Source organism: Misgurnus anguillicaudatus, chromosome 13 (genome assembly GCF_027580225.2).
Source record: "Misgurnus anguillicaudatus chromosome 13, ASM2758022v2, whole genome shotgun sequence".
In the NCBI taxonomy this organism is placed as follows: domain Eukaryota; kingdom Metazoa; phylum Chordata; class Actinopteri; order Cypriniformes; family Cobitidae; genus Misgurnus; species Misgurnus anguillicaudatus.
In genome coordinates this window covers 24,548,250-25,124,965 of record NC_073349.2, presented here as the reverse complement: position 1 = coordinate 25,124,965, position 576,716 = coordinate 24,548,250, and the positions used below count along the sequence as shown (strand labels likewise).

General features: G+C 37.7%; 20 protein-coding genes and 3 long non-coding RNA genes across 37 annotated transcripts in view; 10 read left to right on the top strand and 13 right to left on the bottom strand.

Annotated features, from left to right (window-relative positions):
* plxna1a (plexin A1a) overlaps positions 1-88,662 on the bottom strand; it is a 274,556-nt gene extending 185,894 nt beyond the window's left edge. For 2 of the 4 annotated variants that reach the window (XM_055187468.2, XM_055187471.2), the window contains exons 1-3: positions 88,494-88,662; positions 57,284-58,660; positions 26,432-26,614 (exon numbers count right to left, since the gene is read on the bottom strand). In XM_055187468.2, coding sequence (XP_055043443.1) covers positions 26,432-26,614; positions 57,284-58,471 — 1,371 coding nt within the window. In that variant the 5' untranslated portion in view covers positions 58,472-58,660; positions 88,494-88,662. Of the gene's footprint in view, positions 1-26,431; positions 26,615-57,283; positions 58,661-59,031; positions 59,160-88,306; positions 88,330-88,493 lie in introns of those variants that run through there. The other 2 variants (XM_055187470.2, XM_055187469.2) reach the window with 2 other exon arrangements.
* LOC129430336 (uncharacterized) lies at positions 86,429-93,849 on the top strand. The gene is made up of 3 exons (XR_008639502.2): positions 86,429-86,510; positions 91,197-91,242; positions 92,087-93,849. It is a non-coding gene; the product is annotated as an uncharacterized lncRNA (long non-coding RNA).
* An 82,329-nt stretch (positions 93,850-176,178) lies between these two features.
* chchd6a (coiled-coil-helix-coiled-coil-helix domain containing 6a) lies at positions 176,179-252,889 on the bottom strand. The gene is made up of 9 exons (XM_073875467.1): positions 252,779-252,889; positions 252,572-252,685; positions 251,307-251,391; positions 251,115-251,208; positions 250,365-250,508; positions 229,411-229,495; positions 215,234-215,304; positions 202,599-202,734; positions 176,179-176,512 (listed from the first exon to the last, which is right to left on the bottom strand). Exons 2-9 carry the CDS (start codon positions 252,653-252,655, stop codon positions 176,489-176,491), a joined length of 723 nt encoding a protein of 240 aa, XP_073731568.1. The 5' UTR covers positions 252,656-252,685; positions 252,779-252,889; the 3' UTR covers positions 176,179-176,488.
* Positions 252,890-254,346: 1,457 nt separating this feature from the next.
* On the bottom strand, positions 254,347-261,992 carry sars1 (seryl-tRNA synthetase 1). The gene is made up of 11 exons (XM_055189124.2): positions 261,783-261,992; positions 260,527-260,597; positions 259,804-259,884; positions 258,207-258,365; positions 257,899-258,042; positions 257,617-257,772; positions 256,155-256,376; positions 255,940-256,069; positions 255,648-255,805; positions 255,420-255,549; positions 254,347-255,195 (listed from the first exon to the last, which is right to left on the bottom strand). Exons 1-11 carry the CDS (start codon positions 261,916-261,918, stop codon positions 255,038-255,040), a joined length of 1,545 nt encoding a protein of 514 aa, XP_055045099.1. The 5' UTR covers positions 261,919-261,992; the 3' UTR covers positions 254,347-255,037.
* A 1,830-nt stretch (positions 261,993-263,822) lies between these two features.
* On the bottom strand, positions 263,823-279,426 carry LOC129431290 (interleukin-17 receptor D). The gene is made up of 12 exons (XM_055189120.2): positions 278,934-279,426; positions 275,908-275,992; positions 271,959-272,117; positions 271,749-271,867; positions 270,545-270,668; positions 270,392-270,430; positions 270,027-270,172; positions 269,836-269,910; positions 268,595-268,661; positions 268,210-268,356; positions 265,608-265,780; positions 263,823-265,478 (listed from the first exon to the last, which is right to left on the bottom strand). Exons 1-12 carry the CDS (start codon positions 279,051-279,053, stop codon positions 264,972-264,974), a joined length of 1,761 nt encoding a protein of 586 aa, XP_055045095.2. The 5' UTR covers positions 279,054-279,426; the 3' UTR covers positions 263,823-264,971.
* A 136-nt stretch (positions 279,427-279,562) lies between these two features.
* fam50a (family with sequence similarity 50 member A) lies at positions 279,563-288,570 on the bottom strand. Its single transcript, XM_073875465.1, has 13 exons — positions 288,321-288,570; positions 287,340-287,426; positions 287,117-287,216; positions 286,767-286,912; positions 286,472-286,548; positions 284,470-284,536; positions 284,247-284,308; positions 283,309-283,385; positions 282,769-282,823; positions 281,620-281,668; positions 281,449-281,519; positions 281,164-281,274; positions 279,563-279,916 (listed from the first exon to the last, which is right to left on the bottom strand). The coding sequence occupies exons 1-13, from the start codon at positions 288,427-288,429 to the stop codon at positions 279,908-279,910; spliced, it is 1,020 nt and encodes a 339-aa protein (XP_073731566.1). The 5' UTR covers positions 288,430-288,570; the 3' UTR covers positions 279,563-279,907.
* A 544-nt stretch (positions 288,571-289,114) lies between these two features.
* On the top strand, positions 289,115-291,530 carry tmed4 (transmembrane p24 trafficking protein 4). The gene is made up of 5 exons (XM_055189123.2): positions 289,115-289,302; positions 289,869-289,969; positions 290,140-290,265; positions 290,525-290,671; positions 290,752-291,530. Exons 1-5 carry the CDS (start codon positions 289,158-289,160, stop codon positions 290,899-290,901), a joined length of 669 nt encoding a protein of 222 aa, XP_055045098.1. The 5' UTR covers positions 289,115-289,157; the 3' UTR covers positions 290,902-291,530.
* Positions 291,531-293,489: 1,959 nt separating this feature from the next.
* Positions 293,490-299,604, bottom strand: plpbp (pyridoxal phosphate binding protein). The gene is made up of 8 exons (XM_055189122.2): positions 299,444-299,604; positions 298,603-298,710; positions 298,461-298,496; positions 298,290-298,365; positions 298,069-298,209; positions 295,324-295,466; positions 295,072-295,170; positions 293,490-294,922 (listed from the first exon to the last, which is right to left on the bottom strand). The coding sequence occupies exons 1-8, from the start codon at positions 299,531-299,533 to the stop codon at positions 294,767-294,769; spliced, it is 849 nt and encodes a 282-aa protein (XP_055045097.1). The 5' UTR covers positions 299,534-299,604; the 3' UTR covers positions 293,490-294,766.
* Positions 299,605-300,824: 1,220 nt separating this feature from the next.
* snrpg (small nuclear ribonucleoprotein polypeptide G) lies at positions 300,825-302,444 on the bottom strand. Its single transcript, XM_073875706.1, has 4 exons — positions 302,305-302,444; positions 302,073-302,088; positions 301,674-301,805; positions 300,825-301,132 (listed from the first exon to the last, which is right to left on the bottom strand). Exons 1-4 carry the CDS (start codon positions 302,334-302,336, stop codon positions 301,082-301,084), a joined length of 231 nt encoding a protein of 76 aa, XP_073731807.1. The 5' UTR covers positions 302,337-302,444; the 3' UTR covers positions 300,825-301,081.
* Positions 302,445-304,404: 1,960 nt separating this feature from the next.
* Positions 304,405-309,372, bottom strand: LOC129430517 (uncharacterized). Its single transcript, XM_055187800.2, has 2 exons — positions 309,170-309,372; positions 304,405-306,693 (listed from the first exon to the last, which is right to left on the bottom strand). The coding sequence occupies exons 1-2, from the start codon at positions 309,232-309,234 to the stop codon at positions 305,292-305,294; spliced, it is 1,467 nt and encodes a 488-aa protein (XP_055043775.2). The 5' UTR covers positions 309,235-309,372; the 3' UTR covers positions 304,405-305,291.
* Positions 309,373-309,958: 586 nt separating this feature from the next.
* Positions 309,959-314,821, top strand: coq10a (coenzyme Q10A). Its single transcript, XM_055187802.2, has 5 exons — positions 309,959-310,467; positions 312,403-312,552; positions 312,684-312,876; positions 312,964-313,065; positions 313,147-314,821. Exons 1-5 carry the CDS (start codon positions 310,328-310,330, stop codon positions 313,312-313,314), a joined length of 753 nt encoding a protein of 250 aa, XP_055043777.1. The 5' UTR covers positions 309,959-310,327; the 3' UTR covers positions 313,315-314,821.
* Positions 314,822-317,053: 2,232 nt separating this feature from the next.
* cs (citrate synthase) lies at positions 317,054-333,580 on the bottom strand. Its single transcript, XM_073875464.1, has 11 exons — positions 333,412-333,580; positions 328,442-328,485; positions 327,916-328,027; positions 327,316-327,381; positions 323,371-323,502; positions 323,036-323,224; positions 322,753-322,950; positions 320,041-320,172; positions 319,268-319,369; positions 318,990-319,191; positions 317,054-318,890 (listed from the first exon to the last, which is right to left on the bottom strand). The coding sequence occupies exons 1-11, from the start codon at positions 333,460-333,462 to the stop codon at positions 318,712-318,714; spliced, it is 1,407 nt and encodes a 468-aa protein (XP_073731565.1). The 5' UTR covers positions 333,463-333,580; the 3' UTR covers positions 317,054-318,711.
* A 1,433-nt stretch (positions 333,581-335,013) lies between these two features.
* LOC129430595 (inactive dipeptidyl peptidase 10) lies at positions 335,014-419,076 on the bottom strand. Of its 6 annotated transcripts, none has more exons than XM_055187949.2 (25): positions 418,855-419,076; positions 397,001-397,118; positions 394,489-394,584; positions 390,513-390,607; positions 388,623-388,694; positions 378,335-378,387; positions 377,721-377,802; positions 376,365-376,485; positions 375,931-376,085; positions 372,471-372,568; positions 367,170-367,293; positions 362,257-362,301; positions 361,963-362,067; positions 360,081-360,169; positions 357,706-357,753; positions 354,843-354,961; positions 354,715-354,762; positions 354,510-354,608; positions 354,027-354,093; positions 350,768-350,962; positions 349,491-349,545; positions 339,463-339,562; positions 338,404-338,462; positions 338,251-338,323; positions 335,014-336,839 (listed from the first exon to the last, which is right to left on the bottom strand). In XM_055187949.2, the coding sequence occupies exons 1-25, from the start codon at positions 418,891-418,893 to the stop codon at positions 336,622-336,624; spliced, it is 2,373 nt and encodes a 790-aa protein (XP_055043924.2). In that variant the 5' UTR covers positions 418,894-419,076; the 3' UTR covers positions 335,014-336,621. The 6 variants fall into 6 exon arrangements, with proteins under 6 accessions (XP_055043924.2, XP_055043925.2, XP_055043923.2 ...); XM_055187950.2 differs by having other exon boundaries at positions 397,001-397,115; XM_055187948.2 differs by having other exon boundaries at positions 397,001-397,123; positions 418,857-419,076.
* LOC141369313 (uncharacterized) lies at positions 340,819-343,267 on the top strand. Its single transcript, XR_012372952.1, has 5 exons — positions 340,819-341,398; positions 341,939-342,021; positions 342,117-342,248; positions 342,337-342,437; positions 342,858-343,267. It is a non-coding gene; the product is annotated as an uncharacterized lncRNA (long non-coding RNA).
* On the top strand, positions 345,341-346,670 carry LOC129417964 (uncharacterized). The gene is made up of 4 exons (XR_012372953.1): positions 345,341-345,621; positions 346,162-346,244; positions 346,340-346,471; positions 346,560-346,670. It is a non-coding gene; the product is annotated as an uncharacterized lncRNA (long non-coding RNA).
* LOC141369371 (uncharacterized) lies at positions 384,883-386,947 on the bottom strand. The gene is made up of 4 exons (XM_073875689.1): positions 386,282-386,947; positions 385,978-386,150; positions 385,475-385,742; positions 384,883-385,387 (listed from the first exon to the last, which is right to left on the bottom strand). The coding sequence occupies exons 1-4, from the start codon at positions 386,538-386,540 to the stop codon at positions 385,149-385,151; spliced, it is 939 nt and encodes a 312-aa protein (XP_073731790.1). The 5' UTR covers positions 386,541-386,947; the 3' UTR covers positions 384,883-385,148.
* Positions 419,077-421,035: 1,959 nt separating the features above from the next.
* Positions 421,036-430,481, top strand: racgap1 (Rac GTPase activating protein 1). Its single transcript, XM_055188342.2, has 17 exons — positions 421,036-421,193; positions 422,048-422,135; positions 422,222-422,424; positions 422,534-422,676; positions 423,055-423,124; positions 423,245-423,298; positions 423,384-423,461; positions 423,764-423,881; positions 424,615-424,766; positions 426,198-426,362; positions 426,458-426,553; positions 426,635-426,833; positions 426,918-427,023; positions 427,699-427,831; positions 428,936-429,065; positions 429,145-429,256; positions 429,356-430,481. The coding sequence occupies exons 2-17, from the start codon at positions 422,051-422,053 to the stop codon at positions 429,429-429,431; spliced, it is 1,920 nt and encodes a 639-aa protein (XP_055044317.1). The 5' UTR covers positions 421,036-421,193; positions 422,048-422,050; the 3' UTR covers positions 429,432-430,481.
* A 93-nt stretch (positions 430,482-430,574) lies between these two features.
* On the bottom strand, positions 430,575-434,619 carry LOC129430798 (uncharacterized). Its single transcript, XM_055188344.2, has 5 exons — positions 434,388-434,619; positions 433,055-433,160; positions 432,811-432,917; positions 432,477-432,649; positions 430,575-430,998 (listed from the first exon to the last, which is right to left on the bottom strand). The coding sequence occupies exons 1-5, from the start codon at positions 434,506-434,508 to the stop codon at positions 430,711-430,713; spliced, it is 795 nt and encodes a 264-aa protein (XP_055044319.2). The 5' UTR covers positions 434,509-434,619; the 3' UTR covers positions 430,575-430,710.
* bin2a (bridging integrator 2a) lies at positions 433,256-440,599 on the top strand. Of its 2 annotated transcripts, none has more exons than XM_073875461.1 (13): positions 433,256-433,427; positions 435,126-435,274; positions 435,432-435,512; positions 435,617-435,671; positions 435,838-435,937; positions 436,278-436,368; positions 436,466-436,573; positions 436,870-436,955; positions 437,870-437,950; positions 438,030-438,107; positions 438,222-438,326; positions 438,505-438,994; positions 440,529-440,599. In XM_073875461.1, the coding sequence occupies exons 2-13, from the start codon at positions 435,182-435,184 to the stop codon at positions 440,583-440,585; spliced, it is 1,425 nt and encodes a 474-aa protein (XP_073731562.1). In that variant the 5' UTR covers positions 433,256-433,427; positions 435,126-435,181; the 3' UTR covers positions 440,586-440,599. The 2 variants fall into 2 exon arrangements, with proteins under 2 accessions (XP_073731562.1, XP_073731563.1); XM_073875462.1 differs by having other exon boundaries at positions 433,258-433,427; positions 438,505-438,979.
* A 9,149-nt stretch (positions 440,600-449,748) lies between these two features.
* On the bottom strand, positions 449,749-454,142 carry dazap2 (DAZ associated protein 2). The gene is made up of 4 exons (XM_055188345.2): positions 453,961-454,142; positions 453,341-453,459; positions 452,577-452,825; positions 449,749-452,373 (listed from the first exon to the last, which is right to left on the bottom strand). The coding sequence occupies exons 1-4, from the start codon at positions 453,971-453,973 to the stop codon at positions 452,248-452,250; spliced, it is 507 nt and encodes a 168-aa protein (XP_055044320.1). The 5' UTR covers positions 453,974-454,142; the 3' UTR covers positions 449,749-452,247.
* A 1,523-nt stretch (positions 454,143-455,665) lies between these two features.
* On the top strand, positions 455,666-474,521 carry pou6f1 (POU class 6 homeobox 1). 4 transcript variants are annotated; one of them, XM_073875459.1, is made up of 12 exons: positions 455,666-456,045; positions 457,818-457,932; positions 458,293-458,337; positions 463,928-464,099; positions 464,348-464,457; positions 466,916-467,141; positions 467,439-467,629; positions 467,719-467,847; positions 470,263-470,493; positions 470,595-470,730; positions 472,007-472,172; positions 472,732-474,521. In XM_073875459.1, the coding sequence occupies exons 2-12, from the start codon at positions 457,879-457,881 to the stop codon at positions 473,075-473,077; spliced, it is 1,806 nt and encodes a 601-aa protein (XP_073731560.1). In that variant the 5' UTR covers positions 455,666-456,045; positions 457,818-457,878; the 3' UTR covers positions 473,078-474,521. The 4 variants fall into 4 exon arrangements, with proteins under 4 accessions (XP_073731560.1, XP_073731561.1, XP_055044315.2 ...); XM_073875460.1 differs by lacking the exon at positions 458,293-458,337; XM_055188340.2 differs by lacking the exon at positions 455,666-456,045 and having other exon boundaries at positions 456,122-457,932; positions 458,258-458,337.
* A 1,278-nt stretch (positions 474,522-475,799) lies between these two features.
* On the top strand, positions 475,800-493,643 carry tfcp2 (transcription factor CP2). 2 transcript variants are annotated; one of them, XM_055188335.2, is made up of 17 exons: positions 475,802-476,116; positions 476,406-476,618; positions 477,396-477,547; positions 479,888-479,964; positions 480,183-480,288; positions 480,444-480,550; positions 482,054-482,206; positions 482,310-482,420; positions 482,759-482,847; positions 483,317-483,365; positions 487,623-487,664; positions 487,928-488,021; positions 488,293-488,383; positions 489,465-489,571; positions 491,896-492,038; positions 492,252-492,303; positions 492,387-493,643. In XM_055188335.2, exons 2-17 carry the CDS (start codon positions 476,497-476,499, stop codon positions 492,422-492,424), a joined length of 1,533 nt encoding a protein of 510 aa, XP_055044310.1. In that variant the 5' UTR covers positions 475,802-476,116; positions 476,406-476,496; the 3' UTR covers positions 492,425-493,643. The 2 variants fall into 2 exon arrangements, with proteins under 2 accessions (XP_055044311.1, XP_055044310.1); XM_055188336.2 differs by lacking the exon at positions 487,623-487,664 and having other exon boundaries at positions 475,800-476,116.
* A 1,815-nt stretch (positions 493,644-495,458) lies between these two features.
* csrnp2 (cysteine-serine-rich nuclear protein 2) lies at positions 495,459-507,931 on the top strand. Of its 2 annotated transcripts, XM_055188333.2 has the most exons (6): positions 495,459-496,149; positions 499,728-499,810; positions 501,588-501,757; positions 501,990-502,252; positions 502,334-502,630; positions 502,788-507,931. In XM_055188333.2, the coding sequence occupies exons 2-6, from the start codon at positions 499,797-499,799 to the stop codon at positions 503,628-503,630; spliced, it is 1,587 nt and encodes a 528-aa protein (XP_055044308.2). In that variant the 5' UTR covers positions 495,459-496,149; positions 499,728-499,796; the 3' UTR covers positions 503,631-507,931. The 2 variants fall into 2 exon arrangements, with proteins under 2 accessions (XP_055044308.2, XP_055044309.2); XM_055188334.2 differs by lacking the exon at positions 499,728-499,810 and having other exon boundaries at positions 495,467-496,149.
* Positions 507,932-576,716: the final 68,785 nt, after the last annotated feature.

Genomic DNA, 576,716 nt, shown 5'->3' with positions numbered 1-576,716 from the left:
AGGCTGAACTAAAGCCAAGTCTTGTGTCATTCAAGGCCATATTGGACTTCCCTTCAGAGACGTGCCATAATTACGAGCCTCGGATGGCAAAAATAACTGAACAATAGGCCACTAGCATGCTGTAGGTCAATTGGGCAAAAACTCAAAGTGCAGCCAAACGCCCAACGCTAAGTATAATCACACCCAAGGCACAAAATCCACCTAAAGACCCACGCCATTAAATCACTGCATTTCACTGGCACTCAGTATTGGCCGGCTCAGCTATAAAGGGTTATTAGCATGGAAATGGGCATGGATACACTGAAGAGGAGAGGAAAGAGAAGATTCAAAAAGAATCAAAAGAGACTGCTGAGATCACTAATGGGCATCGCACGTAAAATTCCTGCTATTAAGGTAGTTTTAAAGTGACGTTATGAAGACATGAGGCCACATGACATCAGCGATTGAGGACCCGCCAAGACATTAAGGGCTGGGCACTGAATGACATCAGCACCAAGTATGGGACATTCGCATTATGTCACAAACACAGGCCATACATCACCAGCGAGCGAACAGAGCCCAAATGTGATCGATCTCCTCCGAGCGTCTGCAAAAGAGATGAAAACTAACCTGCCTATCCATCCTCCACCAATCCTTGCCCTGCTCAGCACACTGTAGACATAAATATCATTTTCCTTTCCTTTCTCTTCTGTCAAGGTCAATTCTCCTTTCATTTGAAATCCACACCGTCCAGGGAGGGGAGGAAATACTCAGCGGCCTGTTTAAATCGAACGGCAGATCGCAATAACGATATGGGCGCTGAGGAGATGCACGAGGGATTACGCACCGTCAGCAAAAAAAGAGAACTGGTCATCTGTTTGCCCTCCCATGGTGGACATCTTCAGAATTCCTGTTTATAGTATTGTGTGAGTTTGTAACATTCAACTTTTCCTTTTCCTCAAATGAATGGAAACGCATTAGCAGTTCACATTGGATGTACTGCTAATGCGATGAGGGCCGGTGCGAGCACCATGTGAACCACCGGGAGAACCACAAACAAACCTTAGCAAAGAGAATATGAGATCTGTATCAGGTCTGCTGAGAGAAAACCAAACTCGTATGCAAGTTTTTGACTGGGTCGTACTAGAGGACTGAGGTATGTGATTAACGTAATCCGACAGCCTGAAAAGCTCGGGGGAATAAAACCCTCCGGCCCGCTGTTGCGCGAGTATGTGCGATTGTGTTTACAAGTGTGTATATGGGTTTCCCACCTTTGCATCATCTAGTGAAGCAACAGTAACATACTTGTGACTCAGTCAGACAGCGCTGGGATCTTGACCCTCGGCGGATCGCCGGCCTTAGTGAGTGTAGGAACTCAGAGAGGAATGTCTGTGTGTGTTTACGTGGGTGAGGACAAATCAGATGTGCAGTGAACATATTACTCTCTTTAACTACTTTTAAGAAAAGATGAAAGGAGTATCACACATATTGGAAATATATGTAGGTGTATACACTGCACAGCAGTCTGCAAAGTTCAGACTTGAAAAATCTTTGTCAAAACATGTAAACTAAAACGATGGCTAATCTAATAAGGTTTTGAAGTACGAATAAGACTGTAATATGCTCAGAACATTACATTTTACTATTGCCCAGATTCTTCCATCACACAGCAAACAAACTATTCATTTTCTATGCTGGTCATTGTCTAATCCACTCACTTGAGAAAAGTCTACTTAAATAAGCATACTCCAATAAGCCTACTGTAGTAAGACGACTTAAATAAGTCTACTCAAACAAGCCTACAACATTTTATGCATGTGCTGGAACACAATCACTGCAAATAAGGAAGTGTTTAAATCAGGTGCAAACCCACTAACACACACGCACTTTCTACTACACAACACATAAAGCAAGCAGTCAGGTCTGTCTTTATGTTTTATGGAGCTTGGCTGAACAAACGGATCTCCACCTGCGAGATGGTTTCGTGAGACGTCCCATTTTCCTCCAGCCACTATTAAAAGAGCCTCGGGGTCCAGCGACTGATCTTGGCACAGAAGAAAGATGCTCTTTGAGGACAAAGAAAATCGTTATCGTGCGGGTCGATACATCGGTGGAATGGCTCGTAAAGAGAAACTACCTGAGAGAAACCACAGTAGCGTTTCACAGCACCGCTGTTACATTCTGCTCGATAATGGAGGAGAAAGAAAAGGGCGGCTAATCATGCAGGTAAATAAGCTTTTAGTCTGTATGAGTCTTAAAGCTTAAAATCACCACCTGCTCTGACCACAACACACTTGTGTGTATCTCTCTCTACCTCTCTCTCTCTCTAAATGAGAACATTAAGGTCCATATATCAGACTGTAATATCTGCTGCGAGTACATAATTAAATAGAGAGATGTGTACTGTACATTTAGGTAAGAAAGAAAGACGGATCAGACATCAGATGACATAGACAGGGAGATACATACTGTAATGTACATAAACACAAAACTAGACAGACAGATCAGACATTAGATGAAACAGACATACATGTACATACGACTTTATTATATTACACGGACAGATATACAGATCAGACATTGAATGGGACAAAGAAAGAGATGTATATAATCAGACATTAGCAAAAAAGACAACAAATTAGATTTCAGATGAGACAGACAGACAAACCACATGTAAGACAAGACAGACGAGACGTTACCAGATAAGACAGATAGACAGACCAGATATTAGATTAGACAGACAGACACATCAGATAATAAATGAGACAGACAGAAGGACAGACAAACAAATCAGACATTACAAGAAGAGACAGACAAATCAGAAATTAGATGAGACATACAAACAGAACAGACGTTAACAAATGATACAGACAGATCAGATCAAACTCTACCAAATGAGACAGATCAGATCAGATCAGATGTTACTAAATGAGACAGATAGATCAGACGTTACTAAATGAGACAGACAGATCAGATCAGACGTTACTAAATGAGGCCGACAGATCAGACGTTACTAAATGAGATAGATCAGATCAGATCAGACGTTACCAAATGAGACAGACAAACAGGACAGAAAGACAGATCAGCAGTTACCAAATGAGACATACAGATCAGATTAGACATAATTAATGAGACAGACAGATCAGATCAGACGTTACTAAATGAAACAGACAGATCAGATCAGACGTTACTAAATGAGACAGACAGATCAGATCAGACGTAACTAAATGATACAGACAGATCAGATCAGACGTTACCAAATGAGACAGACAGATCAGATCAGACGTTACCAAATGAGACAGACACACTAGATTTGATGAGACAGACAAACAGGACAGACAGACAGATCAGAAATGATCAAATGAGACAGACAGATCAGATTAGATGTTACTTAATGAGACCCACAGATCAGACGTTACTAAATGAGACAGACAGATTAGATCAGACATTACTTAATGAGACAAACAGATCAGATCAGACGTTACCAAATAAGACAGACAGATCAGATTAAATAAGACAGACAGACAGACAGACAGACAGATCAGATGTTACCAAATGAGTCAGACAGATCAGACGTTACTAAATGAGACAGACAAATCAGATCAGACGTTACTAAATGAGACAAACAGATCAGATCAGACGTTACCAAATGAGACAGACAGATCAGATATAATAAGACAGACAGACAGATCAGATGTTACCAAATGAGTCAGACAGATCAGACGTTACTAAATGAGACCAACAGATCAGACGTTACTAAATGAGACAGACAAATCAGATCAGACGTTACTAAATGAGACAAACAGATCAGATCAGACGTTACCAAATGAGACAGACAGATCAGATATAATAAGACAGACAGACAGATCAGATGTTACCAAATGAGTCAGACAGATCAGACGTTACTAAATGAGACCAACAGATCAGACGTTACTAAATGAGACAGACAAATCAGATTAGACGTTACTAAATGAGACAAACAGATCAGATCAGACGTTACCAAATGAGACAGACACACCAGATTTGATAAGACAGACAGACAGATCAGAAGTTACCAAATGAGACAGACAGATCAGACGTTACTAAATGAGACAGACAGATTAGATTAGATTAGACGTTACTAAATGAGAACGACAGATCAGACGTTACTAAATGAGACAAACAGATCAGATCAGAGACGTTACCAAATGAGACAGACACACCAGATTTGATAAGACAGACAGACAGATCAGACGTTACCAAATGAGACAGACAGATCAGATGTTACTAAATGAAACAGACAGATCAGATCAGACGTTACTAAATGAGACAGACAGATCAGATCAGACGTTACCAAATAAGACAGACAGATCAGATTTAATAAGACAGACAGACAGACAGACAGATCAGATCAGATGTTACCAAATGAGTCAGACAGATCAGACGTTACTAAATGAGACCAACAGATCAGACGTTACTAAATGAGACAGACAAATCAGATCAGACGTTACTAAATGAGACAAACAGATCAGATCAGACGTTACCAAATGAGACAGACAGATCAGATCAGACGTTACCAAATGAGACAGACAGATCAGATATAATAAGACAGACAGACAGATCAGATGTTACCAAATGAGTCAGACAGATCAGACGTTACTAAATGAGACCAACAGATCAGACGTTACTAAATGAGACAGACAAATCAGATTAGACGTTACTAAATGAGACAAACAGATCAGATCAGAGACGTTACCAAATGAGACAGACACACCAGATTTGATAAGACAGACAGACAGATCAGACGTTACCAAATGAGACAGACAGATCAGATGTTACTAAATGAAACAGACAGATCAGATCAGACGTTACTAAATGAGACAGACAGATCAGATCAGACGTTACCAAATAAGACAGACAGATCAGATTTAATAAGACAGACAGACAGACAGACAGATCAGATCAGATGTTACCAAATGAGTCAGACAGATCAGACGTTACTAAATGAGACCAACAGATCAGACGTTACTAAATGAGACAGACAAATCAGATCAGACGTTACTAAATGAGACAAACAGATCAGATCAGACGTTACCAAATGAGACAGACAGATCAGATCAGACGTTACCAAATGAGACAGACAGATCAGATATAATAAGACAGACAGACAGATCAGATGTTACCAAATGAGTCAGACAGATCAGACGTTACTAAATGAGACCAACAGATCAGACGTTACTAAATGAGACAGACAAATCAGATTAGACGTTACTAAATGAGACAAACAGATCAGATCAGACGTTACCAAATGAGACAGACACACCAGATTTGATAAGACAGACAGACAGATCAGAAGTTACCAAATGAGACAGACAGATCAGACGTTACTAAATGAGACAGACAGATTAGATTAGATTAGACGTTACTAAATGAGAACGACAGATCAGACGTTACTAAATGAGACAAACAGATCAGATCAGAGACGTTACCAAATGAGACAGACACACCAAATTTGATAAGACAGACAGACAGATCAGACGTTACCAAATGAGACAGACAGATCAGATGTTACTAAATGAGACAGACAGATCAGACGTTACTAAATGAGACAAACAGATCAGATCAGAGATGTTACCAAATGAGACAGACACACCAGATTTGATAAGACAGACAGACAGATCAGATGTTACTAAATGAGACAGACAGATCAGATGTAACTAAATGAGACAGACAGATCAGATGTTACTAAATGAGACAGACAGATCAGATGTTACTAAATGAGACAGACAGATTAGATTAGACGTTACTAAATGAGAACGACAGATCAGACGTTACTAAATGAGACAAACAGATCAGATCAGAGACGTTACCAAATGAGACAGACACACCAGATTTGATAAGACAGACAGACAGATCAGATGTTACCAGATGAGACCGACAGATCAGCCGTTACTAAATGAGATAAGACAGACAGACAGATCAGACGTTACTAAATGAGACTGACAGATCAGACGTTACCAAATGAGACAGACAGACAGATCAGATTAGACGTTACTAAATGAGATAGAAAGATCAGATCAGACGTTACCAAATGAGACAGACACACCAGATTTGATGAGACAAACAGACAGACAGATCAGAAGTTACCAATGAGACAGAAACATCAGATTTGATGAGATAGACAGATCAGATTAGACGTTACTGAATGAGACAGACATATTGGACATTAAATGAGACAGAATGAGAGACAAACAAACAGATCAGACAGTACCCGATGAAGCGGACAGACCGACAGACAGATCGATCCGACATAAGAGAGAGGGACAGATGAACCTAGATTATCAGATGAACCTAGCGGTCAGACAACCCAATTAAAAGAATGAAGCAAAAAGTATCAAACTTACAGAATGGTCCAGACAAAGAGAATGCCTTCGCTGGTGGCATTCAATCAACACAACATTATGCAAATACACACAGTCGCAGTGTGCTGCAAATGATTTGTCAGCATTGTAAACAGTAATCATGTTTAAAAAATGAGTGAAAAATAAAATCACAGTATTTACATCGGAGCGATGCCTAATCCGATAAACCCTGTTCATTTACTCGGAGCACTAAACATGTTTCCCAAAGAACACAATGGAGACGCTAACACACTGCTTCTATTTCCGTGGCGCTAAGATGAAGATAAAGAGACATTTATCACTTTTATTGTGCCTGTCTGCTCGCTATAATTAATAGCAGACGATAATTTGATCTTTTCACGTCTTTTCATTTCGCTCTCCTGACAGCTTTTCGGCATAGAGTAAAACTGAGATGAGGAATCTGTACCTTAGGGGCATACCGCAGGGTGTGTACAAAGAGTATGTGCGCGCGCGCTAAACACACAAGCCAACAACCAACTTCAGTCCAAACTCAACTCGGAGGAATTATGCTGTCAATGCATCTGTCACTGGGTATAATAACAAAGAAAAATGCACTGTACATACAGAATTACAGACATGGAGAAAGAGAAACAGACAGCAATTCAGATATATCAGACAGTATCAGATCACACATTAGATGACATGGACAGACAGACAGAAAAAGAGACTAAAAAAAGCAGAACCGAATATCAGTATCGGCATCAAATTTTTGTACCGATGCATATAAACTATATACAAATAGTGGGAAATAAAAGAGCAGAGCCGAGAAAATACAGTTATAGCAGAACTGGCCAGGAACGTCTATTAATGGTAACTGGGAACAGCGATTAGCATTACAGCAAACAAGCCAAAGCATCCTTTAAAGATCCAAGGTTAATTTCCACTGTTGGCACCTGTCAGATCATAAGGAGCTTTACGGTAAAGGTGCAATAACTCATTTCACACATTTTAAAACTATTACAGTGGCCTAGTAAAGCTGTTTTATTTACATAATGTAGATGCTGCCCCACTCTCATCGATAACTGACAATTTTGGGATAGTTACAGGACAGGATAGTTACTGTATATAATTTATCCCAAACTATATAAAAAGCTGCATCAGGTAGCACGTGACCAAATGAGGAACAGATCTTGATACAAGCCAGCCAAATACAATTTTGAACAGATCCTATAAACAGACAGTGAAGGACGGTAAGATGATCATAATGTGATTTAATCTAAAACAGAGGTCTATAACCTTTTCCAGGCCAAGGACCCCTTAATGGATAGAGAGGAGGAGCAGGGACCCCCCAGTACATGTATTTAATCAAATTATGGTTTTACATGCTTTGTTTTGATGGTTATGTTTAGACATGGGCCTGTATGAGATTTTGGCGGCAAAAATACCACGGTTTCACAGAATTGCGGTTTTGCCATTGCCACACTAAAATGTGTTATTTTCAGACGTATACAAACAACAACTTTTTAACTGGACACAATACATTTTATTTTAAGCAACATACAACATGTATGCTGGGTGAAAATAAAGTCTTTAAATTATAATTTTTTTTTCAAAAAATATTTTTGTAATATATATTAAATGTAAATTACATGGCATAATGATTAAATAAATTTAGTTTAAACCCAGCTTATACGTTGCAAACTGTATTACAGAAAATGTTAGTGGTTTTGAAACAACTGTTTAAAACCTCGATATACCTTAAACCGGTAACCGGCCCATGCATGTGTAGTACATACACTGCAAAAAATGATATTCTTACTTGGTATTTTCATCTTGTTTTCAGTACACTGCAAAAAATGATTTTCAAGAAAAATAATTCTTAGTATTTTTGTCTTGTTTTCAGTAAAAATATCAAAAAATCTTAAATTAAGATGCATTTTCTTTATGAGCAAAAAGAAAATAAGTCTAGTTTTTAGACCAAAAATATAAAACTTAAGTGATTTTGTGCATAAAACAAGCAAAAAAAATCTGCCAATGGGGTAAGCAAAAAAAATCTTAAACATTTTCTTAAACACAAAATTCAAGAAAAAAAAATCAAGAAAAATTTGCTTACCCCATTGGCTGATTTTTTTGCTTGTTTTATGCACAAAATGTAACTTAAAAAAATAAAATCACAAAAAAATTAACTTAAATTTGATATTTTTGGTCTAAGAACTAGACTTATTTTCTTGGTTCGTTTTGCTCATCAAAAAAAAAACATCATTTTAAGAATATTTAGACATTTTTACTGAAAACCTTACAAAAATACTAAGATTTTTTTCTTGAAAATCATTTTTTGCAGTGTACAAAAAAAATCTGTCAATGGGGTAAGAAACATTTTTTTAGACATAATTTAAGAAAAATTCAAGACAAAATGTATTTTTTATTTTTTTGCTTGTTTTAGCACAAATTCACTTTAATTGTATATTCTTTGATAAAAACTGGACTAATTTTCTTAGGTAATTTTGCAAAATGTTTAGATTTTTGTACTGAAAACAAGGCAAAAATACTAAGAAAGAAAGTCTTTTTTTTTGCAGTGTAGATATTAGAATTTACATTTTTTGTGTACACAGATACATACTTGACAATAATATTTTAAATTTACTGAATAGATTTTAATGGGGGAACCTTTATTTTAATTAAGCTTTATATTATTTTATATGAAAACCTTAATTTTAATCATTTTTTATCATTTCTATTATTAGCCTATTCATGCATTTTGGTTGAATGCCTAATTTAAAAAAAATTATAATAATTTTGAATTCAAACAATATTCAGAGGACAATAATATCCCCACAAATGCCCTGTCGAAGACCCATGTTCTAAAAATGCAGTGTTGGGTTAAATTAACCCAGAAAATGTTTATATTTAACCCAACAATGGGTTAAAACAACCCGGCATTTGGGTTAAAACTATCCAGAATATAACCCAGCGGGTTGGTTTTGTCCCTTTTTGACTAAAAATAAACCAGAATTTTTATATAAAATTTTATTTTTATAAAAAAAATATATATATACATACAGTATTGTTCAAAATAATAGCAGTACAATGTGACTAACCAGAATAATCAAGGTTTTTAGTATATTTTTTTATTGCTACGTGGCAAACAAGTTACCAGTAGGTTCAGTAGATTCTCAGAAAACAAATGAGACCCAGCATTCATGATATGCACGCTCTTAAGGCTGTGCAATTGGGCAATTAGTTGAAAGGGGTGTGTTCAAAAAAATAGCAGTGTCTACCTTTGACTGTACAAACTCAAAACTATTTTGTACAAACTTTTTTTTTTCTGGGATTTAGCAATCCTGTGAATCACTAAACTAATATTTAGTTGTATGACCACAGTTTTTTAAAACTGCTTGACATCTGTGTGGCATTGAGTCAACCAACTTGTGGCACCTCTCAGCTGTTATTCCACTCCATGATTCTTTAACAACATTCCACAATTCATTCACATTTCTTGGTTTTGCTTCAGAAACAGCATTTTTGATATCACCCCACAAGTTCTCAATTGGATTAAGGTGAGGTTGGTGCTTAAATCATGACAGTTGTTAGCATATAAACGGACAGTGAAGGATGGTGAGATGATCCTAATGTGATGAGAAGTGAGAGGAGTGAGAGTGAGGTGTTGAAAAGATGCAGTGGGTGATCTGACTGGTTGTGGCATCCTCACAGTTGATGCCAGGCCTGGGAAACACAGAGGGGTTTAACGTCAGTCTGCATTGAATAAGCTTTCCTGTCAGCTAGGACTTGATCCAATTAAGAGGTTAAACAAAGAGGCCATGCACAGGAAGCCTGTGGGTTTTATAGGGAAGTAAACCCGTTTAAGCTAACATCTTAGTTCATCAAACATAGTGTTTAACATGAGATACAAATAATATTCACCATTCCTAACAACGGTCCTATTGCGTTGACCCTAAAATCCAAATCCATGCTTTGAATTCATTTCTGACATCCGGTATGATCGCTACTGCTACTGTTTGTTTGCTTGGGCGTCCCTACGCTGCAATGATGCACGACTCTTGGCATTCATTTTGGAGATCTTACAGGATTTGGCTGGGAAACTAATAAAGCCATCAGTATGAGCGCTGTTAGACACATTTGGGATGCATGTCTGTCTTGCAGGGCAGAAAGGCTGGCAGACGAGGGCGAGCCAGGAGACCGCTGGGGTCTCAATTAGGGAGGTGAGGGATAGGGAAGGTGGAGGAGCCACAGGTCCTGGCAGGATCCACCAAAGCAGACCAAAAGGTGACAGGCACCTGCTGCGGAGACATCCGCTGTCATTCTGTCAGGACTTTTTTGCCAACTCATCCAGAAGCAACCTTTGCCCCTGTCAGTCTGTGTATGTTGTCTAATGTCTTACTGCTTTGCTGGAGATGGACAGAAGTGCTAAGTGGAAGATGGACAAGGAGAGAAAGGTCATACAGCCAAGACCTGGAAAGGTGAAGATGCGGCAGTTAGATGCTGGTTTATTGACCTAAGCCAGCTTCGAAAGTTGTGGCACGCAGTGCAGCCACAGATGGCCTTGGCGGAGAAAAAAATTTGGGGTGCCCACATCATTAATTTTACTGCACATCTCTTAATTAGAAGCAAAAATTTTCAATATTTAAAAAAAAATGTATTATTTTTGGTAACGCTTTACAATTTAGTAAAAAAAAAATTTGCTTAAATGAAGTGTTTAAGAAAAAAGAAAACTTATTTTTAGATTTTTGCTTGTTTTAAGTTTAAATTTACTTAAATTGTATACATTTTGTCTATAAACTAGACTTATTTTCTTAGGTCATTTTGCTCATCAAGAAAAATCATCTTGATTTAAGATTTTTTAGATAATTCTACTAAAAAATAAGTAAGAAAGTATTCAAAAAATTTCAATTTTCAAGAAAAAAAATTCTTAGAAGTTTTCAGTAAAAATATCTAAAAATTCTTATATTAAGATGCTTTTTCTTGATGAGCAAAACGACCCAAGAAAATAAGTCTAGTTTTTAGACCAAAATTATCAAATTTAAGTGATTTTGTGCATAAAACAAGCAAAAAATCTACCAATGGGGTAAGCCAATTTTCCTTGAATTTGGCGTTTAAGAATGTTCAAGATTTTTTGCTTACCCCATTGGCAGATTTTTTTGCTTGTTTTATGCACAAAATCACTTAAATTTGATATTTTTGGTGTAAAAACTAGACTTATTTTCTTGAGTCGTTTTGCTCATCAAGAAAAAGCATCTTAATTTAAGAACTTTTAGATATTTTTGCTGAAAACAAGACAAAAATACTTTCATACTAATCATTTTTTTGTAGTGTAGGGTTAGGGTAAGGGTACCAAACCAATTGTTCATGTTAATTTATTTAGCATCAACTTAAAAAAAAAAGTATTAGTAAATGCACAAAATAACATGAACTAAGATTAATAAATGATGTAGAAGTATGTTTCATTGTTAGTTCAAGTTAACTAATGCATTAACTAACAAATACAACCTCATTGTAAAATGTTACCAATTCTATCCTTATACGTTTGTCTCATTTTAAAGTACAGACATTTTCAGATGAATCTAACAAAATCTAGTTAGCTTTACTTGAAACATGAAAATATTATTTTTTACCCGGGCAGAGCAAAATACTGATTAATTTATTTATCATATTCTTAAATAAATTTTAATGTTTTATGCAAAAACATCACTAAATTGTATCAAATTTCCCTGAAAACAAGTCTTTATACTGTTTCTTTTGTCATTTTGTTGCCCAACATATCTAGGTTTAAGAATGTGTAGTTATTTTAACTAGAAAATTTCAAAGCATGGTAAAGACTGTTTGCTATGTAGACAAGCCAAAAACAAGAGCTAGTGACACAGCTTTCTTTGTTTTCTTTCTGGTTCATTTTTTTGGCACAGAATCAAAACATGAATTTTGATTTGTGAGACAGACTTAGGAAGAGATTTGAGTCGTATTTCTAGGCTCTACATTCAGGCCATTTTGTTCTTGTCATTTTTCTCCACCCTCTGTGTCTAAGAGGAGAGGACACAGCGCAGAGGTCAATAAAGCCAAATAAATTAGCGCCCATAATGAAGTGAGAGAGAGAGAGAGAATCAGAAAAAACAGTATCAAGTACAGGACAAAAGAACCTGAGCATGTGAACAATGGGTTGGAAGAAAACAGATAGTAAGTTACTCAAACGGCAGCTGTCAGACGTTGAGGTAGTTTTTGAACGTGACACTAGAAGATCCTATCTCAAACACTTTGCTGATTTAATGTTGAGTAGCGGCACGCTGTGAAATCCACACCTCTATTTACATTACGCATTTTATCCAAAGCGACTTCCAGTGCTGTCAGGAAAAAGGTAGTCTCAGCCTCGGACGTCACGCCCACAGACCGTTGGCTGAATGTCTGATGCATATGGAACACTTTCTGGAAACACTTCAGCAGATTTCGAAGTCTTCCTCTGGTTGAATTATACGGGATTTCTGGGAGATATGTGTGTGTGTTGAGATCTTTAACGGTCCGCAAGCAACAACACGAATCAGTCAGATCAAAGAAGAAAGCTTACATCATTTATGTTTATATCGGTGACAATATATATGCTTCATCAAGATTGAATAAATGCTTATGTTTAAAGTATGCAAGCAAGGTATTAGAAGAGTTTGGTTCCAAAACGCGATAAACGCATTTTTTATGAGTTACCGCCAAAATCAGTATTGTATCAGGTCAGTATTTAAAAGTAAATTCTTAAATTTACGCAAAATCCAATATCGCTATCATCTTTTCTCCATTTTTTCCCAAAACCCACTCCTCCTTTTCTTCAGAATGCAATAAATCCGCTCAAAAAATCACAGCGCATCATTCCATGCATTGTAAACAACAATGCCGGTGCATTGAATACACACAGGATCCTAGTTTACCTCATCTACTTTGTACTTCGTGATCAACAAACAAACAAAAACAAAATAATACTTTGTTGGCATGGATAAATCTGTGGTGGTTTTCTTTGACAGGAAAGAAACGTAAGCCATTAACATCTAATAAATAAATTTCTCATGGGATCGAACCCAGGAGCCTTGCAATGCTCTACCAATTGAGTTACAAAAACATCTATGTGGTGCTCAGGTCTCACGCCATCAAGAATATCATTTCAGACAGAGTCAGATCGTCATGTTGTGCCCTTTGGATAGCTAAAGCTTAACTCATCCAAAACTGTTTATTTGTTGGACTAAGTGGCATGAATTAGCAAGTCAAATTCAATACTGGCACAATAGACCCAGCGGTCAATAACTCCAATCTTTATCTAAAAAAAACTAAAAATGAAGAGCACAGCACTGAGAGTCGTTTAGCGATTCATCCCGATTGTTCAAACTGCTAACAAATGGAGGGATAAATATGCTATCAGGAAACAATTAACCTCCCAATGTATCTCCGAGTGTTTAAGCAAGGCATTTAATCCCTCTTTTCAAATGTATCTGAGCTCAAACTGTTCATCAATTCATTTCCAGTGCAAGGAAATCTGCTTTAATCTGTTGGATTAACCCTTGTGTGCTGTTTTCATCAAAGGAAAGCGAATGCTAGATGACTCCCTGGGTGCACAGCGAACAATTCGGCATTCCAAAGAGGAAGTGGGATTGACAGGTGAGAACAATCCGACATGATTAACATACAGTAACAAGGTATCCCTGGCAGATCTTTAGATTAGCAGTGCAAAGGTTGTGGGTTCGAACACACCTGCTAGTAAAATGTATGGTCCCAGGGCCACGGCCATAGGGTTCAGAAAGTCAACACATGAAGAGTATCACACACCTCTTAAAACATCCGACCACAGTCTAGAACTCACACAGGGTTTGGAAATAAACTAAAGTGATTAACCCAATGGCATGAGGTTACGTAAAGCTGACATTTAATCGCACTCGGTCACGCGCGTCTGCATAATTGTGTGTATGGTGGTCGCCGCATAACTTTGTCATCTGAGACGAGCAGAACTCAAATGCTCACAATATTCACTTTGTTGTGATGAATGCGCTCTAATCTGTGTTGGAATTGAACGAAAGCGTTTCAGATCCAAATGCGATACCCCCCCACCAAACCCTGAAGGGTTGATTAATGGGGAAAACTGCATGAGTCTATGTGATTGGAATGAAGACGGGGGATGTTGTTTATGATCACGTTGGAGAAGAAAATGAGAGTTGAACCCGGATCGGCTAGAGAGTCCATGAAGAGAGCGAAAGAAGGGCGTTTACAGTTAACAGTGTTGGATATAATCATTTCACATGGTCTCTAAGACACATACACGTCATCTTTGGCCTGCTTTTGACCTTGCTCATTTTAGAGCACAAAGGAACCTTGTGTGATATTGCTCTGCTCAGATGGTCTCCAAAACAGACTAGGGCCTTTTTATTTTCTAAAAGCTATACGGTCCACAGACAGACCTTAACCAACGCCTAACCTCAGTATAAATGCAACTACACTGTCAGAAAAAAATGGTCAAACTATGTATCCCAGCTGCCATTGGGGCAGTACCCTTTTGAAAGGTCCTAATATGTACAATTAAGTGCACATATGTATACATTTGGTACCAATATGTACCTTTAAGGGTACTACTGGCGATTGACTATCCTGCAGAGTTCAGGTTGATCGCCAGGAGCAGGATTGAGCACCCGCTTTGAAGGGATAGCTCACCCAAATATGAAAATTACGTTATTAATGACTCACCCTCATGTCGTTCCAAACTCGTAAGACCTCCGTTTATCTTCAGAACACGGTTTATGATGTTTTAGATTTAGTCCGAGAGCTTGCGGACCCTTCATTGAAAATCTACATACGGTATACTTTCCATGTCCAGAAAGGTAATAAAACATCATCATAGTAGTCCATGTGACATCAGTGGGTCGGCCAGAATGTGCTAAAGCATCGAAAATACATTTTGGTCCAAAAAGAACAAAAATTACGACTTTATTCGGCAATGTCTTCTCTTCCGCTTCTGTTGTGAACCGCGTACACGAGACTGCAGTGACGCCGCTGACGTGTTATCCTCTGACGTGTTTGCGACGTTTTTTTTTACTTACCTTGTGCATTTCCCCCTTAAACTGTAAACGAAGCTCGGGCGCACACAAAAAACAGCTGGGGTGCACCAGATAACACGTCAGCCGCGTCACTGCAGTCATGTGACTTTAGTCTCGTGCACGCGGTTCACAACAGAACCGGAAGAGAAGACAATGCTGAATAAAGTCGTAATTTTTGTTATTTTTGGACCAAAATGTATTTCCGATGCTTCAACACATTCTTACTGACCCACTGATGTCACATGGACTACTTTGATGATGTTTTTATTACCTTTCTGGACATGGACAGTATACCGTACATAGATTTTCATTGAAGGGTCAGCAAGCAAATATAAAACATCTTAAACTGAGTTCTGAAGATGAACGGAGGTCTTACGAGTTTGGAATGACATGAGGGTTAGTCAGTGGTGTAGTGCAGGGTATACTCAGTTATACGGAGTATACCCACTTCTTTATTTGATAGCATGGGGTATACCCACTTCTAAAAAATGGGGGCATAACTTAAGAGTATACCCACTTCTCCAGGCACCACTACACCACTTGGGTTAGTCATTAATGACATTATTTTCATTTTTGGGTGAACTATCCCTTTAAGGTACCAATATGATCTCTTTAGGTGAACAGCCATACTTTTTAAAGGGTGCCACCCCAGTGCCAGCTGAGGTACATATTTTGTCACTTTTTATGACAAAATGTTTAGGGGTAACATGAGATACCATGGTATGTACTCTGTAGATCAAGCTACCTCATGGCAGTTTTTTCATGAGGTGGCTGATTAATTTGTATGCCCATTTTTGTACGATTTGCCTTGACCCCTGTGACGTTGGGGTTAGGGTGTTTTTTTTCTGCGACCACGAGTGGAGTTGTTAAATTGCAAGTTATGACTGTATGCGGTAGGGAGGGAAAACCCTCACCAAACCCACACCATTACTGTCTGCAGTGGTTCCAACATTTTGAAGGAGGCGGGAGAACCTTTGTCTCTTTCCCAGCCAATGAGAACCTCCCAAAACAGAGCCCACCTCCTCATCCCCTACTAACCCCTCCCGCACACACATACAACACCACGGACGAGCAATGTGGGCCCCAGCCACGCTTCCTCCAGGGCCTGGAGCCAGCGAGCTAGTCATACAAACACACCGCAGCCTGCCATGAAAGATCAGGGTGGCCCACATGAGAGGGAAAGAAAGAGGAGAACAGAGATGAAGGGGAGGATGGTGGGGGATAACGTGGTTGAGCAGTACACACAAATACACAGAGATACACAGCCCTGTCAGGAAGCGGGCCAAGTCCGTATACTTTAATTACGGGGAGGCCTGACCATGAAAGGGCCCGGGCGGCTGCGCTGCACACAGGGAGATTACACTCAAGTCAGCTTTCTACAGCCGAGATTGTTCCCAACAATGAGCCGAAAGCCCGGAGAAAGACAGGGTATTGTGTAGAGGGAGGAGTCTTTGGTCGAAACCATTCAGGAACCGAAAGAAACATCCTGGTATCATGCACGGTAATCTGGCACCAATGAAGATGTAATGAATCTTGGCAAGGGGAGGGGCTACAGATGGAGCTATCCATGTTTTCTCTCTCTCTCTCTCTCCATCTCTCTCTCTCTGTTCTTCTGTCATCTTTTGTCCGCTTCCCTCAAATCTTCACCGTTCTGCTGCTCTTTTCTCTGTTGCACTTTCTTTCAGCGTTCAGAGGGAATTTTAAATCAGTCAGCAGAGGAAAATTCAAATGAAAGTCTTACAGATGTGGCCTCAATCTCCCCAGGCTTCCTTTTATGACAGGCTTACAATTCTGTCGAATCTAAATGTGTGAAGTGTGAGCGTGCGAGCCTCTTCACCCCACTGACTTTCAAACTCAAATGGAAAGGCTCGCTCTTACACAGAGAGCTGCTAATTCATGATTGCGAGTGGCTATTCAGCATGCATATCAGTCCAGGCAGCAGGTGTGTATGTGCGTGTGCGAGTGTGTGTGGGTTTGTGTAAAAGGGTCTCTCCGGCCTGATTGCAGGGTCTCTCGAGGGACTTGATGCATACTTGATAATCACTATGTAAGGGGAGTGCTGAAGCCCCCAATAGTGGGTCTTAGGCCAAAATGGACCCCCTTCCTTTCCAGCACAATGATTACTATCTCAAGGGCTTCAAGAGAAACCAAGCCAGCGAGGTCAGAAGAGACCGAGATCTTTGATATGATAAAACTTAATTCAAAGCATCTCGAAATTCAGGACAAAAGAGAACCTCATAAAAAAATTTGTGGAAAATTCCTGACCTTGCATGTCTAGGTTAAAATATGGAATTTTTGGTATATAGACGTTGGAAAGATCAAACCAACCAAATGTGAAGTGGATCTGGGGATGGTTTACAGAAAATGTTAAACTCAATGATTTTCTCATCATTCATTCACTGCAAAAAAACGATTTTCAAGAAAAACAATCTTAGTATTTTTGTCTTGTTTTCAGTAAAAATATCTAAAATTTCTTAGATTAAGATGCTTTTTCTGAGCAAAACGAACCAAAAAAATAAGTCTAGTTTTCAGACCAAAAATATAAAATTTAAGTGATTTTGTGCATAAAACAAGCAAAAAAAATCTGCCAATGGGGTAAGCAAAAAAATTCAAAAACACTAAATTCAAGAAAAATTCAAGAAAAATTTACTTAAACCATTGGCAAATTTTTTTGCTTGTTTTATGCACAAAATCAGTTAAATTTGATATTTTTTGGTCTAAAAACTACACTTATTTTCTTGGGTCGTCAAGAAAAGCATCTTAATTTAAGTATTTTTAGATATTTTTACTAAAAACAAGACAAAAATACTAAGGATTTTTTTTATTGAAAATCATTTTTTGCAGTGTATGGGCTAGAGAAGAAAGCAGAAGTGGCATTCGCACACAAAATGTAAGTTGTTGATTTTATTTTAAGAAATGTAAGTTGTTGATATTTTTTGCCAAAGAAATATTTAATATTTATTTTTAAAATTGCTTTAATGTAACTTCACATCCATGCTTCAGTTAGTATACGTAGAGATATGCATATGCAAATTAGTCTCCGCCTCCACTCAATCACAACAGCTCAGACTCAGATGCAAACAGTGTTTTTAAGTTTGTCCTAATGCATAAACATATAAACATTAAAATCTTAATTTTCACTACAGTCAACCTTAAAAGCAAGGGTATGATACACTAGGTGAACACACTTAAAAGACAGGTCACTATAAGGTGACTAGCTAAGCCAAACTGAAACTACTCTACCGTAAACACTCGCATTATGTCTGTGGAGAAAATATGGGTCTGTCAGCATTAAGAAGTCATTATCTTCAAAGTTCCACGGAAGAACTTTCCTACCGCATCTCATCACCGAGACGGCACTTGAAAGGAGGTCCCAAAGGGGCCAAACGTATCGCTTCTGATCATGAAACGTAACAAACAGCAGAGCCCATTAGAATTCTGGAGGGCTGGAAGGACGCTTGCGTGAGGTGCTTTCATAAACGCTGAGAGAGCGACTAAAAGATGGCAGACACCCCACATATGCAGATTAGATGCATGACACACTCAGTTTCCACAACAACCGATCCCAAGGGAGAGCTGCCCTGCTGACAGAGGCTTTGGCAGCCGGAACGCCAAGAACTGAGGTTCATAGTCATTCAGTGATCCAAGCTAACCAAACTTTCCGGAATAAGAACACAAAGTCTGCAGTGCTATTGTGCTAATGTTGATTTTTCAATAGAAATGGCAAATGCAGTTTTTAAATACCCTTACTGGTAACACTTAAAGGGACACTCCACTTTTTTTTTTAAATATGCTCATTTTCCAGCTACGCTAGGGTTAAACATTTGATTTTTACCGTTTTGGAATCCATTCAAGCTGATCTTCGGGTCTGGTGCTACCACTTTTAGCATAGCTTAGCACAATCCATTGAATCTGATTAGACCATTAGCATCGCACTCAAAAATGACCAACGAGTTTCCCCTTAGTATCTTTCAATAGCAGGGGACTACTTTCGGGCACTGCGCAATATCACTGCGCCTCCTGCAGCCATGCCACGGCAGCAAAGTCCTTGATTATTAAGCCAGAATGAGAGTATAGTTCCTAGCCATATCTGCCTTGAAAATCGCAACTTTGAATTTTCCATCAAGTTGTAGATAGGAAAAATATCAAAACTCTTTAGTTATTTTTGAGCGCAATGCTAAATGGTCTAATCAGATTCAATGGATTATGCTAAGCTATGCTAAAAGTGGTAGCGCCAGACACAGAGATCGGCTGAATGGATTCCAAAACGGTAAATATCTAATGTTTAACTCTAGAGAAGCTAGAAAATGAACATATTTTCATATATTTTCACTCCTTTATGTGTTTATAAATAAATAGTTGTAGCTGAAGTTACGTAGTATAAGAATATATCAATAGAAATAGAAGTATATTGGTACAATAATGTGCCCTCAGATAAGATTACATCATTAAAATATGAAGTGTATAGTACAAAATGGACAAAACACTAAAATTTGTATTTATTTGACAAATCAATTTTGCAAAAAGTCAACCCAATATGAGTATACAAAAATGAGTATACAATCAGAGTACGCAAAATGCATAGAAAACAAAATGTTTACAGGTTATAAAGTATACATTAACAACAATTTTATCTGTTATTAATATCCTTTTGTGTTATTTCGTAGTTCTTGTTCCGGACTATGTGCTTATAAACTTTGCACATATGTTGTGTGTCATTTTTGCCAAACATCCTTAAATTCGTCTTAAATCTGAGTTTCAGTTTATACTCCAAACACACCAATGCAACATGCATACATCATTTTTAAAATAAAATATTTGAATAAAGAGCGAAGATGTTCATTTTTCATCTGAACCTGCTGAACCTCACTTTTGGCCACTACACTATATAAGCTCGTACCTACAGTATATAACCCTATGATGTTTCTAACTAACTAACAAACAAACTAATTATTATTACGTCTGTGAATCTATTGAAATTATATTATATATATTTATATTTATGCATTTGGCAGACGCTTTTAACCAAAGCGACTTACAGTGCATTACAAGTTATACATTTTTGTTTATTAGTAAATTAATCAGGAAAGTTACTATTTGCAAAATGAAAAATTCAAAAATAATAAAATTTGGCAAATTAAGGAAAATGTAATAGCAATTAGAAAACAATATATATTACTTGAATACAATATATTACAGTATTTGTGAAGATTACCAAATGTATAGATTTAAAAGTTTACCAGTTTTTAAAACTAATTTAAAACATTTGAAAAGATACACAAACTCCGCCCCTACCCTGTCATCCATTACCTGTCCATTATGAAGTGTTCTGGACTCACAGCGTGACTGATGGGCACTCAGCACGAGTCCTGGCGTGCTGTTAGTCCACGTGTACACCGAGTGTACTGAGCCATACGGCCTGCTGTACTGCTACACAGCCCCTACAAGCGTGGCAAGTGGACTGGGCCACACTCTGGGGATCAAGGGTTCGGTGTTAACGCGTGTGACTGACCGCAGTCAGAGAGCGCCTCGTCTGTCGTGACGAATGGACAGATGGCGGCAGTGAGGGGAAAGAAAACGTGCAGCTGCTTTGGCCCTTCGCGGCGGGTGGAGGACGGAGGCGTGTCTGCAGTTGTCTGTTGGACAACAGAATGACGTCATGGGTGGCGGAAGATGCGGGCAGCTGTCCTTCCCTGGCATTAGTTGCCCTGGACGCAGCTGTAGTGAAAGCTGGCAAGCAGCATCGCAGGAATGTAGCCGGTCACATCCCCTACTGGCATCTGGTAACTTTCGGACACAGACGCTCTGTCCAGAGAGCACAACTATCATCCATTTGACAGTGTCCATTGCTGCAGGATGGAGTCATGTCTGCTCGATGCGCAGCTGTCAAAGCAACACAAGCCACCTCATAACGCCATTAAACAAATGAGGCAGAAAATGTGAGAAAACCGAGCATTACCATCCTCCTGTTTACAAAGACACAAAGCCACATAAAACGCAACGCCGTAAACTTCTCTCGAAAATTGTTAATGCAAGCACAGGCTATTTATTAGTCCTCCGTGCCTGTCGCTTATTGCCGTTTGCTATTTTCACTACAGTTTGCGATAGCACGAGCGGGTCCGTGTACAATCCCCATCAATTTCAGACTAATTTTAGCCTCGTTCGTTGGTACGGATTTTCCCCCCGGACTCCCAGGTTAAGTGCTTCTCAAGGGCACTTCTGAGCAAAGTCAGGACTTTGGAAAAAACCTGCAAGCACCTGGTTTAAAGTGTGCTTTTCTCACACAGATGTCCAACGAGCTTCATAGCCAGAGGCGCTTTCAATCAGAGCCATCTGCCAGCACCTAAAATGGCCATGTAGAGCTAGGAAAGCTCTTGATACAACTCTAGTGAACTGCATTGCTGTCTGCTGCCTACATAGGCAGCTGCCTTTTAAGGGAGAATTGCTACTGAAGTAAAATCTCTCAGGTAACTATAAACTAGACACGAGTCAGACACTGACAATATTCACACTTAGAAATTTTGCACCTCAAAGTCCCAGATTCCAGGCTATGAAGTGAACTAAACACTATTGCATATTCAAAAGGGGAGGAGCTACTCATTATGCCCCACCCTAACTTCCTTTTTTAGCGAAATTGACGTGAGTGCATCAAACAAAGCTGCATGTTTCAAGGCACTTCAGTAAATCTTTGAAATACGTTTTATTTGTCGGTGCAAGCACCCTACTCACTCCACCAATCATGGCTTCCGTTGTTCCTGAAGAGGATTACAAGATGTTGTCAATCATTAATCGTCCACAATCAGGCAAAATTTCCACGAGGAGAAATCACTTCCTGTCGCGTCCGCCCCCCCACCACCAACCAGCTTTCCCTCCTGCTCATTGCTTCCAAATGTTATCTGTAATTACCATTCGCTCTGCAAATTAGCTCAAATCAGATCATGCTTCTTAATTAAAGTGACATTTCGGCGGCGGATGGGGTACACGTGTGGCTGCGCTAACATGCTAATTAACCACGCTAACGCGCTAAATGATAAGTGACCTGTAGCCCTCAGCCAGCATTTAGCTTCTCCAAAGGAGCTTTTTTCTCAGACCTGCACGCCACTTTGGAGGACGGTGGGGTCTTGTGGATTTGATCTGCAATGTCCGAGAGGCGGACTTCATGTAAATGTGACTAACGTTGCTTATTCACAAGCAATTTAATTGGGAGTCACCACTTTAGTGTAAGCCTGAGGATTGCGCCAAAGACACATATGCGATTGAATATGTTGCATGTATGTGTGTAACCTGATCAAACTTTGAGTAATTTCATAACTATTTTATGGAGGTGACTAATTTGCGCAATCTCATTCGTACGTTTTGGTATGATCTGCTTTCACCCCAGTGACATTGGGTTTAGGGGTGGGGCTTGATTATTGTACGATATTGTGCGATTCACATCATACGAATTTATACGAAATCGCCACCTTGTAAAATAGTTACGATTTTTTTTCATAAAAGTAAATGTATTATGGTGACAAGTAATAAAAAACATGTTTTTTACTTCAAACATCAAAATATAAATGTTTTCACACTTTCGGAGACCCAAGTTCGATTCCCGGCTCGTGGTCATTTGCCGATCCCATACCACTCTTTTCTCCCTGTACTTTCCTGTCCTCTCCTTAGTCACTGTCAAATAAAGACAAAAATGGCCAATATATATATATATAAAAAATGTTTACTGCCATAACTGAATGAACTCTATAAATTTAAAATTATTTTACATTTACAACATTTTACATTTTTGGTTTTCCGTACTTTTATGCACAGTGGGCACCTTTCCTAATGTGAGTTACTACATATGATCGATTTGTAATAACAGTTAGTTTAAAAGCTTCAAAAGATGAGTTTTTGGCACACACTTAGCAACTTCTGAATCAAAAATACAGAACGCATGACGCAGCTCTGATTCAAATGTAAGGCCAGAGCGGAAGACAGCTTGCGAGCATATGGTCTCGGCTGCCGCACATTTGTATCTTTCTTTATTAGCTGTTATCCTCAATTTAGTGCCGGTCATGTTGAGGAAAATAAATGGAGAGTTCAGGTGATGTCAAGGAGGCCTGCATATGTATGCGCACAACACGAAAAGCTTTTCATGGTGATTTTTACACCCTTGAACCCCAATAGTGGATTGCGTCAAATGGCTGGCATTGACCTCCAGTGAGCCGGGCCCTCAGGGGCCGTATGTCTTAGCAGGGGCATTCAATAAATCTCATGAACATATACATGCATTTCAGAAACTCACTTTACATAATCCACCTGAATAATAAATGAAGTACCCATAATGCACCTCTCACACATACACATTCAATACAAACTAGGGATGACTGCTGTGTACCTCATAAATGAGCCATCTGACAATACAATCAATAGTCAACTGGACCACAAGTAACTGTACCTTGCAATTACAATTCTTCTATCACGTTACAAGAACATTTTTTCAATCATAAGGACTGTTATTCAACCTTAACATTAAACAAGGTAAATGCTAGTGGTGGGCAAAGATTAACCGTGATTAACTGTCAATTAATCGTGAATAATTGTCAGTTAATTGCGATTAATCACATAAAAATTTTAGTTTTTGCATTATATATTATGCATACATAAATACACACACATTCATGTACATATTTAAGAAACATTTACATGTGTATTTATATTTTTAGATATTCTACATTATATATTATTCAAAAACTCACTTTTATTTTGTATGCGATTAATCATGATTAATCTTTAGTAAAAGCATACACAAGACACCTCCTGATGCATCAAACATAACATAGAAAGAAAGCGAAAATTTAAGATAAAGACCACCTGAAACATTATTTCATCATTACAACTCAAAAAGAAAACACTCTGGCACAATGCGCTTTAACAGCCAGCCGTAGGTCTTTGCTTTACAAACTGCATTAAAACCCACACCCACTCTTCCAGCTGTCTGCAGCCGCTAAGATTTAGGCCCTTGATTATATATTCATACAGATGAATCAATAAGACCTCGCAGCACAACTGGAAGACCGGGGGAATTACAATGAGCCCACGTCAATAGACTACAGCTTTACATTTCATTAGGGCCAGACCCGCACTTTAGCACTAAATGAATAGCAATAAAACAACGCTGTCGGCACCAAAGCGCACACGGGCCCCCAGTAAGCCTGCTTCGCCCAGTACACATCACGAGGGTGCAGACCCGCTTGGTTAAAGCTCCATCCAGAGACGATGCTGGCATGAGCTGAGACAGGAGACTTTATAAAGAAAATTAGGCGGATGGTTTTATCCAAAGTGACTTTTTATTAGTATGCATGTTCCCTGAGAATCGAACCCATTACCTTTTTCACTGCTAACACAATGCTCTACCAACTACAGAAAAACTTTTCTCCAACTTTATCACTTTCTGAACGCTAAAAAGTATGCTATTCACAGAAGTGCAGAAGTGTCTGGAGGTAAAAATATTAAATACAAATTTGTTATAGCAGTCTAAATTTATAGTAATAAATAAAAATAGTGCAATAAAGTGTATATCTTATACATAAAATTACCACAAAAAATTAGGTTTGTTTTACACTTTTAGTGGTTTTACCAACAACGACCACTAGGTGTCAATGTTTGCTGCATACTCTTGTCACAAATTAATAAATTACTGTCACTGCATTATTATTTTTGCTAAAGGTTTTGAAATATGAAAACTACATTCTTGGACATTTCCAACTGCGTATATATAGTTTGTCGTGATAGATTAATGTTTACATGCAAAACACTAAAGTAAACTAAGGACTCCCGCTTACAGCACCAGTTAACATAAAATGTATGTAGTGTAGTGCATTGTATGTTCCACAGTTGTGCAAATTTTCCTATAGCTCAACTGGTACAGCATGTAGTTTGCAAAGCCCTGATGGGTTCAATTCTTAGAGAACACACGATCTTAAATGCACAAGTTTCTTCTTTGTACAGTATGTACAGTAGTATGCATGATCAGATGCACGGTTCGTCTCTTTAATAACTGACACACTTCTACATTCCATCAATGCATGTCGGACTATGCCATCAACATATGTACATACACCTACTAGCGTTCACCTTATTAGGAACCTAGACACACACACTCTATTTGCACACGAGCCATTGATTTCTGTCTAATGACACAGGCAGAGCTGTCCGGATCAGGGCCACTACAGGAAGAGGATAGCGGAGGAGAAATGTGATGCCGATCTTGAGATAACACCCGACATCCGCTCATCTCCCCTCGCCCCCACCTAACCACCCTCCATGCAACCTATGTGGTTTAGACATCAGGCAGGGGTCATATACAAGGACTGAGACAGGGTTACTGCATACTTCAACACTATTATATATGAGGGTAGGTAGAAGTGTGTGTGAACAGCATACCACACTTCCTACAACAACAAAAAAACAAATCTAACTTTGCAGCCGAACTTCTATGTATACCATTATGCTGACTATCAGCCACATTTCATTTACTATGGTGTTTAATGGTACTTTAAAGAATACCATGGTATTCCAAAAATACAGCAGCATTTTTCCAGAAATATTTTTATGGTAACAAAATCAAATGTATTGCACCATTGCAATAATATTGATATCTTTGAAAAACTTGTAAAGGGCCATGTAAACAGCATTAACATGCAAAGTACTTTTTTATCAGGAAAATCCTTTAATACTATGGTTTACATAAAAGTAATGCAGTATAATCAGAAACCAGCATGGTATTGCCACAGTGTTTTTAGCATATGATATTTCCTCTAATGTAAATTGTTTACTTTTCCCACTGAAAACATATGAGCATCTCTGTACATAATGCTGTATGTGAAAAAAGTAAAAAAAAAGAAAGAAAATGTGTTGAATTTAGCCCTCTTTAACTGCACCAGTATCTCTGTCCAACAAAAACACCACCACCATCACCTCAAAACATTCACAAACACCCACATATAACTTCGAAAACACAAGGTGCAACCGCAAAAACTCGATAAGTTGAATGCAACTCACCTTCTTCATCCTGCCGCTGCGGGTGCCGGTGAAAGCCACGGTGTGCCCGTGATAATTATACGCCGCAACGGAGGTCATCCCGTCATCTTTATCCAGAAACAAAGGAATCCCCTCAATTGTGGTGGTGCCCCCTAAAGGTTGGTTGAAGTCCTGGCCGCAGAAGTTATCGTCTATCTGCAGAGGCTGCGGAGAAAGAAAAACAATAAGAAAGTTGCGAGTAGTTAGTGAATGGGAGAGTTTTGCCGCAGCGGTGTGGCATTTTCACTCGTCCTTATCTTCTGCAATACCAATCCATTCCTCAATATTCCTCTGGGTCATTACAGGCCATACTCTGTGTTTTCTGTGCTAATGAATCAGCCCGAGGCCCAAACTCGTATAGATATATGGCAGGATAAGTCCCTGAGCTTGTGCTGCAAGAGGAACGGTCTGAAAATATAAAGGACCTGAGGGAAAATCACTCTCAGCATTTTTCTTTGTACAGTACGAAAATGCTGCAAATGCATCCGCCATGCACACAGATTCAAACCCTTGCGCATGCACAATCCCTAACAACCCCAAAGTCCCAGGAGACATCCTGGCCGACAGACCGGACTCATTAGTGGAGACAAAAGTGGCCATGACCCCCAACTGCCCCACATTGCTACCCAATGATGCCCCTCATCCTTCACCCAGCAAGGGGCAACAATGCTGCCAAGGATGACCCGTTCCAGGCAGCGGGAAGGATATTCAGGCTTGCCTATCGCAGACCAAAGCTATGCCCTACAACACGAGAGTTTGCCCTTCCCTGCACCCGGGGGACGTCGGGATTTGCGTCTGGAAATAGAAAAGGCAGAAGGGGATTGGATAAACGTACGGGAACACAAACCGAGCAATAGCAACCCTAAGGTTAAAGACCGTCTGGGTTGCGCAGACCTTCATATGCATGTAGTACTGTAATTACAGTAGGCCTGTACTGAAGTACGGGTTTTGCTCAGGGTGCTTCAGGGAACAAATGTTGACTGTTCTCGGTGATATTTTCAGTTAACATGATCTATGTTGGCAGAGTTAATGATGCTGGTAATGACGGTTAATGTAAGCCAACCAATGACGCTGGAAATGCCACTTACGCTTGCAAAGCTTAAAAAGTGCTGGGTAAGACAAGGTCGTAGGGACAGATTTTGGCTAATGGTGTTCACAGAATCAACGCATTCAACCTGGACAACAGCAGTGCTCCCAGTACGTCCATTTATTTAGCATGTGGGAAACATTACAATAATAAACAAAAACACATACAGTATGAACGTGATGATCACTGCTGGATGCCTTCCTCCCACTTCCTATTCAACTCTACATCCCATTGCAGAACTACGGAAATAACAGGCCAGTCACCCATGGCCAGTGACCGCAATGATGCGTATCTATCAGAAGTTCTCCCCTTTCTCCACCTCTTTTTGCTTTGTCTAGTTTAACTCAAATTACAGCCTCATTCTGATGCAAAAAAGTAGTCGGCAATTGAGAGTCAATGAGGGTGCAAGGTTGACTGGCTACACAGGGGAGGAATTTATCTAAATGTTTTCTGTAGGAGGGGAAGGGAGGAGACTCCGAGAAGGGTGTCCTGACCCGAGAAGGAATCTCATCTCTTCCTCCCACAATCGTCTAGATTCAGAGCAGGGTGTTGAGTGACACGGACATGTTAACAAGTTTTTAAGACAGGCACCGTGCGACCACAGCTTCTTCTGAGTCATCTTCGATATCCGCGGAATGCGAGGGGGTTGAAAATGCCTGTGACAGGCCGGACAAGGAGGAGATGCCTCTCAATCCAGATCTGCCCGAAAGAACGAACTTCAAAGTGGAATTAAAACAAGGAGTCTTTGTGCAAATAAATGTGGAGCTTTTGGTCATAATTCTGTGGTTATTTCTCCTTTCCTGATGACTAAGCATCCACCTCACATGTCTAGATTTCACGTGACCAACTGCGAACCCTTACGGATCAGTAGGAAAACCGAAATGTGCCCAGTGGTACGCTTATGTCCACTTACCCCCACATGCAGTTTTGTCAGTAGCTGTAAACCTTGTGTCTTATCATTACATAATCTGATCAATATCTCAGCGGGCAAGATCCACCTGTCTCTTCCATCACTCCATCTCTCACTTTTTCTGCCTTCCTCTCCATCCGCCAAATGATAGCCTTGGGAATCGATAAGGGAGGCAGGGTTGACGAAGTAGGATGTGATAGACATAGACAAGTCTCAAAGGGTTAATTTGGCAGTGCATTTCAGGGACACAACGGGCCTAATCCAGAGAGACATTATTGAGAGAACATAAACAGGTGAATGGCCTAAAATAACAATGAGGTTTATAGATGTTTCAACAACAACAACATAAACAAACGGCATTTGTGGACCAAACGTAACTTCTTGTAGACTTTCGCAAAGAATCAATAGCAAAAGAGTCCATATAGAGTAGATTATTTCTGATAACATGCAAAATAAATGACCAGTAAATTACCTTTGTTTGAACCATAACTAAATTACACTGAGCTAACGTTACTGTGTAAAATTAATGTATACAATGTTAGCTACAGAACCTTAAATTCTTGCACAGCGGTGATTCATGCTCACTGTCTCCCCTCATCTTTTGGAAACCAAAACATTAGAATTTTCCACAAGGTATTTGTTCCAGAGGACAAGCACAGACCGGAAGTTAACTTTAGGCCAGACGCGAAACTGCGGCAACGGGCGTACGCCTGATGAAACGTCTATAAAATGGATTGTGGTGCTGATGCAGCTATGAAGCAAAACATCACCTAGTTCCTCGATTTAATCTACTGCAATATATTTTACCGTGTTTGCATTAAAATATAATCAAACATGATAATGAAGCATATTTAGCATGCTGTCTGAGAGGAGAACAAGCTCCAAGCTCGAAAATCTAGCCAAAACCCAGAGTACCTCCTCTCCTTAAGTGGGATAGACACTAGCTGAAAGTGAGGTGCTGAGAGGTGAGGGACGTCTATATATAGAAACCTCTGCGGTTTCTGATTGGTTGGACTTTAGTGCTTTGTTTTAGCCATACAGAAATGTTAGTTGAGCCAATACCACATTTACATTTCTTTTATGCATTTTGCAGACACTTTAATACAGACCAATTCACAGTGCATTCGAGGTAAACATTTATTTATTTTTATTAGTACTGTATGTTCACTAGGAATCAAACCTACAACCTTTGCCCTACCAATGCAATGTAGACTCCCAATAAAGGTACTAAAGCTGTAACTGAGACAGTACAAAAAGTACACCTAAAGAGTGCATATTCGTTGCATATTAAATATTGGTACCAAGCGTATACAAATCTATAGACTGTTTCATCGGACGCAAGCACGTTGCAGTAGTTGCGTGCATGAGCCGAAGTGGACTTCTGGTCTGTATTTATTCATCGGTCTGGCTAGTGTCTAAACTGATCTCTGAAACAACAACAACTGGTCGAAAATAAAATGTTTTGGTTGGCTAAAGGCGAGTGGAGATGATGAGCATGGATCAAAACTGTTTGGAGAGGTTTGTCAGCCAGGCAAGTTTTCAAGAAATGGTGCAGTGAACATTATAGACCCCTTTCACGACACGTCATCAATCCGGAAGTCGGCCATATTAGAGATAGTGAGCGCAAACAATGCCACTGAACCGAAGGGACCTCGCACATTTTTGCTGCTGAAATGGTCAATTACTGTCATGTTTTGGGCTGTAATAATTAGTCGGACTGGGAAAAACTTTTGGAGTAGTACAGAATGCCAAAAGTAATAACAAATCAAGGAGAAGAGTGCAAAAAAGAGGAAAGAATGCACTTGTGGTTGGCCAAACTGAACCAGGATTTCCAAGGCAAGAATGTTGACATTCGTGTTCGTTCTTCCCAACCCACAAATAATATTTCTTAACCGGACATCGTTAATATAAGGCCACTTAAGGAATAACTAATAGAAGTAATTTTACAAAAAAAGTATAAATCTTGTACTATTAAAGTAGTATTTAGATAAGAAATTAGATAAGAATCAGATTTTGTACCAAGTATTTTACAAACAGCATTGTAATATCAATATAAGTGCATACTATTACGCTACAAAATTATTTCAGAAACAAGTTTCTTTTAAAAATGCATTATCTTATTATTTTAGTTAAAACTCATAAATAACTACAAATAAGTAATGTTAGGGAAATCTGTTAATGTTTTGTTGCGCATTTCTGAAAAATAAATATCGGCCGATATATCGGAATATCGGATTTTAAAACCAACAAACATTTGTATCAGTTTCAGCCTTCAAAATCCTTTATCGGTCGTGCTCTATAAATTAGTAGGACAACGTCTTTAATACTACTTTAACCATGCGATCCATGCTGTTGTTTACATCAGAGTATCTTCAACAAAGTCACGCATCCGGGTAACTGACCGAACCGTGACGTAGGTGAAAACCCTCTATGCGTTAATTTTACACAGTAAGGTTAACTCGGTGTAATAGGTGATACGCGTTAGATATGATATATGAACGAAGTCATTTATTTACCTTGTTATCAGAAATAGACTACTCTAAAAGGACTTGTTACACGGCTCTCTGGAATGCTTGATTTTGATTGGTCAGTTGAGACATTTGCAGGTTCGTTCTTTTCAAATAATAACCGCTCCAAAGTAATAACGCATAGCCGGTACTACTTGTATGTTTTAAATCCCCGCGCGCCAACAAAGATTACTGTTTGGCGCCATCTTGTGACAAACACTGGACAACCACAATTAAGAATGGAAAATTTTGACATTCATTTTAACATGTACGGAAAAAACAAAACATTTAAACAGTGGATAGAAGAACGAACAACGACAAGACACAGAGAGCTTACAGTACTGAGACTGAACTTGACAAAATAGAGCATGACAGCTACGAAGCCAACACTCAAAGAAATACAGAATGGGCATTAAAACTTCTCAAAGACTGGCTAACTTAAAAGAGAAAAAAATGGAGACAGACAAGTATGAAGCAGAGGATCTTAATAAGGTATTACGATCATTTATGCATCTGTGCAAAGTTTCGCGGAAGGATAAAAATGTTAATTTAAAACAAATATGCCAATAAAATGTTTAAAATTCATATTCATGTCCAGTTTTTTTCCTTATGTGGCAAGTAGCCGTGTAATAAGCGGGATAATGTAGAGGCAGCCGGTAGTTATCGGGTACATTTTTTTTTACAAAAGTTGTCAATGGGACAGTAGGTACTAAAGTAGGTACTATTGAAGGTCCTAATATGTACCATTATGGTACCTTTGAGGTACCAGTATATACCTTTAAAGTACCAATGTGTACCTTTGAGGTACTAATATGCACCTTTTAGGTACAAAAGTGTAAATTTTGAAAAGGTACCAAACTTTTGTACCTTCTTGTACCTTTTATCTGAGACTGCAGTAATGCTTTACATAAAAGTGCTTTGACCGAAAAATGTCCATGTCAATACTATAAATGTATCTACATTGTTAACTAGAATAATCTTAATTTTAACAATATTGGTATCAACAGCTGAAATTCGCTATCATGACAATCCCGCTTTACAGTACAGTATGAATTTTTCTGCCACCCTCATGCATATTTGTCCTCAAATGTGTTTGTGTTGATTTGTGTGTCTGTATATGTGTGTGCTCGTCCTAAATGTGTTTGTAGATTGTGAAACACATAAATGAAGATAAAGAGAGGCATGCCAAAATCCCTTGCTGCACGACCTGAGAGAAACAGAGAAAGAGAGAGAGATGAGTGCAGTTTTGGCAAGCCTCCTGTTTTGATGGGTGACGGTATGAAATGCTGCGACTCAGCCGTTTGGCCTTTGTTTCTTCCCAACAGCCAGTAGAAGCTCTCTAATTGGGTCTTAATGATAAAAAAACGCTAAAGCAAGCCAGGATTTAAGCGCTCCATGTCTTTCGCACCCTCTCTCTGGAATTAACAGCATTAGACAGGAGAACATCAGAGCAGCACCTGAGGCTTATCTAAAAATACATGTCATATTAGCGTGATCGTCATGATCCATCATTCAGCTTTACATAATGGTGTTATTTATAAACCTGAGTGCTCTGAGCATTCCTATCGACCGACACTTCATTCTAAGTCCTTTAACAGGAGTTTTTGTACGTTTACGAATACGTCATTTAATTGAAGATTACGCTGTGACGTCCGGCGAAGCAGGGCGCTAGCGAGTCATAAGTTTCCATTGTTCTGCAAAACCCTCACATGTTTTCATAACTCTCCTTTTAGGATTGTAGTTATGCAATAAGCAGACAACAAATTATTATTGTGCAAATCCAAAAAATGCCAAATCACACAAGATTTTGGCAGAAATGAGGATATAAAATATTTGGAAAGACATTCTGGTAGGATAGCATTAGGCTTACAACATTAGCATGAAAGGCCTAATTTGGGCTGTAAGCTCTATGTGTAACCAAAGCCACTTTAAAGGAAAACAACACTGTTTTTCCATATTATGGAAACATTTTACTATGTTCTTACCTCAACTTAGATGAATTAATACATACCTGTCTTTTTTCAATGCATGCACTTTTAATCTTTGCACAGCACTTTTTAAATGTGTTAGCATTTAGCCTAGCCCCATTCATTCCTATGGCTCCAAACAAACGTTTTATTTTGTGCCACCATACTTACTCGTGTAACTACTCATGTAACAGTCTTTAAATAGGGGAAACATGGAAGTGTTTGGTGGCTTCTAAATTCATCCCTGTTTGGATCCTAAGGAATGAATGGTGCTAGGCTAAATGCTAACACATTCATGATGCGCTGTACAAAGATTATAAGTGCACGCATTGAGAAAAGATAGGTATGTATTAATATGTCTAAGTTGAGGTAAGAACATTGAGGTAAGATATTGAAAAACGGTGGTGTTTTCCTTTAAAGAAGTCACGCCACTAGACGGCCATGTTTGCAACATCTCAGTTATGCAAGACTAAAATCCTATCTAAAGACAGAATCTAAAAAATCACATGCAAACATCAAAATTATTTCTGACCAACAATTAAGCATGATTTTTGAAAAAAACTTTGGAAAAGGGAGTCAGGCCGAGTACCAAAACACACTTGTAGCCAATCAGCAGTAAGGTGCGTGTCTATTAACTGACATTGTTGCCTGGGTTGCGTATATGTGGGGCGGGTCTATCAAAAGAAGGTCCAGATTCTATTGGGGTAGGGGCGTGTTTGTTTAGGTGATTTCAAATATCAACATTGACTTTCATAGATCATGCACCCGGCCTTTAAAGGGATAGTTCACCCAAAAATGAAAATTATGTCATTAATGACTCACCCTCATGTCTTCCGTTCATCTTCGAAACAGAGTTTAAGATGATTTAGATTTATTTTGAGAGCTTTCTGACCCTCCATTGAAAATATGTATGGTATACAGACCCGGAAGAGAAGACAATGCTGAATAAAGTCGTAATTTTTGGACCAAAATGTATTTTCGATGCTTCAACAAATTCTAACTGACCCACTGATGTCACGTGGACTACTTTGATTATGTTTTTATTACCTTTCTGGACATGGACAGTGTACCGTACATAGGTTTTCAATGGAGGGTCAGAAACTGTAAACATCTTAAACTGTGTTTTGAAGATGAACAAAGGTCTTACGGGTTTGGAACGACATTTTTTTCATTTTTGGGTGAACTATCCCTTTAAGATAAAAAAACAAAATTTTCAAGGTCACTTATGCTACTGGATTTGCGCACAGGTTGGCAAGCACCTCATGCGACTCTGTACAATGCCACTCCCCCAGAAAATATTCTGTCTTTATCTATGATTGGTTCTTTTAAATGGAAGGCGGGACTTTATGCACCAGAGCGGCCATATTGCGTATTGCATTGTCTCCTTTTCCTAGTAATAGCAGTGCTCAATCTTGTTATATCCAATATCTGCGGTATAACTCTATGCAGCAAGGGCCCAGTATGACAAACACCAGTTTAAATAAGCAGACATATAATCGAAAATCATTTTAATCACAGAAACACCCGTAATAGCCTTATACGTTCCCTTGCAATGCCTTAGTGTGTGTGTGTGGTGTTAAAAATGTCCTGTTATTCAGGTCTTATACCCTGTGGCGTGGTTGTAAGGATGAGGCGATATATCAGTCTACATGTTCACCTTTTATTACCCCTGAATTCTCTCTCCTGGTCTGAGTCCATCTCGCTCTCTCTCCATCCACTCCTCTGGCCATGAAAGAGGAGTCCTTTATTGTTTGGCTTTATAACATCTTGCATGAGACTCTGTCGTGGAGAGAGCGCAGGTGTTCACCGCATGGAGGCAGTGGAAAATATCAGCGGAAATCATAGCAGAAATGCGCACCACTGATCTGGGACGAATTTGGATGTTGGGGTATTAAAGATTGAAATATCACTCAAAACGGTGATCTTTAAAGGGTATTTAAGGGAAAGGTTATACATTATGTTAAGAGAAGGTACTTTGAATAGTCAATGGAGTCTCTTAAAGAAAGACCTCAACTTTTAAAGTGCTGTCCTGGAACTGTAATTTGATGTAACCCTACAAATCGAGAAACACCCATACGGCAAAAAATATTTCTAATATATTTTAAAATATATATTTTAAAATATACCAAATTTGGCCAAAAATACATATTTCGTGAAATTCATTTCGGAATACGTTTACAAAATTTTTTTATCAATATATTTTTTTCCATATGTTTGAAGAGTAAAAGTTTTTGTTGACATTATATGTGGGTGTACTGTGTTTAATAATTACGTATATATATGCAGCAAGGGCCAGAAGAGTTTCGTTGCAAAACGAGATAACCACCATTTTTTTTATTGTTCAAAAATCTTGTTTTTTGGTTGTGCATTCCAATTAATTTCAATGCAACTGCAGTTAGTTTGTTTTGATTTAAACCTTCATAACTTAAAAAATACAGCTACGTAGCACCATAAAACAAAATAATAACATGATAACATAATAATAAACATGTTTTGACAAAAATGTTAAAAAATTGATTTATCTCGTTTTGCACGAAACTCTTCATATATATAGACACCCATACATGTACAATTTTAAGTAAAAAATATAATTAAATAATAAATATTTTTTATATAATATAAATTATATATAAATATAAACATGCATATACACATCAGTGGCGGTGACTTCTTTTTTTGAGGGAGCTTGATGCGAAGTTCTTCACAACATGTATGTAGACCGTAATGTGTGGTTTGTAATTTCAAAATATGTGTTCTGCGCATCGAGAGATCCTGTGTGCATCACGTGTTTTGTCAAAATAAAAGTCCTGCTGCAGACGCGTGTGTTTTGTGAACGTGAGCATCTCTTTTATCATAAACGGTTTTGATGCGTGTGCAGCAGGCACTTATTTTGACAAAACACGTGATGCACATCGTTCACATAACGCAACAAACACATATTTTGAAAACGCAAGCAACACATGACACTCCGAACACTTTTTTTGAATAAGCGCCCCTCGGATGAGCAGTCACGAGCCACCACTGATACACATGAAAATCTTTCTTAAATATATACATGCATGTGTGTGTGTATTTCTACATAATTCTTATACACAGTACACCTATATATTATGTAAACAAAAACTTTTATTCTTCAAACGATTAGTCGCAAATAATCGTTAGGCATCCCTAGATCTAATACTAAGTAGCTTATAAACACTGGCAACTGGTGACAGATTTGTCCACGTAAGTGCAGTATATTTTAACAAGGCAGTTAGAAGGGGCGAGTGCAAAATTACAAGCAAGGCCGAGCCGCACACGTGCTGATGCATTATGTGCATGCTTGTGTCATTTAACTAGCAGCAGGCTAAAGCTGTGGGACAGATGTTTATATTCCCTCTCCACTGACCTGACATTGAACACGCACCCTCCACACTGCCTGTTCACACACACAAATTCTTCAGACCAGCGTCACACAACACAATAACATTTCCAAGTGCATACAGGCCTGATTATGTGACTGCCCATGAACCGATCTCTGCCTTATGGCATCTGGACCAGAATAGACACACAACTCTCCATTCTTCTCTCTCTAATACACACACACTTTCCTTCCTTTGCTCCTCTCTCTCTCTCTTTCTCTCTCTCTCTCTCTCTCACACACACACACAAACACACACACACACACACACACACACACAAACACACACACAAACACATTCCTTAACTCCACACAGAGGTCTAACTTGAATAAAGTGCATGTGATAAATATTAGCGTGCTTCTGTAGCTCAACTGGTATATCGTGTTAGCAACAAGGTCATGGGTTTGGTTCCCGGGGAATACAAATACTGATAAAAAAATACCTTGAATGCACTGTAAGTCGCTTTGGATACATGTAAACTTAAGTAATAAATGGATGTCAACTTACTGTATATACAGTACTGTATATAAATCACTGTGAGCACTTAAAGGGCACCTATTGTGCGATTCGCGATTTAAAAATTCCTTTGGTATGTAGGTGTGTATTAGTTCATGTTAACCATATGCAAAAGGTACAAACCCCAAAGTAAATCTCTTTTCTTGGACTACAACAAACACACGGATTGTAGGCAACAGTTTACTTCCTGGCATTGGTGATGTAGACAAGACCGACATTATCATAATTCCTCCCGCTTCGGACTCAGCCTATAAGTTAACTCCTGTTAGCAACCAAATCTTTTAAACATGGTAAGGAGCGTCACGTTTCCGGCTGATGTTAAAGGTTTTCAGGCCTATTACCAAATACCAAAACACAAAATAACGTTGTTTTTCAGCTATGAAATAGGGCTTATTCGCAAACACCGGAAGTCGCTAGCCGCGGCCATCTTGTTGACATGACATCTGTCCTGCCCCTAGCCGCACGTAGATTTGAGTCGAGGGGAGCATTAGCCTAATGGCTTCATCTCGTGCGTATTAAGAGAAGACGAGCTTGATTATTGTGGAACAATATTAAATAGACCCAATAGCCTTAAGTAAAGATCCGTCCTTATTGCCAGCCGTAACTTATCCGATATTTATAACTATATCGTTCATACAGTATCCGCATTCATCATAAAAGCACTGAAGGGCCGTTCACATTATAACTATAACGATAACTATATCATCGTCCACATCACCAAACAATACGTTTATGCTAATTTGCTCACGGCACTCGCGCAAATCACTTGCCTTTAATATTGCTTGTAATAAAAACTTTTGCAGATGTCCTCAACACGCTGCGTTTCGCGTAACTCTAAACAGTGAATCTAATAGTTTGTGTAATCTCTTACCTTTTGGCATAACAGTTAGTTAATGCAATAGATTAAAAAGTATTACATAGTCAATTTTCACAGCAACTGGAGGTAATCTAATGTTATAGAGCTCAGCAATGAGCTTCACTGTCATTTTAAGTGGCCGTGCACTTGAAGTTCAAATAGATTTTAATGCTATCAATGGTTTATCCTTAATCAGGTGGGAAAAATCACTCAGAAAGTGATCCCAATGATGTCGTTCATTGTATCTGTATCGTTATAGTTTTGGTGTGAGCTCCGCTATTCTGTTTAATATAAAACGATTTTCAAAACTATGTCAACGGCCCTTAATTCCCTACCTAGTATCAATGCCAGACCTATTACTATGTTCATATAGTTATTAATACTAATTTAATAACTGTCTCAATTTATGGCAGCTTATTTGAAAGAGCAGTTTCAGCCACTGCTTACAGCTAACCATATGTGATCAAATTATGGGGACAGACTTTGCTGTATGCATATATCCCTAACGTTACCTGGGGTAAAATGATGGGGACAGACTTTGCTGTTGGGAGTCTCTCCTTAGCTGGTTCAACTCCTCTGTCTCCTTTCATGTTTTCTGACAGTCGGTATCGCATAAAAACTAATTCCGGGGTTCTTTTTGCTGTTGTTAGAACATCCGTGTATTACACCACACACCATCGCGCGGTTTAAAAAAAAAATACACCGATAATACCATGCATAATACCCACGCTGCCTCGCTTGTCAATTGACAGACTGACAGTTTTATGTCAACAATATGGCCGCCTCGAACATTGATGACGTGGATCGAATAAGCCCTATAGGGGCTCTTTTAAAGTGAGGGAGACAGAGACCATATATGTGCTATGGTAAAGCAAAATAAAGTAAACTGTGACATATTATGCCCAACAAATTTTTCATTCAGCGGTCTACCAGTACAACTGATAAAAAATGGGACCAACACTTTTTTTTTATTTAATGTTTTTACGAGGATAATTATGGCATTTTAGATAGTTATGCTTAAATCTGTGCGTTTAAGCGCAAGATAAAATAAACTTGCCGTTTGCACGCTTGCCAGGCACACGCTTCGAGTGGGAGTACACGCAACATTTTCAAACAGCATGCATTGCAAAAAATGACTTTCTTATTTAGTATTTTTGTCTTGTTTTCAGTAGAAATATCTAAAAATTCTTAAATTGGGATGCTTTTTCTTGATGAGCAAAATGAACTAAAAAATAAGTCTACTTTATAGACAAAAAATATACACTTCAAGTAAATTGAAACTTTAAACAAGCAAAAAAATCTGCCAATGGGGTAAGCAAAAAAATCTTGGAACATTTTTCTTAAACACAAAATTCAAGAAAAATTCTAGAAAAAATTGCTTGTTTTATGCACAAAATCACTTAAAATTGATAGTTTTGGTCTAAAAACTGGACTTATTTTCTTGGCATCTTAATTTAAGAATTTTTAGATATTTTTACTGAAAACAAGATGAAAATACTAAGAATCTTTTTTCTTGAAAATCATTTTTTGCAGTGTGTAAGTAAATCTGTTTTGTGTCTTCTTGTGCTTAAATGTTTAAATTGGCAATGCCTAAAATCATGTGAAATAATGTTACTTGGATGAATCTAAAGTTTCCTTATGATGAGCGAGTTCACCGCTCATCATCTATTTTCTGTTGTTGTTTTTTTAATCAGTTCTTATTTTCTTTAAAGGGGAAAAACCAAAATCTAAATAACTCAAGATTACAACAATAATACTTTATTGTTGTCTTTTGTAGTTCTCGTTTCTAAAACCTAGTTCTGCAGGCAAAATGCTGATTCTTTAAAAAAAAAGTTTACAAACGGTCCTCATTGAACTTAACCTCCTGTTGTATGACTTCATTTCTATGGAACACAAAATGAGAAATTCTCAGAAACTGTTCTGGTCGCGCGGTCCAAAAAAACACAATTACACAATAATGATACTGAAGCATTTACGTTTGCAAACGGATGCGAAAGCATCACGGAAGTACTAGAAAGGTACTAAAGCAATTACTTTTCTTAATGACAAAATAACATCATTATTTCTTGATTAAGAAGTAAATATGCCTTAAGCGTTTGTCCTCCTTACTGTACCTGCACATATTGGGCAACATTCCCAAATCTGTGCTGATCCGAGAACAGCCCTCCTCATATGGTTCACATTAAAACCACGAAACAAAGGATTTGGCACCGCATCCCTAACTCTGCACCGCCCCTCACGAGAAACAACCTGTAGAGGCAGAATGATTTGCATCCCTGTGCTGCAGATCACACATACGTTTGGCATGCTGACATATGTCAGTGCGTTCAAAAAGCTTCTATTGAAAGCAGCTGTTTCGATTCCTAATGTGCCGGCTAGGAAATGCAATTTGGGCCAATTTCTCAACATTACTGACCCGCTTCCTGCCTGATCGCTTCCCCTTAAGATTCCAGTGAACCTGAACATGTGCTGAAAAACACACGGGTGAGCGCGTTTAAGTAAAAGCTTGTATATGTGGGATTATCATTGTATATGTTCGAGGGTTTATAAAATGTAAAAACCTTATGAAATTATGAAATGAGATATTATAAATCATGTTGCCATTTGATGCTGTTGAGAAAGGCACGCTTACCCAAACAATCTTTTGTCTTTATGGGGCCTGGGTTTATCCTAGTCCCTGAATAAAATGCATATTTGAGCTGTCTTAATTTAAAACATATCCATTAATGTTTTGTTTCAAGATGCACACCAGTAAGGTATGTAAGGTATGTTTGTAAAAACTACTTAAATGTCCTAACTAAAGCCTAGTCCTGAATTAATCTACTGGCGCTTTCCCATTGCATAGTACCCCATGGTTGGTTTGGGTCAGGTCAGGTTGGGTCAGCTCACCTCACTTTGGCTTGGTAAGCTTTTCCATCGAGTTTAGTGACACTTCGGAGTGGGAGGGATTATAGGCGTGTCGTTATATTTGCGCTGCCTACTGCTGTGACATCATACAAGTAAAAGCGTTGTTGTACATTCCAATAAATTATGTATTTATTTCTCAGTCCGCCACAAATTTAAAGGTGACCACCACAAAAATAAAAAATAAATCACATTTATCACATGACAGTTTCTGTACAAACACACATAGCGACGGTCGACACGCTCCGCTAAGCCTAATTTAAGTTGCATTTAAGCATATATGCGGACGTGCGTGTTGCGAATATGCCGCCACAAACAGCAAGTATGGAAAAAACTCTTATGGTGTTCCTGATTCTCAACCTGTGGATGTTTTTCATCACTAAAAGGGAGTTTGGAAACTTACAGCAAAGCACAGATGAGAACAGGTTTACTCGCGACAGCGAAAGATAGCATGAAGGTAAAGCTAATCTTTTACATTATAGCGATGACGCTAGTAGTGACGATCCACTCAGACCAATCAGTGATCTACAGCGTTTTCGCGTCACGTTTTGGTACTTTGGAACTCCAACCGAGGTGCTACTAAAAAAAGTATTAAGTACTACGTACTGAACCCAGTGGAAAAGCCCCCAAAAGTAAGCTGACCCAAACCGTGGGGTACTATGCAATGAAAAAGTGCCATAAAACCAGTCCGGGAAACTGCCCCTATATTGTATAATATAGTATCGAAACAAATTCTCCCCAAAAATCCCATAAATACAAATTCGCAACTTGAAGACTAAACCCATCTAAACCCTAAATACAGTATAAATGTGCAGTAAAAATGCTTTATGTATCCTTTCAATGGTATTTCCCTGATAATGACATGCTGGATTACGTACCAAGTCATAAATGCGTGTATCAGACATCCAATAGTGTTTAGCAGTCTGATCTATAAACCCACGAAGCCGATCTGAGGCTTTTAACATTGTTGTCCCAGCAAAAGCATCAGATTATAATCTACATAATCTAAAATTAAGCATCCCATAAACACTAATCCAATTACAGCTCAGACGCGGCCCTTCTCCCCAGAGCGGAGCGCTTGCGAAACTGCATTACCTCCTGAAAGATTGTGTGTGTTCAGGAGCTCTGCATTCTCATACGGCGAGCGCGTAATGAGATCTGAGATATAACTCTGTTGTGTGTGCACTCGAGTGCATGAGCAAGCACCGAGCGATTTCATTACCTTCCATTCAGCAGCTCTATGGTAGCCATTGGAGTTCCTGCTGAGACCCTTCTCAACAACAAGGCCATAAGCACAACATACCGTTGCGAGTATATGGGTCTGTCGTTTGACGCCCGGTTCACGATTGAGGCAGGAAATGCTACTTCAAGACTCAGCATGATGTGTCTACAAGCCTCCAAATGACAAACTATAAAGGGTTTAATAGCCAGGTCCTCAAGAACCCAGATCGAGCTCAAAATTGTTTGGCATGTTTTTATATTGCCTAATGCGAGTTATATGTGCTGTATACCAGTATCCAATTGTTTGTATTTATATTTTTTGTAGCTTTAACCTGCCCACAATTTGGGCTGAAATTAGAGTTCAAATAAATAAATGAGAGTGCCAATTTATCCAAATTATTGGTGTTTATTACTGTACTATGTATTTAAAAAAATGTTTAAACTTTGTATAGCACTTCTCATATTATTGCCTCTTTAGAGGAACCACTTTCTTTTCCTCACTATTGTAAGTCGCTTTGAATAAAAGTTTCTGCTAAAGGCCTAAATGGTACACTGTTAGACAAAATGGTCAAAATATGTATACCACCTGTCACTGGGGCAGTAGTACTCTTTAAAAAGGTCCTAATATGTACCATTAGGGACAGATAGGTATACATTTGGTACCAATACGTACCTCCGAGGTACTACACTGCAAAATTGACTTTCTTACTTAGTATTTTTTCTTGTTTTCAGTATAAATACCTAAACATTCTTAAATCAAGATGCTTTTTCTTGATGAGCAAAATGACAAGAAAATAAGTCTTTAAATATGTTTTTAGATTAAAAAAATACAATTAAAGTGAATTTGTGCTTAAAAAAAGCAAAAAAAAAAAATCTGCCAATGGGGTGAGAAAAAATCTTAAAATAAGTGTACTTTTTTCCTTAAATACTTAATTCAAGAAATCTTTTCTCACCTCATTTGTTTTAAGCAGACATTCACTTAAATTGTATATTTTTGTCTTACAACTAGACTTATTTTCTTAGGTCATTTTGTTCATCAAGCAAATACATCTTGATTTAAGATATTTTAGATATTTCTACTGAAAACAAGAGAGCAAAACGACTTAAGAAAATAAGTCTAGTTTTTAGACCAAAAAACAAGCAAAAAAATAGGCCAATGGGGTAAGCAAAAAATTGTGAATTTTTTCTTAAACACGTAATTCAAGAAAAATTAACGAAAATAACGCTTACCCCATTGGCAGATTTTTTTGCTTGTTTTATGCACAAAATCACTTAAATTTGATACTTTTTGTCTAAAAACTAGACTTATTTTCTTGGGTCGTTTTTTTCTCATCAAGAAAAAGCATCTTAATTTAAGAATTTTTAGATATTTTTACTGAAAACAAGACAAAAATACTAAGATTTTTTTCTTGACAATAATTTTTGAAGTGTAAACTGTACTTTTGAAAAGGTACTGCCCCACACACTGCAAAAAAATGATTTTCAAGAAAAGTTTTTTTGTCTTGTTTTCAGTATATCTAAAAAATCTTAAATTAAGATGCTTTTTCTTGATGAGCAAAACGACCCAAGAAAATAAGTCTAGTTTTTAGACTAAAGATATCAAATTTAAGTGATTTTGTGCATAATACAAGCAAAAAAAATCTGCCAATGGGGTAAGCAAATTTTTCTTAAATTTTTCTTTGAATTTAGTGTTTAAGAAAAATGTTTATGCAAATATTTTTGCTTGTTTTAAGCACAAATTCACTTAAATTTTATATATATATTTGTCTAAAAACTAGACTTATTTTCTTAGGTCATTTTGCTCATCAAGAAAATACATCTTGATTTAAGAATTTTTAGATATTTGTACTGAAAACATGACAAAAATACTAAGTAAGAAAGACATTTTTTGCATTGTGAAAGGGTACCGCCCCAGTTTTTTTTTTACTGCCAGTGTACATGCAGAAATTATGATATTGATGAGTTACATGTATGTATTTACTGATGTTTTACTAAAATTGTCAATATATATCAAAAAAGAAAAACCTATTATGCCCGGTCCTACTGTGCGTGAAAGTTAATGTAAAAATGGATAGAAGATATCCTTCCATGATGAATGCAGATGCATTCACGGTCCAGATCGAGCTTATAAACTGCATTTTCTTTGGTGGGAAAACTGAAACAACAAGCAATCGTTTGGTATGAGTCATGGAAAACATCAGCGATACCAAATTGCATCTACAGGCTCATTTGCTAAATGTACTGTATCATGGTTATCACCAAATATCTCCCGGGACCAACATCGGTGCTTTAAACGAACGAGAAACACATGGAACTTGCCTCGCAAACATTGTCTATTCAAACTTACGATCATCAAAACCTTTGGAGTGCATAAACTCCACCGTCATAAAGTAAACTGTCCTTCCCACTCACTTGAACAAAAAGCGCAGTCATTTTGGCATTTGGAGTTGTAACTGCTGGTTTGGTTTCCATTAGCGGGTAACATTATTTCTGTTTTACTGCACCGGATCCACCCCCTAAAAATGCTACGAGGTTGTGACAACACCAAAAGGGACATCCAAGCCTCATTATGCATCCATTTTATGTTTTCCTGGAACCTCTGACCTCAGCGTCCAGTAATGCACCATCATCTAATCATACACCCTCTCATTACAAATAAACTCCAGCTATAGAGCCTGCTAGAAACATTTTTGACAACAGCGAGCCACGGGGAAAACGTCCTAAAAACCAGCATGACCTCTTCTGGGTGTTACGAAGCTCCCATTGGCTCGCCAACTTCAGCTGAGGTGTCAGGAATGAGAAATGGCTTTGTCCTTTTAAAAGTGGTTCACCACGTTTCTTTCCAGGTCATGCTAGTTATGCTCTGAAATTTGCTTACCAAAAGTGGCCGTCCATAATTCATTGTGATTTAGTAAGTGTTCATTTGCAGAGCATTTCCGGTACAAGTATCACATATGGAGAGTTTGTGCTTTTCCATCACCCTGTTAAAAAACAGCGACTGTGGTTTGCCAAATATGATGTAATTCTAGATCAACATCTTTTGTCGATTGTAGGATTCGTTAAGCAAATATGTGACCCTGCCTGTGAAATCCCATCTTAACTCATTATTTGTGATTTACTGTTTTCTGCAAAAATCATCCTACATAATGTAAAAAACATTCTGTGTGTAATATAACCGTCTGTGATATAAAAATGAGATTGTGATAATCTCATACAATAATTTGATTATGAGACATTTGCCTGGATTTCATAGACAGGATAACATACACTGCAAAAAATGATTTTCAAGAAAAGAATTCTTAGTATTTTTGTCTCGTTTTCAGTAAAAATATCTAAAAATTCTTAAATAAAATTTTTTTAGATGAGCAAAACGACCCAAGAAAATAAGTCTAGTTTTTAGACCAAAAATATCAAATTTAAGTGATTTTGTGCATAAAACAAGCAAAAAAATCTGCCAATGGGATAAGCTAATTTTTCTTCAGATTTTTTGCTTGTTTTATGCACAACATCACTTAAATTTGATTTTCTTGGGTCGTTTTGCTCATCAATAAAAAGCATCTTAATTTAAGAATGTTTAGATATTTTTACTGAAAACAATTTTTTTCTTGAAAATCATTTTCGGCAGTGCAGTATACACAACAAAATACTCTTACTTAGTATTTCGTCTTGTTGTTAGCACAAATATCTTAAAATTGTATTTTCTTGATGAGCAAAATGACCTGAAAATTTTTTGACAAAAAATATACAATTTAAGTGAATTTGTGCTTAAAACAAGCAAATAAATCTTCCAATGGGGTTAGCAAATTTTCATTTAATTTTTCTTGTTTTTTTTCTTACCACACTGCAACACGGCAAAAAATTATTTTCAAGAAAAAAATTCTTAGTATTTTTGTCTTTTTTTCAGTATAAATATCTAAAAATTCTTAAATTAAGATACTTTGATTCTTTTTCTTGATGAGCAAAATGACTCAAGAAAATAAGTGTACTTTTTAGACCAAAAATATCAACTTTAAGTGATTTTGTGAATAAAACAAGCAAAAAAAACCTGCCAATGACTTTCAAGAAATATTTTACTAAGTATTTTTGTCTTGTTTTCAGTAAAAAATATCTAAAAATTCTTAAATTATTATGCTTTTTCTTGATAAGCCAAATGACATAGGAAAATAATTCTAGTTTTTAGACAAAAATATAAACTTTAAGTAAATTAGTGCTTAAAACAAGCAAAAAAATCGGCCAATGGATAAAAAAAATCATAAAACATGTTTTTATTTTCATTAACACTTAATTCAAGAAACAATTTATTATTCCATTGGCAGATTTTTCTGCTTTAAGCACAAATTCACTTAAATTGTATATTTTTTGTCTAAAAACTAGACTTATTTTCCTAGGTCATTTTGCTCAACAAGAAAATACATCTTGATTTAAGAATTTTTAGATATTTGTACTGAAAACTGAAAACAAGACAAAAATACTAAGTAGGAAAATAATTTTTTGCAGTGTAAGGGGCCAGTAACACCAAAAGCGTTTATGGCAGTTGCAGGCGCCTTTTTTGAATGACATTCTATGGGCAGGGCGCATTTGCGCGCTGTTTATGCGAACCGAGCGTCTTGCGGTTTTTTGCCGCCTGCTGCACACGCGTTTTTGAAGGAGCGCTGAGAGCGGAGAAGCACTCAACGTCATTCGAGTCTTTCCATTGTCCAATCGAATGAGGGGAGAGGCGGGCCTTACGTTGTGGTGAGGGAAGTTTACAGTTGCTTTGAAGAACCAGACTCCACTCGCTCACTGTCTCCTGCGTGTTTGTGCACCGCTCACCCTCAAACAAGGTCAGAGCAAGCGCCCTCTTTTTAAAGTTTCTGCTAATATGACAGTTAACAGCAAAAGAGCGCTCACGCTTCCATATTTGATTGACAAGACAGCCGACTCGGTGGTTGCTTAGCAATATGAAAAGCCGCGTCGCACTGCTCTTTTTTTAAAAAGGCAGTGCGTCGCGCCTTGCGTTTGCAAGCATTTAAAGCGCTTTTGGTGTGACTGGCCCCTTAGAAAGTAATTTCTTGGTGTGTACATCAGTGATGCACGGGTCAATGTATAAACAACCCGCCGATCAACGTTTTCAACTAACCCCGGCCGCAACTCGGACCGCAAAAGGGTGTCACGATTTCGATTTTAAATCGAAATCGATCAAAATTAAATCACAACCTCAATGCTGCCACGCCCCCATGTCACGTCCGGTCGGTTGCCAAGCGGGGGAAAATAAACCTTTCAGAGGTGCCTTTAAAAACATCAATCCAGCGGAACAAGCCCTCTCGTGTAAAGTGAAGCCCACAAACCCCCATGCGAGGTAAAGCACGCAATGTTAATGTGAAACTATAATAATAATAACAATAAATAATAATGGCCTATCATTTTTGTCTTTAAAAGATACAAATCGAGAATCGAATCGATTCGTGACCTTAGAATCGAAAATGTCATCAAATCGAGGATTTGGAGAATCGTGACATATATAGTACCCGACCCACTTCCTGGCCCTCATTTTTTAAAAGTAGTAATTGTTTAAAATAGTTAATTGGCATCTTTATTTCAAACGACCCGACCCAAATATCATTAAATATATTTTTGGATGACTTGTAACCGTGGGTGACCGCAGGCACCCGCTCATTTTGGATCAACCTGCACATCACTGGTGTACATTAGTCCAAACCCCAAGCTTTTAGTTTTAATGACCTTAAAAAAAGAGTGGATTATTGTGGATTATTGTTCATTAAAATTCTTTGTTCATTAAATTTCCAAAACATACAGCTCAGCTTTTGTACTAGCAATGCAAAAGTCATGGGTTTCATTCCAGGGAATACACATACTCATAAAAAATGTATACTGTATATTGAATTGCTTTGCATGGCAGTGCATGCCAAATGCATAAATGTAAATGTAAAACCGAGCCATAATATTAATAAGCTAAAATCTGCTTCGTTGATATGAATGAGACAACCCATATAATTTTATGGTTTCATTGTGTGAACGTTATACCATGCATTGTCCAAAACAGCTCAACAGAAAATGAAAAGAAATTGTCCCTTACAAACCAAAGGCAACACTGGCATGAAAACATGGATTTTGATCCAGGAATGCTTACATTTATGCATTTGGCAGATGATTTTTTCCAAGGGACTTGGAAACTCGATATACATTTGATCTGTATACGTGTACCCTAGGAATTGAACCCATTGCTAACCCAATGCTCTGCCAATTGAGCAACAGAAACACAGGCAAAATTACGATGCTCCTGGTCCTTGTAGACGAGTAAGAGTTCCTTGGTCATCCAATGAACTAAACCAGGAACAGAATGCATTCCGGGTAAAACTAAGCTAGTCTGTTCAACAGGGAAATCATAACTGGATTTTCCCAGCTTGTGTATGTGGTTGATTTTAGGCCTGTATGATGACTATAAAAGAGTGATGCTCTCTAGATCCATCCCATTGCCCACCACCACAGGAAACAACAAATACAGCTGCAGACACAGTCTGGCAAATACAACGCACACAAACACGCACTCCCAAACACACACTGCGAGTCTGATCACAACCACCGACCATCCCACACATACACTCGCTCTACACTGCTCCCACACAAACATGCATCAATAAATAATTACGCCAACAATTAGATGGGGAACACTCCATGGCTGACCCGAGAAGAGATTTGCAACCTACACAGTGCTTTTATTTGAAAGGCTAAGGGAAGGGGCATTTGTCTTACAGCCCAGTTAACTGGCTGACTTATTGATTTAAAATTACCATCACAGTGAGTTCATACTGTCGTCTACATGTTACTTTGCCTCTCTCAAAGCTTTGCTTAACTTGAAAAGATTACGTTAAGTAAACGGTTCATTCAAAAATAAACATTTATTTATACACACCATGTATAATCTCACGGGAATTCATTACGTTTGTATTTTACCAGTTGGCTAATTTGTACAAAGTGAAACATTGTATGCAAAAACATACAATTATTATAAAAAATGAATAAAACCCCAGCCCATAACCCTAACATTACAGGGGCGAAAGCAAATTGAACAAAAATTTACAGATGTGGTCGTACAAATGAATTTAAATAAGCCACCTCGTAAAAAATGCACATGGAACCAGCCTAATCTACCCAGAAATTCATACGCATTTTACGAGTTGGCTAATTTGTATAAATTCGTACGGAGTGAAATTTTCAAAAATGTACGATTATTATAACCCTAACATTACAGGGGTGAAAGCAAATTGTACAAAATTGTGCAAATGTGTTCACGAAGTGAAATGTTTAAAAATATGAAAAGCCAACCCCAACGTCACAGAAAGCAAATTGTAAAAAATGTACAGATGTGATCCTACAAAATAAATTTAAATAAGCGACCTCATAAAAAATGCACATGGAACCAGCTTAATCTTGCAGGAATTCATACGCATTTTACGAGTTGGCTAATTTGTATAAATTCGTACGAAGTGAAATTTTCAAAAATGTACGATTATTATAACCCTAACATTACAGGGGCGAAAGCAAATCATACAAAATTGTGCAAATGTGTTCACGAAGTGAAATGTTTAAAAATATGAAAAGCCACCCTCTAACCCCAACGTCACAGAAAGCAAATCATACAAAATGTACAGATGGGATCCTACAAATAAATTTAAATAAGCCACCTCATAAAAAAATTAATGTGGATCCAGCCTAATCTCGCAGGAATTCATACGCATTTTATAAGTTTGCTAATTTGTATAAATTCGTACAGAGTGAAAATTTCAAAAATGTACGACTGTTATAAAAAAGCCACCCTCTAACCCCAACATCACAGAAAGCAAACCATACAAAATGTACAGATGGGATCCTACAAATAAATTTAAATAAGCCACCTCGTAAAAAATGCACATGGAACCAGCTTAATCTTGCAGGAATTCATACGCATTTTACGAGTTGGCTAATTTGTATAAATTCGTACGAAGTGAAATTTTCAAAAATGTACGACTGTTATTAAAAAAGCCACCCTCTAACCCCAATGTCACAGAAAGCAAATCGTAAAAATTTTTTTACAGATGTGGTCGTACAAATAAATTTAAATAAGCCACCTTGGAAAAAATGCATGTGGAACCAGCCTAATCTCGCATGAATTCATACGCATTTTACGTGTTGGCTAATTTGTATAAATTCGTACGAAGTGAAATGTTCAAAAATGCACGATTGTTATAAAAAATCATAATAAAAGCCACCCTCTAACCCCAAGGTCACAGAAACCAAATCGTAAAAAAATTACAGATGTGGTCGTACAAATTAATTAGAATTTAACAAATTTTGAATAAAAAAAAAATGCAATCTCACAAAGCCATCATATGGGTTCAGAAAATATTTTAAACCAGTTTTAAGCCCATCTTTAGTTTCCATCTACTTTCACTGTATCGAAGAAGAGTTTATTTTCATGTTAGGGGGAACTATTCCTTGAAGGGAAGGTTTTGCACCATTAAAAGTTCATTCTGCATGTCATCCATAGTTTTGGACTGAATGGATATATCCTCTTCATTTGTACTCTTTTCCCTTTATTTCAAAAAGGAAAACTACTAAAGGGTTTCCTTAATCTCAAAGCACAAATACTACGGAAAGACTATTAGCCCATAGAGTACCTTGGCGGATATGATTTCATCTATATGATCTTTCAATATCCAGTCATCTATGATCAATATTCTACAGGGAAGGAGGCACAGAAGGAAAGCCATTACAGTGTAATCCAGTACAATATCTTTATTCCTGTCGTGAAGAGCTCCCACATGGACTTGTTCTTTCATTTTCTTGAGCGGGTCCTCGGGGAGTTAGCGGAACCAAAGTGATGCTAACAGCAAGCAAATGATATTCAATGTCATGATTTAATCACAAAGTCTTTTATCGGGGAAGTTTTCAATAGGAACCGAGATTAAAAGACAAGACAGAAAATCTTTCAGCCATCAGTCTGCAGGAAAGAGAAAAGTGAATGCTAGAAGGAAAACTGTTAGCAATTAAAATCACCAGACAAGTGATCAACTGAGATAAGTGACTCAGGGAATTATGCAAAGGAGCGAAGGGTAAGAAGTCGGTCCTGGTGTGTTTTGGCTCATCACTTTAACAAAATTTTGTCTTGGTGCCATACACAAAATCAGTTCGGCAATGATGCAGTTAGCAATGTTTACCAGAGAGAGCGATTCGCACAGTTTGCTTATAAGTGACGAGAGCATTTTGTTACTCTTAATATCATCTGAGGACACACTGAAAGACTCATTAGCAATGCTAATTAGTTTGTTTTGTTTTTTGCCTTTACTTTTTTACGAGCACAATTCAGATCGTTGGAAACCAGCTTGCATCTGGCATGGAAGGTGACCTGGAACTTTTAAAAGTTTCTCTTATGGAAGCCGTAAATTCAGAAGAGTCTGAGATGAGTTTGGCACGCGTGCCGCATGGAAATAGACAAAGAGGCGCCAGCAGAGAGTATAATCTTTATATCCTTTCGATCAATGCCTATATCCTCACGTCAACATCTGAATGGGCCAGTTTACAGCCAAGTAAATATTGGATACCTATACAATATTCTTCTACTAAATACTTCAATGCAATCCGTACACAGTGTTTACTATTTACAGGAGAAACAACTGCACTCTGCAACTGAATTCACTATGGAAAATTTGTACATTAAATTCATGTAGTGCCAAATTAACATTACATTACAGTCCTTCCAGAAAAATAATTTTTTGTGATTATTGCGGCCAAAAATCCTTAATATTTATGCAATTGTATGCAATGAAATTGCGGAGACTTGCGAAAATTGCGGAGACTTGCGAAAATTGCGGAGACTCGCGAAAATTGCGGAGACTCGCGAAAATTGCGGAGACTCGCGAAAATTGCGGAGACTCGCGAAAATTGCGGAGACTCGCGAAAACTGCGGGAACTCGCGAAAACTGCGGGAATTTGCTTTTCATTTTTGTTTACGTCACATAATTACGTCACTTCATAATGTTCCCATGGCAACAGGGGATATGGGTGCGCTTGTGTGAAGTAAATGCAAAATTTTTCAACTTTCTGGTAAGATATATATTACTTTTTGCTAGGAAATGAGGGGATTATGAAATCATGCAGGCCCGCATATTTTGAGCGCAGAAATCTGCAATTTATGCGGCGAAAGTAGGTGCATTTTCTAAAAAATGCGGACTTTGGCAGATTGTGCAATGAATCATGCAATCGCATAATCGTGGTTTTTTTTTTTTGGAGGGAATGACATTAAAACAGGTGCATGTCTCGGTTCTTCAAGCAAAATAGAAAATCATGGTAAATGTCTTGACTTGTTCACAAGGTACTCCTAAAAACAAAGGTCCTCATGATGCCATAGAAGAACCATTTTTTGCTAAATTGTACCATTAAAAGCTTTTAACATCTTGTTTTGTAAAAAAAGGGTTCCTTAGATTATACTGTACAAGGGTATTAAATGGTTCTTCTATAAGACCGAATGGTTCTTTAAGGAACCAAAAAATGGTTCTTATATGGCATTGGTATTTTAAGCACCTAATTTTCTTAAGATTGTATCAACCCTAGCATTACAGTACAGAGAGACCGTTTTCGGGGGGAGGTAACCTTCCAATAATCAAAACTAGCAATTCCAACCCCCAATATGTGTACAATGATTAATATATAGCTGACATTTCAGCCCACCCCCAATGTTAAAATCAAATCACAACCTTGCAACTGCTTAACATACATTAACACGACACATGCCTCTGTTGGTTTGACACATATTTATTTACTATTTTGATAGAAGTAGCTAACACCGAACAGCATGAACTGTGCTTCTTGTATGCAGCTGCGAAACCGACCAGCGCTGTAGTTATCACTTTGTCAATCATCATGATTTCAGGAGTGACTGCTGAATTCAGTAAACAGACAATAATAATGTAGAGGACTAAATCCTGCAATAAATGCGGTTGTCACTTACAACACGTTGCATTGTGTTAGTGGCCATTCTGTTATGCTGATCTTACAATGCATGGTGCATTAAACACCATAGCATCACAAAATGCAATCCTAAAAATAATTTAGTAAATACAGTAAATACCTTTAAAGGAAGATACACTTACTTGAGAATCCAAATGAAAGTATGTTTGTACCAAATTTTAAATGTGACAATGGGGCAAAAAAAGGGAAACTTGATTTTCATTTGTATTAAGCTAATTTGTATCCATTTTAATTCAAGAAGGAACATCAAATTTAGATTTTCAGTAACACTATACAATAACATTGCATTTGTTAAAGAGCACCTATTTCATTGCTAGTAAACAACGTTATTTTGTGTATTCGGTATAATACAACTGGTTCGTGTGGTTTTAGATTAAAAAACAAATTTTTGCTCTGTGACCCTGATTGGCCAGCTAATCTGTACGTTGTGATTGGCCTGAATACTATGACGTCAGCCGGAAATGTGACACTCCTTACCATGTTTGAAAGATTCGGTTGCTAACAGGAGTTAACTTATAGGCTGTAAGGCCGAAGTGGGAGGAATTATGATAATGTCGGTCTTGTATACATCACCAATCCTAGGAAGTAAACTGTTGCTTACAAACGTGTGTTTGCTCTAGTCCAAGAAAAGAGATTTACAAAGTAAACGATAACTCGCATCATCGTTTACTTTGGGGTTTGTACCTTTTGCATACTGTTAACATGTACTAATACACACTTACACACCAAAGGAAATTTAAAAATGTAGGTGCTCTTTAAAATGTGTAAATGCATTAGCTAATATGACCTAACAATGAACAATATAGTTAATCAGCATTTCTAACTGTTCTATACAAAATAAACAATGTTGCGAATTATAGTCTTCACCTTAAACCTCTTTTCTTGGACTACATCAAACACACGGATTGTAGGCAACAATTTACTTCCTGGGATTGGTGATGTAGACAAGACCGACATTATCATAACTCCTCCCACTTGAACTTACAGCCTATAAGTTAACTCCTGTTAGCACTGCATTGTGAGCGAATCTTTCAAACATGGTAAGGAGTGTCACATATCCAGCTGACGTCAGAGGTATTCAGACCAATCACAACGTACAGATTAGCTGGTCAATCAGGGACACAGCACTTTTCAAAACGATGAGTTTTGTACAAAATCTGTGCATTTCAGACAGTGAAATCTGGAGCTACAAAAATGTAGGGAATGTGGAAAATTATGTGTTTTTTGAACCATAAACCACACAAACACATAGTATTGTAGAAAATACACAAAATAATAGCAAATGGGAAACAAATGACAGACCTTTTGAAATAGCTACTGCAAAAAAGCTGCTATATGGTCCGGTAGAAACACTACAGTAATACAACGATTACCAGCTGTGTGGTCCTTAATGTCTATTATAAACATTTGGTTTGTTAAGGCCAGTGAAAAGTATTACAATAGAAAAAGTCCTTGATGGACTGCAACACACCGTCACAGATGGTAATCAAGCACCATCGTGTACAGTGTCTCATTTACATACATGCATAGCTTTACCATGAGCAATGAGACAGGTGGGAAGAAGAAAGACATCAAAAACAGTTCTAGTGTCTGTCTGTTAAAACAAAACCTGTCGGTCCGAATGCTCACATTTCTCTGAGTCTTTCCGTGTTTGCACGCGTATCCCCCCAAAGCATTCCGGGATATGAAAGTGTGCTTTGTGATTGGAAAATGACAACATTAATTGCTTGTAAGCACAGCGCGGCGGCAGAGGGATTTTTGATCATGCGCTGATTGTGATGGGATATAAATGAATAACACAAGGTGAGTGAGGGTGAATTATTCATAAGCTGCCAGCTACTTGCTGGTGGAGGACCCTCGGAGCATTATCTTTTCATCCAATTCAGCCAGCCGTGCCGTCGTCATTACCAAGGCAGATTGCTCCAGGCCCCTTATTATAATGGCGGCGGTTATTATCGTTAATGCGAGTGTCAGTTATTCGTCGGTGTAGTCTACCGCTGTGGCCGCTCCAAGTTCCTCACTAGCACATGGGCATATGGTTTGCATTACCCACAAAGCACTGCAAAGGCTATAGTTAGGATTATGCTGAAGACTGATGACGACAAAGCATAAACCGAAATATTTTCTACGCACGTATGAGCAAATGCCTGTTTGTTTTGATGGCATGTTATGTGCAACAGCACGTATTGGCAATACGTTCACCAAGGATTCACGTTTGCATAGTTGCCCAGATATTTGCGGCTTAAGACATCAGTCATCCCACTAATAAACATCTCAGCATTGACGTATCCAGATGCTATCCAAGATGTATAACGCTTACTTTAAAAATACTCTTTAAATATTAATCTTTACACTTTATAAAATGATGGTTGTTGGGTCAAAAAGGGGGAAACTCAGGCGTTGGGTTAAATTAACCAGGCAAATGTAATTTGACCCAACATTGAGTTAAAACAACCCAACATTTTTTAAAGGATATTTTCATTTTAACAGAATATATCATATATATCATATATATCTGTATCTATATCTATATACTGTATATACATATACATATACATATACATATACATATATATATATACATATATATACATATATCTATCTATATATCTATATATATATATATATATATATATATATATATATATATATATATATATATATATATATATATATATATATCTCAAATCTTGTGTTCAAATGAAAATATCCTTTAAAAAAATACTTTATACTATATATAATACTAGTATCATAATATAGTATTTATTGTAAGTTGTATATTTACATTACAGTTTGTCTATCAATCGTTGAATTGTTTTCCTACATTTATGTTTTATCATTGATGGCTGCATGGGCTTTTATCTGTCTTAAAGCGAGTTTACCCAAAAATTTAAATTCTTTCATTATTTACTCAAACTTAAAGGGGACATATCATGAAAATACGACTCTTTCCATGTTTAACTGCTATAATTGGGTCCCCAGTGCTTCTATCAACCTAAAAAATGTGAAACAGATCAACCCAGTAACTTAGTTTTGGTAAACCATTGTCTGCAAGCATGTGAAAAATTTGGCCATTGAAATTTGGCTCCCCTTGTGATGTCAGAATGGGATAATACCGCCCTTCAATCTGCACTATCCAACCTCAGCACTGCCATTTAGTGCAGCGATCAGCTCATTTGCATTTTAAAGGACACACCCAAAACATTTTTGGGGTTAAGTGTAAACAAGTCATATACATCCAGGATGGCATGAGAGTATAGAAATATATATATGTTCAAATCTTTTCGTTAAACAGAACTGTACCAATAAAAGTGCACAAAAATTAACATTTCAGAGGCTCTTATTGGTCTTCTCAAACAACCAATAAAAAAAGTCTAAACATTTCAGCTGCCCGCCAACTCTATATAAGTACTATTCTTCAATATCAATAAAAAAAGATCAGCCGGTCTCTCCAACTGTGACACAAGTTCTGATAGTTATTACAATATGGCATATGATGAATGGAAAAATGAATTACTGTCTAGTTTGAATTTTGGAGCTTTGATGCATTTGCCACTGAATGTTTGATCAGATCAGATATTGCTTTTATAAACTGAAGCGAATTACATTTTCTCATTTGGGGCATTTAATAAAGGTTGGCGGTGAAACGCAATAATTCACAAACGCACCAGTGTTATGACAAAATACTTTAAATGAGATGTCATAGCACGGGAATTGCGAAACGATAACTGCATCACAGAGACCGTATCATAATACATCATAATACAACGCGAGGAAAAGTCGGCACACTTTCTGCACGCTGCCTCGATTTTATCTGCCTCCATCTTTTTTTCCCTTAATCACCAGTTTCATCCTTCTATTCTTTTATTACTCTCCCAAGTGTCTGACTCGCTCCATCAGCCCAAATGCGTTTCCTCCTGTATGACTGAATACAGTCGAATCACCCAGGAACACACTGCACGTATAATAGACGGGAGGATTTGGCTGTTCTCTGGGAATAATCCCCTCATTCTGTACTACAGCATTGTATTCTGTGAACAACTGCAGGCTTGGCTATTTCCTATGAGAGCCTATGAGAAGTATGCTAAGCATTGACTGCTGTAGCCTCTTTGTGGCTGTCCACAATGTTCTTACACCAAAACAAAAGGTCCCATGAGAACTTGGTGGAGAAAGAGAAGTTTAAGAGTTTAAATCAATTATCAGTTGAAGAAAAGGACGCATGTGGACTGAGAGTGACAATAATTGGGCTAATCCCAAAGACTGGGTAGCCGAGGTTTGCTTGTTAAATAGCAGCCAGCATGCACACAGCTATGACATTCCCACCAGTTTCACCACACACCAATGATCTGGAAATAAGCTGCAATCTATTACTGTGGAAAGATGTTAGTAGATCTACATCCATCTTTCTACATTCATAAGCTAACAATATATTTATAGAAATATAAAAGTTTAACTTACCGAGTTGATGCAATTCAGTTCCTTGTTGAGGAGCCAGGGCAGAGATAGCTTGCCCTCACCGCGGTAGCAAGACTGAATTCTCTCCTTAATCTTTTCCTTGATTTTTCGCAGTGTGAACAGGCACAGTGCGGACTCTTTCGGCGGCTTGGCCCGGTTTTTTTGGCCCTGAGCAAAAACAGTAAACAGCACCTCTTCTTGTTCCGAGATGCCCAAGGATCGAGCCAGCTTGGCACCTGGCCGACTGAGGTAGGCGTCTTGGACCAATCTGTATTCCACTCCATCCTTGGTACAACCGATGGGAAACTCAACGTAGGAGTAGAACTTGGGGTCATCCACGCAGAGGCGGACAATCTTAGAGGTGAAAAACTGTTCGCCGCTGGCATCCGGTGAGGTAAGTTGGGTGTCCAGTTGAAGGGTTAGGTAGTAGATGAACTGCTCACTGCTAAAGCCGTAAACGTAGTAGATGTCAAAAGTGGGAAACTTGGAAAGGGTGTCGGATGGAATCTTAAGTTGCGAGGAGACAAACTCATCCTGGTAGACGAAGCTAAACATATCTGCGTTCTCCTCATTAGCCATCAGCTTTCGACTGGAAAGTGTGGGGAAGTACTCTGATTTGCCTTCGATGGGTGTTCCTACAAATAATTTACCACTGTCTTCACCTTGGTTCCCACTTATCACCACTCCTGACATAGTGCCTGCCTCCGACACGCTGGAAAGGTAGTGCTCTTTGCGGTGATGCGGCTCACCCAGTTTGAAGAGGTCATCCAGTCGCAGGAATTGACATATGCCTTGCGAAGTGCTGCCACATGCGATCAGTCTGTTCTGGCCTGAATCCAGCAGCAACAACTTGTTGACATTGCTAGTCTGTGATAGCTCGTGGGGGCAAGACTGGACACCAGGCGGTGGGTAACATTTTTCGTTATCTACCACAGGACCTGTAACGTGGCTTCGTAGCTTGGTCAGGTTGCTGGAAAGCTTGTAGATCCAATTGACAGCACCGGCGTAGACTTCACCCGTTTTGTTATGGACGACCAAATGCGTGAGCCCTCCCTCTGGTGGGATGAAGGTCCGGAAGGAAGAGAGGTTGACCTCAAGCCCCCCATGTTGAGGGAGGAGAGAGAGGAAGAAGAGAAAAAGGAAGGCCTCGCTAAGAGAGGCGGGAAGGGGCTTCCTCCCGTACGGCAGCATGCTTAGTTTCTTTCTAAGGAAGTGTTAGGCCAGGTGGTTTTCACCTTTCTGATCCTGCACCTGAAAAACCCTGGACAGCGTCTGTCAGTCTATGGTGAGGAGAGCAAGTTATTGACCCAGTGTCCTCTCTGCTCTCTCAGCACGCCGCTGTCGTCTACACCATCATCCGCAGCGCCATGGCTGCTAACCCTGCAAGAGTAGAAAAGCACATCATTGAATGTAGGAACAGAACATTGGCTATTGATTCAAATTAGTTTCAAAAGTTTTTCCTGCCAAAGGAAACTTAGGTTATAATACATAAACATAAATATCTTACAGTGGGGCCTTGGGTGAAATCCTATACAACATTTAATGAGTGTGTCAAGCTAACAGTGCACTCAACAAACTCCACACTGAGAACTTGTCTGATAGACCTGCTGTGCCCTTAAATATTTCACAGGGTCTGTGCCAACTTAGCTGGCACAAAAATGAAAAGAAAAAGGCAGAGAGAGATGGTACAGGAGGTAAGAGAGGTGAAAGAGAGTGTGTGATGCAAAAAACAAACTAGTTTAGCAATTCACCTTGAAGAATGCAATAAGCGGCGAAGCATCGGCAATAAACGCTCTCATTTCCTCAAGCTTGCTCGGTGAAGCCATTCAAGTTGACCCCCACATAAAACAAAAGCACTTTCCTTGAACCAAAAGAAAGTGATCGGGTTTTAAAATACCACAGTACCAACAGCATGGCCTCTTGTCTCTACCACTGGTCTGCAGAAAAAGAGACAATCCATCAAATCCTTTCTAATTGAAAGTCTAATGACATTCATGTGATCATGGGCAACGCAGAAGACCCTTGGGTGTCCAGCGATATCTTCGGAGTGCAAAGCCACTTAAACAAGGGCAATCTCAGGCCTCTCATCTAGCCAGCAGCAGAGACTGTCTGCTGATGTGACCTTCTCTAGTGTTCAAAACAGAAGCGTCATTGTTTCTCAGACGACATTTATCTCTCTTCACGAGACTATCGAGCGAAGAAAACGTCTCTGGGTCTTGTTCACTGCTCAGTGCTGTGAGCTTCACTATGGGCTGACTGTCATACATAAGGCTACAAATCGCAAAAGGGTGATTCTCGCAAAAAATAGACTTATGAGGTGTCATGAAACATTTTGATAAAAAAAGTAAATGCTGTCAAAATAAGAAGCATACAGTTACAAACATCTCTTCATGTTCTATTTGGCATATGATTTCAGATGACATCATACAAACCAATTTTGTTTTTTGGGGGGGAAATTTTCATTACTGCAACGTGTCCATGACTGGATTTGGGTTCTTTGACGTGGAAATATTTATAATTAAAAAATATATGAAATGTAGAGACAAAAATAAGGAATATAAATGTGTCCAAGACCAATTTTCTCATCCTCCGCAACAATTCTAAATCATTGTTTAAGCCCTCAAGGAACTAACTTTTTCAAAAATAATTAGTTGAAAGGGACATAATTGACTGTGACACTCAAGATGGCTACCAGGTAAGCAGTTTTTATTTTTTCTCTCCAGATAAAAGTTGAAATTTAGTTTGTCATAGTACCTAGACAACTTTTTAGTTCTCATTACCGAAACATGAGTTTGTAAATGCATATATTTAATGTAATATCATGTTGCGGTAATGATCATTTTTGATAATGATAATGTAAAAAAATTAAATAATTCTATAGGAAATATTTTTTTAAATTCTCTAAAAATAATGGTTATAGTAAGTTCAGACCTTAATCTTATATGTGCAAAAAAATGACTTGAAGTGCTTTTTTAAAATTCTGATGCTGGACACCTTCTAAATCTGGATTTCATGAGAATCACTCAAAAGTAGACACATAGTACAAATTATAGTACATGCATGCACTGCACAAATATATACCGGGAATGTCCAACACATGTCCAAAACATATTGCATACTGTTGGCCTGAATACAACTGACCAGTACATGATGCATTACTGTATATGTGACCCTGTCTGTGAAATCCAGACAAAAGTCTAATTTTAAGATTGGTAGCATCAAAGTTTGATTTCAATCATTGATTTCACGTTGATTTCAATCTTTGACAAGACCAATCAATATCTAATGCTCCTTACTTTACTTGAAAGAGGTAAATAGCCGTGTAATAAGCGGGATAATGTACAAGCAGCGCAGCAGGTTGTTATTGCGAAATAAGCCCCTTATAAGATCCTGATCACACTGTCGGGGCTTATTTCTGCAATAACAACCTGTCGCTTATACATTATCCCTGCCTGTACTACTTTGTTTTCACTGGAAAGCTGCTTTGCTACAATGCCAACTTGTAAAAAGTTTTTCAGAAATAAATTTGATTTAATGAAGTGTTTTACAAACAAGGTGAAACCGTCACTGACGGCAAACCCAAAATGTTCCTCTTTAAAATGATGTTTTACCAGATTCCCTTAATGAGAAACAGAAAGGCAAGGGAAATGTATGATTATTTTGAGATTAACTTATGATTCAAATAATCTCATAAGTAACGATTTATGTTTTATCCAATGCATGTATGTGGCCACAGAGCCACTAAAGTATTGATGCAATATCCTAAGATTAAAAGAAAATCATTACAACATACTGCAACTTTATACGATTGTGTCAGCCTGAAAAATAGGTCTAATATACAAACACAATTTAAAGTCATTCTTTAAGTTATTTTGAGTTCATACTGTATCTATCAGCATATTTCCTCCGCTATGTAATGTCGATTAGGGCCCAGATTTCCTTCATTTATATTGATGATCACAGCTGAGCTCTTCTCGGCTAAACTGATTTTGACTCGGCAGTCCGAGATGCTTTTTGGTTCTGTGATGAAGGGACACTGTCAAAGCAATTCCCTACCGTAAAACATTGAATAAATCTCTATAAATGATCAAGCAAGTAACTAAACAACTCTACAACATACTTAAAATTGCATTAAACAGTGCTCCACCTGACCTATAAAAGTACTACGAAAACAAATCTGTCAGGTCTTGACTTATCTGGGATGACGATATGCTAATAACGTTACATATCCAGAGTCCAGACTGAACAAGAAATTATTTGCAAAATATGCATGCAACTTACAATACATTACTCCACAGCAATGCTATTTTCGTGGGATGCGGCAATTAGGAGCTCCCACCCACTTGCTATAAACATTTGAAAGCAGAGACCCATACAAGGACAAAGGTGAAATTGAATGAATCAATTAAAGTAGGCATGGGAGTTGCATGGCACCTTCAGGACAGCCAAACCTGCCCTGCTTGGAAAATGGCTGGCGGGACCAAAGCATCCGAGATGATTTATTGCTTGTGGCACATAAATTACCGCACGGCCAATGAAAACGGCACCTCATACTTAAGCAAATTTATACGCAGCTACTCTTTAACATGGAGGTCACATCTCTGAGCATTGTGGGGTAGAAGGAAGGCAGGGCTCAGAGATGGCCACAACTAAACCACCCAGCGAGGCTTGGCATAGCAGGATCTGCTTTTTATTGCAGGCACGCAGGCAGACTCGCATGCATCAATACATAGTGGCCTTAATCCTTACACACACGAAGACCCCCATATGGGCTGTGTATTTATTTTTTCTTGCATTTTTGTCTGGAGGGTGATTCTCGCGAAATTAGACTTATGGGGTGTCATGAAACATTTTGATAAAAAAAAGTAAATGCTATCAAAATAAGAAGCATACAGTTACAAACATCTCTTCATTTACTATTTTGCGCATGATTTCAAATGTCATCATACAAACCAATTTTGTTGTTTTTTACACATTTAAGGGGAAATTTTTCATTACTGCAACGTGTCCATGACTGGATTTGGGTTCTTTGACATGGAAATATTTATAATTAAAAAATCTAAAAAATAAAAAAGGTTCAGTGCATGTTATACTATAAACATTTTGACATTTTGTTTGTCATAGTACAGTGGTTCCCAAACTTTTTCAGCGTCTGGCTCCCCTTGTGTACGGTGCATTCCTTTGCGCCCCCCCCAAAAAAAAAAATTTGTGACAAATAACTGTTATAAAACTCAACATTTTAATTAAAAAAAATTAAATTATACAAAAAAGTAGTGCTTTTGGTTAGTAGCCTTATTTTTTTAGGTTTAATTACACAGAATTCATGATAAATTACTGTATTTCATAAAATGTCATAAAACTGGGGCCCCCCTGGCACCATCTCGCGGCCCCCAGTTTGAAGACCACTGTCATAGTAGACAACTTTTTAGTTCTCATTACCGAAACATAAGTTTGTAAATGCATTTATTTAATGTAATAGCATGTTGCGGTAATGATAGTTTTTAATCTAAAAAATGTTAATAATTCTATAGGAAATGTTTTTTAAATCCTCTAAAAAATGGTTATAGTAAGTTCAGATCTTAATCTTATATGTGCAAAAAAATTGGCTTCAAGGGCTTTTTAAAAATTCTGATGCTGGACACCTAAATCTGGATTTCGTTAGAATCACTCAAAAGTACACACACAGTACAAATTACAAAATACATGCACTGCACAAATATATACCGGGAATGTCCAACACATGTCCAACAAATGTTCAAAACATATTGCATACTGTTGGCCTGAATACAGCTGACCAGTACATGATGCATTACTGTATATGTGACCCTGTCTGTGAAATCCAGACAAAAGTCTAATTTTAAGATTAATAGCATCAAAGTTGTATTTCAATCATTGATTTCATGTTGATTTCAATATTTGACATGACCTTCAATGCATGTTATACTATAAACATTTACAGTAAAGAAACATGTGGTGTTTGGTGATCATTGGTAAATGAAGAAACAATAATAAGGAATATAAATGTGTCCAAGACCAATTTTCTCATCCTCCGCAACAATTTTCAATCATTGTTTAAGCCCTCAAGGAACTAACATTTTCAAAATAAATTTGTTGTAAGGGACATAATTGACTGTGACACTCAATATGGCTACCAGGTAAGCAGTTCTTATTGTTAAAATTTTGTTTGTCATAGTACCTAGACAACTTTTTAGTTCTCATTACCGAAACATGAGCTTGTAAATGCATATATTTAATGTTATATCATGTTGCGGTAATGATAATTTTTGATAATGATATCTAAAAAATGTGAATAATTCTATAGGAAATATTTTTTAAATCCTCTAAAAATAATTGTTATAGTAAGTTCAGACCTTAATCTTATATGTGCAAAAAAAAATTGGCTTCAAGGGCTTTTTAAAAATTCTAATGCTGGACACTTTCTAAATCTGGATTTCATGAGAATCACTGTATTTCATGCATGTCTTTTTGTTTGTCTACTATAACATCAACTATTATCAGGCATCTCAACAATAAGTCTGCATAATAAATGCAAATCTGTACTAAATCCAATTTATGTCATAAAATAAAGATGTCAGATTAGCGTAATGAATTGTGTACAGGACCAATATTTGAACATTATTACTGCCGGGGCGGGCACATAGGTTGAAGATAAACCACTTGAAGTTATTTACTGATGAACAATAAAACCATATTTACATGGGTGACTTGCGTTTCCTTTTTACGAGTCCACGCGTTTCTACATATTTGCAAAGTTGTTGGACAAACTGTAGAATAACACAGCTGGTATGTTTTGATTTAGGCCGAGATATTAAAAAAGACAGCCTCGATTTACCCTCCAATTTTAAAAAGCAATAATAGCCTCAATCCGGCAAGACCTCCCGTGAAAGCTATATTTTAAAAGAACCAAGCTGTGACTGGGAACGCGGGGGGATAATAGAGGAAACAATGACTTGTTGATGGTGGGAAATGATTTGCAAAACAAGAGTCTCCGAATGACATCTCATTCAGTTGAAAAGATGAAATAACAGCGCAAGTTTGCTTCTCTCATTGTTGCCAATGCTCAGTGCGAATGGTGCAGAGATGAAGCCTTGAGTGTTATGATCATCACGGCGATTTAAAGGGACACAGCGGGCCGCAAGCGCCATGAAAATAACTTCATGCCAAGAGGGTGAAACATCCCTTGGATGTACAATGACAGAACACATTTAAATTATACATTTTATCAGTATATGTATGTTCCTTGGGGTCGAACCCATGACCTTTGTGTTGCCAACACAATACTCAAAGCTGCAATAACTGCAATAGGAAATAACACAAAAGGCTCTGACAGGTTAATCGGTGATGAGTCTTTACAGCTTAAAAATACTTGTGGGAAAGAAAACAACTGCATATGAAATCTATAATGGTTTTCCCACAATGCACCTGTTTTCATTGGGGTGCCGGGTGAAGTTGTTTGTGGTTTTGAAGGGGAGGGGCTGCTGTCACGGTCTGGTCACATGCTAAAGATTGACGCTATAAATGGAGGACAGTGTTCTCGGGTTTTGGCACATGCACAGTGCAACAGGCCCGTCGCACAATCACATCCTCAGTGTCCAACACTTCTGCAGACACCGGGCCCTCCCCGCTTCACGGCCATTAGTCAAACCCAAACAATACCCACCCTCAGCCCGAGAAAGTGTGCTGTGGAGTTAAAGCTATGAATGGAGGTGGAGTGCAGGTTTGTGTGGTCCGTTAAACAGGGCAGGATTAGCCTGGCTATATTACATTCGCAAATAAGGTCCTGGTACGAAGCAGGGCTTTCTTGGCATATTATTTGAGGTGTTAAAATGCGAAACCCGCTAAGGGGGCGTGTACACCAACCGTGGGCGCTTTCCAGCGTTTTTTCAGCTAAGTGCTTTGATTGCTACGATACTTCTGTTTTGTAGATCAGTCGTAGAACGATGCGCCGGTTGTTTGTTGTGATATTTGTCCCGCCCCTCCTGCACTGTGAGTGGACAGCCGAGTGAAAACTGACATTGACGAGCTGAACATTTTTCAACTCTGGGAGGTTCAGTGGTCAGCATGGAAAAGCCGACAAAACCCGCCAACTGCTGGCGTTTTTGAAAAGCACGGCACTTCCAGTGGAAACACATGCATGTCGGATGTAAGGGTAAACGCCTTGGTTTACACGCCCCCTAAGTGCGTATTTAAGTATTTAATGGACGTTATATTATACATAAATATACAAATGTATGTAAACATTTCTTAAATATATACATGCATGTGTGCGCATTTATCTATACAAAGTTATCATACACAGTTCACACATATATGATGTATACAAAAACTTTTATTCTGCTATAGATTAATTGTGATTAATCGTTATGCATCCCTAGTCGAGAGCATTCCTTTACAATCTCATTTTTGACAGAGGTGGTGTTAAGGGGCTTTTGCAAATTAACTCTTCATTTGTTTGCCGTAATAATTGTAAAAATAAAATTTGTAGCTGATTTATTTTCAAAGTCAATCTAAAATGAAAATTGATATTTCACGAAGAAAACATCAGCAATGTTTATCTATACTAATATAGTAGCCGTTACAGCATTGCTAGGGTGTTTTACATTTATATTTATTTATTTAGCAATTGCTTTTATCCAAAGCGACTTACAAATGGGAAAGCATTTAATATTTTGTCAGAACGCTAACATAAAGTGCAGTTTATGAAGCCATGTTTACAAGTAGGAATAGGGGTTTTGAATGTTTGCCATACTGACCCAAAAAGTCAAAAGTTAAAAGATCCCTGTTTAAATGTTGACTATGCTGCTACATTTTTCTTTGGGGGAAAAATTAACCACTGACAATTTGGGGTACATACCAATGTTAAATAGGCATACTTCCTGTTGGTGGTTTGAAGAAAAACTCAACCCTAGGAATTACCAAAAATAATGTTGATGCTTATTATAGCAAGCACCACTAATAATATTGTAGACTAACAACTGTAGATGGAAAGTATCAGTCATGTTTTTAGCACAAACCCTACATGCAAAAGTTTAATACTTCAAAACAATAATAGACCTAAATTCCTAAAAAAAAAAAAAATGTTTAAACCACAACTTCTCGTCTTGCACTAGCGGTGTGACGCGCAAGTGTAGCCTTACGTATTACGTAATCATGTCAAAAGCTTGCGTTACATATGTTAAACACACATTTGCAAACCATTTTAAAAAATAAACTGACACAAAGACATTAATGAGCATATCATTCCACATCCAAAAATGGAGCGGCCCTCTTTCTCCACACTTGCAAACACTCAATGACATGACGTTAATTATTTTGTGTTTCCGTTTGGTTCAATTAAATGTAAATTTAATCTAAATTTTCTTGTTTTATTTGATTTTGAAAGAATATTTGGGGGATAATTGCAAAAAATGTCAATGTGGTGTAACCGGTCTGTGTCAATTGGTGTAACTAGTATCTTTTTTAATGAAAATATAAATGTATTCATTAAAAAATGTGGAATAAAATATAATCATCTAGTTTCGTGTCATACATTTTTGCATAATTTGTCAAAGATTATTTAAAAAACAAAGCTGTTTTCAGCATATGTCAGGACAAATATTACAAAAATGCATTCAAATTTACATTTAGAAATAACTAATGAAATTATATTTTATCTTTTTTAATGATTACGCTTACATGCCATCAAGGTGGATAAAACATTTAATATTTCTCATTCTTTGGCGCAATTGGCGGTTACACCATTGAACATTTTCAGGTCCATTCAGTCTTAACTTTTATAAAAATGGTGCAAATGTAATTTTTTTATTGCATAAAATCAACATAAATACACTATGTGCATTGAAATAAACCTGATGTATGTTTTTTTTAAAGGTTTTTGAAAAGTTTTTTGATGCCAAACCATTTTTGTCACTGACATGCGTGACCTTTCCAAGTGATTACGCAACTGGCGCATCACACGACTAGTGGAAGACGAAAAGATGTGGTTTAAAAGTACATATTTTTAATTTTTAGCAAAAATGACAACCCTTATGCCTCAATTGATATTGTTTAGAGCACTTTAAAGCTGCATTGAAACTGCAATTTTAAACTGCATTGAAACTGTAAACCATTAAGGTTCACTAAAGTCCACTGGAGAAAAATCCTGGAATGTTTTCCTTAAAAAACTTAATTTCTTCTTGACCGAACAAAGAAAGACATAAACATCTTGAATGACATGGGGGTGGGTGAATAAATTATCAGATTTTTATTATAAAAATGGAGTAATCTTTAAGTAATGAAGATGCTGGTCTTTCATATCCCTTAGATCTGTTCCAGAAACTGTTGTATTGTTGTATGTTTTACAGCTGCTGCAATGCAGACAAATCTTAAATCAAGAATCTAGGCATATAAGGTCACAGTGGCCATAAATTGTGAGAACACACGAGATGATACGAGAAAACCTATCCAGAGTAATCCTCGGCTTTTATCTTGTGGCGATTTGACCGGATAAAACCAGACGTGTTCACTCCGTACCATGACCAATCTTATGCAAACTTTCACTAAAGAGCAGTTAGTCACGGCAGATAAACGCATACTGCAATGATGCTAATATTAATGTGAGAAACCATATGGTCAGCATGACTGCGGTGGAGTCATCCAAACCGAACCATACACAAATATGCTACACATTAAAAGTCAAAATAATTGCTGCAAGAACTAAACGGAATACACAATGAGTTTCCAGCATCGACACCAAAAACAACAAACGCAGACGAAACGGACACATCCCGTTCCATCTATGCTTGTGTTAATAGATCCACGTCCATTACCACACACCTTAGTGTCTGGGCTACAGCTCCCACGGAGCCAATAAAAGCCCACAAACAGTGCTGACTCAAAGTTCAGCCATCAATAAAAAGCTTGCGCTCTCTCCTGGGAAGCGTTCGGTTATTTCTTTCTACACTTTGGAGATGTACATCACCCTGTTTTGTTGCGCAATAGGCTTTATGATGATAAACATGCATGCAAATCAAAGTATTTATCCTAAATTCCACAATTACGACATCTTTCCAAGCTAGCTGTCATTATCCGCAGCAAACAGCAAGGTAATACTCGTGAGCGCCAGGATGAGACGGTAAAATGCTCGGTGGATGACAGGAAAAAAGGAAATAAAGACTTCAAATCCCATAACAGTGGCTTCGAAGCTGATGGCGCTTCATGTTCGGCAGGCCTCGCCGAGCTCACATTCCATCAGGATCGCATCATTGGGCAACGGCCATTCTCTGGCCCGATTCCCCGTGCACACTGCAAACGCGCGTACGGCTACATGGGTTTATGTGCTGAGCTTTACACTTTCTCTAAGTTCACTCATTACTTTCCACCCACGCGGGCACACAAACAAACACCTTTCCAGCGCTTTCATTTTAAACGACTTATCAAGCGATGAAGTGATGAAGTCATCCATGAGAGAAATCCAAGTGTGTGCAAGACTGCGTTTCCACCGTGTCATCTGCGTGACCTTTCTAGTCAGATATGTGTGTTCCTGAGGAACGCGTTTGTGCTAACACAATTACACCGGGCTAATGAACAGTGCAGCGAGATAAAGCCGTCTGAACGCCAGCTTCGGCCCTGCATCTCAATCTCCTTTAAAGGCTACATTTGCATCTTTAATAGAAATGAAATTCCTCATTAAATCTGCAAGCTGCTGATGAAATATGCTCACAGATGAAGAGAGAGAGAGAGAGAAAGAGATGAAAAGAGCAAAGAACGGATTTAAATCAACACTATTTACCCCCAATCACCCATAGTCTTCAGGAGCAGTTTTGAAGATAACCAATAAGAGACATTTAATAAGTCTGAATCTTATTTGCTTAATAGTTATTACAGTGATACTAAATAATCTTTTGATAATGTTACACCAAATATTAAATAGGCTATATAATAAACAGAAACAGTACTATTTTACCAACTATATACAAAAGAAAAACTATATTGAAGCAATCTGTAACTTTTTGGGTTAAAAATAAACAAAAAAAATTTGGGGTGAACTATCCCTTTAACTCAATTCGAAACTGTAACTGTGCGTTCACACCAGATGCGGAAGAGGCGGCAAAAAGCGCTATTCGCGCGTGGTTGGATTTTGAGTTTACTCGCTTAAAGGAATAGTCTACTCATTTTCAATAATAAACTATGTTATTACCTTAACTAAGAATTGTTGATACATCCCTCTATCATCTGTGTGCGTGCACGTAAGCGCTGGAGCGTTCTGCGACGTTTCGATAGCATTTAGCTTAGCCCCATTCATTCAATGGTACCATTTAGAGATAAAGTTAGAAGTGACCAAACACATCAACGTTTTTCCTATTTAAGACGAGTAGTTATACGAGCAAGTTTGGTGGTACAAAATTAAACGTAGCGCTTTTCTAAGCGGATTTAAAAGAGGAACTATATTTTATGGCGTAATAGCACTTTTGGGAGTACTTCGACTCGGCGCAGTAACACCCTCCCTCTCCCATTAAGAAAGGGAGAAGGGGAGCGTGTTACTACGCTGAGTCGAAGTACTCCCAAAAGTGCTATTACGCCATAAAATATAGTTCCTCTTTTAAATCTGCTTAGAAAAGCGCTACATTTAATTTTGTACCACCAAACTTGCTCGTATAACTACTCGTCTTAAATAGGAAAAACGTTGATGTGTTTGGTCACTTCTAACTTTATCTCTGATTGGTACCATTGAATGAATGGGGCTAAGCTAAATGCTATCGAAGCGTCGCAGCGCGCTCCAGCGCTTACGTGCACGCACACAGATGATAGAGGGATGTATCAACAATTCTTAGTTAAGGTAATAACATAGTTTAATATTGAAAATGAGTAGACTATTCCTTTAAGGCAAAGCTAACATGTCATATGAACACAAGCACACCAAACTAGGTCAAACACCCCCAAAAAGCCTTTTTTGACCTTCCACTTAAGGTAGTCTGCGGTCTATAATGCTTAAACATCGTGCCTCAGGAATGAGAAACCTGATCCCAAGTCAGCAATTAGGCCACCTTGTCCCCAATGTGTCCGAATCCATACAAAGAAGTTGATCAGAGGTTGACTATTATGATGGATAGCCTCAGAAAGCCAGCTGTCTGTCTGATCCTTTAGCCATTAATTTTACTCACTCTCCACTGCAGCAAGAAGCCACCAGAGCCTTCGCTCACCGCTTTCAAGCTCTTTCAATTCAGGAATGCGTTGCCATGACAGTGACCGATGGCTTGGCGGCAGACGGGGAGCCCGCTCATCCCAGCCAAGGGTTGAGGTTGGTGTGAGAACGTGTCAGGACCCTACGGATGGAGGATCAGAGAGTGATCCGCTGGAAAACTGGAAGCGTCTGTAGATGTGGTACTGATTAGCGCCGCGTGCGTGGGAGAGACGCAGGCATTTCAGCTATGCTCTGCATTTACCACAGGGAAATCCAGCTAAAGCAAGGTATTTCGACTGTATAGGAGTAAAGAGATGCAGAGATGTCAAGTGAGTGGTTTCTAATGCACTTTCCTCGCGAGACCTTCGCTTTTGGGTTGGCATGAGTTGTAATTGCAAACGCGTGGGGCTCGCAGGGCAATGTAAAGTACTCAGATGGGGCAAAAAGAGGGTTTGTAATTGACTCATAGTAATAAACTGATATATAAGTGTAGCTCAATTGGTAGTGCATTGCATTCGCTGAGCAAAGGTCACAGGTTAGATTATGAGAAAAGACATATAATGATTATAAAAGCTAACTTTAGATGCATTGTAAGTCACTTGGATAGAAGCGTCTGCCAAGATGTAAATACTTTACAAGCAATTTTCAGCTGTTTTTCTGATTATTAGCCAATTAAGTAAATTGCTTCTAACAAATTTAAAATCTTACAACAGCTATGTCAATGGATTATAAATCAGACAATTTAAATTGAGTTAATATTGTGTTAAAGGGAAAGTTCACCCAAAAATAGAAATTGTGTCAAGATTTACTCATCCTCAATTTGTTTCAAACATATATACTTTTCTTTGTCTCACGCAACACAAAGGAAGATACTTTGAGCAAAGTTTGCAACCAAACAGTTTTGGGGCACCACTGACTTCCATTGTATTTTTTCCTACATAGACCTTAATGGTTCTCCTGCATCATGCTTGATTATAGATATCAAACCTGTATAAATTTCTTTGTTCTGCTGAACACAAAGGGATATATTTGTAATCAAGCATGATGCAGGAGAACCATTAAGTTCTCTAGTAGGAAAAAATACAATGGAAGTCAATGGTGCCCCAAAACTGTTTGGTTGCAAATAGAGATGGGCATTATTAATCGACAATCGATAATTAAAGGGATAGTTCACCCAAAAATGAAAATAATGTCATTAAGGACTCACCCTCATCTGCGTCACTGCAGTCACGTGACTTTAGTCTCGTGCATACGCTTTACAACAGATGCGGAAGAGAAGACAATGCTGAATAAAGTCATAATTTTTGTTATTTTTGGACCAAAATGTTTTTTCGATGCTTCAACACATTCTAACTGACCCACTGATGTCACATGGACTACTTTGATGATGTTTTTATTACCTTTCTGGGCATGGACAGTATACCATACGTAGATTTTCAATGAAGGGTCAGAAAGCTCTCTGACTAAATATAAAACATCTTAAACTGTGTTCTGAAGATAAACGGAGGGTCTTACGAGTTTGAAACGACAAGAGGGTGGGTCATTAATGAGATTATTTTCATTTTGGGGTGAACTATTCCTTTAATGATCAATTGTCGATTAATCATGCCCATCCCTATTTTCAAACGGTTTTGGGGCACCATTGACTTCCATTGTATTTTTTACTACTATAGAACTAAAAGGTTCTCCTGCATCATCCTTCACTGAGTCATTAATGACATTTTCATTTCTGGGTGAACTATCACTTTAAGAATTTCGTTGATCACGTTCATTTGTTATTGATTAATCTAATGCATTTTTTTATCTAACGCCTGTTTCACACATACTCCGTATGCAGTGTGCTGCTGACCGCTGATTCTGCGTATAAAATTATTTCATAATCATTTATTATATATCACACATATCATAAATAAAAGTAAGCAGGGTAACTTTGCAGTCTAGCCTTTCACATTATACATTTCCTACTATGTAGTATGTATATATGATTTCCATATTATAGACGAGAGTATTCAACGGCAATAAATGTCTAATATGGCAATGAATATCCTTGCAAACATTGCTTGGAGTATCTTTCTTGTGTTTAGCAGAACAAAGAAATGTATTCATGTTTGATACATCCTGACAATGAGTAAATCATGACACAATTTCCATTTTGGGGTGAACTACCGCTTTAAATCATTGAGCAAATCTAAAGATCTTGCAAAAAAAACAACAACTATAAAATAAACAACCACTGAGACCACAGAGGCATCATGATCGCTTTGAACATTTTAGGGCTCATTACTTGTATTCTTGCATTTCTCATTTGTGTATCACTTCGACTCAAAACATCTGCTAAATTATTCAATGAAAGTATAACGATCAGGTACGAGTACAACAAATAAAGTCACCATACGGAGGAACTGTAAATAACAATAAACAATATATCAGCTCAAGCTCTTCCACTAATGTTGACGCTCATTAGGAGTGAATCATGGTGCTTGCTATCAGTAAAATACTCCAAGTTTAAAATGTAGTTTCCAGACAAAAACTTTCCTTAAAGATCTTTTCTGGCCTGAAGAGGCCACAGGACATTAACTGTGTCAACTTTCAAGTGTTCATTAGAGAGCTTTAGCACCCTTTCCCCTAAGGAGAGTTTGGAAAGGACCCCAGTCTGGTGGCCTATATAGTTGTACTGGGGTCATGCTATCCCCTCATCCAAAAGGCCTGACTCATCTGGACCTGATGAGAAACAGAAAAGGAAAAACACTGGACTCTATAAAACTTTAAGAACCAACTAAGGATGGACAGTGGGCAAACACGGAGTACAAACACACGCTGACACAAGCACACGTGTGATCAGCAAACAAACCTGAAGTCAATGACATGAGCAAACAGTAGCAGAGTATCATTAACACACAACTGTGGTCATCAACTGATAAGCGGTTCTTGTGTTAAAGCTAGGTTCTGAAAAATAAAGGTTCATGGCAATGTCATACAGTAGGAGAACCGTTTTTTGTTCTTCAAAACATAACAGTTAAAGGTTCTTTATGGAACCACACAGCCAAAAATGGTTCTCGTGTTAGCACATTTCTTTTAAAAAGTGCACAGCTGTGGGTTGCAGGGTTGTGGGCTCTCCGACATCACTCACAGGGTCACGGGAGCATGAGAATCGAGCTGAAAAGAATGATACTGTGAGTGGCTAAAACAGACGTGTCTTATCTGGGCCGAGCGTGTGTGTGTGTGTGTGTGTGTGTGTGTAAGGGACAGTATCATCAGCTGCTGTAAATACCAAACTCAAGAGGATCACACTCTCAATTATACAGTGACCCGGTCGCAGCCACAAATGCAACCCTGGCGATGACTACTGCAGCATTTGTGCCGTCACACATGCGTCTGCCAAAGACGAGGAATAAAGCAAGCCATTAACTAACTCTATTTTGCTACTGTACTTCATAACACAGCTTTTGAATTTTCAAATGAGGGCTATATAACTCTGGACGTTATTTTCCTGGGTATTGTAACCATAAATTATTCAATTTGAGGGCTTATAATTCTTATTTTGTGGAGGGCATGCATGCGAGTTCCTGTTAAAATTGCAAAAGGTTGTGGTTCAATCCCAGGGAACAGACATACTGATCAAATGTATAGCTTGTAATGCACCGTAAGTCGCTTTGGATACAAGCATCTGCCAAATGCTTAAATGTAATGTAAAATGCATGCCATTTTTATGTAGGCTACACATTTAAAGGTGACATAGAATAATTGAGTAGGGTATTTATCCTTGTTCTGTGATGTGAAATTTTGGTTGGGTCTGTAATGCCTTAGAAGCTTCCTAAAAACCTCTCTCAGAAAGTTATATTAGGGTGGGGGAAATTAAACGCGTGGTTTTGCACCTATTTGTCGTCTCTTCAGGCTTAACTGGCAACCTCAATATGAAATGCAAGCACTTGACGCTGATTGGCTGCCTTTGCTGCCACTTAAAAGAATGTAAACTTCGCCATCTTCAGAACACGGACAGACCAAAATTTTACAGATAGAAGATCACACCTCGGAACGCGACTCATCATTTCGCATTGAACTTCGCGAACACTGCTGCAATTTACTTCCCGTTGGAGGCGAAAGGCCGGATTTATGCAAATTATTTTGAAGGGGAGGTAATTGAATGAGAGTGGGGGGGTGAGATGCATTTTACGTAATACGTACCGGCTGTTCAGATTGGGCCATTTTCTGGCAGACATTCTAAAGGAGGAATTTCTATGAAACGGAGATGTTCAGAATGTCTAGCACTTTCGTATGTTTGTGAATGCGGGTAGACTAACTAAAAACTTATTTTCATTCTCTGTCCCCTTTTAAACAAGCTGTAAACTGTTTCTTATGTAATGTGTTACCAGCAATTTAAAGCTAACAAAGCTAGGCCTTTCTAGTAACAAGAAAATCAAAAAGGTTGAAACTTGGTTGAATAAAGCATCAACTTGACGATAAAAACTCCCCCAGCCCATATTTAATTGCTAAACCTATAGAGGCGGTTTCCCAGACAGGGATTAGACTAGTCCTAGACTAAAATAAATGAAAACAACTTGCACTGACATACATCAGTGCCCTTTGTTTTGCCTCAAAATGCACACAAGTAATGTTTTTACTTTTTAGTAAGGCATGTTTGTTAAAATTAGCTATATATTTAATATATTATTAAACTAAGGTCTAGTCCTGGCTTAAGCTAGTCACTGTCCAGGAAACCACCCTATATAAAGTTTTCCATCCGTGGGGCACCCCAGTTCAAACACATTTAAGTTACACACACATTCCTTTCCACAGATAAATGGCAGCCCCGGGATAACAACACATTTATAAAAAGAAAGAAGAGACATATCTATATTGCACTGGGCAGCTCTCCAATACTTAGCACAACTCATTCTTCTCATGATCATCTGGAACGTTCTGCTGAGCCTTTATATCGAGCAGCATCTGCTGCATTTCACAACAGCCCACATCCACTGAGAGATTTTCAGCCCTGACAGCTGCTGATGCTAGAAAAGATGCGCTTATGTTTCCGTCCCTCTGAATGTGAGGGACCGAGTGTTACACTTTAGGCCTACAGAAGAGGGCATGGCCATGTATTTGGTGTCAAATACACAAGGGCAAGGGTGTGGAGAATTTACAATTTGTTGTGCATGCTTGCTACTTTAAAGGGCACATATTATGCCAGTTTTTACAAGATGTAATACAAGTATCAGGTGCGCCTAGAAAGTGTCTGTGAAGTTTTAGCTCAAAATACCCCATTTATATCATTTATTGTAGCGTGTCCAAAATGCGCCTATTAGCCGCAATCGCGCTACAGCATTAAAAAAGCGTTTGGGTGATTTTCGCGAAATTAGACTTATGAGGTGTCATGAAACATTCTGATAAAAAAGTAAATGCAAAGTAAGAGTATCAAAATAAGAAGCATACAGCTACAAACATCTCTTCATGTTCTATTTTGCACATGATTTTAAATTACAATATACAAACCAATTTTGTTGTTTTTTCCACATTTAAGGGGAAAATTTTCATTACCGCAACGTATCCATGACTGGATTTGGGTTCTTTAACATGGAAATATTTTTAATTAAAAAATCTAAAAAACAAAAAGCTTCAGTGCATGTTATACTATAAACATTTACAGTAAAGAAACATGTGGTGTTTAGTGATCATTGGTAAATTTAAAGATAATAATAAGAAATATAAATGTGTCTAAGAAAAATTGTCTCATCCTCCGCAACAATTTTCAATCATTGTTTAAGCCCTCGATGAACTAACATTTTCAAAAAAAAAAAATAGTTGGAAGGGACATAATTGCCTGTAACACTCAAAATGAATTTTTTCTCTCCAGATAAAAGTTGAAATTTTGTTTGTCATAGTACCTAGGCAACTTTTTAGTTCTCATTACCGAAACATGAGTTTGTAAATGCATATAGTTAATGTAATATCGTGTTGCGGTAATGATAATTTTAGATAATGATAATCTAAAAAATTTAAATAATTCTATTGGAAATATTTTTTTAAATCCTTTAAAAATAATGGATATAGTAAGTTTAGACCTTAATCTTATATGTCCAAAAAAAAAATTGCCGTCAAGGGCTTTTTTACAAAACCTGATTCTGGACACCTAAGTCTGGATTTCGTGAGAATCACCCTTTTTGGTTAAATTAATCAGTCTGTCAGTGGGCGTGGATGGGGCTTTATCAGTGTGATGTCACATTAACAAGGCAATAAAAAAGAATGTCTAATGAGAATGCTATGGTTTATTGGGGATTAATTAAGGAGTGGGTGGATTTTTATTGCGGGGTTGTTGTGTTCACACACTGTCAACACACATTTATGTCCAAACATCTTGTAAAAGTGGATATTGCATAAAATGTTTCCCAAAAATACAAAATATAAGAGCTTTACCACACAGCAACATGCTAACAACTACTCAGAAAATCTTAGCAACCACAAAGCAAAGACCTGGCAACCATCCTCAAATAACCTAGCATCGTGCCAATGACTTTCCATGAGTAAGCGCACCTCAAATTTTCTTGTAAAAGGGTTTGCTTAAACATTACAAATGTGGAAATCTGGGTCACTCGTGTTTGTTTTTATTGACAGACACCAAAGGCATAAAAGAGACACTATGGAGGCCAGATTTAAAACTGCGCATCCAAAATCTACCCATTTATCTCTTTGAGTGTATTTAAAGGGTAGTTCACCCAAAAATGAAAATTATGTAATCTTTTACTCACTCTTATGTTGTTACAAACCAATTTCTTTGTTCTGATGAACAGAAAGGAATATATTTTAAGGAATCTTTGTAACCAAACTGATCAGAAGCCCCATTGACTTCCATAGTACTCTTTTTCCCGAATGTCAATGGGGCTTCTGATTGGTTACAAACATTCTTAAAAACATCTTCCTTTGTGTTCATCAGAACAAAGAAATGTATACAGGTTTGTAACAACATAAGTGGTGAGAAAATGATGACAGAATTTTCTTTTTTGGGTGAGCGATCCCTTTAACTTAATATAAAATATAATTTACATATAGACAGAGTATTTCTGCTTTCATCTCAATACATCTTCTACACATATCTTGATTTTCTATAGACCAATCTGAAGACACACTTGAGTAATCAGTCACTGACAAGTGTTTCTCAGAATGAACTACTCTCAAAAGTTTGTTTTTCAGATAAAGTCTAAATATACAGGCAGGAGACTGTCAGAGGTTGTATCCATTAATATCACCTTTGGGAGACAACAAGTGGTGGCCAAAAAACACCTCAAAAATACTGGAACGGCAGCAAGTCTAAACAAACACACGCTAAATGCAGGTTGTCAGGAGAGGTGTAAAGGCCACCCAACACCCCTGTGGCTGCACATCTACTCATTCCATCACTTGCAGTGACTTGGAGTGACACTTTAAAATGCACACACACTTTCACAAAATATACTGCGTTCTTTCTCCCTCATTCAAATACGCACACACCCCTTCCATAGGCACCATTGCAGATCATCTCTACCAGCAGAATCTCACAGATTTACCGTACTTAGATCTACTGTAATGTAGCACACACATACACTATGGCACGAGGACAGGCGTGCTGCCCGCCCCCCGTCCGGGCTCCGCAGTGGAGCATGTCAAGCGAATACCATCTGGGAAGAGGAATTTGACATCTGACCTCTGTTTATGACCCATCAAAGGGAAGCCTGCTCATTGGTCTGGCAGAGTAATCATTTCCAGAACGGACAACTCGAAGAGAAAAAGTGTGGACGGGAAAAAGAGAGAGAGATTTTCCAGGGAGAGGGAATGACTGCAGCAGGCAGCTATGTTAAAGGAATCAGGCTGCTGATGTTCAACAGAGCTCTAGAGATCTGCCCATGTTCAATACTGTATGCGCTTTTAACAAGCTCGGAGAAAGAGACAAAGGAGAGCGAGAGGGAGAGAAAGACACCTTGAATTCAACCTCACTGCTTTGGGAAATATTTTTATATGAATAAACAACAATAGACCCCTTCAAGGTTTGTAAACATTGAATGACTATCGGGTGCGCGCGCAGCATGGGGTCAAACTGTTCATACCATTCAGGATTTATAATTTAATCTAACAGGGCTGAAAAATTATGACTTACCTCAAATGAAGTGAGCACTACAAACACAAGCCTCTTTGATATTTGCATTGTCCCAGTTTGCACGTTAATTGCTTGCAGCCGCAGATGTTGTATTTTTTTGTTTTTGAGATTCGCATGAATCGCGAAAACTTAACGGAAGACCTGGTGCGATTTTCACAGCCCACGACGTAACGATACCGAATAATACGCAACTCAATCTGCTGTAATGACTTTTCTGACCCCGATATGCGCAGTGGGAACCGCCTGTGACGTGAACCGTGAAGGGGTCTATAAATTATAATAATAAATAACAATACTGATAATAATAAATAATAACAATAAATAATTATTATTATTATAAAACTAATGATAATTAAGCAATATCGCTCGAGTAGGAGTGTGATATAGCTCTATATCATCCCGGCTGTGATTAGGCCAGAGGCACGAGGCCGTAGGCTCCGAGAGCGATATTGCTTTTATACAACAGTTCGAGGGCACACGTTTGAAAAACGAAAACTAGAAAACAACAACGGAGTTATTTTAAAAGCCTCTTTGTTTGAGAACTACTTCTTCCGCCACGGATTTGAGGGCGGCCAGAATGACAGGTAAAACTTTCGGCTGCTTTGAAGCTCATAACAACTCAATGGACGGAAAAGCCGTTTCTTTATATTACCGTTTCTTGGTCACAAAGTGTAGTTTTAAGATTAGTTCAGTCGAGAATGTATATGTATTATATTTAAATCTGCAGTCGATTGGTAAAGATAGCGCCTGTTTGTACGTTTGCTTAGTGAGATTCGGTACGAATGAGAACCAAAGCATGAGCGGACGTCAGTGTTCACTCGCCCCGCTGACCACTGCCCTCTCTGGGCTACATCTCTGACAGGGATTCCCTGGCTCTCATGTTGGCCTTGTTTGTTTATGATCGTCAAAATGAGATCAAATCAGCAGTATTTGGTGTCATGATCAAACTAGTACTTGTTTTTTTTATTCATATTTAGTGTCTTTTGTGTTGTTATTGTTTTGGCGCGAGGTAAAAGTTAATAAAACTATACTTGTGTAACGTTACTATTGCGTTCTCATTTATTCTTAACGCGATACGAGCACTCGATTATTATTATTAAACTTTGTTCTTGTCAGTACTATACAAAACGGTTTTTTATAAGTGTCAGAGAGATGTTTTTGCATGCTGCTTATAAATATATCAGTGGCGATATCTCATAACATGTTTTAATAGTCACGTCACGATAAAGTAAATGATAAATGTCCACATTTAAAAGCTGCGGGGCTTACCTGCTGTTTCACGGTGTTTTCGCGTTCTGATAAAAGATATAGCTCCAGAAAAAAAACGAGTGTTTATATTCCTCTTTCCAAGTGTTAATCGTCCACACGATGTTACAAGACATTTCTCCCATTAACTTTAACGTAACATACAAGAGCGCTGATCTTTGACGGAATAATAACTTCTGATTGGGGATTCACAGACTGATTTATGAGCTAGTAAACTAATAAGACACACGGAGAGTGATTCAAACAGCGCGTCTGTGTTTTTCCATTCAGAGATGAGCCTGCTTAGGACCTCCATTCACTAGGTGGCGGAATAATACGAAAGGTGAAGCGGTTACAGTGCCGTTATCAGCACAATATCGTATAGCTCTTAGCCAATCAGATTCGAGAACCAGAAAGAACTGTTGTATAATTAATAATAATAACACTAATAATAACAATAACACTAATAACAACAAATAACACTAATAATAACAAAGAAAACTAATAATAACAAAAAACACTGATAATAACACTAAGGGGGCGTGCACACCAAAACTTTTAAATGTGGCTGAAAACACCTGGAGGATGCCAAATGCCAGCTGTTTTTCAACTGAGTGCCAGCTTTCTTCAGCTGTGAGCCGGTTGGTTGCTGTGGTAATGTCCCGCCCCTCCTCCACTGTGATTGGACGCCTGTGTGAGAACTGACATTGACGAGCAAAGCTTTTCACCCAAAGTTGAATATTTTTCAACTCCGGTTTTCAGCACGGAAGAAAACCACTAGCTGCTGGCTTTTTTGAAAAAACGCAGTGCTTCCATTGGAAACAATTGAAAACATGCGCCGGACGCGAGCGTAAAAGCTTTAGTGTGCACGCACCCTAATAATAACACAGATAATAACGCAGATAATAACAATGATAATAATGTAGATATAATGCTGGTAATAACGCTGATAATAACAATGATAATAACGCTGATAATAACAATAACAATGAAAATAACAATGATAATAACACTGATAATAACAATGATAATAACAACAATAATAACAATGATAATAACTTATAATCATCATTATTATTATCATTATTTGTATTATTCGTATTATTATTATTGATGTGGTTTTGTTGTTGATATTATTATTATTATTATTATTATTATGCAGAATATATCCAGAATTACTTAATGTCCACTAAACATCACCAGTTAAACAATATAGACCCAACTTCACAAAGTGCCAATAAAGCCTCATTTGCACACCACTTAAACTCAAATTCAAAAAAGTTTACAGTCTTTTGAAAGAGCCATGTTACACTTCAAAGTGTGATACAACCAAAGCAGTAAATTGCTGAGAAAAACCTTTATATTTCACCCCTTAGCAGCAATATTCTTTATGGCGAGCTCGTCCTACCGTCATCCTGTGAGATCGCCAACACACAACAGTTGTCAATATGCAAGAGTTTCCTTATTTATTTATGTGCTCATTTTTTACTCACTTATTCCACCGGATTGGTGGACAAATAACAGAAACTGCTTTACCTTAAGGGCAGCTGGCAACACTGTCATGTCCGCACATACGTTCAACTTTATGCAAATAAGCAGTGATATGATGTGGCAAAGACCAATGGGGACGCAGACAGTGATCCAGTTGGATGCTGCAATCAAGAAGAAATGGCTACTAGAAACCAATCAGAGAAACAGACGACAAACAAACAATCCAGAGCCAAATTACGATGTTTCCCATCTTATACACCCGAGTATTTGATTGCATTACAATTACTTTGTATTCAAACTCAATCCTATTTATTTCCGCATCCCTGCGGAGTTTTTAAAGCTTTTATTTGTTTGTGTGGTGTTACTGGCACCGCTGCATTCATAAAAACGTACAGTCTATTCGTTTACTCTCTCTCAGAATGCTAGAAAAACAATTAGGTGGCAAAAACATGAGAAATTATTTTCGCCCCACAATTGCTCCTCTGTCAGGAACCATCGTTACGAAAGTAGATGTTTGCTCAGCTACCAAGAAGCTTTTTATGCACTGCACTGTATTGCAACGACAAGGAGACCCGTCTTCAAAGACCCCCCGCAAGGTTAGAGGTCAAGGGGCGCATCAGGATTAGGGGACCCGTCACCTCGCTTTGGGATTTCAATTAACCCTTTCACAGTCCTCAGTTACTCGGCAACGGATAATCCTACTCCGAAAGTTCCTATGCGCTGGTTTCTCTCGCCCGGCTTAGACGTAATCCTGAATTAAATACAACTCACAATGTGAGTTTTGAATCAAAACCCCATCCCGAAACCAGTCTAGCACCAAAAATGCACCAAGGGTCTCAATCTAAAATAGCAAAATGAACCACAAGAGACAACAGCTGAGATTATAAGGTCAGCTATGAGCAATCTAAATCCACTCTGGCAGCATTAAAGGATGAACATTACCAAGAGAGATCAATACACTCAGTCTTTAAATGAGATATTAATTAAGAGGCTACTGAAAACCAGAATTTAACACACTCAACGCTCATCTTAAAATCATATACAGAATAGATAGGCATTAATATTGCATCTATCAATCAATCTACAGATAGCTTTATCTCTTTATTGATCTGTTGAAATGGTCTCACAGAGCACCGCATCATAAACCATGCAGTATCCATTAAACTACCACTACAACCCAGTTATTTGCATTTAAAAAGATGCACCAAATATTTGCAGAGGACTGGCGTCCTCTTCAAAGTCAGCGCTTTTTGGAGCTTCTGCACTGCATGTGGTCCTCCGAGAGGTACATCATCCCATGGGCTCCATCACTTTTAGTCTTACTTACATGGGCAGTCTAGAGATCTTGCATTATTAAACCGGCTTTCAGTACACAAACCACAAACTGCCCGAGGAAGTGCTTCAGCTGCAGTATCCAAGGAAAGACATCAGCCAAATGAAATGAAGCAGACAGTAAATAGTCTATTATTGAGTTTACGCTGCTTATACCATAGTGCAGAATCATGTGACAAAGCTTTGAAGCGCAAACCATTTTTGTACCTCCATAAACAATGTAGAAATGGGAAATTGGGCAAACTTCATACATGCATGACCTCTATTTACCTATACACATATACCAACCCAGTATCACAAAATTCCGTACCTATAGTCACATAAATTTTTTATTCTTTTCCGTGACACGGTCACGTTTTTCTGCGTTTTTAAGTGACCGTATCACGCATTTCTGTTTACGTGTCATTGTCACGTATTGGTTACTCAACTGTTTTGTCCTATTTTCTTACCATTGTCGCTTCGGTTTACTGTGGGTTCACACCAGCTGCATTTGAGGCATCAAAATCACGTCTACTGCGTCTAGTTTTCCGCTTGAACATTTCGAGTTTACTCGCTTCATTCGCGCGTTAAAGCCACGCGTGAAATTCTAGTCATCGAGACATTCATGCGGAAATTCGCATCATGGGAGGGGCTTCTGCAACTTCGCTCACTTCCTGTAATCACGTCACTACTAGAGCAAGCTACTGATTGGTTAACGCGGCACGCCAAAGCTCAAATTTTTCAACTCACGCGTTTCCCGCGGCAGCTTTCAATTTGCGCAAACTAGATGTGCGAATGAGGCGGAATCGCGTCTAACGTGCCGTGCTACACGCCTTTTTCGCGCCGCGAGACCTCCAGATGTGCGTGAACGCTCTTTATGTTGACTTAACATTGAAATCACTCGCGCTTGATGCCTCTACCACGGCTGGTCTGAACGCAACATTAGGGTTAGATTCACATAAAATGATATCTTTACCCAAACTCTAACCCTAACGCTAGGCGACAATGGTTTAAAAATCAGAAAATATTTAAAAAATTTATCAGAAAAAAGAGTATAAACCAAAACTTAAAGTGACTTCCTAACGCAAACACCAAATCTAACCCTAAACCGAATCGACAATGGTGACAATGCGTGACAATGACACGTACAATGACACGTAAACAAAAAAATGTGTGATACGGTCACGTAAAAATTTGTGACAGTGTCATGAAAAAGAAAAAAAAATTTACGTATCACAATTCGTGATACAGGGTTGCATACACATCTTCAAACCCATATAAACACGCACACATGGCTATTCTTGTTACAGTATTTATGTTCCCTAAAGCTAAGCCTCCAAAGTCAATTTTAGCAGAAAATGGTAAATAAACACACAATTCAAACCAGACCTGAAGAGATGCATACTAAAGGTCTCAATACAGCAGCAGAAATTTGGCTCCGAAATGTTGCCAGTCTGTGACTTCCATTACAACAGCCCTAAACCCTCTATACAACAACACCAGCCAAGAGGGAAAAGAGGGAAAACATTAAGGCACCAGTTAATAATACTCTTAACAGCTGGTTTGGCATCAGTGAAACCTACCCTACGCTTAACATAATACATTGTGAGTGGCTTGACAATGCTATCCAGGATCAGTTGTAAGGGCCATAGAAAACTCCACAGAGGGTGGTGGTAAAGCTGTAGTCTGCAAGCAGATGGCAGATAGCATTGATCGGATCCAAGACCTGATAAGGGTGAAGGATAGATGTGCTGCTCGGGAAACAGAAAGAAGAGGTGAGAGGAAAGATCCCCCTGACCCCCCTCGCCCCAGAAGAGAAATCCACACTACTGACTGCTATCGACCAGTCCCAGACAATGTAATTTAATTCTAATAGCATGTATCGCTAATAATCCTGATGTAATGTTCAATATGCAAGGGGTTCAATATGCAGGTCTTTGGGGTCAGGGGGCCTAGCCGAGATCCAAGCACATTTGAGGGCCCTCGACATTCTCATTCACATCGGTATGTGACGTGACAATGAGGTTAAAGGTCGATCCTGGTATTTCATGCATGAGTCAAGTAGTTGGACTAAACCTTCAGAATTGGATTAAGACACAGCAGGTTAATTCTTTACTGAGAGGGGAACACCATTGGTTGAAAAAAACCCTCGCCTATGCCCATATACATAGATGCACGCACTCTCTCTCTCTTTCTTATACAAACACATTTTGTTATTTCTTCCTAAAATAAGCACTACGTAATGCCGGTCAGTGAGTGAATTATATAGTGCTGACACGTCTTTTCTGGAATGAGAAGCTCTTGGTCAAGGTTCATTGGCCTCTACAGAGAAAGCTCATAATCTTACAGATGGCCGCATACTCAGACTCAAGAATTACAGTTTTACATTTTCTAAAGAAATTGCATTGCTTTTGTGATTCTTCAAGTGTTTCGAGTGATGTTTTTATCTTGTTATGCATTTGCTAAGCTTTTCTGGGTCATTGCTTACTCAAGTCGAAAAAAGCCCACCTTCAAGTCTATGATATTCAGGTCTCTGGAGGCGGCTCAGCCCCCTTTTCAATGCAAGTCCATGGGATTTTTTTCTCGTTTTTCCATCCCCCAGGCAAAAACTGTAAGTCTGCTAAGAAAAGTAATATCACATCTCTCCTCAACAAGCCCTAAAATCTGAAAATACGGTACAAGCCTAAAGTTAAAATATAGAGGGTTAGGGGTTTCTACCCAATTCCCTACCCCAAGTAGTTTTACAGTAATACATCCTTTAAATCATTTTCAGCCACACAAACTAAAAAAGGGTAGGAATGTGTCTTCTTTTTCCAATGTGCTGCATTGTCTTATGTCAGTGGCTGGATAAACAGGACAAACACAGCTTGTCGTTGCCATATTAAAATCATGACCATCTGAGCAGATCTGATCCCATCATTCGGGATCCCAGCTGAGACCTCCAGTCTGGTGAGGGACAAAAAGCCGCATCTCATCTGGACGAGGGCCATAACAAACACAACTTGGCCTGACCCTTCAATTTCTAAGCCTAGCTCAAGCCAAAGCCCTTTTTTATACACTCAATAAATCGGTAAAGAAAATGTTAATGAATTAGTCACAACATCACATAGTCCTTGCACGTAGTGCTAATGCATTTAAAAATATACAACAGAAAAGGCCAACTACTAAGACGGATAAAATATACATGGTAGTGAAATCTCTATTCCTACCATATTCCTATGACGTAAAGTATATAAATATCACACACACACACACACACACACACACACACGTTCTCAGAGATATTCATCTGTCTGCCTTTAACACATACTACTTGTAGAAACGTACAAGCAAGAAGAAAAGTAAATGGAGAAACAATTTTATTATCACTTCCTCTGATCTGATACAGACAGCTCAAAACACTTCAGGCCTGACTGGCTTTATTGTGTTAGTTTGACGTCTCCATAGATTTGAAGCGCTGATAATAAATTGAAAGAGCAAATTAAATAACTTGTGCTTTATGATAAACTCAGTCAAATAGCTATTATTCTTAGAACTGATATGGTTTGAACTAAAAAGATAGAAAATAATACTTACTGTTGTAATAATCTGGCAGCAAATGCTATGAATTACAGTATGGGAAAGATGCTAGTGGAAAAAAAACGCTGCACAAAATTAAATAACTGCACAAATAAATTTTGGTTAATGTTTTGGTGATGATGTAACTTTGACGTTACGTAATACGTAGCTCAGGAACCAGCTAAGGGCGCAAAGTGCAGCACGACATGACGTAAAGTGACTTACGTTAGTAACTGTACTGGAGCTTTAAAATTGCATAACTTACTGACACCCCTGACACTCGAGTCGAAAGCAGGTTAGCAGTGACAAGCTTGAAGGTAAGGATGTCATAGACATTTTAAACTTCCTTCTTCATGAGGTGGATGCTGATGCCCAAAAGAAAGATTGATGCTAAACGTCACTTCATAACACAAACTCCATCAAACTACCAGTGTTATACGAGCACAGGATATCACTAACTGTACAATTGGATTTCTACTGATATTTAGAAAAATATTTTATTTAGCATCGAAATATAACGGTCTTAAATTATAACGTTAACATATGACAGAAACGTTTATAACCTCAAGTTTTGTTTGTTTATCACTTTAATGTGCCAGTGACTCTTGGGTTTAGTATAACGTTAATAAGACTGTCTTGGACCCTGTGGAGAAAGGCGGAGCGGGAGCCTCGTGCGGAGAGACGGGAGGAGAGCGCGGGAACTCTGCTTCTCTCACAATCTAACAGTTTAATATTGCAATTTCTTAACAACTGTCTTAGGAATAAACGTTAAGGCTGCATTTGGTCTAATCGACCGTGTAGTATAGACAAAACAAAATCTAAAGGAAGGATGAATATGAGTTTCTATCCTTTTGTACACATAACAAACATAGCATTTGGACAAATGACGCGCACTCGCAGTCGTCTGTTGTATTTCCCTCAGGAAAATCTTGCAGCCCAGTTACGAGTGCTTTGATGCTGACGGAAAGTGTGGAAGTTTATGACTACATTTTAATACAGGTCAGTCAGAGCTCTGGGAATATTATTTACTAAGCTTTCCAAATAACAGAATCTTAGTTTTAAAAAATGAGGGCATTTATTGCAATACGAAGCTCCCGTATATTAATATGAAAACCACAAGCCAGCGGCGAATCCTCTTTCTATGAAAGCCGAACGAGGAAACTTGAAAGACTAAATCTAATCAGTGCAAGTATTTCAAACACCCACCAGTCTACTATGTTGCCCTAAAAACAATTTCAAGCGAAAAACATATTACGACGAAATAAGACTTTATTGAAATCAGACAAGCCGCACATCTTACGCAAATACTCAACATAAACACACAAATACACCGATCAGACAGTACTCTAGTCTAGACTGCCAAACTAGTTGTCTGTCTTTCCAATAAAAAAATATAAAAGCTGTGATATTTCTGCTTCACAACATGTGAGATTTATTCGTAATAAAAACATACAATCTGGGATTATATAAATCCAGAGCTATGCGGATAGTACATGCACGAAATTTTAATGGTATGTTTTTATATGATTATCGCACTAGTGTTTCTTTTACAGAAATTGATCTGATGTTAGATTTCGCAAGCTGTCTTTTCCATGTACTCCACCGGTTCTAACCCACATCCAATTTTCCCGAATTCCCAACTGAACAAATCTTGGCGTGATTTTACAGACTGCCAACCCACACACTGTTTCAACGAGACTGCAAAACGCAATGGCTAAATAACTGAACAACTGTGAGATGTTGGACAGACCCTGTTTGATATGTTTAAAAATATCCAGCACCCCTCCCTAAATGCTATTTAACCAGGAGTACCGTTTTCCCCAAAAGTGAGATATGCCGTGGCGTGCAGGTAAACTGAGCTCTCAAAGAAATGCTTCGTTTACATTCTGATCACCTTACATAGAAGCTGCGGATTTTCTTAGAAAACGCCCCATTAACCTACACATAACCCTAATAGTTTCAGTAAAGCACTTAAACCACAGAGAATCTAATGCAAGTTAATCTGGGAGCCTACTCGAATAATGCTGCACAATGCAGATATCAGCTTGTATTTAATGCGTCAGTTAATAGACAGCAAGGTGTCCAAACCGTACATAAAATGCCCATAACTCACTTCATTACCCTGCGTCGCAGTCTAGTCTCGATACCTTCACAAGAGGAAACGCAAAATCAACCCGTGGTAGAAAGAGATCGTCACAGACGCAATGTAGTTGCAGACAGAACTGATCTAAAAATGCGTTTTCCCAATCCAAACTGCATTCAAAAGTCACACTCGTGCGTAAAGATCCGACGGCACTTACTTGTGCGTTTGATGCCTTGGTTTATTATCCTTGCCATGCGTAAAATCTCAAACTTGCGTTCATTTTCTCGGCAGCAATGTGTAAAGCTCCTCTCGCACTTTCCGAGTGTGAAGACTTAGCACGGCATGAATGAAGAGGAATGCGGTCCGCGCTCCCGGAACGCCAGGCAGCCTCGTTTTGAGTCTGCGGGAACGCGCCGCCTGATACATATTTCTCGCGTCACACCTAGGCGGCGACGTTGAGCGCGCTTCAGACAGTAGGTTTATGTGAAGACTACAGTGAGTCTCTAGTCTTGAATACCGGTGCACCACCTGTCGATGTATCTAGGCACATTTATTACAATGACAGAGACTGTAATCTGTTGTTTTCAGTGCAAGACACGCATTAAATAGAGAATATGTATGATGTAGGATTACTGTGCCACATTTTTCATCATTTTGTAAATTCTTATAATTGTACTTTGATTTCTATAATAGAATTAGAATATGCTGTAAAGCATTGCCAATTTCATCCTGAAGACATTTTTGTAATGATGACTGCACACACCATGTTTTTTTTTTACTAAGCTATTTACCAAAATGTATAATAAAAAATGGCATATGATATAATGAAATTTTATATATAATTAAAAGGTAATCAAAAATTTTATATTTAATAACTTATAAATTTTAGATCAGACCCACATTTGCTATTACACTGAGGTCAGGTTCTTGTATAACCAGCAAACATTTTTTTGTCATTATATTTGAGCTTTGAAACCCTGTTTCTTTTGCACACCCTCTACAGAATGAAAGCTTTTCTGATAAACACAGTGCATTCAAAACAAACTCTGGATGAACAAACATGGTTGTCAGAACAGTCAAAACTTAGAATAAAATAAACTTCAGCTGTCATTTTACTCTGACATTTAAAACGTTGCTTTGCTTGCTTGTTGTATTCTCTGTAGTCTTCCTTGTTTGTTTGTCTGTGCATTGTATCAGCTTAGTAGTTGGCTTCGGACTTTAGCTTTTAGATGTTTACAACAAATAAACACGTCTGCCTTTATTTGTCCTTATGCTTGTTCATCCAAAATAAAAGATTTTATAAGAAAAATAAGAAAAGATTGTGATAGTGAAAATTAAGTATATATTATAAAGTTACCATCTCACAACCTTGAGTGTTTCAGTAATGTTTGAGGCATGGCAAGAATTTTTGTGCCAGATAAATGGCGAAAGAAAAGTAGAGTCCTTAAGTATCATATTAAGGTGCTCTGGGTCACAGTGATCTATTGATATACTACAAGTAAAGGAACTTGAGCGACTGAATTGTGAACAGTTTGTTCACAAAAGCATGTTTGTTGCACTTTTCTGATGAAAAACTCTCTCTGTGGTCTGTTTGCAATAACCTTTTGTTAAAAGTTCTGTTGTTGTGGTACAGTTGTACTCCAGCATGATTGTCCTTTTAAAGTTTCAGAATGTGAACACAGTGCCCTTTAATAAATGTATTAAATGCCTTTTAATTTGGTATAAATCAAAAACAAATATTTTCTAGTAGGGCTGGGCAAAAAAAAAATCGATTAATCGTTTTTTTTTACGTGGTCAATTCAAAATCGATTCTCAAAGAGCAGAGTCGATTTTTTTCTTTCATATTTATTTATTTCGGCAAACATTGAACAGAAGATTAACGTTAATCTAATTACTAGTCTTCTTCACTAGATGACACCCTCTTTTTTGGCCTTGCGCGATGTTAGCAAGGAGGGAGAGGTGAGCCTGTCATTCATTCATTTAGTTCTTAAAATGGCGGTTTCAGATGCTTCATCGACGTTGATGCCACCTTCACATAAAAAGTCAGAGGTATGAAAGCATTTTAGATTTCGCAAGCCAGACGACGACGATAGTGTTGTGGCTTTTAATTTCTTTTTATTAATTACCCACTTGTAAACTGCTGTTCACTGTTCTTTTTTATTAATATAGTATTTGTATTAAATCATTGAGTTGAATCGAGAATCGAGTATAAAAATCAACCAGAGAACCGGAATCGAAAATTGAATCGAGAATTGAAATCGAATCGATTCGATAGCTTGTGAACCGAAATCGAATCGATCCGGAAGATCTGAATCGATACCCAGCCCTATTTTCTAGTATAAAAGCTGTGTCTCGATTGGCCAGCTCAAATATGCAAATAATCTACAACTATCATATTGTATATTCCCTTTTGTTTAAAGGCGACATTTCACAAGACTTTTTTAAGATGCTAAATAAATCTTTGGTGTCCCTATAGTACATATGTGTAGTTCTAGCTTAAAATATCATATAGATAATTTATTATAGCTTATTAAAATTGCCACTTTGTGCGTGTGAGCAAAAATATGTAGTTTTTTGGGTGTGTCCTTTTAAATGCAAATTAGCTGATCTTTGCACTAAATGTTAGTGCCGTGGTTGGATAGTGCAGATTAAGGGGCGAAATCCCCTTCTGACATCCCAAGGGGAGCCAAATTTCAATTTTTTGAGAATGGTTTACCAAAACTAAGTTACTGGGTTGATCTTTTTCACATGTTCTAGGTTGATAGAAGCACTGGGGACCCAATTATAGCACTTAAACATGGAAAAAGTCAAATTTTCATGATATGTGTCCTTTAAAATGTAATATGCATAAAAAAGTACATATTTCATTTAGGTAGAAGAAATTTTACTGACCACAAACATTTTTCTGTAATTTCTCCAGGGTCATCTGTACAGCCCGTCATACATCCTGCTGCAGCATCATCTGCGTAAGTTACCATTTTGTTGCACATCAATCAAGCATTGATATTTAGCCTTCCACATCAGAAAAATAAGCACATTTACATTTATGCATTTTAAGGGTAAACATTTGATCATCAGAATGTGTGTGCCCCTGAATCAATCTCACAACCTTTGCCCTGCTAACACAATGCTTTGCATCTGAGCTACAAGAACACAAAAATAAATACTGTCGTTTCTCTGGATGTTGGCTAGAATAAGCTACATTATGCATCAGATTCTTTGCTGATAATTAAAAGTCTGGTTTGCAAGACTAATACAATCACAAAACAGACATCAAGCCGTGCCACTCAAAACTCTCTAGAAATCATCAACTCATTCACGAGCACACTGAGAAAATGATTGAAAATGAAGGGTTCCGGCTGACAGCATATAGGCAGCTTTTAGAGTTCAAGCAGTATTAATTTGTACGAAAGAGATGAGACCAGAGGTTTCCAACAGGTGTAGGTCAGGTGTATCCACAACCAGTACAGAAATAAAGGACAGAAAGTTTACAAAGGTTAAGTGTGCCACTCCTCCCAAGGGATGGTTGCAATGTCATTACTAATAAGAAAGTCTTAGATTGATTAGGCCTAAAACTTTTCTTTCCAACTCCAAGGAAGTTTTGGTGAAGCAGGTGGCGAGTGCACAGATATATTAGTCACCTCAGTGTCCCTCTTTAGGCTTCACCATCGTCTGTACCTGAACCTACATTCTTCTGCGAACGAACACAAATGTAGTCTGGATGTAGTCTGTAACAGAACATCTCTGGTCACCTATTCAAAACGTTTTGGGATTTGATGACTGTTGCCTTTACTTGCTCCCTTCCACCAGTTTCACGTCCTGTGGGCAGCATATCTTCTAACAGGACATTGTTCCACCAATGTTTCCACCAAGCGAAGACTTCCACGCTGCTCGCGGGGCTCACCGCGTATCTCTCTCGGCCAGCAGCGCTTTGATGTCAGCCATGCATCTCTTCTGCATCCACCGCGAATCCCAATCATAATTAAAATCTTGTGTGGAAGCGGGAGCAATGGAAGCTAATTAGGGACAAACACTTTCTTTTTCTCTGGCACCAATCAAAAAGAAAAAAGAGCACTGGCTGCTTCTGTAACCCTGTGATGTTTGGCTGGGGCACGGGGGTGTGGAGCAAGAAGGAGGAACCGTCAGAAACACAGTGCATTTTCATTTTTTCTATACTTTAACGCTTTTTTTGATCATGGTGAGCATCGCAACACAGCTTGCTCACACTGCAGTTCTGTGTGAATTATATCTGTCTAACTCACTGAATGATCAGAGGGTGGATGGTACGGAGCAACAAGCAAAGGAGCGTGGGTGTGGGACACTGTCTGCATCTAGAAATAAACTTCATTTCGTTCCTCCCTGTCTGGGTAATTAGGCGTTAGAGTAAGCATGTGTGAGTGTTTAGTGTTTATATCTGGCTATGTTTTGGCCAATAAATAGCTAGTATTATACAAAGCTTCTGTATTACCAAGGTTATGTACTCTTTCATAATGACTTAGTGTTGCTTATCAGTCCTTCCAGAAAAATGTGTTTTTTTTTGTGATTGTTGCATCCAAAATCATTGATCGTAAAAAATGCAATAGAATATGTGGGATATTTATGCAATTTAATGTGATGAAATTGCGGGAACTTGCAAAAACTGCGGGAACTTGCAAAAACTGTTTTTAGCTTTTGCAGCGTTTCAATGATGTTCACGTCACATAATCACGTCACTTCATAACGTTCCCATGGCAACATGGGACATGGCTGCGCTTGTGTGAGCTAAATGCAAAATTTTTCTGCTAAGATATATATGATTTTTGCTACGAAAATGCGGGTATTATGAAATCATGCAAGCCCCGCATATTTTGTGCACGGAAATCTGCAATTTATGCTGTGAAAGTGCGGCGTAGTTGAAAAAATGCATGTCCTGCATAAATATGCGGACTATGGCTGATGCGTTAAATCATGCGATCGCATAATCATGTTTTTCTGGAGGGACTGGCATATAAAGAAAAACATTAAAGTAGGGATGCACCGATATGGAAATTTTGGCCGATAACCGATAACTCTTTATATTTGGGGGCCAATAACCAATATATATAGGCCGATAAATATTCATATTATTTTCACAATGAAAAACTCCCAGACCGCGGACATCTTGTCTTTGCACTAGACTAGCATACTCTTCTTAAGCCCGCAACACATGTCATCTTCGTGCTATGTCACAGAAAGCACCAATCAAAACTCCACATGGCCAGCAATGAACAAGTGAAGTGGTTCAACAAACCAAAATAATCCATCATTTATTGGCTTTCATTTATCTGCCTAATTTTGCTATCAGACCGATAACCGATAATATTACAAATAAGCAGTTATCGTCCGATAACGATATGTCGGCCGATATATCGTGTATCCCTACATTAAAGCTATCATTATTTATATCATTATTTAATTTTTGACGGAGATGGCGCGTTTAGCAACTATTTAAAAAACTGGATTCTGATGGTGCAAAAATATTGATGAAATCGTCTTTAAAATTGTCAAAATTAAGTACTTAGCAACAAATATTACTAATGATAAATTAATTTTTGCTATATTTATGATAGTAAATGTACAAAGTATCTTCATGGAACATGATCTTCACTTAATATCCTACTGATTTTTGGCATAAAAACTATTTAGTGCTACTTACTGTATGACTGATTGTGGTCATATATGTACATGTATATCAAATTTCTTATTTTATGTATCTCAAACACTATTAATGTCTCTTGCTCTTTGCATAAAAGTCAATAATATTGACATTGACTCTGGGAATAAAGCATGACCTGCAACTAGAAGACATACTGATGATGTTACAATAATATGTGATGATGTAAAGTATCAAATTTGGATGCTCAGCAAATACACCACATTACCGCTCTTTGCAATATGATCACACAGAAATCGTATACACTACGCATGCACTATGTGCATTCAGCACTGCAGCCATTGTAAGCTCAGCATTTAGCTATAACAAGAGTGCCAACACAGTCAACAATCTCAGATATTAGTTTATACCTTCATGTATTTGGGTACAAAACAGCGGCAATTTCATAATCGTATTTAAACAGAGGATAAGGCTACATGCGCTTCTGCCAAAACTGCTGTAATTGCTTGCCCATTCCTGCCCTTGTAATTGGACAGTGCATCATCCGAATGTCACGTCCTTAGTTTTAATTGCCTTTCACAGTATGCATTACGTGCACGGTCTTCCAAACGAAATATTGCACCCTATACTGGGTCTTGTTGCGTTACGTACAAGACATTGTAGTTGAACATCCCTAGACACCAATTACTTTTTTATATCAGACCAATCATTAGTCTTCACCAAAGACTGACGCCTGACATGATGAGTTTAAAAGAAGTCTTCCTCTCTTTGTTCCCTCATCCCTGTCCGTTTCTCCTCCTGAGCTCTTTCATGTGCCAGACCCTGATCCTCTATTTGCGATTCATCACTGAGGCATTGAAAGTTGAAGCCAGTGAGCAGGACTGGCCATCGCTTCCAGTTTCATTCAGGCATCAACAACAGTAACGCATTGCTTCTTGCTGTTGCCACAGCATCCCTTACCAACACCGGTCCCCTCGGCAACAGCCTTGTACTGGTTTCTGACGAACAGAAATGAATTATTGAGTTGTGACAGAGACATTGTTATGCTATAAATACAGAGAGAAAGGGGGTTGGATGCATGAAGAATAATAACAGTTTAAGATGCACTTACTCACCAACACATCATCGATCACATTTGTCATGCCGGCGGCTGTCAAACATTCAGTAGGAAGATCTTAAAAACGCATTTGGCATTATGAAATCACAGAAAGTTAGATTAACGTTATATTGATTGGCAAAACCAGACTACATATATTTTTGTGTACTGTAAATAATCCATTCTCCCAGTCCATTGCAGAGCACTCACAGAAACACACACTCACACACAAGAATAATGTGGTGACTCCTGTTTAACTTCTGCATGTCTTTGGACTGTGGGGGAAACCGGAGAAGGTTCAATTAGGTTTATTTAAAAAAGGAGAGTTATATGTTGTACTAAATCTTCCAAAATGTTCAGCTTTCTGGCAGTGCAACCATACCTGTGACATCCCTTTGCTCTTTGCCAGTCAGTAACAAAGGACTCCTACTCAAAAGACTACTGTAAAACAAGATAAGAGAGGTGTCCATGTTATCAATTCCAGCATGCATCGGCGCTGGTGTAAATGAGTGAGGAGAAAAAGAGGGCTTGCAAAACCCTCAGGGACCGCACAGCCCTGAAAGCTAGAGAGAGGAGGAGACAGGAACAGTAAGGAAGAGGAAAAGAAAGAGAGAGTGTCCCATTGCCTGTCATATCCTATGACTTTCTTTGTCCTTGCGGTGGTATGCTGTTATTTCTGGAACCATATCTAATGAGAATTATTGCCATGTGTTTGGAGAAGCGAAAGACGTGGAGCTTGTGATACGCAGGGAGAACCAATAACAGAGTCGCACTTTACTCACATTGGTTAAGTGATGGGAAGTGAAATAATAGAACAATGATAATAAATTAAAGGGGCCATGGTACAAGACTTTTTTAAGATGTCCAATAAATCTTTGGTGTCCCCAGAGCACATATGTGAAGTTTTAGCTCAAAATACCATATAAATAATTTATAATAGCATGTTAAAATTGCCACTTTGTAGGTGTGTGCAAAAATGTGCCGTTTTGGGTGTGTCCTTTAAAATGCAAATGAGCTGATGAAATTTAAACACTGATCACAAAGATGGTGGTTTGTTGCAATTAAAACCCAATTGTGCTTTTCTCTGCACTAAATGGCAGTGCTGTGTTTGGATAGTGCAGATTAAGGGGCGGTATTATTATAATAAGAGCTCCTTATGACATCATAACAAGAGCTCCTTATGACATCATAAGGAGAGCCAAATTTCAATGACCTATTTTTTCATGTACTTGTAGAGAATGGTTTACCAAAACTAAGTTACTGGGTGGATTTTTTTTTACATTTTCTAGGTTGATATAAGCACTGGGGACCCAATTATAGCACTTAAACATGGAAAAAGTCAGATTTTCATGCCATGGCCCCTTTAAATAAATATTAAAGAGTTGCTTCACATCTCACTTTTATAGGTTTAGGTGAGTGTGGCTATAAAGACTTAATAATCATAATGATTCATTATTTCTTCATTAGTAAACTTAAAATAGCTTATATAATTTCTTATTGTTTCAATTCGATGTGAATTAAGCTTCTAAAAAGTGCACATTACTGTGAGTTCACACCAGGCGTGGTAGAGGCGGCAAAAACACGCTATTCGCGCGTAGTTGGATGCTTGAACATTTTGAGTTTACTCCCTTTTTTGTTTGCATGCAAAATTCTAGTCATTCGAGACATTCACACGGAAAGTCGTGAAATGGGAGGGGCTTCTGCGACTCCAGTCGCTTCCTGTAATCAAATCACTACTAGAGCAAGCTTCTGATTGGTTAACCCAGCACAATTTTCTGCCAAAGTTCAGATTTTTCAACTTGCGCGTTTTCCACGGCAATATTCAATTTGCGTAATTTGCGCGTCAATTCGCGTCATTCATGCTGCAAGACCTCAAGCAGGGATTCAAACTCGGGTCGCCAAAAGTGCATCTGCACCATATGACTTAACTTTACAGCTAAAACTCATACTACAGGTGACTAATTGGCCAATTTGTTTTTATTTATATTTCTTCTTAGAATTTAAGCAAAAAAAAAAGTATAAATATATTTGGTTAATATAAGCCAATGAAACGCCTTAAAACTTCATTATGTAACCCATGTGTCTTATGACTGGTTTTGTGGTCCAGGGGCAGATTTATTTTCTGGGACAACATCGTCTTAGAGTGCGTCACAATAAACTTTGAGCTTGCTAAAAATGTGGGCATGGAGTGCTTTGTCCATCTTTGCTTTTCAGTAGAGAAAGGTTCACAATGACGTACCAATTTTTGGCTGGTCACATGTCTTCATGTGATACGAATTCATAGGTCAGAGTTCACCAGACTTGAACTTTGGTACGCGAAATGCAAAATATCTTTGCATGAGCATGCATTTCCGGTCTGAAGAATTCGCATGCGTGTGAATGGAAGTCAATGGAACGAAAAGTGTACTGTGACCGCCTCTTTACTCATATTTAAGGCTACTATAAAACATTTGCAATGCATTATTATATATTTCCTGTTTTCATGATGGCAGTATCCGTCTAAGCTAACTGGCCTAGACGTATCTCAGCTTCACATGTGAGTGCATCTAAGAGAGAAACCGAAGAGTAGATCAGGATGTTGATTTGATTGAGAGCTTCCGTCAGGTGGAGCAACCCCCTCCCTCTCCTCAGCCTCCTACAGCTCTGAAGACTGACGTGGATGTGCACGGTCGCCCGATTTACTAGACGTGCTGGCAGTTATCTAAATGCAAAGTGATGGCGTAATGGCACTCGTAGCTTTATGTAAACGGTCAGAGAGAACCCTGCTCCTCTCAACCCTCACCAGAGACCTCACTGCAAGGCATTAGACCAGCCAAATGTAGCAGAAATGATATGCTGAGACAAAATATGGGGATTATAGCTTGTCAGAGTTGAAGGAGGGAGAAGGGGTGCAGTGATAGACAGAATAGAATGATAGGAGAGAGAAAAATTGACAGTCCATCATGGGTTTGCAGATAAGAATTGGACACAGGAGGAAAAATCTGCAGAGTTTCATCATCGTTGCACATGGATTTTGGGAGACTGAATAAACAGTTGATGTCGATCGGTAAAAATGTAATAATTTCATTTTGTTTAAATTCATTCCAGTGGTTTATAATATTTTTTTAAAAGTAAATCATGTCGCTTGACACCCACACTTTCTTTTCTTTCATGGAGGACAAAAGGAGACTTTATAATAAGTGAATTCACTTTCATTGTACGAAAAAAGGCATTGTCCACATTCCTGAAATTTTTCCATTTGCATGTCATGGAAGAAAGAAAGTCAAGTGTAAATTATGACATAACTTTCATTTTTGGGTGATCCAAACCCTTAAACAGAGAAAAACAAGGAAAGAAAGACACTGCGCCATCTCCATGCTTCCTTAACAAGGCTGTGCATATCTGATTTAAGAAATTGCATCAAGCTAATTGATTTTACATTAAGAAGTCTTGGTTAATTCATAGCTACGAGCCACAGAGCATTCGAAAAGTGATAGAGTGCAGCTCCGCGCGATTCGCTCCGTGTGAAGTCAGGTATCTTGACTCAGTGCTGCATAGCTTGAGGTTGTTTTTGAGAAGTGGAACAGCAGCTTGAGATCCTAAAATCAAACGATCAGCGAGGATTAGAGGAGTTTCTGCTCTGAGAGAGGAAATCAAATCAGTCATTGACACTGTTTCCCAGGATGAGACGCGATGCTCGCAAATACCGTGTAAAGAAGAAGAGTAATAGACTGAAACAAACAAGCCAAACAACAGCGAATGGCAAACCAAACATTCACAACCCATTTTACACCCATGATGTGACGTATTTTAGAATAAGGACCAGTATTAGGAAAGTAAATGAAGTCAATGTTGAATTCAATGCAAGTAGTATCAAGCAAACATGATTAAATAGCTTGAAACCATACTTAAGAGTGTATTCATTGCTTGCTGTGTCTTTTTAAGTGCCATCTGTTTGACTCAGCAAAGATCAGGTAGCATTACTGTTTTCTTGTTTCTCTCTCTCTCTCTCTCTCTCTCTCTTTCTGGCCTGTGAAGCATTTCAGTTTGTAGGAAGCCATACAAGACTTCTTATTAACACCCATCTTCCGCTTCCCGACACATCAGCTCTCAAATGAGGCGCGCTGCATTGCGTACATTCCCGTAATTCATCTTCTTGTCCTTCTCTCAAGTCTTATATTCCCTCATTTTCTCCTCTTCCACTCTCCTTAACCACCATCCCCTCTTCTTTGTCACCATTTTAGTCAGACATGTGCACTCAACACCTTCAGTTTCCTTCTTTCTTGTTGTTTTATAAGGACAGAGGTTATAGCGACAAAGGCAGTGTGGTTTGTGCACGGAGTTCACATTGACTAATACACGAGCGGACGCCCACAGAGAATCAGCGTAGATGAGAGCGGCACTCCACTTTAGCAGCATGTCACACGTTGGAAGTGGTTCGGATGTGATGGGGATGCGTAGCGGTGATGTCCGTCTAGGGTTTTGGAAAGCCATCCTGTCAGACGGGAGAGCAGTGGCTTGTGTCTGTTAGCATTACGCTTCACTTCTCTCCGTATTAGCCTCACTTGACTTCCCCAAGCTGCCTCCTACGAGCCAATCGCAGTGAAGACCTTGAATAAAATTGAATTAAAAACAGAGTTCTTTAAATATAAATGTCAATCAATTTTGTATTATGCATACAGTGTTAAAAGAAAGACCTGTGTTTTAAATGAGTCGTGTGTGTCGGGAGAAAAGCCAGAAGAAAGTTTTAATTGAGACGTAATTGAGTTCTCAGTTGGGTGTCTTTAAAGAATTTCACATAAACACAATTATGTTTTTTTCAAATATGAAAATGGTTCACAAGATTAAATGCATTTACTATAACTAATACAGACTACATTTCTCTTTACTAGTAGCACTGTAGCCCCTGACTAAAAATTTTAGGAGAAAATCTAGGGGCACACCTTAAATCAGCATGCAAATTAATTATTAAAATTTTTCCACCAAATATTACTGACAAATACTAATAGACTTGATTTGTTGCACATCATTATGCACAATTGATTTAACTTTCAGGGAGTGAGAAACCAAACCATACAACCCCTTTGACTAATTGTAGGCATAAAATGACCCCAATAGAATCAGTTTACAATAAAAGGTACAAAATATTAGCAAAACATAGATGTTAGATTCCCTAAGCTGATCTTAGTTCAGCAGCTAGTAAATACAATCACTAAAGTTAGGTTGTAACTGATTTGTTGATGGTAACGTATTACTGTATTAAATAATTCATTAAATAATTCATTAAATAATTCAATAAATAAATAAATTATATATATATATATATATATATATATATATATATATATATATATATATATATATATAAGAAAATATTAAAGGCATGTGTTGTAAGAAAATATTAAAGGCATAGCAGAGGATTTTCTCTAATTTTAGAAAAGAACCGCCTTCTCCACTTTTTTAAAAAATGCAATTGCGCAACACTCCTGATTGACAACTAGGAGGACCAATAGTCGTGATGATCCACCCGGAAACAGAAAATCCTCCGCAATACCTTTAATACACGTGTACAACACTGCAAAAAATGACTTTTTATTTAGTATTTTTGTCTTGTTTTCAGTACAAATATCTAAAAATTCTTAAATCAATATGTATTTTCTTGATGAGCAAAATAAAAAAAAATGTTTAAAAAAGTTTTTAGACAAAAATATTAAATTTAAGTGAAATTGTGGTTAAAACAAGGAAAAATATCGGCCAATGGGGTGAGAAAAAATCTAGAAAAATGTTTTTTCCTAAACACTTAATTTAAGAAAAATGCAAGAAAATTTTGCTTATTGGCAGATTTTTTGCTTGTTTTATGCAAAAAATCACTTAAATTTGATATTTTTGTCGTTTTCCTCATCAAGAAAAAGCATCTTAATTTAGGAATTTTTTGATATTTTTACTGAAAACAAGACAAAAATACTTCATTTTTTTGCAGTGTAGGCTTATTTTCCAGCTACCATAGAGTTAAACAAGCGAGTTTTACTGTTTTTGGAATCCATTCAGCTGTTTCTGGGTCTGGCGTTACCACTTTTAGGATAGCTTAGCATAATCCATTGAATCTGATTAGACCATTAGCATCGCTTAAAAAATAACCATAGATGTTCGATATTTTTCCTATTTAAAACTTGACTCTTCTGTAGTTACATTGTGTACTTAGACCGACAGAAAATTTAAAGTTGTGATTTTCTAAGCTGATATGGCTAGGAACTATACTCTCATTCTGGCGTAATAATCAAGGACTTTGCTGCCATAGCATGGCTGCAGCAGGCACAATGACATTACGCAGTGCCCGAAAATAGTCCCCAGCTATTGAAAGTTACCAAGGGGACTATATTCGGGTGCTGCGTAATATCATTGCTCCTGCTGCAGCCATGGTACGGCAGCAAAGTCCTTGATTATTATGCCGGAATAAGAGCTTTAGATTCTCTCTCCCTTCAGCAGAAAGAAGAAAGGAACTTCAGCATAATAAAAAATGACGTCCTTTGATTGCCTACTGATGTCAGGTTTTAAAGTTGCATGCCATCACTAGAAAGAGGAGGTTCGAAACGCCTCAAACACTGACTTCTCTGAGCCAATATCTGGGGACATAAGTGAATCACGATTGAATGAATGACATGTGACACAGATTTAAAGATCTCAAGAGCAAAAAGTCTAGTTCAGATAAGACAGGAACAATGACAAATGTTGGAAGCTTCCCGGCTGGTGACTGACAGGGCAATCATATTCATTTCACATCCGCAAGCAATGCCTCGCTGGGTGTTATTAATTGAAATGCAATTGCTGAAGAGAAAATGAGTCGAATAGAGAGAACTGCTCCTATCAAGTCCACATCAGAGCAATTAAACCAAATCCTGCCAATGACTGCGCATGACTGATGCAGACAAGAAAGACTTAGACATACAGAGCAAGAATTTGAATGAATGAGCTAAGAGAAGCGATTCATTTCAGCTTTGATTTCATGGCTGCACTCGGCAACGGATTTCACAATTGTTGGCTGTCGTGACTGTGCAGGTTTATGTACACCTCCAAATCCCCAAGAGAGAACGAGCTAAAACAATAATCAGTTTTTTAGCGGCCACCTTAGGGGCGGCCAAAATTTACCGTCCACTCTCCATGTCAAGAGGGTCTCCTGCCCAGCCGAGTACGGACGCAGCCCCTGCCGGCGAACGAGTCAGCACCCATCACCGCACGGTTCATCTGAGACCAGAAAAATTCCCCAACAATCCACACATGCATAATGCATAGTGACTGCAGCACACAAGCGCCTCCATTCATGCGGGAGGTCAGGTAATTCATGCTTACTGCGTCTATGGAAATATATTGCTGCTGTTGAGGCAGTCGGTTTGTGAGTCTCTGGAGATGACATATTTCTCGAATCCAAGTAAGTGTGTGTCGTGTCGGCTTTGATTGCCTCGTCTGAGGTCTTTGTATTTTATGCAGCACAAACAAAAGTGAATATAATGATCTGAGATCTCACAAGGGCAATACGATTTCACAGATAAGCCTATTTACTAACATACTTATGATGCAAATGCACAAGATTAGGGCAGACAGTTAAGTTTATCTTTATTATACACCCATATTTACAAACGCATATAGCCACTGTCAGGTTTCCTTTATATTTGGCCATTCAAATGCAGTAAGGAGCGCATTTGCTCTTAATATGTTAGACCTTTGGTGCTCATTGGGACACAGTTTTGAGTCCAGACTACATCATGTGCAAATCCCTTACTGTGTGTGTTAACCGCCTGTGTGTCTCCTTCAATGAGGCCATTAGGACAAAGCAAATGAGTAGCCGTTCTCTTAGTAAATGAAGAAAGAGGGATGAGGTGAATTCCACTGCTTCACTCTCATTGGTTGTCGTTCCAGGAAGTTGCTTGTCATTTGCATAAAGTTTAACTGTTCTCAACTTTTTTGCATAGCCGGACACGCCCACCTCCTGTCGCCAACGATCGCCGGAAATCGCCAAGCTTTCATTGAAATATGAGATCGCATTCCTCCACCCTTGCTAGTCACTGGCTTTACTCTATCACTCCCAACAACATGTCTTGAGTTAGCTTCAAAAAATGGTCCCTAGCTGTTATTGGGGAGCTACCCTTTAAAAAAGCATACCTTTGCACCTAGAGTTCATAGAAGTACTTTTAAAAGGTACATATTGACACCAAACGTATACGTACCTGTACCTAAATGGTACATATAGGTTAGGGTTGTGCCAATAGACGATACTATCGTGTGGCCGATAGCGGGCATGTGGCAGTTAGCGGCCTTTCATGATAGTTGGGGATAGTTATTACTATCATCATCATAGTTTCGCATTAACATGCGCATTACGTACTTTTCCCCGCATGAGAGGGTTTGTGGGCTTCATTATGCGCGAGACAGCTTGTAATGTACGCGGATTCCTTTTTGCACGCACCTGGACTTAATGCGCGGACAGTGTCATGACTCTGACTCTTCCTTGGCTTGAACATGAGCGTGAAATATGCGCAGTTCGACATTTCCTTATACTAGAGAGGTTGTTAGGCAGGCAGGGGTTTAAAACCAGTTAGTTTGTTGTTCCCGCTCCATGGCACGCAGGAAATTTCAGAGCGCCTGGGCTTACATACATACCTTAGAGTACATACTCCATACATACTTTTATCATCTCCGTGCATGCCGTAACTCTGTCTGACGCACCCACCGCTAGCCTAGCTTAGCACAAAGACTGAAAGTAAATACTGTAGCTCCAGCTAGCATACTGGGTGTACATACTGGAAAGTAGAGAGGTTGTTAGGCGTGCAGAGGTTTAAAACCAGTGAGTTTGTTGTTCCCGCTCCATGGCACGCAGGAAATTTCAGAGCGCCTGGGCTTAAAGGAACACGGCAACTTTTTGGAGTTTTAGCTTATTCACCATATCCCCCAGAAATAGATAAGTCCATACATACCTTTTTCATCCCCGTGCATGCCGCAACTCTTTCCGACGCACCCACCGCCAGCCCAGCCCAGCACAAAGACCGGAAGCAAATAGCTCCAGCCAGCATACTGGGTATACATACTGGGAACCACATTCTCAGAAGGCGAAGCACTGCTACTTGGGCGGAGTGATTAGCGCAACTCTGAGCGAACTCTCTGCTCCTCACCACGGGGCTTCTTGGGTGCTGTGAGCAAATCACTCTGGCCAAGTAGCAGTGCTTCGTCTTCTGAGAATATAGTTCTCAGTATGTATACGGTTAAAAGATGGCTGTCTCATATGACCTTGTTATTTGTACACACTGTGACTATACAAAACACAACATATAAATAGGAAAATGTTGCTGTCATTTATTGGGAGCAGTATGCTAGCTGGAGCCATCCGCCTCCAGTCCCCGTGCCAAGCCAGGCCAGCGGTGCGTGCGTCCGACCGAGCCACAGGACACACGGAGATGAAAAGGGTATGCATGCTCTTATCTAACTCCCCAAAAGTCAGTGTGTTCCGTTAAAGACGCGCTTGGACTAATGGCATAAGATTTAAGAAGGTTGCGATCATGATAGTGCTGCCCTTTGAGGAATTCAGCTTCTTTTTTGTCCACCTATCAAGTAAGTTGTCATAAAATAGTAAAAAAATAAATAAATAAGTAAACTTCCAATCTCAAAATAGGGTATATCGCCCCACATTAATATAGGACCTTTATAAAGGGTACTGCCCCCGTGATATCTACAGTAAAGACCATTTTGTCTTACAGTGTAAATGTTCTTTATGTTTATGCTTCTGCAGATCTGTATGTTAATTTCTGTTTTGAAATAAAATTGTATAAAATGATCTCTAAAAAGTTATCATATGACATCAGGCCTTAAACCATTTTAGTTACCTGGTAACCAGAACTGTTCTATTTTTAAGAAAAAACATTAATAACTTTTAATAAAAAGTACAATTAATGGTTTCCATATAAAATATGTTTAGGAAGAAAAGCTACGCTGTCGAATGAGATGCATCATTGTGAGGTCTTTATTAACAACAAACAAGACGAGCAAACCAAAGCCAGACTCGAGTGGCAGAAGGCTGAACTTTTCAGAATAAGTGGTTGTTCTTTATTAAGAAGAAACATATGTAGTGTCCGGGCACCCATGTGTGAAATTCAATTCTTATCCTGAAATGGTGTTTTTAATAGAGCGGCACTATCACAGAGATCAGCTCGGCTTTGCTCTGCAGTGTAGCACAGAGCGTTCAGAGAGCCACTGGACTGCTCCTCTCCTTTAAACCCTTCTAAGTCAAATCATACTAATAAGTATGCAGTCCTATGAGAAATGGTTGAATTTAGATTTGCAAAAGCACCTTTGCCGACAGACTTAAATGCTTGTGAATGTGTCTCTGTGGTACTCCGGTACAGCAAGCATAATGTTATGAGAATGTACATGGATTTTATAATTACCTTTTAAATACCGTCTTGTGATTTTCAGAATAATTGGATTGTTTATAGCTTTATTTAACAACTTTATATATAAAATATGAAGTATATATGTAGCAGATAGAAGTAGAAAATCACAATAAAACAGAAGCAGTGACTGTCTAATTTTCCCCGACGTGACGTATATGGTAAATGTACTCCATTTATATAGCGCTTTCATAGACCCATGGCCATCCATGGCCCTTTACAATTTGCCTCACATTCACCCATTCACTCACTCATTCATACAACGACGGCAGTATATCCCTATGGCTGCACGATAAATCGCATGCGATTGTCATGTGCATCTCGTCAGTAAAGCCGGCTCCTTGATAAGTAGTAAATCGCCATCATCTGCTTTTTGCTGGAGCGACATTTACTACACAAATACTGCGTCCGACACCGCCTACTTCCATACTATATAGTATGCAAAAAGCAGTAGGTGAGGCGATTAGTAGGGTTGTGTATCGCCAACAATTTCCCGATACGGTACATATCCCAGACTATTTTGAATTGCATTTTTGTTCAGAATTTAGTAACATTATTATTATCCTACATGGAATAAGCAGTGTTGTAACAGTTGTGTTTTTGCCATTCATTTATTAGCTTTTGCGGTAACTCGTAGAAATACTTAAAATTAAGTTAGTACTTAACTTATGTTTTTTCAAAGCAGTTTTACAAAGATAGTGCCTTACTCTAGGCATTATATTTGTCTTATTTAATTATTCTATATCTATGAATATATGTATAAACATGCAGTGAGACTTAATACTATTTAACAGAAATCAGATTATTAATGTGACAGCTATAGTTTGAAGTAGCTCTGCATCTCTTCTCTAGACGTCCACTTTTCACATGCAGCTCTTTGTCGTGTTTCTTCTCAAATGCGTTAGTACTGTTTTATAAAATAGTGGCTAATAAAGCCTTTTGCAATAGTATAGGCTAAGATATCTGCGGTTTCATACTGAACTTATTGATTTTAAATGCGAACGTGTGCGAGAGAGCGTGAGAGAGAGAGTACGCGGCACGCAAGTTGTGGAGGTGCGTGCACCTGCGAGACAGACACTGAAACTGAAAGTATACCCCGATACCTTTCAATCTACATACTCCGCGAGTCACATGCGTCCTTTCCATATGGATCACGGATTAACAGCGATTCGTCACGCTACTTCCAAAAGTGCATCCGCATTGATACGGAAGGTGCTGTATCGATGCACGTATCGTCAGGCGTTCATGACGATGTATCGTCGTATCAATAGTTTGAACGCAGCACTAGCGAGTAGTATGTCGAAATTTATAGTATTCCAAAAACAGTATGCGAAGTACCCAGATGACCTACTACTCCCGATTAGATTTTGAAGTGTGCATACGACGGACACTTCACTATCACATGATGCCACGAGAGCGGAGTTATCCAACGAAAAAGAAGAGGCGTCATATTAGAAAATGGCGGAAAGCTGTGATGTGCCTGTATTCTCGCTTGTATGACATGACGTTATGACGACGTATGTCACGTGATGTATCAACATGGCGGATGTAGTACGTCCAAATCTCATACTACCAGGATTAATACTATACAATACCTACTGTTTTAACGGTCAGTAAGTAGGTACTTCATCACATTCAGTACGTACTGTCACAGTAGTCGGTTTCGGACGCAGCCAAAGTCGCAGTTCTCTGACAATCGGGGGAATTTCGTCTTCACTATTGCGGACATATCACCTGAGATACTGAATGTGATATTTGCTGGTCGTTTTGAATAAAGGCAACGACCAAATGCATTTGGTGCATAAATACAGTCTAAAAACATTGTTGTGTCAAAAAGGATGATCCCAACTATGCTGGGTTGTTTTAACCCAAAGTGCTGGGTTGTTTTAACCCATTGTTGGGTCAAATATAAACATTTTCTGGTGTAATTTAACCCAGTGGCTGGGTTTGTCCTTTTTTGAAAATAACCCAACATTGTTTAGTAGTCTACCACTGTGATCCATACCTACTATCTAGCTAAAATATAGAAAGTAACATTATGGCTGGAGTTTACTTTTCTGATCAAATACAAGATATTCTCATTTCACATACTTCAGATTGACAATGTCACACTATTCACATAAGCATGTGCTGTGTTATGCTGTCTGAAAGGAAGAGGAAAAAAACTTCTTTTCTAGTCTCCTGACAACTCTGCCCTTTTCCACTGGAGGAGGAAGAGGAGAACAGCAAACATGAGATGACAGGAATCTGAAAAGCCTGTATTTATTATTTATTCTCTGTATCTGCTGATGTGGGTCAAGGCCAGAAAAACCAAGAAGGAAATTGTGAAAAAGGCAGTATAGATCCAGAGGATGAGCCGATCATGTGGTGGATGTTCAGCAGTTTGCCCCAAAGCAGGCAAACTAGGTTTAGCTTTATCAAGTTCACCCTGAAATGAGGGGAACAGTAAAGCGACCCGGACTATAAGGACACCATCTGTGTGTGGCAAGCCCGTCTTTAATACACTCAAAGTGCTGATGGCGCAGTGTGAGAGGAAGAGAGTCTGATCAATAGGACAGATAGAGCCAGGCAGCTAATAAACAGTAAAGCCCAGGAGAATGAGGGCAGGACGAAAACATCATTTGATTTGACTGAAGGAAACCTTTATTTAAATGAGAGTGAACGGCGGCTATGAAAGGTGTGTTATGGCTAAAGGTGCTGGGATAATTGGATTGCGTCCTAATCAGGTGCGACATGACAAAGTGACAAAAGCTGTTCCTTCAACGTTAATCGGAGTTCCCATCTCTTGACAGGGACAAATGGCAAGACGTTTTGTCTGTCAATTATTTTGTTGCATTGGGAAGCCCACATCAAGAACTGACTGAATCAAAGTTCCATAGCCTGTGTACATTAAACATGAATCTTGGATGATTTGTCACAGGAAACTTAAGGCCAAAGTATTGTCCATATTTTACGCATACACGAGGGTCCGCATATAGTACGCATGACACAATTTTCTCACTTTTACTTGATACAACGCGGGCTGCACGTTTATTCAGGCGATCTTCTGACCAGCCACCAGCCTGGTTAAAGGGAAACCAGGCAAGTCTGCGTAATATTTCTCTATGAGCTCCCCCTAGTGTCTGAAAGTAAATGCTTTCAAACACACTGTTGTAAAAACGAACTGTTGTCCCTCCCCCCTCGGAACCAAGTTTATCAGCTTATTTCCAATCCAGTTAGGTTTCCCTTCTGTCAAGGGTTTTCGATGCTTCTTCCCTGGCTCTGCCATTTGCAACAATCGCTAGCCGTGTTTAGCTCGCCTGCCTCTGTGTTGTTTGCTGTAAAGTGATACTGCTTCTCGCGATATCTGAGACTTTGCGAGACTGAAGGACACCGGGTCGGATACAGCGAAGTTGCAAGTGGGGTATTCTTCCTACAGACGGTAGGGGGGGCGAGAGAGACTTCATTCGTCCGGTAATGAGTCATTTAACCATATACCGACTTACGAAGATGATTTATTAACATAAAAATGCTGCCTTGTGTCCCTTTAAAAGCATGGAAGCAAAAATGCAAACGAACGCTGGTTAATAAAGGTTTCATTTCCTTTAGTATGAGTTTGTATTTGTTTAATTGTTGTTAAAATAGTAGCGAACCACAAGCATTTGTTTTAACCTCTTAAACCCTGAGGACCCAGTCCCGGGTACAAAATTTCGTATTTTGACTCAAATAAAATATTCTTTTAATCTTTAATGGTCCATCATGGACCCCAGTAACACATATGAGATACTGTTTGAAAGCTTAGACTCTCTACTTTCTCCAGATATGCATCACTTTGAGAAATCTTTTACTGTAAGAAAGTTAGTTACACTTAATTTACACTATCACCCCCCCCATAATTTTTTATATGATTTAATATTCACATATTTCATATTTTTCAAGTATGACAAACATGGACAAGTCTTATATCAAATGAAAGCTCTCATTCTCAGGAATAAGGCTACAGCGTTATTTTTGTTCTATTATCAACACATATCCAACAATAGTTGAATGAATAATAAGGTAAAAAATCGTCTTTTGTAAACATATGGGAAAATTGAGTGTGGACTGCCTCAGATAGCATATATAGCCACAAATGATACACCATCTTTTCTCTTAGGTCCTACTCTAAAAAATGAGTCCATTCACAGCATTTTCTTAGGTTGTGTGCATGAATAATTCCTTGTTATTTATTATATGTCCAAAACAAAAAATTAATATTTATATGAAAAATGTATTTTCGGACACTTCAGTAAAATGAAAATAACTTTTGAATGCGACATGCTAAAGAGATCATTCTTTTTTTGGGTGTTTACTGTCTGCTGCTGGTAACAACCAGAACTGTCTGCAGTCTGCTAGAGCACCCAGAACCAGAGTTATACAGTATCAGAGGCAGTATTTACAACATATAAAAAGAAAATTTGGTGTTTCCTCATATGAAAAACAACATAAATAACACTATTTGTCACAAACAGCAGCTTTTTATGTAACTTCAAAGGGTTTTCTTTAAAATGATATAAAGCAATTGCATTTATTCCACTGTATGTGGTTATGGGAGCACTTCAAATGTTTTTAGGCAGAAATTATATACAAAAAGGGTATTATTCCTCCCATCAGTTTGAGTAAAATAACTTTTGCATAGATTATGATAGAGAAAAAAATCTTTTTTCCTCTGTAAGCTGGCAATTGCTGGAATCAAACAAAACTGTCTGCAGGGAGCTGAGGCACTCAGGGCCAGAGTTATACACTTTTAAATAAAAACTTTAGAAAAAAAACATCAAAAAGCGCCTATTTATTTTTGTGTTTATTAGAGGACTGACATCACATACAACCATGTTTAGCACTTTCAACAGTGTTTTATGTAATTTCAAAGGGTTTCCTGTAAAATGATACCAAACATTTGTATGTAAACCTCTGCATGTGGGTATGGGAAGCTTTTGAAATTGGGTAGGCCAAATCCAGGCGAAATTCCCCAAAATAGCTTCAGGGTGGTAGTAAGGGGGAAATCCAGGTTTTTATTACTGTAACAACGCATGGCTTATTTATTTTGTTAAAAACAAATAATCTTAATAGTCATCAAGGTCTAAAGCTGAAGATTAAAATTAGTTTATTAATCTGTGGCAAAATTCTCAGCACATCCCTGTAGACTCATTTCATTTTGTTAGTTGATATTTTGACATTTAAAGATTTTTTACTATTTAAAAGCTGCAGAAACTTTTTTTATATAAGTCTTAAAGGAACAGTATGTAAGAAATGTATATCAATTAATCATAAAATGGCCCTGATATGTCACTAGACATTAAGAAATCATTTTAGTTTCAAATACTTATATCACTGACAACAGTGGTCCGGCCAGGATATTGTCATTTAAAAAGTGGAGTTGCAGCCCTCAACTGATGTTTATGTTGTCATTTTGTGTATTGGCCACTAGTTGTGTGATTGCAGTACCAGTTTTAGCTAGGGATGCACCGAATCCAGGATTCGGATTCGGCCGAATACTGGGCTTTTTGACAGGGTTCGGGTTCGGCCGAATCCTAGATTTTTTTTCCACCGAACCGAACCCAAGGCTTGCGCTACGCTGTTTGACGTCACGCGGCCGTTGATTACACACATCGGGTGCTGATGTGGAGATGAGCTTTTTCTTTCGGTGAGCCTTAGGGGCTGGACACACCAAAACTTTTAAACACGGCTGAAAACGCCTTGAGGACGCCAAATGCCAGCTGTTTTTCAGCCGAGCGCTTGGTAGCCTTGATGCTTCAGCTGTGAGCCGGTTGGTTGCTGTGGTAATGTCCCGCCCCTCCTCCACTGTAATTGGACGGCCGTGTGAAAACTGACATTGACGAGCGGAGCTTCTCACTCAAAGTTAAATACAGTTTTCAGCGCGGAGCTGCTTGCTTATTGGAAAAACGAGCGTGTCGCAACGCATCGCTTTCATTATGCATAGGCTTATGGTAATTGTCAAAATAGTTTTTCCAACTTGTCATCCTGGCATAATGTACAGTTAAAATTAAATAAAATGAAAAATACACTGCTGTGGACGTTGTTTACTTCATTAATGTGTTTTACTGTTTTAATGGAATAAGGATGCGAGTAGGATTTGGTATTCGGTTTCGGATTCGGCCGAATCTTAAACGGTAGATTCGGGATTCGGTCGAACCTAAAAAATCTGGATTCGGTGCATCCCTAGTTTTAGCCACAAGTTTTGTGATTGCAATACCAGTTTTGGCCACAATCCTACATACTGTTTCTTTAAAATATCTAAATCAAAAATATTATATAAGTAAAACTCTGTAGTAGTGTGTGGCTTTTGCACTTTTAGAAGTACACTTAAAATGCCTTATTTAGCTATAATACAGTACGTAAAAACATCTAAGTAGTAAATATTATATTTTATCCGATTAGTCAATTAATCGAAAAAATAAACGCCTGATTAATCGATTATGAAAATAATCGTTAGTTGCAGCCATAAAATGCATATAGCCTAGGAGATCCATTGCTTTTTGACAAAATGTGCATACGTCAAATGTCTGCGTACACATACGGAAAGTAAACTATGCTTTACAAGACGTACGACTGTGCGCGTACATTCCAAACAAATTTACGCCCATTGCTTAACTGCTCTGTGATCAGACTGCCATGAGCCTCTAGCACAAAGCAGTAGACAGATATGTGTACATCATTTTATTGATATTTCTTAATGTTTTTACATTTTTATGTGTCAAATTTTTAATCAAAAACTAAGTGCACATAGCCTGCACCTGTCAAACACAATATATAAGGTACATCTAGGAAAGATGATACTGTTTTTCTGTTTGTTGTGCAATATCCATAAACTTGAGACAACAGAATAAAACCGCAGTCCAAAGATGCAGGCAGAGGAGCATCGCTAAAAGCATTTGGCTTCAGATCTTGTCAAAACTCTTCAGAATGACAAAGATGGAAATGAACTTCCTGATGAAGACGGTTCTGCGGTGTTCCCTCCTCAACCTGGTGTGAACTTGTTTCAGACGAGGTAAAGGATTAAAGCGAGTGATTTCCCTGCTGAAGGATTGAGACGCAGCAGCCTATGCCAGCCTGATTATGTGATTGGATGAGCTGGGAGTTAATCTCAGCTGATTGGTTAAAGCCAGGGATTGGTGTCAAAATGGAGGGATGAATCTGAGTCTGGGTACAGACTCGGTGTGTCACCAGAATATGTCAGAGTCACATAAGACCGATAATGATGGACATTATGATCAGTGTTATATTGAGAAAGAGAGAATTGGTTTTTTAATATGAGCCAGACTCTAGTGACGAAGTCTGGGTCATTGGGTGTAGCCCCACCCACAGTAAAATCTCATTGGTCCAAAATCTTGCTTTACATATCTGTATGTTAAACATCAAAGATGCTGTGTGATTTTGTGACATCACAATAGTATTCCACTATTTATTTCATTTAGTGGTCCTTAAAATAGTAATTTTAACATATAATTTGCTAAAACTCTTAACCTAAAAAAATTAAATATATGATTTATTTACACACATGAAAAACTACTGTAGTACTTTAGTATTCAAAAAAGTAAACTATAGTATAGTATATCACATTATAGTGATTACTACTTTGGTAATGCATACTATAGTTTTAGTGAACTGAATTGATAAACTGCAGTAAATACTGTAGTATACTTAAGTATTTGCTATGGTAAATGGTTGAATATTGTAGTATTCTGTAGTATTTTAATTACCACACTTTGTTAATGCATACAACAATATTCTGTAGTAACTACTATAGTGAATTGTAGTAAATATTGTAGTATACTTTAGTATTTACTATAGTAAATGGTAGAAAATTGTAGTAAACTGTAGTACATTATAGTTAATACTACACTTCGTTAATGCATAATATAATATTCTGAAGTATTAGCTATAGTAAATTGTAGTAAATATTGTAGTGTACCTATGTATTTACTATAGTAAACAGTAGAACATTTTAGTATACTTTAGTGCGTTATAGTAATTACTACACTATGTTAATGCATACTATAATATTCTGTAGTATTAGCTATAGTAAATTGTAGTAAATATTGTAGTATACTTAAGTATTTGCTATAGCAAACAGTAGACAATTATAGTGTACTGTAGTACATTATAGTAATTGCTACACTTCTTTAATGCATACTATAATATTCTGAGGTACTAACTATAGTAAATTGTAGTAAATATTGTAGTACTTTAGTATTTACTATAGTTAACAGTAGAAAAGTATAGTATACTGTAGTATATTTTAGTAAATACTAAACTTTATTACTGCATATTATAAAAGTCTGTAGTATTAACTATAGTAAATTGTAGTAAATATTGTAGTATACTATATTATTTACTATAGTAAATAGTAGAACATTTTTGTATACTGTACTACATTATAGTAATTGCTACACTTCAATTATGCATACTATAATATTCTGTAAGATTAACTATATTAAATTGTAGTAAATATTGTAGTATACTTTGTAGTATACTTTAGTATTTACTATAGTAAACAGAAAATTTGAGTATAGTACAATACAATAGTGAATACTACATTTCATTAATGCATACTATAATATTCTGTAGTATTAAGTATAGTTAATTGTAGTAAATATTGTAGTGTACTTAAGTATTTACTATAGTAAACAGTAGCTAATTTTATTATAGTACATTATAGTAAATACTACACTTCGTTAATGCATACTATAATATTCTGTAGTATTAACTATAGTAAATTGTAGTAAATAATGTAGTATACTATAGTATTTACTATAGTAAACAGTAGAACATTTTAGTATACTGTAGTACATTATAGTAATTGCTACACTTCAATAATGCATACTATAATATTCTGTAGTATTAACTATATTAAATTGTAGTAAATATTGTAGTATACTTTGTAGTATTCTTTAGTATTTACTATAGTAAACAGTAGAAAATTTGAGTATAGTACAATACAATAGTGAATACTACATTTTTATTAATGCATACTATAATATTCTCTAGAATTAACTATAGTTAACTGTAGTTAATATTGTAGTGTACTTAAGTATTTACTATAGTAAACAGTAGCTAATTTTATTATAGTAAATACTACACTTTGTTAATGCATACTATAATATTCTGTAGTATTAACTATAGTAAATTGTAGTAAATAATGTAGTATACTATAGTATTTACTATAATAAACAGTAGAACATTTTAGTATACTGTTGTACATTATAGTAATTGCTACACTTCAATAATGCATACTATAATATTCTGTAGTATTAACTATATTAAATTGTAGTAAATATTGTAGTATACTTTAGTATTTAGTATAGTAAACAGTAGCAAATTTCATTATAGTACAATACAATAGTAAATACTACATTTCATTAATGCATACTATAATATTCTGTAGTATTAACTATAGTAAATTGTTGTAAATACTTGAGTATACTTAAGTATTTAGTATAGTAAACAGTAGCAAATTTCATTATAGTACATTATAGTAAATACTACACTTCGTTCATGCATACTATAAAATTCTGTAGTATTAACTATAGTAAACTGTAGTAAATATTGTAGTATACTTTAGTATTTAGTATTATAGTGTACTGTAGTGCATTATAGTAATTGCTACACTTTTTTAATGCATACCATAATATTCTGTAGTATTAACTATAGTGAATTGATAAACTGTTGTAAATACTGTAGTATACTTTAATATTTACTATGGTATTGCTCAAAAACACTATTCTATAGTATACCTAGCAATTTTACTATAAATACTAAAGTATACTACACTAGGGACAAAAATATCAGAATTTTGAAAGTGACCTATTGCATGACCACATAAGTAGCCAATAGCAACTACCCTGGACAACCAAAAGACAACAATCAACTACCTGGAAAACCATAGCAACCGCATAAGCAATTCCCTGGCAACCACCCACAACACCTCAGCATTGTGTCGGCGGCTTTAGCTCAGAAACCTTTCGAATTTACTTTAGAAAAAATCCAGTCTAGTCTGCAATTTGTAAAGCTACTGCTGAACAGCACTTATTGAGCTAATGAGCCTTACCTTATTTATTCACTGCTTCCTATGGTACAAACATAAAATAAACTGAACAGGTTAACAGCTTGACAACAGTTTGTACTGAAATACCAGTGTGCACAAATTCACAAATGAATCAAGAACAAATCCAAAGAAACAAGAAGCAGTAGGCCAATGAAATCATTGCTGTCGGCTGTTACGTCCTGGCAGTCATGTCAACCTGTCAAACTGATGATTTAACTCATCCACTTTCCATGTATGTGCGCGCGTGTGTGAACATTCCCACAATTCCCCACAGTGGTGCCTGTGGTGCTCCTCATTCCAGAACGGTACAGTTCGGGTAGAAAAAAGTACTTAATCCATTTACTGCAGTGTAACAGCATCTCATCTATAAGATATAGGAAGACTACACCAATCCCAGGCCAGACTGAGGGAAAGATGGAGACAGAAAGCGAGAGATCCGTCTTAAGTAGCATGGGAACAGCCTGTGGTTCTCTGGACACACCTGTACACACCCTTACACGTCGATGTGATCGATGCCTGCTGTGTTCTTGGCGAATGTTACCGTTCATCATACGCAGGAGACAGACTAACACTAAAACATTTGCATTAAACAACAATGGACACGCTTAATTACCTCAGAGAGCCTGCATATGTACTAATTTATGCCTTGGTCCAACTTGGTTGACATCTACAATTCATTAAGGGCCATACTTACCAGGACCCCAATTTATGCAAGTCACCATAAAATATGCACCATGTCAGAGAGAGCTGCTTATTCTGGTGATGCAAGTTTGAGTTCGGCTCTTGTCATATTGTCGTATTTGGGCAGAAACCTTGTATCTCCATATCTTTCATTTTTATTTCATTCATAAATTATTATTATTAATTAGCCTTTACTTCTGTATGTGAGTTTTGCAAATATTTAATCAATAAAAAGTATTAAAAAGAGCTGTTGACTAATATGCATAACTCCGCCCCATCTCTATTGTGAATGAAGTGCCCACGATTTTGGACTATCTGTGCATGTTTGTAATGCAAGGGTTAATAAAGAACTGTTTGTCTGAATACATACAGCATTTTTCTACTCAACAAACACTACCTGCTAAAGTTTAATGCATTTGAGTAGTGGAGAAGAGATATGACGTTACCACCCAACAGCGACAATATTATAGATATATTTACTTGAGAGCCAAAAGTGTGTTTTTATGCTTAAAAAATAAAAAAGATCATAAAGTGCACAGGGTGAAATTAAAAATCTTGTTTTTTCTTTTAAATTAGATCATATTTCTTACCCTATTGACAAACAGCTTTTTCTTGTTTTAAGCAAAGCTTGTTTCATTTTGCTTTTTAACTTGTTCTAGATACTTGCATTGGAAAACAAAACACAAAACATTGAATTATGCTACTGTGCCTGTTATTAAAAGAAAATGAATTTATCGACCTCATTGATGTCCTGGACCATCCTTTACCAATGTCTGGCTTCAAATGACTTATATAGGCCCCTATAGTAGGGGTGTGCCGGACAAAAACTAACACGGGGTTAGTTGTAACACGGACTGTTTACATTGTTGCACAAGGTTGAGCAATTTGTTTTCCGGTAGTTTTTTCACACCGCCAAAAGATGATCTCCCGCAAATTATTGGAAATGTATAATGTTTTTTCAGAGAGATAAACGAGTGTTTTGGTGGCATGTAAGTAAATTTTTTCATCATATGTTTTATCGGTTTCTAAGTTGGGCGTGTAAGATACCAAATCCAATGCTATGTCATATTAATCAGAGTCTTGTTGACTAAAACATAGCATTGTTTTGAAATATATCTGCAGCTCTTAGCAACTTTTTTGGGGGGCTTGAAAATATTTTGACCCAGCGGGGTTAATTGTAACGCTGTGTTACAACTAACCCCTCAGCACTTACGATATGAAAAACGCTAACGTTACCGTAATTCTTGCTGTTGTTTTAAATAGGCTACACACGAATTATTGCTGGCTGCTATCAAAATTATTGTGCCTGTCTTATCAAAAAAATTGTATCAAATTTATTTTGTTCATATCTTTAATATTGATTGCTTAAGGTCACATCAAAGATTAAAATCGTAATGAAATGAACAGCTAAAATCCGACTTTGATGCTCATCATCTCAGAATTTGATTTTTGAAACTGTAGTATGGTTTTTACAGACTGGGTCATATATAAAAAGATGTTTTGTCATAATTGTGCTGCTTTTTCTCAAATATTTAAACATTTGTATTAATTTATAATTGAACTATTGTTAGAAAAGGGCTGGATGAATGAATACAGTGTGTATACCTGTCTATTATAGACAGATATATAAACAATATCCACTTCAAGGATATAGACAAAATAGTATTGAAATATTTGCCTGCAAACTTAATTTTTAGCAAGTGTTACAACTAATCACCTATTTACCACCTATGGGGTAAGTTGTAACATTTGCACTTCTGTCACTTTGATGTAATTGTCCAAAAATGTTAAGTAATAGAAATGTTCATTTGTAGCAGAGATGTGCGTGTTGCTTATGTAAAAATATGATTAAACAAACTCAAATATTTTTTGAATGATTGAGGCAAAACCAAAAAGCGTTAGGTTGTGCCCCGCTCTCCCCTACTGTATGTAATAGGGCACAAGTTGCATTCATGTATAACATTTTTATGTAGTCTAAAAAAAGTTAAATAGGTTTATATGGAAGGCCACAGTGGAAAAGCAACATCTACCTGTAATAATTCGGCTGGCGAGGTGCATCCATGCCTCTCTCCCAAAGGGCAATGCTAACAATTAGCCCCAGAGCTTGGCATGAATGTCTGGGGAGGAGAGCCAGCAATTAGACCCAGGGAGAGGCATCCCAGCCAGGGGAGAGATCCAGTGATGAGGCCCTGAGTTTGGCAAATGGAAAAGTGCTACATTACTGCTTGATGTCACACGGCGACTACAGCCAGAAGGGCGGATACTGGCGCACACTCGTATGAGCTCTTACATGCATACACCCCCAAACAGAACACATACTAGATCTGTGTGCATTAGGATTGTTAATAGAGATTTGTATTCCACAAATGTGGATTTCATGCACCTTGGAGCTTCTTTGCCCCGGGAAAAACCGAACAACATACCTTCAGCATGACTGCATGCGATGCCATCAGTATAAAGTTCTCTTTCCATCTCTCTCTCTCTCTCTCTCTGCCTGGCCGAGCGTATCTGAAAGCATAGAAAGGAAAGAAGAGTTACTAAAAGTGACACGTCTGTCATCAATGTAAATTTTCTCATCTCTAGCCCTAACTAACACAGACCATTGCACAAGGTCAGAATAAAGAGACAGACCCTCAATTTGGTTGAAATATTGCTACGACAACGAAGGAGACAGCGCGAGGCATTCGTTTTCAATCCCGAACCGTTTTCATACTTTAATCGATTAGCATTACGTGACATTTGTTCCAAAACTTGTAAGCAGCTGCATTAGGGTGCAATGTCTGTGGTTCTTAACCATCCCAACTGGAGTGCGAGACATTTGGAGGACCTGGCAACCGGTTGAATCAACGGTGCCAAACGGCGTTTCGCATACTCATCAACTCGTGAGTGAAAAACTCATACAGGGTACATACATATGTGGCACATCTATTTTGCCTGAGGACGACTCATTTGTCTCCGTCAAAATGACAGCCCAAGACCCCGAAACTATGCAAAACATCTCTAACATATTGCAGAAACCAAGTGAACAGTCATTCAATTCTATATCCTTTTCCTAAACCTCACTAGTGTATAAACATGACTTAGCATTAATATAAGCTTGTGGACCGAGCACCTCATGTGTGTATGTACTGTAAGAGTACAAGCTACTTTATAACTATAAGCCTTTTAATGCCACTTCACCACAATGGCTTCCTTTAGCGACCAGGATAAAAGCCAGCACGCAGTGTGAATGAGTAAACAGCTGAATATATCAAGATATGGACAGCCCCACTGTGGCATGCGTCTTTGTGCTGTTAGCAACGGGGGAGAGGAGGGATAGATGTTTGGCTAACATGAGCTGAGACAAATGCATAACAAATGTGTGATGGGACAAGAGACAAAGAAAGAGAGAGACAGAGAAAGACAAAACTGCGTTCTTTGTTTTCTTTACAGTGCCCATGGGTATGACCAAAGACTCACGCTGAGATCTGAATGCACGTAAAGTCTCTTTCACACAATTTGAACGTGCTCGTACCACGCTTTATCACATGCATTGCATAGCTTTGGCCTTCGTTGAAAACTGTTGCGCCACAAAAAGCTGATTTTACAAGGGTGCGAAGTAGCAAAGGAGTGGAAAATGTATGCTGTACTTAAAAACAGTAAAATGAAAGAGATACTGGCACTTACAATTTAAAAAGAACATTTTGCTGTCAATACCCTATGGAAAAATCCAGCTAAACCAGCATAAGCTGGTAGGTGGTTTAAAGGAAAACACCACTGTTTTTCAATATTTTACTATGTTCTTAACTCAACTTAGACAAATTAATACATACTTATCTTTTTTCAATGCGTGCACTTTTAATCTTTGTACAGCGCCTCGCGAATGTGCCAGCACCAAGCCCAGCCCCACTAATTCCCACGGCTCCAAACAGGGATGAATTTATAACAGGGTTCCCACAGGTCCTTGAAAGTTTGTGAATCTGGGGACAAAATTCAATCCCTGGGAACTTTTTGAAAATATACATACATAGATACAGGTCATTGAAAGTGCTTGAATCTATTTTATGCAAGACGTTTTCTGGAAAAAAATCCATATTATTCTCTGTGTAGTGTAGGATAATATCATAAAATTCTAGACTTTTTAAGCAGACATGCTAAACTGTTCGCTTTAACTGCTTATATCTTCTGTATGCGAATGTTGATTCATACCAAAATGCTGTTTTGCGTAGTTGTGTTTGACACATGAAAACATCTCGGGTTACGTATGTTACTGTTGTTCCCTGAGAAGGGAACGAGACGCTGCGTGTCCCTTGCCATACTTCCCGCGTCCCTGTAACGCCGTCTTTGGCAATATTTCAGATAGCGATATACTTCTTGGCTTCCGCGTTACCCTGTCTTTGTCGTTAAGCCTCACCATTGGTTGAATTTGATATACACATTCAGACGCACTTACCCCTGGAGGCATCTCTAAAGTGTCACCGCAGTGATGCAGCGTGAGTTTCCTCGAAAGGGAACCGTAACAATGTATCTTAAAAGGTAACACGATGTTACCTTGCTCTCACTTGAAATGTGTCCCCACATTTAGTCCTTGAATTTGAGGGTATTACACCTGGAAAGTCCTTGAAAGGTCCTTGAATTTGAAGTTAACTAAGGTGTGGGAACCCTGTATAAGCCACCAAACACTTCCGTGTTTTCCTTATTTAAAGACTGTTACATGAGTAGTTACACGAGTAAGTATGGTGGCACAAAATAAAACTTTTGTTTGAAGCCATAGGAAAGAATGGGGCTAGGCTAAATGCTAACACATTTACAAAGCGCTGTACAAAGATTAAAAGTGCACACATTGAAAAAAGAGAGGTAAGAACATAGTAAAATATAGAAAAACTGTGGTGTTCTCCTTTAAGGTGGCAACTGGTTTTAGCTGGTCCTCCTAGCCTGGCACAGCTGGTCAAGCTGGTGGGCTTGCTACAGCTAAAACCAAGCTGTGAGACAGGCTAAAACCAGCTCAATATAGCTTATGCCGGTCTTAGCTGAATTTTTCAGTAGGGTAATACAACATCGAAACTGTACAGTAACCATTAGCTACACTTACAGAATTTGGTCAAAGTTGTGCCTAAAGTTGGGCTTGACCTACACACAGTGCAGCTTCACGTTTAAGAGATGAGTTACTCTGTTGAACACAAAAGAAAATATTTGGTGGTACCCATCAACTCCCATGGTATGCTTTTCCTACTACTGTATGGGTACCGTCAACTGTGTGGTTATCAAAATATCTTCTTTTGTGTTGAACAGACTAAAGAAAATCATACAGGTTTTAAACAACAAGAGGATGAGTAAATGATGACAAAATGTTCATTTTTTGGTAAACTATCCCTTTACATAGATCTCATCTGTGATTTTTCTTTTGGCGGTTTGTACAGAAACCTATACTTTAATGATATATGCTTAAGCTGGACTAAAACACTGATAAGTCAGATTTTAACACCAGTCCGTATGAGAGAGAATAACTAACAGATGCCAGACTCCAAGTGCCGTTCTGCCCTTCTGGTAACCCCACGGCTCTGCCAACAGCATCCAGGCCTGAGCGTTCCAGGCAGAGAGCTCGACTCGGGAGGAGAGAGACAATGCAGTCAGCCATCTAGTACCCTGGTCAACCGTTTAACCACCTGCCAACTTCAACACAGCTGCTGCATGACCAAACAAGAACTTACATTATTAGCCTTTACGAAAAAGCATCACCGGGGCTTGAAGGCAATAACAGGGCATGTATCACCATTTTGGTTTGAATAAACACTTCCCAAACGTTTCCCTCCGTGCACTGCCCCTGAGGATCAAAGTCAATGATGTGTGACAGGAGATGCTATGAGACTGAGACTCTCCACAGTCACACAGTTTTGTCTGTTGTACCTTGCAAATGTGATTTGTAAAATGTTATTGTTTTATGGAGGATGCTTTGTCATTGCTCGGAAGACTTATTGGATTTCTCAGATATGTTTCATTTACGCAAGTATTGGAAAATGCTTTTATCCAAAGCGACTTACAGTGTACTCAGTTTTGCAGGTGTCACCTCAAATTCTCCTTTGTATCATGCACTCTTACAAACAGATAAAACAAAGTAAACTATAATAATACATCATGTTACACAATACAGTACATAGATATTAAAACACTACAACACATATATCAAATGGTTACGAACATTCTTTAAAGTGCACCAATTGTCCGATTCACGATTTTACATTTCCTTTGGTGTGTTAGCGTGTGTTAGTACATGTTAACTATATGTTAAAGGTACAAACCCCAATGTAAATGAGGACGGGAGTTATCGTATCCAACATAAATCTCTTTTCATAGACTGCAACAAACACACGGATTGTAGGCAACAGTTTACTTCCTGGGATTGGAGATGTAGAGAAGACCGACATTATTATAATTCCTTCTGCTAAGGACTCACTGCCTGTAAATTAACCCCTGTTAGCAACCGAATCTTTCAAACATGGTAAGGAGTGTCACATTTCCGTCTGATGTCAGAGGTATTCAGGCCAATCACAAAGTACAGATTAGCTGGCCAATCAGGGACACAGCGCTTTTCAAATCCGTGCATTTCAGGAAGAGGGGGAATTCTGGAGCTATAAAAATGTACGGTATGTGGAAAATAATGTTTTTAACCATAAACCACGCAAACACATTGCATTATACACAAAATAACGTTTTTTTAGCAATGAAATAGGTGGTCTTTAAAATATCTTCCTTTGTGTTCAGCAGAACAACTAAATTTATACAAATTTGGAACAACTTGAAGGTAATGACAGAATTTTGTCTGTATGCATGCACAGTCTATGTCTGTATGCATGTATTTCGCATGCTAGCAATTGCTGAGAACTTATTTCACAAAGGTACTGTGTCACAAAAATAAGTATTGTCTTTACCGTGCGATTTGAGAAGACAGGAAATTGTCCATGCGATTCAGTTTTTAAAAAGATGCTTCGAGAAATAAAAAAAATCTACTATTCCACTGGCCCATTTTGAACAAAGGTGTGCAAACGGTTTCAATTCACCGAGCGTCATGCTTCTGGGGTGGATTGTGGGATTGATACTGGCATGGAGAGAGAGAATGATCATGCCCCAAAGCAACAACGCTCTGGCGGTAAAGTGTTGGGTCGATTTCTTCCGCTGCAGTGCAAACATATGGTAACTTCAGTTTGCATACCCCTTCATTATCTGTTTAGGAGTATTTGGTCTTGAAAGAATTTTATGAAATAAATTATATTAAAATCTTACATTTTTAGATTTGTGATTTATGATTTTTTTTGTCCTTCAAACTGGTGAATATAATTGGAGAAATAAATAGAAACAAATGAGACATATTGGTTGTTACCATACAATAAGATTATTCATATAGCTGGACCTGAAAAGAATATAAAGAGCACCAATTATCCGATTCACACTTTCCTTTGGGAATTAGTACATGTTAACGATATGCAAAAGGTACATACCCCAAAGTAAGTGATGACGCGAGTTATCGTCTCCAACGTAAATCTCTTTTCTTGGACTACAACAAACACATGGGCCATTTCTCAATGTCAAGGATACTTCCTAGGCAGGACTAGTCCTTATAAGTCACTTCCTTCAGAGGCTAGACGAGGCTCCTCTTAAAGGAATAGTCCATTTTCTTAAAAGAAAAATCCAGATAATTTACTCACCGTGTCATCCAAAATGTTGATGTCTTTCTTTTTTCAGTCGAGAAGAAATTATGTTTTTTGAGGAAAACATTGCAGGACACCAACAATTAATACTTAACTCAACACTTACAGTTTTTTTCAACTGAGTTTCAAAGGACTATAAACAATCCCAAACGAGGCATAAGGGTCTTGTCTGGCGAAACGATTGTCATTTTTGACAAGAAAAATAAAAAATATGCACTTTTAAACCACAACTTTTCGTCTAGGTCGGTCCAGCGCCGACCTCACGTAAATGCGTAGTGACGTAGGGAGGTCACGTGTTACATATATAAAACGCACATTTGCGGACCATTTTAAACAATAAACTGACACAAAGACATTAATTAGTATCATTCCACATACAACAGCGTCGGAACGGTCCTCTTTCAACACACTTGTAAACACTGGGGTGGAGTTTCGCGTTCGTCCTTTGTGACCTCTTGATGTGATGACGTATTGCGTGAGGTCACGGTGACGCTTTCAGGACCGGATCTAGACGAGAAGTTGTGGTTTAAAAGTGTTTATTTGTTGTTTTTATTGTCAAAGATGACAATCGTTTCGCTAGATAAGACCCTTATGCCTCGTTTGGGATTGTTTATAATCCTTTGAAACTCTGTTGAAAAAAACTGTTAAGTGTTAAGTATTCATTGTTGGTGTCTATTAAAGTCCATTAAAATGAGAAAAATCCTGCAATGTTTTCCTCAAAAAACATAATTTCTTCTCGACTGAACAAAGAAAGACATCAACATTTTGGATGACATGGTGGTGAGTAAATTATCTGGATTTTTCTTTTAAGAAAATGGACTATTCCTTTAAGCATTCGGAGAACAAGTAAATGGAACAGGCTAGCAAGTGCACGTCATTGCGTCAATGAAAGGTGTGCTTTTTGTGAGGCATGCATAGGATTGTGGGTGATTTCAGCACGCAAAGGATACACATATACATCCTTTTCTGTATATGGGATATTTCTCGAACGAAGGACTCAGTCCTTGGCTGAAATTATGATGATCCTCAACATAGGACCAGTCCTTCAACGGACGTTGATGATGTAGCATCCTCGAAATTCTGCCTTTCGAGGATCCTTCCTTGACATTGAGAAAAAGCTATGGATTGTAGGAAACAGTTTATTCCTGGGATTGGTGCAGTAGTAAAGTTCGACATATTATTATAATTCCTCCCGGTTCGGATTCACAGCCTGTAAGTTAAGTCCTGTTAGCATTTCATTGTGAGCAAATCTTTCAAACATGGTAAGAAGCTTCACATTTCCAGCTGACGTCAGAGTTATTCAGGTCAATCACTACGTACAGATTAGCTGACCAATCAGGGATACAGCGCTTTTCAAATCGACGAGTTTTGTACAAAATCAGCGCGTATCTGGAAAAGAGGGAAATCTTTAGCTACATAAATGTACAGTATGTGAAAATAATGTTTTTTTAACCATTAACCACGCAAACACATTGTTTATGCCAAATAACGTTGTTTTTAGCAATTAAATATGTACACTTTAAATAGAATATTTATTTTTAATATGTTTATGCCAAATAACGTTGTTTTTAGCAATTAAATATGTACACTTTAAATAGAATATTTATTTTTAATATTAAAATCTCTTAAACTTTAGTATCTCCTCCATCTGAGCTCTGTTTGTGACACTGAGATCTCTTCTGAGACATGAGATCAAAGATATATTTTATCATGGGACATTAGCTCCATTTATTATCATTGCTGTCTAGAAGAAATAACAGATATTAAAGAGACATCATCATCATCATTTCCGACACCATCATCTTTTTATCCAGACGCACATATTGTAGACCTTACCATATAACACACAAACAGCTGACTCAGCTCACAAAACGTAATGCAGTCAAACTACATGCATTGTTACATTGCATTGTTCTCAAACAACGGAGCTAACCTGTCTACCGTGTGAAGAATAATGAGGCGAAACTTGAATCATGTGATCACGCCAGCGTGTTCAGGATCCCCAGAGCCTTTGATTATAGCACGTGGAGAGACAGACAGGACTAATTGCTGCATTTCCAACCCCATGTGCTGCTACCGTGCTGAGCTGTTCAAAGCCACCCTGCAGTAGTGCATTCTGGGATATCATTTCGGCTGACCTCTACCCCCTCCCTAATCCCATGGCCGGGGGTGATTTTAATAATACAACACAGCCTGGTCAAAACGGCAAGAATCCGAGTGAATCAGGACAGATGCCGTGCCACACATCCTACTATATCTTCCAGCCCGTCGTCCACACCCCGCCCACTCCAGCGCCACCGTGATTGTCATGGAAATGATCCAGATGCGACCCGCACACTCTCGGTCACAGCCATTAGTCGCTCGTGGGCCCGTAGAGAAGGAACCCTGGTGATTCGAGAGCCATTAAACTTGAACCAAAGCCATTGAACTTTGGCCACCCATGGTCCTGGTCCCATCAGAGGTCATTTGTACGTAATTAGCGGCCAAAGATGGTCGTGTATCTCCAGGCTGGTTTACACCGCTAATTGATGGGCTCACTTTTAAAGAGGTCACCAAAAAATGAAAATTCTTACGTCATTTGCTGACTTTTCATAACAAACTCACATGATCAGATATGTATACATTTGGTACCAATAAGTACTTTTGAGGTGCCAAATTTAGGTATAATATAACTCTTAAGGACCAAAGCTGTACTTTTTGAAAGGGTGCTCCCCCACTAAAAGCTGTGGTACATATTTTGACTTTTTTGGCCAAAAAGGTTTGTAACAAAGAGATGGTCAACAAATTAATTGTTTCTGTAAATGTTTCCTTTTTTGTTTCATCAGCACAATTCTTTATACAGCAAAGGGTGTAAACAACTTTTGTTTGCCTATAGATTCTTTTTTAGCTTTTTGGCCAATAATGATGCACCTGATTAGCCGAATGAGAACCGGTGGCATTTACAAAACCGAATGCACTTCACAGTATACGTCTCTGGGTGTAATACTGTGTTCTTTTCATTTGGGATGATTAATGCACTGGCTTGTTTAGCCTGGCCGCAGTCTCATGCTGAAAGCAACATCAATAAACATTTCCAGTGATCGATTGGCAGCATTTTCATGCAGATTACACAGTCAAATGTTAATCCATGTGAGTTGTGTATGATTGATCTCAACGGGAGACGTGACACATTCATCTTTCAAAGCCTCCACTTGCTTAAGTGACTCTTGGACAGGCATTTGCCACCTTGTTTACACCTGGTGATCGGATCGCAAGTGGACAGCACTAAATACGGGTAAAACATTTTGTGAAACCACATTCAAAGGTAATTGAAACTGCGCATTGCACTAATCTGTCCTGATGTGTCCTGGACAGCAGTAAAGTACACCTGTTATTCACCTGTCAATCAACCACTGCACTGAAACAATGGTTTCTTATCTGGTTATGTGCAGCATAAATAAAATAGATAAGGACATACATATAAAATATATGCACATGATAAACACCTTATGGCGCTTTTCCATTGCATAGTACCCCACTGTTTGGTTTGGGTCAGGTCGGGTCAGCTCACTTTGGCTTGGTTAGCTTATCAATCGAATTTAGTAACACTTCGTAGTGGGAGGGATAGGCATGTTGTTATATTTGTGCTGCCTACTGCTGTGACATCATAAAAGTGAGAGCGTTGTTGTACATTCCCATACATTCATGTATTTCTCAGTCTGCCACAATGACAGTTTCTGAACAAACACCCGTGGCGTCAGTCAACGTGCTCCGCTGAGCATCATTTAAGTAGCATTTAAGCATATAGGCGGGCGTGTGTGTCGCGAATGTGCCGTCACAAACTGCAAGTCTGGAAAAAAACTGTTATGGTGTTCCTGATTCTCAACCTGTGGATGTTTTTCATCGCTAAAAGGGAGTTTGGGAACTTACAGCAAAGCACAGATGACAATTCCCTACTGAAAAATCCAGCTAAGACCAGCATAAGCTGGTGAGCTGGTTTTAGCTGGTCCCCAGCTTGGTTTTAGCAGGTTTTGCTGGTGTAGGAAGCTGGTTTTGCTGGTGTAGCAAGCTGGTCTAGCTGTGTTTTGGTCACATTTTAAGCTGGTCTAGCTGGACTTCGCTGGTCATGCTGGAATACCAGCTGGCCCACCAGCATGACCAGCTTTGTCAGGCTGGGAGGACCAGCATAAACCACCTTAAACCAGCTACCAGCTTATGCTGGTTTTAGCTGGATTTTTCAGTAGGGAACAGGTTACTCGAGACAGCGCAAGCTAGCATGAAGGTAAAGCTAATCTTTTACATTATTGCGATGACGCTGGTAGTGACGATTCTCTCAGACCAATCAGTGATCTACAGTGTTTTTACGTCACGTTTTGGTATCAGCTCGGGTTGCTTGGAACCCTGACCGAGGTTGTGCTAAAAAAAGTATTGGGTACTACGTACTGCACACAGTGGAAAAGCTCCCAAAAGTAATCTGAACCGACCCAAACTAAACCGTGGGGTACCATGCAATTGAAAAGCGCCATTATATGGTTGACCACATCAAGCTGTGCATCCAAATTTTAGTTAACTCTGATGTAACAATTGCGTGAGTTGCACAAAGGTCATGGGTTCAATTAGGATCACATATTTTGTTCACCAAAATATATAATTGTAATTGGTTTGAAATATTACATTAACAATTGTAATGTATTTTAAAGAACAGCGATTAGAGTATCATTCATTTTTTTCAACACACACCAATGTACTGTAGTGAAAGATGTTCAGAGTCATGAAATCAGAGACCCTCAAGTGGTCACAAGAGACATATTTGAGACACATGTTACTAGCAGGTGTAAACTGAAGTGTTTCACGCCTAGCACTTGTGATCGGACCACCCGAGACGGATCTTAATACCAGGTGCAAACAGAGCCCATGTCACAAAGAGTTTCAAACAATCGTGCTACACAAACACCAGTGGGAATTTGGATAAATTTTGCTGGTTTGTGCAAGTTAAATTGTGGTGATGGATTATGGTTAAAATAATGCACGGGTGACCGTCTTTTCAGGCAAGGTCTCAATACTTTTTCCTCTCTATATATAGCTTTCATTTTTTCTTTCACACTCTCCCTTTCTCTCTCCCCCTGCTATTCTCCTATTGAGAGAGCTACTGTGAAGCAGTTGTGCTCGGTCACAGGCGAGCGCTTGCATTGTCTCTTCCTCCATTACCATTCATCTCACTGCAACCCTCTCTGTTCTGCCCAAAACACACGCTGTACCCTCCACTACAGTAAGGGGGGCGCACAAAGTGAGCCTCTTGAGCATCACAGAGATTGAATAAGCATGCATGAGCCACCTGGTGCAACGTACCACCTTTACACTTAATGATGGAGGCTGACCGAAAGAAGTACATAAGGGTGCGGGTCACAGTCTGAGATTACGCTTTGCACTGCGGATGCTCCTCAGAGAGCCACAATGGCCAGATGGGCACTTTCATCATTGGGCATTTTCAGCAAGAATTGAAATCGGATCGGTTTTGCGTTTTTAAGAGCGTCGTGCCGAAAAGATGACAGCTTTAGACATGCCTCTTTTGAAGTCAACAGGAAAAGTGGCCTTTTAAATGAAATTAATACACTCTTGGTCTTATTGCTTACAATTCATTAGTGTAGGGGAGAGCGGCCACAACCTAACGCGTTTTGGTTTTGGCTCAATCATTCAAAAAATATTTGAGTTTGATGAATTATATTTTACACAAGCAACACACACATCTCTGCTACAAATGAACATTTGAAGTTTGTTTCTATTACTTACCATTCTTGGACAATTACACCAAATGTGACAGAAGTGCAAACATTAAAACTTACACCATAGGTGGGGTTAATTGTAACAGGCAGGGGGTTAGTTGTAACACTTGCTAAAAGTTTGCAGGCAAATATTTCAATACTATTATGTCTATATACTTGAAGTGGATATTGTTTATATATCTGTCTATAATAGACAGGTATCCACACTGTATTCATTCAGCCAGCCCTTTTCTAACAATAGTTACATTATAAATGAATACATATGTCTAAATATGTGATAAAAAGCAGCAAAATTATGACAATATGACAATTTTTTTTTAATATGTGACCCAGTCTGTAATAACCATACTACAGTTTCAAAATCAAATTCAGAGATAATGAGCACCAAAGTCTGATTTTAGCCATTCATTTCATTATGATTTCAATCTTTGACCTTATTTAATCAATATTAAAGATATGAACAAAAATAAATTTTTGATAAGACAGGCACATTTGTTTTGTTTGCAGCCAACAATCATTTACGTGTAGCCTATTTAAAACAACGGCAATAATTACGCTAACGTTAGCTGTTTTCATATCGTAAGTGCTGAGGGGTTAGTTGTAACACAGAGTTACAATTAACCCCGCTGAGTCAAAATATTTTCAAGCCTACCAAAAAAGTTGCTAAGAGCTGCAGACTATTTCAAAACGATGCTATGTTGTATTCAACAAGACACTGATTAATATGACATAGCATTGGATTTGGTATCTTACACACCCAACTTAGAAACCGAAAAAAAAATATATGAAGAAAAAAATTACTTACATGCCACCAAAACACTCGTTTATCAATAACTCCCTGGAAAAACATTATACATTTCCAATAATTTGCGGTAGATCGTCTTTTGGCAGCATAAAAATACCGTAAAACAAAACACTCAACCTTGTGCAACAATGTAAACAGTCCGTGTTACAACTAACCCCGCATTTTTTTTGGCCCCGCATAAAAGTTGATTCAATAAAAATTCAGTATGTTAAATTACGTAAATGAAATGGTTTGCAAATGTTAAATCTTGTTTGTTATGCACACACACAGCATGAAGTGACATTACAGATTAGACACAAACATACTGTGACATAACTGAAGAAGAAGCATTTCGGCAAACACATAAATACAAATGAGAATCCTGCCCTACATTTGTGAGTTTTACTTCAGAGATCACTACGTATGTTATTGAAGGATACTGCTTTGAGAATACCGTTTCATGTTGACTTTAATATCAATGCCTTTCATCATGAAAAAGAACACAAGATCCCACAATCCACCTCTGCTTATTCTCTCATCTATATGCTATTAAAAAAAATAAAGGTTCCTAAAATGTTTTTGTCTGGCTGTATGGTTGCATAAAAACCATTTAACACCTTACTGTTGCTTAAAAAGTTCTTTGTAGTCAAAAAGTTTCTATAAAAATGTTTTAGGAGCCTTTGACTAAAATGTTCTTTGGGGAACCAAAAATGGTTCCTCTATGGCATTGCTTTGACTGTAGCTACTCTGCAGTATGCATTACAGGTTATAAACATTATGATATTGTTCTGCACAGTGTACGCTAGATCAGCATGAAAACAAACAGTGTATTCAGATCAGTGACCGGTAGCTTTGGTACCTCATAAATCCGGCGTGTGTCTTACTGGGCGAATGCATTGGGAGTGATGAACAGGATGATTTAGTACCACCCGCTCGGCTCACTGTGTCTGTCTGAGTCGCACGCATAGACGCAGAGCTCTTTCATAAGCCCGGCCGGATGACATGATTCATGGCTATGGTCACAGCTGTTCCAGGAGAACCACAGGCCGGTCACTGCTGGGTGTACTGGTTTATTCATGCTGTCCGTCTTATTAACGACACCCTGCGAACTGCAAAGCACTAAATCAGCGTCTATATCCATATATGATTTCCATATATGTCCTTATCTGTTTGGAAAATGCTGCATTGGACATGTTTCTCCTTCAGTATAAATAATGCATTTACCAAGAAATGGGCAATAATCTTGATGTTAGGTGAGCCCCAAATCGCGCACTTCTAGCATAAATTTTGTGAGTAGTGCGTTCACACAGAAAAGTCCAAAAAAGAAGTGCATTTTAAGTACCCGGATGACCGATAATTTGAAGTGTACAAAGCCGGACACTTTAACCACTCAACAGTCGCAGTTTAGCTTACATTACAGAAGAAAAGCGGGGCTATCACATGCCGTGAAAGGAACACTTACCTGCAGAGATGATTACTCTTCAATCTCATGGTGCCTGAGGTTAGGTTGGACTAAACAGATAACACTGACATTAAAAGAACAGTGTACAAATAGATATTAAATGACTTGGATTGTACTATGCATTTGACGTCATTTGCACTCATCTGGGAAGCCGCTTATACTTCCAGTTAGTAAAAAACTATTAAAGGGGACATATCATGAAAATCAGATTTTTTCCATATTTAAGTGCTATAATTGGGTCCCCAGTGCTTCTATCAACCTAGAAAATGTGAAAAAGGACAGCCCACTAACTTAGTTTTGGTAAATCATTGTCAAAATAGGTCATTGAAATTTGTCTCCCCTTGTGATGTCAGAAGGGGATAATACCGCTCTTTAATCTGCACTATCCAACCACACCACTGCCATTTAGTGCAAGGATCAGCTTATTTGCATCTAAAAGGACACACCCAACACGGCACATTTTTGCTCACACCTACAAAGTGGCAATTTTAACATGTTACAATAAATTATCTATGTTGTATTTTGAGCTAAAACTTTACATACATACTCTGGGGACAGCAAAGATTTATTTGACATCTTAAAAAAGTCTTGTGAAATGTCCCATTTAAGTTTTCCATTTGGGACGATAGTACTTTTCCTAAAATTCCTAGACTAGATGGTTGAGTACATAGTGGATGGTTTGAGTGCATATATTATGTGAAAAATTCCTTCGCCAATAAATGAGATAATAATATTGACCAAATGCTTTTAGCACGTAGTATACACAGTTCATCAAATTATTTATCTTTAAATCCGCTTAATCCTGAAGAAATATCGGTTTGCTGGACTTTTCAGCAAAGTCCTCTAAGTGCACGGAAGAAAAATTGGATATACGACATCACTGGGATAAGTCGGGTTTCAGGAGGTTTACTGAATATATAAGGATGCAACACAGTCTCACGGCAAGTCGTGTTATAGACGGTTTCAGCAGTAACAACATAAACAAACGGCTGTCATGGTCCGCACGTAACTTCCTGTAAACTCCGCTAAGAAAAAATAACAACAAAGTTCTTTAAACTTAGTTTATTTATATAACAAGCAAAAAGCAACACATAGATTACCTAGGAAACCAAAACATTTGTTATTTTTGACGAGGCATTTGTTCTAGAGTTAAGTTTAGCAGCTAGTAAGACCATTAAAAAAACGAAACCGGAAGTAAAGTTCGGATCCAGACGTGTATCGTGTCAGCGCACGTGCGTCCGATTAAATTTTGATTAATTTATTCGTGTTTGATGACACGAATTTCCGCTGTTTTTTGTGTCTCTGGAGACTAATGTCTTTGTCCTTCCCAGCACGAATTTCTATCAATGGCTGTTCGTGTCTGTGGCATGACTTTCTTTATCGTGTCATTTTATTTTTTGTTTTCTCATCATTCTTTCCTATTTTTAAATCATCGCTTGGGGTTAGGGATAGATTCGGGGTTTGCATTAGGATGTAATTTTATGCTTTGGTTTCTACATGTTTTTGGTCCGCTTTTAAAACTATTCTCACCTGGAGTTGGGGTTTGGGTCAGGAAGTCACAGAAAGTGATTCTAACCCAAACCCCAAGTGACAATGGTCAAAAAATAGAAAACAACGGGAAAACAAAATATAAAATGACACGATAAAGAAAGTCGTGCCACAGACATGAACAGCCATTGATAGAAATTCGTGCTGGGAAGGACGAAAAAGACATTAGTCTCCAGAGACACGAAAAACAGCGCAAATTCGTGTCATCAAACACGAATAAATTAATTAAAATTTCTGTACTATAACACGACTTGCCGTGAGACTGGGTTGAAGGATATTGACCTAATTTTTGAACCTTTTACTTTTATTTAGAAAGGACAGTGAGTAACTGGAGAGAGATGGATTGGGAAACAACCGCGGATCACATTCAAACTTAGTACTCTACAAATGATACCTCAGGCACCACTAATAAATCAGATATCCTTCTATACGGGTATTACAATAACTCACGGTTGAATACTGTATGCTATTTCAATATCAGATCATTAACCACTTTCATGACAATACATCTTCCTTTCTGAGGATCTACAACCATAACAAATGAAAAATTTCTCATGAGTGCTTCTCTTAGGCACAGAGTGATGTCAAACTCTTTGTTAACCTCAGTAAATGGTCTATTGACTACATAATTCACTATTTTATCAGGTGCGAGTGCAAAACTATGTCAACTATGTCAAGACTCATGCACAAAGGCAACTTTTTAGTTTTTTTATAAGCCTATAAGGGTTTCTAACCTCATTTAAAGTTCCCCTGAGATATGCGAGTGTACCCAAGCTCCTTTCAAAAATATCTGCAAGACAAAAAGATTACACAGAATGTATTAATAAATGAGAAAACACATTCTTATTCTATATATTACACACAGGGCTGCTGATTATTTGATCATATTAATTATAATCAATCACATATTATTGTTTCCATATAAAAATGTCACAAAAATATGACATTAGCAGGATTGGCACGTTGAGTAACATATTTTCAAAGTCCTGCACCACATGCATCACATTTTTAACTGAATTAAGTTAAAAACAGGACTAATTGTGTTTTACATTTTGATGGATTTAATTTTCCTGCACTAATCACTAAATTAATGCGTTAAACTGACAGCCCTTATTACAAGCATCATTTTGGTTGATGCTCATAATTAGAAACACATTTCCTGAAATAACTTTCAACATGTTGCACAGAGACAGTCTCCAGCACCTGTTGCATTTCGCTGTGTCACAGTCAGACGCTGTCGCAGGAAGAAGCTTAGACGTGCATCATTACAGACAAACATTGATTGGCTGCTTGACTCCCATCGCTCTGCCGTTTGATAAAAGCTTTACGTCAGTTCCTAAGAGATTCAAGTAACACAGAGGTCATAGTCAGGGTGAGCCATCCGCAGTGATGCTTCTCATAAAAATATTCATATTCAACGCTTTGTGTTAGTCATTAGCTCCTGCCAGCAGTCAAGGGCAACCACTCACCGCTATATAAAAACCTGCCTCATCCAATCCTGGCATGTCTATAACAAACAAACAAACAATGGGGAAAAGTCAATTAGTCTGCAACCGTTGCATAAAGAGCCATTGGAAAATTGCAACAATCTCATAAATTAAAACAAGAATTATTGTGAAGCCTGCTGGGATGTAAAGGAGTGGTTGATGCACCCTTTGGCTTTGTTGTATAAGAGATGTCTATTTATATAACCAAAAAATGGTTGCATAGTATTAATTAATTACAATGATACTGCAGGTTATTTTTACTACACTGTCAGAAGAAATATAGTTCCAAGCTTTGTCCTAATATGAACTAATTAGGTACAGATATGCACTTTTTGGTACCAATTGGCAATTTTTCATTGGATAGTATGGCCTGGTACGGCTCAGTACAGCTCACTTTTGGGAGGTTTTCCACTGTGTACCGTACCAAGTACCTGATTTTTTTAAATCACCTTGTTCAAAGTTCCATGCGAGCTGTACTCATACTAAAACGTGACGTGTAACACTGATTGGTTGGAGAGAATTGTCACTACCAGTGTCACTGCTAAAAGCAAGATTAGCTTACTCTCCTGGCATTGAGCAAACCATGCAATGTCGTCATCCGTGCTTTGTTGTACATACAAGTTCCCAAACTTCCTTTTAGCGGTGAAAAACATCTGAATGCTAAGAATCAAGATGTTGCTCCAAGATGTTGCTCCGTTGCTCACATGTTGAGTGTTTGTTTGTGTTGCTTTTACGATGATGTCACAGCAGTAGAAATGGCTCAACTGTAACTATAAGTCTATAATCCCACCCACTCTTAAGGGGGCGTGCACACCAATGCTTTTACGCCCGCGGACCGCGCATGTTTTCAATTGATTCCAATGGAAACTAGGCATTTTTCAAATCAGCCAGCAGCTAGCTACAGTATTTTTTTCCGCGCTGAAAACCTGCGCTCGGCGGTTTTTCCATACTCGGCGCTGAGCGTCGAGAGTTGAAAGAGATTCAACTTTGAATGAAAAGCTCTGCTCGTCAATATCAGTTCTAACACAGCCATCCAATCACAATGGAGGAGGGGCGGGACATTACAGCAACCAACCGGCTCACAGCTTAAGTATCAGAGCTATCAAAGCGCTCGGCTGAAAAACAGCTGGCATTCGGCGTCCTCAAGGCGTTTTCAGCTGCGTTTAAAAGTTTTGGTGTGTCCAGCCCCTAAGGGGGCATGCACACGAAAGCTTTTACGCCCATGGCCGACGCATGTTTTTTAATTGTTTCCAATGGAAGCGTGGCGTTTTTCAAAAAAGCCAGCAGCTGGTAGTTTTTTCTGCGCTCGGCAGTTTTCCCACGCTCAACGCTGAGCGCTGAGAGTTGAAAAATATTTAACTTTTGGTGAAAAGCTCAGCTCTCACACGGCCGTCCAATCACAGTGGAGGAGGGGCGGGACAAATATCACAACAACCAACGGCGCATCATACAACGACTGATAAGCAAGGCAGAAGTATCACAGCACTCACTCGGTTGGTTGCTGTGGTAATGTCCCGCCCCTCCTCCCCTGTGACTGGACGGCCGTGTGAGAACTGACATTGACGAGCGGAGCTTTTCACTCAAAGTTGAATATTTTTCAACTCTCAGCACTGAACGCGAAAAAAACGCTAGCTGCTGGCTTATTTGAAAGCTTTGGTGTGCACGTCACCTAAGGTGGCACTAAACCGCAATGGAACAGCAAACCGATACAAGGTAAATTGAGCCGAGCTGCACGGCACCGAGCCATGTCATACCAACAAACTCTTTAGGTGTAACTGGGCGTTCACACCAGACACGGTAGAGGCGGTGAGTGCGGTTATTTACATGTTAAGTCTACATGAAAATCTAAACTTCAATGGATTTCCGCGCGTTAACCAACCACCTTGCTGTAGTAGTGACGTGATTACAGGAAGCAAGCGGGGTCTCAGCGGAGTTGCAGAAGCCCCTCCCATGACGCGAATTTCCTTGTGAATGTCTCGAATGACTAGAATTTCACGCACGGCTTTCATGCGCGAATGAAGTGAGGAAACTCAAAACGTTCAAGCGTCCAACTACGCGCAATTAGCGCATTTTTGTCGCCTCTACCGCGGCTGGTGTGAACGCACCATAAAGATGTACATTTTAAAAGGGGATCACCCCATCAGTGACAGCTAAAGGGAGCACCCATGAGCGTGTTTCGTAAACCTACTACAACAGAGTTTTCACATTATACCATACTTGATAAAAATTGGAAAACTGCCAAATTCTGTGGATTTTATTGGTTAAACATGGTGTTACATTGAGTACAAACATTTTGGTAGCTGAAAGCTTAATCAAAATATCCGAAATATTTCCTAAACAAGCATAAAATAGCAAGAACATTCCAGTGTTCCAAATTTGTGGAGCTTTGTTCAGTAATCAGTGTGCACAGGGCCTGCTGTTGAGCTACCTACACTTACAAAGGTTCCTAAAAGGTTCTTTGTCAAATCATAAAAACCTTTAACATCCACAGAACCTTTCTATTGCACAAAGGATGGAAAAAAGATCTAAAAGGTTCTTTTGGAAACCAAAAATGGTTCTTCTATGGCATCGCTGTGAACAACACTTTATACAGTATTTTTAAGAGTGTATGGAGAGGTGGAAGCACGGGTTTTTTTCAAAAACCCATATGGACGTGCCAATTCCCATACTCTAGTATAAAAGAGAAGAGAACGTTTGCATTCAGAATGCTATAAAAATAAGTTTCTCTTATGCTGGAATTCTGTGCCGTGAAAAAACCACAGGGGCTGCATTTACACAACCCATTCTTTCCAATGCTGTGACCTCTTAAGTTTTGTCTGTGAGAACAAACAAAAGCCCTCAAGTCCCCTGCACACACTACCCATAAATCACAGAGAAAAACACTGAACTCCGATCAGGAGGAGACCCAGCCAGAGCCAAAAACTATGGATACAAGACTGCCATCTATTGTTAGAGATGAGAACCCTGGCTGGAACAAGGTATGAAGGTTACTTTTCCTTTGCTATGATTGAATATGTGCAGAAGTTGGCACTCCTAAATTCAGCCTTTATTCTCTGGCTCTTTAGAAGCCAGAGACGTTAAAAGATACAGTCAGAGCAAACCACAGCCAAAACTCACAGTAAATTTAGTTTCTTCAATAAAATACAGCAAGGGAGTGTGCATACTCAAGAGCACGGCTTTCAACACCGTCACATTTAAACACACACTAAAACATTTAAACATGCACTAAAAGACAAAAATAGACTTTATGCTTACATAAAGACGAGTAAGTCTGACCATAAAGTTATTTGCATTATGACATTGTCAGGAGTTTTTATTTCTATGCAAAATCTCATTCATTTTATTGTAATAAGTACTCTGTTTGTTACATTTACATACGATAACTTAGATTTACATTACTGTAATAGTGCCCGTTTACTGCACTGCAATAAAAATACTGCATTAAAATGATTTCTTTACTTTAATCATTATGATTTTAAAGAAAATATAAAAACCATGATGTATACATTTTTTGTCTTTATGCAAACTATCTTGATTTTGTGGTGAAATATGACATAGACATTTTGTTCAGTAATTTATGGTTTTGCATTAAAGGCGGGGTGCATGATCTCTGAAAGCCAATGTTGACATTTGAAATCACCTACACAAGCACGCCCCTACCCCAATTAAATCTGGACCTTCTATTGATAGACACGCCCCATACATACGCAACCCAGGCAATGATGTCGCTTAGTAGACATACCGATTATTTTTGCCCGAACCCAGAGTACTCCCCCCTCTTTAACTGGGATAGATGTTCTAGCAAAAAATGAGGCGATGGGGTGGAGGAGGGATGGTGCAAAAGTGTCACAGGACAGAGGTGAGGGATGGCTATATGGGTGATTCTCACGGAATCCAGGCTTAAAAGGTGTCCAGCTTCAGATTTTTTTATAAAAGCCATTGAAGCCATTTTTTGCACATATAAGATTAAGGTCTGAACTTACTATAACCATTATTTTTAGAGGATTTAAAAAATATTTCCTATAGAATTATTTACAGATTATCATTATAAAAAATAATAATTACCGCTACATGATATTACATTAAATATATGCATTTACAAACTCACGTTTTGGTAATGAGAACTAAAAAGTTGTCTAGGTACTATGACAAACTAAATTTCAACTTTTATCTGGAGAGAAAAAATAAGAACTGCTTACCTGGTAGCCATCTTGAGTGTCACAGTCAATTATGTCCCTTTCCAACAATTTTTTTTTTAAATGTTGGTTCCTTGAGGGCTTAAACAAACAATGATTGGAAATTGTTGCGGAGGATGAGAAAATTGGTCTTGGACACATTTATATTCCTTATTATTGTTATAACATGTCAAGCTTTTTATTTTTTCGATTTTTTAATTATACATTTTCCATGTCAAAGAACCCAAATCCAGTTATGGACACATTGCGGTAATGAAAATGTTCCCCTTAAATGTGGGAAAAACAACAAAATTGGTTCGTATGATGTCATTTGAAATCATGTGCAAATAGTGCATGAAGAGATGTTTGTAACTGTATGCTTCTTATTTTGATACTCTTACTTTGCATTTACTTGTTTTATCAAAATGTTTCATGACACCTCATAAGTCTAATTTCGCGAGAATGACCCATATATAGACACCTCTTCACGCTGATTGGTTGGATTACATGACCATGCTCCTCCCGAACTTATTTAAATAAACTTAATAGACAGATACATACAGTAGAGAGAGAGAGAAATAACAGATCAAGATACACCAGTCCCCAAATCCTGCTTTTAAATGTGATAAAGAATGTGAAATGTGAAAATTTATGAAAGTGAAGAGGTGCCCTGGCAAGTTAAACAAAAATTATTGTTTTATGTAAATATTTCCGTTTTGTAAGAGAGTTCTAATTCAAGTTGTTTGAAGCATGACATAATAAAAACAAAACAAACCGCAAATTATTTGCGCCTGTGTGGGGGCGAAAAGAAGAAATGATGTAACAAACAATAGAGCTTTTGAAAGCTTCGATTCGAAAGGGATGAATCCCTGTCAGCTGTGACAGTACGGAGGAGTGAGTCTGTCATTCACCTCAATGACGGCATCCCCCAGATGGTGGCTTTCATCCTTGATGGCACCAGAGTTTGAGCTTCCTTCCTTTGGTTGCGCTAAACAAGTAAACAAAGCAACTAGCGAGCGTACGACAGCCACTGGGAAGGATCTGGAACGATAGGTTGCATGCCGAGCAAATAAACATGGAATTATGGGTAGAAGCAAACACAGAATGAGAGGAGGCTTTGTGAAAGCTCATTGTGAGAAGCAGATCCAAGACGGTCTTTCATCGCGGCCCCCCATTGGTCCTACAGGAAGAGCTATGATAAAAATAATGAGTCTGGAAGCTGCTAGCAAGGATAATTACGCAGCAAAGAAAAGAAAAATGACAATGCAGCTCGACACATTAAAGCCGCGATAAGAGGACGGTCTAATCCACAGGACTATGGAGGGATTAAGGTTGTGAGCTGGCCTTGAGATGAGAAGGTTAACCGGCCCGGTCCTCTCCACAGTCTTCTGTGTCATTGCTCTCCAGCTCTGTAATTCCATTAGAACTGGGGCAATCTCTTTATCCCAAAGAGCAGCGGAGAAGAGGAATGCCGAAGAGTCTCGCTGACGTATCCACGGACGTCGGTTTTGCTGAGTAATCTGATGAAGAAGGTGATAAAACACATTTGGACGGCTGATTGATTTTCCCCAGTGCACTGAAGCTAATGTGTGTCAGCAATGCAGCCATACATTTTAATCAGATTTTCAAGTATAGACACACATACTGTAGATGATTTTATCAGTTCTATGGTAGCACAGTATTTGAACACTAATATTGTATGCATCAACTTGATTTGATTTCTCCGACTTCCAACCACAAAGTTATTTCATTGTCAGAAGATGACAGTTTTTAATAAAAGCATTCGTAAAATAGCTCAGAGAATGGGAAAAGGTCAAGCATCTTTGGATTTATGCTTTGCGATCCAGTGACATTCATGAATTTGTCTGTGCGGCTTAACTGTCCACAGTTTTTAGGGTCAGTGTACTGTACTTGTCTTTTATATACAAAGTATAGTCCAAAAGGTTCTTTGTCAGGCTGAACAGTTTCATAAAGAACCTTTAAAGGGATAGTTCACTCCAGAATGAAAATTTGATCATACTGTAATTCACTTGTCGTTCCAAGCACGTAAGTTCTTCGATTGTCTTCAGAATACATTATTAGATAGTTTTGATGAAAACCAGGAGGCTTGTGACTGTCCCATAGACTGTTATATAACGACACTATTCAAGCCCAGAAAAGAAAGAAAAACATCGGCAAAAAAGTCCATGTGCCATAACTGGTTCAATAAGATTATTATGAATTGGCGGGAACACTTTTGTGCACAAAGAACACAAAACTATCGACTTTATGCAACAATTTTCCTTGTTCGCACATTAGCTTGGATGTAGTTGCCAAGCTACAAGAGGTTACGGTGTGACCTCATATTCTTCTCATGGATGAGGAAAACAAATTGTTGAAAAAAGTTGTTAGTTTTATTGTCTTTGCACACAAAAGTGTTCTCATTGTTTCATAATATTCTTAATCAACCACTGATGGCACATGGACTTGCCGACACCTTTAATTCTTTTCTGGGCTTGAATTGTGTCGGATATATACTATGGGACAAGCCTCTCAGTTTTTATCAAAACTATCTTAGGGATCTATGAAATCCACTTTATTTTTTTCCAAATTCCGTTTAATTTATTCTCAAATTCCGTGTTTTCCATAGCATTATTCTCAAATTCCATGTTTTCCGTTTTTATTTTTCTGGATTACTCTTTTTAATGGTTAAATTAAATTTCGGTCATCAAAAAGCATATCTTATCAACTGAAAACATTAAATGAATAAAATTTCATTTAAAATTACATATATGCCGATGCATTTTGGCTGTTACAACGATGCTACTGACAAGCAACCAAATCTTTATTTTTTTCTTTTAATCACAACATATACCCATCTTGTTTTACTTTTCAGACATCTGTATTAAATGTAGGGATGCATCCCTACATTTAATACAGATGTCTGAAAAGTAAAACAAGATGGGTATATGTTGTGATTAAAAGATCCAGATTTTTTAGGTTCGGCCGAATCCCGAATCCACCGTTTAAGATTCGGCCGAATCCGAAACCGAATACCGAATCCTACTTGCATCCTTATTCCATTAACACAGTAAAGCACATTAATGAAGTAAACAACGTCCACAGCAGTGTATTTTTCATTTTATTTAATTTTAACTGTACATTATGCCAGGATGACAAGTTGAAAAAACTATTTTGACAATTACCATAAGCCTATGCATAATGAAAGCGATGCGTTGCGACACGCTCGTTTTTCCAATAAGCAAGCAGCTCCAGGCTGAAAACCATATTCAACTTTGAGTGAGAAGCTCCGCTCGTCAATGTCAGTTTTCACACGGCCGTCCAATTACAGTGGAGGAGGGGCGGGACATTACCACAGCAACCAACCGGCTCACAGCTGAAGCATCACACCTACCAAGCGCTCGGCTGAAAAACAGCTGGCATTCGGCCGAATCCGAATCCTGGATTCGGTGCATCCCTAATTAAATGCAAATATATTAGTTTTGCAAGAAATCAAATTAAATGAATAATAATACCGTCTTTAATGTACAAATTAAATATTATTGTTATTACTTTTAGAGCCACAGAAGTGATTTTCTCTTTGTCTTGGGTTGTTTGATTAACATTAATGACACAGACTTAAGACCAAATAAGCACAGACTGGTTTCTGACTCTATAATTTACTTAAAACATAAACAAATGTTTTTATTAGAAAAAGAATACTGTGAGATCATTTTGTGTGTATATGCCCTGTCAAGAACAGAAAGATTTTTTGTTGGCTTACTTTTTGAAACGCGTCTCTCTGTATATGCACTACTGGGGGCACTTAAATGTGTGCACACACACACAGGCGGAGGGCGAATTTCAAACGGTGCTTCAGGAAGAAGATGCAGCATACATAAAGATGCGCTTCACATAAAAACGTTATGTTTTTTTTCATTGCTCTATTCAGCAAATGTATGTTAATGGGCTACAGTATGAGATACAGTAGCGCAACTCTCTCTATAGTTTACACATGAGGAGTTCTCATCCTTGAAGGGATGATTAAGTTACGTTAAGTCTGACTGGAGCTGGACCGTACACATTTAACCGCAAGTGCATACTGAAATCTGCTCACTTTAGCGCCTTTTTGTGGTTAAATTGTTTTAAATCACTTGAGTGTTAAGAAAAATATTGTTCAGACAATCAAAGAACCTACGGGTTTGGAATGACACAGGGGTATAATTTATGATAAAAATTTTCATTCTGGAGTGAACTATCCCTTTAATACCCATACTTTTATTTTTTATGAATGTAAAAAAAGGAACTGCCTTTTTTATATTTATAACCACAAGTTTTGTTGTGAATCAAACTGTTAAGTTCCATCACATGTATTCCCCTCAGATCATTTCTAAAAATCTGGAAACATATTTGAGCACATCTTGCTTCAATGTTTAGACATAACTGAGCAACTCAGCAACCTCTCCTCTACACTTGAAACGCATTCAACACTACAATCTGTCACACATGGACACAATCTTTTGCATACCAAAGCTGAAATAGCTCTTCATATGAAATCCTTTTTGCAATGTTTTCCATTAGCTAATTTAATAAAGTCTCTCGAGTATAAAGCACACTCAACAGTACTTTACACGCTGTGGCCCTTGCCTGTTTTAATAATCAGAGCAATATTTTTAGAAATATTAAGCATTATCAGACATTCCATCCTGTTAATGCTTCTGTTAGAGAGGAAGTTCAAGTGTATATTGCAAAAAAAACAAGCATTCCTAAATGGTCCTAAACATCCCTCACAGCTACAGAACGCATTTGGGAGATTCTCGCGGAATTAGACTCATAAGGTTTCATGAAACACCCCGATAAAAATGTAAATGGAAAGCAAGAGTACCAAAACAAAAAGCATACAGTTTCAAACATCTCGTCATGTACTATTTTTTTGCACATGATTTCAAATGACATCATACAAACCAATTTTGTTGTTCTTTCCACATTTAAAGGGAAAATTTTCATTAACGCAATGTGTCCATTAGGGGTGGAACAATACATGTATTCGTTTCGAACCGAATCGGTACGGGGGTCACGGTTCGGTGCATGAATTTAAACGGAGAATACACGGTATGAAAATTAAAAAAAACTTGCGTGCAAAATAATTAATGTAATGCGGAACTACTGTTAGATCCGCGGGTTCTTTATGGACAGCTAATCTGTTGCCCCGCTTTAGCTCTGAAGCTCTGATTGGCGCCGAAGCATCCAAGCTCCGCCTATGTATGCGCTCTATCAGAGACCGTCTACATTCTGGCACTCTGCAGTTTTTTGTCAGGTTCACGGTCCAGTGAGTGAAATAGCAGCGACAGCGAGTATGGCAAATGGTGGTGAGGATCCGCCGGCCCCTTTAAGATCGCAAGTTTGGCAAAACTTTAGTTTTCCAGTCAGTTACAGTAGTACAGGCGAGAAAGTGGTGGAAAAGACGAGGACTGTGCGTCGGCGTTGTTCAGCAATTGTTAGGTATGTGAGTGGAAATACATCTAATCAGGGCTCTCAAGTCTCACGCATTCACCTTGACAAACACGCATTTCAGTCAGTTCAAACGCCACACTTTGTATTTCTCACGCTGAGAAGTAGGAGATAAATGGTCCTGCTATATACAACAGGCATACGCAGGGCAGTTCTGTCGAGTTCAGCTGCTTTCAGTTTTTTAAGTGTGCTAAACTTTAGGCAGCACCATCAGCGTCAGAGTACCGCGAGAAATCTTGCGGAGGAGGCTGATTTCAAATCGCTCTCGCGTTACTCTGACGTCATCCACTTGTCGTTTCTTGCAGCGCCTCGTGAAGTCGTACACACCTATTAATTCATCCTACAAGCCTATTTTTTGTTCTTTAGTACATTAAAATGAAATAATGCCAAAAATGTAATTTAAAAATGTATTTAGGTAACACTTGTAATACATTTGAACCCTTATTTGTATGAAAGATGAGTACAAGATTACTTAAAGTGGTATATATTTTTGAAATACGAGATAGTATGTTAAATGCATTTCAGTTCATATTCATGACATCTCAAAATAACACTAATAAGGACACCTATGTTTTTAAGATTAGCTTAAAAAAAATGCCTTCTTCATTTTTGTTTTGCGTTTTTCATTGTACCGAAAGTGAATCGAACTGTGAAGCCTGAACCGAGGTACGAACCGAACCGGGACTTGTGTGTACCGTTCCACCCCTAGTGTCCATGGGTGGATTTGTGTTCTTTGACACGGAAATATTATAATTAAAAAAATCTAAAAAATAAAAAGCTTCAGTGCATGTTATACCATAAACATTTACAGTAAAGAAACATGTGGTATTTGGTGATCATTGGTAAATGTAGAGACAATAATAAGGAAATAAATGTGTCCAAGAAAACAATTCTCATCCTCCGCAACAATTTTCAATCATTGTTTAAGCCCTCAATTAACTAACATTTTCAAAAAAATTGTTGAAAGGGACATAATTGACTGTGACACTCAAGACGGCAACCAGGTAAACAATTTTGTTTGTCATAGTACCTAGACAACTTTTTAGTTCTCATTACCGAAACATGAGTTAGTAAATGCATATATTTAATGTAATATCATGTTGCGGTAATGATAATTTTTAATAATGATAAAAAAATTTAAATAATTCTAAAGGAAATATTTTTTAAATCCTCTAAAAATAATGATTATAGTAAGTTCAGACCTTAATCTTATATGTGCAAAAAAACCATTGGCTTCAAGGGCATCTGCTGCAATCTATGCAATGGAAAGTTACAGGTCACACAAAAACCAAAAAAGCTGTCTGAATCTAATTACTGAAATCCAGATTGTGAAAGTGTAACACAAAAGAATACATTGGCAGAAAGTCACAGTCACTGTTGTCAATACAATGGCAATGGATGGTGATTTTAACTTGAAATATGTCACCTTGTCTGTGAAGGCCATGCAGGCTAAAGTCTCATAATCTAACTATGAGATTAGAGGCATTAAAGTTTGATTTTGCTCATTGATTTTAATCTTGGACATGACCTTACTCAGTCAATATTAAATATATCAAGGTTATATTTTTACTGAATGTTGTTTACATACAGTGGGATGGTTTTATGAAAACAGTAAATCATACACAAAATGACTTTAGCTTAGTTTTCACAGACAGGGTCACATATCTTCTTCTTCTGTGGAAAAGTCATACTGGTTTAGAATGATATGAAGGTAAGTAAATGACAACTGTCTCTTTAAAGAATAAGAAATATGATATTGAGGTACTTCATCATGGGCCAGCCTCTTGGTTTGGATGACAGGCTTTTAATTTGCACCGCCTGTAATCATAACTGGCTTGAGTTTATCGTAAAGTAATGACCTACACGATGGCCTTGATAGATAATGTGATTCATTCGGTCTCTGTCGCTCTCCACTACAACCGCTTAAAACCGAAACAGGCTCAGAGGAGATGAGACCGTGATGAATAGATGAGATGAGAAAGACAGAATTTGATGGGGTCCTCAGTCCACTGGGAGAGGGATGGATTGGGCATGTGCAGACAGAACACACATACACACACATGCAGAGGTACTTCACATGAGAGTCTACTGCTGTTGAAGTACCAGGTGAAGTATAATGTAACTGAGCTGTACGCTGGCACAGAAAAAGAAAACGAAATAAAAAGAGGATATGAAACATGATGGAACGCATAAAGTCGATAAGAATCTGTGGCTAGATTACTTATAGATCCAACTATGGATATAGCTTGCAGATCTTATAGATCCAATTGAGTACAGTTTCACAAGATCTCTCTCCGTCAGGAAATTATTAAATCTATACTCAAATATGAGTACTTCAAATCAATCAAGAAGCAGATACAGAGATGAAGGGAAGGGAAGAACATCAGGCAGGAGACGAAGTAATGCAAATATAGTAAAGATGGTTTATGGACTAACTTTGTCGATGATCAGACTTTTGGCACATATTTTGCGAACATGTTTTCTATAATAAAATTGTTTATTGTTTTAATTTTCGTAATATCATTACAATAATTTATTTAAAATTGGCATAATATGCCTTCCATACTTGTATAGTATTACTAAGTGTGTAATATTTGTTGGATATACACTTTGTTGTGTATGATAACATTTTAGTGGATTTTTTTATTACTAAAAACTACATTTCTTGATAAAATTACCCATTAAGCAACCATCAAAAACCTTAAAATTTAGGTTCCTCAAGGAATCATTAAGCAAAAGGTCACTCTTACGCCCAGATATCCACAAGTGCTTGTCATCAATCTTAATGAGCACAAACACCTCCACCATCCTCACGCATCATTAATAGCGGTTCACTTCCGCGATGTAGTTCGATTGTGTTTATATCAACAGCGAACCATGTCGCAGTCCACACAAACCCCTACCTGTCAATATTGGGATTTGAAAATAAGGGAAATTTCCCAAACCCTATGTGAAGCAAGCAGAGGTGGAAAGTAACGAATTACATTTACTCACGTTACTGTAATTGAGTAGTTTTTTTTGTGTATTTTTACTTTTTTGAGTAGTTTTTAAAATCTGTACTTTTACTTTTACTTAAGTATGTTTTATTTAAAGTATTGTACTTCGCTACATTTTAAATCATATCCGTTACTGAGTAAAAAATATTTTGAAAAGCAAGGTGATAAAGACCCACAACGGATGTAAATGGGCGGGGCCCGGGGGAACGCGCAAAAAGAACCATGGAGACGGACGAGACAGGCGCGCGCTAATGCAGACCCGCCTCAGTTCAAATCTTATGAAAGAAACCCCTGGTCATATTTAAGAGATCACTTTCCACTGACGCGAAGCGAGTGTTTCATTTCTATGAAAGGTAGGATTCATGCTCTTCAGTACGAAACTGCACGACGCGTTTTTAATACCATGCGCATTATCTTCCGAGGTCTAGCAGCTTCGCGTCAAGTCAAACACAACTTCAAAACGTCCTCGAGATACAATCATTAGACTTTGCAGAGAGCGAGAGAGAGAGAGAGCGCGCGCGCGCGCACGAGAGAGAGAGAGAGAGAGAGAAGAATAAAGGTCATCAGGTACCCAGGTCGTCAGGGAAGTAAGAAGATAATAAACGTGTCAAATGTATATAGACATGGCACTCATCTCATTATATGCTCACTTAAACTATATATAGTTTAATAAAATAATGTATGTTACCAGCAATACATCAATTAAAACCTTACTACAGTGATTGTATTTGCTGACCACCTTCAAAAGTGCATAACTCACATGTAAAAAACATTAAACAATTCCATAAATGTTTCTTACTTTAAAAAAGCTTTTTATTTTATTAACTTTTTGTTATTGCACTTTAATTGTAAAGATGTTCCTACAATTAAAAACAACTAGTTTGAGATATATATTCCCTTGTCGTTTTTGAACTATACTAGAATCCTCCACCTCTCCCGCTGTAAAAAAAGTCACTTTTACTTTGAGTAAAGTTAAAATGACTTACTTTTTACTTTTACTTGAGTAGATTTTTAGACAAGTAACTTTACTTTTACTTAAGTAAAATATTATTAAAGTAACTTTACTTTTACTTGAGTACAATATTTTATTACTTTTTCCACCTCTGGAAGCAAGTAAGCATACTGTATGTGCTTGGCCATTTCGGTGGGTGCTCGAGCCGAGCCCCGGAGCACCCACAGGATCGGCGCCTATGTGCGTGTTTATTTTTGCACTTTTCATCCATGAAACAACACACAGTTCAAGTGAGGAATCCTTTTGGGGTTATAATGTTTCCAGCCGCACTGAAAACGCGTTCTGATGGTGTACTGCTAGGGTGTACTGGTAGTGTAGATTGATATATTTTTCAACCTTGCGTGACCAAGAGAAATATTATTTTTAATGTTTTTAGCATTTTTTGTGACGTGCACACTACCGTCAGTTGCACTTCACCACCGCCGGTCGCACCGCATTTGGTGCTCCATCGAACCTTTTTTTTTGTGCAGTTGAAAATTTCCATGGATGTTAAAGATTATTTATAAAATGGTTATGACAATCGTCACAGCCCTAGCGTGGAATGGTATGTTCACACGGGGAGAAAACGTTAACGCTTGACGGAAGGTGTGTCTAAAGCGTGGCTAACAGCCAATCACAGTGGCCGCAACACATGCTTTTCTGTTCTCCGGTCTTGCATAAATGTAATTGGCTTGAAAAGTTGAGAAATGTTCAAATTCTACCACGGCAACGGTATTGACACAACGCCGACGGATCCACAATTCAGTTCGCCAATGCATGATGTCACCCATTAAGAGTAAATGAGAAGCATTAATGCTTACACCACGTGTGAATGTACCATTAGTGTGTGTTGGGGTTGTAGCTTTGCGCACGGCTGTTATCCTTCACCCTCCCTTGGGAAGCTTTTTCTTTTTCGACTGCTATTCTTCTTCTTCTTGTTTTATTGCCGGGTGTTGTTTAAATGATGTATTACAGATATACTGCCACCTGCTTTACTGGAGGTGAATGTAGCAAATATCAAATACGGCTAGTGGATTTTATAGAAAAAGATTAAAAATACAAGAAATTATTTAAACGGGATGATGGCGGGATAGAATGAAAAGTATGGGAGAATCTCTGCAAAAATGGGAGGGTTGACAGGTATGCACAAATCGTACCCCAGACCACCCTTTTCAGGTGGACTCGAGTGCGGTACACAGGTGAGCACCCAAGTTCGGAAAACAGTGTTCACATCATCCAAACCAACTGAACCAAAAGTGCTTATGTGAACCCCCCCCCCCCTAAAAAATCTATTTCTTTTTAATTTCTCTCAGTGGTGCGTATGTGTGTCTGCTGATGTCAGGAGAATGCTGGGGTTTAGAAAAGACACAACTGAGGAAGGCTTTAATGAGTGTGTATTTAGTTGCAGCATGCTGTGTTTGTGTGTGCGTTTCTTTAAATTGAGTCACAGTATGTTATATACATCTAATCTATACAGTGTCATCACATGCCGCGTAAACACACATGATCACACATGAAAGACTACGAACACAAACATTTGTTTATCTTTGGAACAAAATGTACTGACGAACAAAATGTACTGACGAATCACATTCACACAGGGTCTTTGTCGGGTGTTTTCATAAATAATCTTTATCATCCACAGAAATTTTCTACTGCACAAAAAAAAAGTTCTATAGGCCACCAAATTTGTTCTTCTGTGGTACTGAAAAACCCTTTATTTTTAGGAGTATTGATGCCAGGCACATGCTTTAGGGCAGAGCTAGTCAACTGGCAGCCCTCGGGTTAAATGCGGCCCTCCAATCATCTTTATCCGGCCCGCCGGGCATCTTTGTCTGATTTAATATCAGCTTGGTTACTTTAAAGCCGCCTTTACACTGTACATGACAAATGATGGCTGAAAAACCGGAAACAGGGTCAGAAAGGGGATGCGCGTGGTGCCAACCATCTGTGAGTGCGTAATTTCCAATTCAATTTGAGTTTTGGATGCATTAAAAACTACACCGCATGTGACACGCCGACCAGAAGTGATGTATTTGAGTGTGTTCCAATTATGAATAATTTTTTTGTTAACTTTATCCTTTAAAAACAATTAATTACTAATAAGTAAATTATTAAGTATTAATATATTCCTAGATTAAAGGCTCTTGCGTTGGAATGAGCTTCGCTCTCATGTTGGCACGGATTTACAATTAAACGGAAATTTCATTACAACTGCAACTAGAGGGCGACCTCCCACAGTCGTGTCCGAATGTGGTGTACATCGGAAATGCGGTTTTGCCTGTATATCTTGAAAATATTAAAAAAGAAAAGTGCAATTTGTCATTCGGAGGAGTTGTGAATACCTGATATGTAATAATTTATGAAAGTGAAATAGTTATAAACAGTGGTGGCCGGTGACTTCTTTTTTCGAAGGCGCTCAATGTGAAGTTCGTCACAACATGTATGTAGCCCATCATGTGTGTGTTTCCTTTTTTCAAAATATGTGTTCTGCGCGTCGAAAGATCCTGTATGCATAACGTGTCTTGTCAAAATAAGTGCCTGCTGCAGATGCGTCTAAAGGGTTGATGATGAAAGAGACGCTTGCGTTTGCCAGATATTCGCATAATCTCATGCGTAATCAAAGTTTACTGTTAAGGGAGTGTCTTGCGTGTATTTTGTGAACGTGAGTGTTTTGATGCGTGTGCAGCAGGCACTTATTTTGACAAAACACGTGATGCACACAGGATCTCTCAATGTACAGAACATATATTTTGAAAAAAGGAACCACACACACATGACACTTTGAACACTTATTTTGAATTAGCGGCCCTCGGATGAGCAGTCATGAGCCACCACTGGTTATAAACAAAAGTAGTTTAAGAGCTCTGCATTACAGTTAGTGCTATACAAAAATACATGTTTTGATTATTTAAATTTACATTTTTTTGTGCAATGTTCATAGTTGATCTCTTAACATGCGTCTCTTGCAATGTTGAACTGTAATTGTTTTTAAAATATTTAAAAAGTGTTTAATTTCAGTAAAATACAGGCAAAATACTGGATACAAGATTTGTGTATATTTTAATAAAAAATGCATGTTTTTTAATATATGACCTATAATAACAAAAAGTTACAAAAACAACATAAGTTATAACATATGCAGTAATACTGTATATATAGGTAAAAGTAAATCATACTGTATTTACATTTTTCAAATCTGGCCCTCGAAAAAGAGTAGTTGAAGACCCCTGTTTTAGGGGTTCATTTTGACTTTAAATTCAGAGGAAAAGCCAAATGTGATGAAAACAGATGTGGTTAACCAATCAAACATCAGCTGGCTGAAAACTGATCACCCATAACGCATCCTCTCAGTGACCTGTTCACAGCGCCGGATGACCTGTCAGAACATGCTAATTATTCTGCTCCATTTAACCAGAATATTCCACCCTGAACTAACAGACCTCTGATCGTAGAGACGATGTCATTAAGGAATGTGAGTGAACTGGAATCACTCAACCGAAAACATCGGGACAACAGGTCACATGGTGTCAAAGAGCAAGTTTTCAGCAACTTTATTCAGATTGCAATATTTAGGGGAGAATTAACTATGAATGCAATGGACCACTTGAAAGCCATGCTTATTTTTGCATTGCTTATTTTCTGTGTGTTTATTGCTTGATTCACAAAAAATAAGCAAATTAGGTAATGTTCAAACGTGGAAAAAAGTCCAAAGTGAATTCAAAATATAAGAGGTTGGCATTGTGGCCTAGTGCAGTGCTTCCCAATCCTGATCTTCAAGGACCCCCTTCCAAAAAGTTTTAGATGTCTCCTTATTTAACATACCTGATTTAACTCATCAGCTTGTTAGGGAGACATGTTTACCATTTTGGAATGAGGCTGATTAGTTGAATCAGGTGTTTTCAAATAAGGAAACATCTAATACTTTTTGGAAAGGGGTCCTTGAGGACCAGGATTGGAAGCACTGTGTTTAATGCAACTCAGAGCATGTTTGAGCACATGCGCCAACTTGGTCTTGGTTCTTCTTTTGCATCGTTTATCATCTTTATTTCTAAGACTGTTTACCATAAAATGCTGCCTTGGCAGCTTGCTAGGTTTTGTAAGATAGCGTATGAGCATCTTCCAAAAGCCCTGACCGCCAAATCTACTTTAGGAAAAATACTTAGTGAATAGTGTCTTTAAAGATATCAAATGAGAGTTGTACGTTTTCATTACTCCAGCAATCTTTTGAACATCCTGTGAACCGGCTGCATCTGTTGAACAGCATGTTAATGCTAGATGTCTGGATATCTAGTGGATATCTAGCCTCAAGGCCTGTAGTGAGACCCTTCAGGCGATTTTCTCCATACTGCGAAAAAGCTCTGACAGATGTTTTCGATCATGTGGAGAGTTACCAGGAGGTGCTGGGTCATTTTCAAGCCAAAGCTGCCACTCAGATTGTTTGAAATGAGCTTTACCAGTGCATGGATACACAGCCTCAAGCTGTTATAATACCAGTGTAAGGGACACTGGATTTCTAGTTTCCCTGAAGTGAGCTCCAAAAAACAATCAGTCTCACACAAACAAATGCCCTCTGAGCACCACAGGTCACGGTTTTGTTGTTGTTTGGTACTAACTAGTGTTTTATTGAGGGACCTACTAAAAACACTAGTTCACACCAGCGTGAACTTACATGATGGTTCAACTTAGTTCATGGTGTTGGAAACTGGTAGAGTGCTGGTCTAGCTACCGTGTTTCCCAGTCCACCACAGTCTAATTTGTCTCAAAACATGCCGAAAAACGTAAGTTTCTTATAATGCTGCGTTCGGACTAGCCGCAGTAGAGGCACCAAGCATGAGTGATTTCAATGTTAAGTCAACGTGAAGACGCACTGACGCCTGTCTGGAGGTCTCGCGGGTGCGAATGAGGCGTTTAGCGTGGCGCGGTAGAGGCGATTCGCCTCATTCATGCGTCTAGCCGTGTTAACCAATCAGGAGCTTGCTCTAGTAGTGACGTGATTACAGAAAGCGAGCAGAGTCGCAGAAGCCCCTCCCATGGCGTGAATTTCCGTGTGAATGTCTCAATGACTAGAATTTCACACGCGGCTTTCACACGCGAATGAAGCGAGTAAACTCAGAACGTTCAAGCGGCAAACTAGACGTGGTAGACGTGAATTTGACTCCTCAAACGCGTCTGGTGTGAACCCACAGTCACTGTCTGTTTTGATTTTTCCTGAGAAAAACCTGTGAGTTGACCCTCAAGGTACAGTATGGGTTTTTAGTGGCATCTAGTGGTAAGATTGCGAATTGCAACTAACCTCAATTTGAAACGCAATGAGAAGCTACGGTAGCTGCTGAAGGACAAACATTTCATCGTCTGAGACAACATTGGGACAAAACGCGCTCTATAGAAAAGTTTGTCTGTTTAGGGCTAATGTAGAAACATGACAGCGACTTCCATGTAAGGAGACCCGCGGCCTACAGATAAAACTAGTGATGCACCAATGTATCGGCTGCCGATATTTATCGGCCGATTTTTGATGAATTTGAAACCATCGGCATGTCGGCAATAGCACGAGCCGATTGTTTTTTAATTAACCGCATAAAGGCAATGAGTTGCATGTCTGTTGTTCAATTAAAATTATTTAATGTTGTGGTGTGCACTACACTTAAGCACCGACAGAAAACCTTTGTTGAGCTGGCTCAAATGTCTTGAACAATAAAAGAAACAGACTGCACTTTAGTGGGTGAAAAGTCGTCCAACTTTTTTTGAATTAGCAATCGGTATCGGCATCGACCAGAAGTTGTCTGTTTAAATCGGTATCGGCCCAAAAAAATCCTATCGGTGCATCCCTAGATAAAACGGCTCATTCTAAGGTAATAAAAACAATAATGGTAACAATATGAAGTCTTTATACACCACTGATAATAAAGTGTTTTATATTATATTGCATTTCTGTCAAGAGATCCTTCTAAAAGTTACACATTGCACCTTTAATGCAACAAATCAAAGAACTCAACCAGCAAAATCAGTCAAATCTGGCATACATTGGAAGCCAACCTTGAAAACCCCAGGCCCACATACAGCACACGCTGACCGCCATTCTTAATCACAAATATTGAATTAAAAAGTACAAAAGTAAAATAGATAGAAGCCAACACAGCACACAAAACGGCAATCATGTACTCCTACCCAGTGGACAAAATCACAAAAGAGACGATCTGAGAGACTCACCAGGCCACGTTTGCTTCCCGTCATCCCGAACTTCCATTAAGTCTCACCGGTTACACTTAAAATTAGCTGAGATTAGGTGGGTGTGGATTTTAAAGGAAGGGAGGCCCAGTTTAAACGGGACACAGCGGAGAAGAATGGGCTCTGTCAGCCCACAGCATGCTTTAATTAGGGCCTATTGTCGACCGTGTTCCCCCGGTGAGGCGACTTGGGAACGAAACAACCATAAAATGGGTTCAGGCAGTTGAAAGAGGCTGAGCAGAAGAGGATCTGACTGTGTGGTGTTCAAACAGATCTCGATGGCATGCATGGGTTAAGAGGCAAAATCAAGCACTTGTCTGAGATTTCATGGGTTGTTTCCATCAGGTGAAATTGTACGGGGGATATCACCGTTTGTAATACGTCGAAAAGGTGAGTGTATCAAGGATGTTGTGTAGAGCCCTTGAATGTCGAATGCTCATAGTAACAAGCACAAACTGGCATAAGACGGCTGATATTTTTGAAAGATTGGACAGGAACCTCAGGGGAACTTCTGATAAATAGCTAATTCCGGTTTATACTCTGGAAAGAATATCTATCTATCTATCTATCTATCTATCTATCTATCTATCTATCTATCTATCTATCTATCCTGAATATTGAAGAAAAAGAATTGGCCTGAATACCTCTGATGTCAGCTGGAAATGTGACGCTCCTTACCATGTTTGAAAGATTGGCTCACAATGCAATGCTAACAGGAATTAATTTACAGGCTGTGAGTCTAATGCGTGGGGAATTATGATAATGTCGGTCTTGTCTATCACCAATCCCAGGAACGGTTGCCTACAATCTGTGTGTTTGTTGTAGTCCAAGAAAAGAGATTTACGTTGGAGACGATAACTCGCGTCATTGTTTACTTTGGGGTTTGTACCTTTTGCATATCATTAACATGTAATACACACGTGAATCGGACCATAGGACAGGTGCCCTTTAAACTAAATGATTCCTGTAGTGACCCCAACGTCAATTGTGGTTACTGTGGTTTTACTAAAAATAAAATGACAAATGGATAGTATAAGTTAATTTTGTAAGGACCAGATGGATTCACGAGGAATGAACTGCAGAATTATGTCAGAAAACAATACTGATCTATTACCAGAAGTCAACTGTACGTTTTGAATGCTAATCGTCTAAATGTGAATTTGCACACTGCTTTATCGATGTTTTAAAGCACTGCTTTATAGATATCCTAAAGTCTAACATATATATTTACAAAAAAACGTCAATTTTTATTTCATGGGCACTTTAAAGATTACATACAGATCCCACAGTAGGACGCTGTCAGTCAAAGCAGACTACTTTTGCTCAATAATTATAAAAGAGGTGTTTTTACCTGAGGTAAACATGAGTAGTTTACGGAAGCAGGAGGCGCGCACGGCGGTATTCATTAACGCCTTTTCCCGCACAAACGTCTGAGAGATGAATAGCACCCGCCAGCACGCGCTCTAATTGCGTATGACACGAGATCAATGCATACACGTCAGGATGCAAAGATGTCATTTTATAACCTGATGCCTTCAAGCTCCTCTCCGCGGTTACTCAGGTGCCAGTTGCTGTGGAAACCGGTTCTTTTCTTTTTTTATATGTATTTATTAAGATGCGTTAGAGAGCACTGGAGCTTCAGCGTCGTATTTCCTATTAAAAGATACAAGACGTGCAGTCACGCTAATTGAAACCTGCCTGTCAAACATCCTATTACACTGAATGCCAAAGGACGTGAATGTGAGACTGAATTCATTGCTTTTATAAAGTTTAGTCTTCGAGGCGCTAAGTTTATTTCTGCCAAGGGGAAAGTATAGTGGTAATAAAAAGCCATACAAAATTGCAAAGATTTTAATCGCTGTGCGGCGATAATAACCATCATATATCAAAGTATGATTTGTCATTTACTAATTAATCGCTTAGCTGAGCTTCAGTTTAAAGCAAGTTGCACTAAACTTATTATACAAGGACATAGTGTCTCTAAGTAACAACCGAGGTCAATAACTGACCCTGTTAACATTTACTACTTTACACATCCTGATAATGTTATGCACTATTCGCAGTCAATATTTAAAGGAAAATAATTGTCAGTTTTAATGTTCTATTTCTCAAACTACTTTACTTGTCAGCTGATGTCAACTACTAAGAGATTATTTACTAATCTGGTATTATTTTAGACCATTGTTATAGTTTAGTAGACTTTCTAAAAAATTTAGAAATTTTAAAAAGAAGAATTCCCACATGGTCACAAAAATGGTCCTAGCTGTCATTGGAGTAGCTCTTAAAGGGATAGTTCACCCATAAATGAAAATATTTTCATTATTTTCTCACTTTCATGTTGTTACAAACCTATATAAATGTTGTTCTGATGAACACGAAGGAAGATATTTTGAGGAATGTTTAAAACCAAACCAATCATGAGCCCTATTCACTTCCATAGTGGGAAAAAATACTATGGAAGTGAATGGGGCTTACAAACATTTCGGTTACAAACATTCCTCAAAATATCTTCCTTTGTGTTCATCAGAACAAAAGATGTATACAGGTTTCTAACAACATGAGGGTGAATAAATGACAGAATTTAATCTTTTGGTATGTCTTTTTTGAAAATGGTATCACTCCAGTGACCGCTGCAGTATAGGGACCTTTTTTATACCTTTTTTGGCAGTGCAGTGGTATAACTTAAAATGGTCCATCAAGTGCATGAATTAATATGAGTGTGTTCTTGGAACAACAATTTTATCAGCCAATCAAATCGGAATTAGGTTTGGAGTCAATGCTAGATTTAGGTTTAGGATTGGTTTAAGGGCTTGTATAACCTTCTTTTCAACCTGTTTCTCTTTGATTTTGGGGTTAGATTTGGGTTATTGGCAGGGTTTAGATTACGCATGTTCTTTGGACAGGAATATCGTTCAAGGACCAACAAAACATTAGCGGTGTGCATTGGCACTGCCCTCACAATTCGATTTAATTACGATTCACCAGGTAACGATTCAATTCGATTCTACAATGCATTGCGATGCATCAGAATTCTACTGTACACAACAAGGCAAATTTTTAATCAGTCAACTGCAACTATTCTCATGTTCTTATATACCTGAGATGAGAATTTACACACAGCGTAAGTCTTGTCTAGTTTCCCATTAACTTCGTAAAATCCGAAATGTGCCCATATGTCTACTTTCCATGGAAAAGGGTGCGTTTTTATTTACCCGTCTATCACTGTCATCTCTCTCAGCCATCTTGATTGTTGTTGTTATATCCAGAAGTAATTGAAACTTCACAACTTTATTGTCCACTCGAGGCCAGAAAATAAACAGTGACATAATCGATTATGGCACTTTGCTGCATCGATGCTGAATCGTGCATGCGCGCATTGCGATTAACTTCCGAATCGATTATTGTTGACACCCCTACAAAACATGTTGACAAAACACCAACAAAACATTGATTCAGAAACATATCTTACTGTACTTGGTAAAATTACAGTGACGTTAACCATAAACGTTTCTTTAGACTTCATGTCCTGGACAAAAACCTCCTTAAAAGTGGACACTGGCCGTTTTTCATTCTAAAGTAGACTGCAAACTTGCAGGTCTGGAATTTCAGCTGGATCAAAATCTCATCATATATATATATTTTTTTCTGGATATTCAGTTTCCAATGATGCCACAGGTTGAAAGCAAAACAGTTCAAGAACAGCACCTTGCAGGATTCAAAGCTAATTTGTAAATATTCAAACTTTCAAATATCACGAAACCATTGAAACACCACGGCACTAATGATTTTAGCTTTAAAATGTGTAATATAGTAACATTAAAAAGCATCAGAATTAACACAATACTGTGTTCTACCTTGCACAATGTGTGATTTCAACATAAGAATTTATAATTGTAAATTTTATCTCATTTTCTGCTGAAATTCTCATTACCGCAATGTGTCCGGCTGTGTTTGAACATGCGTTATGTTGTAATTTAATCAAATTAAAACAAAAATATTAAGAAAAAAAAATAAATGGATGTTTTGCTAGACTACTTTAGATGACAGAAAAAATATTTACTGAATATTCATGTATAATAATATTGAAGAAAAATTAGGAAAATGATGTGTCCATGCCTGATGTTCTCATCCTCCGCAACACTTTTTGAGAACAGTTTAAGCACACATACAGAATTTTAATAAAGTTTTATTTTGAGTGACCAAGCACATGGACCAGTTACTTCAAGATGGCTACCAGGTAAGATCATTTTTTTACAGTTAATTTGAAATATTGTCTTGTCAGAATGCTTACACGACATTTTGATTATCATTACCGCAACAGATGCTTATTAAATGTTAATTCAATTAATAGAAGCATAATACTTTGATTTTAAAGGCATGTGCAGAATCTCCAAATTGTGTTCTTTCAGGTTTGTCATGTCATTTTGAAAATATGTCAGTGTTGATGTTTTCTGACTGTTGTGGTAATGAGATTTTTTAGGACAAATTTTTTAAATTATGTTACAAAAAGTGTTAAATGATAAGTTAAAGTTTTTAAATTAATGTTCCCATTTACTCCAGACTTTGTTTTTTAATGTCTGGTGGGAAAAAAAGTAAATTTAAGCAATTTTTACATTTTCATGCTTGACATTTTTAAAACCAAGTTTTCGTGAGAATCACCCACCCACTAGACCAGGGGTTACCAATCCGGGAGGGCTGATGTCTCTGCAGAGTTTAGCTAAACCCTAATCATACACACCTGAAGCAGCTAATGAAGGTCATACTAGGCATATGCTGTGTCCGAAATTGCCTACTTCCATACTATATAGTCAGTGAAAAGCAGTAGGTGAGGCAAGTAGTATGTCAGAAAACATAGTACTCGAAAAACATTATGCGAAAAGTACCCCGATGACCTACTACTTCCGGTTAGATTTTGCAGTGTGCATACGATGGACACTTTACTATCCCATGATGCCCCGGGAGAGGAGTTATCCAACGAAGTAGAAGAGGCATGCGGCTGTTTTCGCGCTAGAATGACATGACGTGATGACGATGTATGTCACGTGATGTAGCAACATTGCGGATGTAGTACGTCCGAATCTCATTCCTACTACCAGGATTCATACCTACTGTTTTAACGCCAAGTAAGTAGGTACTTCATCTCATTCAGTACCCAATGTACAGTATGCGGTTTCTGACACAGCCATAGAAACTTCCAGGAAGGTGTGCTGAGGCAAGTTGGAGCTAAACTCTGCAGGTCACCGGCCCTCGAGGAACAAGTTTGGGGACCCCTGCACTAGACTTACAAATCATTACAAAGCCACCATCGTATAACTCAACTCATGATTTATCCGTTGCACAAAAACCTTCAAGTCTAAAATGCTCCACACCTGAGGATTGCGTCTCAAACACTCTTACAGCAGTTAATAATCAATTTGGTTGTCATTAAAGAACATGCAGAAGTTTTGCAGAGCAAATAAAGGCATTGTAGCATGATGACGACAGCAAAAAGAGGAGCATTACAAGGAAAGCCCACTTTAAAGGATGATCTCTAGACAACTCGGATATCGTTGAGGCAGACAGCCACTGAAACTACCAATGTGTGACTTATTGCTTTGGGAACCAAAATGAGGCTCTTAAGGGTGTAACCAAAACATACGAGTATCTAAAATGCTAAGTTAACTGAGAAAAATAGATGCACTTTTCCTCAATGCTTTATTTGCTACAATTCAATCTGTTGATGACAGCTGATAACAGTTTAGGGGAAAATAAAAGTAACCAGTCCTAAAATATATCCACAAAATCACATCTAAACAACCGGCTTTACATACCAAATGTGACATCCGTATAGTGAAGTAGGTTGTTTAGAAAGCACATACTTTTTCTGTGTAAAGTAACCACACTTAGCAGCAAATTCACTCTCAATTTATATTTCTGCCTGTTGTGCGCAGTGCATACAGTGGGCTTACATTGAGTCATGTCTCTAGCTAGAGACAACAAGCCAATCATGTCACGACAGGGTTGGAGAGACAGGACGCAAATGCAAGGTTCAAAATAAATAACATTTAATAATAAAAACACGAGGGCAGGAACACAGGAACATGAACTCAGGGACTTTAACACAGGAACAGACTTGTTATCAATGACAATGATACATCAGTGAGCAAACAGAAGACTGATGTTTATATACACAGACTAAATTACAAACAGTTGTGATGAGGCAGGTAATTAATTAATGAATGTCCAGGTGATAACAATCGGAACAGAGACAAGACATGACACGGATTAACCGTGACATTACCCTCCCCTCTACGAGTGGCTACCAGACACTCACATAAAACACAACAAAAACAAAGTCTGGTAGCGAGAGTCCAAGGGAGGGATGGAGGGCTTGGGGACCCTGGCGAAGCCGGCAGCCGCCGGGAAGAGACCAACAGGACGGTTGGCCGGACTGCGCCAGGAGAACTGGAGCGATCGCTCCGAGAACCGAGGCAGACGAATTACCCCCCTCCTGGGAATCGTCGACGATCAGATGCCCCCGGAAATCATCTCCCATCCCCTCGCGGAAACGGAGACCCTCGGTAGCCACCCCGGGGAAATGATCGGGCGTGGTCCGGTCCGGATCTCCCTGCGAGCAGGATGGTGGTCCTCCGAGGGACCGTCGACGACGACTCAACCGTTGGGGGACCGCCTGGGCCGATCCTCCTCCCGCAGGAGCGAGCGATCGCTCACGGTGGTCCCCAAGAGACATCGGGGCTGATGGGGAATGAACCCCGATGTCACTACTCCCCCTCGACGAAACTCCTGGGGGAGCCGCCCTCCGTGAACCTGCTGCGTCCAGTTTGGCTGGATCATTCTGTCACGACAGGGTTGGAGAGACAGGACGCAAATGCAAGGTTCAAAATAAATAACATTTAATAATAAAAACACGAGGGCAGGAACACAGGAACATGAACACAGGAACTTTAACACAGGAACGGACAGGGTATCAATGACAATGATCCAGCAGTGAGCAAACAGAAGACAGAGGTATATATACACACAGACTAAATGACAAACAGGTGTGATGAGGCAGGTAATTAATTAATGAATGTCCAGGTGATAACAATCGGAACAGAGACAAGACATGACACGGATTAACCGTGACAAATCATTCATATTCGGAATCATGAGGACAGCACTACCAGACCAATAAAATGTTCAAGCTCTGATGGTGCTTGTTTATATACACAAACCTAACCCTAACCAATCATTTAGCATTTTCAATAAATATGAATGAAGAAGATGCGTCTAAAGGGTTTATGATAAAAGAGACGCTCACGTTTGCCAGATACTCGCACAATCTCATGCGTAATCAGAGTTTAGTGTTAAGGCGGGAGTGTCTTGCGTGTATTTTGTGAATGTGAGCGTCTTTTTATCATAAACGGTTTTGAAGTGTGTGCAGCAGGCACTTATTTTGACAAAACAAGTGATGCACATGATTCACATGACGCAACAAACACATATTTTGAAAACACGAGCAGCACACATGACACTACGAACACATATTTTGAATTTGCGCCCCTCGGATGAGCAGTCACGAGCCGCCACTGCCGAGGATGATGCCAATATCTATTGAGCAGGATTATAAGACACTTTAACACTTAAAGGTGCACTGTGTAACTTTTAGGAGGATATCTTGACATAAATGAAATAGAAAACATAATTATATCACTGACTTGCATAATTCTGAAATGTTCCACGGGTGTTAATTCTTTTTCTGAAAAACGCCCCCATGACCTGTCAAATGTCTTAAAATAACCACCAGAGCAATGTTTGTGATAATTGTGGTATAAGCGTAATAATTTTCTCCTTTGAATTATTTGAAAATAATGCACACCGCTTCACATCGTGCCACATTACCACTTTGGGTGTGCATATTTTCGAATAATTCAATGGCCCGTCGTCAATTATTTCTTACCTGTATTATTAGTTGTGTATTAAGACCTTACATAATGAACTGTATTGTTTTTATTACCTGCCGTTTTTGTCTATCTAATACACCGAAGGTCTCCTTACATGGAAGTTGCCTTTCCGCTCCGTCATGTTTCTACAGTAGCCCTAAACGGAAAAACTTGTCAGGACTCTGCCACAAGAATCTTGTTTTATATTTATGTTTTATAGTGATGGCAGAGTTCTGACAGTCTCTTGTTTCATGTGGAGACCATGCCTTGTTTCTTGTGGCATGTGCCTCTGGTGTCTCGTCTCTAGTCCCCGCCCCCTTGTTCTCCCTGTTAATTATTCATTATTAGTTCATCCCTTGCACCTGTGTTACCCTCGTTTAGTTTTCCTATTTAATCTCCTCTTGTCTCTTGTCTTGTGCTGGATCATTGTGCTGATATGTCATGTTTTGCAGTCTTCGTGTTTATTCAGTTTAAGGTTTTCTTCTTAGTGTTTCATGTCTAGTCAATACTGTTAGATTCATGTTTCTATGTTGTGTTGCCCCCTCGTGGGTTTTTGTTTTCATGTTTATTTAATAAATGTTCTTTGTTCACTCCCCGATATCGTCTGCACATGGGTTCTCTTGTTCCTTGTCTCCAGATCCTCACAAAACTGCTCTATAGAGTGTGTTTTGTCACTACGGCAGCTACCGTAGCTTTACTATGCGTTTTGAATAGGAGGGGGGCGCTGTGGACTGAGCTGTTGGTCTCACCCATAGACTGTTAAAAAGATGGACGACTCAATCTTGTTTCCTTCCACTGTAATGAATTGAAGGCAAAATGTCCGACTATGGGCACCGACATGTTACGCTAAAACGTCAGGTTGGAGCCAGGGCATGCGCAGAAGGAATCGCCCATGAAGCCTGGAGGCGGAGCCGCGATATCAAACTTCTGCCCAAACCCAATTAAACCACACCCCTTAAACGTCTTATTTGACTGGTTTGCTAAAAAACTCATTTGGTCAGTGTAAAATAACACAGAAATCAAAAATTAATAGTTAGTTATATCTTCAATCTTCCCTCGAAGCTCCAAGAGAACACGCCCCATTTTTATAGACAGTTTCATCGGACGCACGTGGTCGTAACTTTACTTCCGGTTTCTGTTTGTGTAATGGACTGACTAGTTTCTAAACTAAACTCTTGAACAAATACCTCGTTAAAAATAACAAATGTTTTGGTTTCCTAGGTAATCTACGTGTTGTTTATTTTGCTTGTTATATAAATAAACTACTTTAAAAGGAATTTGTTTTTATTTATTCTTAGTGGAGTTTTCCCGGAAATTACATGTGTTCCACGGAAGCGACTTGTTTATGTTGTTACTGCTGAAACCGTCTATAGTATCAAATTACTAGCTAAAAATAAACAATTGAACATTTATCAGTGTGATAACAACAACCTTAGGACCAAAACCATCTTTCGGAAAAAAAATTTGTAAGTGTAAATAATGTTTTTATTTTGAGTCACGTTCATTTGAATTGATAGGGTGGGGTTTATTACTTGTACTTCAGCCACCCACCAGGGGGCGATCAAAGAGCCAGCAGCTTCACTTTTTAAGATGTATGAGGCACACAGGTCTCAACGCAAGATGCTGCTAAAAATCTACACAGTGGACCTTTAATTTACAATAGTTCATCCAAATTTACACAAAAAAAACCTACAGTATTGTATGTACTAGTCTGTAGATAAATAATTATTTTGATGCTACACCAATATAATACTAGATAGTGCTCTAATATTAGAGCACAAAACATACTTGTTACATTTTTTCATTACAAAATGAAATAGCTTAACACAATAACAATAGCATAGCTTAGCATGTTAAATAAGTACAGAAAGTGTACAAAAAAAACAGAATAACTTTTTATTATGTCATAAATTTAATTCGTGGCCTAAAAACACTTACATCATAATATTTAAATGTTTTAGAATCAATTCCATAATCCCAAAACAAACAAGACTGAAATACAAGATTTTCATTGTGGACTTTTAGAAAAAACACAAGAGCATCAGACTTTAAATAACTGAATATCACACTATTTTTGATATGTGGGAGTCAAACTAAGAATCATAAAAACCTTGCAACTGCAGCACTCAACGCTAACCGTCTCAACCCATTCCCGGTGTATAAAGCATCTCCTCTCCTAAAAACCACACAGTCTCAGCTGTTCACTTGTGGGGGCACATTATGGCATCAAATGCCACTAGATCTCTCACTCTCAAAGAGAGTAGAGACGAGTGAAAAGCAATAAAAAGGGACGGAAGAGAGCGGGGGCCGTTCCTCTCTAATTACTCTCATCTTTGCACAGCGAGAGGATCTAATAAAAGAAGAAGAGTGTCATGGTATTTGAAGATAAATGTCAGCGTGTGTATGTATGTGTGAGGGACAGACTGCATGTGTATGGTAATGTAATGTCAGTTAGGTGTGTTTAAATATTTCTCCGAAGCCGTGTTGTGCTGTGGTTAGGATGCAGAAGGGCCCATGTGCACCGGTGCAGGTCAGCCCCTGGAGGAGAGAGAGCACGGTGGTGATACCGCACACAACATGATGGTAATAACAGCGTGCTCAACAACAACAGCCAGATTCTGTTTGCCCAAAGGGGCTGGATGTTAGCACAATCCAAATGTCAGGGGCACATGCTCGGGATGGACTGAGATTGAGCTGGCAGGGAGTGAGGTCTGGAGAGAGAGAGGATCAACAGAGACTGTCAGGTGCTCATTGGAGGGGATCAGTTGGTAGAAATAATATAATTTCATTTGTTACAACCAAAGCTTGCTTAAGTCTGTTGTACTGTGTGTACAGAGAGTACAGTCTACTTGCTGCTGTCGCACATCAATTTCCCACATGGGATCAGTAAAGATATGACATCTATCTGTCTATCTATTTTTCTGTCTCTCTTTCTGTTTGTCTGTCTCTCAATGTGTCTGTCTGTCTTTTATTCTGTCTGTCTGTCTCTATGTCTGTATATATGTCTGTCTTTCTATTAATCTGTTTCTCTTTCTATTTATATGTCTGTCTATCTATCTATCTGCCTGTCTATTTATCCATCTCTGTGTACCTATCTGTCTGTCTATCTGTCTGTCTGTCTGTCTAGCTGTATACCTGTCTGTCTCTTTTTCTGTCTGTCTCTGTCTGTCTCTGTCTGTCTGTCTGTCTGTCTGTCCGTCCATCCATCCATCCATCCATCGGTCTATCTGTCTGTCTGTCTGTCTGTCTGTCTATCTATCTATCTGCCTGCCTGTCTGTCTATCTATCTATCTATCTGCCTGCCTGCCTGTCTGTCTGTCTATCTGTATACCTGTCTGTCTGTCTGTCTGTCTGTCTGTATATCTACCTATGTGTCTGTCTTTGTATTAATCTGTTTGTCTTTCTATTTATATGTCTGTCTGTCTATCTATCTATCTGCCTGTCTATTTATCCATCTCTGTGTACCTATCTGTCTATCTATCTGCCTGCCTGTCTGTCTAGCTGTATACCTGTCTGTCTCTTTTTCTGTCTGTCTCTGTCTGTCTCTCTCTGTCTGTCTGTCTGTCTGTCCATCCATCCATCCATCCATCGGTCTATCTGTCTGTCTGTCTGTCTGTCTGTCTATCTATCTATCTGCCTGCCTGTCTGTCTATCTATCTGCCTGCCTGTCTGTCTGTCTATCTGTCTGTCTGTCTGTCTGTATATCTACCTATGTGTCTGTCTTTGTATTAATCTGTTTGTCTTTCTATTTATATGTCTGTCTGTCTATCTATCGGCCTGTCTATTTATCCATCTATCTGTGTACCTATCTGTCTGTCTCTGTCTGTCTGTCTGTCTGTCTGTCCATCCATCCATCCATCGGTCTATCTGTCTGTCTGTCTGTCTGTCGGTCTGTCTGTCTGTCTATCTATCTATCTGCCTGCCTGTCTGTCTATCTGTATACCTGTCTGTCTGTCTGTCTGTCTGTATATCTACCTATATGTCTGTTTTTCTATTAATCTGTTTGTCTTTCTATTTATATGTCTGTCTGTCTATCTATCTGCCTGTCTATTTATCCATCTCTCTGTGTAACTATCTGTTTGTCTGTCTGTCTGTCTGTCTGTCTGTCTGTCTGTCTGTCTGTCTGTCTGTCTGTCTGTCTTTCTATCTATCTATCTGCCTGCCTGTCTGTCTAGCTGTATACCTGTCTGTCTCTTTTTCTGTCTGTCTCTTTATCTATCTGTCTGTCTGTCTATTTATCCATCTCTCTATCTGTCTGTCTGTCTGTGTCTGTCTGTATGTCTGTCTGTATGTCTGTCTCTGTCTCTGTCTGTCTGTCTGTCTGTCCATCCATCCATCGGTCTATCTATCTATCTGTCGGTCTATTTGTCTGTCTGTCTGTCTATCTATCTATCTATCTATCTATCTATCTATCTATCTATCTATCTATCTATCTATCTATCTATCTATCTATCTATCTATCTATCTATCTATCTATCTATCTATCTATCTATCTATCTATCTATCTATCTATCTATCTATATATCTATTTATCTATCTATCTGCCTGCCTGCCTGCCTGTCTGTCTGTCGATCTGTATACCTGTCTGTCTGTCTGTCTGTCTGTCTGTCTGTCTGTATATCTACCTATATGTCTGTCTTTGTATTAATCTGTTTGTCTTTCTATTTATATGTCTGTCTGTCTATCTATCGGCCTGTCTATTTATCCATCTATCTGTGTACCTATCTGTCTGTCTGTCTGTCTGTCTGTCTGTCTATCTATCTATCTGCCTGCCTGTCTGTCTAGATGTATACCTGTCTGTCTCTTTTTCTGTCTGTCTATTTATCCATCTCTCTATCAGTGTACCTATCTGTCTGTGTTTTGGTCTTTCTATCTATCTATCTGTCTGTCTGTCTGTCTGTCTGTCTGTCTCTGTCTGTCTGTCTCTGTCTGTCTGTCTCTGTCTGTCTATCTATCTATCTATCTATCTATCTATCTATCTATCTATCTATCTATCTATCTATCTATCTATCTATCTATCTATCTATCTATCTATCTATCTATCTGCCTGCCTGCCTGCCTGCCTGCCTGCCTGCCTGTATACCTGTATACCTGTCTGTCTGTATTTTGGTCTAACTATCCATCCATCCATCCATCCGTCTGTCAGTCTATCTATCTAGCTGTTTGTCTGTCTATTTATCCATACAGTTTCTCTTTATCTGTGTACCATCCTGTCTGTCTTTTATTCTGTCTCTTTTTCTCTCTCTCTCTGTCTGACTATCTATCTACCTGTCTGTCTGTCTCTTTGTGCCTGTCTATCTACCTATATGTCTGTCTTTCTTTTTATCTTTCTGTCTGCCCGTCTATTTATCCATATCTCTGTGTATCTATCTGTCTGTCTATCGGTCTGTCTGTCGATCTATCTATCGATTTAGCTATCTATCTGTCTGCCTGCCTGTCTATCTGTATACCTGTATGTTTCTTTGTCTGTCTGTCTATCTATCCATTTAGCTATCTATCTATCTCTGTCTTTTTATCCATTTATCTATCTATCTGTATACCTATTTGTCTGTCTCTCTTTGTGCCTGTCTATCTACCTATATGTCTGTCTGTCTTTCTCTTTATCTGTCTTTCTGTTTGTTTGTTTGTTTGCCTCTCTGTCTCTTTGTCTGTCTGTTTGTCTCTGTGTCTGTCTATCTACCTTTCTGTCTGTCTCTTTGTGTCTGTTTATCTACTTATATGTCTGTCTTTCTGTTTATCTGTTTGTCTTTCTATTTATCTGTCTGTCTTTTTATTTATCTTTCTGTCTGTCTGTCTGTCTGTCTGTCTGTCTGTCTATCTCCCTGGCTATTTGTCCATCTCTCTGTGTACATACCTGTATATGTCTGTCTGTCTATCTATCTGTCTGTCTATCTATCTTTCGACCTGTCTATTTATCCATCTCTATCTGTGTACCTATCTGTCTGTGTTTTGGTCTATCTATCCATCCATCCATCCATCCATCCATCCATCCATCCATCCATCCGTCGGTCTATTTAGCTATCTATCTGTCTGCCTATCTGTATAACTGTCTGTTTTTATGCATCTCTTTATCTGTGTACATATCTGTCTGTTTTTCTGTCTGTCTGTCTCTCTATCCATCTTGCTATCTATCTGTTTGTTTATCATTTGTCTATCAGTACATCTGTCTGTCTGTCTGTCTCTCTCTTCATCTGTCTTTCTGTTTGTCTGTCTCTTTATCTCTTTATCTGTGTCTGTCTGTATAACCATATCTGTCTGTCTCTGTATGTCCGTTCGTATCCATTTTTTATCCATTCATTTGTAAGCCAGCTATTTGGTCTTTCTGTTTGTCTGTCTATCTTTCATTTGTGAAGGAGTTTCGTGTTCGGGAATACATTGAAGAGATCTTTGCATAAGTATGAAGATTTTTTCATCATCTACTCACTCTCGAACCAAAAAAGATATTTTATATACAAACAATAAATAATGACTTTAATAGTATAAATGTTTAAAAATACAACATGAAATTGTAGTCTCATTTATGTCTAATTTGGCGTGTCAAAGAAAGCGCAAATAAGTACAGGGAACGGTGCAAGTTCCTGTGTTATGTTTATTTGTAAAATGCATCATTAAATGAATTTTACTTAATAAATTTTAAAAAAAGGGAACTGTATCTTTAAGTCTGTATTTGTAGCCTATTGTGTGTAAATGTGCAGCTACTCTCTCCATGCGTAGTATTAAAAAGCACTACACTTGCTAAATATTTCCTTTGCGTTCTTCAAGAGGGGAAATATGAAGGGTGAGTTAATAACAGCACTTTATCATTTCTGAGTCATTCCTTTCAATAGTTCCTGCGCGTGTGTTTGACTGCTTGTATTGGTAATGATCATTGTATATCTGACAGTATAAGAGATTAGCAGGTGTGCAGTGAAGCCCAGCTGCTCTTTCTCTCTCATGTGTGCTGTGTATGGCTGAGCTGTCACACCTCATTGGTGTATGATGGAGCACTTATTATGTTAACCTTCGACCTCTCTCAGCTCCTGCTATCGCCTGCCATCTTGTCCTCAGCACACCGAACAGAGCACTTCTGCTGACGGTGTGACCGCAGTCTGAAGAGCCGATATGAAAAGTGTCCCACGGGTTCCTCACACCATGTATTATTATTACCTGCTGATTATTTTCTCTAAAACATTATGGTAGCGTTTCCCTTTATGTCAGCACAACACTGGGCCTTGAAAAACATTTTTGCCCAGCATACGCACAATATTGGAAGTTACTATGAAATCTGCCTAAACATGAGTCATCAGTTCATTGTATTCGAAATAAGACGATTGTCTTCCTAAATGATTTGTTAAAATGATCGCATTGGATATACAGCAGCTTAATGTTTCACATTTATGCAGAAAGTCGTGTTATAGTCATGAAACATTTGATTAATTTATTTGTGTCCATGGCACGAAATTCTGCTTTTTTACATGTCTTGAGCATGAATGTCTTTTTCGTGTCACTCGCATGAATTTCTATAGACAGTTTTTTGTGGCCGTGGCACGACTTTCTTTTTCGTGTCATTTTATGTATTGTTTTTTTCATAGTGTTTTCTTCCTATTTTCTTACCATTGTCGCTTGGGATTGGGGTTAGAATCACTTTCTGTTACATTTTTAGACATCCAAACCCAAACCCCAACTCTAGGCGAGAATAGTTTTAAAAGCAGAAGAAAAACATGTAGAAACCAATACATGAAAGTACATCCTAACCCCAAATCTAACCCCAACCGACAATGATTTAAAAATAGTAAATAAATAAAATAAATAAAGCCGTGCCACAAAAAAACTATTTATAGAAATTCGTGCAACTGACACGAAAGACATTCGTGCACGTAAAAAAAACTGAATTTCGTGCTATGGACACGAATAAATTAATAAAAATTTTTGTGACTATAATACGACTTTATGTGAAATCATGCTGCATTTATGACACACATTTAAAGCAACTTACAAGGGGTACGTACTTTGCGCTGCTAATGCAATGGTTTACAAACTCACCTAGATTTATAATATTGATTATAGGCAAACAGATACAGTACTTTGCTTTGAAAGAATAATGTACAGAAGGTAAAAAAACTTTTAAAATCTTGACAAGAGTTTTGTTTTCACATTTATTTCAGTTAATTCCATTTTATAACTATTTCTACGTGAATTTTTTTAATGCACCTTTAATCGAAACCATTTTAGTACAGTCAAATTAAGCAAATATATAATAAATACACGTACATTTTTAGATGCAAAAATTATTAGGATTACAGAATATCATATTGGCCTAAATCAGGCACAGCTATTGGCAATTCTCTTCTCTACTGTATGTCTCAGTGAACAAAATGTCAATGTTTATCCATTTACTCATCTCCATTTCCGTCCACAACAGTTAGACTTTATTTCTACAGAACACAAAGGATATTTTGAAGAATGTTAGTAACCAAACAACACCATTGACTTGTATTGTATGGTCACAAAACTACTTTTCTTAGACATTTCTTACTTATTTTACACTGCACTGTAAAAAGAAAAAAAATGTAAAAAAGTATCAAGCTGTCACTGGGTACCCTTTAGAAAGGTCTTAAAACTGTAAGTACCATGTAAGTATACATTTGGTGCCAATATTTACTTTTGAGGTACTAATATGCACTATTTGGCAACAATATATACCTCTGAGGTACAGTGTATGAACTCTTTATGTACAAATGTGTACTTTAAAAGGACACTTTTTAAAGAGAAAAACCCCACTGCAAAAACTGTTTTTCAAGAAAAAAAATCTTAGTATTTGTGTCTTGTTTTCAGTACAAATATCCAAAAACTCCCAAATCAAGATCCTTTTCCTGATGAGCAAAACGACCCAAGAAAACAAATCCAGTCTCCAGACCAAAAATATCAAACTTAAGAGATTATGTGCATAAAACAAGCAAAAAAATAATAAACATCTGCCAATGGTGTAAGCAAATTTTTCTTGAATCTTTCTTGAATTTAGTGTTTAAGAAAAATGTTCAAGTTTTTTTGCTTACCCCATTGGCAGATTGGTGTTTTATGCACAAAATCACTTAAATTTGATATTTTTGTTCTATAAACTAGACTTATTTTCTCGGGTTGTTTTGCTCATCAAGAAAAAGCATCTTAATTTAAGAATTTTTAGAAATTTTTTACTGAAAACAAGACAAAAATACTAAGAATTTTTTTTCTTGAAAATTATTTTTTGACTTTTTAACTTAGTATTTTTGTCCTGCTTTCAGCAGAAACACCCAAAAATTCCCAAATCAAGATGTATCTTCTTGATAAGCAAAATGACCTAAGAAAATAAGTCTAGTTTTTAAACAAAAAATATACTATTTAAGTGAGTGAATGTGAGTAAATTTTGCTTGAATTAAGTGTTTAAGAAAAAAAATCTTATTTCAAGATTTTTCTTACCCCATTGGCAGATATTTTGGCTTGTTTTAAGCACAAATTCACTTAAATTTTATATTTTTTGTTGAAAAACTAAACTTATTTTGGTCATTTTGCTTATGTTCCGTTTGTGTACCACATAGAGCGTTATTTTTACAGAATGGGATTGCAAAAGATTTCTAATCTCATTTAAATGATTCCTGAAAAAATATAAGAAGTAAAAAATAGAAAACACAAGAATAAGACAGACATGAGTGGTTATGTATAAATACAGATTAATTGTTTGGTCGAAATTATTGAGACAATTCAGTCTTCCCTGAATATTGGTAAGGACATGTCCCTAGTGTCCCACCCTAAATCTACGCCCATGTGCTCATCAAGAAAATACATCTTGATTTAAGAATTCCCAGGCATTTCCACCGAAAACAAGACAAAAACACCAAGTCAGAAAGTCATTTTTGCAGTGCAGCAAGAGAAAAAAAATGTATTGTGAGAAAGGGGACAGCCTATAGCAAAATGTAACCACACTTTTTAACCAACGATCATGAGCCCCATTAACTCCCATAGTAGGATAAAAGAATACAATAGAAGTGAATGGGGCTTATGAATGGTTTGGTTACATTTCTCAAAATATTTTCCTTTGTGTTCATCAGAACAAAGACATTTATACAGGTTTGTAACAACATGAGAGTAGTAAATTATGACAGAATTGTTTTCATTTTTAGGTGAACTATCTCTTTAATTTAAATAAAGGTTAAATTGGGATTTGCTGAAATGCTCACAAGGTGATCTTGACTTGTAGCCTTCACATCCTGGTCTTCCTCAAAAGCAGGCACTGGTGGGGGAAAACATTCACAAACAGCTTTAAAAAGTCTGGTTACATTAGGCCGTCCCCTTTTATACAAACAATCAATTTTGATAGATAAAATCAAACCTACATTTTTCTCTCACATTGCATGTGTAAAAAATGCTGTTTCATAGGTGTATGCACGGATTTAAACATACATAGAAATGAATCAGTCGCCCCAAAACAACGGATCTCTTCTTGCCCACCACACTGTATAATGACAGACTGCCTACACAAACACATTCAGCAAAGGAAACCTGCCTCAGCTCGGCTCTATCCTTAACAAGGTAATTCCCAAGTCAATCCTGCTAGCATGGATTGAGAACCTTATTAGGCCTGACAGAGGGGTGTGTGTATTCTGACATGAAGCGCGTGTGTGTGTATGTGCGCGTCAGAACCGAGCGTGGAGGTGCAGTGTGTGTCAGACGGATAATTGAGGGTTGTGTGTGTGATGCCATCTCACCATAATTGCCTCAGCTCACATGGGAGACCCAACCATGTCAAAAGCAACAAATTGAAGTTGTGCGTGTTGGTGTGTATGACACCACAACCGTGTCACCGCTCGCTGATCAATCACGTCTTCATCTCTCTTCTCGCTGCGAACAATATCATTTCATCTCTATAAAAATAGGTTACAGCCAGTGCGGCCAATATGGTTCATGCTCGGCCTGTACATTTTCAAAAATGTTAATTTGGTTTGATTGGAGGCATGGTTTGTTTACTGTATGTTTTTGTCTACTTGAATAATGTGAAGACTTTTGGCGTTCGCTGTTTGATGTTACTTATTTGGTGAAAGATACAGATGAGATGTTCACTTTCAAGCACCTTGACTTTAAATAAAAGCACAATTCAATGGCAGTTTTGTATGAATTTGTGATGTGAATGATCCAAGTAAGGGATACACTGCAAAAATGATTTAAGAAAAAAAATTCTTAGTTTTTTGCTTTCAGTAAAAATATCTAAAAATTCTTAAATTAAGATCTTGATGAGCAAAACAACCCAAAAAATAAGTCTAGTTTTAGACCAAAAATATCAAAATCAAGTGATTTGTGCATAAAACAACCAATAAAATCTGCCAATGGGGGTAGCAAAATTTTTCTTGAATTTAGTGTTTAAGAAAAATTTTCAAGATTTTTTGCTTAAGAAAAATTTGTTTAAGAAAAAAGTATAAAAAAAATTCTTACCCCATTGGCAGATTTTTTTTGCTTGTTTTATGCACAAAATCACTTACAATTGATATTTTTGGTCTAAAAACTAGAGGTCATTTTGCTCATCAAGAAAAAGCATCTTAATTTAAGATTTTTTTGATATTTTACTGAAAACAAAATACTAAGAATTTTTTTTCTTGAAAATAATTTTTTGCAGTGTAATGTATTCACACACACAAGCAAAAAAAAAATCTGCCAATGGGATAAGAAAAATTTTCTTTTTTTTATTACGTGTTTAAGAAAAAGTATACAAAAAATTCTTACCCCATTGGCAGATTTTTTGCTTGCTTTAAGCACAAATTCACTTATATTTCATATTTTTGTCTAAAAACTATACTTCTTTTCATAGAGCATTTTGCTATTTTTTTTCTTAATTCTGCAAAAAATTATTTTCAAGAAAATAAAAATCTTGAACATTTTTCTTAAACACTAAATTCAAGGAAAGTTTGCTTACCCCATTGGCTTTTTTTGCTTGTTTTATGCACAAAATCACTTAAATTTGATATTTTTGGTCTAAAAACTAGACTTATTTTCTTGGGTTGTTTTGCTCATCAAGAAAAAGAATCTTAATTTAAGAATTCTTAGGTATTTCTACTGAAAACAAGACAAAAATGCTAAGAATTAAAAAAAAATCATTTTTTGCAGTGTAACAAAAGGCATTTTTTGCAGTGCAGCTGGTTGTTATCGCATCGCACACTGCAAAAATGACTTTTTTACTTAGTATTTTTGTCTTGTTTCAGTAAAATATCTAAAAATTCTTAAATTAAGAAGATGATAATTTTCTTGATGAGCAAAATGACCTAAGAAAATAAGTCTAGTTTTAAGGCAAAAAATATAAACTTTAAGTACATTAGTGCTTAAAACAAGCAAAAAACTGTCCAATAAAATAATAATTTTTTTCTTGAAATAAGTGAACTTTTTTCATTAACACTTAATTCAAGAAAATGTTTCTTAATCCATTGGCAGATTTTTTTTAACTTGTTTTAAGCACAAATTGGCTTAAATTTTAAATGTTTTTGTCTAAAAACTAGACTTGTTTTCTTATAGGTAATTTTGCTTATCAAGAAAATACATCTTGATTTAAGAATTTTTAGATATTTCTACTGAAAGCGAAACAAAAATACTAAGTAAGAAATCTATTTTTTGCAGTGAAGCTCCGACAGTGTGATCAGGACCCGAAGCGAAGCAGCTTATTTCGCGATAACAACCAGCTGCCTGTACATTATCCCGCATATTACATGACGATTTACCTCATAATGTTTCCAATGCAGCCCTTCCTCGAGGAAAAACTAATTACTTTCAGTTACTTTTAGTTAAGACAAGATGTTTAAATATCACAAATGCACTATTTGGTTTAATCATTTGTAAATATAATGTCATTATGTTATTAAAAAACATATTTATATTTAATTTTGTGTAGTATTAAACTGCACCTGTCAAAATGATTTGCAGCATGAGGGTAACCGACTGTTATTAGTTTTGAGCAGTTGTTAACAGCAAACCTGCAAAAGTCACGACTGGCCAATCAGAGTCAAGCATTCCAAAGAGCTGTGTAATAAAAACGTATAATTATTCATGAAAAAATAATAAAAACAGGGCATCACGGGGCAAAAGCAGATCACATACGAATGAGATCATTTGAATTAACCACAAAATAAAATACACTGTAAAAAATTTGCTGTAATTTTGCAGCTGGTTGCCAGTAACTTACTGTAGAAGATAAAATCTAAAAATGTTTCATGTTTATTTAACTTTGAACAAATTGTTGTCAGTAAATAACAAATGTAAAATCTACAGTAAGTTACTGGCAGCTAGTTGCCAGTAATACCCAGTAATACTGTAATTTCTACAGAAATGTTTTACAGTGCAGGTACATATTGCCGTGAGATATGTTGAATAGTGTGACAGATGTGATCTACTGTATGTAAACAATCGTGTGACAAAAATAAAAAAATAAGTTTAAATATAAGGTAAAGGACAAAAAAAGAGGCAATCTGTTTCTAAAGATATGGTTTTAATGAAATACAATGCATAAATAAAACCCTGACAAATAAAGGCATCAGGATTTCCTGAGTGTACTCTTATAAAAATCAAGCCTTGCATGTCTTCAATCTCATTTTCAGTGCTGTTGAAGATAATGAAACGCTCCCATAGCTCCCTGTAACATATAGCTTGTTCAGTACACTGTAGTGCATCTGGGAGCCACGGGATCAGATGGTAATTGGGTGGAAGGGCTGAAAATGAAGCGTCCCGTGAAACCCGACACACTGATGGACGAGAGGGACAGGTGAGACGGCGCCGCTCCTTATCCGTGATTCACCAACAGATTCTGTTCAGAAAAAACATACGAGACATATGCTTAAATATACTGATAAAATTTTAGTGAATCACTGTTTGAAGTCTATATAAATGTGCATTATATCTAACTATAAGGTAACAATCACACTAATGTATGTCTCAAGTGTTCACTCAAAACATTCATGCGTAAGCCAATGGTCCTCCAAGACTGACAATCGACCTGTACTGAAAATAAAAATAATAATTTCACAACGTTACAGTAAACATCTATTCATTACAGGTCTACATGGGCGAGGGGGTGGATTACATCGCAAGGGTTATCATCATTCGCAAAAGGTCAGGACCCTTAATTTCTATGATACGAGGTTCTCCATACATTACAGAAAGGAGTTTGTGCCAGAGAGGAGGGCAGGAGGAGATGGAGGGAGGACAGGGAAAGAAAAGAGAAGGGAGATGAAAAAAGAAACAAAGAGGATCAGGCAAAAGGGAGGACATTGCGATGACATCACTCACATTCGCAGAGACCCACATAGCCATTATTTCAGACCTCGGCTTAAACGCGGGCGAAACGAAGACGGGGAATGCGAGTTAATTAATGGCAACCTGCCAGACGCACCAAGGGCCAGTTTAACCTCAGTGGCTTTACGTCTTACACCCTGGAGGTACAAATCGCCCCGGGTCAGAGCTCCCAGCATTGATACCAATTACCGTGCACGGCCTCAAACAAATATAAAATTGGCTTTCTATACGGTTCAGAGGTTATTTTTTAGTGAGCGTGCACGGTGTAATTCATGAATGCAGGAGGAGAGAGTTAAGCAACTTACAAAATATCAGAACGGTCGTATGCTCAGCGGGTCTGAATAAGTCTCAGTCCCTTATCGATCGGACTGTCTTTCCCTGTGGTCGAAAGCCACCTAAGCTAGTGTTCGAGATCCTGATAACCCCCCCGAGGAGCTCCCGGATCACAGCGGGGAGCAAACTGCCGGTGCAGGGGAGGCTGAACTAAGAGTGTGGGATATAGAGATAATTACAACGGGCCCAACGGTTGAACCCTCGATGCCAGTGTGGTGTATTGACCTGCGGTTGGTGGCGGTGGGTTGAGGAGTGGGTGGCGTAAGAAGGTTCGGGGCAGAGAAACATATGACATAAATAAGAAAGCCGAGCGATCAATATCACCGTGACGGATTCCGTGCTATGCACACCGCGTGAAGGACAAACAGTGGGTGGGAAGAAAGCAGGAGCGAGCGTAAATGAAAAAGTGAATGAGAGAGATTTTATATGAGAGAAATATAACACATCTGAAAGAGACATTTGACACCACCTTGAATGTGTGATAAAGACGACTCTATAACAAAAGTTTTTAAAAAACCTTGATGCTTTTAATTTGACAGTGAGAAAGTGGCCTTATATGTAAATATTTTGCGTTGACAACCATATCAAACCATGTTTGGCCAATGCTATCTCATGGCAATTTGTACGAATTTTACTAAGTGGCTAATTTGTACGACCAAAGTCGTACATTTTTGTACGATTTGCATTTCCCCTTGTGACGTTGGGGTGGGGTTTCGTTATTGTTTTTTTTTTATAATCGTATGTAGAGTTGTGCTGATAGACGATAGTATCGTGTATTTACAATCGTCATATATCGCTAATAGCGGGCTTTTATAACGATAGTTGGCAATAGTTGTTATTATATCAACATAGTTTCACATTAACATGCGCATTGCGTGCTTTTCCTCGGATGATAGTTTGTGGGCTTCTCTCGCGCATGGACTCCTCCTAGCACCTGAACTTGTAATACACGCAGCTCTGACATTTCCTTGCACTAGAAAGGTTGTAAGGCACGCAGAGAGTTAAAATCAGCGAGTTTGTTGTTCACACTCCCTGGCACGCAGGGAATTTTAGTGCGCCTGGACTTAATGATGGGTTTGGATTAATGGCATCAGTTTTAAGAAGATTGCGGTCATGACAGTGTTGCCCTTGCATCTTTTTTGTCCACCAATCAAGTGACTTAAATAAATAAATAAATGACTACTGTCCCCCCCGATAATATGGTGTATCGGCGATCTCACAGGCTAACAATAGGACGATCTCAAAATGGGGCATATCGGCCAACACTTATCGAATGTTTTTGTATGTCTGTCTTCATACGAATTCAAATGAATTAGCCAACCTCGTAAAATGCGTACAAATTCTCGTGAGACAAGTCTGTTTCACGAATTGTCCTGTACATACACTAGCAAATTAAAAATTCTATATGGATGACCACACGTGTCCTGAAAAGTAAAGCTCAACATTTCGATCGCCCCCTGGTGGCTGGCTGCAGTATAGGTCATAAAACCTCTCCATGCAAACGAATGGGACGTGATCCAAACTTAATAAAATTACACTTCAAATATTTTTCCCAATGATGATTTGTGTTGTGTGTCTCAAATGGGAAAATGGGCGGGGCCTTGATAACGCGGCTCCACCTCACGATCACTACTGTGCAAATGACGTCATTGGCACAAGATGTCAAACTGGCCATTTTTGAGATATTTAGGCTTATTTTTTTTACAATGGAAGTTTATGGAAACCCGTGGTACATCTTTTTTTTTTACAGTTCATGGTATGGATACATAACCAAAGTAAACTACATCAGTAAATACTTTTTAACTTTTTCCCCGCAATTGACAAGTTAACTCGTCAATTAAGAGAATATGCTTCCCTGCCAATGATAAGTTTTTTCAGCAATCCGTTTTTCTGCTATTATCCACCAGGTGGCTAATAAATTACCATACTGTACATTTATGCATTTTATCTAAAGTGACTTCCAGTGCATCTAACGTATACATTTGATCAGTATATAATCTCTGGGAATCAAACCCACAGACTTTACGCTCATTGTGCTATCACGCTGAGCTACATTAACAAAGCTTTTAAAATTTAATTCACATTATGTTTTCTAAACAAACAACCATGAACAACCATATGTGTCATGCCAAACAGCAATGACAAACATATTGAGACACTTTGCGAACACAGCATCACAGACTTAAACAGACACAAATTGGATGCCCACCAAGTGATGAAATGTTTGGAAAAAGTTGGGCTAGCGTCTCGTTTTCCCCTCCGCTTTGTTGTCTAAACTTCCTCTTTGTTAAGGGCAGAGCGAGACGGCTGCTGTCGCTATGATGGCAAACAGGAGAGAAGCAGAAGAAGAAGAACGATCAAACAAGGCAAACAAACAAGGCCGAGGGGAGCTCCTCTCTGAACTCGCGCATGAAAAATAGCCAGCAGCGATGAGGAGCAGGTTCAATCTGAGAGAGAGATCTGCTGATTTTACTTCACCAACTTCTGATGTACTGTCTGATCTCTCGGCACCTTTCATTTCTGAGTCAGATGAATTACACGGGCACGGTAATCCAGTATGTGAAGTGCTCCACAACACAGCTTGCACACACAACAACGAGCTAAAAATGGTATTAAATGGGCCTGATATGACATAATGAGTTAGATGTACCTCGACTTCACCTTACATTTAGCAGGAAGATGCATTGAGATTTGTAAATGATCTCAAAAAGAGACAACCTGGCTTAAACACAATACTGGTGGCAAGGGTGCAGGGTATGACCAAATATACTATTTTTGATGTGAAAATCCAAAAATACTTTACAAACAGAATGTAGTAGTAACCATGGTGTTTTGGTGTGCTAGATACCATGTGGTAATTATGGTTAAATAGTTGAATAAATATATATTGCACTGACACACTGTGGTATAGGAGAACTCCATTAAGCCTAGTTTATAGTCGCCGCGTCCGCAAGAGCGCGTTGGTGCGCGCGGCAAAAATGACGTCAACGCGGAGTGGGCGGTCGCGCGCGTTGGGTGCGCGAGACCCCATTTCGCGTGGCGCTGTGCACGGCATTTTTTGTAACTTTCCGCGCGGCTCTGCATCCGAAAATGACCGAACTCGAGGCGATTCTGTCCGAGCAGGCAAGCCTGTGACGTATCTCTTTGATAAATCCAAGCAAAACAATGTATATATTTCTGACACTCTGGAAGTAAAGTATGGAAACTTTGCAGTTTAAAACACGAATTATTTTACATGAATCAGAATGTTTGGCTTATATTTGTATTGAATGAACCACTGGATGAGGAATAAAATATAAACCTTAAGATGTCTGTACTGTTTGTTTAGTAAAAACGTTAATGAAATGATAATGTTTAATAAAGACATATTTAAAAGATTGTTGTTTTATTCATGTTCTCATATTTATATATATCAAACTCTAATGTTAAAAGCAGTAGGGTTGTTCCAGCGGACGACTTCTTCTATCCTATTCTTTGTGTTTGTTTTTGACTTTATTGCTCGCGTCCCCGCCTGGTGGTTAAAAAAATAGTGCAACGGCGAGCGCGTTAACTATAAACGCCTCGTCCGTTTGGTGAGACGCGCGCGCGATCCACGGAGGCTTGCGTTGCGGACCAAAGCGCGAGTATAACCAGCCCTTTAGTTGACACATGTGTACCGTTGCATTATATGCATCGCCATATTGCCCATGCCTAACAGTTGCACATACTGAAACCACAATAGATTGCTCTCATGAGAACTTCAGAACATGTGGAAGTCTTTGTAGCTTAAACACAAGCCCAACTTTCTCAAGGGTCAGCTGGGTTTAGTGACCCCAAGCTCCCCGGCCACTACATCATGTCCATTCTGACAGGACATTGTGGATGGGGGCTGAATATATGCATGACCTCTGGACTTTTCATCTCTGGACATCAAGCTAGAAATGCCCTTTGCTCTACAGACATCATTGTTGTTGTCCAAAAAGTCCTATTTGAATAGTGTAAACTACCTAGAATAAGCAAAAGCCTCACTTTTAGAAATTACTAAGTTCATCTACTGTAGCAATGGCTGCTCAGCTATGAGTAGAAAACAAACTGGGCCTATAACTCAGTTATTTAATATCAATTTGTTCAATTTACCAGCTGTATAATGTGTGATAATATGTAGTATGTAATGTTCATAATGAAGATCCTTAAATCTTTTACATCAAAAAGGAAGACTGCAAATCTGTAAAAACACAGTATGCCAAAAAATGGAACCTAGATTCACACATCAGCATTTGGTCTGGGATAAATGGGAGATCAATCTTATCAGACGCTTGACAGCTGGCGTGTGAGGACATTTGTCTGATTGGCTGTAGAGTTAAAGTAAAAAAAAACTGATGAGAAACTAACAAGTATGTATACACACATACATGCATAACTGGTTAAAAGCTTTTGCTCCAAAGGCATATGCCTGAATGTTTCAAATTAGTTTTGCAAACAAAATATAAATGGGCCAACATATCTTAAAAAAACAAAAAATAATGAAGAAAACGCGACCAATAGACAGACAGACAGACATACACTGTTGGATGGATGGATGGATAGACCGACAGACAATGTAAGATAAATAAACAGACAGATACTGTAGATAGACAGATGGATGAATGAATGGATACTGTTAGATAAATAAATAGACAGACAGACAGACAGACAGACAGACAGACAGATATTATAAGACAGACCGACAGACAGATACTGTAAGATAGACAGATAGATGGATGAAGAGATGGATAGGTGGATAACTGTTGGATAAACAGAAAGATGACCGACAGACAAATAATGTTAGATAGACAGACAGACAGACAGACAGACAGACAGACAGATACTGTTAAATAGATAGACAGACAGACAGGTACTGTTCAATAGATAGACAGACAGATACAGTTAAATAGATAGACAGGCAGATAGACAGACAGACAGACAGATACTCTTTAATAGACAGACAGACAGACAGATACTGTTAAATAGATAGACAAACAGATAGACAGACAGATATATACTGTGAAATAGATAGACAGACAGACAGATACTGTTAAATAGATAGACAAACAGATACTGTTAAATAGACAGACGACAGATAGACAGACAGACAGATACTGTTAAATAGATAGACAGACAGACAGACAGACAGACAGACACTGTAAGATAGACAGATAGATGGATGAAGGGATGGATAGGTGGATACTGTTGGATAAACAGATAGATGACCGACAGACAAATAATGTTAGATAGACAGACAGACAGACAGACAGACAGACAGACAGACACTGTTAAATAGATAGAAAGACAGACAGGTACTGTTCAATAGATAGACAGACAGATACAGTTAAATAGATAGACAGGCAGATAGACAGACAGACAGACAGACAGACAGATACTCTTTAATAGACAGACAGACAGACCAGACAGATACTTGTAAATAGATAGACAAAAAGATAGACAGACAGACATATACTGTGAAATAGATAGACAGACAGACAGATACGGTTAAATAGATAGACAAACAGATACTGTTAAATAGATAGACGACAGATAGACAGACAGACAGATACTGTTAAATAGATAGACAGACAGACAGACAGACACTGTTAAATAGATAGACAGACAGACAGATAGACAGACAGATACTGTTAAATAGACAGATAGACAGACCAGACAGAAACTGTTAAATAGATAGACAGACAGATAGACAGACAGACAGACAGATACTGTTAAATAGATAGACAAACAGATACTGTTAAATAGATAGACGACAGATAGACAGACAGACAGACAGACAGATACTGTTAAATAGATAGACGACAGATAGACAGACAGACAGATACTGTTAAATAGATAGACAGACAGACAGACAGACAGACAGACACTGTTAAATAGATAGACAGACAGACAGATAGACAGACAGATACTGTTAAATAGACAGATAGACAGACCAGACAGAAACTGTTAAATAGATAGACAGACAGATAGACAGACAGACAGACAGATACTGTTAAATAGATAGACAAACAGATACTGTTAAATAGATAGACGACAGATAGACAGACAGACAGATACTGTTAAATAGATAGACAGACAGATAGACAGACAGACAGATACTGTTAAATAGATAGACAGACAGATACTGTTAAATAGATAGATAGACAGACAGATACTGTTAAACAGATTGATAATCAGATACTGATAAAAGATAGACAGACAGACAGATAGACAGACAGACAGATACTGTTAAATAGATAGACAGACAGACAGACAGACAGACAGATACTGTTAAATAGATAGATAGACAGACCAGACCGAAACTGTTAAATAGATAGACAGACAGATAGACAGACAGACAGATACTGTTAAATAGATAGACAAACAGATACTGTTTAATAGATAGATGACAGATAGACAGACAGACAGACACTGCAAGATAAATAAATAGACAGACAGATACTGTAAGAGAGATAGACAGACAGACACTGTTAGCAAGACAGACAGACAGATACGCAAGATAAAAAGATAGATACTATGAGATAGACAAACAGACAGACAGTGTAAGATAAATAGATAGATACTATTAGACAGACAGACAGACAGACAGACAGACCGTGTAAGATAAATAGATAGATACTATTAGACAGACAGACAGTGTAAGATAAAAGATAGATACTATAAGACAGACAGACAGACAGGCTGTACACATTGTAGATAAGTAGATGTAGATAGATACTGTAGATAGGCACTATAGACTGACACTGTAAGACAGATAGACGAATAGATAGACAGACGGACGGACGCGCGGACAGATAAATAAAGATACGTACGTACAGAGAGACAGACCGATAGAAAAAGGATTTACTTTTAAAGATATAGATAAAGCTTTTATTTTTTCCAAAGAAAAGCCATTTTTGTTTCTTTACAAATAGTATGGTGATGGTACACAACAAGCTTATTCTGCAAACAAAAAAAACTATTTGTTTGTGGCTAAAGGAACCCACAATTTGGTTGCTCTTCTTATGATGTCTGATGAAAACTAGCTGTCTTTGAAGCCAGTCCGTGGAGGTACTTCAAACCTGCCTTTGTGGATGGAGTGATGGGCAGCCCGTACAATATTTGCCGCTCTTCCTAACAGCTTCAATAGAATAAAACAGACAAGAGAGCTTTTTGGAAACCAGACAGACAAAGTGAACCGCCTTGTTTCTGCGCCAAATGGGAAACGGCACAAAGATCCATTCTGGGTAACAAAGCAAGAAAGCCGTTCCTAATGCACTTTTATCACACCTGGAGAGCAGAGCGCTGAAAAAACAACCGAATCCTTTCTAGTTATTCGGTAAAATCTACAAGAGCTGAAGAAAAGAAACAAAAATCAAGAAATTCTTTAGTTCAAGTCCAGACTGCTTTTTAACAAAACAATGACCGTCCGTGTGGACTCCATAATTATCAGGTTATCAGAGGAAAGGCGCAGTGGTGCGACAGTGGCACGGCTACAGAAAGGTCATATCAGCCATTGTGTTTCAGGTTCCTGGCCTCGGATTCCCTGCTGACTGCAGTTTCAGGGCTTTGTAAGGATGTTCATAGGCCATGTGGCACGTCTGAGCCAAAATGAAGCCTTCAGAATGGGCTTGATATACCATTTGGTAGCACAAAGTCTGGACAATAGAGATGAAGCGATTGAAGGGGAGGCAGAGAAGAGAAAGAAAAGTACAGATCGAAAGATGAATAGAGAATTACGGCTGCAAAGAGTCATGAGAGAAGCGTGTATCGAGCCTTTTCTGATTCGATCTTTTTGTATTACATGAATTGTGTATAGTCACATTCGCTTCCAATATCCTTACACTGCAAAGGCAGCTAGACACAAATCGAATCTATTTTCACAACAAAGCCCTTTACATAAACCAACAGTAATGTGAGGATTGTGAGGAAAAAGAAAAAACAGAGGGCTGAAACTTAAAGAAAAACTTGGTGAAAATTTAGATATAGCGTCTGTAGAATTAAATTTACGATCAAAATATCTAACAATGTTACAAAAGATGCAGATAGCAGATGCTTTTAGCAGACATCTTACTGCACTTAATTTATTAAAGTAAATACTCAATTTTTACTTCACATTTAACCTTTTGCTTATAAAAAGAGTCAAAGCACAGAACATCTTTACAACTAACAATATAATTATTTTATAAAAATATAAAAAAAATATTTAAAAAACAAAAAATATTCGTTTCTTTCATTATAAAACAAAGTTTATCTTTAAAAAAAAGTTTTTATTAGGTAATTTGTGAATTGACGCAACTAATAAGATGTTTAGCTTCAATGGGTTAAGTATTATTTTAATATTAATAATAAAGAGCACCCTAAATATTAAGTATTCATAATTTACATATACAGTACTGTGCAAAAGTCTTACGCCACCACCTGCTTTGTTTTAGCAAAGTTTTAATGTCCATACATATGTATTTTTTAATTTTTAAGATACAAACAGAAAATACAGGAAATATGTAGACCAAAAACAAAACAATTTTCAGAACTAAATGTCTTCTTCAGGCATCAGTCAGTATTTAGTGTGACCTCTTTTGGCACAAAACACATCTTGAGCTTTTTTGAGTAGAATGACGTCCTGAAGTCATTCGATTAGAATTAGAAATTAGAATTTAATTTAGGTTTAATGCTATGTACACACCAAACGCAGTATGAATGCTACGTACACACCAAACGCAGGGCATTGCGTTACTCGCTCTAGATTACTCGCGGGATTTAACTTTGTGTAATGCAGATTTTTCGCTCGAGTTGAATATTTCAACTTGGGCAAAGACACGTTTGAGGCGAATAGCGCTTGTTTTCGCGGCAAACGCGCCACCCATATCGCGTCATTCGCATCGGCCCACGTGAGGGAGCATCTGATCGCGTCTTTGCATTGACTTTGTATGTAATCTACTCGTGCAAATTGTTGAACTCGCGTCTGGTATGAATCCACAGTAAGAGATCCTGCGGTTTCCTGCTATTGCTCAAGTGGAAGGGGAGTTTACCTCAGAAGTTTACTATAGTTTATACTTTTATACTGTATATAATACTACATACACATTTCCTGTATTTTCTCATTGTATTCTAATAAAGAGACTGAGAAATAATTATATATGATCACTATACAGTTGTAAAAAGAAAAAAAATAACGGTGGCATGGTGGCCTAAGACTTTTGGACAGTATTGTATATTAAAGTAAATTATCAAGTTTTACTTCACACTGAACCTTCCGTAGATTATAGTCATACAACGGGTTAAATTCCTTGTGAACAGGAAGTCGCCATCTAGCGTAGGCTACGCTTCGGTTTTCATATGAAGAGTTTGGTTCCAAAACAAGATATCTTTGTTTTTTTTTTACATTTTTTTTTATTCTCGTTTTTTTATTGTGCATTCTAATTAATATCAATATCCGCATAAAACGGATGCACTATTACAATTTTGTCGAGGTGCACGTCAGCCTACACAGAGCAACGCAATGTCTATGCATAGCCTTCGACGTAGCCCTTACGCACGACTATAACTTGAAATTAACAGTTGGGGGGGAGGGGTTACAGATGCTCCCCCCAAGCCGTCAAGCTGATGTCATCAGAGAGGGATCGGCACAAGAGGCCGGAGGTATTATCAGATTTTAATTTTAAGTTTATAAGGGTGCACTGCAATATACTTTTAAAAAAATTTAATCGTCAGTTTTGATTTCATGGGGTCTTTAAAGCACAGAAAGAGTTCCACGACAGAAAGAGACATTGGACGAACCTTTCTGTTTTCGTGCGTTGATCATCCTTGATCACCAACAGACAAGCAGTCGACAAAGCACAACAGCTTCTAAAACCCATTTAAGTGTTTCTTCAGTCCGGTCCCACATGTTTGACTAATCAACAACACAGCTACTTTAAGATATCTCAGTTAGTTCCCCAAGAGACGAGAAAGATTACAATGAATTTTAATGCACTCTTTCCCGCAGCTCTGATAAAGGAAGAACATTGTAAATGAAACGTCACGCTCATACGACTCGTCTCCGAGGGCGAATACATTAACACGTGTAATTGTGTCCCCACGGCAATGTACCTTTTTGATGTAAAGGTTCTGAAAGATGGAGCCCGACTCATACATAGAGACGTACATTTCACTACAATGTAAATCAGTGTTTTCTAGCCCACCCACCCCCCCTTCATGTTTCCATAGATGTGAAACATCAATTAAATAAAGAAACACTCCATCCACTTTCCTCAAGGTCTTTCTCTGTGGAGAAATGCACGGCCACATGAAGCTTTCTGAGCCATTATCACAAACAAGATAATTCTCGCCATCTATTACATTGTGTAAATGCGCTGCTGGAACAATAAGTTTGTTCTGAATTCAAACCACTTTAGCGTTCGAAAAACTTTTCAAGCCAACAAACTTGCCATTTTACTTGATGTTGTTTGCCATTGCGAGTGCTATTATTCAGGACACAAAAGAAAGCGAGGGAAAAGCGCCGTCTCGGAAAAAGAAAGATAATGGTGTTCGCTTTGATTGGTTTCTTCTAAAGCAGGCGGACCGAGGATCAATTCACTTTTTGAAAAGACGGGATGGTTGTTTACAACAGTGGACCTGCAGCAATATGAAAATGAAATCAATAATCCCACTGTGTGCAATGGATGGATAGAGGCTGGAGGGATCTGCTCTTACAACTGAAAGAACGAGAGAGGGCTGGAAAAAGAAAGGCAGAGTTTGGGAGAGATTTGAAGGAATCAACTCGAAATGATGGCAAATGATGAGCCTTGTGCCTGTTGTTCAATAGTAGGCTGTTGTTGTGAGAAATAATTGAGAGATGTGTTTACATACCTACAAAGAAATATTACAGGTCCTTATTTTTATTTTGAATTTCGTCAAGGCCCCATGCAATTGAACTGGAGTTTTGAAGCTTTAAGTCCATGTTGGTTTTAGTCGTCTATATGCTAGTCTACTATTTATGTTTAACACATATGCATACTTAAATGTGAAAATATTTATGTTATGTTGGTTGTAAGTCTACTTATATCCTGATAGCAATCACTATGTTAAGTGATCCAAATGTATTTATAAAAATACATATCGTCTGTCGAAGGCATAGGACCATAAAATGTTTGTTTAAATATTGCATTCGTCCGAATGGTCTGTTAGTATGTGTTACCTGTCAGTGTGTTTGCATATCACGCGTCATCTGCGCATTCGCGTATGCTGTACAGACAGCCTGATCTCACGAGAATTCGTAAATATTTTACGAGTTGGCTAATTCGTATAAATTCATATGAAGTTAATCGCGCAAAAACGTACGATTATCATGAAAAACAAGAACAAAACCCAACCCCTAACTCCAACGTCACAGGGGTCAAGGCAAATCGTACAAAAATCATTGAATGTGGTCGTATGAATTAACACGAATAAGCCACCTCGTAAAATACGTACGAATTGCCATGAGACACCATTGGCAGGCAAACTACAACTACCTAAGTGGCGCCAGTGACTTCTCTTCCGAGGGGTGCAAATTCAAAATAGGTGTCATGTGTGTAGCTCGTCATGTCAAAATATGTATGTGTGCGTCATTTGAACCTATGTGCATCATGCGTCATGTCAAAATACGTGCCTGCTGCACACGCGTCGAAAGGGTTTATGATAAAAGAGACGCTCGCGTTTTCAAAATACTCATCTTTAAAACATCTTTTTTTATCATAAACCCCTTTGAAGCGTCTGCAGCAGGCACGTATTTTGACATGAAGTGTGATGCACATAGGTTCATATGATGTGCCGAACAAATATTTTGACATGACGAGCCACAGCCATGACAGTTCAAATACATGTTTTTGACGTGCACCCTCGAAAAAAAGTCACTGTACCTAACTATCCTTCTAAAACAACTTATAATTTATTGGTAAATTACATGTTATGTAATCCAGTAACGTTGTCTCCGGGCATTTTGCTTCTGGTCTGTGGCACAGTTATGCGTTTTGGAGGAGGTGTGACCTTGGAAGGCTATTTGCAGGGAGAATGGGATCGTATGTTATCAATGCAACAGTCTAAAGTTAGCATTTTCCAAATCACAAACTCCACCTTTAAAGGGCACCTATTTCATTGCTAAAAAACAATGTTATTTTGTTTATTTAGTATAATACAATGTGTTTGAGTGATTTATGGGGTTTATGTGTCAAAAAACACACTATTTTCTACATACCGTACATTTTTGTAGCTCAAGATTTCATTCTCTTCCTGAAACGAATTTGAAAAGCTCCGTGTCCCTGATTGGCCAGCTAATCTGTACGTTGTGATTGGCCTGAATACCTCTGACGTAAGCCGGAAATGTGACTCTCCTTACCATGTTTAAAAGATTCGGTCACAATGCAATGCTAACAGGAGTTAACTTACAGGCTGTGAGTCAGAAGCGGAGGAATTATGATAATGTATGTCTTCTCTACATCACCGATTCCAGGAAGTAAACTGTTGCCTACAATCCATGTGTTTGTTGTAGTCCAAGATCATTGGAGATGATAACTTGTTTACTTTTAGATAGGTACCTTTTGCATATCGTTAACATGTACTAATACACACATTTGGCAAAAATACTGAGGACTCATCTTCCACTACACATATTTTTGTCCAATCAAATGCCATTAAGAATGACAAATGATCCTCCCTGATACCACATGTAACCAACTAGCTTAAAGGGACAATAAATAGGATTTTCCTCCATCTAGTTGTGGTGAAATTGTGAAAAATGCGTTTTGGAAACGTGTTGCGGTAGGCTAGTGCTTTTTGTCCCTCTCTGCTATTATAGTTTTTCAATACGGCGAAAACGACATGGAAGCCTTCTTGGACTTACCCGTTCAATGTAAATAAGGAGGAAGAAATTCTAAGCTTACAAAGAAAAGTCAGATCATTGGCAGAGGTCATTTGACACCAATGAGGACATATTTATGAATAAAGACATTGATTTTGACAAATTGATAAAATACTTTAAAAAACTACATAGTGTCCCTAAGCAGTAGACCATTAGCTATTTTATACAGTATATTATTCAGTATATTCAAAAATTAAAATTGAGTTTCTTTGTGCCAAAAAAAGTAAAATGACAAATTGGCACAGTGGATCTCCAAACAACACAACAAGAGAAACTCACAGTCATAGAGATCGTCACATGTGACTTCACAAGTTTTTGCCTTTAGGGATTTGTATCGGAGTAAGAGAAGCTGCATGCATACAGTTGAGTTTCAACAAGCGGCGGCAGAATGGCGATTAAAAGGTTCCTGTGCATGAATTCTCACATTCTGTAATGAGGGTTTTGGAGAAAGAGACGGTCCAGAGGGACATCGCTTCAGCATGGACTCGATACTCTCACTGTACCGCTGACATAGTGCACCTGAATGTCTTCAATTATATTTAAGTATATACAACATCGAACACAGTAGGGTACAGTAGACTCCTAAGTGCAATAAAACTGCATCATGGTGTTTAAAATTCAATACATTGATTTTAAAGCAAAATTAGGTACTCAAATATTTCAGTTGCAAATTAATTTTGTAAAATAATCAAATTTAAAACCAAATGCAAATGTTAGATTCTCTTATGCACTGCAGGATTAGTACAGGATTAAAGTGAAATACAAGTAAATATTTTATACCTTTAAGCATGGTAGCACTTCATTAAAACATCCAAAATATAAGTCTTTCATGTATTTAGCCAATGTACCAACCAGCAGTCACTAAAACAAAAATGCTACATTTAGATTAGGCCTGTATGACTTTTAATCTATATCAGTATAGCTGTCTATAACTAGTACAAAACTTTCCGGCAGTAACTCAGAACGTAATCGAGGTCACTGGACGGTTCAATGGTTCTGTACAGACAATAAGGTTGAACATTCTCACAAAACACTATTCTCTCCAAACAGAAGATGGTCAAAGTGACTGCCCCTACCTTGACCCAATATGTCTCTACTCTTCGGGTCTCGGCTTTCCATTTATTTCATTCAGTTTTCACTTTCATCTCAATGAAAGAGCCAAGCGGATACTGTGCTAGCTCAGACCCGGTGATCATGTGCAACAAAAACATTTCATTTTAACGTCTGGTGCAGGCTAATTTATTCCAGAGTGACCCATTTATTTTAACAGTCTGTCAATGCCCTCTTGGGCGGCACTGATATTGACGATTCGTTTGTGGGCGCTGGAGTTGTTGCCAGTCGTTGCATTTGTGTCTCGCTCTACGTCCAAATAAATAACAAGCTGTCATGCAATATTCCAGCAACTCTGGATCTGAGAATAAAAGCGAACACAGACACAGCTCTGAATCGCCACAGCGGGAGATCATGGGAAGGCCCTGGAGCATCACGCAGTCTGTTTCTTAGACTCAATCTAATGAAGAAAGGTAGCATCTTTCGATCTCGCAGGAGAAAATCAGCTCTGGTCAGTAATAAACTCTGATCTGAGTGAAGTGTATCGTGACAGCCATACAAGATGTAGCAGTGAAGGTTAGGGCACGGCAGCGTCCAAACACCTTTGAGAATCTGCTCAAAAAATTTACCCTGGAGTTCAAAATCTGACAATGTCTCTGCTTTTCAGCAATAAAGCAGTAAGGCAGGAGAAGCCATGATTTATATATTGACTTTACCACCCTTAAAGGGACACTCCACTTTTTTTGAAAATATGCTCATTTTCCAGCTCCCCTAGAGTTTTGATTTTTCCCGTTTTGGAATCCATTCAGTTGATCTCCAGGTCTGGCGCAACCACTTTTAGCATAGCTTAGCAATAATTCATTGAATCTGACCATTAGCATCGCGCTCAAAAATAACCAAATATGTTTTAGATACATGCAATTATAAAATTAGAAATTACCGGTAATTAAGAAATAAACAAATTTATTGTTATCCATAGAGGATGGATGTTGTTTAGACTTGATTCTGAAAAACATGGCTTCTTTATTACTTGAGTAGTTGTTTTGGTGAAACAGGCGAAACTACTAATCACAAAAAAGTTGGGCATGAGATACTTTCATGCGCACAAGCGATAGTAAAGCACACGAAAGTGTTTCGATTTTTGTTTTTGTTACTCTGTGAAGTTTGTTTAAAAATAACAGCCTGATCTCATGAGAATTCATACATATTTGTGCAAAGTTAATAGTGCAAAATTTACAATAATCTTAAAAAAATAAAAATAACACAATAACGAAACCCCACCCCTAACCCCAACGTCACAGGGGCAAATGTAAATTGTAAAAAAAATGTACAAATGTGGTCTGACAAATTAAAGTCACCATAAAAATAAAATGAAAAACTAAAATTTGTTTTGGAATATTGTGGTATTTTTTTTTACAAATTACTTATTTGTGAGCTTCATTATTTAAAAAAAATTAATGTGCCCTCATAATCTTTAAATCAAAAACGCAAATCTCCTCCCCTCCTCAAAACGATCTTGGATCATATGGTATGGCAGGTGGGTGGGGTCCAGGAGAAGATCGCTACGATTAGCAATTAGCAACACAACCGAACTTCAAACGATCCAATCGGATCTCGATGGACAAATTCAAAACCATCCTTGCCTTATTTGATTTCAAAAGCTGGTTTTACTTGGATATACTTTACCACAAGGAAAATAAAACAATCATTACCGTTTCATGGCGACTTTAATATGAATTAGCCACCTCGTTAAATACATGTGAATTGTTATAGTGTTCAAAATAATTATTAACAATATATGAAGAGTTCAGATGCAAAAGCCGTTAAACCCTAGCCTGGGTTTTCCCATGCTACCTTGCGCGCAAATTAATTCACGCTGCAAGTCTAGCATGGAAACCATGGACCTATTTTTCCCCTGTAATAGGGAACCAATCACAGAACGGGGAGGGGGCAGCAAGACGATGATGCAGACGCGAAGTTACTTTTCAATGCAGCGTTAGATAGTGTTCTAAGTTTTGAACGCAAGTTTATTTAAAAAAAGAGCAACTTTTGGCATTAAGCAATTTCATATCCAGACAAGGATGTTTAGATATGGCAAGACATGACACAGAGTTTTATAGGACCAACCTGCTATGCATCGTCGTCGACGAAGTCCATTTAACTTATAAATGGTAAGTGATATTTATTAATATCATATTGTCATTATGCCTGTAGCCTACCTACTGTGGATGTCACAGTGCCACTAAGTTGTGTTGCTTTTCAATATCAATAAACAGCTACTGGTTTAGTTGCATAGCTTTCAGCTGTGCGCACACGTACCTGATAAAAGTTGTTGATGTTTGAATTTATGTCGCTCTACATATGTCATCTGGTATAATTTAAACGATTGGCTATTAGCTACGTACAGACGCATTTGATAGACATTCGTAGCGCCAATACACGGCTCTGGGCATTCGTAAACCACGTCTCAAATACGAGAAAATGAGCATGTGGTTCCAAGACCACGTCTGATTCTCTATTAAACTGGTCTGGTGTTAGCCAGGCTAGTTAAACGCCATCTCCATTAAAAATGCAATAATCATTGTAACTTCATTTATGCATACTATACGTTCATAAATACTCTTGCATGAAATCCATCTAATCCCGCCGTCAGGCCATTAAAAAAATACAGTTTTTAGGCAGACTCTGAAATTTGAATTTACAAGAAATCATGTAGGAGGCATCTAGCTGGTTTTGCATCACAACCCTTTAGAAATTTTAAACCAACACTATATAAGTGCACATTCAACTATAAATGCTATCCAAGATGGTCAAAAAAAGTTTCATATGAAAATAAATTAAAACTGCATTACAGCAGCAACTATTGACTACTAAACCTTCTCATACTGACCATGTGGCCTCATTATAAAAGAGTCGTACTGTTCATCTGAGCACTGCCTTCTTTTCATTGTGTGGACAGGCTCTTTGAAACATCTGTAACAGTAGCACAGATAGGCCTGAACTGTCACGCACACATCAACACACACACGTGGGGCATTAGCCCTCGAGCCAGCGCTGATGCTGATTGCAGGCCTGGAGCTCGGGGGGCAAATTTAGCGCTGAAAGAAACCACATTAAAAGTTTTGCGCAGCCTCTCAAAAAGTTCAGTCTTGACACAACAGCCCCTGCCGCCCCACAGCATCAATCCAGCGTCAGACACACACAGCTAACTAGCTTATTCCCTTCTCTCCCTTTTGTTTTTATCTCCTCTATCTCTTGCTCGCTCTCTCTCTTTCTCTCTCTCCCTTACGGAAGATGCAGACAAACACTCTGGACCGAATTTACTAAAGTCACATACAGTGTCCAAAATGCCCTTTTTTTACCACACCTGCCAACGACTTAAAAATATTTCTTTTCGGCTATAAAAATTTTTTTACATTATTTGTATGTGCTTTTCATCTCTGAGAGAATGGACTTCGCTGTTTTCTCCTAAGATTTGTGGCAAACAGTGGCGAACGGCATTCTTACTGCCTTATCTCTTTTATCTATCCTGTCTGTATCTTCTCATCTCTCTTTTTTTTATCTCCCTTTGCCCCCTTTTCCCTCCTCCACCCTCTCTCTACCCCCTCTCTTCTTCTTTCTGTCCTCTGCTGTGCTTGATGCAAGCAAGCTCAAACCATCCATCACCATCAAAGTCCATGCATCTGGCCCAAGCCTTAAATGTTCTGAGAATCCCGGCACGGGGTGGATCGTGCAGGATGGAGGAATCAGCCAATTTTGGAGTCATTATCCCAGACAATGCCCAGAGAAGCGTAAGTGCCCCCTCAGATGGAGAACGTAGGGTTTGCTGCAGGTCTCTCTCTCTCTCTCTCTCTCTCTCTCTCTCTCTCTCTCTCTCTCTCTCTCTCTCAATATTCCAATGCATGCGGTTTTCCCAAAGTGAAGTGTGTCAAGCGCAAGCGAGAGTTTCTCTAATAAGGGCTTCTATAAAGTCTAACTGCTGTCGGAGAGCTGCTGATGAGAAACCCTGTCTTTGATCTGTGTTTAAAGAAAAGGAATGTGCAAAACTACATATAGTTGGTGGAATGACTAGTCTTGTACAATTAGGCTTCCTGATCAGAATTATTTAAGGACGTTTATGTAATAAGTTACATGGAGTTCAACAGAATACAGAACTTTAAGGACCATTTCTTGATAGACAGACAGGATGGATGTAAAAGTCAGACAGACACCTACATAAGTACACAGACAGACATACATACTATAAAAATAGATAAATAGACAGACAGATAGACAGACTGTATACACTGTGAATATAGATAGATAGACCGACAGACAAACAGACAGACAGACAGGATGGAAGGAAAAAACAGACAGCAAGCTAAATAACTACACAGACAGGCAGATATACTACATACATACATACGTACTCTGAATATAGACAGACAGACAGAATACACACTGTGAATACAGACAGACAGATAGACAACACACTGTAAACATAGACAGACAGACAGACAACACACTGTGAACATAGACAGGCAGACAGACAGAATACACACTGGGAAAATAGACATACATAGAGACAGACAAACTACACACTGTGAATATAGACAGACAGACAGAATACACAATGAGAATATAGACAGACAGACAGACAAACAACACACTGTGAATATAGACATACAGACAAACAGACTGTGAATGTAGACAGACCGACGGACAGACCGGCATACAGAATACACACTGTGAATATAGACAGACAGAAAACACACTGTGAATATAGACATACAGATAGCCAGACGGACAACACACTGTGAATATAGACCGACAGACAGATTACACATTGAGGATATAGACATGCAGATAGACGGACAACACACTGTGAATATAGACAGATCAACGGACAGACAGACAGACAGACAACACACTGTAAACATAGACCGACAGACAGAATACACACCGAGAATATAGACAGACAGACAGACAACACGCTGTGAATATAGACATACAGATAGACAGACAGACAAAGAGACTGTGAACATAGACAGACCAACAGACAGACAGACAACACGCTGTGAATATAGACATACAGATAGACAGAAAGACAGACAAACAGACTGTGAACATAGACAGACCAACGGACAGACAGACAGACAGACAGACAACACACTGTAAACATAGACCGACAGACAGAATACACACGGAGAATATAGACAGACAGACAAACAGACTGTGAACATAGACAGACCAACAGACAGACAGACAGCACACTGTAAACATAGACCGACAGACAGAATACACACCGAGAATATAGACAGACAGACAGACAACACACTGTAAACATAGACCGACAGACAGAATACACAACGAGAATATAGACAGACAGACAGACAGACAGACAACACGCTGTGAATATAGACATACAGATAGACAGACAGACAAACAGACTGTGAACATAGACAGACCGATGGACAGACAGACAACACGCTGTGTATATAGACATACAGATAGACAGACAGACAAACAGACAAACTGTGAACACAGACAGACAGACAGACAGACAGACAGACAGACAGACAGACAGAACACTGTGAATATAGACATACAGATAGACAGAAAGACAGACAAACAGACAGACTGTGAACATAGACAGAACATAGACAGACAGACAGACAGACAGACAGACAACACACTGTAAACATAGACCGACAGACAGAATACACACCGAGAATATAGACAGACAGACAAACAGACTGTGAACATAGACAGACCAACAGACAGACAGACAGCACACTGTAAACATAGACCGACAGACAGAATACACACCGAGAATATAGACAGACAGACAGACAGCACACTGTAAACATAGACCGACAGACAGAATACACAACGAGAATATAGACAGACAGACAGACAACACGCTGTGAATATAGACATACAGATAGACAGACAGACAAACAGATTGTGAACATAGACAGACCAACAGACAGACAGACAACACGCTGTGAATATAGACATATAGATAGACAGACAGACAAACAGACTGTGAACATAGACAGACCAACAGACAGACAGACAACACGCTGTGAATATAGACATACAGATAGACAGACAGACAAACAGATTGTGAACATAGACAGACCAACAGACAGACAGACAACACGCTGTGAATATAGACATACAGATAGACAGACAGACAAACAGATTGTGAACATAGACAGACCAACAGACAGACAGACAGACAACAAGCTGTGAATATAGACATACAGATAGACATACAGACAAACAGACTGTGAACATAGACAGACCGACAGACCGACAGACAGACAGACAGACAGAAAGACAACACACTGTAAACATAGACCGACAGACAGAATACACACTGTGAATATAGACAGACAAACAGACAGACAGAATACACATGGTGAATACAGACAGACAGAAGGGATAGATGGATGGATGGATGGAAAAAGACAGACAGCTAGATAACTACACAGACAGGCAGATAAGATATACTACATAGACATACAGACAGTCTGTATACACATTGTAAATATAGATAGATAGACAGATGGATGGACAGAATGCTTAAATGGAAAAGAAAGGCAGGCAGGTGACCCTAAACAGTAGTGTATAGCCTATATAGCTGTAATATATAATATATAACCTATAATAGCTAGCAATCAGACATCTCAAACACACAGTCCCAATCTTTTTAGTCTGCAAAGACCACAAACTTTTATGTTAGTTCATATAACTGATATGTAAATATATAATATGCCTTTCCTTGTAATAAAACCATATGTAGCTAAATTATAGCAGTAAATGCCACTGCTTATCGCATGTTTAATGGCTGGATTTTAATTAAATGCAGCCAAATTATAACAAGGTCCACTGCATTTTATTGTACACTTCCAAGTCAGCAACGTGGCATCTGTTCTAAAATATTAGTTGGCTACAAAAATATTTTATACAGAGGTAACCAACCGCTATTCAAAAGCTAATGTGGCTAATATTTATATTAATATTCAAACTAAACTTCTGTTATCATTTTATCACCCTTCAAACTCCTACGGCTTATTTTCCTCTGTCATACACAAAAAGAGACGTCTGTGTCACTCTCTTCCATACAAAGATGATGGTGGTTACTGCCAAACTGGTAAAAAGACAACAAAGCACCAAGCAAGGGTTGAAACATCGTTATTGATTTCCACCCTGCCGTGATGCAGCTCAAATAAGATATAAGAGATACCAGACAGCTTCAGAAGACCTAGCGACAAAGTTGTCTGGATTTTAATGAAACTTAAATGCTGATTTTTGTCACTCCTGAAGCTCAGCAGTGTGTTCATATTTATGAAACCGTAAGAAAAAATTGCATCATTTTAATATTGAGTCTCTCTATTCAGCAGGGAATCTTGCTTCTGTCTCACCGCGCAAAAAAAAGCTTTATGTGCATTGAGAATGAGGTTCGATTAACCAAACAAATACCATTGATCAGGATCTTGGGTTTACCACTCACTGCTTTTGTTGCAATAGCTAGTCTCAGTGAAAAGTTGAAATGCACAAAGACGCAGTGTGCGACTGCACATCTGCGCTCACATGTACAACCAAACCGCTTGATCAAACATCATTCAGAAAAGCTTTTATTACAAATAAACATACTCCAGGCAAAAGCAATAGGTCAAAAAAATGCTAACAGCAATGAAAAATAAATTGGCCAAACCAAAAGAGTATTCACTATTAAGTAGCTGTGATAAAAAACAGCAATTAAAAAGAGATCAAATCGAAAGTCCACACTTTGTTCAACAGTTATGACAGTACAGAAAAAAAAAGGATTTGCAGACAACCATGGAGACAAAAATTGGGATGGGGAGAAAACGAGTGATAAACCACCAGCAGAAGCGAGAGTCGCTCCAGTTTCACATCCTGGTACTGAGCGCTGTTGCCATAGCAGTGATTATCACACACTCCCTGAGTGCAATGTGTACTAGTGAGCCAGCAACCTCTCAACACAAACACACACACACACACACACACACACACACACACAAACACTCCCTTAGACTGAGGGTGTGATGGCGTGAAGCCATTATTTTACTTTTGTCTGACTACAACTGAACATCAAAAGTAAAACTTCAGAAGAATTAATACCATCAAAACCATCCATTTAGCAACAGTGTTGCAGACCAAAACCAAAAAAAATTTGGTCAGTGAATTGTCTACAGTCAACGTAAGTCTTTTATAATAGAGTGCCACAGGGATGATGTATTTTTGTAGGCCAACCCCGAAAGTGAGAGGGACACTGGTTCCCTCACTAAAAAGCCAATTTATCCCATAGACTTTAGGATTATCACACAAAATAATCCTTGTGTTAAGCAAACTTTTATGACACTTGTCCAACAAGATAATAACTTTGAAGATTAATCTTCTTTTATTTCTAGTAGACACACTAAGGGCCAGATTTACTAAATTAGCGTAAGAGCGCAATTCCAAAAAAGCGCCTATGGGAATGGTAATATCTGCAGATTATTTACAAAAAATGAGAAAATTAAATAACACGCAATAATGACCAACGCAATCTACTAAGAAAAGATTTACTAAATGGGGCAAATTAGCGCAAGAGCGCAATTCCCAAAAAGCGCCGATGGGTGGAAATATCTACAGGTTATTTACAAAAAAGGCACAAATTAAATAACACGCAATAATGACCAACGCAATCTACTAAGAAAAGATTTACTAAATGAGGCAAATTAGCGTGAGAGCGCAATTCCCAAAAAGCGCCGATGGGTGGTAATATCTGTAGGTTATTTACAAAAAAGGCGCAAATTAAATAACACGCAATAATGACCAACGCAAATAAGTTCAGGGTCGCAAATAAGCAAAGCTGATCTTGAGTTCAGCACCACAGACATCACAGCGGAAAATTTTAGGTGTGTGATCGCAGCAAACGAAGCCATAGTACACTGAAAAAAAACTTGAGGACAAAAAATAAAGGTTTACAAGAAGCTTTGAAACATCTGGTATTGTGTGACTTCTAGTGACTCCTCTTTACTTCAGCAAATAGAAAATGACGTGGCAAACAATATTTTTGAATATTATGTTCCTCTGGCATTCCAAATAAACTGTTACATGTTAAAACAATCATCTGCATTGTATTCCGCGTTCTCTGCTCTCTGTGTATTTTTTAAGCAAATGCAGCCATTTTAAGAGCAAAATTATTTAAGACATGATTTTTTTCGGCGGTAAAGAATGGCGCAAATACATAACACACGCAAACATTAGTAAATCACATTGTGTAAATCAATTACATATTCTCCTTCCAAAAATTTTGCCTCTGAAAGGGAAACTCCTACAAATACATATGCAATAAAGACAGTCGCAAAAATAACTATACCACACCTTTTCAGCACTGATGATCCATTGCGTGTCTTTAGTAAATACCTACATTGTTATTTAACTCTTTCGCCGCCATTGACAAGTTAACTCATTAATTAAGAGAAAACGGCAATCAAATGATTTTTCCGGCAATCCGCAATACCGCTATTATTGCTCTTACCCAACTTATGCAAGCAGGAAGCAACCCCTCCCCCCAAACAGTTCAGACGCAGCTTGTGTTTTGATCATCGCTTTGAATAGGAATTCTATCAGAAGTCTTTCACAAAAACGCAATTATGTCAGCTTTTTTAGGAAACTTAAGAGAACAAATTAACGTAGGATAAAAAATTGTTTTTTAAAGCAGAAGCTCTGTTCTTTCATTTGATATAGACGTTTCATTGGACGCACGTGCGGTGACGCGATAATGCGTTTGGTCGGAACTTTACTTCTGGTTTAAGTTTTTTTAATGGTCTGACTAGTTGCAAAACTGAACTCTTGAACAAATACCTTGTCGAAAATAACAAATGTTTTGGTTTCCTAGGTAATCTACGTGTTGTTTATTTTGCTTGTTATATAAATAAACTACTTTAAAAGGACTTTGTTGTTATTTATTCTTAGCGGAGTTTAGCGGAAGTTGCGAGTGTTCCACGAAAGATGCTTGTTTATGTTGTTACTGCTGAAACTGTCTATACTGTATGTTTGTATATTTAAAGGCGGAGTGCACAATGTTTGAAAAACGCTTTGGAAAAGGAGACGGGCTAACTACCAAAACACACTTATAGCCAATCAGCAGTAAGGAGCGTGTCTACTAACCGACATCCTTGCCGGGTTGCGTATGTGTGGGGCGGGTCTTTTAAAAGAAGGTCCAGATTCTTTGGGGTAGGGGCGTGTTTGTTTAGGTGATTTCAAATATCAACATTGGCTTTCAAACATTGTGCACTCCGCCTTTAAATAAGAACATTTTCTGCAAAGCATTAAACTTTTGTGAAAATTATAAAAAATGCTGGCGCTGGTGGGCAACTTTTTTAAAAAACACTGGCGGGAAAAGAATTAATGCCAAAATGATGGTTTGCGCTGGCCTAAAATCAAAAAGTTGTGTTCAAGAAAAAATTTAAAAGCTATAAATGATGACACTAATTAGTTACTGTAGTTGGTGGTCAGATGGCTTGTTAACCATCCTGACTCATAACTAATCACATCACTAATACAAAAGCCAAACCTAATCTAATAAAATGTATCTGCGCACATAGATAAATAATTTTTCACAAATCCTGCACATTGTACACATTCACAATAAATGCAGGGAAGTACATTCTAAAAAAATACTGAGTCGTTTCAGCCCATGGTTGGGTAAAATATGGACACACCCAACCATGGTGTTTAAATCAACATATGCTGGATTGTTTCAACCTAAAATGCTGTGTTGTCATCCCACGGCTGTACATTTTCAATGTTAATTTAAGTTGAGTCCAACTGGAGTGCGAGTTAAAGGGATAGTTCGCACAAAAATGAAAATTCTGTCATTGTTTATTCACTCTCATGATGTTACAAACCTGCATACATTTCTTTGTTCTGATGAGTTATTCAGAGAAATGTTTGTAACCAAACCATTCATGACCCCCATTCACTTCCATAATATTTTTTCCTACTATGGAACTAAATGTGATCGGTTCGGTTACAAACATTCATCAAAATATCTTCCTTCGTCTTCATCAGAACAAAAAAAATGTATACAGATTTGTAACAACATAAACATTTTTTGGGGGGTGAACAATCCCTTTAAGACCAAGGCCAGAGATCGACTGTCGAGTCCGAGTCCACATTCAGCTTTATATGGACTCGATCTCTGGTCTTGGTCTTGACTCGGACTCGACTACAACACTGGTTGGTCCATATTTTACCAAACCACAAGTTGAAACAACCCATCATTTTTCAGGTACACATATTTGGACACAGGGTGAGTATTTATTGTTCTTACCTTCTTTGCAGCATTGATGCACTGCAGGTACTCTTTGGCCAGGTCTGAACACCGAAGCGTTTGCTCACGGTTCTCTCTGTAGCAGTTCATGATCTGAGCCTGCAGGTTCGTGCACACCGGCTCCACGTTACGTGGCCTGCCGAGAGAGAGAGAGATGAAAGGTCGGTGAAAAGGAAGCATTACGACAAAAGGGCAAGAAGATATTTTTATGCAAATCCAAATGGAATTCTGTATACAGTGGAAGTGAATACTTCATATGAAAAAAAACAGATTTGATGTAAAATAAATCGCATGACTCATTCACCCCCCCGCCACATCAATTCCGCTCTTCCTGCGGATGCTTTAGTAGAATGAATGAATACGGGGAGACAGGTTAAACTGAATTACCGGCAGAGTGGATATTCATTAATAACGGCAGTGTCGAGAGTGGCACTGACTAGAAGAACTATGATAAATAACTCAGCGAGCGGGAAGGAGGCTGGGAGGGTGAACAGACCTGGCAAACTCCTCGGTACATCTGTACAGTAGACCCTGAAGAAATAAAGCGCGCGGCAAATAACCTGTCAATCATCATTACAGCAGACAAACGCCTTCACTTGAACTAATAATGCGCAACGGGGCGGCCATTGTTCGAATGATTGTTCAAATGACGGTTATTGATTCTGATCTTTTATGCGGCGGCGAGATCTGCATGCGTATATTCGCTTAAACTGATAATCGGAGGCAATTAAATGAAACTGAATTGTAAAACAAATGCATGGATTTTATACAGCAGTTTATTTAATCAAGCTAATCACTTTGGCTGTCAAGTTAAAAAAACGATTGGCTATCTAGAAGTCGAATTGAATGTCTAACTAACTTGTTGAATTTATGGATAAAATGATTGAATGTTATGTATGACTTCAACAGTAGAAAACACTGACAAATGTGCACGTCTAACCTGCAATTATAGGACATTATAGGGTGGTTTCCAGGACAGGGTTTAGATTAATCCAGGACTAGGTCTTAGTTATATTAGGACATTTAAGTTTTTTACAAACAAACCTTACAAAAAAAATGATGTGCATCTTGAGACAAAACAAGATATGTCAGTGCAAGGTGTTGCAGATCAAATATGCATTTTAGTCCGGGACACCGCCCCTAAGGGTGCACATACTTTTTACACCCTTATAAAATGTTTTTTATGAAGACTTGAAAATGTAACACAGCTGAAGAGCAGATCTCATTTCATACAAAAAGACAGAAAATACAACAATTGATGGACAATACTAAATTACCTATAATTGTAAATATGTTGAGAGGTAAAACAAAAACCAAAAATACAGCAATTCATCCAATCAAATAACTATTCTTGCTATATAGTTGACAAAAGCCAGCTAGGTGTCACACCAGATATCTCCGGACTGATTAAGCAAAGGGAATCTGAGAAACCCAGCTTACCCGAAACGCAACAGCTCCTTTGAGAAGATCGACTGACACCCCACTTAATTGAAAGCCGATTTAAAAATGCGGCCTGGCTTAGGTTTCACTAGCGAATCCTGAAGACCGATTCAATTAAAACCCATCAATGACCACGACATCGCCCTGACGCAGGGCAGAGATACGGTATCCGCCGATCCCCTTTCAAGCACAGAGTCGTACGTCTTATCGTTGTTTGGGGAAAGCAAACGAATAAATGTCCGTCAATAACACGTCTATGCGCGTTAGAAGGCCGGCACATATCAGATCCTGTATTTTTATCAGCCTCCGAAAGGATTTTTAGTTTTAATTACCCTGTGAAGAGAAGAATGACTACAGTAGTCACAATCTTTGCTCTGGTAGATAAGAAACTCTCTTTTAATTTAAAATAAACTGCCTTCATCAGGAAAGAGAGAAGGTTTATTAAAGCAGTCTGAAGCAGAAAATTGCCTTGCTCGAACCAAAGCTGAACTGAACCAAATTGAAGGTGAGGTCTTTAATAAAAATATTAGCCGAGTTACGACGGCTTTGAAGAGCAGAATGTGAGGGACGCTCGTTTCCTCTTTTCACATCTGTAAATAAATAACACAGCGTTTAAAGATTAAACGTTAATTACAAGAATTTCGTCTATTATTTGTAATCGCCTTAACGGAGCTGAGAGCCACGGAACAAAGCCGGACTTCACAAACGTTTCCGAGGCGGGAAACGCACAAAAATATGGAAATGAAATGCACCAAAAAACGCAACTACAAAAGATTAAATTAGTTTAAAACACATCCGACGCGTGTAAGAGCATGTGCTCGTAACTTCCAGAGACAAGCTCATTACTCTGATGCTAAGGAGCCGCACGCTGGCTGAAAATTGGTAGATACCAAAGGCCGCATGGAGGTTTAGCTTCCGCCGCTCATTAATTATTTCCAATCAGCTTTTGTTGATAACAGAAAAAACAAGACTGTGGAATTACAGGGCTAAAAAAAACTCTAACTCGGATTACGCTTGAGAAGTGAAGATAAATAAATAAAGGCAAGGAGGAAAACATAAAAACACGAAATCAAACTTGATACAAAGCGTAAGCCACAAGGCTTTATCGGCTCGGAGTACGTCTCGACATGTTTTCCGAATCGAGGGTCCAAAATTAACTAGATTAGAGGCGCCGTTGCCTTGACCTCGCTCGAGCTCATCTGGCAGATGAGAACCTCGCCTTATCTCGACGACTCTCCTTCCAGGCGCTCGCTCGCGCTCTGACAGCTTTTCAATTGACTGAGCACGAGCTTACTCCCCTCTCCACCTCGACCACGTCTCCAATCCTCCCATCCAATCTTACCTGTAGGGGCCAGCGTCTTCGCAGTGATGGACCCTACTTAAACCTGACAGGACGCAGGGAGGATAGAGGAGAAAGGAAAGAATAGAGAGCACCTTTTTTTTGTTTACCTAGTATATTTTATGTATAATGCTTTGTAAGTTCTGTATCACAATAAAATACCTTTAAATTGAAAAAATTAGCGAGAGATAGGAGAGAGAGGGGGTGAGCGAGCGAGCAAGAGAGAGGAATCTGACAAAGCTAATAAGTACTGGGTCGGATTTGGGAGAGCAGCAGGTCAGAGCCGCACACCTCTCTGTAGGGTAACCATGTCTGAAGTGCTGAGAAGACGCTTCACTTCTTTCTAGTCAATCATCAGGTAAAGCTCAACAGTCACGCACACTTCTGTGACCCGTGGGCCGCTGTACAGGGACAGGTGCGGAGAGGAGATGTTACTCTGTTGTGATGGGGTGAGGGGTCGTCAGGGTACAAGTACATTTCCTCAAGATATGAGGGTGATTCTCACAAAATCCAGATTTAGAAGGTGTCCAGCATCAGAATTTTTAAAAAGCCCTTGAAGCCAAATTTTTTTGCACATTTAAGATTAAGGTCTGAACTTACTATAACCATTATTTTTAGAAGATTTAAAAAATATTTCCTATAGAATTATTTACATTTTTAGATCATTATCAAAAATGATCATTACCGCAACATAATATTACATTAAATATATGCCTTTACAAACTCACGTTTCGGTAATGAGAACTAAAAAGTTGTTTAGGTACTATGACAAAAAAAATTTAAACTTTACTGGAGAGAAAAAATAAGAATTTCCAACAATTTTTTTATGTTAATTGTTTAAACAATGATTGAAAATTGTTGCGGAGGATGAGAAAATTGGTCTTGGACACATTTATATTCCTTATTATTGTCTCTACATTTACCAATGATCACCAAATACCACATGTTTCTTTACTATAAACATTTATAGTATAACATGCAGTAAAGATTTTTTTAATTATAAATATTTCCATGTCAAAGAACCCAAATCCAGTCATGGACACGTTGCGGTAATGAACATTTTCCCCTTAAATGTGGAAAAAACAATGTGCAAAATAGTACATAAAAGAGATGTTTGTAACTGTATGATTCTTATTTTGATAGCATTTACTTTTTTATCAAAATGTTTCATGACACCTCATAAGTCTAATTTCGCGAGAATCACCCTATAATACAGTGTTAAAATCTCTCTATAATGTCATTCTCGAATCAAAGAAAGAAAAAATACTCCTTAACCGTGGAGAACCCAAAAAGATTTTGGGTAGCAGCAATTAACAGCGACCAAATTTGACCCCATGGGTTCTCCAATGTTAAATAAAATGTGAGCCTATTATAGGAATGTTCCTATAAATCAACCAAATGTGAAACTTTTGACATTATTTACATGCGAGTCTCACATTCACTCCATGAAGATTTCATTTTTTAAGTCCGGCAAACTTTTAGTTACAAACTCAGATCTTTAAACACACAGCTTCACAGCCTACGCTTGAATCCTAAAAAGTTTAGCTCAGTTTTTCATTTGAAGAAAAAGAAACCAACAAATTCAAAAGTGATGATTCGCTGTCATATAGCTCTATGTTGGATGGTTTTAATAAATGAAGCGTGAACAGAAATTTGAGAGGAGACGGCTAAACGATAATTATTGTCAAAAACCCTCCTGCATGTGTGAAAAGCCGAAAAACACACAGCCGGTTACTTTTATTTGGCTTGCGTCAGACTTACTGTAGAACATGTGCTGTAATGTGGCTCGGTTAAATCAAAGACTCGTGACCCGCAGTCTAGTAGCAGCGCTCTCCTACCCGCCCTCACAGCCAACAGCTTCTCTAATGAGAATCTTTCCTCTGACAGACCACGAACAACATCCATCGCAAAATAACAACAAAAGCCTGGCTAAGGCAATTTAATTGGCTGCCATGGAGCGAGAAGGTTCGCTGGGAATGGAGACCAAGCGTGATACTGACCAGACGCAGTCGTCTTCTCGCTCGTTTCTTTCTCTTTGCATAAAAGAGTGAGTTTGCATCACAACAATTGCAAAAATCCACATGAAGTCAAAAGATTTGTTTTGTCAACGGATCTGATTTTATTCTACTGACTCTTGCATTTAAAATTACTTGCAAGGGTGGAGTTTAGCAAAAATTTTGTAGAATATGTATGGGTCATGCTTCAATACAAAATCAAATAAGAAACAAGGAAAATTATTAAGTTGTATAAAAAATTAAGCCTATTTTAGGACAATTAACATGTTATTATATTTCTTAGGACAATTAAGTGAACACAAAATTCTCACTAGCTCATTGTAACTACTGTAAAAAAAATCGTATTATTACGGTGAGATGTGAGTAGGCCCGGGAATTTCAGCAATATTCCAAGGAAATTAATTGGAAATTTTGGATCATTTATACAAGCTGTATAACATACAAACATTAGCTTCCACAACATCTGACTCATATTCATCCGTGTGCCATAATTCTCATATATTCCTGTGTATTTTCCATGGAAAGTTTCCAAAATTCCCATAATTTTGCAACCCTAAACTTATCTTATGGTTGTATAGCATAAACAAAGCTAAAATCAACGTATACTGTAAAAATACATCATGGTAGTATTTGCTGTTTTTTCTCACATTAAAGGTCAAGTTCTTTCTGATCCAATTTTTTAAATCTAGTTTGTGTGTAATGTTGCTGTTTGAGCATAAATAATACCTGTAAAATGATAAAGCTCAAAGTTCACTGCCAAGCGATATTATTTTTTAACAGAATTCGCCTTTCAAACCCTACAGCGAACGGCTTGTTTGGACTACAGTCCTCTACTTCCTGCTTTAATGACATCAACAGTTTTTGACTAAACTCCGCCCACAGGAATACGTCTGTCACCAGCTAAGCTAACGCAAGCTAAGCTGCTATCGAATCCCAACACACTAAACAAACTACAAAATCAGAACTCGTTACGTATTTCTAAAGGAGGGAATTCATAGAACAAGGAAGACATCAGCACGTTTTGAGAATAGTAAAAACAGCAGTATACAGATAAATTGTGTGAAAAATACAGCGTTTTTTTTACACGTGAAACATGAACACGTTATATTGCGCACTGTAAACACAATCAAAGCTTCAAAAACACAGAAAGAACGCGACCTTTAAAGTATTAAGAGGTGCTTAACTCTTTCCGGAGTACCTGGTGGATAATAGCGGTATTGCGGATTGCCAGAAATACTCGTCATTGGCAGGGAAGCGTTTTCTCTTAATTGACGAGTTAACTCGGCAATGGCACGGAGAAGAGTTAATTATTATAAAAACAATGCCGAATGTCAAAGATGCAAAAAATGTAATGGTTTCAAAAACGGTACGTAAATAGCAGTGCAAAAGATCATGGGTTCAAACCCAGGGAACACACATGATGATAAAAAAGTATACCTTGAGTGACACGCACTGTAAACGGGCAGCAACACTACTACACTTTTTGTTCCAGTGACTTCCATTTATATGCATGCGAATGAGTCAGACTGAAAATTCGCATTCTGCAGCGTAAAAACGGTACATCATGACATGACCTTTCACTCTACTGAAAAGCAACTATGGACAAAGCCAAATAATTATATTGACGAAGCGCTCCCCACCCATATTCGCAGTAATGTTGAAAAATATGCGTATGCTCAAAGTCTAGTGTGACCACCCCTTAAGTCACTTGAATAAAAGCATCTGCCAAATGCATATATGTAAAATGAGAAACAAGGAAAACACCCACAGACTTCATGTAGAGAACCTAAGCATTTGCAAACAGATTCAAATCACTTTCAGCACACCCAGTCCATACAGCCCCTCATCTACACTGCTTTGAATATATCGCTGACCTGTCTATTCAGCTAAGTTTCCCAACACCCCTGTAAGATAAGTAGCACTCCTTGCTCCTCAGCAGGCTTTTTCAATTTGAGTTATCAGATCCACAACAGTTCTCGCTCGAGGTTGGGGCAAGACGGCGGCGTGCCCTCAGCTTCACGCGTCAGGAGTAGCGAGCGACAGAGGGAAACTGAGAGGCTCAAGGCTGGTGGGGATTAAACAGCGGCCCTGTCATGCTCCAGGAGTCGGAGGTCTGAAGCCTCCCGTACCCTTGGGGATTAAAACCAGGATTAAAACATCAGCTTCACGCAGGTAGAAGAGCAAAACTGCTTGCTAAAGCTGCCAGACATACCACTGCCAACAAGTGGATTGAATGGATAAAACAAACCGTACCTAAGCCAGTGCAGAAACTAGGAGAAAAAATGACTCAGCAATTTCATTCAAATCTTAACATGTGATTGATGCCATTAAAAGTACAGTATGACCAAAAATGTTATTATCATTGACATAAAACATAAAAGTTACTTTTTTAAGAATATAGTGAGCACTCATTCAAATGTAAATTGGGCAAGGGGATGTCAAGTAAAAAAAAAAATACAAAACCATTTATTAAAAAAATACATAAAAATGGCTTCTTACTTTTAACTCCTCCCCTAAATGCACCTGCCATACTCTGGTACAAAAAAAGTCCACTTTTCATTTTAGTCAATTGATGGATGAAACCAACGCACCACATTAAAGGGATAGTTCACCCAAAAATGAGAATAATGTCATTAATGACTCACCCTCATGTCGATCCAAATTCGTTAGACCTATGTTCATGTTCAGAACACAGTTTATGATGTTTTATATTTAGTTCGAGAGCTTGTTGATTCTTCATTGAAAATCTATGTACGATATACTGTCCATGTCCAGAAAGGTAATAAACATCATCAAAGTAGTCCATGTGACATCGGTGGGTCAGTTAGAATGTGTTGAAGCATCGAAAATATACTAGTCAACATTTGAAGTGGATCAAAAAAGTTTATCAAAGTTGTCCTAAGACAAGAATGGGTATGAGGGATTGGTTTTATGTAAACTTTTTTGAATGGTTTTGATCCACTTCGAATGTTGACTAGTGTACATTTTGGTCCAAAATTTTAAAAAATTCCAACTTTATTCAGCATTGTCTTCTCTTCCGCGTCTGTTGTGAAGCGCATGCGCAAGACTAAAGTCACGTGACTGCACGCGGCTGACGTGTTATCTGGTGCGCCCCAGCTGTTTTTTTTGTGCGCCCAGGCTTTGTTTACAGTCTGAGGGAGACGCACGCTGTAAGTTTAAAAAAAACTTTGCAAACATGTCTGAGGATAACACGTCAGCCGCGCCACTGCAGTAACGTGACCCCAGCCTCGCGCACGCAGTCCACAACAGAATCGGAAGAGAAGACAATGTTGAATAAAGTCGTAATTTTTTTTATTTTTGGACCAAAATTTATTTTCGATGCTTCAACACATTCTAACTGACCCACTGATGTCACATGGACTACTTTGATGATGTTTTTATTACCCTTCTGGACATGGACGGTATACCATACGTAGATTTTCAATGAAGGGTCAACAAGCTAAATATAAAACATCATAAACTGTGTTCCAAAGATGAATGGAGGTCTTATGAGTTTGGAACGACATTTTCAATTTAGGGTGAACTATCCCTTTAAGGATCCAAATTGGGGTGCGAATGCCATTGCAAGTAGACTTTACAAAGAACCCTCAATCCCATTACTCATGCAAGCTGTTTTAGTGAAAGAAGGTCATTCACTTCCATCAAAGACAAACGTAACACAAACGCTATGAGGTGGGCTGATACAGATGTTCTTCCACACTTTGATTGACAGATGGGTCATCCCCCGGGAGAGCTCATTACTCAGACGCCAACATCATTTGTGTAACCTCCTCTTCTAAATGATCTTGCACCTATGACTGTCACTCAATGACAGCTGGCACGAACTCAAGAGACGACGGGGAAACAAGGTAACACGAACACTTACACACGTAAGTCACGCACACTCGGCAAGAGCTCGAAGGCGTCTCGCCACACGATACCTCGCACGCTGGAACGATCTTGTGCGCTTATCGTTCCAAATCCCTCTTTAAATCTCGCACAAAGCATGCTGGGAGAGAATGAGTCACAAGCCATCTGCAGGTTTAGCGGTCAAAAGTGTTATTTTGCATTGTCAAACATGGCAACGCTGAGTGTCGTCTGGCAAATTCAGGACTTTGAAAGCGTTTGAATGATTGATACGGTTTCCACAAATGCACAAAAACCCCAGACTGCTTTGTTCCGTGAGAGGTTAGGATGAACCGTTAAACTCAATAGCAGGGTTTCAGATAAAAATGCAATTTCAAAGAACCATCGAGGTGAACATTTTTCTGCAATACCGTACAAACCTTCCAGAATAGACTACCTGTAAGTTGTTAAACGATTGCTTTTATGGCGGCCATTTTTACTTCATTTAAAAAACGTAATTGCACAAATCTTGCACAAAGCTCTAATCGGAATTCAAGTCTTTCTAAAAGCAAACTGAATAGACAACCAGAACCCAAGCCAGCAAAGAAATGGCCTGTCACTGTTACATTCTATAAAGAAAGATAGACTGGCCAGAAACTGGAAGAGACGGAGTACCGACTCCGAGGTGGAGAAAAAAGATAAATGAGAAGGAGAGAGATGTGATAAAGCAAAGATCCTCAGCACCGCAGTGAATGGCGAGCAGCTTGGGGCGTCTGAAGGGTCATGGAGAGATACGACAACAATCTGCATTAATTACAGCAGTTGGAGGATTCATTTGAACCCAGAGAGAGCGTATCGGTTTCTCCTGCGAAGAAGAAAAGGATTTGGCTTTAATGAATCTCAACTGCCAATTTAATCTCGCCAATTCTACGAGCAGCTTCAGAGAGGCCTCACGACTAGATGCGCGTGCAAATTAAATAAACGTTTGTGCCACTTTCGCATGCAATATTTCAGTGCAAAATGCATCCTCTTCACTAACCACCCGCAGTCGAGTGTCAGCAGGTGCTAAATGCACCGAAACTGTGTGACGCATTAAAAATTGTGGTGGGTTTGATTCCCAAGACGTTTGTCGCAATTGATAAAAGCATCCAATTGCATGAATTTAAATGTAAAACCAAGTACCTCTGATAAGCGCTAGCAAGGCTTCTACTGTATCTACGTAAATTAGACTTACTAACATTCTTATTTAGAAAGTTGCGTCTGAAATCACATACTGTGACTGTACATACTGCTTCATCATTGAAACAGTATGTTTTATATAGTATGTGTGGGTGCAGTTTAAATACACTTCGAAAATACTGCACCCGCCATGTCTTCTTTGTCCTGATGCCCAGCCGATGTCTACCCATTCTTATTAAATCTTATAGTATAGTATTTAATATAGTTTTTTTTAATATATAGTACTTAATACATAGTTTTTTATTGCTACTGGATCGCCTAAGACTGCTCATCAACAACCAACCGCTTCCTTTTAATTCTTTTTTTTTAATTTCCATAAAATGTTATAATATAGTATTTAATATACATTATATATTTTATAGGATCAGCTATGTCTGGCTCTCTCTCAACGGATGTTTTTCTCAAGGACTTTTTCCCCAAAGGGTTTTTCTCCTAAAAGTTCATCTCACATATGATTAAAGGGACACTCCACTTTTTTTTTGAAAAGATGCTAATTTTCCAGTTCCCCTAGAGTTAAACATTAGATTTTTACAGTTTTGGAATCCATTCAGCTGATCTTCGGGTCTGGCGCTACCACTTTTAGCATAGCTTAGCACATGAAGATCCATTGAATCTAATTAGACCATTAGCATCGTGGTAAAAATAACCAATTTTGATATTTTTCCTATTTAAAAGTTGACTTTTTGTAGTTACATCGTGTACTAAGACTGACAAAACATTAAAAGTTGCGATTTTCTAGGCATATATATCTAGGAACTATACTCTCATTCTGGCGTAATAATCAAGGACTTTGCTGCCGTAACATGGGTGCAGGCGCAATGTTATTATGAAGCAGCCGAAAATAGTCCCCTTAGTAACTTTCAATAGCAGGGGACTATTTTCAAGCAGTTCGTAATATCACTACGCCTCCTGCAGCCATGTTACGGCAGCAAAGACCTTGATTATTACGCCAGAATGAGAGTATAGTTCCTAGCCATATCTGCCTAGAAAATCGCAACTTTTAATTTTTTGTCGGTTTTAGTACACAATGTAACTTCAGCAGAGTCAAGTTTTAAATAGGAAAAATATCCAAACTCTTTCGTTATTTTTAGCGCGATGCTAATGGTCTAATCAGATTCAATGGATTATGCTAAGCTATGCTAAAAGTAAATCATTAATTCATGAACGCCTCTAAAGTTTATAACTTCAAGCGAAACACTTGGACGTGTTTAACAACTTGTTATGCCATGAAACTTGCATACTTTTAAAAACGCAGTGCTTATTCGATTTTCTTATTCGAAATCCTGTATAATTCAACCAATGAACGACTTGGAATCTGCTGAAGTGTATCCAGTTAAGTGTGCCATATGCATCAAACGTTCAGCTGAGACTAGCACTACAAAAACAATGAGACACGTGCATGTGAATAAACACACTTCACTGTTAGTAAATCTGTCCCATAGTGTTTGGCGGGAAATAACAGGCAAGAACATTATAGCAAAAAATAATAATCGATGTTGGTGCCAGAGCATTGGCTGTTACATTTAAGTTAATGAGAATCTGACTGTCCTTTCTGGCATGTTCTACTCCCCCAAGATGCACTTTCTTTCATTTCACCATTTGCAGAGAAGGGACAGAGATGACCCATCTCCATAGAAACCAGGCTGTTTTCCTTTGAAAGCAACGGAGCAAGGCTACGGCATTGCCGTGCTTTTGACCTTATCATCAATTACAGACTATTTCAGGGAGTAAACTAGCAGTGCACAGAAAAGGCGTACCTCGCAGCGAACACGATCATTAATGAAACATCTTCAAGGCACTAAAAAGCTCCTCTCTTTTCAAAAAAGTATAGGTTATTATGAGGTCAATATCAGCCAGAACAAAATAACTGCTTTTATTTGCTATCTTGTTTGTTTAGTAGTGTCTACATCAACTTTTCCAAATTGGCACCTCAACCTCTGAGGTCTCTTTATGAAATTGTTCACACTTTTACACCCACTTGACTGAAGTATTTACTTTCGAGACACTTTCAAGTACTAATGACAAAATTTCTAGCAAAGCCATTAAAAACGCATGAATAAAAACTATTATTATAGGAGTTAAGAAACTTCTGACTTATCTGTTTAAGGTTATACATGAACCCCAAAATATTGGGTCTTAATCATTAAGCATGCGTAGGCATACATTTGTGAGATGTGCGTATGGATGTTTTCATGAACAAATCCTGATTCAACAAAAACTTTTGTATCAAAATTTCTTCTAAATCTACCCAAAAATTCAAGAAAACCTAAAACCACTTGTACGCAATAATCATGTACGCTATAATCAAATACTAGGCTATAATTATGTTTATAATAAAGTTGATATATAAAATTTACAGGATTATATTTTATACTATAATATTTTCTGTATTATATTATTATACATGATCTATATTATTATTATATACATTCTATTATACATTATTATAACCTACTTATTTTTTCTACACATATAAAAAAGATGCACGTAATGACAAATCTTCACACTTTTCTTCCTCACTTTTTAAATCTCTATATAAAGGCGTCTGCTTAATGCCTAATGTAAAAGTCATGTAAATTTAATGTGTTGTGAATAAGGCAGAACATTTTCGTGGGAAGTTTGTATGCGTCAATGTGCATATAAATACGAAAAACGTACCCAATTAACAGTTAATGAGACCCAATGTTGGAAATATTTCTAAATACTTGCGTTCTGATTGTGGACGATTCTCGATTATGAGTGTAAGAAAGTCTTACTTGATATTGGCTTCACTTCGAGCCGCAGCGGTGTGGAACTGTTCAGCGGACACCTTGAATCGCTCCTCATTCTGAAACACAAACAATAAAAACTCAGTAAATAAAACATGAGAGGACAGAAATCCTTCAAAGCTCTGCTGTGAGTAATACGAGTTAAAGATGTGGACCAGTGATGGGAGTCTCTTTGAAATTATAGTTTGCGAATCTGAAAGCTTCTGTACTTTCAAAGCTGTCTATATAGCCTTAAGCCACTATCAGAATGTAGGCAATTACTTTGAAGCTATTCAAAAGGCCAACATGTTCATAAATAAATAACTATTAGAAGATTATTTAAAAAAAACAGCATCTTTTACAGTTAAAAATCAATGATGTTGTCAATTAAGACAAGCATTATAAAATATTAGAAAATTCTTATTTTGAAAAATACAGCATCCCAACAATCTGCTACAGTAACGTCTGCATACAGAATGCTTCTGGAGAAAAAAGTATGATTTTTTTAATGAAAGCAAATTTTTATGTCAGGATTTGAATGTGGTTATAATTGTGACCCTGGACAACAAAACCAGTCATTAGTAGCGAGAAGGACGTCTCTGCCGTACAAAAAGAGGCATTTCCCAATTTTGGGGCATCTTCAAACTGAAATAGGTGTTTTTCCACCTCTTCGTCTGATTGGCTCAAATTGAGTGGGCGATTCCCCAATGCATTTTTTAAAAAGGAGGTCTCTGCAAAATAAAAAGAGGCGTTTCCCAATTTTGGGGCGTCTTCAAACTTAGGTGTTAAAAAAAATTGATGTATGGCTTTTCACGGCCTAATTTATCATTAGTAGTATGTGTTGCTAAGGACTTTAAAGGCGTTTTTTGCACCCTCAGATTTCAGATTTTTAAATAGTTGTATCCATGGCCAAATATTGTCCTATCCTACCAAGGGTCCAGGACACATTTATGAAACTCTGCAAAAAGTCTCGCATACCGTTAATGTTTTTCAAAGGGTATGAAGACAGAAAGTCAGTTTAAAAAAGCTGCCCCATTTGGGACTTTTACTTATCAATGAGTGTGTTTACATGCACAGAATAAGCGGATAACTGTTAAAAACCTGCTCATTAAAGAAACCTGTTTTCATGCATTTACATGCAAATAAATAAACCGTCTATAACTGCGCTTACATGGGATTTGGAGATTTGTCAGGTTTCTCGCAGGCAATGACGTCACCACCTACATAGTCGTTCAAAAGCCAGTGGGAAATCTGTCTTAAAGCTCACGTAACACACGCTGTTTCTGCATTTCTGATGTTAATCTGGAGAACCTATAGAGTAGTATGACATCCTTTATATCTCTGAAGAGTCTTTAGTTTAATCAGATTTATAAAAGAAAGATTAGCTTTACCCAATCTTTCCGATAACGTAAGAAAAAATGAAGAAGGAGGAGTTACTACCGTGGTAGGAGCGAGTACGAGTCATGCAACACTATACAACACCGTTTTAACTGATGATTCACTACATGTTCGTGTCATTTATATAATATGCACGCGACTATTTCCAACACAAGACAGAAGTCTTACTTACCGCGTGCAACTCTTCATGACCCGGTTGGGAAAATCCACTGCATCAAACACACACGCAAATAATAAACTATATCCATTGTTTCCATAAGGCTGGATGCAGGGAACTACACTAACCTTTTCCACTGGTGGCACTTGCGCTACCAACTTTTTCAGTTACTGGCGCAAAATATGATTTGGTCGCACATATTTTTTCAAGTTATATTAAGGCGCTCTGGTTAATAATGAACAATAATGAAACTGTATTGCATACAGATATGCCTTTTATTTTACTTGCCATCTTTTAAACCACATGCCGCCTTGTTTTCTTAAACGTTGCAGTCAGTGTTTCCCACAGATCTGAACTTTACTTGGTGGTGGTAACCGGTAAAAAGGGCAATCATTACCCACTGACAAATAATGGTCTACTATACATATGACGAAGAACTAATAATGTGTGACACAACACAATACTTTGATTTATTGAAAATTAATATTAATTTCACATTATATTTCATTAATCTAAACACTCCAAACTTTCTTTGCCATTAACAAAGCTGACACTGTTTGTCAAAGCACCACGAAAACACTTACTGTTTTTGCACTGATATATGAAGCAATTAGACCCCTTTTATCAAACTCAATATAATACAATACTATGTATAGTATATTAATAGACAGTGCAGGTCTATAGATTATAAATGTGACTGATGTTATGACTGATGTTATAATGGTAATAATTTCTATTAAATAGGCACTTTTACTGCTTCTGCTCTATCTTTCTATTTCTCTCTTGCCGATTTAAAAAGCTTAATCCACTTATTATTTCAATAATATTATTCCACTTATTTTATTTTCAAATCTACTTGCTGTCCCGGTGACAAACGTTACATTGCTTTGCTCGTTTAGTGCAATGGGCTTGACATTAGCACTGCTTTTTTGCTACAATCTGTGCAAACTTAATATGGATATGGTTTTAGAAAATATATGGTTTATTAATAATAAGATCATTAAAATCATGTGAGAAAGAAAACGCAGCACGTGGTTGTAACAAGAACCATCGCCATAGAAACCGAAGGCACGCTAAACTGCACTTGAGCTTTAGCGCGCTAGCGCTCATGGCCGTTTTCCGATCGACTCGGGTTATAAACTCAATATTAATCAGACTTGGGACCCAAAGTAATTAAACTAGGACCTAACCGGACCCGACAGACCATTTAAAATATAAACCCGGAACCATACGGGTCCCGCGTCCTCAGTGAAGAAAGACCTCTGCTCAAGTTCAGAAACATGGAAGACACTGCGCTTGCGTCGCGTCGCACCCAATTCATTGAGAAACAGCTGAGCACGCAAACGCACACTGATAGGGAGAGACACGACGTGCTTTCACCCAAAATGAAGCCAACGTGTTGATGGCTCAGAGCACGTTATAAAACGTATTCTTAAAATCCACATTTCTGTTTTAATAAATGCTCATAGTAAATCATAGCATATTGTCTAAAACATTAGGTAGCACATTTGCGACCCATTAAAAATTAGGGTCGCAACGGCAGTTCAAAAGGTCGCATATGCGACCATTTTGGTCGCAGTGTAGCTCCCTGGCTGGATGTCTTCTCCTTACATCCAAAAACACACTTCTTCTTTCGTGCCATTGTTGACTTTTGAAATTAAACAAAGCTGAGTGGCGTGATAAGCTGTTAGCAGCTCTAGCGTCTCCCGCTGATTGACGGGTGGGCGGGGTTTTAGTGGGAAGTTTTCCGGTGGAAGCCCATATAAAGAAGTGATACGTATCGAAAACCCCTGAAACGTCAGTTAGAACTGTAATCGAAAAAAACTTGCCGAAACTTTCGGCACAGAAATACTCTGTAACACATCCAACTGCTGTTTTGACACTTTGCCTATGTTTAGCATGAGGAAACAACTCTATAACTTTGTTAATAAGTCAGAATGCTTGAAATACCATTAAACCCCCCCTTTAAAGGGCCCCTATAGTCCGATTCTGCATTTCCTTCGGTGTGTAAGTGTTTATTAGCACATGTTAACGATATGCAAAAGGTACAAACCCCAAAGTAAACAATGACGCCAGTTATCCTTTCCAACTTAAATCTCTTTACTTGGACTACAACAAACGCACGGATTGTAGGCAACAGTTTACTTCCTCTGCCTGTTGACGTGGACACGACACACCTGCTTCTGAAATGCAGCCTGTAAGTTAACTCCTGTCAGCATTATATTATGAGCGAATCTTTCAAACATAGTAAGAAGCGTCACATTTCCGGCTGATGTCAGAAGTATTCAGGCCAATCACAACTTACACATTAGCTGGCCAATCAGGGACCCAGCGCTTTTCAGATCAATGAGCTTTGTACAAAATCAGAGCATTTGAGAAAGGCAAGGATATCTGGAGCTACAAAAATGTACGGCATGTGGAAAATGTGTTTTTTAACCATAAACCACACAAACATATTGTGTTATACTAAATACACAAATATGTGCACTTTAAGACATACTGTTGTATCTCAAGTCTGCAGAACCTGTAACCGTAGGTTCACACCAGCCGCGTTTGAGGCGTCAAATTCGCGTCTACAGCGTCTAGTTTGCCGCTTGAACATTTTGAGTTTACTCGGTTCATTCGTGCATGAAATTCTAGTCATCGAGACATTCATGGGAAATTCGTATTCGAAATAACTCCACTCGCTTCCTGTAATCATGCCACTACTACAGCAAGCTCCTGATTGGTTAACGCGGCACGTTTTTCCGCCAAAGTTAAAAAAATTGTAATTGTGCGTTTCCCGCCGCGCTAAACGCCTCATCTTTACATTGACTTAACATTGAAATCACTCGCGCTTGACGCCTCGACCGCGGCTGGTCTGAACGCAGCATTAATGTAACCTGAGCTTTAATTTTCACAGGTTCTCTGCCAACTGCTTGAGTCGAGCACAGACTTTTTTGCGCTACTTTGAGCTTACTTTCGCATGTGACTTTATCTTTCACAGGAGGAGACATACAGTATGCACATGTACAAAACTGCGAGAAAGCCGGTTAAGGGGTTTACATGCAAAAAAAAAAAACTACCTGTGCCAATTGTCTTTTGCTTAGGCTTTAATGGGTTTTTCTCGATAAAAGAAAAGCGCTTACATGACCCCACCCATTATCACTTTATTACGCATAATCGACGCAAGACGTCTTATCATGCCAAGATCTGCTTTCTTTTTACCAAATCAACAAGTAAAATAAAGAGCAAAACCCATTAGGATGACACTGTAATCCAGTTTGACAGTATTTCTGTCACACTGACTTAAACACATTTCCTATATCCCTGTCATTTCAAAGAGCAATTCAAAACAGATCTTCAATTCAGGGTCATTTTCATGCCAGCGGGAAACACTTAATGCTATAAAACAAAACTAATCCTCAATAATAAAAGCTCTCCTGCCAGTACCAGCAAGCTAAGGACCGCTCAACTCTGTAACTTAAACACAGTAAAATATAGATTTAATGCAACTTTTGAGATTTACATGGATCCTTTGAAAGTCTCAATTACATTTTACCATGTCCTCTTTGCAACATAATGATATCTGACCTTTATCACAGCGGCTATTCAGCAGTGACCACAGGGACAGATGGATATATGGTCGAAATAAGCAAGTGATACTAAATGAGAAGGGTCCCCACATGAAAAAGTCCTTTGCTTTTTTGCATACATTAGCACTGGGCAGCACTTCCTGTAGCAACACAGCAGGAAGGGATTTGTTGGTTATAATCACGCAGCTGGCACCTGCTTTGTCATTTTCTTTGCCTGGCACGGACAATCAGTGGCACCCTCGACTATTAAGTCCCAGCTACTGAATTTCCAAAATGGTCAATGTTTTAATCTGAATTGGGTACTTATGTTTCAATGTGGGGATGCATTTCCAATGATACTTTCTACTTAAGGGCACTTCCTATGATGGGCAGAAATAAGTCTTGGCAAAATTGCTGGTTAATGCATTAGTTGTTTGGTTGTTGAATATATACTTGCTGAGTGCACTGTCAAAATTACGCTAAACCCAACGCCTTCATTATCCCTAATATTAAAATTGGATTAGGAAATGTTAGTGGGACAAATAATGATGATGGTCCTAATTTGCAAAATAACAGTCACCAAAAAACAAATCTACCTGCAACCCTATTTATTTTCTGTATCCTCTTTGATTTCTCAAAGAGCACCTATTGTCCGATTCACGATTTTACATTTCCTTTGGTATGTAAGTGTGTATAAGTACATGTTAACGATATGCAAAAGGTACAAACCCCAAAGTAAACAATGATGCGAGTTATCGTCTCCAACGTAAATCTCTTTTCTTGGACTAACACACGGATTGTAGGCAACAGTTTACTGCCTGGGATTGGTGATGTAGACAAGACGACATTATCATAATATCTCCAGCTTCGGACTCAGCCTGTAAGTTAACTCCTGTTAGCATTGCATTGTGACCGAATCTTTCAAACATGGTAAGGAGCGTCACATTTCCGGCTGACGTCAGAGGTGTTTAGGCCAATCACAACGTACAGATTAGCTGGCCAATCAGGGACACAGAGCTTTTCAAATCCGTGCTTTTCAGGAAGAGAGTGAAATCTGGAGCTACAAAAATGTACGGTATGTGAAAAATAATGTGTTTTTTAACCATAAACCACGCAAACACATTGTATTATACCAAATACACAAAATAACTTTGTTTTTTAGCAATGAAATAGGTGCTCTTTAACTCTTTCTTTAGCTCTTTAAAACATTTCCCTGCCAATGATGCTTTCTTGACGATTTTTTATGATAATCTGTTTTGTTTATTTGTTTGTTTGTTTGTTTAAAAAGCAAAGGGTCTGTTCTTTCATTCAATATATATTTATAGAAGTAAAAATTTTTGAAAATCACAAAAATGCTGGCGGGCAACGTTTTAAAAAAGGCTGTCGGGAAATGAGATAAAAGTAAAACAAAAACAAATAAAATAAATTGGAAAAAATAAGCGAACAATAAGCAATATAGTTAATTATTTATTAATCTTTGTTAAATTCTTCCTGTAGTCAACAATTGTATCACTAAAAACTCATCTTTGAGCAGCATCATAGCATGTATAAAAGTTTTACCTGTCACAGTAATTTTTTCATGCTTTAAAACAGCTTGAATATAACTCTACACCCTTGCTGCATTTAGTATATTTATTAGTCCCCGCCTCCACTATTTCACATCACTTCGAAAATTTTTGGAAAGCTGAGGTTCTTGTGATTCGAATGATGTAAATCGTTTTAAGATACAATCAACACAGCAGGTACAATTAGTGTCCTTTATAGGCGTTTTTTACGTATTTTTCAGGAAATTTTTGCTACAAATAACGTAAACGTAGGCAAAGTGTCAAAAAAGCAGTTGGGCATGTTACAGAGTATTTATGTGCCGAATGCACTTCGCCAGGGTTCGTCCAAGTTTCGGAAAGTTTTTTTCAGATTACGGGTCCAGCTGACGTTTCAGGGGTTTCTATACGCATCAATTTTTTATGGGCACTTCCCCCTGACAACCCCGCCCGGAAGACGCTAGAACTTACAAACATCTTATCAGCTTTGTTTAATTTCAAAACTCAACAATGGCATGAAAGATGAAGTGTGTTTTTGGATGGAGAAGAAAGTCAGCATCATGGAGACAATGGATATAGTTTATTATCCGGGGTAGCAGCGGAGTTTTGCGTGTTTGTTTGATGCGCTGGATTTTATTGAAAAGTCCCAACCGGGTCATGAGTTGCCTGCGGTAAGACAGACTTCTGTTATGTTGGAAATAGGCGCGTGCATATTATATAAATGACACGAACATGTAGTGAATCATAAGTCAGGGCTCCAGACTGCCACCAAATGGTGGCATTTTGCCACCAAAATTTGAGAGTGTGCCACTAAATTTTACATTCAGTTCCACATGTGCGACCTGTAAATTTGACCTTTTTTTGTGATGTGACACTGAATTTAAAACTGCACATTGTACTTTCTGCATCTATCATCAAAGTATTTGTTAGTAATACAGTGTATTACTTAGTAGAAATGTGAATATTTGGTTAGCATGTTGATTTACGGTATGTGCACCTAAATTTTCTGGTTGCGCCCCTATAGTTTTCAATTTTTAACACAGCGACCAGTAAATTTGACCTTTTTTTGTGATGTGACACTGAATTTAAAACCGCACATTGTACTTTCTGCATCTATCATCAAAGTATTTGTTAGTAATACAGTGTATTACTTAGTAGAAATGTGAATATTTGGTAAGCATGTTGATTTACGGTATGTGCATCTACATTTTCTGGTTGCGCCCCTATAATTTTCAGTTGGGGGTCACTGTGGTCCTAATGAAAAAAGTTAGTCTGGAGCCCTGTAAGTTAAACCGTGTTGTATAGTGTTGCATGACTTGTACTCGCTCCACCTGGAGTAGTAACTCCTCCTTCTTCATTTTTTCGGACGTTGTCGGAAAGAATCGGAAAAGCTAATCTTTCTTTTATAAATCTGATTAAACTAAAGACTCTTTGGAGATATAAAGGATGTAATACTACTCTATAGGTACTCCAGATTAAAGGCGGAGTGCACAATGTTTGAAAGTCAATGTTGATATTTGAAATCACCTAAACAAACACGCCCCTACCCCAATAGAATCTAGACCTTCTTTTAAAAGACCCGCCCCACACATACGCAACCCGGCAAGGATGTCGGTTAGTAGACACGCTCCTTACTGCTGATTGGCTATAAGTGTGTTTTGGTAGTCGGCCCGTCTCCTTTTCCAAAGCGTTTTTCAAACATTGTGCACTCCGCCTTTAACATGAGAAATGCAGAAACAGCGTGTGTTACGTGAGCTTTAAATTAAAAATTAAAAATCTAAGAACTGACATCCGCGCCTGCTAAAAATAGAGGGTGGCAAACAATTTTAAATGAACAAACAAGTGGAAAAGAGGATTGTCCCTATTGCCACTGTCAATAATGAGGACAGAGATTTGTTATGGATACCTGCAAATATATAGGAGATAATCTTCTGCTGAACAGAAAATAACAAGTTTAAAATTATGTCAGATTTATGTTTCATTACTGATCTTTTAAGCCCTTAAAGTTGCCCGTTTAATCCCACATCCAACGTACTACGATTAAATAACCGAATCAAGAAAGAGAGAAACATAAATACCAGTATGAAAATTTGTGATCATGTTGCTTATTCAGCCTTATCAAATTTCCTCTTTCAAATGCTTCAGCATTACCATACCCAGATGCAAGACAGCAAAAACGCATGCAAAACACAAAATCCTCTTCTCCAGCGTTTTGATTGTAATACCGCTCCACCTCCCGCTCATTGCCATTACAGAGTCAACGAGCTATTACACCCCTGGAGTCACTGACATGTACATACATCCAACACAGCATGCCGGATTGAAAAATTAAAACGAATTTGTAAATGAATCATTTTTTCAGCTTTGAAGTAAATTAATTTTAGATTATGCGCCGGACATGGTCGCTCCGGGCCAGAGATCGTGAATCTGTCCAGGTGAAGTGTACAGCAGCTGGTTAGGTAGTTTTCAGAGAAAGAGAAAGAGAAAGAGAAAGAGAAAGAGAGAGAGAGAGAGAGAGAGAGAGAGAGAGAGAGAGGTCTCCCGTTGACAACGTGTCAGGCCGACTACAAGGATTTCAGGAGGATTATTATCTCGTATCCACGCTTCAAGTGCTTCAAAGTGCTTTGCACGGGAGTAAGCGAGGTGGGGGTAGGCTAAAACGGCGGGGCAATAAAAAAAGTCTCGTCTTGAGAGACATGAGTGGAGAAGGTTCAGCAGGATTAGATAATGCTAGCGCTAATTCAAAACGGTGGCGGGATGCTGCTGTTTACAGCCTTTGCTCACAGTGGCGCTTACATACAGACTTTGGCAGAATTTATGGATGTGAAGTGATTATGCGTGCAACGCATCAAAAAGACAAGAAACGGGACGTTCGGCGAGATAAAAGGCATTTGCGACTCGCGGCGCAAAGAACCTTCCTGCAGCGGCAAGATAGACTTCTTCAGGTGCACCTGCCATGGACCGAGACTGGGAAGCAGGATGGATGTGCAGTTCTCTTTTCGAGGTCTACCGTGAATATACACCCCCCCTCCCACCCCACAACAACCTCCTATACCCCTGCTGGGGTAACAGCAGTCTGAACAGACATGCCAACTGTCTGCATTATCCTTCTCCCATTGGTCTAACTCTGTCACACAGCAACTAAAGCCCGACTGTAAACACTCTGCGCGCCTTTCATTGCCAGTCTGTGATCCCTTTGGCAAACGGCGCTTTCTTGTAATGAGGTAAATATAAATACTGGGGCATCTGACACACTAGGTTGATCCCATTTGCTATTAGACAGAAGTTCGTCTGTAACCTCAGCGTGTGAGACAGCGTGCATGTGTGTGTATGGGCGGAGAGGAGGGGCTCCCAATGCAGAATGTTTGTTTATGATGATCGCTCATTAATTAGCACCGGGTCGCCATTAATCCTCGCAGGCTGTGTCTGCTATGAGCCAACGATGGAGACACAATGCAGACCACTTCCTTATGCCTTGATGGAGTACTTCGGAAAAATTTTGTTAACCGCATCCATGCCGCAGGCAAAATATCATTACAATCTGAAATGTTGTCATAAGGTTCTTTTATAAGGTGTGTAAAACAGACAGGAAAGCAAAATTGACTATTTAATTATAAAATATGCATCTGTGGTTTTATTGTGAAGAAGGTTTCAGTGTTTATGTTATAAAACACACACATTAATATTAATCGACTAAATTGGAAAAAAACATAAATATTCAGTTAATTAGATTTTTCACTTATTTTAGGCACTAAAATAGGGTATTTATGTTCATTCATGAAGTGTTTAAAAACACAAAATCCTTGAGGCGTACCGCGGGTGGAGTGAGTCATGAGCAAGCAACACACACAAAACATTATCCCATTATCTCTGGATAACTTATGATGCTCATGCACATGACGTTTATGTTATATGCACTTACGCGCCGACTGCCAACAAAACACAGACATATGATGACGTGTTAATTACCGCCTCTGACGCATGGCCTGGTTGGGACCGTTCCATTTTAACAAAATCCAGGGTTAAACAAACAGACACGTACAACTACGCTGCAACTCCGGAAAAACAAACTATATTCATTGTTTCCATAATGTTGGGTTCATTAAATTTTCCTCACTAACAACAACACATTTCTTCTGTGACTTTGATTTCGTGTCAGCTCTTGGTTGGTGTGTGCGTGCACTATTCCGGTTAAAGGCGGGGTGCATGATCTCTGAAAGCCAATGTTGACATTTGAGATTACCTAAACAAACACGCCCCTACGCCAACAGAATCTGGACCTTCTTATGATAGACCCGCCCCACACATTACAATCCAGGCAACGATGCGGTTAGTACACACGCCCCTTACTGCTGATTGGCTACAAGTCAGAGACGCGCGGGTTGATCCAAAATCACCCACAGGGACGAGTCATCCAAAAATATTTGGTTGTTTATACATTGACCCGTGCATCACTGCTACAAGTGTGTTTTGGTAGTCGGCCTGACCCCCTTTTCCAAAATGTTTTATTTTCAGAAATCGTGCACCCCCCCTTTAAAGTGCCCATATAAGGACTTCTAATGAACTTTCTGCATTGATATTGCCCATAAAAAATAAAGCAATAGGGGAAATTAGACTTATGAGGTGTCATGAAACATTTTAATAAAAAAGTAAATGCAAAGTAAGAGTATCAAAACAAGAAGCATACAGTTACAAACATCTCTTCATGTACTATTTTGCACATGATTTAAGATGACATCATACATACAAATTTTGTTGTTTTTTCAACATTAAAGGGGAAATTTTTCATTACAAAAAAGTGTCAATGACGTGATTTGGGTTCTGTGAAATGGAAAAATTTATAATTAAAAAATCTAAAAAATAAAAATCTTCAGTGCATGTTATACTATAAAAATTTACAGTAAATAAACATGTGGTATTTGGTGATCATTGGTAAATTTAGATAAAATAATAAGGAATATAAATGTGTCCAAGAAAATTTTTCTCATCCTCCGCAACAATTTTCAATAATTGCTTAAGCCCTCAAGGAACTAACATTTTCAAAAAAAAAATTGGTTGGAAGGAACATAATTGACTCAAGATGGCTACCAGGTAAGCAGTTCTTTTTTTCTTTCCAGATAAAAGTTGAAATTGTGTTTGTCATAGTACCTAGACAACTTTTTAGTTCTCATTACCAATACATGAGTTTGTAAATGCATATATTTAATGTAATATAATGTTGCGTTAATGATAATTTTTGATAATGATAATCTAAAAAATATAAATAATTCTATAGGAAATATATTTTAAATCCTCTAAAAATAATGGTTATAGTAAGTTTAGACCTAAATCTTATATGTGCAAAAAAAATTCTGATGCTGGACACTTTCTAAATCTGGATTTCGTGAAAATCTCCAAAGATTGTTACCTATGAATCTCTCATGTTCAATAAAAAAAAAAAACTTTCAGAAACTTGTACAAACCCTGGTCAAGTGCATTCGGCACAGAAATACTCCGTTATACGTCCAACTGCTTTTTTGAGGAATATAACTCTTTAACCGTGTAAATATGTCAGAATGCATTAAATATCTTTAGATATATTTTTAAATAAAAATAATGGCCCATGTTGTTGGTCTACTTCATTAAAAACAAACAATTCATTTATACTTTACCATTCAATGACTTTCTAGTTAACATCCACTACTAAATATATTAGCAACGTACATTCAATACAGACAGAAACTGCATTATTATAATCCTGTCTCAGACTCAAAACGCAACACGAATTAAGTCTCAAAGACAGCAGAGCGTAAATCTGCGGCATGCAAACAACGTTAACTGTACACCATGGAACAAATCCCCTCTTTCGAGAGACACAAGCGTTAAATTATCAACCCGGCAAAGCCACCATGGATGCCATCCCAGTGCTAATATTTCCCTTTGCAATCCTTTTGTTTTCTCATCACAATGAAGCATGTACCCAAAACATCCATCTCCATCTCCTTCCCCTGAATCACTAGGCCTAAAGTGAATAAACAAAAAGGCAATTCTTCAAGCCAGTGACTGAGCAACTCTCTTAGTAAAGCTTATATGAACAAAGCAAGAGCGCTTGAACACGGCAAAGAGTCAAATAAAGTAGAATTATCTTCCTAAAGCCGTCAAGGTGTCTGGGATCGTCTTAAAAAATAAGATTTTGATTGAGAGGATACAAAAATTGCATCTAATGAGATGTTCTTTAGCCAATAAATACAAAATGGACGGCATACAATTATATAAAAATGGAAAAAACGGCAATGCTCCAACCAACAACTAACATTTAACCAAATTCATTTGACGTAACTATGCAACAATATTGAGAGGTTTCTTTAAATATTGTTTTTTACATATTATACAGCAATAAAGTGACCTTATTTTTCATAATGAAAAGCAATATTTTATGAACCAGACAAAGATATATTATAACCTAGTTGAGTAGTAACATCAAATGAGAATTTGGCTCAATACAGTGGTTAAGTTACCTACAATGCATCGCACTGAACCAAATTCATTTGACGTTACTATGCAACTAGGTTATAATGTTTCTGGAATGCTTTGCATTCTGGGAAATAAAGTAACTCAACCAAGCAAAAAAGCCTTTTTTATGGACGCCCACTTCCTTACAGCACGGCCGCTGTTACACGCTGGACCGCTTTCCTCCGGCATGTCAGTGAGGGGGGGAAAGAAGCAAATCTCACTTTTTGCCTGCTGCATGCAGTCGATAAGACCTCAGAAAAAGAGTGAGTGTAGAAAATAAGGGTGAGGGAGGGCAAAAGAGAGAAAACGAATAAGACGGGGACTGGGGAAAATCACAAATCTTGGAGAGCGACTCTGACTTCATTTGCCAATAACTGAATGGTTTTGAGGCTTTGGCTAAAGCACTTTCTGCACCATTGCCCCTTACCACGCCGAGCAAGCCCTTTCCATTTAACGTAACTTTATTCATTTTTTTACACCAATGGGGTAAATCAAGGTGTGAACCCAGTGGATAAAGGCAGCCGCCGTTGCCGCCCGTGCACTTCAGATTCCCACTTTAGTGGCATATAGACCATTATGATCTTTGTCCAGTCATTTACAGAGGATAGATGGCTGAAGGTCGGGCCATGAAAACAGCCCCATTTGGGGATAAACGCAAAGATATCTACGGTGTAGAGAGGGTTGCATACGAACAGAGACATCTTACTTTGCCTTGCACGAACCACCTGCTGATCCTAAGATGACTATAAGCTTACACATACCTTTCCTTAAAGCTGCACATTTTATTTCTCCAAAATGTCATACACCAGCTGTGAAAATTATATGGGACAGGAGAACTTAAAAGACAGATTTTTCAAAGCTTTTGAGACCGAAGAGCTTTAAAGGTAATAAAAATGAGATGGGGGTTGTGATATTTAAGAATTTACCAATTAAAAGCATGAACATTAGCATCTGTCAGCTATTCAGCCTGTAGACAGTCAAACATTTAAAACATCTCAAATCGACATATCCGATTAACTTCCTGTTTGATGGGAAGTCACCAACCTTCTTATGTAGTTGTGCAATCTGCTCCCTGTAGAAAGCATCCAGGGCTTTTAGCTCCGCCTCTTTCTTGTCCAGCTGTTTCCCCTGTAAAAAAATAATGTAAATGTCATTAAAAAGTACAAATATCTGATATATAAAAATAAGAAAAACATACTAAACGAATGCTTTCGGCACGTATTATACGTTCATCAAATAATTTTGCTACAAATTCGCTTAATTCCAGCCTCAGGCCATTCAGGAATACTGGTTTGTTGGCAGAATCTGTTAAACGCCACTGCAAGTTTTTTACAATAAGGTTTAAAGGTCACGTTCTTCCTGATCCCATTTTTTAAACTTTAGTTAGTGTGTAATGATGCTGTTAGAGCATAAATAATACCTGCAAAATGATAAAGCTCAAAGTTTGATATATTTATAACAGAATTTGCCTTTCAAAGCCTACAGCGAACGGCCAGTTTGGATTACAGCCCTCTACTTCCCGGTTGAATGACGTCAACTTACAGGGTTCCCACACCTTAGTTAACTTCAAATCTAATGACTTTTCAAGGACTTTCCAGGTCCAATACCCTCAAATTCAAGGACTAAATGGGGGGACACATTTCAAGTGAGAGCAAGGTTACATCGTGTTACCTTTTAAGATACATTGTTACAGTTCCCCATCGAGGGAACTCGCGCTGCGTCACTGCGGTGACACTTTGGAGATGCCTCCAAGTGCGTCTAAATGTGTATATGTAATTCAACCAATGGCGAGGCTTAACGACAAAGGTGATGCAGGAGCCAGGAAGTATATCGCTATCTGAAATATTGCCAAAGACGGCGTTACAGGGACGCAGGAAGTATGGCAAGGGAGACGCAGAGTCTCGTTCCCTTCTCAGGGAACAACAGTTACATACTAACCAAGACGTTGCAACTATGCAAAAAAGTATTTTGGTATGAAGCAACATTCGCATACAGAAGATATAAGCATTTAAAGCGAACAGTTTAGCACGTGTGCTTAAAAAGTCTAGAATTTTTATGATATTATCCTACACTATACAGGGAATAATATGGATTTTTTCAGAAAACTTTTTGCATAAAATAGATTCAAGCACTTTCAATAACCTGTATCTAGTATGTATATTTTCAAAAACTTCCCAGGGCCTTGAATTTTTCCCCCAGATTCAGAAATTTTCAAGGATTTCAAGGACCCATGAGAACCCTGAATATAAGGGTTTTTGACTAAACTCCGCCCACAGAAATACGTCAGTCGCCAGCTTTAGCTCAAACGGCATAAGCTAAGCTGCTGTCAAATCCCAACACACTAAACAAACTACACATTCAGAACTTGTTACGTATTTCTGAAGGAGGGACTTCATAGAACAAACAAGACATCAGCCTGTTTTTATGACAGTAAAAAAGTGCTATAGAGATAAGTAAATTGTGTAAAAAATACAGAATTTTTTACACGTGAAACATGAACACATGTTATATTGTGCACTGTAAACACAATCAAAGCTTCAAAAACACAGAAAGAACGTGACTTTCAATTTTGTACTTAGAGGGTTTTGCAGCGAAAGACAGTCAAATTTGTTTAAAGTCGCCATGAAACAGAAGTAGCGTTTGTCTTATTTTCCCGTAGTGATGTATATCCCAGTGAAACGGTTTCTGAAATGAGAAAAAGGTAGGACTGGTCCATCGAGAACTGATTGGATCGTCTGAAGTTGGGTCATGTTGCTATTTGCTCACTGCAATCTTTTCCTGGACCACGCCCACTCGCCATACCATATGACCGGAAGTAAAGGGGGATTTCGTTGCGACTTTCATTGCGACTTTAATACTAGTTGACATTTGTGAAAATAAAGCATTCAAATTACTGACTAATAACCCTTTCACTGAAATTAAAGTATAATTACTAATAAAAATACTGATAAAAATACTAATTTACAAAACATGTCAGAGGGTTTTGCTTCAGAGCTCTTTATATATTTGTTGTAACTATATAACCAAAACATAGCAGTTGGTAAATACATTTCTTCTTGCAAAAATAAAAATGCATTGGTGGGGGGGGGGGGGGGTGGCGGGGGGGGGGGGTGGTGGGGGTGGGTGGGGGGGGTCTGGGGGGGGGGGGGGGGGGGGGGGGGGGGTGGTCGGGGGTTGGGGGGGTGGGGGGGGGGGGGGGGGGGGGTGGTGGGGGGGGGGGGGGGGTGGGGGGGGGGGGGGGGGGGGGGGGGGGGGGTGGGGGGGGGGGGGTGGGGGGGGTGGGGGGGGTGTGGGGGGGGGGGGTGGGGGGGGGGGGGGGGTGGGGGGGGGGGGGGGGGGGGGGGGGGGGGGGGGGGGGGGGGGGGGGGGGGGGGGGGGGGGGGGGGGGGGGGGGGGGGGGGGGGGGGGGGGGGGGGGGGGGGGGGGGGGGGGGGGGGGGGGGGGGGGGGGGGGGGGGGGGGGGGTGGGGGGGGGGGGGGGGGGGGGGGGGGGGGGGTGGGGGGGGGGGGGGGGGGGGGGTGGGGGGGGTGGGGTGGGGGGGGGGTGGGGGGGGGGGGGGGTGGGGGGGGGGGGGGGTAAACAGTTGATAAGAAAAAACTTCACCCAATGCTGATGCCCATTGGGTTAAGGTAGTAAACATATTGCCCAGCCGTGCACATTGTACAAACAAATGAAAAACAGATTCACTTTCAGAACAAAACAGACAGCCCACTGTTGTATTTGGATTAAGGTGCACCACATGTCTATTTGTTGCTATTGCGCCATGAACTATGCGCCATTGCAAATCACCTGTTCGTTTGTCAATTGGCCGTTTATACAATGACCGCCAACAGCCTTTGGGGGAGGTATTATCTCTAAAAAATTCAGTCCATCTAGATAAAATCACTCCAGACAAGGATTGTGTATTGGTCACTTTAACACAAGCCACATATAATGCCGTTTTCTCAGCAGACTCAAAGCTGCCCAGCTGAGGAGTATTAAAGGACAATATGAGATTTTCCTCCTCCTGCCATTGTCTTGAGTTAGCAGCTACCATTAGGGTTGGAAAAATATATTCACACCAATTTTTCCAATCATCAATATGATTAGAATTATTGATGAAAAGTCGCTGATCAAAGTTCAGTTCTGCAAGCACTTCATCAGTGAGCTGTTTCAAAAAACGAGTAGATTTTATCCCAGTTCTTTCACTCAGATTGTCCACACTGATACTTAGAAGATGGCCCAATTTCACACATCCACCTGCTGTCAGTCGTGATGTCAAAAAATTGGAGTGTAAATGTCTAGAGGGTAAAAATTTATTAAAAAACAATGGTTCTTCAAATAGCCAAAAACCTGCACTTGTCTCCACTGATCTTGACACACAAAATACTTTCCAGGCTTCCATCATGGACCTGTAGAAAGGGGTCAGATCTTTTAAAATGATTTCATTCAAGTCCATAAGGAACAAGTTTCTATCAATTCCCATGTTTCCTGCCTTTTTTAGCAGAGCAATTGCGGTATTTATCCAAGCAATATCATTGGTATAAAGTAGTCTTTGGGCAGCTTGCAAACGAAAGGCCATCAGTCTAGATTTGATGTCGACTAGACTTTGCCCCCCTTCTTGAACTGGTAAAAAGAGAACAGCTGAACGAACCCAGTGCTGTCCAGACCAAAAAAAATGTCACTAGTTTCCTTTGGATTTCTTGAATTAGTCCAGCAGGTGGCTGTAGCACAATAAATCTGTACCACAAAGCAGAAGCAACCAAATTGTTGGCAACTAAAACTCTCCCCCTATAAGACATCTGTGGCAACAGCCATCGCCACTTCGACAGTCGGGTGCACACTCTCTCCAATACCCCTTCCCAATTCTTTTTCTGATACTCCTCAGATCCCAAAAATACACCCAATATCTTCAGTCCACTTGTGTTCCATACTAAATTACTGGGTAGTTTTGGGAACCTTTTTACATCTCTTTTACCTGCCCAAAAACATTCAGTCTTTTCCCAGTTTACTTTAGCTGATGATGCCTTTTCATACATGTCAATAATTTCAATTAAAACATTAATATCATTCTGATCATTTACAAACACTGTGACATCATCCGCATATGCAGTAACCGTAATTCTTAAATGCTGAGACATAGTAGGTAATGATAGGCCAGTTAAAGCTTTTCGTATGTGAAAAAGAAAAGGTTCAATTGCAATGCTGTACAATTGCCCTGATAAGGGACAACCTTGTCTAATACCTCTTACGACTGAAATAGGCCTACTTAAACCACCACCAATCTTAACCATACAAGAAGCTCCATTATATAAAAGCTGTATCCATTTTATAAATTTTTTACCAAAACCAAAACCTTCAAGCAAATTAAAGAGGTATTTATGGTCTACACGATCAAATGCTTTTTCTTGATCTAGTGTTAATATCCCAACCTCATCATTAAATGTTTTGCAAATATCCAAGACATCTCTCACCAGGAAAAGATTGTCCATTATTGATCGTTTTGGAATACAGTAGGTTTGGTCTTGATGAATTATCAAATGTAGGTATTTCTTAAGTCTGTTAGCAATACATTTTGAGAGAAGTTTGTATTCTGTTGTTAACAAGGCGACAGGTCTCCAGTTCTTTAAGAGCGTTAAGTCACCCTTTTTTGGTAAGAGAGACAATACAGCACGCTGACATGAAGTTGGTAAAGATCCATCCCTATAACTTTCACAAAATACTCCAAAGAGGTCCATACCGATGCACTTCCAAAAATGTTTATAAAATTCAGAAGTCAGTCCATCAATGCCAGGGGAACGACCAGATTTTAACTGTCCAACAGCATTACTGAGTTCATGAAAAGAAATGTTGGCTTCCAAAGCACTCTTTGATTCAGAGTCTATTTTTGGCAGATCCTGACACAGCTTTTCAGCACAATCAGAGTTACATTTGTCAGCCTTATATAAACAAGAATAAAAATCAACAGCATGACGACGCATTTCTATAATATTGTTGGTTATTTTTCCATCAGGAAGCCGCAGACATATCATTTGTTTGTGCTGTGCCACTGATCTTTCCAGATTAAAAAAGAAAGTACTTGAGGCATCCATTTCGGCAACTGATGTAAAACGTGCTCTTACCAGGGCTGCCTTCACCCTTTCATTCAATAAAGAGCTTAACTGCGTCTTTTTCTGCTGCAAATTATTAATCATGGTTGTGTCATTTCTTTGTAACACTGCAGTTTCTATAGAATCAATGTCTTTTTCAAGTCTTTGAACTGTTTCTCTTTCTATGGCAGTAGAGTATGCAGTATATTGTTGACAGTATGTTTTAATATGGATTTTGCCAACTTCCCACCACTGCTTTAAACTTTCAAAATCTGCCTTTTTAGTTCTCCACTGATTCCAAAAAGTTACAAAATATTCACAAAAAATTGAATCCTGCAACAATTTAGCATTGAAATGCCAATATGAGGATTTTCTTAAAGACTGTGTCATATTAACTGAAATAAACACAAGGTGATGATCAGAAAATCCCACAGGAGAAATACAACAATCAATGACTCTATTATTAAAAGACTCTGAAACATAGATTCTGTCTAATCGGGCAGCACTAACCTGATTGTCAGACATTTTAACCCAGGTATATTGCCTCTCTACTGGGTGTTTAATTCTCCACATGTCCAACAATTCAGCTTCCCTCATTAATTTTGACAAAAGAATAGAAGAAGCCATATGAGGTTCCTCATTTACACGGTCAAAAGTAAACTTTTCCGTGCAATTCCAGTCTCCACCAATAATAATATTCCCATCACTAAAATCTTGTTTTAAAACATTATTCAATATATTAAAGAAAATAATTCTTTCATGTCCCAGATTGGGTGCGTAAACATTTATGAAGTAAAAGATGAGCCCTTCAATATCAGCTTTGACAAGAGCAAGACGACCTTTTACAAATTCTTCTGTTTTCAAAATACTAATCTTTTTATCTGACATAAAAAGAAAAGCAATTCCCGCACTCAGATTCGTGCCATGACTAAGGATATGATGACCCTTCCACCACAATCCCCACTCAACTTCATTATCAGCATCGCTATGCGTTTCTTGTAACAATATAACATTTAACTTTTTTTGATGCATTATCTCAGACACCAAAGCTCTTTTGTGCCTATCCCTCCCTCCATTAATATTTAGTGATCCCACCCTCAATGAATCCATATATAAAAAAAGGAAGGGATAAAGAAAGAACAGAAAAGAGCAGCAAAAAAGGAACACCGCGTGATGCATGGCTAGTAGGTTACAAAAAAGCTTTTAGTTTCCTCTTTTTATCCACCTTTCTGTATTTTCTAATGGAAGTTATATGTTTTTTCAAACGAAATCGCTTCTTTTCACTCAACAGATCATGACTTACATTTTTATAGTAAAAAGCCACAGATCTCTCAAATTTTTCCACATCAGGAAAAAAGTCTTTGATGTTAACTTGTCTTCCAAACGTGTCATCAAGAAAGCTATTGATTTCCTCTAATGAATATAAAGAGGAATCTTTATTCATATCTTGAGAAGTACCTTCAGGTCCACACACAGAACCTGCTTGTGAATCACAATCAAAATCAATAGAACCATTGTCATCCGATACATCATCCCGTATACTTGTATCATTGCTAGAACACAAAGCTTTTTGACTCGCCTCCATATGACCAGCTTCCACACAAGAATTAGAACTAGGTCCCGCCTGCATCACATTCATTTCTTGTGGTTCGTCACTTATGATGTTTTGCTCAACATTACCTTCATCACTTTGACTTTCACTTACATCAGTATCTCTAACATCGGAAGTAATAACAACTTTGTCTAGTGTTTTTGTAGCGGACGGCGCCGCATCAGCATTACTCACCGGATTAGATGATGTGGATTCCTCTCCCTGAACTGAAACCTCCGACACATTTCCCTCACCTGAGACACCAGGCCTGCTCTCTGCTGCGTGTTCACGATGTGGGCATGTAAACTTTTTATGGCCAAGGTCACCGCATTCGAAACATCGCAAATGTCCAGTTGACGCATATACCATAAAGGTTCTCCCGTCATGTCGCACGCGAAAAGAAACATCCAACGTATTTTCTGGAGAATCCAGAAACATAAACACTTGTCTCCTAAAAGATTTGACGTGTTTTAATGACGGGTGTTTGCAGCCCAGAGGGATAGTTTTAAAACCACTCGCAAATTTGCCAAAACGTAACAATTCTCGTTCCAATGCATCGTCGGGAATAAAAGGCGGAACATTTGATACAGTGATTCTTGCAGACGGAGCATACAAAGGGGTAACCTGAACAAGATTTTCATTTATAACAAGGCCATTTTCGATTACACGATTAACAAGGTTATGATCCTTTACGAAAATCACTACAGCCTTATTCATGCGAGAAGCGGACACGATATTTTCATGTCCGACTTCTTCCCCGGTGGAAACAAGCACGTCTTCCACCGAGACGCCGTCTTCAGGTACACACCTGAAACCATTTCGCAGAGATAACGATAGCGTCTCATCGTGAGACGCCATCTCCCTGCGCAGTCTCTACAAAAGTGCTTAAAGTGTAAACTTCCACACCATGCAAGAAATTAGAACAGAAAACAACCTAAAAATGCAGAAATGTAAAGATATTCACAGAGCTCAGGTCTCACCCACCACCGCTCTCAAACTACTCCCAGCATGCACTCCGAGAGAGAGAGAGAGAGAGAGAGAGAGAGAGAGAGAGAATATATGGGGACGAGTGCAGCAGTCAATATGGCCGCTCTAGCAAAGGAAGCCTTTCCAGTAAAAAGAGCCAATTGTCAACCATTAAAAATTGGCTCTGTACAGTGTCGCCTGTTCTTTGTGACACTCCCTGACGATTGTTTGGCATGCGAAGTATCTGACAAGAAATGGAGGCGTTGCAAACATGGCAGTGCAGTGATGTGACTTCCTTAAAACACTTTTTTTTCAAGACTTTCTTAGTAAGATCATGTCAAAGATTGAAATCAATGTCAAATCAATGATTTAAACTTTGATGCTCAAAATCTCATCATTAGATTATGAGACTTCAGCCTTGAATTCAAAGATACGGCCACATATTCTCTCAAACAAGATGTCAGTCAAAACCGATGGTGTAGTGGGCAGTGCTCCGATATACGCACTTTCGGCAACCCGAGTTCAAATCCCGGCTCTAGGTCTTTTGCCGATCCAATACCCCCTCTTCACCCGTTACTTTCCTGTCCTGTCCTATCATACTGTCTATCTATCTAATAAAGGCAAAAATAGCCCCAAAAAAAACATTATGCCCATTTTTAAAATATATAATATAAGTCTCAAGGGGGCCTAAAATGTGTCTGTGAAGATCATTTGTTATAGCGTGTCCAAATGCCCCTATTTAAGTGGGAGCAAAAAAAAGCTCTTTTCATGTGTGTACCTTTAAATGCAAATGAGCTACTGCTTCTCAATCCCTTACCAACAGACAGTAAGCGCTTTTGGTTAACAATAGATCTGATTCCTGTGAATATAGTCAATAGTCTGATAATAGTATTGCATTAGCGCTACAATGTGCTGACAAACACAGCTTTTGGGTAAATGAACCACAGTCAGTGGTCGTGGGCGGGGCTTTGTTTGTGTGACATCCCATTAACAAGAGAATCAAAACAGCATGTCTAATAAGACAGAATTGGTTTAACAGGGATTTTTTCATTGTAGGGTTGACTGCCAACACACATTTACACTCACCTAAAGGATTATTAGGAACACCTGTTTAATTTTTCATTAATGCAATGGTGTAATGGTGTGAGGGATGTTATCTTGGCACACTTTAGGCCCCTTAGTGCCAATTGGGCACTGTTTAAATGCCACGGCCTACCTGAGCATTGTTTCTGACCATGTCCATCCCTGTTTGACCACCATGTACCCATCCTCTGATGGCTACTTCCAGGAGGATAATGCACCATGTCACAAAGCTCGAATCTTTTCAAATTGATTTCTTGATTTCAATGAGTTCACTGTACTAAAATGGCCCCCTCAGTCACCAGATCTCAACCCAATAGGGCATCTTTGGGATGAACGGGAACTTCGTGGCCTGGATGTGCATCCCACAAATCTCCATCAACTTCAAGAAGCTATCCTATCAATATGGGACAACATTTCTAAAGAATGCTTTCAGCACCTTGTTGAATCAATGCCACGTAGAATTAAGGGAGTTCTAAATGCGAAAGGGGGTCAAACACAGTATTAGTATGGTGTTCCTAATAATCCTTTAGGTGAGTGTATGTCCAAACACCTTGTAAAAGTGGATTTTGTATCATGTGTGTCCTTTAACGTATGCATTTTAATTGTGAATACATTATTAAACAATTATATTGAGTAATGAAATTGCTTAATTTTTGCTGTCGGTGCGAACATAAAAAAAAATCTTGTTCCTGAAATCCTACCATTTCAGTACCATGTACTTTTAATACAAAAGCTTCAAACACAGTTCATACACTCAGCTTTCAAAGCTATACGGTAACTACCGTTTTACAATGAAGCAAATTTTTCACACATTTAGAGGAGTTTATTTATGTAAGTGGCATTTACAATACTAAAGAGGAGTGTTACCATGCCAGCAGAACTGCGTACGGCCCAAAATAGCCTCTCGAGGAACTAAAAGCGACTTGACAAACTCTTAACTGAAGAATCAAGAACATGCTCCCTGCCGTTCTGATGACGGCACATTCATCTCTCAATCTAAAAGAACCCTCAAAGCCTGTCGAGATACACACAAGCGAGCTCGCGTCTGCTCAATCCGTCTCCTGACTACACACGGGCCTCGTCATTTCTTTATTTATCCTCTTTAAACTCTCTGTGGTGACAAAGCTGATCTGATGGGCGTGCTGCACTCGTGTAACGCTCTGTTTGGGATCTGGAGCAGGCTGATAATACGCAGGCAAGCATGAATTACACTGATAAGTCTAGAAATGAGCCCTGCTCCGAGTCGGGCTCACTATAAACAACGGTGTATGAGGCATGCACAACTTATAGTATTCAGGGCGGGATAGATGCAATGTAACGGAGCAGAGAAACAACAAACCCTCTGCTTTAAGTTTGATCCTACCTTCATTAGTTCTCTCTTTATCACCTCTCAAATATGGGTAGGTTTCTTCAAAAACACAAAATTTTGAGCAAAAAGCTGAGATAATTCCCTTTTTTTAAGGACTTTTGATAGAGATCAGATGCAGAGCGATCCCCAATACTAACACGGACATACAGCTGTTTGCCCTAGGGCGATACTTCTGGGTTTTATAAGTTGCGGAAGAGTGCCGCCTGGTGAATAATAGCGGTATTGTAGATTGATGAGATAACTCGTCAATTTGGGGGGAAAGAGTTAAATGGCACTTGCTCTTGCAAGTTGCTATGAGTGCAGTACATGCAAATATGGAGGAACGTCGAGAATGTCAAATCTTATTGGTTCTTGCATGTCTTGTGACAAAACACACGTGCAAAAACCAATAAGATTTTATGCTACTAATATCCCGCCATATTTGACTTCACCTAGCTGATCTGTAACAATCTCAAAATATCTGTTGTATTATACACTCACCTAAAGGATTATTAGGAACACCATACAAATACTGTGTTTGACCCTATTTCGCCTTCAGAACTGCCTTAATTCTACGTGGCATTGATTCAACAAGGTGCTGAAAGTATTTTTTAGAAATGTTGGCCCATATTTATAGAATAGCATCTTGCAGTTGATGAAGATTTGTGGGATGCACATCCAGGGCACGAAGCTCCCGTTCCACCGCATCCCAAAGATGCTCTATTGGGTTGAGATCTGGTGACTGTGGGGGCCATTTTAGTACATTGAACTCATTGTCATGTTCAAGAAACCAATTCGAGCTTTGTGACAAGGTGCATTATCCTGCTGGAAGTAGCCATCAGAGGATGGGTAAATTGTGGTCATAAAGGGATGGACATGGTCAGAAACAATGCTCAGGTAGGCCGTGGCATTTAAACGATGCCCAATTGGCACCAAGGGGCCTAAAGTGTGCCAAGAAAACATCCCCCACATCATTAATGCATTAATGAGAAAATGAACAGGTGTTCCTAATAATCCTTTAGGTAAGTGTATTTTGTTTTATACAGATTAACTAAATCTCCAAATATTGTTTAGGCTTGTGTATTATATATTGTTATTATATATAAGGCATAAGGGTGAGAAAATCAAAAGTTGTACTTCAGCAAGAACATTGTTGAAAAGCAATACAAGATTTAGATGTTACCCAAGTAATAAAACAATTAAATAAAACCACTCATTTTTATTCATTACATCCTCTGGTAATGACAATCCACAATTAAATGCTCTTTCCACATGAAACGTCCAGATAACGTTACCACCAGACGGCTATTGATTAACCCATGTCATGAAGAAATTGATTCAGGTTCATTTAATTTAATTTCAACTTTCGGAGGCTATGTGACTGAAGCTCATTACGAGAGACGGTTCTCGTTCGTTCTCCGCTTCATCTTATGCAAAAATGCACACGGTACATCTGTTGTGTCCTGCGGTGTGTGTTTATAATCCGTCGTCTCCTCTAGGTTGGATGTGCTGCGTTGCCATCTGATATCTGGGCAAAGCTTCCCTCCTGCGTTTCTCGTCTATTTACTTGTCTGCGTTTATTTAACACGTAGCTCCCGGCTACGCAATAAATTAGCACTTAATATTCAAACTGACTACCCAGAGTGCACGCCGCTTTAGTCGTCTAGGGAGGAGAGGAAGGGCCACTCGTGCCGTTGCTATGAATAATTTCTCTGCTGAGCAGGGCGACGCAGGGTCCTTATCTGATCCTGAACCGGCCACCGTGCCAGCGAGAGCCGAGGGCTTGAACGTCGATGTCATTTTCGAGCAGGGTCTTGAACGTGATATTAATGACATGAGGGAAAATAGATTAGAGCATCAAGACAAATCTAGAGGAACTATTTGACGGAGGGTCAGGATTCGTTTGGCACCAAAGGGAGAGACACGGGAATCGGTGTGGAACGGTCAAACGCTCACATGGTATAAAAATTTTATATGCTCATCTTGTTTTATTGAACCACGGGTAAAGCGTGTAGCTAGCACTCATAATCCTGTCCGCTTAGGAGGTCGCCTGCCCCTGAACGATAACCTTACCTGTTATCATGAGCATCAGTGGTGACTAATATGAAAAACGCAGATTCAAACGTGTCCAAATACATAATATGAAATTGAGCATTTTAGGAGTAGAAGAGAGATTAAAGGTTGGTTGTAACACTTTACAATGAGATTGCATTCATTGACATTGTAAATGCATTAGCTAACATGAACTAACAATGTGCAATGTTAGTTTTATCTAAATAATCTTTGTTATTTTTAGTTCATGCCAATACAACTGTTCATGTTAGTTCATTGTGCATTAACTAATGTTTACTTACAACTGTTGATTTCAAGTAAATGCTGAAATTAAAGGGATAGTTTACCCAAAAATGAAAATACTGTCATCATTTACTTACTCTCATGTTGTTACAAACCTGTATAAATTTCTTTGTTCGGATGAACACGAAGGAAGATATTTTGAGGAATATTTTTAATTAAACCAATCAGAGGCCCCATTCACTTCCATAGTATTCTTTATTCCTACTATGGACATCAATGGGGCCTCTGATCAGTTTGGTTACAAACATTTCTCAAAATATCTTCCTTCGTGTTCATCAGAACAAAAAAGTATACAAGTTCATAACAACATGATAGTGAGAAAATGATGACAGTATTTTCATTTTTGGGTGAACTAACCCTCTAAAGGTGCAGTGTTTAATTTTAAAAAGGATCTCTTGAGAAAAATGCAAAATAATATACAAAACTATATTATCAGGGGTGTATAAAGACCTTTCATAATGTACCGTTATGTGTTTATTACCTTAGAATGAGACGTTTTTATCTACATACACCGGGGGTCCCTTACATGGAAGTGGCCATTTTGGGCCGGCATGTTTCTACAGAAGCCCTTAACGGACAAACTTTTTTTACTAAGTTGTTTCCAACGATGACATGTTTGTCCGGTGTTGGCTACAGAAGCTTCTCTATGTGTTTCAAAAGCGAGGGGTAAGCAGTGGACTGAGCCGTTAGTTGCAATTCACCACCTCACCACTAGATGCTGCTAAAATTTACACACTGCACCTTTAACATACTAAGATGAATAAACATTATCGAACTATTGCTCATTGTTAGTTCATGTTACCTAATGCATTAACTAATGCTAACAAATACAACTTTATTGTAAAGTGTTACCATTTTGGGCATGGTGATTATGCAGCATATACAGGTTTGAATCTTGCCTACGTTGTGTCCCAATTCCCCCTTTATCTGCCTAATCAATTTCCCACCTACTCCTTAAATCCACAGTCAATAAAATGTCCAGAACATCCATAAACAAACAAACTCGAGATAACAAATTCTGCACGCTTTCATTGCAACCACTTTGGCATTTTGAGGACAACACGAAACGACGCAAAAAATGCTTAGCCGAGAAACCTGTGACTAAAAAAACACAAGTAAACACTTGCAGAGACAAACACAAGACCTAATCCTGCACCTAATTCCCTCTTATCCCAGACTCCTGCTCGAGCGTCGACGCTAGAAAGGAAGAGTCGGAGCAGGGAGCGCGGGATAAAATCTATCCACTCCACCTGCTGCCGCGCACCCCTCTGGCAATTACCTGAGCCGCGGTCTGGCGCATGCTCGAGGAGCGCAGGAGTCTTAATGGCTTTGCATGCAAGAAGATGTCAGGGCCGAGATTACAATTACCGATAGGACTCTGGTACCACACCGGCTCTCTTCTCTCGCGCTACAGCGGATTACTCACGCTGAGCTCCTCTGATAAACCGGGGGGAGATGAGAGAACGCAAATAAATAAACCAACAAACTGATAACAGGGTGCTTATTGTGATACTTCTGTGAGGGCAAATGTTGATGTTTGTGATGAGGTGGAGGATGAAGTTTTACTGTGAGAAGATAAACTTGGATCAAAGACTTTTTTTAACTAAGCTACGGTTCTCCAAACAAATGTCGTGTAGAGTTATATATATATCTTTAATTACACAAGCATGTTGTTGTAAACTTGTAGGACTAGCTTTCTTCTGTGATACACGAAATAGAAACTTTAGCGAAAAGACAAATACAAATGTTTTTTTATACACTGAACATACAGTGGATAATTTTGGGCAAGGCAATTTCTTAACTTTGTTTTCAAGTGAATTACACACGTAACATACAGATGAGCCAACGTATGTGATTTCCAGATTATGTAGACTTACTGCTAAGCCAGTTTGCACAAATACAACTAACATGCGAGACAGAGTATATTGACTTTTATTCACTATATTGAACGTTGTATGTACACCAGCAGACCAAACTACTGAACACATGATAGCTGGACGTCTGATTTTACATGTACACATTTGGCAGATACTTTTGTCCAAAGTTACTTACAGTGCATTAAACTCATACATTTACTCAGCTTGTGTGTTTTTTGGGTTCAAACCCTTTCTTTACACTGCTATCACAATGCTTAACCAGTTGAGTTACTAGAACACATTTACACTTAGATGTATGTATGTTGCAGAGCTACATCATAATTTCGGTGTGAAATAATGAAATATTCAACAATTATAACCAAAACACTGAATAATACAATGAGTTATCTCAATTTAAATATCATTACAATCTACCAGAGCAACACATTTTACAATATGAATTAGCACAGAAAGCTGAATCACAGTAATCTCATGGGCGTTGTATTGAGTACTGCTAGAAATACAATAAACATGTATTGTATTAAAGAGTTACTCTGCCATCTAGTGTATGAGGATGGTGTATGCACTGTTTTTTAATGCATCATCACAGATACCTATTGGTACCAAATACGTGCATATTGGTACCTCACAGATACCTATTGGTACCTCAAAAGTGCATATTTGTACCTCACAGATACATATTGGTACCACAAAGGTGCAAATTGGTACCTCACAGATACATCTTAGTACCTCGAAAGGTGCATATTTGTACCGCACAGATACATCTTAGTACCTCGAAAGGTGCATATTGGTACCGCACAGATACATCTTAGTACCTCGAAAGGTGCATATTGGTACCTCACGGATACATTTAAGTACCTCAAAGGGGCATATTGTTACCTCACGGATACATTTAAGTACCTCAAAGGTGCATTTTGGTACCTTGCAGATACATATTGGTACCTCAAGGGTGCATATTGGTACCTCACAGATACATATTGGTACCTCAAAGGTGCATATTGGTACCTCGCAGATACATTTTAGTACCTCAAAGGTGCATTTTGATACCTCAAAGGTGCATTTTGGTACCTCAAAGGTGCACTTTGGTACCTCACAGATACATATTAGTACCTCAAAGGTGCATTTTGGTCCTCAAAGGTGAATTTTGGTACCTCACGGATACATTTTGGTACCTCACGGATTCATTTTAGTACCTCACAGATACATTTTAGTACCTCAATGGTGCATATTGGTACATCACAGATACATTTTAGTACCGCAATTGTGCATATTGGTACCTCACAGATACATATTGGTACCTCACAGATACATATTAGTACCTCAAAGGTGCATATACCTCACAGATACATATTGGTACCTCACAGATACATATTGGTACCACAAAGGTTCAAATTGGTACCTCACCGATACATCTTAGTACCTCGAAAGGTGCATATTGGTACCTCACAGATACATCTTATTACCTTACAGATACATCTTAGTACCTCGAAAGGTGCATATTGGTAGCTCATAGATACATCTTAGTACCTCGAAAGGTGCTTTTTGGTATCTCACAGATACATATTAGTACCTCAAAGATGCATATTGGTACCTCACAGATACATTTTAGTACTGCAATTGTGCATATTGGTACCTCACAGATACATATTGGTACCTCCCAGATACATATTAGTACCTCAAAGGTGCATATTGGTACCTCACAGATACATATTGGTACCTCAAAGGTGCATATTGGTACCTCGCAGATACATTTTAGTACCTCAAAGGTGCATTTTGGTACCTCAAAGGTGCATTTTGGTACCTCAAAGGTGCATTTTGGTACCTCACAGATACATATTAGTACCTCAAAGGTGCATTTTGGTCCTCAAAGGTGCATTTTGGTACCTCACGGATACAGTTTAGTACCTCACGGATACATTTTAGTACCTCAAAAGTGCATATTTGTACCTCACAGATACATATTGGTACCACAAAGGTGCAAATTGGTACCTCACAGATACATCTTAGTACCTCGAAATGTGCATATTGGTACCGCACAGATACATCTTAGTACCTATAAAGGTGCATATTGGTACCTCACGAATACATTTTAGTACCTCAAAGGGGCATATTGGTACCTCACGGATACATTTAAGTACCTCAAAGGGGCATATTGGTACCTCACGGATACATTTAAGTACCTCAAAGGTGCATTTTGGTACCTTGCAGATACATATTGGTACCTCGCAGATACATTTTAGTACCTCAAAGGTGCATTTTAGTACCTCAAAGGTGCATTTTGGTACCTCAAAGGTGCATTTTGGTACCTCAAATGTGCATTTTGGTACCTCAAAGGTGCATTTTGGTACCTCACAGATACATATTAGTACCTCAAAGGTGCATTTTGGTCCTCAAAGATGCAGTTTGGTACATCACGGATACATTTTAGTACCTCATGGATACATTTTAGTACCTCACAGATACATTTTAGTACATCAATTGTGCATATTGGTACCTCACAGATACATTTTAGTACCTCAATTGTGCATATTAGTACCTCACAGATACATATTAGTACCTCAAAGGTGCATTTTTGGTACCTCACAGATATATATTGGTACCTCACAGATACATATTGGTACCACAAAGGTGCATATTGGTACCTCACCGATACATCTTAGTACCTCGAAAGGTGCATATTGGTACCTCACAGATACATCTTAGTACCTTACAGATACATCTTAGTACCTCGAAAGGTGCATATTGGTAGCTCACAGATACATCTTAGTACCTCGAAAGGTGCATTTTGGTATCTCACAGATACATATTAGTACCTCAAAGATGCATATTGGTACATCACAGATACATTTTAGTACTGCAATTGTGCATATTGGTACCTCCCAGATACATATTGGTACCTCCCAGATACATATTAGTACCTCAAAGATGCATATTGGTACCTCACAGATACATATTGGTACCACAAAGGTGCATATTGGTACCTTAAATATACATATTAGTACCACAAAGGTGCATATTGGTACCTCACAGATACACCTTAGTACTTCAAAAGGTTTTAGTACCCTTAAAGGTACCATCCAAGTCACAGCTTTTGTACCTTTATTTCTGACTTTGTCAATGAAACCATTTTAAACAGCATATTTTCAATCCTTTTTTATTATTACACGTGCAATTTTTATGACCTTACCTTAAATACCAACGTATATTTGACCATGCAGGGCCCACAGTATGAGACTTACATATTTAAACCTAAAATGAAAAAAATCCAATGGAAACGATGTGTGTCACCTACTCGCATACCAAAAATATCTAAACAGACAGAATGAAGTCACTGTAAAACAGTTCTTGATTAGTACGAATCCCGCTGTCAGGAAGCCCTACAGAGTCGCACGCCATTCACATGCAGATGTAAAGCTTTGTGCTGCGATGTCACGTCATCAGCAGGTACGCTCAAAAATCAGATTTGAATAACATCATTCATCTGACACAAAATCAGATAAGAGAGCCTGGAGAAGGATCAGAGCCCTTATCATACAGAGATAAGCCAGGCATGGGAGCACTACGATTATTTTAGCATCTCTCATGCATAAGTAACATGCGCGCTAGAGGAGCGGGTGGAAGGCTCTGCAAAAAGCGCAAAGCGATGTTAATGAGACGAGCCTTTTAATGGAACTGTGGCAGTGAAGTGCCAAATGCAAATACAACTTTATCACCTCGCCTCGCCAGTAGGACAGAGAGCGACATTAATGCATTTAAAAGCAAAGAAATTACCCACTATTCCAACCTCTCTTCATTTGTATTAATCTTGTGAAGGTTTGTCATATACAATGACTGCTTGTGGAGCGCAACCTCACGGACACTGACAGATGGAGGGAGGCAGCAAGGAGGAAGATGATTGGTGAATTTCACAGGAAAAGTGTTACTGTAGTCCCAGTGAAAAAGTAGAGGCGGGGGTGACACATTACTAGATTTTAACACTTTTGTACTGTTAGACCATAACACAATTCAAATAATCAAATATCAAATAATGAATGGGAATAAAACTAAAATGCTTATTTGCATAAATGGTTGTAGCAAGGTGATGTGCTCGAAACACTGACCGAATGATTTTTCTTTCTTTTTCAAAAAATGTTATACATTTGATACCAATGTGTACCTTTGAGGTACTAATATAAACTCTTAAGGTGCAAAGGTGTAATTATTGAAAGGGTACTGCCCCAGTGACAGCTAGGGACCTTTTTTTGACAAAGGAACTCATGGACAGCAATTATACTGTTGTTGTTGCACAGCTACCTCTGGATTAAAACTATCTGCAAAATATTCCTAATCTTAACTATTTAGTACAACAAATATTTACTAAGTGTTATAAAGGAATGTATAGTAGGGGTGTTCACATTAAAAAAAGGTAAACATAAAAGCAAAGCATCTCAAATTTGAAGCTATTCACACTGAGACTGAAACAAAAACCAAAGTTATTTAAACAAATATACATCAGGCTGAAAAAACGAATGCAGTAAACAATTCTCCCATTATATAAATGTTTTAGTAAACAGGTCCATGATTGTTTCAATTTATTTATCTTTTAAGGCTAAACGGTCCCAAATCTCGAGTCAGACACATGTAGCCCTGCCAAGACTAGCGTCAGAAAACAGTTGGCCAAGTCATCCATCATATTCTTGCAATAAAACCGACAAAATAGGAAATATATAAGCATCCAAAACACTTCTGACACTCAATTTATTTCCACTTTGAGAAACACTGGAAACAACAGAGTAAAATACAAAATCATAATTCTTTTTATATATACTACGGCAGTACATCAATAAAAAATAATCTGCCCAAAAAAACATTCAGCAAAAAATCTATTCCTCCAATGTATGACCATCATGCATGTTAAGCGAGAGCTTCGCCAGGCTGGGAGGACCAGCTTAAACCAGCTACTGCCACCTTAAACCAGCTAAAACCATCTTATGCTGCAGAGTCAGACGCACATCAGGTGTGGCACAACAAGAATATTTAAATGCTAATACATTTTACATTTTGGGGGTATACCTTTAAAAATTTGGCATATTGCTGACTCATTTCCATTTATGTTTATATTAATGGGACACTCCACTTTTTTAAAAATATGCTCATTTTCCAGCTCCCCTAGAGGTAAACATTTTGGAATCCATTCAGCTGATCTCCATGTCTAACGGTAACACTTTTAGCATAGCTTAGCACAATCCACTGAATCTGATTAGACCATTAGCATCGCGCAAAAAAATAACCAAAGAGTTTGAAACTTTTCCTATTTAAAACTTGACTCTTCTGTAGTTACATCGTGTATTAAGACCAACGTAAAATTAAAAGTTGCGATTTTTCTAAGCCGATATGGCTAGGAACTATACTCTCATGCTGGCATAATAATAGAGGACTTTTCTGCCATAACATGGCTGCAGGAGGCGCAATGACACTACACAGTGCCTGAAAATAGTCCCCTGCCATTGAAAGTTACCACGGGGACTATTTTCAGGCATTTAAAAGGTTATTTTTAAGCGCACTGCTAATGGTCTAATTAGATTTAATGGATTATGCTAAGCTATGCTAAAAGTGGTACCGCCAGACCCGAAGATCGGCTGAATGGATTCCAAAATGGTAAAAATCACATATTTAACTCTGGGAGCATATTTTCAAATAAAGTGGAGTGTCTCTTTAATAAATTCACATGTTTTACTATTATGATACTGTATTAGATGAAAAACCTGCAGTGAATCAAAACCAGACAACCAAAGGTGTAAGATCACACACCCAATACAAACAACAGGATCACGGATCTTCTGTAACATCGGGCACATCTGCTAAAGAGTCTAAGCTTGAAAGAGAAGCATGTTCAAAAACGAACAAACCGACTGATCCATAATTACCATCACAACCTTCAAAGACACACATTTTACTCTCTTCAAACCTTTAGCCCAAGGGAAACCTTTCTATTAAGTGTCCAGAACATGTCAAAGCTTAGATAAGACACACCAACATTAGGTGACATGTCCCTTATGGGCCTCGGGCAGTCACGCTGTCATCCAATCCCACTCCTCCGAGTGAAGACGACAAGCGACATGTAACTCTTGTAGACCAGATAAGGTGAAACACTATTGAAGCATGAGTGTATGAGGTGACGTGCAGAAAAAGAGAGAGTAGATTCAAAAAGGCAATTTCATCCACGTCAAAAGCACTGCAGTGTGTTACTCTTACGGTCAGGGACCTAACCAGACCAACAGTTCACCTCCCCTGTGCAATGCTATTTTTAATAAACTATTCAACCTAGGAAATTTACAGAGATAAAAATATAAGCTATTATTTTCCCTCCCCATTTTATTTACTTATACTATAGCTAAATTGTAGGAAAGAATGTGGATTCGAACACACAAACGGATAAAATTGAAAGTTGGATAACAGTGTATGCCAAATGCAACAATAAAAATGAAATAGCTGCATCTGGTTTTAACAACCTGTTATACATCCAACAAATTAAATCTAAAACCTGCAGTTGATTTTGTTGACAAATCTGCATATGTTTCTTTCTATGAATAATGAAAATTTTACTTTACCCCACCTGACAAACCAAAACATTGTATTACGCATTCATGTCGCGAGTCTGAGTGCACAGTGGAATCGCATTTGCATGCATCGTTTTACTTCTGTACTGAAGTATTTTGAAGTGTTTCCCCAGCTGTTTGGCTCTCTCCGACTCCTGCCGCGTCTGTGCTCTCTCTCTTTGCACCGCTCGAGTGACGTCCTGAAGCGCTGCCTCTCTTTCTTTGTGTGCGATGCGAGCCAACTCCTCTTGGATAATGGCCTGCTGCTGTTCATACCTGCGCAAGCACACATGCCGTTTTATTTACCTGCCTGTTGCCAAGCCGTCATGCACAAACTGCAGTTCAAAATCTGACCATTGGGCGGCAGTGTTCTGTACTGCTTTGTTTAGATTGTGACTCAACCTTGAACACCATCCAGGAAAAATTGAGCATATTACTTACTCTCCTACAGGGTTTAGCACTCATATCATATTTCCCAATGTTTTATTTACAGTTTACCATACAATTATTATTTTTATGAATGTATTGCCATATTTAATGCACGGTCATAAAACTAAATCTTTTATAATCTTAATATTTAATATCATAATCTCAATACATTTTCTATGCATGAAGTCATTTCGAAATAGTAGAAAATCCTTTGGGCAGTAAGTGGTGAGATATTATGGAATAAATATTTTTATTTATTTATTTATTTCATTTAAAGGCCATGCCAGCGTCTAAGGCTAAATTCATGGCGAGAATACAGTCTAATTATATAAAGACTAGAAAATATTTTTAAAATTCTTTTTTTTAAGTAATTGACAACTTAAATAATGAATGCATGATGGGTAGCAGTGAATGTATTTTTAAAGTTCCCTGTCACCAAATGTCCTATTGTACCTCTTCCTGAGCTCCTCTTTAATGTCGGCAGAAGTCCTGTCTTGAAAATTGGGAGGCGGAGTGTCATACGCACCTGAAGTTCGAGTCTGCTGGCCTGCAAGTTGATAGATATAAGAAAAAAATATCATTATACACTCGTTACATTTGTAAACATCTGTGTTTCTTGGCACAGATGTTTTTAACAAGGTTCACCTAGGTTTTCGTTTGTCTGGAAAGATGGGCTTGGATCAGGAGTCTGACTCTGATTCCTCATGCGCTGAAGAACATCTTCAGAAAGCTAAAAACAAAAAAGAGGGGAAGTTAAAAGTAATATGTACAAGGTAATCCTTGTTTCTACATAGTATCAGATGATAAAAGTTGTCCAAACTTATCATTCAAATGGGCTACACTTCTGGACTCCTAAAATTTTCGCTTGACAAGCCACTGGAATTCTTGCATATACATTTACATTACATTTATATATTGGGCAGAGACTTTTTTTCAAAGTGATTTACTATGCATTCAAGCTATACGCTTTATCAATATGTGTGATCCAGGGATGAAACCAAAGACCTTTGCATTGCTAATGTAGTGCTCTTCCACTTGAATTACATCATCATTATTAAATCATCATTATTAAATAATACTTTTAACTAATTAAGTGACTTTTAAACTAGTCCTTTATGCAAAACCAGAAGATCCAAAGGTAGAGAGTATCGTCCCATTGGCCAAGATTTGAGAGGGCGGGGAGATTTAATCAGTCTCTGCACCCAGAGGCCGTTTCTCAAATGTAGGATGCATACGTCATCAAGACTGTCTTATTTAAAAAAAAATTAACAGTTATAAAAAGTTGGCAATTATTCTTAGTTAATGGTAAATTGTTGTAATATGCTTATGATTTGCAAATATAAGGCTCAGTTAACTTAAATAAACCAGGATTGATGACGTATGCAGCCTGCATATGCGACCTCCGGATGCTGCAAACTTCCGATTGAGAAACGGCCACTGAGGTAGAGACAGGTGTGGTATCTGTCAGGTAATAAAGAAGTGCTTTTTCAATAAAAATGTTTTAACTTTACGTCAAATTAAAGCATTGATTCACCACACTAATATTTTCTTGAAAGATCAAGCTCAACTGTCAAACTATGTGTACCTGTCAATCATATGGGGCGGACTGCACGCGCTAAAAAGTTATGAATGAGGAGGTTAAATAAACGATGTGTTAGCTATATTAATAAAGCAATATGGTGATATATCAGATGTAACACAAAACATATTGTGCCCTGTTTGTCCCACAGAGCTAATGTTTGTACAATTTCACCTCGTCTAGTGCATTCAAGGACAGTTGGTTATGTCAGATTATAGCGACAAAACCTATCACATATGCTATAGAAATAGCAGACATATCAAGTATGAGTAGCCCCCTAATCGTTCCTACATATATTATCCATACAGCATGCCGTAAAGTATTAAGTTACCTTGACTCCACGCAGAATCCTAACTCTGTCATCTTCATCTAGGCCGAAAGAAACTCTCCTTGACGTGCTTTCCCCGGACCCCATCGCGTTTACTTACTGCCTATGTTAATTAATCTGTAACGAGAGATAAATAGATTCACTGTTTAATTTAAACTACTACGAATTATGCCTTGAATAAAGCTAAATGCTTAAAGATTTACATCTTACAGTTGAGAAGTGACAGTCTGCGGTGGGACAGTATCCTGTAATGTCATTGGACAAAAATTAATTCCGCTGCCGTAAACCAATAGGATTGTAGGATATAGCAGCAGGGCAAATGCGTATGGGAGTTGTAGTCCTTAAAGCGTTTGTTTTGTAGGCTAACGAAATCTAACGAAAAATATTATCGTGTTTTCAAAACTTTAGGATAGTAAACTTTATCTATAAATTAAATTGGTTACTTAAAATGTGTTTGCGTAATTCAAGAACTGTGGTAACTTGACTATCTATTACTAATTTAATATTTTTAACTTCAAGGTTTTTTTTAAAGATAATGTAATTGTCATAAAAAAAGATAATTGCAATACTGGACATTAAATATAATCTGACAGAATTAAGACTCTTTAGAGATATCAAAAGCTGTCTCTTTTTTATTTTGCTTATATTATTTCAATAATATTTCGATAAAAATAAATATGCAGGACCTTTGTTATTCATTTTATAGGACTATTTTACAAAGACGTGGGGCATGTCTACAGACACATTCCCCTTTTGCTAGACTTAGATCATTCTGAATTTATTTAAATTTGAATAGTGAGAGTATAAAATAAGAGGGTTACACAGGCTGACAGCAAATACATGTTTGGTTATTACTGAAATGCAACATTGATGTAGGCCATACTACTGCCTCTGGTAATAATTTGTGTTACAAAACTCAGCTGGAAGTAATGTTTCTTGCATTTAATGTTCTACATTAAAACAGATGTTTTAGTACAAATCTCAAACAGACCTTCCTTTCATCCCAAACCTTATTTCAGTCCCAAAAACAAAGTAATGATTGTAATCACTCCACTTTATTAGATCATTTCATTATACCAGACCTCTCATCAGAAGTAATAAAAAGCTCAGTGCTCTACAGGACTATATTTCTACTAAATTAAATATATTTAAAAGCAACCCTACAAAACAAATTAATGAAAAGACACCAAAAAACAAATTAAAAACTACTATCCCTTTTAAAGGGGACATATCACAAAAATCTGACTTTCCATGTTTAAGTGCTATAACTGTGTCTCTAGTGCTTCTATCAAACTAGAAATATAAAAAAGACCAACCAGTAACTTAGTTTTGTTAAACCATTCTCTGCAAACATAGGTCATTTAAAGCTGGCTCCCCTTGTGATGTCAGAAGGGGATAGTACCACCCCTTAATCTGCACTGTCATTAGCCATTTAGTGCAGACTCTGCTCATTTGCATTTTAAAGGGGACACCCAAAACAGCACATTTTTGCTCACACCTACAAAGTGGCAATTTTAACAGGTTATAATAAATTATCTGTGGGTGTCTCTAGGGACACCAAAGATTTATTTGACATCTTAAAAAAAGTCTTGTCAAATGTCCCCTTTAAGGAATGTTTATATTATATGTGCAGTTACTATTACACAACTATCCACACTTTCGCAGACTATAAATCATATTATACAGGCATTGAATGAAGCAATGCTACTGAGGCAACATCTTACGATTACATTTAATATATTTAAAGCAAAGCATATCTTAGTGACCAGACAATACACTGTATTTTTAGGTGTTTATTCGCAAATCATACTGACACCTCACGCCAGGCATCTTAAGCAGATACTGTACATACAGTATAATCACATTCCCTGTTTTACAGACAAATCACAAGAAACAGATGCAGTGAATGACAGGAAGTTTAATCGTAACTGCTCATCCTAGACCACTTTAAGGTTTGTAACAATGTGAATAGTGAGTGTTCATATATTCATACTTAATGATAGCGCTAATATTATTTGTAAGACAAGAACGTTGAAAGATACAGGTTTTCATTCTGACTTGTGTTTTTAATACCCTCCTCTAATGCATCATTGTTGCAATATATCGTAGTACTGTTATACCCATGCATGTTCCCTTTCATCTTTACACGTTTCAATTAAACAATGCCTCAGGAAATAACAGCGCCATAAAAGGCATTTTGGTCTAAATATCTGTTACAACACCATGCATTCAAATTAAATAATCCAACGACCCCCTCTGTAGGAAACTGATTCGAAAAGTCTTTCAGATAAAATCATAAATGGACGGCCAGCACCACAACAGGACCCTGAACTGTCTGAGCAGAAGGGAACTGAAGCAAGGGAGACAGTGTAGATAAAATGAAGTGATGGCTTTATTAGCATAGAAGAGGACACAAAAATGCAGGTTTGTGAAGAGCCATTATGATTGGCCAGGCTTGCAGGGGCGGGTCTAAGAGTCGTTGACTGACATGTTTTCCACTTTGTTTTGTAGATCGCCATCTCCGCCCTGTTTTTTCTTCTTCCCTCCTTCCTGTTGTTTCTTCTGCTTCTTTGTTGCCTCCACGTCGATGGGAGCCGGCTTCACAAACTTGATAATTTCCGTTAAACCTAAGTGTTAAATCATAACAAGAGTTGGACTTTTCCCGTTTCAGCACTGCATTGTAATAGCAACCAAGCAGATCTTGGGCACTATTGTCTTTTTATAGTAGAATAAAATAATAAAATGGAAATAAATGGTACCCCAGATCTGCTTTGTTAAAAACATTCTTTAAAATATCTTCCACAACTTTGATTTTTGGGTGAGCTATCCCGTTTGAGTCAGCTGTGCTCACCTGGAGGCATGAAGTCCTTGAGAGCTTCCGGAATAAGAATGCCTTCCTCTGTCTGGAAGTTCTCCAGGATGGCACAGATGACACGTGTGGTCGCGCACATAGTTGCGTTTAGCATGTGGACGAACTCGGTCTTTAAAAGAACAAGCACATGAAAACAGTCATTATGTATGAATGAATTACCCAGCATTCATATTCAGATCTGTGAGGCAGCATGGACGGTCACTGTACCTTGTCCATCATCTTCTTGGTCTGGCCATATCGAATGCGCAAGCGGCGAGCCTGGTAATCTGTGCAGTTTGAGCAGGACACGAGCTCTCTGAACGCCTGAGACCCTGGGAACCAAGCCTCCAAATCCAACTTCTTACTAGCTGCATGGTTCAATGCACCTGTGAAATGAAAGAGGACAGCACGGCTTGGGTACAGCCTTATTTTGACAACTTGAGAAAAGGGCTTAGACCACCCAAAATATAATTACATGTAACCTTTAATAACTACTTTCTAAATGCGTAAATGAACAAACCTGACACAATGTTGACGATGCGGTAGGGAATTCCTAACGCCTGATAAAAACCTTCAGCAGTACCGATCATCTCATCGAACATCTCCCAGGATTTATTGTCGTAAGGAGAGGAGTATACAAACTGCTCGATCTGTTAAGTCATGAAAATGGAGTTTAGAGCCGCTAAAACAGAAGCATTGACACCGTGGTTTTATATTATTTTAAACAGCACAGACCTTCTCAAACTGGTGGACTCTGAATATGCCACGGGTGTCTCTGCCGTGAGATCCCACTTCCTGTCTGAAGCAGGTGGAGAGGCCGGCGTAGCGGATGGGGAGGTCCTCTGGCTTTAGCCACTCGTCTCTCAGGAAGGCCGCGATTGGCTGTTCTGATGTGGCGATCAAGTACTTCTCGTCCACCGTGTTGTCGTCCGACTTCTCACTCCCTTTACCAATCACCTGAGCAAATAAATTAGGAAAAACTTTGGTTCTGTGAGGAGATTAAAGCTGTGTCCTAAATGACATACTAACTTCTACACTTAAACTATGCACTACGTACATACTTACACATCTAGTGTAAAAATTTTAGAAGAGTAGTATCATCCCAAACTGAAGATTTTTTTTACTACCCGTAAGTATAAGCGGTTTCCCAGACGAGGGCAAATTACATCAAATTCATAGTACAACGTTACCGAAAGCTAGTTATTATAGTTTTTAAGGCCTTTATTAAAGGGACACTCTCTTTTTTATAAAATATGCTAATTTTCTAGCTTCCCTTGAGTTATACATTTGATTTTTACCGTTTTGGAATCCATTCAGCTGATCTCCGGGTCTGACAGTACCACTTTTAGCATAGCTTAGCATAATCCATTGAATCTGATTAGACCATTAGCATCACACTAAAAAAATAACCAAAGAGCTTCGATATTTGCGATTTTCTAGGCAGATATGGCTATGATATTACGCAGTGCCCGAAAATAGTCCCCTGCTATTGAAAAATACTAAGGGAACTATTTTCGGGCAGTGCGTAATATCATTGCACCTCCTGCAGCAATGTTACGGCAGCAAAGTCCTTGATTATTACGCCAGAATTAGAGTATAGTTCCTAGCCATATCGGCCTAGAAAATCACAACTTTAAATTTTCCGTCGGTCTTAGTACACGATGTAAGTACAGAAGAGTCAAGTTTTAAATAGGAAAAATATCGAAACTCTTTGGTTATTTTAGCGCGAGGCTGATGGTCTAATCAGATTCAATGGATTATGCTAAGCTATGGTAAAAGTGGTACTGTCAGACCCAGAGATCAGCTGAATGGATTCCAAAACGGTAAAAATCAAATATTTAACTCTAGGGGAGATGGGAAATAAGCATATTTAAAAAAAAAAGTGGAGTGTCCCTTTAACCCTTTGGACCTGTGTGAATTACTTCTGTGAAGGATGGATGCACTTTTAGGGGGGGTTTGAGAGTCATGGACATGTCATAGTAAAAAGCTTGGAAGAGCTAGGACATTTTCTAAAATAACTGAAATTGTGTCTGAAAGATGATGGACATATGTATAGCTGAGGACTTTAGGTTGAGTAAATCATGGGGCAATTATAATTTTTCGCTAAACTACTGCTTTTAAATCTACCCACGTTCTTTGATCCCAGGAATGTAAAATACCCAATTATTGGACAAAAAACAAGATATACAAGACCAACCTTATAGAGCTCTTCATCAAACTGGCTCAGCTGGGCAACCTCCTGCATAACTTCTTTCCTCATGAAGAAGGGTGTGTAGAGAAGGTTGTAGTTCTTGCTGTACAGGATCCGCAATGCAAAGTTAATTAATGCTTGTTCCAAGAAAACTAAAGGCCCCTGAAACAAAACATTTGAACCGTATAATGAGAAGATGAACACTTGGCATGTGAAGGGCTGTAAATACATAAATTGTTTCCAGATGCTGGAATGGGGCATGACTGATAAATCTAAAGGTCAACAAACCTTGAGGAAATATCCTCTGCTTCCAGCTACAATTGCTCCTTTTTCCCCTTCGTATCCATCCACCATCACCACCAGGTCCACATGAGAGTACTTCTTCTGTACCGTGCAGTCGCCCCAAGTGCGTTCCACTTTATTATCAGCATCCTGAGAGAGAGGACCATACTAGTTGAGACTAGTTGTCATGGTACTAGTAGTATATTATGAGACTAGAGCTCCATTTCTCATGGTCAATGTAAGGCTGCCATAATTTTCCATCATAAAATATTCATTCATTCATAATATTTGGTATAATCATTAGATGAGCTCACCTCATCATTGCTGATGGGCACAGAGGGATGCAGAAGGTTGCCGATCTCTCTCAGGTACTCAAAGCGCTCCGCCTCCAGCTTTACCCGATCACTGTCTGTCTTCTGCACAGCTTCTTCTACCAGTAACCGTACCTTCTTAATCTGAGTGACCGTGAGGGGCTGTAAGGGAGAGGAGTGGTCTGAATTTAACAAAGCAATACATAAGTGACCCTGGACCACTAAAAATCTGTAAGTGGCACGGGTATATTTGTAGCAATAGAAAACAATACATTGTATGGGTCAAAATTATAGAGATATTTGTAAAGTTCTTAGCGTAAATATATGTATTTATGATATGTAATGTGTGTTGCTAAGGGCTTCATTTGGACAACTTCAAAGGCGATTTACTCAATATTTAGATGTTTTTGCACCCTTAGGGGCGTGTACACCAAATAATTTAAACGCGTCTAAAAAACGGCAGGCGGGCGCCAACTTGTTTATCATTCGTTGAACGATGCAATGCGGTGGTTGGTTGTTGTGATATTTTTCCCACACCTCCTCCACTGTGATTGGACGGCCGAGTGAAGCCCAATTTATAGTCGTACGTAAGCTCTACGCCGTAGGTTATACGTAGACTGTGCGTAGCCTTACGTGCACCTCGCAAAATTTTTAACAGCGCGTCAGTTCTACGCGGGCCGCAAGCGCTGTGATTGGTCCACCAGAACCCCTCCCGTCAGGGAAAAAAACTGTGTCATAGGTATTTCCGTTTGCGACGGTGAAAACAAAGATGGGCCAAGTTTAGAAGTGATTTAACTCAAACTGCAAAAAAGTCACTGTTTATTTACTTCCATCATTGCTGGTCTTCTCAAATCATACACAACAAGTTGCTGTTTCTTCTTCGTTTGTGGGTTAACTTTCCAAGCTGCTTCTTCATTGACAGTCGCGCTGCTACTGTGGTTACACGCGTGGATACTGCCTACCAGTGGTCTGTGCGTGTGTTTGCAAGTCGACACGGATGACGACGCAGAAGTATATATGAAAACCACCGCGTATCCTACGCCGTAGGACGTACGCACAACTATAATGAGCCCTTGAGAACTGACATTGATGAGCTGAGCATTTCTTCCAAAGTTGAACAATTTTCAACTCTCCGCGCTCAAGGGAGAGCTAAAAAAACTGTGCATATATTAGCGTGGACAAAACTCGCCAGCTGCTGCCATTTTTGAAAAACGTGGCTGAAAACGGCAGGCGGACGCCGACTGTCAGCTTTCTTCAGCTGAGCGCTTTGGTTGCTGTGATACTTCTGCTTTGTTTATCAGTCGCTGTACGATGCACCAGTTTGTTGTTGTGATGTTTATCCTGCCTTGCCCCGCCTCCACTGTGATTGGATGGCCGTGTGAGAACTGACATTGACGAGCTAAGCTTTTCACCCAAAGTTGAATATCCTTCAACTCTCGGCGCTCGGCACAGAAAAAATGGCGAGCGATGTCTTTCAGCGCAGCTGCTGGCTAATTCGAAAAACCCTGCGCTTTCATTAAAAACAATTGAAAACATATGCCAGCGTTAAAGCTTTGGTTTGCACGCCCCCTTAGGTTTTTTGCATTGCACTCTCACTCACTGATAGTGTTTCTGCAGTGAGGGCTTCCAAGTTCTGTGCTTCTTCTGGGAGAGTCTCATCATCACCAACTGGCTCTTTTTTCTAAATAAATAAATAGATAAATAAATTGGAAGATGAAGTGAAACCAAAGGCACGTAATAATAAAGCATATTAGCTAGAGCTGATAAAAAAATTCAACACCAAAATATATATATAGATATATGACCAAATGCAAAAGCACTCTTTGTTAGTTTGCTGTTAAAGGTATAGTTCACTTTAAATTGAAAATTCTGTCATCATTTACTCATCCTCATGTTGTTCTAAACCTGTATGAATTTCTTTTTTCTGATGAACACAAAAGAAGATATTTTGAGAAATGATGGTAAACACACAGCAGTAAGTGACCATAGACTTCCATAGTAGGAATAAAAAAATATGATAGAATTTAATGGGTACCGTCAGCTGTGTGCTTGCTTACCATCATTTATCAAAATATTTTCTTAGTCAATTATCACAATATTTCAAAAATATTTTTTTCCTACTATGGAAGTCATTGGTCACTTACTGCTGTGAGTTTACCATCATTTCTCAAAATATCTTCTTTTGTGTTCATCAGAAAAAAGAAATTCATACAGGTTTAGAACATCAGGAGGATGATTAAATGAAGACAATTTTCATTTTAAAGTGAACTATCCCTTTAAAACACAAACCTAAAAAAATTGCTCTTACAACATTAATGCATACCTTCATTTTTTCACCGATGGCTTTGCTGCACAGATTCTTGGCCTTGTTTAGGTTATCCGCTGTAAAGCGACCTGGGAAAAACATCAATGCATAACATTATTATAATGAAAGTGACATCAAGTATGGAATGCATACTTTGAATTTCTTGTGCATTCACAGTGTCACGCAAAAAAGGATTCTTTGTGTTTTCATAACAACATCAGCAATAATCTAACATCAATCTGTGTACAATTATCTGTTTAAAGACCTCACTGGGAAAGCAATGGATAAACCAGTTGTACAAGAATGAAGTTATTTTAAACACCACATCCTTTAATGGTCTAACGACAAGAGATTCATGTGACAACAACAGAGATGCATTTACATTTGTGACCCTGCCAGTGAAAACTCAGCTAAAGAATTTTTTATGATCTACCGTTTTCTGCATAAAATCATCCTACATAATGTTAAGACAATAATGTAAACATACAACCTTGATATAACTTATTAGTCACCGAGTAAGATCATGTCAAAGATTGTAAATAAAGTGAAACCAAAACTTTGATGCTGCTAATCTCATAATCGGAATCTTTAGCCTGGATTTCACAGACATTACAGATAACATTATGAACCATTAGCTGTTTATCATTAAAACCTTAACAAAAATTTACGTTGTTTAATTATCACCTTGTTTTTGATTTCAGTGGATTATTTATTTCTCTGTTACTGCATGTAAGCAAATGTCAGGGTAAAAACATTAACAATTGTGCTAAAACCTGTATAAAAAACATTCATAAGACTTTACACAGGCTACAAAGTATAATTGCACATGCATTGCATAAAGCCAAGGTAACGCCACTGACAACACTGACAGTTTTGAGCTCCTCCTTTAAAGATTGCATCAGATTTAGCCGGGTGATGCTGCGACACTTTTTGGACCAATACATACACCCCTCTATGTCTAAACCCTGAACAACACCCAATCTAACTAGAACTTGAGCACAAAACACACATATTGGTCTTATAAGATGAAGTAAAGAGGGTTAAGCACACTGTCTGTGACAACTGTTAGCTTCAATGCTACATGCTAATGCAGTGCTTAAACCGGCAATGATGAATTTCTGCCTTATCCAGACAGTTCATGTGAGCATTTTTATACAGCACAGTATAACTGATGTGCCCTTTACATTAACAAACATTTGGGATTATGAACGGATCTCTTTAAAATCCTCATTTACATGCTGCCATGTGTTACGCTAGCATTAGCGGCTACTCACATTTTCTCCACTCCGTGTCCGCCTCAACGAGTTTATCCACCAGCGACACATCTTTAAATCGTTTCCTCTGGGTTTCCCTCACGATTTCGGGATCGCCGCCTTTATCGGTTCGAAACAGGTCTAGGTCGAGCACCATGGTTCCTGTGGACGAGGTGTGCAGCACTGATGAATGAAGGAAGGAAACGAGGGAAATAGGGCGGAGCGAAAGAGCAGCGTCATGTGCATATTCATCAATGCTTCTGCAAAATCACAAATCATACCTTGACTAAGTCACAGATAATGAATATTCATAATTTAAAGTTGACGTAGCTTAAAAACATTCCTAGATAGAGACAGAGCGCAGTTATGCTAATTTGAAAACATTAAACAATCCGTCTCCATTTACTTTCCGTCTCCATTGACTTTGCATTGCGAGAGGTTCCCTCCTTGTCATCTCCGGCCTATAACAAAAACAGAATAATGCATAAAAGCTGCTGTGTGACAAGGTGTACAGCCAACAAGCCAAAAAAAACAGAAATACGTTTCTATAAGCCGTCGAGCCGCAAAACCCAGCCTTTAAGGAGAAAAAAGTGGATCACTGACTACGTTTCCCTCTAGTGGGCGCAGTTCTACTAATAGTAGTACTATGAAAAGCCCGTTTCCACTTTTGTGTCTTTAAACGCTTGTTTTTTAGGATCGACAGCTTATAAAAACTTATTTCTGTTTTTTTTTTTTTCTTGTTAGCTATACACCCTGTCACACAGCAGCTTTTAGGCATTACTCTGTTTTTTGTTATAACAAGCCAGAAATGACAAGGAGGGAGCATCTCACAATACAAAGTCAATGGAGACGTATAGATTGTTTTTCCCCCGGTGGGCGTGGTTTTCAGATTATGACGCCTTGCGCTCTGTCTCTGGTCTAGTAAATTAATTCGAGTCAATGTAAACTCCATAACATGGCGTTTGATCATCCTATTTCATTTTTATGACTAACATAAAATGACAAAAATTGTTTTTATAAATTGACATCGCCTGCTCTGACTGTCTAGTAAAACCTAACTGTTTTAATATTCATGAGCCACCGTAATTTCTGGGAACCTTGCTGTCTTAGAAATATCTGTGTTTTATAATGATAGTTTTTTCCTATTTTTCTGTCTTGTTGCCTGCAACAGTTACTATTTCATATACACATTTTACTGTCTACAGAAAAAAAATTATGAAAATAAAATGGTTACTTCCCAGCTAACAATTTTTGGTTCCCAAAACGTTTTCCTAACGTTAGGGTTTTTTTTTTCTAAAAAAGTTCCACTAATGTTATTTTTTAAGGTTTGTTTTTGATTAGCCAGAAAAGTTTTCTTTATAGAAATAGAACTTTATTTTTAGGTTAGTTTAACTTTATGTAACTTTATGTAACGTTAGAATAACGTTAGGGGAAAGTTATTTTTAGGTTATTTAAAAATATCCACCCTGCAACGTTATGGAAACGTTATTTTATGGTTGCAAAATAAAACCTAAAAAGAACGTTCCCAGAACGTTATTATTTGGTTTCCAAAAAATAACCAAAAAATAACATTAGGGTAACGTTCTGTGTTTGTTGGGTTTCTATTTCAGATTCCTAAACTGGTTTGAGTCAGTCAGGTGATAGATGTTTGTTCAGGTTGATTTGTGTATCTGGAATGTTGTCAAGTTCCTTTCATAATATAATCAGCTTGTGTTGAAGGATAACTCTCCAGATGTTATAATGTAATACAGAATAATAACAAACTTGTTTTTTGTTTAATGTTTCTGAATAATATTGTGTCAGTATTTTGCGTGACTGTTTAATTGGTAACATTTGCTTCAGCAAGGTGTGGCCATTAAGTTAAATAATAAAAGATGTTTATTTCTAAATCTTTCACTAAAGCCAAAGTGATCCAAAAAAATGAGAGTTCATTCTTGTAAACATGGAAAATAAAAGCTTTTGGAAGAGAATAAAATGTATAACAGATTTACCTAAATTAGGTTACTTTGCTGTGTGCTTTTTAACGGCAGACCCCCCAAAACAAATTCATGACACAAACAATCACAAACTTAGGATTTTAATTAAATAAAACATTTATACAAAAATAGTGCTGTTGTTTGGTAACCTTATTTTTTTGAGGTTTAATTACACAGAACTTAAATTAGTGTATTATGTAAAATAATATAAAACTGGGGCCCCCCAGTTTGAGAACCACCGTCTTGGGCTAACAAAATAGAACTACATGAAAAAGCTGTCAAATTAACCATGCATAAATCATTTTCTTTTTTTTAAATTAGGACGTATTCTAGAACTATTATATTAATAATAAATCCATGCATAAATGTTTGGAGGTATTTGTAACTTTGTAATCTCCCTTCATATTACAAAAATATTTTAGAAACTGGCCTTATCATTTGGTAAAACACTTCAGGTCAACCTGAGGCAAATGTTTAAAACCATAAAAGTTATTTATAAACTACATCAAAAACATATAAACACAAGACTCCTATAAACACATTTTAGCATTTGTGGTTTCCCCTTATAAAAATACTCTTATAATGCCAAACCTATGAGGTGCATGCAAATACTATGAAAATTCACTTGATTAAATGCATTTAACATTCACACACATAAGAACACATATATGCAATAATAAATACACATGCTGTACAACTGACATTTAACTAAAAGAGCATTCACAGCACCTTGTCTCAATACGTTCCAAAATACTTCATTATCCTTCTCATTCAGTTGTGACCGAAGATGTTTTTAAATAAAAAAAGCTTCCCTATGCTGCAAAACTGTTTGCCATTTTTGTGGTTCCCAAGTTAAAGGGGTCCCCTCCCAAAACTTAATAATATTCTTGTTGATAGATATGGCACAGCTTCCTCCTTCAATGTAGATATATGCAATTCAGGTAATCTATTTTATCCATGTCACCAGGATAAAATCCCCATTTACTTGGAAAACCTAACACCACACTCCTTATAAGTAAGCATTAGCAAGCACAGCTTAATATTGAGTATCAGCAACAGGCAGCTGGAGGTTCAAAACCTTTAAAAGAAAGGATGTCAATAATGACCATTGAATCTGATAAAAACATACCTTCGTCTTAAAAAACATGTACCATATATGACACATCAGTGAGTTCATTTTACTGTGACTGTACATTTGTGTGTTGTGAGACCTTATATGAAATGATGGGAATACTTATTTTTCTTCATTCTGCTCTTCAGAGATTTGCGCTTTGGCTTCTTGGATGGCCAGCTGTAGTGCCGCCCCAGCTGGCAGTTTGGAGTATCCACTTTCCGAAATGTTTTCCACCTGTAGGCTAACCCCAGGCTTGTGCAAAGGCACCCCGTGAAGATGAGAGAAGAGCAAATGTAAATCCTTAGTCAGGGTGTATCTTGAAGCAAGGCTTAGTACCGCTGGGATATCAGACTCCTCGGAGTACTCAAAAATGGCAGCCATGTATTTGGAGAGGTCTTGGCCCAAGGCTTTGGCACGGCACATCTCCTGTCCTATCAGGGCGACGGTGGTTAAGGTAGTGTTCTCTACAGGATCTTGATCCTCATCTTCGCACTGTGTTTTTTGGTTTTGAAGGAGACCTCTGGAGCATATAACCAGCACAAAGTCACACTCACTCATTCTTCTGCAGTGCCAACCCATAATGCCTTCTTCCATAATGCTTAAGGACTCCCATAAATCCAAATGCACCTAAACAAAGAAAAAGATATGTGCAGCGAATTAACAATTTTTAATGCAAGACCAAAGTCATGTTTAAAAAATGACTTCAATAGACTGTGTTTTTGTCTCTTAAATAAAATGTTATACTCTATTACTTACCTCTGTAGCCATATGTTTTTGCAAAAAAGCAGCTAATTGCAGCACAACCTTTATGTGGGCGGGGCCATCATTACTTGAGTAGCAAATCAGGAGGCGAGGTGGGGGGGTATTACGGTCCAGTAGAACACATTGTGCTTCTTCAAGCTTTTTGTCATAGTACTGTTCAATAATATCTAAAAAAAAATAAAACAACAAAATTGCTTTTAAATTCAACAAAATGTATATCTTAAAGCAAATAGAGAGAAATTAATGAAATAATATATGTTTAAATATTTAACAGTCAAAAACAGCTGCGTATGTATTTTATTTATTTATTTATTCTTAACGCCAATTCAGCACCTATGTCATCTATATTCATGGTGAGAACCGGTAAATCTTTACATACATAAGCCGGGAAAGGATCATTTGGCATATCCAATTCACCTAACCTCCATGATTTGGACTGTGGGAGAAAACCAAAGTACGCGACAAAGAGAACATGCAAACAGAAAGGTCTCCGTTCCCTGCCGAGGCTCGAAACGAAGACCTTCTTTCTGTGAGCCAACAAAGCTACCCATAGATTTTATCAGCATTTGTTCTGTCCAATATTTACCCAGCATGGGTTAAAAACATCCCCGCCCATTTTTAGAGTGCAGCGTTACCATTATGCAGAGTTTGGGGGGCATGGGCGGCATTGCCCCTAGACCAGAGCCAGTTATGATTTTGTCTGAGCTATTAATGAAATATAAATATAAGAATTCATATTTTATTTATCTAATGTCACAATTACATCTCGCGTGCATGTGTTTTGGGGGCGTGGCTTTGGAAAAAGCCCAGAAGGGAGGGAGTGGAGTGAATGGAAATAATTAGCTGTGTTTACAACAGTCGTGAGAGGCCTACAGACACTCGATTTTTATACTCTCTTTTTCAGAGTACTTATATTTTACTTATGTATTGGTATATAAATACAGTTTAATAAAATTTGGAAAACAGTTTTTTAGACAATTCCTGCCTATAACTGTAACGCGATACATTGCAAAGCCATTCAATACAGTGGAAAAAACGGCGTTTAAAGAAATGCTGCAGCCTGCAAAACTTTGAAAACATACATTTCCAAAACAGCAATTCAAAATTTAGATAAGTGAAGGATGCTATTCTTATGGATCTGTAACGAATAGATTTTTTGCAGTACTAATATGACCTGTTGTGGTATAGTCAGTTTATTTTTATTGCATTTTTATTTTCAGTTATTTTTCAGACAATTTATTGTGTTTATTTCTTATAAATTAATAAAATAAAATAAATGAATTTTCTGTTTTTGAATGATATATACAGTACAGGCCAAACGTTTGGACACACTTGACTAAAATGTTAACTATGATTTTAAAAATCTTTTAATCTGAAGGTGTATGGTTAAATGCATGAAATTACGTTTGTAGAAAAAACTATACCTGTGCCAAACAGATTAATTTCTGTTATTAGAAAACTAAAGTTTTATTTTACAATTTTATTTTTTAAATAGATGACTTGCACTGAATATTAAAGAAAAATCTGTCAATAAGAGCCCAGATTAAATGTGAAGTCCTTCATTATTTTTTAAAACTCAATCTAAAGTAAAACTTCAAGAACCTTCTTGATAAAATGACACGAGTATGGTTTTGCAATTTCTAGTCAAAGGCTGACTGCACTTCAGATGATAAAATATAACAGAATTTTGCTTTCAGCCACCAACATTCCCACAGTTGCATTTGTGTTATGCCATAGTTTATTATTATTCTGTTATGTGGAAAAATATATAAATAAAGAACGAGTGAGTGTGTCCAAACTGTTGGCCTATGTATATATATGTATGTATTATATATATATGTATATGTATATGTATGTATGTGTATATGCATGTGTGTATATATATATATATATATATATATATATATATATACATATATATATATATATATATATATATATATATATATATATATGTGTGTGTGTGTGTGTGTGTGTATGTATGTATATGTATGTATATATATGTATATGTATATGTATATATATATATATATATACACACATGCATATACACATACATATATATGTATATATATATGTATATGTATATATATATGTATATGTATATATATATGTATATGTATATGTATATAAAATAATTATATTTAAAAAATGTGTTAGGTGTATTTATATTTACTACCAGGTAAACCTCGCAAAAAATATTTACTTAATCGTCATAATCGCCACAATTTACTAGACAATTAACCGTCAGCCAAATTTCATAATCGTGACAGCCCTAGTCTAATTTTGATGTTTTAATAGGTAGACTAAGTAACTTAAGTCTAAAAATATAATAGTTGTCATCTCGTAATTACAATTCTGACACAACATGAATGCCGCATGTATTACAGATGTCAGAATTTATAAATCAACACAAACAGTCACCCTAAGGAAATGAACTATCGGTAGGCATGTTTGTTTTTGTGGATTGGTTACCATATAACCACAGGTTTACTAAAAAAAAAACATGATTAATTACCATTGTAACCACAATAAATTTGCACATAAAACCAAAATGCAGAGGTAGCACCATTTAAATTTGTTATAAAACTCCAACCTGGTCTCATTTTAGTCTTTACTGCTTTCTTCAGTCTTTTCTTATAGACAACGGTGAAGATTACAGCTCCAATAACAGTAAGCAGAATTCCCATAGAAAAGAGGATTATGAGCGAAGATTGCTCTGTGACGTTTGGGGTCGACGGCTCTGATCGAAGGACAGAATAAAAACAGCACATCAATTATCACTTCATCATGGTTAGTAGAAGTACATTATATTTAGTTTTAAAGGGTGTTGTCACTTTGAAAGCTATGTGGCATGTGGCTCCACCACATGTGGTTAAATGTCGGGCCAAAGCGTTTGACTGCTATTACATCAAACATCATTTCTAAGACTAAAACAATATACATCTAGCGGTGATCTCGGAGTGACAACTGAGAAGTACCTCCAGACTTGTAATTAACGACAATGACAAATGTTTTCCTAACCGCATCCACAATATCGGCTGCAATCTGGAGGAAACAAAAAAAAAACACATCCCAATTCATCATATTTATATTTGAGCATTTGACAAAGATGATAAATTTGACGGTGTAATGTAAATCTAAAATAAAACAACTGATAGTTAAAGGAACAGTATGTAGGATTGTGGCCAAAACTGGTACTGCAATCACACAACAGGTGGCTAATACACAAAATGACAACATAAACATCAGTTGAGGGCTGCAACTCCACTTTTTAAATGACAATATCCTGGCCGGACAACTGTTGTTAGTGATATAAGTATTTGAAATAAAAAATATTTCTTAATGTCTAGTGACATAACAGGGCCATTTTATGATTAATTGTTATACATTTCTTACATACAGTTCCTTTAATAGGGCTGGTTATTGGCAAGGGCCTCACGATACGTATCCCGATACATGAGTCATGATACAATGTATCACGATACAATGCAATGCATGTTGTGATACATTGCAATGCTTTTTCTTTTTTTTTATCAAAAATGTAAAAAATAGAGCTGATTTTTTTCTTTTCTTAAGCCAAAGTGCGTCCACACGAAAGCTGCAGCTGTTTTGACATTTTCTGCCATTTTTTCACTCCCGCTAACTTCTGAGACATTGGCCATATATAACAGACAACTGGACAGCAACAACTACAGCAGTGGCGGAGGAAATAGTTTGACGCACACAGAGGGATCCTTAAAAAAAAAAAATCGATTGTAAAGATTGAAATATCGATACACTACCGTGGAAAAATTATCACGATAGTTAGCCGTATCGATATTTTTGCACAGCCCTAATAGTTATATACATTGCCAGTAAAAATAGGAAAATACAGTGGATCAGATGGTAATATCATGGTGCTATAACCACATTTATGTAACAAAATTAAGCCATGTATAAAAGTGTGAGACTAAGTAAAATGTGTAATCTAGTAAATTCAAACGGTAGCTGCAAAACTCCCACAGCTGGGAAAAAAAGATAAAAAAAATTATCGCAACCAAATAACTATAGTTATTAAATTTAATTTGCATATCAAACTTGATCTGGCCGAAACCTGGACGGTTTCACTGCGTTTATTCCTGTGTGAATGGTTGTAGTTGAATGAGAAATCAAAAAATGATTGATGCTCAATTGACAATTTAATTGTATGCTTTATACAAAACAAAAGAAAGAGACTCACCTCACAGGTGTAGTTTGTACCTGCTCTGAGGTTATGCAAGCGATATGTGTGATGGGTCTTGTTTAATGTAAAATCCTGTGACAGTAACAACAACAAACATTGCTATGGCTTTAAAGGTTTTGTGATGTTTGTAACTACAGTTAATTTCCAATCATATTTTTGTTTTAAATAAGGCACTGTATTAAACACACTGGCTCAATGTTTGTGTAGTTTCGTAGTCCGCCTCCAAAGCATGATGAGAAATAGTGACGGATTTTAAAGTTCTCTGGTGCAAGGTTAAAGGTCACAAGGATGTCCTGGTTATCCTGGTGGACTTCAACATATTTCGGGTACCAGTCTGTAATGATGTAAAAGACAGAAATGAACACACACGAGCATTATAGGACACCGGGGCTAGTTGTCACAATTAGAGTCCAATACACAAATGTATTTTGTATGTCGGATTCTTAACTTAATTTTAAAATCATCTAATTTTTACAGGATAGTGGGTTTTTAAAAACAAATATTCATTGGTGTGAAATGTGACAACTAGCCCCTGATATGTGACCAAACTCACCTTTTTTACACTCTTCCAGACCATTTTTTTCAGGACACGCTAAAAAAGACAGGAATATTTGGGTTTATAAGAAAAAATGCAAAAGAGCTGATTTTCCTAAATTGACTTTTTTTCAAATTTTCCCAAAAGGTGAATAGATAGCACATGTCTTACTGCGTGTAAAAAACTCTTTCTTCTGATAAAACTGGTGCCAACGTTCAGGGACGGGCAGTGCCATGACAGTCACCACATATTTGGTATCCAAAGACAGATGAGTAAAGGGGTCTGAAAAATATACCTACACAAACAAAACAAAAATATGTTACAGATATCATAAGTCAGAAACGAACATGTTGTTGTGTACATACAAGTGAAATAAAAGTAAAGAAAGCTCACTTTATATAAAAATATGACATTTCAATGCATCTAATGGTGGAAACAGATACCACTGTAAAAAATCTGTTTTACTTCAACTTAAAATTACAATTTATTTCAACTTTCTTGAATTGTAAGGAATTGCTATTAATTATAGAAATAAAATTGAAATAACTACAGCTAATCAAAAAAGTTAAAATTAATTGTAAATTTATGTTGGTTAAACTTAAAATTTTAAAGGAAAACACCACTGTTTTTCAATATTTTACTTTGTTCTTACCTTAACTTAGATTAATGAATACATCCCTATCTTTCTTCAATGCGTCCCCTTATCTTTGAACAGCGCGTCGTGAATTTGTTAGCATTTAGCCTAGCCCCATTCATTCCTTAGGATCCAAACAGGGATGAATTTAGAAGCCACCAAACACTTCCATGTTTTCCTTATTTAAAGACTGTTGCATGAGTAGTTACACGAGTAAGTATGGTGGATAAAAATGAGAACTATATTGTATGGTGGATAAGCGCTTAGTTTGCAGCACTTCGACCTCGGTGCGCAGTAACATCATCACTCCTGACTCCTCCCCCTCTCGCTCAAACTTCCTTCAATATTGCTGCGCCCAAGGTCGAAGTGCAGCAAACTAAGTGCTCTTTCGCCATACAATGTAGTTCTCGTTTTTTATCTGCTTAACAGGTCGCCGCGTTTTGTTTTGTGCCACCATACTTGTGTGACTACTTATGTAGCGGTCTTTGGATGGAGAGAGCATGGAAGTGTTTGGTGGCTTTTGATTGCGTCCCTGTTTGGATCCTATGGAATGAATGGGGCTAGGCTAAATGCTAACAAATTCATGATGCGCTGTACAAAGATTAAGTGCACGCATTGGAAAAAGATAGCTATGTATTAATTTGTCTAAGTTGAGGTAAAAACATAGTAAAATATTCAAAAACGGTTGTGTGCAACAAAAAAATTCTTGCAGGTTCTATCCAGCATGATTTTATTTCTTACCCTTTGGGCATGTGCAGGTGTGAGGGACAGGTTATTTGACAGAAGAAACAGTTGACACAAAATTTGAGATCCACCAAGAGCCTGCAGGGTTATTTGAAATCCACGTAAGAATGCAATACCTGCAGCAAGTAATAATCGGTCAGTTTTGATGTGCTGCAGTTCATCAATAAAGCCTCACAAAGTTTAAATGCCTATAGCGTTGTTCTTTACCATATTGACTTGGGTTCCATGACACAGTAATAGCATCATATGTTGGATCTTGATCGGCTTCAAACTCTATATGAATATTGCGCGGTGCTTCAACATAATGTAGGCAGAGTTCTGGGGTTTCCTGGCCTAGAAAAGTGTGACAGGGCCAAGGTACACAACCTCCAAAAAGAGAAATTAGCACACAATTATCAATTTTATGCAATTGAGATTTATACATTATTTGAAAGTTGAATAAAATTTATTTTGTTAGGAAAGGGCAATATTTGACCGAGATACAACAACTATTTGAAAACCTGGAATCTGGGGGTACAAAAATTTTAGCATGACACATAATACTAATGATACGCGAGTTTATATATATATATATATATATATATATATATATATATATATATATATATATATATATATATATATGGTAGGAAATTTACCAAATATATGAAATATGATCTTTACTTAATATCATAATGATTTTTGGCCCATAACATTTTTGGCGATTGCTACAAATGAAGAGTTTGGTTCCAAAACGCGATAAACGCCCTTTTAAAAAAATTGTTACCGCCAAAATCAGTATTGTATCAGGTCAGTATTAAAAAGTAAATTCTTAATTTTACGCAAAATTCATTATCCGCTGTGTTATTCTCTCATCTTTTCTACCTTTTTCCCAAAATGTGACAAACGCCACTCCCCCTTCTCTGCAGAATGCAATAAATCCATTCAACAAATGCACCATTCCATGCATTGAATACACAAAAATCCTAGTTTTCCTCATCTACTTTGTACTTCGTTATCAACAAACAAACAAAAACAAAATAATACTTTGATGGCATTGCTAAACCTGTGGTGGTTTTCTGTGACGGGGAAGAAACGTAAGCCATCAAAATCGAATCATTTATGCGAGAGGCACTAGGGAGACGGCAAAATGCCGGCTGCTGCTTGTTCTCCTGACAGCATCAAGCTTCTGTCATGCTAACACATTGACCCCAGCAGATCTTATGAAAATCTTTCCATTATTTTACTCAAAGTCAACGGAAATCAAGCAGGACCAAAACATTTTACAGCTGATCACTTTAAAAAAAATTCAGTGATGACGTCCCAAAGAAGACAGCAGCAATGACAGTGTTCTTAATATGACAAAGTAAGTGTTTTGATTAATGCCATTAATGTTTATTTTTTAATCAGTGTATACCACTAGTCAACTAAATGAATATAACATGGCAAAGATGAATGCACATTTATATAGGATTCAGTAGATTTATAACATTTTGAAAAAAAACTTTGTCGTGGATTAATTGCATTTTGTGGAAAAAATAATTAGATCTTATAATAAATCTTTCAAATCAAATTATGGATTAGAATTTTTTATGTCTTTATAATTTAAAGATGCTACTGTATGTGAAAGTTTGTAACAGAAAATAGTGGTTTTCATCTTGTCACTTTCTTTGTATAGAAAACACGTTTTTACCCAAATTAGTCAAAATGGATTTATTGAGTTTTGGAACCAAACTCTTCAAATATACGATTTATGATCCAGGGTCACACAATTCACAGAGCACTTTGGTGGCAGAAAGTTTCCGTTAAATTGTACACAAACATGTTCTGTAAATGTTGGGGATTGCTCCATCAGGGATTGACAAAAGGCAGTTAGATATAAATCAAATCATCATGCTTTGAAGAAGAAAGTTAACAGAACTAAATAACATGCTGCGAAGCCCTCAACAAATCAACACTTGCACGCTATCTTCCCCTCAAGGCTGCTACGTTCATTGCAGTTACCCAATACAGTCAAGCTAGATCCAGTCATATTATAAGAATGTTGCTCTAAAATAAGTTTTGTTCAGGCCAGGGATAGGAAAATAAATCTGTTGAATTTTTTAGTAACACTTTACAACAAAGATAAATTTGACAGCCGTTAACATGAACTATAATAAACAATCAAATGTTGATGTTTTTTTTTAACATTTGTGTAGTTAATGCACAATTAAACATCATGAATGAACTCCCTTTAACAAAGATGAATAAATTATGTTGCTCAATAGTAAATCATCGATTTAAAAAACATATTAAGTTAAACAATTTCATCTTGTTTTTCTAAGTTCAACTTATCACAAGTCAAAACTTAAAAAGTAGGTTTTGAAATTGACTAAAAAAATGAATTTAAATTTCAGGCTGGATTTTTTATGTATTTTCTAAATAAAATCATCCTACATAATGTAAAGACAATTCTGTGAGAATATAATCTTGATATCTTTTATATTAACTGAGTGGTCATGTCAAAGATTGAAATGAAAGTAAAATGAAAATCATAACATTAAATTATGAGACATTATTCTGGAAAGATTAATATAATTTTAATAAATGAGATCTAAATTGTAAAGTCTTTTTTTATGCATGCATTGTTAACGCCATTCCAGCATCTATAGTTATATTCATAGCGAGAACCTGTTAATCTCTATACAAATTAAAGGGGACATGTCACAAGACTTTTTTAAGATGTAAAATAAATCTTTGGTGTCCCCAGAGTACGTGTATAGTTTTAGCTCAAAATATCATATAGATAATTTATTATAGCATGTTAAAATTGCCACTTTGTAGGTATGAGCAAAAAAATGTTTTTGGGTGTGTCTCTGCAGTAAATGGCAGTGTTGTGGTTGGAAAGTGCAGATTAAGGGGCGGTATTATCCCCTTCTGACATCACATGGGAAGCTAAATTTCAATAACCTATTTTTTCACATGCTTGCAGAGAACTTAGTTTCTGGGTTGATCTTTTTCACATTTTCTAGGTTGATAGAAGCACTGGGGACGCAATAGCACTTTAACATGGAAAAAATCAGATATTTAGTAAGATGTCCCTTTTAATCCACACAAGATGTTAGACATTTCCAATTCACTTAACCATCTTTTTTCCACGTGGGAGGAAACTGTTGTACCCGGAGTAAACCCACGCTAACACATGCAAACTCTACAGATAATGGCATCCTGCCCAAGCCAGGGCTCCTATCGTAAGATCAAAATGATTTAAGTCATTTACAGGCTTTTTAATACACACAACGGAAACTGAGAAATGCGATGAAATCGTCTTGGACAGGATCTTAATACTACCTGTCATCAATTAAGATATACAACTACATCTGGATTACAGTTTGGCTCACGGCAGGTCAAATGTGTAGTGATTGCTAAAATGGCTGTAAATGATTATTATATTGTGCAACGGTTTATTTTGATGAAGCCGCTAGAGGGAAATCAGAGAATGAACATACATTATGCAACAGAAATACAAGTAAACACAATCAATCAATATCATCTTTCTGACATCAACGCTGATTGCCATACAAGTGAGCAGAATCGATTTCTCTGAATGTTCTCATGTAGTAATACAGTGCGTGATCTACAAAATATGCTTCACAATGAACTCAGCAGGGTGGTTTCCCGAACACGGTTTGTCCTTGTCCCAGTCTACAATGCATGTTTAAACTGCTTTCATTTACACTTCACTTATTGTTTGTCTCAACATGCACACCAGCATTGTTTTTTGTAAGGTATGTTTGTAAAACTACTTAAATGTACAAATATAACTAAGGCCTAGTGTCCTGGACTAATCTGCCCCAATATTATAAAAAGTAAACAAAGTGAGTGTGTGTTGCCAATGCAGCTTAGATTCATACAAACAAATTAAAAGATGAAGGAATAAGAAAAATTAAAAGCAGGACGCGTTTTGAGTGCTATGCACCGGTAAACCATAAAGTTAAAATGTGAGTTTACAAGTGATAAAGTGTAATAACAAGAAAACATTAATTGAAGTAGTTTTCCTAAGAGAAAGCATTAAATATACAGCACATATAGGCAAATAACATTGTCCAAATATTTCGATTTTTTTTGACAAAAGATTTTTAGGAAGGATCCTGATGGAGCTGGATTATCTTTTGACGTTGGTATAAAGATTACTTACCTCCAAAAGGACTCGTGTAGTTAATTTTGGGAGATAATTGCACATCATTGGCTGTGATTCTGCAGTATTCACATTCTGTGCTTCCCTGAAAAAAATATAAATATAAATAAACATTTATATGTAAATTTATATACACACATACATACATTCATGATAAATATATATATTATTGCTGGGCATATATTAATCTAGATTAATCTCATACAAAATAAAAGGATTTTTATATGAGTTTGGGGGCTGTGTGTGTGTGTAAATGTTATGTATATTTAAACACACACACATACATATATATACATACATACATACATACATACATACATACATACATACATACATACATACATACATACATACATACATACATACATACATATTACACACATTTAAGAAATGTTTTATTTATATATTTTTATTTATTTATATAAAATATAGTATATATAAAAATATAAATAAATATATATACATATATACATGTTTCTTAAATACATACATGAATGTGTGTGCATTTATATATACATAAAAATTAAAAAATTTGAAAAAAAAATTCCAAATCATGTGCTACTATTTCTTTGTAAGTGCTCAAATAAAATGAAATCTTTTGGAAGTGACATGCCAATGAATCTTAGCTTCATTAGATTGAGAACACAAAAAAAATGTAAACAAAATTTGAAACAAAATAAATAAATTCATAATTTAATGCATGCACGAACAAGAAAAACATTTTCCCCTACTTCAACTTAAACATTTAAGTTTAGTTGCTGCTTTAATTTAAGTAATCCCTCTGTTTCTAAAGGTAATTTTAATTTAAATCATACTGTATTTTAAACACTAAAAACTAAAATATAATGGAAATAAATCCATACATAACTTAAATAAAAGATTGTTTAAATTATTTTGTTCAGTTAATATAAAAACAAATGATTTATTAACCCTTTAACTGGCGCAGCCCTTTTTGAGTGGGGGATTGGTGAAAAGGTGATATACACCTTTATTACACGGCTCTCTGGAATGCTTGATTCTGATTGGTCAGTTGAGACATTTGCAGGTTCGTTCTTTTCAAATAATAACCGCTCCAAAATAATAACGCATAGCCGGTACTACTTGCACAAGTAAAATCGCTCCGCGCCAATAAAGATCAATAAAGATTACTGTCTGTTTGGCGCCATCTTGTGACAAACACTGGACAACCACGACAAGACACAGACAGCTTACTGAGACTGAACTTGACAAAATAGAGCATGACAGCTACGAAGCCATCACACAAAAAAATACAGAATGGGCATTAAAACTTCTCAAAGACTGGCTAAAAGAGAAAAAATGGAGACAGACAAGTATGAAGCAGAGGATCTTAATAAGGTATTACGATCATTTTATGCATCTGTGCAAAGTTTCGCGGAAGGATAAAAATGTTAATTTAAAACAAATATGCCAATAAAACGTTTCAAATTCATATTCATGTCCAGTTTTTTTTCTTATGTGGCAAGTAGCCGTGTAATAAGCGGGATAATGTAGAGGCAGCCGGTAGTTATTGGGAAATAAGCCCCTTCAGTGTGATACAAGACCCTCCGCTTCGCGTCGGGTCCTGATCACACTGTCGGGGCTTATTTCCCAATAACTACCGGCTGCCTCTACATTATCCCTTACTTAAATTAATATAACTCTGGCATTTATTTTTTTTTGGTCTAGAAGCCTAATTTTGGTTTTAATTTTGGTCATTTTTGGTTTTAAAGAAGACACTTCAACATTTTTTAGGGAAGTGTCTAGAGGTGAAAATATTAATTTTTTGTAATTTATTTGTAATAAATAAAAATGCAATATAGTATAATTTTTAATACATAAAATTGTCAAAAAACTGAGGTTTGTGCTGGTTTGCTGTGAGGTTGGCTGCATACTTGTGTCACAAATGAATAAATTACAGTTACTGCATTATTATTACTGCTAAGGTTTGAAATATGAAAACTACATTCTTAGACCTTTCCAACAATATATAGTTTGTCGTGATAGATTAACATTTACATAGAAAATATTGAAATAAACGTAGGTGTCCCGCCAATAACGGGTTAAATCACAATTTTAAGTTAATCATGCACAAATGCAAATGAAGAGTTTGGTTCCAAAACGAGAAGTTTTTAAACATTTTTGTCAAAACATGTTTGTTATTATGATATCATGATTTTATTGTGCTACTTACCCTTTTTTTTGTTAAGTTATAAAGGCTTAAATCAAAACAAACCAACTGCAGTTTGATTGATATTAATGGGAATGCAAAATCAAAAAATTGGTTTAAAAAAATGAATATACTATAATGTATCCATTGTATAAAAAATGTATAATATACATAAGAATTGTATAGCTTGAATGTACTGTAAATTGCTTTGTATTAAAGTGCTTGCCAAATGTATAAAATGTCAAATTGAAATATAATGCTGATCTATCAGCTCAATTGCATACTGACATTAATGCAAAAGGAGGGACTTGCATAATAAAATAAAAAAAAATATATATAATTTTAACCAAAATAAAAATATATAATTCCAAGTAATGTAACACAAAAATGCAACATGCTACAAACAGTAAAATCGAAGCACTTTGTAACACTGTACAATAAGGTTGTATTAGTAAACATTGGTAAATGCAGTAACATGAACAAAAAATGAACAATATTTCAGTATTTTTTAATTCTTGTTAAAGTTAGTTAATATATTTACTCATGTTAGTACATGGTACATTAACTAACGTAACAACGTTTGATTTAAAACAGCTAACATGAACTAAGATCAATAAATGCTGTAGAAGTATTGATCATTGATAGTTCATTTAAGCTTAATTAATGGTTAACAAATACAACCTTATTGTAAAGTGTTACCCCACTTTTATAATTGATTTAAGTGTTCTAGTCTAGCTCTATTAAAACCAATGAAATGCTCTCAAATGAAACTATAGTTAATACAAACACTGCTAAATATAGATACAGCAACTACAGCCATGTTTTGTTAACATAACTTAAGCTGAAAGTCTCGTCTGACCTGTCGGATGCATCCGAGACTACAGCTCTGAGGTCTCCAAGTCATTTGTTCACCACCAGCACTAATACACAAGCTGACCAAAAGCAACAGATCTGCTGTCAGCATCCACGACGACATCATTTACACCAACTTAAAACGTTTTTGTCGACCTCACAGCGACGGCCTGAATACAAACAGTCAGGTCTTTTCAAGTACGAAATAAAGCAAGAGGGTGGGAACAAGCGGGGAGGAGGTAGTCAAAGGGTGGAAAGTTGGGTGAAAAAAACTCACGAGGGTGTGGTGACCCGAGGGAAAACTTGTAATGCAACAGCTGTCAAAAAACCATCAGCACAGCAGGCAGGTATGCTGAACCTGACTTACCTGCTAAAACGGCTATTTTGGCTTGAAAACTTACCATGTAAATAGTGTTGTAATGGATTATAGCCAGTTCCTTTTTTTTTTCATCAAACATCTGTGAAAATAAGAGTTGTGCTTATACAATGATCCCATGAACCCACCACAGGGATTGATGTCCAACAGCCTTCATAACATTGGCAATGGGAATGTTTTTTCTCAGAAAACAACAAACAAGTTATAGTCGAGGTTGAGCAATCAACGTAAAATGATGGAAAACATGAAACATACAAGCGTGCAATGACACACAAGATTTATTGTGGTAAAAAGCATGTCGGATTTATTTACAAGCAAACTGAATGAATTTTTACATGGTGTATGTTGCTTTAACAAAATGTCATGTGATATTATGTTCATTTTTCTTGCTACACAATAACGACTATGAGCCTATGACAACATACACATATCTCTAACTGGCCCTAACAACCTATATACAATGAAAACTTGCAACACAAAATTACAGTTACTTCAATAGGTCCCGGGAGAGCAAAGACTCTGAGATATACATATGCTGGCTGATGTAAAAATGAACAAAAGATCCTTCGCAAGCTCTGCATGTCTTGTGGATGTGGAGCGGAATCTCATCGAATCTAGAAAGAGACACATAAAAACTTTAATGGAAAACAGTACACAAACATACCATGAATAAAAAAAAAATTCAAAACTATGTAGATTCAAACTAAATTTATGTTGCTCACTTTGGGACTCTAGTGTTTTTTGGCCTTTTTGTTTGTTTTTCCTGTCACATCAATCAAACAAACTGCTAAACATTACACCCATCAATCTTCACCCGATGCTCAGACATGTTATTGTACATATCATTCAAAGGAGCAGCGGCTCTCTACAGTTGCTGGATCCCCTTCAGTTTATCACGCAAAAAGGTAAGTGGATGATGCAAATAACATGCGACTGCATTACATCCTGTAACACAGACTAGGGACTTAGATCCTGTTTGGCCTTTTAACAATTCCAGACCTCTTTCTGTCAAAACAGAACTGTCTGTGCCAACCTCCACATGTTAATGGCAAACCAACTTTCTGACAGACAGCAGCTAGTTATTTTGGGAAAATTTACATCCAGCTACAGCACAATAAGCACTGGCGCCCCACATGGCTGTGTTCTCTCCCCGCTGCTGTTTTTAAAATCGACTGCATCTCTGCAGATCCCTTTGTCATGAAAAATGATCACAAATGACACACAACAGGTTTCTTTTTATAGTTTACTCTTTAATTGTTTTATTATGTGTCTTGCTGTTTTGTTTGGATGTCTGCACTGTAAGCTTTAAGTACATGAAAGTTCCTTGTGCGTGCAAGAAATTACCTCTGCCATAAAGCTCTTTCTGATTTTTATAAATGTTATGCTTTACTACATCTACATCTTGTTTTCATCTTTGGAGCAGTGCCTTGAAAAACACTAGTGCCTGGTTTGAGTTAGGAAAGTTTGAGAGATCTTTTCAATTCTAAACATCTAGGTTAAAGAGGCAAACATGAAGCTGGATGGACTTTCTTTGAAGACTTTTATCTTCACATTTATCATAGTGGGGCATGCAAAGGCAATTACAGAGTGACATTAAACTGAAAAGTTTTAAGATCTTCAAACGTACAGTCCACCAAAAATTTTAATGGTCATAATATACTATGGTACACAAAATGGACACAATATATAACATCACATGTCCTTACATGAGGTAGTATTAAACTTCTTTGAGTTTTGGGTAAGTATATAGAACCAGCAGCCAATTTTCTCTCATGTTGATGGTTATTTTAAGGGATATTTAATTAACTTATGGGAATAAAACAGAATGTATATGCGTTTCAACCAGCCTGCAGTCACTTACTGTGTATTTATCCCATTTCTTTTCTGGGTCATAAGGCTCCCAGCGGCTGGCGGGGAAGATGTGTTTGTTTTTCTCGTACCAGCTCCGCAGCACAACTTTCCCTGCATGGGACTGAACGAACACACACAGTTTTAAACTAAACTTCGACAAAATCATGTTAAATATAACAAATAAACGGTGCAGTTATGTGCTGGACAGATGGGCGACTCTTGGTCAGAGTAATCCATTCGAGAATTCTCGGCTACTAAAATTATGGCTATGTCTGAGGAAATTTTAAGCTCTTACCTCATCCTTCTCAACGGTCGCATCGTTCACCAGCCGAATATCATCGTGCACGTCAAAATTGAAGAGCGGCCCTGAAGAGAGATTAAGAATCACTAAATGTAATCACCATTAGTCATAATATATTTACGAAGCACAGCAGAATCTTGAACAGCTTGTATAACTTGAACTTACCACTTTTGCCACGTGCCTTTGTCACAATGAAATCATAAAAGCTGTGATGCTGGAGAAACAAGAGGTAATTAGTGGCTTTTTAATTGGCTGTTTTGAAAGCGCATGTGACCACAAAATCAGTCGTAAGTCGCATGGGTATTTTTGTAAAAAAAAGCAAGCTAAATATACATTGCATGGGTCAAAATTATAGTTTTTTCTTTAATGCCATAAATCATTAGTGTATTATGTAAAGATCATGCTCCGTTAAGAGATTTTGTACATTTCCTACCGCAAATATCTCTTTGGTGGATGCAGCAAAATCAGGATCAAAATTGGCCTATAAATTCGCTTTGCAACCTGTTCCTTCGGGATTTTACATTCAAGTTTGGTTTATGTAAAAGCTTACAATTTCCCTCATTCAGTAAACAATGTAATTACAGCGGTAAGCCAGTAGAGAGCAATAAAGTAATATGCATGGTAAAGACTTTGCTTGGACTTTAAGTGCTGTTTTCTCAATATTTAGATTTTTTGCACTGTCAAGTTCCAGATTTTCAAATCATTGTGTCTCGGCCAAATATTGTCCTATTCTAATAAACTTATATAAGATTATTTTCTTAGCCTTTGGATGATGCATAAATCTCAATTTCAGAAAACTGACCCTTACCATGGGATTTGTGGTTCAGCGTCACATATGAACTAGTATAAACTCTGCATAACTTATAGCATATAGACGGTTTAATCAGACGCATATGCGTTGTAGCGGTTAAACGTCTGGACGTAACTTATCTTCCGCTCTCTGTTTGTTTGATGGCTAGTGGCTAAACTGAACTCTGGAACAAATATATCATCGAAAATAACAAATGTTTTGGTTTCCTAAAGATGAGGGAAGACGGCAATCATGGATCACCGCTATGTAAAGGGAGGTTTGGCAGCCAATCTGTAGTTAACATTCATAATCACCAAATGACTTCAGGCTAAAATCTCAATTTTATTCTGACATTAGGAGCATAAAAGTTTTTTTCGATTTTTGACCTGACCTTAATAAAATATAAATATGTGTTCGTGTGTGTTATATTTTAACATGTGTTCTTCACATTATGTACGATGCTTTTATGTAGAAAACAGTAAATCACCATAAAAATTATCTGTTCACTCTGTAAATCTACTTACATGTGGGATAATCAAATCTTCCTTAATGTACATTAAATGTTCGACTCCTGCTGACCTGAACGATACAAACAGAGCTTTGATAAATATACATACATCAAAATCAATAAATTACTATTATCACAATAAAAGACAATAAAAATTTGTGAATTAAGAAAGCTTTAACTCTAAAGGGAGTCGCACACCGGCCGCGCAGCTCAGCGTCGACCACGTCGAGTTGCGTCTATGACAACTCGGAGGTATTGTAAACCAGAAGTGCACATTTAATAGCGCAAGCTTCGTCAGATAGCGTCTATTTCAAAATGCCAAAATATACGTTAGCAGCAAATGTTAATCGTTAATGATTTGGGACAAATATGATGTTATTTAATGTTAAACTATGTGAGTGGCGCTCTGTGGCGTGACACGGATTTGAGCAACCTCCTAAGTCGTAGCTGTGCGTATACTTATAGAAAGCAATGTGCTAGAGTTTTTTAGAACGGCGCGGTGCTGAGCTGCACGTCCTGTGTGCTACCCCCTTATTGGTGCCACTAAAGGGTTTACCTCAATTCACTGAAGTCTTTTCTCAAAACTTCCAGAGCTCGTTGGAGAAACTGCTGAATCGTGTTGCCTTTTTTCATCTACACACAAATACAACCATAAACACAGGGCTGAGTAATTTTTTTCAAAACACTGCATCCAGAACATGCATTGGAACGAGTTTTTGATAAACAATTTGTATCAGGGTTCCCACACCTTAGTTAACTTCAAATTCAATGACATTTCAAGGACTTTCCAGGTCCAATACCCTCAAATTCAAGGAAAAAATGTGGGGACACATTTCAAGTGAGAGCAAGGATACATTGTGTTACCTTTTAAGATACATTGTTACAGTTCCCTTTTGAGGGAACTCGCGCTGAGTCACTGCAGTGACACTTTGGGGACGCCTCCAAGTGCGTCTGAATGTGTATATCAAATTCAACCAATGGTGAGGCTTAACAACAAAGACAGGCTGATGCAGGAGCCAGGAAGGATATCGCTATCTGAAATATTGCCAAAGACTGCGTTACAGGGACGCAGGAAGTATGACAAAGGAGACGCAGCATCTCGTTCCCATCTCAGGGAACAACTATGCAAAAAAGCATTTTGGAATGAATCAACATTCGCATACAGAAGATTAAGCATGCAAAGCGAACAGTTTAGCACGTGTGCTTAAAAAGTCTAGAATTTTTATGATATTATCCTACACTACACAGGGAATAAAATTAATTTTTTTTCCAAAAAACTTCTTGCATAAAATAAATTCAAGCACTTTCAATGACCTGTATCTAATATGCATGTATTTTTTCAAAAACTTCCCAGGGCCTTTAAGTTTGTGAATCTGGGGGGAAATTCAAGGATTTCAAGGACCCGTGGGAACCCTGTTGTATGCTCTATAAAGTATAAACAACGTCTTTGGGTGTGTCATGTGTGCTTAAATCACAGAAGTACCTAACACGTACCTTGACTGTTTTTCGATGCCCTGAACCATCCCAGTAGCTAAAAGTGATTTCAATTTCTTCACCTTAATAAAAAAACATAAACAGGTTTGTACACAGCAAGGCTAAAAGTAAACAAAATGTGATTGCATGAGAACTTGCAAGTCCCAGATGTGATTAAACTCATGGACAGGTTTAATCACATGTAAGGCATTCTCCATAACAAGTTACTCATAAAACATCTTACTTTTGATCTTTTCCTGTTTTCTCTCCCATTCCTGTCTGAGTTCCTCTCTTAGACGATTCTCTTCTTCCTGAAACACACAATTATGAAAAATGTATGGGACAAAATGCTACGTTCCTTTTTTAACCCATTTGTGCCTGATGCTGCGCCGAAACATTACATCTACCACCGGTGCGCGCAGCATCAGGCGCAAATTTAATAGCCATGGAGCTATCGGTCAAGAACTATGATTACTATTATAGGTTGGTGAGAAGTGGTTTAACTCTTTCTCCGCCAGCTGTTTTGGAAAAAGTTGCCAGCAAGCGGCAGCAATTATTATGATTTTCACAAAAGTTAATGTTTTATAAGTTGGGTAAGAGCGCCACCTAGTGGATAATAGTGGAAAAACTGGCAGGGAAGCGTTTTCTTTTAATTGACGAGATAACTCGATAATGGCAGAGAAAGAGTTAAAATATAGGGAAAGATAAATTCTTAGACACACAATATGTACGATTTTCACCTTAGGATAGCACGTATATTAACTCACTAAAAGGGTAACAATTACAAGGGAGACAAGGGACGAGCCATTATGTAAAGCACAAATTTCTCTGGAAATCCTTGGGAACTTTTGGGATAATGCAAGTACACAACTGCTTTAAATATATCACACTGTGCAATGGGTTTTTGTATATTTTATAACAAAAATCTTACATATATTGTGGCTTTAAAAAGCTTTTTTTGGACCAAAACATTTGGTTAATTTCTGAGAAAGATTTTAAAAAGCATACGCAGCCAGATATGTATTTTTACATTGAATTTGTAGATTGAGAATTGCTTATAAAAAGAAGTGTGGAGGTTTGCTGGAGTTAAAACATCTACAATTAATTACTCTTATTTTAAGAGCTAATTACATTATTGGTGCGCATGTAAACATGGTCAATGATGTGAATCTTTTAAAATTACTGACAGACTTAAACGCTGGCAACTTTTTTTTTAAAGTTCAGAAATGTCTCTTCAATAAAACGCATGACATACACTTATCGCTTAAACATACAAAATCACTGTGAGGAAAATACTGTGGATTTAAAGGATCTAAGCCGTTTCATATATGATTCATGGAGATAACTTGGAATCGGGCCAAAGAAAACAGACAATTAATCTCATCAGTATATGACATGTTTAGTTGACAGTTAACAAGTTCTGGCTGTAGTCTCAATGTGTGCTTAAACTTCTCTGCAAAAATATGCTTATTTAAGCTATGTTAAAAAGAAGTGGGATCAGTCTTCAGAAAAAAAATGTGACCCTGCATGTGAAAACCCATCTAAAGTCATGTTTTTGTGATTTACTGTTTTCTACATAAGATCACTACATAGTGTAAAGAACATACTGTGAAAGTAAGGTCATGTCAAAGATTAAAATTAAAGTGAAATCAATGACTGAAATAAAATTTTGATGTTCCTAATCTCAGAATTGGATTATGACTAATTTTGACTTTAGTCTGGATTTCACATCATGCCACATTTTTTAGCAATGATTGGAGAATCGATTCCTCTGTTTAAATTAAAGTCCCCCTGTAGTAAATAATTTTATCACTTAAAACTCTTTAAGCATCAGAATAGTTAATGTAAAAGTTTTTTTTAAAACATCTTAAATGCAACTGTACACCCTTGCTTTTTAAGATAGGATCTATGAATATGCTGAATTCTACTCAATCGCAAAGCTCAGCCTGAAATTAGTTCCCACTTTCACGCCACCTTGGACCATAAATGATATATTTTATATGTAAATAGATGCTGCATTTGGAGGTTTCAGACATATAAATGCCGCCAAAGTACAAATTCACAATGCATATGTGAACTGCTTGTTTGCAGCACTAATTTTTTTAAGTGCTGATATTTACAGAGCATTCACACTTTAAATGTGAGCATCATAGAAGTAGAGTTCACCACAGGGGGACTTTAAATTTTCATTATCTTCACTTGCTTTTGGATATCAACCAGATTACGGACTTTAGGAAGATTTTTACCTCTCTGTCCCTGTCTGGCAGGAAACTGGTGTCAACATCTGGGTTCTTCCCAAGTTTCTTCTTCTTAACAGGTAAGTCTGATAAACACAACATCAGAAGTATACTAGCACTGTAATTCAAAATAATTTTTACACTGAGAGAATAATTTTGCCTACATTTACTTGAACTATTCACCTGAAAATGTGAATTCTGACAACATTCTCTCATTAATTCTAAATAAGTATGGCTGAACATTTCTTTCACCCAAAAATACAGATTATGTCTCATTATAAGCTGATATTGACAGTGCCCATGCATATCTCCTCTTCAATGTCCTCTTCTTCTTCTTCATCATCATCTTCTTCCTCTTCTTCCTCTCCTTCCTCTGGATTAAAGGATAAACTGGCAATCTTTCTTTTCTGCTCTTCCTTTCTTTTCTTCTCCTTCTGCTTCTCCAGTTTCCTACACAAACAGATAAAACAAGAAGCTTTAAAATGTTTAACATGGAATTTCAAAACTCCAATTTTGCATGGAGGGGAAACAAATAGACCAGAAGGGATGCAGGATGCAATACAATAGTCACATAAAGAGGGAATTTAAAAAAATCATAAGACACCAATCCAAGCAGGAAAAAATTATAACTTTCATGGGACTGAAATGGCTTACAGCTGAAGCTCCTTTGACTGCTCCTTTTTAGCAAGTTGCTTTTCACGCTCTTTAACCAGAGCTTCCTGCTTGGCTTTCATGTCATTCAGAGTCACCAATCCTGCAAAGAGCAACATCATCCATAAATTAGAAGTGGATTTTCAAGAAGCGAACAGAAACATTGACTGAACCTTAAACAAGCGGATCTTTAAAAACAAGAAAATGATTTCTAATGTTCACTTACCGACAGTGCTTGACTTTAGCTCTTGCTCCACAGCATCATAGTGAGCTGAGAACTTCTTATCAATGTTAGACTTCACCATGTTGTCCTGGATAGGGAAATACATTAAAGTAAGAGTTGTACATCAAAATCAGATGTCCTGAGTTTTTTGGGTGCAACTGTCTATCTATTCATCCATCCCTTTATCCCATCCATCCCATCCCATCCCATCCTATGTGTCTGTCTGTCCGACCGGCCATCATTCCCATCCCTCTATGCATCCCATATATCTTTAAATCTCTGTCTGTCCGTCCATCCGTCCATCCATCCATCCATCCCATCCCTTTATCCTATATATCTTTAAATCTCTGTCTGTCTCTATCGATCTCATCCCTCTATCCATCCTATCTTTAAATCTCTTTCTTTCTATCTGTCCGTCTATCAATCCATCGATCCCATCCCTCTATCCCACATACCTTTAAATCGCTATCTGTCTGTCCATTCATCCATCAATCCATCGATCCGATCCCTCTATCCATCTATCCCATCTTTCTATCTATCTCTCTGTCTATCTATCCATCCATCAATCAATCAATCCTATCTTTATATCCCTTCATCCATCCCATCCCTCTATCCATCCATCCATACAGTCCATCCATCCCATCCCTCTATTCATCTATCCCCTATTTAAATCTCTGTCTGTCCGTCCATCTATCCGTCTGTCCATCATCCATCCATCTATCCCATCCTATATTTCTATCTATCTATCTGTCTATCTATCCATCCATTTTAATAATAAGGAGTAACCCACTGTTTTACCTGTGAGTGATATGAAAATATTACAAATAACAATTGAGTTTTTTGTAACTTAAGTATATTTTTAATAAACGTAAGTATTATTAGATCTTAAACTTGAACAGGTCCAAATGTATTTATTGGACAGTGTCAGTGTGTTTATATGTGTTGTCTGCACATGTTATTGAGCTGTGTTGTATTTCTTGTCCTCTGCGATCTTCTGTTTCAACTGCTCGAGCTGCTCGCGCTCTCTTTCACGCTTTTTCATGAGCTGCATCGCTCTTCCCGCTTCACTCGCCGCTCCTTTATACTGCGCCATTGCTGCTCTTTAAACGGATAGAATGGAAAAGAAATAAAAACAACGAACAGGTATTTAACGGAGAATGCTCCTCGATAAACAAACGAGAAACTTCTCTGAGGTGAGCTACGACTTCAGTACTACTTCCGCACGATACAGGAAATCGCTCAATTTTAAGATAAAAGCCAAACTGAATGTTAAATATATATTCGGATTTTTTATTTAAGTAAAAACTGCGACTACTGCTACTACTAATAATAATGAAAATGACACAAATAGTTGCTTATAATGGTCCGATAATCCTACAGTCAATTATTGTTACAGTTTTCATAATGTCTTATGAAATAAAGTGTAACAATGAGTGACCTGGACCACGAACCCACATAAAGGACATTTGTTTTAAATTGACATTTATACAAAATCTGAAAGCTGAATAAATAAGCTTTACGTTGACGTAGGGTTTGATAGGACAATATTTGGCTCAGAACTATTGACAACTCTTTGAAAATCTGAAATCCAAGATTGCAAAAAAATTCTAAATATTGATAAAATTAAAGTTGTCCAAATGAAGTCCACTCAGAAAAATAATACATTTGATACATTTGCAAAAGGTAGGAAATTTACACAAGCTTTGCAGTGAACAGCGCGACTTTTCATTTGAAAAAAATGTGTTGCGAATGAACTATCGAGAAGAATCGACTCGCTCTGAAATCGATTCTTAGACCTGCACCTAGTGAAAGGTGATTTGGATGGAGATGAAGGCGGTGGTGTCCTATCTCGGGGTTTCGCTACTATTTGTGTGGCTTTCTTCAAGCCAAGCCCTTTACTTCCACATCGGGGAGACAGAGAAGAAATGTTTTATAGAAGAAATTCCCGATGAAACCATGGTGATCGGTATGTGCGTTGTGAAATCGTCTCTCTGTGATCGGTTAGCTATGCCGGCTAGCTGATAAATATGTCCAGACATTGAATCATCTATTATTTGTCACATAAAAAGACAGTAAAATGCAAAACAGCTTATTTAAATGTAGATTTGAGGTATTTATATGCAGATTCGTACACAGCTGTCTAAATAAAATAGGGCTGTTGTTACAGTTATTACGATGACGGATATGGCAGGTGCAGCATCCTGGTTGGGTACCTGAGATACAGGTGCGACCAGTTCCGTCCTGCCAACCCACATCTGACACAGAGTCCGGGTTCATGTTTAGTTTTTATAAATAACAGACATGGTGCCATTTTTGTGTGTGTATAAATATAAGTAATATATATGTACGTATGTACAGTGTAAAACCTTCATAATAAAAAAAATGATTCAGAAGAGATAAAAGTCACCCTTACCAATACACTATTATTCTAGTTATATTGTAAGAATGTTAATATATTTGTAAGTTGTTTAATTTTTTAAATGGCTGCACCTAAAACACCCTTATCATATACTCTGAACATGTGTCATTTAGGAAAATACAAAACACAAATGTGGGACAAACAGACTGGCTCTTTTCTGCCATCCACTCCTGGCTTAGGCATGCATGTGGAAATCAAAGATCCAGATTCAAAGGTAGACTTGGTTTCAGTGTCATTGTACCTAAATGGAAACCCTATATTTTTTAACCTTTGAATTTTTATTTTGATTTTTAAATGATGTCTCAACATTCCATGGCAAAATTATTTACAATTGGTTATTTTAAAAAGCACCATGTTTGTATCACCTCTTTCTGTCTCTATCAGATCATACTGTCTCGACAGTATGGTTCAGATGGTCGCTTTACCTTTACATCCCACACACCGGGCGAGCATCAAATCTGCCTCCACTCCAACTCCTCCAAGATGGCACTGTTTGCTGGTGGAAAACTGGTATGATTTTTATTGGAGTAGAGTGCCTTGCATTTATAAACGTAAAATAATATGATTAATAATATTCATATGTTTTTTTTTTGTGATTTATATAACATTCTGTGAAAATATAATCTTGATATCTTTAATATTGCCTGATTTCAAAGATTAATATCAAAATGTGATGCTCCTAATCTCATAATTATTAGATTATAATTGGATTTGACAGACAGATATTATAAAAAATAATATTCAATATGCTGGTATTTTTGTCCTGTAGAGGGTGCACTTGGACATTCAGGTTGGGGAGCACACCAATAACTACCCAGAGATCGCAGCCAAAGACAAGCTGACTGAGTTGCAGCTGAGAGCCCGACAGCTTCTGGATCAGGTGGAACAAATCCAAAAGGAGCAGAACTACCAGAGGGTGAGTCAACAGAAACATTTAACCTTTAACTGACTGTAAATCGCTTGCAGCAGGTGTAGTAAGCTTGCTTTTATTTGCAGTACCGTGAGGAACGTTTCCGAATGACCAGCGAAAGCACAAACCAGCGAGTTCTCTGGTGGTCAATCGCTCAGACCATCATCCTCATCATCACCGGCATCTGGCAAATGAGACATCTCAAGAGCTTCTTTGAGGCCAAAAAGCTGGTCTAAAATAGACTTTTAGAGATGCCAACTCCAGTCACTTGTTTCTTTAGCCTGAAATTTCCCAATGCGTCATTCCTTTTTGTTTTTTATGCATTATGGTTCCGTTTGAGTTTCTGAGGACTATGGGACTTACAGACAAAGATGTTGAATTAAGTTGAAACATGCAGAATATTAACACTCTTTGTTATGTGACTTTATTCTGCTGTATACAATGTAAGTATTAAGTCCTAAAAATAATCATTTGGTGAGAATGTTATGGCTTTAATTGATTATTATTATTATTATGGGTGCACGATATTTACTGTTGACTTAAAGATTTTATTACTGATAAATGTGAAAAATCTAGAAGCATCTAATTATTTCTACACTACTTTCCTTTTTAAATATTTATATAGTGAGGTATGTTGTAAGTTTTTGAATCTTTGTGACTTTGGCTTACGTTTTGTGTAGTTCAGCTTACGTCATAAATATTTCAACATTTTAGGGACTTTCTTACAAAATGATTTGTTTCTTCTCATTGTTCTATTTAAGTTTCATGATGTGATTTATTTATTCATTGGCCTGACCACGGATTTTTAATATAATTTCAGAAAATTAAAGCAGGAATTTCTGTCAGTAATAAAAAATAAACTAGATTTTCAGGGTTCTCGATACTTATATGATTTTTAGGATTGTCAGACATTTTGTACTCGTTTCTTATAACAAAATAGATGGTCACACACACAATAACAGTGCATTCACAAAGTATTCAGACCCCTTCCCCTTTTTTCAATTTTGTAACATTGCAGTCTGATACTACAATCATTTAAATATTTTTTTTATTAATCTACACTCAGTACCCCTTAATGACAAAATGAAAACAGAATTTGAGAAATGCCTGTAAATGTATTAAAAAACGAAAATATCACACTTAGATGAGTGTTTAGACTCTTTAGTACTTAGTTGAAGCTCCTTTGGCATCAATTAAAGCATTTAGTCTCTTTGGGTATAACACAACAAGCTTTGCACACGTGGATTGGATAATTTTCTGACTTGCACTGTTCTTTCTGAATGCACTGTATATCATTATTCAGCTTTGTATAAGTGTTGAAAACTTTGCAAAATTTGCCTTGAATGTTACTCGGTTTTAGTGTGGATTTTTTTTATTTCAGCATAGTAAATAAAAGTGTGTCTGTCACAACAGATCATATAGCAATAAAGACCGAATTTCATATATAATGCAATTTAGGCAGATTGTTAAATCATTTAACAAATGGCTCAGAGTGAAGTTAGTAAAGTTGGTTTAATGAAAAAGTCTGCAATCTTTAGATATGTTGTTATCAGACACGACACAATTAATATACAATTAAAACATTTTCGCCTCTGCTGTTGAATTGTTAAAATGTTTTCTTCACATTGTAAAAAGTGAATGTTGGATCTACTTAAAAAATAACTTCAGTTGGTAACACCTAAAAAAAAAAGGAAATTTTCAACTTAAATTTTTTCACTTTATGTGAAAAATTTCTTTTTCTAGGTGTTAATTTTTTATTTTTAAGTTAATCCAACTTTCATTTTTTACAGTGCACCACACATAAACTTAACCCTTATGTGTTGTTGGGGCCATTTTTGTTATTTTTTAGTCTTAATTTGGCCACAACTTTCTTTGTGTTTCAGCTAATGGAATGATTTTTGGTGACAAATCTTATAATACACATATTTTAAGAAAATGCTTTGAAATTTTTCAAAAACTCAATATACCGTGGGGAAATTTACTACCCTTTCCTTTCCAATGGCCACTAAATTAAACGGCTGTAAAAATGTATCAGATTATTTTTTTCCCATAAATCTGTTAATCAACCTCAGCACTGATCAAAACCACCAAATGTTTACAATTTTTATTTTTATTTTGGCTCTTTAATTGTCAGGTTTATATGTGGTATCACTGATTTGGGGAAAACAACACAAAATGACAGATTTTCAATATAAAAAGTGATTGTGGACTGGTCTGGATTAAGCAGAAATTAAGCTGTTTTTTGCACAGGCTACTAAAGGGTTAATGGTGCCACATGGTGATCAACAGTAAAAATGACAAATTTTACCTCTTTGCAAAAGGAAAAATCACCAACAATCAAGAATGATAACATGGTGTCATAACTTTGCAATAAAAAAAATGTGGTTATAATGGAAGTCAATGGGGCAAAAATGGCCACAAACCATAAATAAGGGGAAACAAATTGAATCTGATGCTGCACAAAAACTAAAAATGCATCAAAGCCTATGTTTTTACTAATCTTTGGCATGCCCAAGACTGTGAAAAATGTAAAAAAAAATCCAGTCCACAATTGAAAATCAGTCATTTTGTGTTTTTTCCCCCTAGCTCAAATCAGTGACATAACTTGTGAACTTGGCAATTAAAGAGTTGAGATCATTAATTTTTGTGAACATTTGGTAGTTTTGATCAGTATTGAGGTTGATTAACAGATTTATGCAAAAAAAAGTAAAAAAAATATTAATCCGATACATTTTTACAGCCGTTTAATTTAACATGAAAGGGTAGTGAATTGGAAAAATGGATAAGGGTTAAATGTGTGAATCTTTACATTTCAAACAAATGATTTCATTTTATCTTCCTTTATTGTCCACCTTGCGTAAATTAATCACTTATGTACAACCATCTATTAATAAGATACAACTATGTTATTGACAATATACACAATTGGAAAAACTCCATTTGACTTTTCACATTTGACCACAAACAGTAAAATATAATTAACATGACAGCACTGTATTTATTAAAAAATTAAAAACCAAAATATGATGAAATTACCTTTAAACAAACATTTTAAATGCAGCACATCTTGTCTTGCATAGTAAAATACCTCAGACTTTCAGCTTTTCCTAAACATAAAAAGTTTCTTTCTGCGTTTCTTCCAATCATTGACATTTATTTCTGTTCAATATCCTAAATCAATGTGGTTGCTGCTTAATTTTAACAATGTTTATGGTGACATGAAGCTATAGATACTATATGAATTACAGCAGAATACCACACACATACACGTCAGCCCAGAAACAAGTCACTGACACCTTTCACAGCAACAAGAAGATACATAATACTATACATGTGTTATTTATATCATTTACAAATAGTAATAAAGTTCACAAATAGATTTCACTAGCAACACTTTACAATAATGTTTAATTTATGAATATTAGTTCATGTTATATTATTCTTCATTGTTAAAATGTGTTTTATTCATAAAACATTGTTAGTTTGTACTTAAAATGGGAAATGTATTATGTAGAAAACAACATTAACAGATTAATGTTTTGTTCGTTTTTATTTAAGTGCACAAACTAATGTTAATAAACTGAAACTTAATTTAAAGTGTTGCCATAACTGAAACTTTATAACTTTCTCATCAGTCACAAATAAAACATACAAACACTAAAATATACCTACACACACACACACATCTAAAAACAAAACATGTTTTATTTTAATGTTAATGACTTACGAATTCAACTATTTAATCTATTCAACTGAATTCACAGAAATGATAGCACACATTAATTCACCTACTGTATAGTTTGCACGACAAAACCGAATACGTGCTGACCCTGTATCTCCTCAAAACAAAACACGAAAGCAACGTTTTTATTTTTTCCCAGAGGTTGGTGGACACTTCTGGAGATCTTTTGATAATAAAATGCCTTCAAGAGTAAATTTTGTGTTAAAAGTTGTTAAATTACACTTTCTAGTTGTTTTACCTCCGAAGGTCAGGTCAGTAGTGATAGTTAAGACATGTTAAAGGCTTTTAACTGGTGAATGGTACAACCAGCCATTGGGAAAACTACTAGAAGTTCCCAGATTCAGTGCAGTATCCATCATTCATTGCTCTGTAACGGTTAGTCGGTCCATTTTCCTGGCTGCTTCCTCGCATACAACCCTTGGCTTTTTCTCTGGACTGGGGCTTGGGGTGTTGGGAAATTCACGTGTGCCGAAAATAGTGCTTCCAACACGGACGTTAGTGGATCCGACCTCAATCTAATAAGACACATTTTTAGGGAATAATTAATGCATCATAATCAATGCGTTACAACATTTATATTATTATTATTTATGCATTACTATCTTCCATTGAACCTATAGGCCATATCATGTCAAATTTTAAGTAGGGATAAAGAAATACTTACCGCATGTTCAAAGTCAGTGGACATACCCATACTGAGCTCAACCTTATCCACCGGCATCTTAAGACTTTCACAAAGTTCTTCACGCCTTTTCAACAGCATCTACACTCAAAGCACACATTTATTTATCTACAGTATTGACATTTTAAAAACGATGATTGCTGGCAGGATTACCACATTGATATTTAAACCAAAACTTAAACATGCTAACATCTTTAAAATATGTAATAAAGAGATGTTGTTCATCTGACGCACCTGGAAGTCCGGGTTGGGGCCGTCACTGAGGTCATAACCATAACGGCCAATCGTCATGAGTCCAGCGAAGTCAAGAGCAGGACACTGAGACACAATGTGTTTCACAGTGTTTACAGTCTCATCAGGGGACAGGCCATGTTTACCTGATGAAATACGTCACAGTCAGGAAATCACGCTGCGGTTCAGTGAAAACAGTCATGTGATACGCTGAGAAAATAAGCTTTGTAAGTGGCCACGAAGAATGGCCATACTGTGAGATTGCAACAGTCTGTATGAAACCCAACCAGCCGTCTGAACACCTCATTGGCTGATATGGGCTCATTTGGGGAGAACATTGTGCAACAAGCCGATCCAACTGTGATGCATCCAACTGTGATTTGCAAAACAAAAACATTTTGTGTAACTAAAAGCTTACATGAGGAGCTCATACAGGAAATAATATAAATACTAGCGATCTGACATCTTGAACATCTCGAATATAAAACTATATAATTATGAGGTCCTGATTTTAAAGGGGACATTCACAAGACTTTTATAAAGATGTCAAATAAATCTTTGGTGTCCCCAGAGTACGCATGTGAAGTTTTAACTCAAAATACCATATAGACAATTTATTATAGCATGTTAAAATTGCCACTTTGTAGGTGTGAACAAAAACGTGCCGTTTAGGGTGTGTCCTTTAAAATGCAAATGAGCTGATCTCTACACTAAATGGCAGTGTCGTGGTTGGATAGTGCAGATTAAAGGGCGTTATTATCCTCTTTTGACATCACAAGGGGAGCCAAATTTCAATGACCTGTTTTTTCGCATGCTTGCAGAGAATAGTTTACCAAAACTAAGTTACTGTGTTGATCTTTTTCAATATTCTAGGTCGATAGAAGCACTGGGGAGCCAATTATAGCACTTAAACATGGAAAAAGTCAGATTTTCATGTAGAGTCCGACCGATTTATCGGCAGGCCGATATTATCGGCCGATATTAGGCATTTTCCAAACTATTGGTATCGGCATTCATAATGGCCGATAAAATAATATTAATATTTACACGCGTTATACTCGTGTATAACGCGTCACACATCCTGCAACCTGCCGATACAGCCAGAGTCGGGCAGAGAGAACAACGGTAAAGTGAGTTCATAGTGAGTTGGTCACGAGACAATAAAAGAAACAAGTTTCTTTTTAAAATGCATCATCATATTTTAGTTAAAACTCATAAATAACTACAAATAAGTAATGTTAGGGAAATCTGTTAATGTTTTGTTGCGCATTTCTGAAAAACAAATATCAGCCGATATATTGGAATATCGGATTTTAAAACCAACAAACATTTGTATCGGTATCGGGCTCTATTTTCATGATATGTCCCCTTTAAGGGGCCAGTAAGGAAAATGACCTAAATTTCCTTATCATGGCTCTATTCCATGGGTGTCAGAAACAAAAACACATTTACTTGAGTAGATGCCATTTTTTTGTATTCTGGTACTTTAAATTAAACAATTGCTGTCATAACATAAATGCTTTGTTTATCTAGTTGTGCTGCGGTCTTCAGCATGCAAAAGTAGTAAAAAACACAATGGAGTTTAACTCTTTCCCTGCCAATGACGAGTTGTTCAGGCAATCGGTATTTCTGCTATTATCCACCAGGTGGCGCTCTTACCCAACTTATAAACCTCATATTCTCTTGGGGCAAACAGTTTAACCTCCATGTATGTTTTGAGGATCGCTCTGAATCTGATCTCTAACAAATGAAGGTAGGATGAAGCGTTTTTTTTTTTAAGCAGAGGATTTTTGATATATTTTATGTTTATATATTTAAAGAAAAACATTTTCTTGAAAGCATTAAAACTTTTGTGAAAATCATAATAAATGCTGGCGCTGGCTGGCAACTTTTTTTTAAATGCTGGCAGGGAAAGAGTTAATTTATATGGACTCTAAATGAGCCAAGTGGAATGGATTTGAAGCAGCAGCAGCAGAGAAGTCAAGGCCGCAGCTAAAATGTGGAACGGAGTTTAATTTATTAGGCGGAATGGATTTGACTGACGGTGCTCTGACAAGTGAATAGACAAATGCACTAAATTTGAAAAAAGTAAAAAAAAATGGGTGAGTCTAGTCCCATCCACATATAATGGTTCTGATGCCCATGTCCTATTCTATGGTTTATAGAGCATAATGAAGACTTTGTAGATAAAGTGGTGGCCATCGTAAGGAGATTTGGGTCATTTTCCTTACTGGCTCTCTCAAAGTCTTGGACCTTAACCCCATGGAGCAAATTTGGGGCGAGAGGGAAAATAAAATACACTTGTAGATTTAAAGGAAAGCCTTTGGCTTGAGTTGCAAAAAGCATGGGATAATATTACTGATGAAGGAAATATATTGGCACCATGGAAGAGAGATGTACTCCTAAAATTGCTGCCAAAGGTGGACATACCAAATATGAAAATTAAAAGTGGATATAAAAACAGTACGACTCACTTGTGCTCAGAGAAAACATCATTATGAAATGAAATCATGTTTTGGAGGCAAAAACGCTCAATATTTTCAGATCCGTCAGGTGTTTTAATCATTTTGGCCACCAGTGTAGCTTTAACCGTTTATGAACTTTCCCCAACAAATGATGTGCTTACATGACCTGGTCATGTATTTTTAGTTTATAAAGCATAATCGGATTAAGGCTGTGCATGTAAACATAATAATTTGATGTTCAGAGGTGGTAAACAATATACTTTAATAAACAGTAAGCACCTACTTTCCTCTCCACTGGTGTTTATCTGAACCATAATCTTTAACCGTTGTGCGTTGGCAGGTCTCAGCTTTTGCCATGAGCTGTTAACCCTTTCAGCCAGCTTCACAGAATCAATTGTTTCCACCATATACAGGTTTGGGACACCTGCAATGAAACCCAAATTACATGAATCACATCAGGACAATGTGCATATCAAAATCTGACTTTATATCTGCTTCGCTTACCCAGGAGCTTGTTGACATTATTCTTTTGTAGATGACCAATGAAATGCCATTTTATTTCAGGACATAACGACAAAATCTTGAAAGAAAATGATTATTGAGTATATAATCAATGACAGTTTTACATAAATTCATATATTGCGGTTTATTATAATAAACAATTTACTGTAATACCTGAGAATGGGATGCTTTTTCAACAAGCTCATTCACCTGTGGAATAAGCATAAAGGACTTTCAATAATATGATTTCAGACATCATTTTAGAGAATTTATGATGCAGTTACACCGAAATGCGAATACCCGATATGCTACTTACATAATTCTCTCCAAAGTTTCGTTGGCCGTGTTTGTAAGCCTCTATCACCATGTCAGGAGGTTTGGTCTTGCTTACCGCCACCAGTCGAGGGGCTATACATGGCAACGTCTGAAAGAGGGAGTTGGTCTACTTTTTAAAAGTCTGCATCAGAAATACTTGGGAAAGGTGTTCCTGTAGCTCAACCTATAGAGCATTGCATTCGCATTGAAAAGGTCATGGGTTCGATCCCAGTAATACATAGGCTACTGAAAAAATCTTAAGCTTGAATACAGTGGTAAGTTAACTTAAGTGTCTCTCAAATACATAAATGTACAAAAACTACAAAGCAAAATGAACGCAAGCAATAAAAATACATTAATTACAGAGAAAGTAGTACAATAGCCTAATGAATTAATCTGTAATAAATGAAATGAATTAATCTGCATAAGCACTCGTGTGATAAAGTAATATACGCATTTACTCGTAATATATAAACTTTGGGATTTGAAAACATACAGTTGCATTCACACACAAAATACATTCATGATGTGACACATGTCAGGCAAAATGTGCTGGGTCGTGACTAACGTTACTGCAGACCAGTGTCAGGTTATTTCAAGCAACAAGCATTCATTCATTCTCCACGCAATATTTTTAATACAGTCATTATTTTTTCAACATTAATTCGCTATATAATCACCTGTCAACGTTTCATGAGCTTAAATATGTGTAAAGGATGAAAAGATTACATAACCCTCCTGTGAAAAACGCGGTGTGTGGAGCTGTGAGTTTTTTTAAAAAGCATAATGCGTCCTCAAGCATTGCTCGTGACAAAACGATGAAAAAGCGACGGTAAACTCACCTTCGGACGACGGGAAACCGCTTGATTTACCCGGTCCACAACCGCCCGCACTTTGTTCCCAACCTCCTCCGACATTACTGCTCTCCACATACCCAATGCGCGTCCAGATAAACCAATAGCGGCGGTGACCCCGCCGTTTAACGTCACAGGTTCTCTGGCGTCACTCACTGACGAGCGAGCACACTCAACTTCCTGACACAATAAGAGTCCTAAAAAAGTCTCTCTTAAACTACAAATATATTTTCTAACCATATTAAATGTTTTTTGATTGTGCCATTCATGTCAGATATTTTTTATTCAAAAACGTAATAGAAGCATCAGTGTGAGTACTCTTCTGTAATACATTTGTAAAGATGTCTAATTCCTGTGTTAATTTCAGTAAATACAGAAATGTACTAAACCTATAATTAAATCATACTAAATTAACCAAATTAATTAAAGGGCACATATGACAAAAATCGGACTTTTCCACGTTTGATTGCTACAATTGGATACCCAGTGTTTGTATCAACTTAGTTTTGGTAAACTATTGTCTGCAAGCATGTGAAAAAATAGGTGAAAATTTGGCTCCCCTTGTGATGTCAGAAGGGGATAATACCACCGCTAATCTGAACTATCCAACCACGGCACAGCCATTTAGTAGAGACCACCTCATTTGCATTTAAAGGGACACACCCAAGGCTCACACCTACATAGTGGCAATTTTAACGTTATAATAAATTATCTGTTGGGTATTTTGAGCTAGAACTTCACATACATACTCTGGAAACACCAAAGATTTATTTTACATCTTAAATGGGTGGTTTCCCAGACAGGGATTAGCTTAAACCAGGACTAGGCCTTAGTTTAATAATGAAATAAAACTAGTTTGAATAAACATGCCTTACTAAAAACATTACTGGTGTGCATTTTAAGGAAAAACAAAGGGCACTGATGTATTTTAAGATATGTCAGTGCATGTTGTTTTCAGTTTGGACAGCTCTTATATTGATTTTAGTCTAGGACTAGTTTAATCCCTGTCCGGGAAACTGACCCAAAAAGTCTTGTGAAATGTCCCCTTTACATAACAAATACTCAACTACAGTGAATAAATGACCTTTTTTTAACCTGAATGGGTTTGATGCATACTACTTGCACTAGTCTTAAAATATCTAACCTGCTGGCTGATCAAAAAGTTAAATTATAATCAAAAGCCATCACAAGCATTCAATGTATAGAATTGTGCAATACTTTCACAATGTAAAGTTTGACTTAAAAAAATTTTTTATTAAAATAATAATTAAGGCACGCACATCCAAATCATTTTAGCCAGGTGCAGGATCATGATTTTGAATAAGATAAACTGTCTATAACAAAAGCTTTTAAAAAGATGACAGCAAAAAAAATCACATTATTGTTTTTTATTCACAAAAAAAAGTTTAATAAATTGTGTACACACATTTCTACAGACATTAGAAAATATAACAAAAAAACAGGCATTTCTTAAACAGAACTTCCCCAACACAACTAAAGGATGTCAAATTAATATTCAGCAGTTGGTGTAAAAAGATGACTTCTTGTTGAAACCCACTGACATCTGCTGGGTGAAGATTTAATGAAAACCATCAAAAAACAGGAAAAGAAAGTGGGCGTCTTCACTCATACTCGTTCTAAAGCCTCCAACATGATTATACTGTTTCCTCTGATCACCTAAACAGGACAGAAACAAAACAAGAAACAATTCAGTTAGACATATGTCTTCCTTCACTTCTCCACGCCATCAAAACATTTCACAAAATATCAAAAATCACGCTGACAAAAGCAATGCCGTAATAGGCGTGCCATAGTGAGGACATGTGTTATCGCAACAAGAAGTTATGGTTCAGCTCTTTGACGAGGGATTTAAATACAGATTAACATTCACAACAAGAAATGTCTGCAAACTGGACTAAGGCGGAGATCAGGGAGCCGTCACTACCCATGCTAAACAACTTCTAAGGGGGCCTCAAGAAAACTTTAAATAGTAAGCATTAAAATAAGCTAAAACAACTACAAATCAAGATATTTCTTATATGTATGGTTATTTTTGCCAAGGCCTAGCATATTTTATTAAATAGACATTATGTGTGGGGGTCCATCAGAGATTGTTGACAAAGAGGAGTGGCTTGAAGTGAAAAACCCATACAGAGTTCACTAGGCATCAGATGAGAAATGTGTGTTTTTGGTATGATCAGACTATGGTTATACTGACCACCATCCCAATAGTGTTCATCTGTCCTCCTGGAGACATTTCAATAGAATCATCCACTACCAGATTCATGAACGGATCAAACCCTCGCAGGATCCCCTGAACATGACGGCCACCGTTCAGTTTCAGTGAAAAGTAGAAATAAGCATTGAGATTAATTTATTATATGATTTAAACACACAACAACGCAGTTAAACACAGTTAATCAGAACAGGCATTTTAAAAGGTCTACTACTCATCTAATATTAATACTATAATACATTTTATAAACATCCAACAATACATATGTGCAATAACACAGTACAGTATTATCAATAACTTAAAGAAAAGAATGTCAGAAATTGTTTTAAGAAACAAATTGCAAATAAGCGAATAAACTTGAGAAATTTACTTACGTGAAAGTTTCTTATCCATAAACCTAAAACGCAAATAAGAAACATCATTTTATTATTTTTGACCTAATACAAGTTTTAGTAGAAAGTAAACCTAGTGTATCACACTAAAAACAGCAGTCTCTATTCAACAAATGCTATTGCTGTAGTCCAACCGGGCATAGCAGCACCGCTAATGTTCAATTAAATCACATTTCTAAGAGCCTCGTGAACATAATTAAGAAACTTCAGAAAATACTTACTTTTTCAGCTCGGGTGGGTGTGCTTTGCTCATGTTTAATTAGATAGATCGAACAATTTTGTACAACAAAAACGTCTGAAACACGTTTCAAACGATGTATGTGAAAAGCTGCGTGAAGAACAGGAAGTGATGTAAGCCGCGGGATTTTGCAGTCATAAAACGCAACATCTCCCCCTACTGTAGTGGAGGCTGAACTTCAATCACCTTTCTTTTTTATTAGTACAAAAACACATTTTGTTCAATGCCACATGAACATGGTGAGGTATTAGTCACATAGGTTACCAGAGAAGAAAAAATGAAGAAAGAGAAAAATAAATAAAAAATTAAGCCCTTTTAAAATATGACATGTTTTCAGAGCTTTTTAGTTTTTTACTTTTTCCAAATATACTGTATAATTTAAAATAATTCATAAAATCTGACAGATTTGGTTTATATAGGGCCCATTTTGTTTTGTGAATATAGTTCAATCACGTCCTGTGTTCATCATTTATTTCATTCACATGAATTAAGAACTAGAAATACTGTACATAGCAGGTTACGTAACCCTGATACAGTCGAGATACAGTACTAAAATGTATATTTACACTACTGAAATGAAAGATTTTATTGACATTACAAAAAATTGCAATAAAATAATACCGGAAATTGGTAATATCGCTTTGACATGACCTTACAGAATTGTCTTTACATTATGTAGGATGATTTTATGTAGAAAACAGTTAATCACAAAAAATTACTTTAACTTGGTTTTCAGACTGGATTAGATGTGTGTTCATCATTTATTAACTAAGGTGTGTTTGTACTTTGTTACATGAAGTTGCAGTGTCAAATAGGAAAAAATGACATTTGATCATTTTAAAGGTGCATTGCGTAACTTTTCAAAGGATCTTTTGATGGAAATACAATATAATATACAAAACTATATTATCAGTTGTGTATAAAGACCTTACATAATAAACTGTGTTGTTTTATTACCTTTTTTTATTGAACGTAGTTTGTTTTATTACTTTAAAATGAGCCGTTTTTACCTATAAAAACAACGCGGGTTTCCTTACATGCAAGTCGCCGCCATGTTTCTAAAGTAGCCCTAAACGGACAAACCGTTCTATAGAGCACGTTTTGTCCCTACGTTGTCTCATGGTGCGTTCACACCAGCCGCGGTAGAGGCGGCAAAAACGCGCTAATCACGCGTAGTTGGACGCGCGTGAAATTCTAGTAATTCGAGACATTCCCATGGAAATTTGCGTCATGGAAGGGGCTTCTGTGACTCTGCTCGCTTCCTGTAATTACGTCAGTACTACAGCAAGGTCCTGATTGGTTAACGTCGCGCAGAAATCCGGAGAAGTTCAGATTTTTCAACTCACGTTTCCTGCGGCCATTCGCGCACCATGCCGCAAGATGCCTTATCACTTCTTTGCATTAACATAACATGTAAATCACCCGCGCTTGCCGCCTCTACCACGTCTGGTGTGAACGCCCATTCAGAAGACGATGTTTGTCCTGTGGTGGTACCGTAGGCGTTTTGAAATTGAGGGGTGAGTTTCAATTCGCAATCTGACCTCTAGATGCCGCTAAAATGTGCACACACCAGATGCATTATGGAGAAACCTCCACCCTGTAGACACCCCCAAAATTTACAAGAAATAAATGTATGAAATTTTGTTTTTATCAATTTATTCAAAAGCAATATATATGCAGCGTGTAAGTAACATGAGGTACATTTATTTTGACGTACACCAAAACACCCCACATCTCGAAATAAAGCAGTTAACACTGGAGGTAGCCACATGCAAATAAAGAGATTAATGCAGAGAACTAAACTCAATATGCCTTCAAGCTGTTATTAAAATAAAATCATAACAAAACTCTTACACTTGTTATATATGTATTAGTCTTGTAAAACGTGAGCTGTAAAGTGGCTTGGTACAGTGTTTGAAAACAATCTTCATCAAAAAATAAAGTAGTGCAAAAATATTTTGAACAATCACTGGAACCTGAAGTCTATTACTGGTTATACAAAAAAGTTAGTACAGAAGCATTACATATAAACTCATTATTGTGTGTAAAGGTTAATATTGCCTGATATAAAAAATATACAATCTGTAACAAAAATTACTTCCTATTTGTTCTCTGTGACAGACTGTGAAATCTCCAACAGCACATATTTCTTTTCAGTAGTACACAAATACATTTTAATTTCAAATAAATCATTTCAGGAGATCAGACATTGATATGATTTTCTTAATACAAAAAAAAGTTTTCTAGCTCATCCGAACTCACACAAAAAGGGTGATATTAATCCAGACACTAAATCTGAATAATACCCGAAATATTTGGTATTACAGCATGAAATGTAAGTTATATTTATTTATACAACACTGGTATCTATCATTTTACACTTATAAAACAAAACATATCTCAGAATAGTCTATCAGTGTTGTTGAGACCTTTGATAATCTAAGACTTTATAATTTTTCAGCTACAAAATGTGGTGAGATGTTGACTTTGCACTCATTTGTATTTCATAAACTACAATCATATGACAATTAAATATTACAACCATTAAAATAAAATATGTCTGTAGCCAGGTGCAGATCCAGAGGTATGTTATCCAACTAGACAAATAGAAATATACTTCTTTCCTGGTTTTAAGTTTCAGTTAGCAACAACCATATAAAAACTTTTTTGACAAAAAAGAAATATATACATGCAAATGCAAAATATCTGAAAATGTATCCTGATTATGTGGCAAGCAGAAGTGGTTTAGACCAAGCACCCGTATCAAAACAAACGCAATTGGCTTTTCCGGATTTGTATTATTACCTGAAAGTATCTTATTTATCTGGCACTTGGACACAATGCATATTTCAAAAGCTGCCATTTAGGGGTCTCAAGACAAAAAACAGGCCCAATACGTCACCTATATAAAGGAAAATATTTAGCCGCAATGTACTTTTTCGAGCGCTTGTGCAGTAGTGGATGTGTTTACTAATCGCTGAGCAGATCTTCATCTTCCTCCCTTTCACGAATAAGATGCTTCTGGCAGTGCTCCAGAAAAGTCTCCAGAGCTATGAAGGCCTCTGCACATGGCACACAGTGATAAACTTTGTTTTCACAGTTTTCTGGTATCTCAGCGAGCGTTATACCACCCGTGCACACACTGCAGCACCTACACGCGTCTGCTGTTTCAGGAACCTCCTCGTGAGCTTTCAGCACAGCTTGAACATTTTCACACAACACACAAGTGAACTCCTCATCCTCGTCTGTGTCTCCATCATCTGTTTTTACCTTCTGCTCAGTATCTTTTGAAACTGGTAGAGGTTTGGTCCTCGGTCTGCCTCTTTTTCTTAAAAGTTTATGTCCTTCGAGGGGTCCGGACTCATTAGTTGCTTTTGGGTTGAAGCCGACTTTGGTTGATTTGCTGCTGAGGGCGAGGTGGGTCTGGTGGTGAGCGCTGAAGTGCTTGAAATGCGCCCAGCGCGTCAAATGGTGCAGGAAGACTTTTCCGCAGTGGAGGCAGGGATACGTCTCGCCTTTCCGTCTTTGCCTGGTGGTCTTCCCGGAGTTTCTCTGCGTTTTCCTGACCACGATCTCTCGTCGATGTTCCTCCTTCCTGTGCAGTTGAAGTAATGAGGTCTGGGAAAAAACCTCGTCACAGGAACGGCACGGAAACATCGTACCTGAGGTGATGACTCTTGAGGACCTCTTCTTCTTCTTCTTCGTGTGGACATGTCGCTGGTGGCTGCCGAGTCCCGCGGCCGAGCGAAACGTTCTGGAACACAAATCGCACGTGGAAGAAGACGCCCTTGCACACGGAGGAGACGAGGGCGAGGAAGAGTAGGAGGGGCTTGGTGTAGCAGCTGGAGAGGACGGGCTGACGGGAACCGGCTGACATCCTCCAGCCTGCTGGTGGTACAGCAACTCCTGCTTGTGGCTGAAGGCACGTCCGCATGGGGCGCACACATATGAGCTGTTGTCGTGATCAGAAGGCTCTTCTGAGAGACACGGACTTGGAGGTTTATTCCCACAGGTGGTGCAAGGAGATCCCCACTGAGGTTTCCCCCGGCACGCATGGCACATGGGAGGTGGACTGGGGCAGATGTGTAGATGCAAACTAGAGAGCAAACCGAACTTTTGGCCACAGCGCTTACAGGAATGATGCTTTTCTAGGGCGTGCTCACTTTCTTGGTGATCCACAAGACTGATCAAGTTGGGGAACGATTGGCCGCAATCTTTACAGATGGAAGACTGATGGTGTTTTGGTTTGTACTCAATGCGACTGATCAGTTGAGCCAGTTTGGATAAGCTGACTGACACAGGTTTAGGTTGGGTTATAAGCTGGTCAGTCTGGGGTCTACTCAAGTTGTAAGGCAATGAGTCCATATTCCCACTAGGAGGACAAAAAATAATTAATTATTTTTTATGATTTCAATTCACAATACATTGCATTATACGAGATAACCACCGTTTTTTTAATTGTTCAGAAATCTCGTTTTTTGGTTGTGCATTCCAATTAATTTTAATGCAACTGCAGTTGGTTTGTTTTGATTTAAACCTTCATACCTTAAAAAATACAGCTAAGTAGCACCATAAAACAAAATAATAACATGATAACATAATAATAATCATGTTTTAACAAAAATTTTAAAAAATGGATTTATCTCGTTTTGCAACGAAACTCTTCAAATATACATCTAGGATGTATGATGTCATGACAGAAGATAAAATTGTTTAATTTCTAATAATTTTCTTTTAAAAAAGACTTTTAATATTATATTAGTCAAATTTCTACTTTAAATTTATTTTCTTGTACATGTATAAATTAATATATAAAATGTTATGTGCAAATATTTTAAAAGTAATGTACATCAGTAATAATTTGCAATATAAGCATCATAACATACAACCCCTGGCAAAAAGTATGGAATCATCCCTCTCAGATGATGTTCATTCAAATGTTTAATTGTGTAGAAAAAAAACAAGTACATATATGCCACAAAACAATTTTTATTCAACAATCCAAACTTCTGGCTGTATAAAACACTTTAAAAAAAACCAAAGAAAGATAACTATAGTCAATTACAACTGTTTTTACAGATCAAACAGAGGAAAAAAATATGGAATCACACAAATCCGAGGAAAATTATATGGAATCACCAAATAAAAACACTACTAGTACTTTGTTGAACCACCTCTGGCTTTTATAACCGCTTGAATTCTCTGAGGCATGGATTGAACTAATGACAAACAGTATACTTCATCAATCTGTCTCCAGCTTTGTCTTATTGCACTTGCCAGATCAGCTTTGCAGGTTGGAGCTTTGTCGTGGACCATTTTCTTTAATTTCCACCACAGATTTTCAATTGGATTGAGGTCTGGACTATTTGCAGGCCATGCCATTGACATTATATGTCTTTCCTGTAGGAATGTTTTCACAGATTTTGCCCTATGGCACGATGCATTATCATCCTGAAAAATGATGCTACCATCACCAAACATCCTTTCAATTGATGGAATAAGAAAAGTGTCCAAAATCTCAACATAAACTTGTGCATTTATAGGAGATGTAATGACTGTCATCTCTCCCATACCTTTACCTGACATACAACCCCATATCATTAATGATTGTGGAAATTTGCATGTTTTCTTCAGGCAGTTGTCTTTATAAACTTCATTGGAACGGCACCAAACAAAAGTTCCAGCATCATCACCCTGCCCAATGCAGATTCTTGATTCATCACTGAATATAACTCTCATCCAGTCATCCACAGTCCAAGATTGTCTTTCTTTAGCCCACTGAAACCTTGTTTTTTCTGTTTAGATGTTAATGATGGTTTTCGTTTGGCTTTTCTGTATGTAAATCCCATTTCTTTTAGGCGATTTCTTACAGTCCGGTCACAGACATTGACTCCACTTTCTGCCCATTTGTTTCTCATTTGTTTTGTTGTGCATTTTCTGTTTTCAAGGCATATTGCTTTAAGTTTTCTGTCTTGGCGCTTTGATGTCTTTCTTGGTCTACCAGTACGCTTCCCTTTTACAACCTTTTCCATTTGATTTGTACTTGGTCCAGATTTTAGACACAGCTGACTGGGAACAACCAACATCTTTTGCAACATTCCGTGAAGATTTACCTTCTTTGAGAAGTTTGATAATCCTCTCCTTTGTTTCAACTGACATCTCTTGTGTTGGAGCCATGAGTTATGTCAATCAGCTTGGTTCAACACATCACTAATGTGTGCAAGCACTCTTTTTTAACTGCAGACTAATTTGTTGTAATCAGCAGTTGTAATCAGATACAGGTGTTTGCTTTAGAAATGCAAAGTGCATGGTGATTCCATATAATTTTCCTCAGATTTGTGTGATTCCATATTTTTTTCCTCTGTTTGATCTGTAAAAACAGTTGTAATTGACTATAGTTATCTTTCTTTATGTTTTTTTTAAGTGTTTTGCACAGTTAGAAGTTTGGATTGTTGAGTGAAAATTGTTTTGTGGCATATATTTGCTTGTTTTTTTTTCTACACAATTAAACATTTGAATGAACATCATCTGAGAAAGGTGATTCCATACTTTTTGCCAGGGGTTGTAAGCATGCAATACATTCATGTGCATGTGCTTTGCAACACCATTTGATTTATTATTGACTTCACACTACATGACATTTGTGACCTGGTTTGCTTATAGTCCTTAAACTGCAATGCAAGAACTAGATATTGCAAAAAGAGTATGCCAACCAATACTTAACAAAGACTTATAAAAAAATATATATCAGGCATTTGTTGCATTGAAACATGCAGTGTTTTAGCGAAACACTCAGTGCATTAATGCAGGAAGTTAGCTCGTTTATGCTACTAGTTATGCAAACTCACCCATTCGAAGACTTTGTATCGCACACTTGCTTCTCGCCCATCGCTGTGGACATTGCAGTAGACATTTAAAAATGCATTAACGCAAAACTGCATGAAATTTTGAGGCTAAACGCGGAAGGCTGTCACTCCCACGCGTTTCAAATAAACTTACTTCAAGGCAGTTTGAAAAACTACAAATCCCAACACCCCAGGAAAATCCGCTTCACGTGAGGTATTAAATAGTTGTGTTTCCAGAATAAAATTTTAAAGGCACTTTCACAATTAAAATATTTAAAATCAATTTTAATATCATATACCAAAATCATAAATTTAAATTATAATTATTTATGCCATTCCTGTTGAATATTTTATGCATTAAATGCTTATTTGTAAACGATAGCATTATATATGTCGAACAACTATGTGTTAGTAAAAATCATAAACCATAACGCAAATACAAATACGTTTGACATTGTTGCTGTTTTAAACGCGCTTAAATAAAAGCAGCGGTAGTGGGGGACTTTTATTATGAAATGTATTTATTATAAAATAATGAAGCAAGCGCATTATTAATATCTGTAATAATTGTCATTGCTCTTTATTTACACACCTCTGCTCTCTAAGGCTTTTATGACCACCCTGTTAAATTAAATGATAATATTTGTGTGTTTTATGTCACAATGTGTCCTCCTCCCGTCCAGTTGGCGGCAGCTGCACCTGCTCGCACAGCGCCAGAACAGAACACTAGGTGCTCGACCTCATGCGGCGCTGCGCAGCCTGTTCATTATATGACATCACACTACCGCGAGATTGATGATTTAAAACTGTGCCTTTTAGTTGTTCTCGCGGTATTGTGATGTAACATGCCAATTGGTCTGCGTAACGCCGGATGAAGTCCCACATAGACACACACCGGCATTATCTCACCGGTTTAACCTCGATCGGTTTGGAAGGAATCGTTAGAGAAAGCACTGTTATTGTATTAAACGATCGTCTATAATTTGGAAGTTGTTGTAATTGTTAGCATTTATACACAGCTGGGACTTTCTCATTGAAAAATCAGCTGTGTTATTTCTCGTAGTGTACATGACCGTCCGTGTCTGTTTGTTTTTTTATTGTGATCATTCGAGTTTTATTTAACGTTACGCGGTTTGGTTTTACATATCGATATATTCATTGATGGCAGTGTCAGGGGGTGCCCGATGTTTCCCGATGGGTGTGCGGACATTCAGCGAGTTTCTGGAGATAGCGACCGTCGGTCCGTGTCGCTCCGGCAGCCCATATAAGCACCGAGAGAGAATACAGCAGTGGTCCATCCGGTAACAGCACGTTTACATTTACCATCAAGAAAGAAATTATAACGGATTTAATGGTTATAATGGAAATCGTATTGGTTTTAATGAAAACTATAATGGTCTCTGTGGGTCTATACTGGTATTGTGTTGGGATCTAATGGTGGGATTTTATCTGGTTGGGAACCAGTAAAACATCATTGATACTATGGTAAAACACAATCATTTACATAAAGAAATACTATAATGGTTTTAATGCTAAACAACTGATGATTCATTATGGTATTAGTAATGGAAACCATTACAATTTCAAATGTTTTTTACAACATGGTAAGGACCCACATAAAAATACTGTAGTATACCTTAGTATTTATAGTAAATTGTAGTATGTTATAGTAATTACTACATTTTGTTAATGCATATTATGTAGTATTATGCAATATAACTATAGTGGATGAACTAGTAAATGAGTCATTGACAAAAAAGGTTTGGCAAGATGAGTAATTCAAAAATCTTTTTAAAAACTTGTTTTAAAAGCATGCATCAGGTATATTTCAATTCACATAGTGTATTTATGTTGATTATATGCAATAAAAAATACATTTGCACCATTATTATAAAAGTTAAGACTGAATGGACCTGAAAATGTCAAATGGTGTAACCACCAATTGCGCCAAAGAATGAGAAATATTAAATATTTTATCCACCTTGATGGCATGTAAACATAATCATCAAAAAACAAAAAAATAACCATTTTATTATTTATTCTAATTTAAATGTAAATTTAAATGTGTTTTTGTAATATTTGTCCTGACATATGCTTAAAACAGCTTAAATAATCTTTGACATATGATGTTAAAATGTATGTAAAAAACATATTACACTAAACTAGATGATTATATTTTATTCCACATATTTTTTATGAATATATTTATATAAAAATACGTGTTACACCAATTGACTCAGAACGGTTACACCACATTGACATTTTTGCAATTATCCCTTAAATATTCTTTCAAAATAAAATGAAAACAGAAATTTTAGACTTAGTCCTCAAAACAGAGAATGTATGCAAGTAATCTGCAAATTTATTTTAACATTTTAACCCTTTTACATTTATTTGAACCATACGGACACAAAATAATTAACTTCACGTCATTGACCCAAATAGTGTACTATGCTTTAATATTTACTAAGGTAAGCTTCAAAAACACTTTATTATTTAAAAGCTTTACTTCAGTTTACTACAGTAAATACTGAAGTATACTACACCATTTTCCACGTGGGAAGCATTTGATGAATAATTAAAATGACTAAATAAAGTAACCATGGTATTTGCACAATTTCTAGTGTAAAATCATAGTAAATTAATATGACATGACCATCAAACAGTGTTAAGTTTGTGCAACACCACAGTTTCAGTGTAATATTAGTAAATTTAGTAATTGGGGTATTTTGATTGGTCCATATTTTTACCAGAATACCATAGTAAATATAATTTCTGGTTCATGAAAACACTATGCACTTAGTATTTGCAAACTGTCATCCATAAAAATAAAATAAAACATTTAAATAAATAGAAGATAAAGCATTTTACACTGTGATTTTTTCCATGCAGTAACTAGTACTTTAATGGAAATTATTATCATGATAACTACTGTTAAGGTTTCATTGTTATTGGTTGACATCAGTCAATGGAAGTGGTGAATGAATGTAAATCACATGCTTTTATCCAAAACCTTTAGGGAAAGATGTTCAGGTTCCTTACAATGTAAAATACTTTTACACTTACAAAATGCACCACATTTTTTTTAAACATGGATCTTAAGGTAACATGTAAATACTTTTGTTAAACATCAAAACACGTTGTGATATGGTACCATTATTTTAACTTCCAAGATTTTCCCAACATCTCCCTTCCTATCTTAATCTCTTGCATTGTTTCATTTGTCATTGTCTCAGACATTTGTCTTCCTGCGGGATTTTAATGACCCGTCCCCCTCGAGCTCTTTGTCTCTCTGACGTGGATCATCTGACCCCCACTCATCACAGAAGATCTTTCATCAGCCTCACCAATAAGAGAAAAGAGTATTCAGAGAGAAGAATACTAGGGTACGTATATGATCGCTCATAGAGAACATGACATGTCAGGTATGTTTAAAAAAATCCCCCCATGTGTCCTGAACAACAATACCCTATTTTTCATCCTGAATGTGAACCACAGCTCTTTTATTTGGTGTTAGGTATTCAATGCAAGAGATGTATGAAGTGGTAGCCAATGTGGACGAGTACAAAAACTTTGTACCTTGGTGCAGAAAGTCCCAGATCATCATGAGTAGGGCCGGTCATTCCAAAGCGCATATGGAAGTGGGCTTCTCACCCGTTGTTGAACGATACACGTCTATGATAAGCCACGTTCGTCCACATCTTGTTAAAGTAAGTCATCTTTTATATAATTTACTACCTACATGTCTTCAATATTGTTAAATCGTTGAAACATTTTATTTTTGTTGTTCATACCAGGCTGTATGTTCTGATGGAAAGCTCTTCAATCATTTGGAGACGATATGGCGCTTCAGTCCTGGTCTTCCTGGTTATCCGCGCACATGCACGGTAGACTTTTCTGTAAGTCGTGTTTAAGGAGTCAATAAACTGAGCTTGTTTGTAATCTTTTCCTTACATCGGCCTTTCTGGATCTCTTTAAAGGTCTCGTTCGAGTTTCGCTCTCTGATACACTCGCAGTTAGCGACCGTGTTTTTCGATGAGGTGGTGAAGCAGATGGTGGCCGCGTTCGAGCGAAGAGCGTGCAAACTGTACGGCCCCGAGACGAGAATACCAAGAGAGCTCATGTTTCACGAGATCCATCAGACGTGAGGTTTACCATCACACCTGGACTCACTCATAATAACTATATTACAGCCAACTCTGTAGACGGTTATCATCAATAACACACCTGACCGGTTTAATAGTGTGGATCATATTGGGATGGGACAGTCTGTTTTTATTTTTAGGCAATATTTCAACTAATTTGCAGCCTTGCATACATAAAAAGGAGAGACTTGACACATTTGCCTCTGTTATCAAATGTTTATAGATTATTTCTTGTCATATTGTATCATATTTCTGTAAATATATGATAATTTCTATACAGAAATAATATATAGTGTTTCATTATAGTTACATACAACTTATTCTGTTCACTTCTCGGTTCATCGGGCCCAAATTTTGAAGTTATCACAGGAAATACAGGGATGCATCTATAATGGATGTCTATGGGTCAATGCATTTTTATGCTTGCCCTATTGATCTTCATTGTATGTGCAGCTGTTGGTGCTTTTTTGTATGTTTTCAAAAGGATGCACGTCAAAATATTTTTTTGCACAGATGTTGTCAGGCGTAACCTGTATTAAACCGAAATATTCTTATGAAAAAACTATACAACAAAACTGTTATGGGAACTCACGTTTTTTTTGGTTTTCATCCAAATGCTGAAAGTCACCTGCTTGACTTTTACACTGCACTGAATTTATAACATTCAACTTATTTTCAACTCGGCATTGGGTCAAAAAAGGACCAACCCAGCCTGGGTTGTTTTAACATTTTCTAGGTTAATTTAACCCAACTGCTGGGTTTGTCCCTTTTTTACCCAATGCAGGGATTAAAACATGACAGCATTTAGCCGAGGGAAGATAACTGTAATTGAGCAGATATAAAAAGCTGTTATCCAATATTTCAAACTTTGGACCCACCACCATATTTAGTGCATAAATAGTTAATTCTAATAAAAGTAAATATAGAATATATACTTTGCATGCTTCCTTGGTTCATGCAAACTCAGGGCTTTAGAGAAATTTATATTCAGTTTAATAAATCAGCCTGCCGTTTACTTTAGCGATCACAGATTGTGCCTGTTCATTTTGAAAGAGCAATGAAAGTGCCATTTCGGTTGCATGTATGTTTTGTTAAACACTACTGTATTCATGTCATCTGATTTTTCAAAAAGGCACAAGTTATAGTTTCATCTTGAATGTTTATTTTATGAAATTATGTTTTTATCTATACTTTTCAATGCCATTTATGCATTGCATGACATTTAGTTGAACACAGTAATTGTTAAAATGTTGATTATTTATTTGTCTAGAGGTCTGCAATGATTGTAACGTGCACCACAAGAAGAGATTTTCATGTACATTTGCCTGTTAAATGTGAATGAGAACCAGAAATATGCTTGAGATGAGCACAATTATAGGGTTAAATCTCTTTAAAACGAATGTTGTGTGTGAAGCTTTATTTCTCTGTCAGCAGGCCTGTGGTCAGTGGTGAATTACATTGGAGAAGCTTTTATTTTCATTTGAATATCTATAAATGTTTATCAAATGAAGCGTTTGTGATTGTGATTTGTATTTTTTGTTATTTCATTTATTATACAAATAACACAAAGTAATATCAGTGATGGATGTACAGTGCAAGTAATTTGAGTAAGGTAGTGGTATGTAGGTCATGTATTTATACCAGCATGAGGTACTTTAATGGAGTTTCTGAAACATACAGAGACTTTTCTCATCAGAACTTTTTCAGCCTATAAAACTGAATATGGAAAAAAACATTAAGAAACAATGAACAGACTTTGATCTTACGGAGATGGTTAATGCACATGTCACGTTGGGCCACAAAACCAGTCATGAGGGTAAATATTTGAAATTGCGATTTATACATCATCTGAAAGCTGAATAAATAGCTTTTCATTAATGCATGCATGCTTTGTTTGGATAATATTTGGCTGAAATAAAACTATTAAAAATCTGAGGATGAAAAAAATCTAAATATTGAAAAAAAAACTTTAAAGTAGTCCAAATGAAGTCCTTAAAGGGGCCATGGCATGAAAATCTGACTTTTTCCATGTTTAAGTGGTATGATTGGGTCCCCAGTGCTTCTATCAACCCAGAAAATGTGAAAAAGATCAACCCAGTAACTTAGTTTTGGTAAACCATTCTATGCAAGCAAATAAAAAATAGGTTGTTGAAATTTGGCTCTCCTTATGATGTCATAAGGGGCTCTTATTTTAATAATGCCACCCCTTAATCTGCACTATCCAACCACAGCACTGCCATTTAGTACAGAGAAAAGCACAATTGTGTTTTAATTGCAACAAACCACCATCATTGTGATCAGTGTTTGAATTTCATCAGCTCATTTGCATTTTAAAGGACACACCCAAAACGGCACATTTTTGCACACACCTACAAAGTGGCAATTTTAACATGCTATAATAAATTATTATATGGTATTTTGAGCTTAAACTTCCCATATGTGACAAAGTCTTGTGCCATGGCCCCTTTAAGCACACATTACCAGCAATAAATATATTTTTGATTTAGTCAATATTTGTTGATCAACGGCATTCATAAAAGTTGTCCCAAAACCAAAATGTGTACCCATTCTTTACTTTGATTAACATTTTGATCCAATTCAAAAGTTGACATGTATATTTACGGTATGAATATTTTCATGGAACATGAACATTTAATTAATATCAATGATTATTGACCTAAAAATCAATAATTTTGACCCATACAATGTATTGTTGGCTATTGCTACAATGGGACTTTTGTGACCCTGGACCACAAAACCATATGTAATTTTTACCATGACCATGTTTACATGCATTTAATAAAAAATATGTATGTATATACAGGTGCTGGTCATATAATTAGAAGAAGTTGATTTATTTCACTAATTCCATTCAAAAAGTGAAACTTGTATATTATGTTCATTCATTACACTTCGAATGATTTCATATTTCAAATGTTTATTTCTTATAATATTGATGATTATAACTGACAACTAAGGACAAGCCCAAATTCAGTATCTCAGGAAAAAAATTGTAATATTGTGAAAAGGTTCAATTTTGAAGATACCTGGTGCCACACACTAATCAGCTAATTAACTCAAAACACCTGCAAAGGCCTTTAAATGGTCTCTCAGTCTAATTCTGTAGGCTAGACAATCATGGGGAAGACTGCTGACTTGACACCTTGCACAAGGAGGGCAAGACACAAAAGGTCATTGCAAAAGAGGCTGGCTGTTCACAGAGCTCTGTGTCCAAGCACATTAACAGAGAGGCGAAGGGAAGGAAAAGATGTGGTAGAAAAAAAGTGGTAGAAAAAAGCAAAAAGTATAACTACACCCTGGAGAGGATTGTGAAACAAACCCATTCTTTTTTCAGTTATAATTATCAAAATTAAAAGAAATAAACATGTGAAATATATCAGTCTGTGTGTAATGAATGAATTTAATATACAGGTTTCACTTTTTGAATGGAATTAGTGAAATAAATCAACTTTTTGATGATATTTTAATTATATGACCAGCACCTTTATGTGAAATATTGCATTACTTTGATTGCTTATCAGCATACACAACCAAGCATTGGGTCAAAATGGGACTCAACACGATGAGTTCTAATTTAACCTATGATGGGTTTTAATTCATTGTTGAGCATGATGTGTTAATTTAACCCAATGACTGGGTTTGTCCCTTTTGGACCAAACGCTGGTTTGAAAATGACCCAGCATTTTTGTGTGTGTACAGAAATCAAGAAAAAGACTCAATGTTTTGTTAAAAACATTTATTGGTTTTCATTTTTTGTCGAGTTTTCCCATTTTTCTGTTTTTTGTTCACTTAAGCTTCTCACCCCAAATTTTTTCATCCCCTCCCATTTCCCCTGGTAGATCTGACTTCAACCAATCATCTCCATGTTCAAATTCTTCATTATTTAAATGATCCTGACAAAATGAAAAATCATGCACATACACCATGAAGATTAGACGCACTGGAAAGGGCGTGGCCAACTGGACAATTATATTTTGTTTCGAGTAATGCCATTGATAGCTAATGGAGTGCTTACGGACAGACTAGCTACAAGATTGCTCGTAAAAAAAAAATCGCGTTTTAACTTTGAGAGCAAACGTCAAATTAAAGGTCAGGTCACTTCATTTACATAATATTGCCATGTTTGTATTTAAAGGTATAGTTGTATTTCAAATAAAGGGTTGGTTGTGTGATTCTAGTTGGTTATAGAGGGTTACAGTGGTTCGATAACTAAAAGGACAACTGGAAATCAGCGTTATGATACGTTTAAGTTCATACATTCAAGCAATATTTACATGAATAAATAAAACCACAAATTATGTATACCTACAGTCTTTACACAAGACACGGTTGCTCAAAATACCAAAAAGACACTTAAAAAGAACTCCAAACAGCTAAAAGAAATTATGTTTAACTATTATGGTAGCAAATGATAAAAGCGATGAATGAACAGACATCTAGCGAACACAAAGCTGTGGCTCAGATTGCTTGCTTTCGAGTTGGTACACAAATCAGCTATGACTCAAGTTGCACAGTAAAGCCATTAGTACCAACATGTTGAACTATGGGAGGAAAAGACATTTGTGTAATGCAATAATAGATTGATTATTTCAAATAAAGTGTGTTAGCAAACAAGCACGAGAAGACAAAGATGATGGGTTGAAGTCAGAGATCGACGTGAGATAACTTAAAGGGACAGTGCCCTTTTAAACAAATGTACAAGCTTCCCAAATCGAACTGAACTCACAGAATCAATTCTATTGAGAGAGGACCTGTTTGCCATCGTGGAGTGCTCTTAAAAGGAGAGACATGTTGATGTTATCTGGAGGGATGCCTTGTCAAATCGCGTAGTATTATCTGACGGCGAAGGAGCAGGACTTTGTCGGTTCATTTCCTTTTTTCGATAAAGGCTTGTGTGAACATCTGATTTCAGGAAAGTAAAGTTCGAATGGTAGCTAAGGATATAGCATCTGTTTGTTCAAATAAAGGGTTTATTTACATACTAAGTCAAGCGCTATCTCTTCTGAACTAGCATTTAATAGTCATCATTTGTTTAAATTGAACTAGGTGATTACGTGTTATTGCACTCCTTGCTGTATTTTTGGACGATAACAGCCCTTTACCGCAAAGCACCATGCTACATCCATAGCTGCGACCCATTTACGAATTGTCATACGTCCTGAAAAATCCATGAAAATCTGTGTTTTGTGCATGCATAGCTAGTTAGCTTTGTGTTTTGGGTGTGAAGGATTAATATGACTAATTTAAATGTGATTTGATTAACAAAGGTCCTTTTTAGATGACATTTAAAAGTGTAGTGTCTCTTTAAATCCCTGTTTCTATGGTAGTCTAAGCTCCTCCCCTTCCTGTTATCACTCCGCTGGCACGGTCTCTCCCTCTTTAGCCTGATTTGGACCCAACCAGACCCATGAGTCCGTCCGTGCTCATGGACTTGGGGCGTTCGAGAGGAAGGCCGAGCGCTCTGCTCCACACCAGCTGAGCCAAAACGCCCAGCGCCCGGGACACGCCGAATAACACAGTGTAGTAGTTCATCTCAGTCATGCCATAATATTGCAAAAATAGACATGAGATGCGTTTTAGATATGATATCAATTGAGGACACCGTGAGGTTAGATACAGATTTATTAACTTATAATTCCAGTCTCTTACTTGCAAAAGGACTCCACTGTGAGCATCTACATTGGGCCAGGGGTTCTTGGCTTTGCCCTGCTCCAACAGCACATTGGGTACGATCTTGTAGAGCTGAGCGACCAGCTTGAACATGGGGTCGTTCGGGAGGTGCTTAAGGGCAAACTCACGCTGGCACGTGTAGCGAGGATCTGTTTTTCTCAATACAGCATGTCCATAGCCCGGCACCACCTGAGAAATGATATGGCCGTCAGCCTTTGGTCTGTTTGCATAAGTTGTTCGACTTAAAAGGGGTGCAAGCACTTACCCTGCCTGATTTAAGTGTGTTCCATATGTAGTCCCTCATTTTCTCGTCCGAAACCTCACCGCCAAGTTCCTTCTGCAGAGCTGTGAGCCACACCAGTACCTCCTGCAGGCCAAAGGATTTCAACACGGATTTCAATTAGTACCGTCAAATGAGTATTCATGATTAATCGCATACAAAATAAAAGTTAAGTATTTGTATTATATATAAATAAAAAAATAAATAAAAATAATTAGATAAATAAACAATTAGATACATAAATATATATAATATTAAGAAATTCTTAAAAATGTAAGAATTTATTTATAAATATATTTGAAGAGTTTCGTTGCAAAACGAGATAACTCTGTTTTTTTTATTTTTCAGAAATCTTGTTTTTTGGTTGTGCATTCCAATTAATATCAATTCAACTGCAGTTGGTTTGTTTTGATTTAAACCTTCATAACTTAAAAAATACAGCTAAGTAGCATCATAAAAAAAAATAATAACATGATAACATAATAATAAACATGTTTGACAAAAATGTTAAAAACGGATTTATCTCGTTTTGCAACGAAACTCTTCATTTACACATGTAAATATTTCTTAAATACATAAATAAATGTGTGTGTGTTGATATATACACAGATATTAATTAAACACAGAACACACACACGTTCATTTTGTAAGCAATACATTTTGATGAATCGTTTGACAGCTTTAAACTAAGGGTGACTTATAGTTAGTAAAAACCTACTTGTGTGTTTAGGAGTGAAGTGCATTTTTAAGGCCCAAACCTGATTGGCCAGTCCGTGCAGAGGTCCGGCCAGGCCGTTCATAGCAGCACTGAAGGAGAGGTAGGGGTCGGACAGAGCGCTGCCTACCAGATGACTGGTGTGTGCGCTGACGTTTCCACCCTCATGGTCACTAGATAGAAATGTGGGTTAGGTTTACTCATCTTGAGAAAGGTTATAGCAGGAAGACACTGATTAAACTAGATCACGCAGCCTTACTGTTACCGGTTTATCTGTTCAGTTGACTTTACTTGAGCGGGCTGCCCAGGTATATTAACAAGCGCCCAAGTATATCTGCCATCAAATTTTGTCTTTTGTTCTTCTGTGATAATGACACTCTTTAATAATGAAATTTTGTGTGCGAGCACGTCGTGTCTCTCCCAATTAGTACGCAAAGCTGTAATATAAAGTCACTGGTCACCTGGACAGCAAGTAGTTTTTGAATCTGAAATAATGAGTGGATTAAAGGCGGAGTCCATAATGTTTTAAAGCCAATGTTGATATTTGAAATCACCTAAACAAACACGCCCCTACCCCAATAGAATCTGGACCTTCTGTTGATAGACCCGCCCCACACATACGCAACCCGGCAAGTATGTCGGTTAGTAGACACGCTTCTTACTGCTGATTGGCTATAAGTGTGTTTTGGTAGTCGGCCCGTCTCCTTTTCCAAAGGGTTTTTCAAACATCGTAGACTCCGCCTTTAAGCTTTTTTTAATTGGCAAGAGAGAAATAGAAAGAGAGAATATTGATTTTTATGCTGAGTTTACACCAACCGCGTTTCAGGCGTCAAAATTGCGTCTACCGATTGTGGTTTGCCGCTTGAACAATTTGGATGCATTCGCGCGTGTAGAGTGGAGTAGACGCGCAGAAAAAGCAAGCATTTGACACGCGTCAGAGGCAAACTCCGCTTCTTGTGGGAGGGGCAAGTGCGGTTGTCTTTTTGAAAGATGACTTTTGTTGATTGTGAATTTATAAAGAGAGTTACCTGTTTGTATTTGTTAACCTTACTATAGGGGAAAATAAACGGCGCGGGTCGATAAATGTCACGTGACTCAAAAGTGAAGTGTGTATTACAACTTACCAGGTTGCCCAAAGTCCTCACTGACACTCTTCCAGGGTGAGGTCCTTTTTATTCCTGTCTCTATAGAAATAAGAACTTGTGTCGTATAGCTCCGTCCGGGTGACTGCTCAAGGACAATATCAAGCGTTGGTTGAATGAGTGACTCCAGGCGTGGCTGCCACCACAGCAGCAAGCTGGCTTCTGATTGGCTAACGCGGCGCGAAATTCCGCCAAAGTTCAAATTTTTCAACTCGGGCGTCAGCCACAAATTCGCGCGAACCACAAAATGCTCAAAAAGCACCACTCGCACGTACCGCGCACAACGCTCAATTCGCGCTGTGGGACCTCCTGACGCGCGTCAACGCGTCTTCACATTGCCTTAACATTGAAATCACTCGCGCTTCACGCCTCTACCGCGGTTGGTGTAAACGCAGCATTAGAGGCCGTTTACACTTGATATTAAGTGGTGTTTTCGTCGAAAAGATCACAAGTGGACGACGTTAATGCCAGGTGTAAACGGTGTTCAAAACGTTTTTGAGCTTGTCCACTTTCGACCACTTTCAACCACATTCAGAGGTAGTCGAAAACCCTTTCGAACAGCCACAGAGACCACCTTCTCTCCGCCTATTTATCTTATCTGAGGTACTGAGCACAATGTTTTGTATCTTTTTTGACTTATGGCGCGGACACAAAGTGTACAGTGTATCTTCAGGCTTTCATTGATAAAACTAAAGTGGCTGATCTCCGCTTCTTTCATTAGTTTCATTTTGCGAGCGTGTGAAAGTTGCACGATTTTATTTCATCGAAATATCAAAGAAAGCTCTTATATAAACACGCACAAAACACTGTGCAGCATGTTTACTTACAACACAAGCAGCGGACCCCGACATAATATTAGTTTGCGTCCTTTCAACTCCCGTGTTTAAATGACAGCAGAGAGACATGCCCACCGTCTCCTCTCAGTAATTAGGACAGAAGTGGTCGAAAGTGGACAACAGAGACGAATTTAAAGGCGGAGTCCACGATGTTTGAAAAACGCTTTGGAAAAGGAGACGGGCCAACTACCAAAACACACTTATAGCCAATCAGCAGTAAGGAGCGTGTCTACTAACCGACATCCTTGCCGGGTTGCGTATGTGTGGGGCGGTTCTATCAACAAAAGGTCCAGATTCTATTGGGGTAGGGGCGTGTTTGTTTAGGTGATTTCAAATATCAACATTGGCTTTCAAACATCATGGACTCCGCCTTTAAATACCAGGTGTAAACAGAATGTGTCTCTCTTGTCCACTTGTGATCCAATCAACGAAAACACAACTTAATACAAAGTGTAAACAGACATTTCTGAATCGATTCACAAATTTCAGCAATGTATTTTTTAAAAGTTAGTTTACAAAATAATAACGTGACATTATCGGGACCAAAAGGTGTAAGTCTACTGCATGAGCGGTACAGCACATGGACAGTTTAGACAACTAGTTGAAAAGCGAGCTAAATTACTTCACTAATGTAGTTTTTCTTGAGGGTTAAATGCAAAACATTTTTTAACTCTTCAGTAATCACCCTCGAGTTGTTTTCGAACAAGGTTAAAAATCCACCCTCACCTGCCTGGAAGCATTTAGTCTACAAACAAAGTGAGTTTGTCGGTCATCACTGTGAATAGTGAGATACAGCCTCATCAGTTCTGTGAACTCTGAATCGGTGTAGCCCAGCATGTTGGTGAAGTTATGTGACCAGTCCAAGTTGGAGTCGATGGCGCCGATGCTGCTGCCCTCACGATACAGGTTACGGTAGATCTTAGCCGCCACGCAGGGAAGCTTGGCGATCAAATCCATCGAATCCTCGTACACAAACTCCCAGAGAAGTGATGGAAAGAAGAATTGTGTATCATACAAATAATTATCCTATATTTGGATAGGCCTCCTGTGGCCAACTCACCTCCCAGTACTTGGCCTTGTTGACTCCTTCAGAGTAAGCCCGAGCGAAACTGCTCTCGCTGTTCAGAGCTGTGATGGCAGCGCTAAACTGAGACATGGGGTGCAGGTTGGTGGGGAAATTATCCAGCATGGTGACCACATGGGAGGGAAGAGCGGCACGCTTGGCCCATTCTTTAGACACCCAATTTACCTAAGGAAATGAATGACAAGACAACAGGGTTTGTGGCCTTACAATATGATACATGGGTCATGATACAATAAATCGCTACGCTACATATTGAGGTATATTGCAATACATGCAAAGACATTAATGAATATGAATGGATTCCTTCTCACCTGCTCTTCGGTAGGCACCTGTCCTGTGATCAACAGCCAGAAAAGACCCTCTGGTAGCGGCTCCTCTCCACCAGGAGCTTTGGGCAACAGCTGCTGACATTCTGGAATGCTGTAACCCCGGAAACGGATTCCCTACGGATAAAATTAACACAGGGAGTGCATGAGTGAGTCGGTATGTTTAAATAAAGTTAACTTTCAGTTTAAATAAAGTTAACTTTCAGAAGTGTTTAAATAAAGTTACAGATAGTGTAGTATGACGCAAGGGTTCAGAGGTTAAGTATTGACTAAATGTATATTTATCCACTTTCTATTTTTAGTTGGAAGCAACACACTGTACTATGTGCAAATAAAAAGCTTTATCACTGATGGTACAGTTTTAAAGTCTAGTTTCACATGCACATTGATGGGTAAAATAATTTTAGGGTTTTAGATGGTTTTAGCTATTAATAGCACATGGCTTTGACGTTACCTACTAAAAGTACATTTGTAGGTATATTAAACCATCACACATAACCCAGTTTATTCTGAAAAGTGCAACACCTATCAGAAGCAAGGCTGTCATGATATCAGACTTTCACTACACGTTATCCTGGACAAAATGGGAGAACCCACTATAACAATACTATTGCAGTATCTATTGCCATGGGTTTTAGGTAAGGGATATGTATAGGCAGCAGTTTGTTATCACAGAAATAAGCCTCAATGCAAAGCAAAGGGTCTTCTATCACACTGAAGGGGTTTATTACACGGCTATGTACCTCATAAGTACAGTAAGGAACATTAAATATTGATGAAATATTTTATTTGCTCATTTTTAACGAATGCAGACCTTCCGTGAGGAAAACACGTTTACTTTCGGTTTTAAGATAAGATAAGATGTTCAAATGTCACGAACATGCTATTTGGTTTAATCATTTGTAAATATAATGTCATATCTGTTATTAAAAGACTATCAAAATGATTTCCAGCCGTGTGTTATTAGTTTCAGGTGAACTCGAAATCAGAATCAACCATTTAAGAGTGCCATGTAATAGGAGTAAACAATGCAATTAGTAAAATTTACTATTAGTATTGTTGTTTATTTGGCTTTTTTGGCAAGTGTGGGGGGCAGTAGTGTTGGGCGATATAGGTGGGGGGATATATTATTCGATATATTATTTATTTGATATTATATATATATATATATAAAATTTAATTTTTACCCAAAATTACTTGCGTGCCAGGGAGTGGGAACAACTCACTCACTGGTTTTAAACCCCAGAGCGCATAACAAACTCTCTCGTGCGAGGTTGTGTCATTTACTACACAGATCCATAGACCCAGTTTACGCTACATGGTTATTTTGAGAGATTTCCCTTTCGTTTGCGCATTTTGGTTAACTCGCAAACTGAGAATTTGCCTCTGAAACCGATTCTTTCTAAAAACTCCGACCAGAGTGGAGATTTTGTAAATCTTTGTTTGCACGTTTGTAGTAAACTGAGACAAAAGGGTGTTTAGGCAGCAAACGTCACAGTATACCACATACGCAAAAAGTGTGACCTTGTTCAAAAGAGGAAGTGATTCATTGCTGTTGTTGCCATTATCGGGATTCTGATTGGTTTACATGGGCTTGAGCTTCTCGTTACACCACCACCTACAGGTTTGGCATGCTCTTGACAGCATATATACACTGGTATTTGTAAATGAACACTTTTCTGAAAACTGAAATGTATGCACAATGTTTGAAACCGGAGAGGCTGAAATGTCAGTTTATGAAAACTAGTAAACGTAGCAGTAGTTTACTGTCAATCTGGGCAATTTTGCATTAATTATCATGGACGCATCGCTTGCGATATGTATGCGATATGGCCCCGCTTGTCAGTGAACTATGTCTCGGTGAAGTAAATACTGCTCCATCTGAAAGTCCAGGTAATGGCGATTTACTACTAATCACGGAACAGGCATTTTCTATGCAATTAAGCGCACAGCCCTATTACAGGCTCTCTCATGTAAGAAAAATGATGCAATGCGCATTGGGGTTGCCCTTATAATGGGTCAAAAAAAAATTTTTTTAATGTTCAACTCTCACCCCCTAAACGTGTTCGGATATAAATAAAAACACACTGTGCAAAATTTTGAATTGTTCCTACAATAGATTCTAGAGGTTCCTCAAAATTTGAATATTTCCGAAATCACATATTTTTTGCAAAAACTACCATTTAAAAACGCACAACACACATAAAACTTGCTTCTTGGATGGTTACTTTGTTCCAGTTATTTCAGTCTCTTCTGATCCGAGTAACCATAGCGGACTTGCTTCGTGTTGCTTCAGCCATTAGCCTCTTTCACACAGTAATTCTGGTAAATTACCATGAATTTACCAGAATTAATTTACCAGTAAATACAAAAATGTGCTGTTCACACACGCAGTGGCGTTCCGTTATTTTACCAGTAAGACATCATTCACACATCAGTATCAAAATACCGGTAAATTCGTTGAGAAAGCGGAAATACCTGTAGCACGCGGCGAGCTCAGTGTTGTATTTGTAAACAATCCACGTCGTTCATATCCACGGTCCGTATTTTGCTGTTTTCACGTCTGTGGTAAACAGTCGCGAAGTTGCTCATGACCAAACAACATTGAACGAGACGACGTCAAACCGAAAATGCGTTTTCAACAACACTACTGTTTGCACGTTAGGCTTCACAGAGGGCGTGCTAAGGACGTCGGCAATTCGGCGGTAAGCTGTTTTAAACAACTTTGGTGAAGAAATGTGGACGTAAACTTCAGGTGTGCTCAACTTTCAAGCAGCATGTGTGTGGAAACGTCCGTAAACAGTGCGGGGGTAAACGCGTCATCTGTATTAAAACGCTATGATTGGCCCGAAGCTGTCAGCACGGTCTGACGTCGTCCGTTCTAAATGCCGGTAATCCTATAATTTTCGTTCACACATAGCGCTTACCGGTAAATTATTGGTAATCTTACAACCTGTCTTACTGGTAAATTGGGAGCACTGATTTACCGGAAAGGTTCTGTTCACACATGATCTGTTAACTGCAATTTACCAGTAAATTACCAGTAAAGACTGTATGTGTGAAAGGGACTATTGTCTCAGTGTATATGCTTAATTCAAATTGAAACTTTCTTGCTTTGAAAGACATATCACAACTAAAACAGGAGTTTTAATTGCATGGAGCATGGTAAAATTGGTGCCATAAGTATATATTTAACAATTATACATGCTAGCACAAAGTATCACATAATAAACAAATGTGTTAAACTTCAACAGTCTTGAGCAACCTATAGACGGTTTCATCGGATGCACGTGATACACGTCTGGATCCGAACCTTACTTCCGGTTTCGTTTTTTTTAATGGTCAGACTAGTTGCTAAACTGATCTCTTAAACAAATGCTTCGTTGAAAATAACAAATGTTTTGGTTTCCTAGGTAATCTGTGCGTTGTTTTTTTGCTGGTTATATAAATAAACTATGTTTAAAGAACGTTGTTGTTATTTATTCTTAGCGGAGTTTACCGGAAGTTACATGAGGACCGCGACAGCCGCTTGTTTATGTTGTTACTGCCGAAACAGTCTATAAATATGAATTAATATTTAAAAAAATTGCCCAATGTTTTTATTTATTTATTCAAACATATTGGTGGGGTGAGAGCATGATTTTTTAAAAGTTGAAAAATAAGGACCACCCTAATGCGCATTGGTGTCGCAAGTGCATGTTATTATGCGGGAATGTTAATGTGAAACTGTAGTAGATAGTATCGTCTCAACCCTAGGGGGCAAAGTGAGTTTGTAACCATTGTGGCTGTTAAGGCTACATGAGTGCTGAATTATTTACGATTAAGATCATGTGTAAAATTAACAATTTTAATAATCATGGTTTTTAATAATATGGTTATCGACAATACAAAACTAGTGAGAAACTGAGCATGTTAGTGATGTGCACTCACCTCATCGGGGTCGAGCACAGAGGTCTCGTACACCAAACCCTTCATCCCTCTCATTCCTCCATAAACCTGTTTGACACAAAAGCACACAAACATTATTGGGATACCTCTATTAACACACATTTCTAAGCCCGAATTAATCTCATTTTTCTGACTTCTCCATTATGTGTCAGCTGATGTTATGCATCTGCAGTATGTAATAACTGGCAGTAAGACAAAACCTAAATGACTCTGCTGAAAATGTAGCAACATTGACCACACCACAGCCTGAGGGTCATTGAAAATAACAGCCGTCCAATCAAGAGGGCTAAGTAACAATGGCGCTGTATATATGACGGTTTGCAGGACTAGTCAGGCATGTTAGGCAACACTCGCTGAACTGATGTCATAACTCTCATACAAAAGATGACCTTTGTTGCAGTCCTAAATGGCTAAATGCACTCCTAGTATTGTCTAGCATGCAAGTTATAAGGTATGAGAACGAAAGACAAGTATATATTCACTCTTAAAACAGGTGCATTATTGTATTGACCAATCAGCATCCAGGACCTAAACAAGTCAAAGATTTAGAGGAACTTTGTGTGTTGGGAATCTTTCACTCACCATGTCCACTGTGATCTGACCGATTGTGGTTTTGCCATGCTGCTGTCTGAAGTTCTTGATCCTGCTCTGTTCTTTGGGGATGAGGTCTGCCAGGACGTCTTTCAAATTCGTGAGAGATCAAAGATGATAAGGTCAGGTTTCCCAATGTCTTTAGTAGACTGGACACCATATGGTTTTCAATTATGTACAAACACAAAGACCTGGTTTTACAGACAAGGCTTAGCTAAAGCCAGGACCAGGCCTTAGATCTTAAATGAAGATGTTAAAGCATCTTTTACAAACAAGCCTTAGAAAAAGACGTTACTGGTGTGCATCTTGAGACAAATGGTGATGCATATTTTCAGAAGTTATTTTCTTTAGAGACACTCCAAACATGTGTTTAAGTCTAGGTTTAGCCTTAAGCCTTGTCTGTGAAACTGGGGGAAAGTGCTTTTTTAAAGTCTGTAAAAAATGATGTGAACCAAAGCCAGAGTTGTGATCTAATCTTTAATGTAATTAAAACCTTAAATGTGCAACTCATACCGTGGATCCGCTGACATTTCTGGCTGCAACGAGGACGCATGCGGCATTCTGGAAGAGAAAACAAGAAATAAAGACATATGAATGATGCAGTAAAGGTCAACTACAATACATTGTTCATTATTATAATAATCGAGGCAAACAAAAAGAAAACAGACACTTTGCTGACATTTGCGGGCAGGTGACGCTCGCACAATGCAAAGTGTGATGGATGCCAGGCAACACCTCGCTCGCATGGGTTTAAATTATAATCAACTTTCACTGTAATAATTAAAACACTTTATTCTGGCTCTTAAGTGACAGGGCTATATGGTAACTTTGGTTTTACTTCCCGTCAACACTGTAATGGATCAATGGCCAGAATGTGCTTATTCACTGTAGGACCACATCTACCTCAATGCATTTATCCATCAAAACACTGCTACTTCATCCGTCAGCAAATTATTTTTTTAGCCCTAACCTATTAAATCAAATAAATTAAATAAAATAAGGGACAGATGGAGTACTCTGAGGATAAGTGTCTAGATTGAGTTAATAATGAATTGAATTTACTGATCACCGAACCTTTGTGTTGTGGGCTTGTGGCTCTAGATCTACAAAGAAGATGAAGTGTGTAATTTCTGCAAACAGGTTTCCCAAACCTACGCTGATTGTTTCAACAATACTACAGAAACAAAGCATTGTTACTTGTTTGAGAAATCAACCTAACGGTACATTCACACGTGGCGAAAGCGTTAACGCTTCTCATTGGCTTTTAATGGGTGATGATGTCATACATTGCCGAACTGAATTGTGGATCCACCAACGTTGTGTCACTGCCATTGCTCGCGACAGAATTTGAAAATTTCTCAACTTTAAGCGCCAACGCATGCGTCAACCAAATCAGATCACCAGTCAATTACGTTTATGCAAGACCGGAGCATGTGTTGCAGCCACTGTGATTGGCTGTTGGCCACGCGTTAGCACTTTCGCCCCGTGTGAATGTACCGTAATGCAGCTGTTTGCAGAAATATTTTTACATTGACTGAATTTACAATAAATAAATCTTTGCATATATCTCTAAATAGCTGACAAAAGCTTTACTACATATGCAAGACATTACCAGTAGATCTCGCAATGATATTTCACGTGCAGAATCAGGAGAATCAATTCAGCTGTGTCAGATGCATAAATCATAATGTTGATTTCATTACAAAATGCTTATGGGAGGGCACAGAAGTCCAGTCCTTTCTTTCACGGAGACACAAGCTCTACCTCTCTATATATAGCACTGAGGATTAAGATCTGACTGACGTACAGCCAGGACAAAATGATTTATCAGCATGGACGTAAAGATGAACGCTAGTAGGGAGGTGAAAAGGTGGCTTGGATTTTGGGTACTGTTTAATGAAATCTATGATTATTAAATACTATGGAAAACAGTGGGTACCGTTAACTGTGCGTTTACCCTCATTTATTAAAATATCAAGCTGTTCTTGTGGTACTACAAGCTGTTAAGCTCTCCAAACATAAGGCAATCTTCTTATATTAAAAAATAAAAAACATGACGCAACAAAACCAATCATGGCTTCTTTCCATCGGAAGAAACAATCTAATTGGAAAACCGAGCTGGATTATGCATAAAATGTGTTCAAGGGTTTGCACCAGCACCTCCTGTCCGATGGTCTCCAACACCAGACGGCCATGTCACTCTTCCCGTTAGGTTAACATGACAGTCGGCCTTCACAACATACACGCCTCTTAAAACATACGGTAGCTATTTGACCTAGCCATTAGAAAAACTCATAAAAAACTACATTATGCCTGGGAAATCTGTTATCGTTGTAGATAAGTAACTGCAAGCAGATTGTCCTTTATTCCCCGTTCACGGCCGTGTAATCTGTGATAAAGGTGAAGCTAAAGACAGCTGTTAGCTTGACCCTAGCATGCATGTCAAAGAAAGTGATACAGAAATACAGGTGACGAATGCTTTCAGAGAGGTCAACGCTTTACAAAACCTAAAGTTTTCATTTTTTAAATTGGACATTTCAGAAGACTATAAGATGTTAAATAAATCTTTGGTGTCCCCAGAGTACACATGTGTAGTTTTAGCTCAAAATATCACATAGATAATTTATTATAGCATGTTAAAATTGTCATTTTGTAGGTGTGAGCAAAAATGTGCCGTTTTGGGTGTATCCTTTAACATGCAAATGAGCTGATCTCTGGACTAAATTGTAGTGGCGTGGTTGAATAGTGCAGATTAAGGGGTGGTATTATAATTATCCCTTTCTGACATCACCAGATGACATTGCCAAATTTTAATGACCCATTTTTTCACATGCTTGTGGAGAATGGTTTACCAAAACTAAGTTACTGGGTTGATCTTGTTCACATTTTCTAGGTTGATAAAAGCACTGGGTAACCAATTTTAGCACTTAAACATGGATAAAATCAAATTTTCATGGTAAGTCCCCTTTAAGGCTTTAGTATTGACAAGAAGGTCAGAAAAAAGACAGGTGTTTGCAATGGGTGCCAAGGGAAAGCATTGCATTGTTGTTGCTAGATGTACAAATTAGTTGTTAGTATGCAATGCAGAGGCTAAACTTTATAAACTGCTGGTTGGTTGTTGGTTACTTACTGTTGTAAGTCAAAAGAGCCCATGAAAACAGCATCAAGGCAACACTCCTATCACAAAGGCTACAGAGAATTGTCAGCGGTCCCTTTTACAGGCTACTGGCCAATTGGTATTACCTTACACTTCTCTATAACCTTTGACTTATTTCTGCCCATGTCTACTTAAAAATGAACTCCAGTTCTACGAAGGGGAGACACAAGGGTTGGAGAGTTATCAGGGGTCACTTAAAAAAGCATTCAGATGGATTCTTAAGCCTGGGGTATAGTCAGGTTTTTACGTGTACATGAACGTACGCGCAAGGTCAAACGCACATCTTTGTTAAGTATAGTTTATTTGACTCATATTTGTACACAGGCGTTCGACACATGCACATTGCAACTAAATGCAATGCATCTCTTAGGCTACATACTACATTGTCTTGTACGCGCATGTGCAACATACCCAAACAATGTTTCAAAAAATCCTGCCATTCATGTAAAGTATTGCGCACACTCCTCTGATGCCGAAAATTTTGTCACACGCACTGTACAGAGACCCATAAAAGTGCGCATATGCATAAAAGTGAACCATACTACTTCGGCCTTTAGACAGATTTAAGGCCAGCTTAAGAGACAAAAGGGTTCTTCGTGTCGAGTTTTTTCTTTTAGAAAAGAAAGTACCTAATGGACAATGTGCTGATAATTTCTAAAGGACCTCTGTGAAACATGTTTTTCAATCCTCTTAAAGCAGATGACAGGAAGACAGCCGTGTCAGACAGGTCAGGCACGCGTGAGAGGTTTTCTGACATTAAGTGTCTGCTTTGAATGCTTTATCGAAAAATACACCGGGAAAAGATGGTGCATCCACCAACGCACTGTAAAATCAAAGTAAATTAATGTAAATTCCTGTTACTAAATCGGTGGAGCATTGCATTAGCAGCACAAAAGGTCATGGGGTCGAACTTCAAGGCATGCACATACTGATAAAATGTATCGTTCTGGATGAAAGAATCTGTCAAATGCATAAATCTAGCTGTAATGTATAAAATAGGAAGGAAGAAAAACTAATTATGGAAATGCATCCTGTTCACACTATGAACTCCAAACAGCAGATTACACAACTGCAAAAATACCAAGAAACTGTCCATAGTGTACAAAGGTCATATAAGGTTGTGAATGAAGCATTAACTCAGTATCACGAGAGCACAGTAACCTAAATTATGATACAGTCATCCAGACAGTGTGGCAATGGCTTTATCTTTGTAGCAACAACAATTATGACCGAGTAGTCTCATATGTAGACCAATAAAAAGCATATGGATCAGGAGCAGGTCATGTGTGCCCTATGATACTTTTAAACAGCCTGTAATGTCTTCATTGCTTATCAAACCATCAGTCGCACTTCTAAAGGCAACTATGGAAATAACACAAATCTCTTCCTGATACAGATTTAATCACCATCAATGAAGTAACTAATGCATCTCTGCACATTTTGCAACTTACAGACTTTCCCAAAAGGATAAGTCTTGCCTTTTAATGTTAATATTTAGGTTTATTTCAATTGTACAAAACTCGTTTTGTGTAATGTGAATCTTGAAACAACATGATCTGCCTCTTTGCATTGTAAATTTCTAAGTCTGATCAGTCACTACAAACAATGAATGGTAACCATGAAGGTCAAGTCAGCCATAAACAACAACAGATCTGTCAAACTATAGGCGAGGTGACCTTTACAGATTAGGTGGAGATCACAGTTGTCAATCTGGTTTTAATTATTTAGTAACATAAAAAAACGAGGATATACCGTAGGACATACTAACTAGTCCTTAAACTGTCCAACTTAATTCAAGAGTAGATCTGACATGATTGCAAGACCAAGAATTATAACACCAAACTGTGCCTTAACCATGTGTCCATAATTTAATTAAACAGTATGATAGACACCTTTCTAGTGTTAAAGCTAAGCTTATACAAAGCTTCTTGTTATCTGTGACTTAAACTTGACGTGCTGTCTATCTAGACATCATTTCTGGGTGAAAAGTATTCAGTAACCGCCGCAACATTTTTGGATGTCGTTAGCGCGTTTAAACGTCTACATGAAGAAACGCGCCGGTGATGACAGTGTTGTCCAGCTAACGTAGACAACTCTCTAGGTTTGTGACAGATCAATTTACGTACAAAGACACTTACAGGGACAAGGCAAAGACGAATAACATTCACCATGCATAAATGTACCAAACAACTGTTAAATACGGTGTATGAAGTTAATTTTGTATTTAAAGGCTCTGACTTTCTGTCAGTGTGATAAAACTATGCTAAGCTAAGCTAACCGGTGAGCAGCTTGCCTCTTGAAACACTGTAATGAAAATAAAACGTTCTTACCTTTGAACTGAGGAGCCTCGGGGCTAGTCTGCTGATAGAGAGGAAGGACATGATTCTTGTACACGTGTGTAAATATTACAAGTAATTTTTAATCGACCCCTGCTTGAAGGTGCCCCTCTCGTTACCGCTCTCGCAGTGAAGGTTGAAACAGGACTCGGGCCTGTTGTAGGCGCGGCTTGGATCGTCGAGGGCCTGTTGAGAATGGAACGGCGAGGAGAAATGTGATTGGTTGAAAACTTGTGTCACGGATTTGATTGGTAACTACTATCATCGCGTTTTTATTTGATTGGCTAAAGAAATTCCAATGCATACATTATTCAGACGCTTGGCGTTTGTAGGTGTTATTTAAACTGCCTGTTTAAAATTCGATGTCCAGTGAATTTTTACTTGTATAATATAATTAAGTATTATTTCCAGAGATGGACACTACTTGAGTATTTTAGTTACATTTTCCAAGCATCTGTGCTTTATCAGAGTGTTTGTCTTGGGAAAAAGTTTACGTTACTTTACTAAAATATGTTCACCACATTCTAAAGCATAGAATCATACTGTGTATTCATTTTATATTGCATATTAAAATTGATTTAATTAGATAAAAATTGTGTACTTTTACTTTTCTTGAGTAAAAGTACGAAAGTACTTTTTACTTTAGTAAAAGTAAAAAAATTACTATATGTTGAATGTACTTAAATGATAAATATAAACCAAAAACTTTAAATTATGAAATGTATTGGAATAAAAATTATGATAATATACTTTAGAATGTATGTTTTCCAAAGAAAAACACTGATTAAATACGAATACTTGAAAATTTACTTTTATGTAGAAAGTAAAAATACTTAAGTCTGATTATTACTAGTATTATACTAGCTATAATAACTATATATTACGTAAGTATATTATATAATTATCCTAAAAATAAATGTATTTACATGTAATGCCTTCATAATGCACAGCATCCTAATAAATGTTCGAATTAAGTTGTTTTGTGTCCCATAAACCAAAAAAATAAATTTCTCTGGCCAAAATTTTTAAATGCTAAATACATTTTGTAGTAAAGCTTAATTTAATATTTTTTTATGTAAAAAATATATTTAGTTTTAACCTTCATACATTAACAAATATTTCAAAATGTATTTCATTTCTAATTTTACAACGCAAACGGCAAAAAATATTTTTCTTGCCCAAAATATAAAAGTTTGTATAAAATATATAAAGTACAAGTATAAAATTAATAACTATGTATAAAAAATTACATTATTATAAGTATTTTTTGCAGTTAAAAATATATTTAATTTTAACCTTTTCAAACCTGTAATTTTACAGGTTAGTAACATACAAAGTTTTTCTTCCAATGCGATGTGAATATAAATGCTTTAAAATATATTCATTTTTTTAAATATATTTCAAAATATATATAACATGGCCAAAAAAATCTATTGGTAAAAAAACATATGTTTTGTAAACATATTTCATTTTAGCACATATATATTTTGGCCATTTTTGTATATTTTGAAATATATTTAAAATAATATAAAAAAAAACATTATATATATATATAGCCGTATGGGGTGCATGCCAAAAACAAAGTGCAACATAATGTACAAAAAATTTCAGAATTTATTGGAAAAGGTTCATTAAAATCAAAGGATACAGAGGTTGAGGGATTTCAATTCAAACTTCATGCTGGCTATGACATTAAAATGGCTCTGGGTTTTCTTGGACCAACAGCACAATATATCATTCTTGGATATGTAACTTGATTCATTGCATCACAATGTTTGCACAGAACATACAAGGTTTTTACATACATACATTTTTGCAACACATGAATGTCACAAAAAAGAATAAACTAAACATTTGATTGGGAAATGAAAAAGGCTGGCAGAACATTGTGTTATGTGTTTCACCATATTAATAATCAATGTACTTTAATCTATCAATATTGTTTTTATTACTGTTGTGTGTAATCTGTTTCCTCATAAATGTTATCATCAGTTTATCATGTGTTTTATGGATGTCACTGAGCTGGGAAACTTCTGGATTCTTAAACCTACATATATTATAAATAATAATGAATCAACAAAAATGTACCATGGTGCTACCATGTTATTTTTAGACATGTTGGCATTGTGATACTAAATATGGTCTATTTGATGTATGGGGAATACAATGTAAATAGCATGGTATATATATATCAAAATACCCTGATATTACATCTGCACCATGCTACCTCCACAATACGTATTTTGTCAGGGATAACAAATTGCAATTAATGAAACTCTTAAACAAAGTAAAAGACTTTCAAAGAATTCAGTAACTTAATATTCAAAAGTTTGGTCACAAAATATTTGGCACATTTTGCTTGTAAACATGAAGTCTGCATATGCATGACAATAGCAATTGTTTGCCGATGAAAACGTGGTTACTCTCAGTGTGAAAATATCTACAGCATGGCTCAAAAGAGATTTGATGTATACCCGATGAGGCTTTGTAAACAGCAGCATGCAGTATGATTTAGAGATTGTGGCATTGAATTTGCACTCTACAGGGAGGACGGCCTGTGCATACTGCAGTGCTTTAAAGATGCTCCCTGTGTTTTAAACATGCTGTCTGTGCACACTACATGCTGACATCTAGTGTACAATTTCAGCATTTTACGTGAGGATTCTACTGTGTTTGGCAGAGAGATTTTGAAACAGTAAACAGCACCATGCAGTCGGTTTGTCATGCATATCAAGAGCCAGGATCAAATAACATGTCACATTCAATCAAATCTTTCACAGTATAGGCCACTACATAAAGTTTTGTATTCCCAAACCCTATTCATGCTGCATATCACATACTGTATATTAAATATTTTCTTTGACCACAAGGTGGCACTATGACATCAATGCCTATACAGCATCTTTTATTCGTTTACCCATATATCCTGATAAAAGATGTTGATCGAATGACTTTATATGTGCTTCATTTGTAGACTGTATGAATCGAAGCAGTTCCCATTGTCTTCTAATTCATTCAAGGAAAGACACTTAGAGACACTGATGGTCATTGGTCTGATAATTCAAAGTTGTGTTGGCTATAAATAGCTGGTGGATTTGGTCTTCCCGAGCCCAATTTTTCCTTCTCTTGGTAATCCAACATTAGTGCTTGAACATACAAGGGCTCCTCTTGTCTAAGGGACGAGAGGTGACACGGTGGAAGAGATTATTCATCTTCCTCCTCCTCTTCCTCTTCTGCTTCAAGGAAGGGGTCGTGTTTGAGGCAGTTCTGGAGGTAGTTGAGGAGGGTACGGTGTAGGTGCTGGGTGCTCTGCTCTTGTCTCAAGATGTGGCCTTCGTCTGGGTACAGCTGAAGGGTGTAGTTGGCCTCCACTTTCACCAGGCGGCTTAGTAATTCAGCGCTGTGCTGGAAATGGACCCGAGCTGAAAACAATATAATTATTGTTATTGAGACTAATACAAAAACAGAAATAAACTGAAACAAGAAAAACTTGAAAACCCAACATTTTTAAAGGAGACATTTTAAAAGACTTTTCATGTAAAATAAATCTTTGGTGTCCCCAAAGTACATATGTGAAGTTTAAGCTCAAAATACCATATAGATAATTTATTATTACATGTTAAATTTGCCACTTTGGCAGTTTGGCCAAATTTTTATTTTTATTTTTTGTCCCTTTAAAAAGAAAAAAAGCTGATTAGAATGCAAAACTGATCGCCATGAGGGTTGTTTGTTGAAATTGAAACTCAGTTGTGTTGTTAAGTATTTTTTCTCTCTCTTTCAATCGCACTAAATGGCAGTGGCGCGGTTGGATAGTGCAGATTAAGGAGCTGTATTATTATAATAAGATCCCCTTCTGACATCACAAGAGGAGACAAATTTCAATGACCTATTTTTTCACATGGTTGCAGAGAACTGTTTACCAAAACTAAGTTACTGGGTTGATCTTTTTCACATTTTTTAGGTTGATAGAAGCACTGGGGACCCAATTATAGCACTTAAACATGGAAAAGTCAGACATTATGACATACTAAGTATAATGATGAAATGAAAATCAAAATTATAAAATAATTATGAGATACTAAGTCGAAGATATGACTATAAAAGTCGTAACTGTGGGATATGTAGTCACTTTTTATCTCATAATTATGATTTTATATTTCATAAATATGACTTTCTATCTATAATTTAAACTTCATATCTCATAATTATGACTTTTATATCGATATTCTGACTTTTAATTTAATAATTTTAATTTAGTGTCACAATTTTGACTTTTTTCCTCATAATTATGATTTACCAAAATATTTTTTTCTTATATGTCAGAAATAGGTTTCTATACCTTTGTGAGATCTAAAATTAAAAATTAACTATACTGAAAAATGAAAGCACACAAAATGAACAAAATTCAAAGATCAAGCTAAAAAAACCCAGATAAAATAAAAAGTACTAGGGCTGTCAAAAGATTAATCACGATTAATCGCATACAAAATAAAAGTTTGTGTTTGCATAATATATCTGTGTGTGTATTGTGTGTAATTATCATCTATATATATAAATACACACATACATGTATATTTTATATGTCAATGACATGTAAATGTTTCTTAAATACATATACGCATGTGTGTGTAATTATATATACAAAATAATTACACACACTGTGCATACATATAAATTATGCAAAAACAAACTTTTATTTTGTATGCGATTAATCGCGATTAATCTTTTGACAGCCCTAAAAAGTACACAAAAATGTTAAACTACAGTACATATTAAGTTTGACAGATATTACAGAAAATATATATATTTTATTTTAGCAGCTGAAACACTGACCATCTGCAGTCCCGTGTATAAGGAGAAAGCGTTCGTCTTTTAGCTTGTGGATGTCGTCCAACAAAGACGCAGTCTGCAAACAACAGAATAATGTATTACTTCGACATAGTAGTGATTGATAATGAATGAAAGATTTAAGGGAAAAAAGCTTACCATATAGGAATGTTCCTCTTTTGCGGGAAGACCCAGGTATCTTTCTGAGAAGGTGGCACCTGAAAATTAAGGTTGATTTCATTTTTTTGACACATACATGTGATACAGATTAAACCAATTATTATACAGATCAGGGGTGTTTTATACTCATATCCCATAATAGTTACTTAGCATGGTACCTTAAAGGATTAGTCAACTTTCTTAAAAAAAATCCAGATAATTTACTCACCACCATGTCATCCAAAATGTTGATGTCTTTCTTTGTTCAGTCGAGAAGAAATTATGTTTTTTGAGAAAAACATTCCAGGATTTTTCTCATTTTAATGCAGTTACAAATTGCAGTTTCAAAGGACTCTAAACGATCCCAAACAAGGCATAAGGGTCTTATCTAGCAAAACGATTGTCATTTTTGGCAAGAAAAAAAAAGAACTTTAAAACCACAACTTCTTGTCTGCCTCCGGTCGTGTGACGCGCCAGCATGACCTCACGTAATACGTCATCACGTCAAGAGGTCACGGATGACGTATGCGAAAGTACTCCCCAGTGTTTACAAGTGTGGAGAAAGAGGACCGCTCCGACGTTGTTGTATGTGGAATGATACTAATTAATGTCTTTGTGTCAGTTTATTGTTTAAAATCGTCCGCAAATATGCGTTTCATATATGTAAAACGTGACCTTTCTACGTCACTACGCAATTACGTGAGGTCGCGCTCCCGCGCCACACGAACGGAGGAAGAAGAGAAGCTGTGGTTTAAAAGTGCATATTTTTTATTTTTCTTGCCAAAAATGAAAATATTTTCGCTAGATAAGACCCTTATGCCTCGTTTGGGATCGTTTAAAACTGTTAAGTGTTGGGGTCCATTAAAGTCCATTAAAATGAGAAAAATCCTGGAATGTTTTCCTCAAAAAACATTATTTCTTCTCGACTGAACAAAGAACGACATCAACATTTTGGATGACATGGTGGTGAGTAAATTATCTGGATTTTTTTAAAGAAAATTGACTAATCCTTTAAAGCAAAGTAATACCATAGTATATTGTAGAAAAAGTGTTGCTTACTATAGAGCTTGAAGTTTGTAATAGGAGCCGCAACAGCAGCACATTTAAACATCTGTTCAGTTGCTGTCAACATCTTCAAACTTAAATAACCACCAAATGCCTGTAATAACAAAAATAAGATTTTAGCTGGGATCATGTTCGTATAGTGTGACAGCAAGCAACAACCGTGAAGGACTTTTTGTTATGATTGGTCAGGTCGCCTGTCAATCAAACTCCTAGGGATGGGTCAATTGCTACTTATTGTCACAGTCAGGGATTGATCCTGATAAGATGATGTATATTTTTAGCATCCAGTCAACTTTGATATGTTCACTACCACCATGTGATGTTGGAAGTGATTTTGTCTGCTTACTGGCCAAAGTCAAAAAACTTAAGCCCACCTTAATCATTATAATATTATATTACTATTACTATTAAATACGCATTCCATTTTTTTTCTATACCCCTAACATTAAAGGAATATTCCATTTTCTTAAAAGAAAAATCCAGATAATTTACTCACCACCATGTCATCCAAAATGTTGATGTCTTTCTTTGTTCAGTTTGAAATTATGTTTTTTGAGGAAAACATTGCAGGATTTTTCTCATTTTAATGGACTTTAATAGACACCAACAATCAATACCCAACTCAACACTCAACAGTTTTTTTAACGGAGTTTCAAAGGACTATAAACGATCCCAAACGAGGCATAAGGGTCTTATCTAGCAAAACGATTGCCATTTTTGACAATAAAAATAACAAATATACACTTTTAAAGCACAACTTCTCGTCTAAATCCGGTCGTGATGCGCTAGCGTGACCCCACGCAATAAGTCATGACGTCAAGAGGTCACAGAGGACGAACGCAAAACTCCGCCCCAGTATTTACAAGTGTTGAGAAAGAGGACCGTTCCTACGTTGTTGTATGTCAAAGTATACTAATTAATGTCTTTGTGTCAGTTTATTGTTTACAATGGTCTGCAAATGTGCGTTTTATATATGTAACACGTGACCTCCCTACGTCACTACGCATTTACGTTAGGTCGCGCTGGACCGGACCTAGACGAAACGTAGTGGTTTAAGAGAGCATATTTTTTATTTTTCCTATCAAAAATGACAATCGTTCCGCCAGACAAGACCCCCATGCCCCGTTTGGGATCATCCACAGTCCCCCGAAACTCCGTCGAAAGGAACTGTTGAGTGTTGAGTTTGGTATTAATTGTTGGTGTCTATTAAAGTCCATTAAGATGAGAAAAATCCTGCAATGTTTTCTTCAAAAAACATAATTTCTTCTCGACTGAACAAAGAAAGACATCAACATTTTGGATGACATGGTGGTGAGTAAATTATCTGGATTTTTCTTTTAAGAAAATTTAATATTCCTTTAAAGAGCACCTATTATGAGATACACGTTTTTAAACATCCTTTTGTGTGTAAGTGTGTATTAGTACATGCTAACGATATTCAAAAAGTACATACCTCAAAGAAAACGATGACGCGAGTTATCGTCTCTAACGTTCGAGGACTACAAAAAACACTCGGATTGTAGGCAACAGTTTACTTCCTGGGATTGGTGACGTAGATAAGACCAACATTATCATAGTTCAGCCCTCTCTGCTTGGCTTGGGTACGCCCTCAAAGACGGGGGTGGAGAGCGCTGAGTCAGAAGAGAGCTAAAATGGCGGAGGTTGGGAGTCCCTGCTTTGACCCTGTTTGCAAACTCTTGTTTCATTGTTTAAGCGATTAAATCTCTCGAGTAGACGCTGTCTCTTTAGATGCAAGGGCAAAATATCACTTTATGGACTAACAGAGAGGACATCATGTTTAATACGGTTCCGGAAAAATCCAGTCAGAAGTTGTTCACGGAGTTTTCACAATAACTGCTTCTCATGAACCGAAGCTGCGCGACGTCTCCTCCTGAAAGTTGGATTACCGTGCACTTCTGGATCACAGGCTGTAAGTATTCATGTTTATTATTTGCCTTTACTGTAAGTTACGTTACCTGTAACCAGAGCTTAACATTATGTGCTTGTAGAGCTCAGATATATATCTATGTGTAGAGCTAAGCTTGCAAGCTAATTGTTTTGTGTTGTAATAATGTATTTCATAAACAACGTACCATATTTACACACGTGTGTGTTGAATTATGCAGACTATCGTTTTTATCGATGTTTATTTAGACGTGTTTACAAACTTGCTAAGCTGTTCCAGCTAAACTGTTACCGGTAAAGTTTGTTTTCATGATCAAACTCAAGAAACTCGAAGTACAGATGATTTGTTTAACGTGATATGTATTTTACTGTTGTTTTTACTTGAAGCTTTCTTAGATTTTGAAACGAAGTAAACACGTAATGTGTGTTGCTAATGTTGGGCCATGTAACATGTAATACATTAACGTTTTAATGAATAGTCTAACGATTTATAATCGTTGTACTCTATTGTTATAATATGTCTTTTTGACTGAATACATGTTTGTTTTATTTGTCTATATCCTAGATTCGCAGCTGGACACATCCTTCTACACTGTATGCAAACATGCAACATCATTACACACAGTACAAGGCATATGAGGAGCAAAGGTGTGTAACACATGATGTATCTGGCTAGTGAAACCACTACCAGTCTTAAATGTATAACTGATGATGACAAAGTTTTTTTCTCTGCATAATCATAGGAACCCAGGCAGTAGCATCGTTTCACAATGTTTCAATCACCATCATCAGTGGATGCCTTTGCCGTCCGTAGCCTGAGATTTCAGATTTGCAGCAAAAAATGTGACTTTCCCATTTATTGGAATGCTGTGCAGGTATTTAAGTATTTTAGTAACTGTGTTAAATAAAGTAAAGTAGTATTTACTTTTAGAATAAATGAATTGCATATTTATATTTTTACAGGTTGTACCTTGCAGCCATCCATTACAATGTCACCAAGCCATAACAAAAGCAGGAGAGGGAAAGTACAAGGCTATGTTCCCAAAACACACAAGTGACATACTGTAAGCAGTAATGTTTTATTTCAAATACATTCATAATTAAAAACTTAAAGGGATACTTCACCGATCTAGCATTCAGCCCTGCATCTGCAGAAACCCGGCAGTATTACTGAATGACCATGTTTCCCTCCCTCATTTCCCCCTGAGAGGAGAGATATCTGCATTTTGGTTCTGCAAGGGGGTCCTCCGATGATGTAATATGACGATTTTTGCATCATCGGAGGACTTTTTTGCAGAACCAAAATGCAGATATCTCTCCTCTCAGGGGGAAATGAGGGAGGGAAACATGGTCATTCAGTAATACTGCCGGGTTTCTACAGATACAAAGCTGAATGCTAAATCGGTGAAGTATCCCTTTAATGTATGAAGCAGGGAAATAAATTATCAAAACAAAAAGATTTATTGACTGCAATATTTGTACAGCTATGTGGATGATGTGATCAGGCTTGTGTTTGCTGAGGTATTTGAAGATAAGCTGAAGGAAACCCCGATTCCAATGGACCTGGCATCACAGTTTGAGAGACCTTCAAAGGAGGACGTGATTGCATGCCATCTTCAGTGCAGGGGTCGTCGGAAGCCAACATTCCGATCAGGAAGCTCCAAGCATATCTGGAGAACAACACACGACAGGATGATAACCCTAAAGTGTCGTCTTAGATAGCACCAGCTGACAAAGCTTTGATATGCCATTTATCTGAATAGATAGCTGTAAGAAGTGAATTGAACAATTTTTTGAAAGAAGAGCACAATATGGTTACTAAAGTATGTTTATTTGTATATTGTTTAACAGTTAAATATATATTTGTAATAAATAAACTTTTGACTAACTACTATATTTTCTTTAAAGTTACATCTTTTGTTCTTTTGGGTACTTTGTTACTATAATAATACTTTAGTGTTATTGGTTTAAAAATGTAATAAAACTTACTCTAGTCCTGCGCATCAAAGGCTTATAGTCGGTACAATAAATGTTCTGTGTGTAGGGATTTAGACAATTTGTGCAAAACCTGGATGATGAATCACGCAGGTAAGAGGCCCTGGAACCTGTTGCATTCTCCTTAAAACCTAATAAGTAAAAACATAGCACAGTAAAATAGTATGTAAGCAGTATTTTATAATGAAGTTTACTATAGTAAAATAATGTAGAAATTACCAAGTGAAATCGATTTATAATCATTTCAACAAATACTTTCTATGTGCTACATTTGGTGTTTCCATATAGTTTGCACAGTAATAGAGTATGTAAACAGTCTTTTATAATACATTTTACTATAGTAAAATAATGTAGAAATTACCAAGTGAAATCGTTTTATAATCATTTCAACAAATACTTTCTATGTGCTACATTTGGTGTTTCCATATAGTTTGCACAGTAATAGAGTATGTAAACAGTCTTTTATAATACATTTTACTATAGTAAAATAATGTAGAAATTACCAAGTGAAATCGTTTTATAATCATTTCAACAAATACTTTCTATGTGCTACATTTGGTGTTTCCATATAGTTTGCACAGTAATAGAGTATGTAAACAGTCTTTTATAATACATTTTACTATAGTAAAATAATGTAGAAATTACCAAGTGAAATCGTTTTATAATCATTTCAACAAATACTTTCTATGTGCTACATTTGGTGTTTCCATATAGTTTGCACAGTAATAGAGTATGTAAACAGTCTTTTATAATACATTTTACTATAGTAAAATAATGTAGAAATTACCAAGTGAAATCGTTTTATAATCATTTCAACAAATACTTTCTATGTGCTACATTTGGTGTTTCCATATAGTTTGCACAGTAATAGAGTATGTAAACAGTCTTTTATAATACATTTTACTATAGTAAAATAATGTAGAAATTACCAAGTGAAATCGTTTTATAATCATTTCAACAAATACTTTCTATGTGCTACATTTGGTGTTTCCATATAGTTTGCATAGTAATAGAGTATGTAAACAGTCTTTTATAATACATTTTACTATAGTAAAATAATGTAGAAATTACCAAGTGAAATCGTTTTATAATCATTTCAACAAATACTTTCTATGTGCTACATTTGGTGTTTCCATATAGTTATGTAGTACGTTATAATTACCTTTTGGATGTCTTTGCAACACATTTTCGTCTTCGTTTAGCATTCTGGCAGAGCTAAGGACACCTAAAAAGTTAAATCCAATCGCATTCATTCACGGAGATCGTTTATATCGTAACGGCCTTCTGAACTCTCTGGATCGAGCTCGAAGTGGTAAGGCAGTACACTACAGACACCATAGAGAAATATAACGCTTGTTTACGTTGCCTCTGAGGCTGTGACACTCAGTCAGAACCGGTGTCAACCCACGCGTAGTCAGGGGCGTAACCTTTCAAACACACGACGAACCCAGCTGACCAATAACAGTTGAGTAGTCATCTGACCAATCCGATTACACTAGACATTTTGGGAGGCGGAGACAGGAACTAAACCGAGCGTTTTCCAGACAGTGGGAAATCGGTGAGGTATGTAAGCAATTTATAAGACTCACAGTGCATTAGTTCAAGTTTTAATAACATGTATGTACTATGGGATACTGCATTTACGTGCTAACGTGCCAATTTATTAGCATAATTGGTGCTCTTTAAAGAGCACCTATTATGAGATACACGTTTTTAAACATCCTTTTGTGTGTAAGTGTGTATTAGTACATGCTAACGATATTCAAAAAGTACATACCTCAAAGAAAACGATGACGCGAGTTATCGTCTCTAACGTTCGAGGACTACAAAAAACACTCGGATTGTAGGCAACAGTTTACTTCCTGGGATTGGTGACGTAGATAAGACCAACATTATCATAGTTCAGCCCTCTCTGCTTGGCTTGGGTACGCCCTCAAAGACGGGGTGGAGAGCGCTGAGTCAGAAGAGAGCTAAAATGGCGGAGGTTGGGAGTCCCTGCTTTGACCCTGTTTGCAAACTCTTGTTTCATTGTTTAAGCGATTAAATCTCTCGAGTAGACGCTGTCTCTTTAGATGCAAGGGCAAAATATCACTTTATGGACTAACACAGAGGACATCATGTTTAATACGGTTCCGGAAAAATCCAGTCAGAAGTTGTTCACGGAGTTTTCACAATAACTGCTTCTCATGAACCGAAGCTGCGCGACGTCTCCTCCTGAAAGTTGGATTACCGTGCACTTCTGGATCACAGGCTGTAAGTATTCATGTTTATTATTTGCCTTTACTGTAAGTTACGTTACCTGTAACCAGAGCTTAACATTATGTGCTTGTAGAGCTCAGATATATATCTATGTGTAGAGCTAAGCTTGCAAGCTAATTGTTTTGTGTTGTAATAATGTATTTCATAAACAACGTACCATATTTACACACGTGTGTGTTGAATTATGCAGACTATCGTTTTTATCGATGTTTATTTAGACGTGTTTACAAACTTGCTAAGCTGTTCCAGCTAAACTGTTACCGGTAAAGTTTGTTTTCATGATCAAACTCAAGAAACTCGAAGTACAGATGATTTGTTTAACGTGATATGTATTTTACTGTTGTTTTTACTTGAAGCTTTCTTAGATTTTGAAACGAAGTAAACACGTAATGTGTGTTGCTAATGTTGGGCCATGTAACATGTAATACATTAACGTTTTAATGAATAGTCTAACGATTTATAATCGTTGTACTCTATTGTTATAATATGTCTTTTTGACTGAATACATGTTTGTTTTATTTGTCTATATCCTAGATTCGCAGCTGGACACATCCTTCTACACTGTATGCAAACATGCAACATCATTACACACAGTACAAGGCATATGAGGAGCAAAGGTGTGTAACACATGATGTATCTGGCTAGTGAAACCACTACCAGTCTTAAATGTATAACTGATGATGACAAAGTTTTTTTCTCTGCATAATCATAGGAACCCAGGCAGTAGCATCGTTTCACAATGTTTCAATCACCATCATCAGTGGATGCCTTTGCCGTCCGTAGCCTGAGATTTCAGATTTGCAGCAAAAAATGTGACTTTCCCATTTATTGGAATGCTGTGCAGGTATTTAAGTATTTTAGTAACTGTGTTAAATAAAGTAAAGTAGTATTTACTTTTAGAATAAATGAATTGCATATTTATATTTTTACAGGTTGTACCTTGCAGCCATCCATTACAATGTCACCAAGCCATAACAAAAGCAGGAGAGGGAAAGTACAAGGCTATGTTCCCAAAACACACAAGTGACATACTATAAGCAGTAATGTTTTATTTCAAATACATTCATAATTAAAAACTTAAAGGGATACTTCACCGATTTAGCATTCAGCTTTGTATCTGTAGAAACCCGGCAGTATTACTGAATGACCATGTTTCCCTCCCTCATTTCCCCCTGAGAGGAGAGATATCTGCATTTTGGTTCTGCAAAAAAGTCCTCCGATGATGTAATATGACGATTTTTGCATCATCGGAGGACTTTTTTGCAGAACCAAAATGCAGATATCTCTCCTCTCAGGGGGAAATGAGGGAGGGAAACATGGTCATTCAGTAATACTGCCGGGTTTCTACAGATACAAAGCTGAATGCTAAATCGGTGAAGTATCCCTTTAATGTATGAAGCAGGGAAATAAATTATCAAAACAAAAAGATTTATTGACTGCAATATTTGTACAGCTATGTGGATGATGTGATCAGGCTTGTGTTTGCTGAGGTATTTGAAGATAAGCTGAAGGAAACCCCGATTCCAATGGACCTGGCATCACAGTTTGAGAGACCTTCAAAGGAGGACGTGATTGCATGCCATCTTCAGTGCAGGGGTCGTCGGAAGCCAACATTCCGATCAGGAAGCTCCAAGCATATCTGGAGAACAACACACGACAGGATGATAACCCTAAAGTGTCGTCTTAGATAGCACCAGCTGACAAAGCTTTGATATGCCATTTATCTGAATAGATAGCTGTAAGAAGTGAATTGAACAATTTTTTGAAAGAAGAGCACAATATGGTTACTAAAGTATGTTTATTTGTATATTGTTTAACAGTTAAATATATATTTGTAATAAATAAACTTTTGACTAACTACTATATTTTCTTTAAAGTTACATCTTTTGTTCTTTTGGGTACTTTGTTACTATAATAATACTTTAGTGTTATTGGTTTAAAAATGTAATAAAACTTACTCTAGTCCTGCGCATCAAAGGCTTATAGTCGGTACAATAAATGTTCTGTGTGTAGGGATTTAGACAATTTGTGCAAAACCTGGATGATGAATCACGCAGGTAAGAGGCCCTGGAACCTGTTGCATTCTCCTTAAAACCTAATAAGTAAAAACATAGCACAGTAAAATAGTATGTAAGCAGTATTTTATAATGAAGTTTACTATAGTAAAATAATGTAGAAATTACCAAGTGAAATCGTTTTATAATCATTTCAACAAATACTTTCTATGTGCTACATTTGGTGTTTCCATATAGTTTGCACAGTAATAGAGTATGTAAACAGTCTTTTATAATACATTTTACTATAGTAAAATAATGTAGAAATTACCAAGTGAAATCGTTTTATAATCATTTCAACAAATACTTTCTATGTGCTACATTTGGTGTTTCCATATAGTTTGCACAGTAATAGAGTATGTAAACAGTCTTTTATAATACATTTTACTATAGTAAAATAATGTAGAAATTACCAAGTGAAATCGTTTTATAATCATTTCAACAAATACTTTCTATGTGCTACATTTGGTGTTTCCATATAGTTTGCACAGTAATAGAGTATGTAAACAGTCTTTTATAATACATTTTACTATAGTAAAATAATGTAGAAATTACCAAGTGAAATCGTTTTATAATCATTTCAACAAATACTTTCTATGTGCTACATTTGGTGTTTCCATATAGTTTGCACAGTAATAGAGTATGTAAACAGTCTTTTATAATACATTTTACTATAGTAAAATAATGTAGAAATTACCAAGTGAAATCGTTTTATAATCATTTCAACAAATACTTTCTATGTGCTACATTTGGTGTTTCCATATAGTTTGCACAGTAATAGAGTATGTAAACAGTCTTTTATAATACATTTTACTATAGTAAAATAATGTAGAAATTACCAAGTGAAATCGTTTTATAATCATTTCAACAAATACTTTCTATGTGCTACATTTGGTGTTTCCATATAGTTTGCATAGTAATAGAGTATGTAAACAGTCTTTTATAATACATTTTACTATAGTAAAATAATGTAGAAATTACCAAGTGAAATCGTTTTATAATCATTTCAACAAATACTTTCTATGTGCTACATTTGGTGTTTCCATATAGTTATGTAGTACGTTATAATTACCTTTTGGATGTCTTTGCAACACATTTTCGTCTTCGTTTAGCATTCTGGCAGAGCTAAGGACACCTAAAAAGTTAAATCCAATCGCATTCATTCACGGAGATCGTTTATATCGTAACGGCCTTCTGAACTCTCTGGATCGAGCTCGAAGTGGTAAGGCAGTACACTACAGACACCATAGAGAAATATAACGCTTGTTTACGTTGCCTCTGAGGCTGTGACACTCAGTCAGAACCGGTGTCAACCCACGCGTAGTCAGGGGCGTAACCTTTCAAACACACGACGAACCCAGCTGACCAATAACAGTTGAGTAGTCATCTGACCAATCCGATTACACTAGACATTTTGGGAGGCGGAGACAGGAACTAAACCGAGCGTTTTCCAGACAGTGGGAAATCGGTGAGGTATGTAAGCAATTTATAAGACTCACAGTGCATTAGTTCAAGTTTTAATAACATGTATGTACTATGGGATACTGCATTTACGTGCTAACGTGCCAATTTATTAGCATAATTGGTGCTCTTTAAGTTTGATTCATGCTTTAGCAAATCCTATTACCAAACAATTCTTCCACCAAGTAATAGCTCATCAGTCCCTTAGGCTATCAGTCCCTACAAAATAATAACTTAATGCATCATTACATAATCAATGCATGAAATATTGGTATACACAGGTATGCTTATATTGGCTCTTGTATAATGGCTTTAAATGTATCTTTTCAGAGGCAAATAATACTTCACCTTTCCATACACAGCTATTCTTCTTCCATCAATGTATGGCAGCTGTGTTAACCACCTGCAATGAAAGATATCTAATTATTTTAAATGCCATTTTTGGGTCATGAGAAGCGGTGAGTGCTTTGTAAGCAACCAACAGATTACCTCTCTGCTGAGATATAAACATTGCTTCTTGCCTCGAGTAGGATTAAATTAAATTTGCGAACCAAGATTTGAAGAAAAACCTTGAGGGCATTGGGCCTAACTAATCAGATGTTGCAAAATGACTTTGCTGTAACAGGCATCCTTCTTAAAGGGCGTTTTGCAGGTTAAATTTTTCAACGAATTTGTGCAATTTGCTTGTTTATAATAAAGATTTAAACTGTTATCCATTGTATTTTATGTTGTTGGGTATCACAAAACCCGAAAAAGTATGAAAAAGTACAGCGGTTTGCAATGATTCTCCTTTCCCCCACAACGCATTGTATGACGTCACGCTGGGGAGAGAATTTACCAAAGCCGCCTTGAGAGCATTGAGAATGACTATAGAAAGACGAGTAAAGTACAGTTCTGATAGCGCAGATTTTAGATAGATAGATAGATAGATAGATAGATAGATAGATAGATAGATAGATAGATAGATAGATAGATAGACAGACAGATAGACAGATGGATAGGCTAGTATAGAGAGATAGGCAGACAGCCAGATAGCGTTAGCATATCTTCGTGTAGAAAGTAAACAAACAATTAACATACTCGTGCATGCTGGCTTGAGGGGGTCCATGATCCTCCCTGAAATGGGTGTAACTTTATGCGATCTATATTTGAGATATTATTTGATAGACTAGTAAGTGTGGATTAAGGATGTTTAAAAATCTCTAGCCTGGTGGTCAGGACATAAATGGATCAAATCAGCAGATTTGCGAAGTTTTATTTATCTCCACATATATCATAAATAATAATTAGCAAGGTAACTTTGTAGTATAACACATTATATATTTCCTACGATGTATATATGATTTCCAAATTATATATGCAAGTATTAAACAGCAATAAATGTCTCATCTATCTCTATGGCTCTGGCTGAGTCTTTCTCCACTTCTCCCCAACGTGACGTCATCGCCGAATTGCGTAAAAAAACCCGTTAATACCAAAAACGTAAAAAAAGTGGTCTTTAAGACCATTTTTGAGACATTTTAAAAATTATACACATATCTTGAGTGATTTATGTACCCATTAATCGACAGTGGTGGTTAACCTGCAACACGCCCTTTAATAAGTGAATGTGGAGACAGACTCACTCGACGGCAGCAAGCTGATCTTTAATGCGGAGTGAACCCATCTTAAGGGGATCCAGAGTGCTGCTTTTCTGTCCCTGTGACAGTCGGCTCCTGCTGTCTATCCAGGCAAGCGCCACATCGTGCAGACTTGACAAAACCTCCGGCCAGCCCAGAGCAAAGTCATCTGTTACTGACTGCCTGCCAGGAATACCATCACTATAGGTGCAGGGTGATGAAAATGGAAAGAGCCTACATTTACATTTATTCATTTGACAGATCCAAAGCGACATATACATTTTTATCGGCATGTGTTCGAACCATGACCATTTGCACGACTAATGCAATGCTTTACCACTGAGCTATACAGGGGCTCTGTAGATTAAATCAAGAAGGATAGCACAGCGCTTCTTATTCTGTAAATGAGCTGATTACTCAATTGCATCTAAGTTAACAAACCACAAATTGCTTATTAATAAAGCTTCATTTAAAAATCATGTGGCTCAAAATGTTGCTGCAAGGGAGCAAGTCTTCCTGATGAAAATAGTATTGCTTGTAAAAGAAAAGTGTTAAAGAGATAGTTCACCCAAAAATGAAAAATGTTGCCATTATTTATTCACCTTTACATCGTTTAATCCCCCAATGTCTGTCTTTGTTCTTCAAAATGTAGATTTTTTTAAAAAGTGTTGCCCTAGGTCTTCTGGTTACTATGAGAGGGAATCGTGACCACCTGTTCAGGCTTCAAAAGGACCCAGACAGATAACTCAAGTCGAATTGTGCCGTATATTTTAAGCATCCTGAAGGCATACATGAGAGTTTGGTGAAAAACAAACTGAAATATAATCCATTATTTGATGAAAGTCTTGATATGTGCATCTCTTTCAGTGCCTGAACTGTTGTTTAGGCAGTTTTAGGATTTTATCCACAACAAGAAAGCAGAGGAGCAGTGTTGTATTCGGGTCATTCTACAGAAAAGGTGGAATTCGGGTGATGGAAATTTGCTTAAATGAACTTCTTTCAACATACCCAAAACTTAATAGCATTAATCTTTTATGTATCATTGGAAAGCTCTAAGAATGTAGTTTTCATATTTCAAAAACCTTTTAGCAGTAATAATAATTCAGTGACAGTAATTTATTCATTTGTAGAGTATGCAGCAAACCGTTGACACCTAGTGGCCGTTGGTGGTAAAACCACTAAAACTGTGACACAAACCACATTTTTTGTGATTTTAACTTGAAATTTGGATCACAACTACTTGAGACTTATGACTTAATGTTTGCATTATTACTTTTGTGAAATATTTACATTGACCGCGTTTACATGCACCCTAATAATGCGTTTATAATGGGATTTTGTCAATACTGCGATTATACTTTACCTCATGTAAACGCAATAATTCGATAAAAATAATGCGATTAAGCTCATAATCGCAGTAAGTATAGTCGCATTAAAAGAGGTGGCGTACGCCGTTTATAATCGCAGTATGCCTCCATGTAAACGCTTTAATCGCATTTATACCGCACTAATTAAGTGCGCGTGTGTTTTAGTCACGCACCTTAACCACAAATTCGTTTTAAACTTGACATTAGGAAGTTTTACATGAACTCTGCCAACACGACTCGCTGTCAGCAGTCTGCCTTCATTCAGAAACAGCTCAAATAACACGACAGCAGTGTATAAAAGCTTTAAGGGACATTATAAGGATAATTATAACGATAAATATATTAGTGACCATATCATAATGATAACTTCATGTTAATTCGCTCAACGAGTTAATCAATATTTCTTGTAATAAAAATTTTTTTGCAATTGTTTACATGTCACTGAATGTATGCTGTTCTTGTTGCATTTACACAGCGGGAAACCAGCAGATTTCCTGAACTCGCTGCGTTTCGCGTAACTAAACAATTAATGTAGTAGGTTAATAGCTTACCTTTTGGCGTAGTCATTGTGGTAGAAAAATTTCACAGCAACAACTGCATCAGCTCTGGATACCTGAGGTAATTTTATGTTATAACCTCAGCAATAAATGAGCTTCTACTGCATTTTAAGTGCGCGTGCATTTCAAGTTCAAATAGATTTGATTGGCTGTCAATGGTTTACCGTTCATCATGTGCCAAAATCGCTATCGTTATAGTTGTTGTGTGAGCTCTGCTATTATCTTTAATATAAAACGATTTTTAAAACTATATTTTTATATCATGTGAACGCCCTTTACAGGCACTGTCATATTTATATCTTCATCACGTCACCTGATAATGAAATACATCTATAACAACGTGTTTGTCATTTAACGTAAGTAAATTAAAACAGTGGACCATATATGTGAGTTGATCATTTGTGATCTGCATTGGACTTTGTGTGAATAATCCGAAAATAAAAACTGCATGTAAACCAGAGTGAAGAGGTTAGCTCCAGTCATGTAAACATCTTACTGCGATTAAGACCTTACTCGCATTACTGGAAATAATCGCATTATTGGTGTGCATGTAAACGTGGTCATTGTTATAATTTAATTTATAAAATTATTATGTCATTGAAATATTGTTTTTTCTTAAAATATATTTAAACATTTTTTATTAAAGATTTTATTTAAGACACTTTTGGGTCCTTTTGAAACTGGAAGAGGCGAGCACCATCCACTCCCTAAGTAACCAGAAAACCTCAAAAAACACTTAAAAAAATCCATTTAGGTTCTGAAGAGCCCTGTATCAAAATTTTTGGTTGGTCCCGGATCAGCGTTTTAATCAGAGAAACCCCACATTATCCTTAACTCAAACCCTAACCATTTTTACCCCTAAAATTAGTGTGAAATAATAGTTTAAGAATAATTTTTTAAAATCCCATAACCCAATCCTAAATATAACAATCTGTCAATTCCTTCAGAAAACAGGCGCACTTGAGAGTTTACATTGATTTTAGAATTAAATCTTTTCGATTATTAATGGACAGTATAGCTCATAAGAATTTTTAATTCTTGTACTATTTTAATTTTAAATAGGACCCCCCAAACTTATATTTTGTGCCCTTAATGGGACCACCCCAGCCCCCGTGGTGAATAATGGCAATGTTTTCGTTTTTGGGTGAACTATCCCTTTATTAACATTTTTGATAAGCTGAGGACTTTGGTTCTGCATTGTTCGACTGTGTACAATAATTAATACATTGGGTATCTTTAAGTAGTTTAAAAACACCTTACCAAATTGCTCTAAGAATATCAATACAGTACTTCCTTCAAAGAACTTACAAAAGTGCTGATAAAGTACGGGGAGACACTTACATGATAATAAGCAGAGGGTGTAGGTTTCCCTCGTACCCGGGGGGCAAAGACATCTTCAGATCTAAGTCTGTAATTATTCACAAAAGCAGTTAGAACAGAACTAACGGTTGTCCCTACTGTACCATACTGCAAAGTAGTCTGGTTACTGGCTCATCAATATTCTAACCGCTAGCAAATGAGTTCCCATGAGCCTGTTGGGTCGTAACAGACTCTCCAACACAGTACGCACACACAATCACTCATACTGGAAATGCGATGTACAATGAATGTCAATGTGGATAAGTGTAAATCTCTTTTAACACACAAACACACAGGTGTGGGGAGGGTTTTCCAAACGGAGCACGAGTGGCACCGCTGCAAGGATCCAATTAGCAAACCTGAAACAATTATCTGATTGATTCTTAAATGCAGATGGCTTTTAAAAAGGCTCAAATCGATTTGTGCTGAAGGAGAAATGTAATCGGTTATTTTAAGAATCTTTACCATTGTTGTCGGAGAAAAACGTCCGGAAAATTGTCTCCGGAAACCTTTTCGTTGCGAGAGACGTTGCAAGGAGGCTGTTGTCTTCCACCACTGTGTATCCTGCAAGAGCCATAAACAAACTTACATTTACTTACATTTTTAATCAAGATTGAAAGGGTGACTCTTATCTCTGGTTGACCACAATATCTTAATAAAATAAACTCACTGGATGGGTCACTTGTGCTATGAATAGTCACTCTTGGGACACCTGGACCTGTAAATAAATGATAGGGATGTAAAAGACAAGAAGTGTTCATTGTTCATCTGTATGAATGTGTATTTGTGAGATGTTACCCAAGCAGTAGAGGGTAAAATATGTGTGGTTGGGGCTGAAATCCGCTTTGTAGAAGTTGCATCGTTCAAACAGGTTGCACGTCAGACACTGGCGATGAAAAACTCCTCCCAGCTCCACGCTAGTCGACAAGGACATCTTTCATCAAATACGAACGCCAATACAAACGAATATCAACATTTAAAAATGTACATTGTAACCAATCTGATCTCACATGGAAAACATGTTTTCTACGTCAATAGTTTTGTATGAATTCTTTTTATTTTAATTATTTCAAATCATACCCAATATCATAGAATAAAAATTGTACTAATGTAATGGTCAAAATATGTCCCTCAGCTGTCACTGGGGCAGTACCCTTTAAAAACGTCCTAATATGTAGCATTAGGTACAGATATGTATACATTTGGTACCTTTGAGGTACTAATATAAAGTCTTTAGGTGCAAAGATGTAGCCTACTTTTTGAAAAAGATGAGATGGGGTACATATTTTGACATTTTTGTTTAAATCTATATAAATTAGCCACCTTGTATTGTATGAGACTATGCTATTGTAACTATATCAGCGTATTACTCATTTTTAATGGAAAACATCGGTGTTAAGTCTATTAAATGTGTTCTCAGTTTGTGACACGACGGAAAAATGCGATATTAAAGGGACACTTCACTTTTTTAAAAAAATATGCTAATTTTCGAGCTCTCCTAGAGTTAAACATTTGATTTTTACTGTTTTGGAATCCATTCAGCTGATCTCCGGGTCCGGCGCCAGCACTCCCAGCACAGCTCAGCACAACCCATTGAATCGGACCAGACCACCAGCATCGCTCTCAAAAATAAACAAAGAGAATATTTTTTCTTATTTAAAACTTGACTCTTCTGTAGTTACATAGTGTACTAAGACCGACGGAAAATAAAAAGTTGCGATTTTCTAGGCAGATATGGCTAGGAACTATACTCTCAAACTGGCGTAATAATCAAGGACTTTGCCGATGTAACATGGCCAGAGCAGACGCAGTGATATTATGCACTGCCGAAAATAGTCCCCTTGGTAACTTTTAATAGCAGGGGACCATTTTCGGGCAGTGCGAACTTTCAATTTTCCATCGGTCCCAGCACACGATGTAACTACAGAAAAGTTAAGTTTTAAATAAGAAAAATATCGAAACTCTTTGGTCATTTTTGAGGGCGATTCAATGGATTATGCTAAGCTATGCTAAAAGTGGTATCGCCAGACCCGGAGATCAGCTCCAAAACGATAAAAACCGAACGTTCAACTCCAGGGGAGCCGGAAAATGAGCATACCTTCAAAAAAAGTGGAATGTCCCTTTAACCACCAAATTAACCGCCAAATTTGAATGATAAAAAACTGTGCTGAAACCATGCCCCCTCGCAGGAATGCTGCTACCACCTCTCTCAACTTTCGAATACCACTACAACCTAAATGGATGCTCGTAATTATGTTAGAGGTGGGGCCATGCTCGGTGGCTTCAGTGCGTCATCGAGCCACCGTTTTAACCCCGCCCCAAATAATCCTGAACACAGTAATGTGGAAAAAAACGGCGTAACTCCACAATTCAGTACAAATGCAATACATTTCCAACACTTAGAAAAAATATCTGAACTTTAAAATCTTAAAGGGCACCTTTTCCATTGCTAAAAAAATTTATTTTGTGTATTTGGTATAATACAATGTGTTAGCGTGGTTTATGGTTCAAAAACACATTATTTTCCATATTTTTCTTCCTAAAAAGCACAGATTTTTGTACAAAACTCAATGATTTGAAAAGCGCTGTGTCCCTGATTGGCCAGCTTATCGGTACATTGTGATTGGCCTGAATACCTCTGACGTCACCCGGAAATGTGATGCTCCTTACCATGTTGAAAGATTCGCTCACAATGCAATGCTAACAGGAGCTAACTTACAGGCTGAGTCCGAAGCGGGAGAAATTATGATAATGTCGGTCTCGTCTACATCACCAATCCCAGGAAGTAACTGTTGCCTACAATCCGTGTGTTTCTTGTAGACCACGACATTTTTTATGTTGGAAACGATAACTTGCGTCATTGTTTACTTTAGGGTTTGTACCTTTTACATATCATTAACATGTACTAATACACACTTACACACCAAAGGAAATGTAAAATTGTGAATCGGACAATAGGTACTCTTTAAAAATATTTTCTTTCATGGAACAACATGAGGATAGATAATTCCGAAATTTTGTGCAAACTATTCCTTAAGTTTCAACTGCTGAGTTAGTATTCCATTATCCATTTCATTTAAGCCTAATGCCGGACCTCTGCACTCTCACCATACTGCTGGGAGCGTTGCAATAAAAATCTATGAGAACTTGTGGCCCAGGGAGAGCAAGTGAGAGGCTTAAAGCATTAATCAAAGCTTAGAGAACACACTTTAAATCCTTGTGCCTCTGCCCATCTCTCTTTCAAGTCCCCCTCTCTCTCTCTCTCCAAGCCTGTTAAATGAATTAGCTGGGCTTCTTGCCTGGAGCTCACCAGAGGGGAAAAACTTCATTGCTTTTCATGAGTGTCCCCAACACACATCTCACCCTGTTCATTTAGACATACACTGGCAGTCTTTAATGAATAATAACAGTCCGTCAATGAACACGGACTCGTCTGAATAGATACAAGGAATGTGAACCATCAGTAATGAGCACACTGATGTTTGAAATCCAGGCGCATTATTGAGAATGTGAGATATATCACAACAGGGTGTGCAAAAGCTGTCAGGCTGATTTAGATGCGAATATGCATCACAGCGTGAGAAGCACTGAATATCAAGACGGCAATGATAAAAAACTCAATTATGGCTGTAAAGATGTATTGGTTTGAGAGAGGGTTTACCTGTACAAGTGTCTGCTCTGCTGAGACTCCTCCGTACTCAGGAAATATCTGCGGCAAAAAAAATCTTTAAAGAGGTGGCTACAGATTTTTGAGTCACTATTTGTAGTTAGGTGATTTATACTCTGACAATAGCATCCGCCTCCTGGTAAAACCCTTTATACAAATAGGTTTGTAGTTAAAAATGTTGCTTGCAGACAAACATTTAGTCAAAAACTTACAGTAGGTTTTCTTCTTGTTCATATACATTTTTTGAAATTAAAACTTGAATACAAGGAAATAAACAAAGTAAAGGGTTAAAACTGTTTTTTACAAAGTTCACAACCAGTGTGCAGCGGTGATTCTTAAAGGGGACATATCATGAAAATCAGACTTTTTCCATGTTTAACCTCTCGACGCGCACTTGCTCAGGGGCGGGATGATGTCAGTTTTTTTACGCTGCTAACAATATCTATATAGCCTATACTGTCTACAAACATTAATAATATTAACATTACTATACATCATTTAAAAGGTCTACGGGTTTTGCATCAGGGTATGGTCTCTGTTTTGAGATACAGATGCTCTAGCATCATAACCGTAGTATTTTGTTACAGAAGTCCAGATGACAACATGCAGAATATGAACAAGACGTCTTACCTTTGTGTTGATATAACGATCGCGAATCGAATCCAGTTTGTTTCAGATGTGTGAATAACTCATGAAAACCGTCTTATATAATACATCCAATGACCGTGTTTGTCCACAAATGCGTTTAATCCATGAAATATAGATATATTGTCTATTGTTTACATCAGATTTCACATGAACGTCTTGTAATAGAATAAAATATACAATCTGAGGACTATTTACATTGTAACACTTGTATATGAGATTACACTCGCGTTCAAACTTGCGTTCAAACTTTGTTTTTAAAAAAGAAGGCGGGAGTATAATACATAATATCCAAACAGCTCTGTCAAATATCGTGATGTCATCTGACTCGCTTGCTCCAATGACTTCATGGAAAATATTGATAGACAGAACGTGTAGTCAATTAGATAATGAATCCAACGATCTTTGTGTGACGTTTTATTTCCTGGTGTGGAAACGGCATTTTATACGCTTACATAAGGATAAATAATAATAAGAATGAACGTGTATGCATGTAAACAAAAGACTTTTATTTTGGGGCTGACTGGTACTTAGAAAAGGCACTAGTCTTACAAAAACCCTTGCAAGAACCTCATTTTTGGGCCTATTGACCTCGAACGTGAAATATAACTTCTTTAGACTTTTGGCTTTGGCATCATTGCATGGTTTCACACACATATTTATCATTAAGATTTTTGAATTAAAAAAGTTTAAATTTTTTTTATTACAATCTACTTCAGCCTCTCTAACTTTTTTTATTTTTATCTTAAAATGAAGCTCAAAGTGTCTTCTATCTAATGATACCATAGTTATGCTTATACTCTAATGGTTTAGTAAAAACAACCCTTTTAGTGAAAGTAGGTCTTTTCATGGTTTGGCCAGAGTGGGGGTGCTTTTCAAGAGGTTAAATGCTATAACTGGGTCTCCAGTGCTTCTATCAGCCAATTCAATGTGAAAAAGATCAACCCAGTAACTTAGTTTTGGTAAACCATTCTCTGCAAGCATGTGAAAAAATAGGTAACTGAAATTTGGTTCCCCCTGTGATGTCAGAAGGGGATAATATCGCCCCTTAATCTGCACTATCCAACCACGCCACTGCCAAATAGTGCAGAGATCAGCTCATTTGTATTTAAAAGGACACACCCAAAAATGCCACATTTAGCTCACACCTACAAAGTGCCAATTTTGTTATAATAAATTATCCATATGATATTTTGAACTAAAACTTCACATGTGTACTCTGGGGACACTAAAGATTCACATTTAAAAAAAAGCCTTGTGAAATGTCCCTTTTAAACGTTTACCACAAGGACAAAACTGTGCATTTTTCGTAAGGGCAAACAGATTAAATGCAAGTGAATAAGATACAGTCTTTGAGATCTATGCAAGTACTTGAGACATAGATCAGCATATTTTATATATTGGATATTTCTGTATTGGAAAATGGCAAGATGCAATTTTATCTGTAATGCTACAGCCTATAGGACGAAATATGAAAGACGTTTTTATGGAGTTGTAATTAGAGAATAATTGAGAAATGTAAATGACACTGTCATTAGCAGCAACTCAACAATAAATTATCTTATTAATTTTAATGAATCTTGAATGATTCAGCGAGCGTAATGTAATCACAAAGCATAAATAATTGTATAATTGCTCATGTTAAGTAGTTATGTAGATGATGAGATGCTTTACGCACAGTCTTGAGGTTTTCAAATCTAAATGGTTTTCTCATAAAATCTTACATTTTATCGTTCTCTTCATCAAGGGCGCACAGCGAGATTACATCCCAGTTTCCAGATGTTAGAAAGCGAGGAGAAACAGGAGTTGAATCCTGAAGAGAGACAGAGAGAAAATGAGAAAAGAAAGAGACAGAGAAAAAGATATCAGATTGAGAGAGTGAAAGAGTAACTCTGTACTAACAGAGTTAACAAGAATTAGAGCTATCGTTTTACAGACTTCCAAGAAACACATAAAGGAGAAGTAAATGGATCGTCCATACCAGCGTCCACTGACCACAGGTGGGTTGACAAGTTGCTAGGGTCACTATCAAGTGCAACTAAATTAAATTTTTGCTGATAATTGTCAGATATACTGACATTATCGCAGCCGCCGCTAGAACAGCCAGCCATTTTTGTTGAATGTTTTGCCACTCAAAGAAGAAATAAATCAGTAGCAGTAGCCATATGTCAGGTATGTAAAATTTTGGGATAAAAATACATAAAATACACATAAATGAATACTCTTATTCTGTGTAATTGCAAAGTTTTGTCAGTGAGCCTTCATTAAAAAACATCCATTATGATGAGCCTTGTTCTACAAAGGTGGAATGGTTTAATAGTGACAAACATAAATGTCAGGAAAAGCAATCTCTGACCATATGCCAATGTCCACAGACTACTGGTTGTTCGGCAAGTTGTTAGGGTCCCTGTTAAGGCCAACTAAATTCAACTTAAGCTGGTAATAGTCAGTTTTACTGGCGTTTTTCGTAGCAGCCGCTATGAAAACCAGCCATTTTGTTGAATGTTTTGCCACTCAACAGGACAAGCTTCGCGTGGTCACGTGGAGAAGTGATGTCGTTGCATACCCTCTATTCCAGGAAATGTCTACAAGAATATTTATATCGCCGTTCTTCAAATTGTTTCAGATATGATTATAAAGAATATTTTGAATGATTGTGGCTTTTTTAAATGCATGTTATAAATGACTCAGACTCAAAATGATTTTAGATTGATAAGGACTTCTTACTTATCAAAACGCTGTAGTGCACGCACAAGCTGTGCATGAAACACAGAATCGCAGCCTTGCGATTCAGAATCGATTTCAGACAGGTCTTTTTAATGGGACACGAGATTTATCGCACAGCCCTAGCTGTTAGTTGTTATAACTAACATGTGCAGTGTGACTGCTCTAACCTGTAAACATCTGCACTGAAAAGTTGAAAAGTTAAAAAATAAAAATAGTGCTGCAAACGCACAGCTCATGTATGCATTGTGAAACCAGACTTAGTAGCTATGTGTCTGAAACTGCAGAATGCAGCATCTATGTACATATATATCTATGGTCTGAGGGTCTGTGATTGAGTATAGGGGTGGGGACTGATTCACAAATTCATAGTTCTGCGTATACTCAATGAGGCAAGGGTTTAAGGTTATATTCAAGCTGTTTTAAAGTATGAATAAATTACCGTCGCAGGGAAAATTTTTACATGTGATGAGTTTTAAAGGCTAAAATTATCAACTACAGGTGGATTTACACTGAAGACAAACCTCTGCATAATATACACTGATGAATCACGATGATCAGAAACATACAGAACTGAATTTTAAACAAATAGATAAAAACAGGACACAATTACAACACACTTGTAAATTTCCTAACATGTCCTGCAAAAAAAACTAAGGACGTCAAATAGCTGCACATTTTAAAACACATTATTATGTAATCATTCAAATAATAAAGAAGAGGTTTTACAATATGCAGGGGTGCCGCATCACCATATTCTTCTCTTGATAAACCAACTTCTCCATTCACATATCATTTTTTTGTACTTTCAAATCACGAAGTTACACATGCATCCAATTTCACTGTGCACAACACGAGAATGAAATAAATCCATCCACAGACCTGAGCAGGGAGACTGGCGATGTGAAGAAACTCCCCACGGGCGCCTTGCTTGGCAGGCAAGATGAGGTAAAACAGGGAACCATCTGCCGTGAACATTGGCTCGTCCTGTAGGACAAGCCACCATCAATACACAAACCACCAACAGATCAATGAGAAACGACACCATTTTGATGCAATTCATTTCTTTCTCCAGCTTTTAGGAGAACAACATAGGCTGAAAATTGATTAAACGTCTCCCTGGAGAGTAAGCGAGAAATAGTAGGAGAGAGAGACAAAAAAAGAGGCTGAACTTACCTGGCGCTGATAGTTGTGCCAAAAGTCCAATGTCATTTGGTGCCTCTGAAGATTAAAGACATTTTTAAAAGATTAGACATGTCATGTATTAGAAGTAAAATATGTGCTTAAATCCTTTATTCTCTTCTGCCTGCCAGGGAGAGGTGTACTTCATAATAAACTCACTAGCTGACGGCGTGATTCAGTCAATCCGTCATTTTAACTGGCATTACGTTAGGGACGTGGCTTTTTCATGTTTGTCTAGAGTTTAGTTGTGTTGTGTCACTGCTATCTGGAACAACTATAGGTCCAAAGTTACTCTATTGGAAACCTCTAATTAAACCGAAACTCTGGTGCTACATTAAAAATAGTCAAATGACTACTACACAGTGGCGGCCGGTGACTTCTTTTTTCGAAGGCGCACAATGCAAAGTTCATCACAACATGTATGTAGCCCATTATGTGTGTGGTTCCTTATTTCAAAATATGTGTTCTGCGCTTCGAGAGAGCCTATGTCCATCACGTGTCTCGTCAAAACAAGTGTCTGCTGCAGACGCGTCCAAAGGGTTTATGACAAAAGAGACGCTTGCTTTTGTCAGATACTCACATAATCTCATGCGTAATCGAAGTTTACTGTTAAGGGAGCGTCTTGGGTGTATTTTGTGAACGTGAGCGTCTCTTTTATCACAAACGGTTTTGACCTGTGTGCAGCAGGCACTTATTTTGACAAAACACGTGATGCACATGATTCACATGACGCAACAAACACATATTTTGAAAACACGAGCAACACACATGACACTTCGAACACATATTTTGAATTTGCACCCCTCTGATGAGCAGTCACAAGCCGCAACTGCTACTACTTAATAAAAAGAAAGACACTGCTTTTCTTTTTTATAGATGGAGATAATGAAAATCAGTTCCACCACAATGTTATTTAATGATATATGAAGAGTTCAGAATGCAAAATCCTTTAAGTGTGTCTGACATGTTTTCATGTAAATGAGCATTTTAATCAGACTCTTATGTTTAGGTTTATTTCACTTTAATGCCAATGATAAGGTTATTTGTCAGAAATTGAAATTATTTTTTTTCCAATGTCACTTTATTTATTTCATTGGTATTTAAAGGTGACATAGAATGATTGAACGGAGTATTTATCCTTGTTCTGTGATGTGACATGTAGACAAAAAAAGGGTGGGGGATTTTAAACAAGTAGTTTTGCACCTATTTGGCTCCCCCTACTGGCTTAACTTGCAATCTCATTACTGATTGGCTGACTTTGCTGCCACTCAAAAAATTTTGCCAATTATTTTAAAGTGGAGGAGTAGTTAGATGCCTGTGATGTCATAAGCATCAGTTTTTCAGATTGGGCCGTTTTCTGGCTGACATTTCTAAAAGAGGAATTTCTATGAGACTGAGATGTTTAGCATGTTTAGCACTTTTTGTATGTTTGTGAATGTGGGAGACTACCATTATTCAACAAAGACAAGGTAAAAATGGTTTTTCATTCTCTGTCCCCTTTAACAAAATTGACTGCAAAATATAAGTTTTCACGGGTCCACTTAGATCTAAAAAACCCAGGGTCCGACCCAAGCGAGTTAGGGTCTGAAAGTTTCATGCATGCCTTAGACACGGGTCGGGTATAATATTAGTGGTCTTTTGTAATTTAAAATAAATGTTTTTTTGCCAAACGGACGCGAGAAGACCTGAACTATCTTGCGTGTGTGCATCGAGTCCTTTTCCAACCCTGCCTCTGTTTGCCAAGAGTGCTTGCGACATTGTGTGGCTGGCGTAGGGTTCATTTTTTGTTGAGACAGACCTGTCAATCAATTTTATATGCACATTTTAGCGGTTACCTTGGTGTCCTCATCAGAACACTAAAAAAAAACTAAATGGAGCAGGGAGCTAAATTGAATCTGAGGCCACCGGGGTTTCTTTCTGTTTGACTGGTACATGTGGGGCTGCAGACTGCAGACACATTGGTGCCATTTACATTCGGGTCCAAACAAATTGCCACTGCGTCGGGTCGGACTCAGATCTAATTTGCTCGGATACATTTCCCCCCTCCCGAAAAGACCTCTACTGCAAAACTCTTTAAGTGCTGCAAAACCTCAAATCCACTTCTTTGGACAAGACATAATAAAAGACTTTCAAAATAACTAAATCGCAAATGATAAAAGTCAGAAATCACAAGGTAAAAATGTAGAAACTGAATTACACATTAGGGGGCGTTGTGATGCATGTGGCTCCCATATTTGGGTTGTATTCAGGTCCAAGTACACTGCAAAAAATGATTTTCAAGAAAAAAAATTATTTGTATTTTTGTCTTGTTTTCATAAAAATATCTAAAAATTCTTAAATTAATATGCTTTTTCTTGATGAGCCAAACGACCCAAGAAAATAAGTCAAAAATCAAATTTAAGTGATTTTGTGCATAAAACAAGCAAAAAAAATCTGCCAATGGGGTAAGCAAAAAAAATCTTGAACATTTTTCTTAAACACTAAATTCAAGAAAAATTAGCTTACCCTAAATACGGTACTAAGATTTTTTTTCTTGAAAATCATTTTTTGCAGTTTACTCACAAGGGACCCAAGTTTAAATGTAATCCACTGTTGTTTCCCAATTCCATCCCTATCTCTTTCCAGTCAGCCTTCACTGTCCTTTGTGAATACGGTAAATAATAAACATTTTGTGAATATATTAAGTTAACCAGTGTTCGAATTGAAGGGGGTCTGGGGGGGTCCCAGACCTGCTATAAGCCTCGAGGGACCCCCCATAAACCACAAAAATATTTAAATTAGGGGGGTCCCCTGGTTTTTATTTAAATTAAAATACAACATGAATTTATAATTCTCATGTTGCGCTGTCACAAAGCGATAGGCTACTGTCCGTTATTTGTCCCAATTTTGCAATAAGCTAATTCAAATGATTTTAGTCTGAAATAAATATAAACTTGCAAGTGCGCCTCCGGCTGTTTTCTGGAGGAATTGACAGATGAGTTAATGTCTCTATCTGCGTGTCGTGTGGATTATATTCACCTTAGTGACGGTAAGAATGTTTAGTAATCTTTAGGTTTAAGTTTTTTTTTATTCTTCTCAAACAATTATTTCATAACAGTGGCGAGGCTACACACTCAAATTGACAGCTGGCCCACCAAGTCAAAAGAAACACAAAATTTTTTATTTTGGAAAGCAGAAGAAATCACGCATAAATGACAATAAATAGTCTTTTTAAAACGAATTGATCAAATACGCATCATTCAGAAATAAATAACTATTTTTAGAAAGCTTATCTTTTGCATGTGTGGTTTTAAACCTTGCAAATGTTAACATGCAAGCGATTTTAAACAATTTGAGTGCAAGATGTTAAAGTAAGCTCAGCTGTTTTGTGTGTGCACAGGCAATGACGCGCACACATACTCAAATGGACGCACACTCATAAGCGGACGCGCGGAGACGCGCGATACTAAAGCATGCAAACACAAAATTATTTTGAAATACCACAGTCTTGGCACCTATTCTCATAAAAACATTCAGTTATGTCTTAAAGTGAGTGCAAACAGTTCAGAAAGAAGTCAGATCTTTGTGTTGGTCTGAAAGTAGCACTTCTTATCTGCTTGTGTTTCTGTCATTTATATTAATTAAACAGCAGAAAACAAAGGAAAATCACTTCTGTATCTTTAAAAAGATTAATTATATTTAATTGATATAATAAAGAAGAAAGTGTTAATGTTTATTTGATTCTATTTATGTACATAAATGCTACTGTTAGATGTTTATTTGTAACTTTGTTCTTTTCTATTTTTATATGCTCATCATTTCTTAATTTGTTCTTATTTTATTTTCCTAGCCCCAGTTTTGCTGATCCGAAAATTATTCGATCTATGATTAAAAAAAAACGCAATGTAATCCATTTAACCACTACTAGTAAAAATATGTAATTTGAGAGTAGGCATGGAGGTCCACCCTATTTCACCCCTATTCTGTTTAAAATTTCTGGCCTTGCAGTGTTTCACACTAATATGAGGGGTAAAAAACGTTTAGGGTTTGAGTTAAGGGTAATTTGGGGTCTCTTTGATTAAAACCAGGATCAGATGATTGTTGATCCAGGATCACATCTTACTTTGTCAAATCAGAGCGACCCTATAATGAGGGAGGTGGGGCTTGGCCAGGGGGTGGGGCTTAGGTAGGGGACCCCCCTATAAGCGTTGACATAATTCGAACACTGCAGTTAACCTCATTTAACAAGGTAAAAAACACTTGTGACATTTAAAATTCAATTTGAGGACTTTGCAGAAAAATTGTTGTGGGATTTAATGGATTCTTCCATAAAACCGGTGTTTTTATAAATGGCCTAAGGCCAGAATTAAGCAGATTCTAAGCGAAAGTATTTAATGAACGTATAATACGTGCCGAAATCATTCAGTCATAATTATCTCCTTTTTATGATGTCGCTTAGCGGCTTTGCATCTAAACTCTTCATATATATATGCAGCAGATAAGTCTACAGGTGTTTTGCATCAAACACACCAGCATTTCACTACTTTATTGACCAAAGAGCATCCAGGACCGGAAGCATCCAGTATCTGTATTCTAATTGGAGACACTGGGCGCTCGCAGCAGAAATCAAACTAAATTGTCACATTGCTGTAAAACACAAGCGCTCAAGCGTACATCCGATCCATCACCCACAGGCGCATACTCAAATAAGGAGTGACCTTTAAAAGTTAAGGAAGGCTGCACATAGAAATTGAGGCTTTAAAGTGAAACTTTCACGCCTTTAAATGTAAATTGAGCTGAGCTGGCAGAAGAGAAGCTGGAGATTCAGCCCGCATCAGAGCAGCATCAAGTGCAAGAGCCAAATCAATTGACACTGTGTGGATGAAGACACCTATTGTGCTGCAGTGGATGAACGGGTGACCTCTGACCTCTGAACAGGCTCCTGTTGTGGCCTCGCACACGCACAGTACAGAATGATTCTGGACCCGGTTCAACCATCGCATGGCCAGACGGGTACTGCTGATCCAACTCACCATAGAGATGTAGCTCTCTCTGCCAAAAGAGGGAAAGACATAATCCTTTAAATGCTTAGTTTTTATGGACTATTATTTAGATATCAGTAATACTTTACAGTCATGTTGTATTTGTTAATGCATAAGTTCAGTGGTTTTTAAACTGCAAAAACATTTTTTTTCATCCGTTGCAACACAAAAATATATTAAATTATATATTTTTTGCATTTTATGATTTAATTGTAATTAATTAATTTTTTTCACAGTTTGGGAAACCCTGTATGCATTAGCTAACATGAACTAACAATGCACAGTTAGTTAATGTCAGCAAGCATTATTTTTAAATCAAAAGTTGTTGATGTTTCATCCTATTTATATTTTTTCTCTGCTTATAAACTCTTAAATATGCGTATATTTCCAAAAAAAAAAAAAAATTTAAGCAAAAAGCAAAAATAAGTCGTCAATGGCGGGGAAAGAGTTAATCTTTGTTAATGTTAGTTAATGCCAATATTAATGTTAGTTAGTTAATGTTATAGATATGAATATGTGATTTTTTCCTGCCTCCACTCAACCGCACTAGCTAGGACCAAAGATATAAACTCACCTAAAGGATTATTAGAAACACCTGTTCAACTTCTCATTAATGCAATTATCTAATCAACCAATAACATGGCAGTTGCTTCAATGCATTTAGGGGTGTGGTCCTTGGCAGGACAATCTCCTGAACTCCAAACTGAATGTCAGAATGGGAAAGAAAGCTAATTTAAGAAATTTTGAGCGTGGCATGGTTGTTGGTGCCAGATGGGCCGGTCTGAGTATTTCGCAAATCTACTCAGTTACTGGGAATTTCACGCACAACCATTTCTAGGGTTTACATAGAATGGTGTGAAAAGGGAAAAACATCCTGTATGTGTCAGTCCTGTGGGGAAAATGCCTTGTTGATGCTAGAGGTCAGAGGAGAATGGGCCGACTGATTCAAGCTGATAGAAGAGCCACTTTGACTGAAATAACCATTTGTTACAACTGAGGTATGCAGCCAAGCATTTGTGAAGCCACAACACGCACAACCTTGAGGCGGATGGGCTACAACAGCAGAAGGTACCACCATCTCCACTACAAATAAGAAAAAGAGGCTACAATTTGCACGAGCTCGCCAAAATTGGACAGTTGAAGACTGGAAAAATGTTGCCTGGTCTGATGAGTCTCAATTTCTGTTGAGACATTCAGATGGTAGAGTCAGAATTTGGCGTAAACAGAATGAGAACATGGATCCATCATGCCTTGTTAGCACTGTGCATGCTGGTGTTGGTGGTGTTATGGTGTGGGGGATGTTTTCTTGGGACACTTTAGGCCCCTTAATGCCGATTGAGCATCGTTTAAATGCCATGGCCTACCTGAGCATTGTTTCTGACCATGTCCATCCCTTCATGACCACCATGTATCCATCCTCTGATGGCTACTTCCAGCAGGATAATGGACCATGTCACAAAGCTCGAATCATTTCAAATTGGTTTCATGAATATGACAATGAGTTCACTGTACTAAAATGGCCCCCACAGTCACCAGATCTCAACCCAATAGAGCATCTTTGGGATGTGGTGGAACGGGAGCTTCGTGCCCTGGATGTGTATCCCACAATTTATCTCCATCACAATCAATTATATTGGCATTAACTAACATTAACAAAGCTTAAAAAATGCTGAAAAACTACATTGCTCATTTTTAGTTCATGTTAACTAATGCATTTACCAATGTTAACAAACACAACCTTTTTGTAAAGTGTTACAACAATATCCATGATACTAAAAACCGATAACAATTTTCTGGAAAAAAAAAGTGTATTCTGCTTGTTTGTGTACAGCTCACCACCCCAAAGCAACAGCAGTATTGTGAGTAATTGTCCATGTCGTGCTATGTGGTTTCTAAGGTGCTGAGTAGTTTTAAATTGGCTGCTATGTGTTTACCAGACTGCTCTGGATTCTTACTATAGTATTGCGTGGTGATTGATATGTGTTTGTATACTGGCCCACGGCAAAGAAGAGACCATCGCCAATTACATTTTAGTCCCTAGATATGACTCGGCTTCTGAGGAAACTTTGTCCTAATTTATTAACCACCAGATAAAAATTTAAGCCAGCGATATGATGTTAAACATATTAAACTTTGTTTATAGCTCTCATAATGTACAATAAAAGTTAATATTCCATTCGATTTAAACGACAGCTTACAGATGATATCTTACAGTATGTACATCTGGCCTAAAACAAGGAGTACATTTTGAAAAAACTTTAAACACTGCATAGCATTTAGGTTTAAAAAGGTGCTTTATGTGCCTTGAGTGTTTTTTTTGTACAGTAGGTACATTTTTGCAGTTAAGTTCCATAATTATCATCATACCTCATTTGTTCTTTTCGCTTTGTCCCTTGTGTTATTTTTATGTTTTTTATTGCAATGTTTATGCCGATCTTGGTCAGATCTCTCTAAAAAGAGATTTTTATCTCAAGGGAATAACATGGTAAAATAAGGGCTTAATTAAATCACACTCATGGGGTGATTTTCAGCAGGACGAGCTGGAGCGCTTGTTGCTATCAAGGGTGAAATTGTTTCAGTCAGCCTTAGGTCTATGTTTAGGGTAAAAATTCATTTTTCAGCAGGGCGAAGCACACAGTAAAAGAGTGCTATGAAGGATTGCTTAAATATCAAAGACTTGTACTCTGGAGAGGACCAGCCAGAACTCAGACTTGAATTCAATTGAATTTTAGCAGCAAATCTAAACATTTCTGTCCGACCGCATACCGCATTTACTCTGGCAGAGATGTAGGATGTTTGCACTGAAAATGCCTAATGTTTTCATCTGAATGTAGAAATGTCTATATTTTATTAAGCCGATGCACAAAGACCAAAATGGTGCTATAGTAGACTCTTAAAGCTCCCTGTAGTCCCTTAAAACAATATATGTAAAAGATTTTCCTGTGACAGTAATTTCTTCATGCTTCAAAATAGCTTGAATATAACTCTACCTTGCCTCATTTAGTATACGTGGATCTATGAATATGTAAATTAGTCCCCTCCTCTACTTAGTCTGACCAGCTCGGACAATAGATATGAATATGTGAATTTTTCCCTGCCTTTACTTAATCGCACTATATTGGACCATAGATATATATGTACATAGATGCCGCATTCATACGCGTGACAGAAATACAAAGCAGCAGAGATACAATCGTTTTAGCGCTGAGTCTATGTGGCGGACCGCCACAAGTTTCGGTTTGCTTGGTCACATGTTCGTGACGTAAAAAACCAAGGCGATTTTAAACCACGGTTTTAAGACAATTTTATGGAGAAAATACTCAACAGTGGTGTTGAATGATGAATTTGAACATGGTTTGTCTTAAAGGAACAGTCTACCCTTTTGCCATATTAAACTGTTATTACCTCAATTTAGACAAATTAATACATATCTATATTTTTTCAATGCGTGCACTGTACAGCGCGTTGTGAATGTGTTAGCATTTAGCCTAGCCCCATTCATTCCTATGGTACCAAACAGGGAAGCCACCAAACACTTCAGTGTTTTCCCTATTTAAAGACTGTTACATGATGAGTTATACCAGTAAGTATGGTGCCACATAATAAAACTTTTTTTTGGTACCACAGAAATGAATGGGGCTAGGCTAAATGCTAACACATTCACAACACGCTGTACACTGCACGCATTGAAAAAAGATAGGTATGTATTCATTCGTCTAGGTTGAGGTAAAAACATAGTTTAATATGGCAAAAGGGTAGACTATTCCTTTAAAGCATATTAATAACCCCACATAGACATAGACAACAATAAAGACTTGGGAGACTTTAAAAATAAAGGTTTTAGAAAGAGTTCTTCACAGTTATGCCACAGAAACATCATTTATAGTTCCCCAAATAGTTTTTCAGCCAAAGGTTACCATAAATGGACCATTTCTTTCTTACCTTTTGTGCAACAAAAAGGTATGTGAATTCAAAATGTTCTTTATGGAACCATTCAGTCCTATGAAGTAGATTTTAGGAACCTTTATTTTTAAGAGTGTATGGACTACATTTCTTCAGCACTTATTGTTGCAAATACGTTTAAAATCTTTCATAAAAATTAAATCAAACCTATTAAACCCTCTTCACTTGTTACACACATATAGTAATGCACGTGAGATGGCAATAAAATTGTTAACATTGAAAGGGTTACTTTGGATAAACCAATTAAAATCTTTTATTAAGTCATTCTACATTATTGACATTGGTAAAAACAAGAAAAATGGCTTTTCTGAGGGCATTTCTCCAGAACTGTGCATCAAATATATGAATCATATCTGTAATGGGGCAAATTAATTTTAAAACATTTAGAGTCTTATTAATTATTAAAAAATTAGAAGAATTACTTTAATTTGTATGTTGCTTAGAAACAGTATTTTGCAGTCATATCACCCACTGTAGAGCATACTGTAGTTACAATATCTTATTTTTTATTTAAAGAGCACCTATTTCACTGCTAAAAAACGACGTTATTTTGTATATTTGGTATAATACAGTCTGTCCGCGTGGTTTATGGTTATTTTCCACATACTGTACATTTATGTAGCTCCAGATTTCACTCGCTCTGTGTGAAAGCTCTGTGTCCCTGATTGGCCAGCTAATCTGTACTTTGTGATTGGCCTGAATACCTCTGACATCAGCTGTAAATGTGACGCTCCTTTCCATGTTTGAAAAATACGGTCACAATGCAATGCTAACAGGAGTTAACTTACAGGCTGTGAGTCATAAAAATTATGATAATGTCGGTCTTGTCTACGTCACCAATCCCAGGAAGTATACTGCTGCCTACAATCCGTGTGTTTGTTGTAGTCGAAGAAAAGAGATTTATGTTGGAGATGATCATCTTTACTTTGGGGTTTGTACCTTTTGCATATCGTTAACATGTACTAATACACACTTACACACCAAAGGAAATGTGAAATCGAGAATCGGACAATAGGTGCTCTTTAATACATACAATAAAATTTAATAAAAGTTTTCTGTGTTTTCCATGATGCACAATCTTCGATGACACTTCAATCAAAACATGCAGTAAAAAGTTATTGCACAATTTACCATGGTTATGATCCATTACATTTTCCTGCATCTTTTGCAGTGCACATGTTGGCTTTGGCATGGCTTCACACAGTTATGAAAGATAAACCTCACCTGTTGTTCTGAGAGTCAGGTGCAATCATTTCTAATGTGTGTGCTGGACCGTATAAATTCACCACAAACAGACTGGCTGATGGGATTCTGGATCCTGCCTGTATGAAGCAAACATGTTTAAATCCCTCCAATAGTGCACATTTCTCCATTTGTTATTGATTATAAATGTCATACTTTTGTCATACATGTCTTCACATTTAATGTCTGGGTATGATTGATTTGAAACGGGACATGTCATGAAAATTGACTTTTTCCATGTTTAAGCGTTATAATTGGGTCCCCAGTGCTTTTATCAACCTAGAAAATGTAGATAAAAAACAAGCCAGTAACTTGCCAGCATGTGAAAAAATAGGTAATTGAAGTTTGGCTCCCCTTGTGATGTCAGAATGGGATAATACAGCCCCCCAATCTGCACTATCCAACCACAGCACTGTCATTTAGTGCAGAGATCAGCTCATTTGCATTTGAAAGGACACACACAAAAACTGCACATTTTGCTCACACCTACAAAAAGTGGTAATAATAAAATGCTATAATAAATTATCAATGTGGTATTTTGAGCTAAAACTTCACATACACTGAAAAAAATGATTCATTGAATTTAATCAATTTTTTTAAGGTAAGTGGTTGCAATCAATTTATTTAAGCTACATTTAAACAAAAAGATTAGTAAAGTAAAATAAAATATAAAACTTTTGTTTGAATATACCTTGAATGGATTGATGGCAACCACTTACCTTGAAAAATTGTTTAAATTCAATGAATCATTTTTTTCAGTGTATGTACTCTGGGTACACCAAAGTTTTATGTGACATCTTAAAAAAGTCTTATGAAATGTCCCCTTTAAAGCAACTCATGCGAATATTCTGTCATTTTTAAAAGTCCATGGACTGATCAAAAACCAAAATATGAACAATGCAGGTTCTTCTCAGTTAGTGTGAATTACTTGTTTGTACACCAACTGGACTGATCAGGTTTTTAAATGTACTGACTGAATCCAGCAGTAAATAACCTTTAAGCATAAGGATTTTTAAAGTAAAGCTCAAGTTAACTATAAATCACTTTAATAAGGTCACAAAAGCTCCATAAAGGGTCATTAAAATTGGGGAAAATTGACTGGTGCAATTGTTTAAACCCTCTTTAATTTGTTCTATGATAGAAAGGAAGTCATGTGGGTTTGTCACAACCTTAGGATAGGTAAATAAAGGTTTTTCAGGTTTGGTTGAACTATTTCAGTGGTTCTGAACACCCAATCCACATTTTGTATATGAAGAGTTTCATTGCAAAACGAGATAAATCCATTTTTTAACATTTTTGTCAAAACATGTTTATTATAATTTTATCATGTTATTATTTTGTTTTATGATGATACTTAGCTGTATTTTTTAAGTTATGAAGGTTTTAATCAAAACAAACCAACTGCAGTTGCATTGAAATTAATTGGAATGCACAACCAAAAAACGAGATTTCTGAACAATTAAAAAAACGGTGGTTAATTCGTTTTGCACCAAACTCTTCATATATTAAATTTTGGTTATAACAAGGCTGTGCAGTGCTATTACTATAAATAGATGGGACAATGCGATGCTTAAAAGGACACTCCACTTTTTTTGAAAATATGCTCATTTTCCAGCTCCCCTAGCGTTAAACATTTGATTTTTACAGTTTTGGAATCCATTCAGCCGATCTCCGGGTCTGGCGGTACCACTTTTAGCATAGCTTAGCATAATCCATTAAATCTGATTAGACCATTAGCATCGCGCTCAAAAATGACCAAAGAGTTTCTATACTTTCCTATTTTAAACTTGACTGTTCTGTAGTTTTTTAGCAATGATATTAAGCAGCAGCCGAAAATAGCCCCCTTAGTAACTTTCAAAACCAGGGTACCATTTTCGGGCATTACTTAATATCATTGCGCCTCCTGCAGTCATGTTACGGCAGCAAAGTTCTTGATTATTACGCCAGAATGAGAGTATAGTTCCTAACCATATCTGCATAGAAAATCACAACTTTTAATTTTCTGTCGTTCTTAGTACACAACGTAACTACAGAAGATTAAAGTTTTAAATAGGAAAAATATCGATCTCTTTGGTTATTTTTGAGCGCGATGCTAATGGTCTAATCAGATTCAATTAATTATGCTAAGCTATGCTAAAGGAGATCAGCTGAATGGATTCCAAAACGGTAAAAATCAAATGTTTAACTCTATGGAAGCTGGAAAATAAGCCCTTAAAAAAAAAGTAGAGTGTCCCTCTAATATGGCCATACTGGCAAACAAAGTCCCGCCTTCAAGTTCAAAGAACCAACCATCAAAGGCTGCTGAATTTCTGGGGAGTAGCTCTGTCCAGAGTCGTTTGAGGCACTTGCCAACCTTTAAGCTAAAACAACGTTCATAAATTTTGTTTTTAGGGCAATTTGAGTTTAAGAAATATACGTTTTGGTACAGTTGATGTCAGGTTTAATAAATGGTCGGAAATATGATGTTTAATTGTGATTTTAGCACATGGTTCTAGAGATTTCTGTCTTTCCCCATTCAAGTAAATAGGACTTTAGTCTTGCATGACTGAAATAACTGTCTGGAGGCATTGCGACTTCCCTAAGGGACTTTGTTAAAACAACTGAATCAAATTATTAGCTTGTTAGCAAAGAGATCCATGAAATTAAATGTGTGTGTCAGATATATAAGAGGCACAATGTTCAATTCAATTAAATTTTTTTATATAACGCTTTTCACAGTTGGTAATTGTTTCAAAGCAGCTTTACATTAATAGAAGCAGGGGAAAACACAGAAAAATCGACATACAATATAAGTAGCAAAATACAGCGTATACATGTAACGTATAGAAGAGGGTGCTAAGTTAAGCCAATGTCGGCTGACTCCCCGGGGTTGAAAAAAACCCTAGGAGAAAACCTCCTGACTTTTTTTAAGCCTAGGAGGAAAAAAAGTCCTAGGAGGGAAAAAACTCCTTGGGAGATAAATATCGACTGAAAGGGATAGTTCACTTTAAAATCAAAGTTCTGTCATAATTTACTCATCCTCATGTTGTTTTAAACCTGTATGAATTTCTTTTTTCTGATGAACACAAAAGAAGATATTTTGAGAAATGATGGTAAACACACAGCAGTAAGTGACCATAGACTTCCATAGTAGGAATAAAAAAATATGATGGAATTTAATGGGTACCGTCAACTGTGTGTTTACCATCATTTCTTTTGTGTTCATCAGAAAAAAATAAATTAATATCGGTTTAGAACAACCTGAGGATGAGAAAATGATGAAAAAAATGTTCATTTTAAAGTAAACTATGCCTTGAATATATATATTTATATGGGATGTAAACGGTATGTAAACGAATAAGGAGATTAAACGGGTTCCGTCGGTGGTCGTTGGTTGCAGTACTGGAGTTAAAAACCACTAAACTAAGATGTGCAGCAAACATAATATTGTGTGCGTTCTTACCTTTGGATATGGATAGAGGACATTAGATGGATAGATCCCGCCCAGAAAGTAAGGTATCTCCATAATAGGGGTTGCCGAGTTGTTAATAGAAAGATATGCCAGTCGGGCACCGTCTTTGGCCCACCAGAGTGCAGGATATTTCATAAGTACCTCCTCTACATGACGAATTTCATCCGGGTAGGGGACAGAAATAAAAATTTTGATGGGGTTAATTAATCTACAACGGAGAGCGCCGTTGACCTGTGCTCATTACCATAAATCTAATTTATCTCTCTCATCACATATTTATGAGATAATAATCTTTGCATAACCACTCTGCTGTCTTCAAGTGGGTTGTCACAATTGTCTCAAAGCAACACATAACTTTGAGTTATTACAGTGACGGACCGCAGTAAGAGCGTTGGTTGGAAAAGCATACATTTAAGACCACTGACCCTCATAGGTCCAATCAGACAGTCCGTTAACCACCAGTCCGCTTCTCCCTGTGGTTGTCAAACGCATCGCCTTGCTGGAAACATCAGGCTTGTAGTAGATGTCATTCTCAAAAACATAGACCTTGCATCAAAAGAGACACCAAAACAATATTAATATGAATAGATGGAGCCATAATCCAAGATGCCTACAGGGATATTAGAAAACAAGTAGGGCTGCCTGCATAATAACAACTTGAATATCTTATGTTTAAAGTATCTGCTTGAGAACGTATAGCTGGTCTCATGAATACGATCCGTTGATTAAACCAAGGATACATCAATCATGCATTGATTTTGCTACGTCTTCAATAGCATACCAAAATATTCCTCTTAAAGAGACACTCTTTCACACACTTTTTTTGAAAATATGCTTATTTTCCAGCTCCCCTCGAGTTAGACATTTGATTTTTACCGTTTTGGAATGCATTCAGCTGATCTCTGGGTCTGGCGATACCACTTTTAGCATAGCTTAGCATAATCCATTAAATCTGATTAGACCGTTAGCATTGCGCTCAAAAATAACCAAAGAGTTTTAATATTTTTCCTATTTAAAACTTGACACTTCTGTAGTTACATCATGTACTAAGACAGACAAAAAATTAAAGGTTGCAATTTTCTAGGCAGATATGGCTAGAAACTATACTCTCAAACTGGCGTAATAATCACTTTGCTGCTGTAACATGGCTGCAGCAGGCGTAGTGATATTACGCACTCCCCGAAAAATAGTCCCCTTGGTTACTTTCAATAGCAGGGGACTATTTTTGGGCGCTGCGTAATTTCATTGCGAAAAGTCGCAACTTTTAATTTTCTGTTGGTCTTAGTACACGATGTAACTACAGAAGAGTCAAGTTTTAAATAGGAAAAATATTGAAACTCTTTAGTTATTTTTTAACGCGATGCTAATGGTCTAATCAAATTCAATGGATTATGCTAAGCTATGCTAAAAGTCGGAGATCGGCTGAATGGATTCCAAAACGGTAAAAATCAATTGTTTAACTCTATGCTAATTGTTTACGCTAACACAAAGCTATGCCAGTTGATCTTAACGTATCAACCTAAATTTTTCCAACTCTGACTAACTTGACTGTAAATATTACATAAATGTAAATAATATGTTTATTTGCATTGTGTTTGACATCATCAAATAATAAAAATCAATGCCTACTAGTTTAAAAAATAGTAGGCTGTAAGTACTACACAGTATTTAGCTGGCATTAAGCTTTAATTCCATTCTCATACTCAATTCAAAGCATGCTGGCTATGCGTACTAGCTGTAATGCAGTAAGAGACAAAGACAAATGAAGGGTGCATTCTCACCAGCTGGTTCCCTTGAGGCCCCCACGCTGCATACTGAAGTACAGACGTATCCTCATCTGTTGGTGTAAGGTCCACAATTTCCCTAAGACACGCAGACAAAAACACAGCACGCAGCACAAATTTTGACGCAATATTTTAATACAAAGGCACAAATTCGTCAGGTTCGCTCTGTCTGGAGGAACTCGTAAAAAAGCACGATGCAGAGATCATACAAAACAAAATGCACAGAGAGTCAAGGCCAGGGGTCTATATTCATGCAATGGAACCTCAGCTTAGGCTAAATGATTGACAAAGTAGCAAAAAAACAAGCAAATGGGCTTCAAGACATTTTTTTACATTTTACTGCCGTCTCATAACCACAGGCACAATATAGCAAATCCCTGTCTGAGCATTCGGCGCATTCGGCACATTGCAGGTTAGTGAAAGAGATTTTGTCAGCTGGAAAACAGCCAACTTTGGGGTAAATAGGACCTTTCAGAACTTTTAAAGAATCGATGCCTGATGGATAAGTTTGGATGAAAGTACACACAGCAGGGGAGCTCTGGACTGTTATTTTTTTTAGTTGTGCACATGCCCAATACAGGCCATGCAGAAAGGGACCTCTGTCTACATACCCGCTGGTCACAGTGTGGATTGCAAAAGATGCAGTGAAGGACTGTGAGAAAACCTGGAAAGGGCAGAGGACATGGTAGATCCCTAAATAGCATACATTCATGCACAAACAAACACACACATTGGCTGTGTTTGGATTAGCGCACTACCACACATTATCTTTGCAGAACCCCTTCTGCACCATCTTAAAAAAATAAATAGTAGCTAGATGTACGGCCCTGTGATAGACCCTATCTGTGGCACAAGAAGCTTCAGCCTTCCCGTGACCCTTCACAGGTTAAGTTTGGAGAATAGATAGATGGAGTATCCCGTATGAGTGTATACTTTACAGTATGTAGTATGCAGTATAAAAGTATATATAAACACATCCAGATACACACTCACATATAATTCTCTCTCTGTCTCTCTTTAGTTCATTTTGTTTTATGCTCTTCAAGCACAACTATAGATTCTGGTTAAAGAGCACCTATTTCATTGCTAAAAAACAATGTGTTCGCGTTATTTATGGTTAAAAAACACATTATTTTACCAAACCTGATCTCACAAATTTCCGTGGTATAGTCACAGGATATTTTGCTCATTTTTTCATGACATTGTCACGGATCTCCGCATTTTTCCGTGGCCGTACCACGGACTATCTTTTCCGTGTCATTGTCACGGATTGGTTACTCAACTGTTTTGTCCTATTTTCTTACCATTGTCACTTCGGTTTAGGGTTAGATTTACATAAAATGACATTCTTACCAAAACCCAACTCTAACTCGAACGCCAGGCGACAATGGTTTAAAAATCAGAAAATATAAAAGAATAAATCAGAAAAAATAGTATAAACCAATACTTAAAGTGACATTCTTACACTAACACCAAATCTAATCTTTTTTTTAAAGTAACTCAAATATTAATGTGTACATTTATAAAGAAAAACGTTACTTTACTCGTTACTGTAGAAAAGTAATATTATTACGTAATGCACTTGTATGTAATGTGTTACCCCCAACACTGCTAATACACACTTACACACCAAAGGAAATGTAAAAACGTGAATTGGACAATAGGTGGTCTTTAACAAATCATTTCAAAAATTCGTTTTTCAAAAATTGCATGTTTCGCAAAATCCATCATCAGAAAAAAGCAATTTACAGTCTTTGTGAAAATCAATGGCAAGAATGTAAATCCAGCCTCCAAACTGGCCACCTCTTACAGTCAATCACATGAATGGGGTCATGTGCCAGAATGATATCGGGCAACCTTCTCTATCACTGTGATCATTCGGGTCAATGTTCCTTTTAAGTAAAACCTCCATCATTTAAACTCACTGGATTGGACTGCCACCTAGGAGATGACTTAAATCAATTCAAGTGTCCTGCTTGGACTCTAAGGGCAACTGAGCGTTTTTTCAATACATGGTGACAGTATATAACAATGCATTTGGGTATATGAAGTTATATTCTCTTAGCATAGTAAAAAGACCTTTTGATCGCTACTTTCTCTACAGTATCAGTACAAAATACAAACTCAAGTGAGACCCGTTTCCCAAAAGCTTAAAAAGATTGAATTATCGTGCCCTACACCTAAAAACAGAACAGCAGGGTGTCTAACAGAAGTTATTGCATTGTAGATTTACAGTACTGTAAATGCATACAGTATAAGTGAAGAGAGTAGAGGTATACAGAAAAGCCAAAAATGATGAAAATATATGTATTACTGAATTTTCCCTTATTCTTGTGGGAAACAGGTGAATTATATTGTGTAAGTCATAAATCCTCTGTTCTTTGTAAGGATTCAAATTAATATCTATACAGAGGAAGAAATATTGCTTACGTGGGATTCTGTAACACTGCGATATTGTTATGGTAATTTTCTCAATTTGCTCAATTATACTGAGAGTAAAGCTGGAGCCCACACAATTGTCAAATCACTGCCAAAAGTGCACAGATTTGAGATTTGACCTGGTTTTCATTCCCGACTCAATCTATTACTATTGTGTCGATTCTGACTAAAATCACTTGATTCAAGTTTTTTGACATCTCTATTGCTCTGCGCCGTTACAGAAAATATCTAATTTCTCATCTTTTCTGAAGATTTTGTACTTTTTATCTTTGACTTCCTTTATTCAGCTTTGTGCCTTTAAAGGTGCAATGTGTAAAATTTAGGAAGATTTTTTTGACAGAAATACATAACTATGTTTTCAGTAGTGTGTAAAGACCTTACATAATAAACAGATATGTTTTTATTACCTTAGAATGAGACGTTTTTATTTACATACACCCCTTACATGATTTTGGCTAGAGGGGACACAGCTACAGCTAAATCTCGGAAGATGTTGGGTTTATGGTGCAATTCGCGCATAGTTGGACGTTTGAACATTTGAGTTTACTCACTTCATTTACGCTTCACAGCCGCGCGTGAAATTCTAGTCATTCGTGACATTCACTCGGAAATTCACGTCATGGGAGGGGCTTCTGCAACTCTGCTGAGACTCCGCTTACTTCCTGTAATCACATCACTACTACAGCAAGGTCCTAATTGGTTAAGGCGGCGCGAAAATTTATCAAAGTTTTGATTTTTCAACTCGCGCATTTCCCACAGCAACGCTCAATTCTCGGCGCGCCTTCCGCCCGTACTGCGCCGCAGGATGCCAATTCGCGTCTTTGCCTTGACTTAACATCTAAATCCCTTGCGCTTGCCGCCTCTACCGTGTCTGGTGTGAACCCTGCATTAGGGTTAGGTTTGGGCGATTAAAACGAAAAACAGCAGTTCTGGCTTGATAGGATACAGCTACGGCCTAAAGGGCCGTTCACATTATAACGATAACTATAAAAAATATAGTTTTAAAAATCGTTTTGGAATAATTGACGACGGGCCATTGAATTATAAGAAAACAATGCACATCCAAGGTGGTAATACCGCAAATATGCATCACTTTCAAAAAATTCAAAGGACCGGAGTCGATCATTCTGCTTATACCACAGTTACCACAAAAATTGCTGTGAAATTGACTATGCATTTTATTCTACTACAGTACATTGACTATGCCAAAAGATAACTGTGCGTTCACACCGCCACCGGCGAGAGCGTCAAAGTGGCCGGAAGTCATTAATTTTTAATGAAAGCCGGTGGCGAGCAGCGGCATGGCATGGCATGGACGGTGTGAGCGTCGAGGAGAGTTGAAATCAGCTCAACTTTATGGTAATGAGCTATGACGTGGTTCAGCGGCAACCATACGGAAGGCGGAAACGTTCGGCAGCAACCAATCGAAAGGCGGAAACCTCCATTTGAGAGAGTCCAAAGAATGCATTCGCGCGTCAGAGCCTCCACTACACTTTTTCTATAGGGTTGTTGGTAGGGCGGCCAGGGCTTTTTTTATGCTCTCGCAGGCGGCGGTGTGAACGTACAGATTACACAAACTACTACATTCACTTTAGAGTTATGCAAACTCGGTGTTTGAGGACATCTGCTGGTTACCCGCTGTGAAAATGCAACAAGATGACCATATTAATACATTTAATGACATGTGAACAATTCCAAGCATTTTTATTAAAGGAAATATGCAATATTAGTTAATGTTTTTGAGGGTAAATGATTTGAGTACTGCGCCTCACGAGCAAATTAGCATAAAGTTATTGTTATCGTCCAGTGGTGTACAGGCTTATACAGTATAGTTACACGTTATAATGGGAACGGTGCATAAATCCCGTAAAATGTTAGGTTTAGGGGTAGATTTGGGCGTAGTATAAGAAAAAACAGCGCTCATGATCAGATTTTGGCCGTAGCTGAATCCCTTCTAGCCGCCGCCATGTTTCTATCAACAGAAGCCTTAAATGGACAAATGTTATACAGAGCGTATTTTGTCACTATGTTGTCTTAGACGATGATGTGTTTGACCTGTGGGGTTACCATAGTTTTACTATGCGTTTCGAAAAGGATGGGTGCCTTCGTAGGGAGCCAGTATTTGCAATTCACAATCTCACCACTAGAGGCCGCTAAAACTCCCTGACTGCACATTTACAGGTTCGCCACAAATTCAAATTCAGTCATTATTTACTCACTTTGATCTCCTGATTAGGCAGATTTGTGTGCAAATACTGCAGAGCTAGAGGCTTATGTCAAGATTTTTAATGTCAACTTTCAGTATGCTCCTCAGAAATATGGCACACATACAGCCTTGAAGTGGTAAAGATGATTTATTTTTTATACTTTTAAAGACGAATGGCTTTTAAAGCTTGAAAGCTTGTGCCGTGCAACTCCACAACCAGGATTTCTGTGATTTCTTTCTTTTGTGTTTCACAGAAGAAAGCCATACAGGTTTTAAACAACATAGCAGTGAATTAGATGACAGAATTTAATTAAAATTTTAAACCACTATATCTTATTTTTAAATCTCTTTCAGTAACTTCTGAGTCAGCTCTGGCTATTTTTCACGCCATTCTATTTGGCTTTCTCCATCCCACTATCTCAGCATATATATTCTGCTTATATATTATGCTTGCACCCCTATTCTTTTCAAAACTCCCTTATTTCCCTTTAGCTTTTTTTTAAATATCTCAGCAGTATCCTCCTTTTTTCTTTTCGATTTGCCTCTCTTACTCTTTTCCAGTTGCTCTTCTAATCTCTCCACACACACATTCACACACTGTCCCCACGATTGATTTCGATTGGATGGGGTGATCTAAGGGCAACCGCAGATCACATCGTTTTTATTTTCGGCTTCTTCAGTCACCATCACCCACCAACTCCCCCCCACCTCTATCTCTGTGTAATGCTCATTCGCTTGAGCTGCAAACTGCCTCAGTCAGCACATCATCTCCAGAGATGGAGGAAAGAGAGAGTGAGAGATAAAGAGGTAGAGATTGTGTAAAGTAGGTGGAGAACTAACAGAGAAATCCCATCATTCCCTGGAGGTGTGACTACACATATTGGTGGTATTTACCTTGTGTGAGCTTATGGGAATGCAGGATTGGGTTAATTTTGCATTAAAGTCACAATGAAAATGAAATTAAAAACTTTATTGGACTATTGTGGTATTTTTTTATAAATGGCTTATCTTTGAGCTTCATTATTAAAAAAAAAATGTAACGGTCCTCATAATCTTTAATCACAAACGCAAATCTCCCCCGTCCTAAAATTATCTCTCTTTACTTTCCAGTCACAAAAAATGGTGGAAGGGCGGGGCCGGGAAAAGATCACAGGGATTAGCAAAAAGCAAAAATATGACACAACTACCAACATGGCCATCCTTGCGTAGCCGCGTTTAAAGGAATAGTCTACTCATTTTCAATATTAAAATATGTTATTACCTTAACTAAGAATTGTTGATACATCCCTCTATCATCTGTGTGTGTGCACGTAAGCGCTGGAGCGCGCTGCGAGGCTTCGATAGCATTTAGCTTAGCCCCATTCATTCAATGGTACCAATCAGAGATAAAGTTAGAAGTGACCAAACACATCAACGTTTTTCCTATTTAAGACGAGTAGTTATACGAGCAAGTTTGGTGGTACAAAATAAAACGTAGTGCTTTTCTAAGCGGATTTAAAAGAGGAACTATATTTTATGGCGTAAAAGCACTTTTGGGAGTACTTCGACTCGGCGCAGTAACACCCTCCCTCTCCCATTATGAGAGTGAGAAGGGGAGCGGACTTTTCAGGCGAGTCGAAGTACTCCCAAAAGTGCTATTACGCCATAAAATATAGTTCCTCTTTTAAATCCGCTTAGAAAAGCGCTACGTTTTATTTTGTACCACCAAACTTGCTCGTATAACTACTCGTCTTAAATAGGAAAAACGTTGATGTGTTTGGTCACTTCTAACTTTATCTCTGATTGGTACCATTGAATGAATGCTCCAGCGCTTACGTGCACGCACACAGATGATAGAGGGATGTATCAACAATTCTTAGTTAAGGTAATAACATATTTTAATATTGAAAATGAGTAGACTATTCCTCTAACTTTGAAAGCTGCGCGGACGGACAAAAATTATAATATCCTTAACTGTTACAATCATAATGCTACATTTTATAATTTTTTTGATTTTATTTTGGCTAAATGTAACCAAAGCATGCTTTTGTGAAATTCACCTGATTACGAATTCAACAAGCATCTAAATTTTAAAGTCGCAATGAAATTTAAATGAAAAACTATATACATATATTTTTTAATATTGTGGTATTATTAACAAATGACTTATCTGTGAGCTTCATTATTTTTAAAAAATTTGTGTGTGCTCATAATCTTTAATCAAAAATGCAAATCTCCTCCTCAAAACGATCTCTCTTCACTTCCGGTCATAAGTATGCAGGTGGGTGGGGTCCGGGAAAAGATCGCAGCGATTAGCAATTAGCAGCACGACCCAACTTCAAACGATCCAATCAGATCTCGATGGACAAATTCAAATCCAGCCCTGCCTCATTTAATCTCAAAAGCCATTTCATTCGGATATACGTCACCACGAGGAAAATAAGGCAATCGCTACTTCTGTTTCATGGCGACTTTAAGTGGAGAATTAAAATATTCACAAGAAACGTCAAAGGTGAGATTGTAATAGTACGGCTTGTAATAATTCAGTGTTTTCATTTATTTTCATTGCTTTCCTTTTTGCTTCTCCATCACTCATGTTTACAGCTTGCTTTAGTATTTTCCTTCGACAGGAGCGAACACAACACTGCAGAGATGATTGTTTTCTCAAGTGGAGGGTCTGCAGGGGGATGAGAACCACAGATTGTTGTGTGCAAGTCAGACAAATAGAATACAAGTTGTTTATTTTCAGCCAGTTACTGAACCCTGATGTAATCACAATGTCCTGTAGTGTGATTTTCAATTCAGTCCAGAAAACAGCACCACTCCTCTCTTCTCTTCCTACTTTCCTCCTCTCTCATCTCCTCATCTCTCTTCATCTTTCCCATTTTCTCTTCTCTCCCCATCTCTTGCTTCATTTCCTCATCTCTTCCATTCATCTCCTCCGTTCTCCAATCCTCTTCTCCCCCCTCTCTACTATCCTCCTCCCATCTCTCGTCATCTTTCCTCCTTTCTCCTCTTCTCTTCTCTTCCCCTCTCTCCTCTCCTCCTCCCAACTCTCTTCATCTTTCCTCCTTTTTCCTGTCCTCTTCTCTCCCCTCCTCCTCTCCTCCTCCCAACTCTCTTCATCTTTCCTCCTTTTTCCTCTCCTCTTCTCTTCCACTCTCTCCTCTCCTCCTCCCATCTCTCTTCATCTGTCCTCTATTCTCCTCTTCTCTTGCCCTTCTCTCCTCCTCCCATCTCTCTTCATCTTTCCTCCTTTCTCCTCTTCTCTCCTTATCTCTGATCTCCTCCTTCCATCTCTCTTCATCTTTTCTCCTTTCTTCTCTTCTCTCCCGCCTCTTGCTTTCTTTCCTCCTCTCATCTCTCTTCATCTTTCCTCCTTTTTCCTCTTCTCTCTTTATCTTTTATCCTTTCTCCTCTCCTCTTCTCTCCCCCTCTCCTCCTCCCATCTCTCTTCATCTTTCCTCCTTTTTCCTCTCCTCCTCTTATCTCACTTCATCTTTCCTTCTTTTTCCTCTTCTCTCTTCATCTTTCCTCCTTTCTCCTCTCCTCTTATCTCTCTTAATCTTTCCTCCTTTCTCCTCTTCTCTTTTCTCCCACTCTTTCTTCTCCTCCTCCCATCTCTCTTCATCTTTCCTCTGCTCTTCTCTCCCCCTCTCTTCTCTCCTCTTCCCATCTCTCTTCATCTTTCCTCCTTTCTCCTCTCCTCTTTTCTTCCCCTTTCTCCTCTCCTCCTCCAATCTCTCTTAATCTTTCCTCCTTTTCCTCTCCTCTTCTCTCCCCCTCTCTTCTCACCTCCTCCCATCTCTCTTCATATTTCCTCCTTTTTTCTCTCCTCTTCTTTCCCCCTCTCTTCTCTCCTCCTCCCATCTCTCTTCATCTTTCCTCCTTTTTCCTCTCCTCTTCTCTTCTCTCCTCTCCTCTCCTCCTCCAATCTCTCTTAATCTTTCCTCCTTTTTCCTCTCCTCTTCCTCTTCTATCCCCCTCTCTTCTCTCCTCCTCCCATCTCTCTTCATTTTCCTCCTTTTTCCTCTTCTCTTCTCTCCCTTCCTCTTCTCCTCCTCCCAACTCTCTTCATCTTTCCTCCTTTTTCCTCTCCTCTTCCCCTCTCTCCTCTCCTCCTCCCATCTCTCTTCATCTTTCCTCCTTTCTCTTCTCCTCTTCTCTCTCCCTCTCTCCTCTCCTCCTCCCATCTCTATTCATCTTTCCTCATTTTTCCTCTCCTCTTCTCTTCCGCTCTCTCCTCCTCCCATCTCTCTTCATCTTTCCTCCTTTCTCCTCTCCTCTTCTCCCCCCTCTCTCCTCTCCTCCTCCCATCTCTCTTCATCTTTCCTCATTTCTTCTCTTCTCTCCCCCTCTCTTGCTTCCTTTCCTCCACTCTTCCATCCATGTCTCTTCATTTTTCCTCTTTCCCTTCTTCTCTTTTCTCCCACTCTCTCCTCCTCTCATTTCTCTTTATCTTTCCTCCTTTTTCCTCTTCTCTGTTCATCTTCCCTTCTTTCTCCTCTCCTCTTTTCTCCCCCTCTCTCCTCACCTCCTCCCATCTCTTTTCATCTTTCCTCCTTTCTCCTCTCCTCTTCTCTCCTCCTCTATCCTCTCCTCCTCCCATCTTTCCTTTATTCTCCTCTTCCCGCCCCCTTTCTTCTCTCATCTCCTTTCCACTCCTCTCTCCTTCTCTTTTCTCTTATATCCTCATTTCATTTCTCTTCATTTTCCTCTGCTTTCCTCCTTTCTCATCTTCACTCCTCCCCCTCTCTTCCTTCCTGTCCTCCTCTGCCCTCCTCCATTCCACTCCTCCTTTCTCTTTCACCTCCTCTCTCTTCGCTCCTCCTGTCTCCTCTCCTTTCTCCTCTTCTCTCCCCTCTCCTTTCCTCCTTTTTCCTCTCCTCCTCTCAATTTTCTTCATCTCCCTTCTTCTCCTTCCTTCTTTCTCATCTTCTCTCCTCCCCTTCCTTTCCTACTCTCCCTATTCCACTCCTCCTCTCTCCTTCATACTCCTTTTCTCTCTTCCTTTCTTCTCTTTTTCCACTCCTGTTCCCTCTTTTCTCTTTATCTTTGCTCCTTTCTCCTCTTGTTTTTTCTCCCCTCTCTCTGCTCCTCCTCTCATCTCTCCTTTCTCCTCTTCTCTATCTTCTCCCATTACCATTCCTATCTACTTTTCTCTTCTCTCCTCTTCTTCTGTCTCTTCTTCTTTTCTACTCTCATCTCTCATTTCCTTCTTTCACATGTTCTCTCCTTCCCCCTATTTTCTTTCCCTTCCTCCTCTCTCCATTCCGCTCCTTTTCTTTTTTCTCCTCTTCTCCTTTCCACTCCTCCTCTCTCTTCCTCTCTTCTCTCCTATCCTGCTCTCTCCTTTCCACTCCTAATCGCTCTTCTCTCCGAAACCCCACTCCTCCTCTCTTCTCCTCCCTTATTCTCTCTTTTACACTCCTCTGCTACCTTCCTTTCTTTTCTCCTTTACACTCCTTCTCTTTCTTCTCCTCCTCTCTTCTCTCCTTTACACTCCTCCTCTCTTCTTTCATTTCCACTCCTCCTCTCTTCTCTAATTTCCACCTCCCTCCTTTCCACCCCTCTCTCCTCTCACCCTGTCTTCTCTGCATTTGAATGTCTTATTCCATTCACGTTGCTTTTGGGAGAAGTAGCTTTCACACTGCAGAAATTACAAACAGTGTACACAGTCTCTCCTGCTGGCTTCAGGGCTGTGGTACAGTATATGGTCAGGTCATTAAAAGATTGTAACCCTCATGTTGTTCAACCTCCAAATATTGGGCCATCAATACAGAGCTAAACTCTGTGTACACAGATTTGGCTAATTGTAAGGGTTAAATACAAACAACATCCGACTGAAAACTATGCAAAAAGACTTTTGTAAGGCAAATAAAACCGGGTGCCTCTTTCTATGGTAATACATAGATATTTTTACTTGTTTTATAGCCCATCAGGTCAAATGTGTCAATTTGATTGCTTTCAAAACAGCCCACCACACCCTTAACAAGTCCCACAGTATGATATATCATTCCTGTCTGTAACCTACTAAGATAACTAACCATAGCAAGCCCCACTTATTAACCTAATTAGAGTAATAATCGACAAAAGCCTGTGTGAGGTCCTCAATATGATATAAAAATAAATGTGTGTGTGTTTTAATTGCCCATAATATCTACAACAATTCCCTTCCAGACATGTAATGAAGAGAGTGAGTGAGTGTGTGTGTGTGTGTGTGTGTGTGTGTGTGTGTGTGTGTGTGTGTGTGTAAGTGTGTTTCTATTACTCACATGGCGGATATTATAGGCCATTAGGATGAACCTCTTGTCAGCAGAAACCTGGAACTTCATGGACTTCAGATCCTACGTGAGAACCAACATTAAAAAACACGCATGAGATTTGATCATACAGGAATATTTTAGGTTCAAAACATTACCAAAGGTGCACCAAAAGGTTATTCACATGCAGCAAAGCCATAGAAGAACCATTTATGGTTCCCCAAAGAAACATTCAGTCAAAGGATCTTAAAAAAAACATTTATTTCTTGCCTTTTTATAGTCTAAGAAACATTTTCGACTATTTGTAAACAGAAAAGTTCTTCGGATATTTAAGGTTTTTTATATAGAACCATACAGCCAAAAATGGTTTTTCTATGACATTATGTAGCACCTTTACTTCTTAGAGTGAAGTTTGGATTTGCAAGAAAAACAAAATCTCCTTTACAACGATACACTTGGATGTTAATGGATGTTCAGGGTTCCCACACCTTAGTTAACTTCAAATTCAAGGACCTTTCAAAAACTTTATAGGTCCAATACCCTCAAATTCAAGGACTAAATGTGGGGGCACATTTCAAGTGAGAGCAAGGTTATATAGTGTTACCTTTTAAGATACATTATTACAGTTATCTTTCGAGGGAACTCGCGCTGCGTCACTGAGGTGACACTTTGGAGATGCCTCCAGGGGTAAGTGCGTCTGAATGTGTATATCAAATTCAACCAATGGTGAGGCTTAACGACAAAGACAGGGTGACGCGGAAGCCAGGAAGTATATCGCTATCTGAAATATTGTCAAAGACGGTGTTACAGGGACGCATGAAGTATGGCAAGGGAGACGCAGTGTCTCGTCCCTTCTAAGGGAACAACAGTTACATACGTAACCCGAGACGTTTTCATGTGTTAAACACAACTATGCAAAAAAACATTTTGGTATGAATCAACAATCGCATACAGAAGATATAAGCATTTAAGTGAACAGTTTAGCACGTGTGCTTAAAAAGTCAAAAAAAATTATGATATTATCCTACACTACACAGGGAATAATATGGATTTTTTCCAGAAAACTTCTTGCATAAAATAGATTCAAGCACTTTCAATGACCTGTATCTATGTATGTACATTTTCAAAAACTTCCAAAGGCCTTGATTTTTTCCCCAGATTTACAAACTTTTAAGGATTTCCAGAACCCGTGGATGTTTAACCCTCTGAAGTTCTTACTTGGATAGTAAGGCATAGGGAACATGACATAATGATTGACCACTTCTGAACAGAACGCACCCTGAGTCCATCATCTGTACGCAATGAATGCAGTGCATTATGGGTAATAGTCATTGTCTGTTGTTAAGGCAGTGTGAGATAGATCTTAGAGGAGACCTCTGTAGCATCTTGACAACAATCTCCCAAGCGGATGACCCATATATGTCTCTCTGTGTCACACGTCTGCAACGTTCAAAGGGCCTTGCTTAAAGAGTTTTTTTTGAAGTTTTAAGCAACTAAAAAAAGGGCAAAAAAGACCCAGCTTTAACCTCAGAACACTGTTTGCTTTAATTCTCGGCTCACATCTTTTAAATTCTAGCAGCCACTGAAAAGTCTCTTTCTCCCCTCACAGTTCCCTCTCGATGGATTGACCCATTTGTCGGGCTCCTATGAATAGGGGCTAATGGAGTTGTATGTCTTGTCCTGCTCGGATGCCTCGGGGAGGGGGGGCTTGTCAGTCTGTTGAGTGCTGCTTTACGCTGGTGGTCAGAGTGGTAAAGAGACGTTTGAGATGAATGCAAAAATGGTTGCTTGAATTCTGTTTACTGAGTTCAAGGGCATGGTGGATGAGGCAGATATTTTGCTGTCTTTATTTTGAATCTGTGAATGCATGCGTGGGAATGTGGGATGTCGGCACATGCTCACCAGGGTGCTGTTGTCTAGCAGTGTGGTTGTTAGGTTGGTGCTGAGATTGTGGATCAAAACGTGACCCTCACGTGTGCACAACGACACCTCGTTCTCTGAAAAACACACATCTAACTGAGTCATGTACTTTTAAGGCTCTAGCATTATGCAAGTATAAAATAGTTGTGACCCTGTCAGTGAAATCCAGGCTAAAGAGCATTAAAGTTTGATTTTCTAATCATTGATTTATTTCACATTGATTTCAATCTTTGACATGGCCTAAATCAGTCAATATTATGTCCCAGAATGTCATTGGTCATGCAAATAGTCCCCCCTCAACCAAGTCAGACCACTTAAACAGAATTTTGGATAACACAATTTGAAGGGGTGTTCATAAGATGTGTCAGGAACATGAAGGAGATTTTATGCACATTTATGACAACTGTAATTAAGTGTCATTCGTTTAGTAATGTCATTTTTAATGCAGATGTCACAGGGTGACTTCGGGCGGAACCAAAAATGGAGAGAAGAGGTTCCGCCCGGACATTTTTTTTTATGCATCAGTTTACTTCCTGGTTTCCAGGGCAACGAACGAGCCAAATTCACCACAGGTGCAACGAATTAGAGAAGCAAAATGTGATTGGAGGCTGAGGGACAGTGAAGCACTTAAAATAGCTCTGTTGGAACACAGAGAGAGGAGCGATCGACACGAGAGCAATGTACACGAGAGGTGACTGACACGGGGGAGCTCCTTTGCCAAAGGCAACACAAAGACACGCACCTTCTGAAGAGCCCGAAGGCTCTGTTGATCCGGGGATCGCTAAAGCGAGCGGAAAGAGGACAGAGCCACAGGAGGCGAAAGGAAGGAAAGCCGTGGATCTTTTAAAAGGAGCACCCCGAAGAGTGCATGTTGTGCTTAGTATCCCTGTTGTTGGTGTGTATGGAGCGCTGAGTTAGGCTCACCGGGTACGCTATTCTGGATTGTTGTATTGCTCTCTCTCTCTCGTCTGGATTATAGACTTACGTTGAGGAAGATACCGAAGACTTTATAGGTGAAAGGATTAAACGAATGCTGGTCTTGGAGGAAAGAAACGAAGGCAAGACGCACCGTTGTGAGTATACGTCTGCGGAAAAGTGTTGATGGTGGCTGGAAAACGCCCTGTCTGTGTATCTGGAATTGTTGTAGTGTGAAGGCAATCTAAGACGGAGAAATTACAGCAGTTGTGAGTAACGGAAACCTTCTTATGGGAGTGTTGTATATATATGTGACCTGTATGCTTCTCTGAGTGTTTCTGAAAGAGAGTGGAAGGCCCTACCCCTGAGCTAGTGTGGTGGGTGAGCCGAAGGGTCTGTGTGAGGAAACCAACTCCAGCGACGAAAACCAACACTAGGCCGTGTCACCATCGCTACATTCTCGTCCAGAGCAAAGTCAAGGAAGACGGGCGTCTAATGTGTGCACTGAGTGGTGGGTGAGTTTTTGATGTAGAAATTTTCACTTGAAGTGGTGCTGTGTAATGCTGTGTATTGCAGTGGGATTGCTGTTGTCTTGTCTGACGTATCCCCGCCTCCAGTCACTCGCTCTTGAGACGGCGAAGAGGCAAGAACGGTCCTGGAGTAAGACCTGTACATAATTATGCTGTGAGTGTGTTTCAGTCTTCAAATCACGGAGTGTGTCTCAAAGTATTTTCCCGGCTAAACGCTCGGCGGACTTGAGCTTAGGAGTGGCGGTGAAGAACTGTGTTACTGACGGTGCGTGAGTATCATCCATGATATTGTTCCCTTACCTGTGTCTTTTTGATCAACATAGAGCCTGAGGCGAAGGAGATCCGCCGGCCCGAGGTCTCGACGAAAGGGCGCCCCGGTCCAGTTTTCGATCGACCAACGGGTCTCGAGGAAAGGGCAGCGCTCGACCCGGTGAGCCGGCGTGACGGTTCTCGCCCCTCTATAGACCAACGAGCTCGCCGAGAGGGTTTTTGGCCCCCGGCACCTAGGAAACCACCGTCCAGTTGACGCACCGCATAGCCAGCCACCGTAAGTCCGCCCCCCTGTTCAGTGAAATATAACCTGTTAAAACTGCCTGATCGACAGGAAAGAGGAGTGTGTCGTGAAGATCTGTGAAGAGAGAGAGACAGCGTGGATGTCGAGATAACGTACTGTGAAGAGAGCCATACCTACCCAAAGCTGTAGTCAGCGACGAGGTGAGAGAAACCATTGGAAACCGATTCACTGTGCCCTGGTGTCCCAGCAGTCATCTGTGGAGAGAGAGAGACAGCATGAATGTCGAGATAACGAACTGTGGAGAGAACCATACCTACCCAAAGCTGTAGTCAGCGACGAGGTGAGAGAAACCATTGGAAACCGATTCACTGTGCCCTTGTGTCCCAGCAGTCATCTGTGGAGAGAGAGAGACCGCGTGACTGGCGAGATAACGAACTGTGGAGAGAGCCATACCTACCCAAAGCTGTAGTCAGCGACGAGGTGAGCGAAACCATTGGAAGCCGAGTCACTGTGTCCTGGTGTCCCAGCAATCATCTGGGGAGAAGGAGAGAGCAGGGAAGGAGAGTGAGTCGATCAGCGAGGAGCTGTGCGAGATAGGCGGTGAACCGCCTCGAGCGAGCCACAGGTACACGGAATAGGAACAAGCTCATACAAACACTGACTTTGATTTATTCTGCCTCCAGGAAGGAAGAGGAGCGCGCCACGGGCAGAGGGAACCAGAGGCGGGAGCCCGTTCCCCGACGCAACCCCCACCCCCCTGTCACTCACTTGCTCGTGGCCCCCCTGGAAGGCAGAGCCGGACTTTAGTTTTAATTTCCCTTTTTCCCAATCCCCAGTACTTTTTAAATATTTAAATAAATAAAGAATATTTTTATACTTACCTGTTCCTCGTTGTTGTCTGGTCATTGGGTTGGTTTTGGGGACCTCCTCGAGGTGGAAGCTTAGAAGGGGCGTGGCTTAAACATTAGCGGCCCGCCCTTGGCTTGTGACACAAAGATGACATTGTTTGAGATATCTTTGTTATGACAACTTGACATAAACCAGCACATCATAACTTGTTATGACAACTTGACATTACAGTGGTACAAATTGAATTTGTCATTAAAATGTCATCAAGTGTTAATACTCTGTCAAATAGTTTTAGAAAAGCATCATGAATATTTTTCTTGACCTCAACTACAGTGGTACAAATATAATTTGTCATTAAAATGTCATTAAGTGTTAATACTCTATCAAATAGTTTTAGAACAGCCTCATGAATATTCTTCAGTAATGTTTTCTTTTTAATTTCCTCCAGATGTTTAAGAAATAAAACCAATCATCCAATATAATAATAATTAAAATGTATAAAATTATATTTTATTGCATTTTGAGACCGATTCACCTAAAATTACATGAAAACAGTACATTAATGGGTTAAGCCATGCAGCGTTGGGTCCATATTGCTGGAAAAACTAATTAAACTAATTAAATGTTTTTTTTAGTTTTTTTCTTCTATGTGAGAAAATTTCAGAACCCTCTGTGTGAGGAGGAACAAGTTAGCTAGGTCGTTTCTTAAGTAGGGCTGGGTATTGGCAAGGGTCTCCCGATACTATACGTATCACCATACATGGGTCATAATATGATACGTATCACGATACAATAAAATGCGTTGCGTGTTGCAATACATTGCAATACTTTTTCTTTTTTTTAGCAAAAATGTAAAAAATAGAGCTGAACTTTTTAATTTTCTGCCATTTTCTCACTCCTGCTAACTTCTTTTCAAAATATCGATAGTAGAGATCGAAATATCGATACACTATCGATACACTATCGATACAGCTAACTATCACGATGCACCGAACACATATTTTGGCATGATGAGCCACACACATGACACTCCAAACACATATTTTGAATTTGCGCCCCTCGGAAAAGAATTCATCGGCCGCCACCGTCTAGCGGTGCAAAAATAATACACTTCATCGTCCCTTTTTTGAACAATATGCAAATGTTTTACCGTTTAGCCACGTCGCACAGGGATCATAAACTTGAAAATCTTCATTTTCTAGGTTCTCCATGGTTAGATGAGAGAAACGCAGGAGATGAGATTCATCTGCAATACAAAATCAAACAGTAAGGGAGACAAACTCATCCTATGAGAACAAATTTTGTGTTTCTTTTTACACTCTAAAAATGCTGGGTTATTCTCAACCCAGCGTTGGGTCAAGAAGGGATAAAACCCAACCGTTGGGCTAAATTAACCCATAATTGTTTTTGTTTTGACCCATGCGTTTACATGCAACCAAATCCATTTGTAATCAGTTTTATGGCTCAATCGTATTGAAAAGCCTTAATGTAAACACCTTAATCAATGCGAATGATGTCGATCGGATGCAAATTTCGGTCGTATTGAAAAGGGTGGTGTAGTCCGATATGTCATCCGATCATTCCAACGTGGGAATCGTAGTATTTTCTCAATCGGATGCAAAAATACCTTGTGCACATGGTGCTCAAGTTCACATCTTATATTAACCTCTTATTTACATATCACATAATTCTCATCACAGAAACACGCAATAGCAAGGCGATGGCAATACGCATTATAAAGGTAATGGGTTCACGCGCTATGCATTCTGCATTCTGCAGCGTGTACTTTTATAACAATAGGCTACATAAAGCAATAAAATAAGGTTGTGCCTTTCGAAATTGTGTTTTTATTACCTATATCTGAAAACTTATTAAGAACAACTCAGCTTTGACTTTTATCCACGTGAACTCGACGAAAGATGCTGTCCGCAGTTCAGATTCGGGCTACTGTTTAAAGAGTAACCAAACCCTAAACCAACTTTTTTTAGTTAATGATCTGTAAGAATGGGGCTTTAAAAGTGCTGTTCATTGATTTAAGTAAGTTTTCTGACATTTACATATAAAGTGTTTCAATACTACAATATATGGTGTAAAAACGTCTGAGTGCTGCCCTCTTCAGGTTGAACGGTGGCTACTGCAGTTGAAATTTCCTATTGGATGTTGGGTCCAAAAAATAACTCTTGACGTAGGCAGGTTCAAGCTCACCACGCCCTTCTTACGATCTCACCACACACTTGGTACAAGCTTAGTTAGTCCCATCTATCTCCGGTGGGATCTGCCCACTTTTCTTGCATTTTTCAAATATTGACAGTGGGTGGAGTCAGGCTCTGACCAGGGGTTTAGTTAAGCTTTAAAGTGTTTCCCCCAGTTGTTTTTTTCCTGCTGGTGAAAGATTAAAGGATTTCGTTGATTACTTATTGGCATTTGGGCTGTGAATAGTCATTGGGATGCTTTTGGGCTAGTTTTAAATGTCTATTGGGATGGTTTTGACCAAGGGGCAACCTTCCGATCTCTCAGATGAAGCCAATATGGAAGGGACTTAAACTGCAATTCATCGACAGGCCGCTAGAGGCAGGCTAAAAAAGGGAGTCAATTCCCATATACCCCCATGTTAACTCTTTCCCCGCCATTGACGCGATAACTAATCAATTAAGAGAAAACGCTTCCCTGCCAATGACGAGAATTTCGGCATTCCGCAATACCGCTATTATCAACAAGGAACTCCGTTGCTGCATCCGAAACCGCCTACTTCATACTATATAGTACGCGAAATGCAGTAGGCGAGTAGTATGTCCGACTACATAGTATTCGAAAAACAGTATGCGAAAAGTACCCGGATGACCTCCTACTTCCGGTTAGATTTTGCAGTGTGCATACGATGGACACTTCACTATCCCATGATGCCCTGGCAGAGGAGTTATCCAACGAAGAAGAAGAGGCATGCGACTGTTTTCGTGCTGGAACGACATCAAGTGATGACAACGTATGTCACGTGATGTAGCAACATGGCGGATGTAGTACGTCCGAATCTTATTCATACTACCAGGATTCATACTATACAGTACCTACTGTTTTAACGGCAAGTAAGTAGGTACTTCATCTTATTCAGTACCTACTATACAGTATGCGGTTTCGGACGCAGCCCGTGTATGTTTGAGGATTACTCCGAATCTGATCTCTATCAAAAGTCCTTCACAAAAATGCAATTATCTCAGCTTTTGGCTCAAAATGAAGTGTATTTCAAGAAACCTACCCATATTTGAGAGGTCATAAAAAAAGAACTAATGAATGTAGGATGAAATGTTTTTTTGTTTTTGTTTAAATAAAATGTACCATTTCATGGATCAGACAGGGTAAAAATTTTTACGGGATAATTGTACTGATGCAACACCTATAGCAGGCTGTCTGGCTCGCTTTGTTATTTCATTTCTCGTAGTCTACTCTCATTTGTATTTGTGAATGGATGCCTTACATGTAAGCTCCCGGGCTCTCACATAAACCCTCGCTAATCTTCTGCTTCTCTTCCTTCCATCATCCTTTGCTTCTTATCGGCTGATTTATTTTCTGTTCTCTTTCACCCCTCATTTTATCCTCATCCCTGGTTCAGGTTCATGACCCATCCCAGTTAATTTATCGTCTTGCAGCCTTTTCGGTTTGCTTACCAGGGGTCAGAAGAAAAATGGAAAGGGTGACCAAAGACATCACCCCCAGGATGACCACCAGGGCGATGCCGATTCCCTTCCAGTTTCGGGGAGGTCCTCCCGTGCTGCCCAAATCCTGCTCCAAAATACAAGAAAAGTAACCGACATAAATGCATACATGATCGTTTTTCCTTCATACACGCGTAGTTTACCCGCTGGTGAGGGTGAATGTATTAGTCCCGGCTCATTTAAACTGCATCAGTGCAGGGATTTCATGTGAGGCGTCTGTATCGCCGTAGGGATCCTCTTGGGGGGAATGAAAGAACTTCACATTGACGCAAATCTATGTAATTTAAAACGATCTGTCAGAAAACTGAGTCTTTCAAGTGAAAAATGGGAAGCTAATTGCGTCCTGTATTGCTGGCATGGCTTGTAATTTCCCCCAGATGATTCTGCATTTCACCTGTAACAATTTTAAACAGAGATCAGGTACGTTAATGTATGCATGGGGGTGTGATTTTTCACAAACTGGGGGGCGATGTTCGTGCTTGAAAGCTTGCAGATAAATGTTTTAGGTGGTGTTGTTTCAAAGCACAAACCACTGCAAAAAAATGTATAAGTACATTTATCAAGCAGGTATATTAAAGGCGTTTAGCTCCCAGAATGCATCTTTGACAACTAGGATAAGGGAAAAAGTAAAACTGCCTCAGAAAGGTAAGTAGGGACGGATACAAGACCATAAGTCTTCAAGTACATTACCAATCCAAGGCTATAGTGGAAATTCCTAAGTGTTTACTCATCTACTGTCCATTATAAATCAGCATTCAATACAGCTTTGAGTTTTGTCATATGTTTGTGCTTTAAATCTCTACAGACTGCACAGCGAAAGGGATCTGTGTTCATAAAGGTATGAACTCATTATTTATCCATTACATTAACATCGCAAGTACTGTAAATATTTTCACAATTACAAAAGAAAATGAGCCGTTCTGTGTCCTATATTCAAAACTGCAGCGCTCTAATTACAGTCTCTTTGGATGCTGTACGATGTTGTTGGGAAACAAAAGATAACTTCAAAAGCTTCAGAGGTTGCCAAAGCGCGTTGTTGCCAAAGGCTCATTATTAATAGATAGCTCCGTGCAATTAAAACAGCTGCCGATTGTATCCAATTAATCTGCCTTCATTAATGCACTAGAAAGGAGAAAATTACAGCATGGTTTTTCAGAATCAACAATCCCTGAACCAAATGTCATGGTTGTAAAGGAAGATTATATACTTAAGATTGTACTGAAACGTAAGAATGAGGTTGTATAACTGCATACGAATCAGCCCCCTCATAAAACAACTGATATCCCTACTAAAAAATCCAGCTAAGACCAGCATAAGCTGGTGAGCTGGTTTTAGCTGGTCCCCAGCTTGGTTTTAGTTGGTTTTGCTGGTGTAGAAAGCTGGTTTTGCTGGTGTAGCAAGCTGGTCTAGCTGTGTTTTGGTCACATTTTAAGCTGGTCTAGCTGGACTTAGCTGGTCATGCTGGAATACCAGCTGGCCCACCAGCATGACCAGCATGACCAGCTTTGTCAGGCTGGGAGGACCAGCATAAACCACCTTAAACCAGCTAAAACCAGCTACCAGCTTATGCTGGTTTTAGCTGGATTTTTCAGTAGGGATCACAGGAATTCGTAAGATTTTTACCAGGTTGGCTAATTCATACAAATTTGTAAAAAGTGAATAAAACAACACGTATGATTATTAGAAAAAACAATAATGATACAGTGCCCTGTAACCCTGTCAATAAAACTTAACACCACAGAAAGCAAATCGTACAGAAACGCACTAAGTTGGTCGTACAAATAAATTGGCATGATACTGTGTTGCTTTCCAAACACAGATCTGCTATCAGCTGTTTCAGAGTCAGCACGTCCAACCCAATCTCACCTTCAATTCGTACGTATTTTAATAAGTGGCTAATTCGTAACAATTTGTACAAAGTAAAATGTACAAATATGTTAAATTACTTGGAAAAAAACTAAAACAATAATGATATTGCACCCATAGCCCTGCCCCTAAACCCAACATCACAAAGGCAAAAGCAAATCATACAGAAAAGTACAAATTTGGTCGTACAAATTTATAATATATAAATTAGCCCCTTCTAATGCTGCGTTCAGACCAACCACGGACGGTAGAGGCGTCAAGGGCGAGTGATTTCAATGTTAAGTCAATGTCAAGATGCGTTGAAGCACGTCTTGAGGTCTCGCGACGCGAATGAGGCATTTAGCGCAGTAGACGTAATTCTGCCTGATTCGCGCATCTAGTTCGCACCGCGTTAACTAATCAGGAGCTTGCTCTAGTAGTGACGTGATTACAGAAAGCAAGCGGAGTCACAGAAGCCCCTCCCATGACGCGTGAATGTATCGATGACCAGAATTTCACACACAAATGAAGCGAGTAAACTCAAAATGTTCAAGCGGCAAACTAGACGCGGTAGACGAGAATTTGACGCCTCAACGCGGCTGGTGTAAAACAAGCACTTGAGGGCGTTTTGGAAGATAATTTGTTTAGTCAATGCTTATTAATTGTGGTAGCATGGGGTGTTAAATAGTAATTGACAAGCTATATTAAAGAGCACCAATTATCCGATTCACGATTTTACATTTCCTTTGGTGTGTAAGTGTGTGTTAGTAAATGTTAACCATATGCAAAAGGTACATACCCAAAGGTATATGATGATGTGAGTTATCGTTTCCAAAATACATTTCTTTTCTTGGACTACAACAAACACACGGACTGTAGGCAACAGTTTACTTCCTGGGATTGATGACGTAGAGAAGACCGACATTATCATAATTCCTCCCGCTTCGTGAGTTAACTTCTGTTAGCATTGCATTGTGAGCGAATCTTACAAACATGGTAAAGCGCATCACATTTCCGGGTAACGTCAGAGGTATTCAGGCAAATCACAACGTACAGATTAGCTGGCCAATCATGTATTCAGGCGCTGGCCAATCATGTATTCAGGCGCTTTTCAAATCGATGAGTTTTGTACTTAATCAATGCGTTTTAGGAAGAGAAGGAAATCTGGAGCTACAAAAATGTACGGTATGTGGAAATAATGTGTTTTTTAACCATAAACCACCACATTGAATTACACAAATTCAATTACACAAAATAACATTGTTTTTTAGCAATGAGATAGGTGCTCTTTAACTTTAAGGTTGTTGTTTATAAGTAAAGGCAGGATGTTCCGATTGGCTGGTGTAGTATTTGTCCCACCTTTTCTCCATCGTGATTGGACGGATATATAAGAGACTTTACCGGGCGCCACATTACAACATAAACATCAGTTGAGGGCTGCAACTCCACTTTTTAAATGCCAGTATCATGGCAGGACCACTGTTGTCAGTGATATAAGTATTTGAAATGAAAATGATTTCTTAATGTCTAGTGACATATCAGGGCCATTTTGTGATTAATTTATATAAATTTCTTACATACTCTTCCTTTAACTTACTCATAATGACATACAGTACCACACTTGTTTCAGATCAGCTTAAAACATATTTGGCTCCTACATATTTGTGATCATCTCATTTCCCAGTACCCAGTGAACACAAAACATTCATATTATTGTAATTTTTTCATGCAGTTGAGCACAAAACTGACACAGTTTGGATTTCAAAGGCGCTGCTCTCATTATAAGCTAAAAACACAGCGCTCGCTCTGATCAAGGCTCATCAGCTCGGCTTCCATGTGTCCCACAGGCTCTGAAATAACACAACACTCGCAGTAAAGATGACTGCTTTTGGAAATAGGTTAGTACCCAGCATGAGGGATGAAGATATATTAAAAACGTATATGTTTTACACATACTGAATGGGAAAAATTCACATCTGAGAGATCCTGTAGCCTCCAGATCAGTGAGGGATCAATGCATATCAACTTCTGGTGATTCATCTCCAGACAACTGGCTTATATTTCATGAGCGAAAAAAAAATATTTGCAGTTTTTGTAGCCTTATAAAGTGGTTGTGGTGTTTTCTAGCAATATCTATTCAAATAAACTTTAAAAAATATACTCTTATGTATATTGACTATGTCAGAATAGGTAACAGAATTACGAATAAAAGGGTTGGAAATTAATCTTAAAGGGCACCTATTGTCCGATTCACGTTTTTACATTTCCTTTGGTGTGTAAGTGTATATTAGTACATGTTAACGATATGCAAAAGGTACAAACCCCAAAGTAAACGATGACGCGAGTTATCATTTCCAACGTAAATCTCTTTTCTTGGACTACAACAAACACACGGATTGTAGGCAACAGTCTACTTCCTGGGATTGGTGATGTAGAGAAGACCAAAATTATCATAATTCCTCCCGCTTTGACTCACAGCCTGTAAATTAACTTCTGTTAGCATTGCATTGTGAGCGAATCTTTCAAACATGGTAAGGAGCGTCACATTTCTGGCTGACATCAGAGGTATTCAGGCCAATCACAACGTACAGATTAGCTGGCAATCAGCGCTTTTCAAATCCGTGCGTTTCAGGAAGAGAGAAAAATCTGGAGCTACAAAAATGCACAGTATGTGGAAAAAACATGTTTTTTTAACCATAAACCACGCGAACAAATTGTATTATACCAAATAAACAAAATAACATTGTTTTTTTATTAAATAGGTGCTCTTTAAATGTGACCCTGTCTGTTAAATCCAGGTTAAACTATCACAATCTAATTTCACATTGATTTTAAAATTTGACATAGTTTTCCTCAATATTAAAGAAGTCACATAATGTTGATTTTTGGTGTGTCCCCCTAAATTTTCTGGTTGCGCCCCTAAAATTTTCAGTTGGGGGCCACTGTGCTCCTAGTGACAAAAGTTAGTCTGGAGCCCTAGAATGCTTGATTGAATGCTTGGAATGATAAAAAAAATGATTGATTATTGAATATAATAAAACTATTATTAATTTAGAAGTTAAAAAAGTTACTACAAAGTCACAATGCCTTTATAAAAAGACCAAAAACACAATTATTCAACTGCTAATATTGCACTCCACGATGACTAAAAAACCCATTTTGCGGAACCACCACTCCAAACCAGGAGATTTAACAATTTTAAGCGTCTCTAAGAGAGTTGACAAATAGAGCCATGAAGAAAAACTGACAGAGCCTGGCCTTCAAAACCTGCACACAGGTGTTGAAGTGACACATTTTTGGCCTAGCTGAATCTCAAGCAGACAGATTTCTCATTGCATTCAGCTCAAGCGCTCCGTTCACAGAGCAACTCTTCTACAAAGCTGTCAGTCACATTGCGCCTCTCCTGCAATGCAGAACGCAGTGCTTTGAGTGGGCGACAGTCTCATCAAAGATGCTCCCATGTATGGAAAGGAGAGAAACATCTCTGTAGGTATAGCTGTCGGTAATGTATATCACATTACGAAAATCTTAGCAAACCAAGCAGAGAGCTACCAGAAGAGATCAATACCAAGGGAAGCGAGAGTAACTACAATGGGAAACAATTCATATGGGAAGTGGGGAGGTAATGTGATCTTGCCGAGATGTGTCTCGTCAACATCTTCTTGCAGAGTTGAACAGTAAGATGTGAGTTAGTGGTTGATAAGGTAAACAACAGTATTACTTTGTTTCATATTTAGGGGTAGGGATGCAACATATTCGAGCTATGGACTTAAATATGAAATAATTTTTTTACATTTACATGTATGCATTTAGCAGATGCTTTTATCCAAAGCAATTTACAGTGCATTTCAGGCAAGCTATATATTTTATCATTATCGCTGCTAATGCAATGCTCTACAAGTTGAGCTAAAGGAATACCTTAAACTCAAAACCGATGTGGCTTGGGCTAGTAAGCAATGCCCTAGCAACAGGCTACTTAAAGAGATAGTTTACCCAAAAATGAAAATAATGTCATTAATGACTCACCCTCATGTCGTTTCAAACTCGTAAGACCTCCGTTCATCCTCAGAACACAGTTTATGATGTTTTCTATTTAGTCTGATAGCTTGTTGACCCTTCATTGAAAATCTACGTACGGTATACTGTCCATGTTCAGAAAGGTAATAAAAACATCATCAAAGTAGTCCATGTGACATCAGTGGGTCAGTTAGAATGTGTGGAAGCATCAAAAATACATTTTGGTCCAAAAATAACAAAAATTACGACTTTATTCAGGATTGTCTTCTCTTCCGCTTCTGTTGTGGAGCACATGTGCCAGACTAAAGTCACGTGACTGCAGTGACACGGATGACGTGTTATCCTCAAACTAGAGCCCTGCACGGGCCAAAAACTCCAGCCCTAACCCGGCTCGTAGTGTTTAAGCACTACCCGACCCTAGCCCGACAATGCCTGCAATTTTTCCAGCCCGAACCCGACCTGACCCTAGACCAATAACAATCACTTTTAAGCTCTCTCTGATGCATGCGCTCTTTGATGCATGCTCTCTCTCTCTGATGCGCGCTCTCAGATGCGCACTGTCTCTGCTACACATGCAAACACACACACACAATGAGGAGAGCCGCTAAAACAAGCCCGACCCGAGCCCGGTCTGTAAAAAAAACCGGCCCGAGCCCGGCCCAAATGGGCTTAGCCCATTCTACCTCAAACATGTTCGTAAAGTTTTTTTCCAAAATTTCAGCATGCATCTCCCTCAGACTGTAAACGAAGCTTGGGCACACAAAAAAACAGCTGGGACATCAGCCACGTCGTATGTCATCCGCATCACTGCAGTCGCGTGACTTTGGTCTCGCGCATGTGCTTCACAACAGACGGGGAAGAGTACACAATGCTGAATAAAGTCGTAATTTTATTCAAAATGTATTTTCGATGCTTCAACGCATTCTAACTGACCCACTGATGTCACATGGATTACTTTGATGATGTTTATATTACCTTTCTGGACATGGTCAGTATACCGTACATAGATTTTCAATAAAGAGTCAACAAGCTCATGGACTAAATATAAAATATCTTAAACTGTCTTATGGTGCGTTCACACCAGCCGCGGTAGAGGCGGCAAAAACGTGTTAATCGTGCGTAGTTGGACATTTGAACATTTTGAGTTTACTGCGCCTACCGCGTCTTTGCATTGATTTAACATGTAAATCATCCGCGCTTGCCACCTCTACCGCGTCTGGTGTGAACCCTGCAATACAGGTTTGGAACGACATGAGGGTGAGTCATTAATGACATTATTTTCATTTTTGGGTGAACTATCCCTTTAAGGAACTCCTTGCCATCCATAAGCAGCCGCTCTAGCATCTCATCATCATTCACACTTAATGTAAAGATCTCTTAATTCAACTACTAGTGGAACGTGAGAAGACCATATGCCACTTCAAGATGCATGGATCTCTTTACTGATGATGCCCAGTTAAATCCATTGGCAACTGGAAAACATTAATTTCACTTTGCTCTCTAGGGATTTGGGCTACTTAGAGCATCTCACAGGATGAATAAACCTGACGGGAGCTCCTGGAAATCACAACATTTGGTGATGATGAAAAACTAGAATGAATCGCTGAGCGAATCACAGAGCTAATGAGAATTATCTGAGCTTTACATAATTCTTGAAATCCTGATGGAGTTCGATTCATCAGATTTAACCTGCAATCCAGTAAATATCAGCAATGAATGAATGAATGATTATCATCACCATGATATGACCAACTAGATAACGTCATTGCTGATATGTCTACAAACGAAATGTGTTATTTTTTCAATAAGCCTTAAGCTATTGATATACGAGGACCATTACGTTTTAAATTGTTTTATAGCAGTTTTATGGTGGTAGTGAATGACATCAACAAGTTACTGAGGTTTAAATGCTAATGCTTTGTTTTGGCTCAACCAGTCTGTTTCAATTAGAAAACATCTCCAGGGGGAGAGGATAAAAACCGCATCCATCCACATTACTGACAGCATTTCTTATTCTTCTTTAGAAGGAGACTTTCAAACAACCCACATTACGCCAGAAACAATTTCATCAAATAAAGCACCACACTAATTGCGGAGAGGAAATAACTGCTTTTTGTTGTTTTGCACATCATCTAACATGCTAAAATTTTAAATGAAATATTGTTTATATGCCTGCAATTTTCGAAAAATGGAGCTCTGTTCACACAAGTATTGGATGTAGAGATGTAAGAAATCTTAGCCTATCATAACATAAAAAGCTTTCAGCCAATCACAAAGCTCTGACTTATTAAAGAAGCATCAATTATCTGATTCACGATTTAGCCTTTCCTTTGGTGTGTAAGTGTGTATTAGTACATGTTAATGATATGCAAAAGGTACAAACCCCAAAGTAAATGATGATGCAAGTTATAGTCTCCAATGTTCGGGTGGTTTATGGTTAAAAATCACATTATTTTCCACATACCATACGTTTAGTAGCTCCAGATTTCCCTCTCTTCCTGAAATTCACGGATTTGAAAAGCTCTGTGTCCCTGATTGGCCAGCTAATCTGTATGTTGTGATTCGCCTGAATACCTCTGATGTCAGTCGGAAATGTGACGCTCCTTAACATGTTTGAAAGATTAGTTTGCTAACTTACAGGCTGAGTCCGAAGCGGGAGGAATTATGATAATGTGGGTCTTGTCTACATCACCAATCCCAAAAAGTAAACTGTTGCCTACAATCTGCGTGTTTGTTGTAGTCCAAAAAAAGAGATTTACGTTGGAGACGATAACTCGCATCATCATTAACTTTGGGGTTGTACTTTTTGCATATCGTTAACATGTACTAATACACACTTACACACCAAAGGTAATGTAAAACCGTGAATCGGACAATAGGTGCTCTTTAAAATACACAGCACGAGTCGAGTGAAGTTATTTAACATTATTGTTTAACACTTTTGGGTCCATTTTAAACCTTGAAGAGGAGGTCACCATCCACTCCTATAGTAAGCAAAAAACCCAAAACGATCCTGCGTTTTGGGTTCTAAAGAAAGAAAGAAAGAAAGACATTTGGGGAACAAACTACATGAAAGTGAATAAATACTGATAATGTTCTTATTTTTGGGTGAACTATCCCTTTTTCTACATCTCTAATTGTGTATACTGACGAGAAAAACATCCTGCTGCAATCATCATGAGCCCTGGCCGCCCTTGATTTAAACGCATTGGTGCCAAACATATGGTGAACTCCATATGCTCCAATATCTCAACCCAAAGCACTCCTCCAGGACGGCGATATACTCGTCGTAACCACCTAATGAAATTTCATCAGCAAATGTAGTGCTACACAATCTATTCTGCATATTATGTTATCTTAAAAACTGATTTTCATCCATCCATGCTGTTGATATTGAGTTGAGATATATTGCTCTCTGTTAGATCATCCCTGCGGAGGCTACAGCTGCCTGGATTGAAAAGATGACAAAGGATGACGGGGTGAAGAGGAGGCACCTGCAGACCTTTCATTATACAGCCACAACACGGCTCTGGATCAGGAGTCATGACAGGTCTGGCACTGCCACCTCTGTCAGAAAATCTTAACGCCTTCACTTTTTATACAGCCCACAGGTCCTGCGCTTCACAAAGACCTGTGGATGGAAAACGACAGCCCTCGCCAACCTGTCTCTCTTTTTCTAGCCGTAAACAAGAAACAGCTCAGATATTGTGTACACCATGCCACCCCACTATATGAATAAACAACATTAATGAATTTATACACAAATGTGAACATATAGGAAGATATTTGTAATTAAGCAGTAAGCAGAAGCACCACTGATTTTCATAGTAGAAATAATAAATACTATGGAAGTCAATAGTGCTCCAAAACTGTTTGGTTATAAACATTGCTTTAAATATCTTTCTTTGTGTTTAGCTGAACAAAGTATTTTATACAGTTTGAAACAACATGAGGGTGAGTAAATGATGACCGAATTTTCATTTTTTGTGAACTATCCCTTTAAATACAAAATAATTGATAATAAGAGTATGAAGTGTGTAAGGCCCTGTGTCCACCGGAGCATTTCTTTCCTGTGGCAGCAGCTGACGTTTTTTGTCCGTGCTGAAAGCCAAATGTTAAAGGCGGAGTCCATGATGTTTGAAAGCAAATGTTGATATTTGAAATCACCTAAACAAACACGCCCCTACCCCAATAGAATCTGGACCTTCTGTTGATAGACCCGCCCCACACATACGCAACCCGGCATTTGATTTGATTTGCTATAAGTGTGTTTTGGTAGTCGGCCCGTCTTCTTTTCCAATGCGTTTTTCAAACATCGTGGACTCCGCCTTTAAGTGCACCTATTTCATTGCTAAAAAACAAGGTTATTTTGTGTATTTGGTATAAAACTGTGTTTATATGGTTTATGGTTCTAAAAACACATTATTTTCCCCTTTCTGTACTTTTTTGTAGCTCCAGATATACTGCTTTCCTCAAACGTACAAAGCTCATTGATCTGAAAAGCGCTGTGTCCCTGATTGGCCAGCTAATCTATACGTTGTGATTGGCCTGAATACCGCTGACGTCAGGCAGAAATGTGACACTCCTTACCATGTTTGAAAGATTCGCTCACAATGCAATGCTAACAGGAGTTAACTTTTGGCGCTTTTCCATTGCATAGTACCCCATGGTTTGGTTTGGTCAGCTCACCTCACTTTGGTTAGCTTTTCCATCAAGTTCAGTATCACTTCGGAGTGGGAGGGATTATAGGCGTGTCGTTATATTTGCGCTGCCTACTGCTGTGACATCATGTGAGAGCGTCATTGTACATTCCCATACATTTTTTCAGTCCGCCACGAATTAAAATTGACCACCACGAATACATGTTTTCACATCACGTTTATTACTACCTCTGTCTCACATGACTTTCTGTACAAACACCCATGGCGTCGGTCGACACGCTCTGCGGAGCCTCATTTAAGTTGGATTTAAGCATATATGTAGACGTGCGCGTTGCCACAAACTACAAGTCTGGAAAAAACTGTTATGGTGTTCCTGATTCACAATCCTGTGCAGTGCCGCTGCTAGCCATTTTGGTGCCCTAAGCATAATTCCTTTATAATGCCCCCACCCCGACCCTAAGAAAAAAAACGTTTGTTTTTGCCAGTTTAATTTTTTATTGCCAAACATATAACTTAATAGCAGAAAGTAAATCTTCACAACTTTAGCCAACACACACACATTTGAAAGTGCAAACTTTTATAGAATAGCAAAACAGAAAAATTACCAAACTTAAATTATCAAAATAATCCAGACATGTTTTTCCCAAGTACAATGTCACTTTAAATAAATTACATTAAATAAACATCAATAAGTAAACAAGAATACTCATTCTTAAATAAAACAAAGATTCAGAGAACTAAGTGTCACAGTAATGTTTGCTTCATATCATGACGTTTTATATTTATATATATTTAAGAGTGATGAATTGTAACATGTGCACTGACTGCTAACGTTAACTTTTACTGAGAAAGTATTAACCACCGTCACGTCAAAATAAACCACAAAATAAACTACTGCTCAATATCTAAAGACGAAAGTAAAAGCTGCGCCAGTTATTTGTAAAATGCATATGCATAGGTAATGTTTTACAGTAATGTTTCTCAATTTAGCTTGCACTGAAGTTATAAATTATAACAACATAGTTTGCTAAACATTAATATCAGCACAGCAAGTTCGAGGGCGGCGCATTACGATTAGCAGCAACTGCAGCTGCAGCCCTTGCGCATTTCCCTTATTTAGAAGCGAATGATTAAACATGTAGGACTTACCTGCAAGTAATGCACGGGCATCATCCCGCAGTTTCTTTTTTTTCCGATCCTGACTCCTGCTGTCTTTTCGGGGACATTTCCAAAAGTTGCCTTCTGACTGGCCGTTTCTATATCCGAAAGCTGCAGCCTGCGCGAGGTCGCATGCAGGCTGCATACGTCATCATGCTTTATTTCAGTTAACTGAACATTACATTAGCAAGTCATAACCATATTACAACAATTTACGATTAACTAAGAATAATAGTTAACTTTATAATTGTTAATATTACCAAATAAGAAAGTTTTGATGACGTATGCAGCCTGTAAATGCGACCTCCGGAGGCTGCAGCCTTCGGATTGAAAAATGGCCTCTGTCAAACTTCGTCAGGCGCCCGCGCGATCAACCGGCACGGACAATCAAAGGCTGGGGGCATACTTTCTAGACTAGAGCCATTAAATTATCTCGTTCCCCCTTTTTTTGTAACATATACATGGATAAAAAGGGCCTAATAATATTTTTATAGGCTAATGAAATAATTTCAGCATTAAACATTTTTTTCATTAGGCTATTATTTTTGGTGCCCCTCAGCACGTGGTGCCCTACGCACAGCGCGTGATGCGCGTTATGGGAGCGGCGGGGCTGATCCTGTGGATGTTTTTCATCGCTAAAAGGGAGTTTGGGAACTTACAGCAAAGCACAGATGACAACAGGTTTACATGATACAGCACAAGCTAGCATGAAGGTAAAGCTAATCTTTTACATTATAGTGATGACGCAGGTAGTGACGATTCTCTCAGACCAATCAGTGATCTACAGTGTTTTCGCGTCACGTTTAGTATCAGCTCGGGTTGCTTGGAACCCCAACCAAGGTGGTACTAAAAAAAGTATCGGGTACTACTACTACGTACTGCACCCAATGGAAAAGCTCCCAAAAGAAAGCTGACCCAAACCCTGGGTTTTGTTGTACTCCAAGAAAAGAAATTTACGTTGAAGACGATAACTCGTGCATCGTTTACTTTGGGGGTTTGTACCTTTTGCATATCGTCAACATTTACTAATACCAACGGAAATGTAAAATCGTGAATCGGACCATAGTTGCTCTTTAAAAAATGTTTGAGTAAAACCCCGAGCTCATCAATGTCACTTTTCACTTTGTCGTCCAATCACAGTGGAGGAGGGCCAGGGCAAAAATCACACCAACCAACCAGCGCATCGTACAATGACTGATAAACAAAACAGAAGTATTATAGCAACTAAAGTGCTTGGTTTTCAGCCATGTTTAAACGCTTTGGTGGCCTAAAGCCACATTAGACTTTTCGTCCTATTGACTTTCATTCATACGCAAGCGGGAAATGCAAGCAATATTTCGCAGGTCGCTGCGTTGCAAAGTTCAAGCCTGGTAAACTCTGACCTGTAAGTTCGTATCACGTGGAGCGTTGTGACCAGTACAAAACTGGTTTGTCACTGCGTAACATTTCTCTCTACTAAAAAGCACAAATGGACGAAACTAAAGATCATATTGATGAGCTGCTCCCCGCCCACTCGCCGCAGCAACGTCCAAAAAAATACTCATATGCTCAAAGTTGCGGATTAATTCTTGTACCACTTAAATCAACAAATACTCCGTCATTGGCTAGTCAAACAGATCATAGCATTGGTTGTGCCAGTTTAGATAGACTAGTCATTTGAGTATGGCTAGTCAAACAGATCATAGCATTGGTTGTGCCAGTTTAGATAGACTACAGTACTTCAGAGTAAAACACTTACAGTACAAAAAGCTTATTTACAGTAGTTGTCTCGCCATTTTAGGCTGTATTTTATCATTGGAACACCACACAATTCACCTTGTAAAGAAATGCAATTTTATCCCTGTAATGTAACCCGTGTGATGTGACTGAACTCTCATTAGGCAATTAAACGATTTAGAGAAGTCATCACAAATTACAAGTGAGCTCTTTGCAACGTGACATTTCCTTTCCTTTTGGTAATAAGAGCAAGATAATTCCCATGATGCATTTAGAAAAATGTCACCACTTACAAGCTGTCACACTAATCTCTGCAATTCAAGCACGAACCACTAAATATAAATATTAATGGCCTTGAGATGTTTTCTAATATAGTCTGAGGTAAAAACATTTGTGGGTTGAACTGAAGACTGAAAAGGTATACAAAGGATTGCAAACATGGCAATTATTCCCTCTCTCCCTCTTATCTTCTCTATGAGCTCTTTCAGGATCACTTAGGGCACAACAGATGCTTCGATGCTTCATTTAGTCATATCATTAAAACAAGCACATGTGGTCTCTTAAAGATGCAGCACCGATTAGCCTTTAAAGCAATTTAGTGTCTGTACACAAAAAAATAAGAGAAGGGTGATGAATGATGCATGTTTGTTTCAGAGACACCATGTTTCTCACGGGGAGAGAAATGATAATAAAAATCCAAAGGTATTGTGCACTCTCAAAAAAAGGTACAAAGGCTGTCCACTGACATGCAACCCTTTAAAGATGTCATTTTATGTACCATTTAGGTACAGATATGTGTACATTTGGTACCTATATGTGCCTGCGAGGTACTAATATGCACGCTTTAGTTGTTCTTTTTGAAAGGGTACCGCCCTGTGACAGCTTTTGTACCTTTTTTTCTAAGAGTGTGGGTGGGTGTACTGGAGTGGGTATATTGCATTACTGTGTGGTTGCTAGTGTGCTCTTATAAATTGCTAGGTGGGATCTTACAAGGCTATATAAAAAAAAAACTGAAAATGAAGTTTGTCGATTTTATGATCCGCCAGAGGAAAATTATAAGTTTGTGCGGGCAGAAAAATAACATATCTACAAAGCTGCAGCTTACTTCTGATGCATGCACACCGTCTGCAACTTTGTCGCTGTGTGTCACCCATCTCTTTTTTAATAAGGTCGTTAGGAGGCGTTCCTAATTCTAGTTGTCCAAATAACAACTATAAACAAATGAGTAATGCTGTGTACACTAGAGGTCTTGTCCAAAGAAATGTACCCAACCCGAAATGACCCAAATCACTTTTTACCCGAACTGGACATGCATAAATAATTTTTTTTAAGGAAAGACCCAACCCAAGGCAAACCAACAAAAGTAGACCCGAAAAGGACCTGATGCACACACGCGAGATAGTTCAGGTCTTCTCGGGTTTGGCAAGCTGCTAATATTATAGCCGACCCATGTCAGAGGCACACGTGAAACATTTTAGACTAGACTTTTATGAAAAATAATATCTGACCTTGAAACCGGAGATGCCCTGCCATGTTAAAGGAACACGCCCACATTTTGGGAATTTGGCTTGTTCACCGTGTCCCCCAGAGTTGGATGGGTCCATGCATGCCTCTCTCGTCTCCGTGCGTGCTGTGGCTCTGTCTGGCGCGGCCCCCGCTAGCTTAGCTTAGCACAAAGACTGGAAATGCATGGCTCCAGCTAGTATACTGCTCCCAATAAGTGACAAAATAACGCGATCATTTTCCTATTTATGTGTTGTGATTTGTATAGTCAAACCGTGTACAAATAACAAGGTGATATGAGACACAGCGATCTTTTAACAGTATACATATGAGAACTATATTCTCTGAAGACGAAGCACTGCCGCATGGGCGGAGTGATTTGCACAACTCTGACCGAACTCTCTGCTCCTCACCAGGGGCTTCTCCTGTGCTGCGAGCGGATCACTCCGCTCTTTTAGCGGTGCTTCGTCTTCGGAGAGTGTAGTTCTCAGTATGTGTACTGTTGGGGGATCGCTGTGTCTCATATCGCCTTGTTGTTTGTGCACGGTTTGACTATACAAATCACAACACATGGGTGGGAAAATGATCGCGTTATTTTGTCGCTTATTGGGAGCAGTATACTAGCTGGAGCCATGCATTTCCAGTCTTTGTGCTAAGCTAAGCTAGCGGGGGCTGCGTCAGACAGAGTTACAGCACGCACGGAGATGAGAGAGGTATGTATGGACTTATCTAACTCTGGGGGATACGGTGAATAAGCTAAATTCCCAAAATGTGGGCGTGTTCCTTTAAAAATATGGTACACGCACATACCTGATAAAACTAAACTTCCTGTCAGATGAACATTCCTGTCAGTACTTTGCACCTTAAAAACGAGTTTTTATTACCGTTATACAAGATTGCGAGACTATACCCCAATAAGTCATGTTTAAATGCTGTTTTCATAACTCTTAAGCAACTAAAATAAGTTGTTGGGGGGCGTGGCAGTATCGACGATTCCATTTTTATATTCGAAGTTTGAGGTTGTGACTTAATTTGACACCCTTACAGTGGGTTCACACCAGTCGCGTTTGAGGCGTCAAAATTTCGTCTACCGTGCCTAGTTTGCCGCTTGAACAGTTTGAGTTTACTTGCTTCATTCGTGCGTGAAAGCTGCGCATGAAATTCTAGTCATCGAGACATTTACGCGGACATTCGCGTCATGGGAGGGGCTTCTGCGCCTCTGCTCACTTCCTCTAATCACGTAACTACTAGAGCAAGCTCCTGATTGGTTAACGCAGTGTGTTTTTCCGCCGAAGTTCAAATTTTTCAACTCACGCGTTTGCTGCGGCAATGCTCAATTTGCGCCATTCGTGTGAACTACACGTGCGATTGAGGTGGAATCGCGTCTACCGCACCGTGCTAAACGCCTCATTCACGCCGCAAGACCTCCACACGTGAGTCAACGCGTCTTCACATAGATTTTACATTAAAATCACTCGTCGCGCTTGACACCTCTACCGCGGCAGGTGTGAACACAGCATTAGCTATGTCACGCACATTTTATGCTTAAATTTAATATTTACAATTAGCACGGAAAACCCATTTAAGGGGAATACCGTGTGGCAATTACCCAACCAAAATTGCATCATTCGTATTGTCATTGCACGAATTCTCGTCTATTTGCGTCTTTGCATTGACTTGGTATGTAATCTACTTACGCAAATAGTTAAATTCACTTCTGGTGTGTACACAACTGTCCTCTCAGTTACTGACAAAAAACAGACGATGTGAACCCCAATGCTTCACTGTCATTGGTAGTCGCTCCCGAAATGTGAACTTTTTTTAACTTTGTTGCATAGCTGGACACGTCCACTTCTTGTCGCCAATGGTCATGTTGATGTAAGTCGACAAGCTTTTATTAAAATAAATGAGATCATGTTGCTCTGCCGTTGTTAGTTGCTGACGGTGTGAAAGCACCTTTAGGATTTGTTCAAATACCTAACTGTAAGCAATAGTAAAGGTGATGCTTGCATTAGTAAACATCGCTTATAAAAAAGGTACAATTCAGGATTCATGTTCATAATCAACAGATTTGCCATTCTCACCTGTAGGATCTTGAAAGGCTGCAGGTAGTTCCTGTGTACAGTACATCGCACAAGAAGTAAAAACTGTGATGAATACAAAGTGCATCCATCAGCTTAACATACAAGGTTTGAGTATGAATCATTTCCAGCCGTCAGCCAAGACTTTGTAAGAAATATGACTTACATTCAGTTGGCATTCGGTTAGATTTATGACAATGAAAAAACACTAAGCTTTTGGAATTCGCAAGAATACTCACAAGATATTAGACATAGCATGCTTTATTAAGAATCATTCAGGCGAACGGAAAGCCCACTCAATCATGATCGGATCGGGGGGTAATTGTCAGACTGTGCTTAGTGTATCGCCCTAAAGCGTATAGCACAAAGTCAGCTTAAAATATGGCATTCCTGTGACAGTAATGAGATGCATTACTTTTCACTGAGTCTTGGGCTATTAAAACATTACCATCACAAAGTGAATCTGCATTTCAAATGAATAACATTTAACTGAAAATGCGTTCACAACCCTTCATAGATCACGCACAATTTTCGACAAATGTTCCTCCTAGATAAGGTTATGACCTGGCTGTTCAGAATAAAGGCCCTTAGCCAAAAATGAAGCAAAGATGCATTTGTAACTGTAAACAAGGAACCGCATTAACAAACAAAAAAGCTCAAGCCAGCATAAAACCTCCTGAATAGGGAAACAACGAAGGCGTTATGTGACAAAGCTACCCAGCAAAAGCAAAGAAAAATTGTAAAGGTTGTTGTGCAGGTCTAGTCGAAGACACAGAGGAGCGTTACATAATTAATGAGCTTCCTACAGACGCTCAATCTTGTTAGCATTTCTGTTAGGTGACAAAGTGATCGTTTTTTCCTAGGGAACTTCCACCTGTCAATAATCAATAACAAGCCAAAAGCTAGGCTTCAAATTATCAATTTCTCCTGTTTAGATCTAAAGGGCTGTATGGGAACACTTTCCAAATGGCTCTAGACAAATCTGAACTTGTTAACATTAATTTTGTCTTGTTTATGAATCTGCATGTGCATGCTGTAGGGGCACACATAAAAAACGATGCCACTAAAGTAGCGCAGACTGTGAGGTCGGCTCACATTGCCAGCTTGCTGGCTACGTTTGGGTCGTCCTGACACACCAAACTGATGCGGGCCAAGTAGCACGTTCATTTTGCGCTTGTGGAGATTAAATAACTTTCCATATCTGCAGGTGGCAGAAGTTGCTATTGATTACTCAAAACAGGAAACCGGAAGGGATGGGCTGCGTCTGAAACCGCCTACCTCCATACTATGGCCATGTCCCAAATGGCACACTCCGGACTTGTGATCCTCCTCAGAGTCCACACTTTGAGTGCAGACTTTAGGGACCCTTGATACGAGTCCACGTGGGTGCACCGGAGTCGTATTTTGGGACAGACTTGATCAAGCGTCACGCCGAGTCTGAGAGGAGGAGTTGCCCGTCAGTCTGAACTCCTCCCTTCCTTGTCCGATTGGTCTGATTGCTCTTTCGCAAGGACTTCTACGTTGGTAAAGTGCACGAAGCCTGCTGCAGTTCGGGCTTCATCAAAGACCGCATCAAGGGGGCGCTGATGAGCAGACTTCAAAGTGTAAAAATGACAGATGGGACACCCTACGGACTCGTAGACTAAGCGAGCTTGCGCAATTTAAGGCCACGAGACTGAAAGTCCACATGAATTGCGCCTTACTACTCACCTTGCGTACTGCTTTTGCCTACTATATAGGCCCTGTCCCAAATGGCGCACTTCATGTGGACTTTCAGTCTCGTGGCCTTAAATTGCGCAAGCTCGCTTAGTCTATGAGTCCGTAGGGTGTCCCATCTGTCATTTTTACGCTTCGAAGTGTGCTCATCAGCGCCCCCTTGTTGTGGACTTTATCAACCCAGAAGTCCTTGCGAAAGAGCAATCATTTCCTATTTCCGGCTTGACGCTCGAGTCTGTCCCAAAATACGACCCTGGTGCACCCATGTGGACTCGCATCAAGGGTCCCTAAAGTCTGCACTACATGATGTCATCAAAGTATGGACTCTATGAGGAGGACCACAATTCCGGAGTGTGCCATTTGGGACAGGGCCTATGTTTGAATTCATAGCATTCAAAAAATAAGGGGAAAAGTACTTGGATGACCTACTACTGTACTTCGGTCAAGATCACAAAGTGATAATTAGATGGACAATTTGCTATCCCGTGATCCCCCATGAAAATAACTAGACACGAAGAAAGAGACTGAGGGGCGTTGTTTTATTTAAATTATGCCCAAACGCTGCTTTATTAAAATGCTGATTCGAAATAGCTGTGCTTGTGTTTAAATTGCCCTTGTTTAAAGTCTTTCCAGTTCATGACTAACTTGTTGTCATGTAATGTATCAACATGGCGGATGTAGTACGCCAGAATTCATTCATACTATCCATTATCATACTATATAGTACCCACTTTTTTACGGTTGATGAGTAGGTACTTCATCTAATACCTACTGTCACAGTATGCGATTTCGGATGCAGCCCTAGTAACTGCTAGTATACAAACATAATCAAAGCAGACAGATTTGTGATATATTCTTAATGTCTTATGAGACAACATTTTTACGTATTGAATGAAAGATAGAAAAAATGAGATAAGCATATCGGGTTTTCCCTCTTGGTTTCGATTTTTGCTTTGCTGTATAATTTTCCATTGAGCCAATCAGAATGATCTGACTCCCAGATGAACGACTCGGCATGCTGAATCAGCCAAGAAAAGGCAACAGTGTGGAACACCAAAAATACTAAAAGGGCGACTCTCAAAACCTGATTGACGGCCTTGTCGGCTTGGTGTGTACCTAGCTTAACATACACATGTACTGATTGCATGCAGTATTGGCTGTGGCTTTAATCAATATGTTGGGCAATAACTGTTTCCCTAATTCAAAATCTTCCTGACTTCCAGTTTATCCAGAATGCTTAATTCAATACACTGGACATGACTGCCTTGTACACTTCTGTTGTTGTTAGCAAGTGTATGTGATCTGACATAAGAGATTTGATTCACACCTGCCCGCCAGTCGATAGGCTATAATACCCCTGTGAACACACTCCACCCTCATCCCTTCCTATTATCCACCTTTTCAGATTTTTTGGGGGGAAAACACCAAAGCAAAAAAGAACATAAAAATTCTGAACGCCAAAAAGGCTTTAAATAAATAAAATCCCTGTCAGAATTGCTTAAAAAATCCTGTCAGCCAGTGTTTTAGAGTTCAGTGATATCCGCTCCGAGTGCACACAGTGAATTGCATCTACGAAGAAGTCATTCAAGAAACAAATTACAGGGAAAGCGCAGAATATTACTTTTCTGAGGCACGAGAGGGGAATGTAATACAAAAGAAACTAATTACTCTGGGTATTTCTGCCTGAAACAGAGCTGTTGGTCCATCCACTCCATATAGCCTGTAACATACAGTGCTATAATAAAGACACTGATTGAAAATCATTTTAGTTGTTTCATCTTCGAGATTGACAACCATGATGTTCCCTACACAACCGTGCATCCGTGCACCTGAACTTAACTCTCGTGCATTCTTAATATACAAATGCATAAACAACAATAACATTAAGTGCATGTGACAGTTTCAAGCCGTCAGCAGTTCTCGCACTGACAGCGTCGTTCATTGGCATCGGTTGTGATCGTTCGCTGTCTTTACAATCGTGGCACGAGGCACGACATATGCAAATCAGGCAACGACTACGAAACTAGCGGTGCTATGTTTCGTCTTAATATGCACCAAATATGAATTATCTCTGGAGAAGATTATTTTCACACCATGCACCCTTGCACTTCTTTATTGTTAATTACGTTATTAATTACGTTTATTATAACGCCTACCATTTTAAAAATAGGCACTGAATAACCATTGAGAAAAGAGTTGATCACATTTGTCAATGCATGCGGTAATATAATATAGTGTAAAATAAATGGCACAAAAGGAGATGTCACCCCAAAATGAACCATGGTTTTACCACAGCTATTGGTATCACAAATGTGTCATCTGAAGTAAACTAAGGTAATAACTTACAGGTACATGGTTGCCTAATTGATCTACCAAAAACATGGCTTTCACTATAATAAACCCACGGTTAATTTTCATAATAAAAATGTTTCTTGCCTGCAAGTTTTTGGTGAAAATGTTATAAAAAATATTTTTGAGCTTTTTAAAGAATCAGCATTGAACTTGTGAGCGAACAGGGCAGGTTTTTGTAAGGGTGCATAAAAGGTCTCCGATAGGTTAGACTAAACGTAGGAAATAAGCCCCACCGGTTCTTGCATCCTCGCGGCGAAATTACGTCAGTTTAAAGCAGCGCTCAGATTCAATTGCGATACCGGACGCAAAGTGAGACGCATTTCTATCTTTATTAATCGATACAAATAAGTTAGTACGACCAGTCTGGTATTAATCTCAGTAAGAAAACCCTTTCTTCTGTAAGTCACCACTGGAAAGCACTGCAGTAGGCTACATACAGAGTAACTGGTGCTGAACGAGGATGAACCGAGCTCTTCATAAAGTATGAATGAAAACCGTTCAGAATCAAAGTGAAGAACGACTGTGCTAAACAAGTGCGCGTTTTAAACCACTTTTACGTTAAATGAGTGGAAACGCGATTATATATAGTAAAAAACATGAAAAGAAAGAGATTAGTGGTCGCGTGCACGCGCTCTTGGCTGCGGCTCTAGTTCACACAGATGTGTAAAAAGCTTAGCATGATTCTCGTTTCATCGCCAGTCAGAATTTAGTCATATGTAAAACGAAAAGAGAAAACGTAATGTTTGATTTTATTTACCAGCTCCGTTGTCATGTTCTGTTGTGTGGTGGCAATCATGTTTGCGACAGTCCCGAAATTACGTCCCAAATTCGGCACGAATGCCTCCCAATGCTGTTTACTGCTCCTGTAGCACTTGAAAGCGTTGATTTAAATGGTGCTGCAAGTTGCTCTACACACCCCACTGGCAGATCGCTTTAATAGGATGCTGTGAAGTTGGCCAGCCCTCCCTCTCTCTCTCTATTTATCTCCCACAGTTGCAAGGTGATGCTTATTGACCAAGTGGAAAATTAATCAAGACAACACGATACCGATTCTGACTTGAACACCATTTCTAATCCAAATGTCAGATACTGGGGTCAGTCATAAAAAAACTATTGGTTTGATTGAATGGGCTGACAGGCAGATAAACAGAAATGCATAAATAGTTATTTATTTATGCTCTACTAAAAGCAAATAATAATTTATTTGTTTATCTTTTATATTTATATATGTCTTGCCTAGTTAAATTATTGGTGTAAAAAGCATCCACGTGATTTAAGTTTCTTTAATGGCACACTAAAAACATTCATTTGCATTGCAATAAATCATTTAGTAGATAGCTTCATACAAAGTGACAAACAAATTAGAAAAAACTGAAGGCAAAATGTTACATTTTCCTTCATTTGTATATTTACATCCATGCATTTGGCAGAAACTTTTATCCAAAGCGCCTTACAGCCCATTTAAGCTGTCTATTTTCTGGTAATCAAAAACATTGCTGTGTTAATGCAATGCGGTACTAGCCTATTTTGAATTGCTTTGGATAAAAGCTAAATAAGAATGTAAATGAGAACTAAAAAATAGTTTGTGAAGTTTTGCACAGAAAACAGAAATTGAATTTTTAAGTTAAAGCATCAGCAGTTGTGAGTCAATGGAGTGGGAAGATACTGTATTTCCAAAAGGTTCAGGAGAGTGATTTTATGCTTTTTGTGTTGGTACCAAGCTCGCTTACTCACTAAAAGCAGATTTCTTCTGGGAATGTAGGTTTGCAGAAGTGAGCGGAGGTAGGTGGGGTGCAGATCCGGTGACTGTTCTGTACACAGTGCCTTGAATCTGATGCAGCCAGCAACTGGCAGCCAGTGGTACCAAGCACCAGTGCATGCTGGGTGATTTGGAGAGATGTGATTACAAATCCAGGACGGATAGCTTGAAAAGCACTGCTGTGGTCTAGTAGCTTAACTGGTGCCAGCAACACCAAGGCCATGGGTTCAGTTCCCTTGGGGTGCATGAACTTATAAAATATAGATTGGTAAAAACATAATACTTCCCCTCAGTACTAAAGCCCTGAGCTTGTTGGTAATATGGACAATTAATCAATGTAACATACAGAACACCAGTACTACTGTACCTGTAAGTTTAACGTTAATATTAATTATATATTAGAGTAAAAACTTTTTAACATCATTGTCAGATGAGAAAAGAATAAACAAGTGTTTTTGGTGTGTTAGGACAAATGAAACCCAAATTTGGTGTATTAATCCAAATTGCCTTATGTTGTTTTCACAGTGGTGGTGCAATTGCCATCATAAATGGGTTTTAATATCGCCTTCACACGTGCCTCCCCTAATGTAATAAGGCCCAGATTTAATTTTGCATTTAATTTAAATATTTCAACTGAAAGGCAAGCATGTAATTTAGGACCGGAATTGTGTTTTGACCCATATCCAAATGAAATGTTCAGAAAATGTAAAGCCCTGCATTGTTAAGTTCCCAACTGGACACATTTTTTAGAAAGCAAATAACATACAACAAAAGACAAAACGCAACAGCATCAAACAAAATACAAGGTTTGGATGCTGAACACAGTATGAGACGTGAAAATGCCTAGATTTCTTACAGTGTGTGACAGCTGCAACACACCATGCGAAATAAATCATTGCCAAATATATCAAAAAACTATTATGCTAAAAATAACTAAAAATGCATGATGTAGATTAACCAGTCTAGAAAGAAATGAGTCTCAGTCTCAAACTGATGGGAAACCTGTTAATATTGTTACATTTAAAAAATAAGGCAAGATGTGGCTGATTTATGGATGTTTGAAAATGTAGTACTCACATTTTTTCCCCTCAGTACTACAGTAGAGCATAAGCTCCGCCTTTACATTCCGTGTCGACGACTATACGTCATCACGTCTGGGTGTTGCTGATTGGCTGGCGGGTAAATTTGAAACTCAACTCTTTCAGATGCTAACGTAAGCTGCACATCCGGGTAAACCTAGTTGGAAAAACCGATGCAGTGCTGTTGTTTCCAGTAAAAAACTTTAATCGAGCTGTTATCACGCCGTTCCACACGAGGCTGGACATCTATACAAATCTGTAAGTTATATTTTATGACGATATGCTTTAAAAATACGCGAGTTTTGGGTTTTTGAACGGCGAGTTGTTTTGCTGGTTGCCATGCGGAATAAACACCATGGAACCAATCTAAGTTGAAGATCTTAATGGTTGGTTTGTTTTGTCGTTGAGTTAATCGGTGAGAATATTTTGATAAATTTAGGCACTTTAAATCTGCAGTGGTGTTTTGCTTAGGCTGAGTACAAACATTTTAATATTTTTACTTTGTTTTCACTTAACTTAGTAGTGTTTGATACGCAAGAAATAAAGTTAGTTGTTTTAAATTCGTTATTTTATTAATATTTAATTCCTGTAATACTCTTTATTATAATAATAATAATAAAATATTTTTACGTTCAAGAGCGTATTATTTTAATGTCGTTTTTAGGCCACACCCCCGAGATTTTGTATGACAGTAAAGCCTCAGATGTTATGTGATCATGTGACCATATAACCATATAAATGTGTATTTGTAGCAATAGCCGACATTACATTTTGTGTCAATATTTATGTTTTTTTTTAATTAAAGATTATGTTCCATGAAGATATTTTGTAAATTTCCTGCTGTAAATACATTACATATAGAAATATGTGTTACTAAGGACTTAATTTGGTCAACTTTAAAATTGAATGATAATAAAGTTATTTCTCGGCCAAATATTGCCCTATCCTACAAACCATACATCAATTGAAAACTTATTTATTTTGAAAAAATTTTACCCCTGCACACATGCACTGATTAACATTAGATTTGCATATTTATCTATATATGGATGTAAATCTACTAAGCCTATTTAACTAGTCGTTTGGTATAATAACTTTTCTTTGCAATGCAGAACATGGAGACTGCTGTGATAAATCTTCACAGCGTTTTTGAACATCTCCGGGCGCAAGTTGATGTGCTCAATGAAAGCATTGAGCCCCGTAAGTACTTGCTGTCTTTATTAATATGCACAATAGAAAATTCACTGAATATTCACTGCCATGTATTTGTTGTTTATTTTTGTCAGAGTTCATTCAGATGGCCCTGAACTTTGAAGACAGCCGTAGAAAATGGCTGAGACTGGAGCAGGAGCTGAACATGTGTAAGGAGGTGCTTACCAAAGCTGAGACCGAGAGAGGAGCGCTGGAGGTCAAACTCAAACACGCTCGTAACCAAGTGGACGTGGAGATCAGACGGAGACAGAAAGCTGAGGCCGACTGTGCCAAACTGGTTCGTAAGACTCTTGGCATGTTTATGAACACTGGGAAACCTTAGACATGATGTTCTCACAATGCTTTGAGTAGATTAAACAAAACATTCCTGTTTTCTTGTTCTGCAGGATCGTCAGATCCAGCTCATTCGGGAGTTGTTGGTGTCAGAAGGTTCAGGTAACAGCATCCAGTTAAATGAGGAGCAGCGCTCGGCTCTGGCATTTCTAAATGCCCGTTCCCAAAATCCCCCAAACCTCAACACTAGCAGACGGTAAGAGAAGACCTCCATACTTGTTTGATACTTCACATCATATCCAGGTTAATGTTAGACTCGCATATAATATATAATGTATTCGTTTTTGCAAGTCGATAACTACCAAAAATGTTAGATCTTATCACACAAATGTTTGTACTTTGAAGTCAAAATTTCAGTCATCTCTCAGATAACACATACACACACATACTGTGTGTTTTTAGGAAACGTAAGGTCCTTCAATATCCAACATGATGATGGATTGCAAAGTTTTTTGAATGACATACTGATAAATCCATGTAGTGGGTTTCATTAGACCTAAAGAATTGGTTTGTGTGAGCAATGTGTTTCTTATTGCAAGCTGTCTTAATAGCTGTTCCCCATCATCTCTTTTAGACTGACGACCATCGATGAATCTGCCTCTATTCTGTCTGACATCAGTTATGATAAAACCGATGATTCTTTGGTATGTTCTGTCCTCTTTAATAAAAAAAATGAGAGTCGTATGGATATTCCTTTCTAAAACTTCAAGGGAGTGGAGAAGGTGGAACCTAAAATAAATGTGACAATTTTTTCCTAAATTAAGGACTGGGACTCGTCTGCGATCAGAACCGTTCGTCTTAAGAAGCGACAAAAGAGAGTAAGTTTACAAGTGACGGCGCACTTAAGCAAATTAATTCAGAATTTTAATCAATATCTGATTAATTGAATCTGTCTCAATGCAGCGTTCCTCCCGGAATCACACAGATGGCCCTCCTGCCGCTGCCAAGAGGTCCCGATCCACCGGTCGGACTTCTGAGAAAGTAAGAGCCACTTGTATAAAGGATAAATGACTGCTTAATATGTCCCAAACTAGAGTCTCTTTTTCAAAGTTCTTTGTGGGGCTTTTTGCGGCAGTTGTTAAAAAAGTAAAACTTTTCAGTGGGAAGTGATTTTTTTTCCCCCTCAGTATTCTATGGTGCTCTACAGCCAGTGCAAATATAAATATTACCTTTAAATATTTTATCTTCTCTAGACACGAAATACAACTCATGTGGTTGATATCCTATTTGCAAGTTAGAAATGTAACTATTGCAATTAAATAATTCACGTCACATTTTATCAGGGTAATGAGTCTCTGGTGGCCAAAACCACTGTGACCGTGCCATCAGACGGAGGACCCATTGAGGCGGTCACCACAGTGGAAGCTGTTCCCTACTGGACCAGGAGCAGACGGAAAACCGGTGAGGTTCCATTTATTGTCACTTTAGTATTAGGGGTTCAACTGATTATACAACACCGTATCGTGGTTATCTATCTTTTTTGTATTATTTGCCGATAAAATAATTCAATTTTGAAATAATTTTGCTTTGATGCAGCCACGAAACTGTCTCTGTGGCCTAGACTCAAGCAGTGTCTGCTCACCGCCCATCTGATTTGTTGGGAGTCACAAGTCTGGCACTGTATTATTAATATTTTTGCTATTATAACAGATTTTAGAATTACAGATTTTAACGGTTCAAATTATCGGTCTACTTAATCTGTATTATTCTGCATCTGCCCAAAAAAAAAAAAACGCACATATTGGTCGACCGCCATTTAGTGCAGATTTGATGCCCATGCATAAACTTTTGTGATTAAATATGCAACGCCGTAAGCCACAGTCTGAGATTGCAATATAATACAATAATAAAAACTGCTTTGTTTCATCAGACATGGTCTAATATTCATCTTAACCGATGGAAAAGATAGCTTGCTGGGGTTTGGGGTGTTTTAAATTGATTCCGTTGCCAAACAGATAAAACTGAGATTAAATGTTTCTTTTAAAAGGCTGATTTGTGTTTTGGCTGGACTGTTTTATAGTTATTTCGTTTAAACACCCCAAGCCTTTGCATTTCTAATTATCTTTTGCAAGTAATCTGTAATAGTGTTGGCCGCCGCATTTTTAATATTTCTTTCTTTTCTCTTGGTCTTTAGCTGCTATGGAGTGGGACACTGCTGATACAGATTCTGTCCAGTCTATGGATGTGTTCAAGCACCCCAGTCAGCCCAGTGGACTGAACAAAGCCGAACCAAGCACTCCCCAGGGCACCGGAGGCGTCCGTTTGCATGAGTTTGTCTCCAAAACGGTATGCAGGTTTCCTATGGGTCGTGGAATTTCTGGAATATCAATGGAATTTTGAAAGGTCTTTTCCAGATATTGAAAGTCTGGGAATATCAGAGATTTTTTTTTTTTGTTGCTTTAAATTTAATTTTCCATTTATCAAAATGTAATCCGTTTGTTAACTTGAGACGCAAGGAATACCAGGTCCAAGCCTCCGCTGACTACAATTTGAACAGCCGTTTATTGGCACTGTTTATTCATTTCACGCATTAAGCTAAATTTTTGATAAACTTGCAGTGTACACTACATTATCCAGGCTCACGCCATCCCAAACATAGGTCATGGAAAAGTAGCTTTTTAGTCAGGGAATTTGATCTTTGACTTGAAGGTGTAACGGAGGATTTTCTCGAATATTAGAAAAGAACCGCCTTCTCCACTTTATTTATTTCTTTGGTATTTCATACTGCTTACGTTAAAGGAAAACACCACTGTTTTTCAATATTTTACTATGTTCTTACCTCAACTTAGAAATATTAATATATACCTATCTTTTTTCAATGCGTGCACTTAATCTTTGTACAGTTCCTTATGAATGTGTTAGCATTTAGCCTAGCCCCATTCATTCCTTAGGATCCAAACGGGGATGAATTTAAAAGCCACCAAACACTTCCATGTTTTCCCTATTTAAAGATTGTTACATGAGTAGTTACACGAGTAAGTATGGTGGATAAAAATAAAATGTGGCAATTTTTAAGCGGATAAAAAATGAGAACTATATTCATTGTATGGTGGAAGAGCACTTATTTTGCTTCACTTTGACCTCGGGCGCCGTAATATTGACGGACGTTTGAACAAGAGGGGCCGTAGTCAGGAGTGAAGATGTTACTGCACCGAGGTCGAACTACTGCAAAATAAGAACTCTTCCACCATACAATAAAGTTCTCATTTTTATCCGTTTAAAAAAATGACGTTTTATTTTGTGCCACCGTACGTACTTGTGTAACTACTCGTGTAACAGTCTTTAAATAGGGAAAACATGGAAGTGTTTGGTGGCTTCTAAATTCATCCCTGTTTGGATCCTAAGGAATGAATGGGGCTAGGCTAAATGCTAAACACATTCACGACACGCTGTACAAAGATTAAGTGCATGCATTGAAAAAAGATAGTTATGTATTTCGTCTAAGTTGAGGTAAGAACATAGTAAAATATTGAAAAACTGTGGTGTTTTCCTTTAATAATCTCCACTATGACAGTATGACCCATATAGTAAGCAAGAAAGATGCCAAGTAGGGCGATAATAATGCAAGTGTTTTGCTAGATATACATTTCATGCAGGTTTTATTTGATCATCAAGTTTCCTAAAGAGCAAGCTGTTCAATTATTTGCACAATGCGTTATGCATGACAAATTGCTAAATCATCAGATCTCACAATCAATGCGTCTCTCTCTCTCTCAGGTGATCAAGCCAGAGTCTTGTGTGCCATGCGGTAAGAGGATCAAATTCGGGAAGATCTCGTTGAAATGCAGGGACTGTCGTGTGGTGGCTCACCCTGAGTGTCGTGAACGCTGCCCCTTGCCCTGCATTCCTAATACGGCTGGTACTCCGGTCAAAAGTGAAGAGGTGACAGACTTTCACCAAACATTAAACTGCAAGTGCGAATAAAGTGTGCAATCGATGATTAATACACTTTTACTTCCTGGTTCCTATGTTGACAGGGCACCCTAGCAAGCTATGTGTCTACAACATCTCCCATGATTCCTTCACTAGTGGTACGCTGTGTAAATGAGATCGAGCAGAGAGGCATGCGCGAGGTGAGCGGCTACATACGCTATGCGTTTAAATTGCTGGACATTAAAACCTTGAAGCTGAACGCCTGCATTTCCTTCCCACAGACCGGTCTGTACCGAGTGTCTGGTTCTGATCGAGTGGTTAAGGAGTTAAAAGAGAAGTTCTTGCGCGGGAAGAACGTTCCTCTGCTCAGCAAGGTGGAAGACATACATGCCATCACAGGGCTTCTAAAGGACTTCTTGAGGAACCTCAAGGAGCCCCTGCTGACCTTTCGCCTCAACCGTGTCTTCATGGACGCTGCTGGTTAGTGCTGGCCTATGATGGGTAGATCTGGTTTTGAAGTAGAGAGTTAACTAACTAATTGCTGTGAATGTGTTTTTTTTGTAGAGGTGCCCGATGATGGCAACAGCATAGCATTGATGTATCAGAACATCAGTGATCTGCCACAGCCAAACCGAGACACTCTGGCTTTCCTCATCATTCATCTGCAAAGGTAAACGGCACCACAAATAACTCTGGTATGTCTGGCTGTGCTTATTAGGAAACTGGATCTGGATTTTGGGACATTTATTCAAATGGTTAATGCAAGGTTAATTTTATTGTTCACCTAAAAATGAACAATGTCATTCACTCGCCCCCAAGTTGTTCCAAACATGAATAAATTACTTGGAAAGAAATGTTTGTAACCAAACAGATCAGGGGCACCATTCACTGCCATAGTATTATTCTTTTCCTACTATGGAAGTCAATATAAATAAATTATAAATATTCTTTCTTTGTGTTCAGCAGAACAAAGTAACTCATATAGGTTTGAAACATCTTGAGCGTAAGTGATGACAGAATTACATTTTTTTTAGTGAACTGTCCCTTTAATTTACCACAAAACTTATTGCTGACGGATATGTTCCTAGTATCCTTGAATTAATATTATGCAGAAGTTACTGGGTTTAAATAATTATGACATAAGATGAAAGATTGTGTATAAGAATGCTGTTAAATTGTATTTAATCTTTCGTAAGCAAAATTCTTTATACAAATCTTTAATTGAAGTGGGGAAATACAAACTTTAAGATTATGGGGAAAATATTACAATACATTACTATATACTATACTATATACTTATACATTTTTAATGTTATTTTGGTTTACCGACTACTGTTACTTTCAGAGTGGCCCAGAGTACTGACACAAAGATGGACACCCACAATTTGGCTCGTGTGTTTGGGCCCACAATTGTGGGTCATGCTGTGCCAGACCCAGAGCCAATGACCATCCTGCAGGACACGAGACGCCAGCCAAAAGTAATTTCACATGCTTTTTCAAGTGTACTTTTCCTTTGGGCCAGTCATTAATGTAGATATTAAAATATTTAGCTCAACATAAACACATTTTAAACCTTAAACTTGATGCCAACAAGAGTTAACCAGGGTTCTCACAGGTCCTTGAAATTCTTGAAAGTTTGTGAATCTGGGGAGAAAATTCAAGGCCCTGGGAAGTTTTTGATAATATAGATACAGGTCATTGAAAGTGCTTGAATCTATTTTATGCAAGAAGTTTTCTGAAAAAAATCCATATTATTCCCTGTGTAGTGTAGGATAATATCATAAAACTTCCTAGACTTTTTAAACACACGTGCTAAACTGTTCGCTTTAAATGCTGCTTTTATCTTCTGTATGCGACTGTTGATTCATACCAAAATGCTTTTTTGCATAGTTGTGTTTGACACATGAAAATGTCTCGGGTTACGTATGTAACTGTCGTTCCCTTAGAAGGGAATGAGACGCTGCGTCTCCCTTGCCATACTTCCTGCGTCCCTGTAACGCCGTCTTTGGCAATATTTCAGATAGCGATATACTTCCTGGCTTCCGCGTCACCCTGTCTTTGTTGTTAAGCCTCACCATTGGTTAAATTTGATATACACATTCAGACACACTTACCGCTGGAGGCGTCCCTAAAGTGTCACCGTAGTGACGCAGTGCAAGTTCCCTCGAAAGGGAACTGTAACAATGTATCTTAAATGGTAACACAATGTAACCTTGCTCTCACTTGAAATGTGTTCCCACATTTAGTCCTTGAATTTGAGGGTATTAGACTGGGAAAGTCCTTGAAAGGTCCTTGAATTTGAAGTTAACTAAGGTGTGGGAACCCTGGTTAACATGGATTTTAAATGGACCCTATTAGCTTCAATAACTCTCATCTTATTGTGCATGATCTCAATGTAACATGCATTTCTAAGAAATATTTCTATTGGAATCTTTAAATTTACGTGTTTCAATTCGCAATGTGCGCAAATTAAAGGGTAATAGAAACGCAGCTACTGTAAACAATTCAGATTTAGATTTTTTTTAACATGGTTAAATGCAATTAAACTGTCATAATGTTGTTGTTTTTTCTTTTTTGTTCAGGTGGTTGAGCGTCTAATGGGTCTGCCAGTGGAGTACTGGAGTCAGTTCATGATCAGCGAGAACGAGCACGGCCACAATGATCACATGGTCATTGAGAACGCCAACGTCCATGCCACACCTGATCAGAAAAGTATGAACTCTTTGTCATCACTTGATCTTTATTAATGTGGGACAATTATAACACACATGTTTTTTTCTATGTGCTGTAGCGACCATGTTTGGGCCGATCACAACCCCCGACCAGCAGATGAGCAAGACCCCATCAACCAGCTCGCTTTCCCAGCGCATGAAGAACGCAACTCTCAATGCAATCACTCCAAAGTATGTACACCTACCTACAGATCTGCATATGTATGGTGATAATATATAGATATAGTGATGTTAGACAAGACATAACTTCTGAATACGTCCTGTTTTCAGATTTGGCAGCAGAAGCAGAGCTGCCGCCAGCAGTTCTCGTCAGGGGAACTTCTTCGCCTCACCCCTGCTGAAGTAGCACTGGAGCACGATTGGCGCTCCATAGCTTTGACTTTATTCATTGGGAAAAAGCTGCAATATAACATTATCCAACGTGCATATTTTGTATTTGATTTATTCTTTAATAATCGATTTTGATTGTTTTAACGCTACTGCTTTTATCTGTTAACTATTTTCTAGCAACCTTGTTTTTTTAGTCGATTTTAAGTGTTTAAATGTACTGTTAACAACATCTTTGCAACCAAAGGGATTGAACAGATCCACGTCGATCTTTATAAAATACAGCAGTGTGTGGTCTGTGTCAGTTTGGGAGTTCTTTATCAAGAAACCCAAATCTGATTGCAACTAGTATACAAGGTTTTGTGTATATAGTGTAGTCCGCAACTGTAACATTGTGTATTACTGTATATTCTCTTATGGTTTACATGAAACTCCAAGACGAATCTCTCTTTGAAGACATTTTGTTTTTAATCTTGGCAAGATCTGAGCGATTCTGGATGGTAACATAAAAAATTAGACCATTACTTAATGCATGCAGGAATGCAAACACTATTATTGTTACTGGGCACGTCTTTCAGTTTCATGATTGTTTTTGAATATAAATGTTCATGTTTTACCAGATACTTATGTTTATAGATCTTAGAAACCAATTAAGCAAATACTCTTCCTATCTGGCTGGCATGGCATTAGTTGATTTGTCTATATGCTGTTTATTGAATTTTGTAGAAACCTTATTTAAATGCCTTGTGGGACAAGTGACTGATCCAAAGGATTTAATGTATCTTGCCCTGTTCATAAAAGATTTATACTGATTGGACGACTTTCAATGTTCAAGTCAAATAACTTTTCAGCGTCAGACCTCTAGAGGAGAACAGTGGGAGCTTCTGGAGGATCTACGTGTATGCAGCCCAGATCTATCACGTCTTTTATTGATTCAAAAGGGCAACTTTTAACCAAGTGGAACATTGAGCGAGGTTGATTTATCACTTCCAATTGCTTTTCAACCTGAGTGGTGTGATACTTTGTAAGACTTGTGCTTTTTGTAAAATACAGTCATTTATTGCAAGCACTTTGTGTCAGTGCATTTTTTTTTCAATACTGGATTTGTGTGCCAGAATGGAAGATGAGGTCGTTTATTTGTGTCTACAAAGAAAGTCATGCATTATAATGGCTTAGTCACTTTATTATACAAACATACTGAAAAAAGGAAATTGGTACAATATTTTCTCCTGAATATATTGTGATCCTGAGGTTTTTGTTTGACTGCTTGTATCTGTGCTTGAAACAAGTGTAGTGCTTCACTCTCCTTTAAACTTGGGAAAGGGCCAAAGGAGTGGAGTGGTTTTGATGTAATCTTGAAAAGCACGATCTGATCCCCATTTCTTCATAGCTTGTTTCTCTAAGATGGGGATGCCACTAACGTGCCTCAGTAGAAACCAGACAAAGACGGGTGAGATCGCACTTAAGTACTGCGGTCCACGCATGACTGAGGATGCTGACAGGAATAATCCCGACCACTGCAGGATCTCCCCTAGATAGTTTGGGTGTCTGCTGTATGCCCATAATCCATGATGAATAAATTTTCCCTGTGAATAAATGGTTTTATAAGGTTAATTAAATTCTAATGCAAATAAACAAGCACTCGTGCAAGGATTGCTTGAAGTAAAATTTTAGGGTTTGGATATTAAAGCTTGCAATTTTTATACTTTTAGCATCACCATCTGGAACATAATACATTTAATGTGAAATCTGGAAATTCATATTAACTTTAAACAAGTATCTAGGATCTACAGCGGGGGTCTGTGAGCAAGGTCTACCACCAGTGTTGGGGGAAGTTACTTTTAAAAGTAATGCATTACAATATTAAGTTACTCCCCAATAAAGTAACTAAATGCATTACTTAGTTACTTTTCATAGAAAGTAATATTTTGCGTTACTTTTTCTTACTTGGCTGAGGCTTGATCGCTTTCAGACCTTCCAGGTGTTTTTTATGACTGAGAAGTTCTACGTGACTACGTTCAGTTTAATTTAGTAAAACATGTTTTTAATCAAATTAATTAAACTTAAAATTAACTTAATGTGTACATTTATAAAGTTATGCATTACTTTATTCGTTACTTCAGAAAAGTAATATTATTACGTAATGCACGTTACTTGTAATGCGTAACACTGGCTACCACAATAGATTAAACAATCGGGAGGGCTACTTTTTTAATATAGTCTACTCAAACTTTTTTGTTTTACTTTATTTTATTGTACCTGTGTATATGGGGAGTAAAGATAATCTTTAAAACTAAATTAGTTGCCATATAAATTCACTCATGTATATAGTTAATGAAATTATGTATGTTTTATTATTGTTTACAGTGCTAACACACACACTAAAGAAGCCAATATAGAAAATATGTAATAAATAAATATTAAAATTGAGGCTATTAATAAAATGTGCTTTGTCGGGCAAATCACAGATTCTGTGCGGGCAACCTGGTGCCCGTGGGCACCATGTTGGATACCACTGATCTACAGGCTTATAACAAACATGTTTACATTAGAAACACTTCTACAAAATATAGTGAATTTTCAAAAAAATTAAAGAAACCCAGTGTGTAGATTTACTACAAGTGTGTAGAACAGTGGTTCTCAAACTTTTTCGGCGTTAAAATTTGAGACATAAAATATTCCAAAAATTTACATTTAAAACAAAACATATTAAATAAGACAATATAATGCTGTTGATTAGAAGCCTTATTTTTATGAGGTTTAATTACACATAATTTATGATAAATTAATGCATTTTATAAAATGTCATTAATTTAGGGGCCCCCCTGCACCATCTCAGGGCCCCCAGTTTGAGAACCACTGGTGTAGAAAACTACAAAAATGCTGGGTTGTAATTTTACATATGCAGGGTTGTTTTAACCCATTGTTGGGAGAAATATAAACATATTCTGTGTTAATTGAACCCCAAAGCTGGGTTTGTCCCTTTTTTACACAATGCTGGTTTGAAAATAAGGTAAAATAACGTTAATACTATCAGCTTTATAGTTATCAATTTATTACTCACAGCGTTATCTGGATCACTCTTAAAATTCCACTTCTGCTGGTCGGCAATGGCTTGTGTAGCAAAGCCAAGCCCCCATATTCCCCACCCGATATAGTCACGAGTGCCCAAGGGTTCATCTCTTCTCTCGTTGTTTAAAATTAGCGTGGGCAAGAGGGTAACAAATACCCACAAAGCTAGAAAGATAAAAAAATATGTTTTGTTGTTTACATACAGTTTATACATACACATGTTATATGTGTATAAAGAATAAACATGACCTTGTGAAACTCCCAAAAGTCATCAATTGTGAGCAAAACAGTAACTACGGAAATAATCAATAGCCGTGTTGAAATACCTTGCATGGTCCAATACACAAAGAATGTCCCTGGGCTGTCTCTGACATTGTTAAACCGCCGGTCTTGTCCTTCTTTAAGGATTCTGAGAAAGAGAAAAGTCCCGAGCCTGCAAGACAAGGTCTCACTTGTCACTTATTGACTAACCTTATTAACTTAATGACAACATAAAACAAGGTTGACTACAATTCTGCTTAGGCAACAAATCTATCTCTCAGTCTATCTCTATCTGTTTATTTTGCTTACCTGAGTCCCCAGGCAGTGACAAATCCAGTTTGTATGTTCTGCCTAAGGTGCCCATGGCCACCCCACAGACGACTCAAATGGGCCAGCAATACGAAGGTACCCGATCCTACGAACAGAGAAATTAATGTTTAATTAAACTGATAAGCTATCCGATATCCTGCAAGATATGGGCAGAGACGTTATTCACCTGTGTCCGGCCATTTTTAAAGTGAGGCGTGTTCACTGAATATATTACCCATGGACTTGGTGGCAATTGGTAACAAAGTTCAAGGATCCTCAAGAGCACAATTCTCGAAGAGAGCTCAGGGAAAGTTTGAAAGATTGGATAATATTTGTACTCCATTGAAGAGAAATGCAAATTGAATGTTGACAGGTGAGTACAATCTTTACTTCTGTCTTTATCAACAATAAAGATCTGCATTGCACAGATTAAAAAAAATAATAACCTCGGATTGGTAAAATAGGGTTATGATCACTTTCAATTTTAGTTGTGTGTAAAATGACATATAAATGTTAAAACTACTAATTTACAGAGTATTACAGTCATTATATTTTATGAACCTTAAAAATATTATTGAAATTTAAAAAGAAAGTTAATGCACAAGTGTTATTGATTTACTAGGTCTATTTAAATGGTTTTATTTACGCAGTAAGTGGTTTTAGGCGATAAAATTATTTTTTGCATAAGTAGTAGTAAAAATCTTTTACAGTCGTTCATTTTCCACCTCTATTTTGAAAAGACCCGCCTCCTGTGGCATGATTGACAGTAACGCGTCCGTACTTTAGACCAATCAAACGAGCGCTAACGTTGATTTGCCGGTCAAAAGGGCGGGGCTTGTCGAAACTGTTTCTCAAACGGAAGGCTGCAACCTTCGGAGGTCGCATTTGTAGGATGCATACGTCTTATTTAACAATATTAATAATTTTCGCGTTTACATTTATACTTAATTAATCATACATTTAGTTTATGACCTGCGAATGTAATGCTCAGTTACCTGAAAATTAAACAGCCTTGATGACGTATGCAGCCTGCATACGCGACCTCCGGAGGATGAAGCTTTTCGTTGTGTTGTGTGGGCGGGGTCGTATTTATGGTGTTTCACAACACATTCAAAAGAGCTTAGATAACTACTATCTCATGGTTTCATAACATTATAAACAGTTTAATATTATATATAATCTGCTTACAATTAAACGAAAACGCTTTTCGCTTTCACTATAAGGTTGCTTACAAATAAATATATACAGACGACGCAAGACAACAGGCTACTGATAAAGTTGTGAATTACTACAGTATAAAGTACGCCTTCCGATAAATCATTAATTAAGTTACCTGCCAAGTCGTAAAACTTTTCCGTTTTGAATGCAGACGCTAGCGCCCATCCGACCCATTGAATGCCGAGGTCGGTTGCAGCACACTTGGCCAACACGCTTCCCATGATCATGCCTAGCATCTCCTTCCTAAAGCATCGATGTTATACAAACTTCAAATTTCAATCATACGACCTCACAGTAAAACAGCAGTGCAAAGTTTCATAACGTAAGGCGTGTTCGACGCCGCGCAAGCGCAGACCGACATCAAAGTACCGCGAGAGCGATTCCAAAGCTGTGCTTTCGAATCGTTCTCGCGGTACGTCAATGTCATATGCAGATAAGTATTCGCAGCGTCGTGTTTGAGATTGTTATGACATTTTATTTTATTAAATCTGATGATAGATTACTGGTTCTATTGGTGGGATGTTTTTGCTGCAGGATGGGAACCAATAGCCCACATAACATCCTATATAGGACCTATGAGATGGATTCTTTTCAAAAGAATTTCAATTATTTGCTTCATTTATGCTTTGACAAGTGAACTCTTATAAGTAGAGGTTATACAGTAGATAACCGTTCACATTGAAATATGACTCAGGGGCTGCAATGCTCAGCCATGACCTGAAAAGATAAGAAATTTATGGTTCATGACTGCAGAGAAAGCTGAGAAAAGGTGTGTCTACAACAGGATATAATCTCAAATATAGTAGGCCTAAACCACCAGTTGCCCTAAGAATTATATTTTTCTGTTCTTCAGTGTTGACCAAATAATTGAAGGTCTTTTAAGAACTTGCTCAAGGAACTGTAGTGAAGATGGCAGAAAGCAAAACCAGCATCAACTCAAAAGGAGGTGCCAATGTGCTTGCTAAACGGGTACAGAAAAAATTCAGCAGGGCGCAGGAAAAGGTGCGTATAAGGAACCATTAAACACAAACGCCTAAAATGTCAATGTGATGTCCAATACATAAATGCATCAACCTTGTATTAACTTATTGTGAGTGCAAAAAGTTTGCCATGGTTGACAGGTGTGTGGATGCATATACTGTTATATTTGTCCTTGCAGGTGTTGCAGAGACTTGGTAAATCTGATGAGACCAAAGATGAGCACTTTGAGCAGTGTGTGATAAACCTACAAGACCAGCAGGTAAAGTACATTTACTATGGTAAAGTGGCAGCTTTAAATATGCAAATGATTAAAAGGGATTGGCTATTGATGTGTTCCCATGACGATCCATGATTTTTTTACAGAATGATGCATACAGAATTTACAAAGATCTTAAAGCGTACCTGAACGCTGTCAGAGGTGAGATCATTCACAGTCATGATCATACATAAGAAAGGTTCACACATTTAAAATGATTTATTCATACTTATTTAAAAAATAATGTGTGCGTGCATGCTAGGTGTGTGCGCGCTCTAAAAAAGGACATAGAAGCTTGTAACAAACTAAAAAATGTTATGTGTGACAGTAATGAGGGATGCTTCAAGTCGACTGTTTCAGTCGCTGTTTGATGCGTATGACCCTGAGTGGGATGGTGCAGAGGATCTTGGGGTAGTTGTGGAGGGTGAGTCTTAGAGACTGGGCCATTTTAAAATAATATGTGTGGTCGTAGAGAGTATTTTGACACATTAAAAATGTATGTCATCACATCAGATACAAAATATCAAGGGGGTCATTTGCAAACAATTAATGCTAGACCTTTGTTCTACCATGTATTATCATTATATGTGCACACACGTGGTCCACTTTTTATTATATTTCTTTAAAACACACGTGAGTTTGATATTTCTTATGTAATGCACCTTTTTAAGAATTCTAATATTTTAGGGACACTTTCTATATCTTTGCATCTTTAGCTAGTTTCTCATCTCTTAATACTAACATGGGTCTTCACGTTTCAAAGGGTGAAGATCTTCTATGGAATGACTATGAGGATAAGCTGCGAGATCAGGCGTTGCTCACCATGGATTCCTACATGAGCCAGTTCCCAGATGTCAGGGTAATGGCTGACTACTTTACACACATATACACAAATCACAAACATTTTCAATATTAAAAAATTATAATACTGTAAAAATTTCATTTCCATGCTGCAGGAACGAGTGGCCAAGAGAGGCAGGAAGCTTGTAGACTATGACTCCGCTCGGCACAGCGTGACAGGGCTGAAGAACGCAAAAAAGAAGGATGATGTCAAAATTGGAAAGGTAGCATTATATGACCTGTTTTAAATACAACTATATGTCTTGAAATACATTTATACTCAATAAATTTACTTTAAACCTTATTTTTGCAATGTTTTGTTCTCTTCAAGTATCAAACATGAGATAACTTGCATGTTAAATGCTCCATTATAAATCCATTAAAGAAATGACATTATTATTATCACACCATTATTATATTAATGAAGAAAATATATATTTTTTATTTTCATTTAAAAGGCAGGATTACATAATTATTTCTTGAAACGAAATAAAAACTTTAGGTTTTTTTGTCATTTTAGGCAGAGGATGAGATGAATGCAGCCAAGGTGATTTTTGAGGATATAAACAGAGAACTGAAAGATGAGCTGCCTAATCTATTTGACAGGTGAGTAATTTTACTGTTTGCAAGGATTCTTTAAAACCTAATGACAGTTTTAGAGCCTTTTTATAGTTTTGTTTTTGTTTCTATTTATGATTTCCTATTCTTGACAGCAATTAACTTAACAACACATTGACTATTGTACTCAGAGAAAATTAATTGACATTGTGCACATATCAGTTTCTTTTAGTTTATTAGTATTAGATTGCAAGATAACAAATTAAACTTTGAAATTAACATTTTATGTTCTTGTTTACAACTTAACAAACAAGCTATATACTTTAAAGGGCCATATCATGAAAATCTGACATAATTGGGTCCCCAGTGCTTCTATCAATCTAGAAAATGAGATAAAGATCAACCCAGTAACTTAGTTTTGGTAAACCATTCTCTGCAAGCATGTGAAAAATACCTCATTGAAATGTGGCTCCCCTTGTGATGTCAGAAGGGGATAATACCGCCCCTAAATCTGCACTATCCAACCACGACACTGCCATTTAGTTCAGAGATCAGCTCGTTTGCATTTAAAGGGATGCACCCAAAACCGGCACATTTTTGCTCACAACCTACAAAGTGGCAATTTTAACATACTATAATAAATTATCTATTCGGTATTTTGAGCTTAAACTTCACATACGTACTCTGTGAATACCAAATATAGTTATTTTACATCTTAAAAAAATCTTGTGAAATGTATCCTTTAAATTGAAAACATTATCCAATACTTGTCATGCATCTTTTGATAAATTAGCTATAAATTGCTATGCAGGTGGAATTATGTTAATTTTTAAATTGTGAGATTGATCCTACCTTAATTATGAAAAACTGTAAAAACATTAACAATAATTTGTGATGTTTCTATTTGAATGGCAAAAAAGATTACAAATATAAAGCTGTTCATATTCTCTCACATTCTGAAGTCGCATTGGATGTTATGTGACGGTCTTCCAAGCCATTACCAGCCTAAGAGAAATCTTCTACAAGGAAATGACCAAGAACAAAGCATTGAAAATACAGCTGAACCAATCTGCTACTCTGAAAACCTCTGAAAAAAATGATGTTCTTCCTTTTCAAGAACAATCAAGATCTACAAACTGTAATGAAAGAGCTGAAAGACCAGCATCCAGATAAGACCTTCTTGGTGAAGAACTTCAACCGGTATATTACTTATAGTATAACATATATTTTATATATTTTTACATTAAATTTGAATAGTATAACAGACTTTTAGAGAACACTGTGACAGACAGTACTTTTCTTTTTCCTTTTAAGCTCAGGTTCCTTGAAAAGAAGGTCATTTAGAGATACTTTGTCTCCCAAATCACTTAAAACCTTTTATGATTTCCACGTGAGTCACAGCCCCAGAGGCTCTCTCAGGTAAAGTCATCTTCAACTTCTTTGATCTTCATTTGTTTGTGCAAAGGTAAAAGTTAGACACTCGCACCATCTGCTGGTGAACTTATGAAAGTGTAATCATGGTTCACTATTCAGTTATATCTGAACAATTATATATTTGTTTAATGCTATATGCAATTTTCCCCCTCCATGTATACAGGAGAGATAACTCATCGAGTTTTAAGTCTGATAAACCAAAATATGAACCATACAGCCCTAAAAAGACCACTCCCACCAGCCCCCAACCGCATTATGAGAACGTTCCTCCTGTCAGAGATACAGATGCTAGTTCAATAGACTATCCTAAAGAGGAAGATGAGCCACATGTGGACAACACCAGCACCACTGAAGATAAACCAGTGGAGGATGAGAAGAAAGCGAACGAGTCTTCAACAGCCACAAACCAGGATGAACAAGAAGACAGCCATGTGTCAAAAGATGACTTATCCTCTGAGAACGAGAGTGAAATTCAAGCAAACTCAAATCCTACAGAATGTAACAAAGTCAAAACCAACACGGCCTCGAATGACTCTCAGGAACCGGAGAAGGTGGAGGACCTCAGGCCCTCTGGTGTGGAGAATGGTGTAGGTCGTGGCAGTCAGTCAGATGGGGAACAAACCGAGGCTTCAGAAAAAGTGAGTTCTGTGGAGGTAAAATAATGGGAATGGGAAAAACATAGCATAAAACACACCACAAGCCTTTATAGAAATAGAAACCTTTATCGCATATGTTATTATAGTTATTTCATAACTGACTATGTTTGTAATGAGTTCCTAATATATATTATCTTTACTATTTATAATGTAGTATGTATTACTCTTCATATAAAATGGAGATGCCTTAATACATTTGCTAACATACATATATACATATACAAAGCATAATGTGCATACAGTATCCCACAATGCTATGTCTTTATCTTCCATTTTTAGTCTGACAAACCAAAAGTATCTTTTTTTAGGACAGGGTCCATGATCTCTGAAGGCCAATGTTGACATTTGAAATCATCTAAACAAACACGCCCCTACCAAATCTGGACCTTTTTTTGATAGACCCGCCCCACACATACGCAACCCAGGCAATGATGTAGTTTAGTAGACACGCCAATTACTGTGTGTTTTGGTTGTCGGCCCGACTCCCTTTTCCAAAGCGTTTTTCAGAAATCGTGCACGCCGCATTTAACTCATTATAGGGAGGTTTCCCGGACAGGGATTAGTCCTAGACTAAAAAAAATGTAGGAGCTGTCCAAACTGAAAACAACTTGCACTGACATATCTTAAAATACATCAGTGCCCTAAGTTATGTTTTTAGTAAGGCAGGTTTGTTAAAACTAGTTATATTTTCTTATTAAACTAAGGCCTAGTCCTAGTTTAAGATAACCCCTGTCTGGGAAACCACCCCTATATGTTTAGACTGACAAAGGTTAAAGGTATAGTTCACCCCCTAAAATAAAGTCAGCCCATATTTTACTTCCTCAAGCCATTCTAGGCGTATATGACTTCTTTTTCTTCAGTCAAAGTTATATGAAATAATATCCTGGCTGTTTCGGCTTTAGAATGGGATTGGATAGTGCCCCATTTTTAAATCTCAGAAAAGCACATCAAGAACATATCCATACAGTTACTAAATGCCTTTCGAAAGTAAAGCAATGTTTTTTTTGTAACCTTGGTAAGAGGTCAGGCGCCTGTGATGAAGCGTGTATGGCCATAAATACTTTATAAAGTTTGAAATATAAATGTGTCCTTACAGAAACCTATAAAAACGAATTTTGAACTTTTAAAATGGGCACTATCCAAAGAAAGCCAGGATATAATATAGGCTACAATAACACCGACTTTGTTCGAACGAAAGAAGAAAGCTTGAGGGTGAGTAAAACATTAAACATGTGTTAATTTCTATTTCTTTAAGAGATGTTTTCAACTTAAAACTGAAAAATAAACCTATTTTTTGTTCAGATCATAACACTCACATCCAATATAGGTCATATGACAACATAGCATGACATCTGAAACGTTCATCGTTGCATAATGTCAACACTTTCACTTACTATTTTTAAAGTATATACTGTGAAAGATTTACCAAGCAGTAAGCTATACTCCATTTGGCCATAGTGATTATTTTAACTCCCTTAAAACATAAAAATGTAACTCATTAAGCAATGCCAACTGTTGTTTTTATTTCAAGGGTGATCATCCATCAGGAAAAGGGAAGGAAGAACTGAAAGCAGAGGCCAAACCCTAAATAAAAGACAAAGGTCAGCATACTTTAATAGCATTCAAAGCTCATATACGCATCATGTTATTATTTAATCCACTGTTAGCAGATGCCTCAATCTGTCTTTTACTTTCAAATGTGTTTACAGGAAAATATGCTGGGTTTAGTACTCGGAAACCTGCCAGTGCCAGGAAATATGCAACAGAAGAGAGTATTTTTAATTTTAATTAAATGTCATAAATCTTTTTTGCCATCACCAATGATATGAGTTTGTAAAGAAATGGATTATTGTTCAATTAAAGCTATATAAAATGAACCAAGTAAAAGAAAAATCATGATTGTTTTAACTTTACTTGATTATTTTTACTCCTCACTTCTTGTCAGGATGTGGACATTTTTAAATACATTTTTATTATTTTTAACGTGACATCCAAAGTAGGCTATATTAAAATGATTTAATCGGTACATTTGTAATGTACTTGACAACCACAAGTCAATAAATAACTTTTAAAAAGTAACCCGGTCACGCATTATTGTTTTCTGGGTGGTGTTGGTTAATATTACTCACTTCGTGGAATGCGACCATTGTTTGATTCCACGTGAGCGCGCAGGAGCAGGAGGAAACGCTCGGGAACGCGCACACATTCAGCGTGCGCTTGCTTCACGCTGTCTCGATTCAATTGCAACGCGACCACTTTCGACATTTTATGATTTCTCGGCTCGAGTTTATTCGCAAAGGAGACGAATCAATCGCCATTTTAACTTCGTTTACACCCAACTTCAATACTTGAGGTAAGTTTGTGTTTTTGTTTTTGTTAAGGTACATAGGTCGGTTTCAAATAGCTGTAGGCTACACAGCTGGTCAAGTTACGATCTCTTTAATGTCTTGAAAGTGATACAGTAAAACGGATTATTACATTGACTGCTGTCGACAACAGGTAAGTTAATGAAATCGAGTGACGAATCGCAGTAACTTTTAAGGGTTGCGTCCACAAACAAATACCGGTGTTTCTTGTATTATTTGGCTACACAACAACACTTCATACAGTAAAAACAAAAAGCAGTTTCAAATGTGGATTTTGTTTGCGTTTTAAGAGATGTTTAACTATGAGAGTGGCTTGTAAATAGAAAATAAGACTTACGTTTCTTCATTAACAATAAGTTACATTCATTCTGTGACTTATACAGTAATACATCGTAGTAAAGCAATAATATTAAAAGTATAAAATAGATTAATACATTAAGACACATATAGACATGTCCTCCTTTGTGTTTCCTTACTAAATCTGTAGTTTGAGATTTGCATATTTTTTTCTAACCACACCATTCATAAAGTTAATCCTCATTTACCTCCCAACAAAGGTCACGTGTAACATCCCCAGGTAAAAACAGAGTATGAGTTACTTGAATGTAGTAAAAAATAAGCAAGTACCTTTATAGTACATTGTTATTTTTGTGCTAAATAAAAGTCAAAAGTTATACACTACAAATATACTAATTAAAAGTATAGTTCTACTTCAGTAGTGATTCAGTGCACGTGAAATAAGTATACTATACTAAATACCAGTCATAGTTAAATAGATTTTTAGTGTACTGAAATAAATAGTGTATCAAAATTGCACGGTTCAGAAAACTTAACTTAAATGTAAAGTTACTGAAGACGAGCTTTTTGTATAATAAGTACAAAATTAGTGCAAGAATGAGAATATTATGTTTACTACTGTAAGTGTACTTCAATAAAGTGTGTTTAAGTGCAAGTTTTCCACGTGGGACAGCACACATATCACAACCTGATATTGGTCCACTTGTAATAGTTAATTCTTAAACACAAGTAAACACAGGTGTACACAATAAACAACTTATTTGGTTTTAAGCCAATGTTGCCTGTTTAACACACACACATGGGTTTATTTAAAAACTTAAAGTTAAGACAATAGTTTACTAGATTATTGGAAAATTTGTCCCATAATTTACTCACCCCATGACATCATAGTTGTGTATGACTTCCTTTTTTTAGCTGAACACAGTTTGAAGGTATTTTAAATCATATTCTGCCTTTTTTGGCATTGAATGGTAGTCAATAGCACAGAGCAATATATTGAAATTGTTGCAGTAGTGAAAAATAAAAATGTGCATATCGCAATGGTTTGCAGTAAAGAATAAGACTGCATTTTAATACTTGGAAAAAATAACGTATGGTCAAAGTTTTAAGTTGATGCTGATAATACAGTATCTGGCCTGCGGATGTTAGTTGGATGCATGCGTGTGCAACGGCGCATGATAGTGGTGACATTTATTGTAGTTTGTTTGTTTACATTGTTAAAAATGTCTAATTTGTTTTATGCAATAGTAAAACATGGCTGTTGACTTTGTTGAAGTTGTTGTGATGCTTTTATTCCCTAATATATGAAACATACACTCACCTAAAGGATTATTGGGAACACCTGTTCAATTTCTCATTAATGCAAGTATCTAATCAACCAATCACATGACAGTTGCTTCAATGTATTTAGGGGTGTGGTCCTGGTCAAGACAATCTCCTGAACTCCAAACTGAATGTCAGAATGGAAAAGAAAGGTGATTTAAGCAATTTTGAGCGTGGCATGGTTGTTGGTGCCAAATGGTCTGAGTATTTCACAATCTGCTCAGTTACTGGGATTTTCATGCACAACCATTTCTAGGGTTTACAAAGAATGGTGTGAAAAGGGAAAAACATCCAGTATGCGGCAGTCCTGTGGGCAAAAAGTGCCTTGTTGATGCTAGAGGTCAGAGGAGAATGGGTCGACTGATTCAAGCTGATAGAAGAGCAACTTTGACTGAAATAACCACTCGTTACAACCGAGGTATGCAGCAAAGCATTTGTGAAGCCACAACACGCACAACCTTGAGGGGGATGGGCTACAACAGCAGAAGACCCCACCAGGTACCACTCATCTCCACTACAAATAGGAAAAAGAGGCTACAATTTGCACAAGCACACCAAAATTGGACGGTTGAAGACTAGAAAAATGTTGCCTGGTCTGATGAGTCTTGATTTCTGTTGAGACATTCAGATGGTAGAGTCAGAATTTGGCGTAAACAGAATGAGTACATGGATCCATCATGCCTTGTTACCACTGTGCATGGTGTGGGGATTGTTTTCTTGGCACACTTTAGGCCCCTTAGTGCCAGTTTAAAAGCCACGGCCTACCTGAGCATTGTTTCTGACCATGTCCATCCCTTAATGACCACCATACCCATCCTCTGATGGCTACTTGCAGCAGGATAATGCACCATGTCACAAAGCTCGAATCATTTCAAATTGATTTCTTGAACATGACAATGAGTTCACTGTACTAAAATGGCCCCCACAGTCACCAGATCTCAACCCAATAGAGCATCTTTGGTATGTGGTGGAACGGGAGCTTCGTGCCCTGGATGTGCATCCCACAAATCTCCATCAACTGCAAGATGCTATCCTATCAATATGGGCCAACATTTCTAAAGAATGCTTTCAGCACCTTGTTGAATCAATGCCACGTAGAATTAAGGCAGTTCTGAAGGCGAAAGGGGATCAAACACAGTATTAGTATGGTGTTCCTAATAATCCTTTAGGTGAGTGTATGTTGGCCATATAATAAAAAATTATACAATCTGAAGTTAAAGAAATGCCATACTCAATATCGCACAGCCCTTATGGTCAATGTTTTGAAGCTCAGAAAAGCACATACATCCTTGAAGATTATAGGACTAACTTATAAGTAGATTTTCATTTTCTGGAATCAGCTATTCTTTAAATACACACTTTATTGTTAAATAAGTATTGCGGTGAAGCACATGAAAAATGCTTGAGTCATAAGTTGCAGAAACTTTCCAAAGTCAAAAAAGGAAATGAAAATACTGCTTAAATAGAACTTTACCCCAAAATGTTGTCATTTACTCAGCCTAATGTTGTTTTAAACTCTCATGACTGACTTCCATTGAGCACAAAAGCAGAAGTTGTTGACTGAGTCATCATCATCATTCACTCATTGCATTGCAAATTTAAAAATAGTGTCAGAATTATAAAAATGCCTTTTGTTGTGTTCGATGAAAGAAATTCATATGAAATGCAATGAACAGACATAAGAGTGAATCAATGATGACAGATTTGTCACTGTGGCATTTTTTTCATGACAATGAAAAGTCTCTTCATTTCTGTAATGGAAAAACACAGCCTATTTATATTTCAGATATACAGTATTTATACATCATGGTGAAATAAAGTATTAAATAGAGTTTATTTTGATTGCAGATATATTTTTATTATTTGCTTTTGGAGTGTAAAGTGTGCATCAGATTAATCAATTGTTAAATTTTCCATACAGGCCACTATGACTGTCAATGTGACTAGTTTTGCACCTGGTGGTAAGTAGTGTATTTCTTGTTTAAGTAAGAAGATACCTTATCTAAGTTCCCCATACAGACTTGGGTGTGACACCCATATTTAACAATAGATCCGAACATTATAATAAGCTAGTGTAATACAATCCAAGTCTTGGCTCCAATGCTATTTATATTTCATATACTTCCTGTACATTTATGCACTAAAATCAATGCACTTAATTTGCAATAATGTCTAGCAATGTGCCATGTTGCATTTCTTTTAATTGCAACAATGCTACAAAGTTTTCTCATCATTTAAATTGTTGTAATTCCATATGTCTGTCGTTGTGCATGCAATGTTGACATGCAGGTTATATGTGTCATGTGTCTGTGTTATCTTTTCTCTGGAGCAACAGATGTTACACCAACACCTGCCGCTCCACAACAAACAGACTCTGCTGTCATAGGAGGTAATTGATATTCACTGAAGCAGTGGTTATGTATTAAATACATCTACACATTATTCAGTTTATGTACAGCATTTGCTTTGGACATAGAAGATGTTGCCAGAAGGTGTCATAATAATATATTTTACAGGCTTACTGAAATGAGAACTGTCAGATTTTGGAGGATTTCTTATATGTAGGCCTAGACACAAAACTAGTCATAAGGGTTTAAAAAATAATAATTGAGATTTATGCATCATCTGAATGATGAATAAGCTATCCATTCATGTATGGACAACTATTTGAAAAGCTAGAATTTGAGGGTGCAAAAAATCAAAATATTGTTTTAAAGGGATAGTTCACCCAAAAATGATAATAATGTCATTAATAACTCACCCTCATGGCGTTCCAAACTCGTAAGACCTCCGTTCATTTTACGTAACACAGTTTGGGATGTTTTGTATTTAGTCCGAGAGCCCGCTGACCCCTCATTGAAAATCTACGTACGGTATACTGTCTATGTCCAGAAAGGTAATATAAACATCATCAAAGTAGTCCATGTGACATCAGTGGGTCAGTTAGAATGTGTTGAAGTATCAAAAATACATTTTGGTCTAAAAATAAAAAAAAATCAGACTTTATTCAGCATTGTCTTCTTCCGGTTCTGTTGTGAATCGCGTGCACAAGACTAAAGTCACGTGACTGCAGTGACTCGACTGACATACGACGCGGCTGACGTGTTATGTGGTGCGCCCCAGCTGTTTTTTTTTTGTGCGCCCCAGCTGTTTTTTTTGTGCGCCCGAGCTTCATTTACAGTCTGAGGGAGACGCACGCTGTAAATTTGAAAAAAAAAATTGCAATCATGTCCGAGGGTAACACGTCAGAGCAGTCACGTGATTTTTTTAAACAATTTTTTGGGGCCATTTTTGATGATGTTTTTATTACCTTTCTGGACATGGACAGTATACCATACGTAGATTTTCAGTGAAGGGTCAACAAGCTCTCGGACTTAATATAAAACATCTTAAACTGTGTTTCAAAGATGAACGGAGGTCTTACGAGTTTGGAATGACATGAGTCATTAATGACATGCTACTTTTGACTGGTTTTGTGGTCCAGGGTCACATCAGAATTTATGTTATTCTTTAAAAATGTATATTGAGCTGTAATGTATCTATTTTGATACAAGATTTAATATATTTATATAAATATTCTTATATGTCACCTTACCTCTGAAAACCAGGCTAAAGTCTCATAATCTAATTTTGAGATTGATTTCACATTCATTTCAATTTTTGACATGACCTTAACCAGTCAGTATTAAATATATCAAGATTATATGTTCTTTACATTATATAGGATGATTTTATATAAAAACTAGGGATGCATAACGATTAATCGCGGTTAATCTATAGCAGAATAAATGTTTTTGTTTACATCACATATGTGTGTAAATGGTGTATAATACTTTGTATTATGCATGTATATATTTAAGAAATGTTTATGTGTATATACATTTGTATATTTATGTATAAATAAATACTTAATAAATATTTTTCTTAAAATTATACATGCATGTGCATATTTATATATACATAATTATTATACACATATATGATGTAAACAAAAACTTTTATTCTGCTATTTATCGCAATTAATCGTTATGCATCCCTAAACACAGTGAATCACAAAATATGACTTCAGCTGAGTTTTCACAAATTTTTATAAATCTGACTTTCATTATGTGCAGGGGTAAACTGGACACGATGTTTTGAAATGATTACGGAAAGCTTATCTGTTCACCTTGCTCTTTCTCAAATTAAAATCTTTAAAATTTCAACTCATTGGTTGCTGTTTAACCTTGAATATTTTTTTCTTTTCCAGTGGTAGTCGTGCTTGTCCTGGTAACCATTGCCATCTTTGGATTTCTGCTGTACCGATATCTGTGCCACAACAAGGGTGTTTACAGAACTGCAGGTGAGCCCGCTCCAGGAATCGACCCAGATCAGGTCTACAATGATACAGTTACTTCAAACAAAAAGGAGTACTTCATCTGACCTGCTTGGAGGAATTCAATCAAAGATCAGCCTTGATAGGGATGGACTATGCAGACCTCTAAATAAAGTCTTGTGTGTGTGTGCCAGACACAAAACAGTGCATGAGCGCAACCTCTAGTCTGTGCTCTGTGGAAGAAACGCTTAGTTAAAGGGATAAAGTTTGAGTTGCATGGTGCTGTGTATTATTGGAAGGATTACCAGAAGCAAGAAATATTTGTGACATCAATAAGCTGAGGTTCCTCTTTGATTTTTGTTTGGTAAAGTCACAAAGTTTTGCGACAACAATCATTTATTTTGTGCTGCGTGATATTTTTATGCCTAAATATAATTTTTATACTCACTGTTTCAGCAGAATGTGAAGAAAGTCTGATCTATATTGAAGCATGTTTATCTATACTGCATATCATTTATATGAGTATCATTCAATTATTTATTATTGTCTTGCATAAGTTTAGCTGTGAGGTGGCACTGCATGTAAATCAAAGCCGAACATTAGAGGCATTGTATAGATTTGGTTTCTTTTAAGATGAATGACACTATGCTATTAAGTGTTATCTGCCTGTCTTTATATTTTTACTTTTTTTTAAAAAGTTTAAATTAAGATTTTAGTACATTTTTGGAGAATTCACTGTTACAGTGTCTTGCAAAATATTTAAATGTCATTTTTGAAGATTAATGCTCGTTTTTGTTACAAGATCATGCTGTAACGGTGCCAAATATAAACAGTACCTCTGAAAGACATCTGCTGATTATTGTTAATGATACTAGATTTAAGGAGCTTGAACGCAAAAGCCTCTAAATGCAAGATAATGATATTAACCGGAAGCACGTATTATGCGTTTACCAAATACTTTCGCTTAAAATCCAGTTAATCACAGCCTTGGGTCATTCAGAAATCAAACAGTTTGTTGGCAGAATCCATTAAGCGTTTGAAAACAAGTCAGACACACTTAGAGGGTTTTGCATCCGAGCTCTTTATTGATATTTGAGTTAGCATTACACTGAAATAAAAAAGATTCATTCAATTTACTCAATTTTTTTAAGGTTAAGTAGTTGCAAATAAAACAAAAAACTTCTGTTTAAAGGTGCAGTGTGTAAATTTTAGCGGCACCCAGTGGTGAGGTTGTGAATTGCAACCAACAGCTCAGTCCACTGCTCACCCCTCATTTTGAAATGCATAGAGAAGCTATGGTACCCGCCACTGGAAAAACATGTAATTGACGGAGACAACTTAGTTAAAAAAGTTTGTCCGTTAAGGGCTTCTGTAGAAACATGGCGGCACAAAATATCGACTTCCACGTAAGGCAGTGCTTCTCAAATAGTGGGGCGGGACCCCCAGAGGGGGCTCGCGAGACCCTGGGGAAAAATACTTTTTCAGGAAGAATTTTTTTTTGCACTGTCACTTAAAGACATTACACCCCAATCACGCTGATAAGCCGCTTGAGTTTTTATTATTATTTATTGTATATATTTAATTTTAATTTTTCAGTATCAAATGGTCAAAAAATATTACACTTTAAATAAGGATTGATTTATTTCAGGCAAATTGATGCATTTTAAGTCTTTTCTGTTACAGACTAAAAAACAATGTTAATAAAGTTATTCTTTGCTGTAAGTTGATCAATATTTCTTTTTTTTCTTTAATGTTAATAAGGATACAATGTTTTGCAGATGTGTCATTTTATAGATAAATTATACTATTTACAGTCGCGGCGGAGAGTTGGGGGGGCGGGAAATGTTTACTTCTTCCTAGGGGGGGCATGACAGAAAATAATTGAGAAGCACTGACGTAAGGGGACCCTCGATGTATGTAGATAAAAACGTCACATTCTAAGGTAATAAAACATAACGGTTCATTATAAAATACAAATTTATCTGATAATATAGTTACGTATATTATTTTGCATTTTTGTCAAGAGATCCTTCTAAAAATTACACACTGCACCTTTAAATGTAGCTTAAATAAGTTGATTGCAACCACTTACCTTAAAAAATTCGAGTGAATTGAATTAATCATTTTTTTTTCAGTGTATATTTACCATAAAATTAATGCAGTTTATGTCTGATTCCAAGTTTTAAATTACTTAACTACTTTTTAATGAGTCTGATCTACAGCTTTATTGGCAAATGTTTAATTTTTTTTGTCTACATAAACGTGTACGTTACAAATGTACAAATATAATTTTGTCAAAGTGAAGCTAATCAAAATCTCAAAATACATCAGGTTGAACTCGAATGCTTTAGACTGAAACAATATCTGATTTGATTTTTGCAACTATTAAAAAACTGTCATAGTGAAAGAAACATGAAACACGTTCATTGAATAACAAATTGGAGCACAGATTGTCAAAATTCAAAATAGCTTTATTCTAAATTTTGTTTTATACTTAAGGTTTAGTATAAAAAAAAGTTAAGTGCACCACAATATCATTGGATTTCATTATTTCATGTAGCAAACTAGTAAGGACCTCGGATCCTTGATGCTGCAGTATGCAACCATTACAACCCATCACAACCTTGTTATATTTGAATAGAAAACAAAAACAAAAGGGTTCCCTGAACTGTATTGTAGTGCCCACATAAACTAATACCATTCATGGCTGTCATGGTATTGAGGCTCAATAAAAGCAGTGTATCCGCTACATAGCATACGCAAAGCAAACCAAACCGTGGCACGTGCCATGACAAAATGCAGCACTAAGAGTTCTGAAAGCTTTGCCCTTTGAAATTTTTTGCCTCATGTTTCTTTTTTTAATGACATTCTTTACAAAAATCACAGCTATGGAAAACATCTGTTTAAGGAATGACTTAAAAGTCAGGTTAGGAATCGTAAATGCATACTTACTAGTTTTTAATTTAACATACAAAAGACTACATCAACACACAAAAAATAATCACAGATGATGTAAATGGTGGTAAGGCAATGCCAGCAAACATGGCACTTTTTTAATCATCATCACATTGCATTGACTGATGAAGAGAGTTTCCTCCTCATTGGCAAAGAGACGTTCAAGTAACTTGAATGATGTCTTTGCTTGTTTACATATAAGGGCAAAACCTTTAGAACTGATGTCGGATACCCAGTGATGCACATGATACATAAAAATCCTAAAAATGTGCCTGTTTGGCACATTTCCTTTTTTAGTTAAAAACGATTGAAATATGTGAATATATTAAAAAGAGCATTTCTAAGCCTTTCCCATTAATATTATCTAGCAAAATAAGCAGCATTTAAATCACGTCTAATACAAATACAGGTAACTGCTACAGAAGTCATGCAAAGTTTCATGTCGAAGCAGCTGCTTTGAAGATCATTACACGGAAATGAGGAAGATGGTGGTCTAATCTTTTCCAGATAAATAAAAACTGAGATTTAAAGGGAGTCAAACTTTGTACCCAAAAAAACCAGGACCCAACAGTTTCTCCTCTGAACACCAGCTGGTATATTTTAAGTATTACTTTACTATTGTAAAATGATCAATGCATAAGTAACTAAAACAAATTTGAACAGATTGACTGGTCACATAAATTAACATATTTGGTACTTCTAAAAACTCAATTCTTTATTAAGAACAAAACTGAATGAAAGTGCATGCAAAAACATCAAGATACAATTAAGCAACATGTTATACGTGTTATCCCCCCCATTTTAAATACACAGCTATGCTTTGTGTACAATACCTACAAAGCAATCACCTTCCCCTAAATATGATATGTTTGTGTATTTCTGTATGAATCTGTGTGCAGACAAACTGTGAGTGAAGCAAAAAAGCATCTAGTGCATTCTAGTCAAGATCTTTGGTACAAGCAGCTCCCCCCAAAAAAACCAACATTAGAAAAATGCTAAATGTGCCAAAGTGTAAAATACTGAAAATGCATGGTCTTGAATAAAGCCCCGACCTCTGTAAACAACGTTACCTTTATGGAAAATGATAAAGTAGCAAAAACATATACGTGTGAAGAAGGAAGCTGTCTGACACAAACACTAAACTAAATGAAACAGCTATGTATGTACAGCTCTGGGTATCCGACTTTAAGGGGTTAATATTGACCGAAACATAAAATATTCTCTGAACCACATGTGTTTATAGTTTGTCTTGTTCGCTCTCGTTTTACTGCATTTAGGTTCATTCATATGTAATTTCTTTGCTATTAAATAATGGTGCGCAGTACAGTTTTGGCACCAGATAATATATATATATAAGATCGCCCAAAGGTACAATACTCCGCTATTGTTTGAGTTTGTAAACACATCTTTCTCCTTGATTTGCAGTGCTTGATTCCTAATCTTTTCCTTAATTCCTCATCTCTTTATAATAATCTGGGTGAATAATCAGGTTATTGTATCTTAATATTACGATATGAAAAAAGGAAGTTTCAAGTGCATAGCTACTTCAGATGATCCAACAAATCTTGCCATCAAAACAAACGGCTCAAGAAGAAAAATTTGTAAGCTAAACAAACGGGACATCAATTTCAATAAAACTAAAAATGGACTGTGTTCCCCCTCCCAACTCTCTAAATTAGCCAACCAATGACATACGGCACGTGATCACCTACGATTGTAAACCTACAATTATCATGCATTTTTGAAAAGAGTTACATAATAGTGAATACACAATAATTGTGTTATACATTATATAATCGCGTGAACACACAATTATATCAACAGCGGAGTACTGTACCTTGAGTAAGGGGCTCTAACATATTACATTCCTTTAGGTTTAATCAGTATTGTGGCTTAACCAAGCTGCCCCAGGGGAGGCAGGGGAGGGATAGGGAGGTAAAGGACTGGGAACTCAGGAGGAGGGCTTCGGTTCAAGCCCAGGTTGATGCTCAATGTTACCAGATAGTGTAACCTCCACCGGAGCCCATGAAAAAGTTGCCCTTGCGTTGTGTCATCACCACATTTGCACCTTGCATGGCTGCCATCTGAGCTGCATTAGGCAGGTGTCCAGGAGGTGGAGGCTTGAATATAAAAACAAACATAATGAAGCATCCCATTGGGAAAATATGATAATAATCAAAAATATTACATACATATAAAATCAAATAAAAAAGCAGGGTTCCTCAAACCCTATCCTGATGGAACATGCTTAATTCTGCAGGGCACCGGCCCACCAGGATAGGATTTGAGGAACCGTGATATAAAGCATCATTGGAAGACTTACAGGAATGGTACCAGTGCCACCAGGTCCAAAGCGTGCACCAGCATCGTATCCACCTTCCACCATGACGGTGGAACCGGGGGGATACATGGGTCCCATCTGATAGTATGCCATGGGAACGCTGGAGTGCATTGCCCCCATTGGAACAGACTGAGCCATGGGCATGTACATTTGAGTACCAGGGTATGCTGAGGTCATTTGGGGCATGTGTCCAGGGGCTGGGGGAGGAGCCATGTACCTGGGTTGATAAACCTGTGACAAGAAACACAATAAAGTTAATCATTTGTATGGGAAAACTGAGCGGCACTCAAAGATGGTATTAAACTCCCATATAACTGCACAACATTCTGTAATAATAAAAAATATTAATAGTATAAATACATTTGAAATGTAAACAAGCATCAGTTACAATGATAACCTATATTATACTGTAAAAAAATGTATTATCAATTTAAAATATTATTATTATTTAAAAACCTATTTATTATCTATCATTACCCCTAAGCTATAAAAGCAGCATTTATATTTAGGTAAAATCGGTTTATAGCATGGCCCTTTATGGCTTAATGCTTTTGTGAACAAGATTGCACCTCAAGCGAATGTTCATTGTATGATTACATTAGATCTGCCCACTCCAGATCTAATGTAAAACTCCTTTTGCTAACCTTTTTTGTGATATTAATATATTATACTTAATTGTAAATATGACGATGTTAAAAGGAATAAATGCTCTTTAAAATATATTCCTGTGGGATGTCTATACCCACCTCAGAGTATGGAGGAGGGGCATCTGGATATGGGGACACCTGACCAGGGACTTGCATAGCAGGTGGGTAAACAGGTGCTGTGCTCTGCTGAGGATAAAGGGATTGTTGTGGATATGAACCTGCACCAATACAAAAGACAAAATAGTCAAAATATGCTCAAAACAGTTACATTGATATACTGTATAATATAATGTATGCTAGACAGATAGATAAAAAAATTAACCGACAGCTAACAGGGTAAACAGCTCTTAGGTAAATGACAATTATTAAACAATGTATTAATAAAAATTGAAAATTCAGAGGCCGTGAGTGCGTTTAACGCGTCTCGCTCGATTAATGAGGTCACCTCTACGATCACGTCATCGCGCTGTAGCAACGAAGGCTAGCCCCCTTCACCTATTAAACATAACCTAACGTTGTAAAATGACATATTTTCGTCTTATGTTTTACCGTTTTACATTAAGACGTAGTCAATGACAGATATTTGGCACAAGGTTAATACGTGTTCAGTGTGTAAACACGTTTGTTATGCAAGTCAGTTTAGGCTGGCTAGTCAACGGGTAGTTGCTAGGAAGCGGCTAACCAAAATAGCCGAACAGCGTAGGAGATCGCATATGAACCTTTGTTGTTCATTTTTCTTCACTATAAAGAATATAGACTAGGGGACGAAAATGTTCACAAGTCGAATTCTGCGTTTATTTGGCAATAAATTAAAGGTTTACACAAAGTTCTTCGTCCTTTTTTTTAGTCGTTACTTCCTTGTTTTCGTCTGGTTTCCTTTGAGTGTATTTGTGTTGGGAGGAGCTACGTCAATGTACGTCATATTTTAGACGCCACGCCCTGTTAAAGGCAACTCATGACTTACGTTAAACCGGAAACGAAAGTTAAAGTAAGCCCCATTTTACCATCTAAAACCGAAGTTTTTTTTAAAAATGTTTTATTGCATGTTCACTAAACATTACATAAAAGAAAACATACAACATTACATAACATAAATAACAGGGGAGACGCATAACAGACCTTACTACATTAACATACATATTTTACACAGAGAGAAAAAAAAATAATACTAATAAAAAAATAAGAATAAAAAAATGATACATTTCATTTACAAAGCAACATGAACACTAAAAACGAAGTTATTTGAATGTTTTGCTTTATTTTCATGTTATGATGTATATGTCCTAATTCTCTGTATATAGGCTACTGGCTATATGCTTGTGTGGTATGTGCTATATTTAGTATAGGATATTTTTTATTTTTAAATATAGCCGGAGTCTCATTTATATAAATGTTAATATAATGACTTTCATATTGATAGTGTAGAAGTCTGTGCAAAATGGGGTTGAAAATGGTACTACACTGGTTAATATTGATGACTGTCAATAATTATTTTTACTTACTTACTGTTATTGTTTATTGTGTTAAATGTGCATTTTTTCATATAACTTACATTCCATGCTCCTTAAAGTTAGTCTGCACAAACCTTAAACATTTATTACAAAACAGAACCGAAGCCCACACCAATTCATTAATATTCCAAGTTCACGTTAAACATCTCAGTATTTGCTGTTTGAATGCTTTTCAGCATAACTCTGTCAAAGAAAGTGAATAAATATATTTAAACATTAACATGCTTTTATTTTTGTATAATTTTCTTATCAAAACTACATGTTATACAGAACTATGTGCTCCAATGGTGGGGCTCTGTATTGGATGTGAACCTAATTACAGATTCGTCTGTATTCAGCCATCACTGTTCCCCTTGAGCTCCATGGCAATATGCTGCTAATGCATGCAAATAGAGGTGTTTGCCAGCTGGCTTGGCAACAGAGGAAATACAGAAAGTGTGAGCACAGACACAACGTCTCTTTCATAAGCCAGTTCATTACAAAAGAGGCAATATGTCTTGTAAATCAAATACAAGATTCAATGGGCTTCTTCCAGTGCTTGAGAAGAAAACAGTAAGATCACAACTTGTATGCATCTAGAATTAGGCCTACCAAAAGTTACATTTGTGTTATGTCATAGTCTTAATGACAGTACTATTATTCTAAAATGTATATATAATATTTAAAAAATTAACTTACCCTACATAAAATCAGTATATAGAATCAGTGGACAAACTATGTCTTCATGAAATATTTGCTTTGTTTTATATTATATTTCTCATTTGTCAATAAAAAAAAACTTATGCTTTGTGTTTGATCACTGTAAATTATGTCAACAAAACAACTATTAATATTATTATTAGCAGTTTACAGTATAATAATACATTACAGTGTAACTGCGGTACACATGTTACTGTCTCTTTAAATCTGCCATCGCTTCTGTTCTGTCGAGCCAGCGCCATTTTTTCAACGCAAAACTCGGCCTGCATAAATTATGTTCATGACGTAGTGCAAAAGAGTAAAATTGCGTTAATTTTGGGGGAATTTTCTGCAGATACAGGTTCACCTTAGCTACTAAGGAGCATTTACCTCACTGGCATAACAGTTAACGAAAAGACGTCATTAAATATTAAGGAAAAGAGGAGCAGCGCCGTCCCGAGCCTCCTTATCAATGCAAATAGCTCTTTTGTGTGCATCTGTAGCGCGCGTCTGGAAGCTGTGAGATGAATTTTTAATGATGCATGTTTCAAACAAACTGTGTCAAAGCTAGGCGAAGGAGGAGAAATAAAGAAAACAGCCCACGTTTCAGCGGGTAAGTCGCAAATATGATCGCAGTTTTAACGCATTTGTGCACGCGCGCAGTACGAACCGGGAGAAATCGGAACGAGGTTTTGGTTAATATGCAATGGTCTTAATTAGCATAATTTATATATTTATGATAAAGAGAAAGGGAACGCATCAAATACCGTCGCGCGGCATGGCATGTTGGCACGTGAGGTGCGCGATCAGTGAACGAGCAATGTGTCCCGTAGGGAGACTTTTATTCGTGCATTGAGGATTTGGGGGTGTTGCACTGTTACTGGACCCTGCGGAAGTTTTTATTAGATCGGGGATTTTTATGAGTCGTGCATCACGAACCGGTTGTCCCCAGTGATGTTTTGTCACGGGAACAGATACGTGAACGTATCCGTGTCCCGTCACTGTCAAGATTGCGACACAGCTTGTTTGAAAAGAATTCGGGCCCTCGAAGGCCTGATGTGAAAATGTCGCACCCCTGAACGAGCCAGGCTTGCATAATTCTCTATTGTTTTAATGCTCACGTGCGATTCAGCTTACATTTTACTGTACACGCGCAATATTGACAGTGTGGGGTTAATAGCATCATGGACCAGAATGAGAAAAACTTGTTTGACCATCTGTTACTTGTGTCCCAGTATTTGAATTGACAACCTTGTGAGCAACGTCATATGCTTGACTACGTCATAACAAGTCAACTTGTCAAACATGTGTCATGTTAACCATAGTTCCCACCAAAATTGCACTTTGCTATTGTTTTTGGTAGCCTTAAATAAGAGTTAATTAATATCCAAACTAAATAAACTGTGTGAGGTTATTTTTATTGAATATGTGATGTTTTTAATGGACAAAATTGTATGTATGCCTAATATGTATATATTTATATACACTCACCTAAAGGATTATTAGGAACACCATACTAATACTGTGTTTGACCCCCTTTCGCCTTCAGAACTGCCTTAATTCTACATGGCATTGATTCAACAAGGTGCTAAAAGCATTCTTTAGAAATGTTGGCCCATATTGATAGGATAGCATCTTGCAGATGATGGAGATTTGTGGGATGCACATCCAGGGCACGAAGCTCCCGTTCCACCACATCCCAAAGATCCTCTATTGGGTTGAGATCTGGTGACTGTGGTGGCCATTTCAGTACAGTGAACTCAATGTCATGTCCAAGAAACCAATTTGAAATGATTCGAGCTTTGACATGGTGCATTATCCTGCTGGAAGTAGCCATCAGAGGATGGGTACATGGTGGTCATACAGGGATGGACATGGTCATAAACAATGCTCAGGTAGGCCGTGGCATTTAAACGATGCCATATTGGCACTATTAAGGGGCCTAAAGTGTGCCAAGAAAACATCCCCCACACCATTACACCATTGCATTAATGAGAAATTGACCATGTGTTCCTAATAATCCTTTAGGTGAGTGTGTAGGCACCAGGTTGCCAGCCAATGCACATTCTTTTTTATATTTATATTCTCAATTTTAATATTTATTTATTACATATTTTTTATATTAGCTTGGCTTCTGACATTTTAAGCAATGATAAAACATAAACAAGTAAATTAAAAAAAAATCAACAAGTAAAAGAAAAAAGTTTAAGAAGACTTTATCAAAAGAATAGCCAACCAGATTGTTTAACCATGGGGGTAGCCCTTGCTCCCAAAAAGAGACTCATGTATTAAACTATGATATAGAGTTTGCAAAATCTGTCATTTAGTGAATGGATTGTGGATATCATAAGACTATTCCTAGTGACGGCATGTTTCTTTCAGCGGGTGATACTGTGGTGCTGTATCATTATGCAGAATCATTGATCATCTCGGAGTTAAGACATCACAATGGACACTGAGGATCTACCAGAAAACAATGCTCCTCTCACTGTCAACGAACAGGTATTCATAAAAGTTAGAGCAAACCGAATCATAACCTTCATGTTTTTTTGTGCATAAAGAGTACACACATACTTTAACATTTCATTCAATGTCCAGCCATCACACCTCTGATTGAGCCTCATGCCTCCTCGTCCCGTGTGTAGTCTGCATTCATTCGTGAGCACAAGCAATTCTCTTCTGTTAGTGCGGGGTTTGTAGAAAGCATTGCTTATGCTATATTTGGGCTGACTCTCTTGTTTGTTGGCTGAACTTGTGTCACCTGTGTGTCTTTGGTTGGTTGGTTCTTTGTCTCCTAATGTGTGCTTGGCATCTCTGTTCTCTTTAGCCATTCACTGTCTGACAGCAGAAGTGTTTTCTCAGATTTTAGGTTCCTGCACTTTGAAATTCCCAGTAACGGACGACCAGGTACGCAACCTATCTGAGCCTCAATCTCTGCCTGTGCATCTCTCTACCCTTCTGATCCTGTGATGTTTCTCTGATCTCAACTTAAATGCAATTTGGAAACGTTATAGAAAAAAGAGTTTTACATTTTTAGGCTAAGCTTAAACTTCTGTTTAAGCTTTTGCTTAAATCTTGACAGCAGAATTTAAATAGATTTCATTCAAACTGCTGTCAGTCGCAAATAAAACAACAAGGGCTGGGTGATATTGCTACGAATATACAACATTTAAGAGTTTTATTGTCATATATATATATATATATATATATATATATATATATTTTTTTTATACAACAGTTCTTTCTGGTTCTCGAATCTGATTGGCTAAGAGGCGTGCGATATTCTACTGATAACGGCACAGTAACCGCTTCACCTTTCATATCATTCCGCCACCTAGTGAATGGAGGTCCTCTAAACAGGCTCATCTCTGAATGGAAAACTGCAGGCACACACGGACACACACAACCGCGCTGTTTTGAATCACTCTCCGTGTGTCTCATTAGTTCACTAGCTCGTAAATCAGTCTGTGAATCCCCAATCGGAAGTTATTATTCCGTCAAAGATCAGCGCTCTTGGATGTTACGTTAAAGTTAATGGGAGTAATGTCTTGTCACATCGTGTGGACGATTAACACTTGGAAAGAGGAATATAAACACTCATTTTTTTTCTGGAGCTATCTCTTATCAGAACGCGAAAACATTGTGGAACTGCAGGTAAGCACCGCAGCTTTTAAATGTGGACATTGATCATTTATTTAATCGCGACGTGACTATTAAAACATGTTATGAGATATCTCCACTGATATATTTATAAGCAACATGCAAAAACATCTCTGACACTTATAAAAAAACGTTTTATATAGTACTGACAAGAACGAAGTCTAATAATAACCGAGTGCTCGTATCGCGTTAAGATAAAATGGTAAACCAATAGTAACATTATAGAACTATAGTTTTATTAACTTTAACCTCGCGCCAAAACAATAACAACACAAAAGACACTAAATATGAATAAGAAAACAAGTAATAGTTTTATCATGACACCAAACACTGCTGATTTGATCTCATTTTGACCATCAAAAACAAACAACGCCAACATGAGAGCCAGGGAATCCCTGTCAGAGATGTAGCCCAGAGAGGGCGGTGGTCAGCGGGGCGAGTGAACACTGACGTCCGCTCATGCTTTGGTTCTCATACGTACCGAATCTCACTAAGCAAACGTTCAAACAGGCGCTATCTTTACTAATCGACTGTAGATTTAAATATAATACATATATATTCTCGACTGAACTAATCTTAAAACTACACTTTGTGAACAAGAAATTGTAATATTTAAAAACGGCGAATCCGTCCATTGAGTTAATATGAGATTCAAAGCAGCCGAAAGTGTTACCTGTCATTCTGGCCGCCCTCAAATCCTTGGCGAAAGAAGTAGTTCTCAAACCAAATGGCTTTTAAAATATCTCCGCTGTTGTTTTCTAGTTTTCGTTTTTCAAACGTGTGCCGTCGAACTGTTGTATAAAAGCAATATCGCTCTCGGAGTCGTGTGATATAGCTCTATATCATCACGGCTGTGATTGCCTCCGGCACGAGGCCGTCTGGCCTAATCACAGCCGTGATGATATTTAAGCAATATCGCTCGAGTAGGAGTGTGATATAGCTCTATATCATCACGGCTGTGATTAGGCCAGAGGCACGAGGCCGCAGGCCGAGTGCCGGAGGCAGTCACAGCCGTGATGATATAGAGCTATGTCGCATGACTCCGAGAGCGATATTGCTTTTATACAACAGTTCGACGGCACACGTTTGAAAAACGAAAACTAGAAAACAACAACGGAGTTATTTTAAAAGCCTCTTTGTTTGAGAACTACTTCTTCCGCCACGGATTTGAGGGCGGCCAGAATGACAGGTAAAACTTTCGGCTGCTTTGAAGCTCATAACAACTCAATGGACGGAAAAGCCGTTACTTTATATTACCGTTTCTTGGTCACAAAGTGTAGTTTTAAGATTAGTTCAGTCGAGAATGTATATGTATTATATTTAAATCTGCAGTCGATTAGTAAAGATAGCGCCTGTTTGAACGTTTGCTTAGTGAGATTCGGTACGAATGAGAACCAAAGCATGAGCGGACATCAGTGTTCACTCGCCCCGCTGACCACCGCCCTCTCTGGGCCACATCTCTGAAAGAGATACCCTGGCTCTCATGTTGGCCTTGTTTGTTTATGATCGTCAAAATGAGATCAAATCAGCAGTATTTGGTGTCATGATCAAACTACTACTTGTTTTTTAATTCATATTTAGTGTCTTTTGTGTTGTTATTGTTTTGGCGCGAGGTAAAAGTTAATAAAACTACTTGTATAACGTTACTATTGCTTTCTCATTTATTCTTAACGTGATACGAGCACTCGATTATTATTATTAAACTTTGTTCTGGTCAGTACTATATAAAACGGTGTTTTATAAGTGTCAGAGATATGTTTTTGCATGCTGCTTATAAATATACCAGTGGCCATATCTCATAACATGTTTTAATAGTCAGGTCACGATAAAGTAAATGATCAATGTCCACATTTAAAAGCTGCGGTGCTTACCTGCAGTTTCACGGTGTTTTCGCGTTCTGATAAAAGATATAGCTCCAGAAAAAAACGAGTGTTTATATTCCTCTTTCCAAGTGTTAATAATCCACACGATGTGACAAGACATTTCTCCCATTAACTGTAACGTAACATCCAAGAGCGCTGATCTTTGACGGAATAACTTCTGATTGGGGATTCACAGACTGGTTTATGAGCTAGTAAACTAATGAGACAAACGGAGAGTGATTCAAAACAGCGCGTCTGTGTTTTTCCATTCAGAGATGAGCCTGCTTAGGACCTCCATTCACTAGGTGGCGGAATGATACGAAAGGTGAAGAGGTTACAGTGCCGATATCAGCACAATATCGCACAGGTCTTAGCCAATCAGATTCGAGAACCAGAAAGAACTGTTGTATAAAGAGCTATATCACACTCCTACTCAAGCGATATTGCTTAATAAAACAATCAGACACAAACATAATAATACCCACTATAAACATAAATATGTGACCCTGAACCACAAAACCAGTCATAAGGGTTAATTTTATACAGATTTATACATCTGAAAGCTAAATATATAAGCTGTCCTTTGATGTATGGTTTGTAAGGATGATATTTGGCCAGGATACAACTATTTGAAAATCTGAGGGTGCAAAAAAATATATTGAGAAAATCACCTTTAAAGTTGTCCAAGTGAAATCCTAAGCAACATGTATTACTGATGATAAATAACTTTTTGATATATTCATGATAGGAAATGTACAAAATATCTTCATGGAACATGATCTTTACTTAATATCCTAATGATTTTTGTCATTTAAAAATAAATATTTTCACTGATGACTGGTTTTTTGGTCCAGGGTCACATATATATAAAAAACATGCAGTATAAAACAAGCATGTGCAAGAACAGATAAATGTGTGAAAAGTATAACAAAATACGTTTGTTATCTGGTTGTGGTATGTAATCAGTTTTGTAATATTGTAACGTTTTATTACAAACCTGATAATAAACCATAAATATTTGTTAAATCTGATTGTTTTTCAGACATTTTTCTGAGATATACATCAGTAATTATGTATATGTTGTGAAGTGGCTTAAAATGCTGCCTGCCACAGATTTAAAATATATTTAATGCCAAATGTAAAATACAGTATGTTGCATAAAACACAGGGACTTGCGTGAACATTTTTTTATTGATGACGCAAACATTTTCTGCTTACAGAGCCAAAACAATATAAAGCAACAAATATTCGGCAACCAAAACTGTTTTGCAAAAAATAGGCAAAAGATGAATTTTAGGTGTTCGGCTGAATAAATTATAAGACCTAATAAATTTTAGCGAGGGTTAATTATTTTGATGATGCAATCAAATAGCAAACATTGTAGCAGGGCTAGAGTGCGACTATTTCATGCCTTTTGCTGTGTACACACCAAATGCGAAGCATCGCCTTCCTCGCTGTAGATTACTCACAGGATTTAACTTTGTCATGTGAATTTTTCACTTGAGATGAATATTTTCAACTTACGCGAAGACTTGTTTGAGGCGAATAGCGTGTGTTTTTGCGGCAATCGCGCTGCCCAAGTCGCGTCATTTGCATTGCCCTGCACGAGTTCACGTCTATTTGTGTCTTTGCATCGACTTTGTATGTAATCTACTCACGCAAATCGTTGAATGCGCGTTCGGTGTGTACACCCCATTAGACCGTCCCACTTTAGTTCACGACTGACAATATTAAAATAATATAATTAAATCCTCAGTATAGCCAATTTAAGTCTGCAATAGACTGCACTGTTCTCATTTAATTTTCCAAATCATTTCCAATTCTGTGCAAATACAGTTGCCTAAGCGATTATTATTTTTTCCATAATCTTGCAGTCCTATTATGAGGTATTTTAATATTATTCAATTAGACTCAAAAACTAGTAAAAGTGAACAAATGTGTTCCCCCCTATATTTCTTGAGTTTACCTGTTGTGTTTGGAAACCCCTGATATACAATAGACAAGCAATATGTATCAGGTATACAGGGGAAACAAATGGAAAAATAAAAATCTTAATTTTTTATTACTAAGAAGATCATAAGCATACTTTGTGTCAAAAAAAGAACAAATATATAATAGACTTTTGTTTTGATTTTTTTTACTTTAGAAAACATCATATCATTTGAAACTTACTTTTTTCCAATAAACTTTTTTCCAATAAATATTTTTTGTTCCTCTTGCAATAGATGATATTGACAATTTAATGTTGCATCTATGATTTAGATTTTAAAGTAATTATGATTTGTAGATCATTTTAGGCCGCATCAAGTCGTGCACAAGTTTATTTTAAATGTACGTTCTGCGTTTTCCATGCATTTTAGATATATAATGGACCCTAAAGCAAGAATTCTTCCTTTAAGTGTCCCGGACACAATCAACTTGGGCATAAAGCGGTGGGGACATGTATTTTAGGCGAATTACGCGAGTGGGGCTGATGTGAGTGCAGGCAGCCTAGGGACAGCAACATTCAACCTGGTGGCATGACAACACCGGTCCTCGCGGCCAAAAAAACAGACCAGCCGGCCGGGAATTCTCCCAGTGCTCCCGATTAGCCAAGCCAGATGAGCATGCGTGCTTGCTTCATCAATAAACATGTCGCAAACATTTTAATGTGTTGGAGCCATTATTTTCGGCTGAAAAGTTTTGGTTGCTGAACATTGGGTGCATTCCTACTTGTGAAACTTGATAGGAAAAATTATAATGTTGCCTAAGTTGATATTTCATATTTATTACAAATATTAGATATTGCTCAGCCCTAGCATCAATTTAATATGCGTTAACTCGTTGAACACTCTAAAATACAATAGCTAAGAGATCAGAATACACACAAACTGGTGTAAACTCATCCATAACAGGCCATGGCCCATGCTCATCTTCTCAACACTGTTTCTCATCACCGCAGAGAAGAGACCATGACATACTGTTATACCCTTCAGGTCATCGTCATGTCAGGTCAGGAGACCATCCGTGTGCTTGAGGTGGAGGTGGATACGGTCTTGTCCGCCTCAGGAACTGATGGGAAGGCGGAGTCGGGGGGTGAAGAGATGGGCGGTCAGACCCTGGATGCAGTTGAGGAGGTTCCATTGGAAAGTCCAGTAACCACAACTGGTAAGAGAATTATGAGACCGATCAATGAATGATATAAATAGCAGCGTTAGCTCTGTATCATAGCAACCTACCATTGAAACCCACAGCTATTTAGAAAAAAAAGTCCTAATTGAAATAAATACAAGGTTTTGAGGAGAACACACCATTCATTATGTTGTCTATGCATACAAAATCATGTCAGAATAGCCAGCTTTTTATGTAGCTAACAGCAGATGAATAATAGAGGCTTTGCTTCATTTTGCTTGCAGTAAGTGTGGAGGTCTCAGCACCTGCAGCCCTGACTGTAACCCCTAAAGCTTCCATCAGTGTGTCCCAGCCACAGACCAGTGTACCCATTACGGTTCAGGCCTGCCCGCAGGTGAACACCATTTTTTTGTCTTAAAATATGTTTCATTCAGGGACAGTTCACTTGCTATCTTTAAGTATTTAAATGCACCATGCAATGTATTAAATATTAAATTCATATGTGTCACGATGCACACTGTGCACTGTAAAAAGTGTAGTTTAATTTGATTTACTGTTTAAAGTTCTTGTATAAATTCAGTCAAGGTTTCTGGCACCCAAACCATTTATCCATAAATTAAGGCCATTTTTGCTTACCGTCAGAGTTTGTTTATCAGTGATGGTCAAGTAACCTAATACTAAAATTATTATTAATAGTTTTCAGTCACACAAGTAGGGTTTCAAAAGTCTAGGAAAATTCAAGGCTGGAAACTTTTCATGGGAAAATATGGGAATTAACAGGAATTAATGGAAATAAACTAGTTGCCTATGTTAACTACAAACCGGCTGCCAAACCTCCCTTCACATAGTGGTAATTTAATGATCACCATCTCCCCTTGTCTTTAGGAAACCGCAACATTTGTTATTTTTGATGAGGTATTTGTTCCAGGGTTTATTTTATCCACTAGTCAGACCATTAAACAAACAGAGACCGGAAGTAAAGTTTCCGACCAGACCAATGCATGTGCGCAAGATGAAACTGTCTATACACTGACTACTGACTACTTTTTATTATTTTTTTGAATGAAGTCTCTTATGCTCATCAATCCTGCATTTATTTGATCAAAAAATCGTTCAGGCTTGATGAGCGTAAGTATCAAGATTTTTCAAAATTTGTATTACCTTGCATGCATGACTGCTTATGACCAAACAAAATGTAAATTTATATAAATTTCCCTAAATAATTCCCATACATTTTCATTTAGTTTGCAATTTGGAACATTTTCCAGCTCCCCTGGAACATTTGAGTTTATTGTTTTGGAATCCATTCAACCGATCTCCGGGTCTGGCGCTACCCCTTCCAGCATAGCCCAGCACAATTAACTGAATCTGATTAGACCATTAGCACTGCGCTCAAAAGTGACCAAAGAGCCTTAATATTTTTCTCATTTAAAACCTGACTCTTGTGCAGCAACATCGTGTACTAAGGCCTAGTCCACACGGACACGGTATATTTATAACCGGAGTTTTCCCTAAAAAAAAAAATCCCATCCACACATGCTCGGTTTAAATTAAATATCCATCCACACGATAAAGCACGATATCAAGCGCTGTCAAGAGCATGCCACACCAGCAGGCGGGATTTAACCCAAATCGTGTTCCGCAATATAGTGAGATAACTGAGCATCTGTATACATGTTAGAAGCCCTGTTAGCACAGTTATTATTAGCAAGATACATCCGCCATTGCACAGAATCATCAACAAAGCAGTCAGCGGCGCACAATCTTGACGTCAAACACAGTGGATAACGGCGCACACTCTGACGTCGCAAGGCAAAACCCCCGGTTTTACTCTCTACACGACACCACTGTAATCTGTGTTTCTTAAAAAGCTCACCCTGGCCGGGGTTTTCAAATATGCTCGGTTTCGGTGCCCTGATACTGCGGTTTCGTGTGGACGAACGGCCGAACCGTGTGAAAAAACCTCACGGTTATAAAAATACCCGTGTCCGTGTGGACTAGGCCTAAGGCCGAGAGAAAATTAAATGCTGGGATTTTCTAGGCAGATATGGCTATGAACTATACTCTCATTCTGGCGTAATAATCAAGGACGTTGTTGCCATACCATGGCAGCAGCAGGCGCAATGATATTACGCAGCAGCCGAAAATAGTCCCTTTCTATTGAAACTTACCAAGAGGACAATTTTCTGGCACTGCGTAATATCATTGTGCCTCCTGCAGCCATGTTACAGCAGGAAAGTCCTTGATTATTACGCCAGAACGAGAGTATAGTCCTTATCTGCCTACACTGTAAAAAATTTCTGTAGAAATTACAGTATTAACAACTAGCTGCCAGTAACTTACTGTAGATTTTACATTTATGTTATTTACTGGCAACATTTTGTTCAAAGTCAAATGAACATGAAACCTTTTCAGACTTTATCTTCTACAGTAAGTTACTGGCAACCAGCTGCAAAATTACAGCAAATTTTTTACAGTGTAGAAAATTGCAACTTTAAATTTTCTCGCGGTCTTAGTACACGATGTAACAACAAAGGGTTCAGTTTTAAACGGCAAAAATATCAAAACTCTTTGGTTATTTTTGAGCCCGATGCTAATGGTCTAATCATATTCAATGGATTATGCTAAGCTATGCTAAAAGTGGTCCCGCCAGACGCGGAGATCAGCTGAATGGATTCCAAAATGGTAAAATCAAATGTTTAACTCTAGGGGAGCTGGAAAATGAAATTTTTTCAAAAAAAGTGGAGTGTGCCTTTAAGATCCCATTGAAAGTTTCTGGAAATTTACCAGAACCTTTCTGCCCCTTTGCAACCCTACACACAAGTAAATTGTACGTTCTGTTTTCCTGCCAGGTTCTAACGCAGGATGGTTTGGCCTCTCTGATGACTGGTATGCTGGCCCAGCAGAGTTCTCTGGGTCAGCCGTTTCTCATTCCTCTGAGCATGGCCGGATCTGTTGGAGGTCAGGGTGGTCTGGCAGTCCTCACCTTACCCACCGCTACTGTGGCCACTCTCCCTGGCCTCGCTGCTGCCAGTCCTGCTGGAGGACTGCTGAAGCTGCCGTTCGCTGGGCTGCAAGGTATGAAGCTCGCAATTCAATACAGTGTTATGTATTGCGTTCCTGTAGCTCAATTGGTAGAGCATTACGTTACCCACGCATACTGCTGAAATGTGGTACTTTGGATAAGCACCTTCTAAATGCTTAAATGGAATGTAAAATTATTTTGATGGCATAAGATGCATTTTAACATGCATGGAGATAGAACTGCATATTATTATCTTCATTCAAGTCACAAAAAGCAGTTTTACTGATCAGGTATGGCTGGTGTCACTGAAGTTGGTGGTTCATGTTCGCCCTTTGTGTGTCTCCTCCCAGCCGCTACTGTGTTGAACCCCACACAGGCCGTCCTGCAGCCCCAGGTGTCCGCTCTACAGCCTGTGCACGCGGCCGTGCAGCCAGCGCAGACGGTATCATCCACGGCTGCGTCTGCTGCGCAGAAGCCATCAGAACCCAGTGTTTCGGTCGCAACGCTTCAGACTGCAGGCCTGTCCATAAACCCTGCTATTGTGAGTAGGCAACCTGTGCTTGGGTGGTTTTGCAACAGAAATGTTACGGTTAATGAATTTTGGGTACATTCGTCTTGTTTGTTTTTCAGATAAGCGCTGCGTCTCTAGGCGGGCAGCCTCAGTTCATCAGTTCTCTAACTACGACTCCCATTTTCACAAATGCCATGCATAACGTTGCAGGACTTACAGGCCAAATTATTACCAATGCACAGGGTCAGGTCAGTAGCAAAATACAATCAGCTACATCCATATATACATTCAGAAGTTGAATTTTTTTTGTGTCCATTCCTACACATTCGACCACATGAGCGTCTACACGACAAAGCAATCCGCTTCTCTGAATCTAATCAAAAGTAGACAAGCACAAATGGTTTATACTCCGTTCAAACCCGTATTTAGCGTCCACTTGTGATCTGATCGACCAAAACGCATCTTAATATCAGGTGTAAACAGGGCCTTTGTAATGCACGGTCAGTCGCTGTGGATAAAAGTGTCTGCAAACTGCATAAAATCAAATTTTAACGCTGGACAGTGATGCTCCAAACCCAAAGTTGGATCTTTCTGATAGTAATGCTTTAGAAAACAAGATATTGTCCATCATATATTAAAGAATTACTCCTCTACATAAAAAACCCTGATAATTTACTCACCCCCATGTCATCCAAGATGTTGTTGTCCTCCTCCTTCGGTCGAAAGGGAATTGAGTTTTTTGGGGAGGATAATCCAGGATTTTTCTCCATATGGTGGACTTCAGTTGAAATCAACAGTTTACAATTTCAATGCAGTTTAAAGAGCACCTATTGTCCGATTAACGATTTCACATTTCCTTTGGTGTGTAAGTGTGTATTACATGTTAACGGTATGCAAAAAGTACAAACCCCAAAGTAAACGGTTTCGGGCTCAGCCTGTAAGTTAACTCCTGTTAGCATTGCATTGTGTGCGTGATCTTTTAAACATAGTAAGGAGCGTCACTTTTCCGGCTGATGTCAGAGATATTCAGGCCTATCACAACGTACAGATTAGCTGGCCAATCAGGGACAGTTTTGTACAAAATCTGTGCGTTTCAGGAAGACAGGGAAATCTTGAGCTACACAACTGTCTGGTATGTGGAAAATTATTTTACTAAAAGTTTATTTAACCATAAACCACGCATTGTACACATTGCATTATTCCAAGTACACAAAATAACGTTGTTTTTAGCAATAAAGTAGGCAGTCTTTAAAATTGCAGTTTCAATGCTGCTTCAAAGGGCTCTAAACGATGAATAAGGGGGTTATCTAGTGAAACTATCATAATTTTCGACAAAAAAGTACTTTTAAACCACAACTTCTCATCTTGCACTAGCTGTGTGATGCATTACATGTGAAACACACACTTGCAGAGCATTTTAAACAATAAACTGACACAAAGACATTAATTAGTATTGTTCCACATACAACAACATCGGTCATCTTTCTCCACACTTGTAAACACTGGAGCGGTAGTTTCGCTTCCGTCATCCGTGACATTTTGACATGATTGCGTAATACGTATCACAAGGTTGGTGCGGGACGGGAAGTTGTGGTTAAAAATGACGATCGTTTCCCTATATAATTCTGCGTTTACACCAACCGCGGTAGAGGCGTGAACCGCTAGTGATTTCAATGTTAAGTCAATGTGAAGACGCGTTGATGCGCGTCAGGTGGTCCCGCAGCGCGGAAGACGCGTTTCCGCCTCATTCGCGCGTGAACCGCAAAATGCACAAAAAGCACCATTCGCGCATACCGCGCACAACGCTCAATTCGCGCCTTTCGCGTGGTACGCGCGAATGGTGCTTTTTGTGCATTTTGCGGTTCACGCGAATTTGCGGTTGACGCCCGAGTTGAAAATGTTTTACTTTGGCGGAATTTCGCGCCGCGTTAACCAACCAGGAGCCTGCTTGCTGCTGTGGCAGCCCCGCCCGGAGTCACTCACTCAACCAACGCTTGATATTGTTTGTAAGCAGTCACCCGGAGCTATACGACACAAGTTTTTATTTCTATAGAGACAGGAATAGAAAGGACCTGGCTTGGAAGAGTGTCAGTGAGGACTTTGGGCAACCTGGTAAGTTGTAATACACACTTCACTTTTGAGTCATGTGATGTTTATCGACCCGCGCCGTTTATTTTCCCCCTATAGTAAGGTTACCAAATACAAACTGGCAACTCTCTTGATAAATGCACAATCAACATAAGTCATCTTGCAAACAGACAACCGTGTAGCACTTGCCCTTCCCACAAGAAGCGGATTTTGCCTCTGACGTGCGTCAAATGCTTGCTTTTTCTACTCCGCTCTACACACATTCTACGTGCATTCAAACTGTTCAAGCGGCAAACTAGGCGTGGTAGACGCGATTTTGACACCTGAAACGCGGTTGGTGTAAACTCAGTATAAGGCCCCTAATGCCTTGGTTGTGATTGTTTCGAGCCCTTTGATGCTGCATGACAGCAAAGCGTTGAGGTCCACTGAGGTCCACTATATGCAGAGAAGTCCTGGAGTGTTTTCCTCAGGAAACTTGGTTTCTTCTCGACCGAAAGACATAAACATCTTGGATGACATGGGGGTGAGAATATGTATGAAATATTCCTTTAAGATTCATCAGTATCTGTCTGTAGGTGATTGGAACGCTACCTCTGCTGGTCAATCCTGCCTCACTGGCTGGAGCTGCTTCTACATTACCGACTCAAGGCCTGCAGGTCCAGACCGTATCCCCACAGCTGCTCCTCAACGCCCAGGGTCAGATCATTGCTACAATAGGGAACGGCCCAGCAGTCACTACCCCGTCTGCTGTGTCTGTCCTCCCCAAAGCCGCTGTGCCCCTAACGCTCACCAAGACTACTACGCAGGTACTGTTGTGTCAAGACACCCTAGCATTCAGGTGTGAGTGATTTTTGTTTTTTAAACATTGTTCTCATATCTGTTAATTTTCTGTGTTTTGGTTCTGTAGGGTCCTGTTGGGAAAGTTGCTCAGTCTAAAGTGATCATTGCTCCGCAGCCCACAGCGGGTAAAGTAGTCACAGCTCTCACCTCTGCTGGTGTCATCGCCTGTGGAGACATGCCGACTGTTGGCCAACTTGTCAATAGTATGTTTATATTTCGATCTAAAGGACTCTACGACCTTTTTAAAAAATTATTCCACTTTCATAAAAAAATCTGATAATTTACTCACCCACATATCATCCAAGATCTTTATGTCTGTCTTTGTTCAGTCGAGACGATATTATGTTTTTTGAGGAAAATATTCCAGAATTTTTCTCCATATAGTAGATTTTAGTGGACATCAACAGTTTGTCGTTTCAATGCAGCTTCAAAGGGCTCTGAGCGATCCTAACCAGGGCATAAGGGTCTTATCTAGCAAAACGATCATCAATTTAACCTAGTTTACAGCACTTCAACTATATTCCGAACTGAATTGTGGATCCGTCATCGTCGCGTCACTGCAGTTGCTCCCGGCAGAAGTTGAAAAATCTGCACATTTTATTTTGTGCCACAATACTTACTCGTGTAACTACTCGTGTAACAGACTTTAAATAGGGAAAACATGGAATTGTTTGGTGGCTTCTAAATTCATCCCTGTTTGGATCCTAACAGTGGGTTCACACCAGCCCCGTTTGAGGCGTCAAATTCGCATCTACAGCGTCTAGTTTGCCCCTTGAACATTTTCGCTTCATTCTCGTGAAATTCTAGTCATCGAGACATTCAAGAGGAAATTCGTGTCATGGGAGGGGCTTGTGTGACTCTGCTTGATTCCTGTAATCACGGCACTACTAGAGCAAGCTTCTGATTGGTTAACGCGGCGCGTTTTTCCGCCAAAGTTCAAATTTTACAACTTGCGCGTTTACCGCGGCAATGCTCAATTCGTCCCATTCGCGCGAACTAGACGCACAAATGCCTCTACCGCGGCTGGTGTGAACGCAGCATCAGGAATGAATGGGGCTATGTTAAATGCTAACACATTCACAATGCGATGTACAAAGATTAAGTGCACGCATTGAAAAAAGATTGGTATGTATTAATTCATCTAATTTGAAGTAAGAACATAGTAAACCCTAACGGGGGTGTTTTCCTTTATAAGTAGTTTTTTTTTTCGAAAGGGTTTATTTAGAGCCCTTTGAAGCTGAAACTGTTAAGGTCCACTATTGAGAAAAAAATCCTGGAATGTTTTCCTCAAAAAACTTCTCGACTGAACAATGAAAGACATAAACATCTTTGATGAAATGGGGTTGAGTAAATTATCAGGATTTTTAGTGGAGTAATCCTTTAAGGGTTCAAGAGGAAGTTCACCCAAAAATTTTATTGGATCTGATGTTGAGCTCAGCCAAAATGTACTTAAAAATATTTGATTTTTGCTTCAATTAGAGCCGCAGTCTGTTAATGAAGAAGAGGCCATTAATCTAGAAGAGATCCGCGAGTTTGCCAAGAATTTCAAAATTCGACGGCTATCTTTGGGTCTTACACAGACTCAAGTGGGTCAGGCTCTGACTGCTACAGAAGGACCGGCCTACAGTCAGTCAGCTATCTGCAGGTGAGTTTAACATCTGTCTTCACTATAATCAAGGACTTTGCTGCCGTAGCATGGCTGCAGGAGGCGCAATGATATGATGCAGCAGCCGAAAATAGCCCCCTTATTATCTTTCAATAGCAGGGGACTATTTTCGGGCACTACATAGTATCATTGCGCCTCTTGCAGCCATGTTACAGCCATGTTAGGTCCTTGATTATTACACCAGAATGAGAGTATAGTTCCTAGTCATATCTGCCTAGAAAATAGCAACTTTTAATTTTCTGTCTTTCTTAGTACACAATGTAACTACAGAAGAGTTAAGTTTTAAATAGGAATTAGGAAAAATATCCAAACTCTTTGGTTATTTTTGAATGCGATGCTAATGGTCTAATCAGATTCAATAGATTGTGCTAAGCTTTGCTAAGAGTAGTAGTGCCAGACTCAAAGATCGGCTGAATGGATTCCAAAATGGTAAAAATCAAATGTTTAACTCTATGGAAGTTGGAAAATAGCATATTTTCCAAAAAAGTGGAGTGTCCCTTTAAATCGAAGCCCCAATTCTTTATCCTTTTATTTAAAGGTTTGAGAAGCTGGACATCACTCCAAAAAGTGCCCAGAAGTTGAAACCCGTGCTGGAGCGCTGGCTGGCTGAAGCTGAGCTCTGGAATCAGAAGGGTCAGCAAAACCTGATGGAGTTTGTCGGCGGGGAACCATCCAAGAAACGCAAACGAAGAACCAGCTTCACACCGCAGGCCATCGAGGTCCTCAACACTTACTTTGAGAAAAACTCCCTTCCCACCGGCCAGGAAATCACAGAGATCGCCAAGGAGCTGAATTACGATCGAGAGGTGGTCAGGGTTTGGTTCTGTAATCGTCGGCAGACTCTAAAAAACACCAGCAAGATCAATGTGTTTCAAGCCCACTAGGAAGGTTTGGTGTACAGTAAATTCTTGGATTTTGGTTGCTCCGTTGCAAAATGACAGAAATGGCTGATTTTCAAATTTCGACCAGCGACTCTTGAACGGCATATTTGAATAATATCAAACATACAGTACTTTTATTTTCATTTTTTTTCTTCTGCATGCATGACCTTTGGTGTGCTACCATAATATCAAGATGCTAAAATGGCCTTTGGACTATGTCAAGTATTGAAGATGTTGCTGCTTTTATCAATGAAAATAAGCATTTGTTCATACACAAACAAGAAAACTCGCAACGCATTCTCGCAGAAGCAAATTTCGCAGAAACAAAACTGTGGTTACTTTGACGAATTTGCTTTCGCTGTAGCAATAGCAGCTATATGGGTTGTAACTGATTTTTTTTTTTTAGTTTTACTGACATTTCCATTTTTTGTGTTCATATAGTTTTTCTGTACATAAATATGTAATACATTTACCTAAAACAAACTGGTATTTTGTAATTTTTAGGTCGGTTCTGTTTGGTTCCCATTATACCGTGTGTGTATATACAGTAGTTGTGGTTCGGTTGAACTTCATACTGGACAATCATAGTACTCTGAATCAGACAGCATGACCTGCTTTTAAGTGGTTAAATCTTCTGTGTTTAGTTTGGACTGTCATGTTCACCCATTCATTTAGGTCCTTGTATAATTTCCATTGTGGTATGTCTGACTTTTGATTTGAATATTAAATGTAAAGTGTATTGAAGATTACAGTAACTGATGTTGTAGATGTCCTATGGATTTTATGGATGCTGTTATTTTTATTTTGTCATTACTAGTTAAACACTAACTTTAACATCAGGTGGTGCTATTAAAGAGAAGATTTAAATCAATGCTTATATGGGGCACTTGTAAAACCTGACATTTAGTTTATTGTTGATCAGAGACATATTTAACATGACAAATGTTAAAGAATGTTATCAAACAATGCAATTCATAATTAGCTTAATGCATTTGGGTTGCACTCTGATTTATAAAAGATGAAACTTTAAAAGATTGTGACTAACAATTGTGCAAAAAATATTTGGTTTATATGAACCTTTTGAAAACAAAATATGTGACGGGAAACAAACAAATGTGCATCAACACGCTGGACTATGTTCTAAACATAAAGCTATATTGTTCTTATGGACCTTCAGTATTTATCTGATGTATTCTTATATTGATTGGTACAGTACCAGAAATTCACAATATAATGTTGTGAAGAAGGAACGGTGTAATGAAACACAATGTTTTTAAGACTATAAACGCAGATCAAAAACATTTTGAGTGAAAGCATTTTTAAACGATGCCCTAACAATTGCATTTACAAATTATAAATGCGGTATTCCATTAACTATATTTATTTTGTATCAATTGTAATGTTTGGTATTAACTTGTTATTTGAATAAATTAACACTAAACACAGATTATAGTGTATGGTTTTTAAATCTTGATTGAAGTCTGTCATAGTAAGTATCTTTGCAAATAATAAAATACTGATATATACCAAATAAGCAAGTAATGACTTTTTTCCTCTGATCACAGATTTCTGACTGAAGTTAGTACACAGTACACAAATCAAGTTTATTTTAAATGACTAAACCTAAAAGTAATGGTTGGGTAAGGGTGAAATGTAGCAACCATTAGTACAATTTCCTATGGATTTTCTATATTTCACTGGTGGTGTTTTGATAAACGGTTGTACGTTCATACTTAATATCCGAGTGAGGGAATAATTTATTTATTTGATCAATTTTAACAAAAAATATTTTTAGAAATTATGAAAACAGTCAAAACTCTTCTAAATACACGAGGATCATGCATGCATATATGTGTTTATTGTACAAAAAAAAAAAAAATATATATATATATATATATATATATATATATATATATATATATATATATATATATATATATATATATATATATATATATATATATATATATATATATATATATAATTAGAACCCCAGCAAACACAGAACGTTCCCCTAACGTTAGTTTTTGGTTTCCAGAATGTTATTTTTTGTATTTGGTTAGCCAGGAACATTTTCTTTACATAAATATAACGTTATTTTTATGTTAGTTTAACGTTTCCCTAACGTTTTAGGAACTTTATTCTATCGTTAGGGGAATGTTAAACTAACCTAAAAATAACGTTCTATTTCTGTAAAGAAAACTTTCCTGGAAAACAAAAAACAAACCTTGAAAAATAACGTTACAAAATAACATTAGGGGAACGTTTTGGGAACCAAAAATTGTTAGCTTGGACTGCCCTAAAAACAACATCAAAAAATTGAAACCATCACAAATTGAAATTATATTGTTTTTTAATGAAAACTGAATATGTTGGCTTCTATTGGTGGAATGTTAACTAATGTAAACTTTGTAATGGTTTTAATAGTAAACGTCAACAAAACAGCTGATGCTTCATAATATTTAAAGGAGTTTCTATTTGATTTAAATGTAAATAAATAAATAAATTAATTAATTATATATTATTGCGTTAATGCAAGGTTAAAAGTTTGAATTTCCACTTAAATTCCTCAAACTTTATATAATAACAATATTTTAGAGGACAGCATGCCATGTATAAATGTACATTTGTTCATAATAATAATAATACAAAATAAAAATATTTTAAAAGGGCCATACTGCAGTTGTCATGACAACTATGCCCTGCTCCACGCCGATAGATGGCGCCGGTGAGCCGTCACCGCTTTGGTCGATAGTAATGAAGAACACTGAGGATAGTACGGCGATTTCTACATTATAGAAGAGATAAACAAACATGTAATAGCACACTTACGACTTTATTTACTCGCTTTTTATCACCTCTACACCTTAGTAATTTTCTTTAGATATTTGCCGCATTGTCACTGCGTAGCCGCGAGCCGTTAGTGAAATCAGTCCGTCTTTCTGCATCAAAACGAAGTTGTTTGCCGTAAGGAGGACGACGTGAAAAAATGGCGTGAAAGGATGAGCTTTACCACATTCTCTTATCTGACCGCTGTCAGGGGTAATTACTAATCTTATTATGCCGTTTGTGGTCAAATAACACGTGCATTCATAAAGTTTATGTTTAAATATAGCGATATGCTTTATTTGAAAGTTTTCTCCATGCTTGACTTACACATTGTGATCAACGCATAAATGATAATGTTGAAGTAACGTTACCTCTGCACTTTCTGAATGCCATTTATCTGTATTTTGTGTTTACTAATTTATGTTTATTTCACAGTAGTTAATACTTTAAAGACATGCTTCTGCAACTGAAAAATTTAAATGAGCTTGTATTTTATTTTCAGACAGGTGTCTGTGATCACCCATAAACCAAAAAGGGACACTGCAAGTGAATTCGTTTTCCCATAAATTCACTTAATATTGAGGTGGAAAGCCATGGCTTGGGCTCTGAAACTACCCCTTGCCGATGAGGTGATCGAGTCTGGTCTGGTCCAGGATTTTGATGCCAGTCTGTCAGGAATCGGGCAAGAGCTTGGAGCTGGAGCTTACAGCATGAGGTGAGTCTGCCTACTAAGGTCTTTTTAAATGATGTCAAATTATTAGTAAAGTATAGTGGGGTTTGACAACGCTGCTTGTTACACCTTTATGCAGCAAATACATGACTGATGATGTGAACCAATGTTTTTTCTTATTGAAGATAGAGTGTTTATATTCATTTATTTGTCTAGCCAGACTATGTTGTCACTCCATGGCATTTTAAATGTTTTGGCACTATTTGACCTTGCAGAGATGCACATGCTCTTCTTTACATTGATTTTGTACATAAAGAACCATTTCAGGAAGCAGAGATCTGTGGGTATCATCGTAATAGGCGGTGATAGGGTTTAATATCAGATATGGGTGTTGAGGCGTACCTCAAGTTTTGTTAATGTGATCTATATAAAATCGCTATTTTGCTAGTTTATAAAATTCCTTAAAGCGGTTGGATTAAATCTTTAAAATAAAATGAATTTTCAAGTGGAGAGGCAGACAGATTCACGATGCTTAGCACCTTCATTTGGTCTCCAGGTAACAAAAAAGCTGCCTGTTATAAACCACATGTTCCTGCCATCTGCGTAATGAGTTGTTAGATGTTTGAGTAGCGTTAGAAATGTACTCCGTTTACCTCAAAGTAAACCTCAAAGCTTATCTCTAAGGTACATATTGTGTCTGTTTAATTGTTGTATGTTATCTCGCACAAAAAAACCCTTTGCTGCAAACATTATATTTATGTAGAAAATGCTAAACAAGACCATTAAAATGTTCAAATCCTTTTGTTCCTCTTTGTTTTCTAGTGATGTGCTGGCTCTACCCATCTTTAAGCAGGAGGAGTCTAATTTACCTCCAGAAAGCGACAATAAGATTCTTCCCTTTCAATACGTGCTTTGTGCCGCCACATCTCCTGCCGTTAAACTGCATGATGAGACGCTCACCTACCTCAATCAAGGTCTGTTCACGCTGAAGAAAACAACATCACTTCACTTTGATTATGATGTGTTTGACGTGATATCCTCGTCCATTATGATGCTGATCTCAGTACAGATCTGTTCTGATAATGTACAGACAGCCGCACTGTTGTTATCACGAAATAAGCCTTTTCAGTGTGAAATGAGACCCCAGAGATCACACAGTTGGGGCTTATTTTTGCGATAACAACTGGCTCCATATACGTTATCCTTACTTAAAGCTCACATAACACACGCTGTTTCTGCATTTCTGATGTTAATCTGGAGTACATATAGAGTAGTATTGCATCCTTTATATCTCTGAACAGTCTTTTGTTTAATCAGATTTATAAAAGAAAGATTAGCTTTACAGATTCTTTCCGATAACGTACGAAAAAATTAAGGAGGAGTTACTACAGCGGGAGGAGCGAGTACGAGTCAAGCAAACACTATACAACACTGTTTAACTTATGATTAACTACATGTTTGTGTCATTTATATATTATGCACGCGCCTATTTCAAACATAAGACAGAAGTCTTACTTACCGCATGCAACTCATGACCCGGTTGGGACTTTTCAATGAAATCCAGCGCATCAAACACACACGCAAAACTCCGCTGCTACCCCGGATAAAAAGATATATCCATGTTTCCATAAGGCTGGCTTTCTTCTCCTTACATTCAAAAACACACTTCTTCTTTCGTGCCTTTGTTGAGTTTTGAAATTAAAGCTGTGTCGCGTGATGTTTGTAAGTTCTTGCGTCTCCCGCTGATCAATGGGTGGGTGGGGTTTTCTGGGGGAAGTGCCCATAAAAAGAAGTGATAAATATAGAAACCCCTGAAACGTCAGCTGGACCTGTAATCGAAAAAAACTTTCCAAAACTTGTACGAACCCTGGCAAAGTGCATTCGGCACAGAAATACTCTTTTGCTTTTTTGACCACTTTGCCTACGTTTAACATGAGGAAATAACTTTATAACTGTGTTAATACGGCAGATTGCATAAAATACCATAGAACCACCCCTTAAAGCGGGGTGCGCGATCTCTGAAAGCCATTGTTGACATTTGAAATCACCTAAACAAACACGCCCCTATCCCAATAGAATCTGGACCTTCTTTTGATGACCCTCCCCACACATATGCAACCCTGGGCAACGATGTCCGTTAGTAGACACGCCCCTTACTGCTGATTGGCTACTAGTGTGTTTTGGTACTCGGCTCGACTCCCTCTTCCAAAGCGTTTTTCAAAAATCGTGCACCCTGCCTTTAACAGTTACTATTTGACTTTAAAAATGTTTTAGTAAATGCAGAAATTAACATGAACTAGATAAAAAAAATGGTTAGGTAATGCCTTAACTAATTGTTAAAGGAATATTCCATTTTCTTAAAAGAAAAATCCAGATAATTTACTCACCACCATGTCATCCAAAATGTTGATGTCTTTCTTTGTTCAGTCGAGAAGAAATTATGTTTTTTGAGGAAAACATTGCAGGATTTTTCTAATTTTAATGGACTTTAATAGACACCAACAATGAACACTTAACACGTAACAGTTTTTTTCAACGGAGTTTCAAAGGACTATAAACAATCCCAAACGAGGCATAAGTGTCTTATCTAGCAAAACGATTGTCATTTTTGACAATAAAAAGAACAAATATACACTTTTAAAGCACAACTTCTCGTCTAGATCTGGTCGTGATGCGCCAGATGACCCCACGCAATACGTCAAGAGGTCACAGAGGACGAACGCGAAACTCCGCCCCAGTGTTTACATGTGTTGAGAAAGAGGACCGTTCCTACGTTGTTGTATGTCAACTGATACTAATTAATGTCTTTGTGTCAGTTTATTGTTTACAAGGGTCCGCAAATGTGCGTTTTATATAAGTAACACGTGACCTCCCTACGTCACTACGCATTTACGTTAGGTCGCGCTGGACCGACCTAGACGAAAAGTTGTGGTTTAAAAGAGCATATTTTTTATTTTTCTTGTCAAAAATGACAATCGTTTCGGTAGATAAGACCCTTATGCCTCGTTTGGGATCGTAGTCCTTTGAAACACCGTTGAAAGAAACTGTTACGTGTTGAGTTAAGTGTTAATTGTTGGTGTCTATTAAAGTCCATTAAAATGAGAAAAATCCTGCAATGTTTTCCTCAAAAAACATAATTTCTTCTCGACTGAACAAAGAAAGACATCAACATTTTGGATGACATGGTGGTGAGTAAATTATCTGGATTTTTCTTTTAAGAAAATTTAATATTCCTTTAACAAATACAACCCTATTGTAAAGTATTATGAAAAATCTGATTTGAAAACTTAACATTGTGCTATTTTTGTCTGCAGGACAGTCTTATGAGATTCGAATGCTGGACAATCGTAAATTGAGTGAACTTCCTGAGATCAATGGTAAAATGGTGAAGGTGAGACTTTGCTGTCTGTTCTTGCTGCTTACCATGGGTTTATTCTTTATAATTCACACTTCAAAAACAGGATTATTTCAGCATCAAGTCTGAATCACTTTAGCCTTTGAAAATCCTCTAAGAGTCCCTCTTAATCTACGTTTGGGTAAACTGCCTGTCATTGCATTATACATGAAATGGACCTGGTGATGAGTCACTTGTGTTTCTGCGGCCTGCAGAGCATCATCCGTGTCGTGTTTCACGACCGCCGTCTGCAGTACACAGAACATCAGCAGCTGGAGGGCTGGCGCTGGAACAGACCCGGAGATCGAATCCTTGATTTAGGTAAATACTGTAATCCACTGCCTGTTGAAGAGTGGAAAGTTGGATTATTTAAATCACGTGGCAGTGTAATATGATTCTCGGATGGGAGATAATTCTAGCAGACACAACAAACTTGCAACGGATTAATAACACGCTTGCTTGGAAAATCTTCCCAGATATCCCGATGTCCGTGGGAGTGGTCGATCCCAGGGCAAACCCTACACAACTAAACACAGTTGAATTCCTCTGGGACCCCTCAAAGAGGACCTCTGTGTTTATTCAGGTATCATGAACCAACTTTCCCAGGCATTCATTTTTGTCTTCTAGTAAATCACACCGTCACACTCGGAAGTTATTTTTTTTCTTTTTACCCAGTGTGTGCATTTGTCCAAAACAAAATTTCGTGACATAACAGTTCCTAATAAAATATCAAACATGCACTTTCTCTCTCTCTCCATCATTATACTGATCTATTATGTTATTAGTGGTATCAAGGCGATATATAAAGACTAGGATATAGACCAAACACATTTACATGTATGAATTTAGCAGACACTTTTATCCAATACAAAAGCAAGGAAATACAGCAAAGTGATTTGTCAAACATACAGCAGGGAAAATAAGTATTTGACACATCAGTAAGGGGATTTCTAAGTGGGCTATTGACACAACATTTCCACCAGATGTAGCCATCAAACCAAATATTAAATTCATACAAAAAATTCAGAACATTTAAGTATACAAGTTGAGTCATAATAAATAAAGTGAGTTGACACAGGGAATAATTATTGAACAAGGTGCAGAATGGTATATAAAGCCAGGAGATCACCTGAAATCTGTCAGTATTGAGAGAGAAACTCGGCCCCCTATCAGTACTAATTGATATCAGCTTCTTTAGTCCTAACTGTGTCAATAGCCCACTTAGAAATCCCCTTACTGGTTAAAATGCTGATGTGTCAAATACTTATTTTCCCCGCTGTATATACTACTTCCTGGTAAACAATTAACAATACCCTAGAATCACTATGCTTTAAACTTAAAGGAATATTCCATTTTCTTAAAAGAGAAATCCAGATAATTTACTCACCACCATGTCATCCAAAATGTTGAGGTCTTTCTTTGTTCAGTCGCGAAGAAATTATGTTTTTTGAGAAAAACATTGCAGGATTTTTCTCATTTTAATGGACTTTAATAGAAAGAAAAATAAAAATAAAAAATATGCTCTTTTAAACCACAACTTTTCGTCTAGGTCCGGTCCAGCGCGACCTAAGGTAAATGCGTAGTGACGTCACGTGTTAAATATATAAAACGCAAATTTGCGGACCATTTTAAACAATAAACTGACACAAAGACATTAATTAGTATCAGCTGACATACAACAACGTAGGAGGGGTCCTCTTTCAACGCACTTGTAAACACTGGGGCGAAGTTTCGCATTCGTTCTCTGTGACCCTTTTGACGTCATGACGTATTGCGTAGGGTCACACTGGTGCATCACGACCGGATCTAGACGAGAAGTTGTGGTTTAAAAGTGTATATTTGTTATTTTTCTTGTCAAAAATGACAATCGTTTCGAAAAATGACAATCAAAGAAAGACATCAACAATCAAAGAAAGACATCAACATTTTGGATGACATGGTGGTGAGTAAATTACCTGGATTTTTCTTTTAAGAAAATGGAATATTCCTTTAACATCTTAAAAAGTCTTATACACCAAGTCCTGTCTTATACCCAGCTGTAACCACAACTTCTGGGATTATATCAATATTTCCCTGCTTGTTTCAGGTTCACTGTATCAGCACAGAATTCACTATGCGCAAGCACGGAGGAGAAAAAGGAGTGCCGTTTCGTATTCAGATTGACACTTTTAAGGAGAACGAGGCTGGAGAATACACCGAACACCTCCACTCCGCCAGTTGCCAAATCAAAGTCTTTAAGGTGGGACGAAGTTTTTACTGATGATAAGCATTTTCAATGCGACACCTGTATTATCAAAACATTGTTTTCTTTAGAAATGAATTAATAGTGATTGTTTTTTTAGCCTAAAGGAGCAGACAGAAAACAAAAGACAGACCGAGAAAAAATGGAAAAACGGGCACCACAGGAAAAGGAGAAATACCAACCTTCATATGAGACAACCATTCTCACTGAGGTGTGTTTCAAACCCTTCCATGGAATTGGCGATTTGGCAAATTTATTTTAGTATTTTAAATGCTAAATTATAATTATTGTTGTGTACATGAATTTTTATATACAGAAAAAATAGTACTCCTGTTCAAAACACTGAAATGATAAGAACTCTCTAAAATAGAAAGAGTCCACATTAAAGCACTTTATGATGGTCTTATACATTTTGTGTAAGGGCTGTATATCTACATGGAATCGATCATTAAACTTGCAAAATTTTGATATTGCTGTACAATTTTGGTGCTGTTTTCACTATCACCTGATTTTAAAATGCAATGATATTAAGTATGTTTATTTAAACAGTGCTCTCCATGGCCTGAGATTACATACGTCAACAATTCCCCATCACCAGGTTTTAACAGCTCCCAAAACAGCTTTCCTGTAATTGAAGGGTAGGTAATGTTTGTTTACAGAGTACTTACAAACAGAGAGATTGCAAATAGATTTGAGATTTTATAGCATGTATGATTAAAGGGATAGTTTACCAAAAATTATAATTCTTCATAATTTACTCACCGTCAAGTTTTTACAAACCTGTATACATTTCTTTGTTCTGCTGAATGCAGATATTTTGAGCAATGTTTGTAACCAAACCACTGACTTTCCTAGTATTTTTCTTACTTACTATGGAAGTCAATGGTGCTTCTGTTTCCTGCTTCATCACAATTATCTTGCTTTGTGTTTAGCAAAACAACAAAATTTATACAGGTTTGTAACAACATGAGGGTGAGTAAATGATGACAGAATTATCATTTTTGGGTTAACTAATCATTTAAGAACTCTGTGATGTGACATTACATTTGTGACCATTTAAGGTTTTCTGGCATTCATTTGTGTTCTTTTTATCCCTGCCCTTTTTAGAAATGGTTCACCCAATCACCAGCCGGAGCCTGTTGCACAATTAGCAGATGTAAGTGTTCTTTTCGCCCCTTCCTTTTTCATTGTTTCATAGGATTTTGTTATAAATATGAAACTGTTATAGTTGTGTCTTAGGTCTAGTACCCATAGCAGTATATGTGCTTGGAGATATGAAAAGCAAAACTGATCTTAGATCAGCTGTTTGAATGAAATGCATTCATCCCTATGTATGTTTGGCGCTCATCCATTTTTTTTTATAACATTTCAACATATTTAATATTTGCTGCAAATTAGTAAATCTTTGCTTCCTTGGGATTTGATTTGAATAACAGTAAGTTTGACATACAGTGGTGTTCAAAAGTCTGAGTCCATCAATTGTAGTTTTTTTTTTTTATATATAATTCAATTTTATATATAATTTTAAATATAATTCAGTGAGTTTCTTTAATGTGATTACTCAAGTCTGTTTAAGGAAGTTGCATCACCTCCATATTTGCAACGCCTCCAGATCTTGCAAAAGCAAGACCTTTCAGATACTGTGCATGCGCAAAGTCCCTCCCCCAGATGAGGTCATTCTTTAACGTTTGATGATTGGCTCTTTTTAATGAAAGGCGGGACTAGAGCAGCCATACTGACTGTTGCCATCTCCCCCATTCATATAAATACCAGTGATGCATCTTGGTAGTATCTTTGGTAACGTTTTTTTTTTGGAGGGTATTGTGGATTGTGGACTCAGACTGTTTTGAACCCCACTGACTTTATATCTGTTGGGAATTAATGAATAGGAACGGATGGCTGATCTTTAGCATTGTGTGTGTGTGTATGTGTGTGTGTGTGTGTGTGTGTGATACTTAGTATAGTATCTTTGCATCCATTTACATGAATAATATAAAGAAAAACCCTCCTTTCCACTCACATTCTTGCAACTGTTAGATGCTGTGGTTTGTTGCTGTGATACTTGTGCATGTCCATTCATACATCAGAAAACATGTTGCCCTTTGTAGTTTTGTACTTTGTTGAATTCAGTTGTGTGTTTATATATATACACAGTACCAGTCAAGAGTTTTGACACACACATTTATTAGTACTGTCTCCAATAATAGTATTGAAATTGTCAAATCTTTAACCTCCTAAGACCCAAGCTTTGGTTTGACTTGCATTTTAGATTTCTTCCAGCTATTTGGGGTTGGGAAGAACCAATAAGTATTATAATAACCAAATATTTTGAACATGAAACAGTAGCTGCGTTTACATGGACATTTGTAATCCGTTTAAATGATCAATCTGAATAAAAATGCTCCATGTAAACACCTCAATCTGACTAAAAACTGCCAATCTGATTAAAAATCTAATCCGCTTGGTAGGGGTGGTTTATACCGTTTGTAATCCGCTCAAAATGACATGTATACACTTGATCGGATGGATAACTGAAACTGGGAGGCTCTGCGCATGTGCCATCTTTTCTTTTTTTTAATGGCGGTTGGCAAACGCACTGAAAGGTGCATTTCCGCCACCTACAGGACGGGAGTGTGGAGCATATGCACACGTGCAATGACGTAGATTTGCCGTAATGACATGTGACGCAAATAACTCGAGTTTGTTTTGTTGAAGGAAGTCACAAGAAGTGATTGTCTTGTAAATCTTGTTCCTATTATCCGTCCAATTCCCCATAAAGTGATACAAGACAGCGTTGTCCGGTCAGTCCATGATTTATTCTCTGATCCACAAACGCGTGTGTTTGGACTCGCTCTCGCGAACGGTCCCTGCAGCACCGCGTGAAGTAAAATACGCTTTTTGGGCACACGTGAATGGGTGTTTTTGCTGCTGCTTTATAATCAGTGAGGCACAAAGCAAATCTTGACAGCGTGAAACTATATTTGTGCAATGTGGGCATGTCAAATTATCAAATCTGATGTAAATCTTGTGTCATATAAACACGTACATCAATCCGATCACATTATTAAGTGTTCATGTAAACGCTATGATAGGATTTATTAATCGGAAGGATTTTAATCCGATGGAGGCAAAATGTGTCCATGTAAACGTAGCTAGTGATGTCCCCTTATGTGGTAGACATACTAGGTCTTAAAAGGTTAAAATAACACTTGAATTTTATGTGACTGAATATAATGTACACTTTTATAAGGAACCAGGTTCACAATGTAGCTGTGTCCAAAATCACCTACTTTCATACAACATGCTAGGCGAAAATCAGTAGGCGAGGCGAGTGGTATATCCGACTTTATAGTATTCGGAAAACAAAAGGTGAAAATTACCCGAATTACCTACTACTTCTGATTTTGAAGTTTGCATTCGATGGACAATTTACAAGCCAACCAAACAAGAAGAAGAGTCAACATCAGAAAAAATGTCGGAAAGCATTTATTCAAATGTAAATACATACAGGAAAAAGCTGTTCCTTGTGGTTAAATTGCGCTTGTTTAACATAATCTAAATTAATGGCTTATTTGTTGTCATGATTACAACGACGTACATCACGTGATTGTACATGCTGGATGTAATATGTCCGAATTTCACATTCATACTATAGACAGTTTTAGCAGTAACAACATAAATGAGTAGATTTCGTGGTCAACACGTAACTTCCGATAAACTCAGCTGAGAATAAATAATCACAAAGTCCTTTTAAAGTAGTTTATTTATATAATGAGCAAAACAAACAACAGGTAGATTACCTAGAAAACCAAAACAATTGTTATTTTTGACGAGGTATTTGTTTAACAGTACATTCACACGGGACAGAAGTGTTAACACTCGATGAAGCGTGACAGCCAATCACAGTGGCCACTACACATGCTTTCATAAACGTAATTGCCTGGCTCTGCCTAGGTTATTTGCATAAGGCGATCTGATTTCCTTACTCACGCATTGCCACTTGAAAAGTTGAGAGATGTTTAACTTTTGCCGCGAGCAACGACAGTGATGCGTCGCAGACGGATCCACAATTCAGTTAGGCAACGCATGACGTCACCCATTAAAAGTGAAAGGAAAGCGTTAAAGCTTACACCCCGTGTGAACGTACCGTAATGCTACGTACACACCAAACGCGGGGCATCACGTTACTCGCTCTAGATTACTCGCAAGGCGAATAGCGCATGTTTTTGCGGCAAATGTGCTGCCCATATTGCGTCATTTGCATCGCCTCATGCGAGGACGCGTCTGATCGCGTCTTTGCATTGACTTTGTATGTAATCTACTCGCGCAAATGGTTGAACTCGCATCTGGTGTGAACCCACAGTAAGAGTTCAGTTTAAGCAACTAGTCAGACAATTTAACAAACAGAAACCGGAAGTAAAGTTCGGACCAGACGCATATCTGTCACCGCACGTGCGTCCGATGAAACCGCATATAGAACGTACTGGTTTAACGGTTGATGAGTAGGTAGTTCCTCTAATTCAGTACGTACTTTCACAGTATGCGATTTCTGACGCAGCGTGTGGGCATTGTCTCATAATGAGAGGCATTTTATAGTTTTGAAGAAATTCCCATTGGTGTTTGTGCTTGTGCGTCTCCTTCGATTATTGCTATCTTACATTTTTTTAAATTAAGAGGTTTATATGTACACATTCGAAATTCATACATAAACCAATTTGTAGTGTCTACAAAACTACTTTTAAGCATTTAAGTGTACGCCTTTAGATCAAAGTATCTTTATAATCATAAGAAATTTTCAGGTGTGTCTAAATTTTTGAATGGTTGTGTATATGGGTGAGATTAAGAATATATGAAGAGTTCAGATGCAAAACCCTCTAAGTGCGCCTGACATGTTTTCTCTTAATGAATTCTGCCTACAAAGCAGTATTTCTGAATTAATCTGATTTGAAGCGAAAGTATTTGATGAACATATTATACGTTCTGAGAGTGTTTAATATCAAAATATTTTTTGGTGGAGGTGGCGTTTAATGGCTTTTGCATCTGAGCTTCTCATATACACATTTTGAATGCATTGTTACAAACCTTTAATATGTTTTTTTTATAATTGGCTAAATTTGGGGCTCAACATTATTTATAATGGTTCTGCCCCCTTTTTGTCTGTAATAATTTCTTTTTTTTTATTAACCTCTAACATTTGTTTAAAGATCCCAAATATTGTACTGTTGTAAAGTTTTATTATTCAAACATTGTTTTATAAAGCAAGTTTAACACATTTTGACTGTAAGGTTTCTGTTCATGTAAAAGCCCCCTTATCTGCCCATGCTTCCTCATCACACGTCAATAACACAAAAGGTTTTTTTGGAGGTTTTGGTAAATCTGAGATTTTAAAATTGAGAGACGTTCTGCCTTACAGTTGTCGTTCCATCTACTTACAAGAGACAGTGAAAGCAACCAGGTACATGCATTTATTTGCTCATATGATTATGTTGATAATGAAATGTGTTTCGCCAAGAGCAAAACTTGGTTGGTATGAATTTTTTTTTTTAATTCCTATTAAAAATGGTAACAAACTATAGGCAGACGATTAGGGAAATGTCAAAGTCAAACAGTTTAAGGGGTGTGTCTGTGTGGAAATGGATAAAGAGACAAATGATGTTCGCTTTATGGTCAGTGTGCTAAGGCCTCTTATGTCCTTTCTCTTTGCCCCCAAACAAACAGAACCTGTTGCCCACGGCAACGCCACAGGAAGCACAGCAGTGGCTCCATAGAAACCGATTTTCACCGTTCTGCCGTCTCTTCTCAAACTTTTCGGGTAAAGGGACGATTGGGGTCGTATAAGTGTGCAACACATCCCATACAGCTCTTACATTAAAAATTCTATCAACTATACAGTGTCTTTACATCATTAAGATGACACATTAGCTCATATCTTAAAACAATCCCATACAGAATTTTAATGTAATGTATTTATTAAATGTATTATAATAGGCCTTGTCATTTTATATTACTGTTTGTATAGCATAAAATAGCATTGCAGGAGAGATGGAAATGTAAGCACATTGATCATCTATGGCTGGTTTCAGGGGCCGACATGCTCAAACTGACCCGAGAAGACGTCATTCAGATCTGTGGACCTGCCGATGGCATTCGGCTTTTTAATGCACTGAAAGGACGGTAAGTGCAATGCATTTTCTAGGCTACATACAATATTCTCCTATTCGCGCATGCGCATAAAAGTACGTGCTGTTACAAAACTCTGGCTGTGCACTACGGAAGCGGATTAGAGCCACTGGTGAAAAAAAATTTGAATTCTGACTTTAATCTCAGAATTCTGAATTCTGACTTTAATCTCAGAATTCTGAATTCTGACTTTAATCTCAGAATTCTGAATTCTGACTTTAATCTCAGAATTCTGAATTCTGACTTTAATCTCAGAATTCTGAATTCTGACTTTAATCTCAGAATTCTGAATTCTGACTTTAATCTCAGAATTCTGAATTCTGACTTTAATCTCAGAATTCTGAATTCTGACTTTAATCTCAGAATTCTGAATTCTGACTTTAATCTCAGAATTCTGAATTCTGACTTTAATCTCAGAATTCTGAATTCTGACTTTAATCTCAGAATTCTGAATTCTGACTTTAATCTCAGAATTCTGACTTTAATCTCAGAATTCTGACTTTAATCTCAGAATTCTGAATTCTGACTTCAATCTCAGAATTAATTCTGACTTTAATCTCAGAATTCCGAATTATGACTCTAATCTCAGAATTCCGAATTATGACTCTAATCTCAGAATTCCGAATTATGACTCTAATCTCAGAATTCCGAATTATGACTCTAATCTCAGAATTCCGAATTATGACTCTAATCTCAGAATTCTGAGTTTAAAGTCAGAATTTAAACTACCAGTTTAAAGTCAGAATTCTGAATTCTGAGTTTAAAGTCGGAATTCTGAGAAAAATATTTTTTTCACCAGTGACCCTAATCCTCTTCCGTAGTCCACGTACTGTGGACTTGGACCCTCAAATATGTGTTAAAGCGAAACTATACTTCTAGCTTAATGTTAGCTCAGACGCTTCAGCTATGATTTAAACTTCTGTAATTTGCTTATTTATTTAGCTTGTTATCAGAAATAATCTACCGTAGAAGGACTGTGTTATTATTGATTTTTTGCGGACATCTACCGGAAGTTAAGTTTGTTTATTATGTTGCTGTTGAAACTGTCTATATGTGTTTGTATGTTCCTCTATAGGGTGGTCCGTCCCAGACTCACCATTTACGTGTGTCAGGAATCTCAGCAGGCTCGTGAACAGCAGCAGAAACATGAGAATGGAGATGGATCCAACAGCACTTTCTTCGGTGTGTATTTAAACCTTCAACACTGTAACAGAATAACAGGAATTCTTCGTAAAGGTCTAACATCAAGCATTGAACATCAAAAATGTGACATATTAAGTAGAAAATGAATATTAGGCAGGAATTGTACCCATTAGCATTTGATTAATGAACTTGTGACTTCACATGGTCTGATTAAAAAAGGTTAAGATAGTTCTTAAAGGAAAACGTGACAGCTTTTCAATATTTTACAATGTTCTTACCTCAACTTAGACTAATTAATACATACCTATCTTTTTGCAATGCGTGCACTTAATCTTTGTACAGCGTGTCGTGAATGTGTTAGCATTTAGCCTAACCCCATTCATTCCTTTGGATCCAAACAGGGATAAATTTAGAAGCCACCAAACACTTCCATGTTTTCCCTATATAAAAACGAGTAAGTATGCTGGATAAAAAATGAGAACTATATTGTATGGCGGAAGAGCACTTAGATCGTGGCGCGCAGTAACATCATCACTCCTGACTACCCCCCTCTTGCTCAAACTTCCTTCAAAATTATTGCGCCCAAGGTCGAAGGGCTGCAAAATAAGTGCTCTTCCACCATACAATATAGTTCAGATTTTTTATCCGCTTAAAAAATCGGCACGTGTTGTTTTGTGCCACCATACTTACTCGTGTAACTACTCATGTAAGAGTCTTTGAGTGGGGAAGACATGGAGGTGTTTGGTGGCTTGTGGATTCGTCCATGTTTGGATCCTGGGGAATGAATGGGGCTGGGCTGAATGCTGACACATTCACAACATGCTGTGCAAGGATGAAGTGTACAAGATAGGGATGTATTCATTTGCTAAAGTAAGAACATAGCAAAATATTGAAGAACTGTGCCGTTTTCCTTTAAAAGGAATAGTCTACTCATTTTCAATATTAAAATATGTTATTACCTTAACTAAGAATTGTTGATACATCCCTCTATCATCTGTGTGCGTGCACGTAAGCGCTGGAGCGCGCTGCAACGCTTCGATAGCATTTAGCTTAGCCCCATTCATTCAATGGTACCATTTAGAGATAAAGTTAGAAGTGACCAAACACATCAACGTTTTTCCTATTTAAGACGAGTAGTTATACGAGCAAGTTTGGTGGTACAAAATAAAACGTAGCGCTTTTCTAAGCGGATTTAAAAGAGGAACCACATTCCACGGCGCAACAGCACCCTTGGGAGCACCCCGACTCGCCCGAAAAGTCCGCTCCCCTTCTCACTCTCATAATGGGAGAGGGAGGATGTTACTGCGCCGAGTCGAAGTACTCCCAAAAGTGCTATTACGCCATAAAATATAGTTCCTCTTTTAAATCCGCTTAGAAAAGCGCTACGTTTTATTTTGTACCACCAAACTTGCTCGTATAACTACTCGTCTTAAATAGGAAAACGTTGATGTGTTTGGTCACTTCTAACTTTATCTCTAAATGGTACCATTGAATGAATGGGGCTAAGCTAAATGCTATCGAAGCGTCGCAGCGCGCTCCAGCGCTTACGTGCACCAACACAGATGATAGAGGGATGTATCAACAATTCTTAGTTAAGGTAATAACATATTTTGATGTTGAAAATGAGTAGACTAGTCCTTTAACTCTTTCCTCACCATTGAAGAGTTATTTCGTCAATTAAGAGAAAAAACTTCCCTGCCAATGACGAGTTTTTACGTCAATCCATATTTCCATTTTTACACTAGGTGGCACTCTTACCCAACTTATAAAACACTAAAGCATCCAGTGATGCAAAAACAGTAAAAACTCAGTGTATGATCTCTAACAAAAGTCCTTTACAAAAGTGCAATTATCTTAGCTTTTTGTAAAAAATGTGGTGTTTTTCAAGAAACCTACCCATATTTTCATTTGAAAGCAGAGGGTATGTTCTTTCATTTGATATATTGTATGTCTTTATATTTAAAGAAGACATACAATTTTTGTGAAAATCATAAAAAATGCTGTCTGGCAACTTTTTTTTTGAAATCTCTGACGGTGAAAGGGTTAATTAATGTTGTTTGTCTTCAACCGCTCGGCCTTATGTCAAAAAGCAAGCAAAAAGCAATTGTTACGTATTGATTAAAACAAACAAAAAATACAGTGCACTGATGCATCGTGCACAATAAAAGCAGGGACATCTATAAAGGAAAAAGGATGAATATTGATTTCATGTTGTCAAGTTCTTTAAATTTCCGGATAGCATTTATGATACTTGGATAGCCTGTGTTTTGATTGTCTTTCCTTTTCAGCATTATTTTTAAAATAATGTTATAATTTGTTGTCCCGTGTCTCATTCTTTCCTTTAATCTTTGTTGTCTGTTTAGTGTATCACGCTGTCTATCTGGAGGAGTTAACAGCCGTGGAGCTGACGGAGAAGTTGGCTCAGCTCTTCAGCATTTCTCCACGCCAGATCAGTCAAATCTTCAAACAAGGGCCCACTGGTATCCATGTGCTAGTCAGTGATGAGGTGAGCTCTTTATTTGCTTTAATTAGGAAAATAATTTTTTTTATGTATAGGTTTCTTAATGTTTTTAATTACCCTAATTGAATAAACATTATCAGTGACCTATTTTTTAAACATATGCTGCGCCCCAATTCGCCTGCTTTATGCTATGGGAAAGTATTTACATTATAGTGCGTAGCAAAATGTGACCTTACATTTAAATTCTTGTTCAAATAGATGATTCAGAACTTTCAAGATGAGATATGTTTCGTCCTGGACACAATGAAAGGTACAACCATGCCAGTTATTTGGGAGAATTACAGTTTTTATACCCTGTGTTTTGTAACCTAAACGTTTTTTATTGATTTGCAGCTGAAACAAATGATGGCTATCACATCATTTTAAAGTGACAACAAAGGATATGTGGGGGAGCGAACACAGCCCTCTGTCTTTCCTAAGATTCAACCCACAGCCCCGACACTCCACACTTCCCGGACCGCGCCGCAGATCGCTTTGCTCGGAATAGTAGTGGAGGCAATCATGGAAAAGGAAAAAGGCATCTGACCCTTTTTCATTTCCCCCCCTCTCTCAAAAATCCAAGAAATCTTGCTTTATTTGCATTTCTTTGCTTTGTTGCTTTTTAAACTAAAAAATGATTTAGCCTTATAGTTGTAATGTGCTAAAGCCTTACATGACTTGCGACGAGTGATTTAGCCGGTATTAAATACAGTATTATTAAATGTCACCTGTCTGGATATCACCCCCTGAATATTTAGACTCCCATGTGATACGCAGTCCACATGCCTCAAAGAAAACATGCTTTATAAACAACACTGAAGAAAGACGAATTACAGTCGAGGGACTTGTCAATATATGGTTGGCCCATAGATTTCAAGTGTAAAAAAATGCAATACATCTTTTATAAGATCTAGAAATTGTTGATCGTATAGTAGGCGGTGCCTTTCTCATACGCTGTCACCTTGTTTATAAAGAAACGGTTTATGTATGATCTCAAAACTCGACATGATGTTGTTAGGTATGGATGGGAAGAAATGAATTGATACTGCCATCCTTGTATTTTTGGTTTAATTAATTGGCTGTTTCAAGTCAATGGATTGGTTACTTGTTAATTCCTTGTTAAGCTTTTGCAGGCTATAGAAATACCAGCTCAAATTAACTTGACTCTTCATGACTGTTCAGGCATGATATGAGGTTCTCTAGTTTTGATTCCTCAGACACTGCCACAAATGCACATGACGTCACTGGCGAGAGATGAAGATGGCAGCATCGGGCATTATGTATGTTCCTTTCTAAACTGTATCATACTCCCCCAACTTTTTCAGCGTTGCGTATGTTAGTATAGTTTTAAGTGATTACCAAGAGCATTATTTTATGGTATAAATTGAGAGATATCATGTTTTACTTCTGTTTGTTTCCTTTTGGATATGACCACTGATGTACTAAGCCTTTAGATGAGGTAAAGGGGAGAAACATTGCACTGCATGTGAAAAGATAATTGTGTTAAGTGCTAAAATCAAACTAGACCAAGACTGTAAAGAAGTGAGTTGTTGTCTGTTGTGACCCTTTACTATGTCATTGCAATGATTAAATAACTTACCTTGAAGTTTACCTGTTTTGTTTTGTTTTCCTCACACAAACCTAATTTAATTTAGTCTGAATCTGAACGCTATTTCAAGCAATACATATTCATTTTTAAGGTATAAAAACTGCTTGGTCACAAATTTTCATTTTAAAGTTTTCAGACTTTATTTGTAGGTTTGAAAAGGTTAAATATTTATTTTCAACAGCAAAAATATACTTATAATTTTATACTTTATACATTTTATGCAAACTTTTATATTTTGGTCGGGAAAAATATATTTTTGCTGTATGGGTGGTAAAATTAGAAATGTATTTGTTGCCCCTGAAATACATTTTGAAATTTATGTTAATATATGAAGGTCAAAACTATTTTTCAAAATTCAAAAATATATTTAATTAAGCTTTACCTTCAACAAAATGTATTTAGCATAATTTAAAACATACTTTTGGCCAAAGAAATTTATTTTTTGCCGTATGGGAAACCTGTCAAGAATGTACCCAGTTCATACTCTGGCTCAAAAGAAAAACAATTTTTTTTAAAAGACCTGATTTATCATTTTCATGTCTGATTGTTTGTATATATATTACTTGAAACTAAATATTTAACCTTTTCAAACCTGTTATGTTTACAGGTTTGTAACATACAAAGTTTTTCTTCCAATGTGACGTGAATATAAATGCTTTAAAATATATTTCAAAATATACAAAAAATGGCCATAAAAAATTTGTGAATTTTTTTAAACATATTTCAAAATGTATTTTTAGCGCACATATTTTTGAGCCATTTTTTGTATATTTTGAAATATACTTAAAATTATATTTTTAAAAAAATATATTTTTTTGACAAATAGGTTAATTGACAGGCATTTTGGCTTTGTAAACTTTCAATGTCAACCTTTTAACTAGATTAATTTGCTTACTACTGTAATGATAGGTTGATTTTCTTTAGATTCTAACTTATTCATACGCAATATTTTTTGTTTTACAATAATAAGAATTTTAAATTAAGTGTGTTGTATGGTAATGACAATCGGACATGAAAATGAAAAATCGGGTCTTTTAAAAATAAAAATTTATTTTGGGCCGGAGAATGAACCGGGTACATTCTTGACAGGTTTCTCATACAGCAAAAAATAAATTTCCTTGGCAAAAAATATATTTAAAATATTTGCTAAATACATTTGTAGAAGGTAAAGCTTAATTAAATGTATTTTCGAAATTTGAAAATATTTTGTTTTAGTCTTCATATATTAACATCAAAATGTATTTCAGGGGAAATGAATAAATTTCTAATTTTACCACCTATACAGCAAAAAATATATTTTTTCTGATCAAAATATAAAAGTTTGCATAAAATGTATAAAGTATAAAATTATAAGTATGTTTTTGCAGTTAAAATAAATAAATATTTAACATACATTGTAACATACAAAGTTTTTCTTCCAATGTGACGTGAATATAAATGCTTTAAAATATATTTCAAAATGTACAAAAAATGGCCATTAAAAATATATGTTTAGACAAATATGTTAATTGACAGGCATTTGGCTCTGTATATTTTCAATGTCAACCTTTTAACTAATAATGACTACAGTTTGAGAACGACCCCACGTAGTTTCTATGGAAACCGAGCTGTCAAAAAAGAAGCAAAGTCGACCGTAGGCCCACAAAGATCCCAACGTGTCTACGAAAGACTTGAATCTCCATTTGACTCACAGTCGCCCTTTACAGCGACACGACTCACGAGCCCATTCCCCAAAAATAACACCTCAGTACAACAACATCCGTTTTCCTGTCGAGGAAAACGTGCGGTTCAACGCCAACAATGGATCTCGCAGAACTACAATTCCCAGCAGCCGTAGCGCGACACGACTGTGACGTCACAAGGCGTATATATGGATCCCGTGCGGCATTCCTTACTCTATTGTTACATTGTAACAAACCGGGGCAGAAGAGAGGCCCGCAGGGTCCTCGGGCCGACAAGCACTACACCTAATTTTTGTTTTTCTTTCTTTCGGTGTGGAAACAAAACGTTGCGATTTGTCGAAACATAGCGCCGAACACAGACACCAATTCAAAGGGAAAATAAACCTCGAAGGCTCGACTCTATTTGGTCTTTTTGAATGCGGGCATTTTAAAGGATCATCTGTTTTATTTCCATTTTATCCACGCCAGGATTTTTCAATTTTTTTGTGAATGAGGTCCTTGTATGCCTTCGTCTGCCCCGTTTTTTTCTTTTAAGAGCTTGACTGCAACGTTACATACTCGCATTGGCTTCTTGGTCGACAAACCTCCCTTTATAATACAAACAAAGAGTAATATTCATTTTTACGATGCTTAAATGATGTGGCATCACTATAGCTTCGTGATCAATCTGTTATTTCCCCATTGATCCGACCATTTCCATGGGCTGAAGTCGCTTTTTTGTCTGTCATCTTGTAACCTTGTGGAACACAGCTACATAAAAGCCGAATCTTCAAAGAAAATAATTAAAGCAACAGTACGATTTAAAGGCTCTCTGTTTCTGCCTAAGGTAAGATTATTATGAGAAACGTTTTATGTTTCACTTCTGATTTGTGTTTCCATGTAGCCTAACAAGGAAAAAGAGTGAAAATGCATTGATCGGTTCAACCCAGCATGCCATTTTCTGCTCTGTCATAAGCCATTCTGTATATTTGCTTGTTAAAATCGTTTCTATTTTACATTAAAATATGAAATCATGTGACAGATCATATGTAACGTGTCATCTCCATCATATCGTCACACTTTACAATACAGCCTCAATGCGTGATAATATGTACGCATAAACTGTATAATACAAACCAACACGTGATTATATTGTTATTACACAATGCTAATACCACAATTCGTTGTAATTTTGTGTAGCATCGGCACTGTAATGTGGAGTGTGACGTCATGCCATAGTAATTCATCCACTTCCTGCATTGTTAGACCCTTTTAAATACTCAGCTGCTGTGTGAGCATGGGAAATGCTCAATGGAGGCACCCATTGATTGTAAACAGGGCTTGGATGATAAGAAATTGCAACGTCACCAATGCAAGAAGACCATGTTTGTGTGTCATATGTCTATGGTAGACTATTAAAGTGCAGACCAGCCAATCTGGCTAATGTTGGGAGTATTCTAGGCGGTCATTCATTTGAGCTTTCTACGTAAATGGGCCACAGGATGTATGTCAGGAGCTCTGCAAGCATATTGCAGCATTGCAATTCAGTCTTTTACCTGCGATGGATTGATTTGGTAGATTTTTTGTGCATTTAATGTTTGCCAGTTTTTGGCATCGTATGATGCTTCCGTGCAATTTTTCCATGGATTGCCTTGCGGACATGTCTGGGATGTGTAAATTATATCATACACCTGTCCATGAAATTGTAATGTACAGATGTAGGCCTGTATAGATGTCTTTTTATGATATGCATTGGGTTGCATTCATTTATATCTAAGCTGATCAATAGACTTACTATTTTATCTAATGATGCTTTTTAATAGCAAATTCCCTGTAGGTTTGAGTCAATTTTTCCCACATGCTACTGTAAATTACTCATAAAGCAAATGGTATTCATGTGTCAAATCTATAATAATATTCATGACACTTGAATGTGGACTTCTTTGTGCAATTTCATATTGCATATCTGAGAGCTTTTTGCACTGATGTTAGAGATTGCTGTAATCCTGCTGTGAATATTAATGCTTTCCAAATAAAGATTGTTAGATTGTGGTCCAACCTGGTAGACGATGTCTTCACCATTCATTTGTTCTGGTGTAATAAACATTTAATTGTCATAATAATATATGATTTTTTTTTATAGATGATGAACAAATTGTGACCCATCTGTGAAATCCAGGCTAAAGTCTCATAATCGAATTATGAGATTAAGAGCGTCAAAGTTTGATTTTAATCATTGATTTCAATCTTTGACATGTCTTAGTCAATATTATATACACTCACCTAAAGGATTATTAGGAACACCTGTCAAATTTCTCATTAATGAATTGGTGTAATGATGTCGGAGATGTTTTCTTGGCACACTTTAGGCCCCTTAGTGCCAATTAGGCATCGTTTAAATGCCACTGCCTACCTGAGCATTGTTTCTGACCATGTCCATCCCTGTGTGACCACCATGTACCCATCCTCTGATGGCTACTTCCAGCTGGATATTGCACTATGTCACAAAGCTCAAATCTTTTCAAATTGGTTTCTTGAACATCACAATGAGTTCACTGTACTAAAATGGCCCCCACAGTCACCAGATCTCAACCCAATAGAGCATCTTTGGGATGTGGGGGAACGGGAACTTCGTGCCCTGGATGTGCATCCCACAAATCTCCATCAACTGCAAGATGCTATCCTATCAATATGGGACAACATTTCTAAAGAATGCTTTTAGCATCTTGTTGAATCAATGCCACGTAGAATTAAGGCAGTTCTGAAGGCGAAAGAGGGTCAGACACAGTATTAGAATATGGTGTTCCTAATAATCCTTTAGGTGAGTGTACATCAAGGTTATATTTTCACAGAATGTACTTTACATTATAAAAAGTGACTTTTACTAGGGTTTCACTAGGTTACAAAGACAAAGGCTCACATTTTTAAGATGCAATGTTTTTATCCAGTGACATTGAAAACTAATTGGTGTAGTGTGTTCTATTTTTTTTATCACATGCACTATGTAATATGTTGGACCATATGCTCTATAGACACTGTGAGCATACATGGTGCTGTCAGATATTAGTGATGCGCTCGCAATTTGGCTCCAAGTCCGAAGAGACATCTTGGCACGCGTCACCGGGTTCACATTAATTGCAAGACGACCTACAACAGCATAAGTCGCCGGCCGCACACACGTGGGCGCATAACCCTGTCTGAACTAATGTTATCCTGCATCACCAGGGTAGCATCGATTAGAAAGAAACACATGAAAGGGGGAGTCATTGCACCTTGAGCAAAAAATGGACCGCCTTAGCATTTCTTGTTTCTATGGATACGGTTCATTCAAAAGCATCAGACATTGTAATGCGTATAGACATTGTATACCCAGTCAGGCATCGCTTTCATTTCATCTCGTTGTTTTGAATACCGCTATTTGTAGCAGCTGCCTTTCATCACTTCCTTTGATGTTTGAAGGTTGTAATGTCGAAGCGATAAGCGAGGTGACAAGCGAACACGTGCTGGTTTTATGCGACTCATATCTGAAACCAAGGCTATCCACCCAGATTATTTAAATAAATAAATGCATTGTATATCGGAGGGACATCTGTAGCTGTTTCTGTAGTTCAAATGGTGGAGGATTGCATTAGTGGAGTAAAGGTCATGGGGTTTGATTTCAATTGAACACACATACTGATAAAATGCATACCTTAAATATCGCTTTGGATGAAGCATCAACCAAATTTATTGATGGATAAGAAAATATGCATTCTAGTGCAAGCAAGCTATGCATTTTTTGATTAGTTTATGTGTTCCCGGGCAATCAAACCCATGGCCTTTGCTACTAACCTGTCTAGGTTAAGATTAGGCCAGTGAGTAACTAACATGAGAGATTCCATCATTTAAGCAAATTAAACAGTGAATAAAAGGTGTTTGGTTTCATTATTTATAATATTTCATTTCATTTATATTTGGGCTATTGTTAGACATCTATTCATTTTCCACTGACAGCCCAAATTTTGCCTAGTTTTAGCCTAGACATCAGGACGGCTTTTGGATGGCTATTAGACATCTTTTAAACACAATTCATGCTGTTTATTCGCTTGTTTGATATAATTATTAACTCTTTTTATATGGAAAAACTCAATCCTCTCTCAAAGCCACCATTAGACTGTTCTCATTTAACCAACAAAAAACACAGTTTAAAAATAGTGTCAGGCATGGAGCCTGTCTTACAAAGCGGCTATATTACACAGTTCCCTCTGGCTAAGGAGGTGGCCTGATCAAACATCCCGACTCAGCCTTGTGTGACCTCTCTAGTTTGACTTAACTGGTCTTGTCACGGGCTTGCAAAAACCTGTTGTTTGTAAGATATAAAGGGGTAAAATAGGCCTTAAAGGAAGTGGATGGAGTTTCCTGAGTCTAAACTGTGCTTTTTTCCAGTTGCCATGGTGATGTTTTCAGACTGTGATTCATAAGCAGGACTCTCATACTGGATGATGGAGAAAGAAAATGTCAATGATTAGGTAGAAAATGTATCGTGTAACCTTTTTGGTTGGTAATTGGTTGCATTTTTGGTGTGAGACTGTGGCCTTCAAAGTAAGGTGTTTTATCTCTGCCTGGCAGCTGTTGGATAAATGTTTTTGGCCAGATTCACATAGTAGGCCTATATTTTATTTCTTAAAAATGTTTTAAAGGTGCCGTAGAATGTTAAACTGTATTTTCATAGGCATAAATGAATAATAAGACCGCTGGAAAACGGGCCAATCTCAACATGTTATGTACACCCCAACATTAAATTACACATTAAAGGATTAGTCCATTTTCTTAAAAGAAAAATCCAGATGGTTTGTTCACCGCCATGTCATCCGGGATGTTGATGTCTTTCTTTGTTCAGTCGAGAGGAAATTGTGTTTTTTGAGGAAAGCATTGCAGGATTTTTCTAATTTGAATGGACTTTAATAGAGCCCAACATTTAATACTTAACTCAACACTTGACAGTTTTTTTAGCTGAGTTTCAGAGGACTATGGACGATCCCGGGCGAGGCGTGGGGGTCTTGTCTAGCAGAACGATTGTCATTTTTGACAATAAAAATAACAAATATACACTTTTAAAGCACAACTCGTCATGTAGATCCGGTCGTGATGCGCCAGCTGACCCCACGCAACACGTCATGACGTCACAGAGGACGAACACGAAACTCCGCCCCAGTGTTTACAAGCGTCTTGAAAGAGGACTGTTCCTACATTGTTGTCAACTGATACTAATTAATGTCTTTGTGGCAGTTTAGTGTTTAAAATGGTCCGCAAATGTGCGTTTTATATATGTAACACGTGACCTCCCTACGTCACTACGCATTTACCTTAGGTCGCGCTGGACCGGACGTAGACGAGGAGTTGTGGTTTGAAAGTGCATATTTTTTATTTTTCTTGTCAAAAATGACAATCATTTCGCTAGAAAAGACCCTTATGCCTCGTTTGGGATTGTTTATAGTCCTTTGAAAACTTTTAAGTGTTGAGTTAAGTATTAAATGTTGGGCTCTATTAAAGTCTATTAAAATTAGAAAAATCCTGCAATGTTTTCCTCAAAAAACATAATTTCTTCTTGACTGAACAAAGAAAGACATCAACATTTTGGATGACATGGTGGTGAGTGGATTGTCTGGATTTTTCTTTTAGGAAAATGGACTAATCCTTTAAATGAATTACAAGGTTGTTACAATGCTAAAACAAAGTTGTAACTGCTGAGTTTGCGTTATATGCTAGTTGATGCGGTATGCTAGCGTCTAGGCTAATGTTCTACTAGTGATGTTACAGTTAAGTTTTGCAGGTCTATACCATGTTGGCGGTAATGCATTACAAGTAATGCGCATTACCTAATAATATTACTTTCTGAAGTAACGAGTAAAGTAACGTATTACTTTATAAATGTACACATTAATATTTGAGTTAAAGTTGTAATAAAATATTTTAAACCTGAAGATTATATAAACAACATACAGGTTGCACATTCTTTCTGTAAAAAATTATCTTTCTGTATCACCTATGTCATTTACATTGACCTAAAAATTTTACTATATGTAACTTTCAACAAGTTAGACTCGCTCACTTATTGCAATCTATTGCTATATGCATATTGCGATATGACAATCTACTATTTTTTATAATATTAATATATCTTGCAGACCTAATAAATAATATACATGCTCATTCTTCTGGCTATGCACACTTCTACATGCTAATCTACACGGTATCTGTCCATGTCTGAACTTGACAACAGCCTGTACCTGTCTTTGTCCCCAGACGCCGTGTTTCCATGGAGACAGTGTTATCTCGCGGCCTGAAGCGCAGATTCGAGGAGGTGGACAGCGGTTCGCCGTGTTCCACACCAAAATATTCGGACGATGACATCTCCAGCAGTGACAGTGCAGATAGCTGCGACAGTCTTAATGCTCCCTCCAGCTCTCTCACACGTAAGACAAACACCATAACTTATACAAAACTTCAGGTTTTATTATTAAAGCAGCTTACTTGTAAGTGGTGAGTTAGCTCAGTTTTCTTATCTAGTTTTAATCTTTTTAACCTGGTAATTGCAAACATAACAAGTGCTTTTGTACCAAATGTAATTCTGCACATGCATGAAGAAAAGAGCTGTATAATACTGTATGAAAGAAGTAATTCCATCTCTCATCTTGTTTCTTCTAGCTCCCTCCATTCTTAGAAGACACAAGGCCTCTTTAGGTCGTAAACAGGTACGCTTCGACGCAGTGACGGTTTACTATTTCTCCAGAAAGCAAGGCTTTACCAGTGTGCCCAGCCAAGGTGGCAGCTCTCTGGGCATGGCACGGCATCACTGCGCCATACGCCATTACACCCTTGGCGAGTTTGCACGAGAACAGGAGAGCAGCCACAAGCTCGTACTGCGTCAGCACCTACGACAAGAAAAACTCAACGCTCGCAAGTTAAAGGTTTGTTAGTTTTAGTTTGTAAGTTGCAGTGTTTTTACCAGCGGTTGGGTTTTACCATCTCTATAACCTGATTGTTTGCAGCTGACGCGGAATGGAACTGTGGATAGTCCGGAGGCCGAGCTGCTTACACTTGACGACATATCGGACGAGGATCTGGACGTGGAAAGCGTAGATGTGGACGACTGCTTCTTCCTCCAGCCTCTCCCCACGAAGCGGCGCAGAGCACTACTGAGGGCCTCGGGGATCGCCCGCATAGATGCCAGAGAGAAGGCCGAGCTGCGTGCCATACGTCTGTCCCGTGAGGAATGCGGCTGTGACTGCCGCTTCTACTGTGACCCTCGACACTGCGGCTGCAGCCAGGCTGGAATCAAATGCCAGGTAGTTTCAAAACTTCTCCAAAGTGTGGCATGTCGCTAACAACCTCCCAGTTTCCATTCCCAGTGAACATGTGTACTGAAACTACTATATACCCCGAATCCCTATGGATAAAAGCATCTGAACAAAAGTAAACGTTTTTCTGTTATTTTCTTCAAAGGTGGACCGGATGTCCTTCCCATGCGGCTGCACCCGTGACGGTTGCGGCAACGCAGCTGGCCGAATTGAGTTTAACCCTCTTCGTGTGCGTACACACTATCTTCACACCATCATGAAGCTTGACGTGGAAAAGAGAACCCTACCTGGTGCTCGGTCAGGAGAAGACTGTGCAGAGGAGGCCGAGTTGGTCTCCTCGCCATCTCTGTCCCTTTCTCCCTTGGACTCGGATGTGGAAACCCAGAGTATCCAGGACCTGCAAGAGGAACAGTGTGACAGCCTGGAACGTGAGAACGAAACGGCCGTCCTCCACCTGCAAAGCGCCGAAGAACTAGAGAGGAGGCGCGAACAAGAGGAGCAGCAGGTAGAGGAAGCGGAGACCTCCGATCCAACTCTCTGCCTCCTGCAAGGGGCCTTGACCGGCCAGGCTGGGATGGAGGACATGGAGGGAGTTCTTCTAGAAGGACATTTTCCCGAAGGTGCCACCTTGCTTTGTATTACAGAGAACCATGCAGATGACCAGAGGCTGCTCAAAGACCCTGCTTCTGTCCTCTACTATCAGGTAGGCCACATGGAGACAGCTACCTTTGAGGCGCTTCCTGCACAAGTCGAAGAAGTGGTGAGCGACGTCGGGGATCCAGAGCCGGAGAGCGATCGGCAAAAACAAGAAACCTGCAGGCAGGATTCGACCGAACGCTCGTCTGCTGAAGTACCGTCGCCTCCGGAAAGTAACCTGAACGGGGGCGAAGAGCATCTTTGTCCAGAACAGGTCTCAAATGACAAGGAATGCCTTGAGACGTGCCTGGCACTGGATGAAAAGGCAGTACAGCTTCCTCCAGAAGTGTAAAGCCTATCACCTCTGCAGATGTTTTGCACAAGTTAGTCAATAAATTGAAAGACAGCCTACTCCACACAGTGCAGTATGTTACCAGACTGCACAAAGTTGATTTATTGTTAAAGAAACAAATGATCTACATGAGTTTGTATCAGATTTAGTTGCCGATACGCATGTACTGTATTCAAAATAGGTTGTCAGTGGTAAAATAAGTTATTAAAAAGAAAAACATAGGTTAATTTATTTAAAAAAAGATAAAGAAACTCAAGAGAATGGGAGATCTTGATTTAACAAGTGTTTTTTTTCAATGCAGTATCGGTTCATTATTTGATACTGGTGGACAATGTGGCCTTCATGTTGAGGAACAAGCATTTTCAGGATTAACCAGTGGCTTTCTGGCAGTTCTGGCACCCTAATGCTGCGTTCAGACCAGCCGCGGTAGAGGCGTCAAGCACGAGTGATTTCAATGTTAAGTCAATGTAAAGACGCGTTGTTGCGCGTCTGGAGGTCTTGTGGCGCGAATGAGGTGTTTAGCGTGGCACGTTAGACGTGATTCCGCCTCATTCGCGCGAATTGAGCGTTGCTGTGGCAATCGCACAAGTTGAAAAATTGGAACTTTGGCGGAAAAACGCGCCAAGTTAACCAATCAGGAGCTTGCTCTAGTTGTGACATAATTACAAGGAAGCGAGCAGAGTCGCAGAAGCTCCTCCCATGACTAGAATTTCACGCACGGCTTTCATGCGCGAATGAAGCGAGTAAACTTAAAATGTTCAAGTGGCAAACTAGACGCGGTAGATGCGAATTTGATGCCTCAAACGCGGCTGGTGTGAACCCACGGTAACAATAAATTGGCACTGTAAGAAACATATATGATGATGCCGAATTCATGTTTCATATAAATTGGCGTGGTTACGAGAACATAGTAAGTAACAGTACAAGTAACATCCTGTGACTCAGAAATAACATTTTGCCACTTATAAGTATTGTAATGGCAAAAATCTGAACTTTAATCATTGCAACCTAGTTTTTAACTTGGAATTATGAGTTTGACAAATATGTGAATGGTTTTCGTTACTCAGAAACTCATAATTACGGTAGTTTTGGCATGATGTGAACACACCGCATCTGCATATAGTTATAGACGGTTTCAGCGGCAACAGCATAAACAAACTGCATTGGTGGTGTAAACGTAACCTCCGGTAGCCTTTAGGGCTGGGCAAAAAAATGTATTGTTCGATTAATAGTTTTTTTACGTGGTTGATTCAAAATTGATTCTCAAAGGCCACAAATCGTTATTTTTTTCATGTTTATTTCTGCAAACATTAAACGTAAGATTAACGTTAATCTAATTACTAGTCTTTTCCACTAGATGTCACCGTCTTTTTTGCCTTGAGCAATGTTACCAAGGAGCGAGAGGCGAGCCTGTCATTCATTCATTCAGTCTAAATTCTAATATATTCTAATATAATATAATAATATAATATTCTAATATAATATAATATAATATAATATTGTATATAATCTATATTCAGTAAATTGAATCGAGAATCTAGTATAAAAACTGTCCGAATCGGAATCGAAAATCGAATAGTTTTGATAGCTTGCGAATCAAAACCGAATCGATCTGGAACATCTGAATCGAAACCCAGTCCTAGTAGACTTCCACAAAGAATTAATAACAGAGTCCATCTATAGTAGCTGAAAACATTTTGATTTTCAACTAGGTATTTGATCCAAAGGTCAGTTTAGCCACTAACCAGGCCGATAAACAAACAGACTGGAAGTTATGTCCGGGCCAAGCGCGCAGCGCGCGTGTGTCCGATGAAACCGTCTATTGCTAATTCAGTGCTAACGCTAAGAGCAATGGTTGCTCGTTTATTTGTTTCCCTTCCTGTGAATAGACCCAACGATCCTGGAAATACTTGGTTTTCATGTACTGTATAAGCGTTTTGCTAAGAGCTAGCATGAAGAGTGAAAAAGCTGCTTGTTCTCTGTATGCACGTTGAAAACTTGATCCGTTCGAAATTGTCGAGGTGGGTCGGGAGGCCTAATGTGCGAGGCATTTGCACAGCAGTTCTTTGAAGACACCGTTTCAAGCTGTAGCCTATCGTCCCGGTGCGTGGATGTTTATTTATTTACAACCGCTTTGTATTGTGAGGGCGAGGACAATGTGTGATTGTGTTAGAGAATTTGTGACATCTACAATCATTGAAAAGTTTTTTTTTCAGAAGTTAATGCACATCGGGCCTTTAAATATTACAGGAGAGCTTTTTAGGTGTACTTGCGGTTTAATGTGAAAAAGTCCTGTTTATGGTTGATGGTCATGAAAGCATATCCTGGTCACATTTCACCCCAAAATGTAAAAAAATATTTTATTTAATTTTTGCATTAAGAAAATGAAAATTTACAATGTTTTCCATCAAATTCTCATTACCATAATATGTCAGTCCCTTTGCATTTTATTTTTGTAATTAACATTATTCTCAAAGGTAAATATGATTAAGTGTCGTACATTTTTTTATTTTCAACCGTGCTTTGCGTCAAACCCGTTGGAGCCGCTGGTGTAGTGGCCGACTCAAGTTTGAGTCCCATAGTTTTTGTCAATTAAAGAAAATGCCCCAAAATTACTTAAAAAAAGGGAATTTTTAACATTGTGCAATACAAAAACATTAACATTTTCATTAAAAAAAATGTTCTTCTAATTTTGGGTTTAATATGACATGATCTTGACCGTTTTCATGAGATTCACCTGTATGTGTTCACAACTAGTGTACCCTGTACCTTTATTGTTTATTGTGGGCCTGTGGGCAAGACAAATTGAGGAAAGACTGTATGACATAATGTTGACTTACTGTCACATGGACCCTCTTGGTTTGGACCACAGTTTTAACAGGACCATGTATACTCTTCTGTCAACAGTGCACCTTGTTTAAAATGTCCGACCCCTCATGTAAACTCTGTGAAAACCATTCCCTCCTTTTCTCTGTTGTTTGCCCTTTTGGGCTTGCATCATACACCCCTCCTCTTCCCATGTTATAAATAATGTTATTGCATTTTAGATGCCTTTTGTTAAGGTTTGTTTACACGTTTAATGTCAAGTTCTGATTTGAATGCTTGCGTGAATGAAAAAAATGGTGTCTTCAAATAGTATAACAAATTCTGTGATGTTACTAAATTATTTAAACATAAAAAACACATGAAAACAGTCTTTTTGCGATCTGTGCGTGCGTGTGTATGTCAGTGTGAGAGAAAGTTTGTGAGATAAACAAAATTTGTGTATGAGATTGTCATATTTCAAAAGGTGCTCTTATTTTAGTTTTTACATATTCATATTAACACTATGTACAGTTGTATATGTAGAGACAGAAAAATGAAAAACTTTCAAATGATCATGAAAGAATTTGAAGTGAGCTCTTAATGATATATATCAATAGAGTTCCATTTTAACATTGCGAGTTGTCCATCTGCTTCAGGTTTACTCACCAACATCCTCAAGTCATGAGTAAAATGTAACGTTTCATTATGTGGTTATTTGCTAAAATGGAGCACATGAAGCTAATCCCAAATTATTTAGCATGATTGTTCTATGTATAGCTTTTCATTGTAAACATTACATAAATCTGCAATAATTAAGAGCTTTGCAAATGACCAATCAAACAAGAAGGATTTTTATTGTTTTATATGGTTACTGTGTTTAATGTATTTTTACTATGAGTTTGCCTCATTGTTTGTTAGCATGTCTCTATGTATCGGTTTTCTAAACGATGTTAATGTACTGACTCCATATGTGTGTTACTGTCTGTTATTGTATCAAAGACGTGGAAAAACGCCACCGTACGTTCCTACGCTCAAATGAGTTTTATCTGTAGCAGCGGCTTGTTTAGTAACTGATAAAAATTGGTGGTCTTAGGGCCTGCTATGGACCAAAACATGTTAGAATCATACATTTCAAAAGGCTTTATTCACTGTCTTGATGTAATAATCATGCAAAAGTCCAGTGGTCTTACTGGGGAGATCTGAATGTCTCATGCTTAATGTGCGAAGCAACATTGTTTGTTTTTTCATGCCACCTTCGTTTTTGATGTACACAGATATGAGACCACTACACTAACTAAAGTCCAACTTACATTACGATTGTATGTGCTTATGTTTGTGTGTGTGCGCGTGTTTATTAGAGGTGCTTTATTAACAAGGCTGAATGGAGATGAATTCTACTGTAAGAGTGACTTATGCTATCTGTTGCCTACAGATGAAAACAAAACAAAGTTTTATATGAATGTGAGTAAAATAAAATCTAAAATAAATCATGAAAATGCTTTTGTTGTGGTTTATTTTGCATTTACATGCAGACACTTTTATAATACATTCAGACTAATTTTGAGTTTTGAAGCATGAACTTTTGAATTATCATTGATTTCTATCTTTGACATGACCTTACTCAGTCGATATTAAAGATATCAAGGTTATATTTTATTCCCTGGTATTCAAACCCATAATTTATTGCATTTGAGAGGTAGTCTATGAGCTTCGATGAGAGAGATTAAGTTCTTGGAAGCTTGAATCAGGGTTCAATACAAATTCTGTTGACACAGAAATGCCACAGAATAATTTGCAGAAAAATCTGATTTACAGTAAACATGTATTATATATTAGTATACAGTTTTAACACATTATTCAGTCATTATACCCTATAGCATGGTAGTAATGTCATCCTTGTATGTTCTAGCTATAATAAAAAAACAGCTGTTTTTAGAAGGGGTTTTACCACGTTTAGACTGGTCAAGCTGGTCTTAGCTTTTCAGGCTGGACGACCAGCTGACCCACGAAACCTGCTGAACAAGTTTATACCAGCTACTTCCAGTTTACAGGACCACCCAACCTTCCCTTACGAAAATTAACCATGTTTTTTTGTGGTAAAACTGTACAAAACCATGGTTTTTTGGCGTATTGATTACTATTAGCAAAACCATGCTTTACTACAGTAATCATGGTAAAACCATGGTTATTTTGTGTTGACCATGGCTTTACTACAGTGTAACTATGTTTTTTTAACTATAGTAAAAACTTTAGGCTGCTTTAAGCTGTTTTTTACGTGTGATCTAAAAACGCTTTTTAAAAACTTCGGCTAGATGAAATACTTGTGACGAGATGAAATTTGGTAATTGACAAGCATTTACCTTGTTTTAAAACAGAAATGTTAGCAAATGTTATTTGTTGTGGTCAGAGATCTCACCTTTAGTATGGCCCGCTGATATAAAAAAGAAACTTAAAATGTGAAGCCGAACTTCATGGCCGTTTCTTAATCCGAAGGCTGCAGCCTGCGGAGGTCGCATGGAGGTTCCATTCGTCATCAAGCCTGGTTTATTTAAGTTAATTGAGCATTACATTCGCAAATCATAAGCATATTACATCAATTTACGATTAACTAAGAACAATAGTCATCTTTATAATTGTTTATATTCTGAAATAAGACCGTGTTGATTACGTATACCGCCTGGAAATGCGATGCATTGCCTTGTTTGACTTCTCTGGGCGCTGCGCAAATTGGCACGCGTGTGACATCACAGTACCGCGAGAGCGAATGTGACGTCACAAGCCGATCGGACTGCCCAGCGCTGCGTGAAGTCGACTTAAATTGACCACTAGAGGGCGAAACCGACTCATGGATGCGTCAGATTCAAACAAAACCTTAACAGATGTTTTGGCCTCAGGCATCCAACCAGAGAAAATATTTTTTTTTCTTCTTTAGACACAAACCTTTTGCTACGTGAGTAATGAATATGTCTGTCTTGTTCACTGTAGTTGCTCTTAAACCAGAAATAATCTACTGTAGATCTCTTATGTCACGTGACACTCATTTTAAAACATTGTTACCAGAATATATCCACTAATATTAACGCGTAGGCTAATATTGTAGTATACTCTACCAGCCTAAGCTGTTTGGCTAGTTTCAGCTAGTCTCCCAACCAGGTTTTAGCTGGTTTAGCAGGCTGGTTTTAGCTGATATTAGTTGGAAAGCTGTAAAACCAGGCAGGTTTAGCTGTTTTATTCAACAGGACATTAGTCAAATTCCTAAACAATATAATATTTTAAATATTATATAAACCTTCCCACAGTAAATATTGAAGTGTATACTACAGTATTTACAACAGTTTATCAATGCACTATAGTTAGTACTACATAATACTATAGTATATGTAGCAAGTATAAGCAGGGTAATATCAAACAGGCCCATATAGATTTTTGAAATATTCCTTTTAAATGCTCTATTTTTTAATTTACTAAACTTTTATTTGTGGTGGTGGGGCCAGCAAGTCTGTTGGATGTCTTTTTTGTTGCGTTCTGTACTTCAATAACTTTCTTTAGCGTCTTAGGAATGCCTTTGTTGTTGCACTTTTCGATTTAATTTTAGCAAAGGGTTGAGCGGGGGCATCAAACGCCAACGTCCATTAATCATACCCTTTTTCAATTTCACCAGCATCTACTGAAGTTGATTAAATCTGTATTTGATCTGTTTTGGCTACGCTAATAATATTGCTACCATCTTTTCAACATTACTAAATCCCTTGTCTGGAAAACAGTAAAATTTTCCTGCATGTCCTGAATTGGAGGAAACAGCTTGATGTACAGTTACCAAATGTCAGCTGTGTCATGGGCTTTATCTGTCCACATTCTCTTCCTGTATATTAGGAGTCAGAAAGTGATGAAAAAATTGTTTCCCAAGATTTGCATACAAATTGAACTTAATAAACCTTGCTGTCACCCAAACAGCTATTCCCGAGTCACCTTTCCTATACTGTAAGTAAATACATATGCCATCACTGTTATGACCAAGAATTAGAGTTAGACAATGAGTTGTACGGGAGATGTGTCAGTCATCCAAAATTTCCTGTCTCAGCTACACCATTGTGTTGCATTTCCAAAGGCCGGAAGACCAGAAGGAATGCAGATAGCATAAGAAACCAATGACTGTGCAATACAGAGCAACTTTAGGAAATGCCTCAGTGTTAACGTATGTTTGCTGAATAACAAGGGTGAATAAGAACACTAAGTAACAGGAAAAAATCGGTGTGATTAACAACAACATCCTTTAAATTGACAGTAAATATACCCAAAACTATGAGTGAATGAATCAGAATGAAACTCTGAATCCTCAGAGGATCTTAAAACATTTAAACAGGGAATAAGTTCTGCAATCCTACAATGCAATGTGGGCAATTCCCAAACTAGACTTAAGCTTCCAGTCTATCAGGACCGACCCTAAATACAGTAAATACAAGTGTGCGTTTTTCTACTCCATATAATGAGCTATTTAGTTTGGACATCTAATTAAGTTTACATTTATTTAGATGCTTATCGGATACATGGCAGAGCATCTGTTGCAAAAAAAGGAAGGTCTTATCAAACCATACCGATATAGATGGTATTGTCTCATCCTGCTGGGAAATTTTTTTAGATATTTGACCAAAACTCGATATTTCAATCTGATCTCACGAGAATCTGTATGTGTTTTGGCTATCTGTATGAATTCGTAAGAAGTAAATCATACAAAACATACGCTTATCATAAAAAATAGCAAAACCTCACCCTTAACCCCAAGGCAAAAGCAAATCGTACAAAAATGTACGAATGTGGTCGAACAACTTCGAGGGTCATATTTGACCTTACCGATATAGACAGTATTGTCTCAAATACTGATATACTACCAAAATGCGATACAAGTCTGATCTCACAAGAATTCGTACGTATTTTGGCTAATTTGTAGAATTCGTACGAAGTGAATCATACAAACAAACGTTTATCATAGAAAACAATAATGAAACCCCACCCCTAACCCCAAGGGCAAAAGCAAAAGTATGCATGTAGTCGAACGACTTTGAGGGTCATATCAGACCATACCGATATAGCCGGCATTGTCTCATCCCATATCCCGCTGGGAAAAATAATTAATATTATCAAAACTCGATATACCAGTCTCATCTCACGAGAATTTGTATTTTGGCTAATTCGTAGAATTCGTACAAAGTGAATCATACAAAAACAAATAATAAAAACAATAACGAAACCACACCCCTAATGCCCCAGGGGCAAAAGCAAATTGTACCAAAATGTATGAATGTGGTCGAAACAAATTCGAGGGTCATATTAGACCATACCAATATAAGCGGTATTGTCTCATGCCATATCCTGCTGGGAAAAATAATTAATTTTATCAAAACTCAATATACCAGTCTCATCTCACAAGAATTCGTATGTATTTTGGCGATTTGTATTAATTCGTATGAAGTGAATTATACAAAAACATACGATTATCATAAAAATTTAACGAAACCCTACTCATAAACCCAATGTCACAGGGCAAAAGCAAATCATACAAAAATGTACGAATGTGGTCAAACGACTTCGAGCGTCATATCAGGCCATACCGATATAGACCGTATTGTCTCAACCCGTATCCGGCTTAGAAAAAATGCTGATATATTACCAAAACTCAATATACCAGTCTGATCTCTCAGGAGTTCGTACGTATTTTGGCTAATTCATAGAATTTGTATGAAGTAAATCATACAAATACAAACGATTATCATAAAAAACAATAACGAACCCGACCCCAATGCCACAGGGGCAAAAGCAAATCATACAAAAATTTACGAATGTGGTCGAACGACTTCGAGCGTCATATCAGGCCATACCGATATAGACGGTATTGTCTCATCCCGTATCCGGCTGGGGAAAATACTGATATATTACTAAAACTCGAATATACACATACATATATACGATATACAAATCTCACAAGAATCCGTACGTATTTTGGCTAATTCGTAGAATTCGTACGAAGTGAATCATACAAATACATAAGATTATCATAAAAAACAATAACGAAACCACTCATATCAGACCACCATGATATATTACAAAGTGAATCATACAAAAATATATGATTCCTGAGTCACCTTAGTCAAATATGATTTTCATAAAAAAAAACGAATAACAAAACCCCACCCCTAACCCCAATGCCATAGGGGCAAAAGCAAATGTACACATGTAGTCGAACGACTTTGAGGGTCATATCACACCATACCGATATAGACGGTATTGTCTCATCCCGTATCTGACTGGGGAAAAAAATATATATATTACCAAAACTTGTACATATTTTGGCTAATTCATATGAATTCGTACGAAGTGAATCAAACAAAAACATACGATTATCATAAAAAAAACCAATATCGAACCCCACCCCTAACCCCAGTGCCACGAGCAAAAGCAAATCGTACAACAATGTACACATGTGGTGGACTGACTTCGGGGGTCATATCAGACCATACCGATATGGACGGTATTGTCTCATCCCGTATCCCGCTGGGAAAAAATACTGATATATTACCAAAACTTAATATAGTAGTCAGATCTCACGAGAATTCATACAAATTTTGGCTAACTCGTATGAATTCGTATAAAGTGAATCATACAAAACATAAGATTATCATAGAAAACAGTAACAAACCATCATGCCAAGAATGCCTAATTCACATCCATGCATCCAGAGGAGAAACTGCTGATAAATAAATATAAATTGCCTCTAACACTTTTTCTTTCTTACTAGAAACATTTTGTTGTAATTACAACTTCTAAACTTTGCAGGATGATTTAACAGCAGTAAAGCACATTTACTAAGCCAGTCTGAAAATAGGCCAGCCTATTATTTAAAACACTCTTTCCTGCTGTTGATGCCAGTTCATTGCCAGCTTACAGAACTGCAAAGTTTTCCTTCATAACTTCAGTCTGAGGGAATTCTCTGTTGGATACAAAGGGTGTGATACAACAATCTCTCATTGACGGCAATGTGCTAAGTTCCAATCGCTAAACTCAGAACAGATTTAACACCCCAATCTGAAACACAAAGAATGGAGAAAAGTCAAAATGTGAGGAGATCTGGGAAATCTGACTTAGTTGAAATGATGGTAGTTATGTTGGCTTGACAAAGCCAACATACTGTTCTTCGATCTAAGCTTATTATTATGTTGGCTTGAAAAAGCCAACATACTGTTCTTCATCTTAATCTTATTAGTGGTGCTTGCATTTATGCAAGGCATCACTATTACTATTCCTCAGGGATATTATTATAATTATTATTATATTTTATTCTTACATCTGCACGTTTTTTCGGCACCTAACTCGTCCCGCACGGTTTGTCGTAGACCCATGAAAGAGGGCTCAAATCGACGGGCTTATTAAGGACACGACTGCTATGACTTTTATAAGCGATCGGGTGCAGGATTTCCGAAAGGGGGGCGAAAAACCACCCAAAAAATCCCATTGACTTAACATTGCGCCCAACTTTGACGAGTCATAGCTCCGCTCGAGGATTTTGTAGAAACATGTGGGTTACAACATTTGAAGAGGGTGGTAGACTCTGTAAGAACATACATCACATTGGGGTGTAAGTTGTACCCCTGGGGTGTAAGAGGCGCCCAAAAGTGCCCCAATGAAAAGTCAATGGGGGAAAATCCCATAGACTTAACATTGCAAAAACTTTGACGGGTCATAGGTACGAGCGAGGATTTTGTAAAAACATGTGGGTTACATTATTTGAAGAGGGTGGTAGACTCTGTAAGAACATGGATCACAATGGGGTGTAAGTTGTACCCCTGGGGTGTAAGAGGCACCCGAATTTTCCCATTGAGGAAACATGCCCATATAAGGGAATAAAAAAGTTCCAGATGGGATATCTTTGCTTTACAATGTCGTAAAGACAAGGGGGTGGGCTCATTTTACTCAGACATCCAATCAGTCTATCAGGATATTCCCAAAGCTTTTAAGCCACGCCCCTAGCAACCACTTTTGAGCACCCTAGCAACATAAAATTCAAACAGTTATATCTCCGCATCAGAACATCGTAGAGACACGGGGGTTGGACCGTTTGACTAGTGACTCGGAGTGTAATCATTATGGGATGCCAATTTTTTCCCTAGCAACCAAATACAGTACCCTAGCAACAGAGTAAACAAAGCCTTATATCTCCGCATCAGAACATTGTAGAGACACGGGGGTTGGACCGTTTGACTCGTGACTCAGAGTGTAATCATTATGGGATGCCAATTTTTTCCCTAGCAACCAAATACAGTACCCTAGCAACAGAGTAAACAAAGCCTTATATCTCCGCATCAGAACATCGTAGAGACACGGGGGTTGGACCGTTTGACTCGTGACTCAGAGTGTAATCATTATGGGATGCCAATTTTTTCCCTAGCAACCAAATACAGTACCCTAGCAACAGAGTAAACAATGCCTTATATCTCTGCATCAGAACATCGTAGAGACACGGGGGTTGGACCGTTTGACTCGTGACTCAGAGTGTAATCATTATGGGATGCCATTTTTTTCCCTAGCAACCAAATACAGTACCCTAGCAACAGAGTAAACAAAGCTTTATATCTCCGCATCAGAACATCGTAGAGACACGGGGGTTGGACCGTTTGACTCGTGAATCGGCGGGTAATCACTATGGGATGCCATTTTTTCCCTAGCAACCAAATACAGTACCCTAGCAACAGAGTAAACAAAGCCTTATATCTCCGCATCAGAGCATCGTAGAGACATGGGGGTTGGACCGTTTGACTCGTGACTCGGAGTGTAATCATTATGGGATGCCATTTTTTTCCCTAGCAACCAAATACAGTACCCTAGCAACAGAGTAAACAAAGCCTTATATCTCCGCATCAGAACATCGTACAGACACGGGGGTTGGACCGTTTGACTCGTGACTCAGAGTGTAATCATTATGGGATGCCAATTTTTTCCCTAGCAACCAAATACAGTACCCTAGCAACAGAGTAAACAAAGCCTTATATCTCCGCATCAGAACATCGTAGAGACACAGGGGTTGGACTGTTTGACTCGTGACTCGGAGTGTAATCATTATGGGATGCCAATTTATTCCCTAGCAACCAAATACAGTACCCTAGCAACAGAGTAAACAAAGCCTTATATCTCCGCATCAGAACATCGTAGAGACACGGGGGCTGGACCGTTTGACTCGTGACTCAGAGTGTAATCATTATGGGATGCCAATTTATTCCCTAGCAACCAAATACAGTACCCTAGCAACAGAGTAAACAAAGCCTTTTATCTCCGCATCAGAACATCGTAGAGACACGGGGGTTGGACCGTTTGTCTCGTGACTTAGAGTATAATCATATATTGTTCCCCGAAATTTGCCACGGCAAGCACCACTTCACATTTTCTTCAGGAAATGTACCTATCTAGTTATTATTATTATTATTATTCTTCTGATCCCCACTTTTTCTGACTGTAACTCCTCCTAGAGCTTTCAAGCTACACCCACAAAACTTTACAAAACTTTTAAGACTGGTCCGTAGATTTATGCTATGACTTTTCTAACTGATGGGACCTACCGAATTCCTAAACGGGGGGCTCAAACACCCCAAAATTTCCATTGACTTAACATTACGACCAACTTTGACGGGTCATAGCTGCGAACGAAAAATTTTTAGAAACTTGTGGCTTATCACAGTTGAAGAGGCTGGCAGGCTCTGTAAGAACATACATCACATTGGGGTGTAAGCTGTACCCCTGGGGTGTAAGAGGCCCCCAAAATTTCCCATTGACTTATAATGGGGCAGGAAGCACGCCCATATAAGGGAATAAAAACGTCCCAGATGGAATATCTTCAATCTAGAGTGGCGTAGAGACATGGGGGTGGGCTCATTTTACTCAGGCATCCAATCAGTCTTCCAGTATCTCTCCAAAGCTATTAAGCCACGCCCCTAGCAACAATTTTGGGTACCCTAGCAACATCTCCCATAGACTGCCATTATAAAATGCACAGATAGATATCTTTGCATCACACTGTCATAGAGACATGGGGGTGGGATCATATTACTCAGGCATCCAATCAGACTCTCAGGATCCTTACAGAGTTATTAAGCCACGCCCCTAGCAACCAAATATGAGCACCCTAGCAACACAACAAACAAAGCCTTATATCTCGGCATCAGAACATCGTAGAGACATGGGGGTTGGACCGTTTTACTTGAGGCTTGAAGAGTTATCATTATGGGATGCCAATTTTCTGCCTAGCAACCAAACTTAGTACCCTAGCAACGGAATAAACAAAGCCTTATATCTCGGCATCAGAACATCGTAGAGACACGGGGGTTGGACCGTTTTACTTGTGGCTTGAAGTGTTATCATTATGGGATGCCAATTTTCTGCCTAGCAACCAAACTTAGTACCCTAGCAACGGAATAAACAAAGCCTTATATCTCGGCATCAGAACATCGTAGAGACACGGGGGTTGGACCGTTTTACTTGTGGCTTGAAGTGTTATCATTATGGGATGCCAATTTTCTGCCTAGCAACCAAACTTAGTACCCTAGCAACGGAATAAACAAAGCCTTATATCTCGGCATCAGAACATCGTAGAGACACGGGGTTTGGACCGTTTTACTTGTGGGTTGAAGTGTTATCATTATGGGATGCCAATTTTCTGCCTAGCAACCAAACTTAGTACCCTAGCAACGGAATAAACAAAGCCTTATATCTCTGTATCAGAACATCGTAGAGACACGGGGGTTGGACCGTTTTACTTGTGGCTTGAAGTGTTATCATTATGGGATGCCAATTTTCTCCCTAGCAACCAAAGTTAGTACCCTAGCAACGGAATAAGCAAAGCCTTATATCTCTGCTTCAGAACATCTTAGAGACACAGGGGTTGGACCGTTTTACTTGTGGCTTGAACGTTGATCATTATGGGATGCCAATTTTCTCCCTAGCAACCAAACTTAGTACCCTAGCAACGGAATAAACAAAGCCTTATATCTCTGCTTCAGAACATCATAGAGACACGGGGGTGGGACCGTTTTTCTTGTGGCTTGAAGGGTGATCATTATGGGATACCAATTTTCTCCTTAGCAACCAAACTTAGTACCCTAGCAACGGAATAAACAAAGCCTTATATCTCCGCTTCAGAACATCTTAGAGACACGGGGGTTGGACCGTTTTACTTGTGGCTTGAAGGTTAATCATTATGGGATGCCAATTTTCTCCCTAGCAACCAAACTTAGTACCCTAGCAACGGAATAAACAAAGCCTTATATCTCTGCTTCAGAACATCATAGAGACACGAGGGTTGGACCGTTTTACTTGTGGCTTGAAGGGTGATCATTATGGGATGCCAATTTTCTCCCTAGCAACCAAACTTAGTACCCTAGCAACGGAATAAACAAAGCCTTATATCTTCGCTTCAGAACATCTTAGAGACACGGGGGTGGGACCGTTTTTCTTGTGGCTTGAAGGGTGATCATTATGGGATACCAATTTTCTCCTTAGCAACCAAACTTAGTACCCTAGCAACGGAATAAACAAAGCCTTATATCTCCGCTTCAGAACATCTTAGAGACACGGGGGTTGGACCGTTTTACTTGTGGCTTGAAGGTTAATCATTATGGGATGCCAATTTTCTCCCTAGCAACCAAACTTAGTACCCTAGCAACAGAATAAATGTTAGCTTCATGCTAATCATGTTAGCTTCATGCTAGCTTTGTGCTAATCATGCTAACATCATGCTAATCATGCTAGCATCATGCTAGCTTCATGCTAATCATGCTTACATCATGCTAGCTTCATGCTAATCATGCTAACATCATACTTAAACATACTAACAGCCGGATAGCCTACTAAACTAAACTTCTGTCAAACCGTTTTAAACGTTCCGGCTACACTTTTTCAAGCCAACATAAAGTTTGTCTTCAAACTTTAATATCTAGTTATTATTATTCTTCTGTTCACACTTTTTTCTAACAGTAACTCCTCCTAGAGCTTTCAAGCTACACCCACAAAACTTTACAAAACTTTTAAGACTGGTACGTAGATTTATGCTATATCTTTTCTAACTGATGGGACCTACCGAATTCCTAAACGGGGCGCTCAAACACCCCAAATTTTCCATTGACTTAACATTACGACCAACTTTGACGGGTCATAGCTGCAAGCGAGAAATTTGTAGAAACTTGTGGGTTACCACATTTGAAGAGGCTGGCAGGCTGTGTAAGAACATACATCACATTGGGGTGTAAGCTGTACCCCTGGGGTGTAAGAGGCACCCAAATTTCCCCATTGACTTATAATGGGGCAGGAAACATGCCCATATAAGGGAATAAAAGCGTCCCAGATGGAATATCTTCACTTTAGAGTGTCATAGAGACATGGGGGTGGGCTCATTTTACTCAGGCATCCAATCAGTCTCTCAGGATCGTCCCATAGCTATTAAGCCACGCCCCTAGCAACCATTTTTGGGCACCCTAGCAACATCTTCCATAGACTGCCATTATAAAATGCCCAGATGGATATCTTTGCAGCAGAGTGTCACAGAGACATGGGGGTGGGCTCATTTTACTCAGGCATCCAATCAGTCTCTGAGGATTCTTATTGAGGTATTAAGCCACGCCCCTAGCAATCAAATATGAGCACCCTAGCAACATAATAAACAAAGCCTTATATCTCTGTATCCGAACATCATAGAGGCATGGGGGTTGGGTCTTTTGGTCATGTTAGCCTTATGCTAGCTTCATGCTAAGTCATACTAGCTTCATGCTAATTTCATGCTAGCTTTTATGCTAATTTCATAACAAATCTTGCTAACTTCATGCTAAATCATGCTAACTTCATGCTAGCTTCATGCTAATTCATGTTAGCATCATGCTAGCTTCATGCTAATTCATGTTAGCATTATGCTAACTTGCTAATTCATTTAAGCATCATGCTAGCTTCATGCTAATTCATGTTAGCATCATGCTAGCTTCATGCTAATTCATGTTAGCTTCATGCTAGCTTCATGCTAGCTTCATGCTAATCCATGTTAGCATCATGCTAGCTTCATGCTAATTCATGTTAGCATTATGCTAACTTGCTAATTCATTTAAGCATCATGCTAGCTTCATGCTAATTCATGTTAGCATTATGCTAACTTGCTAATTCATGTTAACATCATGCTAGCTTCATGCTAATTCATGTTAGCTTCATGCTAGCTTAATGCTAATCCATGTTAGCATCATGCTAGCTTCATGCTTATTCATGTTAGCATCATGCTAACTTCATGCTAATTCGTGTTAGCATCATGCTAGCTTCATGCTAATTCGTGTTAACATCATGCTAGCTTCATGCTAATTCGTGTTAACATCATGCTAGCTTCATGCTAATTCGTGTTAGCTTCATGCTAGCTTCATGTTAATTCGTGTTAGCTTCATGCTAGCTTCATGCTAATTCGTGTTAGCTTCATGCTAGCTTCATGCTAATTCATGTTAGCATCATGCTAGCTTCATGCTAATTTGTGTTAGCATCATGCTAGCTTCATGCTAATTCATGTTAGCATCATGTTAGCTTCATGCTAGCTTCATGCTAATTCATGTTAACATCATGCTAGCTTCATGCTAATTCATGTTAACATCATGCTAGCTTCATGCTAATTCGTGTTAGCATCATGCTAGCTTCATGCTAATTCGTGTTAGCATCATGCTAGCTTCATGCTAATTCGTGTTAACATCATGCTAGCTTCATGCTAATTCGTGTTAGCTTCATGCTAGCTTCATGCTAATTCGTGTTAGCTTCATGCTAGCTTCATGCTAATTCGTGTTAGCTTCATGCTAGCTTCATGGTAATTCGTGTTAGCATCATGCTAGCTTCATGCTAATTTGTGTTAGCATCATGCTAGTTTCATGCTAATTCGTGTTAGCATCATGCTAGCTTCATGCTATCATGCTAGCTTCATGCTAATTCATGTTAGCATCATGCTAGCTTCATGCTAATTCATGTTAGCATCATGCTAACTTCATGTTAATTCATGTTAGCATCATGCTAGCTTCATGCTAATTCATGTTAGCTTCATGCTAGCTTCATGCTAATTCATGTTAGCTTCATGCTAATTCATGTTAGCTTCATGCTAATTCATGTTAACATCATGTTAGCTTCATGCTAATTCATGTTAGCATCATGCCAACTTCATGTTAAATCATGTTAACATGCTAACTTTTTGTTAAATCATGTTTATGGAAAGTTAGACTACTAAACTAAACTTGTTTTAAGTTTCTCTCAAACTGTTTTAAACTTTTAGGCCAGGCTTTGTCAAGCCAACATAAAGTTTGTCTTCAAACTTTTCTATCTAGTTTGATGTTTGGAGTTTTATGCGCTTCTAAAATGAACGAGCAAGTTAGGAACTTGGCAAATGGATGTTGCATGGCAAACGGAAAATTGTTTCTCACAAAAAACTTTGAAATAAGGTTTTAGCAGTTTCTGCTTTATAGATTAAGTATTAAATTTACTAGTGTAACTTCTTCTATACTTGTTGGTACTAAAGCCATGAATGAATAAACTAATGTGGCTTGTTAAAAAGAGCTTTGCTATTACTTTTCTAAGCCACAATATATATGATTTTATCCTGGCGGATGATGAAACATGCAAAAATTTCCTTTCTTGCAGGGACATTAGCCATATCCAAGGACCAGGATATTACAGAGACAAATTAAAGCAGTTTTAACTTGGGCCAATAAATAAAAAACACCCATAACATCTAAGCAACCATATAGCAACGCCCATAACAGTTCAGCCTTATGGTGGCATCAAGCTTTGCACTGCCAACTCAATATTGTGCATGCTTTTATTACATAACACATTTCTTATGGATTTACTTTTTAGTATTTTCCCGTCAAGCCGAATGTGACACTGTTTGTGATATACAGGGCATTAAATTTTAATTTCAATCATTGATTTTACTTTAACTTCTATATTTGACATGCCCTTGCTCAGTCAATAAGATATCAAGGTTATATGTACACAGAATTTCCTTTACATTATATAGGATGATTTTATGTAGAAAACAGCAGTCAGGGTCACAAATAATATATTTTGTATAGTAACGGAAACAGTAACATGTGAGTGAAAACACAAAGGATGCCATGACAGCTGAATAAATAGCAGTGAGTGGAGAGATCTCTGTTGTATGTGATGTGCCCTGCGGATGCATGTGATTCACTTTAGCAGCTAACAGCCACTTGTTGCGTCATTGTTACTGAAGTCGTGTTTATAGCAACATTTTAAATACTGATAGCGTATAAAAATTGTTGTTTGCAGTTAATGCTTTCAGTTCCTCCTCACTTCTTATATTTTTAGAGAAATATCCACCTAGCAACCAAAGGCACCTTTCTAAGGAAACTGTGGTCAGGGTCATATCCCCTTTAAAGCATGATATAATGTTCTGTACTTTCACATAAAGAGGAAGAGCTACCAATCGAAAAAGAAACACCCAGATGATCAAATTATATGATGTGAATAATAGGTGACCTGACATATATTGACAGACATATATTATAACATAATCATAAAATAAAGACAATTATGTTACAATATACAATTCTTTTCTCCATGTTAGATAGTATGACAAAGAGCATAGCTAAAACCATACAAAATCAATTATGTTAAGGCATGTACAGGGAAAAGGCATGCGCAGCTTCATGTTTCACCCAGCGCTCTTAATAATAAAGGTTTGAAAAGGTTCACAGTGATGTCATAAAAGAACCGATTTTGGTAATCCAAACCTTTTAGGTCACAGGTTTTTGAAAGAGTCTTTTCTTTTTTGTTTTTATTTTTTATAATCTGCGTAACCTTGGATATAAAGAAATAGAAAGGTAGCCTACTTCAGATGTTATAGGGCAGGGGTTTTCAAACTGGGGGGCGGGGCCCCCAGGGGGGCCGCGAGATGGTGCCAGGGGGGCCCCAGTTTTATGACATTTTATAAAATACATTAATTTATCATGAATTCTGTGTAATTAAACATATAAAAATAAGGCTACTAACCAAAAGCACTACTTTTTGTATAATTTAATATGTGGTTTAGTAAAATGTTGAGTTTAGAACAGTTTTTTGTCACAAATTTTCTTTGGGGGGCCGCGAAGGAATGCACCATACACAAGGGGGGCCGCACGCTGAAAAAGTTTGGGAACCACTGTTATAGGGGACATATCATGAAAATCTGACTTTTTCCATGTTTACGTGCTATAATTGGGTCCCCAGCCCAGTGCTTCTATCAACCTAGAAAATGTGAAAAGAACAACCCAGTAACTTAGTTTTGGTAAACCATTCTCTGCAAACATGTGAAAAAATACACTGTAAAAAATTTCTGTAGAAATTACAGTATTACTGGGTATTACTGGCAACTAGCTGCCAGTAACTTACCGTAGATTTTACATTGATGTTATTTACTTGCAACATTTTGTTTAAAGTTAAATGAACATGAAACATTTTAAGATTTTTTCTTCTACAGTAAGTTACTTGCAACCAGCTGCAAAATTACAGCAATTTTTTTACATTGTATAGGTCATTGAAATTTGGCTCCCCTTGTGATGTCAGAAGGGGATAATACTGCCCCTTACTCTGCATTATCCAACCACGGCACTGTCATTTAGTTCAGAGAATAAATTATTTGCATTTTAAAGGACACACCCAAAAACGACACATTTTTGCTCACACCTACAAAGTGGCAATTTTAACATGCTATAATAAATTATCTATATCTAAAAATTATCTATAGAGGCAAAAAATATTTATTTGACATCTTAAAAAAGTCTTGTAAAATGTCCCCTTTTAAGGTTATTTATGGAACCATACAGCCAGAAATGGATGTTTTATGGCATCGTTTAACACCTTTATTATTAAATGTGCAAAACCAAATGTAAAAAATAACAATTTTACCAACCCATTCTCAATGAAATGCGTATAAATAGCACACAGTGTGAAAATTGTACAATACAGCCGCCAGACAGACCAATTTTGCGTGCATATGATACGCCAGTCCTTTTCGTTCACTTATACAGCGCATCTTTTCGTGTCGTTTTATTTATTGGTTTCTCATTTGTTTTCTGTTATTTTAACCATTGTCGCTTGGGTTTTGGATTAGATTTGAAATTTGCTTTAGGGTGTCATTTATTATATAGGTTTCTTCATGTTTTGTCTATTTTTAAACTATGGTCGCTTTGTTAGTTGGGGTACTTAGAATTGAGGTTTGGGTATCATTTCATGTAACAAAAACTTACTCCCAAAACCCAAGTGACAATGCTAAAAAAAAGAGAAACGAATAAACAAAACTACCCAATTGTACAAGTAAACAGGATGGGAAATTTGTCATATGTATTGCACAATTTTCACACTGTGTGCTATTTATACGCATTTCATGAGAATGGGGTGATTTTACAGTACTGATAATCTAATGTGTAACTATCGGGAATACGGTACACTAAGAAATGTGCTGTCATGACATTATAGGCTCATACACTGTCAGAAAAAATGGTCAAAAGTGGTACCTAGCTGTCATTGGGGCAGTATCTTTTGAAAAGGTCCTAATATGTAGGCCAGTGGTTCTCAAACTGGGGTCCGGGGCCCCAAGGGGGGGGGCGCAAGATGGTGCTAGGGGGGCCCCAGTTTATGACATTTTATAAAATACATTAATTTTCATGAATTCTGTGAAATTAAACCTAAAAAAATAAGGCAGCACTACTTTGTATAATTTAATGTTTTGTGAAGTTTTAGAACTGTTTTTTGTCATAAATTTTCTTTGGGGGGTCCGCGAAGAAATGCACCATACACAAAGGGGGCCACACGCTGAAAAAGTTTGAGAACCACTGATGTAGGCTACCGTTTATTTACAGATATGTATACATTTAATACCTATACCTTTGAGGTACTGTACTAATATGCACTCTTTGTACCAATGTGTACTTCTGAGGTAATAATATGAACTTGTTAGGTGCAAAGGTGTACTTTTTGAAAGAGTACTGTGCCAATGACAGCTATATTTAAAAAAATGCTGGGTTATTTTCAACCCGGAGTTGAGTCAAACAGGGACAAACCCAGCTGTTGGGTTAAATTAACCCAGAAAATGTTATATTTGATCCAACAATGTGTTAATACAACCCAGCATAGTTCCTTTTTTGACCCAACGCTGAGTTGAAAATTAGCCAGCATTTTTCTGACAGAGTGTTTCCTAGACATGTTTTGTGAGATTTTCATTCACGCTGTCCGACACACACACACACACACACACACACACACACACACACACACACACACACACACACACACACACACACACACACACACACACACACACACACACACACACACACACACATGCAATGATTTTTATCTTCCTCTCAGTGTAAGCTACAGTCTCACTGGGCTTCGCCTGCAATGCTCCAAATGTGTAAATTTTTGTGTAAATTACCGTGCTGGGAGGGGAGCTTCGCTTCTGACCATTTCTCACTGGTAGAGAAAAATGTTGCTTAACGTATCCATTTTCCTGCTTATTCACTACCATCTTTTTCTTAGTAGTTTTTCGTGACTCTCAGTGCCTCCCGTCATTCTGACAACACAGATATGTAAACGCGTGTGATGCTGAAAGCTGCTGAAATCTCTTCCAAATAGTTTTCACATTACCTAATAAATGACATCTTTACAGGACTTACGAAAGAAAAGAAGATGTTCGCAACATTTAAATTAAATTACCGGTTTACTTGTCCACTCAATTTATTTTAAAGATAAAGGTAATTCATATATAATCCCTCATTTTAAAGTGACTCCCATGAGACATATCATGGACAGCTTACTCTGCTGTAGATCCCCCAACACATAGGGAGGTGCTGACATCATACACATGAAGGATGAGAGCGGTGTGTAATTAGTTGCAGTATTGTGGATGTGGTGCCCTTGGCCTTTTATGGTCTTTTAGAGGCAGATCTCATGAGACAAAGACAAAATGCGTGCATGATTTTCAGACACACAAAAACATGGCATTAAAGTCAATCTGAAATCAAATTTTATGCTTTTAAAGGGATTGTTCACCCAAAAATGAAAATTCTGTCACCATTTTCTCATCCTCATGTTGTTGTAAACCTGTATGAATTTCTTTTTTTCTGATATACACAAAAGAAGATATTTGGATAAATGATGGTAAGCACATAACTAATTGTAACCATAGACTTCCATAGTAGGAAAAACAAATATGATTGAATTGAACGAGTACCGTCAACTGTGTGCTTACCATCATTTATCAAAATATCTTCTTCATCGTTTATCACAATACTTCCATAATATTTGTTTTCCTACTATGGAAGTCAATGGTTACAATCAGCTGTGTGCTTATACCATCATTTATCAAAATATCTTCTTTTGTGTTCATCAGAAAAAAGAAATTCATACAGGTTTACAACAACATAAGGATGATAAAATGTACTCATTCTCAAGTTGCTGTATACATGTATTTTATCTGCTGAACACAAAGGAAGATATTTGTAAGCATCCAAGAAGCTGGGGTACCATTGACTTCCATTGTAGGAAAAATACTATGGAAGATGTCAATAGTGCTTAAAATGGTTTGATTTTAGACATTTCTCAAAATATCTTCCTTTGGTTTACATGGACAACCATGGTTGAACCAATACAGTATAGGTTGATTTAAACATTGCAACTAGATGAAATGACGTTTAAGAGGGTGCATGGGCAAGGACATAAAAGGAATAGTTTACTTTAAAGTTAATCTGTTCACCTGTAACCTTGTATAGCCCTTCTCATTTTATTGCCTCAACTTTATTGCCTCAGTTTTCTTGTAAGTCGCTTTCTATAAAAGTGTCTGCTAAAGGCCTAAATGTTAAAGGGATAGTTCACTTTAAAATGAAATTTCTATCATCATTCAATTTACTCATCCTCATGTTGTTCGAAATCTGTATGAATTTCTTTTTTACTGATGAACACAAAAGAAGATAGTTTGAGAAATGATGGTAAACACACAGCAGTAAGTGACCATTGACTTCCATAGTAGGAAAAAATATTTTGGAAGTATTTTTATAAATGACTAAGTAAATGTTTTGATAAATGATGGTAAGCACACAGTTGATGGTACCCATTAAATTCCATCATATTTTTATTCCTACTATGGAAGTCTATGGTCACTTACTGCTGTGTGCTCTCTGAGATATGGCCTGCCACAGGTGTGACGCTGTTTTCGGCAGCGACATGCTGCCTTACTTTCATGAGTATTACATCTGTTGCCTCTTTAGTGTGCACTTCAAATTAGCTCAACACTCTCTTATTTACAGGGTCAGAGTGTATGTGGGAACTCCGAGACGAATTGTGCACGGTGATGTCAGCGGAAAACTTTAGTAAGTGAATTCAGGGGGAGGGGAAATGAGAGATGACATCATCTCATTAATGCTTTGTCCATGAAATCATTTCAGTGCATGAAGAACATTGCATTTGTGGGCAGGGGTGTAGCCACCATATAACATGTCCCCCCATTTTTAATCATCATTCTGAAGAATTGCATTAAAGTTATTATTATTTTCGCAGACTCATGTCGTTTCGAAAGTATATGACCTTTTTGGTTGAACACAAAGAGTAAATTTTGTAAGAAATATCCTGGCCACTGTTTCATCTAATGAAAGTACATAATTAATGGATGCTCGTCACTGTATAAAGTTTAACTGTTCTCAACTTTGTCGCATAGCTGGACACACCCACTTCCTGTCACCAATGTTGGGTGTAACGCATTACAAGTAACGTGCATTACGTAATAATATTACTTTTCTAAAGTAACGAGTAAAGTAACGCATAACTCTATAAATGTACACATTAATATTTGAGTTACTTTTTACTAAAAAGTAAAGTAGTTGCTAGGGTTGACAATTAATCGGGAAAATGCGCGTTTTCTCAATGAATGAATTTGAATGAATTACGGTGTAATGCAGCCACATCCAAAAGCCAGGGGGCGCTCTTGCTTAGAAACACCATTTGTGCCACAGAAGAAGTAGCATTACTAACACTATTCCAGGAAATATCTAGAGGCATATTTATATCGCTGTTCTTCAGATTGTTTCAGGTATTTTCATGATAATAAAGAATATTTTAAATGATTGTGTTTGACAAGTGTTTCTTTTTTAAATGCACGTTATAAACGAGTCAAACTTGTAGTGATTTTAGATTGATAAGGACTTCCTACTGATCACGGAGCCGTAGTACATGCACAAGCTGTGCATGAAACACTGAATCGGAACCTTACGATTCAGAATCGATTTTAGACAGGTCTTTTTAATGGGAACGCGATGCATCGATACACATCCCTAGTGGTTACTCTTCAGTTTAAAGGTGCAGTGTGTAAATTTTAGCAGGATCTAGTGGTGATGTTGCAAATTGCAAACAATGGCTCAGCACAATGCTCACCCCTCGCTTTCGAAACGCATAGAGAAGCTACAGTAGCAACCATCGGAAAAACATGTCATCGGAGACAAAAATGTTTGTCTGTTAAGGGCTTCTGTAGAAACATGTTGGCACAAAATGGCAACTTCCACGTAAGGGGACCCTTGTGCATGTAGATAAAAACATCTCATTCTTAGGTAATAAAAACATAATGATTCATTATAAAAAGGTCTTTATACACCCATGATAATGTAGTTTTGTATATTATATTGCATTTCTGTCAAGAGATCCTTCTAAAAGTTACACACTGCACCTTTAATTAGATTTTTTTTAAATAATGTAATGAATTAAACTGAACGTTGTCACATAGAATTCCGCACTATATACATGCGCGCCTGAGCGGAACAGTTCGAGTCAGAAACCGAGATGGCAGGCCATTTTTGCGTTGGAAATATGCAATTTCTGAATGAAGAACTTCGAACTCGGTCATAAAAAACACCTGCAAGGCTTAAAAGAGATCAAGCCTCAGCCAAGTAAGAAAAACGCAAAAGTAACTTAAAAGTAACGTAAGTATTACTTTCCATGAAAAGTAACTAAGTAACACAATTAGTTACTTTTTTGAGGAGTAACTTAATATTGTAATGCATTACTTTTAAAAGTAACTTTCCTCAACACTGCCTGTCACCATCTGTCGCTATTGCTCATGTCACTGGAAATCCATTTAAATGATTCTTGACACGTGTTTCTCCTATTTTTTTAAATGGTTTAAATTTTATGTAGTTTGTCATCATTTCAGTCAGCTTTCTATTTAGAAATCGATTACAATCGTACAGTAAATTATTTGTAAATATTGCTAGTATACATTTGATTTGCATTTTTTTATTAGCACTTTGAGGTAAGTGATACGATCACAGGCAATACTTTTTTACAGTTAAGGGGCATGCACAGTGCACACCAAAGTGTTTATGCCGGCGGCCGGTGTATGTTTTCAATTGTTTCCAAAGGATGTGCCGCACTTTTCAAATGCACCACCAGCTTGCGTTTTTTTCACTGAGCGCGCATCCAATCACAGTGTAGGAGGGGCGGGACCAATATCACAACAACCAACCGGTGCATCATTCAACGACGATGATTATACAAAGCAGAAGTATCATAGCAACCAAGCACTTAGCTAAAATGGTGCTGGCAAGCGCCCAGACTCAGCATCCGCCTGGTGTTTTCAGCCACATTTAAGCGCTTTGGTGTACACGCTCCCTAAGTATTGCTTATATATATCTTATGAAAACGTTTCATAGGCATGTTTGTTTTACTTTATGCCTCTACTGCCTGTACTAACATGTATTTACTGTAACGCTGCTTTGCAACAATGCAAAAATTTTTACAACTGTTGGTTAAATGTAACATCGCTTTATTAAAGGCCAACTGAAGTGTGCAGCATTATTTGATGTGATGACGTCAGTTTAACTGAAACTGACTTATCGAGAAGACCCGCCCTCTTTTTTAAAATAACCAATAGCGTTTCATTTATAGCACAGTCCAGCAAAGACATACTGTAACAAAACATAGAGGGCGGGATGCTTTAGCATCTAAAAAAAAGTGTAGGGTGATGTCATAAAAATTCTGGACTATTTTAGCGCATGTGCCAAACTGTACTTTTGAATGCTTATATCTTCTGTGTGAGAATTTTGTCAGTGTTTTGGACCATACCAGTTGATATTTATTCTTAAGCCTAACGAATTTATACAAAAATATTTTTTTTCAAATTTTAATGTCATGGGGCCTTTAATATTCACCAGACAGGGTGGTATGGTTTATAATGTTACTGGCCTCTTACCCTCCAACACGCAAACTTTACAGATTGTTTCTGTGACCTGGTTGTGGGGTCAGAGTGTTGAGAAATGCTTACTAAATGTTAAGAGTGGAGAACGCTGGGACTTTTAGAGATACGGATAAGGGGAAGGGTGAGGAGGAGTTGGCGGTGCCTGTTTCTTCGTTGCACATGTCTTGAAACTCTATCATCAATTTCATGTCAGCCTATCAAGCTTTGATCATTTGGTGAGGGAGTAGAAGAAAAAATTAGGAGTAGGCCTACGTTGTGGCAGGATGGTGGTGCTCATGAGAAAATCTGATCGTGAGAAAGTATAATGGGAAGTTCTGATTTCTTATGGTTACCAAAGGGCCTTAACACCATCAGCTATGGGTGTAAAGGGTAGATATGGTTTGTCATCTTTCATCTTTGACCACATAAATTAGTTAATCTATCAAGTGATACGGTCTGTGCAAACTTTACAAGACATGTGATGGGCTGCTAGATGCTGATATTGACTTATTTCAGATGTTAACTTAAGAAGGACTTAAGAAGATACGCACAGGTCAAAAAGTCAGGATGTCCGGCCCAGGTTAGTGATGAAAGAGAGACGGTTCTGCAAAGTGATAAAACCTTACCTGATCCATCCACTCAATTTCCAAATGCTTCCTTTAAACTTAGATAGCGGATTACTTGGTTTTCTAGATAATGATGTGCAACGGATGTTGAAAGATAGTAAGAGAGAGAAAGAATAACTTAAGGTCAACATTAAAATATACCCCACAAGGGACCTATTCACACCGGTATACTGAGATCATTGAAAACATTGCAGAGGACCCTGCTGAGGGAAAGGAAGGGTAAAAGATCGTTTCCTTTGGGCAGTCGAGAGAGAAATCAAGCTCTTGAGGTCAAGAGAAAAAGACAAAAACAGGCATTAGGATTTTGGGGTAATAAGGAAGTAGTTGCTGTATCATGTTTAGTCTGGGAAGCAGAGGATGGATGTTTCCTCTCGTCATATCATATTTCATATGAATATCTCGTTTCAGCAAACAAACTGAGGTGTGATCAACCAATAAATAGTATTAACTCTTTATTTAGACATTTCTGTACCTGGAATAATATCTTAAAGTCTTTCCTTTCCTTTTAAGAAATAGTGTTAGTGAGGATATTTGCTCTCCTTGGTAAGAAAAGTTGGAGGTGTTGTTTGATTTGAGCACTTTAATACAAGGAAACAAACAGAAATGTTTTAATAAAGATGCTATTAGTGCTATTTTAATATGAATATTTGTTTACATTTGCATTTAGCAGATGCTTATATCCAATGCAACTTACAAGAGAAAAAAATAAAAAAATGTTTTGTCTTAGGAAGGCAATGATATGAGACGCTATATAAAATAACAAAGTTTTAACATTTATTTGGGGACTATTTAACGAAGAAGTAAAAAAAAATACAGACAATGTGTACACTAAATATGTTTGAAAAGGTTTGAAAATGTGGGTCTGGTATTAAGGCATCATTCAATGAGATCGTTTCGATGGTTGTCCTATGTGGTGAATTCAATGCCATTGTTTTCTTGAGTATACACATTTACCTTCTAAAAAAAGGTGCTTGTAAATTTGGCACCCTGGGCGGTGACAACAGGCCTTTGTTGGTTTTCCCACAAGACCACCTATTGTGTTTGGGTGGGCTGTGGTATCCAGTGGTGCTGGGTCTCCCTTCCTGTTTTGGATACAATGTATTGGGAGGGGCGGTGCTTAATTGTCTATAGTATAAAAATATGTTTTGCATGACTTTGCAACACTGTAAAAATGATTTTGTTTAAACTTGAAAAATCTATGTATGAAGTGAAAGTTGAAGTGAAAACGTTATAATACTAAGTAAAGTCTATATCTCTACTTAATTTAGACTAGGAAATATTACACATCAGTCAAGTGTAACTGTGCCACTTAGGAAAACTTAGTTGAAACTACTTGAATTATTTAAGTACATTTAACTAACTAGGCAGTGGACTTGTACTTCCCAGCATGCTTTGCATGGGACTGCATTTGGATAAAATGTGAAATTAAACGCTATTTTATGTTCTTTTTAAACAAAGGTGAAAAACATAATTTTCAGATGAAATTCAAGTTGATTAACTTAAAGATGTAAGTGCAAGATGGGATTTTTACAGTGTGCACTGCAAAAATTGAGAAAATTCTTTGTGTTAAAAATAAAAAAAATCACATTTAAAAATGTATAAATGTATTTTTTTACAAAATCATAAGTTATTGAAATTTGTTTTTAAAGAATATATATATTGGATGAGACTTAGCAAATTCGTTTGCTTGTTGTTTTAAGGATAAATCTACCAAAGTGTAAAGAAGTGAATTGTATGTGTTTTCAACAAAAATGAAAGACTTGTTAGTGTTTAATGTTTAAGAGTTTCTGTTAAGTAAATTTTACTTGTTATTTTTTTCAGTGAATAATTTTTTTTACAAAAAAAAAAACAAAAACAAACTAAAATCAGCCATCTAAATCTATACTCACACTGTAAAAAATGTTAAAACAACTTGGTTTTGCAAGTCAATTTGCCAGTCAATTTAATTTTTGGCTTGTGAAAAGTTGACATAACTTATAAAATCAAGTTGAAATTGTTTAAATTAATTTTTTAAGTTAAGTTACATAAACATTTTTGTTGATTTTTTTTTACAGTGCAATTCTTTAACTTCTTGTTTTGAGTAAAACATCTAAATTCAGTAAATGCAGTCTTAAACCAAGGTTTGTTAAATTAAGGAACAAAATTGTGTAAAATATTAACCCTTTTATTAGAATGATTGAAATGTTCTTAAAGCATTGGCAAATTATTATGTTTTCATGTTTTTAACCATAACTTCTTTACACTTTGGTATTAAAACAAGAAGCAAACGAATTTGCAAAGTCAAATCCATATATTATCTGAAAATCTCAATAACTTATGATTTTGTAGCATTTTTTAAATGTGATTTTTTTTATTGAAAACAACACAAAAAGTATTCATAAAAATTCCTTCTTGTACTTACATTTTTAAGTTTAAGTAACTTGAATTTACAATTCAAGACTATCTTGAATAGTAAGGAGTTGCTATACATTATAAAATTAAATTTAATTTATTTTAACTTTATTTTTAATCCTTTATATACTAATTATCATTTTTATGAAAATTAAGTGCAACAAGGAATTATGACTGTGCAGTAATACAGATGTATTTCATTATAAAAACAATGGAAGAAGTAGTTTTAACACTTTACACATTTTTGGTCACAGTGGTTCATTTAAAAGAAATCTGAAAATGATGTCGGCTCATTTCAAATACTTAAAAGTGATCACACCCTGGGGAAACTCTGAGCAGAAATAGGTGCAGCACCATAAGACCAACATTTTATTACAGTAGTATATTATAGTGTCATATCTGTCACTAATTTAATTTAGTGTAAGAGGAAGTGTTGCACTAAGCACATTCAGCTGTCAATAGATTTACTGTTAAAATCTGTACAACAGAGGAAAAGCATGCAGGACAGACGCTAGCAAGACAGCCACCGTTTCCATTCTCTAAGGTGTTGATGTGTCCAGCACTTATCCGGTTGCTCACTACACAATAACCAGGTTACCAAAGGGAAAACAAGCTCAGTGTGGGTCCAACAGGTGATGCTGGGTTTTGGGGGCAGGCGGTGTGTCATAATACCCAAAGCTTCTCCTACAGGGATCCCCCATCTGTAATTAATTACCAATTGCAATGAGCTCATAAGGTTATTTATAGTATCTCTCTCCGGGTACAGAGGCTTGTCCAGGGGAATCATGTTATGCTCTTTGAAAAGAAAAGACATGTGGGCTATGTGCCTGATCATGTGCTGCATACTTCAACCAAAACTGTATGAATGTTTGTTGTCATGGGAATGAAAATGACTTTGGTTACAAGTCGAAGCTTGTGTATGGACTGTTTGTGTGAGTGCAAGCAAATGTCCTTGGTTAACATGAACCAATAAGACTGTAAATAACATTCCTACAATCCTGTTCTGGTAATGAGTAAAAAATTCACTTTATAATCATCACTGTATCGCCAAATGGTCCTCATGGACCCATCGATGTTCATTGTTTTATCATTATTTGTGTTGGGATAGGCTCCAGCCCCCCCGTGACCCTGTAAGTGGGTTCGTGTAATGGATGGATGGATGTTATTTGTGTTGAAATGCTGTCTTGATGTCTTAAACCGTATCAGGGTGCGGAGTGGGGGACTTCAACAAGCACGGCTGGAATTTAGGGTCAATGCAGGCAACAGTGATTTACTGCCATTTTGAAAAAAGAGATTTAGGATGTCGTGCCACCAGCCTTTATTTTCTTAATCGTTCAGTCTTTTTCACATTACATCGGCTGTCACCTGTATCCGCCGGGCAGGATGGCTTAGATGTTTCTTGATAAAATTCTCTAAGAGAAATGGAAGACACGAAATGGTACATTTTTGAAATACTCTAAGAGTAAAAAGCATAGTTCAGATAATTTGGTTTTTGGTGAATTTAATGAGAATCATTTGAATTCATTTGTTTTGTGATAGCAGACGTTGGTATCTTGGCAAAGTATCTGAGCACAACTAAAGACATTGTTGAAATCTCTTGTGATTCTCGGCAGGAGAGGCATATGAGATTAACTACAACATCTTCGGAAATATAAGAAGCAATCATTCATTTAGGCTTTTCAGTATTAGGCGAAACAACTGAGACCATAAACATATGTATTTCTTTATCTTATGGGTGTGTCTTTTTATTAGACATCTCTCGTCGCTTCCTCTCAACAGAAGATATTTCATGGTAAAGGTTGCTTAGGCTTCTGATTTATCTGGCTTTCCCTATCAAGGTCTGACAAGATGAATTCCTTCAGACATCTGAGGAAAGACTCAAATGGCTGCAGATTAATGACACTTTAATGCTGGCTGGTTTCCAGAGGAACTGATAAAACAATTTATACTGCAACCCAATCACACCAATGCAGGATTGAACTAGAAGGACGGGAACATATTTTTGCCAAATGGTAATATGAGATGTTACGGTTTGGCCATGATTAGTTAGTGATCTTCCACAAGTACAGTGAGCATTCAGGCCATTAAAATCTTCTCCCATGTATTTTTTTAAAAGATCACTGTGCAAAAGTGTCTACTGTTAAAGGTGCAGTGTGTACATTTTAGCGGCATCTAGTGGTAATGTTGCGAATTGCAACCAACGGCTCAGTCCACTGCTTTGAACTCTTGATTTGAAACACATAGAGAAGCTGCGGTGGCCGCCACCGGACAAACATGTCATCATTGGAGAGAACTAGTAAAAAAGTTTGTCTGTTAAGGGCTTCTGTAGAAACATGGCTGCACAAAATGACGGCTTCCATGTAAGGGGACCCTCTGTGTATGTAGATAAAACGTCTCATTTTAAGGCAATAAACACATAACGGTTAATTATGAAAAGTCTTTATACACCCCTGATAATATAGTTTTGTATATTATTTTGCATTTCTGTCAAGAGATCCTTCTTAAAATTACACACTACACCTTTAAGGTGGTTGTCAGGGTGTTGCTAATCAGTTTAAAAGACGTTCTGAGTGTTTTAGCATACGCTTGCAAGTTTTAGCAAGCTTGACTGACTATATTTTGGTCCCAGAAAATTTCTATAAAATTGGCAGAGAGGCTTCTGTGTGAACACAAACGCATTCCTTGTGGGATCGCTCCTGTAAAGAGGACCTGTTGTAACATACACGGAAAGCATTCTGTTTGAACAAGTCACAGAAACAATGCCGTAAGGTGCGTGCTATAGTAAGGACTTGCGTGTTATTGCAACCAGAAGTTTTGGTTCAGCGGGGATTTAAACGCATTAACGTAAATTTCGGGAAACCGAAATGAAACAGAGATCAGGGAGCTCATCACTATCCACACTGAAGCTGAGAGCATTTACCAGCATGACAGAACAGTGCATCACGCGCTCCTTATGATCTTGACATAAACTAAAATGCATGCACGGATAATTAGCAAACTTCAGACGCTATGGAAAAAATATGTGACGTGTCTTTACGGGATCTTTACGGATTTTCCATGTATTTTCCATAATCTCTGTGTTGCTATAGACTAGCATACCTGTATAGCCCTGTTTACACATAAATTATGGAAAATACATTTGTCCGGGGATCATTTGATTTTGGTTCATTCACACTGCAATGACTTTCTGGAATCTGTGCATGCATTCACACACATACCATAAAGATCTCGTAAAGACATGTGATATAACGTGTAATGTAATAGCAATCATGCATTTCTTAAAGGACAATTTCGGTATTTTATACTTAAAGCCCCGTTTTTAGATTGTTTATGATGAAATAGAACGGTTTGACTGAAATTTGGACATGTGAATGGTCATGCCTTAAATCAGGTCCTACCATACTTATGGCACTTTTCCATTGCATAGTACCCCATGGTTTGGTTTAGTTTGGGTTGGGTCAGCTTACTTTTGTGAGCTTTTTCATTGGGTGCAGTACGTAGCACCCGATACTTTTTTCGTACCACCTCGGTTGGGGTTCCAAGCGACCCGAGCTGATACCAAACGTGACGCGAAAACACTAGATCACTGATTGGTCTGAGAAAATCGTCACTACAGCGTCATCGCTATAATGTAGATTAGCTTTACCTGTGCTAGCTAGCTTGCGCTCTCTTGAGCAAACATGTTGTCATGTGCTCTGCTATAAGTTCCCAAACTCACTTTTAGCAATGAAAAACATCCACAGGTTGAGAATCAGGAACACCACAACAGTTTTTTCCAAACTAGCAGTTTGTGGCGGAACATTCGCGACGAGCACGTCAGCATTATATATGCTTAAATGCAACTTCAATGAGGCTCAGCGGAGTTTAAACAGTACCTGTCATGTGAGACAAATGTCACGTTAGTGATAAATGCGATGTGCAAACATCTCTTTGTGGTGGCCAATTTTAATTTTGTGGTGGACTGAGAAATAAATAAATGTATGGGAATTTACAAGGACACTCTCACTTGTATGATGCCACAGCAGTATGCAGCGCAAATATAACGACACCGATACGCCTATAATCCATCCCACTGCGAAGTGATACCAAACTCGATGGAAAAGCTAACCATGACAAAGTGAGGTGAGCTGACCCGACCCAAATTAAACCGTGGGGTACTATGCAATGGAAAAGCACCATTAGACTAGATGGTCTTAAAAGGTTAATATCAGACCTGTGGGCTGTGTTATGGCTTGGGAAGTAGATAGTCTATCTCATTCATATCCATCAACAGCTGAAGTGGCACAGAGCCTGAAATCTTTACACATAATCTATGGTTCCTCCATTTACAAGAGTCCTGAGGAAGTGGCATTATCATACAGCAGCAGGTGGAACCTATAACGTCACCATTATATGACCAAATCTAAATTCCAAATAAAAAATAAGAAAATAATGGAAAAGGAATACTGATGGCAATGTTTAGTCTATACAAATGATCCCACATGATAGTTGCCATGGTCTTAATGGTTTAACATAACTGGTTATGGATATTTATAGATGAAATGCTAGATGGCGTGCACATGTTTTATTTTTGTAAGATAAGCACAACATAAATAAGTGGTGATTAGTATGAGCGTTATTTATCATTGAATAATAATTGTGTATTGCTCATTGGGATTACTGCATTTTTTATCTTTTATATTGAAAAACAAAAACATGATGATTGGACGAGCTCTCAAATAAATAAAAAAATTAAACTTTAAATATAAGTGTAACACACATTTAGTGTTTCATAGGGGAGCGAGGAGTCATAGTTTTGTCATAATTTTAAATCTAGTTTTGTGCCATTATTCAACTATAAAATGTATTTAAATTCAAGTTTCTCTGCAAAACTGCAGTTAGGTACCAACAGTGTATTTTTCCATCTGACTGTTTACACATTTACTAGTACTCAGAGGCTGTTTACACTTGGCATTAACATGTGTTTTCGTCGATCGGATCACAAGTGGACGACGTTAATGCCAGGTGTAAACGGTGTTCAAAACGTTTTGAGCTCGTCCACTTTCGACCACTTTCAACCACATCCAGAGGTGGTCGAAACCACTTTCGATCGGATCGCTTTGGAGTTGCGGAACGCACATGTGATTGAATGCGTTCGAACAGCCACACGCGACCGCCTTCTCTCCGCCCATTTATCTAATCTGAGGTATTAAACACAAGTTTTACGTCTTTTTTGACTTCTGGCGTGAACATACGGTGAACAGCGCTATTTTTAGCCTTTCATTGATAAAACTAAGCGGCTGATCTCCGTAGTTTCGTTTTGAAAGCGTGTGAAAGTTGCGCGATCCTATTTCATCAATTGCGCTGAAAATTCAAAGAAAGCCCTTAAATACTCATGTACAAAACACTGTGCAGCATGTTTACTTGCTAAACAAGCAGTGCACTTCGACATAATATTACTTTGCGCCATATAAACTCATAATTCCTCCCGCTCGGGTTTGAATGACAGCAGAGAGACTCGCCCACCGTCTCACAGACCACCCCCTCATAGTATTCAGCACAGAAGCGGTCGAAAGTGGACAAAAGAGACGGATTTAAATAACAGGTGTAAACATAATGTGTCTCTCTCGTCCACTTGTGATCCGATCGACGAAAACACATCCTAATTCCAAGTGCAAACAGCCTATCAGTGATTTTCAGCCATTCATTGACCCATGGTTTGTCATTCAGTCTTCTTTAACAACCCCTATCTCTGTAGTGTTCATAAAATTAGAGGGTGTTAGAAAAGGCGGGTGACTGAATTGAGAAAGAGGCATTATTATATAGTGGGTGAAATAACTGAACCAGGTTTTGGGGCAATGAGTCTTAACGGCTCCAGAAAGTCTTGCTGGGATAATGATGGGTGGACTGTCGCACTGTCTCTGCCCAGCATGGATTCTCTCCGGCCGGGCTAGATGTCTGGTAATTACTGCTGCTGGAGGAATCCGTGCCCAAAACAATGGGTTGAGGAATTTTAATAATGAATGCAATTGATTATTTATTTAAAACAGCCACAAAAAAGGCTTTAAAGTCCACATTGGCATTTGAGGAATGCAAGCAACATTAAGTTCATTCTGACTCGGAATACGAATGGCAGAACTTTAATGAGAGAAACTTTGTGTTGGGTGCTCGTGACAAACAATACAACAAACAATTGAGAGTTTTCTGGATGAAGTGAGGAACTGTTTAAAGTAATAGGGACAGATCTTATCCCAGTCCCAAACTAAAATGAATGTTTGAGCTGCCTTAATTTAAAAACATCTTGCCCTAACATATCTTTACATGTATCAGTGCAATTGTTTTGTCTTAAGATGCACACCAGTATTATTTTTGTAAGGTATGTTTGTAAAAACTACGTATGTAACTAGGATTAATCTAAACCCTGTCTGGGAAACTATCCATATATTAAATATGAATTAATGAATCATTTCTCCATATACCAGAATTGCTGACATTGAAGCTAAATTAATGTAACCTCTTCTTGTGAAATCTAAGTCTTAGGTCATGATTCATTGTAGCTATTTAAAAAAGTCCCAAAACACTTCTTGGAAAATAGGGATTTCCAAAATTTCTACTGTTACCAGTTTGATCACTGTCCTCCTAATAAATCTTCACCCAACAGAGAATTGAGTAAAATTATCATACACATCTCTTGAATTCAGTGCATAAATGTGCTTTAAAGGGTTCTTCGCAAAGTTGCCATAAAATAAAAAAAATTTGGTTTCCCAAAGAAACTTCCCAAAGATAACTATACTATAACTAACTATAAATTAATTTAGATTTGTCTGATTTCAGTCTATTTTTACCATTTTTGGTTTAACAACGAAATGGAAGCAGAACTTCCTTTTAAAGCTTCAATGGTCTGTAAAGACTCCATTGTGTAACTTTGGTCACCCAGACGTGTTGAATGGCCCTTCAGGATAAGATAAGGTCAGAAAGCTTGTCTTCGACCATTTATCTTTGGCAAGTGTCAGCTATGTTGACTACGTGTCCACTTCACTTAATCTAGATCACATTCTTTGAGGCACGGTCAGACTGTGATATGGTCCGCTGGAGGTAACAGTTTTACGAACCCTCACCTTGGGTCAAAAAAGGTCACAATTCCAAAATTTAAAACGATTCAGGGAGTATCAGCTATATTGGCATCTAAATGCTGTGATACTTTACGTATCTTCTTCACTTAACTTATAGCTTAGTTGATTAACAGCAAATTATAGGTTTGATTCCCAGGGAACTCACATACTGCAAATGTAGGTCTATAATGGGGCACGACTGATTGGGAATTCGGTTTTTAGGTCAGTTTTCTGTCTCATATGAAACTCTGAGAGAAGTCATGTTAGTTTGTGAAGAAAGATGCAGAACAGAGTGACCCCTCCAACAGCTTTTCCCCAAAACATTCCAACATGACTCCAGACGAGAGAGAGAGAGAGAGAGAGAGAGAGAGAGAGAGAGAGAGAGAGAGAGAGAGAGAGAGAGAGAGAGAGAAAGAGAGAGAGAGAGAGAGAGAGAGAGATTCCCTTTTCTGCACTTTTTCACAATAGTCTGACACGTCATTTAGTGTGTTTCTGTCTGTGTATTTGTGACATATGTGACCCTGCCAGTGCACAGATGTAGATAACATCTAGGACTTTATTCCCACTGTGACCTCTCACTGTACTCATCACACAAACTAATTGTTGTGCAACATGACCCCAATCTGCACAAATACACACACAACCTCACTATGACACTATGATCACCCTAAAGTTCAGCGGAAATCACATCAGTGCTCAATCCATTCTCTCGGATGAGCAGCAAGAGAGGATTTGAATGTACGCGAGAGCATCATTTCAGACAAACATTTGTATACATTTATAATAATGTGTACTGATAAATCATTCAAACTATGACAAGAAACATGCATTAAAAAAATGGTCGATTATAATTTCATGTTGACTTAAATCTTGCATCAACTGAATGGAGCTAATTTGTCAAACTTTCAACATGAGGTCTGTTTTCTGTCACGGTAGATTGTTTTTAATTATGTATGTGGGAGACAAACTTATTGCTTAAAGGGGTCATATGATGTAATTTCATGTTTTCATTTGTCGATGGAGTGTTAAAAGCTGTTTGTGCATGTAAAGTCGCAAAAATTTAAGTTTCAAACTTTCAAAACCACGAAAGGTCATGGGTTTGATCTCGAGGAACACAAATAGTGATAAAAATGTATAGCTTGTATTGCACTGTAAGTTGCTTTGGATAAAAAGGTCTGCCAAATGGGTGATTCTCACGAAATCCAGACTTAAAAGGTGTCCAGCATCAGATTTTTTAAAAAGCCCTTGAAGCCAATTTTTTGCACATATAAGATTAAGGTCTGAACTTACTATAACCATTATTTTTAGAGGATTTAAAAATATTTCCTATAGAATTATTTACATTTTTTAGATCATCATTATCAAAAATTATCATTACCGCATTATATTAAATATATGCATTTACAAACTCATGTTTCGGTAATGAGAACTAAAAAGCTGTCTTATAATTAGATTTTTCAATTATAAATATTTCCATGTCAAAGAACCCAAATCCAGTCATGGACACGTTGCGGTAATGAAAATGTTCCCATTAAATTTGGAAAAAACAACAAAATTGGTTTGTATGATGTCAATTGAAATCATGTGCAAAATAGTATGTGACGAGATGTTTGTAACTGTATGCTTCTTATTTTGGTACTCTTACTTTGGATTTACTTTTTTTTATCAAAATGTTTCATGACACCTCATAAATCTAATTTCTTATATTTATGTAACTGTGTGGGACGTTTGCATAACACTGCAATGTATACGCAACTTTTGTTCTCGCTGTAGTATTGTTGCTTTGTGTAACCCAGTCTCACGAAATTACGAACCTATAGTCACGTAAATTTTTTATTCTTTTTCATGATACTGTCACGAATTTCCGCGTTTTTTTTTGTGACCGTATCACAAATTTCTGTTTACGTGTCATTGTCACGTATTGGTTACTCAACTGCGTTTAGGGTTAGATTTGGTGTTTGCGTTGCGGATGTCACTTTAAGTATTGGTTTATACTATTTTCCTGATTTATTTTTCTTAATATTTTCTGATTTTTAAACCATCGTCACCTGGCGTTAGGGTTAGAGTTGGGCTTGGGTAAGGATGTCATTTTATGCAAATCTAACCCTAGAACTGAAGCGACAATGGTAAGAAAATAGGACAAAACACTTAAGTAACCAATACGTGAAAATGAAAACTGAAGTAAAAAATGAACTCTAAACTGAACTCTTGAACAAATACCTCGTCGAAAATAACAAATGTTTTGGTTTCCTAGGTAATCTATATAAATTAATATAAATAAACTAAGTTTAAAGTACTTTGCTGATATTTATTGTTGGCGGAGTTTACCAGAATTTACGTGTTGACCATGAAAGCCATTTGTTTATGTTGCTTATACTGCTGAAACCGTACGTAATTTCGTGAGACTGGGCTGCTTTGGGAGCTGATATTCCAAATATGGTAAGGGGTGTAACATTTTTTTAACATGCTTGAGTTATTCGGCCAATCGCAACGCACTGGATATCTGGCCAATCAGAGCACACCACGTGTTTCAGAACGATGAGCTTTATTAAAAATCTTCGCAGAGCGTTTCAGAAAGGTGGGACATAGAGGAGCAACAATAATGTATGGTATGTACAAATACATTTTTAAACCTTAAACCGTGTAAAAACATTGCATTACACTAAATTCCCAAAATAATATTATTTTAGCAGCGCCGTACAACCTCTTTAATTCCACAGACAAAGAATTCATCATAAGTTTAAAAGCTCCACAACAGTTTTCACATTAATTCCTACAAGGATTTCAATCTCATTGCACAGAAATGCAAGTTATGCCTCATTAAATTAGACCTGGACAACCTCAAAATGATTTGAACATTGAGGCTGACGTTCCCAGACTCCCTAAAGTACCAACACTCACGCATCACATCACTCGGAAATTCACATACACATGAGAAAACACACTCTCTCTTTGTCTACTTTCATTCACATGAACATTTCTAAGATTGAATTGACTTTAAATGCTTTCTTATTATTATCATGTGATTTTAGGAGAGATATCCGGGCGAATCCTAACTCTTACAAACATTTTTGCATCCGAAAAAGTGACTTCATCAGTAGGGTTTACAGTTTATCATATTTGTGTTCCCTGACAATAAAACCCATGACCTTGTGTTGCTAATGCAATGCCCTACCAATTGAGCTACAGGAATGCGCACCAGTTTTCTTCATCAATGGGCATCTGTTTTGGCTCCAGCAGAGGAGTTGATGATGGTTGGAGCACTGAAGTTATAGTTGGGAGAGCTGCGTCACTCACCACAATGACTGTGGGAACTTTCCTTTTTTTCTGCTTTCCTATAGTTGGGTCTGCCATTGTAAGTCGAGCTGAACCAGGTCTCGTGCCGACTCCCCAGGTAAGGGTCTCATTAGCTCAGCTGGAATCCATCTGAGATTTAGGCAACAAAATACCTCAGCTCAAATTTTCACAATGGAAAAGACATACACCCACTCTTGAGCAGAGTCAGGTTGTGTTCCCTTCCCGAAGAATGGTGAAATAGTGGTTCTGCTTACAACACACTCTCTTGCTCAAGATTTGGTGGAAGAGTCCAGCTTTAACAACTTAATGGCACGCAGGGATCTCTAATGGGGTAATTTAAGGATAATATGTAGTAATTGAACAGGTTTAAAACTGAGAGCCATGCAGCCCCTGTTCGCCCTCTCATCCAAACCTCCCTAATTCATAAACGCCCTAATCCATATCAAAGAGACATGTGTTCAGGGTACACCTGCAGACTGGTAGGGCTTAGATAAAGCACACCTGTGGAATTCAACATCTTCACCTGTTAGGAGAGATTCATGCCACGTTCAGGACAAAGTACCCGAAGGGCCCTCATATAAGTTTAGACGTAAATTAAACTTGCTGGTGGTAACTCTACATGTTTATGTGAGTGAACTGTTGCTGGTGATGTGGATGGAAATCATCTGGAGTTTAAAGGAATAGTGTACTCATTTTCAATATTAAAATATGTTATTACCTTAACTAAGAATTGGTGATACATCCCTCTATCATCTGTGTGCGTGCACGTAAGCGCTGGAGCGCGCTGCGACGCTTCGATAGCATTTAGCTTAGCCCCATTCATTCAATGGTACCATTTAGAGATAAAGTTAGAAGTGACCAAACACATCAACACTTTTCCTATTTAAGACGAGTAGTTATACGAGCAAGTTTGGTGGAACAAAATAAAACGTAGCGCTTTTCTAAGCGAATTTAAATGAGGAACTTTATTTTATGGCTTAATAGCACTTTTGGGAGTACTTCGACTTGGCGCAGTAACACCCTCCCTCTCCCATTATGAGAGTGAGAAGAGGAGTGGACTTTTCAGGCGAGTCGAAGTACTCCCAAAAGTGCTATAACGCCATAAAATATAGTTCCTCTTTTAAATCCGCTTAGAAAAGCGCTACGTTTTATATTGTACCACCAAACTTGCTCGTATAACTACTTGTCTTAAATAGGAAAAACGTTGATGTGTTTAGTCACTTCTAACTTTATCTCTAAATGGTAGCATTGAATGAATGGGGCTAAGCTAAATGCTATCGAAGCGTCGCAGCGCGCTCCAGCGCTTACGTGCACGCACACAGATGATAGAGGGATGTATCAACAATTCTTAGTTAAGGTAATAACATATTTTAATATTGAAAATGAGTAGACTATTCCTTTAAGATGTTGGTGTCCCAGGTAAAAAGAATACTTGAATGTACTAAAAATGTACTTAAAGGATTAGTCCATTCTCTTAAAAAAAGATAATTTACTCACCACCATGTCATCCAAAATGTTGATGTCTTTCTTTGTTCAGTCGAGAAAAAATTATGTTTTTTTAAAGGAAAACATTCCAGGATTTTTCTCATTTCAATGGACTTAATGGACCCCAACACTTGACAGTTTTAATGCAGTTTAAAATTGCAGTTTCATAAGGACTCTAAACGATCCCAAACGAGGCATAAGGGTCTTATCTAGCGAAACGATTGTCAATGTTGGCAAGAAAAATAAAAAATATGCACTTTTAAACCACAACTTCTCATCTTCCTCCGGCCGTGTGACAAGCCAGTGCGACCTCACGTAATACGTCATCACGTCAAGAGGTCACGGATGACGTATGCAAAATTACGCCCCAGTGTTTACAAGTGTGGAGAAAGAGGACCGTTCCGACGTTGTAGTATGTCGAAAGATACTTTTTAATGTCTTTGTGTCAGTTTATTGTTTAAAATGATCCGCAAATGTGCGTTTTGCATATATGTAACACATGACCTTTCGATGTCATTACGCAATTATGTGAGGTTGCACTGGCTCGTCACACAGCCACATTAAAACTGTTAAGGGTTGGGGTCCATTAAAGTCCATTAAATTGAGAAAAATCCTGGAATGTTTTCCTCAAAAAACACAATTTCTTCTCGACTGAACAAAGAAAGACATCAACAATTTGGATGACATGGTGGTGAGTAAATTATCTGGATTTTTTTTAAAGAAAAGAAAAGAAATACCAGCCTTGTTATTTTTGTGCTAAATAATAGAAATCGTATACACTACAAATATATGAATTAAAAGTATAGTTCTACTACTGTATAGGTTTTGTTTCACAATCCTCTCCAAGGTGCGGTTATCCCTATTGTACACTTTTTTCTACCACATCTTTTCCTTCCCTTCGCCTTTCTATTAATGTGCTTGGACACAGAGTGTTGTGAACAGCCAGCCTCTTTTGCAGTGACCTTTTGTGTCTTGACCTTAATGTGCAAGGTGTCAATGGTCGTCTTTTGGAACACTGTCAAGTCAGCAGTCTTCCCCACGATTGTGTAGCCTACAGAACTATACTGAGAGACCATTTAAATGCCTTTGCAGGTGTTTTGAGTTAATTAACTGATTAGAGTGTGGCACCACGTGTCTTCAATATTGAACCTTTTCACAATAGGTCTAATTTTCTGAGATACTGAATTTGGGATTTTCCTTGGTTGTCAGTTATAATCATTTGAAATATATCAGTCTTGTGTAAGGAATGAATAAAATATACAAGTTTCACTTTTTGAATGGAATTAGTGAAATAAATAAACTTTTTGATGATATTCTAATGATATGACATAGCCTGGTCCAACCAGACTCTCGTACATTCATTTAATTTGGCCACGCTCCATTGCAAAACGTTACTTCCGTTAAGGAGTGTCCTCTGTTGAAATTTAAAACGATTGGATCTGCCCAGAGTCACTCTGAATCTGCCATAACCAATCGCTAACGTTTGGTTGTGACATATGTCACTCAGTCTGGCACACGACCTCAGCGTCATCGTTCTTAGCCACCCCCCTCTGTTCGCTGATTGGACCTGCAGATTTTTGACGGAGAAAACAAAACTTTAAACAGCAGTCCCAGACGTTGTACTGAAGCGAAATGAAAATTAAGCGGAAGCATATAGGAGGGCGGAGCCAGGCTAGATATAACCAGCAACTATATATATTATATAAGTATATTTTGGAACATTGAAAGTAAATGATGACATAATTTTTATTTTTGGGTGAACTATCCCTTTAAGTCCAAAATTAGTGCATGAAAATGACATTTACTAAGTATACTTTAATAAAGTGTATTTTAGTGCACTCTTTTCACATGACATCATGTTTTCTCCATAGTGATGGTTTTTGTTCCACAGAAAGTTTAGGAATCGTGTAATCCAAGGGAACCGCATGTTAACTAGAATGAGACTCAATGTAAAGTGCTAACAGTGTGGAGAGAACAGAACATCTCGATATCTGAGAGCATGCTTTCTCAAAAACATTTCCAATATGTTTTCAATCAAAATCACATATTTCCCTCTCTCAAGTTTTTGATGTCCAAGCATCTCTCAAAGTCTTGTACAGATTTCGGTTACTTCATCATATGTTTGCTTGGCGTACCTCAGGATTGAGCAACAAATTTGTGGTTTTGTTGTTTTGGGACTTTACCCATCTTTTGTTCTCGGACCACAGAATAAACTCCTGTTTATACTCTCTCATATTCGCCTAGGCACGAGGTCAAGGCAATGAGGATTTGATATTCAAAAAAACGATCCGACCTAATATTGCTCACCGTTTCCGTTTTCCCAGCCCTCCCTGCGTTAATTCTGTAACAGTCAGCACCACAACTAAGAAATATGGAAGCAATTAGGGCCGTAGGAAAGCACGGGAACATTTAAAAAGCCTGAACGCTCTACGGTGGGATCAAAGCGACCTTGTCTCTCCGCCTGCCAAACCATTGATCAACCGTTAGAGACTCGGGTGACACATGTGAGGCGGGAGGTAAAGTGAACTTGAGCGTGGATCAGAAGATAGCTGGCTTTACTGTGGTGTGATCTACTTTTTGGGTGGGGAACTGTAAATGCCAGATGACATTACGGATGATAGAAAAATGAACTCGACGTAAGTGTTCTTGGTGGACAAACGAAACTCTTAGATCAATAGGACAAAGGCGTCCCTGGAGTGACATCAGTAATGTTGGCTATCCACCTAGTTTGTAAATTCCTGACTTTTCGAGTCCGATTTCCAGTATTTCTGTGTTGGCCACATCTTTTACAGCCTTCAAGCTGTATTAACTAGCTCTGCTCGCGTCAGAAGAGATTTCTCTGGGCCTTCCCATAGTTTCCAGCCTTAGCTCAGCTTACACAGCCAGAACATGACAGGGTGGGATCGCCATGAGAGCATGTACTCTCCTCAATGATTCCAGCTTAGCAACCGGTTTGCTTACACACCAAACTTACAGCTCACTCACACGTTCCGTTCTCTGGCCGGCAATCTAAATAATCTGTTGGGAAAAGGAAGTGCGGTGAATGTGACTGAAGGGGTCTGGGAGGCTTCGATTGGTGGATGGAACGAAGACAGACGGGGGTCCGAGCAATGACGGTTCCCGTGTGAACCGCCCCCGAGGGGCGCTAGGCCAAATTGTTAATGCAAGCCAGACCTCTGGCGAAACAGACTTTTCTGAGCAGAGGAACAGAAATGAAGGATATACATAGAGAAGAGTTTTATGGGCTCCCCTCGCTTGGTCTGTTGGCACAGCTATGTAAAACAAAATCAGCCTGGTCTCACTGTTAATACATAGCAATAATACATAACTTTTAAAAACACAAAACATAATTTATTGTATGTTTTTAATAGATGCTAAAGTGTACAACACTGCAAAAAATGATTTTCAAGAAAAAAAATTACTAGTATTTTTGTCTTGTTTTCAGCAAAAACATCCAAAAATTCTCAAATCAAGATGCTCCCTCCCGATGAGCAAAACGACCCAAGAAAATAAGTCTATTTTTTTTAAACCAAAAATATCAAATTTAAGTGATTTTGTGCATAAAACAAGCAAAAAATCTGCCAATGGGGTAAGCAAAAAAATCTTGAACATTTTTCTTAAACACTAAATTCAAGAAAAATTCAAGAAAAATTTGCTTACCCCATTTTTTTGTTTGTTTTATGCACAAAATCAGTAAAATTTTATATTTTTGGTCTAAAAACTAGACTTATTTTCTTGGGTCGTTTTGTTCATCAAGAAAAAGCATCTTAATTAAAAATATTTTTAGATATTTTTACTGAAAACAAGACAAAATACTAAGATTTGTTTCCTTGAAATTAAATTTTTACAGTGAATATAGATGTACACTGAAAAAAAATACTTTCTTATGTAGTATTTTTATCGTTTTTAGTACAAATATCTACACTAATATCTACAAAGTTTCTTAAATCAAGATGTATTTTCTTGATGAGCAAAATGACCTAGTCTAGTTTTTAGACACAAAAATATACATTTTAACTGAATCTGCGCCTAAAACAAGCAAAAAAAATTGCTAATGGGGTGAGAAAATTTTTCTTGAATTATGTGTTTAAGAAAAAGTAAAATTATTTCATATTATTTCATATATTTTTTCTCACTCCATTGGCAGATATTTTTGCTTGTTTTAAGCACAAATTTACTTAAATTGTATATATTTTTTGTCTGAGTTCACGTTGAAAAAAAAATCACGTTTCAAAGGTCATGTGTCATGGTAGCTCTATCCTAAAGTTTATTTCTTCGCCTAATCCAGAGTTTCTCCAGACAGAGAGTCCCGGTCTCCAGGCCTGCATGCTCTCAACCTAAAGTGACATCTGGTAAGCTGTAAAATGAATTGGTGGGATGTGACCGATAGGACAACAGCCAACTCTCATGAAGTGAGATGTTACATGATGTTCTGCTGTCAGACTTCAACGTTTGATACAGCTTTCTGGATCACCAGTTTGACTTATTTATAGCTTATCTGCCTGTGTGCAGAGGTGGATGTATCTGAAATGACAAGCTCAGATGTGAGCATGGAGATTTTCATGCACACTATAGTATGTACCTCTGGTTACCCTTTAAAAAATCTAAACAACCTCACAAACAAGATATAATTACTTAGTACACGATTTTTCAAAGAGGTCTATCCAAATGTAGGGTTTAAAGAAGAAACAATGCTCTTTTCCAAAGGGGTACAACAACTTAAAGCTTTTATTTTTGTATTTTTGCATACTGTTATATACCAAGGTTCTTTATGGAACCATACAGCCAGTAAATAAAAGTATTGTGTATCACCTTTTTGTTTAAATCTGACTTTTCCATGTTTAACCCTCAAAAGGTCCTTAGGATCTATATGACCCCAAACAACATTTCATTAGTTAAAAAAAGGTTCCCTTCATCTCAGAGATATACAATTTTGTGACTTTTCATAAATAATATGTCTTTACATACACACAGGCACACAAACGCGCACACACGCATATGCACACAGACACACACACTTACACTCCGTCAAATTTCTGTGGCAAAAACAGACATTTCAAAATGCATCAAAAACTACAAAAAATTACTATTTTACATAATATATATTTTAAATGTCCTTTATAATGTTTATATAAATGTAAATTCACAAAATGTATCACTAAAGTAGTGATGTAAGCAGTTGCCCATATCCAGTAAAATAAATGGGCCTCTATAGGCATCTGCTGGTCGAAATGTTTTATTCCTAAACTGTAATTCTTTTATATCTATTTTATAAAAACAGATATCTGAATACAACAACACCTAGATCAATATCTAAAGAATTTAAATCAAATTTAGATCATAATTTATGTGAATTTTCATTAAAAAAATTATATTTTTCAGGCAAGCTAATTGTGAAGTTGAGGAATTTTGTGGTAAACAGGTACAAAAGTACTTAAAATCTCTCAAAACACAGCTTTATTGTATAGATGAGAGGTAAAAAAAACGTATATATTATTTGTATTATTGAAAAAAGACCCCAAGGGCCAGTAGTGCAAACAGAAAACGAGGAGCGTTTGAGGGTTAAGTGCTATAATTGGGTTCCCAGTGCTTCTATAAACCTAGAAAATGTGAAAAAGATCAACCTAGTAACTTAGTTTTGGTAACCCATTATCTCTGCAATGTAAAAAAATAGGTTTTTGAAATGTGGCTCCCCCTGTGATGTCAGAAGGGGATAATACTGCCCCTTAATCTGCATTATCCAACCCCAGCACTGCCATTTAGTGCAGAGATCAACTCATTTGTATTTAATAGGACACACCGATAACCATCACATTTTTTTCACACCTACAAAGTGGCAATTTTATCATGTTATATAAATATCTCTGGGGTATTTTACTCTGGAAAGACCACAGATTTATTTGATATCTTAAAATAGTCTTGTGAAATGTCCCTTTTAAAAGTGTGGGTTTTCTTGTTGGTTTACAAAAAGTAACCTAACTTGGATGTTTAGATCATTTTAGCTCAGATACTTTGTTCTTGAAAAAACAAAATGAATGACTGAATTGTTAGGTTTTAATATTACATTTTCTTTTTACACCAGGCTGAACAAATCTGAGGACAGCTTGAGACATTTTTGATATTTTAGAGAAGACAGACACATCAACAATCTAAGAAGCACAATTAGAAGAAAAGGTATAAAAGCTGATCACTGGGGCGGTACCTCTTTAAAAGGTCCTTATATATGTACCAATGTATATAGATTTGGTACCCATATGTACCTTTGAGGTACTTATATGTACTCTTTAGGCACAAAGTCACACTTTTTGAAAGCGTACCGCCCCACTGACAGCTTTGACCTTTTTTTTGAGAGTGCAGGAGCATAAGTTCATCTCAATACTAACAACTATATGCTACAAGTGAACTTTATCCGGACATCACAACACCTGTATGTCCATAGGATTTTCCAAAATGACTCATACCTATAATGACAGGCTAAGTAACAGATAGACATAAAAAGCTTGTAGGAAGCAAAAAGTGGGCGTGTCAATATTTGAAGCTGTAAATCATATGATTCACATGTGTTTGTGAGTCATATTTACCAAGACATCTTAAAGAGTACAGCTGCACACAAACAAACACACTCACTAACTTGTTTATTTTGCAAATTATTATATGTGTAGCTGTCATAAATGATAAAAAGCACCGCATTCAACTTCCAAACATTCAACAAGGTCTGTGAGATCTTGTGGAAATTACTGTGGCCTCTTATCAACAGATCTGGGGTCATTTTCCCCTTTAGCATTGAGATCATGTCTGAACAGACTCCTTTGGGAATCTTTGTATTCGATCTTATGATGCTGACTGATTTGATACTGTTGGTCAGGATGATACAGATGAGCTGTGCCTGTGTGCGGTCATCATAAAGTGCGTTTGAATCAGCAGTCTACTTCAAAAACCTCTGGGTAATATTCAGAGTCTTTATGGGAGCACAGATGGCCTTACAAGGTGGTGGCTTGGTTGCAGTAAACAGTCAGACATTACAGTGTTTGTCTGATAAAAGAGGACGAGCTGATTCACTCGTGAGAACACATGCCTCACATCCTGTACAAACAGATCATATCTGAGTTGTTTTGCATAAAGGTTACATTTAACAAAGAAATTTTGTGTGCCGTCCAATAATGCAGCAATTTATTATAATGAATACACACAGTGAGCTTACAGTCGGGGTAAAACAAACACGCAGAGTATTGTAAATATAAACAATTGTATATCATTTCACTAGTTCGCCTGCGCATTTAGTCCAGTGAATAATGGCAAACAAACTTGGCTTGCTGTCCTCGGAGGGAGCTCGAACCCGAGAGCCCCAAGTTCAACCCCAACCACCCCCACCCCCTCTGTGGTACAACTGTGCGGAGAGAGGAAAGAGCAAAATAAAGAAGGGGATTGGAGGAGGATGCTGGATGAATCGTCATTTGGAGGGTGTGGAGACTGACTCGCTTAGGCTTTTAAGTTTTATAGTCACTGCACATAGTCCTAAAATAATTAAGTAAATTTTTTATCAAAAACTTTAGCAGATTCAAGTAAAAAATCTTAGTTCATTTTACTTAAAAATATTAAATCCAATAAACTAAAAAATCTAAGTAAAATTTACTTACATTTATTTGCACATGTTGTAAGGAATACCCACAATTCTTTGCGCCTGAATATTTTTATTTTTTAAGCTTTATCACAGAATAAGAACTGATAAGAACTTTAACTACTTAAATATTTGTTAGCAAAATGTCATAAAGGTTTAAGCTATATTATTGATGTTGTTTTGTTGTAAATAATAATTTTGTGAAGTCACCGTTCAGGTGATCAGTGTTTCTTTACATGAACCCTGTTCAGAACATTGTATTGTAATTCTCTCCACAGTGCTGATAATGCATCTCAGAAACACAGTTTGTGTGCGTTTCTGTTCCGAATCAAGTTTATTCAATGACTGACTTGTTGTCAGTCATGAATTTTGTGTTATAATGCCATTTATAACACTAAAAATAACTAGGTCCATAGGAATATGTTAAAGAAAATAACAAACAGAAAATATGATTTATTTAATATTATTAGGACAGCAATGCTTCAATTTTCAAAAAAACCTAATAGACTTAACCTAAACGATTAAAATAAATCTAACTTCTAAATAAAATAATTAAGTAACATTTAATTAATTATTTAACATATGTTTTATCATGCAATTTTAAGTACATTTTATTTGATTTTAGTAGGTAAGTTTTACTTATAAAAAAGCAGTAAATTTTACAAGTCGTTTTTTTCAGTGTACTGAACCAAATAATTTGCATTGTAAAAAATGATATCATAAATATTTTATGTTACTTTAACTTAACAAATAAAAAATGTCAACTTGTTTTTCTAAGTTATGTCAACTTATCAAAAGTCAAAACTTTAAAAAGTAGATTAAATTGGCTTGCAATAAAGGGGACATATCATGACTTTTTTCATGTTTAAGTACTATAATTGGGTCCCCATTGCTTCTATCACCCTAGAAAATGTTAAAAAGATCAACCCAGTAACTTAGTTTTGGTAAATGCATGTGAGAAATAAATAATTGAAATTTGACTCCCCTTGTGATGTCAGAAGGGGATTATCCTAGCACAATCCATTGAATCTGATTAGACCATTAGTATCGCGCTAAAAATAACCAAAGAGTTTGGATATTTTTCCTATTTAAAACTCAACTCTAGTTACATTGTGTATTAAGACCGACGGAAAATTAAAAGTTGCGATTTTCTAAGCCGATATGGCTAGGAACTATACTCTCATTCTGGCACAATAATCCAGGACTTTAACATGCTGTAACATGGCTGCAGGAGGCGCAATGATATTATGCAGCAGCCGAAAATAGCCCCCTTAGTATCTTTCAATGGCAGGGGATTATTTTCAGGCACCGCGGCGCGTAATATCATTACGCCTTTTGCAGCCATGTTACAGCAGCAAAGTCCTGATTATTACGTCAGTTTGAGAGTATAGTTCATAAGCCATATCTTCCTAGAAAATGACAACTTTTAATTTTCTGTCTATCTCAGTATACGATGTAACTACAAAAGAGTCAAGTTTTAAATAGGAAAAAAATCCAAACTCTTTGGTTATTTTTAGCTCAGTGCTAACGATCTAATCAGATTCAATGGATTATGCTAAGCTATGCTAAAAGTGGTAGTGCCAGACCCGGAGATCAGCTGAATGGATTCCAAAACTGTAAAAATCAAATGTTTAACTCTAGGGGAGCTCGAAAATTAGTAAATTAAAAAAAAAACTGGAGTGTCCCTTTAAGAGTAGATATTGCCATCAATTCATGCTGCTGTTAACATTTCCTCGACAATCGGAAGCGATGAGACCTGTTTTCCAGTTTGTTCATGTGGTGTTCGACAAAAAGCCCATTCGGCTGATAATGTCAACCTTGTCCAATGATATAACAACATGTGAGCTCTTTTAGGCTTTGGCTCTACTTTCTAAAACATACAGTGATTAAAGAAGCCACCATCTTCTGCCTCACTCTTAAAAATGAAGGTTCCTTACAAAGGCTTGAACATCATGTGGAAGAAATTGTTTTGAATTTTTGTTTGCATTTTGGTAATTTCAACTTAAATTGCGTGTGTAGTGGTACTTTCTTCTTGTTTATTTCTTACCCTACATGGCAATTTCTTCAACGTTGACTTCCTGTCATGTCTCTCTGCTGCTCACAACCAGTAATCTAACATTGCTGCACATTCTGTGCACAACATTCTTCACACCCTTTCCTGTAACTATCATCAAGTGTACTGTTACTGTTAACTTTCTGTTATACAAAAGATTCTTTGTAGTTGACAAATCTACTACAGTCTACACTCCTAAAAATGATGCCATAGAAAAACCATTTTGGCTAAATGGTTCTATCAGAACCCTTACTGTACATCTCAAGAACCTTTTTTTTCCATCTTAATCAGTGGCGGCCGGTGACTTCTTTTTTCGAGGGTGCACGATGCGAAGTTCGTCACAACATGTATGTAGCCCGTCATGTGTGTGGTTCGTAATTTCAAAATATGTGTTCTGCGCGTCGAGAGATCCTATGTGCATCACGTGTTTTGTCAAAATAAGTGCCTACTGCAGACGAATCTAAAGGGTTTATGATAAGAGACGCTCGTGTTTGCCAGATACTCGCATAATCTCACGCGTAATCAGAGTTTACTGTTAAGTGAGTGTCTTGCGTGTATTTTGTGAACGTGAGCGTTTCTTTTATCATAAACAGTTTTGACGCGTGTGCAGCAGGCACTTATTTTGACAAAACACGTGATGCACATGGATCACATGATGCAACAAACACATATTTTGAAAATACGAGCACCACACATGACACTACGAACACATATTTTGATTTTCCGCCCCTCGGATGAGCAGTCATGAGCTGCCACTGTTATTAATAAACTTTTGTGGGTTTGTGTATTAGTGGATGTCATCAGGTTTATTTATCTTACAGCGAGGTGGTGTTATCTCTAAATATATCTGACCTGCTACCAGCCACTTTTGTGTGAATCAACTCTCTAATGTCAAACAAAGTTAAAGAGAGCATTCAATGTAAACCGGGCTCTCAGTGAGAGCCTTGGTGATGTCAGCAGGGGGCTGATAGATAACTTGTCTCTTGACTTGTGGGTAATGCTCACCAGAAAGTAAAACCTGAAATTCATTTTCAAGTGAAGGGAACCTTATGTTACCCAATGTGACCCTATCTGTGAAATCCATGAAGTCTCATAATATCATTATAAGATTAGGAGCATCAAAATTTGATTTCAGTCATTGATTTCAATCTCTGACATGTCCATACTCAGTCAATATTAAAAATATCAAGGTTATATTTTCACAAACTGTTCTTTATATTATGTAAGATGATTTTATGTAAAAAACAGTAATTCACAAAAAATGACTTTAGCTGTGTTATCACAGATTGGGGTCACAGTTGTCTACACACCATACAAACCATACATACACTGCAAAAAATGATTTTCAAGAAAACATTTTCTTAGTATTTTTGTTATTAAAATATCTAAAAATCTAAAACCCAAGAAAATAAGTCTAGTTTTTAGACCAAAAATATAAAATTTAAGTGATTTTGTGCATAAAACAAGCAAACATTTTTAGTCTTTAAGAAACAATTCAAGAAAAATGTGCTTACCCTATTGGCAGATTTTTTTTGCTTGTTTTATGCACAAAATCACTTAAATTTGATATTTTTTGTCTTAAAACTAGACTTATTTTCTTGGGGCGTTTTGCTCATCAAGAAAAAGCATCTTCATTTAAGAATTTTTTTGATATTTTTACTGAAAACAAGACAAAATACTAAGATTTTTTTTCTTGAAAATTATTTTTTGCAGTGTACCCCTACAAAAAGTACACCGTTGCACTTAATGAGTTCAAATTAATACCTCTGAAGTACATATTGGTCCCAAAAAATGCATATTAGTACCTCAATCGTACATACTGGTACCAAATGTATACATATCTGTACCTAAATGGTACATATGAAGCCATTTTTTACTATTTCTTCTGACAGTGTGCAATCCCATGCTGACCTTTAACAGCAAAACATTCTTGATATACATTGCAAAAAATGATTTTTAAGAAAAAAATTCTTAGCATTTTTGTCTTGTTTTCAGTAAAACTATCTAAAAATTCTTAAATTAAGATGCTTTTTCTTGATGAGCAAAACGACCCCAAAAAATTGGTCTAGTTTTAGATCAAAAATATCACATTTAAGTGATTTTGTGCATAAAACAAGCAAAAAAATCTGCCAATGGGGCAACCGAATTTTTCTTGAATTAAGTGTTTAAAGCGTAACTAAACCCCTGGTCAGAGACTGACTCCACCCACTGGCAATATTTGAAAAATGCAAGAAAAGTAGGCAGATCCCAACAGAGATAGAGGGGACGAACTAAGCTTGTACCAAGTGTGTGGTGAGATCGTAAGAAGGGCGTGGTAAGCTTGAACCTGCTTACATCACGAGTCATTTTTTTGACCCAACATCCAATAGGAAAATTCAACTGCAGTAGCCACTGTTCAACCTGAAGAGGGCAGCACTCAGACGTTTTTACACCATATATTGTAGTATTGAAACACTTTAGATCCAAATGTCAAAAAACTTACTTAAATCAATCAACAGCACTAATAAACCGTCATTCTTACAGATCAGTAACTAAAAAAAGTTGGATTAGGGTTTAGTTACTCTTTAAGAAAAATGTTCAAGATTTTTTTGCTTTTTGCACAAAATCACTTAAATGTGATATTTTTGGTCTAAAAACTAGACTTTTTCTTTGGTCGTTTTGCTCATCAAGAAAAAGCATCTTCATTTAAGAGTTTTTAGATATTTTAAGGCAAAAATACTAAGAAAATGTTTTCTTGAAAATCATTTTTGCAGTGTAAAATCAAATCCTGACTTTCCTTATAAGGGCATTTGGACAAGGATTCGTGCCATCACATTGAACTTAAACAGCAAGAGCCATAAAGGACACCTCTGTGTTAATTTCTTAGCTACATGGGTGTTCCAGTGTAACAAGAAGCCCAGAACCGATAGGGTAAAAAACCACATGCCACAGTGTTAAAGAAACAACACTTTGGAAGCACCAGAATCTGTCTGTCAGCACTTAAAGCAACTGTCTCATCATTCTTCATTTGCCTGTCAGTGACCAAACGCATTTATCTGAATGATTGTTTCTCTCTCATGTGACACGCCGTGCATTTCCACAATTCGCACAGCTACAGACAGGCAGGCCTAAATCCCGGTCATTTCTTTGGGAAACTCGATGAGGAGACGAGTGTCTTGCGTGCGTAAGCAGATGTCTGCACGCATCTCCGGGAGTCCTGTGTGATGTCAGGCTCCATGTGCTCTAATCCAGAGCCGTGTGTCATGAGAAATTGTCAACAAACTTCTTAGGAATGTTTATCAGGGAAAAATGCCTGAAGAGAGTACATTTTTTACATCGCAGTAGATTTCCTTGGAGTAGTAAACATTGCGGAGAACATCCAAGAGTTGTGGTGCAGTGGGCTGTGCACAGGCTCATGGGGACTTGGGTTCGAGTCTGGCCTGAGCTCACTTTCGCAGCTGTCTGCACTTTACTGTTGAGTGAGTAAAGAAATTACCAATGTGAAATATCTCTTTCATTGTGAAGAGCTGGGGATGCATCAGTCTCCACCGAAAACAAAACAACATTCCTTTATACAATAGTAGGAAGTGATGGGTTTTTCCTGCAACAACACATATAGTCTGGACCTAATGCCTTAAATGATGCCCACGCAAAACTACTGTATTTGAAAGCAAAAAAAGATGTGTTGTCTACTAGTAACCGATCAGTATCTTGGTTAATTGTAGATAGTTGTGAAGTAAGTTTTTGTTAAATCAACTAAGATTTACAAGTCATGTCAACAGAGATGAGTTGTCACAACTTATAAAATATAGTTGAGAAAAGTCAACTTAATTTTATAAGTTATAACAACTCACCTGTAGTTATAACAACTCATCTCAACTCAAGATAAATAATAGTAAGTTGAAATGACTTGTAAATCCGAGTTGATTCAACAAAAAATTTTAAGGCAGCAAAGTATTTTATAAGACCTTTATTAACACATTGGAGCCGTGTAGATTACCTCTGTGAAGGATGAATGCACTTTTTTGGGGTTTAAAGTCAGAAGTTGTTCCTTGATCCCTGTTTTCCATTATAACGCTTGGAAGAGGACATTTACTAAAATAACTCCAAATGTGCTCATCTAAAAGATGATGGACAGATGTATCTCGGATTACTTGAGGGTAAATCATGGGGTAATTTTGCACAGCAAAATCAGCAGTGTTAAATGTACACTGCTGGTGTTCATATGAGGAAATAAACATGCTTTTTCTTGATGAAGCAAATGACCTCAGAAAATACATCTAGTTTTTAGACAAAAAATATAAAATTTATGTGAATTTGTGCTTAAACAAGCAAAAATATCTGCCAATGGACTGTCAAAAATAAAGGTACAAAGCTGTCACTGGGGCAGTACCCTTTAAAAAAGGTCCTAATATGAAGGGGCGGAGCCAGACATTGTAGACATTGGGGGCTTAGCCCAAATCTAGGGGTTTCAAAGAATGGTCCCCTGCTAATATTTTTTCTCCATTTACGGCAGCTTTATAAAGTAAATTTTTTAAAATTCTATTACTATTTTTTAATTCTATCTCATCCTATTTTTGGGTAAGAGAAGTTAAAGTGTCATTGTCAAAATTTGTTATGTTACAGTTTCAAAATGACAATACAGAGAACATAGCAAGGTTTTCTGTAATGACACTTTAACTTCTCTTAACCAAAAATATGCAAAATTTGCTGAAGGCTAATCCAGTAACTATAAAGCTACACTGCAAAAAATTGATTTTCAAGAAAAAAAATTCTTACCTAAGAAAATAAGTCTAGTTTTTAGACCAAAAATATCACCTTTAAGTGATTTTGTGCATAAAACAAGCAAAAAAATCTGACAATGGGGTAAGCAAAAAATCTTAAAATTTTTTCTTAAACACTAAATTCGAGAAAAAATCCAGAAAAATGTGCTTACCCCATTAGCAGATTTTTTTTTTGCATGTTTTATGCACAAAATCACTTAAATTCGGTGTATAAACTAGACTTATTTTCTTGGGTCATTTTGCTCATCAAGAAAAAGCATCTTAATTTAAGATTTTTTTAGATATTTTTACTGAAAACAAGACAAAAATACATTTTTTTCTTGAAAATCATTTTTTGCAGTGTAATTCAAGAAAAAATTTCTCACACCATTGGTACAAATTTTTGCTTGTTTTAAGCCCACGTACACTTAAATTGTTTAAATTGCAATTTTTTTTAGATATTTCTACTGAAAACAAGACAAAAACAGTAAGAAAGTAAGAAAGTCATTTTTTTGCAGTGAGCTGAGCTTTAGTTTATACTCCAAACACACCAATCCATACAACATTCTTTAATGCATCTTTAAAATAAATAGAGCTAAAACTTTGGCCACTACTGTACAAGCAAGCAAAAGGATTATTTAGAGTCACTGTGAACTCGGGTCATTTTGACAGGTGGAGAAGGCTTCTGGATTTCATAAATGGAAAATGAACTGGCATTATTAAGGGTCAAAATATCTCAGGTTACCAGTTCAGCTTAAGCCATCAGCATGCCTTAGACTCCTCCATTAAAAGAAACATCTCGGCCATGCCTCAAGTTTGTTTGTGAAGACAACTGTGGTTTATTTTCATAGCAACTTAACCCAGCGAAGAGAGGTTTAAAACCATTCCCCTCTCAGCTCTGCCCAAGCAGTCAATTCAATGTTCCTACTACACCACTATCATATCCAAAACACTTAATAGTACAGTTTGACCTAACAATGAGTTAAACAGATCTGTTCATCGGAGTTAACGGTCACCATACAGATGCCAATATTATAAACACACACCTTCCTTCCATCTATATTAGGTGTTTTCCTGAATGTCTCCACCTTTTTGTACTCTGAACACATAGTCTTATAAGGAAGACCCTGTCAGACCCTGACAGGGCAGAAAATGTTCCAGAACAGAACTATTCGGAAATGTGGTGAGTCACCCTGTAAAACACAGTGGTTTGTCGCAGTTGGGCCATTATGACTAGATGGAGGTTTTTTTATTACAGCCAATCATCTCCAAACATGGCAGAACTGTTGCTGCACGGGATATAGTGAACAATAACACAATGTGTGATATTATTCAGTGGTTCAGAGCCAAACACAATGGATGTCAAAGGGCTTTGGTTTTAATAGTGTTCTCATTTAAACAAAATATAACCACTACAATAAATACACAGAAGACCGTTTTATAACTCAGAGGTTGTACTTTCGTAGCTCAGGAGACTTAAGTTAGTTTTTGGTTAGGTCTCTTTTAAAAGGTAAAAAGCATGCAGTAAGTAAATGGGGTAACTATACACTAACTCACAAAACATACAGTGGGGGGCACGCGCTCCTAACCTAGTGTATCTAAAGCTAGGGCCACAAAAAAGATTTATTAAATCTTATCAGATTTTCAAAATGTAAGAGACCACAAGAATGATTTACCATTTTTGTTCCTCGATGGACAATGGCATAAAGAAATGTCATTAATACTGTGCACTGCTTTTTACATCTCTGATGTCCATCTCACTTGGGACTGTTGTTATGGTTTCGTCTTTCATTGGCTTGCTTTCTGATTGGGTATCCTTTTGTGTCACGTGACAATCTACAGTGTGCGTTTTATCCCATAGACTGTAAAAAAAGATGGACGATGCCCGTACCATTGGTGAAAAGTGAAGCCGGCAGTGTCCTGATACGGCGCTGACATCTTGGGTCTTGAGTCTGCGCAGCAGCGATTTCGGGACCAGTCCTACGCAGTCGTGAGCAGGATGTAAAGCCACGAAATCAAGGCCCCGCCCTCGCTCTGGCAGAATGCGCATATCATGTCAATCATGACGTGACACCACTGTTTTTTATAGCATTAAATAACTACATAAAAACAAACTTATTTTAAAAACAAACACTTGAATTTACATCAGCGGGATAAAACTACAGTAAAGACAGAAACCAGCTTCAGAAAAAAGATAATTGAAGTGTAAATAAATTGTTTAGTTGGTCTCAAGTCCCATTGAATAACATGGGGGAGGCCGGGTTTATGACCTATACTGGGACCAGTCACTGGGGGCAATCGAGACGTTTTGGCTTCACTTTTCAGGGTTTTTGCGGCACGCTTGGTTTATCCTTGAGGTTCCCCCTACACAACAGGATTTTTGATCGTAAACATTCATCATGTTCCGATTTGCAGATTAAGACGCTCCTAACACATCACGCAACACAGGAAAGTCTGATAAGATAATCGGTTCAACTATGAAGACGATCGGGACTTTACATAGGCCTAAATTCAGCCTGATTATCTTTTGGTGTGTGCCGGGCTTTACATATAATATCCTTATGCACAATGTACGACATGTGATGTTCCTGTCATTCTTAAATTTCTGCCAAGTCTTTTGCCAATTGTTCAAAGTTTCACATCACTTTTGGCCACTACTGTATATGTAAACTAACTTCCATTATGGTACTTTCACACGGGCCATAAGCGTTAACGCTTCTCATTTACTTTTAATGGGTGACGTCATGTGTTGCCGAACTGAACTGTGGATGCGTCAATGTTGCGTCACTGCCGTTGCACGCGGCAGAAGTTGAAAATGTCTCAACTTTTCAAGCGCCAATGTGTGCGTCAGCCAATCAGAACGCCTTATGCAAATAACCTAAAAAAATGTGTTGCGGCCACTGTGATTGGCTGTTGGCCAAGCCTTCCGTGACACGTTAATGCTTTTGCTCCCTGTGAATGTACTGTTAGAGTAGACTGCTAATACGTTATCATGATGGTTCCCCAACACATGGTTACTAACCCTTACCCCTACCCTAACTTTAAATGTCTACAAAGAGGCTGTCCACACGGAGACGCATATCACTGTATACGTATAAATATGTTATCGTATGGCCGTTTCGTCCACACGGATCCAGCGTTTTGAGAGAGTGAAAACCGCTATTTTTTGAAACCGGGTCCTAAAGTGAATAAATCTGAAATCGACACCCTTGCGGTTTTGTGTGTACAGCCAATCCGTATATTTTGTGAAGCGAAAACGTCATCACATCACGTGTCGGAAGCGTCACACGTAACAGCAACAACAATAACGGCGGACTACGTGATTGTGTTCGTGCTACAGAAGCTACTAAAGCCTACTAGCTTTATTACAGCAAAATCTATTGCTTCTATATGCAATTGTGGTGAGCAACAAGCGATAATGGACAACACCATACGTTGGTTATGCGCATGCTCAAAGTCTTCTTCTCTGTGTATAGTGTATATCTGTGGCAGAATTACAGCGCCCCATACTGGTCCAGCATATATACTACACCGCTTTCAGTCGGTTTCAGTGGTTTCGTGTTTACGGATTTTTTTTAGAACAAGGAAAAAAATGATCGGATAGGGAATGCACCGGCTTCGTGTGGACAAAGCCTAACTCTCAACTAATAGTCTAATGAGAGTTTGCTGACATATAGCAATGTTACTTATATTCAACAGAATATGAAATAGGCGCACCCAGTGCCGGCCTGAGCCTCTTGGGGGCCCTAAGCAGAATGTGTTTGGGGGCCCCCCTCCCACCCCGCGGACACAAATGTCACGCTCTAATGTTACATTATAAATGAATACAGTGAGGTTAAATAATGAAAAAAATCTATACTTAAATAAAATACTTTATTCTTCAATGTGTCATGTCATATTAACAGGCTATGGAATGTTAACATTGGCCAGCAAGAAAAACCTCATCTGCTGCATCATCAGCTTTGGAGGCACTGACACTTGATGAAACATAGGAGAGTTGGTTGTGCTCCAAAGTACTTCAACAGTGTTCCTGAAAAAAATAGCATTGGATAAGTGCATAGTTGATCGAGCAGAATGAGTTTATTTTGCTAATTTTTCATTACTTACACAACAAGCAATAAATAAATAAATATGAGGATAGCACTGTTACATCACTACCCACCATATAAATAAGATTGAAGTCTATTTTCATCACAGAAATCTTCCTACCCAACATGGTATTGGTATATATTCTCATAAAGTCCAATACCATCTCTTACCAAAGATCTTTGACAGAGAGCGCATGTGATTTGCCTATGAAGCTGGAACATTACCGATGTTGGAACGTTCACTTCAACACATACAGCAATGCTAGCTAGGGGTGTGATGGATCACAAAACTCACGGTTCGGATCACATTATGGTTTTTGAGGCACAGATCTGATCATTTTTCGGATCAGCAGAATAAGAAAAACTAATAAAAAATGAGGAAATTACTTACAAACATTTATAAAAAGAACAAAGTTGCACATTAAATAAGGGCTAAAATTAGCATTAGGTACAGAAATCAAATCAAATGAATCATAACACTTTATTGTATGAATGAAATATAATTATTCTTTTTTAGAGCTACAGAAGTGATTTTCTCTTTGTCTTGGAAGGTTTGATTAACATTAATGATACAGATTTAAGTAGGTTAATTAAGGTTACTGTCTCTTTAAGAGAAGCACGGACCTGGTTTCTGCCTAATCTATACATAAACCGTCCAAAGACATAAACAAATGTTTTTATTGGAAAAGAGTACTGTGGAGATCACTTTGTTTGTATGTGCCCAGAAAGATTTTATGTTCGTCTCTTCATGTGTGCCCTACTAAGTGCACTTATACGCGGCGCGCTCACACAGACGGAAATACAGACGGCGCGGAGCATAAAAACGTTATGTTGTTTGTGCTCTATTCCTCAAATATATGTTAATGGACTACAGTATGACACAAAATAGCGTAACTCTCTCTAAAGTTTAAACATCAAGTGTTAGTGTTCTGATCTCTGAAGGGAGCTGGGCTGGACAATTTAAACCGCATGGGCATGCAGAATACTGCTCACTTTAGCGCCTTTTTGCGGGATAAATTGTTTAAAATCACTTGAAATGTTAACTTTTGCAAGCCTTTGAAACACGTGCAAATGATAAACTTTCGCTATTTGAGCGCATGCGAGCCGAACCGTGACTCACGGTCACGGATTAACGTCGATCTGTCACACCACTAACACAAATTAAACATAACGTTACTGTATATAATCATGCAAACATACCTTTATCTTGCTCTTTTTTTTCCTCATCCTCGGTCCTTTTCTTTGTTCTCTTTTCGGCCCCAGAGGGATATATCCTTTTTTGTGACATGTCAAATGGCTCATCATTGTTTACAGTGAGTGACGACGTCGTGCACTTGCGCGCTGACGCGCAGGTGGCGCAGGTGTCTATGTTGCGCCTGACTAAAACGCTAGCACTGCAGACACATAGTTGTCTGCAAATCAAAATGTTCTTGTCTTTAATTATTCATTTATAAATTCGTATTCATTCATTCATCCATTTATATTACCTGTTTAAGTTATTTAATTGTATATAAAAAAAAATTAAAAAACGATTGGGGCGGGGGCCCCCTGGTGGCCATCGGGGCCCTAAGCAGCCGCTTGGTTCGCTTATGCCTCGGGCCGGCCCTGGGCGCACCATCAAAATGATTTGTAACCAAAAATCTTTAAAACTGATTTGATCTAATCAGAGTTTACGCTAAAACGACCACACAGTTTGGGTGAAGAATTTATAGCATACAATTTTTGCATAACATGTCTTGTCTGGATGCTTTATGAATTACTTTAGGAGCTCACAAATGTGAAAAGACTTCACCGGTGATCCATGTGTGTTTATTTGTGTGTGAGAGTGTGTGTACGTCTGCTCAAGGTTCAAGACAGAGGGAACAGCGTTCCCCTGTGGCACCCCCTCTAAAAATCTGATTTACTGCCTGTCTGTTCTGTGCTCAAGATCCCCGGACACAGATCCAAACATACTTACCCATACTCTATATTTTTTCCCCATTGGGCCTCACACTCCTCAACTTGGCTTTAGACAATGAGAAAACACAGGAGGAGGTCAGAGGTCATAATTGCTCGAAGCCTAATGCACAGAGAAAATACACTGGTCAACATTTGAAGTGGATCAAAAAAAGTTTAATGAAAAGTTTTGATCAACTTCAAATGTTGACTAGTATACTATTATGAATACATGGAGGCTGGCTCTCTATTGTTGTCATTGCTAAGTGTTTCTCAAACTTTTTGGTGTACGCGCCCCCCACCCCCCCAAAAAATATATGACATCTTAAACTTAGAATTTGAATTACACAAAACGTATTAAATAATAAAATGTAGTGCTGTTGGCTAGTAGCATTATTTTTCTGAGGTTTAATTGCACAGAATTTATACTGAATTAATGCATTTTTAAAAATGTTATAAAACTGGGGCACCCTTGGCACCATTTCACGCTCCCAAGGGGGGCCCGTCTCCCAATTTAAGAACCACTGGTTTCGATCAAGATCAGGTTTAACAGCACAAAATGAAGGCTTAAATTTCAGCATGAGAACACAATCATGCTTGTTTGTTTTGCTGCATTAAAACTATATTTGTTTAGCGTAAGAGTTTAAAATCCGCAAACCAGTGTCTGAGTCAGAGATTGTTAAAAGATTAACAGAGCATTTGCAGACAAATTATCCTATTATTAACTTAAACCAAAAAGCAAAAGCTAAAATAAACATTGTTTTAAAAAACATTAGCTCTGTACACAATCCAAACCTTGTCCACCATCTAGAATTTATTTATTGACTTTGCTCGACACAATGCATTCTGGGATTGCATTCACCGCAAAATGTATGTGTGTTTTGGGTGTTTCCTCTAAAATGCAAATGAGCTGATCTCTGCAATAAATGGCAGTGGCGTGGATGGATAGTGCAGACTAAGGGGTGGTATTATCCCCTTATGACATCACAAGGGGAGCCAAATTTCAATGACCTATTTTTTCACATGCTTGCAGAGAATGGTTTCCCAAAACTAAGTTACTGAGTTGATCTTTTTTACATTTTCTATGTTGATAGAAGCACTGGGGACCCAATTATAGCACTTAAACATGGAAAAAGTCAGATTTTCATGATATGTCCCCTTTAAATTTAGCTAAAAGGTGTATTATTACCAGGACACTTTTTTTGGTGGTGCCTGTGACTTAAATGCTGTCTAGGTAGGCAGTTTACTATGTTAAAAATGGAGTTTACATTAACTTGACATTAGTCCAAATGTTTGCTCTAAACGTGCTCCCCTTCTCACCTCTGCTGTCTTGTGGATTTTAGGTGAACCTGAGGGCATTCACACACATCTTTATACACTCTCTGTCAACATACCAGCTTTACTGTTGACTTTGTCCAAACTCCTGTTGCCCTGTGAAATGATGTCACACTTTTTATGTGATTCCTAAAAATGCGTGTAAAAGTAAGGGACCATCTCAAAATGATGGTGATTTTGGCAAAACGTCATTCATGTTTAAATGGCATTGCTAAACAGTTTGTCATCTGATTGACTATTAAAAGTTTAGATACTTAAGTAATTGCATGCATGATATTTGATCCTATGCAAAGGCAACATATGTGCCCAGTAAATGGTTGGTGGGATGTTTATGTGGCTCATTAGCTGTCTGAACTGTGGCGCAATGCAGGATACCACACCTCCTGTCTCAGTGTGGTATCCAAGCGGATGTGCATTAAACACAAGCACGCGTCATGAACCCTTTTGTGGCTCTTTAAAGAAGGCTTCTGAACAATACTTACTTTAGTGCCATTCTAGACTGATTTCCTGTGGTGCCACTGCTCCCGGTCTGTTTGGAAAAGAAAAACATGAAACATTAGACACAAAAGATAAGATTTATGGTTAGACTACTCAATGGTTAAAAGATGAGGTTAACCTCATGTAACACCGCACTTTCTGTTTTCTGTACTTGACACCTACTGAACCTGACCCAGACCCCTAGGACAAACTTAACCATAGAGAAAGTATGTAAGGAACAGGATTTTTTGCTGAATGCAAGGTATTCATCTTGGTCTAAAAATGACCTACCTGAATGAGGTAAATGGAAACCAGATGTACTCAATTAAAGTTATGTTTAGTATAGTATGCAATCAAAGTAGGGTCTTAAAGCTGAAGTAAAGTTGGCATTTTGTGCTTTAGCACCATTGGTCCCAAACTAAAGACTCTGTTACTAAAAGGTTATTGTAGGGCTGTATGGTTCCATAAAAAAAACTTTTTCGACATAATATCCATTATGTTGCACCAAAGGTTATTTGTAGTGGAAAAATATTAAACTATAGTTAAGTTAAAGGGCACCTATTGTACAAAATCCACTTTTACAAGGTGTTTAGACATAAATGTGAACGCGACCACCCTATAATCACAATAATCTATTCACCCCTTTTTTTAAATCCTCATTAAAGATGCAGTGTGTAAATTTTAGCAGCATCTAGTGGTGAGGTTGCGAATTGCAACCAACTGCTCAGTCCACTGCTCACCCCTCGCTTTTAAAACACATAGAAAAGCTACAGTAGCTGTCACTTGAAAAACATGTCATCGTCGGAAGCAGTGGCGAAGCTACGGGTGGGCCTGGCCGGGCCTGGGCCCGCCCACTTTGAGTTGTGGCCCATCCAATCAGAAGGCCATTTTCCAGACAAATGTGTAAAAAATGTAACAAAAATAAATAATAGTACTACGAATAGACGTCTTATCACACTATAATTTCATATATGTAATAAAATTATAAATATAATTAAAATATAAAATATAAGTGCAAGTTTGCATGTTCAGGTAGTTTCGCAGTTTTCTTTTACCGTATTGGTGCACACGCTTGTCAACATGAAACGTTGAATATGATTCGTCAGTCATTGTTAGTTCCGCCTATGCGCGATTGAACTGAATTTGAAAATAGCGAGTCGCAAATCATCGCGTTTAACAGCCTTTCCACGATGACATCTGCTGTTGTCTGTTTACTTTTGGATACAGAGACTATAAATCACTCATGGAAATGTTGGATTACTAAGAACATCTTTTCAAACGTCATCAAAATGAAACGAGCACTTATTACTTTGATAATGACGTCATGCTGTGTCAAAGACTGTTCTTCACCACATACTGTATAAACATATAACGTTACGCTCATCGATGATAAATGCTCGTCTGGAAAATCTATTTCTGCTTTTCTTTGCGCGAAGGGACATATTATGATCAAAGATATTGGCCTTTGTTATTATGATCGAGACTTTCTCCATCTTTAACCAGAAGCCCCGTCTCAGACTAATACAGTAGGACATCTAAAGGTGAGTTCAGACATTTTCGTAATGTTTATAGTGGTGTCATTACTATTTACAGTTTATAGTCAGGAGTATTAAGTTACTCCAGTCAACTATTTAAGGGGGCAGACTCTGTGTTGTCATAGGCTGTATGATTTGTTGGAAGAAAATGTACACTTAAATGACAACACGTGCAATTTTGTATTGCGCCATGTTGTTTGATGGCCATTTTCTCATTAAATAACAATCTCTCAAACAAATTCTTTAGTAAAATCAATTCACTAACGTTACCTGTTGAATCTGTCGTATCCTATGACGCTTTCATGTCATGCATTTTGCTGACGAGGAATGACGAATCATTGTTCGGAACTATGTTCACGTAACGTAAATAACGTAAAAACTAATTACTTTACTAATTCAGTTTATATTGAGTTCTGTGTTTTCAAGTGGATTAATAATTTGGTGTGGCACTGCCCATAGACTGTATAAAACAGGCACAACCCCACCTGCCCATATACTGTAGACAAGCTACTGTTGGTTATTTATAAGTTGTTTATAATTTTGGCTTAGGTAGCGTGCACACCAACGTTTTTAAACGCGGCAGAAAACGCCTGGACGACGCCAAATACCAGCTGTTTTTTCAGGCAAGCGCTTTGGTTGAGGTGATACTTGACCTGTCAGCCGGTTGGTTGTTGTGATATTTGTCCCCCCCTTCGTCCACTGTGATTAAACGGCCGTGTGAGAACTTACATCGACGAGCTGAGCTTTTTCAATAAATGGTTGAAAAACGCCATGCTTCCATTGGGAAAAAAAACATACGCCCACCATGGGCGTAAAAACTTTGTTGTGCACGCCCCCAGTTTATGTACATTCTATGCTTTGCCCACCCTGTGTTATAAAGGCCCACCCACTTAAACATTTCTGGCTTCGCCACTGGTCGGAAGACAACTTAATAAAAAAAGTTTGTCTGTTAAAGGCTTCTGTAGAAACATGGCGGCACAAAATGGCGACTACCATGTAAAGCGACCCTCTGTGTATGTAGATAAAAACGTCTCATTCTGAGGTAATAAAAACATAACGGTTCATTATAAAAAGGCCTTTATACACCCATGGTAATATTCCGTGTGTCTCAATTCGTTCCCTAGCTCTCGAGGTCGTGAATCAGTATATCGTGTACACTGGTTCGGGCACTGGTAAGGACCCTAGCTCACTTCACATTGGGACGATGTTCACTTATTTTTCTGTCACGGCTGCTTAAGCGCGTTGTAATCACTCACAGCTGTTACTCATCAACAACCGGCAAAACCAACATCTTTCTGACTTAATTTTAAAATACATTGTGAAAAATGCTGCCATTATTCTCTTACATATCTGTGCATAAAATTGGAGGCATATAATTACATTTTAAATGTAATAAATATATTTAAAATTTTAAATAAATATTACTCTTTTAAATATTGAGTAGATTGTGGTCCCTTACTGTGTAGCAATGTGTGTTTATATTTACAACTAAAACAAACGTTTGTCTTTATAAAAGTTCTGTAACATTTCATAAAGTTTATTGAGTTGGATCACGTGATGTTCGGTTGGCGAGCTTCAGAAAAGGTCACGTGATTTCCGGTTAGGGAACATAGGGATCATCGATGCTCACTGGTTTTTGCGTTGCATTGTGGGAATTTTTAGGGAACGAACGTTCCAGTGCACTGAACGGATTTTGCGATTGAGACAGCCCTTAAAATGGCCGACTCCCTGATCAGTGCCCTGACTACTGAACAGGGGAGCTGATTGAGACACACGGATTGTTTTGTATATTATTTTGCATTCCTGTCAAGAGATCCTTATAAAAATTACATACTGCACCTTTAAACCAAAGCAGTCTCATTAAACATGCTGTTTTGATTTCCTTAGCAATGTGATGTCACACTGCTAAAGCCCCGCCCACGGCCGCTGACTGACAGTCTTGTATTACTATAATTTCTGCCTTCAGTGAGTTGGATGCTGTCTGCAATTTTTTCTATTTTTCATTTATTTTAACCAAAGCATCTTTTTTGTTAAGGGAGCGAAGAGCAGTCGTTTATTTGCATACAAAAAACCCAAATAGGGGCATTGACATGCTACAATAAATTATATATGGGATAGACTTCACAGACACATCTGAGATTTATATGACATATTGTAAAAATGGGCATAATATGTGCCCTTTGAGAAATAAATGATTTCTGTTACCAATGAGTATAATTTCATTACTGTTAAAATATGTTGCATAATTGTAATACATTTCACGTTAAATATTGTGATTCATTTTTATACTCTAAACAATTTTGGGCTAACACTTGATGCTCAGTGTAAAATTTGGGTCCCTGACTAGTTAAGAACCACTGCCCCAGCATGTAATGTAATGAGGTAATGCAATAACACCAGTTGGCAGGAAAATATTTTGTCAGGAAAATAATATGGTTGCTGACTAAGGTTTCTCACATTATAGTTGCTGACTGATATTCTCGCACTACCAATGCAACATGCAAGACTTACGATTTTCTTACTGTACACAATGAAAACTACAGGGATTTCAGTGAACCTTATCGCCCAGACTCGATTATGAAATTACAATGTCAAAATGTATGAAGTCTGCAACGTTTCTCAAAGAGGACATAATTCTAATAAGCCTTTTAAGCGTGATGTAGCTCTGGAGTAAGCTGAAGGAGATCCAAACAACACAAACGAAACATCAACAACCTAGATCTGCTACATATGATAACCTTTATCATGGTCATGGAAACAAAAAGGAACAGAAAGATAATGTAACCGTTTCTTATTAGTACGTGTTTAACTTACTATGTGAAACTAGATTTTTTTAAATCTCGCCACCACACTGCGGGTGGTAGTTCATAAACAGTTGTTAGGGTGTTCTTTGTGGTTGCTACACTGTAAAAAATACTTTGCTGCCTTTTGTTAAATCAACTCAGATTTACAAGTCATGTCAACAGAGATGAGTTGTCACAACTTATAAAATATAGTTAGGAAAAGTGAACTTAATTGTATAAGTTATAACAACTCACCTGTAGTTATAACAACTCATCTCTAGTCAAGATAAATAATAGTAAATTGAAATGACTTGTGAATCCGAGTTGATTCAACAAAAATTAAGGCAGCAAAGTATTTTTTACAGTGTAGGTGGTTATTTATTGGCCTATGTCTCTATTCTTTTGCCTAGATAGAACTAAAATGACTACTGGTCCGGGACCATCAAAAGTAACAAGTTATAGTAAGAGTGATTATGAGCAGCAATACAAAAGTGACCCCTGGCTTAGTAAGTGCTACCAATACTCTATAGAATATCTATAATAAGGCCATTTGTCTTGATTTCGCTGTTATTTAGGGTCATAAAGGCCAATGTGCCACCAATCAAAATCCCATTCCTTAAAAAATGAACCCATGTGCTAACTCACACTTTAACATGCAGCCAGCAGCTCTTTCAAATGAAAATGAGTTAAAATAAATCTAATGAAGAAAGTAATTTCTACATAATCTGTGTGAGAGGCAATGAGTCAAAGATGCAGGAAGTGAAGTCTTTAGAGATATTTCCTTTTTAAATGATGAATATCAGTTTGCTAACTTTAGGTGAGAAAAGAGAGAGAATAGAGGAAAGAGAGAGGTGTGAGAAAGAGAGAGAGAGTGAGAGAGAGCATGCATGCAAATCAGAAAGAGATGTTTTCTACCACAAGGTTTTATAGTTTTAGTTTAGATAGTTTTAATTAATAATAAGTACACATACATTGCTAACACATTAACCAGTCTCATCTGTTTTAGATAACTTTACAGCTCAAAGTCATTTTTTATACAATTTTCTACATAATATCTTTTTTTACATAATGTAATGTAAAGAACATTCTGTGAAAATTTAACCTTGATATCTTCAATATTGACTCAGTAAGATCATGTCAAAGATTGAAATCAATGTGGAATCAATGACTGAAATCAAACTTTGATGCTTCTAATCGCATCATTAGATTATGAGACTTTAGCCTGGATTTCACAGACAGGGACACAAATGCATTAAAGGGGCCATATCATGAAAATCTGACTTTTTCCATGTTTAAGGGCTATATTTGGGTCCCTAGTGCTTCTATCAACCTAGAAAATGTGAAAAAAAAAACATATTTTTGTAGAAATAGCCAAAATATTTTATTTATAAACACTAAGGGCAAAACATACGAAAAACTTTTAAGTATGCATCAATTCTGTAAAATACACTCAAAAAAATGCTGGGTTATTTTCAGCCCAACGTTGGGTTTTAAAGGGGACATCATAAAAATGTTTGACTTTTTCCATGTTTAAAGGAATAGTCTACTCATTTTCAATATTAAAATATGTTATTACCTTAACTAAGAATTGTTGATACATCCCTCTATCATCTGTGTGCGTGCCCGTAAGCGCTGGAGCGCGCTGCGACGCTTCGATATGCATTTAGCTTAGCCCCATTCATTCAATGGTACCATTTAGAGATAAAGTTAGAAGTGACCAAACACATCAACGTTTTTCCTATTTAATACGAGTAGTTATACGAGCAAGTTTGGTAGTAAAAAATAAAACGTAGCGCTTTTCTAAGCGGATTTAAAAGAGGAACTATATTTATGGCGTAATAGCACTTATGGGAGTACTTCGACTCGGCGCAGTAACACCCTCCCTCTCCCATTATGAGAGAGAGAAGGGAAGCAGACTTTTCAGGCAAGTCGAAGTACTCCCAAAAGTGCTATTACGCCATAAATATAGTTCCTCTTTTAAATCCGCAAAAAAAAGCGCTACGTTTTATTTTGTACCACCAAACTTGCTCGTATAACTACTCGTCTTAAATAGGAAAAACGTTGATGTGTTTGGTCACTTCTAACTTTATCTCTAAATGGTACCATTGAATGAATGGGGCTAAGCTAAATGCTATCGAAGCGTCGCAGCGCGCTCCAGCGCTTACGTGCATGCACACAGATGATAGAGGGATGTATCAACAATTCTTAGTTAAGGTAATAAAATATTTTAATATTGAAATGAGTAGGCTATTCCTTTAAGTGCTTCTATCAACCCAGAAAATGTGAAAACAAAACAACCCAGTAACTTAGTTTTGGTAAACCATTCTCTGCAAGCATGTGAAAAAATAGGTAATTGAAATTTTGCTACCCTTGTGATGTCAGAAAGGGATAATACCGCCCCTTAATCTGCACTATCCAACCACGACATTTGCATTTTAAAGGACACACACATGAATGCCAAATTTTTGCTCACACCTACAAAGATGCAATTTTAACATGCTGTAATAAATTATCTATGTGATATTTTGAGCTAAAACTTCACATATGTACTCTGGGGACAACAAAGATTTATTTGACATCTTTAAAAAGTATTGTGAAGGTCCCTTTAACAAAAATATCAGCTACACATTTCTAAGTAGACTTTATTACTTTAAATCCATGATTCAGCATTTTGGTCTGTGGTAATAGACAACTTATGCCAATAGATCTGGACTGAAGAATCTGTTATGTATCTTCTTTAAACACACTCATAATTGAAACTAAACTAGCAATGTTACGTGAATCTCACAAGTAAGAACTGAAGGCTGTGGATCAATCATCATGCCTCTTGTACTGTGCGAATGTGATGCCTGTGCATATAAATATGAAAGAAAATGAATCTGAGTATGTATAATATTTATCTGCTCTGTTCTTAAAACAGCACCACAGCTGTTCACAGAACAGCCCGGGTCACTCGCACTATTTTTGTTGTTCTCTTTATCGGTTGCCTTGGCAGCTTTTGTGATTTCACAATGTTAGTGTGAAAGTCCTCCAGTTATGAATCTGTCCAAGTAAAGTAACAAACACAATTTAGTAAAAAAACATACACATTTATTCATGGAACATTATGAAAAATATTTTACTTTAAACTATTTATAAGTCTGCACAGTGGGATATGAAATCAGCTCATCTTTTTTCATTTTAAAGTCCAAAGGGATTTCTTAAAGGGATAGTTCACCCCAAAATTTAAATTTTGTCATCATTTACTCACTCTCATGTTGTTACAATCCTGTATAAAGTTCTTTGTTCTGATAAATACAAAGGAAGATATTTTAAGGAATGTTTGTGACCAAGCCAATCAAAAGCCTTACATGGTAGGAAAAAAGAATAATATGGAAGTCAATGGGGCTTCCGATCAGTTTCTATACAAAAAACTTTATACAGGCTTGTAACAATGTGATAGTGATGAAATGATTTTCATTTTTGGGTGAACTATCCCTTTAATGTTCATGATATTTAAAAAGAAAAACCGGGTGGGGTTCTATATTGGTAGGAGTAACAGTACACAAAAAAGTTCCAGTTCAGCATTCAAACTATTACTCATGGTGGGATGTAACATTGCTTAGTTCAACCAAAAAAGGTTCTTTATATGTGGCATGAGTAACCTCAAGAAATGGTCTGAGAGTCTAGAGACTCATTCTTTAGTTCATCTGTAAGGTCCAAGCCATCTTGAATGTTCCCCCGACTCCAGACATGCATGACAAACCCCTTGACTCAGAGTGGAATAAGTCACTTTTCGCTACCAAAAACTGTGTAATCACCCTCCGTTTAGATACACACTTACACCAGTCTTAAGTTTAAGGAAAAAGATCCCAAAGTATTTCAGCTAACACATATCAGACTTAAACAATCCTGATCTAAGCCTTCCAGTGTAGATATTTTGGGCTACCATGCCCCTTCATACAGTACATGCGTAGCCCTTAAGATATGATAACATCCCACCGATAATCCCCACACAAGAGCTCAAGAAAAGAAAATCGACCTACATCCAGCACCATTACCTAATCTTTTCTTGTTATTTTAACTGAACGCTTGCAATAGCAGATTTGGACTATGGCCTCCCATGCTATGGATTTAAAACTGGTTCCTTGCATTAATATTTTGTACTACCAGTAAACTGCTCGGGGACATGCTTTCTTGTCTTTGCCTTGATTTGTGAAACGTACAACACGTATACCCCTCCAGGTGCCAGATGTTGAGGTGTAAAGCAGACATAATGTGTTTAGTGTCTAGAATATAGAGTCTCTCAGGTAATTGGTAACCTTTGGGTTGACTCACAGCGGCAGGCGGCGTGCTCACGCAACCATTTATCTATCTCTGAACTTTGCATGCAACTTCTGACCTCAAACTTTTGACCTTTCTAGTGCTAGCAGAGTACATGCATACATCTGTGTATATGTTAATATCACTCCACCTCAGTATCTGCATGTTTTATGGGGTGTATGGCAGAAATCAAGTAGGTGTAAAAAGGGGAATTAATCCAAATTGCTGGAAGTAAGTAGCGAAGTTGTTTATATCATGTCATAATGTGGCAATTTTTTGATATTGTACTCATACACCATGTACTCTTATTCACTAAGATTTTTGTGTTCCTGTAGCTCAACATGTAGTGTTGCATTCACAGGTTCGATCTCCAGGGAGCACACATAGGTCCTGTCTCAAATGGCACACTCCGGACTTGTGGACTTCCTCAGAGTCCACACTTTGATGACATCTTGTAGTGCAGACCTTAGGGACCCTTGACGCAAGTCCACGAGGGTGCACCGGAGTAGTATTTTGGGGCAGACTTGAGCGTCACGCCGAAAATAGAAAAATAAGTTGCCCATCAGTGTGAACTGCTCCCGTCTGAGGCCCTGTCCTAAATCATGCATTTCATGTGGACTTTCGGTCTCGTGGCCTTAAAGCAACACCAAAGAGGTTTTTTTTACCTTAAAATAATGTTTCCAAAAAAGTTTCAGTGGTTCATCCACACAAAACAGGGTGAATGGCACTTTCACATTAGCTTTGCAGCCCTCTATCGGCCAAAACCGCACTAAAGAAGTTTCCAACCGTCGGGTAGCGGTCCTGTAGTTCGAGTGAAAACTACAAAAACTTGCTTTACGGCAGACCTATAATCCAATCAGAGCCAGCTATGCTGCAGTATTTACAACAGTGGTAATGAACAATTACGCTTCTAACCTGTAGGGGGAGCAAAGAGCCAGAGTTCTTTAGTGTTGCTTTAAATTGCGCGTGCTCGCTCAGTCTACGAATTCGTAGGGTGTCCCATCTGTCATTTTTATGCCTTGAAGTGTGCTCATCAGTGCCCCCTTGATGCGTAGCCCGCACTTCAGCAGGCTTTGCACACTTTATCCAACCCAGAAGTCATTGTGAAAAAGCAATCAGACATCGGAAAGGAGGAGTTCACACTGTCGGGCAACTTCTCTTCCTATTTCTGGCGTGATGCTCGAGTCTGTCCCAAAATACGACTTCGGTGCACCCACGTGGACTCCAATCAAGGGTCCCTACAGTCTGCACTACATG

Bases quoted from the DNA above. Each gene is read 5' to 3' on its own strand.
- chchd6a (XM_073875467.1), bottom strand. From the start codon at position 252,655: ATGGGGTCCGGGGAAAGCACGTCAAGGAGAGTTTCTTTCGGCCTAGAT. The intron at 215,305-229,410 runs GTTGGTGACTTC...TTTGTGTTTCAG, and splicing joins TTGCACAACTACATAAGAAG to AATGAGGAGCGATTCAAGGT. The intron at 176,513-202,598 runs GTAAGAACAATA...TTTTCTGAACAG, and splicing joins GCATCAATGCTGCAAAGAAG to AATCTGTTGGTGAATCACGG.
- sars1 (XM_055189124.2), bottom strand. From the start codon at position 261,918: ATGGTGCTCGACCTAGACCTGTTTCGAACCGATAAAGGCGGCGATCCC. The intron at 258,366-259,803 runs GTGAGTGAGAGT...TCTCCCTTACAG, and splicing joins TCACTGCAGAAACACTATCA to CCCCTCACGGTCACTCAGAT. The intron at 255,550-255,647 runs GTACAGTGACCG...GTTCTTTTAAAG, and splicing joins CCAAGAAGATGATGGACAAG to ACCGAGTTCGTCCACATGCT.
- LOC129431290 (XM_055189120.2), bottom strand. From the start codon at position 279,053: ATGATGTCGTCGTGGATGCTGACAGCAGATCTGTTGCTTTTGGTCAGC. The intron at 270,431-270,544 runs GTAAGACATGTG...TGTCTTTTTTAG, and splicing joins GAAAGAGTTTTTTACACGCA to CGTGTCCTGAAAAAAATGGT. The intron at 268,662-269,835 runs GTGAGTCTCTTT...TGTTTCCTCCAG, and splicing joins GTACAAACTACACCTGTGAG to ATTGCAGCCGATATTGTGGA.
- fam50a (XM_073875465.1), bottom strand. From the start codon at position 288,429: ATGGCGCAGTATAAAGGAGCGGCGAGTGAAGCGGGAAGAGCGATGCAG. The intron at 284,537-286,471 runs GTAAAAATCTTC...TGTGTGTTTCAG, and splicing joins TGCCAGACAGGGACAGAGAG to GAAGAAGAGAATCGTCTAAG. The intron at 281,520-281,619 runs GTAAGTTCAAGT...ATCTCTCTTCAG, and splicing joins AAAGGCACGTGGCAAAAGTG to GGCCGCTCTTCAATTTTGAC.
- tmed4 (XM_055189123.2), top strand. From the start codon at position 289,158: ATGGAGATGAAGGCGGTGGTGTCCTATCTCGGGGTTTCGCTACTATTT. The intron at 289,303-289,868 runs GTATGTGCGTTG...TGTGTCATTTAG, and splicing joins CGATGAAACCATGGTGATCG to GAAAATACAAAACACAAATG. The intron at 289,970-290,139 runs GTAGACTTGGTT...TGTCTCTATCAG, and splicing joins TCAAAGATCCAGATTCAAAG to ATCATACTGTCTCGACAGTA.
- plpbp (XM_055189122.2), bottom strand. From the start codon at position 299,533: ATGTGGAGAGCAGTAATGTCGGAGGAGGTTGGGAACAAAGTGCGGGCG. The intron at 295,171-295,323 runs GTGCGTCAGATG...CTTTGAGTGTAG, and splicing joins GCCCCAACCCGGACTTCCAG to ATGCTGTTGAAAAGGCGTGA. The intron at 294,923-295,071 runs GTAAGTATTTCT...GTGTCTTATTAG, and splicing joins CCACTGACTTTGAACATGCG to ATTGAGGTCGGATCCACTAA.
- snrpg (XM_073875706.1), bottom strand. From the start codon at position 302,336: ATGAGCAAAGCACACCCACCCGAGCTGAAAAA. The intron at 301,133-301,673 runs GTCAGTATAACC...TGTCCTGTTTAG, and splicing joins TGAACACTATTGGGATGGTG to GTGATCAGAGGAAACAGTAT.
- LOC129430517 (XM_055187800.2), bottom strand. From the start codon at position 309,234: ATGTCTACTGCAATGTCCACAGCGATGGGCGAGAAGCAAGTGTGCGAT. The intron at 306,694-309,169 runs GTGAGTTTGCAT...TTGTCCTCCTAG, and splicing joins GATACAAAGTCTTCGAATGG to TGGGAATATGGACTCATTGC.
- coq10a (XM_055187802.2), top strand. From the start codon at position 310,328: ATGGCAGTGTCAGGGGGTGCCCGATGTTTCCCGATGGGTGTGCGGACA. The intron at 312,877-312,963 runs GTAAGTCATCTT...TGTTCATACCAG, and splicing joins TTCGTCCACATCTTGTTAAA to GCTGTATGTTCTGATGGAAA. The intron at 313,066-313,146 runs GTAAGTCGTGTT...ATCTCTTTAAAG, and splicing joins CATGCACGGTAGACTTTTCT to GTCTCGTTCGAGTTTCGCTC.
- cs (XM_073875464.1), bottom strand. From the start codon at position 333,462: ATGTCCTTCCTCTCTATCAGCAGACTAGCCCCGAGGCTCCTCAGTTCA. The intron at 323,225-323,370 runs GTGAGAAGGAAT...TCATTTCCTTAG, and splicing joins AGGTGCCTACCGAAGAGCAG to GTAAATTGGGTGTCTAAAGA. The intron at 320,173-322,752 runs AGTGATGACCGA...ACATTTCTATCT, and splicing joins GGCTGTATCTCACTATTCAC to AGTGACCATGAGGGTGGAAA.
- LOC141369371 (XM_073875689.1), bottom strand. From the start codon at position 386,540: ATGGGAGGAGGAGAGGAGAGAGGGAGAGAGAAGAGGAGAAGAGAAAGG. The intron at 385,743-385,977 runs TGAAGAGAGATG...TAAAAGATAAAG, and splicing joins AGAGAAGAGCAGAGGAAAGA to AGAGAAGAGGAAAAAGGAGG. The intron at 385,388-385,474 runs GATGAAGAGAGT...TGGGAGGAGGAG, and splicing joins GGAGAGGAAAAAGGAGGAAA to AGGAGAGAGGGGAAGAGAAG.
- LOC129430595 (XM_055187948.2), bottom strand. From the start codon at position 418,893: ATGATTGCCACCACACAACAGAACATGACAACGGAGC. The intron at 397,124-418,856 runs TGGTAAATAAAA...TTTCTTGTATTT, and splicing joins ACAGAACATGACAACGGAGC to TGGAGCAGGATTTGGGCAGC. The intron at 376,486-377,720 runs GTGAGAATGCAC...TTTTGATGCAAG, and splicing joins GGCCTCAAGGGAACCAGCTG to GTCTATGTTTTTGAGAATGA.
- racgap1 (XM_055188342.2), top strand. From the start codon at position 422,051: ATGGAGACTGCTGTGATAAATCTTCACAGCGTTTTTGAACATCTCCGG. The intron at 426,834-426,917 runs GTTAGTGCTGGC...TTTTTTTTGTAG, and splicing joins TGTCTTCATGGACGCTGCTG to AGGTGCCCGATGATGGCAAC. The intron at 429,257-429,355 runs GTATGTACACCT...TCCTGTTTTCAG, and splicing joins CTCAATGCAATCACTCCAAA to ATTTGGCAGCAGAAGCAGAG.
- LOC129430798 (XM_055188344.2), bottom strand. From the start codon at position 434,508: ATGCTAGGCATGATCATGGGAAGCGTGTTGGCCAAGTGTGCTGCAACC. The intron at 433,161-434,387 runs GTAACTTAATTA...CTCTGTTCGTAG, and splicing joins AAAGTTTTACGACTTGGCAG to GATCGGGTACCTTCGTATTG. The intron at 432,650-432,810 runs GTATTTCAACAC...TTATCTTTCTAG, and splicing joins TGTGTATTGGACCATGCAAG to CTTTGTGGGTATTTGTTACC.
- bin2a (XM_073875461.1), top strand. From the start codon at position 435,182: ATGGCAGAAAGCAAAACCAGCATCAACTCAAAAGGAGGTGCCAATGTG. The intron at 435,275-435,431 runs GTGCGTATAAGG...TTGTCCTTGCAG, and splicing joins TCAGCAGGGCGCAGGAAAAG to GTGTTGCAGAGACTTGGTAA. The intron at 436,369-436,465 runs GTAATGGCTGAC...TCCATGCTGCAG, and splicing joins GCCAGTTCCCAGATGTCAGG to GAACGAGTGGCCAAGAGAGG.
- dazap2 (XM_055188345.2), bottom strand. The intron at 452,826-453,340 runs GTGGGTATAGAC...TTCTTGTCACAG, and splicing joins CCCCTCCTCCATACTCTGAG to GTTTATCAACCCAGGTACAT. The intron at 452,374-452,576 runs GTAAGTCTTCCA...TTTATATTCAAG, and splicing joins GTGGCACTGGTACCATTCCT to CCTCCACCTCCTGGACACCT.
- pou6f1 (XM_073875459.1), top strand. From the start codon at position 457,879: ATGGACACTGAGGATCTACCAGAAAACAATGCTCCTCTCACTGTCAAC. The intron at 467,142-467,438 runs GTATGAAGCTCG...GTCTCCTCCCAG, and splicing joins GCCGTTCGCTGGGCTGCAAG to CCGCTACTGTGTTGAACCCC. The intron at 470,731-472,006 runs GTATGTTTATAT...TGCTTCAATTAG, and splicing joins TGTTGGCCAACTTGTCAATA to AGCCGCAGTCTGTTAATGAA.
- tfcp2 (XM_055188335.2), top strand. From the start codon at position 476,497: ATGGCTTGGGCTCTGAAACTACCCCTTGCCGATGAGGTGATCGAGTCT. The intron at 480,551-482,053 runs GTATCATGAACC...TGCTTGTTTCAG, and splicing joins GGACCTCTGTGTTTATTCAG to GTTCACTGTATCAGCACAGA. The intron at 482,207-482,309 runs GTGGGACGAAGT...TTGTTTTTTTAG, and splicing joins GCCAAATCAAAGTCTTTAAG to CCTAAAGGAGCAGACAGAAA.
- csrnp2 (XM_055188333.2), top strand. The intron at 501,758-501,989 runs GTAAGACAAACA...TGTTTCTTCTAG, and splicing joins TCCCTCCAGCTCTCTCACAC to CTCCCTCCATTCTTAGAAGA. The intron at 502,631-502,787 runs GTAGTTTCAAAA...TTTTCTTCAAAG, and splicing joins AGGCTGGAATCAAATGCCAG to GTGGACCGGATGTCCTTCCC.